This window comes from Lissotriton vulgaris, chromosome 3_1 (genome assembly GCF_964263255.1).
Source record: "Lissotriton vulgaris chromosome 3_1, aLisVul1.2, whole genome shotgun sequence".
NCBI lineage: Eukaryota > Metazoa > Chordata > Amphibia > Caudata > Salamandridae > Lissotriton > Lissotriton vulgaris.
The window spans coordinates 1,864,355,901-1,864,932,616 of record NC_141689.1 but is presented as its reverse complement, the minus strand read 5'-3'; the positions used below and the strand labels follow the sequence as shown (position 1 = coordinate 1,864,932,616).

At 46.3% G+C, this 576,716-nt stretch overlaps 1 protein-coding gene across 2 annotated transcripts; it reads left to right on the top strand.

Annotated features, from left to right (window-relative positions):
* The first annotated feature begins 164,875 nt into the window (after positions 1-164,875).
* On the top strand, positions 164,876-453,108 carry LOC147728557 (lecithin retinol acyltransferase-like). 2 transcript variants are annotated; one of them, XM_086963304.1, is made up of 2 exons: positions 164,876-165,480; positions 452,399-453,100. In XM_086963304.1, the coding sequence occupies exons 1-2, from the start codon at positions 164,947-164,949 to the stop codon at positions 452,549-452,551; spliced, it is 687 nt and encodes a 228-aa protein (XP_086819430.1). In that variant the 5' UTR covers positions 164,876-164,946; the 3' UTR covers positions 452,552-453,100. The 2 variants fall into 2 exon arrangements, with proteins under 2 accessions (XP_086819430.1, XP_086819429.1); XM_086963303.1 differs by lacking the exon at positions 164,876-165,480 and adding an exon at positions 359,078-359,720 and having other exon boundaries at positions 452,399-453,108.
* The last annotated feature ends 123,608 nt before the right edge of the window (positions 453,109-576,716 follow it).

Below are 576,716 nucleotides of genomic sequence, written 5' to 3'. Positions count from 1 at the left end.
AAGCTAAGTGAGTGCAAAAAAATAGAAAGAAATTAAAAAGTGCAGATTTGTGACTTTCAACTATTTTATTAATAGTCCGATTTGCACTGGTTAAAAACAAATATAAATGGACCCATAGGTATGGTCTCAGTTATTGAAGACCCTGGAAGACACTGGAAAGACACTAGGTCTTTCCAGTGGGAACCCAGTGATGAAGCATGTCACCACTAGGTTGGTGAGTGAGGGTTCTTAAAATTACTTTGTATTGTCCAGTCTCTCTGAGTTTTTTTCTTCTCTTTTCTGTATACCTCGTACACTAACTTGAGGTTGTTCTTTGCTTATTTTTCACTCTTCTGTTGTTTAATAATGACTTAATGGTGGAGCATGTGGTACTGGGAGGGGACTTTAACTGTGTATCTTCCTGGACCAATCCCCTCTCTCAGAGGCGCAAGCCCATCGCACAACACTGGAGTTTTGGGAATGGAGGGATCATTGGGGGCTGGAAGTCATCTGGAGGGTCCAATACTTAGGGGACAGGGTGGACTTTGTTTGACCACAGCCCATTATTGATGACCCACTAACCCCTTGGGCACAGACCTCTGATCCCTATATAGACACTTAACCCTCTGATGCTGGAGGATGCCCCGTTTGAAGAATCCTTACATTCCCTCATTGAGACATTCTTTCCCGACAATGCACACACAGCGTCCACATCACCAGTGGAGTGGAAGGCATTTAAAGTCGTGGTCAGAGGTCACTGCATGGGGCAAACAGTTGGAGTGCAAACTGAAATCCACTGAGACCTGATAGTTCTAGAGGGTGAGCTGCGATCACTAGACAATGTACAGAGAACAGACACCCAAGCCCACGGAAACTTACGAGATAAGCAAAAGTGTTATAATGACGTGTTAGAGAGGCTAAAATGTCACGATTATAGGGAACATCTTAATAGAATTCAGGTTAAAGAAGGGAAAGCCGTTCGCCTGTTGGTGTGGCGATTAGTCCGGAGACCTGAGGGATGCCAATTAAACATATTCGGACCGAAGCAGGTATATCCGTATATGACCCAGAAAAGATTAACAGCTTATTTCGGGGATATTACAAGGCGCTGTATGCCTTCCCTCAGGTGGCTCCACAATCTGAGCTGTGAGCATTCCTGGCTCCATTGTAACTGAGACATTGCAGGAAGTCCGAGAGGTCATTGCTATATGGCTACCAGGAAAACCCCGGGCCCAGATGGTCCCACTGTGGAGTTCTAATCAAGATATGCCTCTGGGTTGGCTCCTCATTTAGTGACTCTGTATGCTGAGTCCTTACGGCTCAGACACCTACCCAAAACTTCACAGAATGCCCTGGTGATCCCACTCCCTGAGACAACAGCCCTAGGCGCCATGGTAGCGGATTACAGACATATTTCCATGCTAAATATGGATTTTAAGATACTCAGGAAAATATATGAGCGCTCAGACTGTTCCCATATATGAAGACCCTAATACACACTGACCAAAACGGATTTATCCCTTCCCGTAATGCCGCATACAATTTGCGTAGATTATATCTGGTGCTTTACTGCTTGAAGGCACGGTTTCTCGCACATGCTGCTATCCTGTCAATCGACCTGGAGAAGGCTTTTGACAAGGTAAACTGGGATTATCTTCTTGAGGTTATGAAGTATCTGGGCCTCAGGGAGGAATGTGTGAAATGGTTATGGCTGTTATATACAGTACCCTATGGCACAGGTCTGTACGGGCAAAACTATATATAAGATAGCACTCGATACCCGCCAAGATTGTCCCCTGTCGCTGCTCTTATTTGCCCTGGCAATAGAGCCATTGGCTGTGTTGTTTCGCCGGAGAGATGAAGGAATGGCGCTTAGGGCAGATGGGAGAACTCATACCATCTCCTATATACAGAGGACCTCCTGATTTATCTGAGCGACGCTGAAGGGTGCTCTGACACTGCTCTGCAGTTCCTGGATGGTTTTGGGATGTAGTCGGGTTTGCTGGTCAATAAAAATAAAACCTACCTTTTTCCGGTGGCCGACGCTTGCCTAGGCACTCAGACTTGCCTGCTTATTTGACCATCTAGCACATTCAAATATTTGGACATTCACTTCTTCCACTCGCTGGATGACTTGAGGGAGGGCAATCTAGATAGAGTGCGCGGTCGCTCCAGTCCAGCATACTTTTCTGGAGCACCCTATGGCTACCTATAATGGCCAGGATCTCCCTGACTAAAATGGTCATGCTACCCCGCCTCTTATGTTTCTTTGCCAACCTACCAGGCCTAATGTCTATGGGGTGGCTTTGACAATTGGATTTGCTACTGTGGGACTTAATCTGGGGGAATGGGAGGTGGAGAGTCTCACTAAAGACCCTACAGCACCCCATGATAGAGGAAGGCTTGGGAGAGCCGGATTCTGAGCTCTACCTCCTGGCTTCTCAGCTGCAATGGTTAATGCAATGGCTGGAAGGAGTAAATGCAGAGGGGACCTTCTTGATGGAGTCCAATAAGCGCCCTGGCCTCTTGCTGGCAAAGCTTTTAGATCATACAACCAAGGTCCAATACAGCTCAATGCTGCAGACCATCGCCCTGCAGTGCTGGAAGTGCTGCATGGCAAAGCTGCCCGAGACTCCAAGGTACTCACCGGTGTCACCCTTGGTGGGGCTACCTCATGGTGAGCCATAGTTGATCATTACAGCAGAATAAATGACAACCTGGACAGAAGCGGGACTTGAGGTCGTTGGCAACTGCTACCAGGAGACAACTCTGCTCCCATTCGCAGAGCTGATGGATGAGTGTGGTCTCCTGCCCGGACAGTTCCTACAATACGAAGTGCTGGCACAGGCATTTGGACAGTTGTGTGGGTCAGGCAGAGAAGAACCAGAAATGCACACAGTATTACACTCACTGATTACCCTGGGTACGGCTGGACATCTAATAGAATGGTTTATGCCTCCCTGCTTGGAGCTTCCCTTACTCCGCTACACGCACTGTGGGAGAAATGGGAACTGATTCTTGACAGAGAGCTAACTGACACAGAATGGGGCAGAGTTCTGGAATCCCCTAAGAATAGATCCTGCAACTCATGGTTGAAGTATGTTCAATTAAATGTTATACATATTATGTTGTACATGACACCCCACCGCCTATTCACCGCATATGGATGGGACTACGATCCTACCCAAGATGTAGCCAAACTGTTGCGGACTCATACATATGACTTGGGTTTGTGAGGGGCCGCGTATATTCTGGACTGAATTACTATCTAAGATTAATGTCACATTGAGGCGCTCACTTAACCTCACAGTAGAAACCTGTCTGCTGGGGCTCTTCCCCCGACCACCCAAGCGTAAATTGGGAATCGATTTATAGACCTGGCCATGGCATTGGCCAAAAAAAGAATAACTATGGCATGGAAGTCTGCCACAATCCCACAATAAGTGTTTGGAACTGAGATGTGTCTACCTGGGCCGGGGCAGAGGACAGAGCACTGCATAGACAAGAGGTGAAGGGGCTGAGACAACACCCTATTGCAGAACAATGGAAAGACACACTATTCACTTGGGAACACCCGAGCCATTGTAACAGTGCAGATGAAACTAGCGGGGACATGACAGACTAAAGTATAGCGGCTAACAGTGATGACCTGGACCACACCTAGCATATATGAAAGGTGAATATAAACCCCCCGAGTCGAATGCTCATCAACGTAAATTAAAGACACTACAGACAAAATAAGACAGGTCCCGGATAAGAACTGCACCGATTTGAACCAGACACCAGCAAGCCCCCCCTTGTAAGGCCTCTCAGATATGTATGTATAGCCCTCTCCTGCAACAGTTGAGTTATGAAGTTTGTCCATTGCCAGTTTTAAGCCATATAGATGGCAATACAGCATCCCCCACTGTATGAGGCTGCCTTAAGATAAAAAAGAGGATGGATCACATAGGATTTACATATAATGACACACCGCACTGGTATAACAGGAGGAATAGGAATAGCACACAGAAACCCAAATTAGTATATGTAATCTCCCACATGGAAGTACAGATATCAACAGTATAATGTAAGGTTATCAGAACATGTGAATCATGATGCAAAGGGATGGGTCAACATATTACATCCAAGTAATTGTGAACTGTATTGTGTATAAGCAAAAGGCCAATACAGATTATTAAAAAAAATACATATAAATATATATTTGTTGATGGGTATTTGCACCTGCGAAGTACATACCTCCTCAGGCATCACTCACACACTCATCTTGAACTCATTTGTCTCCCGCAGTACATTGCTCACACACTTATCATTCATCCTCACCGTTATGCAGCACAGAGCCTATTCTGCTCTGATCAAACTTGCTACATACTACGACCAGCAACTGCTTCTTGACATCTTGCAATGACAATCAGATATGGGATGTTTTTAACAAAAAACATTCCAGCAGATATCTCCGATATTCTCTACTCTTTAATCTATGCCTGCTAATGACCATTAACTTTAAACAGTAGACAAAGTATCTCAGAATGGCAGACTCAGTGCAGTAACCACCAAAGTGGGATTATGAACAAAAGAAATACCATAAATGGACCTGCAGTGAGATCAACACCAAAAAAGCGTGCATATCTCTCACTCCTCTTAATCCACCAGTGGTCCTCGTGGTTCTCATGCACAACATGGAAACATTTCCCACATAGCATCAAAACAAATACAACTCCCTTTCAACCACACACCCACACATAGTGTAGCTTGCTACTCATGTAGACCAAGGGCAGGCACTTCAGTGCTCCACATAGGATAAGTAGCCCTCTATAAATATAATAATTCAATACAATCAAGACAGCTCCATCCCCTCATCTCCTGTCTTCTTGGTTCTGTTTCTTCAGCTCCTGCCTATTTTCAACCGTCCATTTAGTTCCTTTCTTCTTGTATCTATTTCTTCAACTCCTACATTCTTGGCTGGTATCGTCCTCATCAAACTGTTGAGTAATAACCTCCTTAATCCCAGCCCTTCTGATATTTCCTTCTTGTTTCTTTCCCTTGAGTACTCATCCATTCCTCCAGTGCCTGTCTCCAAGTATCCCTTGCGCCAACTCCTTACATTAATAGTTGGTATAGTATGTTTAAGCTACCGTAGTGTTTAGTGATACTGCTTTGCATTTTCCTTCTGTCTAAGCGTCACAAGGAAAGGAGCCTGAGAGACAACTGCCGTGGGCATATCCACCAGGTACCCCAGTTTTACGACCTCCAATCACACCTGCGATTTCTCCTCACCCCTTACCAACAGGCCCTGCCCCAGGGGATACTTCTGCTTCAGATGGAAACAGAGAAGATGGTGAGCTCCTGGATCCTACCTCGGCACCAGACCCTCGGGGGGACTACATCATACCAATGCCCTCCCCTACCCAACACCTACATCAGATTTCCCCCAGGGGACACTGGAGGATTTCATAATCTGATAGAGAGAGAATCCACCAGGTTGCTTTTATCAATGATGGTCAAACAGACCGATTGCATCCTGTACGATTTTAAGAAGGACACCAGGAAGTCTGTGCACTCCATACCCATCATAGATTATATTTTATTTTAATTTTATTTAGGGAGTTTTATATAGCGCACAGATACCCCAACGGGGTGTCCCAGCGCTTCTGTGAGAACTGATGCTGTGTCTGATTCACATCTCCACACTTGGTCAGGATCTGATTAAAATTCAGATTGTGACTTGAAATCTCTTCCTGCCGCTGCAAACTGTGTATACCAGGTCTCATCAATCGATCATCATGAGGGTCTAAGTTCAGAAAATGTTGGGGCTGTGTGATTATCGTCTCAACCTTTGGTCAGTATCCGCTTAAATCCAGATCAAGACTGTGGATCTATTCCTGCCGCTGCAGGGCTTAATTCCGATGTGCACATAGTCAGATCCTGACCAAGTGTGGAGACGTGAACCACACAGCCTCCACATCTTTTGAACCTAAACCTGAGTCATGATCGAATTGGTTAGACCTGATACATACAGCCTCTACACCATTTGAATTTAGTCTGACTGAGTGAAGGAGACTTTGGGCTCCTACTATTATTACAGCCCTACCATTGAGAGTGACCACACTGGCACCCCTCGAGCCCACCTGTGCATAATTCGGCTGTCCGTTTTATGTCAAAGTCCTGATGAAGACCCGCACTGACACACCATTAGTGCAGATTTAGGGTTGAAACGTCGACAATCTGAATCGTGGACCAGTTGAGATACACTGCGATGAGACTCATTAATTAAGTCCACAGCGAACTGTGAAAATAGTATATTTCTGGCCACAACCCCTATCCTCCCTTCCCCAATCACCTTGTATATATTACACAGTCACCACAGCACTGAGCACCAATATCACCTTTTGTCACATAATCCTGGTCACAATGTAGGTATTCTATGACAGCCTTGCAAATGTAAATGTGGGTATTTTCCATAAATGAAGCACTTTATAAAAGCTCTTCAATACCCCTTTTTGGTTTGTGTGTGTATTACAATTAATTCTTCATTGTTTGCATAGTCCTTTTGAGTAACCTTACTGTCTCAAGAAATATAATTTTAGCACCCAATAGAACCGTTTGTATTCTAATTCATTATTGCCCAGGTTCTGAGGGATACATGGTTACCCCATTGTGTTAAAATTATTGGATCTTATACCAGGGCATAGAAGGCAGGAGGCAATAAAAATTCTGTTAGAAGGAGAACGTGCAGCATCACAAACCATCGACTGCACCCTCGACGTAACCAACACTGTCGTTCAACAGTTGGTGGTGCGCTATACTCAGAAGAGAGGGGTAGTTGAAGACAACCACCTTTAGGCCGTAGGTGCTGACGAAAATCTTGGATATGGCTTTCAACGGGTATTCCCTGTTTGGAAAGCATATTGACGAGGCCCTTTTGACGATCAAGACAGATAGAGACACGGCAAAATCATTAGGCACACTGCAATATCATAAATTGCCATTCAGAGGGGCTAGAGGATGATGTTTTACCTCATATGAAGGAGGTTACCAGAGAACCCAACAGTATCAGCCCCAATACCAGCAAAGTTACAACCCTCAGCTTACCGCCAGTCTTCGACGGCTGGTATCTCTCACCAAGGGGGCCACAAAAGAACGCCTTCGCAAGGTCGTGACCCTAGATGGAAACAATGATCTCGTCCGGGTACCACCTTCCCTTCCTTCCCAAGCTGTGTATGTGAAAATGTCTAATCATGTACAACAGAGGCGCAATAAAACAACAGACCAGTGGGTGTTAGACCTCATCAGCTTTTGTACACACTTTGGAATTCACTCAGCGCCCACCGAATACTCCACCCAGAGGAGCCCCCCCTCGTCTTCACTTACTTACTTAGTGGAATGGTGTGGCTCACTGGTTAGAGGCAGCAGACCCGGAAGCAGAGAACGGCCCGGGACCAGGGTTCAATTCCCGACGCGGCAGGGTCGTGGACCAGGGTCAGCGGACACGATAATTCTCGCCTCGTGCCTACTCTAACCAGGGATCACCCTCGGCAACTCTGGGCATTAGCTTGCCTCATCTCTACAACGGCCCCCCACATTCACCGGGGATGCCTGGTTTCACCTTGGAGATACCCAGTAGGGACCATCTCACAAGGATAGCCAGGACGGGTTCCCCAGCGGTCTACGGCGCCACGACGCCTCAGGGCAGCAGTGCGCTTTACAAGACACATTACATTACATTACATTACTCAGCAAGGAAGCTCAGGTCATGCTCTCCAAAGAATCGAAAGAAGAGGACCCTTTATCACAAAGAGGAGAAGGTTCTAGTCATATTTTTTCCTGATAAAAAAGAAATCAGGGTAATGGAGACCGATACTGGATGTCAGGGATCTCAACAAGTGCCTCAGGAAAGAGACATTTAGATTGGTAACACCTCCGAGTTTCTACGTCATTTCAACTAAGGAGACTACATGACCTAGCTCAACATGAAAAATGCATATATTAACATCCCTATCCACCAGAAACATTGGAGATTTCTGAGATTTACAGTAGCTGGTACCCACCACTAATTTAACCTATTTCCTGCTTCGAACGTTCAGCACCAGTGGTGAACGTTCGAAGATATGGGTGCGGCCGCGTCGGCCGTTGGACGTGCGCAGCACCAGGGAGGTAGCTTGTGCGACGTCCAACGGTTAACGGCAGCAGCGATCGGGTTAAAGTACTCCCGTTTGACCTCAAGTTGGCGCCAAGAATCTTTACCAAGTGCCTTGCCCTGGTAGCCGCAGCCCTTTGATCTCAAGGTCTCCAGGTATGTCCATATCCAGACGACTGGCTGCTCAAAGCACCAACAGCAGTCATAGCCAAGCCAACTAAAAACGCCTGCATTCAGTTATTCCATCTCTAGGCCTCACTATAAACAAAGAAAAATCTTCCTTTCTTCCCAGTCATATCGTTTCTGGGAGCTCAAATGGACACCATCCACTGCTAAGTGTTTCTATCGCAAGAGAGGCAGATACGGTTGCAGCAGCTACCAAGAAATATGTCAAAAAAGGGGTCAGTTTTAAGTTCGGACATACAAATTGCTCCTGGGAATGTGCTCATCAGCGATAGATCTAGTGCCACTAGCCAGGCTAAAAATAAGGCCTCCTCAGGAAGAACTGTAGAGGCAAGGGCTGCAGGCCTCGGGATCCTTTGACGTTACAATACAGATCACAACACGCATGAAAGAAGACCTGCAATGATGGTTTCACAAACTAAATCTCTCAAAGGGACGTACTTTCCTTCAATCCATCCCAGATTTCAGCTTAACTATAGACGCCTCTATGGAAGGCTAGAGAGACCATCTACAGGAGTTACAAATCCAGGGAAAATGGTCCATCGTGAAAAAGCTACAGCACATCAACAGCCTATTTCTTCAAGATTTCTTACCAAGAATAGCAGGTTCCTCCGTGCTGGTTTGTACAAGCAATACAACCAGCATGTCCTACGTCAACGAGCAAGGAGGAACCAAGCTCATCACACCATCACAGGAAGTGCAAGACCTGTGGGACTGGATGGCACAAACCAGAATCCCACTCAGAGCCGAGCATGTCTGAGGTCTGCACAACACGCTGGCGGATACGTTAAGCAGGACGCAATCCAGTCACCAGGAATGGGAATTAGAACAGTGCCAGCTCGACAAGGTGTTTGGGATGTGGGGAAAGCCACCTTTAGACCTGTTTGCCACAAAAGAGAACGCCAAATGGAAGTCCTATTCCAGCAGGTTTCATCTCCCAGGGTCTCCCAGGGTCGTGGGGGAATGCCCTTTTAATTTGATGGTCAGGGAATAGGATACATGCTTATGCCTTTCCCCATCCCAATAATTCCCTAGATACTGACCATGATGAAAATGGAATGCTGCCATCTCATTCTCATAGCACCACGATGGCCCAGGCAACACTGATTTCCAGAAATTCTCCTGTTGTCAGACTCGAGACCCATACCCCTACAACCATACCCATCTCTCCTAACCAGTGACAAGGGCCAAGTACATTACCCAGACCCAGAGTCTGTTCATTTGCACGCATGGCTCCTGAGTTCCTGGAGTTCAAAGACTCGACTATCTCACAGGAGTGCATAGATATCATTGCAAAATCGAGAGCCGAAAGCATTAACAAAATGTACCGCATAAAGTGGAAGCTGTTCTGCTGCTGGTGCCAAAGGAACAACTTACACCCGCTTCAAGCGCATCTGGAGCAGATTTTACAAAATCTCCTCCCTTTGGCAATATAAGGCCTCATATTCTCTTCAGTGAAGGTGCACTTTGCCTCGATTTCCCGATACTGAAGATCTCCTCAAGTTCTGTCTCTCTGTGCTTCTCGTCTTGTGAAACAATTTATGAGGGGCCTCTTCTGCGCCTTTCCCGGTGCGTGCACCCACTCCGAATGGAAGCTCAACTTGGTCCTCGCACAACTGACACAGCAGCCCTTTGAACTATTTCACAAAGCTGAGCTGAAGTTTCTAACTTGGAAAGTAGCTCTCCTACTGGCTCTCACTTCTACAAGGAGAGTTAGTGAAATCCAGGCTTTTACACTCAAAGAACCATTTCTTCATTTCACAGAGAATTATGTGGCTCTGCGGACAAACCCAACTTTCATTCCAAAAGTCCTGACGCAGTACCATCTTAACAAACCAGTAATAATTCAGTCTTTTTTCCCAAACCATCTACTCCAGTAGCGCAAGCATTGCACAAGCTAAATGTAAAAAGATGTTTAAAATTCTACCTGCATAAGACAAAAGACATAAGAAAGTCATGTCAGCTTCTGGTGGCTTACGGCAGACCCGAGAGCAGAGGACGGCCCGGGACCAGGGTTCGATTCCCGGCGCGGCAGGTTTCTGGACCAGGGTCAGCGCACTCGATAATTCTCTCGCCTCAGTGTCCACTCTGATCAGCGATCACACTCGGCAACTCTGGGCATTAGCTTGCCTCATCTTCACTAACGGCCCCACCAGACCGCCGGGGATGCCTGGTCTCACCCTGGAGATACCCATTAAGGGACCATCTCTCAGGGAAGCCAGGAAGGGTTTCGCAGCGGTCGAAGGGACCCTACGGGTAAGTAGTGCGCTATATAAATGCCAATACATACATACATACATACATACAGATAGGGCCCGGAAGGAACAGCAGTGACTAAGGGCACCCGATAGGTCTCTTTAGTAATACAACTCTGCCATAACAAGGCTAACAAGCCCTTAACAAGAAGAACTAAATCACATTTAACTAGGGCAGTGTCCAAGTCGGCGGCTCTTTTTGCTGGAGTGACGCTGGAGAAAATGTTCTCTGCTGCAACATGGAAAAGTGTCCACACTTTCACACATCACTACTGTCTGCAGTCTATGCAGCGTGAAGATGCAGCTCTGAGTCAAGCAGTACTGCCTCGTCTCTTTAATTAAGGTGGGCCGCTTTCTGGTAAAAAGGACATTCATGCTTTATTGAAATTGCATACCATTGCTTAATATCATTTGCTAGCGTTATTTCTAACAAGTTTAGAATAAAAATGAAGTAACTTATTTTTTTCTATTACATTTGCTAAACATGTCATTGAACGCATCATGGGCATAGCAGGATGTAAGTTCTTCATGTTTTGTTGTAGACTTGTTTTAAAGTTTCTAGGATTGGTAGGGTATTGCCTGCTTACAAATATCTCTGTTTTTAATGCACTGATTTGATGACGTCTCGCTCCATCTGCTACAGACAGTACAATTTTCAGGGTACTGCTTGCTATTCTGATTCAAGCAGGTGAATTTCTATGAAATATACTCAAATACTGGATAAGAAAATAAGTATCTTTCATAGATTCACATGCAACCCACTCTCCAACCCGTAGATGTTTCTCTCTTTGGTTTTATGGAATTCTTACTTCTCACTTGTGCTTAAAAAGTCTGAGGAAATCTATCTCTGCTGTGAGTGTTCAAGGGGGTGCTGACAGCTGATTGGCTGTGTTTCAACATTAGGTCATTGTTTAAAAAGAACATAGATAGTCTATCAATTACATGTCATAGGGTCATTATATTTATTTATTTATTTATTTTTAGTATTTGTTAAGCGCAAACAATTGCCCGCAGGCGTCTCGGCGCTGTACAGTTGTATGCTCTCTTATTAGGTATCATGGAAAAGTGGGAATTTTTTAAAGATTAAATAACCAGGTTTTCAGTTTTTTCCTGAATGATATCAGATTTGGGCTAGATCGTATGGATTGCGGGACTGTGTTCCATAGGTTAGGGCCTTCCACTAAGAAACGTCTGTCTCCCCAATTGACCAACCTGGTCCGTGGCACAACCAGGTCATTTTGTTTTGCTGAACGCAGTGTCCGGGCGGGAGTATATGGGACAAGATGGTCTTTCAAAAATTGCGGCGCTTGGTGGTGGAGTGACTTATAGACAATACATAGTGTCTTAAACTTAATTCTGTTCCTCACTGGGAGCCAGTGAAGACTTCTCAGGGTCTCAGCTACGGGCTTGAATTTAGGGGTGTTTGAGAGTAGTCTGGCTGCCGCATTTTGGATTCCCTGCAGTTTCTTGATGACCCTTGCTTGGGCACTGGCAAACAAGCCATTACAATAATCCAGTGCTGACAAAACAAGGGCGCTGACAAGTGTCTTGCCAACATTTTTAGGTAGAAAAGGGAGAATCTTCCTGACTAGGCGTAGTTTGTAGAATGCCGTGGCGGCAGTCTGATTGGCATGAGCCATAAAATTGAGGTTGTCATCAAAGATGACGCCCAGATTCCGTACTTTTGTGGCAGGTTCAGGCACGGCTCCAAAAGATGATGGCCACCATACTGGGGACCAGCTAGGACTGAGACGGCCAAAAGTGACCACCTCAGTTTTATCGGAGTTAAGTTTCAAGCAGTTTGCCGCCATCCACTGTCCTATGGCCAGCATACCTGCTTTGAAACTCTCCGCTACTGTTTCTCCATCATTTCTGATACCCAGAATTAGCTGAGTGTCATCTGCATAGGAGGTACGGTTCATCCCGTGCGCTTTGATGGTCTTTGCGAGGTCCGACACATAGATATTAAAAAGTGTCGGACTAAGGGATGAACCTTGAGGTACCCCACATGGCAGAGATAATTCAGCTGATTCAAATTGACCCAAGGTCACAGCCTGGGATCTCTCCATTAGAAAGGATGCCAGTAGATTTTTTGCCTGACCTTGCACGCCCATTTTTTCGACACGGTTGACAAGAATCTTGTGGTCAACCGTGTCGAAGGCGGCTGATAGATCTAGAAGAACCAATAGTGCTGTACCACCTTGGTCTCTGATTAATCTGATATCGTCAGCTGCTTTTATAAGTGCGGTTTCAGTCCCATGAAACTTACGGAATCCAAATTGTGTTTCGTCAAGCAGATTGTATTGCTCGATGAATTCCGTAAGTTGGGTGTTCATGGCCTTCTCCACTATTTTCGCGAGAAGCGGTAGGTTGGCTATAGGCCTGTAATTTTTCAGGTCAGTTTTATCGAGGCCGGGCTTTTTATAGCCTATGAGATTTGTTAAATACTGCTTCATTATTTTACCATGGGACTTCCATCTAGAAGATGGAGAATGATTAAAGCATGTGAATGTATGAAAGCTACCAATACTGGATAATCACAGTTACAGGTAAGTAACTTATTTACTTATACGATGTGTGCCTCAATGATGAAGAAATTCCAGCTGAAGTCAAAATTAATGAAAGCTTTGTTGGCTTCCAGAACATCTCAGACCAAAGTACCAACTGAACTTGTAAACCTGATGGAGGACAAAGGCTTAGTGCTTATTAAATGTAGAGGTCAAGGATATGATGGTGCCAGCGATAACTAGTCAAAATATCGAGTTTTTAATTTCGACTAGACATATTATCGAGTCAAAAATATAGAATAAGCATAATATCGACTAGGCATAACATAGACTACAAAAATATCGACTAGAAAAAATTTATATCGACTAAAATAGCAAAAATATCGATTCAAAAATATAGAATTGACATAATATCAACTAGACAGAATATAGACAACAAAAATATCGAATTTAAGGTAAGTTAATATTAATATTTAATTTTTGTGTAATATAATTCTGTAGCGGGTTGTGGGTTTATAGGGGGAATAGGGTGGGAAGTAATTTAATTATAATTAATTAAATATGTTATTTTATTTATTAGTATTTATTTAGAATTAATTGTTAAATTATTATTAATTGGTAATTAATTAAAATATAATTGCTAATTATTTTTAATTGATTAATTGATAAATATTTTATTTTTAGTAATTTATTTTTTGTAGCGGGTTGTGGGTTTATAGGGGAATAGGGTGGGAAGTCATTTAATAATAATTAATTAAATATGTTATTTTATTTATTGGTATTTATTTACAATTTATTGTTAAGTTAATATTAATTGGTAATTAATTAAAACATAATTGCTAATTAATTTTAATTGATTAATTGATAAATATGTTAATGTTATTAAAAAAAATTCTGTAGCGGGTTGTGGGTTTATAGGGGAATAGGGTGGGAAGTAATTTTATTTTAATTAATTAAACATGTAATTTAATTTGTGGGTATTTATTTAGACTTAATTGATAATTAATAATTGATTGGCAATTAATTAACAAATAATTGGTAATTAAATGTAATTGAATAATTGATAAATATGTTAATTTAAGTAATTTATTTTCTGTAGCCGGTTGTGGGTTTATAGGGGAATAGGGTGGGAAGTAATTTCATTATAATTAATTAAATATGTTATTTTAATTATTGGTATTTATTTAGAATTAATTGTAAATTAATTATTAATTTGTAGTAAATTAAAATATATTTTGTAATTTATTGTAATTGAATAATTGATAATTATGTTACTTTTATTAAATTAATTTCTGTAGTGGGTTGTGTGTTTTTAGGGGAATAGCTTGTGAAGTAATTTAATTGTAAGTAATTACATTCTTGAATAACAAATTTATTGAGTTAATTTTTCAAAATACTTTTAAATTGTTAATTATTTTATTATTAATAGGTAAATAATTAGTATTAGTAGGTAATTTGTATTATTAAATAATATTTATTTGTATTTTAAATTGATTATTTAATATATTTAACACAATTGTAAAATATTTTAATTAATCTGTAATTGGTGTTACTATTTATATTCTTTATATTTAAATAAGAAGTATTTACTTGCCCTACTATTGCACTCACTGTAGTTGAAATAGTAATTTTACCCCTACGCTATACACCGCTTTCCCTACTGGTGCATCACTGGAGTTGGAATAGTAATTTTTACCCCTACACTATCCAACGCTTTCCTTACTGTTGCACTCACTGGAGTGGGAATAGTAATTTTTACCCCTACGCTATCCAACGCTTTGCCTACTGTTGCACTCACTGGAGTTGGAATAGTAATTTAAACCCCTACACTATCCAACGCTTTCCCTAATGTTGCACTCACTGCAGTGGGAATAGTAATTTTTACCCCTACACTATCCAACGCTTTCCCTACTGTTGCACTCACTGGAGTTTGAATAGTAATTTTTACCCCTACGCTATCCAACGCTTTCCCTACTGTTCCACTCTCTGGAGTGGTAATAGTAATTTTTACCCCTATGCCATCCAATGTTTCCCCTACTGTTGCACTCTCTGGAGTTGGAATAGTAATTTCTATCCCTACGCTATCCAACGCTTACCCTACTGTTACACTCACTGGAGTTGGAATAGTAATTTAAACCCCTATGCTATACAATGCTTTCCCTACTGTTGCACTCACTGGAGTGGGAATAGTAATTTTTATCCCTACGCTTTCCAACGCTTTCCCTACTGTTGCACTCTTCGGAGTAGGAATAGTAATTTTTACCCATACGCTATCCAATGCTTTCCCTATTGTTGCACTCTCTGGAGTGGGAATAGGAATTTTTACACCAACGCTATCCAACACTTTCCCTACTGTTGCACTCTCTTGAGTGGGAATAGTAATTTTTACCCCTACGCTATCCAACGCTTTCCCTACAGTTGCAGTCTCTGGAGTGGGAATATACATTTTTACCCATACGCTATCCAACGCTTTCCCTACTGTTGCACTCGCTGGAGTGGGAATAGTAAATTTGTACCCCTACGCTATCCAATGCTTTCCCTACTGTTGCACTCACTGGAGTCGTTACAGTAAATTTAACCCTTTCGCTATCCTACGGTAAAAATATTGTATATGTTTTGTGAATAATATGTATATATATATATATAAGTATTTAAAATATATATATATATTTTCAGTTACATTAATTATTTCTCAATTTTACGTTTATTTAAGTATTTTAAATATGTTTAAATTAATTTAATTTATTATTATATTACTTTTAATTTACTTTTACGACATTTAAAAAAATCGATATTTTGACAGTCTATATTTTTTACACTCGATATTTTGGAGTAGATATTTTTGTACTTACCTGTTTGAAGATAGGAAGTCGATATTTTTGCAGTTGATATTTTTACTTCGATATTTTGTCCTCTCGATATTTTGACTGTCAATGTTGTGTCAGTGATCCGGTGCCAGCAGAATGAGCTGTGTATATATAGTGTAAATGAGGCTGCCTGAGTTGAATGATGCCTGAGTGCACATTATTAAAATTGCCCAATGTTGTGACATTCTAAAGAAAGTACATTTATTTTTCAGTCAGAGCATTAAACAGTGGGCACTATGTACAATTACATAAGAGAGCACAACATATTCAAAGCCAACACTGAAGAGACTCTGTCTAAAACATTGGGCATCCAAACATGATGCTCTCTTTGCTCTGCGCTATAGTTTTATGGATATTATGAAAGCACTTACTACCATTTGACTGCAGTCTAAAAAGGTTGATGAGCGCACAGAAGCTCAGGATCTTAGGAAGTGAATGGAGACTTTTGAGTTTGTTTTAATGGTTGCAATCCTGTCCAAAGGGATGGAGACAATGAGTATTGTGTCCAAAGTACTTCAGTCTAAAGATCTGGACCTTTTACAAGCATCAAATATGTTAAGTAGTGCAGCTAATACATTTGCCAGTTTCAGAGGACAGTTTGAAGATGTTAATAGCTCAGCCTCTTCACTTGCAGCTGCATAAGGATTTCAATTGCATTTTACCCCAAAACGACCATAACGCAGAAGAAAATGCACTTATATGAACTCTGTGAAGACCAACAGTTATGCAGTCCAACAATTTTAAGGTGTCTGTGTTTTATGCTAACATAGGTATTGTTGTTAATTAGATAAAAACACTATTTTCTGTTATGAACACCATAATACAACCTTTTAATTTGATGATGCCATCAGAATTTCTCAGAGCTAGCGTGGAGTTGTTAGAAGCAGCCATCATCCTGGTAGCTCATTACGAAAAAGACTTGTCCCTAGAGTTGTTATTCATCTTATTAAAATGAGTTTTGAAAGAACAAATACATCTTATCTCAGGTGGCATATTAAAGGATCTGGCTGACCTTTTGTTGATGAGAAACAATGCAATTCTGTCTACTGTTTTGAATATGTCAACAACAGAAACTTTTTCTTACAATTCCAGTTATTGTAGCCCGTGCAGAAAGGTTTGGGAGTGATCAGGCAAAAATGTTAAACGTGAAAGCTTTAATAGAAGGGTTTGCATTAAGAAAGTCAAAGAGTTAAAAGAATTTCGGTCAAGTACATCTCTCCAATTCAGTAAAGCAAGTAGTAGTAGTCTTCAACCGCCAGGCTAATTTGACAGTCACCCTTCCTGGTTTAAGAAGCGTTCAGCCTTGTGTCCACTTTTTAAGTTGTTTTTCTCCTGTATTGGCCTTCAGATTCTGCAAATAATTTCTTCAGGCTCCTACAAGTACCATTCCTACTCATACTGTCATTTTCTAAATGTACCTGTCCTTTGAATTGCATGAGGAAGCAGTAAGTAATATGGTATTCTGCCAGTATGTCATACTTTAAATATTGTGTGCTTTCATATAGGCCGCCTCAATATTCTGAAGATACGATTATAGAGGCAAGAAGAAACGTATTCAATTTAATCTGACATATATGTCCATCCTTGACACTTTCTTTTGCACTGACAAAAGAGGCATTGTTTGAGTAAACAGTTTTTTTTGCTGCTGAACTGCTTATTGTTTTACCAGTCACTTTGAAATATTTGCGCCTTCATGCACAAATAAAAGGGGCAATGTTTGACTAGACAGGTTTGATGTTTCTGTTTCTAAGCTTGTTGTTGCTTTACCAGTCACTTTGAAATATTTGCCCCTTCATTCTCAAACAAAAGAGGAATTAGTTTGGCTAAATTGGTTTGATTTTTGTATGCTGCTGTCTGTTGTACTTGTTATTGTTTTACCAGTTACTTTGAAATATTTGTACCTTAATGCACAAACCAAAGGGACATTGGTTGACTAAACTCGTTTGATTTTTGTATGCTGATGCCTGCTGTACTTGTTTTAACAATCACCTTGAAATATTTCCGGCTTCAAAAAGTAAATTGTTTGCCTAAACTGGTTTGATAATTGTATGGTGCTGTATTTCTTATCGTTAACCAGTTGCTTTGAAATAATTGTTCCTTTATGCACGAACCAAAGGGGGAATTGTTTGACTAAAATGGCTTCATTTTTGCATACTGCTGGACTCATTTTCATCATGCAATTTGAAAGTATTTCTACCTTGATGCAAGAAGAAAGGGGGATTGCTTTACAGAACATGCTTTAATTTTGTATATTGCTGGACTGGTGATTGTTTTATTATGCACTTTGAAAGTATTTGCACTTTTTCCTTTGCTTTACCAACTACGGCTTTTATAGAATCGGTCATTAGGTACCTGCTGATATGGTTTGTTTTTTATGCTACATGCTGTATTATTTATGGTCTTGCTTGCCCATGTCTGTAAAACGTGCACCTTAAATCTTGTAATTAGCATTTTTTACACTAGAGGCATGATCAATTCAAATAGACAAACATCTGCATCAATGTTCTGAAGTATCCAAGCAGTTTTCATCCTCAGCCTCATTTTCCTGACTGTTTTTGTCCCGCTTACTAGTCAAGACATGATGGTAGAAATTAAAATTGCTTCCTCAGTTCACTTTATTATCATGCACAACCCTTGACAGTCGCTAGTGTGTGGCATGCAGATAATTCCCCAGTTTATTTTTCTAGGAGCTGGCACGATACTGAGTTATATTTTGTGTACTCCTCACTTATATTATCAGTCGAGTGTTTGAAATTGCAAGTTTGGATTTTTCTTTCAAAGTTTCAAGTTATTGTCCATCAATGCAAATTCTAATTCAGACTCTATATAGTTGTTCTTTGTTCTTCAGCGATAGGCAGTTCCTAAGATAATAGGACTGCTCCGTGTCTTTGTTCTGTTGCTGTCTCAGTTAAATAATCTGCTCTTGACAATATTGTTGCAAATAGCATAGTTTATAGGTTAAGAGTGTTTCCCACTTTCTTATTAAAACTTTGAACAAGATAATACAGTGGCATTTCATTAAATGTTGGAGGTTACAAATCAAAATACTACATTTTTGGATGGTGGGACAAGTGGTGGGTGGTGGGCCATGAAGGGGATCCCTTCCATGTACTTTGCAAAGGGGCCCACTCAAGTTTAGTTACATCACTAGAACTCCATTTATTTGGAGCAAATCTATATCAAATGAAATCTGTCTCCATCGACAGTGCAGCACCTGGGAAAAGATTGTGTTGACCATCTTATTTGAATAGTGTAGAAAAGAATACTTGTGAGCCAGGCGAAGGTTAAGTTCTTTATTAGGTAGGAGGGAGAGCCAGACACAAGTACGTCCAACAGCAGTAGTCTCCAACTGCCACACGCTCTATACCCACAATGCAATTTCCCCCCAACAGTCCATGAGTGACGTCACTGCTGTCAGCGGGGAACCTTTTAGGCAAAGCTAGATGACACCACACATCTTTCCCTCTTACAATATTGAAGGGAACAATAAGAGTGAGGGTGAAAGCAAAATGTCCTTTGCATGAACATGTGTGTATGGGCACCAAAAATGCTTAAGTCAATAAAAAGTGCATGAATACATGAATAGATAAATAAATAATTAAATAACTGTGTCAAACTTGGTGGACACATAAATGCCTAGGTAATAAATGTTGCATAAATACATACATAGATAAACAGTTAAATAACGATGCCATGTTTGAACAGTGGGAAAAGCAAAGTGCAATAGGATAATTCAAGACGGTTGCATTACAAACTTATAATATTTTTTGGGTAAAACAACAGGTCTGCCTGCACGGGTGGACATTTGGTTGATCGGGGTATTGTGTGCCTCCTCTTCCAGAGTAGTGGATCCACTTTGTGTGCAATTTAAGTCACTTGGTTCACATAAGTTGTTAGGTTCACTCTGGACGTTAACACCTCCCTCCGAACCCGTTTCCTGTTCAATATTGTTTTCCGTAGTAGGCTCATGGGCTTCAACTTCGGACCACAACCAACCATCAATAACTTCTGTAAGGTTGTCATCATGTTTCTACCACAGGACTTTGTTGTATCTGTCCATTCTTACCAATTACCAAATGTTGTTGTTACTTAACAAAGTGGACCGGAAGTAAAGCTCCTTGATTTGGAGTGGGGCACTGAACTTGCTATTACCTTTCTTGCACAACGTGCCTAGTTTTACTCAGACCCAATCGTCACAGCCACCGTGGTGTTCTTCACTCCATGCTTTTGTTGTAATACTCCTTGTAGATCTTCTGACCTTTCATGAGGTTGCTTTTTACAACTGAAGGTAACCATCTGCTTTGGAGTTTGAGATTCATCCATACTGTGTTGTCTCTGATGAAGTGTTCTCTGCCCGCAAACTCTTGAAGGGACTGTACCCAGTAACTGTGGGTGTTATACGATACACCCGAACAGTTTTGGCAACTTTGGTCTCCCAAACACTTCCTGCATTTATGGCAGCTTGGATCGAGCCCATAATGCCCCGATTGAAACATTCTGCTGAACCGTTACCAGCAGGGTGGTAAATTGGGGTATGTCTAGCTTTGATCCCATTCCTGTTAAGGGAGGGTGTCCATTTCTAATAGATGAATTGTGGATCATTGTTGCAAAGTATAGTTCTAGGGATACCCTCCCTCAAAAAGGTGTTGGTTAAAAAGGATATGACAGAGGAAGAGTCCGCTTTTTCACATATTTCTAACACAAGACATTTAGAGTATTTGTCAATTAAGACTCTGATGTGTTTGGGTACACCCCATCAGTCTAAAATAGGACCTAGGATGTCAACGGAGAGATCACCCCATGGATTGTCTGGCCATTTGTATTCCCCTAAGTGAGGTCTTAATATTGTTAAGGACTTGCCAGCACTGGCTCAGTACGTGCACGATCTCACATTCTTTTCGATGTCATTGTCGATGCCGGACCACCAGTAAGATGATTTCACTCTCCTTTTGGATTTTACAATACCAAGGTGCCCCCCATGCATTATGTTAAGGATGCTGCGCCTTATGCTTTCAGGAGGAATTACTTTGTCGTCTCTGAGGATGAGTTTGGCGTCTTCGCTGATGGACAGTTCGTCTCTGAGTTCCCAAAATGTTCTATGTTCACTTGGTAACTTTCTTTTTTCTGACCATCCCCGCATTACAAAATGTCTTAATTGCACAAGGACCTTTCCCTTATCGTAGGCTGACTATCAATCTTGTGCACTGATAACAACCTCTTTCTCTTCAGTGAATGCAATGCTGTAATAATCCCATTCATTATGTAGATGCTCCACTACAGGCAAGGGACTTAGATAATCTGCCTCTTTGTTCTTATTACCAGGCAGATACTCATCTTTGCAACGCGGGGTGGCTTTTACATGGCCACCGTCTGGGCAATGGAAAAATTCAGACAGTACTTGTAGGGGTCAAGTTTCAATCTCAGAACGTATCATAAACCTTTAGTTAAAGTCCTTAACTCCAGTGGCCACGTAAAAGCCACCCCGCATTGCAAAGATTATATAAATTGCGTGCAAAGGTAAGACTATCATCGCAAAGAACAGTTAAGGTTAGGAGAATTTCTTGTGCAAGGACATGCTGTAGGACACTTCCTACAGCTTGTCCTTGAACTGTCGACACGCAGACATGAAGGTAGATAGTATGCGTGTCACTGTGAAGTAAGGCCAGGTGCACTGTAATTAGTATGTGTGTACTGTTGCCACACAAATGTAGAGGAGGAAACAAACTGCACGCAGAAAGGTGTGCGCATCACCGTGTAATGTGCTTCTAAGAAGGTTTCCGTTGAGATGCGCACCGGCGAAGAAAAGCGATTGCTCGCAAGACAATTGCCTGAAGGGGTGGTGACACGCTGTTAGGGTGTGCGAATCACCATGTAGAAGTGCACTGGTGAGGAACACGCACTTGGGCACATTGCAAGGTGGTTACTTAAGATGGCCACATTGTGACGTTCCAAGGGTTGGAGCTGAAGAGCTGAGGAGAATTCCGTTGGTGGGAAAAGGTACAGAAAACTGCAGGTGACACAGCCAGACAGAGTGTGTCTGTTCAAAATCCAAAGTCAGTGGGAAACTCAGGGTGTGGAAAAAAATTGGTTCCCCACAAGGGTGCGACACCCACCCTTGACGAAAGGGGGTATAAAAGTAGCTCTCAGTCACAGGTGTAATAGAAATGCGCAAAGTCACCTTAATTACAGTGTCCGCTCTCCCTCCTAGTTGTAAGCTGCGCTGGGTAGCAGCCCCTACTAGTGATGTCCTGAAAGCACGACGAATAATGCATCCAAGGGTGTAGCGAGTCTGAACAAAGGAAAAACAGCGCACAGTACCTTCACGCAGAATACCGCTCCTTCTGTATCCTTAGAATAACCTCAGCTGTAGTGGTGCATCACTGCATGTGATAGATCGCCAGATGCCCTCATCAGGGTTGAGAAGGTGTGGGTGGGCGGGAGCGGATCCGTAACTCGTTGCTAAATTGTAGTGAAGAATACTCGTGAGCCAGGTGAAGGTTAAGTTCTTTATTAGGTAGGAGGGAGAGCGAGACATCAGTAGCGGTAGTATCCAACTGCCACACGCTGTATACCCACAATGCAATTACCTCCTAGCATTCCATGGGTGACGTGTCTGCTGTCAGAGTGAAACCTTCTAGGCAAAGCTTGAGAACACCACAAATATTTGTATTGCAAAAAGCATAAAGCAGGATTTCCTAGAAAAAACTACTTTTGGTAAGCCAGGGCTAACCCTCATTCCTATTGAGGCTTCTTCCTACATCTAATGAGCACATTGATTCGAGGTAATTCAGGCAAAATATACTTGTTAACCTCCCAGTCTTGTACAGCATAGCAATTAATATATGTCCTGTTCCCAGAACGAGCAGGGACTGCAGTACCCCAAGCATGGCTGGACTGGGGACAGTAACCAGCCCTGGAAAATTGCTGCTCTCGACTGGCCCTGGCAGCGGGGAGGGGAGCTGGGCTACTGCTGCAAAACTGGGCCCCACCCCTCCGGCCCACTGGGGAAATGCCAGTGCCCGCTATAGCCAGTCCGACCTTGATTCCGTGTTGAAGATTCAGGGTCTCTGCGTTCCCAGAGAGCACTTATCAATATTCTAAAGCAACCATAAATGGGAAATTGACTCAATGGGATGACATTTGACAACATAATTCCTGACACCTTTACTGTGTTCCTCCCCCAAGCAAGTCTCATATTCTTCATATATCAGTTCTAATGCAGACGATGATATTAGTGGCATTTGCAATCCTATACACTCCCTGCTAGTATTTTGGAAAAAACAAGAAAAGTACAACGGTTTGTTGTTCTTATTGGGCTCCTCCTACAACAACATCTCCCTGTCATAAGCAGAAGGGTTCTATAGGTCCTGTCATCCTACGCAATAGAAGTATCCTGTAGGAAGCTGGCTCTGTATTCACTATATCAAAATGCTAAATTTGGTTTAGTTTCCACAGAGTGCAGGATGTCTCCAGAAGTATAGCTGAGGCTAAGTTAGGAAAGTACTAACAGCTCTCTTTGTGGTAGTGTGAGCGAGCAGTTAGGCTTATCCCGAGGGTGTGTTAAACATTTATTGTATTCACTCAATCAAGATTTGATACACACACTCAGAGACAGAATTCACACCAAATAGGTAAGTACAGGGCCGGCTTTAGAGGGTGCAGCGCCCTGTACGACAATCTTCGATGGCGCCCCCACCGACCAAACTTCTGTTGAGTTTTATGGTTTTCCAACCACATATTAAATATATATAATATACATAGTATATTATAGTATATAAAATGTATTCTCAAATATGTAAATGAAATAAGGACTAGATGCAGAACAGATATTATGACCCCTTCAGCCAAATATAACTTTTATTTTCTAGCCTAAAACAATAAACATATCTTGTTTATGTAATTATTAAAATGTTCTCACTTTGCCATTCACATGTAAATATGCCCCTTAGTTTGGTGTGTGTGAAAATCCTGCATTGCCTATCCCTGGCGAGTTTCACTACTCCTGCAGAAATAAGACCAATGGAGGTACCAATGAGTGAGGCAGGCTGGCCTCAAGGGTCCTGTGACGTCAGTGACAGTTAGCTCTAGGGTGTGCTGATACAGAGGCGTGCCTGCCTGACTGGAGGGAACTTCAGTATGGATTGTGGTGGTCAGGCCTTCAAGGTGCTAAGACACCAAGGGTTTCTAATGTCTTGCCGGGCATCCTAAGGTCTAGCATGGGAATGTACTCCCTCAGGAGGCTGAACCTAGTTCCCCAGTTCCAAATTCGGCAGCTCCCGACATAGTACCACATCCTCTCCCCCACTGAACACCATTCTGTTCCACTGAGAGAAACTTGCACTGTCTTCAGCTACAACCCAATAGTGCTCTGCCATAAACACATGGATGTGGACTTAATTCAAATTATGCACTAGACAAGAGTAATATGATGCCTAAAAAAAAGGGAGGGAACATCCTGGAAAAAGCAAACCCTAATAGTGAATACAAGATTAAGTAAAGCATCTGAAATGTAAGCAGAACAACATGGTTACCCTAACACTTTTACACTAATAATCCACAAATCAATGAGTGCTTTTACCTGAAAAGCTAAGGACATAACTACAGGGCCTGGAAGAGACCTGTTTCAATGTCCATTGTGTATATCCTTACAAAACGTGAGTAAGCATGGGCGAATTTTGCGAATCTGGCGTTCACGAATTTGCGCATTCACGAATTTGCAATCCGCAAAATCCGCGAACTCTCGCGAATTTGCGGATTTTATTTTTTGTGTTCGCAAGGGTTTCTGCCAGTTCGCGAGGGTTTTGTACCAGTTCGCAATTGCAAACTTACTTGTCGGCTCGCAACGGTCGCGACTATGTTGTTTCTACGTCTGGTTCATCATCACAGGTTCACAGCACCCTCTGTTTCACCACTGCCACCCTCTGGTTCACCCATGCCACCCTCTGGTACATCACTGCCACCCTCTGGTTCATCACTGTAGATTATGGGGGGGGGGAAAGCAAGCACACCTGCCCTGATTCAACTGACATGAATTAATTTGGGGTTGATTTATTAATGTGTCACTGAATTTAAACTTCCAGTCTGGCACCTGCTTCCTTATCTGTAATTTGCTTTCTGTTGCAGTGCATTTTTTTTCCCAGGACCTTTGTGGCCTACTTGTAGCTATTCTATGAGCCTGCTGTGAGAGTCAGAGCAGGGTCATAGAATAGTTGCAAGTAGGCAACTGAACTCTGGAGGGGCCCCTCAGGAAGCACTACAGGGAATGGTTACTAATGATGAGTTTGAACTTTTGCACCTGCTGAGTGCTTTCAGTTTTGCAAAACTCGTTTTTCTGCAATTTTGCGGGATTCGCGGGGCGCGAATTTGCGCGAGATCGAATTCGGAAGCCGCGAATTTGTGCGAATATGCGATTTGTTTTTTGCGGCAAAGTTTTGTGCGTTTTAGCGAGCCGCTTGTTGTGCAACGGCGCGAAGTTACCCTCACGGTCGTTCATGGGCACGGCCATCTTGTTTGCATGACGTATTTCCGTTTCCAGGCGCGATGTGTAATCTAGCAAAGTGTGCGGCTCGCTAGTACGGATCACTGACATAATATAGAATGACAAAATATAGACTTACCAAAATATAGTCACCAAAATATAGAATGCCAAAATATCGAATTCCTATCTACAAACAGGTAAGTACAAAAATATTGAATCCAAAATATAGTCTGAAAAAAATATAGTCAGTCAAAATATCGAATTTTTTGAAATGTCTTAAAAGTAATTTAAAATTAATGAAATAATAAATATAATTAACTAAAACATATTTAAAAATACTCAAATAACCTTAAAATTAAGATATAATTAATTTAAGTTATTAATAAAAAATGTACAATATTTTACCGTAGGATAGCAGGAGGGTAACAATTAATATTACCACTCCAGTGAGTGCAACAGTAGGGAAAGCGTTGGATAGCGTAGGGGTAAAAAATACTATTCCCACTCCAGTGAGTGCAACAGTAGGGAAAGCGTTGGATAGCGTAGGGGTAAAAAATACTATTCCCACTCCAGAGTGCAACAGTAGGGAAAGCGTTGGATAGCGTAGGGGTAAAAATTACTATTCCCACTCCAGAGAGTGCAACAGTAGGGAAAGCGTTGGATAGCGGGAGGGTAAAAAATACTATTCCCACTCCAGTGAGTGCAACAGTAGGGAAAGCGTTGGATAGCGTAGGGGTAAAAAATACTATTCCCACTCCGGAGAGTGCAACAGTAGGGAAAGCGTTGGATAGCGTAGGGGTAAAAATTACTATTCCCACTCCAGAGAGTGCAGCAGTAGGGAAAGCGTTGGATAGCATAAGGGTAAAAATTACTATTCCCACTCCAGACAGTGCAACAGTAGGGAAAGCGTTGGATAGCGAGAGGGTAAAAAATACTATTCAAACTCCAGAGCATGCAACAGTAGGGAAAGCGTTGGATAGTGTAGGGGTAAGAATTACTATTCCCACTCCAGAGAGTGCAACAGTAGGGAAAGCTTTGGATATTGGAAGGGTAAAAATTACTATTTCCACTCCAGAGAGTACAACAGTAGGGAAAGCATTGGATAGGGTAGGGGTAAAAATTACTATTCCCACTCCAGAGAGTGCAACAGTAGGGAAAGCGTTGGATAGCGTAGGGGTAAAAAATACTATTACCACTCCAGAGAGTGCAACAGTAGGGAAAGCTTTGGATAGCAGGAGTGTGAAAATTACTATTCCCACTCCATATAGTGCAACAGTAGGGAAAGCTTTGGATAGCGTAGGGGTAAAAATTACTATTCCCACTCCAGAGAGTGCAACAGTAGGGAAAGCGTTGGATAGCGTAGGGATAAAAAATATTATTCCCACTCCAAAGAGTGCAACAGTAGGGAAAGCGTTGGATAGCGGGAGGGTGAAAATTACTATTCCCACTCCAGTGAGTTTAACAGTAAGGAAAGTAATGATTTAATATATTATTAAAAATAAATTAATTATCAATACCAATAAAACATTAATTGAAATTAATAACCAATTTAATATTATGTAATAATTAATTAGAAATACAACAACATATTAGGTATTAAAAATTAATAACCTATTCATAATTATTTAACAACTAATTCATTTTCAATAACAAAAACTAATTAATAATAAAAATAATACCAATTAAAAATTAACAGTAAATTAATTATCAATACACAAAAAGTATTTTTAATATGTAATTAATTACAATTACATGACTTCACACCCTAAACCCCTATAAACCCACATCCCACTACAGAAAATACATTAATACCATTATCATAATTATCAAATATTTAATTAATACAAAATAATTACCAATTAATAAAAATGAATTGCCAATTATTAGAAATTAATGACCAATTAACAATTAATAAACAATAAATTTAAAATCAATACCAATAAATGAAAAAAAATATTTACTTAATTACAATTAAATTACTTCCCACCCTATTCCCCTATAAACCCACAACCCGCTACAGAAAATAAATTTGGAAAATTAACATACTTAACAATTAATCAATTAATGCAAATTAATTGGCAATTAATAAAAATTACTTACCAATTAAAAAATAACAATAAATTCAAAATGAATACCAATAAATAAATAAAAATATTTAATTAATTACAATTAAATTACTTCCCACCCTATTCCCCTATAAACCCACAACCCGCTACAGAATTAGATTACGCAAAAATTAAATAACATTAAATTCATTACTTAAAATACATTAAACATACATTACAAAAATTAATATACACTTTTCACACATATACTAACATACAAAACACTTTAAAGAAATTGATATTATTTAAAAAAATCGATATATTTAATGCCTATATTGTATACTTCGATATTTTGACTTCTATATTTTGAAAATCGATATTACTTACCTTAAATTCGATATTTTTAACCACTATATTGTGTCCATTCGATATTTTGTCCATTCTATATTTTTACTTTGATATTATGTCCATTCTATATTTTGGAATCGATATCATGACTGTTTACCCGCTAGTACAATTTCGCGTGGGCTCGCGAGGAAAATCTTGCGCGAACTTCCCGCAGCAAGATCCAAAATGGCGCAGCACTCGCAAAATATCGAGAAAAACAACTCGGCAAACGCTGAATGACAGTAATGAACGCCGTGCACAACAATATTGTATCACCAAGCAAATAAATCCGCCGCTTGCGAATTTGCGGATTTTCGGCAAATTCGCGAGAGTTCGCGGATTGCGAATTTACCGAAAATCCGCGAAATCCGCGAGCGGAATGGAATTTACGCCCATGCTTAAACGTGAGCAGTATGCTTTACAAAGACCACAGGCATATTCTCAAGGATTTAGGGCCGAGTTAACTGCACTTTATCGCAGCCAAAGTGGTGATAACTTTATCTCCCCTTTCACAAGCTGGTGCTAACAGTCTACCTCACCAGTTTACCTGCGATAGCAGCTGCAAAAAACTTCGCCACAGATAACCCCCGCAACTATCTCTAATGAGATGCAGAGTCGGCGTTCCCGTGCAAAAAGCTGCAACAACACCACTCTGCAACATTCTCAACGACCAGCCAGATCGGCAGTAAGATCACAAAACAGGCTTTAAGGCACATTAGCAGCAGGACATTTACACCTGCTCTGACCTGGTGTAAAGTCGGACGGTAGCCTGCACTAGCAAAGGGAGCCCAGCCCAGAGCCACACCTTAAGGGCAACAGATGCCATGGAGCCACTGATCATGCAGGCTGGACACCCAAGAGGGCCACGACACCCATTGCCACCACCCCCAGGACCCCCACCCACTCACCCGGACAACACTGAGGCAGCGCAGACAAAGACAGCGACTGTCAGAAAATGCACCAACCTTACAGACCCAAAACCAGAGAATGTCATTGCCCACTACACGCTCAAAGGGACAACCATCGTCCACATCCTGACCACTATTGCTCATAGAGGACAACCAACATCCCACCTCAGACAAAGCCGCTGGCCGTGCTGCATGTGTTGGCCTCTGGTACCCTCCAACTAACAACCGCCTGAGTCAGAGGAGTCTCACAGCCAGCCCAATCCATGTTCCTCCCAACGGTTGTAGATGACATTATAAGATTGGTACCCCACTATCTATACTTCCCCCACACTGCGCAGGAACAGCTGGAGACCAACCAAGTCATCTACACCATAGTTGGCTTCCCGCACGTGTTAGGGGCAATTGACTGCACACATGTTCTACTTGTGCCACCTGGCAACACTGCACACAATAACCGCAACAGAAAGCACACATATTCCATCAATGTGCAGGCAATAGTGGACCACCGGGGAATCTCCACCAACGTCGACACCAACCACCCAGGCAGTGTGCATGATTTCTACATCTTCTGACAGTCCATCATCAACCAGCACTACCAGGATGGCACCTACGGAAATGCACTCCTCGTTGGTAAGTACCAAATGAACACACCACACACCTCAACTCCACAATCATGCAACTCACATTACTGGGAATGCACATGTTACAAGCTAACATACAACATGCCAAACAACATGCACATCCACACGACATCACAACTTACCATGGGAACCTGGGCTAGCTATGTACAGAAGCCATCCACATAAGCCAACAATGGCATGGTACCTCAGCTACACAATAGCAGATTGTGGGAAGAGGTGGGGACCAGGCATGTGCGAAGGAGGCAAGTGACTAATGAATGAGAATGTACACAATGTCAAGTGTGGCATGGATGTGATGGCCAGTCTGCAGTATGCAGACCACACACATATTCATGTCGACATACATAGCTGGTGTTTGGTGTGTAGTGGACAGTGGACCCAACCATGTCACCGCTACCAGTGGGGAAGCTCGTGGAAATGTAGCTTTTTACGTCCCCCCGTAAGCGTGAGCAGAGTGGGCTGGCCCGGCGTACGCCAGGCCAGAGTAGGGGTGTGAATAAAAAGCATGTTACTCTGGGCGTGGTCTCTTCTGGAATGCCCAAAGTGTCTGCCAGGGTGGCACCTCTCACCCCGTCACGAGGCCGATGCCGTCGCCGTGAGCGGTGTTGCCTGCGATCAAGTTCGCCTGCTGACCCCGGGCCGCTGGTCCCCGAGCCTGTCTTGCCCTCCCCTGCGACCCAGGCCTCAATGCTCACCTGCCGACACTGACGTGTGTCAAAGAGGGCTCACCACGTGCCAGTGCAAGCTCCAAGCTCGAGGGCCGTGACCCTGGCAGCCTCCTCAGACCATCAAGGCCTCCAAGACACAGGTCCACAGTACTCCTTTCTAGTTGACGTACTCCACCGGCATACACAGCAGACTAGGAAGGTCACACATTTGGAACTGAGTCTTGATTTCACTATGGCAGAGAACATTATTTATGGCAGAGTTTATATCACTATACTCCCTATACTCCCTTCGATGTGGTGCCACCAAGTCTGTTAATAGCAGTCCAACCACACATGTCTATGGGCCCACGTGGACTACTGCCCTCGTGCCACACTGCGCTCAAGTAGGTCACACATTTGGAACTGACTCTTGATTTTTCAATGGCAGAGTACATATCATTGCACGGAAGGAGAGGTGTAAGAGGATGACGCGTTTCAGTCAGGAGGAAAAAAGGATCATCATTACAGAGGTGATCGAACACTACCGACAACTTCCCTGGTGTCACTAACTCTGTGCATCGCGAGCCAATGTCACGTGGTTGTGGACCACTGCTGACCGCTGCCTCCGGCCTACACTGCAGTGGATAGGTGACACATTTGGGACTGAGTCTTTATTTAGCAATTGGCGAGTTCATATCATTGTACCAGCATCATTGCAGACTGCATTCCCTCTCAGCCCCGGTGCCACTAAGTCTGTTCCCCGACATTCATGGACACTCTCTGGTTGAACTTTTGTGGCGTCTGAGTCTATGGACTGGGGGGATGTATGTCGTTACAACGCATGCTTTTTCCACGCATGCCTTTACAACGCAGGTTTTACAACGCAAGTCATTACAACGACTTGCGTTGGGGGGCGCTGGATAGTGAATAGTTTAATTTACTATTCCAACTCCAGTCCCCGTGGATAGTAGGGAAGGTTTTGGATAGTAAATTAAACTATTCCCTATCCTACTGTGCCCTCCAGCGCAAGTAGCTGTAACGACTTGCGTTGTAATTCCTGCGTTGTAAAGGTCGAAGGTGTGGTGGTCCTCTCCAGCATCACGGATTAGTTGTCTGGTCTGCTCTGCTGGAGGTGTTGTTTGTCCCTCTGCAATGTGAAGGGGAGATGCATTTTGACATTGTGTTGACATGTATGTTGGCACATTGTTCTTGTTTACATGCAAACTGTATGACAATTACATTGTGACTGTTTGGGAGGTGCTGGATTTTGATGTGGGACAGTGGACCTTTGGACTACGTGACCGCAGTGAGGTTGGACGCGTACATTTCCATCTCACAGTTTCCTGCTCTGTTAGATGTAGTTGGCCTGTTTCTGTGCATGTGCATAGCCAGTTGTGTCCTCTGTTCTGCTGTGTCGGGGTTGCACATTGCACCACATTGTCGTCAATGTGGAATTGCTGTTATTGCTATGTGCTGCAGTGTGCCACGGGGATCAGGGACATGAGCCAGGGTCATTGTGGGTGTGCAGTGTGGTACACATCATTGTGCATGTGTGCCATTGTGCCCATCTCCCCCCGGCCCCCAGTCCCTCTTCGTTACTCATCCTGTTGATGTTGTGTCAGGTCCTCTTGAGCTGTGTCAGGACTCCCAACTCATTGCACTGTCTCCACACTGATGACTGTGGTCTCCATTTCCTCCAGCTCCTCCTGTGGGACTGGACTCCCGCGTCCTGCCCCCGTTGCTGCCTTCCTGTTGTCAGCGGTTTTGAGCTTTGTTTTGCTTTTCACATCATGCCAGCGCCTCTTTGCCTCTTCCATTGAACTCCTCGACACTTCGACTGCATTCACGTTAGTCTAATTGTGGGTCAGCTGATGGTAGTGTTTTGTCACCTCTGTGACGCTGATCTGCTTTTCCTGCGGCCTGCACCCCATCTTCCTCTCCCTCTTCTCCTTGGCCTTCCCCGACCCCGTTGTTCCTTGCTGGTGGTCTGTGGGGTTTGTGTTGACCTCTGCACTCGGTCAGGGTGCATCCATGGTGCTACGCACTTTGAATTGTTTTTGGTGTGTTCTTTTTGTTGCTTTTATAGTGCATGTTCCTGCATGACGAGTTGGATTTGCAGGCCTGTCGCCTTTTTTGCTGCTTTTTGTATCGCGATTGGCCTCATCGCAACTTTTTTTGCTATCAACAAAAGGGTTGTTGATAGTAAAAACCAAAAGGAGATGGCCTGGTTTTACAAATTATGCAGGACTGCAAAAGCAGAGTTATTAGCAGCAGCCAAATCTAAATGTAGGACTGATCTGGTGAGGTGTAGATCACTCTATAGGAGAGAAACAGCCTAAGCAAAGAGAAACTCAGAGAGTAACTTGAGGGAAAACCTGCATGGTGCAATGATAGATAAAGATAATACATCTTTTTGGAAATTAGCCTCAGTATGTGCTAATGGACCTAAGAGAGATTTGGAATACTGTGTCCAACCCCAGGAATGGGCAACCCACTTTAGCAACTTATAATCATTTAGTAAAGAGCCAGGTCAGGATGGTGAAGATCCCTTGTTAGCCTCTGACTGAAGAAATCTTAGTAAACTAGAATTTGACTGAAGTGAAACTTTAGTAGCACTTTAATCCTGTCTGACATCTTGAGCCCCAAGTCCCAACAAGATCCCAAATGACCTCTATATAGCTCACCCGGAAGTGTGGGTACATTGTACATTTTTTCTATCTAACACAATTCTGCTAGGTACTGAGATTCTTCCCTCCTCGAGCAAGCATTGGCATAGCCAATATGTCTCGCCTTTGGGACCTTATAAGTGTTTAGCCAAGCAACACTTGATGTTGTTGCGCCAAGGATTTTGTGCTTGATAACCAAACACTTATAAAGTCCCAAAGGCGAGATCTATTGGCTATGCCAATGCTTTTTTTTGATTGAACCCAAACCAACCAGGTTCACCATTATGCACCCAAAAATGTTTTGGGTCGTTTTATATAGCACAAAGTCGACCCAAAGGTATTGGAGCGCTTTGTATGAGCACCACTTATGTTACACAAGTACAGATTCATTTTTGGTAGTCACGGGGAGATTAAATGATTTGCCCAGAATCACAGGCTGTTGAGGCCACGCCGAGACTCGAACTTTATACCCCAGCACCAAAGTCAGCAACTCTGGCCACCACTCCACATTCTTTCCGTAGTTCAGGTCATATCTAATCCAAATCGAACCCCTAAATTTATGCTCCGGTTTTATTTGTAATTATTTTTCAGAAGATCTGTTTCTTGGTTATGGGGCAAAGTCTATCGCATACTGCCATGTTGTGTGTCTGCTTCTCCGGGATGTGTGTTTCTGTGCAAATTTAGCCCTTTCCTGACCCATCGGTGATATCATCACCATTACTTCTTGGACACTAATGCACTCTGAAATCTGGATGAGCTTTTCCGGTCACTGGAGCCCATGTAAACATTCTTGTTTGATTTAACTGAAAGTGATATTCTGTCTGAAACATTACCTTAAAAAAAACATGAATCTTTTATTTATTAACTACAAGGAACATCTGGGGGTGCGAGAGCAGTGCCACGCTGACACTACCCTTTGTTCTGTTGTCATTGTTCAACTTTCGTTCTTGGATGACAACACAATGTGTATAAAGCTTCAGTGAAGCCAATAGGTCTCTCCTTTGGGATCTACTTCCTTTGCTAATGGTTTTTAGCAATGCAGGACAGCATCTCCAATGCCGTGAAGCATGGCTAAGGATTTATAAAAAATAAAGCCTTGGGTGCGGCCGTTTGCATCGCTTTGTAGACTTGCACATGCAAAATGATGTGGGTGTTTTTTCCCGTTTAATTTACTATTGTATTGGTAAATAAAAGAAAAAACCTGCAAAATTGTTTTTTAAATCAGGTGGGTGGATGGGGAAACAAAACCGAGGGCAAAAGCAAAGCAGGAGGGCAGAAGCAACATAGGGTGCTGGGATCGGGGACGGATGCAATACAGGGGTGCAGGTGGGTGGAAGCAACAAAGAGGGCATGGGTAGGAGAAGGAGAAAAGCAAATATTTGAGAGAGATTACTGTGGAGCACCGGGGGAGAAAAGCAAACATGCGAAAGGGAAAAAGAACACTGTGGGGCTAGGAGAGGAGACGCACACATGCGAGAAAGCAACGTGGGAGGGCAGAAGCACACGAGGGCAAACACATCAAGGAGGAGGTGGGAGAGAAACACACCCATGGCAATGAGCATCATGGAATACAGAGCTGGGAATAGAAGCACACTAGCGAGACAGCACTTGCTTTCGTGGACGTTCGGTGTCGGGCAGAGAAGGAAAAAAACTCTGTCTCTTCCTTACTGCCCAGAGAAGACACAGACAATGTCCTCTTCTTTTCTGTGCTGGCAGCTGCCCCCTTCTCTTCCTATTATTCCCTCTCTTTCTGTCTTGCTCCTCACTTTCTGAAACGGTTCACAACTTCTCTTTCCGTCTTTCATTTAGTTGCTTCCCTGTGAAATGAATCCAAAACAGAACAAGCGTGCGCACCTTGCACTGAATGGAGGCAGCAGGGGGAGGGGAGAGAGGTGGGGGTCTGCGCCTGTTTCCCTTGCGGGAGGGAGCAGGAACCATATGTTTGTAATTAACACATGGTTTGAAAGCTCGCTCCCGCAAGGGAATCGCCAGACGTGCATGCATTGCCATTGGAAGCAATGCAATGTTGCACGTTTTTGCCCGGCCCATGGCTAAAGGTCTTTTTCCTATGCAGCGCCTGCGCGCTGTGTAGGCAAGACCTAGAAATCGCTGAGATCATATCAACATTTAAAAAAGGGGTATCGCAATGATCCTGGCAATTATAGGCCCATCAGCTTGATTGATGTGGGACAAAAGATATTTTGTAAACAAGTCCTTGCCCATCTACAAGACTGGATACAAGAACATGATGTGTTTTCAGCCTTCGAGGTGCGCTTTAGAAGTAATGATAGTACTTGTTAGACCTGGCACCATTGGCGTGGGTCTCCCTTCCATTTTTGCTGTTGCCTCGTGTGGTTTTGCTGGTATTAGATGCTTTGGGCACTGTGCCACTGCTTTTCAGTGCCACAGTGCAAGTGCTCCCTATTGTAAATTGATGTATGGATTAGTGATTCCATGTTTGGCTATTTTGGCTTACTTGTCAGACCCTGGTCTAGTGCACTGAGTGTGCCAGGGCGTGTACTCCAAATGCTGCTGGTGGGCCTGCAGCACTGGTTGTGCCACCCACAGAAGCAGCCTTGTAAAGTGTGTCTAAGGTCTGCCATTGCAGAGCCTGCGTGCAGTCTGGTACTGTCATGCTGACTGGGCAAGTGCACCCAGTTCCCAGTCCCTAAACCTTCCCTTTTCTTCATATCAGTCACCCCTAGGGTAGGCCCAAGGGCAGGGTGCATTGTTTAAGGTAGGACATGCCCTGATGTGTGTGGCATGTCCTAATAGTTAATTACAGCCATTTTCGTTTTTCACTATTGCAAGGCTACCTGTTCTCCATAGGCCAGAATGGGCTGTTAAAGTTATTACATTCTATAATCCTAACTGTCTCAGAGAACATGGTAGAAATTCGAGTTTAATATGCCTGAACTCAGAATAATAAAATACATCTTTTAGTAAAGTTTATTTTAATATTCTGTGTTTGCAAATACAACTTTTAGAAAGTAGGTATTTGCTTGTCCAACCATTCAACCCTGCCTCTGCAAGGTTGTGTATTCCTATGTCTGGTTTTGAGAGTGACAGGGCTGGGGAATTCCAGGAGACAGGCTGAGTCACCCAGTGGTGAATAGAGAGAGCTGCATCTAGATGGGAGGGAGGAGTCGCACCTGAACCTTAAATAGGGCTGTGCCTGCCTTCCACAATGCTGGCTCCACCCCCTGGGGAACAGCTGATGCATGTGCCCTGCACACTGAAAGAAGAGAAGGAGTCCTGTAAACAAAGTGCTCCAGGACTGTACTTGCCTTCCACAATGCTGGCTCCACCTCCTGTGGGGCGTCTGATGCTTTTGCCCTGCACTGTGAAAGGAAAGGAGAAGTCTGGTAAACAGAGTGCTTCAGAACTGGTTTGGACTGGGCAAAGGCCCCTCTCCCCTCAGAGAACAAAGGATTTTGGGGTATAAATATTGGGACCCTGGTCCCATGAAATTAGATCACTTTTGGACTACAAGAAGAAACCTTTACTGAGAAGAGGAACCTGAAGAAACTGAGGAGAGACTATTCCCAAGCTGAAGTGCTGCTTGGGGGATTGGCCTGCAGTGGTTGCCTTACTGCCAAAGGAAGGAGAAAGGAACTTTGTGTACTTTGCTTTCAACTTGTGAAGGATCTCCAAGGGCTGGAAAAGAGCTTGCCTCCTGCTGAAGTCTCAGGGACAACAGACTTCACCCCCCAGCTCCCCAGAGTACTTCTGGAAGCGCCTGCTGCTCTTTTGGGCCTTCTGAGGAACTGCGTGTCGCAAGGGGCTGGAAGCACGAATCAATGAGAAGAAGAGTTGCTGTGCCTGCCGTCGCAACTCCGAAGGAGGGTGTCGCCGCTGGAACTGTCGCACTGCACCGAATCGGAGAGAAGCGTGCCGCAACGAAGAGGAGCATGTCGCCGTCGCTGCTGCTGCTGTTGCAACTTTGAAGGAGGGTGTCACCTCTGTAGTTGTCGCACTGCACCGCATCAGGAGAAGAATCTCGCAACGAGGTCAGAGCGTGTCGCTGTGCCTGCCGTCGCAACTCCGAACGAGGGTATCGCCGCTGGAACTGTCCCATTGCACCGCATCGACCAAGAGCACCTCGCATCCCCGAGAAGCGCGCCACCGCCGGAGCTGCTGCTGTCGCATCTTGGATGTCGCCGCTGTAGTTGTCGCATCGAGCGGAAGCTTCACGTATCGTGGGAGAAGAGCGTCACCGCTGTAGCTGCTGCCGTCGCATCTTGGATGTCGCTGCTGTAGTCCACGCATCGAGCCGAGAGTTTCTCACATCCCCGAGAAGTGTGCGGCATATGGAAGATCTTCACGTCTTTATTTCTTTGGACCTGACTTTGCCGCATTTCCCATCGCTGCGACATTGCTTATCGTGGAAGCGCAATGCAACTTAAGGGACATTGACGCAGAGTGTCACATCTAAGAACTGAACTGAACTAAGCTTAAATCTACCATCTTAAAGTGATCATAGTGTGTATTTTTGTCATTTATGTTCTTGTGGTAACTCTATATAAAGTCTACTTATTTTTTATATAAAACCTGTGCGGTGTCCATTTGTAGTGTTGTCACTAGGTTACTGTATGTGGTCACAACTGCTTAACTTACAACGCCTGTGAAATTAGGTGCTGCCTTTGACATGGGTCCAAGGGGAATGTTGTGGAGGGTCTTGGAGGCAATGGGGATCCCTGCAAATGTATTAAATATCTTGTTGCGGCTACACTTTGAAAATTATGCCAGTTAGGTGGGGACAAAATTAGCAACAGACAAAGCCTATTAGGGCCAAACTTGGAGTTAGGCAGGCCTGAGTCCTTGCCCCTACTCTGTTTTTTTTTGTACATTAATGGATGGTGCACCAACGGAACAAGGATGGGTGTGGCTCACCAAAAGTGGGTGGCCGGAAAGTACCTGCTTTACTTATTGCAGACGCCAACAGCTGTTAAACAACTTTAATACTTTTTGTGTTGAGCCAAGGCTAGAGCTGAATAGCTCAAAGACAAAATGTATGATGTTCAGCCCTGCAAAGCAAACAAATCGTAAGAGAAGTATGTATGTTGGCAATAATTCAACCAATCAGGTGTAAAACGTTGATTAACTAGGAGTAAGACTAATGGCACATCTAAACTGGGATCTCCAACTTTAAAAAAAACAAACATATTACTAACACATTATATAATGAGTGTAGTCAAGATCCACAGACGGACAATACCTAAGAGGGTTGCACCAGCCTCAGAGATATAAAATGCAAAAAACCTAGGGGAACCTCTCTCAGCTCAGAAATTTGTGAGGGTGTTAACACCAAAATTCTGTTCAAGGCTGAAAACAAGTTTATTAGATCTCTCTTGGTGAGTACACCAATGAAAGTGTTTGGATCTGGCACAAAGGGGAATATCCCAGAAAATAGAGTGTAGACTTTTGAATTACTTGTAACAATTGTGGACTTCTACAGCCCTACAATCCTACCAAATGGGTTTTAGAGAACTCATGTCTCCTGCATGTGTCTGCCAAAACCTATGATTGAACTCTGTAAAAGCAGTACTGTGGGAACTTATGGAGTTTATAGATGTCAAACCATGGCCACTGTATGAGCCTACAATAGATGAAATTACGCCCCCCTCTAGCATGCAAATTGTATATACAGTTCAGATACAAGACCCTTCCAACAAAAAGGTTCTGTAGTAAGTGGGCTGAAGCTATTTCTGGGGGTGACCTTTGCTCTGCTTGCACAGGGGCACCGGAATCACTTATACATACATATCATGTATCCTGTTCTTTTGCTCACCCTATTGCTATCAAAGAGCAAAATAGATAGCCCCTCTATGTAGGATTTTGGGTAGTATCCGGCATACGGAGGCTTTTAGCATCCTTAGTACAGACTGGTGGTCTATTCTATCGCTAAATTCCTGATTTCAGCCAGGATCTTGCGTTGTAAGTTCTTACAGGTTAGTGAGCAGTCGTCGTAATTTTGTACGGTATGAAGATCGTCCGTGTACTGCTATTTTGTACTCTCTTACTGGCTAGAATGAACTGAGATCCTTGTTGTATATAGTTTCTTTAGATCGTGTTTTTGCACACTGTCTTGCATATGTTGAAATACTTGTGACCACTTTAATTTGAGATGTCAGGCTGGTCATATGTTACATATAGTTTTCACACCTTATTGCTCTTAGCACAAACTGAACATGGGAGCTGTTATTTTGAAATTCAAGAGTTATGTTATTAGAAATATATCAAGTTAGCTTGATATTGCTAGTGCTGGCGAAATTGTCTCTATTCAGGAGGTCAAACGATAACTCATTGTTTAACTTTGATTGTGGCTTGCATGCTGCTGCCTTCATGCCCCAAGAATGAATGATTTTTTTTTTAACACACTTGTACTTTTAATTGTGGTTTTAGAAATGGGGGACTAGTTGGCAGTGGGATGCCCCTTGTCCAAGTAATGACCCTTCCATCTAGTCAGGGTAAGAGAGTTACACACCCAAGATAACCCCTGTTCACCTCCTTGGTAGCTTGGCACATGCAGTCAGGCTTACCTCATAGGCAATTTGTAAAGCATTTGTACATAAAAACACAGCAACACAGTGACCACACTACAAATGGGCACCACACCAGTTTAGAAAAATAAAGATTCTTTATCTTAACCAATCAAGACCAAAATGACAAATTTCCAACATATGTAATCAAAGATATCCGTTTTTAAAGTGTTGATTTTAACACAAAGTACAGTTGAAGCGTCAAAATCCGAGACACAAAACTACAGCTGCAAAAGCGGGAAGCATCAGAAAACACAAGGGATGCATCAGTTCTTGAGTCCCAGGGAAATGGAGTCGTCACTTCACCTACACATAGGAGACATTTTGCGTTGATTCCTTACTGCAAGGAGATGCGATGCGCCAAATCCCAAAAGTGGCTTCTTACTGCGGGGCGATACGATGGAAACTTGGTCCACATGTGTGGTCAATGCAGTGAGAAAAATGCTGCTGCTTTGATTCTTCTAGCCAAAGGCAGGTGATGCGTCGATTCGTTTGCCGCAGAGCAGGGCCTGAGTCAAAGTTGGAGTGGGAGTCTTGATTTTTAGAGAGATGGTTCTGTGGACTCGGGCTACGGCGGTTCTTCCAGCCGCGAAAAGGCGCTGCATGGATTTTTCTGCTGCACCACTGCGATGCGTTGGTTTTTTAACTGCTCGGCTAACTTGCAGTTGGAAAAACAGTGCTGAAGGGCAATCCGTGGATTTCAGCTCTTGAAGCAGCAAAACCACCTCCAAGCACCCAGATCTGGAGTTGGCACCACTTGGCAGGTCAGAACTCACAGCAAAGGGTTTAGGGGAGCTGCAGATGAAGTCTTCGATGGCCCTGAGACTTCGAATAGGAGGCAAATACACACAAGCCCTTTGAGAACTTGGAAAGTAGAATCGAAATTTGCCTAGCTTACGTAACGGTAAGTTTCAATTCTATTAAGGACACGGAGGCGAGGATTATGCTATATCTTCCTTCGCTTTATTAACATAAAGACTCCACAGCAGCTTAGGAAAAGATATAATAATAACAAAAAATGCTTTAAACGTAAAGCATTGATGGAATGTTCAACAAATCAAACAACAACTCCCAAGAGTCTCTTTGTATAATGATAGTCCATAGTCCTTCCACTCTGTCCATCACCACTATAAAACCGGACTTCTCATCTTCTTCCTCCTCTTTCTTCGCGCAGTTCACGCTTGAGCCTCATTGGTCCTGTTTAGCACCGTCGTTGCCTGTCGAAAAAGGAACAGCATCAGCGAGGTGGTCCAGGAATGCGATAATAAGGCGAGGAGCATTCAGTGACTAATACAGTACCGACAATGTAAAGGAAAACGCTTTACTTACTGCCATACGGGTGGGTAGAGACACCACTGTAGCCTGGGTGGGATAATCCTCGCCTCCGTGTCCTTAATAGAATTGAAACTTACCGTTACGTAAGCTAGGCAAATTTCGATTCTATGTCAGGACCGGAGGCTTCAGATTATGCTAGTTCAAAGCTTACTTACCACCAACTGGGCCAAATCCACCACCGGCTTAAAATAAAACCTCTTAAAGGTGGAATCCGAGGACCAATCCGCCGCTCGCATTAGGTCCTCCAAACGAGCACCCACCGAGAATGCCTTCGAGGCCATGGCCCCCCTGGCGGAGTGTGCTCCAAAGAGAGAAGTATTGATGCCCGCTTCTTGCATGACCCATCGCACCCACCGAGCAATAGTGGGAGAGGAGACAGCTTTGTGTGGCTTCCGCAGGGCAATCAACAACTGACGCTCGCCCGGAGGGCGCAAATCCAAGGTCAGGTCCTCATATGCTTTGAGGCATTGCACAACACACAACTTAGGAGTGTCAAGAAAAGCTGGATATGAAATGGACCGCGACAACGTTTTAGTGCGTCGGCCCACGGTAAAAGTAACCCCATCCGGGGAAAAAATGCGTGCAGAGACATCCAGCGCGCGCACGTCAGAGACGCGTCTACAAGAAACCAAACATAACAACATGGCTAACTTCGCCGACAGCTCTTTAAGAGACAGACAGGAATTGGCCGGCCAAGACAAGAACAAATTCAGAACCAAATTCCACGCTTTGGAGAGCAAGTGCTCAGCCGACCCCGAAAGGCCTGGGAGCGACCAGCGTCTCCTGAGAGCCTCCACGCCACGAGGCGGAGAGAGTTCTGCGTGACGAGGGGATGAGGTTCCTGATCCGGATTTGTCAGGAGCAGAGGAAACAGGGGGAGTAGGATTGGAAAAACCCAAGAAAGTTCCAGAAGAACCGGAAACCACACTTGAGACCTCCAGAGTGGTGTAACCAACACCAGCTCCGCTCCCTGGCGGCGTATTTGGGCCGCCGCTCGCATTATCATGGAGAACGGGGGAAACGCAAACGGTTGTTCCCGACTCCAATCCTGCAAAAACGCGTCCGTGGCCTCCGCTAGAGGGTCCGGCCTCCAGCTGAAAAAACGCGGCAGCTGGTGGTCGAGACGGGACGCAAAGAGGTCCACCGAGAAGGGACCCCAGAGGGTGTGCAGCCACCGGAAAACCTCCGGATCCAGTTTCCACTGGCTGGCGTCCCTGAGATGTCTGGAATGCCAATCCGCCACTTGATTGCACTGACCCGGCAGATACTCCGCCGTCACCGCAATGTGACGAGACAGGCAATAATCCCAGAAGTCCCTCGCCAAGTCCGCCAAGGCGCGGGAACGAGGACCTCCTAGATGGTTCACATAACGAACCGCCGAAATATTGTCCATCCGTAACAGGACACAGGCCTTGACCGAATCCTTGGTCCAACAACGAACTGCGAAGGAGCCCGCCAGGAGCTCCAAACAATTGATATGCAATCGTTGTTCTTCTGAAGACCAGGCGCCGCCGGTTGAAAAATCCCCGCACCGGGCGCCCCAGCCCGACCTGCTGGCGTCGGACGCTATGATCAGGTCCGGGGCCGAACCGAAGATCGCCCGACCATTCCACGCCTCCATGTGAGACAGCCACCGTGACATTTCCTCCTTCACTTCGTCCGTGAGGGGGACCCACTGGTCGTAACTCATCCCACAGCGCAGATGCTGCGCCTTCAGGCGTTGGAGAGCCCTGTAGTGCAGTGGGCCTGGGAAAATCGCCTGGATGGAGGACGAGAGAAGACCCACCACCTTGGCGATATGGCGTAGGGACGTACGATCCCTCGCGATCGTCTGCCGAAGCAGGTGTCGTATTTTTGCGACCTTCCGACCCGGCAGGCTCAAGACCGCCTGCACCGAGTCCACCACGAAACCTAAAAAGGTGATCTGCTGAGTGGGAACCAAAACCGACTTGGAGCCATTGATCACAAACCCCAGCCTCTGGAGCAGGCCGACAGCTTGTCGCAGCTGGCCCGCCAACATCACCGGACACTGCCCCATGAGGAGGATGTCGTCCAAGTATACTAGCATACGGACCCCCTGACTTCTGAGAAACTCCACTACCGGGTGGAGAACCTTCGTGAAGCACCACGGGGCTGAAGAAAGGCCGAACGGCAGGGCGGTGAATTCGAACACCTTGTCGGCCCACAGGAATTGTAGGAAACGACGATGAGGGGGGTGGATGGGGACGACCAAGTAGGCGTCCTTGAGATCCAGTCTCACCATCCAATCCCGAGGGAGGAGCACGTCTCGAAGGAGGTGGATGCCCTCCATTTTGAAATGACGATAGACCAACCACCCATTGAATTCCTTGAGATTGATCACAGGTCTCTTGCCCCCATCCGTCTTGTCCACTAAAAAGACGTTGCTGAGGAACCCGTGCGGGTGGCGCGTTGATAGACGGATGGCTCCCTTGCGCAGCAAGTCCGAGATCTCCCCGTCTATCAATCGCGCGTCGGACTCTGAAAAGACCATCGGGCGCGGGGGTCTCGCTTGCGTGGGCTGGTCGTAAAATTCTATATGGAAACCTCGTACAGTTTGTAAAACCCAAGCGTCGGCAGTGAGCAATTCCCACTCCTCGTAAAAGCTTGCCAGCCGCCCCCCAATAGGAACTTGATCCAAACAAAGTACACTTACCGGGGGCATTTCCTTGTCCGGAGTTCTTCTTGAACCCTCTGCCACCGAAGCGCTGCCCCCTGGTGGGGTAGAAGTTGGTATAGCTGGCAGAGGTCTGGTATTGACCTCTTCCGGAGCCTTGTCCTTTATTGGTCTGCTGGCCACGGCCGATCGCGCGGCCCCTACCGCGACCGGCCCCTCCGGAGAAATGTTGGTGAAACACCCTCTTAATGCTGGACTGGGCCTTATCCAGCGACGTGAACGTGTTCACGAACTTGCCCAGTTCCCTGATGAAGGGTTCGCCGAAGAGGCCTCCCTGGGCCACAGCACCCGCCTCCGACGAGGCCAGGTCCCCCAATTTCGGGTCCAACTTGATTAGGAGCGAACGCCGCCTCTCCGTAGACAGGGCACAGTTGGCATTGCCCAAGAATACAATCACCCTCTGGGCCCAATTCGAGAGCACCTCCGGGGAAATGGCGGTGCTATTTGCCTTAGCTTCCTCCGCCATGTCGAGGATCTTCGTGGCGGGCCCAACCCCATCTAACAGTTTGTCCTGGCAGGCCCGCCAGGACCGATCAATCCCTTTCCTGGGGTCCTTCATAAATTTCGCCAGGAAGGTGGCCATCTTGGGATCCAATTCCGGGGTCATGGCCACTTTCCCCTCCAAAGTTGGCCGAGGGCACTCCCCCCGCAGGCAACCCCTTGCTTCCTTTTCCAGGGGCTTGCGCAGCCTGCCCGCGACAAATTTCGCCACCGTCTCCCCCGGTGTCCAGGCCGCGGAGCGGGGGTGGACGATCTCGTCCGGATCTAGCATGCCCGACTCATCTCGGGGCATCTCCTTGGCAGAGGACGCCGGAAGCCAAGATCGGGTCGACTCCCCGTCGTCATCCGTGTCCGGAGAGTCGTACACTGGAGAGGCGGGGGCCGTAGACACGTCCCCCGAAGCACTAGGGTCCACCAAGGGCGCAGGGGGCAACGCCGTCGCCTTAGCCAGGAAGGCGTCTCGAAGACGCTCAAAGGCGCCCCTGTCCACACCTTGGGCCTCCGATGACGGCCCTTCCTTACAGGGCCTCTTCGGGGCGGGTGGCAACCCGCCGGACGCCCCCGGGAGATCGGGGGTCGGAGGCACATGCGCCGAAGCCAGCTTCGCGCACTCTTCCACGATGCGGGCGGAAAGGCGGTCTTCCATGGGGCCTACCACCTCCGTCACGCAGCGGTAGATGGAATTGTCCACCGCCTGGTAGAACTCGTTGTCCTGCAGATAGGGGCAGGGTTCTTCCTCGTATTCCCCTTCCATCTTGGCACCAAGGACAAATGCGGGGCACCCTGAAGGGTGGCAGTCGAGACAGAACTCGAATATGGGCAGGCCAACCGGCTGCGATCACGTTTTTGGCCAACTGACGTGGCAGGTGGGCAGCACCAACCCCCAAGCGCGCAGACCCTCCTCGCCGGGACCGGGTCTTCGCACCCCTCAAGCGCGCTAAGCCACACTGTGAATAAAGAGGTGCACAAAGGACACCCGAAGGTGGTTCACGCGGTCAGAGCCGCAATACAGACCCCAACGGGGCGTCAAAGCAGGGATTACAGACCCGGGGCACCAGGTGTCAGAGGGGTACGCGAGGGCTGGCTCCTGCGCAAGCAGACTCCACGGCGCGGCTCCTGGCACTGCGGAGGCGCGCCGAAGGGTCGGCGAGACGACAGGCCGCCCCCTGGCGGTCTACGTACGCACCGCACACAATTTGGAAATAAGATCGCGTAGGAACGAAGAACGTTCCCGCGACCGGGGACTCTGTAAGGGAATAAACCATGCAATGAGTCCCCCAACGATCGTACACCATACAATCAGTAACATCGAAAACGGAAAAAACATGAAAAGCACTTATCTGGCTGCGGGAGCAGCGAAGAAAGAGGAGGAAGAAGATGAGAAGTCCGGTTTTATAGTGGTGATGGACAGAGTGGAAGGACTATGGACTATCATTATACAAAGAGACTCTTGGGAGTTGTTGTTTGATTTGTTGAACATTCCATCAATGCTTTACGTTTAAAGCATTTTTTGTTATTATTATATCTTTTCCTAAGCTGCTGTGGAGTCTTTATGTTAATAAAGCGAAGGAAGATATAGCATAATCTGAAGCCTCCGGTCCTGACATAGAATCCTAGAAAGCAAAGTCCAGCTCTTTCACTGCTCACAGACGGAAGCAGCAACTGTAGGCCAACCCAGCAAAGCAACACAGCAAAGGGGAAATATTCCTCCTGACAGCTTTTCAGCTCTTCTTCTTGGCAGAGTCCTCAGTCCAGTAGTGTTCTGAAAATGTTGGGTTACAAGTCGAATACTTATACCCCTTTTGACCTTTGAAGTAGGTATACTTCAGAGTATAGTCTCTGTAGTGTTCAGTTTCTGCCTTGCCCTGTCCATTCTCCAGACACACTACAGGGGGGGGGGTGAAGACAGTATTGTGAGAGGACAGGCACAGCCCTATTCAGGTGTCAGTGACAGTTCCTTCCACCACTCTAGCTCAACAAAGGCCCATCAGCCTTGCTATGGCCGATCGGGATATGCAGGGTACACCTCAGTTCCTTTTGTGTGACTGTCTAGAGTGAACGCACAAACAGCCCAACTGTCAGTCTAAACCAGATGTGGATTCCACAGGCAGGCAGAGGATGTTTTGTTTTTTTTATTCTGATTTCAGGGAGGCCAACCTCCAAATCTCTATCTCTTCCCAATTGAAAGGTACACTTATAAGGTGTTACAAGGCAGCTCCAATGATAACTTATAGGAGAGATAGTCCTTGCAACAGTGAAAACAAAATTGGCAGTATTTCACTATCAGGAAATGTAAAACATACCAGTACATGTTCTACCTTTTACATTTATTGCACCCTGTTAATGTGGCTATTGTGGGCCTACTTTAGGGGTGTTACGTAGAAAAAGGAAAGGTTAGGGCCTGGCAAGTGGGTGCACATGCCAGGTCAACATGGCAGTTTTCAACTGCACTTGCAGACACTTCAGTGGCAGGCCTGAGACATGTTTGCAGGACTACTCATGTTGGAGGCACAACCAGTGCTGCAGGTCCACTAGTAGCATTTGATTTACAGGCCCTGGGCACACAAAGTGCACTTTACTAGGGACATACCAGTAAATCAAATATGCCAATCAGGGATAACCAATCATAATCACAATTTGCATGGAGCAATTGCACTTTAACACTGAACAGCAGTGGTAAAGTGCCCAGAGTTCAAAAACCAGCAAAAACGAAGCCAGAAAAACACACTAGGAAATTGTAAATTATGGACCGACTGCACAGGAGCAATTTGATTTCATTGTTTGACTGGTTTATACTGCCTTTTCTTGTTCCTTTCTATGTATACTGTTGTGGATTTTATGATTGGTTGTACTTGTATGATCCTGGTGATAAAAATAAAGTTATTATGATGATGATGGATTGCACAGAGAAGCTGTTTTTGATCTGAAGTATGATTTTACAGTTTGGGCTATAAAGGTATGTGTGAGTTAAAGGCAGTTTTGTTGCCTCTTCTGTCCCAAGCTATATTGTACTAAGCCTTAGCAAAAATCTGTGAAATAGTATCCCATACCTTTTTATCTCAGTAATTATAATTGTAAACCACCCTAGCCTGGATATAGATTTTATTTAGGAGATTCGACAACTTGAGATGGTAAGATTGCCTATATTAATTTGAGCTTAACCCCCTGATAGGTATAGCACTAAATAGACAAACTTAAGTCAATTTATAATCTATTCATGTAGTGCCAAAACAGTAATGAAATCACAACCATAAACATTAAAAATCGTAAACATACTAGAAAATTGAGTAACATTTAAAACAAAAAAAATGAGATAAAAAAAAACTCACTAAGTGGAACTGGAGATATAATTTTGTAAAAGATTTGATAAATGTAGCACCCAAAAAGGTCAAAGACCCTCTGAGGCCAAGACCTAGGCATGTTTTGAGGCTGACTGCGATGGAGATACACCAAGGTAGATTGGTCTCTCTGAAGCTCTGGAGCTTTGAAGGTTCTTCAAATAAAAATGTCAAAGTCCCAACACAGAAAGAGACTTTGTTGTTTTTTCAGAGGTACGGGACCTTTTAGCAAGAAGAGTCTGAAATTCAGCCAGACGCCATGCAACTGCTGGCCACATACTTTTTATGGCTGGCCCCCTAAAGCTCTTGAGGTTTTATGACACAAAAAAGTTTCTAAGACCCAACGCAGAAAGGGAATTTGTAATTTTTTGAAGAAAAATGCAGACATTTCTTCAAAGTGCCTTTCTGCATTGGGACTTGAAAGTTTGGGGGGGTTTTCAACTTGCATTCTTTTGCGGGACCAGTCTACGTGGTGTATCTGACCTGACTTCTATTGCGTTGGCCAGAAATTGCATCTTAGTCCGTTTGACTTACATTAGGCATATATTTTTCTTGGTGATTTGTGATTTAACCCCTTTAAAACTTCGTGTTCCCAGTTTCTCTTTTTGGATTGCTTTTGCGTTGCTGTTATTGAGTATGTTAAAATGACTGTGAAGTTTTTATGTGGTTTGTGTTCAATTTTGTACTATTTATGCACAGCTTTGACACATTGGTTTTAGTTGAAGCCTGACTGCTTCATGCTCATCGTGCTTGAAAGCTATACTAAGAGTGGAGACATTTGAGTAAGAGAAAAGAGGTGCCAGGATGCAGGGAAGGTTAATTGGTTAGTGTTAGAGAAGTATTATTTGGACATACCAGTCTCCACTGCCCAAGGGATTCCCTTTGGTGTGGAGTATAGGCAACATCTTCTCTTCCCAGAGCATAAGGTTGAGGGGCCTGCAAGAAACCTGACCTACTGCCACGGCATCTCTGTGTGGCCCGGAAGCAAGGAAACGTACTAATCCCCCCTCCACCCCCCACCCCCACCGCCACCACCCCTGAAGATAATTCCAGGCCTGTGGATATCCTTCTGTGAGTGCCTGGTGTTGGACACAGCATTTTCATTCTCCACTATTCTGCCCCACATTTGCCTTCTCTGACTCCTTGTTTTCTGGACAAGGGCTCCAGACCGCTGTGCCTCAACCCTAATTATCTAACCCACCTATATATTTATCTAATTTTCTGAAAATCTAGTGGCTCTTTTACCAAACGCAGAGAATCAATGTGAAAGGTAATGTATTAATTCATTGTATATTATATTGTTTTGTAGCATGCAGTACATTGAATTGCATAACTGGCCAAATGACCGCTCACCCAATTTAGAGTGGGTGGTCAAATGGGCAGTCCATCATTGCCAGGTAAAACTTGACTGTAAGGGGCAGTGAACTTTTTTATGGCCCCTAGGCCATATGAGAGAACTTCTATGGCGAGGGGGTCATTGCTTTTGAATTTCCAAAAACAAAATCCTGCAAAGGGATTTTTCTTTTTGAAAATAAAAAGAATATTGAATGTTTGTTATTCGGCTTCATCATGTTGACGGAGCCGTCCGGCAAACTTTCAATGCTTTTGGAAGAACAGCCTGTCTTCTGGGCTTGTGAACATCACTAATTTCGGTGTGCGGGTTCTTCCTCAGGGTGAAGGAGTGCTTTACTGACAAAGTAAATCCTGTCCACTGAATTCTAAATCAGGCCTTAAATATTTGACCTTCAAATCTGCAGACCTCTTTTTAAACTTTATGGACCCAGTTTCTTCATTAAAAAATATATAAAAATAATATATTTTAATAGAATCTTACTATACACTTTTTGTTGTTGATGTTGTTTGTCCTCATACATGCCACCAGATAAAGAAACTCTAGATGGGAACCTCTTATGCCTTTCACATTGTCTGTGGTCGTGCGGCCACCCAGGATTCAATGTGCAGCAAACAGGGGTCTCCCAGAGGTAGGCTGTTTCCTTGTCCAACTCCCATTCCCTCTGATGGAATACCTCGAACCCAGGGAGGACAGGACCGACAAAACCTCTGGCATAATCATTGACCGTTACCTCTTCGACCAGGCCACCAATGCGGACCATACATCATCAGAGCTCTCTTCTCGACAGGCCATATCTAGTTTACTTACTGCCATGATATTTCGTAAACAGTCAGAGAACCTGGGTGGTGCGACCGATTTCCATTCTCTACATATCTCTCTCCTAGCTATAACCACAACATAAAATATAAATTGTGATGAGAAATTATTAACATTATATCCGGATGGTAAACCAAAAAAGACTAGCCTAGGAGAGCATATAACAGTAGTCGATAAAACCTTTTCCAGAAAATCCAGAATCACCTTCCAGTACTCAAGAATCTATGGGCATTCTAGAAACATATGTCTGTCATCAGCTTCCGGGAGTTTACAGCGGGGGCAACAATAATTGGTTAAAGTGACCTTAGATAATTTAGCTGGTGTCCAGTAGACCCGGTATGCAGTGAATAAATGATTTCTCCTCAGATTTGCTGGTTTTATTAAACTCTGAGACATGGAGAATGAATCAGTCCCGACCTTCAGGGTTTCCTCCGGGCTAACTGATATCACATTACCCCATAAGCTCGCCAATTCGCAATTTGACACTCTTGTTACCCCCGTTAATGCCCCATACCAAAACTAAACCTCCTGTTTCCACCCTCCTCGCCTACAGACAGAATCAAGAACCTCCTTGTCCCCTCCCAAGTCCAAAGCCTGCCTTGCCCACCAGGCAGAGAGTTGATAAAACTTAAATCTTGTTAAAGAGCCATTCATTAAGAATACTAGCGTGTACCAATCCATAAGACCTGAGTTGACCCAAAGGTCCCCCCATCTCGACAATCCTGAAGCTTTTAATGGCAAGGATAGATGGTCCTGAAGGCACACCGGAGTGCCCGGGGAATCCCAAATTGGGGTTTGAGAATTATAATATGCGATTCCCAGGGTTCTCCGGACAAATGTCCAGTTTCTGAGTGCCGTCTGCAAAATCTTAAGTCGGACCTTTTTAAAAAATTTCTTGTCTCCAAATTTGAATAAGAAAAACTCCTGGCCCAGTGGTTGGTCATGCAAAAGTGCCTGGAATAAACGGCCCTGTGAGGTAGCGTCCAATTTGTTGGCCAATAACCTAAAATTTTTAAAATGAAAGGCATGCCAATAATTGAGTAGATCCGGAAGAGCCAAACCGCCTATTTTTAGCCCCCTCCTTAATTTTTTCCAAGCTATTCTTGGGGATTTACAAGCCCATATGAAGGAACCAATCTTGCCTTGAAGGCTCATAATCTCTTTTAGGAGAAAAGTTAACGGAACAGCATTATATAGGAACGTTAATTTGGGGAGTATTGACATTTTAATAAGATTAACACATCCATATATGTTTAGTGGCAGATTACCCCATCTTTATAGTGTTTTAATAATTTCTTTCGCAACTATCTGCCAACTAGTTTTCGGGATGCCATTTAAGTCTTGAGTCAAATATATTCCCAAGTACCTCATTCTATGTTTAACGCCCTGAATGGGGGTAACGTTATTCCACCCCATTATTTCAGTCTTTTCCTTATTAATTTGATACCCCGAGAGCCTTCCAAATTCCTCGGCTAAATAAAATAGCCTCGGTATAGCTTCCACATGATTGGACGTGTAAAGGAGAAGGTCATCTGCGTACAACGCTGTCTTAAGCTCAAGGTCTGCTATTTTAAAAGGATGGATTGCTTGATCAGCCCTAATGGCACAAAGAAAGGGTTCAATATAAATGTTGAACAACAGGGGAGACAGAGGACAACCCTGCCTAGTGCCGCGGGAGATATTGAACCAGTCAGACAGACCACCATTATCCAGCACTTTGCCTGTGGATTCAGGTATAATGACTTAATATCCTCTATAAAGACTAAAGGGAACCGAAACCCGGCCATAGCGGCCCACAGATATTTCCAGTTTACCTGGTCAAAAGCTTTGGCTGCGTCTATCGCAATTAAGGCTAACGGCAGCCCTTTGGCCTCAGCAAAATCAATTGCTCCAATCGCCTGGAAGGTTAACTCGTTCAGCTGCCTCCCAGGAATGAACCCTCTTTGATCAGGATGGATATTAGATTTTATAGTTTTAGCAAGTCGAGTTTCCAAGATCCCGGAATATAGCTTTAGGTCCGAATTTAGGAGGGAGATAGGCCTGTAGGATTACATTTTTTTTGGGGTCTTTATTAGGCTTCACTATAAGAGTAATCGTGGCTTCAAACCAAGTAGGGGGGATCCTATGGCCCTGAATCAATAGATGGTTAAATAATGTAGTAAGGACCGGAATCAAGGACTCAGAGTGATCCATATAAACCTCGATTTGTAACCCATCTGGGCCAGCAGCCTTACCCCGGCTCATTTTCTTGAGTTGATCCATTACCTCCCCTTCCGTAACCTCACTCTCCAGGTACTTCCTATCGGATTCAGATAGTTGGGGTAGATTTCTCTGAGCCAACCAGATCTGGGCCTCCTCTTACTCAAAGCTCATATCCTCCCTATATAAGCCTTGCAAGAAGCCCCTGGCTTCCTCCCTAATCGCTCCATCTTCCATGATTAAAGTACCCGTTTCCCTCTGTATTAAAGCTTTAATATTGTTCCTAGATATTTCTTCCCTGGATTTCCAAGCTAAGAGGGCCCCACACTTCTCGCCGTACTCAAACTTTTTCAATTTGCTAATATCCCACCTTTCCTTAATAATCTTTTCATCGCTCATTTTAAGTGAGAGTTGTAAATCTAGAAGCTCCTTCTCCAACTCCGGGATCGTCCCTCTGTCCGAAATGATTGCAAACTGCAGTTCGGAGTCTTTATCTATTATTGCCTTCAGATCTTCTAGCTTTTTTTGTTTAATAGATTTCCTCTTGTGAATCATTAAGGAACTCAACAAACCGCGTAAGAAAGCTTCATAAGATTCCCACACAATCTGTACAGTGGAGGACCCAATATTCACAAGGAAGAACTCTATGACTCTTTCTTTCACCTCTGCTTTTACTCTCTCATCCAAAAGCAAGGTCCTTTCTAGTGTCCCTCTAATATCCAGAGGTCGGGAGCTCAATGAATAGACTAATTCTACAACAGAATGGTCCGAGATCCCAACCGGAATATGGGAAACGGAAGTAATGTCTGTAAGCATATGCTGATCAACCAGAAAGTAATCTATTCTTGAATAGTGCTTATACTTTTTGCTGTAAAATGAGTACCCTCTGGTAGAACTATACTTAGATCTCCAGACATCCAACAGATTGAAATCTTTCATCATGGATCCCAGGGCAGAAATAGATTTAGTAGGAGTGTTATATTTCGCCTTAGAGGTCCTGTCCATTACATAGTCAAATACCAGATTAAAATCACCCCCAAAGATCACTGGGGCCGAGGTCTCCAGTGGACCTGCCACTAACTTCAAAAGAGGGCCTGGGTTGTCCTGATTAGAACCGTAAAATACGGCATAAGGTAAGCAAACACTATAGATTGAGAGGACTGCCACAAGCCACCTCCGTGTCACTCCTTAACAACCTTATCCCCCGATTTGCTCTGATGATTATCGCAACCCCCCTGGTTGTACCATTCTGTCTGGAACACACTATTTCCTGTACCCATCTCAGTCTACCAAAGAGCAATTTGCAGGCATTCGACTCGAGGTGAATTTCTTGTAATAGCATAATATGGGCATCTGAATCTCTTAAATACTCGCAGACCCTCGATTGTTTTTAAGCATGGGCGAATTTTGCAAATTCGCAATTCGCGAATTTGCGAATTCACGATCCGCAAAATCCGCGAATTTGCGGATTCGCGGATTTTGTGTATTGTGTGGGTTAAGGGCAGGCCGGGCGGGAAAACGGTGCACATCGCTAGTGTGAGGGGCAGGGCCAAATGGGCGAGGCTTATATGCGAGTTCACATGCCTCTTGTGTGTATAAAAGGACAGGCACGGATCAGAGAAGCTTGTGGTCACAGGAACTGCCCAGGGATTGAGCTCGTGAAAGTCAATAATGCAAAGGCCTCCATCAAGCATCATAGGTAATTTCCGACGATAGATATGGGGAGAACGCACACCTGCCCAGCCTCGACAAAACTCACATTTTTGGGGGGGCTCATTAACTTTGCCATCACACCGAAGAGCACCGGGGTCCCTCGAGTTCACATGCCTCTTGTATGCATAAAAGGACAGGCACAGATCAGAGAAGGTCATGGTCACAGGAACTGCACAGGGATTGAGCTCGTGAAAGTCAATAATGCAAAGGCCTCCATCAAGCATCATAGGTAATTTCCGACGATAGATATGGGGAGAACGCACACCTGCCCAGCCTCGACAAAACTCACATTTTTGGGGGGGCTCATTAACTTTGCCATCACACCGAAGAGCACCGGGGTCCCTCGAGTTCACATGCCTCTTGTATGCATAAAAGGACAGGCACAGATCAGAGAGGCTCGTGGTCACGGGAACTGCACAGGGATTGAGCTCGTGAAAGTCAATAATGCAAAGGCCTCCATCAAGCATCATAGGTAATTTCCGACAATAGATATGGGGAGAACGCACACCTGCCCAACCTCGACAAAACTCACATTTATGGGCTGCTGTAACTATTTTAGGATGGCGCCGGCAAGCTGCCAGCGCCATCCCAAAACAGTTACTAAATTAGCTTCATCAGGAAGCACTAATAGATAAAATAAAGCAGGTGCTCGAGCACCTGCTTTATTTTATCTATTAGTGCTTCCTGTTGAAGCTAACTTAATAACTATTTTAGGATGGCGCTGGCAGCTTACCGGCGACATCCTAACATAGTTAAAAGTTCAACAGGCTTGAACTTTTGCCCCTCAAATCCGCCGCTCGCGGATTTCGCGGATTTTCAGTAAATTTGGGGGAGTTCTCGGATCGCGGATTTACAGAAAATCCGCGAAATCCGCGAGCGGCACGGATTTCCCGCACATGCTTAATTGTTTTCTCCCTTCACCCATTCCATTCCCGTTCCCGGAGAGGGTTTTAATACTTATTGACCTACTCATATCTGAACTGTAACTCCCTACCCATCCAGAGCATAAATGTACAAGGTCTTTTTCTACGTATGAGGACATTTTTCCTTTTTCCCCCAGCACCCAAGACCCCACCCCCAACCCACCCCTGAGGAACCCCCCCAACATACCTGGCGATGAAACCCACCTTTAGGGCCCCAGGAGAACTGCCTGTGACTGAATTAACATCCTCAACATTCATCAACGGGATACTAACATGGCTCCCAATGTGTGAGAGAGTAGTGCATTAGTGAACGATTAGTGCTTTAGTGAAAAAATTCGATTTTTTTTTCTCACATATCCTCCCTCACCCCGTTTTTTTTTCCCTTTTTCTTTTTCTCCCCCTTTTTCTCCCCCTTTTTCCCATCCTCCCAATACCATTACCATTGCATACAGCCTAAGTGTCTAATAACCTATTCTACCTCTAATATTTCACACCACCCCCCTCTACATACCACCAAATCATGTAATTTCTGTCTCATCTGTACAAGGAGGGCATCCACATCTTCAGGCTGGCTACAGTTGTACATTTTATTTTTCCACATAATTTTTAGTAGAGCGGGGAGCTTTATTTGTACTTGGGCTCCCAATGATCTTAGCTCCGGCATTCTAGAGCCCAGGTCCCAATGCCTCTGGGCTGCTCTCCCCCTATATCCGATCTGATAAGGTATGGGATTGCCCGATAGAGGAGGACAGACTTAGAAAGACACCGCCCCAAGATCAACTCCTTGATACTAAATGACTGAAAGTTCATAAGGATCTTCCTAGGTGCTTTCCTGTCTGCGTGTAATTTAAAGGGGTCCCTGTGCACTCTTTGTATTTCTGCCTCCAAGTTAATATCAAGACGGTCTTTCAGAACCCCGTCCATTAAAAGCTTACACACAAAACCCTTAATATAATCTAGCTCCTCTCCCTCAGGTATCATTAAAATTCTCAAATTATTCCTTCTGGCCTGGGTGTCCAACCTCTCAAGGTCCATGGCCAAAGCTCTATTCTGTTGTTTTAAGGTTGTAATATCCTTCGAGTTCACTTGGACCGATTCTGATAGAGCAGCGACTTCAACTTCCAAGTTCCCAGTCCGAGTAATAACATCATCTAACTTGGACTCCAATAAGTCAAATCTGTCGTGGATCGCCTTTTGATTACTCTCTGAGATCTCAAATTTAGTCATCAGGTCCCCCTTAAGGACTGAAATAAGGAGCCCAACCTATCCCCGTCCAAGCACTCTAACTCTCTCTGACCTCCCTGTGCCTGACCCAAATCGGTTGCTGGAGTTAGAGCCATGTCATATGGCGGGGGGGTGGCTGATTTCAACGGGGCCTGGAGCCCCTGTGGATCAGAGACTTCCAAGATGCGAGTATTATGGGAAGGAGAGGAAGAGTGGGGAGAGTGGGAGGACAAGAGATTACAGGTACTGGCTGGTCTGCCTGGGGCTCAAAAGCTAGATCCCTAATCTCGACCTCAGCCTCGACTAAATCCCAGCGTCTGGCAAGCCCAGCAAGGGTGTAAAACAATTCTCCAAGGGGAGCATCGGGCCCCGGTTCCCAAAGTAGAGGGGACAGTCTCTGGCTGTATTTTGCCCACAGCCTGCGCCATTATTTTGAAATACATTTTAAGGGAAGGAGTATTTATTGGGGGCAATAATGCTACTTTGGGACCCTTAGCTCTTTTTATACTGCCTGCCTTCTTTTTTCCCTTACAGGGAGTCAGTGGTATAGGACGCTCCCTTTCTGGCAAATCTGAGACCCTGCCTGTATTTAGCTCCTGTTGAGATCTGAGCTGGTATCTATTCCGGCGTCTCCGGGGAGGGGAAAGTGATGTAGCATGCAACTGTACCGATTTCTGGGATGAAATTAGCTCAGAGGAGACTCGGGGCAAAGCAGTTTTCTCAGCTGACCTCTGCTTCGTTATGTCCAGCTCTCGGCGCTGCTCTATCTTACCCCCACCTAAGGTTTTCCCTGAGGCAGCAACCACTGAGTCAAGCTCCATATACCTGTACTTCCGTGCTGTCCCCGCTTCCCTGCACCTTACCGCTGAAGAAGATTCTGATATTCTGCCAGGAAGTAGGGGACGACAAGCTCCCTTACAGACTGGCCTCCGAAGCTGCAGCTGTGCCAGAACCAGCCGAGTCCAAATCCACAGGCTCCTCCGACGCTCGTCCGGGCGTCCCTCCTCCGGCTCCCCTTTGCTGATCATGCGTGGTTTTCGAAGAAAAAAAAAGAACCAGGTCCTAACCAGGTCCTAGCGCAGTCACCGCCGCCACCGCCGCCTCCGCAACGGCAGCAACTGAAGTGCCTCAAAAAGACTAAGCGAGACGGGAGGCAAATTAAATCAACAGAAAGCCTCCATCCTTCGCATCGTCTCCCACTAGCTCTTACCGCATATCATAGCCGAATCCTGCTCCAAAACGACCCGTTGTAATCTCCCGAATTTGCAGACATCAAGCGGTCTCCCGGAGCCTCAGCGACCGGCGTTCAACCTGCCGCCATGTTGCTCGTGGCTCTATTATACACTTTCTTGAGAGGTAATTTTCATTTGTATTTAGAAGAATGACTGCGTACACCAGGGTCTTAGAGAGTGCCAGTTCTGACAGAGGGAAGGTAACATGGCTTCAGTACCGCATGGGCCATATTCTGAGGAGCTATCGCCGAGTTATTGGCACTTTATCGCAGCCAAAATCGATATAAATACACTGCCCCATTCACATGCTGGTGCAAACAGCCCATATCACCAGTTTTCCGGCGATAGCATCCTCAAAAAATATCGCCACAGATGACCCCGGCAACTATCGCTAATGAGATGCAGAGTAGGAATTCCCAAGCAAAAAGCTGCGACAACACCACTCCGCAATATTTTCAACCACCAGCAAGATCGGCAATAAGATCACAAAACATGCGATAAGGTGCGTTAGCACAAGGAAACTTACAACTGCTCCGACCTGGTGAAAAGTTGAACTACAACCTGCACCACAAAAGAGAGCCCAGCCCAGAGCCACACTTGAAGAACAAAGATGCCATGGAGCAACTGAACATGCGTGCCGGACACCCAAGAGGGCCACAACAACCACCCACTGGACCCCCCCACCCCCAACCCCTGGCCCCACCACGGGCACACCCCACCTCCCCAGGACAAAGACACTGCACATCAAATGAATGAAAACATGAACAAAAGAACCCGCCTGATGTTGCACAATTGCAACAATCAACATACATGTGAGCACTGAAATCCTAATTCATACATTCACCATTGAAAGACCAAACAAAATGCCACATCCTCATTTGCCAACAAAAACCCATTTTGAAAAGTCATGGCAGGGCATCCCTGGACAATCTGTGACTCACAGCCTGCAAGCCAATATCCAAGATAAGAAGGTGTGTCAGGCACTCATCAAAGGACAGGGAGAGAGAGCGAGAAAGAAAGAGAGAGAAAGAGAGAGCATGAACAAGGAGCACAAGGCCAATCGGGCCCTTGGCACATGCAAATATGCCAACAGCTGCAAGTGTCTTGAAATCTGTGCATCCCAAATCACAGGCCTGTCATCAAAGTCAGCTCAAAGTCCACATCACATTCAAGAAATGCAAGCAGTAGTCAGACTGATATCAGGAATGAAAGCCCCTTTGCCTCAACACACAAGGCTGAAGGCAAAACAGAACCAACAACCTTGGTCCGGAATGTGGCTTGCACACCCTGCGTGAGATACCATACCAGCTTGCGATGCCTCCCACACCACGAACTGCACCAAGGGAACACCAATGTGCCCACACCCCACACACACTTGTCCCTGCACGACCACACCTGCAAAGAATGGCCTTGACACATGTGTTTAAAAATACCCATACGTCCAAACGTCGCACACGCATACGACTCTTTGCCCAGAGCTGCAGCAAATCGTCCACCGAACTGCCGCCGGTCTGAGCTTTACCGGTGCTAAGAGACCATCAAACGCAATGGCAGGCATTCCCGAGCACATGCACAACTCCTGACACGTGGAACTGTACCGTGCATGAATGCTGCATCTGTTGGAGTCACTACCAATGGCAGTGTTGCGAATCAGTTTCCGTCTGAGTTTCTGTCTTGCCAATGTCACCTGTGTCCAGCCCTGGTTCCACTGTCGATCATGCACATTTGAGTGCTCAATGGAAGTTTGCCTATCCAACGCAACGGTAGCTGAATTGAATTATGACCTGACAGTGCGCCCCCTGTTGGCCCACGAACAGGAGTGTCACCGGGGTAGCCGTGCATGGGATGCCCTAATCTTATGCGTATGTGCTGGCAATTGCCCATGGGCGATTGCACAACTCCTCGTGTGCAGTGACCACATCGAGGCGCTACCCTATTGGGCTCTGTTGCGGATTGGTGGAAACGGCGTGGACTGAGCACATCTGCCCAGACCAGTTAATGGATTGGCTCACCCTGGGGTACCTTGAAACTGACAGCAACATACTTTTGGAACTCATTGCACATGAGGCTGCGTTGGCATTCATGGACGAGTAACTATGTTCCTGCAGCCACATTGGAATGTCACCCAGAGCACAGGTCCCAACACCTTGTTGCATCGTGGTGAATGATCACATATCAGACCACAACAGAGGACATGTCTGCCTCCGTCTGGACTATAAATGCATGTGCGTGGAACTACGCATGTGAACACAAACCTGTGCAAGGTGATGCAGTTCCATGGTCGGAGCAGCACAGCGTTGTTTGGCAACATTACAAATTCGGACACACTCCTGGGGGGAGAGCACACACATGTCAATGTAGCACGGCATGTGACCTTGTCGGACCCTTTCACCTGAACACTGTCAGCAGAGCAGACAGTCGGCACAGTCCAGTGGCACGGCACTATGTAGACCGCATGGCCTGTAAATCGTGCCCCCTCACACAGGGCAATGGGCAGACGCCAAACAACACATGACTCGTCCAGCAAGGCAAGGTGGGCTGAGACCGCTGCTATCTGTAAGGATTTCGTGTACATTTTTGTCCCCCAAGTCTTGCACCTCAAAAGGTTCCCCTGCTGCGTGCAAGTGCCTTAAGCATGTCCCTGCCTACTGTGGCCGTTGCCTTGTCTGTACTGGCACATACATGCCAATAAAGTCTACACAACTTCACTGGTGTCTAACTTTGATGAGTGTTGATTAGGTGGACCACTCTTGTGCCACAATGAGCATCGTCACTACACAGGGAGCGTCTGACTGATGCTTGTACAATGGGGGTGGGTCCCTTTTGACAGCTCCACCTCTGTGAGCTTGATATTGTTTTGGGATAGATGCTGGCAGACCAGTGCACCTATGTGTCTTTAGCCATGTGAGTATGGTGTCCAACCTTTGACCATGTTGATCAATGTCATTAAACATAACAGAATATGTCCACACAGATGTATGTGAGTAGATATGTGATGTGGTGTTCTGTTGTCACACGTGATGTACCACACTATTCCAGGCCTGCTACCGATGTGATCATTTCCACACACAGCCCTATTCAATACATGGATGTGTGCCTACATTGGGGGGTTGTCAGATGGCTGTTAATGTGCAATGGTGATTCAGCTAGTACTCATCTTCACAGTCATCCAATTGGCCATGTGTCTCAGGGATAAACATGTGCATTGATGTCATTCACCAGGGGGTACCTTCTTGTGCAATCATTGTCCCTACACCCAGTCATACTTTCATACATGAGTGAACATATTCATGACACATCTGTGTGACTTGGAATGTTTTTCTCACATTCTGGTGAATGATGGAGCAGGAGCTGTACATAGTTATTCAAGCCCACATAGCATGGGAGCCCATTGTTGGGCCAAACAGAGTCCTTTGGAGATTGAATAGTGATTGAGAAGAGGGAGAGTGCAGTCTGCAGCAGTATTGCTGTGTAATTGTCAAGCAGTGTAGATGTGGCAGTTGATGTCGGGGTCCAGTTGGATTTCGCAGAGTATTCCGGGGGATAGTGGGAGCTTTTGTCCCAGGGCATGATGCATAGGGCTAAACCAGGCAGGAACAGGCCATCTGGAGGAGATGGATGCAACTACCGCCTTCTTCACACAGTAATTCCCATGTGCATCTTATTCCTCTGATACTTTTTCTGTGTCCGGTGTGTGTGGCGGGGTAATGGCTGCATCACTGGGTGCCACTTACACATCAGGGTGCGAAGGTGATGGGGCTGCATCACTGGGTGCCACTGACCCATCTGAGTGCGAAGGTGATGGGGCTGCATCACTGGGTGCCACTGACCCATCTGAGTGCGAAGGTGATGGGGCTGCATCACTGGGTGCCACTGACACATCAGGGGTCGGAGATGTGTGTGTTGAAGTTCCCGCTGCAGTCATCTGGGACTGGCTCAGTGGCAGCAATGGCAAGGGCATGGAAGATTCCAGCTACATCTCGCTGGTGTTCGGCCGTGGCAGCCATTCTTCCAGCCTGCATCTACTCTGTGGTCTCCATTGTCCTCCGCATCTGTGCCAGGTCTGTGCTGTCATCGCTGGTGCCTGTCTGACAGGACAGTTTCTGTATCCGAGTAATGGCCCCAGCGAGGTCAGACAAGTATTGTCGGTGAGCATGGTGCGGACAGGGGGTGTCCGTCAGGGACTGTACGTGGTCCCTGATGGGACTCAGACACCCACGTATGACCTCGAGTTTGGCTGCCACAAGCTCAAAACCCACCCGCAGGTGGTCCGCGAGCTCCACCTGGCAACCCAAAACACGGCGTTGGAATTCCATATATTGTTTGTGGGGATCATGAGAGACAACCGTGGTTGTGTATGTTTCCTGGTATGTGGTCTGTGCAGGTGGTGGGGTCACCTCGAGGCAGCTGGCTTGCCCTGCTCCTGGGCGTGGGGTGCGGAGGCAGTCCATTATCCATTGGAAGGTGTCTTGGCATATGGGCAGGTTGTCCTCTTCATCATCATTGATGGGATTTGTGGTCTGCTCTGCAGTAAGTGTTGATTGTCCCTCTGCAATGTTAAGGGGAGGTGCAGGTTAACAGAGTTTTCCCTATATGTTGACGCTTTGCAGATGTTTACATATAGACTGCATGACAATGCACATTGGGACTGTTTTGATGGAGCTGGCTATTTGTTGGCAGAGAGTGGGATTTACGACTACATGACAGATGTGTGGTAGTACCCGTACATTATGATCACACAGTGTCAGTCAATGCCAGATGTGAGCGGCCAGTTGCAATGCACAACAGAACGGTTGTGTCTTCTGTCCTGTGGTGTAGATGTTGCACTTTGAACCACATTGCTGTCATTGCTGATGTTCTGTGATTGCTATTTGTGTGTGCTGCATTGTGGGGGAGTTGCCCCTGCAGCTCTGATTTTGTGTACCCTTCTCCCTATGAAGCGGTGTGCCTCTAAATTGTTTGCTTTTAGAGGGGTGAAATGTTTGAGACTTGGGTCATATGTGCTCTTGGACAGATTCTGTGGCCCTGTGCATTGTACGTCGTCTGCCTGTATTGGACAGCATGGATTGTGGGTGCACGTGGATATGTCAGAGTGTGAGCTGCTCCTTGACGGATGTGATCCGCACTGGGCCCCCTCCATGTTGATTTGTGCCCCATGTCATGTAATTTGGCTGGTGCCATCATCGGCCATGCAGTGTCACTTGCATAGTCAGTGTGGCTCACACAGCCACTGCTTTTCTGTATCCATCATATGTGCATGGCTCGGTTGTGTTGTTGGTGATTTGGAGGGGACCCATATGTGCACATAGTGGACAGGGGCCTACTTGGTGTTCCTATGTGTGCTGCAGTGTGCCAAGGGTGTCAGTGATGTGCTCCACACTCATTGTGGGTGTGCAGTGTGCAACACATAATTATGCATGTGTGCCATTGTGCCCATCTCCCCCTGTCCCTGGTGGTTATTCATCCTGTTGCTGTTGGGTCAGGTCATTTCGAGCTGTGTCCATGCCCCCAACTCCTGCCACTGTCTCCACACTGATGACTGTGGACACCATTTGCTCCAGCTTATCTAGCCCCTCCTGTGGCGCAGGAGGCCCACCTCCAGTCGCCCTTGCTGCCTTCTTGTTGGCGGCGAGCTTCTCCTTGGTTTGGCTGTGCACTTCATGTCAGCCCCTCTTGACCTCCTGCATTGATCTACTCGACACTGCAACTGCATTGACTTTGGCGATGATGAACTGCCATACTTCCGTTTGGGTTGCCAGTGCCACAGTGGAATAGACGGACAGTTGTTGATGGCGTTCCATCACCTCCGTGACGATGATCTGGTTTTCCTGAGCAGTGAACCCCGTCTTCTTCTTCCTCTTCTCATTGCCCTTCCTCATACACGGGGTTCCTGGCTGGTCCTCCGTGGGGCTTGTGTAGTTCGGCTTGTCCTCTGCACTCGGTCTGGGTACATCCATGGTGCTACGCTGTTTAAATGGGTTTTGATGTTTTTTGGGGTTTTTTTGCTCTTATAGTGCATTTTCCCGCATAGCTCATGGGTATTGCAGACCTTTCGCTGGTTTTCGCTGATTTTGGTATCGCGCTTTGTGGCATCGCGACTTTTTGGAGGTTCGTGTTTTGCATTTTTTGTGCATTGTATTGGTTTTTACGTGGTCATTTGGAGCGTTATCCTTCTGCTATCACATGGTGCCGCCGGGTTGGGAATTGAACGTTAAGACAGTGTTATTTTCTCGCGATGGACTGCGATATGAAAAGCTGCATTTAGCTAAATTTGCGATAGTTATCTCACGTTCTTGAGAATATACCCCATAATGTTTTCCTCAGGTGATAAACAATTTAACAAATGTATTGTACCTTGCAGGAATAACTCAACCAAGCGGTTTTCAACAGATCGAGCTAGCAATGCTATTTTATTACATTTTATGTGTGATAATAATCTTTGATTTTTTTTTAAGTTTCCCAATTCCTGGGTTTGCAAGAAAAGCAAGTAATCCGTAGGTCTGTGAAACGGATTACATCGCTAAAACAACAAGATGCATTGTTTTTTTTGTTGAGAAAGATGGCTTTTGAACAGAGCGTAATTTATGTTTTTTCTTAGAGTAGCTGAAGAACGAAAGTATTAGGTTAAACCTTTGGAATGCACATTCTGTAACAAGGACTGGAGTGTTCCTACAGACACACACACTGCCTTACTATCAACATGTGACAATTAAGCGTCCCTTTCCAAACACGATTATTTCTTCAAACACTTGCGATTACCTCGTACTAGACCATTAGGCCTCCGCACAATCGAGCATCTTTGTATTCTTATCATCCACTGAAAGACCCGCTGCACACAGTGAAGATTCTTGTTTACAAAACTGAACAACGTGCAGCCTTGATAAATGCATTTTGTTTCTATGTATGAAAATTGTGGAGAGTTTTAACAAAAACGCTTTACAGTTAATACTGAGAATGTACGACAATAATATGAGAAAAATGACCAATAATGGAAAGAAAGAAGAAAGAGTGGAACTAAGTCCGGCAGTTATTCAACAGAGAATGTGATAACAGATGGTTGATGACTGCTGATGGAGTATCGGCCCCAGGGTTGGATTCTTCAGCAGATAGAGTGGAGGGGAAGCTGGAACTAGTGTGAAACAGCCATCAGCATCACGTAAAGGTGCTACAGCATCCCCCACAGATAAAATGAAATGCCAGCAGCACAATGGTGCAAGACCGGAAAGCAGTCATGCAACAATTTCAAGGCCCACAGGGTTAGGTAGCAGCAGCATTCTCAGACCTCTTAGTCCCGTGGGGCTTCCACTACATCCATGCAGAAACAAAAAAATCACAGGCAAACCAATACGTCTCAGCCGTGAAGCCTATCAGCTTTGCCAGAGCTTTTTCTGGTTGCCACATTGTAGTGCAAGCTTCCCTCACACACAGCTCAAGCAACCGAAGTGTAAGCTTCCCTCACAGACACAGCAGGTGCAAACAGCAGCAGTGTTGGAGCGGCCGGAGCCAACAGACATCTCAAGCCCCAGGGATAGGTGAAGAGCATTATGTTGCCATAATTGACTGAACCATGTCTATGAGTCTGTCTGCTCCTATTCAGGCACATGCCAGAGTACTCGTGAGACTGTCTGAAGGGCAGCAACTCTGAATCGCTGCCAGTAGCATATCACAGCATCGACTAGTAATTCTGATACTCTGACGATTCTAGGAGGAGTGAGTAATATTCAGTACAACGCTGAAGCACAGCTCCCAGGCGTCTCTTCTGCAACCAATCATTAGAGAGCTGGGGCACTCACTGTATCTTGATATTGAAGAAGTGTGTGAGATCTGAGGTGTGTGCAAAGCTGTTTCTATGTGACTATTTTTTAATAACCAATTTGTTTTAAAAAACTTTATTTTTCCGTTTTTCAGAACAGTAAATGTGATATTCAGTGCATATCAACATGTGCAGTCAGTGCATTCCCCTCCCAGCCTCCCTGTCTCTGACAAGCAGTACATAATAAACATAATTGGATACCCCAAGTCTACAAGCCAGCCTAACCCATGCATCAGGTACATCCAAACGAAGTGACCCCATCAGATGACATCAATGGACCCTATATAGGGGTTACATAAGCAATTCACTCTGGTCAGAGTTAGAGGCCCCATATATTTTAAACACATCCAACAGCTGACTCCAAGCCTCTATTGCTTCAGGAGCCCTCTTATCAGAGTGGGAGATTCATATGTGATGCTCCTTCGCAGTCCCCCACACCAACACATCTCGAACCCAAAGGTCCTGTGCATTTTGAAACTTGAGAAAAACCTCCCCTGGGTAAAGGGCCTCTGTTAGAAGGCATTCCCCTCTCTCTATCTTTTCATAGACATATCTTTCTCTATGGACCAAAAAGGTTTGAGGTCCCAGATCTGCAGTTCCCACTCGACGGGGGTCCTGCATAATACCTTCTTCACTGCAAGGTCCAACACCCAGGCCGTGTGCTGTACCAGGTAGGGCATCCCTCATCAATAGGCGTGGCAAGGTGTTCTAATGATCATACCCCGCAACAACAGTTTCTCCCAATTATCCATGTCTGTTAGCCATCGAGCAGCATGCTGAAGGTGTGCTGTGAAATAGTAGGGTTGCATATCTGGCAGCACCAGTCTCCCTTCCTCTATGTCCCTCTAAAGAACCGACAGGGCGACCCGACTACATTTCCCTGCTCACCCCAGAGAAATTAACAGGCTGTTGACGCAATGAAAGAAGTCTATCCCGAGAGGGAACGAGTTCTGGACAAGGTATAGACAAAGAAAAAGGAAGACCATCTTGGTAATGGCTGCCTGCCTGATCACCAACAGGAGCAACGTCTTCCAAAATTCAGTTGACCCGGTCAGGATTCTCAACACACTGTCCACATTGAGGCGCCTATAGATATCCTCCTTATGTGCAGCCATGAGTACGAGGTAGCAAAATCACATCCCTTCCTTGCAAATACCAACCTCGGGCAATTATTCAGGCGGTACCGTGGCCAATCTCCCCAATGAGAACAGAAAGATTTTTCAGATACTGACACGTAGAATGGATACTCGACCAAAAGCCACCATATGTCTCATCAGTGATGGCACCTACTTCTGGAGCGAATGGAGGTAGATCAATGTATCATCCACATATCAGTAGACGATGTGATTCTGCCCACCCATGCGCAGATCTCAATCTCCAATTCCCTGCACAATCATACCTATTTTTAAGTGTTTATTTTCAATGGAAAAGTGAATTACACAGAAAGTTATATATAACTCTAAAATATGTAATGCCCTATTTTAAGTGCTCAGTTTAAAAAAATTAAGTAGTGTCCCATCCCGGAAGTCATTCCTATGGAAGATCATTGTTGCAGTTGAAGCCTTCAGGAAGTCCAAAAAGAACCTCAGAAATCGAAGTGAGAATCTGTTGATGATAAGTATCAAAGGTCGCTGTGTCTGAGCTATCCATAGAGACAACCAGTTAAGTATTGGAAGAAAATTGAATATTATTTGGCATGGGTCACTACCCACCTCAAGGAATAATCACAACCCATGTCAGGGTAATCCCTAAAAGTCAATACATTAAACTGACCTCAACCCAAGGATAGCTATGGCACAAATCAGACAATCCATTTTTAGGGAAATGTGTAAAGTATGCAGTACCAAAACAATAATAAAGTCAAAAGACAATGCAAAAGAAAACCCAAACCAAATTAGCGAAATAGAGTATGTTTTAATACTTACATTGACACCAAAATTACAAAAATCCTATAAGGGAAAATGGCAATAGAAATTTTAACATTTTAAATAGGAATAGCACTAAAGACAACAAAGTTAATGGCCGTGGTAGTCTAGGATCTAGGTCCAAATTGAGGCTGACTGGGAAGGATTGTGGGTCAGATTCATCAACCAGGTTCATCCTGGTTAAAGATTTGACCTTGTGAGTCAGTCCATTAAATCCAATCGACCAAAAGAGTACATTTCTAAAGCACCCCCAGGACCTCAAGAAAGGCACTTAGAAACTCACAGGGTGTCAAGCAGAGGCCAAAAGCAGAGTCAGCTGGGTACTTCCAGGAAAAGGCCTCTTGTAGCTTGTTGTCTGCCTGTAGATTGAAAAGAAGGTCTGCCTCATAACCCTTGGAGTCCACTTATTTGTCTACGGTACAGTAGGTAGCAGGTCTAGTCCTTCAGGGCACAGACAGACAAAGCAAGATTGTATTTGAGACTCTATGGAATGCAGTGGATTGGTCTAGTAGCACCAGTCCTCTTCTGATCCTCCACAGTTTCAGGAAGTGTTTGGAAGTGGGTGCCTGAAGGTACCATGATTGCTCCTGGCACTCGCTAGTGGGTGGGAATGAATATGGGGCATGCCCTAACCAATGGGGAAAACATTTCTGGGGCCAAACCTGCCCACTTTGGGCATTTTTAAGATAGCAAAAGTCTTTCCCCTTGACTTGAATTGATTAAGTGAATTAAAGTGGACTAAAAGTTTATGACCCTTGGTTTGGACTTTGGACTTTGTTTCAAATTCGAGTACTCAGAACTGTTGCTTATAGTTACTAACCCTTCGGTCTTGAAGGGCTACAAATGGGGTTGTTTAGTAGCCAACCCCTTTTTCCTAGGGCACCAGCAATATATGATATAATTTGTTACTTTCTCCTAGAGAATTTGAAAAGTGCCCTGTTCTTAGGCCTGGCTACCAATTTCGTGTTGTTTCACTATCTAAATCAGGCCCTTCGTTTTTGCTTTTTTGATGTGCACTCCTTTTGAGCTACTGCAGAGTTGTACATTAAAACTTCTGACATTGAAAATAGTCTTTCTCATCACTGCAACATTGGCTAGGCATGTGAGCCGGCTGCCAGCTGCCAGCTTTTTCTCTTAACACAGCTTATATTGCATTCTTCCCAGATAAGTTGGTGTTGACCCGACCTTCCTTTCTACTGAAAGTGATCACCCCATTTTCAGGTCGGGCAAGCTATCACCCTTCCGGCATTCTTTGCCCACCTCATCCCTCTAAGAAATAAGAGAGGTGTTATCATTTGAACCTGAAGAAGGCACTAAGCTTGTATATTAATCAAACCAAAGGCCATTAGGTAGATGATCCGTTCTTTGCGGGTTTCTCCTGGCAAAGAAGGCCAAGGCAGTACAAAAACAAAGCATCTCGCAATGAATTGTTCTTTTCATGAAGCTCTCCTATGGAATGAAAAAGAATCAGCCTCCAGAAGGCTTATGGGCTCGTTCCACCAGAGCTAAGGCTGCTACCACTGCCTTAACCCGTCCTCGCCATTTACCTGTTGGCTAAGTGGGCGTCGGCACACACATCACAAAGCAAAACTGATTCAATAGTCATTTCCATCTAGTGGGGCCTTTTTCTGCTCAGTCCTGCGGGACCTTTTGGTCTATGCCAGTTCGCAGACCCACCATCGGGGGATGTACGGTTATGATATCTATTCACAAGATGTGAAATATATGGTTAAAAGTATCCATCAGCAGAACAAGTTATTTGCCTTCAGTAAAGATCTTCCTGTTGGATAGTCTAACAACAGATTCCTCACTGACCATCCTGCCTCCAAGCTCCGTGAACTGGGCTCAGTTCCATCTAAAAAGGTCCCACTCTAGAAATCTGCACTCTGGTCATGCCAATCTATCGAGAGACTCTGTGTCAGAGGGCAGGGACAGCTTAAGAAAGAAACTGACATCAGAGTGCATCACTTAAATGCAACTTCGCTTCTCACTTCCAGATTGGAAGATGTCATAGCAGAGCTGCACAATGCCACCTACTGGTACACAGAAATACTGCTCAAAGATTCTGGATCCAGTCTGGTGCCTTGAGCATATTCACAAGCTGGGGAATCTGTGGTTAGATAGAGAGAGTACCCACCAGAATGATTCATCACAGAGAGTAACTTCTCTGTTTACTGCATTCCATTGCCACCTAGTGGTCACTAAAACAACTGAAGACAATAAAACCTATTATCAACTAGTTTTGGCAGTGCTTGTTTACCTCATTTTATTTTTTTAATGGGTTTATATAGCGCATACGACCTCTGGCGAGGTATTGAAGCGCTTTTTAGGCGAGTAGCACCCTACTCCGGAATTCAAGATTAGTAGTTAGTAGGTTCGAACAATTTATTTTAATGATGTGTTTTTTCTTGTGTTATATTTGTGCTATTGAATTCGTGTTTGTTTAATACGGTTTGGAAAATATATAGAATGATAGAAGTGGATTTCAAAAGGTGAAGTAATAATATTATTTTTGTAAATCGTTATTGTATGTGCTTTTTACTTGGATGGCATGGCTAAAAAGGAGGGGTGAAAGTTGGAGAAGTATGTTTGGGTGTTCATGGTAGTCAGAAAGGTTTGGGATGGAAGGAGGGATGGTAAAGGTGGAAGATGATTGGTAAAGTTGAACTTGCTTGATGAAATCCCTCATATGTACATTGAAATTGCAATATTTACATGGTCTTCTGCCTACATTTTTCATGTGATACTTATCTTATGGTTGCAAATAACTGTAATTAACGTATATATATAGACATTCATAAAGCATTGCACCTAATTCTGTGACTACCGGAGAGACAAGAGTACCAGAAGGAAACATCAGAATTGCCCATCTAACAAGTTATCCTCCCCTAACATAAAATAGGTACCCTTCAAGAGGCCCTTCACAGCTGACTTAGAACTATTTGAACATCCAAAAACAATGACAAATCTAATAGGTCTGGGTTTATTATAGGCATGTACAGACAGGCAAAGCTAATGGGACATAGAGAGCATACCAATCGTGGCCTTTATTTTGGGGTCTCAACTGTGACTCTTGGCTTGCCTCTTCCTACCTCTGACATCTCCTTTGGGACCCCTTGTCTCAGAGTTGTAAAACCAATGCCAAACACGCAAGGTCAACTCTCCCTTATGGTTGTCAAGGCTCCATTCTGCTTGCTCTCTGTCCAGTTTTTATTTTTCTAATAGTGAATAATATTAGCAATTCACTATTAGTGAAACCAAAAAACTAGCTGCAAAATACCTTTCCTGGCAGGTAATATAAGCAAACACATGCTTTTAAATGTTGTGTGCATGCTTGCTGTTGAGAATGATTTTGTGTGAGGGAGATCGTATGCATATGTGTGAACATTTTTTGTGTGTGTAAGTGTGTGTAGGTGAGTGTGAGAAAATAAGTACGTGAAAGTCAGTGACAATTAGTGAGCGAGACTGAGTGACAGTAAGTGAGCATGTTAGTGACAATTAGTGAGTGAGAATCAGTAACAGTAAGTGAGCATGAGTGAGAAGAAGAGTGACTGCAAGTAAGAGTGAGGGACTGAAAAGGAATACGAATGATCATGAGGAAGTATTAAAGATGAATGAGAATGTCTGTAAGAGAGAATGAGTGAGTTGAGATGAGTGAGAATAAGTAAGAGTGGGTGCACGTGAGTGAGAGAAGGAAAAAACAGGAGTGAGTGAATGTGAATGAGTGAGTCAAAATGAATGAAAATACAGAGAGAAAGAATGAGGGACCGAAAGTAAGAGTGAGTGCAAGTGAATGTTAGTGAGAGAGAATATATGAGAGATTTAAGGTAAGAATGAGTAAGAGTGTATATGAGCAAGAATGAGTAAAAGTCAGTGGAAGACGTGAGTGAGACTGAATGAGTGCAAGTGAGTACACATGAATGAGGAGTAATTGTGAATGTAGTGTTAAGCTTGCACATCTGCTGTTAGTCCTGGCAAAACGAAGATTTCCATGGCAAAATACTGGTAGATTATACTGGAGGCACTTCTTAGCAATGTAGACACCTTTGACAGTAAAATGGCACTTACATACTGGAGTTAATTCTTGGCATAATGGGCACCCATGGAAGAATACTGCTTTACTAGAAATTCTTGGCATAATGGGTACTCATTAAAAAGGCTAGTGCGGCATTCAAGAGGGAAATCTTGGCCTATGGGGCACACGTTGAAAAATGCTGGTGGTGGTATACTTGAGGCAACTCTTGGCATAAAAGGAACTGGTGACAAAATGTTTGTGGGACAGTGAAGGTATTTCTTTTCATAAGGGACTATAACCATGGTACGTGGAAGGGGACAAGGGTCTTAATAACACAGGTTCAGCCACATGTGCCATTTCTCCACAAGCCAAACCATGCTTGCCTTAACCACGCACATTCCCTAACAATGCGTATGCATGGTAAAGGCAATGCGCGGTCTACATGCAGAGTGGATGGGTGGGCACTGGAAGACATGAAGAGTAAGGATTGGGAAAGGATGTTTTTGAGATGAGTGTGGCCGGGTATAGGGGGTTGGGGGTAGTTTTTCAGGGTGGTGGAGTTTTTAGATCTCAGGGGGGTCGAAGCTATTTAGAAGGGATACCAAAGGGGATGATGGACGGAGCGCTTGAGTAAATCAACCACTCACCCCCAGTCAACTGATCTGGGTTTAATCCATCATCATTCTTTAGCTCACTCCACCACCCCAGGTAAGACATGGCCATATGCAAATCAGTCTGACCCTGTGCCTCATGGGTACAGTCCAGCCCGAACTGCCAAGCCATGTCTTCCCTGGACTGGAAACAAGCATCCTGGGACCGGTTTCGGGTTCATAACCCTCATCAGCCAGGCTATCTTGAATCCAGTAGCAAAGTGAGCAAGGGACCCACGTCTGGGCATACCCTGCCAACTGGGGACAGTTATTAGGGCTCATGGTGGGGGTCAGCATCCTTTTTAGGGCTTGGGGTCAGCTTGTACAGCTCAGGCCGGAGCAAGGCAAGGGACTGTTTTCAGGGCTGGTGGCAATTTAAGGCCTCATGGTGGGGTAGTTTACAGGAGTAAGACCCAGAATTTAGGGCTCAGGGTGGGGGGCTTCGGTCTGGGTAGTTTTTAGGGCCTGGGGACAGTTTTTAGGGCTCAGGATGGGGGGGAAGGGACCGTTTTAAGGGCTGGGGCAGTTTTAGACCTCAGGGTGGGCTGGGAACTTTATGGATGTAGAGGACGGTTCTCGGGCTCAGAGCAGGGGGGCCGTTTTTTTTTTATTGCTCGGTGGGTGGTGGAAAAGGGACAGTTTTCAGAGCTTGGGAAAAAGGTATGATCTTTAGCACACATGTCCCTTCACCAATCATGTCTTTACCATGAGATTGCGCAGTAAAGGCATGCATGGTAAAGACGTGGTAATGGTTGAGAACGTGGGGTTCAGGCATGCGTTGTTCCATCATACAACTGGAAAGGGGCAATCGTGACAAAATTCTGGCGCTTACACTCTAGAGGTGATTTTTGACATAAGGCTCATCCATGGTATATGGGCAGCATTAATGGCACAATTCTGATACTGGCATATTGTATGTGATTTGTGGCATAAGGAGTCACCCTTGGCTGACTCTTGCAAAATGGAGATATGAAACATGGGACCAACCATAACAAAGTCTGGGGAGCACCAGGATTCATTGGTTTGGGACACCATGACAGGATTTGAGTATGCAATGAGTGCTCTTTCAGAGCATACAGCTTTTTAGCAAGTGTATGGTAAAATTGTGCCTTAAAACGCATTAGGGCCCCATTGGAAAATAAAATTACTTAGAGAAAAGCCACCTCCCTGAAACCTCCTAAAAGAGGTCTATTTTACTAGTGTCACTTGTTTGCTACAATTCAGGGTAATTCAGTTTTACACCCCATCCCTTTTACAGGTCAGCACCCTAACATATGTGTTATCTGGACTAGATGGTTGTCTGTTTGTGTCGTTATATTAATCATGCAGGTATTACAGCAATTCAGCAATTTCAATTATTGAGCTGTCATTGGTGAAATGCAGAATGGGATCTCACTTCCGCTACCCCTAACACTTTAGTGAATTGATGCCCCGATACGAAGAGGCTCACATGTCAACGTAACATAAAACATACATGCATGAATTATAAATGCAAGCAGATATACACACACACAGGCACACAGACAGCGCTACAACGTGTACTGTGTACCTTAGTAATACATTAAAATGAAGGCAAATAAATGAAACATTATAATTCATACCTCATGTAGTTCTGTAATCTGTACCAATTGGTGAACTAGTGCATAATGCATGCAAATTCCAACACCTTGGTTATGGATAGGAATTCAAAAATAGGCCAGAAACGGTAGGAAGCTTTAGGGCCATATGTATCAAGCAAATTCGCATTCGCAAACGCCGAAATTCTGTGAATTTCGCGTCTGTGAATGCGAATTTGCTAAATGGTATGTATTAAGGAAAATCTGGTGCAAAATAAGGAATCACAAAATTTGCGATTCCTTATTTTGCAATTGCATTTAAGGAATCGCAAATTTTGCGATTCCTTAAATGCAATGTGTGAAGCCCTGCACCCTTGAAATTATTCTCAATTTGCAATTCTCAAATTGCAAATCGCAAATTGACAATAACTTCCCATCCCATTCATATGGGCCTCCTGGCCCATAGAAATGAATGGGAAAGTATTCCTTAATTACGATTCGCAATTTGCTAATCGCAATTAAGGAATACTAAGAATTGGCAAAAAAAATGTGAATTTGTACATACATCCCAATTTGTGATTCTGAAATAGCGATTTATGAAAAATAGCTATTTCAGCATTGATGATACATATGGTGTCAACAACAAAGGGGGGAGAGAGAGAGAGAGAAAAATCAAACTGGATTCATTCTCCCTAAGCAAATGTAAATAAGCAAACAGAATCCACTCCTCGTGGTAGGGGTGTATCCTCCACAGTTTGGGGAACACCCTTCTTGTTTTTAGGTCCCCTCACACACCAACAGGCCCCTTGGTGTCATGCTTCATCATCGGGGTCATCGTACCCCTCTACGTCCTGAAGAAGGTGTCTTTACACCGAAACATGTCGACGCACACAAAGAGGAGGCAACGCACATTGTCTGCATGGTAACCTCCCACACTCTATTTTAACAGCACCAGCCCGATGGCTCATTAAATAATTTTTAGTCACCCCACGAGCCAGGTCCTTTTTAACCTTCTCTTAGTTCTAAACCCCACCATACACTCACATAAAAACAACCCCTCACCCGCACCACACATAGTCTACCAAGAGCTCCCGCGTATTCGTAGAGGGGTACGAAGACCTCGATGATGAAGCATGACATCAAGGGGCCTGTTGGTGTGTGAGGGGACCTAAAAACAAGAAGGGTGTTCCCCAAACTGTGGAGGATACACCCCTAACACGAGGAGTGGATGATACATATGGCCCTTGGTTCCTTGTTTATTTTTATTTTTGAGGACTGGTTTTATGATGTCATAGCTTCTGGGGGGATTATCAGTCTGTTGAAACAGGTAGTGATTTATTTCGCAAAGCGGGCCTAATGGCCGGAAGGTAATGCATTTAAGTGCTTTGGGACATTGGTCAGACCCTCAAGGATTTAGCAATTTAGCGATTTGCAAAAATAAATCGCTAAATTCATAGTTTTGTATAAAGCTTGCACTTTTTCCCATATTCTAATTTTAATTGGATGCCAGTTTCACGTGTTTTTATAGTGCTCATATTTAAAAATATTTTTTAGAACAAATTCCCAGGGTTTACAGTATCCTACTCTAAAAGTCCAATCTCGTTCTACCGTAGAGGTGGGCGGTCCACTGAAAGCTCGAGCCAGGCTCAAGCCTGAAGCCTGGCTCTGACTCAGCACGTGGTCCTATTGTAACTTCAAACCCATAAGGCGCTGAGCTTACATGTGGCTTCTGCCTGCCACCTTCCCTCCAACCAGGATGGGCATTTCAGTCAGAGCTGTCGACTTTGGAACGGGGGAAGCAGGTTTGCGTCTCTGTGTTGGCTCAACATCTTGTGATTGTAGGCAACTCTCCTAATCTCCCTGTGTCTATCAATGAATGCATGTGACCTTGCGTAATGTAACTGGTGCTCACATAAAACAATCCAGTGCCGTTGTGTCGAGTTCCTGCTATTAAAAACTGCAAAAAATGGACAAAGATATCAAAACAAAGCCTCAACAAAAGACCAATAATCATCCATTTCCAGACTAATTTTTACAAAGTGAAACCAGAAAACCTGGATTAATCTCGCTACCCCACTTAAAATTGTGCAATTTTAGGTAAAACACTCTTTTTTTCTTCATTATTGTGTATGAAAGCACTTTCAAATATGTGAGTTCAGAATACTAGCTGTACAAAAAACGATTTCTCTTCATTTAATGGATTATAATGTTGCCCTATAACAATCTGAACCACCTACACGGTTTACATGACAATTGTTTTTCCTCATAGTGCCCTAATGGTTTATGTTTAAAAAGATTTAATATGTAGTTGCTAGACCTGGCATCATTGGCGTGGGTTTCCCCTTTATTTTTGCCTTTTGCCTCCTGTGTTTTTGCTATGTGTTGGACTTCATTTTGCTGGTCTAGATGCCTTGGGCACTTTGCCACTGCTATTCCGTGCCAAAGTGCAAGTGCTCCCTTTGTAAATTGTTATTATGGATTGGTGATTCCATGATTGGCATATTTGATTTGCAGTGGCTCCGGAGAGACTGATGAGTCAGGGCTAGGTTGAATAGACCTGGGCTGTATTTAGAGTAGGGGGAGGAGATTTCCTTTCACCTGAATGCACCTGGTCTGCCTTCCGAAATGCTGTCCCCACCTCCTGCCAGAAAGCTGCACCAGAGAAGACAGAACTGGTTTTGACTGAGCTAATGGCTTCTCTGCCAACAGAGAACAAATGACTTTGCAGTATAAATATTGAGGCCCAGACCCCAGAACATTAGATCACTTCTGGGAATCAAGAGGAACCTTTGCCAAGGAGAATAGCCGGAGAAGCTGAGGAGGAATACTGCCCCTGTGCTGTTTTGCTATTGGTGGTTAGCCTGCAGTGGCGAACTGCTTCCAAAGAAAGGAGAAGGACTTTGCTGTTTGATGTGTCCCCTACTTAAGAAAGATGTCCAAGGGCTTGAAATAAAGCTTGTCTCCTGTTCTGAAGTCTCAGGGATACAAACACTTAATTTCTTCTGTCTTTCTGCATCTGGAAGTACTGTTTCAGCTGCCACAGAAGGAAATTGCAACACTGACGTCGGTGAGTGACGCTGTAACCTGCACTAAAAAAGTGAGCACCGCTCGTGAAGAGCATGACGCACCACCCTGACTGTCACCGTAGGCCCGATGCCTGCTGAAACTGTGCCGCATCGACTCTGAAGCCGTCACCAAGGCTGCTGCCTGCAATGGAGCCGAGGACACCACTCGTGACGTCCACGATGCTCTGTTCCGACTCGCAACACAGCCCCAACTTCACTGACGCTGGTGCTTCATCAATGCGGAGCCGATATTCAACGTGGGTGACTCCCGAATCCATTGACACTGCACCGTCGTAAGGACCGATGCCTCACCGCCACCATTACGTCACCTTCCTGACACAGTAAGGAACTGAAGTCTCACCTCCCCTGCATTGCAGTAAGTAACCAAGGCTTCACCTCCCTTGGGTTCGTAAGGAACCAACACCGCCCGGCGCAAATGAAGCATCACCTCCCTGACTTTGTACACCATCTTTGCTTTCATCATTTCCAAGGTACTGTTCTTTGGGGGTCTGCTTGACTCCACTCCTGACACCACGCACTTGGAGGTCGGCACCATACTTTGGCATTTTTCATCTGTTACGACGTTGTAATAAACCCAGGTGAAGTTATTTGTTGCTATAAACTTTCTTTGAGTGAATCACCTATTTTTAAGGATATCTTGATAACTGTATTATGGATTTTTGTCGTCTGGTCTGGTTTAGATAAAGATTATTTATTTTTCTATACAGGTGTGGTGTTTTCACTGTATTACTCTATATGTTCACAAACGCTTTACACAAGGCCTCTGAGATAAGCCTGTCTGCTTGTGCCAAACTACCGATGGGGTGAGCAGGGGTTATTTTAGAAGTGTATCCTCTTTACCCTGACTAGGAAGAAGGGTCCCTACCTACCTCGTCGAACTAGAGACCTCAGTGCAGTGCTATAATGTGACGTATAAATGTCAAAGCTCCACATGTTAAAGAAATACACTTTTTAAACTTTGAAGCTGCTTGATCATATTTTACGTGATGTGCTTTGTGTGATTTGCACAGTTGTGGCCGGCAAAAAGCAGGCAGCCTCCTTCCACTCATCTAAGCCAATCACAATGCTGCTATAGCAGCGTTGTGATTGGTTGGGATGCCGACCAGCCACGCGCCTACGGGGAGGCCGTTTTCTCCATGTAGGCTGCAGTCAGCGCCCTCAGCAGTGAGCAAGCCACTCCTCCTCTGCCCAGAGCAGACCCGTCTACCTGCCCGGCTCTAACCAAACACGTTTGCTTTCTCGCAGCACAAGAAGCAGAAACATAAAATGTTAGCTTTACCATTTTATGTTTCTGCTTCTCTGCACCGCAAGAAATCAGTGGGCGACGCACCTCCGCCCTAGTGGAGGAGCCGCCCCTGGATTTACATAGCATACATGTTCATGGCTCGGCTCTGGCTTGGTTCTCCCTGTAAACGTGTTGACTCACCCACCTTCAGTTCTACCTTTGCTAAGTAAGGAAAGGCTAAGCTTTGAGTCTAACCTTAAAGTGATGAATGGAGTCCTGTTGACTCTTTTATTTTAAGCAATGTCTGAAACAATGTCTTTTATTCCTTTTTCTAGAAATCTTCTACAGTATACTGCCTCCAATATAATTGTTTAGATTGTTGGAAATGAGCAGTCTCTAGACCAGAAAGAACAGTAAAATCTTAAAGAATAATGTAAATCATAAGGTGCAGAAGTGTAGTGTAGAGTAGAATGAATTAGTCAATCAGTAAACACTGTGCTGTTAACCCCTTCGACGCTGATGACGAGCTGGGCTCGTCATGGCGTAGCCTCCTCGCACGCTGATGACGAGCCCAGCTCGTCACGTAAAGTGCGTTTCCGCAAAACCCATTGTGCGAGCGGAATTCCGCTAGCGCGCATGGTGTTAAGAAAGAAGAAATACAATAATTTCAACGTACCAAAGAATTATACACCTTTAGCATTCTTCCACTGGATCAGTATACAAATAGCTGTTGTTCCTAGAAATGTGTAGCACTCGCCATAACACGGCCTTGCTTTAATGGTCGCGCTTGTTGGGGGGGTAATGAAAGTTTCTAATATTTTTTGTAAGACATAATGCATCTGCGTCTTCTTCAGCTGAGATTTAGTTCACGCACAGTTTTGTCTTGTTGCTCGGTCATTGTTTTAGTAAAAAGAGTCTTTCAAGGGAACTGAGATAAGTTGTTATGTACAATAGGAACAATGTGTACTTCAAGCTTGATTAATCAACAGCCAATACATATGATTTTGCCTACTCTGCTGCAGCGGATTTTTGTTCCCTCCCACTCCAGACATCTCTGGGAAAATGTATATTATGGGGTCTCTGAGACTAGTACAACTGAATCATTCAGATTTTACTGTTAAATAGGTACCCAATAGTGCGTCCCACCTTCACGGAAGCGCCACGTATGCCGATTCATACAGCGTACAAAAAAACGGCTGATCCACACGGCCGATTGGGTCACAGAATCACCAAGTACCCTTCTGCAACCCGCAGACGATCCTTAAGTGAGGTTCCACAAGTTACCACGGCCTCCCTTCCTAGGACACTTCCTTAATAAAAGAGGATTCCATCCATTCGGATCTTACTCCAGCACTCCTTCATTCAGACAACCAAGTCCTGATGATGATCCGAACTAATCCGGATCGAAACGCCGTCGACCAAACAGCCTAAACAATAGGCGCACTCCTCCCTTGTGGCTCTACCATTAAATGAAATTACCCTTGCCTACTGTGATATCACATTGTCACATGCGCCGCTGAGCCACTCACTGTAAATTACTTGCACCTTATGCACAGTGCGCCACGAACGCTGTTCACCTTCACTTGCGTCGCCACTTGCACTTTTGAACACGTTTATGCACCAAGTTTCATGTGGTTGTCACCTATTTAATTTATGCAGTGCTGTTTTTAACTGTATACATCCGACCTTGGAACTACTGTTATGATATAAAGATGAATAACTATCTATTGTCATACAAACAAGTATTCTCCTTCTTTCTTTCAAAGTAATGCTATGTGCATGCTTGTTGTAATTGTCTACCGACTCCTACCTCTCAGGACACTGTGTTTTTGTTGCATCTTACCTACCCAGTCCTGAATTGGTTTATGGGTTACACTCCTGTTAATCTTACAATATATATATTGAGACATGAAATACAAATAAATAATGGAATCTTAATTCCTAAAGTGATAGCAGTAGCAGTTCAGTATTAAATAATTCTCTAAAGTACAATGTTGTGTAGACACAAGAGCACAGCTCCACATTTGGGCACGATGTGGAGGCTTAGAAAGGACCAGTTTAAAATTATATGAGGGAATTGTGCATCTCCTAAACTCAGAATCAAAGCAACACACACATTTCCTCCAATCAATTGTCAGTTTTCTAAAGTAACAAAAAAAACCTGAAGGACTAATAGTAGTGAAACCCCTGTATTTGATCTTTCTCTGCGGCTGTAGTGTGCAGAATTTATTGCATTGTATTGTAATTGCACTTATGTAGCGCTCACTACCCCTGAAGCACTGGAAGGAGGGCAGCGTGCTCCTCTGGTGGATGTGTAATCTTTGCGCTGGTTTACCTGTTGACATTCCTTCGGGGTGGGAGCAGCTTCCTTGTTGGCACAAAGCACCAAGAGTCGCACAGTGCCTGGAGAGGAATGTGTGTTTTTAATCGTCTACAGCCAGCTGCACACATTGTGGCACTATGGAGTGTTTTGTGTGACCCAGTGGGGTAGCGCTGTGTGGTTCACTAATTCCTGCGGCACTGGCATATCCCCAGCATTGTTGTATATATGCCTGTATGTTTTGTGTCTATGTGCGGCATCGCTGAGTATCAATGTGTGGTGTGTGTGAGACAACACTGTGTGCCATAGGCAGCCACTGATGTTTGTTAAGTGCATCATAGCTGTGTGCAAGCTGTATGTTTGTGTGTGAGAGACAACTCTGTGTGCCTTGAGTAGCCACTGATGTTTTGTTTGTTCCTCACACCGTGCGCCTCTCATTTTGAAGTCAGAGAATGAAAAGTAAACAAGAGCCCTTGGAAGACAGTGCCAGACATTTGACCTCTGTCTTTGAATGCACAGCAAATTGGTGAGATAAGAACAACATTTACAGGCCTGTTTACTGAAACTGAGGATTCAGTAGGATACTGAAAATAAGGTATAGGCAACAGGAGGGACAAACTGAACCTGGAGAGCGTAATGCAAGTAAAGCCAGTAAATAGAAAGCAAGAAAATTGAGTTACAAAGCCAATGGCAAGCAAAGGGCGAAATGCATTCCCAGGTAAATTTTCTGAAACTCGCCAAGATGTCTTTAGCAAACCAGACAGTATCAATTAACTCCTACTGATCAATACATGGTATGCTGCCATCACCATGATTGCGCTGCTTAACTCATGGTGAAGGCGCAACCTTCCACCACTATAAGGGTAGCATTTTGGGTGCGTCTCCCAGTCCAACAAGACCGCAATCCGTGAGAGAGACCTATGTCATTGCACACACGTAGGATCCGTGTTTACCTATGACAAGAAAAATCACCATTAGGGATTTCGCCTACAGTACTTTTGGGCACTCAGGGCAGGAGTACATGTCTTTTGCCAAGAAGAGGACTGATCCATCACAACAACACCTTTGCAATGCACTGTAGCATTCAAGGTCGTGTACATTTAATTAATTAGAGTTAATACTCATGATACTGTGAAATCTTAAGTGAAAGAATCCCTTTCAGGTGACTTATGCTAATGGTTTCATGACTACATGTTGAGACCTCAAAGAGGACTGTTTAGAAGATTCTACTTTCAGTCATTTTACCCATTCTGAGTCAATGTGTTAATATTATCTGAAATGCCTGACAACCGTTGTTAAATTAAGGAACTGTTTAGTGGAAACTTAACTTGTGGAGACATATATGAAAGTTGATTTTCTGAAAGCTCGCAGTTTAGAAACGAGCTGGGCTAAGACTGTATAAAAACTGAGAGCTATAAAATCTGTGCATTTGCGGCTGTCCTAGCTAAAACAATGGAAGCAGGTTGAGGTATTAAATTACTAAAAAAGAGCCAGTGTGGTGAAAGGAGACTTCTTCTCCTTCAATTGTTTCTGATAGGACAGCAGGATGGCACAGATTTGGTAGTTCTTATTTTATTTAATCTTAGTCTAGCAATTCTTTGACCTGTGAGGCTCACGAATAACAGCCTTTATATATGCCTCCACAAGTTAACTTGCCTTCAGTTCTCCTTTCTCTGGCCTCTTTCCATTTTCCCCCTCCAACCATTAACTATTCTCTCACCTTTACCAAGTGGCATTTGATCTGAAACAATAGTTGATCCTGCTGCTGGATTTTTTTTATCATTAATACACTAGGGTCAAAATTAGATGTACTTACCACGTCATTACTCCGACTCCAAATCTTCCTCTCCACTGTCCTTACCCATGTGGAGTTCTCACCTGTGTCCGATTGCTTCCAAAGCACAAAAAACTACAAGCATGGCTGCCTTCTATTTCCTGTTGGAAGAATACAATAGTGTGTTGGGGTTGACGCACTTTCTGTAACTCATCAAGCTGAGGAATAAAAGCTAGCTGTTTGAATCCACCTCTCTGGGAGGGAGAGGAACTAGGACTTTGGCAATGAAGAACTGGAGTCATAGTACTGAATATTACCAGTAAGTAACTGGGTCATCACTTCCTTCCCACGTCTTTCTTATCCCAGTCCTTACCTGTAAAGGTAAAACTCAAATAATCTCCAAACAAAAATCAAGACCACAAGTCTCAATTTGCTACACCCTTTTGATTTATTGGACAAGCGTATTGTGAAATCAGTTATAGATTTACGGACTGTAAACTCTTAACACCAAATTCTGAAGAAGCCTCGCCCATTTAACTACAATCTACAGTGAGTCATGAATGTGTTTGGTGTAGACCATGTGGCAGCTGCACAAATATCATAATTGATGCACTTTTAAAAAATGCCCACTATGTAGCTACCCCATATGTGGATATACCCTGAACAGTCTTTGACTGAGTTTTCCCTCCTGATTAATTAGCCTTAAGAATAGTCGACTTCAACCAGCTAATCAATGTGGAGATGGTCATCTTAAGCTCTCTCCCGGATGTCTGAAAGTCACAAATAACAAGTCCTCAATCAGGACTGGTGCAGTCCTTTTGACATAAATGGAGTGGACTCAATGGACATATACGGAATGCAGATTCAATTCCTCTGGGGCACTTAGATCACCATGAAAAGTCGGAAGTACTAGATCCTGGGATACATTTAATGAATATGGGATCGTAGGCAGAACAAAATGGGTCAGGATTTTGAATCACTTTTTCTGGAAGAAAACGTAAAAAATGGTTTGAATTGTAAGAAGGTACGTAGTTCCCCAATTCTATGCCCTAGCAAACCACCACTAAGATTAGTGTTTTATATGACAACCATTTAAGAGACACAATTTCAAGAGGTTCAAAAGGTGGAGACGGAAGAGCCTTCAAAACTAAGGGCAAATCCCAACTGGGAATCAGACAATGTAAGACTTCTCTTTTTTAATCAGAAACTCTTTATTAATCTTCCTAACAGGGTAAAAAACCTGCGTAGTCTGCCTCTGTGAAAGCTTGAATTGCAGCACACAGACTCTTAAGGGTAGACACCGCCAAGACCAGGAGTAAACCATCCCTCAGAAAATCTAGCTTCTTTACAGGCTCACACAGAATGGGACACCACCTTTTTTGGTCACACCACTTTAAGAATGAATCCCAATGCTGATTATAAGCCTTTAATGATGCTGGAAGCCTGGATTTCTGAATACCTGTTGCTACTTTCACTGATCATCCTTGAGACCTAAGAGTTAACATCTCAAGTTCAAGACTCCTAGGCATAGCATCTCCAATGTTGCCTTGTCCAGGATCAGAAATCTCAAGGGCAGCAGATAACTTGGGATAACCAAGTAAGTGAGAGAGGAAGCCTGCTGAGAAAATGAAACCACTTTCTGCAAGGCCAAATTGGGCCTACCAACAACTCCTGCGAATGATCCTCCTGGATCTTCTGAATGGCCCTATTGAGCGGAGGAATAAAAGTGAATGCATACAGTAGTCTGTGGGGCCATTTGATTGTAAAAGAATTCAGAGCCCATACTTGGGGGACTGTTTCAGAGAACAAAATTGTGAGAGAATAGCCTGTGCAAAAATATCCAAGCAGGGGACCCCGAATTTGAGATTTAGTGTCTTGAACATATTTGGTTAGAGCATGGGTGTTCACAAACTTTCACTTGTGGCCACATTTACAGTGTGGTTTGTGGCCAAGGGCCGCACCGGTGGGGGCGGGGTCAGTGAGGGAGAGGGGCCGGACCAGAGCAAAAAAAAAACTGTGACCATGAGGTTGAACACAGGCCCCTGCAGCGGAAGCCTTCGTCCACTGAGCCACCAGATTTGGCATACACACATCTTTCTCTCTCTCTCTCTCTCTCTCTCTCTCTCTCTCTCTCTCTCACTCTGTCTCCCTTCTTCTCTCTATCTCTCCCTCCCTCTCTCTGTCTCCTTCCCTCTCTCTATCTCTCTCCCTCTCTCTCTCCCTCCCTCTCTCCCTCTCTGTCTCACTCACTGTCTGTCTCCCTCTCTCTGTCTCCCTCCTTCTCTCTCCCTCTGTTTCCCTCCCTATCTCTCCCTCTGTCTGTCTCCCATATTTATTTTATTTGTCTACCTCCCTCTGTCTCCCTCTATCGGTCTTGCTCCCTCTGTCTCCCTGCCTATGTCGCCCTCCTCCCTCTATCTGTCTCCCTCCCTCTGTCTGTCTCCCTCTGTCTCCGTCCCTCTGTCTCCTCCCTCTGTTTCCCTCCCTGTGTTTCCCTCCCTCTGTCTCACTCTCCCTCTCTCTCCCTTTGTCTTCCACTGTCAGTCTCCCTCTGTCTCCCTCTACCTCCATCCCTCTGTCTGTCTCCCTCTGTCTCCTTCCCTCTGTCTCCCTCTCTGTATCCCTCTCTCTGTCTCCCTCTCTCTCTGTCTCCCACTGTCTGTCTCCCTCAGTCTGTCTCCCACTGTCTGTCTGCCTCTGTCTGTCTCCCTCTCCCTCCCCTGACTCCCTCCCTCTGTCTCCCTCCCTCTGTCTCCCTCCATCTGTCTCCCTCTCTCTCTCTGTCTCCCTCTCTCTGTCTCCCTCAGTCTACCTCTCTCTCTGTCTCCCTCCCTCTCTCGCCCTCTGTCTCCTCCCTCTCGATCCCTCTTTCTCCCTCTGTCTCCCTCTCCCTCTCTCTCTCCTTCTTTGCCTCTTTCTGTCTCAGTCTTTGCCTCTATCGGTCTGTCCCTGTCCCTGTCTCTGCCTCTATCTGTCTGTCTGTCCCCGTCTCCCTCCCTCTGTCTCCCTCTCTGTCTCTGCCAGTCTCTGCCTCTATCTGTCTGCCCCTGTCCCTGTCTCTGCCTTTATCTGTCTCTGTCTGCCCCTGTATCTTTATGTCTCTGTCTCTATCTATGTCTGTCTCTGTCTCTGTCTCTCTCTCTCTCTCTCTGTCTCCCTCAGTCTTCCTTGGTCTCACTCACTCTGTCTGTCTCCCTCTCGCTTGTGGAAATTAGAGAAATTGATGTACATAAACAGCGTTCATTTCCCCTTTTTCTCGCTCCTCTCCCTATAAGCACCATGAATACCGTAAAATATTGACTGCATCACTCCGCCAGTAAAAGCCCGTACCCATACATACATGACAACCATTTTAGGCACCCTGGCCTTTGCCCGCTCATCAGAATCACCGGATTCCCTTCTGCGCGTATTTGAACCCCCCCCCCCCTCTCACATGCATAGACCATGAAACCCTCTCCCTCTGCGCGACCCTGCCCTGAAAGGCAACCCTCCTGCTTGACCCACGCAAGCCCCCCCCATCCCCTCTTGAAGAGGCATCCTTCGCCTCAGCTGACATAGCCCTCCCCAGCTGCACCTGACTGCCCCCGCTCTCTCATGCATGAGTCATAAGATCTCTCTCTCTCTGTGTGACTCTGTCCCTGTGCACACCCTGGCTCCCCCTTCCCCTTCTCCCTCACACGGGCAAGTCATAAACCTTCTTCTTCTGCAAGACCCTGTCCTTGGGAGTCACGGCCGCGCCTGACCAGCACCTCCTTTCCTTTCATGAATAACCCCTCTGTTAGTAAACCCTCCCTCCGCAATTGACTGTCCTCACATGTCTGAGGTCATCGCCTAAGCCAGGAGATACTGTTTACTGCTTATTGTATGGAATCACTCCTCTTCAAAGGACCCACTATTGATCCTGGCCACCCCACTCCCCTGGGCTATGATCAGGCGCACACATCCTAAAAGTTGGCGGAACACTCAGCTGCGTGATTACCCTCCCCTCTTATCAGCAGGTCAAGGGTCCCTATTGTGAACATATGTGGGGTAGGATTGACACGAGGATCATGGGGATGTCTTTTCCATGTTTCACAATGTTGTGATTGTAATGCTAAGTGTTTTGTAAGGTATAAAAGACGATGTTTCAGCTCACTTGTTAGAGCACCTCCCGATGACACCTTGTTTCGTGTCGGAAATGACAGGCTCTCCTCATGAGTAATAAATCCTGTTCTTGTGATTCCTGCTCCCAGCGCCCGTCTCTTTATTTGGTAACTATTCAGAATGGGAACTAAGAGGCGCACAGCGCCAGCAGCCTGGGCATCGATGATAATATGGGCTCCTGTTCCACAATTGGCGTCCCAACGCGGGGTCCATCAGTGACATAAGGTCCGGTAAGAGAGATCCAGACGATGAGGTGAACATCTAAATGATCGGAGTATACCTGCCTTGAGAGGGCCCTCGTCCGGCTGCCGATTGAATGAACTTCACCGATTCTGAACGGACCTCTCTCGAGTGACCTACTGTCCTGACTGGAATCCCACAGGACTGCTGCGGTAAAATCATGGAGTAAGAGAACGATCGGGCGCTGGAAGGAGGAAGGCGAAGAACTGCCCACACGGTCCGGTCCGGGTAAGGTTGCGTAAATGCGACAAATTGTGAAATGATTGTTTGATTTGGATAATACTAGTATTACTCTTTTGTTGGTACCTCTGGAGATTCACCGTCTGCAAACGGAGAAACAACAGGCTCTCTCTTTGCAAACAGTGAAGGATAGGTAACGCAGACTTTTGTCCCCATTGTAATCCGTCGTGCCTATCTTCCTCCCCCACTGTTTCCCGAACTGTTGTTCGTGGATTATTGTCTGGAGATTCTCTGTCTACAAACAGGGAAGAACAAGGTCTCTCTTTGTAGGTAGCGAAAAGGTAGGTAACGCAAACCTTTAACACGTCGTACCTACTTATTCTCCCCACTGATTGTTTGATTGACCGTACATTAAGTGTTCGGTATTGGTTCTTTTGAGGTATTCACTGCCTGCAAACAACGGAGAATAGAAATATTCTGTCTAGTCTTTGCCCGCCGTGATAAGATAGGTAGTGCAGACTTTTGTCCCCGTTGTAATCCGTCATGCCTATCTTCTCCCCACTGATTGGTAGCCTGTTTAGCCCGGACCGCTTATTAGAGATGAACCATCCAGCTCCACTGGAGGGCACACCTAATAAGGACATGTTCATTAAGTGTGGACTAGTCGCTATAGCTTATAATAGGTTATGGCATAAAAATACAAGAAAAAGAGTTGAGCGAAATCAGTAGGCCACTGATGAGTTATCAACTTCGCTAAAAATAAAATAAGAAACGTTAGAAATAACCCGCAATAAGAAACATAAAAATGGCGAGGGAAGACAAGCTTGACACCAAGGCAGCCACGAGGTAGCTAGGTTCCATTGCCTATTCCTGCCCCAAACATGTCTGCCTCATTGCCCACCACGCCCAAATAACGGTCACATGAAATAGATACAAATCAATAGGTACCTACCCCCATTCCGGAAGCTCCCGAAGTGCAACAGGTCCGCGGTTACGCCCATCCGGAAGGCGAGGCCTCGATGCGTGCAGGGCTCGCCTGGCCGCAGTCGGAAGGGGAGGCTGTGGGGCGGACGGCCCAAAAATCGTAATGACCTCTCCTTTTCCCCTCTTCTGCTGCCCTGCAGGCCACGGGGGGGGCTGTCTTGCCTCAGCCACCGACCCCCCCCCCCCTCTCTCGCCTGATCCGGCTCTCATCGAAGGCCGAAGCCAAGGCGAGGACGGCGGCGCTTCTTTGCGCAATAATGGCTGCAACTGCACTCGGCCCGGGAAAATTACAGGTAGTCCCGCCACATGTCGACGCCTGAGAGTGACAGGTAGTCCGGCCACACGGCCACCCCTGGATTGTTGCAGGTAGTCCCGCCACATGTCAAAGGGGGGGATGTCTTGCCTCAAGCCACCGACCCCCCCCCCATCTTCATTGCCTGGCACGGTTGTACCAAAGCGCTGGAGCCGAGGAACGGCGCGGGGTCGCTGGAAGGAGGAGGCGGCGCGAACGAGCCTCCCCCACCTCCCTCCAGGTGGAGGCTTCCAGCGACACCCCAACGCTCCTGCTTGAAGAAGGGGTCCATATCAAAAAGCGGGTTCCCTTGCCCGGGACGGGCACACGCCCTGTACTCCTCGACCTTGAAGATTCTAAAAGAGCCCGGGGGGCCGACCTCTCCACGAGGCGCCCCCCCGCCCTGTCCTCCGATGGAGCCACGAGACGTCGGCGCACTCCTGCCGGCGCCAGCCTCAGTTTGGAAATGACTAAAATCCTGCAAAGATACAGATTTGTTCAGTTCCGGTGGAACACCAGAATGACCCGGTAGGAAAAGATTGTTGCCTCCCTCCCCACTTTTTGACTGATGATTCATATTGTTAGTCTGCCACCCCATTACGAAAACCTTTTTGAACTGCCAAAAGAGGTTCTGGTCCAACCACGAGTCATTGGAGACATTCTGACTATACTGGAACCTGCCTAACCTCGCCCAAAATGGCGCCGATACAAAATGAAAACTTTCAAAACTCCTTGTTCACCCGGATTGCTCAAATCTTGATGCTCCGAGATATGTATGCATTTTTTGGACAATGAAAGTCGATAAGATGGATAGTGATTATGTGGTTAGAAAAGAAAGCGATGTAAGATAGATATTGATCATGTGTTGGGACAATGAACTGATTAAGGGTGGGTACTAATTATGATTGGGAGCAATGAATTGGTGTAATGTAGGCACTGAGTGAGCATTTGGATAATGAATTAATGAATTAATTGAAAAACTGAATTCTTGACATGCATCATGCTTGCCCTGTAGGAAAGTTCGATACGATTTTATTGCACTGCTGCACTTTATGCAATGAACGGCCACCAACTTCGTTCCTCTTATGTACAGTTCCAGTTTGCTCTGTGGCCGGTCCACTGGGTTGTAGGCCCGTATTTGTACATCAACACTTTTTATTAAAGGTATTTTGAAAAAGAAAGTATAATTGTAGCGGTTGCATTAATGAGTTTAGAATGTATTACTACTGTGAGCGAAGAATAAGTATGATTAAGGCTGAAGGTTAAAAAGGGCCCGATATTTAGCAGCTACATTATGTGTCACAGGCAGCCGGAAAAGTGTTTTAGACGCCCTTAAACGACACCACAGAAATGCCACCTGACCGCCACCCTTGCACGCAACCTAAAGGGGTCGCGACCAAGTAACTCATGTAGATACGCAGATTGTCAACGATTATCTACCTGACATTACTGGTCGGTCTGGGCTTAAACGCCGAGATGGTAAAGAAATGCACTACGTGGAGATAGGTCGAGTATGTGGTAGGTAAAAAGATTTTCGGACTACTGCATGCTGATGTGGTTTGAATGCTGCCCCCCACCCCTTCTTTCTCCTCCCTTCTGCAGGTCGCGTCGGAACGTCGGCTGAAGTATGGGAGAGCGATGATCGAACCACCGACGAAAAGGGAAGGAGGGAATATGAGCATAGTCCTTATGACAATAAGTTTTTATAAAAGACGTAGACTTAAAACATGACTGTTCCTCCTTAGAACATAGCGACTGGGAGGATGGACTGACATAGAAACTTGACGGGTACTGTATGGCGAAAATTGACTCGAAATAACACGTTAAATAATGTAACTAGACGTTTGACTAGATAGGGAAAGGACAAAGAAGAGTGCATGGGTAAGGGTTACCAAGGCACCACCCGTCTGAGAAGTTAGCAATGTTGCTGATGTTCAAAATGTACTGCCCCTCCCCCCCTCTCACACTCTTATAGATATAGCCAAGCTGTCCGACTGTTCTCCCGATCAATACTTGCCGTTGCTCCAGCCTGAAGAACTTCCCACCAAAGGAAGAAATTGAAAGATGGTTTAAGATCCAACCATGGGTAAATAGCGCGACCAGGTTAATTTCTGATCGACTAACCGAGGTGTAAGTATTGGCAATTGAGAACGCTCGCAGAAATAACAAGCGAGAGGGAAAAGGAGGGAAAGGTAAAAAGAGCTAAGCACGTAGGTAAATAGGATAGTAAAGATACGAAGGATATAAAAATAGATCTTGTTGGCTAACTATTGTTTTCTGTTTTGTTGTGAATGTCTCATATATATGTAATACATGTACTGTCTTCCTCTGTCTGAGTTTGTGCGTGTGTACTGTAGGGGTTTATGTTCTCCCTCTGTTTGCGTCTCTCCGTTACTTGACCCCTGCTGTTCTGTGTTGTGAACGCACTAAAATGACCTATTTTTGTACACGTCTCTCTCTCTCTCTCTCTTTCTCTATCTCTCTTCCCCCTTTTTCTATCTCTCTCTCTCTCTCTCTCTCTCTCTCTCTCTCTCTACATGTCATACGTGTACCGAATGGCTCGTTTAGATTGCTGACGACTCTCACTCTCTGAGAGTCTCCCTATTTCCTCTTCCTTTTTATGGTAAAATCGTGCCTCGCTGGCACCAGTCTGATTGGATACTTATTGAACGTGAAGGTGTTCAGCGAAATTGACCGAAACTAAAATGATTGTATCTCGCCATATTACTACCTCTCTTTTCTGCAAAATAAATGAACTCGAATTGGCTGAGAAGGAAAGGACGGGTAAGACGACTAAGGTCCCCCAATCTGGCCTTTTATAGGGGAACTGTATGTCAATGGCACCTTATTTTTCTGCTCATCAGAGACGAACGCCAACGTCTAGATTGACCCCCAATGCCCAGATTGCCCCACCCCCCTTTTTGCACCCAAGCGCGAGTGCCCGAAGCATCCCCGCCCCATTTGATAGACCCCAGCTGCTGTCCCGGATATAAACATGATGACCATGAGTAACTGTCGTCCCTCGAGAAAAACCTGTTTTTCCCTGACTCTCGATGATAGCGCCCCCGCCCTGGTTGAAAAAGGATTAGCCAGCCTTGAAGGGAAATGTTAGACTGTTAAAGGCTCGGGTTTGAAAGGCAAGTCTCCACTGGAAGTTCCAAAATGTTGAAACTGATGAAAAACGCAGTTGATGGGAATATTATTTCTATACATTTATGTCATGAATAGACGATGAATACACTCGGCATGAACACAGTAGGAATTTTGACATATGCACTGCTTGGTAATAGACCTCTGACTGTGACCGATGAGCGTATCTCCCAAGTGCGTAGGATTGAGGGAGGAATTCACATGCATAAATGACTTCTTCTGCCAGTTCTCTAAAAGCTTGTTTTGTACCTATTCAAAGATTTACAATCACCGGAGGAGAAGGGTCGGACGTGATGTACAGCCTAGCCGCAGATCTTGAGACACATGTGACCTCGACCAAAGGTGGAGCTGCAGAGCGACAAGATACGGGACGAGACAGCAATTTCAAACGTGGAAAATGAAAAATGACGGGCTGCCCTGAAGCCCTCCGTCTGCTAACCCACGTGTGCCTGGAGTCTCCGTCCCGCTTCTTTGGGCCCGATTGATGGGCCTGCCTGCCTGTTCTCCTTTGCTCCCTTGGTCCCTTTTGTGTGTCCCAGGAACTCTGACCCAACTCCTCCTCTCTCCTATCGACTATTTGAACAACACACACCCTCTTTTCCATGTGACTTCACGCCAAAAGGAAGAACGGCATTCAGGTGGGAATAGGGTGTTGCCACGGAAATATAGGTGCCGAACATAAGGCGCCACTAAAAGGACTGGTTAGGGAACAGGACTGTGGTCTAACAGCAGAGGACAGACCGCACCTTGCAACGCGAAAGGTTGAATACGAGCTGGACCTATAGCTCCACCGCCGGTGCTCAACAGCGCCAACGAAAGGATACGGACTAGAGCCTACCAGCGATGGCTCACTGCTAAAAAGACACTGTGACGAAGAGATTTTGTGTATTGAACTGAATTCCGCCCTCGGCTGCTAGGTCAAAATGTTCATTGGTCACATTTTTAAGTCAGATACATTTATGCTCTGTAGTGCGTTTGAATGTTAGGAACTCGACAAATGCAATTTCCTATGTGCTGCATTCTGCCCATCACATCAACTGTCCATGATTATATGCCAATGTTAATATTGACAAATGCTAATTCTTCGAACACGCCTGTTTATTTTTGTACCCCCATCAATTACAAAAATGAACTCTGTCATGTAAAAAGGGGCGACTGTGGAAATTAGAGAAATTGATGTACATAAACAGCGTTCATTTCCCCTTTTTCTCGCTCCTCTCCCTATAAGCACCATGAATACCGTAAAATATTGACCGCATCACTCCGCCAGTAAAAGCCCGTACCCATACATACATGACAACCATTTTAGGCACCCTGGCCTTTTGCCCGCTCATCAGAATCACCGGCTTCCCTTCTGCGCGTATTTGAACCCCCCCCCCTTCTCACATGCATAGACCATGAAACCCTCTCCCTCTGCGCGACCCTGCCCTGAAAGGCAACCCTCCTGCTTGACCCACGCAAGCCCCCCCCATCCCCTCTTGAAGAGGCATCCTTCGCCTCAGCTGACATAGCCCTCCCCAGCTGCACCTGACTGCCCCCGCTCTCTCATGCATGAGTCATAAGATCTCTCTCTCTCTGTGCGACTCTGTCCCTGTGCACACCCTGGCTCCCCCTTCCCCTTCTCCCTCACACGGGCAAGTCATAAACCTTCTTCTTCTGCAAGACCCTGTCCTTGGGAGTCACGCCGCGCCTGACAAGCACCTCCTTTCCTTTCATGAATAACCCCTCTGTTAGTAAACCCTCCCTCCGCGATTGACTTTCCACACATGTCTGAGGTCATCGCCTAAGCCAGGAGATACTGTTTACTGCTTATTGTATGGAATCACTCCTCTTCAAAGGACCCACTATTGATCCTGGCCACCCCACTCCCCTGGGCTATGATCAGGCGCACACATCCTAAAAGTTGGCGGAACACTCAGCTGCGTGATTACCCTCCCCTCTTATCAGCAGGTCAAGGGTCCCTATTGTGAACATATGTGGGGTAGGATTGACACGAGGATCATGGGGGATGTCTTTTCCATGTTTCACAATGTCGTGATTGTAATGCTAAGTGTTTTGTAAGGTATAAAAGATGATGTTTCAGCTCACTTGTTAGAGCACCTCCCGATGACACCTTGTTTCATGTCGGAAATGACAGGCTCTCCTCATGAGTAATAAATCCTGTTCTTGTGATTCCTGCTCCCAGCGCCCGTCTCTTTATTTGGTAACTATTCAGAATGGGAACTAAGAGGCGCACAGCGCCAGCAGCCTGGGCATCGATGATAATATGGGCTCCTGTTCCACACGCTCTCTCTCTCTCTCTGTCCCTCTCTCTGTCCCCCTCCCTCCCTAAACCTCTGTCTCCCTCCCTCTTTCTCCCTCTGTCTGTCTCCCTTTGTCTGTCTCCCTCCCTCTGTCTCCCTCTATCTGCCTCCCCCTCTCTGTCCCTCTGTCTTCCTCCCTCTGTCTCCCTCCCTCTGTCTCCCTCTCAGTCTCCCTCCCTCTGTCTCCCTCCCTCTGTCAGTCTCCCTCTGTCTCCCTCTGTCTTTCTCCCTCTGTCTGTCTCCCTCTCCCTCCCACAGTCTCCCCTGGACTCCTTCCCTCTGTCTGCTTCCCTCTGTCTCCCTCTCTCTATGTCTCCCTCTCTCTGTCTACCTCTGTTTCCCTCTCTCTCTGTCTCCCTCTCTCTCTGTCTCCCTTCCTCTCCCTCCCTCTGTCTGTCTCTGTCTGTTTCTCTATGTCTGTCTGTCTCCCTCTGTCTCCCTCCCCCTGTCTGTCTCCCTCTGTCTGTCTCCCTCCCTCTGTCTGTCGCCCTCTCCATTCCTCTGTCTCCCTCCCTCTCTCTATTCCTCTATTTTCCTCTGTCTGTCTCCATCTCTGTCTCCCTGTATCTCCCTCTGTCTGTCTCCCTCTCTCTCTGTCTCCCTCTGTCTGTTTCTGTCTCCCTCCCTCTATCACCCTCCCTCGGACTCCCTCCCTCTGTCTTCTAATCTCCGTCTCCCTCTGTCTGTCTCCCTCGGTCTGTCACCCTCTATCACCTCACCCCAGCTTCCTGGGCACACACACAGCCGCCGCACCCGAGTACTTCACAGGTCTTTAAAAGACCATGTACTTGTCAATGAGGCTTTGTTGTGAATTGCCTGGCCCTCATAGAGCAGAGTGTCTCGGAGTCCGCGCTGCTGCAGAGGTGTTTGCAAACACTGTTGAATAATTTTTTTAAAAAACACAGGTACAATGTCTGCAAGGTCCGCGGGCCGCCAAGGAAGGCTTGCTGGGCCGCTGGCGGCCCGCGGGCCGTACTATGAGTATCCGTGGGTTAGAGACACCAGGAAGTTGATGTCGGAAATGAGCAAATCAGATGATCTGCCAGAGAATTCTGTTTCCCTAGCAGATAGACAGCACTCTTGTGAAGTAGATTGGATTCTGTCCAAGACCCTATCTTCTATGCTACCAGAAACAATGCCTGAGACTCTGTTCCCCACTATGACCTGCCTGACAGCATGGCCATCTAGCATAGAGGAAACATAAGTCAGGGCTAACATAACTGCTTTCAGCTCTTCTGAATTTAATAACTTGTAAGGCTGTGATCTTGAGGGCTCAATTTCCCCTTGACTTACAATGTCTTCAAAGTTGCCCCTCCAAACAGTTGCACTCACATATGTAGTTATGATTTTGAGAAATGAAGTCTGAAATGGGCAACCCTTGGAAATATTTTCTACATTGAGCAACCACTGTAGAGAATCCATTATATGAGAAGATATTATCATAAATCTGAGAGACTGGGTTCTAATGTTCCAGTAAATGCCTTACTAATAGATACATGTGAAGTCAGGCCCATGGAACCGAAAACACTGGGAAGCCATATCTCCTTGCACAGTCAACCATTTGCTTGCTGCTACCCTTTGCCACGGTTAGAAGGCTCTGTAGGATCTTGATCACTATTGTGTCATCCTCTGAAGCCTTGGAAGTAAGAAGGAGACATGATCAACCAGTTATAAAAGTATTGAAGAAAGTAGTCAATCTATCAGATGGTGTAATAGCTTTGTAAACATCTTTGGTGTTCTTGTCAAACCAAACAGGAGGACTTGAAATTGATAATGTTGTTCTTGAATACAGAACGTCAGCTACTTTTGGGACAACCCATTTTTCAGAACATGCAGATAGGCATCCAATAGTTCTATTGATGCTATGAAATCTCCCTGCTTTAACAAGGGAATGATGTATGAAAGAGTTGTCATTTTGAATGTCTGATGTGGGATTTAAGAACTGTTATTCTTTAAGTCTAAAACTGGTCTGACTCCTCCTGATAACTCCTGCACCAAAGAGATTATCATGTAGCAACCAGTCCCTATCCGATTAACTGGTACTGAAATTATCGTGGCTCTATGTAAGAGAGCTTGGACCCTTCTTGTGATGCGAACACTTCTCCTGCTATAATTAAAGGGGTACAGAAAAACTTTTCCTTCGGTCACGGGAGAACTTCACCAAATATCCTAAAGCTACAATCTCTAGAGCAAATCTGTCTGAAATATATCTGTCCAAGATGATCTAAAAATATTTCAACTGACCCCCAACAAAATGCTGATCTAGCCCAGCATAGACAGGACTTTGCAGGGCTGGTAGAGTCACAGGCTGGGTTAACTAGGACCAGAATGTGTTCAATATAGGGGTTCCCTGGCCATGAGCCCGTCCTGAAAAGGGATTTGATGCTTCTTTTGCTTAAAAACCAGGGCTAAAGCTCTCTTATAAGGAGCTCCTCATCCTCTAACAGATTAACACACCAGCGGTAGTAACTTGCAATCTTCCGCAGACTTCTTAACAACATACATCATCTGAGGACCTACTAGTCTGGCTCCAGTGAAAGGTAGATGCATTAGGAGAGCCTTTTAAGAAGAATCTGCCTTCCACAAGTTCACATAATCAGTATTTATTGCCACCTTGAGCTTAACAATATGACTGCTGTAGGACTAGTATACCTATGACTGAAAAGTTCAAATTGCCTCTCTGTACTTTTTGCTTTGTTATTTTCGTCCAAAAAACAACCAGAACAGACAATTCACCCTTGGATTCTACCAATCAACACCAAGCTAATGCATTAAAAGTGCCTTGTTTTAGGTGCCATTTTTTGCATACTGCGCCGGGATTGGCTCCCGGTGCGGTCAACACAGACTGTATTCCCTGGCCCGGCTGGGCTCTCACCTGACATAACAGGTGACAGAGGTGCTTGGACCCCGGCTGGAGGTAGTGTGGAGGACTTCTTTCGTGCCTGCGGGGCATGTCTCTCCGGGAGGCCGCCATGGTGGTGACCACCCTTTTGCATGGGAGGATCAGGAGGCCCCTGTAAGCAGCCAACGTGGGGTGCGGCACATGGCCCTTGGGAGGCGTTAAGGCCTCTGTGAGGGTTCCCGGAAGCAAGCGCCCTCACTGCCCTGTACAGCGCTACTCTCCCCGCGTGACTGGGACCATCGCGTTGGGCCTTGCTGGCCTCTGTTGAACTGGCGTTGGGCGGAATGAAAGTGTGAAGGCACTGGCGACATAGGGGCCTTGAAGTGGCGTCTTATCTGACTGACCGGCAGCGGTGCACCTGTAAAGTGGACATACAACGCGAGGGGAGTGTGGAGAGCGGGTATCCTTGCTGTTGGCCTGCCTATCCGCACCCCCACTCTTGGATCCAGCACCCTGCGGCGCCATAAGGCACATACGCTCTGCATCTGCCACAACTGTTGTATCGAAGAGGCGAGTGAGCGGACATTGGGGGGCCTGAAGACTGGCAGTCCTGCCGCTGGTGTTTTGCTGGGGGGCCTTGGTGAGGCTGGCACCCCGCGATCTCACCTGAGACATTTGCGTAACCATCTGTTCGTGGGCTGCGGGGGGGCAGCTGCAATGCACGCATAATTTTACCCTTGGATGTAAACGCCCTGGGGCCCTGAACAGATGATCCTCACTGCGATACCCCATATCCATGGCCATTGTGGTTTCTGGACGTCCTGACCAGATAAAATTTTGATAGCACACTGCGCACTGCACAGAGACGTGAGATGGGCTAGAGCTGACGACTGTGAGTAACCAGCCTGGGGGGGGACAGGCTGATATATAGAGCCCTTGACCCCTGAGACGACCGCCTCCCACCTACGCACTGGAATAGATGCATTTGACCTCACCCCAATCCCGACCCTAACCTTATTGGCCTCCACCGATCTGTGGGACAGTGCACATCTTGAAGGGGCAGGGAGCGCTGATGGGATCACACAAGCGAGCAGTGGTCTGACTCATCTTGTCGGACGGACGCCGCAGTGTTGTTGCTGACCCCAATGCGGCCCGCCCTGATTCCCCATTACTGCTGTTGGCACCCGGGCCCACTCTAGTGCAACTCTGTGACCGCCCATTGGCCCCTACAGTTGGAGCTGCTGAAGAACGTACCACACTCCAAGATGACACGCAACAAAGTGGGAAAAGACTCGGCGGCGGCCCCCAAAGATAACCCTGTAGCTGCAATGTGGGGCAAGGCGGGTGCACCGGCCCCTGCAGAGATTGCCTTGCAGATGAGAGGGGACTCGCCACCTGTCATGCAAGCTTTTATGGCCACATTCATGTCAGAGCTCAAAAGTGAGATAGGCTCTCCGCACTGAGGTCCACTCCTGCGTCCCGGAGCTTTGGAAGGAGGTCACGGATCTTGGAGAACGTGTAGATGGGTTGGAAAATACCGTAGATGCCTGAACAGAGGACCAGGAACAACTCTGGCAGTGCCTGGCCACTCTGGAAGAGCAGCACATAGAGTTACAACTGAAGCAGGAGGACCTGGATAATCGGGAGCCGCCGGAAAAACCTCCGCATCCGGAGGGTTCCCATTCCATTATGACCTACATGGCTCAGCTCTTGCAACAAGGTCGGGGGGACGAGGATGCATCACCAACGGCCCTGGATAGGGCTCACTGGGTGTCAGGTCCCGTAGGCAGGCCGGGTATCCTCCCAGACATCTTAACTAGGGTCCATTTCTTTACGGAAAAGGAGGCTATACACAGGGCGGCGCGCGCCAAGCTGGACATCGTCTACTGCGGAAATAAGATACAAATCTTTCAAGATCTCCCACCCAAAACCTTGCGAAGACATCGAGATTTTAAACCTGTGACAGACAAATTGCGAACCATGCACATCTCCTACCAGTGGGGACACCCATTCGCCATCTTCTTCCAGTGGGACTCCGAGCTTCGGGTGCTATGGTCCTATAAAGAAGCGGCGTGACTACTTCCTCTCTCCTCAACACAGCCTGCTTGCCCCACACGTCTCCTGCCTCTCACGCAGGCGCCTGCCAAACCATCCTGGTCTACTGTGCGCCATCACAGACGCTCACCACATCTCGATGACCAATCAACTTCGCAAGCCAAGCATGATATCATACAGCACATCAGGTCCTTGGAAAGGGGAACAGTCGACAGCAAGCTCACGATCTCCAACTCCTTGATGGACTGATCCCCACGTATGAAACTGACTGCAAGTACTGCTCCCGGAACATGTCCCTGGCCCGTCGGGGCCGCCGATCGTCCCAAGGTTTCGTACATACCCCAATACCCCAGCTCCCTACATGCAGTGCTGATGGAGCCGGATCTCTCATCCGGACGACTTAGGGAGCTGCTGACGACCCACCCCCTATCTGTTCTTGAGAGAGTGACGTCTCAGGGATCACCCGGGCACTGCGGTGTAGACTAACCCACAATTGGAACAGAATAATGTGGCCCGGTTGGCCAATGTTGTTTACGTTTTTTTTGTCTATACATATCTCTGCCTCTCTGTCCTTCTTTTCCTGCTTGTTTTCCTTCTCTGACTGCGGCGGACGGGGGAATCCCAATTTCAGCAGTGCGAAAAGCCACTACACCCTCTTCACCTTACCCAAGGTTGCTCTCTATGGTGGCATGATGGTCTAATATGGGTCTGGATACAAATATGGCTGTTCCCTGCCCCTTAAAGATTATATCCCTTAATGCTAAGGGGCTTAAGTATCCCAACAAATGGCAACAAACATGGCGTTACCTCTTACAACACAACCCTGACATTATTCTCCTTCAAGAAACCCACCTTTTAAAAGCAGATACTCCCCGCATGGTGCACCCTAAATATCCTCTCCAATTCTGGGCTGCAGCACCCACTAAAACGGCCGGAGTGGCTATCCTTTGCAGGGCTGGTATCAGGCAGGGGGAATCCAAGGTATTCCGTAGCTCGGATGGCCGCTTCGTCAGGGCAGGGGTACAGATTGGGCAATGCTCCTTCACATTGTGTAATATGTATGCACCGAACCAGATGCAGGACTCCTACCTCCGGGCAGTGTTGCGGGAACATGTGCACAGAATGGCTCTTCGCTGATCTTGGGGGGTTACTTTAACTTGGCGTGGGACCCAAAGAAGGACCGTAGTGAACCCTCCTCACACGGGACAGGGACTATGTCCTCTGCACTCAGGAGACAAATAGCAAACCTTGGCCTGCTGGACTCCTGGCGTTACCATTCCCCTGAGGTGCGGGACTTTTCATATTACTCACACGTCCATCGCTCGTACTCGCGCATTGACTATATTTTTATCTCTCACACCCTGATAAAGGATACGTTGGCGGTCTCTATGTCCGCCATATCGCTCTCCGACCATGCCCATGTTGAACTGCTCCTGCAGGATCCGGTCGCTTGCCCCACACACACTCCGCGGTGGCGCCAGAAGGCGCTTATCCTGCGGGATCCAGAAGATGTGGATAGCATAAGGACTGCCATTGACTCTTACTTTGCGAGTAATGATATCCCCGAAACACCCTTCCCTGTAATGTGGGATGCCCTTAAGACTACCATCCGCGGTCACATCACATCCCTGTCGATTGCAGGGGCGCGCGAGGCCCGTCTCTTGGAGGATAATCTTACCAAAGATATTAAAAGCCTGAAAAGGCAAGACCAGTAATGCCCCACGCTTGTATGTAAGCAACGGCTCGCCACCCTCAGGGGACAACTCCGCTCCCTCAGCACCAATAAGGCCGATTAAACCCTGTTATCACTAAAACAATGGCATTTTGAGGAGGGGGGACAAGGTGGGCAGACTGATGGCGAAATGCCTCCGAACCCGCACTGCAAAAGCCCACATAGCCAACATCCAGCTCCCTGAAGGGGAGAGGGTCACCACAGAAAGGGCCAAGTGCAAGGCTTTCCAGGCCTATTATTCAGCCCTCTACACGGCAGACAAGGCGTCCAAAGACCAGATCTGTGATATTTTAAATCAATGCCCCTGGACCCCACTGCACCCCCAGCATGCCAAACAACTAGAGGAACCCTTCACTACGGAGGAGCTGGCGGCAGCGCTAAAGGACCTTCCCCTTGGTAAATCGCCTTGACCGGACGGCCTTCTGCTGGTCTTTTACCGCCTGTTTTAGATCCAGCTCCAACCTCCCCTCCTGAGGTTGTACAACTCTTTCTCCAACACGGAAGGGTCAACATCCTCCATGGGCATGGCCGAAATAGACCTTATACCCAAGCCAGGGAAAGACCCCACGTTGTGCGCATCCTATCGCCCCATAGCTCTGTTAAATGCGAACCTTAAAATATACATTAAAATGCTGGCCAAACGCCTGGATCACCACATGCCTGGCCTTGTGGAGCCGGACCAGGTCAGCTTCATTTGAGGCCGGCAGGGAGCGGACAGCGTAAGTAGAATTGCACACCTTGTGGGGAAGGCACAACACTGGAAGATACCAGCATGCCTCCTATCGCTAGATGTGGAGAAGGCATTCGACCCAGTGGATGGGTCATTCCTCCGGGCAGTGCTGCAGAAAGTTGGTTTGGGTCTGAACATGATAGCTATGATCATTGCTCCCTATCTTTCTCCGCAGGCCAGGGTACAGGTCAACGGACAGCTTACGGACCCTTTCCCTATTTACAGAGGTACTCAGCAGGGCTGCCCACTGTCGCCTCTGCTGTTTTCCCTTGTGGTAGAGCCTCTAGCAGTGCTGATTAGGCAAGCAGCGGATATACATGGCCTTTCCCTTGTGGGGCGGCAGAACAAAATGGCGCTTTTCACGGATGATCTCATCCTTACACTGTCATGTTCACATCTATCTCTCCCTGCACTCCACTCCCTACTGCAGTCCTTTGAACAGGCGTCAGGCCTCAAAATTAACCATGGTAAGTCTTGGGCTCTGAATCTTACATTTCCTGAAGATGAGATACCAGTTCTTAAAACACTCGCCCTCTATCAATGGCCCACTAATCATATTCAATATTTAGGACTTCAGATGACTCCCTCCCTTGACAGGTGGACCCAAATAAATTGACGGGAATGCAGAAAGACAGTTTTGGAGGATCTGAGGGGATGGAAATCTCTGACTCTTTCTTGGCTGGGTCACCTCAACGCCATAAAAATGTTGATACTTCCAAAAATACTGTATTTGTTTTAATGTCTCCCCACCCCTATCCCGCAACATCAGATTCAGAGCCTTCTATTGGATCTCACAAGCTTCATATGGAGCGGGCGTAGACCACGCTTCTCCCATGAAATCCTCATGCTCCTGCGGGACCGAGGAAGGATTGGCATGTCCCAACCTCCTGGAGTACTTATTGGGCTGCCCATCTCCATGTTGTCTCGGAATGGACAATGACTGTGAGTGACAAGATCTGGTTTCACATGGATAGGACTGTAACGGGGCGAACCATTTGGGATATTGTTTGGCTGCACTGGACTGCGCGCTCTCGCAGTGCCTATATCGCAGTGCCCACAAAGACGGTGTTGGATATATGGGACAAAGTGGCCATGCACAAGTGACTCATGACCTACCCCTCCCCTCACACTCCCATAGCGGGAAATCCGCTCTTTCCCCTGGCCTTTAACTCCCAGGCATTTTCAAAATGGCAGAAAGGTGGATGCAGAACGATCAGTGATCTTAACGAAGGGGGCACATTCAAAATGTTTATTCAATGCAAAGAGGAGTTCCAAATTCAGACGGAAGCAGGGCTCCAATATGCACAGCTGCGGCATTGGTTATCCTCGATGGAGATGCAACAGGCGGCCACTCGCCCGTTCACCCCCTTGAACGATTGGTTCGTTCCTTTGATGAATTAAAGAGCCTTATCTCCCGGACGTAGCGATCTTGCAGCATTCCCCGCTAGTAACCAACCATCCGTATCAGCGCCAATGGCAGTTGACGTCCCACACTGAGATAACGCCTGCGCAGTGGAGTCGCTTTTGGCGAGACATCTCAAAGGTCTATTGTAGTATATCGCAATGAGAAACTGCGTACAAGATCATGACGCAGTGGTACTATACTTCATTCACATTTGGTGGGCATGCCCTCTTCTGAACTTGCTCTGGATGGAATTTTTGAGCCACATCAAGGAGGTGTTGGGTTTCCCCTTGCCTGAGTCCACAGCCACGATCCTCTTAGGCCTTGAGCCCGATAACTTAAAAGTAAGTATGGGCGGAAAATCCGTTCCGCTCGCGGATTTTGCGGATTTTCGGTAAATTCGCAATCCGCGAGATTCGCAAATTTCCCACAAAATCCGCAAATCCGCGAGCAGCGGATTTTATGGCTTGCTCGTACTGTTCGCGTGAGTTCGCGGCTTCCCAGTTCAACTTCGCGCCCCGCGAATAAGCGCTAAATTGCAGAAATACGATCTTAGCAAAACTGAAACTACTTACCAGGTTCAAAAGTTCAAGCTCATCATTAGTAGCCATTTCCTGTAGTGCTTCCTGAGGGGCCCCTCCAGAGTTCAGTTGCCTACTTGCAACTATTATGTGACCCTGCTCTGACCCTCAGAATAGTTACACATATGCCACAAAGGTCCTGAATTACAGCTAAGGGAGACAAGCAGGAGCCAGGCTGGAAGTTCAAATCCAGTGACACATTAATCAGCCCCTAATTCATTATTGTCAGTTGGGGCAGGGCAGGTGTTGTAACTAATTTTGCAACAATGAAAGCACTTAGCAAGTGCAAAAGATCACTAATCAGGAAGCACTAAGGAAGCAGGTGCCAGCTAAAAAAATATTCTGTGACACATTAATCAGCCCCAAATTAATTCAGGTCACTTGAGGCAGGGAAGGTGTGCTTTGCTTTGCCACAATAATGTACACTGGAAAACCAGAGGGTGCTGTGATGAAACAGAGGGTGGCATGGGTGGGCCAGAGGGTGGCATGAGTAGTCAGAGAGTGGCAGTGGTGACAGAGGGTGGCAGTGATGAAGAAGAGTGTCCCAAACAGGCTGGACACGTAGAAACAACAAGTTCGCAAAACTTGCGACCCGACAGGTAAGTTCGCGTTTGCGAAATTGTACAAAAACCCTCGCGAACTGGCAGAAACCCGCGCGAACACAAAAAAAAAATCCGCAAATTCGCAAGAATTCGCGGATTTTGCGGATTGCGATTTCGCAAATCCGCAAAATTCACGAACGCGAGATTCACAAAATTCGCCCATGCTTACTTAAAAGCACTTACTGGTAGCGACTGGTGCATAGCCCTTCACATGCTCGGAGATGCTAAGCAACTTGTAGCGTTATATTGGAAGAAAGCTGAGACCCCAATTGCCACCTGGGTTGTGCGCTTATGGCATGTAGTGACTATGGAACTTTTCACAGCGTGATTGCAGTCGCGAGACACTCGCTTCACCACAATCTGGACGCCACTAGTCACATACCTTTGTAAAATAGAACATGAATGCTACCTGCCCTCGAAACTCAGGACTTTACGCTTATTCGAAGATGCATTAATCCCGGCTTATCCGAACAGGTTAAATATACAATCACACTAAACCTTCCCAAAATCCCACATTATACATAATAAGATCTAACTAGCATATAGCATTGGTTTGCCCCATTCGTCCGCACACCCCCCTGCACTGTTGCTGCTGTCTAGCTTCCCAGATGCAGGGGGCAGTCTTTCCCGTACCCTCTCTTCTCTTTCTTGACATTTCTAATCTACTTCTCACTACACTCTTCCTTTGGACCTCTTGTACACACTCTCTGTTCCTCTTCCTACTATGGTATTGTTTGTTTATCAAGAGTCTTGAATTTACCCACAATCGTATTTCACTGCTATACCTCATGTGTCACGCAGCCGGCCCACTAAGGGTTGTAGGCGACATACTGTGTCTCAAATGGTCAATTAAGTTCCCCGAATTCCCTTGAGGCTCCTTAGCTGCACACGGCCGGCCCTGTGTAGGGTTGTGGGCCTGACGCTGAGTACACTTAAACCCTTCTGTTGTTCTCCTTATGGAAAAATTAAAAACAGATTTACACAAAAGGGCCTTATTTTAAAGAATAACTAGTTTTAATCTGACTTCTCTCACCATCCATATTAAAAAATAACACCCGACCTACATTCAATACATTATAGACAGCCATTGCAAAATGCAATAAACACATTTAAAATAATTCATATTTTAGCATTCATCTGACATCAAACAGAACACTACATCCGATTATAACACAGCACACCAGCGTTTCAGTCTAGTCAAGTCAAGTCAAGTCAAGTTGATTTAAAAAGCGCGCAACATACCCAGAGGGTCTCAAGGCGCTTGAGGAAGGGTGGGGAATTACTTGTCAAATATCCAAGTTTTAAGTTGCTTTCTGAATGCTAGGTGGTTCTGAGTGAGACGAAGGTGAGTGGGGAGTGAGTTCCAGGTTTTAGCTGCCAGGTAGGAGAAGGATCTACCTCCCATAGTGGTTTTATTGATGCGAGGTACGGTAGCAAGGGCTTGGTTGGAGGATCGTAGCTGGCGGGGGGGGTAGAAGGAAAGTCGTGTGTTGAGGCAGTCAGGTCCAAGTCCGTAAAGTGCTTTGTGTGCGTGGGTTAGGAGGCGGAAAGTAATCCTCTTATTGACGGGGAGCCAGTGGAGTTTTTTCAGGTGACTGGAGATGTGGTCTTTACGCGGGATGTCTAGTATGAGTCTGGCTGATGAGTTCTGGATGCGTTGGAGTTTTTTCTGAAGTTTTGCGGTGGTACCGGCGTATAGGGTGTTTCCGTAGTCCAGGCGGCTTGTAACCAGTGCATGGGTGACCGTTTTTCTGGTTTCGGTGGGGATCCAGCGAAATGTTTTTTTGAGCATGCGCAGAATGATGAAGCAAGATGATGAGACGGCGCTGACCTGTCTGGTCATCGAGAGTGAGGAGTCTAGGATGACGCCCAGGTTCCGTGCATGGTCCGTCGGGATGGGTGCTTTTCCAAGGGCCTCTGGCCACCAAGAGTCATCCCAGGCGGAGGGGGAGGTTCCTAAGATAAGGACTTCTGTTTTGTCTGAGTTCAGTTTCAGACGGCTATGCTTCATCCACTCGGCTACTTCTTTCATTCCTTCATGTAGGTTGGTTTTGGCGGTGTTAGGGTCTTTAGTGAGTGAGAGGATCAGTTGGGTGTCATCAGCGTAGGAGATGATGTTGAGGTTGTGTTGGCGTGCGATGGCTGCGAGGGGGCTCATGTATACGTTGAAGAGGGTGGGGCTGAGTGAGGATCCTTGTGGTACGCCGCAGATGACTTCAGTGGCCTCTGACTTGAATGGTGGGAGGCGGACTCTCTGGGTTCTTCCGGTGAGGAACGAGGTGATCCATTCCAGTGCTTTTCCTTGGATTCCGATGTTTCTGAGGTGCTGTAGAAGGGTGTTATGGCAGACTGTGTCAAAGGCTGCGGAGAGGTCGAGGAGGATGAGGGCGACTGTGTCTCCATTGTCCAGTAGAGTTCGAATGTCGTCTGTTGCTGCGATGAGGGCGGTCTCCGTGCTGTGTTTGGCTCGGAAGCCGGACTGTGAGGAGTCGAGGGATTTGTTGGTTTCGAGGAAGGCGGCGAGCTGGTTGTTGACAGCTTTCTCGATGACTTTGGCTGGGAATGGAAGGAGCGAGATGGGGCGGTAGTTTTTGAGTTCGGTGGGGTCAGCTGTGGGTTTTTTCAGAAGGGCGCTGAGTTCGGCGTGTTTCCAGCTTTCCGGGAAGGTGGCGGAGTTGAGGGAGCAGTTGATGACGTCTCGGAGGTGGAGTGCTATGATGGAATCTGCTTTGTTGAAGATGTGGTGAGGGCATGGGTCTGTGGGGGATCCTGAGTGGATGGAGTTCATCAGGCGGATGGTGTCCTCAGTGGAGATTGGGTTCCAGTTGTTAAGGATGTTCAAGGGGGGTGCAGGTGCGGCAGAAGGTTGAGTGGGTTGGACTCTGGATTGGTTGTCGAAGCTGTTGTGGATGTCTGCGATTTTGTTGTGGAAGAACGAAGCTAGGGATTCGCAGAGGGCTTGAGAGGGGGTGATGTCGTTGGAATTGGCTGAGGGGTTGGTAAACTCTTTGACGATGTTGAATAATTTCTTGCTGTTGTGGGCGTTGTTGTCTAGTCTGTCTTTGAATGCGGCTTTCTTGGCAGTCCGGATCAGTTGGTGGTGTATGCGGGTGGCGTTTTTGAAGGCGTCCTTGGTGCTGTTGTTAGGGTATTTTTTCCAGGCCTTCTCGAGGGAGCGACAGAGTTTCTTCGATTTCTTAAGATCATCGTTGAACCAGGAGGCGTTTTTGCTGCCTAGTTTGATTTGACGTTTTTTCAACGGTGCTAGGATGTCGGCGCTGTTGGATAGCCATTTGTCTGAAATAAAGGAGCTGTTATTGACTGAAGGTTGCGGTTATGCACCTCACCAACATAGACCTTAGAAGAAGGAGCCATAGCATTTTTGCTCAACCCAAGGTTTACTCACTTTAGTACATCTGGGATTGCAGCAAAACCCATGGGTGGGTGAATAGGAATGCCAATGCTCCACCCATGGAATGCCACTCTGATGCAGAGTAGTGCAAGGCAGCGCTATGTGCTGCCTTGCATTACTTTGTATATACGAAAGCATGCAAAACCACGCAAAAGTGCTTTGCATTGCTTAGTTAATACCAAAAAGGATCAAGCCTTTACTCAACCCCTTCACAAAACCTTAGTTAATCTACCCATCCATCATTAAACACTGACTGGGGTGCAAGGCTTGTATAAAGTGCATTATACTCTGGGGGCTGTTTTCCAGGCAAGAGAAACAAGATTTTAAAATGTGGCTAAGTGGTAGAACTGACATTGCAAAGCAGGACTGCTTGCTGGGTGTCCTTAGGGAATGCCAATGTACTTTGTTACGACATGCTCCCAATATTTAGAGATTTAGAACTAGAGGCCTTTTCTTTGGCTCTTGGGGCAGCAACTTGTATTTAATTTCAATATAATAACCAAGGTATCCCCTCTTAGATGTAATTCTTCAATGACAGCAAGTAGATAAGCATTGGCTGCCTTTAGTACAGGATTTTAGCCTGCAATTTTCAACTTCATCCGCATCCCAGCAGCAAAAATTGAAGGTTTCTCTGTATCAAATGTATGTTGCAGTTCACAAATATCTTTGCAAGATGCAATGCATACTTTGCAACCCATTAAGAACGGTTAGGGAAAAGAGGACATAGGGGCCACCACCTTCCTAGCCATATTCAATGGAATGCATCAATGGTTTGTACATGCAACTTTGGTTTTAAACCTTTCATTGGATACCAATTTCCAAAAGGGCTGGCATGAACGTGCAAAGTGGAAGCTGTCAATGAGCGGCAATTTCTACTTTGTGAATGTGAACTGTGGTCCTTTTGGTGAGCATACAGTGCTCAAAAGGACCATTTCATGCTCAGCTTTTTGCATTATTGTCTGATGGGACATGGGTTATATTAGGAAAACAGAACATGACATTTTGAGTGTAGAAAAGCAGGAATGAATATCAGGTTTCACTCACAGGCCTTCTTCCCTGCATTCCCAGAGCTTTCAGTAGGATTCGCAAACAGAATCATGTCTTAGTGATATTGAGAGGTTAAAGATACTGCGAATTGCACTGAAGATTTCTGTCTTCTGACAGATCAGTGCATGTTAATCAAAGAGGAGGGACGCAACAGGGCTTATGGTAAAGTCCAGCATACATGCCTAAGTAAACCAAACAAGAAATGATATGCAGTACCTAAGTGGGTCAACAAGGAGTCTGGTGGCGAGAGGTACAATGAAAAGAAACTGTAGGACAACGTAGTCCTATAGTCAAGAGCCAGGAGGGGGATTCCACCCTCCGGAACTAGGGCCCTCACTCACCCAACCATCTAGGTGTCATGCGTCATCATTGGGTCTGCTCCTCGTCCATTCGGCACTGCAATACCCGACGGACATCCAATGAGGGGCTCTTTGGCGTAGATCTTTTGTTCCTTGCCGTTTGGTGAGGTGTGGGTGAGGGGCCTGGGAAAGTGTAGATGTAATGTAAGGAGGGTGAAGGCTAAAACAGGTTGGGTAGTCTAAAACACAAATTTAATAGAATGTCTCCCACCTGATTAAAAGGAGATAGAGTGGCGACTTATCTGAAAATAATGGTTCAAAATCCTAGTGCTCTACTCCAATGGGAGTCAACATGTTTCTTGCCTAAAACGTACAAAGGATCAGATGGCAATTCATCAGGACCATGTGGAAACTATCTACACACTGTAGAAGTTTTGGACCAAAATACCTACCACGTCAATAGGTAAAGTACCTAAAAAGGGAAATCCTAAGGCTCTAACAGCCACACCCTAACAGTGTCCGGCAGGGCTGTGACACCTCTAGGTACAGTGTCCTCCACTCAGCGTCACTGCACTGGATGCCCTTCCCCTCTGCCAAAGACCCCCTCATTGGGTGCCCTTGGGTGCCCGTCGGGTATTGCAGCGCTGACCTGACAAGGAGCAGACCCAATGATGAAGCATGACACCTAGCTGGCTTGGTGTGTTAGGGCCCTTGTTCCGAAGGAAGGAATCCCCCTCTAAACTCTTGACTATAGGACTACTTTGTCCTACAGTTTCTTTTCATTGTACCTCTCTCTACCAGACTCCTTGTTGACCCACTTAGGAACTGAAAACCATTTCATGTTCAGATTGGTGCATGTGTCAGAGCTACATTTTAGAAACTGAGACTAATACACCAGGTCCTGTGACTTTGTTTAATCATATAAACCCTGTAGAAAACAGACTGTACACCAGTGTGGCTGCTGTTCAGCATTGTGGAGCAGATTGGAATGTATTGGGGGATTGGATTGGAGTGAGGTGGACTGGATTGAGTAGGGGGATTGGATTGGGGTGGTGTCAGGTTCAGATTGGTTAACAGCACACCAGGTACTAACCTTCAGGAACAGATCCAGCAGGGGCAATGTAAAGTTCCCAGTTCCCCCTTGCACTGTTGCACTGCCCCCCAGGGGGTATATAACACCCTACACTGCACGGAAGTATGCAGGGGAAAAGGGAAAGGAACAAACAACAAAAGGCAGCAGTCCACCACCACAATGCCTCTTCCGTCCATTTCTTAATACGAGAAATGCTACTTTCTCAATATGCAATGGAGCACTGGCGGCACTCTGAATGCAAGAGAAAGCACAGCTATTAATAGCCTTTGACACACCGCCACAAACACTAGTGTGAATAGCAGCTGTAATTAACCCCACCTCTAAGACAAACTTGCATGCATTACATAGTGGGAAGGGTTGAACCACAGATTATTGTCACCAAAGAATAAGTAACCCACAAGGACTGAATTTATCTGCTGTAATCCATAAGGGTTGTTTGCAAGCCACTTGATCTTCAGTAGAAAGGATATGAAGAAAATGGCGTCACAGCAACCCCATGATGGTATCTGATAGGGAAAAAAAAGTAGCAAACTGTTAACCCAGGAAAAGATCCAAATGATAAAGATGATGCAAAAAAGAAGTCTGAGCGCGGTTCCCACTTTGGTCCTGAGAGGGTGCGCTGGCTTAGCTGTCAAGGAGACGTGCCTTGATTACGAAAATTAAGTCAAGCGTGTGTATTTTCAAGACCTAGTAATAAAAACGAACAAAAAATTAGTCCGCAAAAGAGAACGTTGTCTTTCGCTCTCTATGAAGCACTCCGACACCACGGAGCAGAAGCGTGCGTACAAGGCATGGCGGGAGGTTTGAATGAAGGGACTTCCCTTCTAAACTAGCGTTTGGGAGGGATGAGGGGGCAAGCCACACTGACAACCCTTTGTGTGTGTAAAAGGCCACTTTATTGAAACAGGTGCACATCACAATTGTATTTAAACTGGCACTTTGCGTTACAAAACTAAAACCTCTCTGAACATCGAGTTACCTGACCCCTTGCCTTTTCCTCCCCCCACCCCTATGATCCCCACATGATAAAAACCCCCACCCTGCAATAGACAATACATAAATTCCAATACATTAAATAATACAAAATCTTATCACATAACATTTAAAATTCCTAACCTCCCAACGACCTACAATCCTATCTTGTGTGTAAGTCTTTATTGCTCAGTTAATTAATACCATTGCAAATGTTAGCATATAAAAAAAAAATCTTAGTTAAATACAATATAAAATGTGAAGAACTTCATATTAAAAAAAAAAGAAATAGTAATTAATACAGGCATTTATGCTTGTTTCAGGCTAAGCATAGAATTATATCATAAGATTGAACCCTTTGCCATGACCATTTGAGTCTTAGATTAGCGTCATCATGTTTCTGCCCTCTGTCGGTCTTGTTTCCTTTCTGCTTCCGCCAGGAATTTGACAACATGACTTGCTAGTTGAATGTTCGTTCCATCAAAGCAAGCCTTTACCGCCTGCTGACGTGTTCTTGTACCCAGCCTGTTGAAGTGCTGTTTTAGGTGGGTTCTGCGCTCTGTGTCCAAGCCTTTGCAGGAACATAATAGGTGCAGGATGTCTTCTTTTGCGTTCCCACATACTCAGCAGTTGATTGATTGTTGGTGCCTTTTCCATGGGGGTAGATGATTTTGAACTGGAAGTTGGCCCAGCAGTAAGCGTAGGAACTTCTCCTTTGTGCGCCTAGTGAACCCGACCCCTAGATAACTTTGGCAGAGGCCGCTTGTGTAGCTTTGGAGGACTGTCCAGCCATGGGCCCGAGTTGCTAGACTTGCTTTGTCTTCGATTAGCGACATAGATCTGACTGATTTATCGACAAGCTGTTTCAAGGTATTGTGAGTGCTTAAGATATATCGCAGCCGCACTGTTGCTCTTGCTTTCCATCTCGTTCCATAGATGGTGGTTTAGGCTTTTGGGTTCTCCTCTCTGAATCTTATGCCATCTTTTGGCGTAGGCACCCATTCGCTCCAACGTTTGATTTCTCAGGCCAAATTCCAACCTTATTTGTGCCTGAGTGGTGTAGTTAGGCAGGCTGAAGATCATTCTCATGGCCTTCGCTATTGTATTGTTCAATTACTGGGCGTCCCTTCCTCGGAGGCATTCACTTCCGTAGGTTAAGGCCGATCTTAGGTTTGCCTGTATCAATTGAAGCAGGGGGGTAAAGATTCGGCCAACTGCTTTTGTTTTGAGGCTCCTTAGTGCAATCCCTATGCTGATGCCCCTCCGTTTTTATTGCTTCCTTTTTCTGACGGAATGTGCCCATTCTGTCAAGAATTACCCCCAGGTACTTGTACTGCTCCACTGTTTCCAGTGTGGTCCCTCCCATGTACCAATGAAATCCTGCTGATGATGATTTTGCATTAATCCTCATTATTTTCGATTTTGAGAGGTTAATGCTTAGGCTGTTGTCTGTTGAGTACTTAAACGTGGTGTTGATCAGATCTTGCAGCCCTATCGGTGTTCTACTAATTAGGTCAATATTGTCAGCGTACATTTAGTTGGAGAGAGTGAGACCGCCTATGCTTGGAGCATGAGAGTTAGTTTCGTACAGCTGCTGTGCAAGGTTAGACATAAAGATGTTTAATAGTGTCGGCGCTAGGACGCAGCCTTTTTTAAGCCTTTTGTGGTCATTATTTTTCTTGACAGGAGATCCCCTGGCCCTAGCTTGACTTGGACCCCTGTGTCCGTGTGTAGTAAAATCAGCTGTGTGAGAAGGGCTGATGGAATATTCCTTTCTTCCAGCTTTGACCATAATAGGTTTCTGTTGACCGTGTCAAATGCTGAGGTGAAATCAATGAAGCATACGTACAGGGGCAGATTGGCTGCCTTTGTGGCATCAATGAGGAGCGAGAGAGCTAACATGTTTGATGTTGTAGCCATTTGTTTGCGGAATCCTGTCTGGGTAATTGGGATTACTGCGTTTTCTTCCGTCCAGTCCAAGAGCTCCTCTAATAGGAGACCAGCGTTGTATTTCGCTTCGTTGTCGATTAGGGCTATTAGTCTGTAGTTTTTTGGATCTTTTACGTTGCCCCTCTTGTGTATTGGCGCTATTATCGATCCTTTCCATGACGCTGGGATTGTAGCAGTGTCTATTATTTGTTTGAAAAGTGGCACTAAGGCCGCTGCCCAGTAAACCTGGTTTTGTTTATACAGTATTGGGGGAATCCCGTTGGGGCCTGGCGCCCCCTCCGCTTTCCCCTTCATGATCCTGCTTATTATTTGTTTTTCAGTTGGATCTAATGAATTACTGACCAATTGTCTTGACCATGCTGTAGTTTTTTTAAACTTATCCGGTCGACTGGTCATTGCAGGCTGTAGCACTGTGTTAAAGTGTGCCTGAAGATAGTTGGCCCAGGCTTCCTCGGTTACATAGGAATCGATGGTGTTAGACCTGGAGTTCTGGAGTGAGTTGACTGTTTTCCAGAATCTTCAGCTTGTGTTGGTTCCTTTGACGTCATGTAGAAGTCTCGCCCATAGCTCGTCCTCTGCTTCCCTTTTTTCCTGCCAGATTATTCTCTTTTTGCTCCGTTTTAAGTTTTGCAGTTCCGATTGAATCGCAGTGTCCGGTCCGTCGCGATATAGTTTCCGCAGTAATTTGTTAATGTTACTTTTGGGGAGCTTTACCTTGATGTTTTGATCTAAGGCTTTGACGCTGTTTCCGGCTAAATCGGTTCTCTTTTCTTTGCTTTTGCAGCTTTGTCAATGAGTCTTAGGTTTCCTTGTATGAGCCTGTCCCAGGCTCCTCGTGAATTGTTCCCAGGCGTTTAGGTACTCAGATTTATTTGTGATGCACTTTTCCCACCGGCTTTTTGCGTCAGTTATGAAGCTTCCCAAGTTTGACGTATTGCATTTAATTCTTTTCTGAGCCACCGACAATGAGCATCCCAAATTTGTGGCCGGCCTAGATTGCACAACCCCCTGGAGGTTAAGGCCGAATTCTTGAGGTAGGTGGTTGCTGGCTGACATTGTGCCTATTCGGAAGTCTGTGACTTTCGCAAAGAGTTGCAGGGATACAAATGTAAAATCTATGGTGGAACTAACTGTTGAGTTGTGAAAAGTAGCAGATGGGGAGCTGTCATTTGTGAAGCGGCCGTCTAGTGCTGCCAGATTGAGATGTTCTAAGTCCTTAATGCTTGCCCTTGCCAACCGGTTTTGGTTGCCCCATTTGCTTATAGCTTGTTGTGGAATGTGCCATGCCAGGAACAGTTCTTCTAACGGTGTGTCCCTTGTTTGAGGCCCTCCCAGGAACATGTTGAAGTCCCCTGTTACTACGAGGCTGGGAGTTGCTGTCTCTGTCAATGTTTGGCAGATCTCTTCTACCAGGAGGTTCATTCCTGTTTTTTTCCCCCGGGGATGTAGGTATACATTCATCAGCCTTAGTTTTTGTTTTAGTTCTTTTCCCCTCACTTCTAGTTCTATTGTGAGGGTGCAGTTATTGCCTGTCTGTTTTGCGTTTATATACTTCGATTCGTTGAAGCTCTTTATAGCAGTATATATTGTTAGGCCGCCTTTTGGGTGGCCGTATTTAACGTTTCTTATCTCTGGCAGATGAATGTGATGTGCTTGTTGTAGCCAGGTTTCCTGTAGGGCTATTATGTCGAATTCTTGGAAGTAGGAAAACAGCTGAACGTCGTCTCTTTTGTTTCCTAAGCCGTTTATATTCCAAGAGCAAATTCTTAATTGTTGCTGTGTTATAGTATTTTGTTGAGTATTTTGTCAGAACTTTGGGGCCCTTGTGTTAATAGTCCTCGCTATCCTGTTCCAGTCGTCTTGTTCAGTTAGACCTTGCTCCTGCCTGTTGGACTTTCAATTTTTGATGGAAGTAGCTTACTTGTTAAGTTATAGGCTTGTCTCTCTTTGGGTGCCTGGCATAGTGGTTCCGGATACCCGTTTTTTCCGTTCTTTTTAAGCGTATCCCCCAAGACAGAAAATGTGGTTCAAATTCCATAATTCTCTTCGCTGTTTCATTCCTTGCCCATGTTGTTTTTGTGATCTCCAGATTTTGACAGGTGGTTGCTATAGATAAATTCCACTGCCGCTAGATCATTGGTGCTGATGTCAGTCAGACTGCTGAAGGTTGATAGTAGGAGAAAGATATTACCTCGATTAAGGATATCTCCTCTCCCTCTTGACTTATAGTCTGGAATGAACAGAATTATGCTGCTATCGGCTTCCGCCTGACCGGTCTCCCATTTTTCGCCGTCTTTTGTGCCCATTTCCATCTGTGGGATATCGTATCTTTTGGCAGGTTTTGGGTCCTCCCCCTGCCCTTCCCTATTTGTCATGATGGCCATAGCTCTGGGATCATGTTTCAATGGAGGGCCCTTGCTTCTATCTGCCGATGGTCCCCCTCTTGATGTTGGATGGGTGGGATTTTCACTTTGTGTTGGACTTTCCGTCTTCCTGGCCGGTGATGTTTTTATGGTCGGAAGCGGACTTTCTGTTTCTTCTGCTGCGTCTTCTTCTGCTGCTTCTGCTGCTACTACTTCTGAGGTCGTGATTGACCTGTGGAAGAATGTTTTTATGGTGGGCGTCTTTTTTCTTCCTTTCCTTTTTTGTTTCCGTGGTCTTTTGTTTACTGCCCTGAATTCTTCCCTGCTTGCCTTTCCGACGAGGCCATTGTGGGGAGTTGTCGCTGTATCAGATTCTAGCCCTTGTGTGTGTCCGGGTTGTGTGTTTGTTTGTACCGGAGCTTCACTTTTTTGTTTGGCGAGAGGCTGCCTTAAGGATTTCCCTAGGGCCTCCGCGTAGGTGTCTTTAGTCAATTTATTGACTTCTGGGCCAGTTGGACTGTTTGCCTCAAGTTTTCCTGTTTGGCTATTCGGTGAAGTTAGTGGGTTCTGTACGTTTGCAGTCGGTAAGTGTTGTCTGGGGTATGTGAGGTGTTGATATTGGCCCTTTTTCCCAATTCCTGGGTTGCTTGGGGTTGTTTTTTCCATTTTCTGTTTTAGGTCCACCAAGATGCCTCCCAGGAGCTGAGGGATGGTGGTGAGTTTATCCATTATTGAATAGCATGCACAGCTCGGCTGCTCTATTTTTGTTTCCGCTTGCACCCTCTTTATCATACAATTCATGTCTGCCATCTTGTTGTCAATTTTGGCTACATGTATGGCCAAGAAATTTAAGAGGGATAGTTGGATATCCATTTTTTCCGAGTGGTACTGCATGGCCTTTATGGATAGTTGAAGCGTGTTTAGCAAAGATGACCATAATACCTCAGAGCTTTTTGGGAGGTCATCAATTGATAGATTCTTCTCAGGGTCTTTCTTACTCTCTGATTTGCTGCCGTCGGGCTGAATGGCAGCTGGTGAGTATGATGCTACCAGCCTCTCCCACTCTTCTGTTGTTAACAGCGAGTTCTCTTCAATGTTAGAGGATGCAGGTTGGGTGAGAGCCTGGGTTGTGTCGATTATTCTAGTTGTTTCTATGAGCTCGATTGCTTCTGTTCGCCTCGTTTCCTGTGCTTTTTCTGGCTCACTTGCCCACCCCGTATGGACTGGGTCAGGAATTACGATTTTTGGTGTATCTTTGGTTGCTTTGATTTCCTCACCTTCCGGCATTGATTCTGTCTCACTGTCCCATCCCAAGTGGGAATGATCTTGGCCTAGCTGGATCCCCAAGTTGGCGTCCTGATCCCAAGGTAAGGCCTGGTCCGTCTTCATGAAGCTGATGCTGTTCCCTAGATTGGGTTCTGTATTAGTTTTTGATTCTGTCACCTTGGGGGGCTCCGGATCTGGTTCGGTGGGAGTTTTTTGCTCAGTAAGTCCGGGTGGATCTATTTTACTCATGATGGTTAACTCGTCATGGTTGTTCTCATCCCCTGCTACTATGGCTTGGGGCTGCAAGGTTACTCGGATTACAATGTTAGGCTCCAGGGGGTGATCCCTTTGGTTGGTAGCATCTGTGATCGTGATGTTATCCACCCTGCTGTAGCAGTTGTTTGAGTTTTCTGCTTGTGCGCTGCATTCCTTGTGTATATTAGAATCCCTCTTATTGGGGCCTTTCTTGTCTTCTGCGCCTTCAGAGTGATTACTTTGCGAGCACCCTTCCGGAACCATTGGGGATGGCAGTCCCTTAAGATTGCTGTTTGTGGAGCTTAGGTATGAGCCGGGTTCTTTCAGAAATGAGAAAAAGGAATACATTTTGGGTTGAGCACTCTTTCTTTCCATTTTGCTGGTGTTTGAGGCAGTTCTTTCTGCCATTTCTGGCATCGGGTCTAGTAGTAGAGTCTCTTCTTGTTCTATCTGCATACTGTCTGTGTCGGTGTTAAGTTTCCGCTTGTTGGCCCTGCGACGATTGGCGGGGACGTCGTCAGTTGATTTCCTAATTTTGCCTGACCTCATGACGTGCTTGGGTAGGCGCTGTTCTTGCAGGTCTTTGGGGTTTTCTGAGTTTACGACCAACAGGATTGTGATTCCTTTGTTGTGATGAATTAGTGGTGAAGAGATTTTTTTTGTTGTTGTTTTTTTGTTTTGAGTTTTCAATATCTTGCCAAAAAACAAAGACAGAAGTCCTTTGTTTCTTTGTATTGCTATTGGAGCACCTTCTAACCAGCTAACCAGCTAATTGATTTTGTTTGCTGTTAGTTATCTGCTTTGTTTTTTTTTTTGTTTTTTTTTAGCTGATTATGAGATGATGGTATTTTTTCTTTTTTTGCTCAAGTTTCTTCGGTTGTTCCTTGGTTGTACCACAGTTGTTTAGTTTTTATTTGATTTTTTATTGGTTATTGTTTGTTGATTCCTTGTTTTCCTGGTTAGTGGTGTTTGTTGTGGAGTTTTTTTTTTCCTGATTAGTAGCCACTGGCGTTAGCACTATGCTCTATGTTCTTACTTGGCTGCCTGAGGATTTGGAGAGTTTGTTAGAGAGTTGTTCATTTTGGCTGATGTTAGCTAATAGCTAATAGCTGCTGTTGGCTGCTGCTCTCTCTGCTCTCTCTGCTCTCTCCGCTGTTCGTCCACTGTTCAGCAACCCTTTTTTTTTAATTTTAAACCGAGCCCCTCATTCCTGCCTAGCCCTCCAACCCTCCAACCCTCTCTAGTGTTTTTTGTCCGACTACTAAGCTAGCTGGCCTGGTGAGAGCAGTGGAAGCAAGGGACGATAGGCAAGGCTTTTGTGGGGGGCAAGGGTGTGCGGGTGCAGGCGGGGGCTAGCGGGGTCGGGGTGGGAGCAAGCACCGCTCTCCGGTCTCCACCCTCTGCTGTGCCTGTCTCTCCTTGCACTCCTCGCACTACCCCCTGAGCTTCCCCCGAGGCACAGCTGGAGGTGCAGCAGGTATCTGGTGTTGAGTTTCACGCCGTGAAGATGCGGAGAGAAAGGCAGTGCGGGCTGCGGGCAAGGTCCACGAACGGACTCACCTGTCCGTAATGGACGCGTGGACTGCTCACTGCTTTCTGTCTCACCTTGGCTCGGCTCCTGCCGCTCTTGTCGCGCTGACCCGCCTGGATTCTGGAAATCAGAGCCAGGTATTGAGCCGGGTGCTGTGTTCCGCTCAGGGGTTCGGGGCCGAGACTCAATCGTGGGAAGGGATGAGGGCTCTCCCCCTTGCTCCCTTTCCCTGTCCCTGCTCCACTCGTCCTCTGCACCCCGCGCTCCTGCTCCTGCTCGGCTGCTCGCTCACTGCTCGGCTCAGCTCTTGGACAGTAGCGCCCTCTGTCGGTCAATAGCTCATGACTGAGGTATCAATCCTATCTGTCTTCCTGCAACTTTGACTAACGAACTCCAATGTAAACTTCCAACCTGCTTAACCTTTCCCCGCTCCGGTTCACCAACTCCCCAAACTTAAAGCTAAACTACCAAACTCCAGCCAGACTTGGCCAACTTCCAAAACAACTCCGCCACCCAGGAAAAGGCGGGAGGATAGGTGGCTACACCGCCTCCCTCTTTTCCTGCCCCCCATCACTGCTCCATCAGCCTAAAGCACCCTTCGCTCTCTAACGTACCCCCAACAGTCTGGACAGCACCTCCCTCAATTCTAACAGGTAAAGATCCATGCCGAGGTGTGACAGGTGAACCCCATCACCTCAAAACAACTCTGGCGCATCGTACCGGATGTCCCTATGCCATGTCCTCGAGAAGCCTAGATGCCTGCAAAACCGAACCATGTCGACATTCACCTTTTTCCCGGCCTTATCAATTGCCCTGGGATTCACCGCACCTCTCCACACTCGGCGCGGCATGAACTCGGTCCAGACCACCGTGCAACCAACCCACTGCCTCTTGATATCCTCCAAATCCTGCTTCATGGCCCGCATCAATACCAACCCCGTGTAGTACCAAAACATCAGGAAACCTTCCCGCCACCAACATTCCGTTCAGCGTTGTCATCAAATTTTGCCACAAGATGCCCCCGAGGGGACCCGCCACCGAACCTGAAATGAGAAACAAGAGTAAGTACAGGAGCAACACACTAAAAACGTGCAATCATTGGCTCGAAACGCAACGCACGTAGAGCCGATAGCAATCGGACAACCATCTGCCCAACAGTATGATGTCTCCTCGCCCCCACCCTTGTCTGTGTGCCACCGACGCCGCGCCGATCCAGAACGAATGGCTGCCATAGCGCCTCCCGCCCTGCTGAACTAACGCCTTGCACAATATAGCCAGCAGCTGTGAGCCTGTCGCCTTCCGCCCATCTGCATGCCTAAAAACCGCCCCGTGCGCCTGCGCCACAGCCCTCAGGCTCAACCCCCAGCTCACTGGGCATATCCTTCCTGAGTCAACCGACCGCAATGACACCCAATGACCCACGCCCCTCTGATCCGGTTTAGACTTCCACAGGCGCACTTCGGTCCCTCGAAAAGAGATCTCTGACCACAAGACCTCAGTATCCTCCATGTCCCCCAACAATTCAGACACCCGAAAAGCCCTCGCAAACATCCAAGACATCAGTGTGGCAAATAGGCACGTTTCCCCTTCATCGGTGCACAGCCCCGGCAATGCTCCCAAGACCTGTTCCAGTAGCACCAACGGCAACGGCTGATGGACCCAGCGCCCTCTCCCACACTCCCGGGCCCAACCTTCCAACATACGAGAGCCGAGCTCCCCTGCCGAGGGCGCGTAACCCCACAGGATTTTGCCCATAAAAGCAATCCCCACCAGTTTCCCCGCTATCGTAACCCGTGTGAGCCCCTTGTCGATTAAACCCAGGATAAACTGTGTCACGTCCTCCTGTCTCGCCCTCCCCGAGGCCCACCATCTCGCACCGGATGCCAAGAAATCCTCCCATGCTGTCATGTAAATCACCCTCGTGGAATCTGCCAGTGACCCTAAAACCAACTGCAACATCCTGTGTTGCCAACGTACCACAGCTGCGGCGGGATGTCAGTCGGCTCCCGATCCGCGTCCTTGGCTAACCCACGGAATCTCCCCCACTGCGAATGAGACAAAGCATCTGCTATGTCATTGTCCACCCCAGGCACATGCACCGCGCGAAAAGCAATATCATAGCGCAAGCGGCCCAGCACAAACACTCGCAGCAGCTTCAGCACCTGCGCATTCCTGGTTGACTGCCGATTGACCACCTCCACCACCGCCATGTTATCCACATGAAAAGTCACACGTCTGTGGGCCAGCAGGTCTCCCAAAGCGATACCGCCTCCACCAGCGGGAAAAGTTTGAGAAACGCGATGTTCCTACCCCCCCTGCCCATTCAGGGGGTCATTTCTCCGCACACCATTTCCCTTGCCAGTACAGCCCAAAACCATCACCCCCCGAAGCATCCGAAAAGATTTGGACATCCCAGACCAGGTCCTCCCCCTCTGCATGGGGATCCCGTTGAAATTCTGCAAGAAGAACTGCCACATCCGCAAGTCCTCCCGCACCCCCGCAGACAGCCGTATGTGATGATGCGGAGGCTTCCGCCCGCCAAGGCCCTGCCCAACCTCCTACAAAAGGTCCTCCCCACATGCACCACTCTGCAAGCAAAATTGAGGTGGCCCAATAGCACCTGAATTTCCAACACCGTAACCTTGGGTCGTGCCAACATTGCCTTCAGCAGCTCCTCCATTTGCTGCTTTTTCTCTGCTGGTAAACTGGCTTCCATCGCCACCGAGTCCAGCTCAATCCCCCAAAACGACAGCGCCATGCACGGCCCCACTGTCTTCTCCGGTGCCAATGGCACTCTCAACTCCCCCATGAGCTCCTGAAACCTCCTGAAACCATTGTAAGAACGTACTGAAGCACTTAAACAGCGAGCAGCCCATCGGCAAAGCTTTGTCCACGTACCAGCGGCTGTCAAACTGTATCCCCAGTAGGCCACAATCGTCTAGATGGACTGGAAGCAGCCGGAAAGCCGACTTGATGTCGCACTTTGCCATCCGTGCCATTGCGCCCACCGTCACCACCAAGGACATGGCCGCATCAACGGAGGAATAAGACGCCGTGGTCTCCCGCTCATCAATGTAACCATTTACAGAGCCACTGTCGGGCCACCGCAAATGCTGAATGAGGCGAAACTGCCCCTTCTCCTTCTTTGGCATGACCCCAATGGGAGACACAATGAGATCCACCAAAGGCCAGTCAGCAAAAGGACCAGCCATGTGACCCTCACACACCTCCTTTTCCAGCTTGCCCCGCACCACCTCCGGGTGCTACTTGGCAGACTTCAAGTTATCTGGCCACCTCTGCAGCCTTGGCCCCTCGTAACCCAGCCAAAACCCCTCCTGAAACTCCGACCCCAACCGTGTGGCGACCCCTACATCTGGGTAGTCTTGCAGGGCCGCCACCAAACGGTCCACCCTAACAGGAGTATGAGCTCCTGGGCCCAGGCCACTTGTCACCTCTACCGGCCCCTGCTGGCTGTTTTACCCCCGTCCGTACACTCCTGCCTGACCCTGTTGTCCCCCTTTTTGCTGACCCGACGCTCCCCAGCACTTGACCAAGGGATGTCCATATTTCCTGCAGCCGGAACATTCATGGTGGAAGCGGCAACGTTCCTGTGTGCACGCCCCTTTGTTGTAGTCCCATCTTGCTAGACTGGCTCTTAGTCTCTGCCCCCACCCCTCCTCGGGAGGGGCAGCCCTGAAAGGGCTGGTAAATTATAGGCAGCCCACTCGCTGTAAAGATGGACTTACCTGACCCCGCCAGCCCCATGGTATGCTGCCATAAATCAGTGTCCAGCTCCCCCCATTTCACCTCCGGGTCTCAAGCCATTCGTGCCCTGAACTCTTCGTCGTACTGAGCCCAGGCATAACCACCCCTGTGATCTGGGCCTTCCTGATGACATCAATGTATTTAAACAAGGACACCGACCGATCTGGGAACTTTTTGCAATATATGCTAGCGAATATTAAAAAGGCCTCCGCCCAATTTTCAATCGTAAGAGGCACCTTCGGCCTCTTCTGGAGTTCATACTGCTCCTCTTTTGAACCCTCCTTCGCGCGCACTTCTCGGTGAATGAGTTTCAGTATTTCCGCGTACTCCCCCTTCCAAATGCGCTCCTTTGTAGCCAACATCAAATGGGCGACCGACGGCTTCGTCACCCCCTTGTACGGCAGCCGCTTGATCTTTAGCTCCTTGCTTTCAGACTTCACCACCTCCTCCCCAGTCCCGCCTGCCCCTGCGCCCGAGGCCCTGGCAGCCACACTCCCTTTTGCTCCGTCAATCCCAGACCCCGGAGGCCCCACCTTCTTATTGTCCCCTGGCTCCTTACCCAAAGGCCCCATCAATTCCTCATCGGGCCCCACCCCTTTGCCAGACACATACTTCCCCTTTCGCAGCCGTTCACCCCCTTCTCCCCCCTACCCCCCACCCCAAGTGCACCGCATCCGCCGCTGCTCGCTTACCTGACACCAAGGAGGCCACACGCCGATCTCCACTACGCTGATCCAGGGACACTGTTCTCGGCTCCCAGCGCGATGTCTAGGCTGTCTTTTCCCGTTGGCCCCGTGACATCTGATATACACTAGCAACACCATTATTCGGCCCCCTCAGCCCTCACCATCCCTCAGCTCCCCTTCCTCCAAGCTGTCATCATCCTCAACTAACTGTACATCACTATACCACATAGCCCCTCCCTGTCGGCGGTGCCGACTGCACTCTGCCAGAGAGATTAAAAACAACACGGGCGTCGCTCCTCCTCCGGCGCTGCTCCCCAAGATGTCATGGCCCTGTGGGTGTGGGGGTCGGTGAGCCCGCCTCGGGCCTTCGTCTGCCGGCTGCGACTGGATCCCCCGCTGGTACCGGGCTCGCCGTGGTAGGCTCTGCCCTCCCTTCGCCTTGGCGCCGATGGGCCGTCCCCAGCCCTGCCAAGTCAGAAACCCCGCGCGGCTTCTCTTCCTGCAAAGGAAATGCCCGGACTGGTGTGCTGGGTACCTCACTTAGTACCCCATCTGTCCCCCCCTGCCACCACCCCACCCCCACGCATCCGGCACCCACCTCCCCCCAAATGCCCCTATATCCTTCCCCCTCATCTCCTCCTCAACGTCGCTCCACGCCAACCCCTCGACTCCCGCCCCACCCTCGTCCGATGTAGCCCCCTATCCCCCCAGCCTACCACACTTAAATCCCTCGCCTGCGTGACCCCCTCATCCCCTTCCCTCCCCGCTTCTCCAGGGACACCAACCCCCACACCCCCGCTGTATCCCCTGCGCCTCCCTGACCCCCTCTGTCCACGAGTCAAAAACGTCCAGGCCATCCCAGTCCGTGGCACTTCCTTCTGAAATGAGCAGTGAGGACCAGTCACCAGAATCCTCCAGCCCCCTCTCCCCCCTGACCCACCTGACCCACCTGACCCAGCTCCCCCAGTCCCTCTCCCCTGCACCCCTCTTCAAGCAATGATACCCCTTCAAAGGCCCCCCATCCAGCTATGGTCCTGGGAGCTTTCCCCGACCTCCCCCCCTGATGACTGGCCCACCTGCCTCCTCGCACCTTTACTGCTCTCCCTGCCTGGCAACCTACCAGGCAAGGAGGGGCTCTCTTTCCGCCCCCTTTGCCCCCTCTTCCCTGCCGCTTTCCCCCCTGTGCGAGCACCCTTGGCCCCCTCCCCCCCAGAGTGCCTGCCCCCTTTCTCAGCACCAAACCAGGCACATCAGGCTTGCTTGCCCGCTGAGCGCTCGGGGGAACCGCTCCCTGCCCACCCAGTGCCTACTGCCAGCCGGTCCTCGCGCCCCCCGCTGCAGACTCTCGCCTGACTGCCGCGGGACGCCTACGCTCCCCCGGCCTCCCGTGAACAGATCCCCACCGACCCCCGGCTACGACACCGGCACTCTCGTGACCGCCCCCGAGGCAGCAGAGCGGTCAATTATGGCGATCGAGGCCTGCGGGGAGACACCCCTGCGCTCTCCCTCTGTAATTTCCTCCTGCGGCCCCCCCGCCCTTCCCGAGCCTTCCTCCCCCGCTTCCCGGGATGCGCTCCTGGCCTCGGCTCGGCCCTGCCCCCTCACCTGGATGCGAGCACTTTTCCGGGGCGGCGAGCAGGCCAAAACGGCCGCCGCCACCCCTGCCAACGCGCTCCTCACGGGGCGCGCCAACTCTATAATCCTCCGCAGCCATCACTACAAAAGCCTACAATAAAGCAACAGAAAGCCTGACAAAAAAAGCCTACACTACTGAGCTCCCAGCCACCAGGTCACCAGAACCTAAAATCTGGGTTGGCAAGCTCAGGGCACCCTAAACTACCTTTGGGCTACTGTTTACAATTCGGCTGCCTTTGGGCTACTCCCAAGGCAGCCCAAAGCCACAAAATGGCTGCTGCTGTCTCGTCCCCACCCCCTCCCAATCTGCCCGGGGGCAGACCTTGCGATGCTCGGCTGCTGTAGTATGTACTTTATAGCTTTATATCACTTTATCATACTTGCTCTTTAAGGAATGTTATGCTTAGGTTCCTGTTCCATGTTCTTAGAATGGTGATGTGTTTGTCATGACCATTGCATACCTGTTACTCCACTTCATTGGTCGTGGGTTGATTCACTCTTACCATTAAATCTTAATGGTGAAACTACAACTTGGACTTCGTCTCTAATTTACATAACGGATCCATACTACATTTATTGGCGACGATTGGAAAATATTTTGGACCTCGTTTTAATCAAACCCACCGACGTGAGCTGATCAGCTGTTAAACTGTTGAGCATTCAAGTTATCGCGTCTCAACCGAACCTGGCAAATTAGACACGTTTGTCTACATCAATGCGTTCTCTATTAACGGGACTTCAGAAACTGTGAGTTATTTATTTCTATTTCTCAAATTACCTGAAGATAAGTAAAGCAGGCCTTACACCACCGTTTGATTCAAACCGGAGAAGGATTCCAATCTCGCGCATCCCGACTTGTTGTTTTCACGCGGCGCTCACGCATGCGCTGCACGTCTTTCATTCAGACGTCATCACGGGATTGCTGTCATAGCAACCTGCCTTGCCGCTCACACACGCGCTACACGTCTTCCAATAAGACGTTATCAGGAAGTCGCTACCATAGTAACCTGCCTCATTTGCCTTTCCTGTGCGTAGCGTTTTCAACACGAGTGTGTAAAAAGGCATTTTGCTTATTTTTAACGGTGAATTTGTCAGCGCAACGCGACTATCAAGACTATAGTCGATTGTTTCCTGTACAGGTAATTTTCAAAAAAAGATAAAAGAAGAGATCGCCTAAGTTTCAAAAAGACTTACAAGTAAGAACATTATATTTTATTATTTAAAATTGTCATTTGTTTTACTTCATTATGGCAACTTCTGGAAATAACAACAATGGTATTGTAGCACCTCCTTCATTTTTAATTGTTCCTGGCAAGCCTCCTACACCATGGCACAAATGGCTACGTGTGTTCACTAACTATTTGGAAGCTATAGATGCTTTAGATTATCCTGCGTCCAGAAAAAGAGCTATCCTTTTCAATCATTTAGGAGATGCTGGCCAACAATTATTTGACAATTTAGCTGTGGTACAAGCACCCGCTGATGATGACTCGTGGAATGTATACACAGAGGCATTAACACGTTTGGGCAAACAATTTAAAGATGATCCATCAGTCATGGTTGAGAGACATATGTTCTTTAAAAGAAAACAATTACAGGAGGAGTCTATAGAAGACTATGTTGCTACCTTACGAGTTCTTGCATCAAAATGCGAATTTGGAACTTATCTGGAGACTGCTCTACGTGATCAGTTAGTTTTTAATTGCTTTAATAAGAAGATCCAAGAGCGAATTTTGACATGTAAAAATCCAACTTTAGATGAAGTTATTGTAATTGCGAAAAGTATTGAGTGTTCTGTTGTCTCCTCTAAAATTTTAGCTGAACATGCCTCTTCTTCAACTGTTTGCAATATTTCGCAGGCATCAGGGGACAATTGTAATGTTAATGTTGTTTCTAACCGTAATATTGGGAAAAAAGTTTTTGAATCCAAAGCTAATGCATTTTGTTACAGGTGCGGTTCAAAGTTTCATGTTGCAAATAATCCAAAATGTCCTGCACAAGGTAAAAGGTGTTCTAATTGTAAACGTGTAGGTCACTTTGCTGCTTCGTGTCGTTTACCCAAAGATAAGTCTAAGGTTAATATGGTTTATTCCGAGGAAGAAATTTGTGATGCGTTAAATCTTTCTTCTATTTCGTTCATTCAGGTAAATGCTTTATGTGATTTCAGCATCAAGGGTCCTATTTGCGCCATTTCTATTGGGATTCAGACCATACAGGTTATGGCTGACTCCGGATCCCCTATTACCATTTTGGATGAAACTACTTTTCTGTGCTCTTGGAATAACAAAGAATTATTCACTACTGATGTTAATCCTAAAGCTTTCGGGGGTTTTGATATAACTATGCGAGGATATTTTCCAGACAACATTGATTTTAAAGGTCGCATCATATATACTAAAATATATGTTGCACACAATGGCCGTGATATTATAGGTTGGCAAGACCAAGCCAGACTGGGCATTATTTTAAAACCCGGTCATCCTGAACCTGTTGCTTTGGGTGATCTTCCCATACTGTCTGTCTTTGATTATTGTAATGACCCAATTCTTTGCAATGTTTTAGAGAAATACAAAGTTGTTTTTGAAGATAAGATTGGGTTAGTGAAGAATTTCGAACATGATATTAAGTTAAAAGACAACGCTTGTCCTGTTATTCAAAAGGTACGGCCTGTTCCCCTGTCTGTAAGAGAGGATTTGAGAAAGCACATCGAATCTCTTATTGCCCAAGACATTATTTGTCCAGTTGAGTCTTCAGAATGGGTTTCTGCTGCCGTCGTAGCACGAAAACCTTCTGGGGAAATTCGTTTATGTGCAGACCTGCGAGTACTCAATCGTAACATTGTCATTGATGTACACCCCTTGCCTAAAATCCATGATATGCTGGCCAACATCGGTAGTAGCAAATACTTCTCCACTATCGATTTGCGCTCAGCGTACCACCAAATTCCTTTATCTTTAGAATCTCAACCTCTCACAACATTTGTTACACCTTTTGGTGTGTATATGTATAAAAGGTTACCATTTGGGCTTGCCTCCGCAGCCAGTATATTTCAAAGATTAATGGACTCTATTTTTTATAATTGTCCTGGCATTCAGGCGTTCCAGGATGACATTTTGGTTCATTCCGAATCCCTGGATCAACATTACATATTGATGGAGTATGTTTTAAAATCTCTACAAAACAATGGTCTTACTGTCAACAAGAAGAAATGTAAGTTTTTGGCTAATGAGGTTGATTACTTAGGCCACAATCTCTCAAAAAATGGTATTAAACCCAAATCTTCTTTGTTGGAAGCTATTAAAAATGCTCCTCCTCCTCTGGATAAAGACTCGCTCAGAGCATTTTTGGGGTTGAGTGAATATTACGCTCGTTTTGTTAGGAGCTATGCTCTAGTAGTTCAACCTCTTAGAGATCTGTTAAAAAAACATGCTAAATTTGTGTGGTCCTCTGAATCTCAATCTGCTTTTGACTCTGTCAAAGATTTGATACTCTCTGCTCCTGCCATTAAGCCCTTTTCCCATGGTGTACAATGCATCATTACTGTTGATGCTAGTTCCCGTGGTCTAGGAGCTGTTCTTAGTCAAGTGATTAAGGGTGAGGAATGCACCATTGCATTCGCTTCTCGTTCGTTATCTTCAGCTGAAGCAAATTACAGCACCATAGAGCGAGAAGCCTTAGCTTGCTCATGGTCTGTGGAAAAATTTAAAATGTACATTTGGGGTACCAGATTTCTTTTATACACAGACCACAAGCCGTTAATATACATGCTTGGTGAGAGTTCCTCCAATCGAGCTTCTTCTCGCTTAGTTAGACTATTGGCACGTCTTCAAGAATTTAATTTTGAGATAAAATATTTACCTGGTGGCAAAAACATTCGTGCTGATTGTTTGTCACGCATTCCTTTGTCCACATGTAATTTAGTCAACTCTGACTTAGAGTATGTGTTTGCCGTTGATGATGCCCTTCTTGGTACAAAACTTACTAAACAAGAGTGGTTAAAGGGTATGGATAACGATTCTTGTTTACTCAATGTCAAGAAATTTTTGATTAAAGGTTGGCCCAAGGATAGAAGCATGTCAACTGAGGAAAATCATTATGCACAGGTTGCATCCGAATTGTCGGTGTCAGGTGACATCTTGTTCAGGCAAGACAAGTTTGTCCCATCCGTTGGCATCCGACAATCCATTATTTCTTTGGCCCATGAATCTCACCCTGGTATCACTGGTACCACCAATAAGATTAAAACCACTTATTGGTGGCCGGGTATTGATAGCCAGGTTAAATCCTTTGTCAATCAATGCCCACAGTGTCTATGCTCCGATAAACACTGGAAGTTGTCCAATGCACCACTTGTCCCTGTGGAGTGGCCTGAGTCTCCTTGGCAGAAAATTGCCATAGATTTTTCTGGTCCATTTTCTGTTTTCAATGATGATTTCAAATTCTTAATCGTGGCCATTGATTACTTTTCCAAATGGATTTATTTTTCTTTGGTCAAGAACCCTAATTCTGTTGCTGTAATTTCATTTTTAAAGGGTTTGTTTGTCATCGATGGTTATCCACATGAAATTGTTTCAGATAACGGTTCGCACTTTATCTCACAGGAGATGAATTTGTTTTTAAACAATTTAGACATTAAGCACATGTTAGTTCCTCTTTACAGTCCTGCTTCTAATGGCCTTGTAGAAAGAGCTAACCGTTTATTGAAGGAAGCTATTCAAACAGCCTGTGCTAATAAACTTGATATTGCCGAATTTCTAAGTGAGAAGATCTGGAACTATAATTGTACCCCGCATAGTACTACAGGAGTGTCCCCTTTTGTTTTACTGCGAGGTAGAATTCCCATTTCTAGATTGAACCCATCTTGGTTGATGAAAAGTTCTGTTGTCAACGTGGATTTAGCTAAAATTCGTGAACATGTTAAGAGCAAACAGGAAAGTTACAAAAATAATTATGACAAACGTATGCATGTCACAGAAAAACCACTTGTTTCTGGTGATTGGGTCATCATTAAGAAACCGGTTAAAATAACTAAAGGGCAATCCAAATTTTCTGCTCCTGTTAAGGTTTTAAAAGTTTCTCGTTCTGCAGCTCTTTTATTTGAAAGGGGTTGGTGGAACAAGAATGCTCTTATTAAAATCTCTGACCAACAAGCTAAGATCATTTCTTCCAACAAGCAGTCCTCTGATTTGCCTGAGGATCGCAGTTCTGATTGGTTCGGGGTTGGAGAATCCTCTATGTCTCCATCTGCTCCTTCAGTTCCTACTAATCCCTCTTCCCTTGATCCTTCCTTGTTAGCACATGGTGATTCAAATGTTCTTACTCCCTCTCCCATTTTACAGCCTGTTTCCAATTCCATTGGTGCGGGGGATGGTAGGGATCTCAGTCGCAGAATCAGATCTGTTCCTGTGAGACTCCATGATTATGTTTTGAATTAATCTTGTTTTTTTTAATGTATCCATTTATATTGTATAACTGTGTTTTCTTTTATCTGCTTTTCTTTTTCATTTATTAGGGGAAGGATGTGTAGTATGTACTTTATAGCTTTATATCACTTTATCATACTTGCTCTTTAAGGAATGTTATGCTTAGGTTCCTGTTCCATGTTCTTAGAATGGTGATGTGTTTGTCATGACCATTGCATACCTGTTACTCCACTTCATTGGTCGTGGGTTGATTCACTCTTACCATTAAATCTTAATGGTGAAACTACAACTTGGACTTCGTCTCTAATTTACATAACGGATCCATACTACAGCTGCCCCCCAAACCCCCCTTGGTAAATGAACGCACTTGGAAAGCTCTGACACCATGGAGCAGCTGAAGCTATTCGTTTTTGTCTGCAGGTGAGTGCTCCTACTCTGTTGAGCATATTCAGCTGAATGCACGGGGAAGCGGGAAGGCGCTCCTGACCAAATGAGCGGCTGCTGATTTCAAATTAAATAAAGCTGAAAATAGCTCTGACACCGCACAGCTGATTTTGGCAGGAACAGAGGATCCACAGGAAATGGAGGAGATTCTCGAATGAAGAGCCTGCGTCCAACGGCTTTCAACAAGGATTGACAAGCCTCAGCCATCTCCAGGGGAGGGGCTTAGATAGGCAGTCCCAAACCTGGAGAAGACACAGTGGCTGCCCCAATGCCTTCTCGACTTGTGGTTCTTCTCGTTTGAAAGTTCAAAAAAGCAGTCACAAGCACTATATGTCTCTCTTCTTTCTGTGGTGGTTCTGTTCTACCCGTTTCCTCTTCCGTTATGGAGGATCGAATTGGAATGAGGTGGATTGGATTGGGTTAGGCTGAACTGGATTGGGGTGAGTTGAAGTGAGTGAAGTGGATTGGATTGGATTGGGGTGGGTATGATTGGAACAGTGAGGGTGGGGTGGATTTGAGTGGGGTAGATTGGATTTGGGTGGATTGGATTGGAGTGGGGTGGATTGTATTGGGGTGAGGGGGATTGGATTGGAGTGAGGTGAGGTGGATTGGAGTGGGACAGATTTGAGCCAGACAAATTGTTTTGGATTGGAGTGGGGCAGATTGTTTTAGATTGAGTGAGGCAGCTTGTACTGGATTGGAGTGGGGCGGACTGATTGGTTTGGGGCAGATTGGAGTTGGCTAGATTGTTTTGGATTGGAATTGGGTAGATTTGATTGGGGTGGATTGGGGAGGGAGTGGTGTGGATTAGTTTGGGGTAAGGTTGATTGGACTGTAGTGGGGTGGATTGGATTTGGGTGAATTCGATTGGTGTGAAGTGGATTGAATTGGAGTGGGGTGAATTGTGGTGGTAGGTTGTGGGGCCGATTGTTTTGGATTGGAGTGGGAAAGATTGGAGTAGGATGGTTTGGAGTGGGGCCGATTATTTTGGATTGGAGTGGGGCAGATTGGTGTGGGCGGATTGTAGTGGGCAGAGTGTTTTAGATTAGAGTGGGGGTAGATTGGAGTGAGGCAAAATAGAGTGGTGCAAACTGTTTTGGATTGGAGTAGGGCACATTGGAGTAGGGCAAACTGGAGTGGGGCAGGTTGGGGTGGGGCAGATTTGAGTGAGGCAGATTGTTTTGGATTGAAGTAAGGAAGACTGTAGTGGGATGGATTGGGGCTATTTGTTTTGGATTGGAGTGGGGCAGATCAGAGTGGGCAGCTGGGAGTGTACTGATTGTTTTGGATTGGAGTGGGGCAGATTGTAGTGGGTGGATTAGAGTGGGCAGACTGTTTTGGATTGGAGCGGAGCAGATTAGGGTGGGGAAGATTGGATTGGGGCAGATTGGAGTGGACATATTGTTTTGACTTAGTGTGGGGCATATTGGAGCGGGATGGATTGGATTGGTGACAACTGTTTTGCATTTGAGGGGGGGCAGATTGGAGTAGGGCGTATTAGAGTGTGGCAGATTGTTTTGGATGGGAGCTGACTGCTTTAACTGCTTTGGATTAGAGTGGGGCAGATTGTTTTGGATTGGAGTGAGGGAGTTTGGGGTGGGGCGGATTGTTGTGGATTGGAGTGGGGCAGATTGGAGTGGGGATGAGTGTTTTAGATTGGAGTGGAGCAGATTGTTTTGGATTGGAGTGAGGCAGATTGTTTTGGAATGGAGTGGGGCAGATTGTATTGGAGTGGGGCAGATTTCTTTGGATTGGAGTGTGGCAGATTGTTTTGGATTGGAGTGGGGCAGATTGGAGTGTGTAAGATTGAAGTGGAACAAATTGTTAGGGATTAGAATGGGACAGATTTTTTGGACTGGAGTGGGGCGAACTGGAGTGAGTCAGGATGGAGTGGGGCAGATTAGATTGGGGTGAGTTGGGTGGACTGGAGTGTGGTGGACTGGAATTGATTGGATTGAGGTGAGGGGTTTGGATTGGAGTGGGGTGGATTTGGTTAGTCTGGGGTGGATTGGATTGGAGTGGGGCGGATTGGAGTGGGGTGTACTGCACAATTATATGTCAAAACATCATTTCATAAATTACACATAAGAAAGAAACAATGTTGCTTTGCAATAAAATAATCCTCTTCTTTTGAGAACAGGGCCCAAGAGCCAAAACAAAAGAAAGGTGAGTGCAATGTGAGAAAAGAAGACTTGGCAAAGTAAAAGAAAGTTAACTATAGAAAATAAATCTTGGCAATTGTGTTTGTCCTGCTATGCACGTTTTTGCCATCTGTTTGCAGGGTACTAAAAGTAAAAAATAGCAAAATAGTACCTCAGTCACATCAGGAGTAGTGGACGGGCACTGATCAAGTTGAATGACTCAGTACTTGATCCCTTCTCTACAGAGAGGAATGGAAATGATGCTAGGCCATCCTTGACGAATTACGAGGGCGTAAAGAAGAGCGCCACCCAAGCCAACAAATGATAAGCAATGGGCGGGCTCCAAGCCCTTTTTGCTAATAACAGTGTCTTGCAAGTGAGGCGCATGCGCTAGCATATGCTCTCGCAGGCTCGACCCTATAAATGGGCCGTCTACTATCCTCCAATTCAAACGTCGGGGTGTGGGTAGACTGTGGTGCATTCCTCTCTGCCTCTTTGCTAGATCCTGGAGGGTTCTGATGGGTGGGGGGAGCACAAGGAGTTCTTCATCATGCTGAGACCGAAAGTAAACTGTCAGTGGCCTCTTGTTAAGTGGATAAAGGTAACTGTCAAGAGGTTGTGGCAGCAACATTATGTCAGAGAAAAACATCGTCCGTGTAGCTCAATAAAGGAAAGGTTTCTTTCTTCAGCCGAATCGTCAATGGACCTGTTTGTCCCTGTTCAGGTGAGATGAATGCAGACTCATCCATCATGACTAACATTCTCTGTAAAAGGCGGGCACCCTAGAGCACGGAGCTGAACGTAATTGTCCTGTTCTTTGCATGTTATCAGTCTCTGACTAAAGAGGTTTTTATTAGGGCTCGCCTGCTGTGCGCATGCGCACAGCTGGAAGCTCTATAGGGGCTTATCCAGTGTTTAACCACCACTGGCGATTCCAAAGGCGATTCCTTTGAGTGCATGTGCTTTTTAGGTCATTGCGCAAGCGCAAGCCCTAAAAAGCGGGTGCACAATGCCACCAGCCATCTGCCTGCCTGCCTCGCATTACCACATCAAAGGCAGCCGTCCCAGGTCATTTGTCACCTCCTAATTATTCACTGCCTGCCGGCCGTATTTTCAGTTTCGTCTCCTAATCTTCCCGCCCCTTGATGCAACAACTGTTTATGCTCTGCTTGAAAAGAAACATGGAATGCATGCTGTATCCAGGACCACGAATTCCATGCTTCTTAAGAGGGCTTTTCGGAGTTTTGGTTTAAGTACTGAGTGCACTGTGTAGTAGCTAGCTAAGGCGCAGTTATGTTGCCATGTGCTGTTGCCGTGCTCAGACAACATTCATATATATTTTCTTTCCTTTCTGCACACATTGTTGCGATTTATTTTGCCCTGCTACTTATCATTTTCTAAGCAGACCTTTAAAATTCGTCATTCCTTAAAATATAGTGTAGCTTCGGTATTAATTAAACACCGACAGGTTTAACAAAACCTTCTCCCAATGCAGATGTTAACAAACAAACCTCTCTCATTTACGGTTTGTACTCTTTTCTTTTCTGTGATTTAGTTTTCCTTCCAGAATAACGTCCTACATATTTTTCTGCATGTATCTGTTGGAACAGTAGCAAGCACTTGTCATAATTTATCCAGCATCGTTAAAGGATAGATTGTTTTTGTTTTGAGAGTTGTAATTTCCGTTAAGGCTCCCACCACACAGCTTCACCTACACAGCTCCACCAAGGCACCCACCACACAGCTCCACCGAGGCACCCACCACACAGCTCCACTGATGCACCCACCACACAGCTCCACCGACACAGCTCCACCGATGCACCCACCACCCAACTCCACCGATGCACCCACCACACACCTCCCCCGATGCACCCACCACACATGCCCCCACTACACATGCCCCAACCAAACAGGTCCACCGATGCACCCACCACACAGCTCCACCGATGCACCCACCACACACCTCCACCGATGCACCCACCACACACCTCCACCAATGCACCCACCACACATGCCCCCACTACACATGCCCCAACCACACAGCTCCACAGATGCCCCCACCACACAGCTCCACCGATGCACCCACCACACAGCTCCACCGATGCATCCACCACACAGCTCCACCGATGCACACAGCTCCACCGATGCACCCACCACACAGCTAAACCGATGCACCGACCACACAGCTCCACCTATACAGCTCCACCGATGCACCCACCACACAGCTCCACTGATGCACCCACCACACAGCTCCACCGACACAGCTCCACCGATGCACCCACCACACAGCTCCACCGACACAGCTCCACCGATGCACCCACCACACAGCTCCACCAATGCACCCACCACACAGCTCCACCGATGCACCCACCACACAGCTCCACCTACACAGCTGCAGCGATGCACCCATCACACAGCTCCAGCGATGCAGCCACCACACAGCTCCATCGACACAGCTCCACCGATGCACCCACCATACAGCTCCACCGTTGCACCCACCATACAGCTCCACCGTTGCATCCACCATACAGCTCCACCGATGCACCCACCACACAGCTCCGCCGAGGCAACCACCACACAGCTCCGCCGAGGCACCCACCACACAGCTCCGCCGAGGCACCCACCACACAGCTTCGCCGAGGCACCCACCACACAGCTCTGCCGATGCACCCACCACACAGCTCCGCCGATGCACCCACCACACAGGCCCACCGATGCACCCACCACATAGCTCCACAGATGCACCCACCACACAGCTCCACCGATGCACCCACCTCCACAGATGCACCCACCACCCAGCTCCACAGATGCACCCACCACCCAGCTCCACAGATGCACCCACCACCCAGCTCCATCGATGCTCCATCTAAGCTCCACCAATGCACCCACCACACAGCTCCACCAATGCATCCACTAAGCTTCACCGATGCACCCACCACACAGCTCCACCGATGCACCCACCACACAGCTCCACCGATGCACCCACCACACAGCTCCACCGATGCATCCACCACACAGCTCCACCGATGCATCCACCACACAGCTCCACTGATGCACCCACCACCCAACTCCACCGATGCACCCACCACACAGCTCCACCGATGCACCCACCACACAGCTCCACCGATGCATCCACCACACAGATCCACCGATGCATCCACCACACAGCTCCACCGATGCACCCACCACCCAACTCCACCGATGCACCCACCACACAGCTCCACCGACATAGCTCCACCGACGCACCCACCACACAGCTCCACCTACACAGCTCCACCGATGCACCCACCACACTGCTCCACTGATGCACCCACCACAGAGCTCCACTGATGCACCCACCACACAGCTCCACCAACACAGCTCCACCGATGCACCCACCACCCAACTCCACCGATGCACCCACCACACAGCTCCACCACACAGCTCCACCGACACAGCTCCACCGACGCACACACCACACAGCTCCACCGACACAGCTCCACCGATGCACCCACCACACAGCTCCACCGATGCACCCACCACAGAGCTCCACCTACACAGCTGCAGCGATGCACCCATCACACAGCTCCAGCGATGCAGACACCACACAGCTCCACCGACAGAGCTCCACCGATGCACCCACCACACAGCTCCACCGATGCACCCACCACACAGCTCCACTGATGCACCCACCACACAGCTCCACTGATGCATCCACCACACAGCTCCACCGATGCACCCACCACACAGCTCCACCGACGCACCCACCACACAGCTCCACCTACACAGCTCCACCGATGCACCCACCACACAGCTCCACTGATGCACCCACCACACAGCTCCACCGACACAGCTCCACCGATGCACCAACCACACAGCTCCACCGACACAGCTCCACCGATGCACCCACCACACAGCTCCACCGATGCACCCACCACACAGCTCCACCGATGCACCCACCACACAGCTCCACCTACACAGCTGCAGCGATGCACCCATCACACAGCTCCACCGATGCAGCCACCACACAGCTCCACCGATTCAGCCACCACACAGCTCCACCGATGCAGCCACCACACAGCTCCACCGATTCAGCCACCACACAGCTCCACCGATGCAGCCACCACACAGCTCCACCGATGCAGCCACCACACAGCTCCACCAATGCAGCCACCACACAGCTCCTCCGACACAGCTCCACCGATGCACCCACCACCCAACTCCACCGATGCACCCACCACACAGCTCCACCGACACAGCTCCACCGATGCACTCACCACACAGCATCACATACACAGCTCCACCGAGGCACCCACCACACAGCTCCACTGATGCACCCACCACACAGCTCCACCGACACAGCTCCATCGATGCACCCACCACGCAGCTCCACCTACACAGCTCCACCGATGCACCCACCACCCAACTCCACCGATGCACCCACCACACAGCTCCACCGACACAGCTCCACCGATGCACCCACCACACAGATCTACCTACACAGCTCCACTGATGCAACCACCACACAGCTCCACCGATGCAACCACCACACAGCTCCACCGATGCAACCACCACACAGCTCCACCGATGCAACCACCACACAGCTCCACTGATGCAACCACCACACAGCTCCACCGAGGCACCCACCACACAGCTCCACGAGGCACCCACCACACAGCTCTACCGAGGCACCCACTACACAGCTCCACAGATGCACCCACCACACAGCTCCACAGCTGCACCCACCACACAGCTCCACCGATGCACCCACCACACAGCTCCACAGACGCACCCACCACACAGCTCCACCGATGCACTCACCACACAGCTCCACCAATGCACCCACCACACACCTCCACCGATGCACCCACCACACACCTCCACCGATGCACCCACAACACACCTCCACTGATGCACCCACCACACACCTCCACCGATGCACCCACCACACATGCCCCCACCACACATGCCCCAACCACACAGCTCCACAGATGCCCCACCACACAGCTCCACCGATGCACCTACCACACAGCTCCACCGATGCACCCACCACACAGCTCCACCGATGCACCCACCACACAGCTCCACCGATGCACACACCACACAGCTCCACCGATGCACCCACCACACAGCTCCACCGATGTTCCCACCACACAGCTCCACCGATGCACCCTCCACACAGCTCCACCTACACAGCTCCACCGATGCACCCACCACACAGCTCCACCGATGCACCCACCATACAGCTCCAACTACACAGCTCCACCGATGCACCCACCACACAGCTCCACCGGTGCACCCACCACACAGCTCCACCTACACAGCTCCAGCGATGCACCCACCACACAGCTCCACCGATGCACCCACCACACAGCTCCACCTACACAGCTCCACCGATGCACCCACCACACAGCTCCACTGATGCACCCACCACACAGCTCCAACGACACAGCTCCACCGATACACCCACCACACAGCTCCACCTACACAGCTCCAGCGATGCACCCATCACACAGCTCCAGCGATGCAGCCACCACACAGCTCCACCGACACAGCTCCACCGATGCACCCACCACACAGCTCCGCCGATGCACCCACCACACAGCTCCGCCGAGGCACCCACCACACAGCTCCGCCGAGGTACCCACCACACAGCTCCGCCGAGGCACCCACCACACAGCTCCGCCGAGGCACCCACCACACAGCTCTGCCGATGCTCCAACTAAGCTCCACCAATGCACCCACCCACCACACTGCTCCACCAATGCACCCACCACACAGCTCAGCCGTGGCACCCACCACACAGCTCCGCTGTGGCACCCACCACACAGCTCTGCCGTGGCACCCACCATACAGCTCCACCGATGCTCCAACTAAGCTCCACCAATGCACCCACCAAACAGCTACACCGATGCACACACCACTCAGCGCAACCACAGCATCACTGGTTCAAATATGTTCTTTCAATTTTTCAAGCTTTCACCCTTTATTACAAATCACAAAAAGATGTTAATATTTCACTTCTGTTCTTGGATTTTCGTCACAATAAAAAACACTGAACAAAATCTTCACAAATGTTATTTACAAAAGTTTAAGCTATTGCCATTACAAATTAAATAAATAATTAAGTATTAATGATTTAAAAAAATTAAAAGCCATTGTTATTTGTAATATCAATACATCTAAGTCACGTAAATACAAAACATGTTGCATTGCAAATGCTATAGGTGTCACATTTGCAAAAGTTATAACTATTGGCATTGTAAATGATAAAGCTATTAATTTAGCTATTTAAAAAAAACACATAAATAAAAATAATTCATTTATAACACCAATAGCTCAAACTTTCCTAATGCGAGCCCTATTGCATTTCCAATGCAAGCCCTAAAAAGCGCGTGCACAATGCCACCAGCCGCCTGCCTGCCTGCCTCGCATTACCACATCAAAGGCAGCCCAGCCTCCCTCCCACAGCTTCTCTAATTATCCACTGCCGGCCAGCCGGCCGTACTTTACATCACGCCTGTTAGACCATGAAGTTCCGTCCTGTGTGATTTTATAATAAACTGATCTGTAAACTTTGTTACATAAACAGCTACGCAAACCGTAGTTCCTTCAGCAGTACGTCGTTTAATGAAAATGCTGTTACTTCACATAAAGAGTGCGGCTGAAATCCACGTGCACGGACACTAAACATATTTGTATTACAAATAAATCGATCACAGTGAATAGTGAATCAAGGCTTCCAAAAATATCAGCAACGCTTCTATACAGGAAGTGCTCAAGGCTCGCAGAAGGTTCCCAGGGGCACTATACGACCAATGAGGTGCACTACCTGTCCCCGCACACAGTGTTGCTCAGTGCAGGCTGGTACATTGTTTTCGGGACACTATAATACAACCGAGGGGTCTGCTCCCGCTCCTCGCTGCACCGCAATAAAAGCTCTGTGTGATGGCTGCTCAGCCACGGGGGGAGGGCCTTTCTCTCCTATTCGAGCATACAGTTAGTAAAGTCGGGTAGCTTGCCAGCATCAAGAGAGACGTATTGGAAGACTTTGCTTGCCAGCATCTTCCTGGGCTATCATTAACTCTTGCCGGGAACCACTGATTTAAGCGTTTCTCTTTTCCTGACATGATGCTCACCATACAGTATCAGTATTTTGTTTTATACTGCGTGACATTTTAATCATCGGTGTGCTTCTTATTGGATTCTTCAGGATTGCAGGGTGCACTTATGTGGCTAATAGAGGTGCCTTTAAAACTCCAGAGGGACACCTAGTAACAACCTGTGATACTGCACCCTTTCCCTGCTTTGTGTATTTTCTATTTTTGCTTATGCTAGTACTGGGAGTCCGAGACTCCCTTGTGTCAGGCACAGTAGAACACCCCGTCCATATTACTTTAGTGCCAAGAGACTGCAACAGCAGAAGAAAAGGACTAATGCCTAAACGTGCAGCCCTAGAAAAGGGAGCATAAATGGAGAGCCTGTTTTGTTTTTGCTTGGCGGGAACCACAGCGGTAAGCGATTCTTTTCCCGACACAATCCTCATCAAACTATAAGAATTCCGTTTTCATAATGCGTGGCCCATGTGTGGCAGAAAGCAGATCAAAATGCTGAACTCCAGCCTCCAGTGAGCTAATGCACGGATAAGTTACATTATTTCGCATTTGAGGAGGATCACAATTTTTTTTTATACTCATCAGCATTGTTTTGATTGGATTCTTCAGGATTGCAGGGTGCAGTACCTTATGTGGCTAATACAGGTCTAGAGAAACACCTAGCAACAGCCTGTAGTACCACACCCTATCCCCGCTTTGTGGATTTTCTTTTATTGCTTTCGCTACGGCTTGAAGTCTGCCACTCCCTTGTGTCCAGCACACTAGAACGGTTAGAAAACTATACAACCACTCTTTTCAGAATTTTCCGTTTTTTGCTGTAGCATGCATTTTCTAAATGATCCCCCCCACTGCAAAAAATAAACAAGCTCCACCGAGGCACCCACATACACAGCTCCACCGAGGCACCTACCACACAGCTCCACTGATGCACCCACCACACAGCTCCACCTATGCACCCACCACACAGCTCCACCGAGGCACCCCTACACAGCTCTACAGATGCACCCACCACACAGCTCCACCTACACAGCTCCACCGATGCACACAGCTCCACCGATGCACCCAGCACACAGCTCCACCGATGCACCAACCACACAGCTCCACCGATGCACCAACCACACAGCTCCACCGATGCACCAACCACACAGCTCCACCGATGCACCGACCACACAGCTCCACCGATGCACCCACCACACAGCTCCACCAATGCAGCCACAGATGCAGCCACCACACAGCTCCACCGATGCACCCAGCTCCACCAATGCACCCACCACACAGCTCCACCGATGCACCCACCACACAGCTCCACCTACACAGCTCCACCGATGCACCCACCACACAGCTCCACCGAGGCACCCACCACACAGCTCCACCGAGGCACCCACCACACAGATCCACCGAGGCACCCACCACACAGCTATACTGATGCACCCACCACACAGCTCCACCGATGCAGCCACCACACAGCTCCACCGATGCAGCCACCACACAGCTCCACCGATGCACCCAGCTCCACCGATGCACCCACTACACAGCTCCACCGATGCACCCACCACACAGCTCCATTGATGCACCCACCACACAGCTTCACACATGCAGCCACCACACAGCTCCACCGACACAGCTCCCCCGATGCACTCACCACCACCAATGCACCCACCACACAGCTCCACCTATGCACCCACCACACAGCTCCACCTACACAGCTCCACCTACACAGCTCCACCGATGCACCCACCACACAGCTCCACCGATGCACCCACCTACACAGCTCCACCGATGCACCCACCACACAGCTCCACTGATGCACCCACCACACAGCTCCACCGATGCACCCACCACACAGCTCCACCGATGCACCCACCACACAGCTCCACCGAACGACCCACCACACAGCTCCACTGAACGACCCACCACACAGCTCCACCAAACGACCCACCACACAGCTCCACAGAACGACCCACCACACAGCTCCACCGAACGACCCACCACACAGCTCCACCAATGGCACCCACTAAGCTCCACCGATGCACTCACCACACAGCTTCACCGATGTACCCACCACACAGCTACACCCATGCAGCCACCACACAGCTCCACCGACACAGCTCCACCAATGCACCCACAACCCAGCTCCACCAATGCACCCACCACACAGCTTCACCGATGCACCCACCACACAGCTCCACCTACACAGCTCCACCAATGCACCCACAACACAGCTCCATTGATGCACCCACCACACAGCTCCACACATGCAGCCACCACACAGCTCCACCGACACAGCTCCCCCGATGCACCCAATGCACCCACCACACAGCTCCACCGATGCACCCAACACAGCTCCACCTACACAGCTCCACCGATGCACCCACCACAAAGCTCCACCGATGCACCCACCACACAGCTCCACCGATGCAGACACCACACAGCTCCACCGATGCAGCCACAGATGCAGCCACCACACAGCTCCACCGATGCACCCAGCTCCACCAATGCACCCACCACACAGCTCCACCGATGCACCCACCACACAGCTCCACCTACACAGCTCCACCGATGCACCCACCACACAGCTCCACCGAGGCACCCACCACACAGCTCCACCGAGGCACCCACCACACAGCTCCACCGAGGCACCCACCACACAGCTACACTGATGCACCCACCACACAGCTCCACCGATGCACCCACCACACAGCTCCACCAATGCAGCCACCACACAGCTCCACCGATGCACCCACCACACAGCTCCACCGATGCACCCACCACACAGCTCCACCGATGCACCCACCACACAGCTCCACCGATGCAGCCACCACACAGCTCCACCGATGCACCCAGCTCCACCAATGCACCCACCACACAGCTCCACCGATGCAGCCACCACACAGCTCCACCGATGCACCCAGCTCCACCAATGCACCCACCACACAGCTCCACCGATGCACCCACCACACAGCTCCACCGATGCACCCACCACACAGCTCCACCGATGCACCCACCACACAGCTCCACCGATGCAGCAACCACACAGCTCCACCGATGCACCCAGCTCCACCAATGCACCCACCACACAGCTCCACCGATGCACCCACCACACAGCTCCACCTACACAGCTCCACCGATGCACCCACCACACAGCTCCACCGAGGCACCTACCACATAGCTCCACCGAGGCACCCACCACACAGCTCCACCGAGGCACCCACCACACAGCTCCATAGAGGCACCCACCACACAGCTACACTGATGCACCCACCACACAGCTCCACCGATGCATCCACCACACAGCTCCACCGATGCAGCCACCAGACAGCTCCACCGACATAGCTCCACCGATGCAACCAGCTCCACCGATGCACCCACCACACAGCTCCACTGATGCACCGACCACACAGCTCCACCTGCACAGCTCCACCGATGCACCCACCACACAGCTCCATTGATGCACCCACCACACAGCTCCAGACATGCAGCCACTACACAGCTCCACCGACACAGCTCCCCCGATGCACCCACCACACAGCTCCACCGATGCACCCACCACACAGCTCCACCTACACAGCTCCACCTACACAGCTCCACCTACACAGCTCCACCGCTGCACCCACCACACAGCTCCACCGATGCACCCACCACACAGCTCCACCGATGCACCCACCTACACAGCTCCACCGATGCACCCACCACACAGGTCCACCGATGCACCCACCACACAGCTCCACCGATGCACCCACCACACAGCTCCACCTACACAGCTCCACCAATGCACCCACAACACAGCTCCATTGATGCACCCACCACACAGCTCCACACATGCAGCCACCACACAGCTCCACCGACACAGCTCCCCCGATGCACCCAATGCACCCACCACACAGCTCCACCGATGCACCCAACACAGCTCCACCTACACAGCTCCACCGATGCACCCACCACAAAGCTCCACCGATGCACCCACCACACAGCTCCACCGATGCAGACACCACACAGCTCCACCGATGCAGCCACAGATGCAGCCACCACACAGCTCCACCGATGCACCCAGCTCCACCAATGCACCCACCACACAGCTCCACCGATGCACCCACCACACAGCTCCACCTACACAGCTCCACCGATGCACCCACCACACAGCTCCACCGAGGCACCCACCACACAGCTCCACCGAGGCACCCACCACACAGCTCCACCGAGGCACCCACCACACAGCTACACTGATGCACCCACCACACAGCTCCACCGATGCACCCACCACACAGCTCCACCAATGCAGCCACCACACAGCTCCACCGATGCACCCACCACACAGCTCCACCGATGCACCCACCACACAGCTCCACCGATGCACCCACCACACAGCTCCACCGATGCAGCCACCACACAGCTCCACCGATGCACCCAGCTCCACCAATGCACCCACCACACAGCTCCACCGATGCAGCCACCACACAGCTCCACCGATGCACCCAGCTCCACCAATGCACCCACCACACAGCTCCACCGATGCACCCACCACACAGCTCCACCGATGCACCCACCACACAGCTCCACCGATGCACCCACCACACAGCTCCACCGATGCAGCCACCACACAGCTCCACCGATGCACCCAGCTCCACCAATGCACCCACCACACAGCTCCACCGATGCACCCACCACACAGCTCCACCTACACAGCTCCACCGATGCACCCACCACACAGCTCCACCGAGGCACCTACCACATAGCTCCACCGAGGCACCCACCACACAGCTCCACCGAGGCACCCACCACACAGCTCCATAGAGGCACCCACCACACAGCTACACTGATGCACCCACCACACAGCTCCACCGATGCATCCACCACACAGCTCCACCGATGCAGCCACCAGACAGCTCCACCGACATAGCTCCACCGATGCAACCAGCTCCACCGATGCACCCACCACACAGCTCCACTGATGCACCGACCACACAGCTCCACCTGCACAGCTCCACCGATGCACCCACCACACAGCTCCATTGATGCACCCACCACACAGCTCCAGACATGCAGCCACTACACAGCTCCACCGACACAGCTCCCCCGATGCACCCACCACACAGCTCCACCGATGCACCCACCACACAGCTCCACCTACACAGCTCCACCTACACAGCTCCACCTACACAGCTCCACCGCTGCACCCACCACACAGCTCCACCGATGCACCCACCACACAGCTCCACCGATGCACCCACCTACACAGCTCCACCGATGCACCCACCACACAGGTCCACCGATGCACCCACCACACAGCTCCACCGATGCACCCACCACACAGCTCCACCGATGCACCCACCACACAGCTCCACCGATGCACCCACCACACAGCTCCACTGATGCACCCATCACACAGCTCCACCGAACGACCCACCACACAGCTCCACCGAACGACCCACCACACAGCGCCACCGAACGACCCACCACACAGCTCCACCAAACGACCCACCACACAGCTCCACCGATGCAGCCACCACACAGCTCCACCGATGCAGCCACCACACAGCTCCACCGATGCAGCCACCACACAGCTCCACCGATGCAGCCACCACACAGCTGCAGCCACCACACAGCTCCACCAATGCAGCCACCACACAGCTCCACCGATGCAGCCACCACACAGCTCCACCGATGCAGCCACCACACAGCTCCACCGATGCAGCCACCACACAGCTCCACCGATGCTGCCACCACACATCTCCACCGATGCACCCACCACACATCTCCACCGATGCAGCCACCATACAGCTCCACCAAGGCACCCACCACACAGCTGAACCGATGCACCCACCACACAGCTCTACCGAGGCACCCACCACAAAGCTCCACAGATGCACCCACCACACAGCTCCACCGAGGCACCCACCACACAGCTCCACCAAACGACCCACCACACAGCTCCACCGATGCACCCACCACACAGCTCCACCGGAGCACCCACCACACAGCTCCACCCATGCAGCCACCACACAGCTCCACTGATGCAGCCACCACACAGCTCCAACGATGCAGCCACCACACAGCTCCACCGATGCACCCAGCTCCACCAATGCACCCACCACACAGCTCCACCGATGCACCCACCACACAGCTCCACCTACACAGCTCCACTGATGCACCCACCACACAACTCCATTTATGCACCCACCACACAGCTACACTGATGCACCCACCACACAGCTCCACCGATGCACCCACCACACAGCTCCACCGATGCACCCACCACACAGCTCCACCGATGTACCCACCACACAGCTCCACAGATGCACCCACCACACAGCTCCACAGATGCACCCACCACACAGCTCCACAGATGCACCTACCACACAGCTCCACCGATGCACCCACCACACAGCTCCACCGATGCACCCAGCTCCACCAATGCACCCACCACACAGCTCCACCTATGCACCCACTACACAGCTCCACCGATGCACCCACCACACAGCTCCACCGATGCGCCCAGCTCCACCAATGCACCCACCACACAGCTCTGCCGAGGCACCCACCACACAGCTCCACAGATGCACCCACCACACAGCTCCACAGATGCAGCCACCACACAGCTCCACAGATGCACCCACCACACAGCTCCACAGATGCACCCACCACACAGCTCCACCGATGCACCCACCACACAGCTCCACCGATGCACCCAGCTCCACCAATGCACCCACCACACAGCTCCACCGATGCAACCACTACACAGCTCCACCGATGCACCCACTACACAGCTCCACCGATGCACCCACCACACAGCTCCACCGATGCGCCCAGCTCCACCAATGCACCCACCACACAGCTCTGCCGAGGCACCGACCACACAGCTCCACAGATGCACCCACCACACAGCTCCACAGATGCAGCCACCACACAGCTCCACAGATGCACCCACCACACAGCTCCACAGATGCACCCACCACACAGCTCCACCGATGCACCCACCACACAGCTCCACCGATGCACCCAGCTCCACCAATGCACCCACCACACAGCTCCACCGATGCAACCACTACACAGCTCCACCGATGCACCCACCACACAGCTCCACCGATGCACCCAGCTCCACCAATGCACCCACCACACAGCGCAACCACAGCATCACTCAGCGCAACCACAGCATCACTCAGCGCAACCACAGCATCACTCAGCCCAACCACAGCATCACTCAGCCCAACCACAGCATCACTCAGCCCAACCACAGCATCACTCAGCCCAACCACAGCATCACTGGTTCGAATGTGTTCTTTCAATGTTTCAAGCTGTTTTCAAGCTTTCATGCTTTATTACAAATCACAAAAAGATGTTAATATTTCACTCCTGTTCTTGGATTTTCGTCACAATATAAAACACTGTACATAATCTTGACAAAAGTTATTTACAAAAGTTTAAGCTATTGCCATTACAAATTAAATAACTTATTTAAGTATTAATTATTTAAAAAAATTAAAAGCCATTGTTATTTGTAATATCAATACATCTAAGTCACGTAAATACAAAACATGTTGCATTACAAATGCTATAGGTGTTTGCGAAAGTTATAACTATTGGCATTGTAAATGACAAAGCTATTAATTTAGCTAGTTTAAAAAATAACACATAAATAAAAAAAAATCATTTATAAGACCAATAGCTCAAACTTTCCTAATGCGAGCCCTATTGCATTTCCAATGCTTGTCTTGACAGGGCTGCCCTTTACGAACCACTGCTCTAGAGGCTTACCCATTCACGCAGTGAAAGATAAAATTCATAATAAGTAATGTTTCATCTACTTATTTGGAACCCTCTTAGCTGCAAGATAGGCAGTGCCCCTGTCAGTCAAAAAAACATTATTCGGTTAGTAGGAATTATAAAGAAATAAGCAAGAACTGCATGACTTCCAATTAATTAATTAGAAAAACTAACACACTATTCAAATAGCTGACACACCATGAAATTCATATCATACATATAAACAATGCTAAAGTGCAATGTGCTAACATGGCTATATAGAATTCAACTACAGGGTTTTACCCAACAGAATACATGCTGAACAAACCTATTAATTACACTAACATTGCTTTTCGAATGTTAATAGCCTGTTTCATAAAACTAATTACATCAAAATAAAATTGATTGGCGGGCAACATCTACAAAAACAAAAGCAGTGCTGTTCTGCATTGGTTAAACTTAAGAGTTGTAACAAAGAAACTAAGAACGTCCTCTGTAATTTCCATATAAAGACCAAAACAACATGAAATGAAGTGCCAACATGAAATGAAGTACCAACTGTGCTGAGAGACTGTCAGAGGGGCATGGCGCAGAGCCTCCCCAGACATGGATGGTTTCGTGTCGGTGGCGCCCAATGAGAGTTTTTTGTGCACCCTCTAATGATCTCGTTCTCCACAGATTCCCTCACTACTTCGCTCCAAAAGTGCCCCTCATCCCTCCAAAGCCCCCTCTCTCGCATGCAAATTATTTGTTTTTTAGTGGTACTCATACCAGAATAGGGTGTCAGAGCACTTAACATCACACACACATTATACAGAGACAATGATTCATATGTGTGTAACTCTGTCTATAGGAAATGTTGGATAAGGCAATGAGAATTGCAAGGTGCAGGAATCATATACCATCCGTACTAATAGGCAGTATATTTTTAGAGTGTTTGGTCGGAGGAAGCCCAAACTCAGGATTTAAAAAGCACCACAGTGGTTGGGGTTGGCTTTATTAATAAGAATGTTTTTCCAAATAAGCCCATATAAGCAAAAATTAGGATGATGTATGACTGGAGAAAGAAAAACATAATGTTCTAACCTATACCATGCAGTTTGTATGCAGCAATTGAAGGCAGTTCATAGGTTACTGGTCTATAATAAGATTGTGTTAGAACTGGGGGTCTCAATTTGGCAGAGGTAGGTACCACTGTCCAAATAGGGACCCTGGCTTCTAGTCAGGGTAAGAAGGATACACTCTTCAGATAACCCCTGCTCACCCCCTTGGTAGCTTGGCACGAGCAGTCAGGCTTATCAAAGACAATGTGCAAATTATTTGTACCAACACTAACAGTAACACATTGAAAACACCACAAACTGACTCTACAACAGTTTAGAAAAATAAAGGTATTTCATTTAAACTACACAAGACCAAATAGACAAAAATCCAACAAAAATCCAACATACACAGTTCCAGAATATGGTTTCAAATGAGTTCTTAAGGTTGCATTAAAATAATCCACAGTTGCGTCATGTTTTAGTCAAGAGTACCTTTAGATGAGACAAAAGTTCCAAGTGAAAGCTGTAGCTGTGAAAAGCAAGCGATGCGTCACTCCTGAGACCCTGGGGAGGCGATGCGACAACCCCGCTGGACATAGCAGGCGTGTTGCGTGTTGCGGTGACTCCGGTCTGTGTGGGGAGGGATGAGATACCTTTCATGGATTCTGGTGCACAGGTTTTGGTGGAAGTGGCTCCCAAAAGGTACGATGCGACGATCTTCATGGCGGCAACGATCTCCGATGCGGCGACGATGCGCTGCTCAGCAGCGATCTTCTCCTCTCGCGGCCCCTCGATGCGATGGCTCTGCGACGATCCTCACAGCGACGTGATGCGCTCTGCAAGCGAGTGATGCGTTAAAACTTGCAGAAAGTCTTTAAAATCTTGGTTTCCAGCTTTCCAACACAGGTACAACTTCCAGAGGCGCCACAACTGGCCCAAGCACTCTAGGAAGGACCGAACTCTCTCAGCAGAGTTCAGGGAAGCTGGGGGTGAAGTCCTTTTGTTCCTGGGACTTCTTAACAGGGAGCCAGCTCTTCTTCAGGCCCTTGGAAACTCCTTCAAGCAATTGGACACAGCACAAAGCAAAGTCCTTCCCCTCTACTTGGCAGCAAAGCAACTGCAGCTCAGTCCAGCAAAGCAACAGCAGGACAGTCTTCCTTCTTCAGTCTTCCAGCTTTCTCCTTGGCAGAGGTTCCTTCTTCATTCCAGGATGATCTAATTTCTTGGGATCAGGGTCCCAATATTTATACCCCAAAATACTTTGTCCTCTGAGGGCAGAGGGATCTTTGCCCAGTCCAAACTAGTTCTGGAGCACTCTGTTGTCGTGCCTTTCACAGTGCAGGGCAGAAAACTCAGACACCCCACAGGAGGTGGAGTCAACATTGTGTCGGGAAAGCACAGCCCTTGAGCACTTTGTTGACATGATTCCTTCTCTACTTTCACAGTGCAGGGCAGAAACATCAGGCGCACCACAGGGGATGGAGCTAGCACTATGGGGGGCAGGCACAGTCCTATTCAGGTCCCAGGTGCAACTCCTCCCTCCCATCTAGGTGCAGATCTCTCTATTCACTACTGGGCGGACTCACTCTGTCGCTTGGAATCCCCCAGCCCTGTCACTCAAACTCCAGACAAGGAATACACAACCTAGCAGAGGCAGGCTTGGCTATTTGGGCAAGAAAATACCTACTTCCAAAAAGTGGTATTTTCAAACACAGAATGTTAAAACAAACTTCACTAAAATATGTATTTTATCATTCTGAGTTCAGGCATACTAAACTTGTATTTTTTATCTTGCTCCTATGGCAAGATATGCAGGTAAACATTATACACAGCATTCCCCATTATAGACTATGGGCAAGATAGCCTTTCAATAGTGAAAAAAAATGGCTGTAATTCCTTATCAGGGCATGTCACCCACACTAGTACATGCTCTATCTTTCACATTCATTGCACCCTCCCCAGGGGCGTACCTAGGGCCTTCCATAGGGGTGTCCAATGTGTACAGAAAGGGAAGGATTAGGCCTGGCCAGTGTGGACACTGGTCAGGTCAGCATGGCAGTTATCAACTGCACACAGGCACCGCTGTGGCAGGCCTGAGACACCATTTTAGGGCTACTCATGTGGGTGGCACAATCAGTGCTGCAGGCCCACTAGTAGCATTTGAATCACCAGCCCTGGCACACTCAGTGCACTTTACTAGGGACTTCCTGGTAACACAAATATGCCAATCATGGATAACCAATCACAATACCAATTTATACAGCGAGCATATACTTTAGCACTGATCAGCTGTGGTAAAGTGCCCAGAGTCCTATTGCCAACAACCACAGGTCAGGAAAAACAAGGGAGGAAGAAGCAAAAAGTTTGGGGATAACCCTGCAAAAAGGGACATTTCCAACACAACCCCTTTCCAGCCTAAAGCCAGGGTAAACCAAACGATACCTCAATGGGATTTTCTGCTTAAGGCGAATGCCGCGGCGAGGTCCAGGAGAATGAGGGCCGCAGTCTCCCCGTTGTCGAGCAGGGTGTTACATCCTGTACAGTTTAATGCTTATGTAATTTGTACTACTACTCCTTTAATTGCATGTGCCATGTTGTGTTTCCTCTTGGATTCTATATTCTTAACAGAGCTTTGCTCATACAGCATTCTCTACTGTTAATCAGTTGGAACCTGTATCCTGCTGTGTCAGGACTGGATGCTGTGCTGTTCAATAAACCATCTTAAACTACAACTTTTTCCTGGATTATTACAAAATTGGCGACGAGGACAACCTTACTCCAGCCATCTACAGCACAGGAGCGGAGTTTGAACCCATTTTGGAATTATTTACTATTTTCGACTAATTTTCCTGGACTGCCTGCCTTGAAGATATCTGCAAGTATCTCTTTGTGCCAACGTTTTCCTGCGTTTTGGATGTTTAAAAGACAATTGTTTTCATTTTCTGACCTGTAAAATCTTTTGGCATCTTTTAATTTGGTGGTTGCCCACAGCGCAATGTCTTCACGAGCGTTTATCGTGTGTCTTGGTAACGCTGCGCATTGTCTGCCACGAGTTGCCTAGTTTACACGTCATCACCTTGGAGACGGATTTGTCATCGTTTGGAAGCCGCTTTGGAGCAACGCTGAAGCCGCTTTGAGGCAACGCTGTTTCCTAGCAACGGATAACAATCTTGCTGAACTTCCACGCAACGCCTTCATGTCATCACGTTGTGTTTCCGCGTCATCACGCTGCGTCTCAGCGTAATCACGCGTCATTGAGACGTCTTCACGCACGTTACGTGCCTCCATTTTGTTTATCTTCGTTGCTTAGCAACGTTTACACGGCAATCGGCTTACACGAACATTTTTTTTTCTCATCGTTTTTCTTCATTTCTTTAGCGTTTCCACTAATTTTGGTTCTACAACGCTAGCGCTTCCATTATTTGAAGTCCTACATCACTAGTGACTTTGTATTTATTGTGATTTGCCCTACCTACCACTACTATATTTTGACAAGCTATCTACAGTCAGTTTTAAAACTTCAACAATTCCTCTACTCTGCTGATACGCTACAGACTACGTTGATTCCACTTTGGCATAAGTACTGTTACATTTCACCATTTTTACTTTGTGTATACTGTGTGTATTTGCACCTATTTATTTATTTATTTATTTTTATAACTTCATTTTATTATTAATATGCAGTTTGATCCTCCTGCAAAGTTTTTACAAGTCAAGGGTGATCCTCCTATGCCTTGGTCAAGGTGGAAAGAGGAGTTTTTCAGCTATATGAAAGCTATTGATGGAGAGCGTATGGGGGCAGAGAGAAAAAAGAGTATTTTGCTACATTGTTTAGGCTCTGAGGGTCAGGAAATCTTTAGAACTTTGCCTCAATTTTCTGTACCTGGTAGCAGTGGTGATTCTGTGAACGTTTACACTGAGGCTCTCGGTAGGTTAGAAAAACGATTTAAGCCTACCGCTAATATTGCTTTAAATCGTTTTAAATTTTATACCAGAGCACAAAAACAAGAAGAATCTTTTGATGATTTTCTTACTGCCCTAAGAGCTTTAATCTTACATTGCAATTTTGGTGCCATGGCAGATGAAATGATTCGTGATCAGATTATTGTTCATGTCAAAAACAAAAAGGTTCAGGATAAGCTATGGTGTATAGGTGATCCTAATCTGGAAGAAACTATAGCCATTGCTAAATCTACAGAAATGTCAGAAAAATGGATGGATATAGTAGTGAAACAAACTTCTAACTCTAACTCTATTAAATCTTATACGGAAGAAGAAGTGTGTATTGTTAAACCCAAAGTTGATGAAAAAAATGTTATTCCTTTTCAGCCCAGATCTAAAAATTCTTTTAGTATCAATAACAAAAGATCAGATTTTACTAATTCATCATTTTCATGTTACAGATGTGGTAGTAGATCGCATATTGCTTCCTTTCAGGGCTGTCCTGCCATAAACAGAACATGTAATATTTGCAACAAGTTGGGACATTTTAGCAATGTATGTAGAGAAAGAAGGTACAATTCTCAATCTCGTTCTGGACGATCGGTCATTCCTACTCCCACTAAAATATCTTCTGTTGGTATGGTTGATGAAGTCAAACATGAAGTTGATCGTGGATATGTTGTTTCTATTCTCCAAAGTGATTGTGTGGGGTCAACCAGTAGGAAATCTCCAAAATGTACCTTTCATGTTTCATCTATTGCTATTGAACTCATGGTAGATTCTGGATCTCCATGGACGATTATTACCAAAGAGTATTTTATTGAAAAATTAACAACTGTATATGATAAATCTGATTTACAACCTTCAGATATATTAGCAGAAAGTTTCAACGGAAATAAGATCGATATTGAAGGTTTCTTTAATGTACTTTTATGTTTCAGAGGAAGGTCAGCTCAAATTAAGCTGTGCATTGCTATCAAAGGAGTCAATGTACTTGGTTGGCATGACCAATGGGAGCTTGGTATCACGTTAAATCCACGTGCCAAGGATCCTATCTCCTTATGTAGTGAACAAGATATGATTAATTCCATTTCTGACATTCATGGAAAAGATAATGTTATTATATCCTGGAGCGAAAAATTTAACAAAGTTTTCTGTGACCGTTTAGGGAAATTGGAAAACTTTGCACACAAAATTGTTCTTAAGGAGGGTGCAGTCCCAGTCAAACAAAAGCTAAGAGGGGTTCTGTGGTATCTATGGTTTAGAGTTTTAGAGTCTTAAGTTTATCTATATTCCCTTCTTGTCTCTATTGTTTAGAATGCCCCTTTGGTGTTCTATCCTTGATGTTCTCTCTAATGTCAGTTACTGCCTGACTGCTGTTTCTAGCTGACGTGCTCCATGTATGCTGTGAAGGAATCAACATTAAAGAACCTTCATTCTTTACCAGTCTTCTCTCCGCCTTTCATTGAAGACAGGATTTAACATTTGGCGACGTTTGGGATTTCTCCTTTACATCCCCAGCATTCATTGAAGCACTGGGAGGCCTCTTTCAACTATTTACTCGGCGCCTGAACAATTCCCTCGGAAGCGCTCTTCTATTCAAAAGGTCGTATGATACTTTTATTTTTGACACTTCTTACCCTGTCAACGCGCTGCCAGCGCTACCAAATCCTTGTTGCGCACTTCAATTTCTCGAGCGATTTTCTCCTCGAGCGCCTCAGAGACTCCACGTTCCTCTTGCTCGAGCCAGTCAATGCTTGAGCGTTCCATCGAACGCACACCTCTGAGTCTTCTCGCTGTGCCATCTTCGTCTCCTCCTCCCAGTCAGCTTCCTTCGTCATTCCGTTCAATTCATGACGCAGTGACGCTTCTGACGTTGACTTCCCCTACGTGCCTCCATTTTGGTAGTTCACGCAAGTCAACCTAATTTGCATGCACAATCAGTTTCTTGCGCTCAATTCTTCCAAAACATTGATTTCTCATCGTCTCAAGTTTTACAACGTTTTTCTTCGTTATTTTTCAGCGAATTTGTCATTTTTACCTGTATCTTCACTGCGCTGTGCCGGATTTCATTCAAGCAACCTAATTTCTTTTCAGGTTTGGTTCTGTTTATTTAAACTCTGTGATTCTGCATTTTCCACGGCACATCTCTTTGTTCTCTACTCGATGATGTGCACATCTGACAGAGTACTTTAAAGTTATTCAAGAAAGTTATTTGTGAGAGACAATTTTTTTTATTGTTATTATTTTATTTTATAATTTATTACACTTATTTTTGCTGTTCTTTATTCACATTGTACCAATATGTCTCAAAATATTGTCACTCCTCCTTACTTTCTTCCTGATCCAGGTGTACCTAAAACTAAATGGAAACAATGGTTCAAAGGTTTTGGCAGTTATATTATTGCTTTAGATGGTCAGAAATATGAACCAGACAGGAAGTTAGCTTTACTTTATAACAGTCTTGGAGCTGAAGGTCAACGTATTTTTGATCATTTACCTGTTTCTCCTCAGCCTCATGAAACTGAGTGGGATTGTTTTCAAGAAGCTGTTTCTAGGTTAGCCAAATATTTCATTGATGAAACCAGTGTTGTGGTAGAACGTCACAAATTCTATACCAGACATCAGTTTGAGTATGAGTCAATTGACACTTTCTTAACAGAACTTAGAGTTTTGATTGCTTCTTGTGAATTTGATGGTAACATTGACTCTTACCTCAGAGATCAAATAGTTGTTAATTGCTATAACAAAAAGGTCCAAGAGAGATTGCTTTGTTGTAGGGATCCATCCCTCAAAGAAACTCTTGAGCTTGCGAGAGGAATTGAGAGAACTGTCTCTTCTCAAAGGGTTTTAAACAAAAATAAAGGTGAAGCAGTGGCTGAAGCTGTCAATGCTTTAAACATCAAACCAAAACCTTTTCAATTTAAAAACAAAGACTCCAGAGAGCCTAAGAAAAGTTTTGCATGTTTCAGGTGTGGTTCCTCTTCACATCTTGCCAATTCTAAAAGTTGTCCAGCTCTCAGTAAAACTTGTCTTAATTGTAAACGCACTGGTCACTTCACCAGGGTATGTAACAGAAATTCTGTAAAAGTCAATGCGATTGAAAATTTTGAGTTTTCTGAACCTGAGAATGTATGTACAGTTGTTTCCTCTAAAAAGATTGTTTTGTACATTGATGCTGAATTGGATGATGGTGGTCCCATCTGTGACATCACTATTGGTGATACAGTAATCCAAGTAACGGTGGATTCTGGGTCTCCAATCACCTTTGTCACTGACATCTTATTTAATTTGCACTAGAATTCTTCCCATTTATTCCCTCCTGATATTCACACCATTTCTTTTGGTGGTCATTCCATTGATATGTTGGGATTTTTCAATGACACCATAAAGTTTGAGGACAGGTCCATTGCTACTAAAATATATGTAGCTAAAAATGGGTACAACATTTTGGGATGGAAAGATCAGGGCAAATTCGGCATGGTTTTAAGACCAGGCACTTCTTGTCCTATCTCCTTGGTTGATGTTTGTCCCTCCTCTAATCTTGCTCTTCACCAACTTCTAGTCAAACACAGTGCTCTCTTCAGGGACAAGCTGGGCCTTGTTCATGACTTTGAGCATCGCATTGTCCTCAAAAAGGATGCCATTCCTGTTGTACATAAAGTAAGGAATGTCCCTCTTTCTGTTAGGTCTCAACTCAAACTACACTTAGAGCAGCTATGCCTTGACAAAGTTATTGAGCCTATAAATTCGTCAGAATGGGTCGCCCCCATTGTTATCGCGAAGAAAAAGGGTAGCAAAGACATAAGATTATGCATTGATTTAAGGTCCTTAAACAAAAATATTTTAATTGATTGCTTTCCCCTTCCTCTAAATGTTAGAGATGAGTTAAAAGAAATGTTGGATGACCTACTTAAAAACAATATCATAGAGCCCATTGAATCATCTGAATGGGTTTCGCCCATTGTTTTGGTGCGCAAACCCGACCAAAAATTAAGAGTCTGCATTGATTTGAGAGCCCTCAATTCCAATATCGTTATAGATTGTCATCCCCTTCCAAATATTAATGAGCTTGTTTCCCTGTTTGATGGTGCGCAGATTTTTTCCACTTTAGACCTTAGATCGGCGTATCATCAAATTGAGCTCACTGAAGATTCAAAAAAGTATACAGCTTTCATTACTCCCATGGGTCTGTTTCAATACAGAAGAATGCCGTTTGGGTTGGCATCCGCTGCCTCTGTTTTCCAACGTGTCATGTTCCAAATTTTTAGAGATCTTGATAAATTTGTAAAGTGCTTTCAGGACGACATATTGATTTTCTCAAAAAACGAGGCAGAACATAGTTCACACTTAAGTGTTCTGTGCAAAAGATTAGAGAAATCTGGACTTACCCTCAAGGCACACAAATGCAAACTCTTTAGGAAGTCGGTTGAATATTTAGGCCATACTTTATCGGGGGAAGGTCTTGTTCCTAAAAAATCTAATGTTGATGCTATTCTCAGTGCTCCAGCCCCAAAGAACAAGGAACAACTTCTTTCCTTTTCTGGAATGTGTGAATATTATAGTAAATTCGTTGTAAATTTTGCTACCAAAATGGAACCACTAAGAAAACTTTTAAGACAGTGCAATACTTTTGTATGGGAGGATGAACAGGAAAAGGCTTTCACTGATATTAAACGTGACATTGTAAATTCCCCGACTTTGAAACCGTTTAGGATGGGAAAGAAGTGCATCCTCACTACTGATACAAGTTTGTATGGTCTTGGGTGTGTGCTATCTCAGACAGATGGTGTTTTAGAATGGAATGTAGCTTTCTCCTCCAGAACCTTGAATGAGACTGAGCGCAGGTATGCGGTTATTGAACGTGAGTTGCTGTCCTGTGTGTGGGCCATTGAACACTATAGAATTTATATTTGGGGCAGTGAGTTTATTTTAAGGACTGACCATAAACCTTTGGTGCATATTTTATCTGCTGGTGGTGGTTGGAACTCAACGGCTAGGATTGCACGTCTCTCATCTAAGCTACAGGAATACAATTTTACAGTTGAATATATTCCAGGGATGAAGAATGTTACTGCCGACTGTTTATCACGTCTTCCTTGTGAAAGTAAAGTTGACAACGTAAATGGTCTTCGTGAAGTTGATTTCGTGTTAGGTTTGACAGATCTAGTATCCTCTCAGTATCAAGATATATCTGAACAGTTTTGGATGGAATGCCAGAATAAGGATGAGAAATTTGTTAAGTTAAAGAAATATCTCCTAGAGGGTTGGCCTAGCAAAAATAATGTTGGAAATGATTTGCTACCATATTACAACATAGCTGAAGAGTTATGGTGTGAAGGTGGTTTGTTTTTCAAATCTGAGAAATGTATTCCACCAAGTGGAGTGCAAGAGCTCATTCTCAAATTAGCACACAAGACTCATCCGGGAATTTCGGCTATGAAGCGCATTATAAGGTTACATTTTTGGTGGCCTGGCATGGACAGGTTCATAGACCATACTGTTAGAGAATGCAGTGAGTGCTGTACCAGTGATAAGATGTTAAAATTACACGTTCCACCTCTTAAGACAGTGAAATGGCCAGAGTTCCCGTGGAGCAAGATAGCTTTTGACATATCGGGACCTTTCCAAGTTTTACCGGAAGGTTCGCGTTTTGCGTTGGTCATTATAGATTACCATTCGAAATGGCCAGAAGTGAAATTTGCAGCTAAAATCACTTCTGAAGTTGTAATTTCCTTTTTCAAAGAGGTTTTTGCTAGGGAAGGCTGTCCTTCGGTGTTGGTCTCAGATAATGGTGTGCAGTTAGTCTCCGCTGAAATGAAATTGTTTTTACAATCTAGTAACATTAAACATATATGTACATCACTTTATGAACCACACGAAAACGGACAGGTTGAGCGTTTTAACCGTGTTTTGAAGGGTTTTGTCTCTGATGCTATCAAGGAGAAGGGCAACTGGTTGAACTGTATTAGACAGAAACTTTGGACTTACCGCATAACTCCTCATACTACCACAGAGATTAGTCCGTTCAAATTACTTAAAGGAAGGGATCCTGCGTCAGACACGTGTCCTTGGTGGTTCAAGGAAAAATGTGAAGGTCTGGGGGAGAGTGTGGTAGATATTAAAGAAGTTACAAGGAGAGTCAGTGGGAAACAAAATAAGTCTGCGGTTTGGTACAACAAGAAGTGGAAAACAAAAGAGCATGACTTGTGTGTTGGTGATTGGGTCAGAATTCTAAAACCTTTTATGGTCAGCAAAGGTATGAGCAAGTTTGATAGACCAATTCAAATCAAAAGAGTGTTCAGTAATTCTGTTATTACTCAGGATGGCAAAGTCTGGAATTTGAGCAGGGTTGCTAAATGTCCTACACAAGATGTTGCTCAATTCCAGTCTCATGATAATGTTGACAAAGGATACACTCCTAATGGTGGGTCCGACTCTTTTTCTGACTCAGTAGCTTCAAGAATTAAAGATGATAAGCGAGTCAGAAGAAGACCCACTTCCTTGCAAGATTTTGTATAGTATGTTTTTTGTTTTATTTTGATGTTCTTTTCTTTTATTTAAAGAGGGAGGTGTGTTACATCTTGTACAGTTTAGTGCTTATGTAATTTGTACTACTACTCCTTTAATTGCATGTGCCATGTTGTGTTTCCTCTTGGATTCTATATTCTTAACAGAGCTTTGCTCATACAGCATTCTCTACTGTTAATCAGTTGTAACCTGTATCCTGCTGTGTCAGGACTGGATGCTGTGCTGTTCAATAAACCATCTTAAACTACAACTTTTTCCTGGATTATTACACAGGGCTCGGATGTCATCAGTGGCCGCGATGAGGGCGGTCTCGGTGCTGTGGTTGGCCCAGAAGCCAGACTGCGAGAGGTCAAGGGATCCGTTCGTCTCGAGGAAGGTGGCCAGCTGCTTGTTGACGGTCTTCTCGATGACTTTGGCCGGAAACGGGAGGAGCGAGATGGGGTGGTAGTTTTTTAGGTTGGTGGGGTCCGCTGATGGTTTCTTCAGTAGAGCGCTGAGTTTGGCGTGCTTCCAGCTCTCCGAGAAGGTAGCAGTGTCAAAGGAGGTGTTGATGATGTCCCGCAGGTGGGGTGCGATGACGGCGTCGGCCTTGTTGAAGACGTGGTGGGGGCAGGGGTCGGTTGGAGATCCGGAGTGGATGGAGTTCAGGACCTCTCTACAGCAACTGGTCACCTAACCTAGCGTCTAAACCCTCGGGTTGCACTGGGGTCAGAGGCGAGGTCTCACTCCCTCTGCACCCCCTTCCAGAGGGCTGCACCCACCAATTGGGGTGGTACCCCCGGAAGCAGGACTGGTCAGGACACTGCTTACATATATCCTTCCCTCCAGGTCAGGCAGATTCTGAACCTGGCCTCCCAACCCAGGGACCAGTACCTGTGGTTGTGCACTTGCCCGGCACACCAGGACCTCATTGGGAGCACATATGCCCCCCCCCCCGGAGTGACACACAACTCAGGTGTCATGTGACAGTCTAACTGGCGCTGATCTCCCAACCCCTGTCCATCTGACAGCACTAGAAAATCCCCCAGGACAGAAGTGAGGTCACCATGGTCACTCACCGGTGACTCAGCCCTTCTGGCTGGCCCCTGACCCACTGGTTCTCCCAATGGGGACTCCTTCCCCCTCTCACCCCTCACTTTGGACTTCTGCACCCTCCCAACTGGATGGGTACTGCCAGACACCAGAACTTTTGGAGGCCTGATTACAGGCACTCCCTGTTCACCAGACATCAGGAGATCCTCCTCAAGTGGCCTACTAGCGCCCTCTAGGCCCCCAACCTAGTGTTCCCTTAAGGAACCCTCCAGGCCCTGAGACTGAGTTTCGGGCAGCTTGGAACACACAATCCCACACTCACTCCTTCTCCACTGAGACAGGACGTGAGCCCCTACACCCCTCCCACTACACTGGGACCTAACGGTTCTACACTGAACCTCTTCCACCTCACAGGCCTGGAAGATATCTACGCCACTCCTTTTGGGATCACTCCCAATGCCTCTTCAGACTCTCTGGACTCCACCAGGAGATCTGCCTTCTGCGCAAGCTCCCTGGGATCAGAGAACTCACACTCCACCGGGTGATGGCATAGCTCTGGAAAACTGGGACTTAAAATATGCTCTCCAACAAATGAATCACACAGCCCCCGACAGTTGTTAACCAAGCTACCCTCTGCCTTATCCTCCAGTGCCACACACAAGTACCCCACATCGCTCTCCTGAGATTGGCAAGACAGTGTCCTACTGTATCTGTCACACAACCCACACTCTTCTGGATGGTCTTTATACTCACACACCAAAGTGTCTACCATGGGGGAACCCCTCTCCCTGTACCCCTCATCTAGAGTCAGTAGAGCATCCCTACCATCACTAGGAATATGATCCCCTGTGTCAGTCCCCCAATCTGCTTCAGGGACACTGCACACCACTGGAGCTAACCCATAAACCTGAACCCCCTGGTGTATGTCAACCCCCACCCTCAAGTAAGGCGCCACATCTCTGGGTGTTTGTACCTTTCTCTCAGCACTGGAAACTACCATCTTGCTGCCACCATCTGAGCTGGACCCCACCTCCAAATCAGCAAAGCTCACCTCTTGAGCTACCCATGTTTCTTCTTCAGCTGAGACTCTCATGGCCTCAAGTCTCTTGAGCTCCAATTCAAGTTCCTACATTCTCAATTCATGGGCCAAGGTCAATATCAATTCCTCCAGGGCACGGGCATTTTTGCTCTCCTCTGCCGCCTTTTCTCTCTCCTCCGCCGCTCTTTCTCTATCTTTTTCCATTTGCTTCAGCTTCAATTCAAGCCTCAACATTTCTAACTTATGATCTCTCGCCCTTTGGTTTTCCACAACTCCTCTGGGGAAAATCTTTCAGCTGAATGGTTGCTGCCATCCCTAGAGGCTGCTCTGGACACAGGTAGATCCTGTGACCTGAAACCATTGCTTTCTGTATCCTCCTCCACTTCTGCTCCATCTGTCTTCCCATCCTCATTGGTCTCCCACCAGGCCCTTAAGGCCTTCTGTAGCTCCTCCTTCTTGGAGCAGCGCTTCATGGGGCATCCAAAGCTCCTGCAGAACTGCTTGAGTTGACCTACTTTGTAATCACTTAAAATTTCAATATCAAACTCCAGTTCTGCAACCTCACTTGCTGGTTTACCATTCAGAGACATGATGCTTGGATTCTTTCAGGGTTACGATCAAAAATAAAACACAAAAAAAACTCAACCATAGTATGCGATGGCGTAGTGGTCTGCACTCACTAGTGATATACACCAGTCACTTTGGGTCTAATACAAATACAAGTTCAAAATCCCACCGCTGACCAACAATGTTAGAACTGGGGGTCTCTAGTTGGCAGAGGTAGGTACCACTGTCCAAATAGGGACCCTTGCTTCTAGTCAGGGTAAGAAGGATACACTCTTAAGATAACCCCTGCTCTCCCCCTTGGTAGTTTGGCATGAGCAGTCAGGCTTATCGAAGGCAATGTGCAAAGTATTTGTACCAAAACTCACAGTAACACAGCGAAAACACCACAAACTGACTCCACAACAGTTTAGAAAAATAAAGGGATTTAATCTAAACTACACAAGACCAAATAGACAAAAATCTAACATACACAGTTCAAGAATATGGTTTCAAAGGAGTTCTTAAGGTTGCATTAAAATAATCCACCGTTGCGTCACGTTTTAGCCAACAGTTCCTTTAGATGCGACAAAAGTTCCAAGTGAAAGCTGTAGTGGTGAAAAGCAAGCGATGCGTCACTCCTGAGACCCTGGGGAGGCGATGCGACAACCCCGCTGGATGTAGCAGGGGTGTTGCGCTGACTCCGGTCTGTATGGGGAGGGATACGATACCTTGCGTGGATTCCGGTGCATAGGTTTCGGTGGAAGCGGCTCGGAAAAGGTATGATGCTACGATCTTCGGGGCGGCAACGTTCTCCGGTGCGGCGACGATCTCCGGTGCAGCGACGATGCCCGGCTCAGCGGCGATCTTCTCCTCTCGCGGCCCCTCGATGGGAATGCTCTGCGACAACTCTTGCACCGTCGTGATGTGGTCCGCAAGCAAATTGTGCGACGATCTCACCCAGTGACGACAGTGACGATACTCGCAGCGATGGTAATCGTCCCGCACCGGACTGGTGCCTCCCGCAAGGGAAGGATGCGACGACTCTGGCAGCAGCAACATGCGCTGCGCGATCTCGGCCTTCACGGTGGCAGGAATTACCTCGCACTGACGGAGATACGCTCCGCAAGCGAGCGATGCTTTACAACTTGCAGAAAGTCTTTAAAATCTTAGTTTCCAGTTTCCCAACACAGGTACAACTTCCAGAGGCGCCACAACTGGCCCACGCACTCTAGGAAGGACAGAACTCTCTCAGCAGAGTTCAGGGAAGCTGGGGGTGAAGTCCTTTTGTTCCTGGGACTTCTTAACAGGGAGCCAGCTCTTCTTCAGGCCCTTGGAAGCTCCTTCAAGCAATTGGACACAGCACAAAGCAAAGTGTGAAGGGATGAAGGCAACGACCCGTTCAGTAAGCCCAAGTCTCTATTTTTGAGTAGCGCCCGCGCAGCGGGTGCTGCGAAAGTTTATAACAGCAGCACCAGGCGGGGGGAGGGGCCGCTGCGGGAAGAGGCTGCAGGTGAGGAAAGTGCCTCGCAGTCCCGCAGCGGTGTGGGCGGTGAGGGCGGGTCCTTTGGTCAGCAGCGGCAGCTCGTAGGAAAGAGCCGCGTCCAGATGGTTGAAGAGTTCCGTTCCAGCGACGATCAGCAGGGGTGAAGGCAACGACCCGTTCAGTAAGCCCAAGTCTCTATTTTTGAGTAGCGCCTTCTGTGCCAACCTTGATGACACTAATTGAATATTTATCTGCTGTCTCTAGCTATAGGATCAATTGAGCCAAAATAGACACGGTGCCTTCCACTTGGTGCATGGAACTGCAGGAGGTACCCTGGGTACCTCCCCAATGTACCCCCCCAAAGAAGGGGCCCACAATGGGCCCGAAAGCCAGTCTCCGCCTGTCTTTTTGTGGTGGGTTATCCGCTGCAAAAAGACAGGCGTAATGGAAACTCATAATCACTACGGCGGTGCCTGTGATCCAGTGAAAGGCCAGGGATTCACACTTCACAGTCAATAATACTTTCAAATTGGGCCCATATACTCAATCAGATTTCCTGGCTGTTCCGCTGGGGGTCAAGTTTTATATTTACTTTGATCTTGGTTAGTCAATGTCTAACTAATCTTCATAGATCAACGCTCTTCCTTTGGTCAATGGACCATTAGTCGAGTAGTTGGTGGTGATATTCACAATTTAACTAATTTAACTTATAACTTTCAATAAAATAATCACAGACTCTGTCAAAAGGCTCATTTATACAGATTCACAGTGCAAACTCCATCAACTGTCATAGGAGAGAAAAACTAATTTATCAAATACATTTAAATCACAGATCCATTCAACAATTCAATGCATTAGGAGTGGATAGATGGAGAGACAATATGCATAATAAATCATGCATTTGAAAAGATATGCAAATTTAAGACAGAAATAAGTTTACTCAATGGTGAAATGGGAAACCCAATCCTCTGGCCTAAGGACTGGTTGTGGTCACCTAAATAAGAATCAGGAGGCAAATAAATACTTACTACACTTCTCTAGTACCTGGATGCACCAGAGCGCATCCCTCTCTTTCACTCTCCCCTCCTCTATATTCTTCCGCAATCTTCAATTTAATTAGGCTGTCTTAAGCATTGACTCTTCTCAGTCTGTTCTTCTCAGTAGCCTTTCTTGCCCAAACCTCAATCAGCTTCAACGTCTCTTCAAAGCAGCTCTCTCTCTATCTTAATCTTAAGTCACTCAAGTTATACCCTTTAATTTTGCATGTCCCTCCCTCAAAGGTTGCAAATATCTGTGAATCATGAACTGTGATAGGGCCGGGGCAGGGGAGTTTTCATCTCCTCATGCAGTCGTCCCAAAATTCTTAACTTCCCACTTAATTTATTCAACTTTTAGGAACTTCCTTTCACATGTATTTCACAAAATAGATAGATAACATTTTAATATAATTTCTTCAGTTGAGGAACTTTCCAAAGCACACGGCCTTGGTTCTTGGCAGCCGATCAATGTTACGGTCAGCAGGTCATTCCCAAATCTTAGTGCGCAGACTCAACTTTCACCCTCCATCTTTTATTTTGGCTTAGCACATCAGGTCCAACATATTCACTATTGACGAAAGAATCATAAACAGATGTTAATTTCTCAAATATGTTATCTTCACTGTTTACCTCCCCCTTCTACTCTATCCCATGTTATTTTCTTCTTTGTTAAGCAAAGCATTAGTAGCGAAAAACTTCTTTTTGAAATCCATGCAAGCATATGCCAGGCATGCGGTACTTCATGACCTACTGTTAGCAACTCCTTACACATGTGTGAGATTTTTCTTCTCACATGGTTTAACCATGTGGTTATTTACGCGGGACGGGTTCGTACATGTCCAAAGGGTTTTTTCGGTTTCACGCAGGATTTCAGTTACGTAGCACATTAGTCTCTGTTATTTAAGCAAGCATAAAGCCTTTTCTCCATGTATGGATGTCGCGTGTATGTTAATTTTCTTTTATCTATTGTTTCTTTTTGTTAGTATCTGTTAATGAGAGGTTGATTCAAGCAAGTTTATTTTCCTCGAATTCTTTCTCCATCACCTGCATGGCACTGCCGCAATGTTGCCCTGGATCTGGGTCCCGTAAGGCGGGTGGAAAATGACCGACTTGCGTAACCATGGCGGATGGACTTTCCGTCCACCACGGAAGCATTGTGATTCCCACTGCCATCCTAATTTGGCGGTGGGTAAATCTCATTCTGATGGTGGGAGGATCGCCAACACCCGCCATCATAATGAGCCCCAATCTTCGATGGGGCTACTGCAAGAAATTGATCACATAACTCTATGGTCTGCTAATCACCGGACTATTCTCTGCTTCGCTGGAACATCTTCTCACACTGCGATGGCATACGGGCACTTGATCTACAGGTTGAATGAGCAATCAACTTTTCTTAGACATTTGAGGCCGTTTTCTGTGAATCCATCACTGATACCATCCGACCTTTTCCATACTGTACCTGAGGGAGTCTACATTTCGTTGCCTATCTCCAGACATCTGTGTTATGCTTCTTAGTACGCTGCACTTTAACTAATGGGTGATTACTTCCTCTCTCACAAGCCTAGACTTTGCATCTTTATACTTTGTATATTGCAGACTCTATGTGTTCACATTGAGGGGGTAGAGTGTACCTATGCTTCCTAGGTCTGCTTCGTTATTTTGAGACTGTCGTTTTTCTGTTTCTCTGCTTTTTACATGTAGAACATCAAAAGTTTATGTGATGATGTACTGGCCCTAATATGCTGTCCTATAAATAAAAATGTTTCAAACAGATCTTTATTTAAAATGGAAACAAAAACTTGACTGTATCAAATGCAATTCTTCAATACTGTCCACCTGTTCGTTTCAAACAAAAAACTGTTGACTTTGCCAATGCTTATTCTACTTCTCGGCCTGCCCTTGGTGGTTGCTAAACTGCTCTGCCGCTCACCCGTTTGACCAAGGATGTAAATAGTTTTGTATGTGCCTCCGACTTGCTCCTCGAGTAATCAAAATGATTGCAGGGGTGCTACAGTCATGTTACCTCATAAACCCCCAACTGCACCTATGTCTACTAGTGTCTAAACCTAATGTAATGGAAGGTCTTGTAAGAAATAGAGAGCTTGAAAAATAATGCATTTAAAGCTCTCTTTATTGATCTAGAGTTGTTTTCCTAGTTAGAGGAGATTTGTTTCAGCACAGAAAGTTTTAAACAGAAACTGCTTTCACTAATGGATTAGGTGAAGGGGGCGAAATGGTACAAGCGCAGACACAATCACTGTTAAGAGGCAAATTAGTTGGTGAAGACTGTACCATGCAAGAGCTGCATAACATAACAAAAAAAGAGCATAATTAGTAGCTAAGTATATGATCCCTCTCACTAAAAGAAAGCAACAAGTATTCTTTCATTAATGTATCAGACGAATGCACTACGATAACCAGCTGGACACCATGATAAATCCTTTTGCTTTTTAATTCTTTCCTTTCAAATGGCTCATGTGAAACCTCTGTTCCTGATTTTGAAAATGTGAATATCTGCCTTTCGAAAAGATATTGTAAAAAAAAAAAATATATATATATATATATATATATATATATCAAAACTTGAAATCTACTTAAACGATTTAAGGCATGTGCCTGAGGCTATGGCGTGTCAGGTACAAGAGTTCACAGGCAGCAAGACACTGCATGAGAAAAATGCAAAAGTATAATTTTGCAAGAACAGGAGAAACAGGTATGGATGGAATGGCTCTTCAAAGGTGTTGCTCGTGTCAACGTCTTAATGATATGGTGTTAAAACTACTACCGGGTGTTTGCTTTTACCTCTCAGGAGTGATTCAAAGAAACAAAAAAGTGTATTTGTAAGAACCGCCCCTAATCTCTTCATCCAATCATTCTCGGCCCTGCCTCTGAGATCCCAGCAGTTTCTACCATTCAGGCTACAATATAGCTGCAGAGTTAAGAAGTAAGCCAGTGGCAGACATCCCTTGCAGCTCCAAGCAGCGCACGTGCCAGTGAGCAGGATGAAGAACACATTATTGAATTTCATCACCTTCGTATTGGAGAAACTAATTCCCTTTGGCAGGTCCAGACAGGGCACCAAGAAAGAAGAAACAAACACTGATTCAAACTACTACGATGTGTCATGTTTCAAAAGAGGCGACCTACTGGAGGTGTCGCGTACCCTCTTCGTCCACTTCGGCATCTACTTAGGAGATAACAGGGTCGCTCATTTGATGCCTGACATCCTTCCAGCTATTTCTAGGGATAAATCATGGATTCATACAGTTGTGACCAACAAAAGGCTGATCATGGGTGTCTTGGCTAAAGTTGCCAGTATCAGGGTGGACACAGTGGAGGACTTTGCCTATGGAGCCAGCATTGTCGTCAATCACATGGACCGCAAGTTCACTGTCAAGCCATTGTCGAATGAAGAAGTGGCCACACGGGCTGAGAAGCTGGTGGGATCCATCGCATACAGCTTGCTGTGGAACAACTGTGAACACTTTGTGACATACTGCAGATACGACAGCCTCGTAAGCTTTCAAACCGATAAGGTAAATCCTGAAAAGTATTTGATCTACAAATAAAGCAAAGAAATCCTAAGTTTTATATTTCAACTGTTTATTTCTAAACAATAGTAAGCAAGGAACAGTTCAACGTTGCAATATAACTATAGAATTTGGACATGACAGCAATAAACAGTTGTAATGTGTCAGTCTGTATCTCACTTAACCTCCTGGTCTCAAAATCAGGAGCTGCATTCCATAACAGATAGCTGCGCATCGGTGGTTATCACACATGACATGAAAACACTTCTCACATAGTCTCAAAACAAAAATAACACCCTCACACCCTACAAGGTGTGGGGGGGTGTCTTGCTATCCCAGTGGGTAAGCCTAACCAGGGGTAGTAAGCACTATGCAAATGCTATAATATAATATGTGCAGCAATATTTGTAGAGCACCTAGGTGTATTACTCATAGACTTTTTCACTGAATGTTTTGAGTAAATATCCATCAATGAATACGGTTGCATTCAAAAGCGTTAAAACATTTTTCAGTACGTATGTGAATTTCTAGATTAGGGAAATCATGGAGATGTAAAAGTTGGATTCACACTCTGAACGGTATTAATGTAAATTGTGCACTGTTAAGCTTTGCTATATTTTACAATATGTAGTATGCATTTCTTGTATAAGTTATAATACCTGTTTGTCCTACTCATTATCTACCATTCCGACGTCGTGACTTCAACAGGCCTCCATCCAATCTACAACACTGTCTTAGGTGGGACCAGACCAACTTTGTTGAACCGAGGTAACACCTCCAGGTTATTTAGCCAGGAAGCTGCAATTTAAATTGGCACGGAGGAGTTTTAAATGTCCTTGCTCAGACTGGAAAATAACTCAGGGGCATATTATCAAGTACTGTGATAAAAATGATCGCCGCTTTAGCAGCAGGAAACCACAGCTAAAGCGGCGATAATGGGCTTGATAATATGCTCTTGTGAATTCCTATAGCAGCCCAGGTTCTGGTGTAAGCCTGGGCTGCTATGGGAATTCACAAGGGCATATTATCAAGCCCATTATCACCTCTTTAGCGGCAGTTTCCTGCTGCTAAAGCGGTGATCATTTTATCGCCGTTCTTGATAATATGCCCCTCAGTCTAAAATATTCCTAATAGTTTATTCATCCACAGGGGTACCTGCTGCTTCTTCTATGTTCTTTTTCACGGATGGGCTGTTGTACTCCTATGCAAATTTCTTCCTAACCTGCCACCCCATAATGAGGGCTTTATTTGTAATAGAGTGCTGGTGCCCAAGGCTCTGCTCAGAAGCCCGCAGCTGGCTGTATAAAACATCAGTGTGTCGAATACCGAGGCTGTGTAGTCTTCAGTCCACCCAATGCCTCTTTAATCCACTAGACATATCTTCCACAAGTTCTTCCGTCTTTCACTTTCTCCTTCTTTGCCTTTTGTGTGTTTATATCTTTCATGCTCTCAGGAAATGTCTAATGAGGAAAAATAAGTACCAGTCTCCCCAAAATAAGTGCTGGTGGCCCCCACCGGCAACCACCAGCTTAAAATAAGCACTGCATATTTACCACCTTTATAATGGCCCTTTAAATGGAAATAAAAATATGTCCTTAGTTTGATTATTATTCGATTCTAAAGGTTCAATTCCTAATAAAGTAGTACAATAAAATGTATTAGGCCAAATGCAAAATATACCTAAATACATTGACTAAACCAGTATACTTTGTAGAGAATCATTTCATAGATATTTTCTGTGGTCCCCTCTAAAATAGGATCTTTCAAAACTAGAAAATGTGTTAATTTTAAAACACTTCAGGATGAGGTTTTTAACAAATGCAACGTGTTGTTCTGATTTCTATCTCAAGAAACTAAGGAAAGGAGCTATCTGGTACGTTTTTACCACACTTATGGATATGCTTTTGTCAAAATTTAATAATCTAGGACCCATTATTAATGCCTGGCGCTAGGTATGTGTGAGTTTGTGTATTGTCTGACCTTGCATGTTCATGTGTTTAAGTGAAGGGGCTAGGATTTAACGATCGGAAGGAATACTTTATCTCAAAGTATTTTTCCTGGCAAAAAGTGATGAGTTCTTATTGCTGTTTTGGCTCAGTAGTTACTGGCAGTCACTGTAGCGTGAAGAGTTGGGTTCACTGGAGGTTTGTGTTGACGGTCATTGCTAGCAGAAGAGTCTCTGCATGAATGGGCCATTTCGCAGTCATGAACTGCCCAAAACGCCAGTATTTTACCTTTTTTAACAGAAGGAGCTCAACTGGTGCCTGTGGGGCGGCACCCCATGGGGATCAGGAACTCACTCCGGCAGAGGCCAGCAGGGCTCAGGAAGGCCCAGTTGCAGGTGCAAGGCAGGTCCAGTGCAGCAGATCAGCTGGGCATTTGCAGGGAGGCCAATGGAGCTTGATGTGTCCCTGTAGCTCAGAACAGGAGGTTAGCCAACTGGCCCTTGGAGTCACTCAGGTTAGCACAGGATAAAGGGAGTATTTCCAGTTTTACTTCTCAGTAAGCAGGTCTGGCCTCAAGCAGCAGGGTGGTCCCCTGGCACACAAGTCAGGCCTCAAGCAGTAGAGCAGTCCTCTAGTGAACAAGGCTTTCCTTCTTCTGTATTGCCCACAGGTGCTGGAGTGTACTGAAGTGGTGTTCTGAAGGACTAGTATGTGTACTTGGTGCAAGTCTTTGTTGTGGGGGGACACCCTGGGCTACCCCCAAATTAGGCTCTGGAAGGTTCTTTGCTTCCCCTGCCAAGGCTCCAAGAAGTCTGGTGTGACGAAAGGCTGTTGTCAGGTTCATTTGTGTGTGTTGGAAGCAAACCCGTAGAAGTGTGAATGGGGCAGAGTACAGTTCTGCTCTCAGCAATCCAGCCAGTATGGCCCATCCTGCCTACACCCAGTCCCTTTTGCCTCACTGTGCAGAGGGAATACACAACCCCCAGCAGCAGAGCCATTCACAGTCATGTGATCCAGAATACTGTCAGCAGGTACCAAATATTTAGGACAAGAACATTTGAACTTTCTAAAAGTGGCATTTTCAGAATTGGGACTTAAAATCTGCCTTTACCATTAAAGAAGATTTTAAGTTACAGTAAATTGGAGTCCAAAATTATACTTCGATCTACTCCTAATCAAATGTTAGCCCTTAATAAATGTAATAAGGTAACCCAATGTAATCCTTAGGGATAGATAGGCCTTACAGTAATTAAAAAAACTATTTAGGAGTTATTCACTACAGTGAAGGACTGGGTTCTTTGGACCCAGCGGTGCCAGGGCACAACACCTGAAACCTTCGTGGGTAACCTGCTCCGGCGTACAAGTCACAGAGACACGGGACACTTCCTTCGGCGTCAAAGAGTCAAGGTTTATTTACTGCAGGGAACACAGAAGTCACAGGAAGTACATCGAGTGTAGTTCGGGGAGACTGCTTCAAATTGTATTTGTGGATCGCTCCTTTTATACAGTTTTTACCCATAGGATAACATGATACACAATAGTTTACAACCTGGTTCCCATAAGTCGCTCTCAGAGGGGTCGCTTAGATCACTTTGAAACACACAAGATCCGGAACATAAGTGCGGAAACATTTGGCGGTTCCCAACTGTAAAAACCCATCTTCCCACCATTAGCAAATTCCAATCAGCAGTAAAGTAGATCGAAATAGGAACGAAGACAGGTGCAGAGGAAGACGGAGACAGTAGGGAGATCGGAAAGGGTGTAAAAGGGGAGTGTCGAGAAGCACGAGATACAGGCATCAAAGGGACGTGCCTAATGAGATGCACGGCTGAGACAATAAGCCCGTGCGGCAAGATGAGCCTCGAGCGGCGCCATCTGCCTTACAGTAGCATCCCCCCCGTCATAAAGACACTTACAAAGAACATGCGTCTTCCGCCATATCTTGGGAGTCCCAGGGTCGCGAAGCGGACAGCGTCCGTTCGCTGGCTACTTGAGGGCAAGAGACAAAATGGATGCCGTATCTAAGATGGAACCCGTGGGTACAGATGACAAACCCACATAACAAACGAACGGTTTAAGTTAGCACAGCGAAACTGCGCACACTTACAAAACTCGTCATTTGCGGTTCATAGATACTAGACTCGACCATATTCGTGCGAGTTAAAAACACCACTTACAATTGTCACGGAACCTCAGACGCTCCTTTTGCCCTCATGTAGGCAAGCACTAGTCGGAATCATACTTGATATTCATCAGACCATCAAGATGTCGCTGTAGCATAGCTCTGTCCAACCGAGTCCCCTTGGTAACAGATGGTTGTCTCATACACGTTGTAGCACAGAGGCCACATAAGGCAGGACCACACTGCACACAAAGGCAACACGTGAACAGGAACACTACCACAACCCCGATGATCGTCAGAATCTTCCAACCCCAAGTCGACACCAGGCCCCAAAACCAACCAAGTAGCGTCCAATCCCCTACATCCACGTGTATGGATTCGGAGATCTTGTGCAACTTCGAGATGGCTTGATAGACAGTAGGAGCATTATCTGGAATGAAAATGCAACAGCTCGAATGGATCACTTTACATACCCCACCGCGATCTGCTAAGACAACATCTAAAACCATACGGTTTTGTAATGTCATAAGTCTCTCCGCCTGAAGTTCTGTGGTGATATTACCAAGGGCACTGGCAGTAATGTTAGCTGTCGATTCTACCACTCGAGTCAAATGTCTCAGGTTCCTACTATTAACCATAGGTCCCCAAAACGGGAGGAAACCCTTGAAAAAGTCTCCTGCCTCTTGACCGGCAGTATCCTCTTCGCTAATTACGCCTCGTACAACTCTAGTCTTATGATAATCGGCATCTACAGTAAACGTCGGAGGCAACAGATTTGCAACAAAACATGAGCCCATGAAGTCTGCGGGCAACCATGTGTATGCACGATCATGACAGATGAAGTACGTACCCTTGGGAACTATACGGTAACACCAGATATGGAATTCCCTTACCCGTAGTATGTGGCATCAACCCACACACCCAACAATTAGTAGTGTTAACCACTAACTGATGCTGATGGAGGAGCTGGATAAAGGAATTGTTGCGGAATTCTACACGTCTAGCCTGTTCGTGTTCTGGTAACATATGAAAGGAATGAGGAGAAGCAGTAGAAGTAATGTTAGGGTAAGGAGTAGGAGTAGGGGTAGGAAGTAAGAAGTAAGACATAGTGTAATACACCCCACCCGCCAAAAATGCAGAAGCAGTTAAAAACAAAACAAACAACTGGGATACAAAACAATTCGTACGACTAAGTTTCTGCAGCTTGACTCTATATGCCTGAGCTCCTTCCAAATCATTCAGCTTCGAAAATGCCATTTCCCTACGACCGTCCGCAACGTTTCTTGACGCACTTCGTTCTGTGCAGCAATAGTCAATCCCCAGGAGTTCCTAGGAACCGACGGTCTTTAACCTAGCGTCAAGACCTACTGTCCAGAAGGAAGTACGCGCGCGGCCCTACGGCCCTCAATACACAATATGTATTTATTTAGCACAATAATTCAGCTGTGGAAGGAAAAAGATACAAGGAAGAAGCTTGATATATATATATATACAAAACAATTTTCAATGATACGAATGTTCAAAGTTGATCATGGGAAACGAGGATATTGCAGTTATCAGTTTCAGCAAAGCAAGAAATTTTATTAGTCCTTAATGCGAGAACGCAAAGAATATCGATGTTTCCCGGGACGTGTCTGCTCGTCGAACAAAGGATCTGTCGAAGAGACAGCGTCCTGCTGATCAGTTCGTTGGTCTGGTCTTGAGTCTCTTGCTGACAAATGTTCAACAGTGGCTTTCTGCTGCGCTGAGGGTTCTCCAACAAGCTGTGCGTCGCTAAAAGGTACAAACGCCGGCAATGTTTCTGTTTCTGTTGACGCAATGCCTTTCCTTACCCACGGGTCTGCCGACAAAGAAATAGGGACTCGCTTACAATGGGTAGCATGTACCCAATTTTTCCGCCCCTCAAGACGAACGGCAGTCCTCGTGGCCAGGAGCACCTGGTAAGGTCCGGTGAAGCGAGGGTCCAGATTGTTTTTTCGTGAAAAATTTCGGGTAACCACCCAATCTCCGGGCTGGAGCTGGTGGCCTGGACCCTCCGTCTGCGTCGGCAAGGCGTCGTAAACCTGTTGATGAATTAACCTCAGTTTAGCAGTCAAGTCATGTAAGTAATCAATCAACATCGGAAACTCAAGATCAGAGAATATTCCTGGCCTAGGAACCCCCCACACATTCGCAGGACGGCCGAACACTATTTCATAGGGACTGAGCCCTATTCGGGAGTGTACAGTCGCCCTAGTTGACAGTAATGCTAGAGGCAAAGCATCTGGCCACGAAAGTCCAGTCGTAGCTTGAATCTTCGCTAATTTTAGTTTAAGGGTGCCATTGTACCCTTCAACCAATCCAGCTGACTGGGGATGATTGGCGCTATGGAATTTCTGATTTATTCCAAGGCCCTTACACACACTCTTCATCACACTTCCAACAAACTCACTTCCGTTATCTGACCACACGACTCTAGGCATTCCATACCGAGGAAAGTATTCCTTCAGTAGGATTTTCGCAGTAGACAAAGCAGTATTGTCTTTGAGGGGATAGGCCTCGATCCATCGGGAGAATGCGCAAACCACAACCAAAACGTATTTCAGGTTATTGCATCGCTCCATATGGATGAAGTCCAATTGGATCACCTCAAAGGGATACAAAGGAGGAGCAAAACTGCCAGGGGGAGTTGGGGTTCCTTTGCCAGGATTGTACATTATACACACCATACAATTCTTCACCAAACGTTCAGCACACTTAGTAATTCCATCATTCTTCCACACATCAGCCAACAACTTGCAAATACCTTTCGCGCTAATATGTGCTAACCCATGTGCCATTTGCACAACGGCCAGTACATACGCATCAGGCAACATCCATCTTTTCTGATCTGACAAATCAATCCAGCAACCATTCACATCCAACCTTCCCGTACTTTCTTTCCACTTCATCTTTTCAGTGTCGGTGGCCTCATTCTGAATTGCTTTCACACTCTCTATAGTATTCTCACACATACTTGATTCTGTAGGCCACCTAACCGAATTCGTCACATACATTCGAGTGCTAAGGTTCCGGGCAGTCTCCTTAGCAATCTCATCTGCAAACGTATTACCACGACCAACATCATCCGTCACTTTACGATGCGCACTACATTTAACAATTGCAACTTGAGCAGGCAAAGTCAATGCATCCAAAAGATCGTTCACAAGCTGGCCATGCTGTATTTTCGTGCCATGTGACGTCAAGAAACCACGTTCTCGCCACAATCGTCCGAAACTATGCGCTACACCGAAAGCATACTGACTATCGGTGTACACATTCACACGTTTACCTTTTGCTAATACACATGCTCTAGTAAGAGCGATCAGCTCTGCAGCTTGGGCAGAATTCTGACTCAATCTCGCAGTCTCAACAACAGTATTCAATGTCACCACAGCATAAGCAGTAGTCACATCACCATTCGGCAATTTAAAACATGACCCATCCACATACAGGATGCCATCCGGGTCTTCCAATGGGGTGTTTTTAAGGTCCACACGACCTTTTGTTTCCTCCTCTGTCCGCAAGTAACAGTCATGTTCTGTTACTGCATCTGACTCTGCACTAATTGGTAACAAAGTTGCCGGATTTAGGACATTACAACGTTTTATCTGAATGTGGCTTGCCAAGAGCGTCAATTCGTACCCAGATAACCTCGCACTCGTCAAGTGCTGAGTTTTCGTACGGTTCAAAAGAGTATCGACTGCATGCGGAACCATCACCGTAAGCATATTATCCATGACCAATCCTGCTGATTGTCGGATGGAGACCGCAGCTGCCGCAGTTGCTCTCAAACAACTCGGCAATGCTCTAGCTACTGGGTCTAAGGTCGAGGAAAAATATGCACATGGACGTTGCTTACCACCAAAAGGTTGCGTTAAGACGCTTAAAGCACAACCTTCCCTCTCGTGAACATATAACGTGAACGGTTTACTGTAATCAGGGGTACCTAACACAGGAGCCGAACACAATGAATCACGTAATTCAGAAAAACTTTTCTGACATTCTTCCGTCCATGGTAAAGGAGTCGAAACATCCTTGCACGTAAGAGCCACCAATGGTTTCGCTAGCAATGAAAAATTAGGAATCCACTGCCTGCAGTACGATGTGATACCTAGAAAGGCACGCACATCTCTTTGGGTTTGTGGCACAGCCATGCGCGCAATCGCTGCAATTCTCTCTGGGGTCAATCTCCTTCCCTCCTTTGACAATAAGTGACCTAGGTAGGTTACTTCTTGACAACAATATTGGAGTTTAGAAGGTGACACCTTGTGATTTAACTCACAGAGATGTTGCAGCAACGACACTGTAGCAATTTTGCAAATGTCCTGAGTATCAGCAGCCACCAATAAGTCGTCGACGTATTGGATTAAAGCCGCACCAACCGGCAACCTAAACGCATCTAGTTGACCCTTCAAAGCTTGACTGTAAATCGATGGACTTTCACAGTAGCCCTGAGGAGCGCGTTTGAACCGGAAGCTACGTCCACCAAGAGAGAAACCGAAAAGGTCCCTGCTCTCTTCGGCAATCGGGATGCTGAAAAACGCATTTTTCAAATCAATCACCGAAAACCATGAAGCTGTAGCTGGAATCAGAGTCAGTAGCGCCGTAATGTCAGGCACAACAGGGAATTGAGGAACCACAATTTTATTCACCTCCCGTAAATCGATAACAAAACGATAAACAGGCGGTTTGGTAGGATCAGTACGTTTAAGAATGGGCAGTACAGGACTATTGCACACGTTTCCCCGAGTTTCTTCAATGACATCTTTCTCGATCAAATCATAGATGATCGCTAACAAAGCTCGTTCACCATCAAGGGAGATACGATATTGGGGAATACGTGGCAATCGCACATTCGATTTCAACTGAACAACATAAGGGGAGATATCAAGTAGGCCCACGTCATTTGGACCCGTCGCCCACAAAGATGCAGGAAGAGAACTCAATTCCGGTGGAAGCTTATCGAGGGACAAGTACATGGGAGAGACTACCCTCTCTCCTAACGTAAGCTTTACACCCGCAGGAGAACAATACAAAGTCGCATACAAGCGTTTAAGCAAATCCAGACCCAAAAGATTTTCGCCACAACCAGTAGACAAAATCAATGGAGCTTCGAGCTCACGTGGCCCAATTTGAAGGGGCAAAGGGCGCGAAACTGGATTGCTAACGGGGGCGCCAGAGAATCCAACGGAAACATTTGTTAAGCCAGACAAAGGTGCGCCAGGGAGTTTCGAATGCATGATAGAACTTTTCGCTGCACCAGTGTCCAACAGAAAAGGCTCAACGACGCCCGATGTAGCAACTGCGACGTAAGGCCCTCTCTGATCAACCGGAACTGATACCACTCCCTCTCCTTGTCTTTGGCTGTCCTAGTAATTACTATCGTCAGGTCCCTGATCGACGTAATAATCGTCTACATTGTACTGCGCAGATCGTCCTTGCGATGATCCACGTTGATCGAAACAGTTATTAGAATTTGATGAATGGTCAGAGCGATCATTCTGAGCACCACGACCTCTACCACGTGATGCGTGCTGTGCACCACCACGACCTCCTCTAGACGAATTACCACCACTACGGTCATTTAAAACAGGACAATTGAATTTAATGTGTCCCTCCTGTCTACAATAAGCACATTGATTGTACCCTAATGAAGATCTCTGAAAAGATGAATCATTACGCGGCTGCGATCGATTCGATTGCGACTGCGATCTATTCTGCTGAGGCGCATTCTGATTAGAACGCGGCGGATATGCTTGTTGTAACAACACTTTAGTTTTCAGCTCTTTCGTCTTTTTATCGGCCCGGTCATTTTCCTCTTTTTCTCTATTTTCGTAATATTGTGCCGTAGCCAATATCTGAGCTGAGGTAGAAACGGCCCATGAACTTTCTGAATTTTTCAATTTATGGCTCAAGTCGGGCAATAAGTTCGATACGAATTTATCCACAAACAACCTCTGTCCACCCTCAGTACCCATATCCTGCCCACTATGATCGACGAATGTTTCCTCGAACCTCGTAAAGAAGTCTGAAACACTCTCATCTTTCTTCTGCTTACAGGCTGACAACTTGTCCCAATTTACCCTCATAGCTGGCATAAGCGTTTTCATTAATGTAATGATTCGCTGGGGAAGAAGTTCAATCAACTGATCGGGTTTAGTAGCAGCCACTTGTCCAGCGTCTGCCGCTGTAATGGCAGCCCAATCACCACCTAATTCATTCGCGTGATCTTGGTGACGAATCTTGGCCCATACCGGTTGCGGTACGACATTGCCAAACAACATGTCGATATCGGCCAGATTCATTATCGTAGCGTCTACGAGCTGCGATAATTCTTTGTAATACCCCGCAGGATTTTTGCGAGGATCAGGCAAAGTTTGTTTCACCTGAAGCACTTCCGATCGTTTCCAAGGGAGGTGTATCCACACTCTCTGGAAATGTGCTGGTATTGGAGCATTAGCATTAGTATTATCAGCGGGTACCCAAACTGGCGGAACTTCACGCATAGGATATTGGCCAGACCCATCTCGTTGTTCAATGTCCTCAACGAACAATGCATGAGGAATAGGAGCGGGACGAAGAGATAGCAACCGCTCAATAGCACGTCGGACATTAGTGTCGACTATCAGTCCAGTTGCGAACTGAAGCCGGAGTTCAGACAGGGCGGTCAGCACCTCGTCAGGCGCATTGGCCGCTATCTGATCATGTAAGAACTTGCACATTTCATCAAACACACATCTCTGAGTAGGTATGTTGAATTGATCAAACGTTTCGAGGACAACACGAGGTGGATTTCTAACAGGGTTTATCATCCAACCCATCGCCATATTGTATAGCGCAACACGTTCTCTATTACCAGGAAGCTGGCTACGTCTCTGTGGACCATCAGAACCTGCAGACCCAAAAACAGGTCCGAGCGACTGAAAGAAGTTTGTCGCAAGGGGAGAATCACGATTACGAGTAGAGGGAGAAGAGTAAGACACAGGACTAACAAGAGAAGGAGTAGAGACGTTAGCAGCAACAGGGGTTAACAACACAGGAGCAGTAGCGTGAGCAGTAGCGGGAACAGGAGTATGTGGAAGCGGAGGAGCAGTAGGAATAGAAATAGGCAAAGGAGCAGGAACAGTCGGAAGAGCAGGTGCAGGTTGAGGAACTGGTGGAGGAATAACAGGTGGAAGAACAGGTACGGCAGGGACCACAGGAGCTGCGGTACCCTGTACGTACGGAGGTGGCGACTTCATAAGATAGGACATTAAAGAATCCTCAACTGCCTCTTCCTTCTTATCCGACTCCATAGGCAAAACAGGATAGCATTTGTCTATGGACATACGCTGTAATCTCTCAAACACTTCCTTATCCTTATCCTCCTTATCACGCTGAAACTGCTCAGCTTTCTTCACTATAGTAGCAACAGTATCTCGCTGACTACGTTTATTTTGTCTGATCTCTTTCTGTCGGGCTTCTTTGCGCCAGAACCGAAAGGCATCAAACATGGCCGGCCTTGATTTACGTTCGAACAACTTTATTTCCAAATTATCTAAGATCGACGCTTCGAAGCTACCGTGAGGTGGCCAACGAAGATCGCCGTCTTTCTTTGTATATTTGATCCAATAATCGTTAAAAGCAATCGGGCCTAGCCCATGTTTGCTATATAAGTCATATGTAGGAGTTCCAACCGGAGGTATCGGACACGAGTCCTCCAGCAGGGAATCCGCACCACAAGGTCTAAAGCAACTGAACAAAGTACTGCGACCAGGCATCTTGCACACTAGCCGAGTTTCACAAACTTCAAGGGTTACGGGATTTCGGGATTTACCAAGTCCCAGCAAAGAACTAAACCCTCGGTCTTTGGCGGCTGCAGTCGTCAAACAAATACAACAACAACAAAGTACGCTAGCAAAGTGTCACCGACAAAAACACTCACACAGCGTGTACAACAAAGACACCCGCTAAAGTGTCTACAACAAAAACACTCGCTAAAGTGTTTACAACAAAGACACTCGCTAAAGTGCCTACAACCAAGAACTCTGGGAGCGACCCACAAATACTTAACTCAAAGATCAATGGCGTCCTCAGGAAGGCCCGTCAATCGTCTCGCTATACCAAGGTCTACGCCAGGCGCCAAAACAGGTCTACAGTCAGGGCAGCAGTCCGTCGCAGCCGTTAGGAGGCGGGAATCTTCGCGGGAAAAGTCTTCGGGCCACTTATTTCGACAACAGGATCGATGAAGCGGGGTGCACCTTCCCTCGGAGATTTCACACGAAGTTCCTCACGATCGTCGGGCTTGGACCGGTACCACTGATGCAGCCCCACGTTGGGCGCCAACTGAAGGACTGGGTTCTTTGGACCCAGCGGTGCCAGGGCACAACACCTGAAACCTTCGTGGGTAACCTGCTCCGGCGTACAAGTCACAGAGACACGGGACACTTCCTTCGGCGTCAAAGAGTCAAGGTTTATTTACTGCAGGGAACACAGAAGTCACAGGAAGTACATCGAGTGTAGTTCGGGGAGACTGCTTCAAATTGTATTTGTGGATCGCTCCTTTTATACAGTTTTTACCCATAGGATAACATGATACACAATAGTTTACAACCTGGTTCCCATAAGTCGCTCTCAGAGGGGTCGCTTAGATCACTTTGAAACACACAAGATCCGGAACATAAGTGCGGAAACATTTGGCGGTTCCCAACTGTAAAAACCCATCTTCCCACCATTAGCAAATTCCAATCAGCAGTAAAGTAGATCGAAATAGGAACGAAGACAGGTGCAGAGGAAGACGGAGACAGTAGGGAGATCGGAAAGGGTGTAAAAGGGGAGTGTCGAGAAGCACGAGATACAGGCATCAAAGGGACGTGCCTAATGAGATGCACGGCTGAGACAATAAGCCCGTGCGGCAAGATGAGCCTCGAGCGGCGCCATCTGCCTTACAGTAGCATCCCCCCCGTCATAAAGACACTTACAAAGAACATGCGTCTTCCGCCATATCTTGGGAGTCCCAGGGTCGCGAAGCGGACAGCGTCCGTTCGCTGGCTACTTGAGGGCAAGAGACAAAATGGATGCCGTATCTAAGATGGAACCCGTGGGTACAGATGACAAACCCACATAACAAACGAACGGTTTAAGTTAGCACAGCGAAACTGCGCACACTTACAAAACTCGTCATTTGCGGTTCATAGATACTAGACTCGACCATATTCGTGCGAGTTAAAAACACCACTTACAATTGTCACGGAACCTCAACAGGACATGTAAAAAATAAACCTGCATGTCCTACTTTTAAATACAATGCATCCTGCCCTATGGGCCTTTAGGGTTCACCGTAGGGGTGACTTATATGTATTACAAAGTAAGGTTTGGGACTGGCAAAAGGTTTATTTTGCCAAGTCAAATTGGCAGTTTAAAACTGCATCACAGGCTGCAATGGCAGGCCAGAGACATGTATATTTTTAAGTGCTACTTTAGTGGGTGGCACAATGAGTGCTGCAGGCCCAATAGTAGCATTTAATTCACAGGCCCTATGTACATGCAGAGTCACTTTATTAGGGACTTGCATGTTAATTAAATATGCCTATCAGGTGTAGGATAATTTAACCATGTTTGAGAGAGTGAGTACAAGCCCTTTAACACTGGTTAGCAGCGGTAAAGTGCAGAGTCCTAATGCAAACAAAAAAGAATTCTGAAAAACAGGAGAGATGAAAAAAAAACGCTTGGGGGTGACCCGCAGAGAGCCAAGTCTAAAATATAAGTGTCACAAATTTTGTACCACGAAATCACAAGGTTTGCTGTACACTCACCATTAAATGCACTCCAATTCACTCATAAAATTATCTCAATGTAGGTTTTCCTACTGAAGATGTGTAAACCTCTAAGGCTCTGATTACAACTGGGTCTGAACATTTCGCAATCGCGCAACATCCTGAGATTCACCGGCAACCACGGGTTATGGTTGAAATTGTCAGCATTGCATCTATTGCCCGAGCCACAAAGTCACATGGCACTATTAAATAACTAGTGAATTGGCTTACATGAGGGGCAGGGTGCACAAAAATATTCAGAATGTATCTTAACCAATTATACAATTCTGGTTCCAATGATTTAGAAGTTGTAAAACAGTCCCATCGGTCGGAAAGTACTGAAGAACGCGTAAAGAGATTTTTATTTAACAAGCGCGAATACAGTGGCCTATTGCTACCGTACAAGGCCAAGTTTAAAAACCAAAACAGAACGCAGGGACATATTATCAACAAAAGGCGATACATTATCACCGCTTTTATCGGCAGAAAACTGCTGATAAAACGGCGATAATAGGCTTGATAATATGCCCTTGAGAATTCCCATAAAAGCCCATGTTCTGAACATGGGCTTCTATGGGAATTCTCAAGGGCATATTATCAAGCCCATTATCGCCGTTTTATCGGCAGTTTTCTGCTGAAAAAAACGGCGATCATGTATCACCTTATGTTGATAATATGCCCCCAAGTTCCCTTGCGGCCGTCAGGTTTAGCAAAACAGCACCGACAATTTAATATGAACGTGCGCAGAAACCTACTCGAATCTCCATATCCCCTGAGCTTCTGCCAGGGCGGGTCACGTGGAAACAAGCTGAGCAGGATGACACAGCCGAGGTTGTAATTCGGAGGTTACGCTGACACTGTGGAACTGTTCTGAGAAGGGCGACAAAAGGGAGTAGACAGACGGATTAAGAGAACAGACAGCGCAGAGCAGAATGAAAAGGCACTTCACGCCGATAACACTTGAAATAGAAATGCTATTTGGATGACTTTATTGTTGTCACAAGGTGCTGTACAGCCTTCTCCCACCTGTTCAAGTGGTTTGGTCTGGTGCCAGAATAGAACAGGGTTCAGTAGTTTGCAGGAGTTTAAGGTCTTTTCAGCCCTGTGATAAGCAACGACGGATGATGACGTTGCTTGTCAGGAAGTAGAGGGAATCCCTTGTAACTTTATCCGACTCACCTACGAGACTTCAGGGATACACCCAGGGCTATTAATGTGTTTCTGACGCATCAGTGTTTTCTTTGCTGTTGTTAAATGCCATAAAAGTCCGTATTATATAGAACTACACGTTGGTAAGTAGCAACAAGAGGTTTCTCATCAAGGGCGTCACAAGGAGATGAAGGAAGCGCCAGTTTGCTATGATGTCAGTCAGGAATCGACAAGGGAACTTTCTACTTGTTGATGCGTACTCGTGTACAGTGTTAAATATGTAAAACAATAAGTGCTGGTGCCCAACATTTTGCTTCTAAGCTCGCAGCTGATGCTATCAAAAGTTGGGGTGCCAAATACCAAGGCTGCATAGTCTTGTTTCCACCTCATACCTCCTTAATCCACCACCAGACTGCCCCAGCCTTTTTATTTCACGAGTGCAAGCCCCTTTTCATCCCTGTTTTCTCTATTTGACTGTTCGTTTCCTTCTTTCTCTTCCTTATTCCCCTTTTTGTGTTTTGTGCTCCTTTACAATGAATAAAAGCCTTCTGAGGAAAAATAAATGTGGTCCACACAAATGATTAGTGCTTGTGGACCCTACCTGCAACCACAGGCTCAAATTAAGCACTGCCCATGTGCAAGAACACACACACATATCATCATCATCAATAAATCTGTATTCAGCTGCAAATCAACCATAAAAGATTACATAATAAAAACATTTCATACAATTAAAACAATCACATTTATGTTAAAATATTGTTTTAAGCAATATAAAATCATTTACCAACCATGTTCCGAAGCCGCACTGCGGTGGAAATCATTAAACAAATAAATTAATCTTTCAAGAGGAGCAAATATTGTAACGCAGCCCTGCACTTTCTTATATTTAAAATTCTTAACAGTGGTTTTATAAAAGTGCGTCATGGAGTAGTATAGAGGCCACAGAAAAACAAAATGTAAAGTGCTCTGTGCTGATTCTGAGTCACAAGGACACAAATTCAATTTTGGGTCACAATGTGCATCACGCGGATAGGGCATAACCATCCTGAATCTTATAAGATAAAACATCTTAGTGTGATTAAAATAAAAAGAGAGATAGGGTTCAGTACCTAAAGAACAGACCAGCAAAGAGTGTTCGACAACTCTTTTCTTGCAAAATTCCACACGATCTCTGACTTCATAGCTATATGTCATAAATGTTCTTTTCAATTTGACTCTTGGAATTTTGACTATATTACCAGGAGTGTCAATACAGTCTGGTAGCCTCAGCTTTTCTAGTAACTCATGCACTGCATATACATAATCCAGGGAATTTTCTTGACATAGTCCAGTTTCAAATAGTCAGTGATTATAGCACGATTTCAGACAGTCTCTTCTTTCACCCGAATACTACGCCATAACAAAAGTGGTGGTAACTGGAGACGAAAAGATAGTGGGGTTACACGTAATTCATTATGACAAATAGTAACGGCAATACTTTTAGGCACTGTTAACAACCGTTTCAGAAACATATTTTCAACTCTCTGTAGACCAGCAGTGTTACAAAGACCCCAGACACCAGCGCCATACAAAGTGATGGCGCATGTGTGAGCCTTATATATATCTGTGATGACTTTTATAGGCTGGAGCCTAGTTTTTTTGTGAACCTAAACATAGCCTTAACATTACGATTAAAACCTCCAATTTTTGCCTCCACTAAGTGGGACCATGTATTTGTTTGTTTAAACAGAATGCCCAAGTAGGAAAAGGTTGGTATACATAGTGATTTTTCATTATTAATAAAACATGTTTTTGTGTCATTGGAGGTTTGCCTACCACCATAACATGGGATTTAGTGACATTTATTTTCAGTCCAAGATCACTCATAAAACCATTAAAACTAGTTAAAAGCCTCTGCAGCCCCACCCCTGTTCCTGGACCTTAAAACACAATCATCAGCATATAGAAGTGCTTTAACGGGTCTACAACCTATCTGGGGTACATCCATATTCCCAATGACCAAATTACTCTCCAAGTCATTGATGTAGAGGCAGAAAACAAAAGGGGTGAGGACGCAACCTGAACGGACCCCACGATCCATCATTATTGGGGCAGTGAGCTCGCCGTTGACACCATACCGCACTCTACCTGTTACACCCTGGTGCATTGCTGCCAAGAAGTGGACAATCAATGGTTCTATACCCGTACCCATAGAGAGCATCTTCTCCCAGAGTCTCCCCCTCTGCACCCAGTCGAAGGCAGACGTCTGGTCCTTGAACCCCAAATAAAGGGTTCCTGGCCTAGCTAAGGTGTACTTGGCAGTGACCAGGTGCAGGTTCAGACACTGTTCAACAGTGCCAAGGCCTCTCCTGAACCCATGTTGAACATTTGAGAATTTCCCCTTTTCATCTGACCAAGTCTCTAGCCTCTCTAATATTACCCGTCCCATGATTTTACATGTGCAATCAATCAATGTTATGGGGCGGTAACATTCAGGGTCCAACCTATTACCCTTTTTAGATCTCGCGGCCTATCAATGCGCGCAAGCGCATTGAGCGGAGTGAGAATTCAAGTGCTCAAAATCCTTGTCAAACCAAGGGCTTTTTGCTGCGGTTTTCTTTGAGTTCACGTGAATCACGTGACCAAACAAGCACGCGCATCAGCCTCCCTCCCTCCCTCCTAATTGCATTTTTTTCACGGCCGCCACCACATCAAAGGGCTTCTCCCTTTGATGTGGTGGCGGCTTCTCCTCCCCTAATTATTCATGGCTCGGCCGTACTTTCAGTTTCCCGGCCGCTCTTGTTTTTTTCATTCTTGTTCAAATTGTGGCTACTAACACGATTGACAACACAATTGGAGATTAGGGTACATGGGATATCCCTGAACAAGGCTCTCCGTGACCGGACTGCAATCCCCTTCTCGTGTGTACCACGTAGCCTCGTGTCGTTCAGTGTTTATTTGAATCACGTGACCGCTGATTACTTGAACCCTCTTTCGCGGTTATCAAAAATACGTCTCTAATTTACCCATACTCGGTTATAATTTTTTTTAGCAGCAGTGATTCACACCTGACAGACAGCACAAACAAGTTCCCGAAAAACAATTGGAGATTAGGGTACATGGGATATCCCTGAACAAGGCTCTCCGTGACCGGACTGCAATCCCCTTCTCGTGTGTACCACGTAGCCTCGTGTCGTTCAGTGTTTATTTGAATCACGTGACCGCTCATTACTTGAACCCTCTTTCGCGGTTATCAAAAATACGTCTCTAATTTACCCATACTCGGTTATAATTTTTTTAGCAGCATTGATTCACACCTGACAGACAGCACAAACAAGTTCCCGAGAATACGGAGGAAGTGCTCCACGTGCGGGTTGTTTCTCTTCTTGAAACACCGGGAAGGAGGGATTCTGCCCAGCCCACGTGGGGTCTTCGATTCTTTTATTCTGCATTTTCAGCAGACGATTGACAACACAATTGGAGATTAGGGTACATGGGATATCCCTGAACAAGGCTCTCCGTGACCGGACTGCAATCCCCTTCTCGTGTGTACCACGTAGCCTCGTGTCGTTCAGTGTTTATTTGAATCAGGTGACCGCTCATTACTTGAACCCTCTTTCGCGGTTATCAAAAATAAGTCTCTAATTTACCCATACTCGGTTATCATTTTTTTAGCAGCAGTGATTCACACCTGACAGACAGCACAAACAAGTTCCTGAAACACAATTGGAGATTAGGGTACATGGGATATCCCTGAACAAGACTCTCCGTGACCGGACTGCAATCCCCTCCTCGTGTGTACCACGTAGCCTCGTGTCGTTCAGTGTTTATTTGAATCACGTGACCGCTCATTACTTGAACCCTCTTTCGCGGTTATCAAAAAAACGTCTCTAATTTACCCATACTCGGTTATAATTTTTATAGCAGCAGTGATTCACACCTGACAGACAGCACAAACAAGTTCCCGAGAATACGGAGGAAGCGCTCCACGTGCGGGTTCTTTCTCTTCTTGAAACACCGGGAAGGAGTGATTCTGCCCAGCCCACGTGGGGTCTTCGATTCTTTTATTCTGCACTTTCAGCAGACGATTGACAACACAATTGGAGATTAGGGTACATGGGATATCCCTGAACAAGGCTCTCCGTGATGGGACTGCAATCCCCTTCTCGTGTGTACCACGTAGCCTCGTGTCGTTCAGTGTTTATTTGAATCACGTGACCGCTCATTACTTGAACCCTCTTTCGCGGTTATCAAAAATACGTCTCTAATTTACCCATACTCGGTTATAATTTTTTTAGCAGCAGTGATTCACACCTGACAGACAGCACAAACAAGTTCCCGAGAATACGGAGGAAGCGCTCCACGTGCGGGTTCTTTCTCTTCTTGAAACACCGGGAAGGAGTGATTCTGCCCAGCCCACATGGGGTCTTCGATTCTTTTATTCTGCACTTTCAGCAGACGATTGACAACACAATTGGAGATTAGGGTACATGGGATATCCCTGAACAAGGCTCTCCGTGATGGGACTGCAATCCCCTTCTCGTGTGTACCACGTAGCCTCGTGTCGTTCAGTGTTTATTTGAATCACGTGACCGCTCATTACTTGAACCCTCTTTCGCGGTTATCAAAAATACGTCTCTAATTTACCCATACTCGGTTATAATTTTTTTAGCAGCAGTGATTCACACCTGACAGACAGCACAAACAAGTTCCCGAGAATACGGAGGAAGCGCTCCACGTGCGGGTTGTTTCTCTTCTTGAAACACCAGGAAGGAGTGATTCTGCCCAGCCCACGTGGGGTCTTTGATTCTTTTATTCTGCACTTTCAGCAGTTCATACTGCTATTTTGTGACAGTCTCCCAAAATATACTATTTTGTTCCATAGCTCTATACAAATTGTGTTTTTCTGTAACTAAAACATTCATATAAGGATGACAGTAGTAGATGCTCTGTCTTCGACCCGAAGCTCCTTGCTTGGAGCACTCACTGTGTAATGTTTGAATAGGGTCACGTGTACTTAGAAGTCTTAACAAAGAACGTGTTGGGTCACACTTCTGAGCGCTTCCTTTTCAGAAACTTTTCGGATTACTTTTATTTGAAGTCTCAACGATCTACCCAATATGAGGCAAGCAAAGCACCCTCTAACTACAGCTCACAGCATTTTAGAGTGTATGCATCCTGTATTGTTTCCGTTTGTGATGTCCTCAGATAGAACATCTGTAAAGGAAAACAACACCTTACCCAAACAAGCACTGGCGTTGCCAATAGGTCTCGCAGTAGGAAAGTTGGAGCTATTGGTTTTGTAAATGACAAAGCCCTTTATGTTTTTAAAATGAAAACAAAAATAAAAGGCATTGTTATTTGCAATTGTAATAGCTCCAACTTTCCTACTGCAAGACCTATTGGCAACGCCAGTGCTTGTTGAAGATAGGGACTATTATCACTGTTCTCCAGGATTCTGGGGGATCATGGGCCGCATAATATCTCAGTAAATTGGTCAGGAGAGACAGCCAAAGGCGAATATTGGCTAAAAAACACAGATCTGCTGGCATGCTATCAGGTCCAGAGGCCTTATTCTTGACTGTCTGGGATAAGGCTCTATCCACCTTTTCCAGTGACGACGGTGCCAGAGAAATACCCCCAGATTGATAAGTAAGCCTCACATCAGAATTATTACAAGTCCGGTACAGTCCAGAAAAATGGTCTACCCAATCCTCAGGCATAATTGTCACATCAATATTATCATTGGTAGAACCATTAAAATAATCTTGATTTACGGTTTGCCAGAAAAGTCTGGAATCTCCATTTCGACATGCCACGTGAAGCTGACTCCAAGATTCTTGCCTAAGATCAGTCTTGCCTTTCTCCAATGCATGTTTATAATTATGGCATACGTTTTTTATCTTCACAGTATCTCTGGGTTTTTCTTTTAAGGCTTTAATTAATTTACTGTGATGAAAGGTGCAATTACTGTTGAACCACCGTTTATTATTCTGTGGTCTTGCACCTTGCTTCCTAGTTAATATCACATTTTTGGTCTCAGTTATTGTCATAAATGATGTTGCAATGGACTAAAAATGTATATCCTCAGCTAGACAGTCTAAAATTTCTCTTAAATCGACTTCTATGATCTGCTTAAGGACACAGTCAGGATTTATAGCCGACCATTTCCTAAGTAACCCCTTATTTCGAACAAAATTCAAAGGGGGTATTCTAACAGTATCATAGTTTCATCAAGTATGTTTACCAAATCTAGTGAAAGGGGATAATGATCACTTAGTCCATTTTTGTGTACTTTAAATATAACACAATGCAAGCTAAAATAATCAGATAAGACAATAAAATCAATCAGAGTGCCCTGGCCTCTTCCTACATATGCTGCCAATTCAGGGTCCACGTCTTCTAGGAGATCAATAGTCATAAAGAGAATATTTTAACAAAAGGGAATTAAATACATTCCAGACGGGTTATGATCAAAATGGTGACCACCATCACTGTCCCCTTTAAATAAAGGGCATGTAGAGCAATTAGGAAAGGGGCATATCTTTCAGTTGAAGTCACCTCCCCAAAGTAAAACAAAATCCATAGTTATCTCCTCAATATGCCTAGATAGTGTGGATTCCAATTTTTGGGCAATGCAGGTATCTAACATATTAAAATTATTATGGTAAAAATTTACAACAACCAGAGTCAGATTTGTTTTATAAAAAATATTGATAATTTGAAAGTGCGGGGCTCTGGCCAAATTTTTCCCAGTTTTCAATTTAAGGTGGTTGCGACTAGGGTTAGAAGCCCTCCTTTATTGTGTCCTTCTTGGGATACTCTTGCTGGTGTATGGATGGAGTAAACCCCATTTAAATGTGTAAAGTCACGCATCCAAGTCTCCTGAAAATAAATTATGTTATATTTTCCAATAAAGCTAACCCCTTCCTCTATTTCCAATTTATTCAGCAGCCCGCAATATTCCTAAGAGGCTTCTGCGAGTTATCAGAGTGTTCTGGGTGATTTGCACTCTCTCAACGCCACTTGGCGCTAAGACTGGACCCTCCCGGAGCACCCATCAGTCGGTGCTTGTATATCCAACTCAACGAGGCAGATGCATCTGTGTCGCTGGACGCACCCAGAGACTGGGAGGCCATGTCAAGCTGTGTGTCACTGGACGCACCCAGAGACTGTAAGTCCTGGGTTTGGGAACACAACCCAGGGGTATTCCATGAGGTGATCCTCCAAAGGTGATCTGCGGGGTGGGCATGGAACTAAATGGCTGCACAATATATATATATGCCAAGCACAATTTGGTTTACTTGCAATGCGGTATCCAGAGAGAGAAACGTCTCTCTCATCTCCCTTTCTCCTTTCACAATGCCAAAATATCCTCGGAAATCCCATGGCAGGCACGTTGAGGAGCGGGTCATGCCCCCTCAATTTGACTGTTCCAAAAGTGCTCCATTTTTCTGGGGGCCCCCGACCCTGCAGGGGCGGGCTCTCTGTAACAGGAACGGAGAATCCTGTAGTTTCAACAGCAGCTGTGCTTGGCAACGAAGGGCACTGTGCCCATGATGTACTTTAAAATACGTTTGCATCTGAATGAATTTTTGCCATTAAGACATTATTTTATATTTTGATGCATTCTGGGGCCTGCAGTATCGAACTGGGGACCACATGACCACTGGGAGGCTACAGATTACACTCACCTGTGAGCAAGGCGAGGGCGCCGAAACCGGTCGGGTTTTAAAGAGTGTTTTAATGCTGCTGAGCACGTGACACATTAAAAGTCTTCTTGCACGCAAGCCGGAGTTGGGCTCTGTCTTTTGCTGCTGTTGAAACTACAGGATTCTCCGTTCCTGTTACCGAGAGTCCGCCCCTGCAGGGTCGGGGGCCCCCAGAAAAATGGAGCACTTTTGGAACAGTCAAATTGAGGGGGCATGACCCGCTCCTCAACGTGCCTGCCATGGGATTTCCGAGGATATTTTGGCATTGTGAAAGGAGAAAGGGAGATGAGAGAGACGTTTCTCTCTCTGGACACCGCATTGCAAGTAAACCAAACTGTGCTTGGCAACGAAGGGCACTGTGCCCATGATGTACTTTAAATTACGTTTGCATCTGAATGAATTTTTGCCATTAAGACATTATTTTATATTTTGATGCATTTTGGGGCCTGCAGTATCGAACTGGGGACCACATGACCACTGGGAGGCTACAGATTACACTCACCTGTGAGCAAGGCGAGGGCGCCGAAACCGGTCGGGTTTTAAAGAGTGTTTTAATGCTGCTGAGCACGTGACACATTAAAAGTCTTCTTGCACGCAAGCCGGAGTTGGGCTCTGTCTTTTGCTGAGATATATATATATATATATATATATATCCCCATACCACGCCCCTCTCCAAAGGAAAAGAACGAGCCACACCTGTAGCAGGTCAGAAACACGCTTTATTAAGCATTCCGGGCATGACGCGTTTCGTCGTGTAGACTTTTTCAAATGCCCATTTTCATCAGAAGTGCTTGCATAACTCCACCTTTAACCCAGCTGGCCTCATTACGATTGGCTGAAACCTGCTGGCCGGCGCTAGGGAGCATCACACAAACTCGGACCTCCGAGTCCTTGCAGCAGGCAGTCTTGATTCGTCAGTACTCCCCCCAGTGGGCGGTGACTGCCTCTCACTCCAATAGCGCTGAGGTCTTGGTGGCAAAAGCGGCTGTCCTGAAACAATCACCCACCCGCAGGGCACAACTGTAGCCTTGGAGCGACACATCAGTTTGAGACGCTCCCTCGTGTATTCACGATCCAGTCCATTGGCAGGTCACAGCAGCGCGATGCGGTGGTTCGGCAGCATCCCCAGGCGATGAGGTAGACCAAAACTTGCGTTTGTTTGCCACTGATTGCTCCGAACAACTTGGTTGGGTGGGGGGCTCAGTGTGCTGTGGCCGCACACAATATTTCCATACCACGCCCCTCTCCAAAGGAAAAGAACGAGCCACACCTGTAGCAGGTCAGAAACACGCTTTATTAAGCATTCCGGGCATGACGCGTTTCGTCGTGTAGACTTTTTCAAATGCCCATTTTCATCAGAAGTGCTTGCATAACTCCACCTTTAACCCAGCTGGCCTCATTACGATTGGCTGAAACCTGCTGGCCGGCGCTAGGGAGCATCACACAAACTCGGACCTCCGAGTCCTTGCAGCAGGCAGTCTTGATTCGTCTGTACTCCCCCCAGTGGGCGGTGACTGCCTCTCACTCCACTAGCGCTGAGGTCTTGGTGGCAAAAGAGGCTGTCCTGAAACAATCACCCACCCGCAGGGCACAACTGTAGCCTTGGAGCGACACATCAGTTTGAGACGCTCCCTCGTGTATTCACGATCCAGTCCATTGGCAGGTCACAGCAGCGCGATGCGGTGGTTCGGCAGCATCCCCAGGCGATGAGGTAGACCAAAACTTGCGTTTGTTTGCCACTGATTACTCCAAACAACTTGGTTGGGTGGGGGGCTCAGTGTGCTGTGGCCGCACACAATATTTCCATACCACGCCCCTCTCCAAAGGAAAAGAACGAGCCACACCTGTAGCAGGTCAGAAACACGCTTTATTAAGCATTCCGGGCATGACGCGTTTCGTCGTGTAGACTTTTTCAAATGCCCATTTTCATCAGAAGTGCTTGCATAACTCCACCATTAACCCAGCTGGCCTCATTATGATTGGCTGAAACCTGCTGGCCGGCGCTAGGGAGCATCACACAAACTTGGACCTGCGAGTCCTTGCAGCAGGCAGTCTTGATTCGTCAGTACTCCCCCCAGTGGGCGGTGACTGCCTCTCACTCCACTAGCGCTGAGGTCTTGGTGGCAAAAGCGGCTGTCCTGAAACAATCACCCACCCGCAGGGCACAACTGTAGCCTTGGAGCGACACATCAGTTTGAGACGCTCCCTCATGTATTCACGATCCAGTCCATTGGCAGGTCACAGCAGCGCGATGCGGTGGTTCGGCAGCATCCCCAGGCGATGAGGTAGACCAAAACTTGCGTTTGTTTGCCACCGATTGCTCCGAACAACTTGGTTGGGTGGGGGGCTCAGTGTGCTGTGGCCGCACACAATATTTCCATACCACGCCCCTCTCCAAAGGAAAAGAACGAGCCACACCTGTAGCAGGTCAGAAACACGCTTTATTAAGCATTCCGGGCATGACGCGTTTCGTCGTGTAGACTTTTTCAAATGCCCATTTTCATCAGAAGTGCTTGCATAACTCCACCTTTAACCCAGCTGGCCTCATTACGATTGGCTGAAACCTGCTGGCCGGCGCTAGGGAGCATCACACAAACTCGGACCTCCGAGTCCTTGCAGCAGGCAGTCTTGATTCGTCAGTACTCCCCCCAGTGGGCGGTGACTGCCTCTCACTCCACTAGCGCTGAGGTCTTGGTGGCAAAAGCGGCTGTCCTGAAACAATCACCCACCCGCAGGGCACAACTGTAGCCTTGGAGCGACACACCAGTTTGAGACGCTCCCTCGTGCATTCACGATCCAGTCCATTGGCAGGTCACAGCAGCGCGATGCGGTGGTTCGGCAGCATCCCCAGGCGATGAGGTAGACCAAAACTTGTGTTTGTTTGCCACTGATTGCTCCGAACAACTTGGTTGGGTGGGGGGCTCAGTGTGCTGTGGCCGCACACAATATTTCCATACCACGCCCCTCTCCAAAGGAAAAGAACGAGCCACACCTGTAGCAGGTCAGAAACACGCTTTATTAAGCATTCCGGGCATGACGCGTTTCGTCGTGTAGACTTTTTCAAATGCCCATTTTCATCAGAAGTGCTTGCATAACTCCACCTTTAACCCAGCTGGCCTCATTACGATTGGCTGAAACCTGCTGGCCGGCGCTAGGGAGCATCACACAAACTCGGACCTCCGAGTCCTTGCAGCAGGCAGTCTTGATTCGTCAGTACTCCCCCCAGTGGGCGGTGACTGCCTCTCACTCCACTAGCGCTGAGGTCTTGGTGGCAAAAGCGGCTGTCCTGAAACAATCACCCACCCGCAGGGCACAACTGTAGCCTTGGAGCGACACATCAGTTTGAGACGCTCCCTCGTGTATTCACGATCCAGTCCATTGGCAGGTCACAGCAGCGCGATGCGGTGGTTCGGCAGCATCCCCAGGCGATGAGGTAGACCAAAACTTGCGTTTGTTTGCCACTGATTGCTCCGAATACATATATTGTCCAACAAAGGCCGAAGCTTCTCAAGATGCACTCGACAGTGCATCTGCCATCCGGCAACACGGTTCAGCCCGCCAGAGCCATCCAAGTTCGTTGTATTGCCTGACGCGTCTCTGTGGCCAACGTACCACTTCATCAGAGGCATTTCTCGTGTACGCATTGGAGCGCTCCTTATACTGCCTGCTGATTAAATGAAATCCTGCATGAGTTCAATTACGTACTTAATTGCTTCTTATAGCATGCTGGGATGTGTAGTCATATGGAGCTTTCATTAAACACCTATAGTAGGTTCCAATGCATACAGAGTTCAGAGAGTCAATTAAAATCCTTAGTAGGATCTAGATGTGATGGAGCAGGCACTTTTCATCAAGACGCACTGTGCTGGAAACCAGAGTAGGAAGCTTCCTCTCCCTCAGCCTCTCATTCCTTCGAGATGGAGCATCCTGCACGGGACGGAACCCTTGTCATAATATTGTCAACAAAGGCCAAAGCTTCTCAAGATGCACTCGACAGTGCGTCTGCCATCCGGCATCACGGTTCAGCCCGCCCCAGCCATCCACGTTTTTTGTATTGCCTGACGCCTCTCTGTGGCCAACTTACCACTTCATCAGAGGCATTTCTCGTGTACGCATTGGAGCGCTCCTTATACTGCAATCTGATTAAATGAAACCCCTCATGGGTTCAATTACGTACTTAATTGCTTCATACAGCATGCTGGGATGTGTAGTCACATCGACTTTCATTAAACACCTATAGTAGGTTCCAATGCGTACAGAGTTCAGAGAGCCAAATAAAATCCTTAGTAGGATCTAGATGTGATGGAAGCAGGCACTTTTCATCAAGACGCACTATGCTGGAAACCAGAGCAGGAAGGTTTCTCTCCCTCAGTCTCTCATTCCGTCGAGATGATGCATCCTGCACGGGACGGCACCCGTGTCATAATATTGTCCAACAAAGGCCGAAGCTTCTTAAGATGCACTCGACAGTGCGTCTGCCATCCGGCATCACGGTTCTGCCCGCCCCAGCCATCCAAGTTTGTTGTATTGCCTGACGCGTCTCTGTGGCCAACGTACCACTTCATCAGAGGCATTTCTCGTGTACATATTGGAGCGCTCCTTATAGTTCATGCTGAATAAATGAAACACCTCATGGGTTCAATTATGTAATTAATTGCTTCATACAGCATGCTGGGATGTGTAGTCACATCAAGCTTTCATTAAACACCTATAGTAGATTCCAATGCATACAGAGTTCAGAGAGTCAATTAAAATCCTTAGTAGGATCTAGATGTGATGGGAGCAGGCACTTTTCATCAAGACGCACTGTGCTGGAAACCAGAGCAGGAAGTTTCCTCTCCCTCAGCCTCTCATTCCTTAGAGATCGTGCATCCTGCACGGGACGGAACCCTTGTCATAATATTGTCCAACAAAGGCCAAAGCTTCTTAAGATGCACTCAACAGTGCGTCTGCCATCTGGCATCACGGTTCAGCCCGCCCCAGCCATCCAAGTCCGTTGTATTCCCCGACGCGTCTCTGTGGCCCACGTACCACTTCATCAGAGGCATTTCTCGTGTCCGCATTGGAGCGCTCCTTATACTGTATGCTGATTAAATAAAACCCCTCATGGGTTCAATTACGTACTTAATTGCTTCATACAGCATGCTGGGATGTGTAGTCACATCAAACTTTCATTAAACACCTATAGTAGGTTCCAATGCGTACAGAGTTCAGAGAGTCAATTAAAATCCTTAGTAGGATCTAGATGTGATGGGAGCAGGCACTTTTCATCAAGACGCACTGTGCCGTAAACCAGAGCAGGAAGGATCCTCTCCCTCGGCCTCTCATTCCTTCGCGATGGTGCATTATGCACGGGACGGCACCCGTGTCATAATATTGTCCAACAAAGGCTGAAGCTTCTCAAGATGCACTCGACAGTGCGTCTGCCACCCGGCATCACGGTTCAGCCCGCCCCAGCCATCCAAGTTCGTTGTATTGCCTGATGCATCTCTGTGGCCAACGTACCACTTCATCAGAGGCTTACCATTTCTTACAGTCCACCTCCAGCCAAACCTATACACAGATTTAAATGTGCTTGACATTACTATTCTCTTAATAGTGGATGTTTTATGATTGGTGTTCATTTCAGATTTCTGGACGAGAACACCGGGTAGTGTATTTCAAAGTTTTTATGTTTATTGCAATGTTAATGTGTGTGTTACTTGATGAGAAGAATTGCTTAAAATATAGTATACATTGTTTAATTTGCTTGCAGAGTGGTGCGGAGTAGTGGAGAGAAGAATATTGTGTTTGATTAATATTCAGATCTCCATTTATCCCTGTGGTTTGCATGTCTTGGACAAGACACATATGTACCGATATTCCCTAGTCCTAAGGACTTCACATAGAGGGAGGAGTTCCATTCCATCGACTGCTCAATGATGATGCCCAGTGCTGCTATCTAGTCTGTGCAAATCTATCTATGTGGACTCCAGCTTGCTGTTCTCGTAATTGAGCATCAAATTGTTCCTTAATTTTTTACTTTTTTTGCAGAGTTTTATATAGCTCAAACTTGACCCGAATCGGGTATCAGAGCGCTTTACATAGCACCAGTTACGTTACATGAGGACACACATTCATTTTAGTTAGGCACGGGGAGATTAAGTGAGTTGCCCAGAATCACAGGATGTTTAGCGTCATTACCAAGACTCGAACCCAGTTCCACCAGTTCTGAGGTCGTGTGCCCTAGCCATTAGGCCAACTCCTCTACCAACCATTAGGCCAACTCTTCATTCTGTTCAGGATGTCTCTGTTGAACACTTTGTCTGTGGTTGATCGAAGAGATATCTCTCTGTAGTTTGGGCAGTTACTCAGGTCACCTTTCTTGGGGATATTGATCAGATATCCCTCTTTCAAGTCTGGTGGCACCTTTTTCTCTTCCCAGATCCTTCCAAACATAGGGTAGAGCATGTGCTCTGAGGTTTCAATGTCTGCCTTCAGTGCCTCTGAAGGAATGTTTTCAGCCCCTGTTGCCTTGCCATTTCTCAGATGTTTGATGGTTTGCTGCATTTCTTCCTTGGTTGGTCTGCTGCAGTTGATTTATAAGTCCCTGTCAGCTGGCTTTATATGTCTTTGTTAACTTTTTGACTATGAGAATGCATTCTACGGTATGGACAGTGAGACCCTTTGGAAACTCCTCTGCCATTACAATGAGCCAGTTAAACTGTTAAGAATCATCAAGAACTCTTACGAGCAAAGGACCTACTAGATAGTCAATGGATGACAATTCACTGAAGACTTTGAAGTAAGGTTTAGAGTCTACCAGGGTTGTTTGCTTTTGCCTTTTCTCTTCCTGCTGCCATAGACTGGATCATGAAGACAACCACAGCAAGGAAAAGAAATGGGATCCAGTGGACACCTTGGATGCAGTTCAACGACCTGACTTTGCAGAAAACCTGGGACTACTTTCCCATACCCATCAGCAGAGGCGAGCAAAGACCGATAAAGTGGCAGCCGCATCAGTACAACTGGGCCTCAACATCCACATAGGGAAAACCAAGACCCTGAAGGCTAACACAACCAGCACAACTGCAGTCACTCTTGCAGGTGGTGCACGGGAGGAGGTTGAGGCCTTCACCTACCTGGACAGTGTCACAGACAAGCAGGATGCCACAGATGCCGACATCAAGGCACGAATCAGCATAGCAAGGGCTGCCTTCAATTAATCAATCAATCAATCGGGGAATTGTGAAGCGTGCTAATCAACAGTGAGGGTCTCAATGCATTGGGGGGGGGGGCAGCTCCGAGTCAGCTGAAAAGCCAAATTCTGAAGCTCTTCCTAAAATCGTGCAGAGTAGAGGAGCATCTGATGTTGACCGGGAGCTCGTTCCAGGCCTGTGCCACGACATAGGAGAAGGCTCTTCCACTGGCTCTGGTTCTGCGGATGTGCGGGGTATCTGCCAGGGCGAAGTCGGCGGAGTGGAGGTTTCTTTTGGGTATGTGGAAGGAGACTCTTTTGTTGAGGTATTAGGGTCCGGTGTTGTATGGGACAGAGCGCTGGAATTTCCGAAGAAAGTGTCTAGAAACGCAAGGTTCAAAAATATACCTGTACTATATCTTACACAGGGCATATCAGACTCAGGAGCATATCAGACTCCGGAGCATCTCCAACGGTTCTACCCCGACACACTGTTCGTATGTCCCAGATGTCACTCCCCCGATGCACACTTCCAACACATGTTTTGGAACTACCCAGCCCTTCAGACCTACTGGTCAGCCATACTCAACTCCATCTGCACTCTCACGGGTCTCACTCCTGGGAAGCAGTTGCTTTGGGAATCTTTCGCAGGCCAAAGACACACAAAGTACAGGTTCGATACGCTGCTCTGTCCCTGCTCCTAGCAAAAAGGAACATAGCCATGCAGTGGCGAGTGATCACCGGTCCCTCGTTTGAGACATGGGTGGGTGCGATGCAAAAGTGGGCGGCAGCAGAGGAGGACGCCCTGAGGGAGGAAGCGAAAGGTCAGCGTAAACACCCCATATCCTTAGAATGGGCCACAATGTCCTACCAGTTTATGCAAGCCCATAAGCGCAATACCCCTAGTACCTCTCAATGTGACGCTACGATCCCTACAGCATCAACGCCCCATTAGGGTGTACAAAACATGACACGACACCCCAACGTCTCCTGTCCTCCCCTCCTTCCTCCCCCCCTCCCCTTAACCTCTTGCAGATGTGTCCCAAACAATCTCTCTGATCCTGCTCCCCCGGCTCGGTCTCCGGCCCTCCCCCCCCCTCCTCCCCGGTTTATTCCTTTACCCCCCGCATCTCCTCTGATATGGTTACCAGTCTCATTCTTCCCACACACGTTCCCCCGTTCCTCTCCCCCAGTTCCCCCCCTAAGCTCACGATGCGCCAGACTCTGACGGACCCATGCCTCTGATTTGCACAACATATGAATACTGTTTACATGCTGATGGCATGTTTGTACCGTTGTAACGTCACCAATCGCTTTCAGATGTACTGTGAGACCTTTTTGCCTAAAGGTTAATAAAAACATTTAACAAAAAAAAAACTTTGGGTCCGGTGTTGTGGAGGGATTTGTAGGTGTGGGTGAGTAGCTTGAAAGTTACTCTCTTCTCGATGGGGAGCCAGTGGAGGTCTGACATGTGTTGGGTGATGTGATCATGTCATGGGATGCCGAGGATAAGTCTGGCCGCAGTGTTCTGGATTGTCTGGAGTTTGCGTAGCAAGGTTTAGTTGATTCCAGGGTAGAGGGCTTTTCCATAGTCCAGTTTGCTTGGTATGAGTGCGTGGTTGACGGTATTTCTGGCTTGAGGGAGATCCATTTGAAGGTCTTGTGAAGGATGCGGAGGGTGTTGAAGCAGATGAAGGTGACGGCATTGACCTGGCGGGTCATAGTGAGGAAGGAGTTGAGTATGATGCAGAGGTTCCGGGTGTGGTCCTGGGGGTGGGGGGTTTGCAGAGGCCAGTGGGTCACCAGTTGTTGTCCCAAGCTGAGGGGTTGGGTCTGAGGACAAGCATGTCTGTCTTCTCCAGTTGAGCTTCAGACAGCTGCTGCTCATCCAGTATGTGACGTCTTTCATTCCTTCCTGGAAGCTGAGTTTGGTGGCTTTGGCTTGGTTTGTGAGAGAGAGGATGAGCTGGGTGTCATCGGCGAAGGATACTATGCTGAGTCCATGCTGCCAGAAAATGGCAGCAAGGGGGGCTGAGTAGATGTTGAAGAGCGTGGGATTGAGCGATGATCCATGGGGTACTCCGCAGTTGATCTCTGTGGGTTCGGAGAGGAAGGCCAGGAGTCTGATCCATTGGGCTCTGCCGGTGAGGAAGGAGCGGAGACAGTCGGGGCGGTTCCCTGTATGCCGACATCATGAAGTCTGGCTTTGAGAGTGCAGTGATATCTAGTAGGATGTGGGCTGCGGTGTGGCCGTGGTCAAGAAGCGTGCGGATGTAGTCTGTGGCGGTGAAGTGGGTGGCCTTGGCACTGTGGTTGCTGCAGAATCCAATTGGGAAGAGTCGAGGATGGCGTTCTCTTCGATGAAGTTTGTCAGCTGGGCATAGACGATCTTCTCTGTGACTTTAGCTGCTAAGGGAAGGAGAGAGATTGGTTGGAAGTTTTTCAGGTCTGTCGGGTCTGCAGAGGGTTTCTTGAGGAGAGCCTTGACTTCTGCATGTTTCCAGTCATCGGGGAATATGCTGGATTTGAAGGTGGCGTTAATGGTGCATCATAGCTCAGGTGCTATGGCAGCGGCGGCACTGTGGAAGATGTGCGGCGGCAGGGATCCTTGGAGGCTTCTTAGTGAGTGCTCTTCATGGTTGTGGTGGTATCTTCTGTGGTGACCGGGGACCAGCTGGTGATGGTGGGCTGGCTGTTGTCACTGGAGGAAAGGGTGGTTTCTGGACTCTGTTCGCTGAAGTTGTCGTAGAGGGCCTTGATTTTCAGATGGAAGTAGGAGCCGAGCTTGTTGCTGAAGAGTTCCTTCGAGTTGCTGGAGTTGGTGAGGATTTCGTTCTGGATGAAGGTCCTTTAGTGGATCTGATGAGTTGGTGGTATTCTGTCATGGTGTTCTCGTAGGTGATCTGGTCTTCAATGGTTGTGTTGTTCCTCCATCATTTTTTGAGACGAATGCAGGTGCGTCTGGATTCTTGGAGGTTGGTGGTGAACCAGGTGGCCTGCAAGGGGCGTTGTCTGTCGGGGTTGCGGAGGGGTGCAAGTTTGTCTGCCCAGTTGATGATCCACCGGTGTAGTTCCTTGGCTGCAGAGTAGGCATCGGTCGAGGTGGGGGGGATCATGGATGAGGGTGGAGTTGAGGTGCTCATCTGTAACCTTGCTCCAGTTCCTTTGCGGTGGCCGTGGAGTGGGTTTTATGAGTGGTGGCAGTGTTGAAAGAGAAGTATACACAGTGGTGGTCAGTCCAGAGGGGTTGTTTGGTGTGGCTGAAGCTGAGGTTGTTCCCTCCTGCGAAGATGGGTTTGAGGGTGTGTCCTCTCTTGTGGGTAGGGGTGGTGACAAACTGTTTCAAGTCTGATGTTGGCGAGGTTGTCCAGATGGGCGGTGGAGTTGGGGTCGCTGAGCTTGTGGAGGTGGACGTTCAGGTCTCTGATGAGTATGTAGTCCATTGAGGCAATGGCATGGGGCGCGATGAGGTCGGCGATGGTAGTGGTGAACGAAGTGCAAGGTCTAGAGGTTCTGTAGGCTAGGGTGCCACGTAGTGTCTGGGGCTGGTCTGGATCTGGAAGTGGACGTGTTCGGTGGTGGAAGGGGAGTCTCTCGTGCTGGAGGTGGAGAGTTGAAGGGAGCTCTTGTGTGCGATGGCGAGTCCTCCTCCTGGGCAGTTGGGGTGGTCCTTCATCTGGATCTTGTATCTGTTGGTGATGGCGGTGGCGATGTCGGGGGCTGAGGAGGGATTGGCCCAGGTTTCCGTGAAGAAGGACACATCTATTGAGAGGGTGTTGAGGGCTGCCTTCATTTAGTTAAATTAGACCTGGAGCTCATAGGACCCAACGCTGTCAATCAAGGTCAGAATTTTTAACACTAAAGTAAAATTGGTCCATCTGTTTGGAGCAGAAACTTGGAGGACCACAGTAACCACCACCAACAAAGTTGGTGTCTGAGGAAAATCCTCCAAATCTGCTGGCCAAACACCACCAGAAACAATGACTTATGGCAGAAGACTTTACAACTCTTTGCTTGTGAAGAAATCATGAAAAGACGCTGGGGCTGGATAGGTCATACCCTCTGCAAGCCCACATCAAACACCACCAGACAAGCCCTCCTCTGGAACCCTCAAGGGAAATGGAAAACAGGAAGTTCGAGAAACACCTGGCGTTGAGGTCTGGAGACTGACAGTAAGTAGATGGGTTACACATAGAGTCAGATTGAAAGAAAAGCCCAGGACAGAGATGGCTGGAGAGGCCTGGTTGATGGTGTATACCCGAGGAGGGGTAGTAGGCATAAGTAAGTAAGGACTTCACACGGATAACATGTACTTTTTAAATTTGATCAAAAGCCACCAGGAAATCATAGCATGTGCTGGGACTGGCTCAAACTCAGATATTGTAAGGCGTGAAATGATTTGCATTATAAGAGCTGTTTTGTAAATTCCAGGGCATGTTAGGACTCAGGAGCATTTGCAGAGCCTCCTGAGAAGTCATTGCAAGGTTTAGACTGGTCAGACAATTCACATTTGTGGTGTCAGCAAACCATTTTACCTGTGTGGAAAAAACACCAGGTAGGCAAGAAAACAAAAATGGGTTTATCGTTGCTGCTGGGTGGGACAGCCAGCACAGTAAATCTGGTGAAGGGAAAGCAGCAAGGGCTCAGGCCTGGTTCAAAATGGAAGCAAGCAAACTTTACAGGAGTAAACAAGCAGAAAACCAACAACCGTGTGATAGATGCTGCTGGTGTACTTCCACCAGCTGCTACTAAATGATGTTGGAGGGAAAGCAGCAGAGCAGACACAGACAGTATCTATCCTCCAAAGTCTGCTGAGGTGAGGAACCATCATGCAGTCTCTGGGTATATGGATTCCTCCTGTGGTGGGTTGCCATTTTCCAATGGTGAAATGGGTAAGGGCCTTCCAACAGGATGCAGAAGGAAATCAGAAAGAACTTACATCTCTGACGAGATACAAACAATAAAGGCTAGTTTTTTAGGGCAGCATGCATAAGGACATAAGCTAGATGGGTCCATCGAGCGGTATCTCGATTTTCAAGTGAAGTAGTTGCAAACATCCCAATACAGTAGTATGGACACACAACCCCCAACCTGGCTTAAGAATCTTCATGCACAAGTTATGTTTCCACGCCTACAGGGGCCCATGTCAGCATCAACCTTCCCATCTACTTTGATGCACAAGAATAGAAAGAGAGAGTCCCTGGCAGCAGATATCTGTATACCTGTCTCTCTCCAGGGTGTACATCTCAGGGAACTCCCTTCCTTGGGTCAAGTGTTCTTGGTGAAACTGCGGGTGTCAGAGAGTTATCTGTCTTGAAGAGTTACTTAGCTCATTCAAGACCAGGACATCAGGCAAACTTCCTAACACCCCAGAAAAAGGGTTACTTGCAGGTGCCTTTCTCTGGCATGTGGCAGATGCTAGGCTTCTCCAGACTTAGGCTGTGCAAGGAAGGATTGAGGATCTGTTTCAAGCCTTTGCCACATGCTCTCTTGACATTCCCAGGGTCCGATAGAATTTGTAGGTCTGTGGTCTATTGGAGGTGCTGCTATACTTGGCACTTGGCAAAAGGCCACTAGGCCTATTGATGGGATTCTCATTTCGAGAAGTTAATCAGTTGTCCGAAAGGCAAGCAGGATTTCTGTGAAGACTCTTGGCACCTCCTCATACCTTTGTAAACTATCTTGTGGATTTTTCACTATAATGCAAGGGTCGGAGTGTCATTGACTCCCTAATTATGATCGTTCCTTTCTAATTGAAAATAAAGATCCGGGATGAGCAGTGCCCATAATGCTCTCATCTCTCTTTAGCATTATTTTTCTCAGCATTCTTTGCTGGAGCATTAGATATTAGCTCATAGATCTTCTCTATTTCTTCAGATCCGTCATACACCAGGCGTATGTCTCACTAGCTAACATCATCTGTGGCACCTAAACTGATGTCCTCTGGCCGTCTTGCATTCCTCCTAACCTCTATACAAGCTCTGTAGTTGTAGTAGCAATGATTTTTTTAAACTGTGTGCAGTTAGGGTAATAATCTGTCATCATGTTGCTGCCTATATTTTAACACTCACCGTGGTCGTGGCTTTCTTCAGGACCTAGTTACTGTAGTGAGTTGAGGAGCGTGCTCCAGCACAAGGAAGACGCGGACAAGGTAGGGGAGGCACAGCCATTAACTCTTCTCTCTGCCCCACGATCTGCTGCCTTGCGCGATACCAAGAGGTGGGGCCACGGATCACGTGGGTGCAGAGCACTAGAACGTAACACCACATATCTCCCCCCTTTTTTTAATAACAATGCAACAGGCATATGAACAATTGTCCCAACTACATAAACGTCTTGTCAGTAGCTTGTGTGTGAGCACTGGTGTACCCAGTTTGTGTGTGGTGGTCCCTCAGCGGAGTAATCCCGGGTATCTGCGTTGTCAGCTCTGGGTAAGATGGTGTTGACCCCTTGGAGCACTATGTGGTAAAGTCATTATATCTTCTTGGTCGCACCACTCTTCCACCTGTGCGGGTGTGTGTGTAGGATTCTCTTCTCTGGTCGTCGTCGCGTGGAGTGGACCTCCCTTGCCTTGTTTACGGTGTATCCGCCTGACCGGGCGTTTGGGGAGGTATATGTTGTGCTGGGGCGCCTCTCGTGATACCAAGAGGTGGGGCTGCAGAGCACTAGAACGTAACACCACAGTTACAGCTCTAACAAATCACTTTTTGGACTACCACGGCCTTTTTGACAACATCACGAATTGCATTTGTAAAAAATATTTAGCTAGGTGGGTGCATTCCTAATAGTGTATGCTTTTGCTCGTTGAAGCTTTAGCTTACCCAGCGAATGCGCGCACACACAGACACGCACACACATTAACACATTAAATGCATTCCAAGTAACATTTCCTAAACACTCATCTAACCCATATCTGTTTAATGTATCATGGGCATGTGGCAGTAAGCTGTCTGCTCTGTGCTTAGTTTGCAACAAAAAAAAAAAATTGTAGCACACCTTACACGTGTGACAATTCAGACTATTGCATGCCCCCAACGCTAAAAAAATGGCTTGGACTGCAGGTATTAATCATTAGAATTACTGAACAACTGTTGTTGTGCTCGTGTCTAAATTTGACAAACAGCGCCACCATGTGGCAGACTGTCATAACTGCCGATGTTGACAATTAAGTGCTGGTGCCGAGCACTGGAAACCACTGACCCAAATTAAGCACTAATGTCGGTCGTAGGCCAGGTTTTATCTTGTCACGCTATGAACACGGAGGGTATGTTTGTTAAGTCAGAGTTCTTAAGACCATGGATTCACCAGCTGCAGCATTGTGAATTCGGATCGTTCATCCTTTTTTTAGCAATGCCTACTGCTCATGCTGTTGAGTCCAGACAGAATGTACTATGACCAGGGTGTTCAGATGTCATGGAAAAGCTCTCCCTTGGCACATCTGTGACTTGCACAGATATTCTCTAGATGTTCCTAATTAGTGAGGTTATCAAGTGGGAAGTAATGTTAGCATGCAGTTTTGATGCTGCCTTGTAGTGACGCATTTCACCATGTCCATGCGGTCTCGAGATGACGAGAAATGTAGGGGCAGATTTACAAGCACCTTGCGCAACTTTTGCGCCATTATTAACATGGGGAAAATGACGCAAAAGTGGCACAAGAGGCTTGTAAATCTGCCACTTAGTATCTTTACCAATGGCGAAGAGTTTAAAGGGCTAAGTTTAGATATAATGAGCATTATTGTCATAGACTGTGGAAAACAATCTGAGCAAGACTAAGCCCATTATGTTCACTGTACAGAATTATCACATATCAATGTTGTACTTGATAAGAGATATATTTGGCTTTGTTAAATACATGTATTGGTCAAGGGGAGATTATGTTTATTTTGTGTCATATTTTTCAAACGTATTAGAATCCTGGTCTTATGATTATAATTTCTTGAACGTTTTAACTGTTTTGTTTGCTGCATCCTAATGTAGTGGGTTTCCAGTTTAGCAGTGAGTTTAGCCAGTGCTTTAAATAGGAAGAAAAATAAATGTATGTACTCATCAAGTGCAACTAGAGGTGTATCTAGTAGGCTGGGCAAGAGGCGGGGCTTCGGGAGCTGCACAACACAAAGACACTACTATCATATGCCAAGTATTAATTTTGTGCTTGCATTGCCTTTGTTAATAGTCTCATATTTCCAAAATGTGCAGGTTTGTGCTACACCTGCGGCACAACACAGAACTGGAGTTTAATAGCTATTCTGATGCTATGACAAACTGAAATATATATGCAGCCCATTGCATTTAAAGTGATCTGGACTCATGCTGTGTGGTCTTTGGCCAGGCGTTATCTTTGGCCAGAAATGTGTGGACTTCGTTCAACACTGTGTGATTTTAAGCCACAATTGTCTGATCTTGAGCCATTGATGTGATCCAGGCCAGCAGTGAGAGGCGTTCGCCGCTGATGTCTCTTGTTGTAGTGAAGTGGAGTCTTGTCACAGCCCCGTCTGATTTTGCCTCAGCCCTGTCTGAACTTGTCTCATCCAATTCATATCTCTACCCAGTGCTTTGTCCCCCACTCAGGACACAGGCTATGAAAAGGTCAGGGTCCTCTCTCAAAGAGCAGCACTTAGTTCCAAATGGCATGCATGAAAGAAATCACGAAGTAGATGGGAGACTTTTCTGCTTAAAGTTATATTTTAACTTTCTCATTAATTTTCCTTCACTCTCATGGAAGCTAAGGGGAAAATATATATGATTGATTTGTATGTCTCTAAAACTAACTCTGGGGTATTCCTAATATGTTTCCATGTATATAATAATACAATAGGATGCGTAACGGGAGGGGTCCTTAAATCTATCTTTACTGTCATGGATGGAGGCTGTGCGGGCTGCGCCAGGACAGCAGTTTCAACATGCACACTTACACGTTAAGGCTTTCTCGACTTTTACTTCTAACCAGGTAACACCAATCAGTATCTGTACAGTCCTGTCCCCTTCAGCTCCACAGTTTACGAGTGATCCTCATTTTAAGGGCTCGCCCATATTATTTTTAATATGCAATGGGCATATTCACGCAGTCTATATTATGTATATGGACTGGCCACATGAGACCATGTCAAAGGATCCTCAGAACAAATTTGACAGATTAAAAAGTGTGCACATTGGTCATCACTGTGGGTGGTGTGATGCCAGCATTATGTGATCCCAGCACTGTGGGATATTGGAAGTTGGCAGGATAGTATGTTAATTTGGGTAATTGCTGAATAATGGGCAGGCGCTGTGTCATAATGAGTTTGGGCTTTTTGGTCCAAATTGTGTAATGCTGCCACAATACTGAGTGAGCTTCACCTATCACTGTGTATTCAGATGGACTGGGATAGCACTGTATACTGAGACGGTGCGTCTAATGCACCAATATCTGTTTACATTTATTAAGAGCCAGCTGTGTCAAAGGGTTTTTCCCATTCTGTGTCTATGGGAAAATGTGCTTGTAAAATGCATAAACTTAAAACTAAACAGGCAGTCACAAGTGCAGTTACCTTACAGGCAACAAGGTCAAGATTTGAATGGTGCAGCAGGTACAGTAGCACCGGGCCGAAAAGTTGTCAGAACTCTTCTAAACACATAACATTGCTATATTTGAATACTAAACAGGCAGTCACAATTGCAGTTAAATTGCAGGTAAAAAGAATTTGATTTGAAAGGTGCAGCAGGTGCAGCTCTAGGGACCCCACTAAACCCAGATTATTGCTAAAACTTAAAACTAAACAGGCAGTCACAAGTGCAATTACCTTGCAGACAGCATGGTCAGGATTTCAACGGGGCAGCAGGTGCAATGACACCAGGAACAAAAGCTCCAGACACCCCACTAAACACCTACAATTGCTATATGTTACTACTAAACAGCCACTCAAAATTGCAGTTACCTTGCAGACAACTGGGTCATGATTTGAATGGTGAAGCAAGTGCATTGGCACCGGGCCAAAAAGTTGTCAGAACTCCTCTAAACACCTAACATTGCTATATTTGATTACTAAACAGGCAGTCACAATTGCAGTTATCTTGCATTTAAAAGCAGCTTGATTTGAATGGTGCAGCAGGTGCAGCGGCACTGGGCCAAAAGCTTTAGGGACCCCACTAAACGCTGAATATTGCTAAATTTTTACTACTAAACAGGCAATCACAAGTGCATATATTGAGCAGGCAGTTGAATCATGATTTTAATGGTGCTGCATGTGCAATGCACCAGGCCAAAAGTTGCCAGAACTCCTCTGAACACCAAATATTGCAATATGTTACTACTAAACAAGCAGTCTCAAGTCCAGTTACCTTGCAGGCACGAGGGCCATGATTTTAATGGTGCGGTAGGTGCAGTGACACTTGGGCCCAAAGCTCTAGGAACCCCTCTAAACACCAAATATTGCTATATTATTCTTTTAAACAGGCAGTCACAAGTGCAGTTACCTTACAGGCAATAGGGTCATAATTTGAATGGTGTAGAGGTACCGGGGCCAAAAGGTGTCATAACTTCTCTAAACACCAAATTTTGCTGTATTTTACTACTAAACAGGCAGTCACAAATGCAGTTATCTTGCAGACACTAGGGACATCACTTGAATGGTGCAGCAGGTGCAGTGGTACTGGGCCCGAAAGTTGTCAGAACTCCTTAAAACACATATTATTGCAATTACATCAATTAATTCTATTATTTTCCTCTTTTATTTCATTTTTCTAAATCCTGCTATTGCTTACTGCACTGTACCACTAGTAAGAGCATAATATATTGCCTTTTTGTACATAAACAAGTCATAACACTTTAACTGACTTTCTGTAACAAATATTGTACAACCACTCAGCAAGCTTAGCTTGAACTTACAACAAAAACCACCTTATTATTAATCACATAGGCGAAACCAAATTCATTTACCAATACTTGTTAAAACTCCTCTTACCTCTAGTTGCTTTCTTCATTGCTGTTGTAAGCGGGATGCCTGGATTACAGTGTGTGCACAAATGCACACAACAGTGTGAATGTGATTCACAGTGCAGGGACTAAATTGATCCTGCTCTATCAAACAGAGTGTGACTGTGAAATTCCCAATACCCAGACATCCCTGACATAATGCAAATGAGCCCCGGCTGAATAGTTTAATAGTGGTTCTGCTCAGGGCTACAGAGGCGCTTTTGCTGTCATTGGTCTACAGATAGTCTCCATGCTTACAGCATCATCCTTATCAGCACTAATGAGCCTACCAGTTATGAGTGCTAGTACTCTCCTTGGTGGCAGAGAAGTCTTGTACTTAGAGGGCTAGAAATAAGAAGTGCGGGTACTCTGTACCTGTGAGTACTGGCTTATTTAAAGGACTGAGTTGAGCACATCTCTTGGTAATTTTGTGTTCTAAGATCCGTGTCTTAAACATGCAGATTGTCGGCCCTATATCATATAAATTACAAGGGCATGATATTCTATAGCCTACAATGTGGCTACTACAGTAAGTGTGGGATCTTTGTTCCTAAGTCTTGGTCAATCCCATTCTATTTAATCGTGTGCATAGTGTGCTTGAAAACACTGCATGTATTGTCTTGTATTGTAATTGCATTTATATAGCGCTTTCTACCCCTGACGAGGCGTTGAAGCGCTTTTTCGGCGAGTAGCACGCTACTCCGGGACCCATAGAGGATTAGTGTTGAATTAGTATAGTGAAACATGCAAGTACATTTTAAGTGGTGTATAGGTTAGTCAGTTATTTGGATTTGGAATGACAGCAGAAGGATAGAGGAGGACAAAGGTTTGTGTTTATATAGCGCTTGTTGACGCACGCTATTCAGGAAGCCTAGAAAGGATTAGTGGTGAATTAATATGGTGAAATATGAAGTAATTTCAGTGGTGGATATTAGTCAGTAACTTGGAGTGAGAAGGATAGTGGAGGGATAAAAGGGGAAGAAAGATTTGCATTCATATAGCACTTGTTACCCCTGATGGGTGTTGAAGAGCTTTTTTTGGCGAGTAGCACACTACTCTGGAACCCATAAAGGATTACGTTGAAAATTATTATAGTAAAAATATGAAGTAATTTGAGTAGTGGATATGTTATTCAGTTATTTGGGTAGTATATTAGTATAGTGTAATATGGAATTTGAGAAGTGAACATGTTAGTCTGTTAATTTTGATTGAAAAGGCTAGTGAAGGGATAAAAGAGTGAAGTTTTTTTTTTAAGGTCTTAGCAGTAGGAGGAGGCTTTTGGGTGAGTAAAAAGGAGTCTTGGAGGGGAGGACTCAGAGGGAAGAGTTTAGAAAGGTTTGCTTTAGGGGATCGGTATGTAAAAGAGTTGTCAGATGATGCAAGGAGGGGTAGTAGGAGAGAGTCCCGAAAGGGTTAATTTGGCAATCATAGTAGTGGTATGGGGTTTGGGATAAATGAGAGAGTGGATGTAGAGGATATATTGATAGATGTATAGGATGAGAGATAGGGTAGTGCATTGGAAGGAGTAGTAGAAGAAGTTGGAGATGAGTCAGAAGGTTGGGCTAGAAGATATATTGAGCGAAGTATAGGCTGAGAAATAGAGTAGTGCATTGGAAATGCTAAATTAGAACAAAGTGATAAATATATAGATCCATTAGTACATTGAATGCATATAGATACATAAAGGGGGTAAGTATATGTAGAATAAAGATATAAAGATATTGATAGAGGCACAGGATGAGAAATAGGGTAGTGCATTGGATATGCATTTTTTTTTTAAGTAAAGGTTACTTTTAATTGGTTTCATTAAAAATCATAAAAGCATGGAAAAACACATATTACATAATAATTATATAAGATAAAAGCCTATAAAATGCAGACAATGAAAAACATTATCCTATCATAAGCTTTGATCACAACAACAATTAAAGCAAAAATAATATAATCTATACAAAGTTGTAAAAAATTCATTGCAGTTCAATATGAAAGGAACGGTATTTGATGTCAGTGCAGAAAGGGAGTGACCAGACAGTCATATACCTATGCCATGTGGACTATTATGTGTTTTTATCCAATTCTTTGGCTGCTATTTTCCAAAAGGTGGCTCGACATGACAGCTGAATTGACAGTCCACCAAGGCATTGTATCACTGCAGCTCTGCACGACCTCAGTTGATGTTTCCAAAAAATGTCACGGAGGACTGTTTTTAGAGGTTCTAATTGCAAGGGGCAGATGCATAAAAGGTGTAATAACGACTCTTCTGCTTGTTCACACATGCGACATTCTTTAGTGGGTCATGTAGACTTCCATTACGGGGTTAGAGCCTTTGTGGGAAATGAACCCAGCCACAACAGCGTCAAATAGTGCTTTTTGTAATGCGAGAAGTGTTCAGACAAGTACGGTTGGGGTTTCAAAAACTGATATGATTGAATCACTGCCCATGCATGATTTTTCGTAGCAAAGGCAGATTTGTCAATAAATAGCGAAGTTCGTTTAATTGCGCTGTTTACCATATTTTTGAACCCCGAACATGATGTTGTTGTATGCCATGCCTCTTCGAGATGTAGACCAACGAGTGATTCTTTTAGGGCTGCAACAATAGAGTTTTTTTGCCTCGCTTGCTTTTCAATTTCTTCCCAACAGAAGTGGGCTAAAGTGTTGTCTTCCGTTTGCCTCATCGGCCAGTAATATTTTACCATCGCCCCTTGTCTGGCAAGTTTCTGATTTTTCAGTCTGTATTCCAGTCGAACTTGTGCCTGAGAGATGTGCCGAGGAATTAAAAACAGACGCTTTAAAAAGCTCGATTGGGTTAGGTTTAAGGTGGCTGCATCTTTTGTGTTCATAATTTCCGACCCATATGATATTTAGGGTAAAACGTTTGCTGCAATTATCTTAAGCAACTGACCAGTTGGACAACCTTTTAGCTTCTTCTGTAACATTTTGAAAGCATAGAGGAGTTGTTTTGCTTTAATGTTCCCTTGGTCCAAGTGTTGCTTATATTTGAGTGTATGGTCAAGTAGGAACCCTAGGTATTTGTATGAGTCCACCTGGGATATTGTTTTTTCCTCCAGTTTCCAGGGGAATTTCCCCTTTGACCCTATTTTGTGATGACTACTAAAGCATAATACCTTAGTTTTCTTAAGGTTTATTATTAATTGAGCAGAAGTGATATAGGATCCTAGTTGAGTCATCGATCGCTGCAGGCCTATTGGTGTTGTGCTAGGAGCACAATATCAACTGCGTATTGAAGGCTCCTGATTGATGTTTTGCCTAATTTTGGGGGGTCAATTTGCACTTGTTGGAGGTACTTCTCAAGATAGGCTGTGTAGATGTTGAATAAACAGGGGGCCAACACACACCCCTGTTTTAGCCCGTTTAATGTTGGGATCTTGTTTGTTATGGTGCGGCCTCTCCTTTCCCTATCTGCACCCACGTGTTTGAGTAAAGATTAATTATTGAATCCAAAAGTTTGGGTGGTGCCCAGCCAGTTTTGCATTTTGGCCCACAACTTCTTTCTCGGAACCTTGTTGAACGCTGCTTTAAGGTCAATGAAGCAAGCGTACAAGGTTCGAGATTTTGCGTAAGCTTGATTGGCTAGAAGTGTCACAGCAGAAATGTTGGTAAGGGTTCCCATTCGGCCCGAAATCCAGTTTGAGTGGTTGGTATCAGGTTTATGCGATTGACCCAATCCTCTAGATCTGCCAAAAGATTTGAAGCATATATCTTGGACTCCACGTCAATCAGTGCAATCATTCTATAGTTCACAGGGTCTGAACTTGAACCCGTTTTGTATATGGGATTTAAAATGCTTCCTCGCCAGAAATCAGGGATCGAGCCAGTTGCTAACGCGTGCATAAACAATGGGGTTAGAATACCAGTCCAAAATGAGGGGTCGTGCCGGAATAGTGCGGTTGGCAAGCCATTAGGACCTGGTGCTCCCTCAGGTCTTAGATTTTTTATAGTTTTAAGAACCTGATCTTGTGTAATCTGTAGCAGATGTCCTGCAGATTCTAACTTTTGTGTTTTGTACGTGGTTTCTAGTGTGGGAACTTCCTGTTTTGTAACACCTAAGAGTGAAATGACGTTGTATGTCTGATCGAGATGGTCTCTCCAGGTTTATGCTTTTTCAGGAGAAAAGTAACAGACACACATATCCAAGTACATGGAAGGTACATAAATGCACAATGGAAGTATGTACATGTAGACCAAAGATGATTTTTATGTATTTATTATTATTATTAATATTTTTTCTCTCAACAACATAATTATTTTACATGTTTATACAAAGTAATACACAAAGATAGGTACATATCTATAGTGAAAACAAATGCTTCTATACAGCGGCATATGCTGTAAATTTCTGTTTGCGTATGGTGCTCATGTGGGTAAGAGCCAAATCTTGAGTTGTTTTCAGAAGATAAGGTGGTTGTCGGTGGACCTTATGTTGGGGGGTAAAGAGTTCCATAGTTTGGCTGCTTGTACAGAGAAGGATGTACAACCCATGTCTTTTTTCTTATATGGTGGGATTTTGAGGCGAGATGTTCCTTTAGAGCGGAGGTTCCTTTGTCGAATGTGTTTGGTGATTTTATTCCTTATGAAGAGTGGTCCCATTCCATGTATTGCTTTGTGTTTGATACAAATCAGCTTGAACGTAGATCTTCTGGCAACCGGTAACCAATGAGGGCTTTCAAGACAGGGGAGATGTGGTCTTGCGGTTTGATATGCAACAGTAGTCTGGCAGCCGAGTTCTGAATCCGTTGTAGTCTTTTCATGGTCGTTAAAGGTAATTCGTTGTGAAGCTATTGGCGTAGTCGAGTTTGGACAGAACAAAGGAGATGGTATCTTGGACCCTGTGTGGAAATCCCAAATGAGGGAAAATTCGTCACAGTGTTTTTATAGTAGCAAAGCTTGATAGTTTATCCACTTGGGCATTCATCCACAGCTTAGAGTCCATGGTCATTCCGAGGTTTCTTACTTCCTTACGATACTTTAGGCAGTGATCCCAGTTCATCAGGCCATGCGGCAAGCGGGTTGTAATGTATCCAATCTCCACACATGAGTATTTCAGTTTTTGAAGCATTCAATTTGAGATGGCTCCAGATCATCCACTAATCCACGGCTCTGAGACAGCTGAAAATTGGTGATTTTCCAATGTCTTTGGGGCATTCCAGTTGAAGAAGTATTTGTGTGTCATCTGCATAGTTATAGCACGTGAGGTGAAATTTATTGATCAGTACTGGTAATGACTTCATGTAGATGTTGAAAAGCATGGGCGAGATGATATAACCTTGAGGGACCCCTGCTTTTGTGGAATACGATTTGTACGAGAAAGGTGGGATATGGATGACATTAGTTCTGTTTCGAAGGTAGGACGCGATCCAGTCTAGAGTAGTTCCCTCTTTGCTGGCTTCATAGAGTCTTTGTTTCGGAGTGTCATGGTCAACCGTGTCAAAGGCAGCTGAGGTCCAAGGGGAGTAGCGCAGCAACCCAGCTGCGGTCAACTGTATTCTTTAGGTAATCCCAGATGGCAAGGAGGGCAGATTCAGTGCCACTTCCCGGACGGAATATGGTTTGGAAGTCTGAAAGTATGTCATTCTCTTCAATGAATTGTGACATCCTGGCGAACGCTGCTCTTTCTATCAGATTGCCCAGGAATGGTCCATTTGTAATGGGTCTGTAGTTGTCAGGGTTCAGCGGGTCCAAGTTTATTTTCTTCAGTAAAGGGCGTACGTATGCTTTTTGAGTTCTTCTGGAAATATTCCAGTAGTTAAGGAATCGTTGATTCTTCTTATTGGAGTGGCAGCGGAGGTTGTTAAAATAATTGTCTAGAAAGTTTGTGGCAGACAAGGGTCAGAAGGGCTACTGGCAGGCCTGCTTGCATTGACCAGGTCCATAAATTCATCGTGTGAGATGTGTTGGAAGGAACGGAGAGGCTTGATTAGAGCATTCTTGTATTGTTGTTTTGTACAAGGGTTAGTGCTGGTGCTTTGTTTCTGTTTTAAGTACGATTCCAACGTGTCTGCTTTGTCCGTGTAATGATTTGCCAGTTAGCCTGTGAAATCTTGAGTAACAGGTTGAGTTCCTTCTAGGCAATTTGGTTTGCGAAATTCATTGAGTATTTTATAGAATTCTTTATTTGCACATTTAGCGTTTTTAATTCTGTCTCAATAGTACCTTTCTTAGCTTTTTTGATAGCCGAATTGTATAATCAGTTAATTTTCTGTAGGTGAAGTTTGTCTTGTTTGGGGTTAGTTTTGAGCCAGGTACGTTGCAGCTTTCTAATTTGTTGTTTTATGTCTTTCATTTCTATCTTTCTCGAAGGCACTTTTTTCTTTTGTTCTGTTGTGTGGTTTTGAGTGGTATCAGGATGTGAAAAGCTTCATGTAGCAACTCATATAGATTTTGAACAGAATTTATGGTTTCCAGATTAGTACTGAATGTTAGTTGTGTTTCCAAGTGTTCCAAATCGAGTTTGTTCCACGGCGGATAGGTGGATGGATGTAAGGTAGTTTTAGGTGAGTCGCTTAGCGTTGTTTAATGTTGGCAGGCAAGCAAGTGGTAGACTGACCATGTGACTGGAGTTATAGTTTGAAAGGTAACTAGTTCAGTATTAGCAAAAATGACATCTAGGATATGTCCAGCGGTGTGTGCCTGATTGTGGACAATCTGATACAGGTTCAATGCATCTAGGCCGGTGATTATGGTTTTTGGATGGGTCATATTGGGTTTATCAAACTAAATGTTAAGGTCACCCAGAACGCATAGGTTGGAGTGTATTGTTATCAGGTTTGAAACTGTGTCTAGAAGTGCATCTGGGAATGTTGCCTTGCTAGGTGGAGGTCTGTAGAAAATAACCTACCACAGGTGGCATATTTCACACTGTGTTTTTAGTTTGGTCCTTGGTCAAATATGTACTGTTTGATCTCATATACTACGACTTCTTTTAGAGGGAAATAAGGGATCTTTCAACTGCTGCGTACCTATATTTAAGTTGTACCAATGTGCATTAACTATCTTCTTAATCTGATTTGACAACTTAGAGGCTGAATACGATGTATGTCGGAAAGGCTCCAAACGGTATTTGGATTTTCCTAACCCGTGTCGGAACCTATGTTTCCGACAGAGTTGGAAACATTTCTTACCGACCGATTACAGTGGAAAGGTAACGGTTCGGCCTTTCCGACTAGGTTCCCACTGGCATTCGGAGTCTCTGAGTGGGTTGGTCCTGAATCGTACAGGTCTATGGACCGCGTTTCCAACCAACGTATTATGACGTTGGATTTGGACAGCCTTTCCAAATCGGTCTGTCTGACGGAAAATGCCTGTCGAAACTGACTTTGGGGGCCTGTAGCAGGCCACCCTTCACCCGGAGGCCTCTGGTTTGGGCCCGCGGGCAGCCACTGCAGGTAGGAGCGGTGGGGCTGGGTGGGGGGGATTTCGAGAGATAACCACGAGGGAAAATGAATTACTTATTTAAGTTTCCCTTGTGGTCGTCTCTCAAAATCCCCCCCCCCAGCCGGCCCCACCACCCCACCGCTCTTACCTGCAGCGGCTGCCCATGGGACCCCTCTTTACAACCATGCCCAGTGTGGCAGACACTATGGGGCAGCCACAGGGTGCAAGGTTTTCCACAACCGCCCCTTTTTCAATGGGAGCCTGTGTTGTCGGTAGGAACACAGGCTTCCATTGAAGTCAATAGGAGTCCGACCGAACGGTATTCGGAAACATCGTAATCTGTCGGTTGGACTCCCCAAACCCGAGTCAGTCGGAAACGATAACAACAAGGAGTTGGTCGGAATCCATTCCGACCGACATCGTAATGAGGCCGATAGTGTAGGTGGTCACACAATTCATTCTGCTGTCATTTGGTTTCACCTGTGTCGCACAAACAGCTTCTTCATTGCTGTTTCTGGCTGCATTACTCCTAAATATCAGCAATATAGTGGCTAAATATATCAAAGGTAAGTATACTATTTCTTTACTGTTTTATTGAAAGTATTAAAGGATATTGTTTACCGTAATATAATTTTATTATCTTGTTTTATTGTATTGCATGATGTTTTTGTTTAATTTGTTTTATTAATTAGTAAACTTTTTTAAATATTATAGTGGTGTAAATTTCTTTTATGTTGTTTGTGTGAATTATATATTGTTAATTATTTATTATTGTTTCATTGTTATATTTTTATTTCCATGTTTAATCATTCTAACAATGTTGTAATAAATTTGAATTTAACTTTATGGGGTTTATTTGGAGGGTAATGTTTTAAATGAAACATATCTATAAATTGACAACAATTGAATCTTATATATTCATTTTCCAATTATTTTAATTGGAACTTTTGTATGTGGTGAAATAATTGAAAAATATAAAACAGTTAATACATATATTTTTAAATGTGTTAATTTAGGGATTGTAAGGTGTATTGGTGTTTAGGTGAGTGATGTCATTTATATGTATATACTAATTATTGTTAACTGTTTAATTTGTAATGTTTTCCCTTTATGTTTACATGTTTTATAATTTTACAATTATCTATTTGTCTTTATAGGATGTGGGGTTTATTGGTGGATTGGGTAGATTGTCTTCAAATAAAAATATATAATAATTTATATTCATTTATTTATCTATAAATGTTGTTAATGCACAATTTAAATTTGCTTATTTTCAGAATTCATTTAAGCATATAATTATAAGATTAGTTATATAAAATTATTTATTACATTTTAATATGGTTTGTGGTGTATATTGGGGTATATTGGGAGACTGGATGTGTTTTTTTAATAAAATGATTAATTATTACATTAAAATTTGATAATTATTAGCGTTAAAAATATTGCTTCATTATAGTTGAATTTGTTTTGTTTTGTGTCTTTTATGTTGGAGTTTGAGGAATATTGTTTAGTTTTAAATAGTATCATTTTAAATAGGTTTTATACACTCTGAGATATTTGTACCTTTTTAAAATGTATTTATTTTTTTCAATGTATAATTTTTATTTAAACTTTAAGGGCCTGATTTAGAGTTTGGTGGATGGAGTTTACTCTGTCGAGGACAACACCTCTGTCACCCAGAGGGACCTCCACTCTCCAAATTTAGAGCTGTCCCCCAGCCTGGAGGACAACTCTCTACATTGACAGGAACCGCGTCACGGCACTTCCTGTCAATGTAGGAAATGATGACACACCGTACCATCAGCCATGACAATCAGCTGTCAAAAATGTTTAAATATTTGGGGGGGGAAACAAACTTCCAAAGTGGCATTTTGTTTATCAAAAACAAAAAGCAAATTCAGGACTCCCACACTTTAGGAGTTTTCTGCCAGGGTTTGGGAGTCATTATTGTGTTTTTTTCTGTCTCTTACCACCAGGCTTACCTGGTGGTGACAGACAAAAAAGTCTCTACATGTCCACCTTAAATAGGGCGGACAGTCCAAAGTCCTTCCTCCTCTGGCCACCAATCTGCCCAGCCATCGCTGGAAGTATTCTGTCGGCGCAGTCAATGGGGACTTGTTGATGGCGTACTTACAGTATGCAACAAACACAAAAGGGGTGCTACTGGTCTGAGTGGGCTAGAAAGTGTCTGCTTTCTCATGGAAGGTGTGTGTATAAACTAAAGAGTAAGAAGAGGGAAGAAAGAAAGTAAACCCATCAGCCCACCCATTGGCGGAACTTCATCATCTGGGATTTTGAAGTACGAACTGGTATCCACTAGGTTACTCACTGTTGTTATCGTGAATAAACTCTAGAAGCAGATCAACCAGTGATAGAAAGCCAAAGAGTAGTGGTGTGAAGAGCTGTGGGGAGAAAAGTTGCAGTGCTCAAAAAAATATGTGCTAGTAGAATAGTGGTGTGTTAAATTGCTCATTCATTGTTTTTATTAGATAATCACTCACTTACGAAGTGGAACCAATACCAGAAAAGTGACTCTAAAGGTATTTTTGTTTCCATTTCTTCAGAGCGGGCCTCATTACCTGAACGAGTGTAAGGCGAGGTGAGGCCACTCCCAAGTAAATTTTGGGTGCGTGATTATCTAACAAAAACAATGAATGAGCAATGTCTCGTTGGCTGTTATATGTCTTTATCGCAATTGTTGCTTCATCTGTTTACACTGTGTGTCTGTAAACACTGTTTTCTTTTCAGGAGAGGTGATTTCACAACCATGACTTCCGAAACTAGCATTCACTTCACCGTCAGATGGTAGGTCATTCACGCATGGTATATAGTCCTCACTACACTTTTGGTCACAGTTGCAGTAGTGTTGTTATCATAGGTCCTGAAGAAAGCCATTTTGGGCTGAATCATGTCGACCAGTTAACTTACCATCAGGATAGTAGAATTTGTTGAAACACTATCCACACTCTGTTTTTTGACCTTGTCATCATGGTGACCGTCATAATAAAATGTATCTTTAGGCACCATGTTAGTCAATTTTAACACACCACTATTCTACTAGTACATATTTTTTTGAGCACTGCAACTTTTCTCCCCACAGCTCTTCACACCACTACTCTTTGGCTTTCCATCACTGGTGGATCCGCTTCTAGAGTTTACTCACGATAACAACAGTGAGCAACCTAGTGGATACCAGTTCGTACTTCAAAATCCCAGATGATGAAGTTCCGCCAATGGGTGGGCTGATGGGTTTACTTTCTTTCCTTCTTCTTCTTACTCTTTAGTTTATACACACACCTTCCATGAGAAAGCAGACACTTTCTAGCCCACTCAGACCAGTAGCACCCATTTTGTGTTTGTTGCAAGTAAGATTAGGGGATAGGGTGCATTTAGGTCAGTAAATCATTTTCCCCTTCAGACCCTCCTCCACTTTGTGTTTTCTGGTACTTACAGTATGCTCATCATTAAATGAGGTGGGTTAACCGAGGGTGTGGCAGACATTTTATATATATATATATTTCGGTGACTGACCATCTACGCTTTCCCTTGCACCTTATTTACTACTTGCACATAGACCAGTACATGGGGGTAATAGATAGATACCCATTTCTTGACTTTCCCACTCCTGAATCTGGGTAGGGACACATATTAATTACTACTTTTTTTAAACCATTACTTGGACCTGATGAAACGCCATGCATCTGTCCAGGATCCCTCCTGAACCAGGAGGGAATGAAACATGTCAACCCAACCCACTTCACATGCACTCACAACTAAAATGCGTTTCCTCATTGATGGGAAGTAACAGTTTGGCTTCCTTTTTTAACCCTATCAGGTGGACGCAGGAATAAAGCGTACCCTGTGGGTACCACCGTGGTATTTTTAATCCACAGCCTCACCTGTTCCACACACTTGCACTCACCATTATGGAGTTTTTTTACTTTAAAACATCTCCACCAAACAACCCTCTCGCGGGCCAGTGGGGTATTGCAGCACCGACCCCACAAGGAGCAAAAATGCCCAATGATGCAGAAATGAGCATGACACCCTCACAAGTGTATGAGGGCAACACTTCCTAATAAGGAAGCCCCCCCTCCTCCCCTTAAGTCTTCCATCCTTCCTGTATTCTCCCCTCACATTGCTCTATTTTCTTAGCAACAGCTACTCCCTTGTGTATAACACATAGAGGGTGTAGACACCCTAAAGGTAGGTAGCCCATTGGCTATTACCTGTCACTCCCGATAACGCCCCTAAATTAAGTATTTAGCTGGCAACCCTGAACCCAAAAACTCATATTCAATGGATCAACAGAAGGATGAAGAAGAGTCCCTATCTGTCGAGAACTGCAGCAGAGCTTTGGACTTTGGCACGAAACTCTGCTGTCCGCAGCCTCTCTTGACAATCGCGACCGAGTGACTTGTCTTGCGAGCTGGAGAACTAATAAAGCCTTAAACACTGAAAGTCTCCCTTGGAGTAGAGGAGCTACTCCCATGCAGAAAGCAGGGGGAAACAACCATTATCACGCAACTTTCACAATGCACTACCATTACAACGACACTTTTACAATGCAAGATCGATTACAACGCATGCTATTACAACGCATGCCATTACAACACAGATGCTATTACAATGCATGCCATTACAACGTAAGTATGGGTAAGAATTTTATCTAAATTTGTATAATAAATTAACTTGATTTAATATTTTTTTTTATTATTTTTCATTTCAATGTAATTTTCTCTAACAACTACACTATCCAACACTTACCCTAACTTACCCTACTATTACACCCCCCTCCCGGAGTAAGAATAGTAATTTTAACCCCTACACTATCCAACACTTACCCTACTATTACACCTCCCCCCGGAGTAAGAATAGTAATTTTAACCCCTACACTATCCAACACTTACCCTACTATTACACCCCCTGGAGTAAGAATAGTCATTTTAACCCCTACACTATCCAACACTTACCCTACTATTACACCGCCTGGAATAAGAATAGTAAATTTACCCCTACACTATCCAACACTTACCCTAATATTACACCCCCCTGGAATAAGAATAGTAATTTTACCCCCTACACTATCCAACACTTACCCTACTATTACACCCCCCTGGAGTAAGAATAGTCATTTTAACCCCTACACTAGCCAACACATACCCTACTATTACACCCCTCCTGGAGTAAGAATAGTAATTTTAACCCCTACACTAGCCAACACTTACCCTACTATTACACCCCCCTGCAGTCAGAATAGTAATTTATACCCTCTACACTGTCCAACACTTACCCTACTACAATATCCAACACTTTAACATTACTATTACAACCCCACTGGAGTTAAAATAGTAATTAATACTTAAAAGTGTAATATAATTAATTTGTTTATTTTATTTGTTTAAATGTTTTTAAAAATTATCTAAATAATTATTACAATATATATTTATTAATATATGTTTATTAATAAAATATTATTTATTAAATAACTAATTTAAAAAACCATTTAAAAAAGTTCCCACGCTGTTACATTGACTTCAATGTAAAGTTATGTCCTTCTTTTATGTCAATAGTTGTCAAGGTGATTGCCGCGTCTATCATATTGGAAGTTATTAGAAGAGTAATGCTGGATGGAAAAAAGCAAAAGAGAACATCCTAAAGGTAAGAATGGTATTTAACAGTATTATAAATGTTGTAATAATTAGTAGTACATTGTAAAATAATTAATTTTTAATTAAAAGTGACAATGCGAGTAAGTATGTTTTATTTTTTTATTTAAATAACTTTATTTTCAATTTAGATAATGTTTATATTTTTCAAAATATTTTAATACCATATCGGTAATCTTTATTTTACATAAAAATAGATTTTGAACATATATATATATTTTTTTAAAGTAGAAAATTAGTCCGTTTTCTTTTTTGGTAGCTCAAGATGACGAATACGCGTAAACGTGAATCACAAAGGCAGCCATATTGAGGAGTGTCGCTGGACAGAGCAGAAGCAAGTTGACCTGCGCTCAGGTAGGAAACTTTTAAAACATATATACATTTGTGAATGATGGTGTGAGTGACATTTATTGCAAGGATAGAAGAGGGAGGTTTAGATACGTTATTTATATGTTTAGTTGGTATCTTGTCCCAGAACTTGTTATTAGTGTATGCCCACGTCGGGTCACATATTATTTAATGTTTTGTAAAATAAGTTGGTATATCAGTATTTACTATGTTTATTTCAATGTAAATACTGCATTTTGTTTGAAAAAATGGAAGAAATCGTTGTTCTTTAAAGATCGGAGAAAAAAGATCGATTTAGGAAGAATGGATTTAGTATTGGGAAGCAGGATTGTTTTTTTGGGAATTTTGGAATCGAGGAAAAGATCTTTGTTTTTGGGTTTGTTTTTTTAATGGAACATTTTCATACGAAAGAGGATTTCGAAGGTTTGGAATTTTTTTGCAAAGAATGAGAATGGATCGCTCAATCGTTTATTTTGGAATTCAAGATCTTTTGGATTTGGAGAAGAATTATTGTTTTGGAAAGGTTTTTTGAAATCGATCTTTTTCGAAATGATTCATTTTTGGAATGGAGTAGCAATTGATTGGAATGCTTTTTTGGGAGGAATACGATGAAAAAAGAAGATTTCGCGAATGGCTTTTTATTTTCTGGTTTTGAATTTGGAAAAGAACAAGCATGGTTATGGTTTGGATTACTAAAGAAAAGAAAAGAAAAAAAAGACATCTAAGGTAAGGTGACCCGACTTTAAATTTTTGAAATTGTTTTTAAAAAAATGCCAATTGAAATGTGTGTTTGTATAATTTAGGGCAAAACAGGTAAGTAATAGTGTAGGTTGAGTTAGTAGTGTAGAATGTGTGCAACATTATCCAGGTAGTCTGAAGCCACACACAACGAAAATTGTTGTAATGCTCCCAATAGTCTTTCTGACATTTCTTTTGATCTTTTAGAAATGCGTGAGTTTAGACTACCTGTTAATGCTTGTGACATTCTCATTTCTTAGAAACTTTGCTCCTTCCTCAAAGTTTCTGAAAAATTATAAAAGCTGGGGTGAGGTTTTCCAATTGTGTGGTTGAAGGAGTTGTGCCATCCCTCTATGGCAGTGTTTCCCAAACTGTGGTCCGCGGATCCCCAGGGGTCCGTGGCACATTCCCAGGGGGTCCCCCAGGCAGCAGTTTAAAAAGCACTGCAAAGTTCCTGGTAAAATTAGTAGTTTTCGAGCAACAATAAAAGTGTCATGAAAATGTTAGTGATTAATGAATCTGCTGGAGTGAGTTGAGTTTTGTCCAGTGGCAGCTTTGAGTTATCTAATGTAGCACAGAGGGTTAATATGCCTACTGCAAAGAACGTGTACCATGCATTTTAAAAAACAGTATTTTATGTGCATAGGTCAGTGGGTTACTGTTTTTGTTACTGAGATTCTTTTGTTACTGTGCAATTCATAAGGGACACTCGTAATCTAGCACAGTGACCTATAAACTCTCATCAAAGAGCTGCTTGCAAACTGCATGGTACAAGTTAATAACTTATGTTTTTTCCCAGTCTATAATTCTCCGGATGCTGCTAAAAAGGTTTATTTGGGTGGAAATACATCTTTATGTTAAAGTCAATGCTAACCACTGTGTTATGTTCTGAATCCCGAGTTTGTGCTTCACCAGACCAAACACTCCTTAAAAATGCCTGGCAGTATGAATGACATGTGAATCCTACACCTTGTAGTCTCCTTTGCCTAATATAACATTTTCTATACATTAGTTTTCGGTATGATTCATTGTCTCTATATGTGTGTGATGTAAAGTGCTTTGACATCCTACAACGGTAAAAGAGATGCTATAAAACAATTGAAATACATGTGACAGATGGGCTATAGAGAGATGAGAGGCTCTGTTGGAGGGTGATAATAAGGGAACCATTGAAGAACCCCAACAAAGATTGTTGTATCCTGGTGCATAGTTAGGTCTTCATTTACAATTCTTTAAAAGCTAATACATTTCATTATAAAAATGATAACTGTTTTCTAGACTGCACCAATGTTTCCTACTTTTTTTGGTGGGCGAGCCTCCCCAAGCCCCCTTTGTAGTGGTCAGGCTCACTCACTGCATTTGGTGTGCACCATATAGGGACTGGTCTGAGAACATTTGCCAGGGCTGCTTTGGGTTTCCAGGCTGGCCCTGGCAGTTGCAGGAGCCTCGTACTGCGAAATAAAAGCAACCATTCAAAGGTTAGTCTTGGAGATGCAGCACCAACCTTCTCATTAAAATGTTTCATTTTTTTGCAATTTCTTTCAATATAAAATACTAAGGGGATATTTACAATAGAATTGGCGGAGCATGTCGTTAGCCTCCTTGGCTTAACGACATGCTCCGCCACTTCAGAAACGCTGGGCTGCACCATATTTACAAGAATATGGTGCAGCCCTGCATTTCCCCCTGCACTGGTGCTACATTTAGCAGTGTAGTGCCCATGCAGGCACCCTTGCACCATAGCACCATAGTGCAAGGGTGTCTCCGTGCGACTTCCTGCACATGAACAATTTTGAAATGCTGTTTTGTCACTTCTATGCATCGTGCCTAATGCAGCACACATGGAAGTTACAAAATGTATTTTGTTTTAAAGATTGTTTATGTACCTGAAGTGTCACCTCACTGAACATAAACAATCCAGGGCATTTTGCTTTTTACATGGGAAAAATCAAAATCGAGGAGAAATCTCGTATTTCTCCTCGTTTCGCCAAGTTAAGAACAGGTTTTCCATGGTCTTAATCTTTTGCTGCCTCCTATTTGCGTTGCCTTTGTAAATAGAGGGCAGCGTCAAAATCAATGGGTGTTGGGGTGGAACACCCACTGCAACTCCCACTGCCCGCCCCTTTCATACTAAGCATTGCGCGAAAGAGGACTTATTTACAAGGCAGCGCTAAGTCACATTAAGTGGCTTAAAACTGCTGTGTAAATAAGGCGCAGCCCCTATCGCCAAGGAAACATCACAAAAATTGATGTTCCCATGGGGATAGGGGCTTGTAAATATGCCCCTACAACCCTTAGTAATTTGAGTATTTGTTTTGTGTGCACGTGTGTGTTTAATTTTTTCGAATACTGTTATAATGTTTTAAAATTAAATCCTATAAATTGCTTGGGGGTCCCCGGCATCCTGGGTTGACTCAATGGGGGTCCTCCGAAGTCAAAAGTTTGGGAACCACTGCTCTATGGCATTTTTTGTCTTTGCTCCTCCTTCTAAGCAGCTCGTGTAGCAGTTCCACCACTCCACATGGAAACGTGGCTTCCTCCTGCGACCCAACCTGCTTAGATGCCCAATCCATGTGTCTTCAAAATGATTTAGTAAGGGTGCCAATTTTTCTTTGTTTGATGTGTAAAAGTGTGATTCTGTAATTGCAGTGTTGTACTCATCTACACTATCAGGAGGAACAAAGCAAAGTGCAGTTAGGTTTTTTAATTCAAATTGCAGTTTGCTATCTGACACGTAATCTAAAACTAAGGATGTTTTTTGTATTTTACGCCAAAATGCCTGGGAAAAATGGAAAAAACATCCTTGAATTTGGGTATCCGTGTACGTTTTGGTTATAACATTTATCACTGTTAAATGTTCAGTGTATGTTGTGGATAGTTTGTCAGGTAGCAAACTGTATACTAAGGGGACTACTATATTGTTTATTTTAGCATGAATAGTGTATATTTGGGTGAATGGATGGGGCGTGCTTTTAAAGGTGCCATCCATCATCCAAACATCACTATTCTCTAACCTGGCTAAATTACGGGGTGTGCTAAAGATATGTTTTCGTTTTTTAGGGTTTTTGTTATCATGCCGTATGAAAGATTTGTTAGATATAGAAACAGAGAGTTCAAGAGGTATAAGAATATCAGAGAACGTTTGAGATGTAACTCTTTGTGGGTTACTTGCCTAATTTTTACGTTGTATAATACGTCTCAGATCGTGAATGATGGGCATACTGCTAGCAACATCACTAGGGACATCCTCGGCAACCTCCCTCAAAATGGAACCAGAGGAGTCATTGGAGGTGCTTGCAATATCTTTCATTTCATTAATTGTTTCTTTTACCTCAATCTCCATTGCAGAGGCAGCGTGGTTATGCTCTGATGTTTTTAAAACTGTGTCACCCACAGTAACTGCTCTGCCTGGGTTGAGTAATATTGTACGCATCTCCAATGTCTCCTTGGTTCTCATATTCTCTCCTTGCAATAAATGCACCCTGCATGTTTTAGAAGTTGGTTTCCTTTGCTTGAGGTATATAAAGGGCTGTTTTATTTGTTGACATTATCTGAAATGATAATAAAAAAAAGAAAAGTATGTCAAAATTAATAATATATGATTTGTTATTGTTTTTTGACTTCTGTTTGTTTTCGTACAGTTTTTTCAAAAAGCATTTATGTAAAGATATTAGTCTGCTTGTTTTAGTATTTCTCACCTTTTGGGTTGTTTGTTGGTGTTGCGTTATAATTGTTGTTTCCCTTTGTTGGTTGGCTACGATGGATTAAGTTGAAGTTTTTGTTGGTTGGTTGATCCTTTAATTTGTTGGCCTGTGAGAAAAATTTTAAAAATGTGGTTTATTGTATGGTTACCTTTTCTATTTCTTTTTGGATGTTTTGAAGATGCTGAAGATTTTCTTTTCAAAGTGTTCTAAAGTTTTTTTTTCTTGCTTGAGATCAAATGTTGAAGTTGATATCTGTAGTAGCAAATAAAATATATCTATAGACTGTTTATTTATAATTTATTAAATCACCTTTAATAGGATTTTAAAATATTGTGTTATTTCATGGTTAAAATGCATTACATCTTTTGAGAAATTGAAATGTTGACAACAAACAATTTACAATCTATGTTTTAAAAATAAAATAAAGAGTTTAGTTTAGAAACAGTTGCAGAATTATTCTTCATTTTTTTTTAAATATTTTTAAAAATTGCAAGGTAATTCCTATTTGGTAATGTTTTTTTCACTAATATATGTACCTTTGACAGAGATGTTCTTCTTTGTTGTTGGTGTTCTTTTTTTTTCTAAAATTGTATTTGTATTTGATCGCAAATAATTTCAGTATGTTGTAATTAAGTGAAACAGTTAGGAATTAGCCTTTTATTAAAACAAATTTCAAGTGGTACTTTAAATCTAAATTATCATTCATTTCATATTAATAAATTAAATTGTAAAACAAAATTTTCTTTGAGAAAATGAGAGAATGTCATATTACTGCAGAATTATCCAACAGTCCAACAGCCTTAGCTAGTTTAGTGAAACAATACATTTTGGAAACGTACACGTTTCGTAATTTATATTCATAACTCATTTTACATGTCAATGTAACAAAAAACATTTAATCTTTGTTTCGGAAATTTTTTTAGATTTTTGCAGTCTTAATTGCATTTTAATAACATACTTTGGTAGAAAGATAAAAAAATTACTGTTTAAAATTGCTTCAAAACATTCCATACATATACTGTACGAAAAGTAACTTTTTCTCTTTTACAACTCTATATTTTTTTTTATTTATTCACTTACTTACAATTTTATTATTTGCTTTTCAATATTCGGCTCATTGGATAATTGTCTGCCAAGTTTGCAAAAAACTGAAAAATAATATGTAATCATTATAAACCTTTCTGTCTTGCTTTTTAATTATAGTTAATATTTTTAGTAAAATGTATTATACTTACTTGCTTTTTGAGAATGGTTCTATTGTAATTCCACTGTGTTTCTTTCTGTGGGAGCATGAGAGGTAGTGTAAAAATCATGTGCTCTCGCTTGTAGCCTGTTGACCACTGATTTCAAAATCGTGGCCAAGCTTTATTTATACTTTTTTGGGTGTCTCACCATTATTTTAGTAAAAATATTCAATTTTATTCACGTATTTTTTGGATTTGTTTGATGTGAGAACCTATAATTTAATTTATTGTTAAAAAAAGTGACTGTTTAATGTGTTCGTCAGTGTTTACACCTCCATTTTGTTTGCTGTAGGATCTATTTTGTGTCATGAAACTGTTGTAGGACATGTCGTTGAGCATGCTCCTAAAATGGAGGATCGTTTTTAGGTAGTTTGTTTCTTTTCTGTGTAGAGTTAACTTTTCTACGTTGGTTTAATGCATTTACATTAATATTAACTTAATTTCTGTTGCGCTTTTTAAAAATGCTGTTTTTAAAAATATTTTATGTTACTCGATTAATACTCAAGTATTGATTTTAATACCCGAGTGTTCCTTTTTTTTAAAAAGCCAGTTTAAAAAAAATTATGTGTTCAGTTGCGTTCCACAGTTTCTATTTTGGTTGTTAGAACTTTAACATTGATCTTTTTTTTTACCACAATATTTTTGTGGTCGATATATTCTGTCATACAACCTTTCCTTGCACGCTTTCAGCTTTCTTAATCAGTGGGTTAGGTAATGTCGCTTTTTTAGTTAGTTCTTGTTGGTCATAGGTTGTTACATTAGAACAGTTCCTCCTGGTATGTAGGAATTGGCCTACTGGAAGCTTGTCTTGTGTTTTAGGATGATGGCTTTCAAAACTCAGTTGTCGTATGATATGTCTGAGAGGATTCTGCCTTGCTTCAGTGTAAGTTCTAATTCTATGAATATACATTACTCACTTCTCTTTTTGAAAAGTAAGTGTGGGTCTTTAGTTTTGAGCCATTGATGGAATTAATTTGACTGTGTTCAAAACCCTCACATTCATATGTATATGTATCATCTAAGAACTGTTGCCAAGTTTTCTAATTCCTGGTGAATGGGTTACTGTCTTGAAAAACTACTTCAGTCTCTAAATCATGTGGGTAGAGATTTACCATACTTGGGGAACACGATTGGCACTTATTTGCCCCGCCTATCTGAAAGACATCATTCCTGTAATGATAAATTCGGAGTTTAAGTCACAATTCTAAAAATGCTACTTTTAGAAACGTCATTGCAAAAACAACAAGGTGATGGATGGAATGCTTAAATAAATCTCAGCTGCTGGCAATTGCTAAGGGCCGCATCCCAATCCATCATTGGAATTACAATTCCTCAAACACCAACCATGACTTTCCTTTATGCTCCCAATCAAAGGATTTCATTCATTAAATGTAATGAGACAACACAATGTTATCCTTTTGGCGAGGTAGCCCACACCGTAGTGAAAAACGAACTTCCGATTTTTTCACCACCAGGACATATAAGACTTAAAAGCATGTCTAATTATTATTTTTTGTTTTTGTTTTCGAAAAACCTTTATTTAAGGTCAAAACACGTTATACATCAATGCTTACTGCCTACAACCGCTGTGCGGCCGGCATAGCGTCAAGTCAGTGTAGTCACCGGGCAGGTTATTGTATGTGTTAGCGGGGGAAGTTGAGTACACAGCAAGTCGCCTACAACCCCTCGGGGCCGGCCGCATTGGTGGAGTGTGGCGGAGTGTGATGGTATATTTATCGTACCTTATGCTTACATGGATGATAACGTTAAAACAACAACCAAGGCACCTGGTAAATGTGGTTTTCTATTTCCTCTAGCACATTATCTGTAATAATAATAAAAAACAAAGAAAGACAGTAGCCTCAATACAATCCCAAAGCATTCCCTGATTGCATGACAGTCATCGCCCCAGTTCTATCAGCGTGGGATGGGCGAATGTGCGGTCAGGGGAGCATCAGCAGATGGTAGGTGACAATCATCCCGAGGTCTGTACATCAAGATCTGCAGCATGTTCTAATAAATAAGTCTGTAGCGGGCCCCAAATGTCCCTTGGGCGTGAGGAGGGAGGTTGGAGTTCTGCATAAGTGTGTAGGTGTTCCTGGCAGTAGATTAGGTCTTGGATCCAGTTCTTAAATTTCGGCACTCTCCCCCTCCCCCATTTACATGTCATTTTTCTTTTGGCAAGTAACAGCGCCGTGGAAGCGTATTTCCACACTTTGGCAGCTATGGGTTCAGTATATCCTAGGAGGGCAGTGAATGAGTCAGCGGGGATGTGTAGTCCTGTCATGGCATCTAATGCAGCAACTACTTTCCCCCAATAGCGCTGCACTGGCGGGCAGTCCCAGGCCAAGTGGCGGAAGTCGGCCCCCTCCTCCCCACGGCGATCACAGCGAGTGTGTTCTCGGAGATTCAGCTTGTGCAATTTCACCGGCGTATAATATAGGCGATGTAAGTATTTATAATGTATCATCCGGAACGTACTAATGGAGGAGATCTCTCCCGTCTGGGTACAGCAAAATGTCCACTGCTCATCGGTCAGGGGGTGGCCCAGCTCCTCTTCCCATCTACCCCAGGATGGAGATGAGTCATAGTCTCTGTTTGATTGGGTTGAGAGGTATAAAGTTGAAAGTACATGAGCGGGGGCCTCTTTCTGCAGTAAGATATGCATAGGTAACATAACTGGGGGTTCTAGAGGGAAGGAGGGTGTGGCCGCCTTCATATCCTGCTGGAGTCTAATATAATAAAAGCGATCTAAAGTAGTGGGCGTGACGTCTTTAAAGAAGTCCTCGCTAGTTTTGAATTTCCCCGCAGAATAGAGTTGTCCCCATGTGTGTAGCGAGAGTTTACAGAGAAGTTTTTGGCAGCCACTTTCTTGGGTAACCGGGAGATCATGTTGTCCCTGCAGGGGGAGGATGGGAGAGTATATTGGCGCGCAGTTGGTTATTTTAGGCAGATCCGTACCAAGCTCTAACAGTGCTATGGACAGTGGTCTGTATATTGTGTCTAGGGACCAGAGGGGTACTGATATAAGCTGTACTAGGAGTGGGGCGCATATCAGCGTTGGTTTGGTAACGGGGCATTCGGGCAATGCCCGAGGGGCTGGGGTCCAAGTTCGAGCTAAGGGCTGCTTTTCAGTAGCCTGGGGGCCGATTTGAGCGGTGTCTCTGTTGTTCGACTATCCCACCAACGGCCCAGTGGGTGTCTGAGTGGCCTTTCTGGAGGGAGATGGGCGCTCATTACCTCCCGTATAGCAGCAACAGAGGTGTCACCCCTTTTCTCTCGTTGGGCCTCCTATTAATGTAGGCATACTGAGCGGGGCAGGGGGCCTGAGCAGAAGTGGTCTCACTTGTTTTCAGGTGTGTTTCACTAGTGTAAACTGATGCATGCATTCCCCCCCCCCCTTTTTTTTATGTAAAATTACGCTGAAGCAGTGATATGAGGGAAGGCATTATGCTAATGTGGACCAATTTTTTTATGCGTGCCCGGGCCGATTTTTAATCCCATTCCAACCCGGGCGTATATACCCATTCTCGATTGCCAGGGGGGGCAGATACCGGGGAGGCTTCATCCAATATACCGCAAAGTGCGCCTGCGCGCAGGTGTAGTATAATTCTATGTCAGGTATAGAGAACCCTCCCATTTTATAGGGGCGGGTAAGTGTGTCCCACTTGACTCTGGCTTGTTTCCCTCCCCACACTAATCTAATAAGTTGAGTCCTTATGGCTGAAAAGAAATGGTGGCTGGGTGCATAGGGAATATTAACAAATAAATATAGTAGTTTAGGTAGGATGACTGTAGGAAGGTGGATACCTGACTATGGTTACCCCAGATTTTTTGCTTAGTGTTTAGCTAGTGTTTGACTTAGTTGCCCTGGGATCCTAATAATAAGGGCCCCAGGCTATCTGCTCTCTCTGTAAAATGGACTCCATGTACTTTAGGTACATCTCCAATTGGGTATTGGGTCACCTTATGTGCCCCTGTGCAGTGTACCATAGGTACCCAGGTCATAGGTGCATCCAAGGCCTACCAGGGGCTGCAGCATGTATTATGCCACCCCTGGCTGCCCACTCACAATGACACAACTGGCTGATCACTCAGCTGGGGCAAGGTTGTGTAATCACCCCTTGCTTAGATATAGTATTCCTATATCTAACCTTATAACTCGACACATATACAACTATAAGTCACTCCTATGGCAGGCCTTAACAATCCTGGAGGCAGAGTGCTTGGTTTTACGTGAGATGAGGCTCTAGCATGAGCCGAGCCTGTCTGCAGCTTTTGGAACCATGTCCTTATAGCTATTCTAGGATATAGCCATACCATATACTCTTAAGTGCATTATGAATCTTGCGGTTAAATGCTAACTCTGGTTTGGCTTTATCAAAACATGTCGTGTAAGGTGTCATACGCTTTGGAATACTACCCCCTCGCCAGTTCTGGCGACAGGGGTAGCATTCCACCCTTCTAGAGGGAGAAGACATGTTGTTCCTACTTATCCCAGTTAAAGTTAACCAGAGCCTCAGCATCACAAAATGGATGCTGCTGCCACAGACACAAGTCTGACCTCCTGTTGCTGGGAGTCCTTCCAGCGAGGGAGGCTTGGACAATAGGTTTCCTGTCTTGGGTTTGCTAGCACCACCCCAGACAGGCTATAGTGTATTGGGGCAGGTAGAGATGAATGAAATGAGACACTGCCTGGGGCACACAAGGTGTCCCATGCATAGTCCAGTTCAAACCGGTGCTGGGGCACTCCAGCCCCAGCTCTAGCGCGAAACTGTACAAAGGGAAAGGAGTGTAACCACCCCCTTCACTGGGCCCACCCATAGGAGGGACCTAGAAGGTAATCCAGCCCCTGGATTTGGTATATAGGTAGGAGCTGAGTCCCAAGACTTTAGATTAATCCTGACTGAAACTTGAAACGAAACTCTGGACCTTCGACTTTCTACTTGAAGATAGAAGACTAAAGAATCTCCCTCGTGGTCAAGGAGTGACCACCCTGCACAAGCAGGCACCATCAAGTGATCAACGGTTTGCTTTGTCATCGCTCCCGCCGGAGCCCGAACACAGAGCCTGACAAGACCCAGACTTCCAGACTTCTTTCAACCCAATCCACAGCCACAGCAAAACTGAGACCCGTGGAGGTGACGTGAGAGTGGGACCCGCCATCTTGGAAAGCCAGCGAATTGCTTTCCATGCAACTTCTGAGGCACACTCGAAGTTGTGCATTGGGGATTGAGAAGCCCCAGCCCCGGGCACCAACTGCACCGAAGATCAGCCCTCCACACTCCACGAGTTCTGCGTGAAGCCCTTCTGCATTTTCCTGCTTGACGCGTCAGCCCGGTCACTTGCCCATTGGCTTGTGGCCTCTGTGACAATGAAACCTTGAATCTACACTGCTGGTCTGGTTGCTCCAGACTGGCCCTTGCTTCCCTGAAAAGGAGAAGCCCATCAGACCTTGCAGGTCTGATTAAGAAGCCATCTTCGATTCCTGCGTGAGTTGGCTTACCCAAGGCTTATTGACTTCAATCCAGAAGCCGACACTGCCGACAGCGAGATCCTTTGTGGGACAGTCCGTGCCCAGCTCCTGGGCATCATCGACACCTCCTGGTCCACATGGCTGCAGAGACAAGCTTCATGACATCACCTGTTTGCTTCGCAACATCGCCTGGTTCCTTCCTGGTTCCTTCCTGGTCACTGGCTAGTGACCCAGACTCTGTCCCTCTGCTTTCTGGTACTCTTCATACTTGATCCGCCCTTGGATCCAACCGAGCACTTCTCTCCTGGTCGCCTGCAGCATCTTTCTTCAAGGCTCCATAGGATTCAGCGACGAAACCAGACACACTTTGACACCTATGCACCCGCTTCCTGTGGGTGAGGTAACGCGCGTACTCCAGTGCTCCTGTGGTTATTAACTATCATAGTGTCTAACTTTCAAGTAGCTTTCTCCTAGTCCATCCGGAAGTGACCTAAAAGAACTAGTTTCCAATTCTTTTGTTCCCATTCTAACTCTATGGTAACTTGTGTGTGTGTAAAGACACTGCACACGCCTCCCATGGGCCTCCTACTTCCTATCTTTTGGTAGTACAGTGTAGCCCCAGCAATTCCCTAGGCCCTAGGCTTATCCTTTGTTCATGACGTGGTTCTTATACCACTATTTTAGTATATGGTTTGACGTGCCCCTAGGGTGCTACTGTATATTGTGCAACTTATTGTATGATAATTAATCATAAAGATCTCAGAGGGGTTCTTTAGAAATAAATGCATATATATATATTATATATCCTGTTTGGTGTCCTTTCATTTGGTATTCAAGGGGTTACATGTGGTAAAACAGCTGGCTTTACATGTCCTTTGAAGTTTTAGCCTAAGACTGCTTTGCCCATGCTACCTCTAGGATAGCTGGTCTATAAGGTTGAATTTATAACCATCACCATAAGGGCTGTTTGGACTGATACAGGGTGCCCACTAGAATAGTGGACATCACATATTAGGCCAAATTCTCACAATGACCATCTTAATTAACGAAGCTCTGCCAGCCATAGATAAAGGCAGCGCAATCCATCGCGCAATTTTGTCCGTGATGACGTCCAGGCCGGGCCCGTAGTTAGTAGTCATGAGCTCATCCCACGAGTGTCACACGGTGATGCCCAAGTATGTAAGTGTATCTTCGCACCATTTGAGGGGGAAATCTAGAGTTAATTTCGTTGTAGAGTCAGTGAGTGGGTATATTTGGGATTTGGACCAGTTGATATTGACTCCTGATAATTGGCCAAACAGAATGAAAAGTCGTAGTATGGGATTCAAGCTTATTTCAGGGTTTCGTAGGTATAGGGTAATATCATCAGCGTATAATGATATGAGGATTTGCCGCTAAGGGTAGACAACAGCATGTTCTCGGTGATGTTGTCTAATTTTCGCTGCAAGAGGTTCAATGGCCAGTGCGAACAATAAAGGCGAGAGAGGACAGCCCTGTCTCGTTCCTCTTGCCAGCAGGAACGTGGAAGAGCGTAGGCCATTCACCATCAAGGTGGCGCGCAGTCCGGTATACAATAAATTGATCCAAGCCGGAAAGGGGGAGGGAAGCCCATAATCACCAACACAAAGGACAAGTAGTCCCACTCTAGGGAGTCAAATGCCTTAGTGGCATCTAAAAAAATAGCAGCCACGTTTTCTTCCGGGTCAACATCCTGCAGTAAGGCAAATAGTGTCCTCAGGTTGTGCGCAGTGATTCTGGTTGGGACAAAGCCCGATTGGTTTGCCCCTGATAAGGCATGCAAAGCAATGTTCCATCCTATGGGCAGGGAAGGGCAGGGGGGTCAGCCAGTCCAGCACCGAGCCCCCGGACCCCCAACTTCATGTCCAGAGCGTCCAGCAGTATAGATAGGGAGGCCAGTGTCACCTCCTCAGCATATGGGAGCAAGTCAGCCCCCCTCAGCCCTCCCAGCCTCAAGTTATGTAGCTACTTCGCCATCCCAGCAAACGATGAATTGCCATATGGCGCTGTCCCATTATAACGTTCTCACGTATAGCCGTCGAATTACTCCACGTCTGATGTGCCACCTTCCGCAGCTGGACGGCGAGGCGGGGAGTCGCGACCCTCCGCCCGTCCGGGCAAAGTTTTAAGGAAGTCCTGCGCCAGCTGCGGGGTGTTAAAAAATGCTGTTTACTCTGGTATGTAACTTTTAGTTTGGCCGGGTAGAGCATCGTATAAGGGATGTTTAACTGTTGTAGCTTCTTTTTTACCGGCAGATACTTTTGCCACTGCTCCTGTACGGCCATTGTGAAGTCCGGATATATAGAGATGTCCATCCCTTTGTGGCGGCGTTGTCCTTGTTCCCTGGACAGCCACAGGGCGGTGTCTCAGTCTCGGTAGTTGAACAAGTGGGCAATGATTGGACGGGGTGTCGCCCCAGGTACTGTACGTGCCGCAGGTGAACGGTGAGCCCTCTCGATCACCAAGACCGGGGAGAAGGCCTCTCTTCCAAAGAGAGCAATGAGGAGACGTTCCACATAGTCCTCCATTTTTCCGGTGGCAGTGGATTCCGATACTCCCAGGATGCGGAGGTTGTTTCTCCGAGAACGGGATTCCAAGTCCTCCTTCTTGGCCGCTATTACTTTCAGGACCCTCTCCATTTCCAGCGTACGGGTCGTAGTTGTGGCGGCAGTGTCTTCCAGATCAGAAATGCGGCGCTCTGTTTCGGTCAGTCGCTCCTCATGTTTATCTACTCTGTGGGACACCCCATCCAGGCGTGCAGCCATTGAGTCCATCTTAGATTCTATGGAGGTCAAGCTGGATTGCATGGCGAGCAATAAGTCCTTAAGATCGGCGGTTGAGGGCTCCTGGGCCTCCGTCTGTTCCTCCTCGGAGTCTGTCTGGGAGCGGTTGCCTCTGCGCACCTCGAAGGTCAGTTTGGGTTGGCGCCCCTCCTGCTTCCCCATTGTACTCAGCATTTTTTTAGAAGCAAGGGGGTTGAGTCACCCGCGTGGTCTTCGGGAGAGTGTTAGGCGAAGTGCCGAAGGCTAGGAGGACAGCACCCCGCCGCCGGCGCAGTGCAATGTCTATGGTGGGGAGTCACAAAGAAAGACAATCGTCCGCAGCGCAAGAGGACGCTGGTGGTCCAGAGAGCCCCATCGAGCGTGGGAAAAATCCCCCCAGAGGGAACTGCGAGGCCCAGTGGAAGTCATCGCTGCGTGTCCTATAAACCGCCATGGGGCATTCAAATTAGAACAGAAAAAGGTTGGTCAGTCGCCTGGTGTCGATGCCCCGCGGTGCCTCTGCAATAAGAATGGTATGTACGTGGGCTGTACCACTGCGAATTGTACAAGCATGCGGTAGGGGCAATGATGCAGGCCCTTTGGGGGGCAGCAGGTTCGCCCGTCGCTGTTTATTCGTCTGCCAACGTGGGTGAGGTCCTGCAGTCATCTGAGGAGATGAGGCGATAGGGCCGTGCGCCTCTGCCGTGGGGCAGCATTCGTGGCAAATAATGGGGCCAGCGCAGTGGCATTCGGCAGTCCGCCACCCGTCGCCTCCAACACCACCCCCACCTCCTCTCAGTATTTGGCTCGCAGGCAGGCAGTTAGCTCCGCAGTGGAAAGTGGAGGGGCCAGTCACCGCCGTCTCGAGGTCGGCTGCAAGAGAGCTCCCATCCCTCATAGGCCTGCCTTTCAGCGCAGGCGGTGTCTCTAACTCACGTGTAGCGCCTCCTCCCCCTCTGCACTCCTCCAGGCAATGTAGGTTGGGTGCGGCGTAGGCGATGCCCCCGATGTCCGCAGCTCCGTACATTAGCTCGGCACCGCAGCCATTTTGTGTGTTGTAGGATCCAGGCCCAGCCGAGCAGAGGACGCCCTCCCGCCGCAGCCGGTGATGGCGGCCAGACACTCTCTCCACCCCGAGCGCCGCGCCAGCAAGCGGGGAGGGAAGATGCACACCAGCGTCCAGGCGCTGAGCTCCTCAACGTGGTGTGTTCCACCGGCAGGGCGATCAAGGCTTAGTCCAGCTCCAGCGAGTCTCCGGCAACGCATCAGCAGTCACCCCGGGACTCCGCCTCCTTTGCACCGCTCGCCACAGGAGCTGGTTTCTCGGCTGGTTTCTTGGGGCTGCAGGTGTCTGGAAGCAATTATTTTAGCCGATTACATTCCTTGTGTGTTCCGACGGCTAATGTAATGCTTTTGGCGTGCTTTAAAGCGCAATGAAAAGGATAAATGCTGGATTTGTTACCCGAACCGCAAGAGCCTCACGCAAGTGGGGCCATCTTGCTTGGCGCCCACTAGCACCCCCCATATGTCTAATTTTTAAAGTACACTGCACCCTGCCCTGTGTCCTGTTTAGGTTCTACTTAAGGGTAACTAATATGTATTAAAAAGGAAGGTTTATGCCTGGCAAAAGGTTTAGTTTGCCATGTACAAAGTCCTAAAAGCCAACAAAATGGGTTCAGAAAACAGGAGGGTGAATCAAAATGCTTGGAGTGGACCTGCAGAGAGAGCAAAGTACAGTCAATTGTCTCTAATGCTGTGTGTGCCTGTATCGGCATTGCCTGTGTGCATGGGTTCCTTCACATATCTTGCCAGTAGGCTATATGTGTGTGTTGTCATTGTGCATAAGTGATGGGCTGCGTAAGTTTGATAGCTTTTAACTGTCTTGCTTTGCCTGCATGAATGCATGTAGGGAACAAGTTGTAAAAAAAGAAGTGGGGGCACGCTGTCACCGGAAGTGACTTTACGACAGGAAGTGACGTCACGAAAGGTGCCGAGCTCCTCGTCCCATAGAGACCAAAGAGTGAAGTCCAGCTGTTTGGCAGGGGGGATAGCGTCCCCCTTGTAAAATAAGTGGGGGGACGCCATCCACCTGCGTGGTACCCCGACTCGAGCCCTGAATGCATGTTTCCATGTCATTGTATATTTGTATTCCTTTGTGTGCATGTAATCAGTAAAGATATTCGGCATGATCTCAAAGAAATATGGCCAGATTAAATAACCTTTTGCCCAACACAATGCATTGCGTGAAAGGGAGAGCAGAATTACACCATGGACCGTATTACAGATGGTGCCCCGGTGGTGCAACTGGTGTTTTTTCCCCCCGCTTTGCATGACCCCGGGACACTTTGGTTTTGCAGAAGGGGACGCAAATGCTTGTACGTTCCCTTCTATAATACCGATAACGCTGGCACACTTAAAGCGCCAGCGCTATCAACAGAGGGTGTTCACTCATTTGTGTAGGGGCGTACCCTATGCAAATGAGGGAATCCCTTTAATGTATAGGCATTTATATAGCGCACTACTTACCCGGAGGGTCCCAAGGCGCTTCGACCGCTGCGAAACCCTTCCTGGCTTCCCTGAGAGATGGTCCCTTAAAGGGTATCTCCAGGGTGAGACCAGGCATCCCCAGTGGTCTGGTGGGGCCGTTAGTGAGGATGAGGCAAGCTAATGCCCAGAGTTGCCGAGTGTGATCGCTGATCAGAGTGGGCACCGAGGCGAGAGAATTATCGAGTCCGCTGACCCTGGTCCAGAAACCTGCCGCGCCGGGAATCGAACCCTGGTCCCGGGCCGTCCTCTGCTCTCGGGTCTGCCGTCTCTAACCAGTGAGCCACACTACCCCTGCGCCCGCACCATATTGCAGACAGGGGTGCAGATTGAAAGAAGCCCTCAGGTGGTGCACTGACAGTGCACCGTTTAAAAGGTGGCGCATTGTCAGTGCGCCTCCTGACAGCAGCCCTCTGCAGGGTTCAAAGGGGGTCCCATGGGCCCCCAGACATCCCCTTGCAGGCGGGTGCTGTCACGGACTGCATTTGCCTGCAAGGGGATCTCTACACCCCTTTGAAAGTGCAGGTGGGTGCTGCCTGCATTGTGAAAACACGGAGAGGCTGCTCTGTGTTTTCACATGAATGCGCTGTCCTGTGGCCAGTGCGAGTTCGCGGCTGGGGGCAGCGCATACACCATAATGGGGCGCATAATCACTGTTTGCGCCCGGCGCACCTTTTGAAAGGTGCGCCCTGAGCAAACAGTGATAATGTGTAATACGGACGGTCCCATTAGGCAGGCAGCCTAGCGCTAACACAAGCACCCTTGCACAATGGTGCTGGGTTACCTGTGCTACAGGCAGGATTGTTTGATAGAGCGAGGAGCTAACAAGGAGAAATTAATATATTTTCTCCTAGTTACCCCAGCTTCAGGTAGGTGCACCATTTTGAAACAAACCAAGTATACTGCTTTTAGTAAATCTAGGTTTGTGTCAAAATCTGAGTGGATGCATGGCAGCACTATGCGATGCCTTGCGTTACTTTTTTATACTAAGCCTTACAAAGCAATGCAAATCGGGCTTTGCGTGGTTTAGTAATTCCCAAAATAGATTTTGCATTGGGGTTCGGTTACAAAAGCGGCACAACTGACGCAAAATGTTAGTAGATCTAGGCCGTACTCTTGTAGTACTCCTGGAAACCCAGGGTAAGCCAGAAATACTCCCAACACACTCCTGAAGTTCATGAGTAAACCAAAAGTAGGACAGGAGTAGAACACCTACTCATAAATCTGTCTTTCAAGTCTAACTTTGTTAATCTGTCCTACTGGTTTGGTAGGGGTTTTTACCAGTTAGTAGTTAGCACGTTTTCCGAGAAATAAAAAAGGGAGCATTCTGAAACACATATGCGTTGTAAATATTAACTGTAAGAAAGGCCAGCTGCTAACCATGCCTCACACTCAACATGCTCAAAACGTAACCCTCAGCCCCCATCTGCCCCTGCCCGGTGGTGTGGACAAAGCTGTATGTTTGACTGAAAACCCCAGAGACTGCTGGGTGTCATCGCATACTTCTCAAACCAACACAAGGGCTGCATAATGAGTCGCCCAGTGGTCTCCCTCAGGATTGTAACAGGATCATTTAGCCCCGTGCGGTGTTAAGCTGCTGGGGAGCTGATTACAGTAAACATCCGCAGTGCTAATACCCACAGCCATGAAGCCATGCGATGCAGAGATTGACACCTGCGGTGCTAATCCGCAGCATCATTAAACTCTATCCCAGCAGCACCAGCTCAAACAATGCGTTTCAGTGAACCCCTTATCACACCCACCGGAGCTTAAGAAGAGGTTTGTTCAGGAAACACCAGCAGACGCAGACAACAACATGCCACCAGAGGGCAGCAGATTTTGATTCACCCTGCCTTTCTATAATCTGGGCAGTTTCAGAATGATCACGGGGCCCTCAAGGCAGCTTCAACCCTTGCAACTGTGTTAAGAGCTTGTACTAAAACGTCGGTGACGTGCCCCTAGGATGATAAAACTCGGGGTCATATTATCAAGACAGGCGATACAATTGTCGCCGTTTTAGCGGCAGAAAACGGCCGCAGTTTTCTCCCGCTAAAACGGCGATAATTGTATCGCCTGTCTTGATAATATGCCCCTTGATTTTAATGCTACAAGAAGAATTCGAGGAGCAAGAGCTCGTCGGAACACCAGACACAGCGTGGCACAGAATATAAATAAAATACCCCCAGTTGCTCATTCCTCAAGCACCATTTGGTAGATTTCGCCAAGCGGGTTCACCCAAAATGTAGTCCAAAAAGAAAAGCAAGCAAGATTATACGGAAACAATAGTAGCTTCCAATGCTCAGGCAGTGTTTAAGACATGTAAAAGTATCACGTTTCCCTCCTAACGAGAACTCTATTAAACATTCAAGGAATTTCCAAAATGGTAAAATAATTCATTCACCCCTTATAGTCCTGCTGGTAATGATCAACATTTAGAATAGTAATCAAACATGATTATCTCAATATATGATCACACCACACTCCAGTCTTAAATTCGCAATAGCCTCTAAAAAAGGGAAGTGAAAGGTGCAGCCTGCACTAAAAAGCTCCCAGGCATCGTGACCTCAAGAGAGGAAGGGACGTCTCAATCGCATCCATAGCTTTCTATCCCCTGTTCCGCAGCTCAATCGACAATAGTCATTAAAAGCTGCTGTGTGCTGCCCATTACATCTGCAACACTTGAATTCTAAAAATTCACTAGGATTAACCATTATGGAGACTGTCCATTCATGCTCCATTATCCCCAACACAAAATCTCTTCCTTAAAACAATCTTCTCAGATGGGCTATCATCTAATGTTAGAAAACCATTCTTGTTTTTCATTAATCTCGGTATTTGCTCTATCTTGACTATAGATCTGTGTTTTTTGCTCAATGTCTCATTGCCAATGTCCCCTCCTCAACAGTCTACTAATATTGCACCCATCATTTTAATTCATCAGGGTCATGTTTATGTTCTAGAAAATGTAACACCTTATGTATGTCCAATGTATTTGTTTCAAATCCTTAACGATGCTCACTGTTATGTAACCATTCCCTTATCTCAGTTTTACCAACATAGAGCAACCAGCAGAGACCTCTAACCATATATGTAAAATGTGATGTTCTACTGTTGGTGAAGGTTTTAAGCCAGTATTTCTTCTTCTTGTGGTTAAATATATCTTCTTCTATAGTAAATTGGTAAGATTTACATGGATTACATATATGGTGGCCAATAACTCTTTTGTAACTGCGTGGGAGATTTTGGCTCTTTTCCCTAAACCAATGGTTGAAATTAAACAATATCTATTCACCTTTGCTCTAGAACAATGTATATAGTCTGGATATTTATGTGTACCTAATTGTAATCAAACGCTGTTTTTAAGACAAGCTTCATTGCATTTTATCAGAAAAAATCTTCATAATACAGGATATCATGTGTCCTTTCGTAGTTGAGCATATTACAATGTAGTTTGCAACACAACAGTGCTATGTAGGTGTGAACTTTCATTGTGTTCCGAGTTACAGCCTATGCATTGAGGACAAATGGATCACAATCAAGGACATATGCAAATGCAATCACCCTACCTGGTTCCCCAACTTACTCAAAAATCCTGTGTGTCACCAAAGAACCTACATCATGGCTATAAACAGAGGGGGGAGGGGGGAGGGTAGTGTCTGTGCGGGTGCAACACTACTTATTTTATGTGCCCAACTGACAATAATGTCTCTAGACCCAAGGTACTACTATTTTCTAGGGCATTCTCTTTTTTAGGCCATTGAATACTTGTTCATGGGGACCTATAGCCTCCCCGGGATCTGGATCGTATGCCTTAAAGCTCTCCAGCAGTGCGTCCCATTCTACTGAAATTTGTGTTTTGTGGAGCCCTTTATATTCCTTCCCGCCTAAGGGCTAGACTTATTGCATGGCCCTATTGTTGTAGTTCTTCATGCCAGTCCATCACATTCAGAGCCCTGGGGGATTTCCAGTGCCATGTAAGTAGTTGCTTTGTCAGTAACAGTGCTAAGTTTACAAATCTCATCCCTACTTTAGAGCCCTTAGGGCCAACGGGAATACAACCCTCCATTGTATCCCAGCGGGCTTGGCCAGTAACTACACCTAGCGCTCCGGTCACTCCTGCCCAGTATTTCGCTAATAGGGGGCAAGCCTACAGCATGTAGATTAGGCCCACTCCTTCCACCCGGCAAAATGGGCACATTGAGGATGCAGCAGGGTATATCCTACTGATTTGTGTGGTGTTAAGTACGCCTGGTGTAGAATGGCATTTTGTATAACTTTAAATCCCATATTACGAGACACTTTCTTGGGATATACTAGCAGTTATACCCATTTCTTGTCAGAGAGTGTCCAATCCAAATATGTCTCCCATTTCTCCTGTGGTTCAGTAAGTGGTATCATCAGATGGTCTCAAAGGCCTTATAATGTCATTGCACCAAGTGCCTTCGATGTCTCGTTGTGTGCAAATTCCTTAGCAGTTCATGAGTCGGAGGTTCTTGATCATTAATCGCTCAGTGTTGACACACATACTGAAGAATGCAAAAACAACAGTTGATGGACAGAATTCAGAACAATGTCATACATTCACCCCAGTACAGAGATCTGGGCCTAAATCCATCGTTTTTTTGCATTCCACACCACCCCAGTTCAGACATGGCCATATGCAAATCAGCCTTGACCCTGTGCCTCTTGGGAACAGTCCAGCCCGAACTGCCAAGCAATGCCTTTACTGGACCGGAATCAAGCATCCTAGGACCGGTTTCTGACTATCAGCCGTCTTCAGCCAGGTTAGCATGACTCCAGTGGTGTGGAGAGCATGGGACTCACGTCTGAGCATACCCATCCCACTCTGGGTGACAAATGCAAAAACAACAGTTGATGGACAGAATGCAAAACAATGTCATACATTCACCCCAGTACAGGGAGGGATCTGGGCCTAAATCCATTGTTTTTTTGCACTCCACACCACCCCAGTTCCGACATGGCCATATGCAAATCAGCCTTGACCCTGTGCCTCATGGGAACAGTCCAGCCCGAACTGCCAAGCCATGTCTTCCCTGGACTGGAATCAAGCATCCTAGGACCGGTTTCTGGCTATCAGCCGCCATCAGCCAGGATAGCTTGACTCCAGTGGTGTGGAGAGCACCGGACTCACGTCTGAGCATACCCGTCCCACTCGGGGAGACAAATGCAAAATCAACAGTTGATGGACAGAATGCACAACAATGTCATACATTCACCCCAGTACATGGATCCGGGCCTAAATCCATTGTTTTTTTTGCATTCCACACCACCCCAGTTCAGACATGGCCATATGCAAATCAGCCTTGACCCTGTGCCTCATGGGAACAGTCCAACCCGAACTGCCAAGCCATGTCTTCCCTGGACAGGAATCAAGCATCCTAGGACCGGTTTCTGGCTATCAGCCGTCATCAGCCAGGATAGCTTGACTCCAGTGGTGTGGAGAGCAGAGGACTCACGTCTGAGCATACCAGTCCCACTCGGGGTGACAAATGCAAAATCCACAGTTGATGGACAGAATGCAGAACAATGTCATACATTCACCCCAGTACAGGGATCTGGGCCTAAATCCATCGTTTTTTTGCACTTCACACCACCCCAGTTCCGACATGGCCATATGCAAATCAGCCTTGACCCTGTGCCTCATGGGAACAGTCCAGCCCGAACTGCCAAGCCATGTCTTCCCTGGACCGGAATCAAGCATCCTAGGACGTCTGAGCGTACCCGTCCCACTCGGGGTGACAAATGCAAACTCCTGTGTCTCCACCAATCTGAGCGTGGCCCGCTCTGATGTCATCGGTGCAACGCACGGGTTTCCTGAGTTTCCAGGGTCGGCGGCGGTGATTCCTGCAGGGCTTTTCGGGCACACAGCGGGAGTCCGGGCGTAATTTTAAACAGTGCTTTTCTACACAGCGCCACACAACACTGCACAGCCCAGTCAGGCCCCGGGCCTGCGGCGGTGCTTTAGGCTCACAGCGCTTCTTTGCCACAGCGCTTCAGGCACTGCACAGCACTTCACAGCACATTCCTGACCCCGGCAAGTCTTAATCATGGTACCAGTCCCACGTTGAGTGCAGCCTCAAGTCCTCTTTAAGCAGAACAGTTCTCTAGGTGGTGGCTGAGCATTGAGCACAGTGGCGCAGTGAGTTCATGGGGGACCACAAAACATAGTAGTCCTCTTGGAGCAAGGCAGTCCCTCGCGCACAGTGTTGCAGAGACAATCCTTGAAATGTCTTTACTGGTGATAGAGATAGCCACCCACACCCAGGGCTGCAGAGGTAGTTCCTTGAGAAGTTACAGGGCAGGCGATGATGCATGCAGGCACAGAGTTGCTGGGGCAAGCCCTTGAGAATGTTGTTGTCCCAGAGGCAGGTCTTATGAATATGGTAGAGACACTCTGGAGGTGTTTCTTTGGGTCTCCCTAGCAGGGCAGGATCAGCAGGCAGTAGGGCAGCTCAGCAGGTTGGGAAGCAGTTTCTTAGAGCAGTCAGCCTCCTTCCAGATGGCAATCCTTCCTGGCGCAGCAGTCCTCACTCCCGCAGAGATTCTTCTAAGTCCAGCAGTGTAACAAAGAGGTGAGGCCAGGACCCTCCCTTATATATCCTACTAGGGGCTAGAAAGTGGTAGAAGTCTCCGGAAGGGTCTAGGGGCATTGGCTTCTGGAAGAATCCAGGGAGTTCTGGGAAGTTCCCTGCCTTCCCTGACCTGGCTGTCACAGTGACAAGAGACAGCCGTTAAGGCTACAGTGGGCAGCCCATCCCAGCCCATCCCAGTGAAGAAGGTGGGAATCACCACTCCCACCTCCCAACCCACTCAGCTATCAGTATGCAGAGGGGAGGGGGAAGTCTACAGTGCCCAATCTAAGTATAGGCAGGAAAAGGTCCACTTTCCAAAGTGGGATCCCTAGCGTAGTAGTACCCAAACCCCATATATCATTGGAAAGGGTTCCCCGCCCCGAGTCCAACAAGACCAAACATGATAGACTTATTAGGTCCCTGTCAGAAATTATCCCATAAGGGGGGTTCCCAATGCTAGCCTATGGAGAGTAAAGCCTTACTGCAGTAGCAGGGGCCTGTGTCAGATATGCCAGCGTCACAAGGTTTTAGAGGAGAGCGCCTGCACCTCAGCACTGTTTAGCAGTGGTGAGGCGCCCAGAGTCCTAAGTCCAACAAAAAGGTACAGTGAAAATGGGAGGCACAAGGGCAAAAATGTAGGGGAAGACCACCCTAAGGCTGACAGGTCCAACATGCACCATATACTACGCCGGCCTCCTACAGGTACACAGAGTGAGACTTGTCTGGTTAAGCAGTTTGGTACAGCTGTGGAAATAGCAGGGCAGTTCAATCGTCACCTAGGATCAAATCATTGCATCAGCAGTTTGCGGTGTGACAGTTGGAAAAAGCACCATGCTCCCACTAGAGTCTGAGTCAGATTCCACATTGGCAGAAGAGCTGGAGATGGGCCGGAGAGGGTGCAGTTCAAAAGTTGACATAGACACCAGAACAGCATTCCTACCCTCCAACACTTGTCCAATCCAATCCAATCCAAAAATTCTTTATTTCGGTCTTTTAGACCATAAAAGATGCAATAAAACATTCAACATTAAAAGACATTCACTTATGTAAAAAACATTTCATAAAAATTCATTTCCTTGGGAGTCTATTCATGAGTAGGAGTAACCTTACTGTTCATATCAATGTTCAGTCTTTTAGTAGTTTTTTCCTTATCTGCCACGTGGCCATTATGAATTTTTGCAACTGCAAAAACTATGTCGGGCAGAGTACTTGTTTTCAATATTCTGTACGAGTACAGGTGGCTCCTTAAGCCCAAGTTCCTACATAATGGCACAAGCCAATATTTCCTTGGTCTATTGTAAGCTGGGCAGAAAAACAGAACATGAATTTCCTCCTCATCATGATTACTGCACCCTGGATAGATGTTATCATCCCTCTTTGTCCATTTGCAGGTAAAGGTTTTGATAGGCAGGGTGCCTAACCTCCATTGGATAAACAATTTTCGTGCTAAAATGGGGAAAATAATGTCCATAAAACCTTCAAATTGATAAGAATTTTTGGAATCCAAGAATCGGTCAGTTAAAGTGCCATTATATGGTGCAGATACCAGAGTAGCTAAACTTTTCTCCTTGTATATTTATTTATTTATTTATTTAGCGATTTGTAGAGCGCCTGGTGACCCGGAGGCATCCCAGCGCTATAAAAACTTGTAGAGACCAGGGGGGGGAAGGGGTACTATTTGGGGAAAAGAAGAGTTTTCAATTTTTTACGGAAGAGAAGGTGGCAGGGTTCCAGCCGCAGGCAGCGGGGGAGTGAGTTCCATCCTGAGGACGCTTTTACTGCGAAGCGTCGACCGCCGGTGCGTGCCTTCCTAAATCTAGGGACATTGGCCAAGCGCTCGTTATCCGAGCGCAGGAGTCTGGGGGCCTTGTATGGGGTGACCATGTCTCTCAAGATAGAAGGGCCTAGACCGTTGAAGAGTTTGTGGGCTGTACACAGTGCCTTACATTCTATCCTCTGACGCACTGGAAGCCAGTGTAGGGCCTTGAGCGCTGGTCTGGCAGAGGCTCTGGAGGGGAGACTCATAAGGAGCCGGGCAGCCGCATTTTGGGTGCGCTGGAGTTTTGCCAGGGTAGATTCAGGGGCTCCTAGATAGACAGCATTGCTATAGTCTAGCCGAGCTAGGATCAGACCTTGAACCAAGAGTTTCCTTGATAGGGGAGGGAGTAGTGGAAGGATCTTGCGGATGGAACGCATGAGTCCGAAACAGGTTCCTGCTGTTTTGGCTGCCTGGGTCTTCATAGACAGCTCAGGTTCAAGCCAGACTCCCAAAGTCTTGATTTCTTTTTTCGGGGTGGGCACCTCGCCGAAAACGTCTGGCCAGACCGATGGGGGGATGGTGGTCCATTTCTTACCCATGAGCATGACTTCGGTTTTCGATCCGTTGAGCTTAAGTGATGACTCGCACATCCAGTGGTGGATTTCCTGGAGGCAGTTCAACAGATTGTCTGGGTGGTTGTCAAGATGTGAGAGTGAGACGACCAGTTGCGTGTCGTCCGCGTAGCTCACTATCTTGATCCCGAATGGGGCGACAACATCCTCAAGAGGGGCCATGTATGCGTTAAACAAAGTGGGGCTTAGCGAAGACCCCTGGGGAACTCCGCTAGAGAGGGGGAGAGGGACTGAGTGGGAGTTGCCGTCCCATACCTGGAACGAGCGGCCTGATATAAAAGATTCTATCAATGCGAGCGCGGTGCCCGCGAGTCCTGCCACGGCCAACCGGTGGAGTAGGACACGGTGGTTCACCGTGTCAAAGGCTGCACTGAGGTCCAGGAGGATCACTGCCACTGACCCTCCTGAATCCAGAATGCACCTTGCCTCCTCGATGACAGCGAGGAGGGCGGTGTCCGTGCCGTGGCCGGGACGGAGCCCAGTTTGGGACCGACGCAGAAGGTTGTTGGATTCGAGGAACTGGGACAGTTGTACATTGACCAGTTTCTCGGCCATTTTGCTAATGCTTGGGAGAAGCGAGATCGGCCTGTAGTTAGCCAGATCGGAGGGGTCCAGTTGAGGTTTCTTAAGAAGAGCTTTGACTACAGCACTCTTCCAACTCGGAGGGACAGAGCCTTGGGATAGCGAGATGTTGATCAGCTCCGTGATAGTGGGCACGATGGCAGGGGCCACTGTTTTCAGGAATCTGAATGGGGCGGGGTCAAGGGGGGAGCCGCTTTTCATCTTGGCCAGAGTCGTTCCTACTTCGTCCAAAGATACTGCCCTGAATGCGGTCAACTGTGGGTGTGGGATGTTTCCTGTATGGATAGTAGGCGCATCATTGTTCGTGTGGATAGACAGACTGGGAGGTGGGAGGGAGGCTAGGATACGGGCGATTTTGGAATCAAAGTAGGTTGCCAGCTCATCATTTCTGTCCGGAGGGGATATGTTGGCAGAGGGGGGCGCTGGTATTTTCAGGAGTTCTTTGGCGATGAGGTAGGATTCTCTCGCCGAATTGGTGGAATTTTTTATTCTGGCGTCGTAGTAAGAGGCTTTAGCGAGCTTCAGGGTGGATTTATAGGCTCTCACCGACCTACGGTAGGCGTCCTTGCTGGCATGAAGCCAGTCCTTTCTCCACAGTCGCTCCGCTTTTTTGCATTCTTTGCGGAGAGTTCTGAGTTCCGGGCTGTACCATGGGGCTGATCCAATTTTCCCGTTCTTATCCTCACGGGTTTTTATGGGGAGGATAGAATCGAGGGAGGTGGAGATCCACTCCCTGAACTTTCTGTCCGCGGTGACCGGGTCTTCCGGTGGACTAGGGGTTGTAGAGTTCAGGGCTCTGGCCCAGTCCTCTGTAGAGAGTCTGGACCATGCCCTGTCCTTGGTATAGGTGGCGGGCTTGTGGGGTTTCCTGAATGCCCCTGGCAGGAGGAGAGGGACCAAAAAATGGTCCGTCCATGGGAGGGGAAGGGACTCTTTGGCTTGTAGGGTGTGGATATTGGTAAACACTGGGTCTAGCAGATGACCCTTGATGTGTGTGGCTACGGAGTTGGTAAGTTGGAGGCCGTAGGCCGCCAGGTCTTAGATCAAATCGGCTGCCCCTGTGTCTAGGGGGTCGTCGAAATGGATGTTGAGGTCTCCTGGTATAGAGAAGTTGGAGGTACAATGGGCCAGAGATGATATTGATTCTAGGAGAGCGCTAGCAAAAGGGCCAAAATGGCCAGGGGGACGATATACTAGGAGGCCTGACAGCGTACTTGTCGGCGCTAGCTGGATGGTAAAATGACAGCTTTCAGAGTCCAAGATGTGGGCATCGTTAGTTCTACAGGAAAAGGGATCCCGGTAGAGGATGGCTAGTCCGCCTCCTCTGCCTGAGGGGCGTGGTTGGGACTGGATAAGGAAGCCCGGGGGTAGGGCTACGACCACGTCCGAGTCCGAGTGGTCAGAGAGCCTTGTTTCCGTAAGGAACAGAATGTCCAGGTCGTGGTCTACTATTAGGTGGTTAATGAGCAGAGCATGCATAGGGAGTGACCTGCAGTTCAGTGCGGCTAGTTTAAGGCCCGGGTGTGAGACGGGTGGATTGGTGAGTTGTAGCTGGACTGGGTGGCAGAGTGTACAGCTAGTAAAAGGTCTGTCTAAATCATGGGTACTCACAAACTTTCTCTCGGGGGCCAAATTTACAGTGTGGTTTGTGTCCGAGGGCCGCACCGGTGGGGGCGGGGTCAGTGGGGGAGGGGGCGGGCCTAGAGCAACAACAAAAAAAACTGCGACCATGAGGTTGAACACAGGTCCCTGCAGCAGACGCCTTCGTCCACTGAGCTACAATACCCGGCATACACACCTCTCTTTCTCTCTTTCTCTTTCTCTCTCTCTCTCTTTCTCTCTCTCTCTCCCTTTCTCTCTCTCTCCCTTTCTCTTTCTCTCTTTTTCTCTTTCTCTCTTTCTCTCTCTATCTCTCTCTCTATCTCTCTCTCTCTCTCTCTCTCTCTCTCTCTCTCTCTCTCTCTCTCTTTCTCTCTCTTTCTCTTTCTCTCTCTTTCTCTATCTCTCTTTCTCAATCTCTCTCTTTCTCTAACTCTCTCTATGTCTCTCTATCTCTCTCTATGTCTCTGTCTCCCTCCCTCCCTCCCTCTAGCTCTCTCTCTCTCTCTGCGCTCTCGTGGCTGTCGGGGCCTTTCTTCCTGGCCCAGGGGCGACTGCGCTGTTTAAGCATCGAAAGATGCCTGGGGCAGGACGGCTGCGAGATCGCAAAAGCAGCCAAACCGTAGCTTCTCAGATTTTTTTTCGCTGGCGTTTGCCATCCAGACTTCACATCACAAACGACAGGGGCCAAGTATCAGCGTGTTATCTTTTTATCCAAATATTTAGAAGTGGCAGCTCCAAAGGGGGCAGAGTTTTCATGCAGAATAACAAGGGAGTATTATTAAACGCCCCGACTATTAGTTAAAGGCAGTTTACACTTTCTTCGAATGTAAAGGAACCATGTAAATCTGCTCAGTGGAATAATGCACATGCTGCAAGGGCTTGTGGGCAGCCTGCAAACCACCGGTTCCAGTTCTGGCGCACCCCCTCGACCTTTCATCTCTCTGGGGCCAATAAGAAGTCGACAATCGATAGATTACATAACACCAACTACCAATACAGCGCTTTGAGATTTTGCGGCTGAAGCGCTTTACAGGGAAACATACTAACAAACATACTTTTGACTCATTAAAAGCAGAGAATGCGCCCTCGTTAATTTCTTTTGAAATTGGATCTGTGCATGCAGCTGCGGGGAGACCGGGCTCGGTATGAGCAACATTAATATGATCTCTGCAGAGTTTTGGACTCGGGCGGATTAGCATATCAAAGCGGGAGCCCAGGGCAAGCGAAGCCATCGATAGCCCTGGGCTGTGACAGCTTCCAGGCGCGCGCACACAGCCGCACCCAAGCATTTCACAGGTCTTTAAAAGACCTTTAGCATGTTAATGAGGCTATTTTCAACTCTCAGCGCCCCTGCAGCCCCACTCTGACTACGGCGGAAATCGCCCGGCCCCCACAGGCAGCAGAGTCTCGGAATCAGCTCTGGTTGCAGACAGCCTTTACTATGAGTACCCCTGGTCTAAATCATGAACATAGTTGCACGTGCTGTCGTTGGTGGGTCTGAGACTAAGGAGGTCCCGACGCGAGTAGCTTACCCTAGTCGGAGCTGGCTCCGGCATGGGTTCTGGCCCTGAGCCCGGTCGAGCGCGGACGGGCGCAGACGGGCTTGCCTTAGGCGCGTCTTCGGCGCGCAAACGGCGCTCCCGCTGCGCTCGTCCGCTGCGCTCGTCCGCTGCCCTTGCGTGGCAGGCACATTTGTAGAGAGAGAAGTGGGCGTGGCCTCACGTGTGGGCGTGTCTCCGCCTTCGAGCCGCGATGGCGGTTGAGGAATTTCCCTGGGGCAGCGTTAGGATCCGCTGTGTCAGGGGGTATCAGGGAGAGTGCTCGGCGCAAGTGACAAGTGCTCGTGAGAATGGACAGTGAGTTTTTAAAAAAACAATTTACAAGTTTTAAAAATGCGATCAAAGTCCTCCGGCTTCCGCCTCAGAGGTCAACACAGTTTGAATGGCGCGCTATCAGTCAGCGCTTAAGTACGGTTTCCAGGTGGGCGTGGCCTCACGCGTGGGCGTGTCTCCGCTTTGGAGCCGCGATGGCGGTTGAGGAATTTCCCTGGTGCAGCGTTAGGATCCGCTGTGTCAGGGGGTATCAGGGAGACTGCTCGGCGCAAGTGACAAGTGCTCGTGAGAATGGACAGTGAGTTTTTTAAAAAACAATTTACAAGTTTTAAAAATGCGATCAAAGTCCTCCGGCTTCCGCCTCAGAGGTCAACACAGTTTGAATGGCGGGCTATCAGTCAGCGCTTAAGTACGGTTTCCAGGTGGGCATGGCCTCACGTGTGGGCGTGTCTCCGCCTTCGAGCCGCGATGGCGGTTGAGGAATTTCCCTGGTGCAGCGTTAGGATCCGCTGTGTCAGGGGGTATCAGGGAGACTGCTCGGCGCAAGTGACAAGTGCTCGTGAGAATGGACAGTGAGTTTTAAAAAAAAACAATTTACAAGTTTTAAAAATGCGATCAAAGTCCTCCGGCTTCCGCCTCAGAGGTCAACACAGTTTGAATGGCGCGCTATCAGTCAGCGCTTAAGTACGGTTTCCAGGTGGGCGTGGCCTCACGTGTGGGCGTGTCTCCGCCTTCGAGCCGCGATGGCGGTTGAGGAATTTCCCTGGTGCAGCGTTAGGATCCGCTGTGTCAGGGGGTATCAGGGAGACTGCTCGGCGCAAGTGACAAGTGCTCGTGAGAATGGACAGTGAGTTTTTTAAAAAAACAATTTACAAGTTTTAAAAATGCGATCAAAGTCCTCCGGCTTCCGCCTCAGAGGTCAACACCAGTCTTTTACCAGAGACCCTTTGGCAGCCTTGTTCAGGAACCTCCCATAACTCGGGGAGTCTCAAGCGATACAGTTCTTTCTTTATAAGGGCCAACCAAGGAATTCTATCACACTGGTTCAAGTTTATTACATGAATGAGGTCTTGCCTATAGTGTGCAAGCTCGCTTGTGGTCCAGAGCCTGTGCCAAAATCTTAATGGCTTTAATTCCAGATCCTCAGCTATGGAGGGGAGACCCATATCTAGTCTTAAGGGGAGCAGGGGTGTGCCACGGGGGAGGGCTAGGAGACGTCTGAGGAAAATATTTTCTACACTGACAAGTTCTGTCCCTGCTTTATGCCCCCATAGCTCACTACCATAAGAAGTGGCCGCTTTAGCTTGGGTTTTATACATTTCTACTGCCGGACTAATGGATTTAAAAGTAGAAGTGTTTGCGCACTTCAAAATTGCCCCCGACATTTGGGACAGCTTTTGCCGGGATCTTGCTATTTGGGGGTCCCAAGATAAGTACTCATGTAGGGTTACACCCAAATACTGGAAAGTTTTTACCCTTTCCAGTCTTGCTGAACCCAATGATGGGTTAGGTCTAGTTTTAGGGGAGGGGTTGAATATCATGAATTTGGTCTTTTCTGTATTGATCTCTAGACCATGTTGTCTACAGAAAAGACCAAATCCATCTAAAATCCGTTGGATCCCGATCGGGGATTTGGAAAGCAGGAGGGTATCATCGGCGAACATGATAGCCGGTACCCTCCTGCCTGCCAAGAGGGGAGCGTCATTGTCCCTAACATTGTCGAGATGGGATATGACACTGTTAACGAAGAGGCAAAACAGGGTTGGCGCTAAGACGCAACCCTGTCTTACCCTTCTAAGAACTGGGAACCTAGATGACAACGCTCCATCCCTTCCACATCTAACCTGTGCAGAATTGCTGGCGTGAAGCCTAACTATGGCATGTAATAGATGGGTAGGAACACCCAGCTCCTTTAGGACCTCCCACAATTTCTTGCGAGGGACCAGGTCAAAGGCTGACCTCAGGTCCACGAACACCATGTACAGCCTCCCCCCTCGATCCTCACAGTTTTCCAGTAGAGGAGAACGAGGTGGAAAATCTGATCCATGGTGGACGTGTTTTTCCTGAAGCCAGCCTGGAGGGGACTCAGAATTTCATTTTCCTCCATCCAGTCTAGAAGATGGTCCAAGAGGAGGCGGGAAAATAGTTTTTGGGGGACATCTATGAGGCTGATCGGCCTGTAGTTGGCTGGGAGAAGAGGGGAGCCCTTTTTGAAAATAGGCACTATCTCCACCCCCAGCCAAGTACAGGGGATCGCCATACCTCCCGCGATGGAATTGAAAAGAATGAGGAGGTACGGGCCCCATATCTCTGGATGGTGTCTAAAGAGGTCGCCGGGCAATCTGTCAAGTCCCGGGGCCTTCCCCTTCGCCAGTCTCTCTATTGCACTGACCACCTCGCCGAGGGTAAATTCTAATCCGGCTACAGGATTGGATATAACATCAGAGGCCACATCATTGGCAAATTCAGAGGTATCTTTGTACAATTTGCCAAAGTGGTCTTCTCAGACAGAAGATGCAATGTTTGGCTCCACTGCAGCTTTGGGTTCTCCTGTGGCAGCATTTACCAAAGACCAACATTTTCTGGAATCCCTCGCTTCTAGCGCTAGGTCCTGCCATCTGTTCCAATCCCATTCCGACCTTGCTAGTGCCATGGCTTCCCTATATTTCCGCCTAAGCTCAACGACCTTACACTTATCAGAACCTGCTTTTATTGTGGCTATTAGCTCTGTCTTAATCTTTTTACAGGAAGAATTGTACCAGGTTGAAGTTCGAGTCTTTTTCTTCCGTGGGACTACCACTGGTTTGAAAACCTCGCCTAGAGCTCCCACTAGGTCTACATGGATTTGGGCTAGTTTCTCGTTGAAATCTGGGGATCTAGGCTGATTAATTAGTACGTCCATTTCTTTTAGCTTAGGGAGTGCTAATTCATAGAATTTACTTATGCTCTCTTCTGAGTTTGCCAGTTTCCCCCATTTTACCCTACGTCTATTGAAACTAAGAACCAGATTCCCTGGATCTGCACTGGGATTGGCGGATAGTGACCCAACAGCAAGTTCAGGGTGCACCATATCTAATAAAAGTGCGTTGTGGTCACTGTCTGTTCTTACAATTACCCTAAAATCCTGGACCTTGGACCACAGACCAATGTCCACAAAAATGTAGTCCAACCTCGATTCATGGTCCTTCCTATTGAAGGTACATGATGAAGGGATGTCAGAAGGAGTGCGTCCATTACAGGCCCTTAGCGCAAAGTTTAATGTTAGGGACATAATTTGCACTGCGAGAGGGGACCAAGATTTAGGGTGGGGGGGATTGGCATAACGGAACACCCCAGAAGTCATATTCAGCAGTAAGGGCACCCTCCTTTAAACCTTCCAGTGGTTCAAAGTGACAATTAAATACTCCGCCCATCACTATCTTACAATCAATGGGGAGTTGGCCCAGGAATGACGATAGATCTTCTAGTGTAGGTGATTCCAGGGCCGCACTGACTGGGCGAGAGTATACATTAATATTTGCCAGATTTAAGGCATTAGGCCACTTGAGTAGAACACACTGTATGTCCTGCGAGAACGTAGGTACATTCTCCACATTACACCCAATGTGACTGGCTACCCAGACCGCCAAACCACCTGAGGGCCTCCCTTTACCACTCCACCTGGCTTTAATTTCAAAAACTGCATATCCTGCTCTGCACAGGGGTTCCCTAGCCCATGTCTCTTGGAAAAGACAGATATCACTGCTGCCTACTAGGGAATCTCGGTCATTTGTGTATAGTTTATTGACAATACCCGCCACATTCCAAGAGAGGACCTTCAGGGTTTCGGCTGGAGGTTTTGATCCCAGCCCCCTAGTTTTCTCTGGTTCGATGTCCGGTGATGGAACTACGGGCCCTTGCAGTGGTGTTTCCAAGATGGATAAGACAGTGGATGTTAAGTTAGGACCAGGTGTTTCCAAGATGGATAAGACAGTGGATGTTAAGTTAGGACCAGGCGGGACTACGGGTGTTGGGTTATGACAGGTGGACTATGGGGTAAATTACTTACTTGGCCCTGGGAGCTAGTAGGAGTTAAGCTTTCCCGAGGGTATGCATCAATTTCTCGAATGATGACATCAATATCGCCTACAGATTCACTAGTGATACTTTGGATACGTCGTGAGGATGCACCCCTTTGGAGTCAATCGACCTGATTGTGGCAATTGAATCTGTTGGGGTGTACGTAGTTGCCATAAGCAGGGATAACATTGCGGGTGGGCCTGTATCTTGACCCATCAACAGCAAAACCCACCCTTGTCCAACCATCGTCCCTCCTCATAGTCAGATCACGTATATTAGGGTAGAAGTATGACAAGGGAACCAATTCTATGGATGTATTTCCTGAACTGCCAAGCCAATTACAGATGTAAGTAGCAACCTGGGGACTCTTGAAGCTTACAATTATGCAAACCCCCACACTTTTCTTGGCGGTATACCCAACCCATGGAACCCTTCTAACCATAAGAACTTCTCCTCTTAGATTAGGTGATGAAGGCCTTTGAATATTTAACCAGCTAATAGCCTTATTACGTAGGGAATCATAGGATTCCAAGACTTCGCTGGAAAGCTCTGGTACCCCCATCAGAATCACAGTATAGGCAGTCGCCTCTGGGGGCAGGTTAACTGCTTTTCGACGGTTATTAGAACTAGCTAACCGGTTTGGGCAGTTAGCTGTTTCATTTGATGGTCTCTCCTGGCCAGGTAAGCTGGCCGGAGCGGGTGACTTCGACCTCCTGGCAGTTGGTACCGGAGGCAGTTGCCTAGGAAGGGGTACAGGGGCAGGTTGTGGCACCGGGGCTATGCTGGTGTTTTCCCGGGAGGGAGCTATTGGTAGAATAGGGGCCGCAGTGGTTGTAACAATAGGGGAGTGAGAAGTCCCAGCATTATCCCCATGGGCTCCATGTGTGCTTACTCGTGGCCTTGGCTGATCGCCACCACTACCACTTAGTCTTTCTATAGCTAGAAGTCTAGCGTCTATAGAGTCTAATTTGAGGGAGAGAGGATCCAAAAGGCTTTTGAGAATACCAGTGAGTGAGCAGATGATGTGCTCTAAGGTGGTAGAAACGGCCCCGCCAAAAATGAATGGGCCGGTGTGCATGGGTATGGGAGTAGGAGGTGGAGTGCTCGCCGTTTCCATGTCGTTCCCCGTGACAGATGTTCCAGGGGCGTCCAGGCTATCTTCAGTAGTGTTCATTATGGGGTCAACTTTAGCCCTTTTGGCGCCTTTGGACTTCCTAGATCTTTTCCTTTTCCGGGCAGCATCCTCTCTATGCCCCATGTATTCAGTTGATGTAGGACCGTCCCCCAGAGCCCTAGATGGGACTAACTCAGCAGTGGGGGAGGGTTCCACCTCATCAATGATGCGTAGTGAGTCTCTGTCCCTATGAGAGTTGGATGGTGTCCTTAGCTGCTGTAGGACAGACTCTATGGTTTGGTCAATGCTGTCCATGAGTGATAAGTGCGTGGCATCAAGAGGTAGTGATGACATAGCATTATATAATGACACCGGTGAAGCCAGATGTGAATTTTCTATACACTCCGCAATTTGCTTTTCCAACACAATAAGTCCCTTATTGACCACTGTATTTGCCTTAGCAAGAAAATTATCCAAAGTACCTGAGGCCATGGAAGCTGCCTTGCTTCTTGTTTCTCTAGTGGCCATTTTGTTAAATCCAAGCTTCTGGGCAGCCAGGCGGGATGGTAAAGGTAACCTGGAAGGGTCCGGTCTCTACCGTTCTCTAACGGCCTCAAACGGCCCGCCCTTTGCCCGGGCTTAGCCCGGCGCCCGCCAGCGCGCGTCCCGTGATGCGGCGTCTTAGGGCGTGGTTTTGCAGCCTGTGACCTTCGGGGGCGCGGCCAAACGGGAGGAGACACCAGGTGCGGCCGGTCAGCACCCCGCTTGGGGTCCTGGGACTCGCAGTCCCGCAGCTACGCCAGTGTCTTCTCCGCACTTGAAGATCCTGCAGCCTCTTGGGACAGGTGAGGGACAACAAACTCCTCGCAGCTCCTTTCAACTTCCTCGCAACTTTGAGCGGCTCCCGCGAAGCGGGGGCCGCGAGTCGCGGTATTAAGCACCCAGAGCGGGGGCGGGCGCGGCCAAACGGGAAGAGTCACCAGGTACGGCTGGCCAGCACGCCGCTTGGGATCCTGGGACTCGCAGTCCCGCAGCTACGCCGGTGTCTTCTCCGCACTTGAAGATCCTGCAGCCTCTTGGGACAGGTGAGGGACAACAAACTCCTCGCAGCTCCTCGCAACTTCCTCACAACTTCGAGCGGCACCCGTTGCAGGGAAGGTGCTGCTTTAGAAATCGTTTGGTCAGTCTACGCCTATGGCGTCCGGTGGCTATCGTGACATATTTGGTGAGTGCTCCAATGGAGGGGGTGTATGTGAAGCACAGCAATATTTTTCAAGCCAATCCCATACAGTGTCTTGAGAGTCTAAAAATAGTGACCGCTGTTCTTATAGTACCTTGAGGTGTGCTGGGAACATTAAGGCATAGGTGAGCCCCAGAGAGCACAGCTGACACTTGGATGCTAGAAAGGATGCCCGGCGGCACTACACCTCCAGAGTATAATCCGGGAATAGAGACACAGAAATTTTCGGTCCCCTATGTTAAGGATTCTCGCAACCATGGAGCATGGTGGCACCCTGGGGAAGGTGCAGCATCAGCACTCTGTGTGTGCACTCCACCAGGAAGAAAGTTCCCGGGGACCCACCAATGTCTTTAGGCACTGCTCAATAAAGATCGTTAAAGTGGAGCCTTCTGCGCCTTCGGGCATCCCCACAATGTGAAGGTTGTTGCAGCGTGCACTGCCCTCTGCAACCTCCGCTCTGTCATGTAAGGCAGTAATTGGCACTTTAAACTTTGCAATTAAAGTTGAGTGCGGGGTCTGTTGAGGGGCTATAAAGAGGTCTCAGCCGCCTTCACCTTCTCAGAGATTTTGCAATGGTCATCGGGTAGGATGCCAAAATCAGCTGACAGAGATTCCATACGATGTTCAGGGGCAGATATAGAGTCTCTAATTTCTTGTAGTATTAGATTCAGTTTGTCCTGAGGTGGGATCAGATTCATGGGCGGGATGCAGTCCTCCAGATTATGTGTGGAAGATCCATCTGAGTAATTTTGCTCTGATTGTATATGGCCCTGGTGAGACAGGGTTCTCTTGGATTTAGTATGTCCCATGATGACATTCCTGGGAATATCGTAAAGTGGACTGCTCGGAAGAGAGTAGACATAGTTGAATTAGGAGCCCAATAGTACCAAGAGCTCCCACCTGGCAATAGGGAATATGTGAGCAGCCACCCTAGGGCACAGTGGGAGGAACTGAACAGATACGTACTACAATACACTGTATTGTGTAGTTGACTTTCCCTCTGGATGCAGCAAGATTCCTGGGCACCCAGAATGAGCCCTGGGAAGACATGTCCGGCATCTTTGGCTGTGGGCCACCCCACCCATTTGGAATCAAACCTTTGACATGCATTTTACACAATAATCTGGGCAGTACACTCTTAAATACAGGATTCTTGCTAGGCAGCAGATCAGGCAAGGCTTCATATGCTACTGCTGGAAGAAATACACTAAACAAAAAGCCATGAGAATAGCATCAGGCTTGGCCATCGAGGTGCTGGGTTTATTCACCTCACCCAGTTTGGGCAGCATATACTACTGAAAATGTCCAGTCAGGTGAAGGAAGAGGTTAGTGTCTTTGCCTTATTTATGGAGTTAGGAAAGGAACAACTCTATTAGAAAAACTTTAATTTCATGCCCCACTTGGACATGTCTTTTATCATTCCTTCTTTATATGTAAAAGGAATGTTTCTGAAACTGTCAGAGGTTCATTGGATGACTCAAGTTTTAAATGAGTGTGTGTTATGAAATCACATGTTTCATGGGCAATTGTGGTGTTTCACTTTCTATGCCGAAGTGAAAATGGAATTGGGGTTTAACATGAAGAGATGGGTGTAGTTTCAACTAGCTTAGGCTTATATTGCTCTCCGTACAGTGTATGACCAACTCACACTGGAAAGTCAAGTCCAGGAGCTCCCAACCCAGGACCTCTGACAGGCAGAAAAACACTCCCCTCCAAAATCGGTCCAAGGATAGACACTGCCAGACAGTGTGCATAAACGTGCCCTCCTCCTGGCCACACCAAATACACTCCGGTGAGGCAATCAATCCCGCCCGCCACAGTCGAACCCGGGTGAAATAGACCCTATGTAGGTATTTAAATTGAATGAGACGAAAACGCATCGCTATGGCTGCTCCCCGTGGGGCTGCCTAGGCCTCCCTGCATTCCTCCTCCTCCAGCGCACCCACGCCCTCTTCCCAATCCCCCCGAAGCTTCTGAAGTGTGGGGGAGCAATTAGTAACCAGGGATAGATTGATCTTCTTTGTCTCCAGATCCCCCATAAAGACTTTCACCTCCAACGGGCTGAATTCAGGGAGAGATTCTAGGCTCTCCAGGCTAGGGGACAGAGCATGGCGGAATTGAAGGTACCGATAAAATTGAGACCGGGGCATAAAGAATTCCTTCTGCAAGTCCTGAAAGGACTTGAGTGCCGTGTCCATCATAACAGCACCCAGAGTTGAAATACCTATATCATCCTAGCCCCGGAAGACCTGCAGGGCCGCCAGGCTGGGCAGACGCCTATTATGCCAAAGAGGGGTTTCTCGAGTCAAGGTGTTCCACCAGCCCATGCGCCACAATGCCTGCCTCCAAATTTGGAATACTACCCGCATGACCGATAGCAACGCACCCCGCAACGGCACCGAATTCAGAAATGTATGTAACGTGTGGGATCCCATGAGTCAACGCTCCAGCGCATATGCCGGGTCCCCTCTGTCACCATACCACCACTCATTATGGACCAATAGATGTGAGGCCTGGTAGTACGAGAGAATGTCCGAGGTCGCGAGTCCCCCAAAGTAGCTGGGTATAAAGCATGTGCTCAGTGCTACACGCACCGTTCCCCCCTCCCACAGCAACTGTTGAAGCACAGAATCCACCAGCCGGAATGATATACCGGTGATTCTGTAGCTGGTACTGCAGCCGAGGAAGCGCCACCATTTTAAATATTGCTGATCTGCCGTACGATGTGAAAGGCATGCGTGAACAGGATTTTAATATCTGCACTGACTCGCTCCCATACTGGAGCCAGGTTCCACTCCCAGGATATGGCCGGCACATTCGAGAGGAACACCCCTAGGTATTTCAGACCACCCACTGCCACCTGAAGTGTGGACGCCCAGGCACCCGCTCTCTCGCCCACTCTCGCCCGATCCCACAGAACCCACAGCATAGATTTGCGGGGTTCTGGTCTAGCCCCGATGTCTCCTCAAAGATTTGCATGATCCGCAGGAGCCGTGGCTTAGTCCTGTCCAGATCTGTGTGGAAAAAGAGGACGTTGTCCGCGTACAGTGCAATCCTGTCTGACAGGCCCGGAGCCCACTCTTTCGATTCGATTCGATTCGATAATGCTTTATTCGATTTTGTTTTAAAAATCATAAAAGCGTACATATAAAACAATCTTAAACTGAATACATACATACAATGACAATATAACTACAAGTTAAAAGGACATATGCCCAACCTCAGGGTTCCATAATAAGACATGTTATTCATACAGTTTATCAATATCGACTGTGGTAATACATAAAGCACTCAAAAGTTACAACAGTTATATAATGGTCGGAATATATTAGGAGGGGAGAAACTAATACCACTGGATACACGAACCCCCCTTCCCAGCGGATGGTGATGCTCTACTGTTGGTCTAGGCAGGGGGATGTTAGGCGTGCATGGATAAAAATCCAGTAGATCCAACTGCATATAGGACCATCTCCTTCTTGGGGCGGGCAAGATCTTAGGTACGGGACGATGTTCCTGTTCCTGAATTTAACCAGTACCAAGTCTCCGGGAATGTTTTTTGGTAATGAGCCCAGCCAGCCCACCCTTCTAACGCTCAGGATTCCACCATCTTGGTCCGGTGGTAGGGGTCTATTTTTTCCCATCCAGAATATGACCTTATTTAATAGGTCCTGCTGTTTTTCGACTTTCCCGAGGGCAAGTGCTGGTACTCCTGAAAGAACGGACACATATGGCGCGGCTTCTGGGGGAAGGTGTATACGAGGTAGTTTGTTTGATTTTGTTCTAACCTCTGTGATCCTTGAGGGACCAGGTTTGAAGGGGGCTTTGGGTGAAATTGGGGCTGGGATTTTGAGTGGTTGTGATGTGATTTGGGCGTTTATACGTTTAGGAGTTGGCTTAGATGTTTCCAAGGTTGTAAGTGGTTGGGAATAGTTAGATGTTACCATATTATTGATAGGTGTCAGAACGGTCGTGATTGTATTCTCTAGTCCTGAGAGCCTTTCCCCTACGGAATTGATTTTTTCAACTAGTGGAGAAATGATGGCTTTGACAAGATGCTCGATCTGGGACTATAGAGTCAACTGGGGGTAGAGTATTGTATCGTCTGATTTGTCTGCAGACTTCATGGTAGTAAGGAGGTTGTTGACAGGTTGTGTAGGACTTACGGATAGTTTTTGTAATTTGGAACGATTCCCTTCGGGGTTGTCCTCGTAATGCTTCCTTTTAATGGTAAAGGCCGAGGGAGGGCTAGATTTTGGATGTTGTCTTTGTTAGGTGAAAAGGGAGGATCCCGTAAACTGCCATTAGTACTTGAGGAGCTGGTGCCTTTAACAGGAGAAGGTGATTCCACTACGGCGTACTTGGTATTACATAGGATGTTTAATTCGTCCCACAAAGACAGGTTTTGCACTCTTACAGGAGTTTGTGGGGGGAGATTGTATACTGATTAAAGAGTGACAAGGAGAGTTATAGTCTGTCTCATGAACAGTAGGTAGTGTGCTGTTGCTAATCATGTGATGCTCTTGTAGCCCTTGGCACGGACCCCTCTCAGAAGCAATGTTTATAACCCCCTTGCGTGACATTGTTAGAGTAGGATTAGTCGATCCGCAAAAATAGCCAACTAGTAATAAAAATTACTCTACCTCCTCTCACAGTAGGGTCAAGGGAGGGGGCCCGTTCCGACCGCTTCAGTCCACGGAGGGCCACAGGGCGCCCGCCCTTTGCCCACTCAAAACCCCTGATCTGTGCATCAATGCGCACCCACGCCAACGGCGCCATAGCCTAGGCGAATAAATATGGCGACAGGGGGTACCCCTGCCGAGTGCCCCGTCTGATAGAGAATGTGGAAGAGACCACTCCCGCCACTCGTACTGACGCCGTCAGATCCGTATATGGGAGCATTACATACGACAGAAAACGCGGGCCCAAATTATGTCTGTGCAGTAATGCGAATAGATACACCCAAATTAGGGAATCAAGGGCCAGATGTAGGTGGCCATTTACCGCCCGGTAACGGCCGATTTCGGCCGGTAACGGCCGATTTCGGCTGTTACCGACTGGTAAATGGGTTTTTGGGATGTAGGGGGCCAATTTTACCGAATCAGTAAATTTACCGAATCGGTAAAATACCGAATCAGTATTTTTACCGATTCGGTAACTTCTAGATGTAGGTGGGACTCTTCTGAATCCCAAAGGCCTTTCAGATTCGGTATTTTACCACCCAATCCAATTGGGTGGTAAAATACCAAATCCAGGTGTGCATGTGCATGCACACCTATGCCATGTGTCAGACAGACATGCCCTTAGGGCATGTCTGTGTGCCACATGGCACACATGCCTGTATTTGGGGTGCTAGAGGGTGTCAAAGTGACACCCCCTGCACCCTCGCTGGAATCGGTATTTACAGAATCGGTAAATACCGATTCTGTATTGTCCATTGATTCCCATGGGCTCAATGGGCATTACCGAATCGGTATTTACAGAATCGGTAAATACCGAATCTTAACGATTCGGTATTTACCGATTCTGTAATACCTACATCCCCCCCCCCTCTATTTTACCACTTCTTAAATACCGAATCGGTAAGATTCTGTATTTAAGAAGTGGTAAAATCAAATTACCTACATCTAGCCCCTAATGCCGTGTCCATAAGGAGAGCCGCCGGTTCCCCCGTCTCTCGAATGGCCGCCGGCACCACCGCCACATGTGCCCCCCTTATGTTATGCCTGGTTGCACTTTGGGGCATAAACCCAGCCTGATCAGGGTGTATAAGCGCCGATATATGAGGTAGGAGGAGGTTAGCCAACACTTTGGCCAAGATTTTAGCCTCCACATTCAAGAGAGAAATGGGGCGATATGAGGGTGTTGCTCCGGGGGGGCGGCCGTGTTATGGATCACCACCACCTCCGCATGCCTCCAGTCCGGGGGGAGCCGGCCCTCCTCTCTGGCCTCCTCCAGCACTGCCCGATAATAAGGGGCCAGCTGTAAATTATAGCATTTGAAAAACTCACTTGGGATCCCCTTGGGTCCAGGCTCCTTCCCGGAGTTGAACTCACCCAGGGCCGTGCCTAGCTCCTCATCCATCAGGGGAAATTCCAGTTGATCACGCACCTCATCTGACACCGCTTTGGGTGGCGAATCCGCTATGAATTTGTCTACAGTGGGCTCCGGCAGACACTCTCTAGGGGCATATAGACCTATATAGTATGTAGTGAAACTCTCTGCTATAGCACTAGGGTCTGTAATCAGCGTCCCTGCCTTGTCCAGTATATCCAGGAGGGCCTGGGAGTGAAAAGTGCCCTGGCAAAGCCGATGCAGCATCTTGCTGGACTTGTCCCCCCATTAGCATATCCTGCTACGCGTTGCGAGCCATACTTGTCGGGCCTCGTCCATCAGGAGAGCAGCACAGGACTGTTGAGCTAGGAGCAACTGTCTCACCGCCTGTCCCCCCCCCCCTCTGCCTCCCGGCTCTGGCATTCCAGCGCCTCTATGTCTGCCTCTGCTCGTGTCAACTCTTCCCTGCGCTTCCTACGGGCCGCCGCACACCAGGATATATCTATTCCCCGCAGAGTAGGCTTCAGTGCCTCCCATAATATCCTGGCACTAGAGACAGACCCTCATTGGAGGTTAGATATTGCGCGATTGCCTCGTTCATATGCGCCCCGTGCCCATCATTTTGTAGATGCCACACCGAAGGGCGCCACCGGAATGGTTGTCGCCCCCTGCCTATATGGAGTTCAATGGACACCGGGGAATGATCCGAAAGACCGTGTGGGAGAATCTCAGCCGAGGCCACCCTACCAGCTACTGCCAGGGGAACAAAAATGTAATCGAGCCTGGAGAAGGACTTATGGACCGCCGAGAGGTATGTGAACCCTCGTCTCTCCCCATGAACTCGCCGCCACGCATCCACCCAGTAAAGGCCCACCCCCAGAGAGTGCAGTTTAGTGGGCTGGCCACATCCCGGGCCACCCCCAGCCCTACTCCTTTCCTTAACCACATCCATAACATCGTTCCAGTCCCCACCCACCACGGATAGCACATCGGGCATGTCAGCCTATAAGGTGAGAAATCGCTCCACCAGTGTCCACTGTAAGGGGGGACATACACACATCCCAGTACCAGGGGGTCCTCCCCAAGCATGCCCCGGATAAACAGATAGCGCCCCTGGGCATCAGTCCACTGTTGTGCATGAACATATGGAACTCTGCTGTGTACCAGGATCGCTACTCCCCTCGAGCCCCTCGTAAACCCGGCATGTAAGACCTGCTGAAACCCATAGCGCGGCAAGCACAGAGCCTTTGTACCCATTAGGTGAGTTTCCTGCAGCAGGAGGATATCAGCTCTAGCCCTTTTTGCCCGATGCAGTATAGCCCAGTGTTTAATTTTGTCCAGGGCCCCACGCACATTCCAGCTGATAATGCAGAGAGTACCCGGGGTCACCTGACATCTATCAGGCCGGCTAGACATAGGGGAGCAAGCATTGCCATACAATTGACGGAAGGCCGTGGCGGTGCGTGTGTGTAATATAGTGGACCCATAGCGGAAGTGCGACTCGTAACCTTAAACAACCCCCCCAACAAACCCCTCACCCCATACCTCAAGAACACTGAAGTATCTGTTGCGGCAGGGTTAGCTCCCAATCCCTAACAGGGGGACAAGGGCCGCCCCAGCCAATGGATTCCCAACTTACTGCCCATGTCTTCCGGGCATGCCCTCTACCAGCACAAGACAGGCGGGGACCCAGACCACGTTGGGACTCCCCCAACTAGTATACAGCAGAGTAGTCACAAACTCAGCAAAGAAAAACACCACAGTACCACAGTGATATCGATAATTAGGGTTCCAATGTCTGTTGCCCAGGGGCAGGACCGCCCCAGGAAGAGGCTCCGCAGGACAGAGAGTTTCGCCGGGATCGAGAACGTCTGTTGCCCCTCCGTTGCTGGACTCGGGGTCCCTTCGGTGCCACCTCGCTCGATAAGGAATCCGACTCCCGCCCAGGCGGCATGTGCACACTCACTCGAACCGTTTCATCCGTCCATTTGAAAACCTCCTCTGAGGTATCGAAGTAGTGGAGGGCGTATGGGAGCTTGAATTCTCTCAGGCGGGTCTTCACGGCCATGAATGATTGGCGCTGCTGCTGTACCAGCCCCGTGTAGTCCGGAAAAATGAGGATACACACATTATCATAGAGTAGAGGTTCTTTGGCCCGGGCCTGCTTCAGTATGGCATCTCGGTTGAGATAATTTAGGAGTTTTGCTATTAGTGGCCGTGTGCGGGCCCCCACCGGGGTTTTTTGGATAAGTGCTCTGTGGGCTTGCTCCACAACAAAGCACCTGGAGATGGCCTCCGGAGGAAGCCAGCTTTCTAGCCATTGCGTGAGGAAGCGTTCCATGTTACCATCTTCGCAGCTCTCCGGAAATCCAACAAATCGCAGGTTATTCCGCCGGGCCCGTTCCTCTGCGTCCTCAACCCGGAGCACCAGGCCCTTCTGAATGGTTTCGATACTTGCCGCCTTCTGCTTCAGGACCCTTCGGGATCCGGGTCTCCGCCTTGGTGATGCAGGACACTGCATTCCGCAAATCTTGCCGCAATAGCATGACGTCCGAGTCCACCGCCCTGATTTTGGCATCCAGCATGTCCCGGGATTGGGTAATCACCGCCATCAGGGCTGCGTTGTCCGGCATGGCCTCCTGCTGACCCCCAGTGGCACCAGCTGCCACTCCCGGGCTGGTGAATTTATCAATGGGCCCATGCTTGGACAAGCCACTGCCGCTTTTGACCCTTGTAATGTCTGCCTTCTAGGGTCCCCCTGCAGATCCAGGCAAAACCAGGCCAGGCGCAGACGTGGAGACTCCCCCAGTGCAGGCCCACACAGTCCGATCTGGAACCCAAGCTGCCGCTAATGAAGAATCACACCGGGCCCAGCGCCGGCGATAATGAAGAATCACTCCGGGCCCAGGGTCGGCGAGTCACCCCAGGAGCCCGAGTCCATCAAGGGCCCCCCCGCAGTGCGTCCACTGTCCAACCAACCGCCGATGCAATCCCGCTGATAGATGATAGGGGGTCCCCCAAAATTACACCCCAAGCTGCGTAGCTCAGCAGCAGAGTGCAGCAATCACCTCAATGCCATGCGGTCCGACCGACCACCGATGTGGATAACCCCGGGGGGGGATATATGCTGGTTAGAGAAGGATGCTGGAGCCCTCAAGTTCTCCCCCCGTGGCTCGATTGTGCCGCCGATCCCCTACTGTAGCCCTGATGCATGGAGAGGGGCCGCTGCACCAGGCCTACCAAACTCCCACGCAACAAGACTTCACACCACAGAGGTGTCCGCCGCCGGAGATTGTCTCAATATTCTGGGTATTTAGCCGAGGATCGACACAAACGCCTTTCCGTGGCCCCCCTCACCTGTGCGGCCTGCGCCGGCCGCTGTGCCTCTACCTCCGCCGTCCCCGCACCAACTGTGCTGCAAGTCCGCATGGGCGGCTAATCCCACAGACCGCCAAACCGCCGTCGTCATCCTGGAATGCCAATGGGGAGCCCCAGGCCAATCACCGCATCCACAGGTGGGGCAAAGATACAGCCAGGTGCCGCCGACAGCTTCCCCGGGGGGGGGGCCTCGCAAGATGGTGGGAAACCCGTATAGGCTCTCCAGAATCCCCACAATGAGGCCCGACCGTGCCGCAGATCCCCCGGTGTTGCCCTGAGCCAGGGAGGGGCGGCGCTGCGGGAGGCTGTTCAGCCCACGTCGCTAACTTCACCTTCGCCGAGGCTCCCACCACCGGAGAACGCCCCAGCCGCCAGGAAAACCCACTGCAGGCCACAGCTTCCGTCCCGGCACTCCGCTCCTCACCAGCGTGGCCCGATTTGGCTGCCGTGCCTCCTCCCTCAAACTCGTCTCCGGCCACACCACAAAGCCTCCGGGGTCTGGTCAGTCCCTCGACCGCCGCCTCTGTCTCCCGATATCCCGGGGGCACCTCAGGCAGGGCACAGCACCTGCGGGCGGGACCAAGAGCAACCCATGGTCCTCAGCTCCCTTCGGGCACGTACACCGACTACCAGGCCCCTCCTCGTGTGCGACTCAATCTCCCTGCTCCCAGCTGTAGCGGGTGCTGCAATTTCACGTCGGATCGCACATGTAGTTGGTTGGTGCTTCAAAATCGCTTCCAGGATCTCTTGGGGGTCAGAAGGAATCAGAATAACTGCAGGATGTGAATCGGGCTAGACGAAGCTCACTTAGCACACGTCCGCATGATGGCTTACTAAGGCACGCCCCCCAAGCCCAATTAATTTTGCAAGGAGTTTGGAAAGCGCGTACTATAACGCAGCACGCCATTCAGATACGGGCTCCCGGGATCCTGGCCACGCCCTGGTGGCTGCTGGTGAAGGGATCGGTCACCGCGAACAGTGAGAAGTACTTCCTGGGTTACCGACGTCACTACCTGCCAGGGCCGGTAATGGGGGAGGAGAGGGCAGGGGGCCTATTTAGGGCACAGTGCCCTGACCCTCGCCCTCTCTTCCTTACTGCATCGGCCCCGTGTGCTATGGACTGCGTGAATCTCCCACCCACCCATACCTAGAGGTGGAGCTTGGGAAGGTGTTGGAAGTGGAATGAAGAGTGGCGGTAATAAGGCCACATAAATTGCCTTACATTGTTAAGGGGAGTCCGCCTGCATAATCTCTAGGCCAGCACTGTGGGGGCAATACTGTAAGCTCACCCCAGAGAGAATGGAGACACCGGCTGGGGGCAAGGGTGCTAGATTATAATCTAGGGTATGGGACATCAGCCCCTAGTTATTCCGTACGAGCCCCGATGGGCAGCCTGGTGGTGGAGGGGTGGACCCCTCAGGTGGCGGACAAGGACCACCAGAGGGCAGGGGCTCACCTCTCAAGGACGCAGGTGGGTTGCGCCTTGCTTGGTTCTCAGTTGGGGGAGCGTGAGCCAGAAGGCCCCTTAGGGCTGGAGCGATAGAGAACATTCTTCATCGATAAATTAAGTTCTGTCATTTCTACTGATAAATTATGAAGTTATGATCAACATAAAGGAAAATATCATTCAGTGATCAAAGTTGATAAATCTATGTAGTATGTAATTTGAATCTTATTGATGATATATTGTCATGTTTATATGTGATGTTTTATAATAAACATGCCCTCTTTTACCCACAGCTCTGGTTGTCCAGTCTTGATTTGTGGGTTCTGCTGGGGGCAGGCCGGGAACAACCTGGGGGGTCCGGGTCCTATGTTGTTTGCTTAGTATCACAACAGAAAAGTGTAGTAACTTCAGGTGCCTTGGGTACTAATAATGCAGACAACAAGTGTTGTTCAGAGTAGACAAGCTATGATGGGCAGGTGGTGCATATTTCCAATGTGACATGGTAAACCTAATCATTTATAGTTGTCTGAGAAAATGCCCCTTTGTGCTGACCCATGGTTGCTGAATTTTATAGCTGGGTTTTACATTCTGCAGACTGAGCTACTGCTGTGCACTGCCCTGTGTATGTTCTCTGACCCCTAAAGCATGTAAAAAATGGCTACATATCATTTGTGGCTTGCAGCATTAATTGTGCCATCCACTGCTGTGACAGGGAAAACATGGCTTCAGGACTACCAGTGTAGCCTGACTTCTGTGGTTTAAACATGCAGCCTGACATGGTGCCACAATAACCTTTTTGACAGGGGAAAACAGGAGAAGTGTGGCTCAATGATTAGAGCGGCAGACCCTGATGCAGAGGTCTAGCCTGGGACCAGGGTTCAATTCCCCGCCTCGGCGGGTCTTGGGCTCAAAAATTCCACGGACCTGATAATTCTCGCCTCTGTGCCTATTCCAATCATGAAGTCCCACTCTGCAACTCTGGGCAATAGCTTGCTTAATCTCCACTACGGCCCCCACAACGCTAAGGATGCCTGGCCTCCACCTTGGGGGTGCCCAGGAGTGGATGCCTCACAGGGAAAGCCAGGATGGGTTCCACAGCGGTATTCGTACAAGCGCCTTGAGACGCTTGCAGGTGGGTTGTGCGCTATACAAGTATCAATTTACATTTTTAAATATTGATACGTTATCTTAAGTAAACCTTGCAGACCACAAGGTAGGGGACCTGGTATTTAAAAGTGGGTCATGTAGAAATGTAATTATAGCATGTCCCTGCAGTGACAAGCCCTCAAACGCTACTTTCACTATGGAAGGCTCTGGTTGTCCTATGAGGGAAAATACCTATTGCATGTTAATTCTGCTATCTTGGGTTTCAGGCAAGCTAGAGAAATAGTTCAACCACTATTTTCTAATAATTATTGAAAGTCCAATTCAACGGTGATGATGGATTTTTACTAAATATTTAAGAAAAGTATATTTTAGAAAGTTACCTTTCCCCTCCCAGAAGCTCCTGGCTGCTTAATTGCATTAGCTCTCCAGCAACGCCCAGCCAAGGCAAGACCTGAATGAGATGTGAAAGTTGCTCTAGGAGCCGAAACATTGGCATGGGTGTGGTGGAGTGTTTTCTTTACTTGGCAGTTAGGGTGGACCCAGAAAATGTGGCCCTGCCTTTTCACAGTAAATGTAAGGTGCGACCTGGGGAAGGCAAACCTTTATATCAACTGTTGTATTCAAACAGTTAGAACCAGAAGAGACCTAAAAAGACAGTGACTACTAACCTATATAACTCTAGCAAGCTACAAAAGAAAAAATCCTTTAAAAGAACGGATTCCCATCACTCACCAATGGTGACATGCTTCATCATCTGGGTCTCCTCCTAGTGTCACACTAGTGGCACTAAGGGCTACAAGAAGGAAAGGGAAGCTAGCAGATGTTTTTTTTAAAGCTGTACAGATTGTAGCGATAAAACACGCTATAGTTGGACCTACAGATGTGAGCGATTGATTTGTGTGGGAGTGACAAGTGCAGTGCAAAATGATGTAAGATGGTGAGTTAAAATTGAACGATGAAAGAAAAAATCTTTTATTAGTATCTCTCAAAGCTCAAGCTTAAAAACAGTGCAATCGACAGTTTTCAACAAATGACTGTCTATGTATGGAAAAAAGAGGGTCAACATGTTTCAGCAGTAAATGACATATTTATCCTATGCCTTCTTCAGGACCACAAATTAAACGCTACTGCAAAAGTGAAAATAAATATGAAAAGGTTGGAACAAATACAACCTCGTCAACTGTAATCAGGGATACATAGCAATTCCTCTGCAAGTGACGGAATGCTGTTAGCTTCTGTAAAAGAGTAAAATAACGATCCAAATGTAACGGTAGGCACAATCTCTAGTAGGACTCATGAGTTCAAGATATTAAAAATCTATATATAGTGACATATTAAATCATCATCTATAAAATGCATGTTTTTCATGCTTACCCGTGATGCACGAGGAAAAGATGTCCCCTCACCTGGCCGTGGCTCAGGAAGAGGGAGGGACCGCTCTGTAAGAAAACATTGAAAAGAACAGGAAATGTTCATAGTAACCGACTATTTTCTTAACCCTCATTTGTCTCTTGTATAGCAGGAGCACCGTGCACACAGACAATAACAGAACACAATCCTGACTTGAAAGTTACAAAGTAATATAAAAGTATTATAAAAACATTGTAAGAGCTGAATTATGCAATGGTATCCGAAATTATTCCATGATCGATATTTGGGTTCATGCTATTGTTATTTTAGAGTGAGGGCATATATCGTCCAACATGGCACTTTACACGGACAAGACTTACTCCCACTCTCTTTCTCTTTTTTGATAATCAAAATTTCAATTGTCTCCACGTATAAACTCGTGGTAGAGGCGCCCTCCTCAGAACACTTTCTGGAAATGTGGAGAAAAGTAGAAGGACGGCACCTGCTGTTGGAGACCACGGAGGAGGCCTGAAGGACTGGACCTGCTCCCACTTGTACCCAGGACAAAGATGTGAGTATGGCTGACCTCTTGTATGGCTACAAGGACACAACAAGCTTCAAGAGTCCTTTTTTTCCTGAATTGCTCATCTGATCAGTCCCAACTGGGCCTGGATTGGCGCTGCTGGTGTCCGCTGCTGGACGTCGTTCTGACCGGAACCTTGCTTGGCAAAAAAATCAAGTTGTCCCTCTCGGAGATTCTTGTACTTCAGTCCCAGTAACTTTTGGGGATAACATATCCGGTGACTGAGGTAATGGTGTATATCTTTCATTATGTCATAATAAAAAGGGGTTCCCAGGGGTGGAACACAGATTGGGATGCCCATTTTCGGCATAAGGCATGGGGCTCATGTTTCTGACCTGTCAACGGCCCTGGCATTCCATATAGTGAGGACAGTTGTGGGCAGGGGTTGTGTCTAATGCAGAGTTTCCTGGGACCTTCCACTAAAATGTGGGTGCTTTAGGGCGATCTGGCCACTCAAGCCCCAAAAAAAGATCTCGTCCTGATGCAAGTGGAAAATTTGTTATGCAGGATGTTTTATTTTAAGACATGTTTCCATTGACACGGCAATTATATTCCCGAAGTTCGTTAAGAATATAATTGATTTGTTAAATATCTTGCCATACCATTTTGTGTATTGTGTCCCTGTTTTCTTATTTCAATTTGTGTAGGTCCGTAATAAATATGACCCAAATATTCCTCAAAAACATTTTGTGTGCTTTGTTTCTTGCAGGTGGATGAGTACCTGCGATTTAGCCAGGCCCACTCAGCCTGCAAAAAAATCCACCAATGAGTATACCGTGACGCCGAGTCTTCTAATGTAAAGTTTTCGTGAAAGAAATATTCAGATGGCATTACAGGAAAACCTACGCCGAGAAATGTTCGGGGAGACAACAGCAACTCTCACATTTTCGAGGAGCGTCTCGCTCCCTGAAACGCAGTCTACCCCTTGGCCATTCCCAAAAACCTATTGTCTTCAATACCAATTGTTTTACAATTTTAGCTGCAGGGTAATATGTCTGTCTGTGTTTGGTGCCAGGCACCTTTATATGCAGGTCGCTGCCCTATTTCTGATTAAAGAAAACCTGACAGTCTTGTCATATTTTGGAAAGAGCACGTGATCCAACAAAAGTGAAAATAACGTTTTTGTATATTTAGCAGCAGGAAGTAGTGTCATAAAAATGTTCCTCATTCTTCCTCCCCCTCACGCCTGGATGACTTGGGATGGTGGGGAGTTCGTCTCTATCTCTGAGTGGGTACAGACCGGAGGGGGCAGGGGTGGTCATGTTGAGACCGAAAGAGAAGCCTTGTTAAGTGAACAGCAGTAACTGGCAAGAGGCTGTGACAGCCTCATTATGTCCAGCAAAAGGCATTGTCCATGCAGCTCATTGACTGAAGAGTTCCCCTCGCTGCCTCTCTCAATGGCCCTGTCACTGTTCAGGTGAGATGAATGCAGACTCATCTGTCATCTCTAGCAGTCTCTGGGAAGGGAGGCCCGGGGGCTCCCTGAATCTGTTTGGCTACTGCAGGTTATTAGCCCCTGACTGAGACGCTTTGTTGTCCTGACAGAGCGGCTGTTTAGTGAGCTTTTGTAAGTGTTTGCATAATGGATGTGCATTTAACACAATTGGCGGTAATGGATCTCTGCTCCTGGCCGCTTCTCGCTTGGGGGGTTAAGGACATAGTTTGTGGTAAACACTGAGCTTCCCTGTTCCCTTCCTCTTTTCTCCTCTTACACGTACTTCACTTGAAGAATGCGTTTATAAAAAGAAATCCGCTGTTCAAAGTAAAGCGATTCAACATGTCTCGTCCTAACATAGCGCTTATGGGCCTCATTTATGAGGCCTTGCGTCAGTTTTGCGCTTCCGATGCATCGCTTTTTGTGACGCATCGGCGGCGTAAAACATGCCTCCTGTTGCGCACTATTTACAAAGTGACGCATCTAAGCAGATGCGTCACTTTGTAAACCCCTGCGCTACATTATACGAGCGTCAGGTATAATGTATGCAGGGGGGGGCGTTCCCCCGCAAAAAGCTTCGTAGAAGTGACGCAGTGAAATCTTTGAGATTTCACTGTGTCACATTTAGGATGCCGTTGCGTCAAAATCTTGCACCTGTCTCACAGCAGGCGTAAGACTGACGCAGGCCCTTTCACATGGGGCTTGCCCCATGTGAAAGGGCGCATTGCTGGAGTTGCGTCACTTTTGTGACACACTCCAGCAATGCGTCACTTTTGCGCTTACTTCAGAAATAATGACGTATCTGTAACTCCTTGCGACATGATGCGTCATACATTAAATATGACGCATCAGGTATGTCGCAAGGAGTGCGCACTGAGAATTGACGCATCGCTGCATTCACGCAGCGATGTGTCATTTCTCATAAATGAGGCCCACATGTGTCTCTTGCAAATTCTGCAACCAGTTACTCAGCGCTACACTTTGTCACATTCATATCTGGTTGATAAATATTCGATTATGTCCCAGCAGTTTATGTGAAATGCACCAGGTGGACCTTTACTTTTGGATATTTCTCCAGTGGTGTAGAGATGAACATGCTTCAACCCATTACCCCATAGAAGGGGTCAATCTCTCTCACTTCCCTCACTTGCTAGGTCCTAATTGAGGAAGTTATTAATGCTACACTTCTTTAAATGTTCACCAGTGGTTCATGCCGTTGTTTTGTGGCTTCGGGGTATACAGGTCAAAAGAGGCAGTGACAGATATGGTCTATTTACTAGATGTTCATTTCAAGCGAACCAGTGCTCAGTCTACATAGACTCAGTCTAAATGATTTAATCCAAAGGAGGCCCAAACTCTGAATACCAGCCCTTCACAGGTGACCAGGCACGTTTGGGCGATTTATTCTATCGAAAACATCCAAGACCTCTAGGTGCACCAATGTGCTTGGACCACCTCCGTTCGAAAGATTCTTATGATAATCTGGCCCCCAAGCAATCAGAGATTCTTGGATTCCACCTAGAGCCAAAAGCCATAACACATTACACGCCTGCCTGCGCTTCGATAAACAGTGCATTTGAACTTCTGCTGTATGCGCCATCAGTTCTGCCAAAAGGGAATCTGAGGGGTCAGTTTAGAACTAGCAAGATGATATTATGTGCATGGAGGAGACCGTGCCCCATCGGTCTCCACAGAAAAAGGTACTCAGCTCAGAATCTTTGTGGGAAAGATCCTTGTCATATTTATTTACACAAAAACAACACAATTTAAAATGTTTGGGAGATAACCATAGATCAAATCTTCCTGAAAAGGCAATCTAAATTACACTTCAAAAATGTGTTCTAGATTTTCAGTTGGAACTGAATTGTTTGCATAAAATATAAAGTTGGCATTGCTAGAACTTAGAAGTACATCTCAAAGTGATCTATGATAATGAATAATCTCTTGACAACTCTAACCTAATTGCATGAACTTAAAAATACTCTTTAGTGATGAAAAAGTTGTATTGCTTTTGATTCTCCATGCCACCCTTGAGCACCCACACTTTGGGGTTGGTTCAAGATAAACATGCCTCGACATTCTTGTCTGGATCTAATCTCTACTTCTTCCCCATTGACCTCCCAGGATGGTGATGCAGGGGTAATAAGCACAGGGCCACACAGATATAACCTTTGCTCATGTGATACCCCAGTTGAAACCAAAATTGGAGTTCTATACATATTTCACAAAAAACCTTCACGTGCTTTGGGACATCGTGACAGACCTCCGTGAACCACATTGAATGTCAGCGCTTTGGACATGTGGTCAGACGGCCCATGCCAAAGGCAGCCCAGTGGACACCCCTCGTATGACCAGAAATTACCAACCTCTTACCTTGGCTCTTGCTGAGGGCGTTAATGTATTCTTGCAACTGTTGGATGTAATGTTCGTCAAGATCATTGAATAGCAGTTGGGGCATTACTGATTCTGCTCATCACCTACAACCAAAGAGGAAGGAAGGCAAGATGCATCCAAGGGACAAAAGAAAGGGAACCCACCAAACCTCCCAAGTTTTAGATCTAGAAAACCAAGAGGGTGCTTTAATATTTTACTAGTTAGCTAGGGAAGAGTTAATTAGTCAGATCAAGCTTTCCATTCCAAGGGTCTGATGTGTGCGGTAGGACTTATATGTGTATTTTTTGTGTTAAATGCAATTTAGGCCTGATTGCATGTAGTGCGTGCTGACTTAACATTGCCTGTACATTCAGGTGCTGTGCATGCAAGGTGCAAGTAAAAGACCTATAAATCAGTAAGCAGGTTAACTTGTCATTTTATTTTTGTAGTTAATAAACATGTGCTTGGATTGCCATGTTTTAAAATTCATACTAACAAGACCAAGAAGAAACATTTCAATCTACTGGTGGAGATCTGTTCCTCTGCCTGTCCTATCTTTTCTGTATTGAGAGCCCCACATTAGAGGGGTGTAGACATGTACATCTACCCCTAGGTGTAAAACTTCACTCATAAAGGTTGAATGGCAAAACGGTGGAGAGTTACACCTAGCTGTAAGAGTACACGTATATTTTACCTTTAGGAATTGGGCCCGATGTGTATAATATATATGCATACAGTGAAATATCAACCAATGTGTGTACAAACTGATTTGATGGTATGGGGGTGGTGCTCTTTTTATACCAAATGTGGAGAGAGATTCTTAGACAGTTTTGTCTGGCTCCCTTCAAACCTAACTTAATAGTCTCCAAAACGGTTGTCTTTTTCTATAGGGGCATGGGGGATGTACTGGGTGTGACCCAAATGTAATGGGTTTAACACAACAGGATTTTCTTGATTCCACTGTTCGCAAGCTGTTGTACTGTCAGTTTTTCTTTTTATTTCACGTTCGTCCAGGCAATGAAGAATATTTGAATTTTCTCGATGTGAGGATAGCTATCCTAGTTCACTTGGTTCTCTTTGGAGCTTCTGCTCAGAGGTGGAAGATTCCAATATTTCACGAAAGGTTTATTGGATTCATCATATCTTTGGCCTCTTGCCTCCCTGACGTTGCTGTTCCTTTGGAAGCACTGAGCAGAGAGAATAGAATGGCAAATTAGAAGCAGTATAAGTATCAGAGGCTTCAATTGGTAATTAATGCTTCTATGTAGGCAGATTTTCATGGGATTGTGCAAGATTCCAGCTTTAGGTATAGAGGCACAGTTTGCCACTGTTTGGATTTTATATTTGGATCTGTAAGTAGTATCTAAGTGAATTCTGGTTTTGTTTGGGGCTTTATTTCACTGATTTGCAGGTGCTTTAGACTGGTACCTCTGTTTATTGCCATCTCAAAGCCTAGGTTTCAATTCAGTATTCTTTAGTAAGAATTCACATGAGGAAGAATCATGCACACATTAATCAAGCAATACTGTCCAATAGGGGGCACCACCACATAGTTATTGATCAGGTGGAGTTGGGCTCTTGGCTTCACCTCTGGTCCTTTTACTCCAACCTGATCAATAACTACCAGGAAGTGGCCTACCACCTTGGATAATATTGCTAAAATTGGGCTCTTAAATTTTGAGGTGAACTTCAAAAAATGATTAATTAGATGATGCATTTTCCATGGCACTATTTAGGTTAAAAGTTACAAGAAGGATGCCTGTTAGATTTTTTGGGATGATAACGCTTTGCCATTTTGGTCCTCTTGAAATATATTGAAGAAAATTCCTGATTTTGAGGAACACAAAAAGAAGCATAGAGAAAGTGTGATAATATATTTTAGTCACCTTATACATCATGTATTAATGGTGCCATGCTTAGGAATTGTACCTAGGTCAAAGGCCATTTCACCTGGTAAAAAATGCTAATGCTGTGTTGGGATTTGATGAACCATTTATCTCTTGTGATTTTGTCATGGAAAGTATAGTTACTGCCCCAGAAACTAAAATGAACACATATTTTCTATTAATTCACAAATATCTTACTCAGCTATATGAAAAGGAGGCTGGCATACTGAATAAAACATATACTTCAAACCAGTGATAGCTACCACTATGGGGAATGGTCGGGAGGGCAAATCACTGCTGGGAATACAATACATACACACAAAAAATACATCACAAAAAAGCCACTTAGCTGACTGCACTCCTTGCTCTGGTCCTGATCTTCTTCTTCTTTCCTGCCGCATGGATCCAGTCGACTTCCTTAACCAATCCTAATGCTGCTCGCATGCTGTGAGAGCAGCACCAGGATTGGATGGCGCATTCTAGCTAGATGCTCCATCAGGCCCTTTAGGCCTGCGCTTGGTCTCCATCCAGCTGTCTACTAAAGCTAGGTAAAGAGCTTGAAAGTGCTCGTGTAACTTTGGCGGCTCCAGACAGCTGGCCAAAGTGACAAGCGTACTTTGGAGCATCCAGCCAGCCACTGCTCCTGTCCTCTGCTGCTAATCGGCAGCAGAGGACACACCTTGTATGTCTCTGGGCTCAGAGCAGGCCAGCTGCCGCAGTGTGCACAACACTAAACAAGCACTGGCGTTGCCAATAGGTCTCGCAGTAGGAAAGTTGGAGCTATTGGTTGTGTAAATGACAAAGCCCTTTATGTATTAAAAATGATAACAACAGTGAAAGGCATTGTTATTTGCCATTGTAATAGTTCCACCTGTCGTACTGCGAGATCTCTTGGCAACGTGAGTGTTTTTCGTGTGTGAGTGGCGTTGTGTGTGTGAGTGGCGTTGCGTGTGTGAGTGGCGTTGCGTGTGTGAGTGGCGTTGCGTGTGTGAGTGGCGTTGCGTGTGTGAGTGGGGTTGCGTGTGTGAGTGGCGTTGCCTGTGTGAGAGGTGTTGCCTGTGTGAGAGGCGTTGGCTGTGTGAGTGGTGTTGCCTGTGTGAGTGGCGTTGCCTGTGTGAGTGGCGTTGGCTGTGTGAGTGTGGTTGGCAGTGTGAGTGGTGTTGCATGTGTGAGTGGCGTTGCATGTGGCAGTGGCGTTGCATGTGTGCGTAGTTGAGTGGCGTTGCATAGTTGAGTGGCGTTGCGTTGTCGAGTGGCGTTGCATGTGTGAGTGGCATTGCATGTGTGAGTGGCGTTGCATGTGTGAGTGTTGTTGCGTAGTTGAGTGGCGTTGCGTAGTTGAGTGGCGTTGCGTAGTTGAGTGGCTTTTAGTAGATGAGTGGCGTTGCATCGATGAGTGGCGTTGCGTAGGTACGTGGCGTTGCGTAGGTGAGTGGTGTTGCGTAGGTGAGTGGTGTTGCGTAGTTGAGTGGCGTTGCGTAGTTGAGTGGGCAGCGTTGCGTAGTTGAGTGGCGTTGCGTATTTGCGTGCCGTTGCGTAGTTGAGTGGCGTTGCGTAGTTGAGTGACGTTGCGTAGTTGAGTGGCGTTGCGTAGTTGAGTGGCGTTGCGTATTTTCGTGGCATTGCGTAGTTGTGTTGAGTAGTACCGTTGCGTAGTTGCGTTGCATTGCGTAGTTGACAGTGGCGTTGCATGTGTGAGTGGTGTTGCATGTGTGAGTGGCGTTGCATGTGTGAGTGGCGTTGCATGTGTGAGTGGCGTTGCGTAGAGTGGCGTTGCGTAGTTGAGTGGCGTTGCGTAGTTGATTTGCGTTGCGTAGTTGAGTGGCGTTGTGTAGATGAGTGGCGTTGCGTAGTTGAGTGGCGTTGCGTAGTTGAGTGGTGTTGCGTAGTTTTGTGGTGTTGCGTAGTTGAGTGGTGTTGCGTAGTTGTGTGTATTTGCGTGGCGTTGAGTAGTGACGTTGGGTAGTTGAGTGGCGTTGCGTAGTTAACTGGCGTTGTTTAGTTGAGTGGGATTGCGTAGTTGAGTGGCGTTGCGTGTGCGTAGTTGAGTGGCGTTGCGTGGTTGAGTGGCGTTGCATGTGTGAGTGGCGTTGCATGTGTGAGTGGCGTTGCATGTGTGAGTGGCGTTGCATGTGTGAGCGTTGCGTAGTTGTTTAGTTGTGTGTTGGTATTATTTATTTATTCTTTGTTGGTGCTGTCTGATTGTATTTTAGTGTTGCTATGTTTATAGTGTGATGTGTATATTTGTATATGTGATGTTTTGTAACTATTTTATAGCATTATGTAATAAATGCAATGTGTATGTAATTTTTGTGTATTTTTTAGTGTATAGTAATATGTTGACTGCCTTTGTTGATGCTTATGTATGCATTGTAAATAAAAAATGGCGGACGCAATGCGTCCCCTTCACGTAACCTACGTTTAATAGGTCATCGGTCTAGTTTTTTTTTGCTTTCCTTTTGGAAGTGTCCAATTTTTGATTGACGTTTTATTTCAGCCAATCGGAGCGCTACGTTTTTGACGTTGCGTTTCGATTGGTGTGCGTCAACGGTGGAATTCCCCAGAAGATCGAGATTCGCGGGTCGCAGAAGGCGTGTTCTTGTTCCTGTGCTGTTGTTGCGTCGTTAGACAGGTAAGACTTTATTTCTAACTGTTTTATTTATGTATTCGAATGTAGTATTGCTAGTATGTATAAAGTAACGAATATTATATTTTTTATAAAAATGTAAATCTTTTGTTCGCGACTATATGACTGTTTTGTTATTTACTTTAAATATAGTTAATTAACTGTTGATAAAGTTGATATATAATGTCTGTTTCAGTCAATTTGAATATTTTAATTGGTTCTATTTGTATTTTTACGTACATGATTTGTATTTTAACTTAGAAGAAGCATGTACTTTGTATTTATGTAGTAACTGGATGTGATAAGTTTTAATGATTTTAATTGTTTATTTTTACAATGACAATGTTTGTAAATGTTTCGAAGGCACAGTGTTTAATTGAAGATGTGTAAATGTATACTTTTGCGAATGTTATTTATGTATTGAATGTTTATTAACGAAATATGCGAATAATGTAAGGCAACTGCAAATGTGGATTTTTCTTTGTGTTTTAATTTGCAAATGTATGTTGACGTTATTTCCATTATTCCTTCTTTTATCTGTGTTGATTGTTTCGCTTTTAAATTTGTAGTTTTGTGATTGTTACCTAAAGGTGTTAATAATGTACGTATTATGAGTTAGTTCAGTGGTTGTTAGCTAGTGTCGTTTTTATTTACTTGGTGCGTAACAGATCTTGTGCATTTTTTTTTTTTTTTTTTTTTTTTTGGCTTTTTCGTTTTGTTGTTTGGCCTTAGTTTTGTAGTTCATTGTCTAGGTCTTAAAAGGATTTCGTAAATTTTTTTTTTGTAAAGTAGTTGATGTGAAACGTTAATAATAGTGTGTAAAAAACTTGCTGTATAGTACTGGAATAAAAAGAGCATGCTAGTTTAATAATGATGTTAATTTTGTAAACGCCGGAAGTTGTCTGTAGGTGTTAATTGGAGGTGAAGATAGTTCTAGACAATGTACCCTTGAGAGTGAAGGCATCTTCTTTCAGCATAGCATTATTGTTAGGTTGATAAGTTGGCAGAAACGTTTATTTTTGATGTTTCCTATTTGTGGGTAGGCGGACATTTTCATAATGTTCTGAATCCGTGACCTGTGGGACTCCTGTGTAGTGCCTTGTGGATGAAGCACCGATCCACAGTCTGAGCATGTGGTGTAAAGGGTGCTACCTGTAGCTTTGTTGTTTGATGATGAACAAGTTGTGTGTGATAGTAATGTGTTAATCCAGTCTAGGAGTGTTCACCGCAGGAGCAGGGTGCCCTTGTGTGGGAGAACAAGAATTTGCAAGATTCCCCAAAGTAAACTTAGGTGATAAAAGACACAATAGATTACGTCTTTGACATTATGAATGAAAGTGAAGCATAATATAGTGTGTGTGAGGATGAGGGGGTGAGGGTAAATGTTGCCTAACGCTATTTATGTGTTTTACGGTGTAGTTGGAGGGTGGACTTGGACGGTGTGAGTGTGAGTGTGAGTGGATGTGAGTGTCTGGGCATTTGATGTTGTGAGTGAGGCTGAGCGTGTGTTGGTGAGTGATGGTGTGTGAGGGTATGAGTGTGATTGAGGGTGTGAGATTGTGAGAGTGTGAGAGTGTGATGTAGGGTGAGGATGAGTGAGGGTGTGTTCGGCTGAGGGTGAGGGTGTGATTCATATTGATGATGCCTATAAGTGATCATTTTTTCTTTGTGAATATTGTACACTTCAAATGTATTAATGTTGTGAAGCTTTTTTTCAGAAAGCTAATCCTGCCCTATGTAATGTTGATTGATGCTGTTGTTAAGGCAGAATCAAAAAACAAACACATCAGTAACATTTGTTATATAATGCATGTCAAAAGTAATCATTTTTTTGTACGGTACACATCAATTAGCACTGCAAAAGCTTGGCTTGCATTAACATAGATGCGCATTGATTTTGTCTGTGTTTGCTTATTCGAGACAATGTTTACCTCCTTATAAATTTCCGACAACAGATGTGCATTAATTGTGGCAAACTATAAGTATGAAGCCACCTTTAAAAATAGTATTGTTGTTGTTGTTTAGTTTGAGTGAAATTCTTTCTTGTACTTATTAGTGAATTGCAAGTAGGATGTGAGGTCTAGTGTTCTTGTGATGACACACTTTATTGTTTTTGTGGATTATTTCCACCATTGTTTAATTGTTTATTTACTTCCCCTTACTTTAGTGACTGCTTTATGTTGTGAATTTTTGTCCTTTAGAGGTCTTTGTCCCCTTTTAAATAGGTGTATTACTCGCTGTGTATTCAGATGTTTCCCTTTTTTCTTCGTATTTTTTTTGTTTCTTGAAAAAATGTTATATTGAACAATCCTTTACTGCGTTTTTATGTATTAATTTGTGCACTGTCCTTGCAATGCATTAAGTTGTTATTTTTGAATACCTACAAGTGTGTAATCTGATGTTTTGTTATTGAATTAAATTTTGCCTAATGCTATTTACTTTTGGAGTTGGAGGGTGGATTAGTAGTTGGAGGGTGCATTAGTAGTTGGAGGGTGGATTAGTAGTTGTAGGGTGGAGTTGTAGGGTGGTGTTGTACGGTGGAGTTGGAGGGTGGACTTGGACGGTGTGAGTTTGAGGGTGAGTGGATGTGAGGGTCAGGGGGTGTGAGGGTGTGTGATGGTGTGTAAGGGCGAGTGAGGGTGACTGTGTGAGTATGAGTGAGGGTGTGAGTGTTGTGAGGGTGAGGGGGGTGAGGGTGTCTGAAGGTGAGGGGGTGAGGGTGTCTGAAGATGAGGGGGTGAGGTTAATGGGGTGTGAGTGTGTGTGATGCTAGTTGTGGGTGAGTGAGGGCGAGTGTTGTGAGGGTGTGAGTGTGTGAAGGTGAGTGAGGGTGTGCAAGTTTTAAGGTTTAGTGTGTGACTGTGGGTGAGGGTGGGTGAGGGTGTGTGAGGACGTGTGAGGGTGAGGTTGTTGAGGGTGAGGGTGTGTGAGGAGGTGTGAGGGTGAGGAGGGGATGTAGAGTGATGGTGTGTGAGGGTGAGTTGGGAAGGGTGAGTGAGGGTGTGTGAGGGTAATGTTGTTGAGGGTGAGGGTGTGTTGTGGAGTGATGGTGTTTGAGGTTGTGAGGGAGTTTGAGGATGAGTGATGGTGTGTGAGGCTGTGTGTGAGGGTGTGAGTGGGTGTGAGTGAGAGTTGTTGTGATGATGGCTCTAAGTGTTTAGATTTTGTCCGTGAATATTGTCCACTTCAAATGTATTAATGTTGTGAAGCGTTGTTTCTGAAGGGAAGAGACCTATGTAATGTTTCTTGATGCTGTTGTTAGCGCTGAATCCAAAATCACAGACATCAGTAATTGTTTTAATATGATACATGTAATTGTTTTTCATTATTTGTTTTGGTAAGGTACACATCAAGCCGCACTGCAAAAGCTTAGCTTGCATTAACATAGATGCGCAGTCATTTTGGAGGGTGGAGTTTTAGAGTGGTGTTGTAGGGTGGATTAGGAGGGTGTCCTTGGACGGTGTGAGTGTGATGGTTATTGGATGTGAAGTTCAGGGGGTGTGAGGGTGATTGATGGTGTGTGAGTGTGAGTGAGGGTGACGGTGTGAGCATGAGTGAGGGTTGTGAGGGTGGACTTTGAAGGTGTGAGGGTGATTGGATGTGATGTTCAGGGGGTGTGAGGGTGTGTGATGGTGTGTGAGGGTGAGTGAGGGTGACGGTGTGAGTATGAGTGTGGGTGATGGGATGAGGGTGTGTGAAGATGCGGGGGTGAGGGTAATTGGATGTGAGAGTGTGTGATGATAGGTGTGGGTGAGTGAAGGTGAGAGTTTGAGCGTGAGTGAGGGTGAGTGTTGTGAGGGTGTGAAGGTGAGTGAGGGTGTGGGAGTTTGAATGTTGAGTGTGTGACTGTGGGTGAGGGTGAGGGTGTGTGAGGGTGAGGGTGAGTGAGGTGGTTTGTGGCTGAGAGTGCGTGATGTATAGTGAGTGTGAGAGTGTTGTGATGGGTGTGAGGAGATCGTGGGTGTGTGAGTGTAAGTTGTTTGTGGGTGAGGAGGTGTGTGAGTGGAGTTGCATGTGTGAGTGGCGTTGCATGTGTGAGTGGCGTTGCATGCGTGAGTGGCGTTGCGTGGGTGAGTGTTGTTGCGTGGCTGAGTGGCGTTGCGTGGTTGAGTGGCGTTGCGTGTTTGAGTGGGGTTGCGTGGATGAGTTGCGTTGCATGTGTGAGTGGCGTTGCGTGGTGATTGGGGTTGCGTGGGTGAGTGGGGTCAATATACTGTGTAGATAAAAGGTAGTGACGAAGGGTGTGCTATTTAAGAACACATACAGCTGTAGTTACTATATAGTATTGAAGACGTGTGTCGTTCTTTTGAGTGAGTGCTGGGTGCACTGTAAGTTCTGTCTGTGTGCAGTAAGTGTGTGCAGTACGCACTGATAGCGTACTGTATGCAGTGTGTTTTCTGAAGTCTGTGTAAAGTGTTAGTGAGGGCTGTGTGCACTTTGAGTGAGGCCTGTGTGCAGTGTGAGTAAGTGCTGTGATCAGTGACTGAGAGGTGCTTTCACTGAGTAACGCACTTGCTTACAGTTTTCTTTTGATGGAAATGCGTTAGTAATATGTTTAGAATTAGTGTGCCCTGTGTGTTTGCAAAAGGAGTGAGCTGCGGATTCTGAAAGCTAGTGTGTGCAGGCATGGAATTATTATATGTACAAAGCATAGGCACTTTCGTTTCGTATTTGCAGGTCAAATCCTTCAAGAGATGTGGCAAAGTGGTATGAGCTCCCTGTGCCTAATGAGTGAGTAGCCGAATAGGATCACGATTGTGTAGATGCATGTCACTAATGTGTGTTGAGAAGTAGTGTACATTTAGTGTGATGTGTGGCCAAGTTGTGTATTGTTTGCCAAACATTGTCAATTCCGATGACACAGACTTTTATATATGTGTCGCAGTGTTGTGATCTGTGCGTGCATTAGGAGGGAGCAGCAGAATTGGCTCAATATACTGTGTGGATAAAAGGTAGTGACGAAGGGTGTGCTATTTAAGAGCACGTACAGCTGTAGTTGGTATATAGTATTGAAGATGCATGTTATAAATAATTTGTTTGTCGTCAAATGCCTCACTTATTTAAAGTGTTGTGAGTTGTATGTAAAACGAAAGAATGGAATAGCGTAGTAGGAAGGATGGCCTATGGAGTCATGGGACAAATGTGTCTAAAATGCCGTGTAATATTTTCTGTTAATTTTCACGCAAAATATTTTTCAAGATGTAGCGAAGTGGTGTGATCTGCCTGTGCAAACTGAGTGAGCAGCAGTGTTTTTTTCGAGGGTGTGCATTTATGTGACGAATGTGTGTTGTGAATGAGACTGAAGTTAAGACAGGGTGGAATAAGGTAAGGAAGGGTGGGTATGCTTGCAAGATGCACGTGTAAATGTTGTGAACATGAAAGTTTCCACTATGAAACGTAAGTATAAAAAAAAATGAACAACAATAAGACCATTGTACGTGCATGTCATCGACAGTGTAAAAGAACGTGCCGCTTGTTTCTAAAGTTGCTTCCCTTGCTTTATGGTTTGGCAGAAAAAAAAGGCGCCTTTCGGTCTCTTTAGTTAACATTTGCTTTTCCCCGCGGATGGCCGACAACAGATTACAATCTTTACGACTCTGATGAAAGCAATTCAGTCTCCTGGGGTGGTTAGGCCCCAGACGTTTGACTCTGGCCCCCTCCCCACCTTACAGAGGGGAAAAGAAAGAAGAAAAAAAAAAAAGTTGTCGTGCATGAAAGTGAAAGAGTCTAGCCTGTTTGTTTTAGTGCGTATTTGCGCGAGTAAAAGGACGAAAGGTGCAGATGAATGAATAAGACTGAAGTTAAGACAGGGAGGGATAAGCTAAGGCAGGGTGGGTATGCTTGCAAGATGCACGTGTAAATGTTGTGAACGTGTGCATGTTTCCGTGGATGAATGGAAAAGAGATAGAGTGTGATGGCTGTGTGTTACTGTCGTGCGTGTGGACGGGCCTGATTGGGATAGAATAAGCAAGAGCCACGACCAGAAAGCTGATTTTGGTGGACTGTTTGTGCATGTTGCCTTGCGTGCTGAATGCAACAGAGAGATGTTTTGATGTTATTGTTTCAGCAATTGAAAGACACGGTGTTATGCTTAAAAGGAAAAAAAAGTGCACGTCTGAATAGGAAAGGCAGAAAGGTGTAGATGAATGAATGAATGAGACAGAAGGAAGGGGGTGTTTGTTTGCAAGAAGCACGTGTAAATGTGGTCAACGTGTACGTGTTTCTGTGCGTGAATGCAAAAGAGAAAGTCTGTTGCCTGTTTGTGCATGTTGTCGGCAGTGATTGGGATAGGATAACAAAGAGACACGAACAGAGATGTTTTTTCGTGTATGTGTCCCAGCCATTGAAATAGTGTAAAATAATTTGATAGTATGGATTGCTGAGTCCGGTGTCACTGCACCTGCTGCACGAACGGAAAGCGTGTCTCTGAAAGAGTGTGTGCAAGGGAGAGGGGAGAGGCATGGTGAGTTGTGCTTGGTGTTTACTCAGAAAGAACCTGTAGGGCGTTGTAGGTGACAGGCCAAGTCACCACAAGATATATATTCAAAAGAAATGCGTGTCCAACATTATTTACTGTGAAAATAAAGACAAAGATGTGTCAGAAATGTGCTGGAGGTAGAGGTGTGGTTCGGAAGAGACAGTAGCAGGGGGATTTTGTTTACTGTGTAGATAAAAGGTAGTGACGAAGGGTATGCTATTTAAGAACGCATGTGGCAGAGATGTAAACAAACTACATGCGCGGCCGCCATTTTTTTTTTCCTGGGAGGTGCTGGTGTGGCAGGAGTGCTGATACGGCAAGGCTGTGTTGGCGGGGAGAAAGAGAGGAGGTGCTGATGTGGGAGGGGGAAGTCGCGGAGAGAGAGGGGAGGTGCTGGTGTGGGAGGGGGAAGTTGCCGGTGTGGGAGGAGTGCTGCTAGGGCAAGGCTGTGTTTGCGGGGGAGAGAGAGGGGAGGTGCTGGTGTGGGAGGGGGAAGTTGCTGGTGTGGGAGGAGTGCTGCTAGGGCAAGGCTGTGTTTGCGGGGAGAGAGAGGGGAGGTGCTGGTGTGGGAGGGGAGAGTTGCTGGTGTGGGAGGAGTGCTGCTAGGGCAAGGCTGTGTTTGCGGGGAGAGAGAGGGGAGGTGCTGGTGTGGGAGGGGAGAGTTGCTGGTGTGGGAGGAGTGCTGCTAGGGGAGGAGAAGCCCTGGACGTGAATGCTCGTGCATGTTTGATCACGTGATTCACATGAACTGCAAGAAAACCGCGGCTGAAAGCCCTTTGGTTTGAAGAGAAAATAGCCGACTTGAATTCTCCCCATTTCCCATTCCTGCGGAATGGTAAAGGCGAGACCTAAAAATAAAATGGCAATAAAATCTGTTCATTGCCATTTTACTTTTTCCTGTGCAGCTCGCAGCGGGTGGGGGTGGGCCGACACTCCCCCGCCCATGTGAAAAAAGTGCTGCTGCTTCAAACATCTGCAGCAGTTTGTCCGTTCAATCCCCAGTGTTCTACTACAGCTTCAACACAGAGTGCAGTTGCAGTGAACAACTAGAGTGCTAACAGTCTACATTCAATCCAATGTGAGGGACTCTTCCATGCCATATTGATGGAAGAGGAGCTGTGGCATTGAAAACATTTTCTATGGGCGAGAATACAGTGAATTAACAAAATGTGGTGTTTAACTTTGTCATGGAAATTATGGTTAGTGCCCAAGAAAGCTACAATAAGGACACATTTTCTGTGAATTCTCAAATATGTTTCTCCTCTATGTGAGAAAAAGAAGTCTGGCATGCAGAGTAAATCATACTTACAACAGCAGTAGCAGGCGATTAGTTGATTCCCTGGTGATCTTTTCTATCTTCACCACAGAGTTCTAATCAACAATTAGAATGCTAACATCCCATATTTATGACAAAATTGAGGCACACTTGGATGAAATGTTGTTGGAATAGGAGCTGGTTAATTTAAAGCCTTTTATGTGGAGAAGCCTAAAGTAAGATCAAGAAGAACTAGCTAATGTTTAGGAATTGTGTGGTTTGTCTGGGAACATTTTTTTTTCTTCTGAAGGCCCTCACCCACCAACCTAGTTGGTGGCATGCTTCATCATCGGGCCCCACCCAGTGGCACTGAGCGTGCCCCAGGTGTGCTACGACGCCTGTTTACAGGGGAGTTGGTTTTTGTGAGAGGTGAGAGTGCTGTGATTGTGTAGGAGTGTGGGCCTGGCTGAAACGTGTCGACCGCAATGCATGTGGGAGACCATCATTAACTCCAGACACATCCACCTTGTTTTTACCACTGCCAAAGGCCCATTCATTAAATAACCCCCATGGGTAAAGGGACCCGAGGACAGTTTTTAAAGCACACTCCTACACAATCACAGCACTCTCACCTCTCACAAAAACCTGCTTCACTGTAAACAGGTATTGTAGCACACCCAGGGCACGCTCGGTGCCACCGGGTGGGACCCGATGATGGAGCATGCCACCAACTAGGTTGGTGGGTGAGGGCCTTCAGAAGAATACGTTTTTCTTTCCCAGACAAACCACACAATTCCTAAACATTAGCTAGTTCTTCTTGATCTCATATAATTGTTGGTAATGCTCATTTCTCCTTATTCTGCTCTTCTTTATCACAGATTACACGTTTAGCCCACTTCCGGGTGTCTGGGGCGTTGCGTCAATTTAGGAATTTTCATGTTTGTTGGATAATACCAGGCTACTGTTGCATCTCCCCTGAATGTTTGGGACAGTTTTACAGTGTTTTAGCAGGGGTTTCCTGCCTCGCAGGTGGGTTTCACCTCATTAGTAAGAACTGTAATGAGCAAAAGCAGGACTAGGAGTAATTAGAATTTCTGGTAGTTAATCTGGACATGAGTTGTCTAGCAGATAGAAGTGACAGAGTAATTAAACCAAAATAATACTATAACTATAACTTTGTTTTATATCATATATGCCAGTTTTAAGGAACCCTAACTAACAGATATTACTATCATCCAAGCGACAGGGTCAACATAAAAAGACTGTCACCGGTGTGGGCAAGCACACGCTTTGCTCCACCTCGTGCTACCTGTATTTCAACTAAAGGGTTTACCCTGTTTCTTAATCACAGTTTGAGCGGTGTTTGTGTTGTGTGGTTTGAGGTTTTTGTGCTCTCTTCACGATAGGTCAATAGATCAGTACATGTGAGCTAGATAAAAGCAACACCTGTTTTTGGAATGATTTGAGCTTTAGTGTCAGAAGGGTGTATGCCTCCCCTGCATCACTGATACAAACATTTATAACACTGTAACTATACAAACCTCCTTTCCTAGGTGGACATTATCACCCTGGCGAATATGCTGCTCTCATTCCTAAACTATTGTGTTGACGAGGGCATGGAGATATTTGCACTTTCTTTTACTTTATCCATTTTGAAAATATTTGAGTAAAAACTGATTATTATCCTACTAAACAAAAGCAAAGTGTATCATGCTAAACGTGTCTTACGCTAAGGGACAGCTTGTCCTTGTGGCTTGTCCATGAGGTTATTTGGAGCAACACCACACCTTTCTAGAATGAGAGTGGAGGAAGAACTTGACAACTGCTGAATCTTTCTGTAGAGTAGGATTACAGCTGTCTACTAATAGTGGGTACATGAGTGAGAGTAAATTCGATTTTGCACATATCATGCAGGCCCTTTGTATCTATGAGAAGTAATGAGGATGGGAAGACAAAGCCAAAATAGGTAAAGTTTCAAGGGATTAGGGCAAGCAATTGACTCCCCTGAGTCCAGACCCATCCTGAACCTTTCAGATCCCACTATTACTCTACTTGGGTCACTGTTTAAGGGGTGAGCCATTGAGGGGAAAAAGAAGCACCTGGTAGTGACACATAGCATGAGACAGCCATTGTTGCATGTGCACTCATTATTGCCTGCCTCCTGCTGTCTCCAGCTGGCCTGTATACTCAGCAAATGGTTAGTTGCTGAGGCTCACCCTGCTCTATGTCAGTGCTCAGAAGGCAGAGAGCTACAGCCAGGTTATCTTGTTTAGGTGAAATGGTCCAATGCGGTTGCAACTTTCTTTAATGCCTATTCATCACAGGAGCATCTACCTCAGATGGTTACGATTGTCTTTATCACAAAGCATTCACATACATTTTTTCTTTGGTTTAGTTCTTCACAATCACTTATGCTGACTCCAGCCAACTTCTGCCGTCTTTCATGGATCAGGGAGAGAGATCAAAACACCCTCACAGAATCACTGATTCAGGGAAGTAAGTCTCCTCTCCCCATGGCACCCTGCAGTGCAACTAGGGTCACAATTCCTCACCACATGGCTTGGCACTGTGGATCCTTCCCTGGGTTAAAGCAGACCAACCTCTAGTTCTTCCTGCACAGTTCATCGAGTGCCTCCTCTTCATTCCTTTTTGCAGGGCCACATAATGTATGAGTGTAATAATGCATCTTCTACAGCTATGATTGTTTTGGTTATGTGCAGACCATGCCCTCCCTGAGATAATATATTTCCTTTTCCTGTGTATCATAGCCCTGACCCCTTGATATACTTCTGTAAATCTGCAACAACAAAAATCGTTGTCCTGCGATTTTCGTTTTTTATTTGTGTTTTTATATCCTTAGAGAAGTAATTTAGCTAGACATTGCTAATCGAGGCTGAATTTTTCAGGATTACATTTTTTAAAATGGCGTTTGTGTTGCAGAGAGGATGTAATATTTCAGCAACTAGGTGACCTATATACTTCATTTTGGTGTCAAAACATAGGCCCTGCTCCAGGATTGGTAAAAGGGAGGGAGTGGAAACCCAATAAACCCTTGGAGGCTTGGGTATTTAGTGTATCATCAGGCAAAAGTGTCTACAAGGGATTATTTATTTTACTCGTTCTCATGTGTTATGAAGTCATCTGCAATAAGCTCTGAGCGGTAGCTTACATTGAGATATTTTGAAATTCCTTATTTTAACATGAACAAATCTATGAAAGACTGCCAAAGAACCAAACAAAACGGGTGTATACTTCTTGATAAACACATTTATGTTGCGAAAATAAGCATATTGAAGGGAACATGAAATACTGCACTTATAAACACAGTGACTGAGATTTTAAAGATTTTTTGTTGCTGCTCTTATCTCATTGACACCCATTCCATACACTATATACATAAAGAAATTGTAAATGATTATACAGCAAATAGTTCCTCTAAGGAAAACGATCAACATGAAAATGGGTTCAGGATTGGGCATCTGGGAGGGTTGTGAAGAAGCCTGGGTGGGCCAAAATCATGAGTGGGTTGTCCAGAGTTTCCCACACATGAGAGCTGGTCTCTGCTTCACCTTCCCCTTACTTCACCTTCCCCATCTCTCTTTTTCCACCTCCTCCTGGACTGTCCACCTCACCTTCTTCTGTCAGCCTCACCTTCACTGCTGATGCCTATGGAGTAATGATTTAGTGTGTGTAAAGGAATGAGGGGTGTGCATGTGCTTATGTGGGTGCATGGGTGTGTGTAATCTGTCTCTGTATCTGTTATTTACTGGTGAAAATAGCTTTTGGGTCTTTGTCACTGTAGGGAATTGGTGACATAAATTTTGTGTGTGTCCCGCTTTCAAAATACTATGCACCCTACCTTGTAGGTTACGAGGGACAAGGTACAAGGGATGACTTCAAATGTAAAAGAAAGGTCTTTGCCTATCATAACAGGTTATTTTAACAGGTTGCTCTGAAGGTTTTTGGTATTTGCCTGTCAAAAAGGGTTATTTTAACAGGTTGCTCTACAGGTTTTAAGCAGTCGGGGTACAATGGCAGGCCTGAAGCCATGTTTTGCAGGTCCACTCTGTGGATCCCACAAAAGGTGCTGCAATCCACAAATAACATTTAAATTCCAGACCACAGGTGCACTTTGCACATGATATAGCAGGAACTTATCAGCAAGTAAAAAGTGTCAATTAGGAATAAGCCAGTTTAACCATGTTTAAAAGGGGAGCACCGCTTAGTAAGGGTAAAGTGTATAGAATTAAAAAATCAGCAAATAGTTTCCAGAAAAAGGCAAAGGAATCTGGGATGGCCATGCAGAAAAGGTAGATTTGTTACATCGTCTAACTCTTTTTACCAGAAATGGAAGGCTGCATAGCAAGCTATGAACATGTGAAGCCACAGATTGTAGGAACATCTCTACAGCAAGTGTATTAGACCAGTATTGTATCTTATCAGTTTGTGTGCCAAGGAGCAACAGTAGCACTATTATCAGTGTCACTGGAATTATGCAATGAGGGTGGAACAATTATGCAGCAAGGTTAACTAAACTATGCAGCATAATGCTGGATAGTATTATTTTATTATTTTGTTTTTTTTGCACATGGTAACACTGTCTGGAAAAAAATTAACTCAATAGTACCAGTTTCAAACACAGCTACAGCACAACCAGCTGAAAGGTGACCAGCATAACGTTGGGAAGGTCCTTCCACTGTGCGGCAACATGTCACCTCGTTTTTAATAACTTTAGATCCATTTAAGGTGTTTTTTGTTAAAATCTGCAAATTATGCAGCAGCTGACGAGTTATGTGGCAAAAGTGACAAATCCATAATTATGCATAAAATTCTACATCAGCAGAATCACATAATTCATGTGACTGTAATACATATCTGTCTATTATGTGTCAAAATGAGAGCATTTGTTAGGAGAGAATAAATGAGCACTCATTGGTGCCTCGAGGTGGGGTGTTGTAGAGAGCCACCCGGCCTCTAGACAACATTGTGTCCACACACACACACGCACGCCTTCACCCTCGGGACGGGCACGCCCCGAGGTATATAATAAAAGCACGGTAGACCGCTCGGGGTCTTTCCGGCATACCCTTCAGCTAGTGTCTGTGTCCGTTTATGTACTGTACTTAGCCACGCGTGAGGCCCTGACCTCGCGCTCTACACTGGCGACGAGGCCGGTTCCGCCCCCGCGCGTGCCTGGCCGCCTGACGGAGCTGCTCGCTCCTTACCTGCTGTCTGCTGCCGGCCGCATCTGTCTGGCACTTTCTCCGGCCGCGGAGCTCGTCCGCCGGCCTGCTGCCGTTGCTCGTAGTCGGCTCCCCGCCCACGCGCCTCCGAGGTTGGAGCGTGTTCAGCTGGTGGGAGCTGCCTGGTGAGTGCCCCACTCCCTGCGGCCTGACCCGGCCCCCCCTGCGCTGCGGGCGCTGCTGTCCAGGGGTTCGCCCCGCTATGCGCGCAGTGCGAGTGCACTTACCGAGCGTGCTGCCCCGGTGGGGGAGGGGCGAAGTGGGGAGACGCTGCACGTCAGCCCCGAGGCCCGACCACGCGGCGCCTCCAACGCCTGCCCTGCCTACCGCCTTCACACGATACACTCTGCACTACGGACGCGGCCTGCCCAGGCCCTGCTGGCGACAGAAAAAAAAATAAAAAAAAAAATAAAAGGGATAAATAGACGGACCGTCCACAAACAAGCATAAGCTAATCCAACTGCCGCATCGCTTTGGGGGATACGTACAAAGAGGCTAAACAGCCACTGTCCACGCCAACTCCACCAGAGGACATCCGTGAGCGTCCCTCTGCCCGCACTTGCGCCAACCACGCCCCGTATCGCGCTGGGTGGCCTGCGCAGGGGTGGAGTGATTCAACAGAGAGACCACCAGCATGCCCGATGACGCCACAGGGGGCGCACCCACAGTGCCGGCCACAAATGCCGCAGTGCCAGGGCCCGCAGGCCCACCTCCACGTCACGACGCAGACACGCGCGTGGTCGGTCACTCCCATACCGGGGTGGCCCCCATTCCACCGTTCAGCGAGACCGCAGACCCCGCAACTGCGGCGCCGCGATGGAAGGCGTGGCTGGGGCGTCTAAACCTGTACTTTAAAGGGACCCGAGAAACCGATGACACCGTAAAGAGATCGCTCTTGATCCTATATGGAGGCCCAGAAATATACGACCTCTTCGAGTCTCTCCCAAACACCGGTGAGGATGATGACTATGACGCGGCGGTGGCTGCGCTGAATACCCACTTTGACCCACAGGTGAACACCGACTATGAGAAGTTCAAATTTAAGCGGGCGTGGCAGACTGACACTGAATCCGTGGACATGTACTACGCGAGGCTGCGCCGGCTGGCCAGCAGCTGCCCATTCGCCGACCCGCGTGAGGAAATCAGGGATCAAATCATCGTGGGATGCAAATCAAAACTACTCCGAAAGCTCATCCTCAGGCAACCGGGAATTACATTGGACGCGATTCTCGTCCTCGCTCGCTCCCACGAACTGTCGGACTCCAGAGCAGACGAAATGGAGCTGGCGCTCCGGTCCCCCATAGCTCCGCAGGCAGTACCCAAAATGGCGCCCATCAAGGAGGAAACCGTTGACGCGATACAAAGAAGACCGATGGGCGGAAGAGCACGACAGTGGCAACCCCGGGACGCGCAGTGTGCATACTGCGGTGGAGACCATGCAGCGACCGCCGTGTGCAAAGCGAAGGGGAAGACATGCTCGAAGTGTGGCAGGCTCAATCATTTTGCCGCTGTGTGCCAAGGAGGAAGGTACAGGCCCAATACACAAAGATCGCGAGGCGGATATGGGTCTCGGTCGACGACCTCCAGGGTGAGACAACTATCACTAGAGCAAGACCAACCACCTCCAGACACGCAGGCCCAAGGCCGGAGGCCGTATTATGAAGATGAGGAGGACGATGAGGTGTATGTAATATCCTATGTCAGCCGGATTGCCTCCCGAAAGAGGCCACCACCCATGTGCACGATATCCGTGGAAGGCTCCGAAATCAGAGCTCTGATCGACACGGGGGCCTCCGTGAATGTCATGGACTCTGACCAGTATGACCAAATGTCGCCTAAACCCACACTCACCCCGTCGAACGCCCGGATATATACCTATGGGGGCACAGAACCCATGCCGCTACGCGGTGTCATTAGCACCACCATCAGCAATGGAGAGTACACGACAGAGGCCCGGTTCCACATAACCGAAGGAAAGAAAGGAACACTACTCAGCTGCAACACAGCGGAAGATCTGGGTTTGGTCTTCTTCGCCAACCAAGTCCATCAATCACACGCCGACAACATGCTAGAAGAATTCCCTGCGCTTTTCAGTGGCCTTGGAAAGCTCAAGGGCAAGAAAGTCAAGCTGCATATAGACACCTCCGTCCGTCCTGTCGCCCTGCGACACAGAAGAGTGCCATTTAACCTCCGCCCTCAGGTGGAAGAAGAGCTAAAGAAGCTCGAAGACCTTGACGTCATCGAGAAGGTGTCGGGACCGACCCCATGGGTGTCCCCACTGGTGGTAGCCCCCAAACCTAAACAGCCTGGCGCAATCAGACTGTGCGTCGACATGAGATTGCCAAACACTGCCGTGAAAAGGGAACGTCACATCACGCCCACCATGGATGACATCGTCGCCGACCTCAACGGGGCGAAGTGGTTCTCTAAACTTGACCTCAATGCGGGTTACCACCAGTTGGAACTTGAACAAAGCGGCCGGTATATCACGACTTTCTCCACCCATGTCGGACTCCGGCGGTACAAGAGGTTAAGCTTCGGAGTGTCATCCGCAGCCGAGGTCTTTCAGAACGCGATTAAGGAAGTTCTGTCGGGGCTGAGTGGGGTCATCAACTTGAGCGATGACATTCTCATCTACTCCAACACGCTGGAGGAACACCACACACATCTTAGGGCCACCCTACAAAGACTACAGGAGCACGGACTAACCCTCCACAGAGCGAAGTGCTCATTCTACCAGGAAGCAGTAGACTTCTTCGGCTACAGATTCATGCGCGAAGGACTCCGGGTAGACCCGAAAAAGGCGGAAGCCATCCAGAATGCCAGCACGCCCAGGAACTCTACTGAAGTGAGGAGCTTCCTTGGGATGGCCACGTACTGTGGCCGATTCATACCCAACCTGGCTGACTTGGCCGAGCCCCTTCGTGCACTCACAAGACAGGATCAGGAATGGGAATGGACATGCGCGGCGAACCAGGCCTTCCAGGACATCAAGGCGAGCCTTCTGGATAAGGCCACGATGGCTTACTTCCAACCGCGCAGGAAGACCGAATTGGTCGTGGACGCCAGCCCGGTAGGTCTTGGCGCCGTTCTACTGCAGGAATATGGCCCGAATGAGTGGAAGCCCGTGGCGTATGCAAGCAAGGCCCTCACAGACACTGAAACGCGGTATGCTCAAATCGAGCGGGAGGCGCTAGCCATCAAGTGGGCCTGCCACCACTTTCACTTATATCTCTGCGGCCAACCTTTCACCATCGTAACCGACCACAAGCCACTCTTACCACTATTCACCGGATCCTCCAGACTTGCCCCCCCGCGAATTGAACGATGGGCAGTCCAGCTACAAGGCTACAATTTCACCCTGATCTTCCGGCCGGGCACCCACAATCCAGCGGACTACCTGTCCAGGCACCCAGATGTAACCAGAAAAGCAACCCCACTGGCGGATGGGCAGGTAGTGGAGGAGTTCGTCCACATGGTGTCCGTGGCCGCTTGCCCGGAGACCCTCACCTTGCCGGAGATAGGAGAAGCCACCGCAGAAGATGAGACTCTGACCCGAGTCAAGAAAGCCTTGGAGAACGGGAGCTGGACTCGGTTTCTGGATGGATCGCAAGGACTTCGACCGGAGGTAAGCCATGCCCGACAACAGCTATGGCAGATCCGCCATGAGTTGAGCGTCGGAGACGAGGGCGTCATACTGCGAGGACATCTCATCGTGGTGCCTGCGAGCCTTCAACAACAAATACTCACGATAGCCCACGCGGGCCACCAAGGAACAGCTAAAACAAAAGCCCACTTACGCAACAAAGTATGGTTTCCAGCCATGGATCGCATGGTGGACGATATGGTGCGCTCCTGCCACGCTTGCACCATCACGGGGTCAGATCCGGCTCCGGCCCCAGTCATCACCGAGGAAGCAGCGACAACACCCTGGACTCAGCTGAGCATAGACTTCGGGAGCTTCCCAGACGGTCGACACACGCTGGTGGTTGTGGACTCCTTTTCGAAATTCCCCGTCGTTGAATTGCTTCCTTCCACAGCATTCGGACAAGTCAAGAAAGCGCTGGACCATATCTTTGCCACAATGGGACTCCCTGAGGAAGTGAAATCGGACAATGGGCCCCCTTTTCAAGGACGAGAATTCCAAGCATATCTGGAAAGACTAGGGATCAAGCACCGCAGAATCACACCATTGTGGCCGCAGGCGAATGGCGAAGTGGAGAGGCTCATGCGGACTCTCAACAGGGCACTCCGCATCGCCGTCAACGATGGAAAAGACCCGGAAGCCGCGTTGGACCAATTCCTGAGTGCATATCGACTGACTCCACATAGCACCACGAAATGTGCACCTGCACATGTCCTGTTCAAAAGGGCACCAAGAGGTAACATCCCCAGGTCTTCTACGTGGACCCCGGAAGAGAGAGACAGTGCCGCCATCCAGTCGAGGAGAACTGTCACCAATCAGAAAGCAAGCGAGGGGAGACATGCAAAACATCCTGGGTTACAGGAAGGAGACACCGTGGTGGTGCAAGATCGACACCCCGGGTGGAAGTTCAGAACCCCGTTTGAACCGGAAAGATGGATCATTGAGAAGATTCGGGGAACAATGGTGACTGCCCGTCTCGGCCAACAGACCGTCACCCGCAACGTGTCTTGCTTCAAAAGAATAGGGAAGCCGGATGGTATTCCCAGGGACGCTGATGAAACAATCGATGCCGACTCAGGCTGTCAGGACGACGTAAGAACGAGGAATCAAGACATGGTGCCCCTCCCAAACCATGACAAGCCAAGAGAAGAAGGACGTCAACTCGTCAGGCCCCGAAGTGAGACACCTGGGCACACATCGTCCGCCCGAGACAACGAAACAACCCCGGCCGGGGCTGTTGGGTCTCCTGTCCGGCACAACACCAGATATCACCTGCGGCCCAATCCTGGGCCCAGCCAAAGACTCCGTGACTTTGTGTGTACCTCCCCTTAGACACGCGTATGAGCAGTCTAGGACATGGACTAAATTGAAGGAGGGATGTAGAGAGCCACCCGGCCTCTAGGCAACATTGTGTCCACACACACACACGCACGCCTTCACCCTCGGGACGGGCACGCCCCGAGGTATATAATAAAAGCGCGGTAGACCGCTCGGGGTCTTTCCGGCATACCCTTCAGCTAGTGTGTGTGTCCGTTTATGTACTGTACTTAGCAACGCGTGAGGCCCTGACCTCGCGCTCTACAGGTGTCTGCTCTTTTCTAATTATATTAGAGAGCTCCTCATTCTGCAAGCAAATCGGAGATTGACAGTAGGCAGGACAAAAGTAGCACATGTTGCCAATACTGCCTTGGCACTTGCACTGCTGCTTTCCATTGTGTATCTGTGTTGTATTAGTAAAACTTAACAAGCCTTTTCTCTTACGAAAAGTGAAAACTTTGCCATGATAATTTTTTTCTGCTTAATATAGTGCCATTAACAGGTTCACTGGAATTATGCGATTCTGCAGCAGCTGTGTATTCTTTATAATTATGCATTTGCCACAGTTGTCACATATTCCATCAGCTGCTGCATATTTGCAGATTTTAACAAAACTAAATGCCTCTCACTCTGAAGGATGAAAGGTTACTAAAAACGCAGCGCCATGTATTGCTGAGTTGTGGAAGGACCTTCACAAATGTTGATGGGTCACCTTTCAGTTTCCTATTGCTGTATCTCGGTGTTAACCCCTTCGAGGCTATTGACGAGCTGGGCTCGTCATCGCGCTTACCTGTCGTGCGCGGATGACAAGGCCAGCTCGTCACGTAACGCGGTAATTTCAAATCTGCCGCGCACAGCGGGAAAAGCCGCCGCAGCGATGCGGTTAAAGAGTTGTTAACAACGTGCAACTTTTCCAAGACAGTGTTAACGTGTACACATAATAAAGCAATACTATCACAAAGTGTGCCGAGTAATTTGGCTTTTTGTCATATAATTCGGTCAACCCTGCCACATAATTTGGCTTTCCCCAGTGGCCAGTGACTCTGACCATTTGTTAAGACTAACATCACAGCAGAAAGAAAATATCACAAACCACTTCTAAGATATATATCCTGAGTGCGCACTGATTTTCACTTGCATTTTTTACACTGACAACATTTTTCACACTGTTTCTGTCATAAAACTGTTCCGTCTCTTAATTACTGTGTGAACGGAGCTTGTGCTCTCGAGATAGTGTGGGTGCCTCAGGAACTCCTTCTGTTTACACAAGCACAGCAAAAGCAAGCATTTCCTGTGAACTCACCCCTGTCCCTGATCCCTTTAAGCAGCCAAGGCATTGGCTATCGATGAAAGGTGAACAATTAGTTGTTTATTGAGACTCTGCAGGCCCGTGTGATTTTTTCATTAAGAAAAAGAACAGAAGATGTTTTTCTGCTTGTGAATAGGCTTGGAGGCTACCACCTAGCACTCCCTCTAGAACCGGGCCTGCTGTGTATAATAGGGGCCTAACCATGCAGCTCCCTGGTAGTGAATGCGTTGGTGCACTGGTGCCTGCGTTGTAAGCAGGATCGTTTTTGCACAAAAACAATCCTCTGGGGCATTTTCGTCTTTCTATGAGCACACATTGAAAGAGGAAACAATGAAGTGAAATACAAATATTTCTCCTCATTACGCCTCACCTGGGGAGGCACAGCATTTTGACGCATTCCCAGGCCTAACAGTAATGGTAAATCTGGCAATGCACCAAAATCCATGGGTGGATATATAGGAACAAGCACATTCCCAGCCACGGCCAGTGGAGGGAGTTTCGGTGGGGCTGTGGCTGCACATTCCACCCATGGAATGCCTCCTTGGGGAAGAGTAACGTAACGCAGCAATTTGCGATGTTTTGCATTACTCTAGATTTATCAAGCCACTCAGGGCTATGCAAGATGGCCTTGCATGGTTTCATAAATCTACTTAATAGTTGTATCACCCTTGCGTCCAGTTGCGTGGCACAAGGGCAACGCAACTCTTTGATAAATATGCCCCTCAGTCTGGATCTTGCCCCTCTTTAACTCAAACCAAGGAGATGTCACGACAAGACCAATTTACCTTTTTGAGTACATACCAGCCATGTTTAGTAAAAATAACAGCAGATACCAAGCAACGCAATCAATTTTTGTCATCAGACATACTGTACGATATCCAGTTATACAAATTACATTTTTTTAAACAACTGAAAATATATTAATACTTCACAATTTTCCTGATCTAATAACTCTACCCTATTTACACTTGTAGTTGTAGGTTTAAAATACACAGAACTGAGGTACACACTTAATTACGCCAAAACCACAAAAGTGAAACCCCCTGCATGGCAAGGTGCGATCCCTGACCTGTGCACAACTGGACACCTGTTATGGATCCACTCCTTTCAACAACCAGATCATTGGGGGTCTATCCCTTGCCATGATCCCAGGCGCTACCGTCTCATAGTCTACGCTGCTATCCAAAGTGTTAGCCTTCATTCCACACCCTCTGTTAACATTCTCTCAGAATGAAAAAATGCTGGCTGCAAACCATAGTGCAGTTCTAACGTGAACATGGAGATGAAAAACTCTAATCGACCTAACTGCTGCTGTGGCCTCTTATCCCACAACCACCACTACACAGCTCACTCTAATGTTTAGAGAATTAGTATGTGGGATTTTAGGCACCGAAGTCCTTCTAGTTTGTGATCATGCAAAGGAAAACACCAATGTCAAGATGGCCCAGACCTAAATAATTCACTTCTTCTTGCAATGAAGTTCACACCAAGCACTTCCTGCTGCCCCTGTACCTAGTGAACTTTCATGTGAGGCAACGGGGCAGGAAGTACACCGCCGGGCACCAGCATGATCCGACAATCCCCCACATTCGTCCGCAGCATCATAAAGCAGAGGAGGAGATGGGGTACTTGGTCACTCCCGGCCTAATACCATACACATATAAATGGGATGCGCTTGCTCATAGCCCAAGGAAGTGCCCAGTCTGGAAAAGGGATGCAGCTGTGACCCCTGGCTTGTCCCTTGCGACCTCTGGCACTGACGTTGTGACCACTGGACTCAAAGATGGCAAAGTCAGTGCCAAGAACACAGGGAAAGCTCTGCATTCATTCCTTACTGTCTGCCCAATTGTAATTCTACTAATATTTAATAATACTGTATTATTCACTATTGCTGTAATAAAAATGAAGCACACTTAGGAACTTTGGTGGCAGCTGTGGTAAGTAAAAATGGTTTTAAATGTATGCTTGTATGTGTGCATGTGTGTAAGAATGGGTTTAAGTGAGAGAGAGTGTGATTATGCGAATGCATTTGTGTCTGTATGTGTAAGCATTGTGTTAGAGTGAAAGTCAATGAGGGTCAAGTAATAGGTAGTGAGTGAGATTGTGTTAAATTTAGTCCCACATTTACTATTCTTTGACACAAGGCAATGCTGCACCAAAGATGCTGTGCTAACTTGCATCAAAGGGAGAGAGAAACAATTTGTTAAATTTAATAAGATATAGTGCATTTTCTCCTTTCCCCGTGCTCTGGTCCAATGCACACACCTTAGTGCATAGGTGTGTGTGCTCTCTGACGCATATGTTTGTCACTAGAATTACAAAAACTATGCTTTAAGGCTTTTCCCACCTTGTGTGTGTGTTGTACAATGCAGCAAACATGAACATTTGGAAAAATGAGGAGAAATTAAATACATTTCTCCTTGTTACTCCTGCCTTGAGGAGGCATAAGAATTTGGCACACATTCCTGTCTACCAATGTTTGTAGTAAGGGATTTACGTCAAAACCCATAGGTGGTTGCATGGGAATACCTATGCACCCATATGAAATATTCCCTTGATTCAAAACTGCACATAGCACAACTTTGCGTTATTTTGGGATACAATCTAACGTGAATCCTCTTTTTTTGTGATGTTAGGGTCATGTGACATGCCTTCCTGGAAAGAACCAGAGTCATATAATGTCACTTCCTGTGATGTCATTAAGGCCAAGCAGTATGTGATGTCACTTCAAATACCCCTGGCATTTTTGGTGAATCGACGCCCATGGTCTGAAACCCTTCAGAAGTCCACGTCATGATAGAGCCAATGTACCTTTTAGGGTACACACCAGTCATGTTTATTAAACATAGCAGAAAAAAACAAACCATATTCAACATCCGAACTTGTGCACAATTTACAGTTGTCATCCAAACTGTATTTTTAAAAACAACTCGAAATATATGAATTCAGTTTTTCTAATCTAAACAAGCATTACTCTGTCCTATTCACACTTGCTGTTTCAATGTTGTTAATTACATACTATTCAGGAAAAAAAGTCATTCCACCAAAACCACGTACGTGAGACCACCAGATCCTGTGGGCCAACCACTGACCTCTAGAGGCCAAAACTTAGAAATTCTGCCTTGTCCCCATTCAATTTCAGTACACATCCATTGAGTCACCGACCGGAGTTGTTGTGATTTTTATGCTGTTGTCTCACGTTGTTCTCTTCTACCAATACCCAACCATCTGAAGAAGACCTTGCTTAGTGCCAGAAGTGCTGCCATATGGAGATGTTGCAGCTGGTATGCTGCTCACCAAACAAAGGAATGGCTAACCACCCAAACAGTCTTGGAATTAATCACTACCATGAGGAAACAAGCAAAGAACAGGATGAGACAACAGTATGAAAATCACAAGAGCTCTGGTCAGTGACTTAATTGATGTGTATAAATGTACTGAAGGAGGAGGAGCTACGCGTTGAGCAAGATGGCTGCATAGGACCTAGGCTCCGCGTAGCTAGCCCCCCAGCTTGATGATCCTGCTGTCCCTTCTGTAGACGGAGTGTGCCTCCCGATTTCCGAGACGCTGCTGATACCGCCGCTGTAACTCCGGACCCGCTGCAGTGACAGAGACCGGAGTTGTGTGGAGTGCAAGTTGAAACTTGAGAAGCGGACGACCCGGGGACCCGAGTGACACTGGTGGCCGAGTTGTAATTCAACAACAGCGGCGCCGGCGACCGGAAGTGCCTGGGCCGGCCCACATGTTTCGGCAAAGAGGGGAAAAATACGTTTTGCACATAGAAGCCGCGGTAAGACGCGGCGGAGTGTGGTGCAGCTCAGCCCTCCTTGCACCGCCAGTCAGGAGCGGGTTCTGCCGGCAGAACTGATGAATGATGGCAGTTGACATCGGGGCGGATGTGTGAACCGAATCTTGTTGCAATCTTGATTATGAACGTGACCGGCCTCCTTTAACAACGTTGAACGGGGTCTTGGTGTTCGTTGACGCCCCGGGCTCTGTCAGCGACTTGAATTGCTGGGATCTAAGGGGCTGCTGGGGCAACGAGTCTCACCAAGAGGTGATTAACATGGCGGCCAGGGGAGATCCGGATAAATCTCAGCCCAAGTCCTCAAGAGGAGCAAAGCCTGTCCAATCCAACAAATTGGACAAATATACCTTACCCAAAGGTTCACCGTCTGAGATAAAAAGAGCCCAAAGATTAACTGGGGACTCCTCAGCAGCCCCGGTGGAACTAATACTGTCTGATGTGATGGCGGCCATTGAGGGGGTACAAGCCTCGTTGGGACATAAGATGGGGTCACTGGACGCCAAACTGGATACAGTCACAATAAAGGTCAATCTAATACGTGCGGACCTCGCAAAAGCGAACGAAAAAGTCAAGTCCTTGGATATAAAGACCACTAGTCTGGTGGATCATATGTCGCAGCTTCAGCAGGAGGTACGTGATCTTAAGGCTTCCCGGGTTTTGATGGAGAGGAAGCTAGACGATTTTGAAGGGAGGGCCAGACGGAATAATATACGAATTCTTGTGGCCCCTGAGAAGGCGGAAGACCCGGCGCCAGACCTATTTGTCGAGGACGTTATCCTCAACCATCTTAAACCCAAGGTACTGGGGAATTTCTTCACTGTCGAGAGAGCCCATAGAGTGCCTGGGGGCAGACCACGGCCCGGTGCCCCACTACGCCCAATGATTGTGAGAGTCTTGAACTTTAGAGACCGTGATGCGATATTGCAGGCGGCCCACGCAAAGGGACCCCTCAAATATGAAAATGCCTCGCTTTCCTTCTTTCCAGACTTTACACAGCTCGTGCAGAAACAACGTCAAAGTTTCCTGCTGGTGAAGAAGAAATTGAGAGATAAGGGCTTGCGATACGGAATGATGTTCCTGGCGAAGTTGAGAGTGGAGGCGCAAGGAAAGACCTGGTTTTTCGATAATCCTGAGGCGGCGTCTGACTGGATTGATTGTTTTCACTCCACTGAGTCGGAGGGACACGAGCAGGGGGTAGAAGACCAGTAGCTGAGTGAGTGATAACGGAGGGCGGAAATGAGACACTGAGATATGAACACTCAGAGACTGCTCCAACTGTTTTATAGTGATCTTGTGGCGGTGCGGTGGAGGGCGGGAGGGTGACTCCGGAAAACTAGATTATTGTTCTGGTTCAGAGCTGGGGGGGGGGGGGCGTATTATATCGATTCTCCTCCCCATTACTTTTAGTGAGTGGTAGAGTAGTTTTTGGGCGACAGGCACACTGCTAGTTGGGGGTGAGCGCAAGCTTTATGCAGGGGTGCGGGGTGGGTGGGGGTTCAGTATTTTTTATTTGTTTGATATGTTTTTAGTGTTTGTTTGTCTAGGCATCAGGTGTGATTGTAGCAATTGTGATTTGCAACAGACAGAGGATCATCGTTTCTTTTACATGTTTGATGATGGGGGTAGGGGGCTGAAGGTTCTGAGTTGGAATGTGAATGGGTTGGGGGATAAAATCAAACGCAGTGTTGTTCTCCAGTATCTTAAACGTCAATCACTGGATGTGGTCTTGCTCCAGGAAACACATTTAGTGGGTAATTCCTGTAAGGCGATGCATAGAATGGGGTACAAGCTGGTGGCTCATGCTGGTTTCACTTCGGGGTCACGGGGGGGTGGGCATCCTGATTCGGAAGGCGCTCCCATTGGTGATTGACTCCACTTAGAAGACGACAGATATGTTGGGGTGATGGGTCGTTGGGAGGGGCATGTTCTTACCCTCTTATCGGTCTATGTCCCCCCGGGTATGCAGGCCACTACTTTCATTGATCTGGGAAAGCTCCTGTTGGACCTGCCAGTGGGGCTTTTGATGTTGGGGGGGACTTCAATGCTGTGGTTTCTGGAATTATGGATAGGCACCCCCAGCGGGACACGGGCGCGCCCAGAGATGGCTGCCTGACTTTATCGATGCAATGGGTCTGGTGGACAGCTGGAGACTGCTCTACCCTGACCAGATGCAGTACACCTTTCACTCTGGGGCCCATGGCGGTCTCTCCCGCCTGGATTATTGTCTGGTGCCTGCAGCCCATGCATCTTATATAACTGAGGCTGTCCATCTGGCTAGGGGCATCTCTGACCATTCCCCTCTTTGGTTCCGGTTTTGTATTGCTCTGGAGTCGGCTGGTAGAGTAACCCCCATTAACCCATGGTATATACGTAACCCCAGACTTCATAAGGATCTTATTAAGGCTTTAGACCACTATTTTTTGGAAAATGAAGGATCGGTGTCCTCCTTTGTGTCTCTCTGGGAAGCCTTTAAAACGGACATCAGGGGTCAGGCCCTGTCACTGATAGCTGGGGCAAAAAAGCAAAGGAATAAAGATGTTGTTGAAGCGGAGGCTGAAATTGGTCGCTTGGAGGGAGAACTTGAGAAGGAGATCACTCGGGCTAAACTGCACGTCCTAACTCTTAAACAGTATTATTATAGATCTCTGGTCACTGATAGTGCCAGGGCGCTCGGCAGGGAGCAGCAAGGTCGACTTTAAGACCTTGGAGATAAAGCAGGGAAACTTATCGCTTGGTTAGATAGAAAGGATAGGGCAGACCGAGTAGTACCAGAAATTGTTACTAATGAAGGAGCGCTGCTCACTGATCCCCAGAGTATAGTCGATGGCTTTGCAACTTATTTTCAAACAGGGTATACCTCAGTCTCCGACCGGCCGGAGGAGGATTCCCAATCTCTACTTCGAGACATACAGCTCCCATGCCTGTCCAAGGAGGACCGTGATTTTTTGGATAGTGCCCTCACATCTGACGAAATAGCTCTGGCTATCCGCTCCTTAAATTCGGGTAAGGCACTGGAACCCAATGGGCTTCCAATTGAACTGTATAAGCTTAGGCCGGATAAGCTGGCCCCTCACCTTAAGGATATGTTAGTTGAGGCCCGGGAGAAGGGGATGCTGCCCTATAACCAGAGAGTGGCGTTGGTGCTGGTTATCCATAAGGAGGGTAAATCGAAGACTAACTGCGCCTCTTATAGGCCTATTTGTCTATCGAATGCGGAGCCCAAAATACTCGCCAAGCTTCTCTCTAATAGGCTGATTATGGTGATTAGCGGGCTGATTCACCTGGATCAGTCGGGCTTTATCACACATAGGAATATGGCCCTAAACCTACGCAGGTTACATGGCGTGATACCCTGCTGGAACCGGCCATAATTGCCTCACTTGATGCAACAATGGATTTCGATACCGTAGAGTGTCCATATTTGTGACAGTCCTGGCTAGATTTGGATTTGGCCCTGACTTTATCCGCTGGGTGCGTTTATTATATACTGAACCGCACGCTCAGATAGTGGTTAATAACCGGGTCTCGGCGTCCTTTCTCCTCAGTCGAGGCACTCGGCAGGGCTGTCCTCTCTCCTCCCTTTTATTCTCGCTGGCCCTGGAACCCTTAGCGGCCTGGATTAGCTGGGAGCCATCTATTCGATGCATCCGGTGGTCCCCTGACTGGGAGGATCGGATTTCCTTGTATGCGGATGATATTCTTCTCTATTTGACTTCACCTAGGAAGTCCCTTATTGTTGTGTGTGATGTGTTGGAGTCCTTCGGTAAAAATTCCGGGTTATCAATCAACTGGGGGAAATCTCTCTTGTTTGTTCTTAAGGGGGAAACCCCGATTCCTCCGCGCAATTGCCCTATTCAGGTTAACACGGGCGGTTTTAAATATCTGGAGATTTTCATCTCGCTTGACCCGGCGACCCGGTATACGAAGAATCTCCTCCCCCCTTTATAGAGGTTGAGGAATGACACAACTAATTGGAAGAAACTTCCCCTCTCTCTGTTGGGGCGAGCTGCCCTCTTTAAAATGATGTCGCTGCCTCGTTTCCTTTACGCCCTTCAGAATACTTTGGATGTAGTGCCGGACAGTTATTTTCGTGAAGTGGAAGGGCTGCAGCGTAGTTTATTATGGGAGGGCAGACCCCGTATTGCCTTAGCTAAATTGACGCTTCCAGGACATTAAACTGTATTATTGGGCTTCTCAGCTGGCTGCAATCAATCATGGAACGTACGGGCCCGTGGCCGACCCCGGATATGCGATGGATAGATGGCTCCTCCCTGGAGCTAGTTATAACAGGGCATTATATTCTAAGTCAGCGAAGTTGAACTTGACAGGACCCACTAAGCATGTGTTATGGCTGCCTTTTTGCTAGCTCTTTGGAGAAGGAGAATGATGGAGAGTGACTCCAGCCTATCACCCCCATAGCATAGGGATTAGGCCGATAGACAGGGACCCTGCCTTACATATATTAGGGCATTTTCGTACTATTTTCCTTAGAGTAAGGCTTATGAATTTAAGTTAGGGGATAGATATATAAGTATTAGTCATGATTCGCTCATTTGCTAACATGCTGGGCTATTTTCCATGGAGCTATGCATATTGTGGGCTCCGTAGGCCTTAAACGAGACAGACTCCATTTTGCTTTCTGCCCGGTAGCTCGAGAAGGCTTTCTAGGTGAAGTGTAATGTTTTAGTTTCAAGCTGTTGTTCGCTTGGAGAGAACCGGTTCAGGCTGACCCTTATCGAAGGAATGTATTTTTCTCCACTCCGAAGACACAACTTCAGGCCGGCCGGCTGGGAAAGTGTCCTTGGTACGGGGAGGTACAAGAATTTGGTGGGCGGCAGGTTACTGGCCGTGAATTTCCATGAAGGAACGGGCTTTGATATTAGCGAAGGTGTTAGTCAGTTTGTTGGTTAGTCCGTAGGCGGCATCTAGCCGTTAGCATCTCTGCCATTATTCATCTCATGGTGGACAAGTCGCCATCTTTGAAGTCGGAGAAAGATTTAAGACCGAAACTCTCTGAGAAAGACTGAACGAGAAGCAGCGCGGAGCGCACTGACAGAGAGAGAGAGAGAGACGGTAGCTAATAATCAGCAAGGTTCCGGTGTCCTGAAGGGAAGCAGACGAGGTTGAGCCTAGCGGTGCAGACGTGTACTTGTGACGGCTGGGGTGTGACTGCAAGGCGAGCCAGGATACAGAGACGAGAAGGGAACCTAGATGACTGCCGAGTCCAGACTTCCCACTAATAAGGTGACCTCTGTCTAAACTTTAATAGAATGTGCACTCTAATCTTTACCTTTTCTTTGCAGAATGTCTGTTGCATAGTAATGTGATCGGTGTCTATTGTTAATAAATACCCTAATTCTTATAGAATTATTGTGTACCTGGTGTTCATGTTCAATCCTAGTAAACTGCATTCCTAGATGAGAGTTGTTTATGTGAACGGATGAGAAATCCCGATCAGGTAAATGGTGATCAAATAAAGAGGGAGTGAGTGGACCTGTGATGTCAAGAGCAGGGAGTACACTATACGATTTGGAACTATATTCAAAGTTATTATTATTATAGTTTTACCCCGGGTAGGTAACTGAGACTTGGTCCCGATAACTGTTCATAGGAATGTGGTCGTCGTTGATATACGGCGTTAGTGAGAACACTGGGGAGGACTACCAGTGCCGATACCCACAGGATTGTGGCTTGAATAAGTGAGGGCGCTAGGGGGTCGAACTAGCGTGTAGATCGACAGGATTGTTGGTCGTTTGGAAACGGGAGCATTGGGTTCTGCAGGCCCATGTGTAGTCGCACCGGATTGTGCGCAATATCTGCCCTAGGGTAGACCGGTCTGGGTCGGGGTGGCCGCGAGACCAACTGATGTGAATAAGATATTGTAGAAAATTCCTATATATGTATATTATCATTCCCCATCCTTAGGTGCGACCTGTATATATATCTGTAAATCTATCCATTGTGAATACGATCTGAGGAGGGAAGGTGAGTACGTTTTGGCTGGGTCATAGGGGCCCCTGGGGGCTGATCCCATCTAAACAGAAAATCCAGCCATAACATCTGGCGTCACAAACTGTTTACGAAGCCTGTGTGCATTGTGTTGTTTTAATCTTGTTGGTTTGCGCTCGGCTTGTACGTATAAAATTTTGTTTATAATTGTGTATATAATTTTTTGTGTGTCATTATGTTTGCGAAAAAATCATCGTCGGTTTTCAAATTACCGATTCAGATTCCCGGCTGGGAATGTACCCCTTACGAGGCCTTGGCCCGTGAGTGGGCTGATTCTACTGGTTTGAGTGAAAATTGGTCTTCATGCTTGGAGCAGGCGGAGCCTGCCGATGTGGTATCGTGCTTGCAGAAAGCGCCAGTAGTGAAGGGTGATGAGCTTCCTATTTTAGGACGCAGAGGGTGGATTGTTCTTAATGCGTACAGAATATTGCATGAGAAGTTTGTTCAGCTACAGAAGCGGTTTAAAGATATGGAAGGACAGTGTGTTGAATTACAAAATGCACATACTCTGTTGCGTTGTCAAAATAAATTGCTTGCCGACAAACTTGAGACATATCAGACCATTGCTGAAAGAGCTGCGGTCCGTATTGCACGATATAAGTATAAACATCGTCGTGGTCGTGTATCTACACGCAAAGTGCGTATGGTTGTAGCGAAAGCTGGAATGGATTGGAACCCCGATGAGTGGGACGGTAATATCTGGGATTCTCATACTTCTGACTCCTCGGCAGAGGAGGGTGACAAGCGCGAGTCTTCTCGCTCCGGACGTGATTGTAAATCTGCTTCGTGTACTGATATGGGTCCCGACACCAACCGTGCTCGTTCTTCCCGTTCGGATGACGTGGCTTGCACTGATTGTGCTACTAAATCTAAGCTGCGGGCTTCCTCGGAAGCTCTTCCTGCAGTTTCTGCTCACCCGATTTTTCGACGAAAGTTACAACAGGCCCCTGGTAATCCGGGTGGTATTGCTCTTGATTGTATTGAAGACTTTACTCAACAGGAGGTTAGTGACATTTTGCAACGATTTCGACAACGGCCTGGTGAGGCCTTGCTTACCTGGATGGTGCGTCTTTATGAACTTGGCGCTGCCGGTATTATGCTCGATGCTGTTGATTGCTTACGATTTTGCTCTTTGAGTTCTGATTCTACGATTCAGGATCATTTTCGGAATTATAATGGTGCTGGTCAAATTTCTTTGCTCCAGCTTGCGTCCGACGGCTGTAATCATAAATATCCAACAGAATCTGATTGGCCTACTGATGAGAAACCGTGGTACACTCTGCGCGATGCGTCGCAACGTTTAAAAGAGGAGGTCATGAAAACGGCTATCTTTCTTAGTACTGCTGATAAACTTTTGGATGGTCTTTTAACATCTTCTGTGCGTAATCGCATTATACGTTCTTCTCCTGTTGCTTACAAGCAGGTCATGATGACATTATTGATTAACCAAACTGGCAACCCTTTGTCTGTTGTGCTTGAATCTGTTCGTCAGCTTGGTGAGCTGGGTGAATGGTTTAAACCTGAAAGACAATCTCGGCCTGAGGGTCGTACTGGTGGTGACTACAAGTTCTCTAGACGTGACATGTTCCTTGCTCTCATTGCTGATGGTGTCAAAAAGGAAGACATTGATGGTGAACCTAATAATCGCTTATGGGACATGTTTCGTAAGCGTGGTCTGGATCGAAAGGAGGGTGCCCGTCGTGTGCGAAAGAATGAGTATGATCGTGGTTCGGATGACAGTGGTGATGAGAGACGACGTGTGAATTCTGATCGCCGTGATGATCGGCGCTATGAACGTGATGGATCCCCTCGTCGTAATGATGGAAGGGGGAGAGAGGATGATCGTGAAAGAGGAAGTGATGATCGTGTTTCCAACAGACGACGAGATGCAAGGAGTTATTCCCCTGACGTACGAAAGAGGGAGGATCGTAACAGACTCTCTGACCGTAATTCACATCTTTTTGAGCCTGACACTAATCCGTTTCGTACTGGAGACGGATATGAACAAGACATTCTAATACCAAAGAAAACCGAGAGTATTTACCCTGATTTGTCTTGGTTGACAGAGCGCAGGAAAAATGACTAGGAAATAGGTCAAGCTCCGGTACGCAAGTGGGCCCACAGAGATTACAGACCCTATGTAGATATTGAGATTTTTTGGAAACATCGTAATATCCAAAGGGCCCGAGCGTTAGTTGATACTGGGGCGGAGGCCACTTTAATTCATGGTAAATCGAGAAAGTTTCATGGACAGTCCTTTACGATTACTGGTCTGGGTGGTAAAGAAACACCCGCGGTTCAGACTGCACTCGAAATTAAAATTGGTAGAATCCCTCGTAGAGAATACTCTGTGTTGGTTGTGCCACTTTTGGAATACATTATTGGAATTGACATTTTGAAAGGTATGACTTTACATTTGGATGATGGATACTATCAATTTGGTACACGACAGTACATTTCGACCAGACCCGTACGGGTTGGCCGTTTACGCATGCCACCTATTAAAATACCTTTAGCAACAAAAGTGATTTCTCAAAAGCAATATCGCATCCCAGGTGGTCATGAAGAAATTACCGCTACGATTCAGGATTTGGTTGACGCAGGAGTCATTACTCCGGTCACATCTGCTTGGAATAATCCCGTTTGGCCCGTGCGCAAAAGTGATAATTCTTGGCGCATGACTGTTGATTATCGAGAATTGAATAAAAATACGCCTAAATTGACTGTTGCAGTACCTGACATCGTCACACTGATTGAGAGAATTCAAAAGCATCCGGGTACGTGGTATGCTTCCATTGATATTGCTAATGCATTCTTTTCAATTCCGATTGCCCCCGAATGTCAAGAACAATTCAGTTTTACATGGAATGGACGTCAAATGACGTTCCGAAGTCTTCCTCAAGACTATGTACATAGTCCTACGATCTGTCACCGGCTGGTGGCGGAACATTTGTCTGAAGTGCCCACGAATGCACAAGTTCAGGTTTGTCATTATATTGACGACATTTTGATTCAGGGTGAAACGCAAGACCAGGTGCAGTCCCATTTAGATCAGATCATTGACTGTTTGCGAGCGAAAGGCTGGGAAATTAATCCTGACAAATTACAAACTCCATCCCAAGCTGTGAAATTTTTAGGAATCAATTGGCATGAGGGTCACAGAGAGGTGATTCCACAGGTTAAACGAAAAATACTTGATTTTGCTGTTCCCAGAAACAGGAAAGAAGCTCAATGTTTTATTGGTTTGTTTGGATTTTGGCGTCAGCATATTCCCCATTTGAGTCAAATTTTAGCTCCACTGTATCGAGTCACTCGTAAGAAGAATGCGTTTGAATGGGGTGAACCTCAACAGACTGCTTTTAATTCGGCTAAAGAAGCTATTCAGTATGCTCTGGATTTGTGGCCTGTGAGTGAAGGTGATGTGGATTTGAATGTGTCTGTGGAAGGCCTGTATGCCAATTGGAGTTTGTGGCAAAAGCAGGGCAGACATAAAGTGCCATTGGGTTTTTGGACTAAGAAGTTACCTGAGGCTGGTGAGCGTTACTCACCTTTTGAAAAACAGTTGCTTGCTTGTTATTGGGCTCTGGTGGATACCGAGCAATTGACCTTAGGCCATGCTGTGATTTTAAGGCCCGAAATTCCCATTATGCAGTGGGTTTTGAGTTCACCTAAATCCCATCGAATTGGACAAGCTCAGGAGGCTAGTGTGATTAAATGGAAATGGTACATTCAGGACAGGGCACGTGTGGGTCCGAAAGGTGTGGCGGTTTTACATGAGCGAGTGGCGCAGGCGCCCTCCAATGAGATTGAAAGTGAGTGTTCGGTGCCTGTAGTGCAGGAGTCTCCCGTGACGTGGGGTAAATCATTTGATGATCTGTCCGCGGAGGATAGAAAACATGTGTGGTTTACGGACGGTTCTGCGAAATTCATTGGTGACAAAAGACATTGGAAAGCTGTCTCTTATAACCCGACCACACAGAAATTATTGAGCACAACTGGAGACGGTAAGAGTAGTCAATATGCAGAACTCTATGCAGTTTACCAAGTTTTGAAACAGGAACTACCTGGTACATGTCATATTTTCACTGATTCCTGGTCCACTGCAAATGGACTAGCGGTGTGGTTGCCAACTTGGCATTCTCATAATTGGGAATTGCATTCGAAGGAACTGTGGGGCAAGGAGCTGTGGCAAGAAATTTGGGAATTGCTCCCGCAGAGTACTGTAACAATCTTTCACGTGGATGCTCATACTCCAATTGACTCCCTTGACAAATTTTTCCATAATATTGCAGATGAGCAGTCTAAAATTTCTGAGGCAGTGGTTGACATGCAGGATTCTGATTTGGCGGGATTGGCGAAGTGGGCCCATCAGAAAGCAGGACATTTTGGAGAGAAAGCCACTAGCAGGTGGGCTGCCGATAGAGGGATTCATATTCCTTTTTCTTTAATAAAAGATGTCATTCTACATTGTCCCATTTGTCAGCATTCTAGGAAAAAAGAGGTGCCTCAGATTGTTCGAGGTCACTTACATCGAGGTAAATTGCCCGCCCAAATTTGGCAAATTGATTACATTGGTCCGCTCCCTATGAGCAGAAATTGTCAATATATTTGCACAGTGGTTGATACTTATAGTGGCCTTTTGGTCGCTTTCCCTTGCAAAAACGCTACCCAGGTGAATACAATTAAAACCCTGGAGCTAATTATTCTGTACTATGGTGTCCCATTCCAGATTCAATCAGATAACGCATCCCACTTTCGTGGAAGATTGGTGCAAGAATTCTGTACGGAAAATAATATTGATTGGGTGTTTCATATTCCATATTACCCACAAGCTTCAGGATTGATTGAGAGAATGAATGGCTTGTTGAAAGAACAGTTGCGCAAGTTGACTGATGACCGTTACAGCCAGTGGAGAGATGTCCTACTTCAAGCTTTGTTAATTTTAAATAATCGTCCTTTGTTGCATGCTGAATCTCCTTTAATGCGTTTGTTTCCTCCACATGTTGATGCGAAACCAAATTCTATATCAAATACTGTTATGTATTGGGAAATTACCCCCGGTGCTCTGGCTCCATGTAGAGCTACCCCTGGTTCTGCAGGCCTCGACCTGCATGCTTTAAATGATGCTAAATTCCCAGGAAAGGATCGAATCATTGTTGAAACTGGCATTGGTGTCTGTATACCTGCCGGTAGTTTTGGATTAATTGCCCCTAGATCTGGCCTGGCCCTGAAAGGTGTACAAGTACTCGGAGGAGTAATTGACAGTGATTATCAGGGAGAGATTAAGGTTCTCCTGCTTAATAGCAGTGAGACGGAGTTGTTCATCAAAAAGTCTGACCGTGTTGCTCAGTTACTGATTATGCCTGTCTTCAGTGGTGAAATCAAAAAAGGCTCTGCCCCAACGTTGCTAACTGTGCGAGGACAGAAAGGCTTCGGATCGTCTGATCTTCCTGGAGCTAAAATATGGGTGCAATCGCCTAAAAATCCTCCTGAACAGGCTGATATTATTGCGACCGGTCATGACAACACCGTTTTGGTGATGAAGCCAGGGAAAGATGGCTGGGAAGCTGTCCCAGCTGATAAATGTTATTTACGAGAATGATTAAGGCCTGTATTTGTATTCTTTCAGATCATTCTTTGGATTGCTGCTGCAGGATGTGTCGGCGTTGGACTCCTTTTGGCTTGCTACGCCGGGAGAGGAGAGGATCCACCGACGTCGGTTGATGGGATAATAAGAGCCCCGCGATCTGCGTGGGATCAATCTTCGAATTTCTGGATCACACTCGCAAGGCGGGTGACGAACTCTCCGCATTTTTGCCTTACCCCCATGAAGAGCGTTACTGATATTCTAGCGACCTGTTTGGTTGCTGTCCCTGCATCCACCGAGACTCTTCACCATATTTTTAATATATCTAATGCCCGACCTAATGTTGTTCTGGGTGATTTCGCGGCCCATGAATTCTGTCCCTCATGTACTCTTATTCCAGATCTTGATGTCCCTATTAATTCCAGAATTACTACTTTTAATATTACCCCTGGAGACCTTTGCTTCATTATGACCTGTAACCCTAAAGCTATTACTGAGTGTTTGCGGCTGAAGCTCCAAGCCGCTACTACTTTTTCATCTTATCAACGTTTGCTATGTTCGAAGAGACTTCCTAATTCATGTCTTTCAGTTACAAATAACATGACATGTAAACGTTTATTAGTAGCCACTAGCCATTATCGTTCAATGCTATTGCCAGCTGGATGGCTCTTTTCCTGTGGGAATTCATCTTGGCCCTATATTCCTGCGAATATTTCTGGTGGCCCATGTGCCATCACTAGATTAAGTTTGCTAATGTTTTCCTCACGTCCTACTTCATATTCCCGTATTGTACGTGATTCAATGTCATTACATAAAGACTGTGATTCCTCTGTTCATCTTTTTTCCAAATCAGAATATCTTGGTTTAGCTTTTTCTATTATTGGAGTGCCAGCATTGGCCGTTTATAATGCCAAAACAATCGGCAAAATGGCCTGCTGGATGGTCAAGTCCATTAACCAAACATCTACTGTTTTATCTGATTTATTATTAGATTCCCAAGGTGAACGTAGAGCTATTTTACAGAATCGCGCCGCTATCGATTACTTATTGTTGAAACATGGACATGAATGTTCTGATTTTGAAGGTCTATGCTGTTTTAATTTGTCTGACCATTCTAAAGCTATCCAATCCCACATTAACAAACTCCACGACTTGACTGCAGAAATTAGAGAACATATAGATCAGGGTTTCTTTGACTGGCTTTTTAACTGGCTCCCCGACATGCATTCCCTACGACAAATCTTAGGGGGGGTTATTGTCGCTATTTGTGTCCTGATAGCTATTTGTTGCTTTATTCAATGCATCCCTTCCCTGCTCCAATTTTTTAGACTTAGTAAGAGTCGTAGATCAGTTAGTTTTGTTTCATATTATTCTTCTACTGATGTTAGCTCCATTTAGTTTGTGGTTAATAGACTGGAGTCAAGGGGTGTAATGTTATGGCTGCCTTTTTGCTAGCTCTTTGGAGAAGGAGAATGATGGAGAGTGACTCCAGCCTATCACCCCCATAGCATAGGGATTAGGCCGATAGACAGGGACCCTGCCTTACATATATTAGGGCATTTTCGTACTATTTTCCTTAGAGTAAGGCTTATGAATTTAAGTTAGGGGATAGATATATAAGTATTAGTCATGATTCGCTCATTTGCTAACATGCTGGGCTATTTTCCATGGAGCTATGCATATTGTGGGCTCCGTAGGCCTTAAACGAGACAGACTCCATTTTGCTTTCTGCCCGGTAGCTCGAGAAGGCTTTCTAGGTGAAGTGTAATGTTTTAGTTTCAAGCTGTTGTTCGCTTGGAGAGAACCGGTTCAGGCTGACCCTTATCGAAGGAATGTATTTTTCTCCACTCCGAAGACACAACTTCAGGCCGGCCGGCTGGGAAAGTGTCCTTGGTACGGGGAGGTACAAGAATTTGGTGGGCGGCAGGTTACTGGCCGTGAATTTCCATGAAGGAACGGGCTTTGATATTAGCGAAGGTGTTAGTCAGTTTGTTGGTTAGTCCGTAGGCGGCATCTAGCCGTTAGCATCTCTGCCATTATTCATCTCATGGTGGACAAGTCGCCATCTTTGAAGTCGGAGAAAGATTTAAGACCGAAACTCTCTGAGAAAGACTGAACGAGAAGCAGCGCGGAGCGCACTGACAGAGAGAGAGAGAGAGACGGTAGCTAATAATCAGCAAGGTTCCGGTGTCCTGAAGGGAAGCAGACGAGGTTGAGCCTAGCGGTGCAGACGTGTACTTGTGACGGCTGGGGTGTGACTGCAAGGCGAGCCAGGATACAGAGACGAGAAGGGAACCTAGATGACTGCCGAGTCCAGACTTCCCACTAATAAGGTGACCTCTGTCTAAACTTTAATAGAATGTGCACTCTAATCTTTACCTTTTCTTTGCAGAATGTCTGTTGCATAGTAATGTGATCGGTGTCTATTGTTAATAAATACCCTAATTCTTATAGAATTATTGTGTACCTGGTGTTCATGTTCAATCCTAGTAAACTGCATTCCTAGATGAGAGTTGTTTATGTGAACGGATGAGAAATCCCGATCAGGTAAATGGTGATCAAATAAAGAGGGAGTGAGTGGACCTGTGATGTCAAGAGCAGGGAGTACACTATACGATTTGGAACTATATTCAAAGTTATTATTATTATAGTTTTACCCCGGGTAGGTAACTGAGACTTGGTCCCGATAACTGTTCATAGGAATGTGGTCGTCGTTGATATACGGCGTTAGTGAGAACACTGTGGAGGACTACCAGTGCCGATACCCACAGGATTGTGGCTTGAATAAGTGAGGGCGCTAGGGGGTCGAACTAGCGTGTAGATCGACAGGATTGTTGGTCGTTTGGAAACGGGAGCATTGGGTTCTGCAGGCCCATGTGTAGTCGCACCGGATTGTGCGCAATATCTGCCCTAGGGTAGACCGGTCTGGGTCGGGGTGGCCGCGAGACCAACTGATGTGAATAAGATATTGTAGAAAATTCCTATATATGTATATTATCATTCCCCATCCTTAGGTGCGACCTGTATATATATCTGTAAATCTATCCATTGTGAATACGATCTGAGGAGGGAAGGTGAGTACGTTTTGGCTGGGTCATAGGGGCCCCTGGGGGCTGATCCCATCTAAACAGAAAATCCAGCCATAACAGCATGCGGTAAGGATCTGGCACAATGCCACGAGTTCTTTGGGATGGTGGGATCGGTTGACACTAGCTACCCCGCTGTTTGATTCGGAACGTCTGGGTAAGCTCTGGAATACGAGAGGGTTTGATAAGTGGGATCTGATAGGGATTGCAACCATTGGAGATATCTGGGGCAAGGGGAGGAATAAGACATTTGAAGAACTTCAGGTTTAATTTGAGCGAACAGGAACTGAGTACTTTCGCTATGCACAAGTCCGACATGCATTGAAGGCGGCTTTGCCGGAAGAGATGGATATCCCTGAATCCTCGACTCTCGAAGATAGAATTTTAGTTGGCCATCTACCTGAGAAAACAATTTCTTTGATTTATAAGAAATTCATTAATCATAGGGCAGATCTTCTTACGGAGTTGAGGGATAAATGGACGCGAGATGGTATAGAATTGGATGATGAGGATTGGCAATTGGCTGTATAATCTCCTAAAATGGTGGCGATCCCGGCGCGATTACGTCTCGTACAATTGAAAATACTACATAGGATCTATATCACGGGGCCCGCCTTGTTCGGATGGGGTTGTCGGAATAAGGTCTGTGTAGACGGAAATGTGGCCTTGTGGGTACATTCCTCCATATTCTTTGGGAGTGTCGGTATATTGTAGAGTACTGGGACAAGATCCATAGCACCATACGGGAGGTTTTGGGGGTCGCAGTGCTGCCGGAGGCAAGGAGATGGCTCCTTAATATATGGGAGCCCACTGATCTTAATTTGGCACAGACACAATGGACCACCCTAGGTTACATGATTGCAAAACGAAATATTGCTCAGGAGTGGGGGTCCGATAGGCCTCCTACCCTCGAGGGGTGGAAAGAAGACCTGGATTGGTGTATGTTTCGTGAAAAGACTGTTTACATAGCGAGAGGCCGGCCTCGAAAGTGGGTGTTAGTTTGGGGGCTCTGGAACCACTATAGGGGAGATATTTGTGTGCCTCCTAGGGACTCTGTATTTGATGTGCCCCCATCCCCGTGAGTTCTTGACATGCTTGTATTTTGATCCCCGATATCCTCACCCCCCCCCCCCCTCCCACTGGAAGGAAGTAATGTTGTCATATGAGGTGATTTTTCTGTACTGTGCTTTTTCTTTCGATGCCTTGGTTTAATAAAAAGAAATATAAAAAAAAATGCACTGAAACTGAAGAGGGACTAGACAGACTTTCTGAGTTTTGGTCCTCTTTCAATCACTAATTCGCCAAATTTTTCTGTTAATAACAATCTTGAAATGAAATGAAAAAAGAAATTTATTAAGCGCATGTACACCAACTGCTTCTTGGCGCTTTGGATAGCAGAGGAGAAACTGCCACTTGATATCCTGAACAAGAGAAAAAAACAGCCAAACGAAGGCTTGAGAAAATAACCAAGTTTTCAGCGCCTTTCTAAAGTTGAGATAAGAGGGGATGAGACGGAGGCCTGGGGGTAAGGAGTTCCAAAAAAGGGAAGCTTGGGAAGAAAATCTCAGTCCACCCAATCTTTTCCGTTTAAACGGACATGACAATAGCAAGTTGGAGCTCGGAGAGCGAAGGGCTCGAGATGGGATGTATCGATCGAGGCGGCAGGAGATGAATGCCGGGCCTTGCTGAGCGAGGGCTTGATGAGTGAGGCAGCCCAACTTGAAGAGGCAGCGCTGGATCACAGGGAGCCAGTGCAATCGCTTCAGGAGGGGCCTTGCTGAGCTTGTTCTGGGCTGGCGGAAAACCAGCCTGGCCGCTTGGTTCTGGATCAGCTGGAGAAGGCGGGATTGATAGAGGGGAATCCCCGCATAAAGCGCATTTCCGTAATCAATACTGGACATGACCAGCCCCAGCATGGTCTGAACCAGGGCCTCATGGGTGAGGAATCTGCTGATCTTCCTAATACGACGAAGATGGAAAAAAACAAGCTAAGAGAACCGATTTAATTTGTGGTTTCATAGTCAGGTCCCCACTGATGGTGACTCCAAGACTATTCACTGAACTCACCGGGCATGGGGCACTGCCCAACGAGGGCGGCCAGAAATTTGAACTCCAGGGGTTGGCCGGAGGCCCGGTCAGTACAATCTCGGTCTTTCCAGGGTTCAGCTTAAGTTGGTTTACATTCATCCAATTACCAATAAAAGACATGGTGGACTGGAATCTTTCGATAGAGATAGGGGAGGAATCGATATAAAAAATGAGCTGGAGGTCGTCTGCATAATTGAAGACGACCCCAGGAAGCTCTTGCAATTTAGAAATAAGGGGAGAAATATAGAGATTAAATAATAAGGGGGAAAGAGAGGAGCCCTGTGGGACACCACAGGTTAGGTTTTTGGGTTCAGATGTGAAAGGACCGAGGCGAATACCCTGCTCACGATCCTGTAAAAAGGAAGTGAGCCAGCTCAGTGAGGTGCCCCTGATGCCGGCGCTCTCAACCCGTTGAAGAAGAATGGTATGGTCAACGGTGTCGAAAGCTGCCGACAAATCAAGGAGCACCAGAGCTTGAGAGATGTTATTGTCCGCTCCCTTTCTCAGTTCGTCATGAACTGCCACCATAACAGCTTCAGTCGAGTGGCGTGGTCTAAAACCAGCCTGATGTTGATTCAAGAACTGAGAATTTATTCAAGAACTGAGAATTCTTAATCTTAATAAGGACAATCAAATAAACATGGTTGCTGCTTCCTGCTGCGTATCGTGCTTCCTATGCTGCATAACTAGAGCAGAAGAAGAGGCTATAATTTTGTCCCGCCATGTCTACTGTGATGTACTGTATCTAGGGCTACCAGCCAAAACTACAGCCAGGCTGCAAAGAGTAGAGACTTTTGCCTGGAATCAAGTGCTTTGGCTCATTTTTGCCAGACTCGCCAGCCTTGCATTAGTAAACAGTAAATAGCAGAGTACTGTTTAAGACGTAATGCCTGGCGAACAGGATGTTTCCCAAACAAGCCTTGAGATTCTCTTGGGAACACTGCTGGTCTATGAACCTTGAAGATCTTTAAGATCGACAGATGCGTTCCTCCATGGAGTCCCCGTATTCATTTTATTGGCAGGGACGGGAGATCGTTTACATTCTTGTGCTAAGCTTTGGAATGACATACCCTTACACCGAAGCCTGATGTCAATCATCTGAGGTTTTGTAAGGACTTGAAGAAGTGGATGCTTCAGTAAAGAGCTCGTACTTCAGCTGTTTGGTTCTAGGACACCCTGGTTAGGAAGGCAGCTGCTCAGTAGAAATACATTTCCTCCTTCTCATTATCATTATCATCAGAGCGGACATATCACCTATGCCACGTGGATAACCACTTTCCAATACTCTTTCCCTCAACCTCATCGAATCCTACACCTACACGCCATAGTTGCGGTGCCAAAACTACAAGAGCCATCTCAAATGATATTAGGGCAACAGTAAACATCGCAGAAAACGAGTACCATGACAAAAGGTGCCATTTGACATGTATGAATAATGCAGCAATCCCAAATTAGGGGGCAATGATAGATATGCATGTGTATGTGCAACTGGGCAGTTGGGAGTTGAGGGACGAGCTTGTGATTAAATGAGATCGCCCCTTCCCAGCTGGGCCGTGTTTTTTAGTGTTATTGCCTGATTGGAAGTTTACTGTTTTTAACTGCACGTCTTGCAACTGCAGCCCACATTCATGGTCTGTTTTGGACTCCACCACCACCTGGCCAATCCAGAAGGCGCATTAAAAGACTAAAAGGAAGACTGTGGCAAACAATCTTTCCTCATGTGGAGAGCTGCACACACTGTTAGGAAGGTGCAACATGTTGAAATATCAGGAAGCCACCTGGTGTCATCCTTCTTTGAAGCTAACCAAGTCCACCCTGCCAAAGCCTTTCTGATCAGAAACGTATTAGAATGGTCAACCGAGCCTGCTAGCTTTGTGAAGAACTCCACTCTAGGAAATGTTGGGGACTGGAGCGAGATACAGTGTCACTTGGATTATTATGGATGCCGGGTACATGTCTGGCTCTAAACCATGTGTACCCTCAAACATTTCCCTGGGGCCGCAAAATACTGTCTTTGGCATGCCCTAGCACTGCACCGATGCCAGTAGGGCAAGGGTCGGGGTGACGAAAGGTGGACATAGGGGGGACTCGAAACGGATGCATGGTGTGGACAATAAACCGAGCCTTCACGTGACGTCTGTCTGCCACCAACACTCTACTGGCATGCATTAAAAATCAAAGTCAAAGCAATGCTCGTGCATGTTAATAAAATACACTTTTTTTTAAGTTTGCAGAGAGTTTATCAGGATGTTAAATGTTTAGTGCAAGATGTCTTTAAAACTAAAGGTGTTCCTTCAGATAAGTTGTCCAGGACACCATCTTTCCTGTTACTTTAGATAACGTGTACATCATTTTCTGTATGTTCCTGCTCTGTCAAGTAAACAGCAGCCCACTGCTGCAGTTCACAGGGGGCCATAATTAAAGGTCAGGAGGGCCGCATGCAGCCCCCGGGTCGTCTTTGAGTATCCCTGCTCTAAACTCTACACTGAAATTCAAACATTAGAGCACCAATAGCTTCAGCAACCTCAGGACATTTCTGCATGTCATATTTTGCCTATTGAGAACCTTGTTCCTAAAATGCCTTACCACTGCTACTATATGGAACAATTCCTGGAATGCAATATTCTTTGTCAGGCCAGGCTCATGCCACATAATGGGCCAATTCCCCCCTTGCACCAAAGGTCGCCTAAAAAGGCCCCAAAACAGACACTGCCAACACATCAATGTTCAAGCCTGTCAATTGACTGAACACTAGAGGGGAGTACCACACGACTGAGCAATTGAATTAGACTAAGGGCCATATGTATCAAGCCTTTTTTGATTTGCAAAGGCCGAAATTCGGCGAATTTCGGCCTTGGCGAATCGCAAAAGGCTAATTAGCATGAATTGAAATGTATTAAACAATCGCATCTTAAGGAATCGCGAATACTTGCGATTCCTTAATTTGCCATAGCATTTAAGGAATCGCAATTTTGCGGTTCCTTAAATGCTATGAATGAAGCATTTTACTGTTGCGAATTCAGCTTAAGGAATCGCAATTTACCACCAACTTCCAGTTGGTGGTAAATTGCGATTTCTGTTCAAAATACACTAATTTGTATTTTTGATTGTGGCATGTGACGTACATACATGCCCATAGGGCATGTATGTGCGCCATATGCACACACATGTAATTTACAGGGGTGCAGCAGGCTGTCCTTGAGACACCCCTGCACCCTTGCAATAATTCTCAAATTGCGATCAGCAAATTGCGAATTCGCAATTTGAGAATTATTTGGAAATCATTCCTATGGGCCTCCTGGCCCATTAGAATGCATTGGAAATTATTCCTTAATTGCGAATTCGTAAAATGCAAATTCGGAATTAAGGAAGATGAAGGAATCGCTAATTAAAAGCGATTTTCTTCATACATACCATTTTGCGATTCCTAAATAGCGATTCCTTAAAAATCGCTATTTAGGAATCGCAAAACGGAACTATGATACATATGGCCCTAAGAATCTTACTCACATTTTCAACTCCTCCTTCACCTCCACTTAAAGTCTCATGTGATAGTCAGTCTCTATCAGACCCTCTATGGGCCTGGCAATTGAGCAAGAGAATAGTTGGACGATGGAGATTATTCTCAGGGCTTAATTGAGTTGGCCGACAAGAATTGAAGCTGGTGCAAAGTAACAATTTTTATGAGACAATAACAACTGAATAGATTGAATGGATGTGCAGGTCTTTATCTTTGAGCAACCTACATTTACCCTCTATGGAATTGATATCAGTGCCAGGGAACATAATGCATGTCAAAGGGCCTTCCGTTTTCTCATTTACTAAGGGGACACCCAACTACTGCAGCAGGGAGAAAAAAAGGAAGTGACAGTTTGGCCACATTCGCCAAACCAGGCCTTGCCCATGAAGACAGAGTCACCCTAGTAATATATTACATTATCAAAGTCTGGCTTTGAGAAAAAAAATCCATCCAATGCTAAACTGCTCAACCTATAAGCACATATTTTCATAGTAATAAGAGTTCTCATATATTGGCCACCGAACACGCAATAATCTTCAGGGTGAACAGGAAGCAATCTGAATGCTGATTTGATGACGGTCTTGGCCAATAACAATCAACGCCCCAATTACCTTAACTTGATCAAGGCCTGATGTACGAAAGCGTAACACAGTAGATGGGGTGTTCTTTCTTATAGTCAACTGAAATCCTAAATACATAGACATTGTCAAGTCCCTACTATTCACTTGCACCTTATCCTTGTGCCCCTTCCTGTACATATCCACCAATGTTAGAACCAGCTGATTACACTTCTCTTTGTGCTCACTAATCAAGTGGCTTCGTACTGTTCTGAAATTCTTCCAAATCTTCACTTCAGTTTTTTTGGTATTTTATGAGTGTTTATTTAGTGCTCCAAATAGCAACTTGAACACCAATGACATCCTAGAGTTCTGGAATTATTGGCACGATTAACGATTGGGCTAATGACACAATCTGGGAGAAAATATACTTTTCATATAAAACAGTGGCTTACCTTACTTGTAATGAAGCATAGCCATTAAAATTAAAGTGATGCACCATTTATGCAATCTAGACAAATTCAAAGGCAGAAAACTAATGATAGACTAAAGTGCTTGTGTGGACGGGTGACATGCCACTCCATGGGAGCATCATGGAGGGAAGAGTGTGTCTGTAATGTGGCCTACATGTGGATTCCATGTCAGAACTGTGCTCTTGTTTTTGTTCCTGTACCTAAATATGAACTTGAAGCAAAAAGGAATGATGGAAATGTCACATACCAATAATGATACACAGTCAAAATATCGAGTTTTAAATTTCGACCTACCAAAATATCGTGTTTGAAATTTCGAAGGTGCAGAATATCGATGTCAAGAATATAGTTGGACAGAATATCGACCCTAAGGTAAGTAATATCGAAATTCTTTATATCGATGTAAGTAATATCGAAGTTAGTAATATCGATAGCATATATATCGATGTAACTAATTTCGATGGCACTAATATCGATATTTGTATATTTTTTTTGTATTTTTGTTATGTATGTGTTATATGTTTTAGTTAGGTATTTAAAATAATTTATATTATATGTGCATTAATTTTATATATTAATACATTTATTTATAAGTAAATTATATGTTTTAGTACCGGAGCGGATTGTGGGTTTATAGGGGAATAGGGTGGGAAGTAATTTAATTGTAATTAATAAAACATTTTTTATGTATAATTTATTTAATAATTAATTATTAATTGGCAATTCATTATTTTAATTGATAAATTAATTATATAATTGGTAATTAATGTTAATTTTAATTAAATGTTATTTTTTAGTACCAGAGCGGGTTGTGGGTTTATAGGGGAATAAGGTGGGAAGTAATTTAATTGTAAATAATAAAATATTTATTTATTTATGTATAATTTATTTTGTAATTAATTATTAATTGGCAATTAATTATTTTAATTGATAAATTAATTATTTAATTGGTAATTAATGTTAATTTTAATTAAATGTTATGTTTTAGTACTGGAGCGGGTTGTGGGTTTATAGGGGAATAGGGTGGGAAGTAATTTAATTGTAATTAATAAAATATTTTTTATGTATAATTTATTTTGTAATTAATTATTAATTGGCAAATAATTATTTTAATTCATAAATTAATTATTTAATTGGTAATTAATGTTAATTTTAATTAAATGTTATGTTTTAGTACCTGAGCGTGTTGTGGGTTTATAGGGGTATTGGGTGGAAAGTAATTTTATTGTAAATATTTAATTATTTATACATTTTTAGTTATGGATAATTAATGTATTACATAATTATTAATTGGTAATTAATTATTTTAATAGATAATTATATTTTTAATTGTCAACTAATATTAGTAATTTGTAAAAATATTTTAATAATTAGAAAAAATAATTAATTAATTGTTAAACATTTTTTTAAATAAATATTAATTTGTATAATGTATTTTAATTTTTAATATTGATTTAAATGTAAATAATATTTTATTGTTATGATAAATAATTTATTCTTTAATATTTATTATTTGGTGAGTAATATTTAATAATTATTATTTATTGGTGTGTGTTGTTAATTTATTGTCAATTACTTATTCGAATGTAATTGGTTTTATTAATTATTTAAAAAAATGTATTGATGTTGATGTATTTGAAAAATTAATTATACATTATTTCAAATATAAACATTATTTAGAAGTATGTTAAAATAAAAATCTATGTTATTAAACGCTTTCCCTACTGTTGCACCCTTTGGAGTTGGAATAGTAATTTTTCTCCCTTTGCTATCCAAAGCTTTCCCTACTGTTGCACCCTTTGGAGTTGGAATAGTAATTTTTCCCCCTACGCTATCCAAAGCTTTGCCTACTGTTGCACTCATTGGAGTGGGAATAGTCATTTTTACCTACCCGCTATCCAACGCTTTCCCTACTGTTGCACCCACTGGAGTGGGAATAGTAAATTTTACCCATACGCTATCCAACGCTTTCCCTTCTGTTGCACTCATTGGAGTGGGAATAGTAATTTTTACCCACCTGCTATCCAACGCTTTCTCTACTGTTGCACTCTCTGGAGTGGGAATAGTAATTTTAACCCCTACACTATCCAACACTTTTCCTACTGTTGCACCCACTGGAGTGGGAATAGTAATTTTTACCCGTACGCTATCCAACGCTTTCCCTACTGTTGCACTCACTGGAGTGGGAATAGTAATTTTTACCCACCCGCTATCCAACGCTTTCCCTACTGTTGCACTCTCTGGAGTGGGAATAGTAATTTTACTCCCTACACTATCCAAAGCTTTCCCTACTGTTGCACCCTTTGGAGTTGGAATAGTAACTTTTACCCTTACGCTATCCAACACTTTCCTTACTGTTGCACTCACTGGAGTTGGAATAGTAATTTATACTCTTACGCTATCCAACGCTTTCCCTACTGTTGCACTCACTGGAGTGGGAATAGTAATTTTTACCCAACTGCTATCCAACGCTTTCCCTACTGTTGCCACTCTCTGGAGGGGGAATAGTTATTTTGACCCACCCACTATCCAATGTTTTCTCTACTATTGCACTCTGTCTCCCCTACTATTCAATTTGTACATCTCTCCTCTCATCTTTGCTCTTCAGCGGCTGGAGGTCACGGTATATAACTATGCCGATGACCTCCAGCTCATCTTCAATCTTTCCTCCTCCCCTGACTCTATATCTAATTTCCAATCTATTCTGTCTTTGATCAGGGACTGGATGAATTTCAACCACCTGAAGCTCAATCCCGATAAGACGGAATTGGTGCTTACGGGTGGTTGCTCCAGTCCCTGGAACTCGCTATTTTGGCCCCACTCTTTTGGCTCCCCCCCCCACTCCTGTTTCCTCAGTCAAGACTTTAGGTATCAAGCTCAACGACAAACTCACCATGCACTCCCAGATAGGCTCTGTGGTATTCTCTTGCTTTCTTACTCTCCGTACTATCCGCACCATCTCTCGTTTCTTCTCTTTCCCTGCACTCAAACTGATCATGTCCGCTCTGGTCCTATCCCGCCTGGACTACGGGAATGCCCTGTTCAACGGCATCCCACAGTACAGCTTGCGTAGGCTTCAACTGGTTCAGAACCAGGCGGCCCGCCTCGCATTTGGTCTCCCTAAATTCCACCACACCTCTCCTCTGTTGAAGACCCTTCACTGGCTTCCAATTCGGGAACGCGCCTTGTTTAAATTAGGCTGCATGGCCTTCCAGGCCAGGTCTGGTGGCCCCTATCTTTATATCTTCAGCCATAAAAACTTACGTTCCCTGCAGAGACCTCCGTTCCTCAGCTCAACATCTATTGGTAGCCCCACGTTTCAGGAAAAAAAAACTGGGTGGCTCTAAATTTGCTACTCTGGCCCCTGTGTTTTGGAATTCCCTTCCCTTCCATCTCAGATCCCTTACCCAGTATTCCCTCTTCCGTAAATCCCTGAAAACTTTTCTGTTTTCCCAGGCCTTTTTCCCTTAAAAATCCCCCTCTCCTCCAGTTTATGTCCTAGTGCTTGACTCTACCCCCTCTGGCAGTTTGCTCTCTTAGCGCCAAGAAACCACTCGGTGTATGTCGCGCTTTATAAATAATTTAAACTTAAACTTAAACTTAAACTCTCTGGAGCTTGAATAGTAATTATTCTCCCTACACTATCCAATGCTTTCCCTACTGTTGCACCCTTTGGAGTTGGAATAGTAATTTTTACCCTCACGCTATCCAATGCTTTCCCTACTGTTGCACCGACTGGAGTGGGAATAGTAATTTTTACCCGTACGCTATCCAACGCTTTCCCTACTGTTGCGCTCACTGGAGTGGGAATAGTAATTTTCACCCACCCACTATCCAACGCTTTGCCTACTGTTGCACTCTCTGGAGTGGGAATAGTAATTTTACCCCCTACACTATCCAACGCTTTCCCTACTGTTGCACCCTTTGGAGTTGGAATAGTAATTTTTACCCTTACGCTATCCAACGCTTTCCCTAATGTTGCACTCATTGGAGTGGGAATAGTATTTTTTACCTATCCGCTATCCAACACTTTCCCTACTGTTGCACCCTATGGAGTTTGAATAGTAATTTTTAGCTTTACGCTATCCAATATAATTTATATTTATTTATGTATTTTATAATATTTTTATTATGTTACATAATGTTGTGTTTAATTAATTTTTTAAATATTGAAAATATATTTAATTGTTTTTATGTATTAAATATAAATATTTATTATTATTTATGTTATGATTTTATGAGTGTTGATGTAGTTGTAATTTGTAGTATTTGTTAATATTTTTAAATTAATTAAAAAAAATAATAAATATTATAACTAATAAATATATATTGCATATTGTATGTTAAATTTTAATTAAATGTTTAACATTAAATATGTATTGTTTATTCATTTTAAACATTCTAAAATATTTTTACATAAGTTTAAATTATATAAAAGTATTATTTACTTTATATTTCTTTTTTTATAACAAAAAAACGATATTTTTAATTACGATATTTTTAACATCGATATTTTAGTTTCGATATTTTTGTACTTATCATGTTGTAGATAGGGTGTCGATATACTTGCCTTTGATATTCCAGCGTCGATATTTTGTCTGTCGATATCCTGTCTCTCGATATTCTGTCAGAGATTCACGAATTCACGAATAATAGACGTGAAAGCTGTGAAGCAAACTGTCATGCAAGTTGTTACCAATCGTTTGATATCATCTTTTAGGTATATTGGTATTGCTCTAATCGGCAGAAAACATGGTCAGTTCAAATAGGACATAGACAGATAAACTACATTTTAATTCTAGTGTGTGTAGTGGATTAGAAGTACTAAGCCTTCAACAGCATGTCCCAAATTTCCCAATGGCCCAGTTCATGCAAGTAATTTAAATTCATTTTAGATCTAGTTGGGCTTGGGAGAGTGGGCATAGTAAGAGTAATGCAAAAATGTACAACGTTCCCCTGTGTCCAGCTCATGGAGACAAAGATAGTCAAATATACCTTTTCCAGTAGCCCTTTTATGCAAATACAGACAAATATGCTCTGAGGAGTCCAAGTTGAAGCAAGGCCAGTGCAGACTTCCAAACCATTGGTACCCATTGGTGGGTCTGCAATGGGAGTCCGAGTAATGTGGAAGCTGCCGCCCAGGAAGTTGGCCTATTACATACTATTTTAATCTTGCCTGGTATAGGGCCAATAGTATTAGATTTTGAAGGGTACTTTTGTGGAGATATTTGATTTGCATAAAGGAACGCCATAATGCAAAGAGTCCAAACACTACAAGGAGTGGTGTTATTCTAGGGATTATTCACATACTCAGAGCAAAACAAAGTAGGGAAAACCATATTCAATTTGGTAAGGGGTTCACAATTTTTCAGGCTATGTTTACGTGTATAAACAGGCACTTAAAGCACACTATTTAAAGGTCCACGATGGGAAAAAAAGATATCTGGACACAAAAATTGATCTGGCTAGAAATAGTAGTAGGGAACTTTTTAAGATTGCAAAGGACTTTGCTTCTCCTACAGTCACTCATAGCCCTTTTGTCCCTACGTGTGAATGGACCAACCAGATCGCTAAATTTTTTTATGACAAGATTAGGGCTATTCAAGACACCTTTGATAGGCCTGCTTTCTTGAATCAGAATGGGGGGCTCCTCCTGATGAAAGATTCCAGAGAAGAAATATTGCTGGAGTTTCCTCCTGTGTATGTAGATACTTCACTCACTATTATGAAGACACTAAAATCTGGGTCCCCTATGGATCCTTGTCCAGAAAAAATAATAGCAGGTGTTGCTGAAGTTCCAAACCCTGCAGTAAATAAAGTTCTCAATCTTTCCCTGTCCAGTGGACAAGTGCTGACCAGATGGAAACAGGGAAAAATCCTTCCCCTCCTGAAGAAACCTTCAGCGGATCCTACTGTAGTTAGTAATTATAGGCCTATTACATTGCTCCCTTTTTTGCTAAGACTTTGGAGAAGCATGTAAATAAGGTTACTACGAAATTTATTGAGGCCACTAATGCCCTTCATCCTAGCCAGTCGGGTTTTAGGGCTAACTACAGCACTGAAACAGCTTTACTTGAGGTTTCAGAAAGCATCAAAGCCATCCTTGATAGAGGAGGTAAAGCAGTTTTAATACTGCTAGACCTCTCGGCGGCCTTTGATACCGTGCCCCATGGACGCCTCCTCCAGATGCTATAGGAGTGCGGCTTCGGGGGCACGGTTCTAAGATGGTTCTCATCCTTTCTGGAAGACCGTCAGCAATCGGTTTGGTCTCCATCTTTCTCAGTCGACATCCCTACGCTGAATGTTGGAGTACCTCAGGGCTCAGTTCTGAGCCCCACGCTTTTTAATATTTATATGGCACCTCTTGCCTCCTTAGTAGAGAACCTAGGGGCCAAGGTCCCTACCTACGCTGATGATTCTCAACTTTTGTTTACTTACGAAAAAGATGAGTCATTCAACGAAAGCCAAATACATCTGTGTTTAAATACTGTATTTGACTTGTTCCGACTGAATCAACTATCATGTAACTCAGCCAAGACCGAAATTATTTTCTTCGGGCACACTCCGAGTGAGGAATGGCGGAAGTGGTGGCCCCAGGATCAACCGGCCCTTTCCAGTCCCGTTACTTCCGTTAGAAATCGTGGATTTATGATGGACTCAGATCTTTCTATGAAGACGCAGGTTCAGTCAGTGGCTGGTATGAGCTTTAGGCTTTTAAAAATGATGAGGAATTTCCTCTCTAACAGCCTGATTCATCATACTCCCGTTTTGCGAGGCCCAAATAGTGATTCAAAGCGAATCGCTATTAAGGACTCGCAAAACGGGATTCATGTAGAAATTGCATGAAGAAATGCGATTCCTACATATTCCTTATTTGCGATTAGCAAATTGCTAATCGCAAATAAGGAATAACTCGCCATTCATTCCTATGGGCCAAAAGGCCCATAGGAATGAATGGGGAGTATTCCTTTTTTGCGATTAGCAATTTGCTAATCGCAAATAAGATAGCGATTGGAAGGGTGCCAGGGGTGTCCAAAGGACACCCTGTAGCACCCCTCAAATGAAATTTTACACAGGTGTTGCACACACACATGTCCAAAGGATATGTGTGTGTGTAACATGCAACCCAGAAAAATGCATTTAAATGCATTTTTCTGAGTTTTCGCAATTTACCACGAGGTCTGACCTCGCGGTAAATTGCGGCAAGAAATTGCGAATTCGCAAAATGAAATTGGATGTTGAATTGCATTTAAGGAATCTCAAATAGAGATTCCTTAAATGTAATTCCTCGCAAAATTGCGAGATCGCAATTAGCGATTTTTACATTTGGGATGCTGAATCCCAAATGCAAAAATCGCTCTCGCAAAGGGCCAGATTCTCAGAATCTGGCCCTTTGCGAGCGCTATTTTCTTTGATGAATCGGGCGGATTGTTGCCACTGTCTCATAGAAAGACTGTGGTTTAAGCCTTAATAATGTCAAAACTGGACTATGCTAATGTGCTCTACTTGGGTATCCCCAAGTATTTACTGAGCCGTCTTCAGGTGGTCCAAAATTATGCCGCCAGAGCAATCTCCATGGTCGGGCCGAGAACACACACGACTAGCCTTTTGAAATCACTACATTGGTTACCAATGAAAAACAGAGTTGATTTTAAGTCTCTTCTGTTGGCCTTTAAGGTCTTCATAACAGCGGGGCTCAGTATATCAGAAAAATAATTATGCCCTATAGCCCAGCCAGGACCCTGAGGTCATCAACTCAAAATTTGTTGTTGGTACCAAAATTCTGTCGGATCAGGAAGGGTGGTCGCTCCTTTCAGGTGGTAGTGAGCAGTCTTTGGAACTCGATGCCTATATCCTTGAGACATGAATCTGAGCTCTTGAGCTTTAGACGCCAACTTAAAACCTGTCTGTTCCACCAATAGTAGGTATTGTGTTTGACTAAGAGTAATCTGGGTCCTTCTCTTTTAGGGTTTTTTTTCTCCTTTCTCTGTCTTTAGCGCTGGGACACTCCATGGAGTATAAATGCCTCATAACATTAACATTAACATATGTTGATTGAAGAATTCCTGGAGTTGGGACCCCAGTTGCACTGTTATGTGTGCATATGATTCATTTTGGGACAACTGCAGATGGACTATGATAGGGCATTCAGGAGGACAAAAGCTACATGCTAGATGTTGTTTTGGGACCAAACTGATGTGAATGCATGGTTTCCCCATATGATGCTTCGGAAGCGTGAGGCCTTTATCCGCCAGCCCTTCCTACCAACGTGGGGAGAGGAGAAGAGAGGGGCATGCTGGGTGTAGGAGAGTAGGGTCTGCAATCCTATGATCACCCAGATTTTTTGCTTTTGTTTCACTGGTTTACGACTTTCTCTGGCTGTGGGCCTGCTAATCAGACCCACAGCCTGGCTGTTCTCTTTCTAAATTACGATATGTACCCTAGGTGCATTTACCAATTGGTACTGGGCCACCTTATCAGACCCCGTAACGCAGGGCATAGGTGTACCCAGGGCCGCCAGGGGCTGCAGCATGTATTATGCCACCCCTGGCTGGCCTCTTAAATTTGACACAACTGGCTGCACGACAGCTGGGGCGAAGACGTGTAACCACCCTTCGCTTTAGGTATAGTAGCCCTATATCTAACCATACAATGGACACCCGAGTCCCTATCAGTCACTCCTATGGCAGGCCTTATCAATCCTGAAGGCAGAGTGCGTGGGCTCGTGTGAGCTAGGTTCAGGCCCGAGCCGAGCCCGGCTGCAGCTTGCGGAATCAAGACCCAATAGCTGTTCCATGATAACGCGTACCACATCGGTAACTCCGGTATCGCGTTATCAAAGCATGTCGAGTAAGGTGTCATACGAATCGGGGTGCTGCCCTCTCACCAATTCTGGCGATGAGGTTAGTATCCCACCCTTCTAGAGGGACACGACATGTACGTAACTGTGAACCCCGGTTAAAGTTAACTGAAGCCTCAGCTCCACAAAATGGATGCTGCCACCACAGACACAAGTCTGACCTCCTGCTGCTGGGAGTCCTTCCAGCGAGGAGCGCTTGGACAAAGGGTTTCCTGTCGAGGGCGCTGTTCGCACCGTCCCAGACAGGGTTTGTGTATTCTGGGTAGGTAGGGCTTTGGCGAGAAGGTGACTGCGGAGTGGCACCCCGGTGCTCACTACGCATCTGCCGGTTAGAACCAGTTCCAGGGGCGACAGCCCTGGCCTGGGGAAAGCCCGGCAGGGGAGAGGGGCGTAACTACCCCCCTTCCTGGTCCCACCCTTAGGGCAGGACCTAGTCATGTACCCACCCCTTTCTTTAGGATAAAGACCGGAGCGGGGACCCTTCCAAATTAGATCATCTTTGAATCAAGAATACTTTCTACGAAAGGACTTCAAGACTCTTCTCAAGATTTCTCCCTTGTGGCTAAGGAGTAGTCACCCTGCATCAGCAGGCACCAACTAAGAACTCTGCGGTTTGCTGCAAGTCCTTCCTCAAGGATCCGACGGCCCAGCTCGACGAGAACCGGCTTCCCTGGCACCTCTGACCTCTACCCACGTCATCAGCTCAGCTGTGATCTGTGGGTGCGACGAGACCTCGAGGGACCGGCCATCATCAGAACCTGCACGCTCTTAAAAACCAGCACGACCATCGAGGTAACTCTCTGGTGAGTGCTCTGGGGTCCGAGAAACCCCGACCCTGAGCCGCTCTAGCACCGAAGTGCAGTCTCCCAGCATCTCCACGATCTGCGTGGGGCCCTTCTGCTCGCTGCTCAGCCCGTTGTCTGGTCACTCGCCGCTGGCTTGTGCCCTTCTGTGACGACATCCGAGAATCATCACTGCTGGTCTGGTTGCTCCAGACTGGCCCTTGCTTCCATCTTTGCGAGAAGCACCCCGGACCCTCCTGGTCCACTCAAGACGCCATCTTAGGCCCACCCCGTGGCCCTGAGACCTGCCAAGGCTTGTTGCCCCATCCTGGGCCCAGCGACGCCGACAGCATCATCCTTCGTGGGACAGCTCGCACCTCCACCGTGGTCGCCGACAACGCCTCCTGGTCCGTGAGACTGCAGAGCCTAGCGTTGCCCACTCACCTAGTCGAGGTGACGGCCAACCGGTGCCTTCCTGGTACCCTCTGACTACTGGCTAGTAGTACGAACTTGGTCCCCTCTGCTTTCAGGTTTCATCAATCTCCGATCCAGGCTTGGATCTCTACGAACTATTCAGCACTGGTCGCCGGCCAGCAACTCCTTTCTTCCGGCTCCTGGCTCGTCAGCGAAGACCCCGACGCCTGTAAGACTTGTGCAGCCGCAGCCCTCGTGGCTAGGTAACTCGGCATTTCGGTGCCTGCATAGCCTCCTTACTCTAGGGTCCCGAGTCCCTCGCTTCCGACTTGCCTTATCGGGTCCGCCCGAGACCTTAACCTTTCCGTGTCCTCGGACACTTGTTTTAATTGTGCACTTGAAGTATTTGCTAAAGAGATTTGGTTTGTGCTTAGTACCCTGTCCTCATAAAGAGTACAGGGCTGTTGTGATTCTTAATAAATATCCTGTTTATTTTCATAACACTTGTGTGGTGTCCTTTCACTGGGTGTTCAAGGGGTACATGTGTGGTAAACAGCTGGCTTAACACGCCCTCTCGAGTCTTTAGCCTTAGACTGCTCGTATCCACGCTACTAGGATAGCTGGTCTATAGGTTGACTTACAACCAAACACCATAAGGGTCGTTGGAACGATACATAGCGGTCGCTAGAATAGCGAACGTTGCATATCGGGCCAACTTCTCACATTGGTGAGCAGCGGTTGGGATTTGAGCTTGCTGTTGTTTTACCACACGTATCCTAAGAACATCTTGTTGAAAGATCGCATAAGTACTGTTAGTACATATAACTAAAGCTTAGAATACTCTGAGTTCTACTGAACCAGCTGTTGTAGCTCCTCAAGGCTTAGCACACCTTGGCTGCAACTCTTAGCAAGGGAACAGTAGGGAAACACATAGTGTAGGTAGGTGCATCACTTACACCACACTAGAAGCAGTATGTCGGACAAAGGAGGAAACTCTGAGTCTCCCCTTGTGTCAGTTGACCCTCCACAGGTCATCCCTTCAAGATATACTGCGCTTAACTTCCATGAGTTACGACAAGTATGTACCTCTAGGAAGATTAAGCAAGGGGCTAACCCCACCACCTCCTTTCTGATTGGTCTCCTCGAGACTTATGATGCCAGAAAGGCTGAGAAGCTTCTTAGCCATTCTAATCCAGAAGGAGACATGCCTCCCCTCGAGGGAACCCGAGACGATCCTGACCTCATCCACCTCGCCACTGAGAACGAAGATGGGGAGGAAGATGAGGATGAGGATCTCTCTGGGGATGAGGCAGATAAGGGACAGGTAGAAGTCGTCAGACTAAGCAGGTCCAACTTAAGCAAACATGATAGCGGTACTGGGGGACCCCTGGGGCCACTATCAGGTCAGCTTAACATTGGGAATGGACAAGCCAGATCTCTGTCGAGAGGCTCTGGCAGATCCCTTCAAACCAATAGCTCTCACAACTCGTCTCAGAGAGGGATGACGTCCCCTCAGAGGAGAGTGTACGAAGCTAAGGAAAGGGCAGCTAATCTAAGGATCGAAAGGGAAGAACTTGCCCTGGCCAAAGAGAGGCTTGCCTTTGCAAGAGAGCAACAGTTAAGTGGGGTAGTCCCCACTGGTGGCAGCAATGTACCTAGCAATAGGGAAAAGAGTTTCGATACGAAACACCTTGGGAAGATAGTGCCCCCCTTTAAACAAGGGGACGACATCCACAAATGGATTACTGCTTTGGAGAGGGCCTGCACTGTGCAGGGCGTTCCCCAGAGTCAGTGGGCAGCTATCTTGTGGCTCTCCTTTGAAGGAAAAGGAAGAGACAAGCTCCTCACCACAAGGGTAGAGGATGCGAACGATTACCAAGTCTTGAAAAATACACTTGTTGAAGGGTTCGGCCTAACCACTGAGCAGTACAGGGTGCTGTTCAGGGATACCCAGAAAACGCAGTCTCAAGATTGGTCTGATTTTGTCGATTGTGCCACTAAGGCTTTTGAGGGCTGGTTGCTGGGCAGTAAGGTTACTGATTACGAAGGATTGTATAATTTGATGATGAGAGAACAAATTTTAAACAATTGTCAGAACCAGTTGTTGCATCAGCATCTTGTCGACTCGGATCTGACCTCTCCCCAAGAATTGGGAAAGAAGGCAGACAGATGGGTTCGTACGAGAGTCAAACAGAACCAGGGCCAGAATCAAGGTGGTCAGAGGAAAGCAGACCAGAAGGGTAAAGATTCTAAGGGGGAACAAAATGACCAGAAGTCTTCGACAGGTCCCCAACAACCCAAAGAGGGTGGGGGTCAGGCTCCCCAAAAGAAGAAAGAAGGCCAATCCAAAAGATGGTGCCAGTACTGTAAAAGTAAATCTCACTGGTTTAGTGAGTGCACCAAGAAAGGAGGAGGTCAGACTCCTGCCACTGCAGCCCCTAAGGCACCTGTGCCCCCTAGTACAGTCAGCAGTGGTAGTGCGCCTCCCAAGGGTTTAGTAGGGTTAACCCTGGGTTCTGAGGGGCGTGACAACTTAGTTGGCACACTCACTCAGGCTGTCCTTGTCAGTACAGGGGACGTGGACGTGTCCCCTGACGTAAGCCCCAATTCTTTGGGCAAATACCGACAGACGCCTTTCATAAATGGAAAGATGGCTCAGGCCTATAGGGACACTTGTGCCAGCGTCACCATGGTGACGCCTAACTTTGTGGACCCTGGACAGATCATGCCAGGTACAGAATTCCTGGTGACCAATGCAAGCAATGTCACTACCAATCACAGTATGGCAATTGTAGCTTTCTCCTGGGGAGGGGTAACTGGCCAAAAGAAGGTGGTAGTTAGTCCAGACCTCCCAGTGGATTGTTTGTTGGGCAATGATTTGGAGTCGTCACAATGGTCAGAAGTGGAGCACCGGACTCACATGGAAATGTTAGGTTTGCCAGCACATGTGTTCGCTGTGACTAGGTCACAGGTCAGGAAATGCCCCACTGAACAGGTGCTGGATCCTGGAACAACGGACCAGACACCTCCCAAGAAAAAGAGCAGTAGGGTTAAGGCTGCGCCTTCCCCCTTGCCCCAGGTCGAGGATCAAGTCTCAGAGGAGGCTGACCTACAGGAATTGAGGGAAACTGAGCCTAGGGAATTCGAACTTGATCAAGTTGAATTCTTGGGTTCAGAGGGACCCTCAAGGGAAGACCTGGGGAAGGACCAGTTAGACTGCCCTTCTCTTGAACCCCTCAGACAGCAGGCTGCTGCTGAGGCTGCTGGGAACGCCACAGGTACCCACAAGGTATACTGGGAAGATGGACTCCTGTACACTGAGTCAAGAGACCCCAAGCCTGGCATGACCAGGAGGCTGGTTGTACCCTTGTCTCAGCGTGGTTTCCTACTTACCTTGGCCCACGAGATTCCCTTAGCAGGTCACTTGGGCCAGACGAAAACGTGGGACAGGCTCGTCTCACACTTTCACTGGCCTCACATGAACGAAGATACCAAGGAGTTTTGCCGCTCCTGTGTCACTTGCCAAGCCAGTGGTAAGTCAGGTGGCACGACAAAGGCCCCCCTTATACCATTGCCTGTGGTGGGGGTACCCTTTGAACGGGTGGGGATCGACATCGTCGGTCCCATGGAACCACCTACAGCATCAGGGCACAAGTTTATACTGGTGGCAGTGGATCATGCCACCAGGTATCCTGAAGCTATTCCCCTTAGGACCACTACAGCACCTGTTGTGGCAAGAGCCCTAGTTGGAGTGTTCTCCAGAGTGGGCTTCCCTAAGGAGGTCGTCTCCGACAGAGGTGCAAACTTTATGTCGAGCTACTTAACTGCTATGTGGAAGGAATGTGGTGTTAACTACAAGTTCACTACACCCTATCACCCACAATGCAATGGGCTTGTTGAGAGATTCAACAGGACCCTAAAAGGGATGATTCATGGACTACCGGAAAAGCTTCGGCGTAGATGGGACGTCCTGATCCCCTGCCTCTTGTTCGCCTACAGAGAAGTCCCACAGAAGGGGGTTGGCTACAGCCCTTTTGAACTTTTGTACGGGCATCCTGTAAGGGGACCACTGTGTTTGGTGAAGGAAGGATGGGAGAGACCTCTCAAAAAGCCTGCAACCAACATAGTGGACTATGTGCTCGGCCTCCGCTCGCGGATGGCGGAATACATGGAAAAGGCATCTGAAAACCTTAAGGCCAGCCAAGAACTCCAAAAAGCTTGGCATGACCAAAAGGCTGTCTTGACTGTTTACCAGCCCGGACAGAAGGTGTGGGTGTTGGAGCCAGTGGCCCCAGCAGCACTCAAGGACAAGTGGTCCGGGCCCTACACCATCCTGGAGAAAAAGGGAGAGGTCACCTACCTGGTCGACCTGGGAACTCCCCGGAGCCCCCACAGGGTGCTCCATGTCAACAGGCTAAAAGCATATGTCGACAGGAAGGACATGAGTTTGCTCATGGCCCTAGATGAGGGACAGGAGGAGGAGAGTGACCCTCTCCCCGACCTGCTCACTCAGAATCCTGACGATGGATCGGTAGATGGTGTTGTCTTTTGTGGCAGCCTCTCCGAACATCAACAGAGCGACTGTAAACAGGTTCTTCAGTCGTTCAGACATATGTTTTCTCTAACACCCAGCCAGACCGATTGGTGTACCCATGAGGTTGACACTGGTGACAGCCTGCCCGTGAAGAGTAAAATCTACCGGCAGCCTGATCACGTTAGAGACTGCATCAAGAGTGAAGTGCAGAAAATGTTGGAGCTGGGAGTCATTGAACCCTCGGATAGCCCTTGGGCTAGTCCCGTAGTTCTAGTGCCGAAACCTCACACCCAGGGTGATAAGAGAGAGATGAGGTTTTGCGTAGACTACAGGGGTCTCAATGCAGTCACTAAGATTGACGCCCACCCAATACCAAGGGCAGACGAGCTTATCGATAGATTGGCTTCGGCCAACTACCTAAGTACGTTTGACCTGACAGCTGGGTATTGGCAAATCAGGTTAGCTGAGGACGCCAAACCTAAAACCGCATTTTCAACCCCTGGTGGGCATTATCAGTTCGTGGTGATGCCCTTCGGTCTGAAAAATGCACCTGCCACCTTCCAACGGTTGGTGAATCAAGTCCTTACTGGGCTGGATGACTTCTGTGCGGCGTATCTTGACGATATCGCTGTCTTTAGCTCCACCTGGGAGGATCACCTGGTCCACCTGCGGAAGACGTTAGAGGCACTGCAAGCAGCAGGTCTCACTATCAAGGCCACCAAGTGCCAGATAGGGCAGACACAGGTTGTATACCTGGGCCACCTTGTAGGTGGAGGCCAGGTTCAGCCACTGGAGAGCAAGATACAGTCAATCAGGGACTGGGCTCCTCCAACCACCCAGACTCAGGTCCGAGCTTTCTTGGGCCTGACTGGATACTACCGGAAGTTTGTCAGGAACTATGGTTCCATCGTGACACCATTAAACGAACTGACAAGCAAGAAAATGCCAAAAAAGGTTCAGTGGACAGCGAGCTGTCAAAAAGCATTCGATGACCTAAAGCAGGCCATGTGCACGGCGCCTATCCTCAAGAGTCCGGACTACTCCAAACCATTCATTGTCCAAACAGATGCTTCTGAGTTGGGTGTGGGAGCTGTTCTTTCTCAACTGAATTTTGATGGTCAAGACCAGCCCATTGCTTTTATAAGTAGAAGGCTGACCCCTAGAGAGAAGAATTGGTCAGCTATTGAGAGGGAGGCCTTTGCTGTGGTTTGGGCCCTGAAGAAGCTGAGGCCATACTTGTTTGGCACTCACTTCAAGATTCAGACCGACCATAAGCCCCTCTTGTGGCTAAATCAGATGAAGGGTGAAAACCCCAAACTGCTAAGGTGGTCCATTTCCCTACAGGGGATGGACTTTACAGTGGAACATAGACCTGGTACTGATCATGGCAATGCCGATGGGCTCTCCAGATATTTCCACTTAGAACAAGAAGACTCACCTGGTCAAGGTTAGCTTATTGTTCCGACGTTTGGGGGGGGGTCATGTAGGAGAGTAGGGTCTGCAATCCTATGATCACCCAGATTTTTTGCTTTTGTTTCACTGGTTTACGACTTTCTCTGGCTGTGGGCCTGCTAATCAGACCCACAGCCTGGCTGTTCTCTTTCTAAATTACGATATGTACCCTAGGTGCATTTACCAATTGGTACTGGGCCACCTTATCAGACCCCGTAACGCAGGGCATAGGTGTACCCAGGGCCGCCAGGGGCTGCAGCATGTATTATGCCACCCCTGGCTGGCCTCTTAAATTTGACACAACTGGCTGCACGACAGCTGGGGCGAAGACGTGTAACCACCCTTCGCTTTAGGTATAGTAGCCCTATATCTAACCATACAATGGACACCCGAGTCCCTATCAGTCACTCCTATGGCAGGCCTTATCAATCCTGAAGGCAGAGTGCGTGGGCTCGTGTGAGCTAGGTTCAGGCCCGAGCCGAGCCCGGCTGCAGCTTGCGGAATCAAGACCCAATAGCTGTTCCATGATAACGCGTACCACATCGGTAACTCCGGTATCGCGTTATCAAAGCATGTCGAGTAAGGTGTCATACGAATCGGGGTGCTGCCCTCTCACCAATTCTGGCGATGAGGTTAGTATCCCACCCTTCTAGAGGGACACGACATGTATGTAACTGTGAACCCCGGTTAAAGTTAACTGAAGCCTCAGCTCCACAAAATGGATGCTGCCACCACAGACACAAGTCTGACCTCCTGCTGCTGGGAGTCCTTCCAGCGAGGAGCGCTTGGACAAAGGGTTTCCTGTCGAGGGCGCTGTTCGCACCGTCCCAGACAGGGTTTGTGTATTCTGGGTAGGTAGGGCTTTGGCGAGAAGATGACTGCGGAGTGGCACCCCGGTGCTCACTACGCATCTGCCGGTTAGAACCAGTTCCAGGGGCGACAGCCCTGGCCTGGGGAAAGCCCGGCAGGGGAGAGGGGCGTAACTACCCCCCTTCCTGGTCCCACCCTTAGGGCAGGACCTAGTCATGTACCCACCCCTTTCTTTAGGATAAAGACCGGAGCGGGGACCCTTCCAAATTAGATCATCTTTGAATCAAGAATACTTTCTACGAAAGGACTTCAAGACTCTTCTCAAGATTTCTCCCTTGTGGCTAAGGAGTAGTCACCCTGCATCAGCAGGCACCAACTAAGAACTCTGCGGTTTGCTGCAAGTCCTTCCTCAAGGATCCGACGGCCCAGCTCAACGAGAACCGGCTTCCCTGGCACCTCTGACCTCTACCCACGTCATCAGCTCAGCTGTGATCTGTGGGTGCGACGAGACCTCGAGGGACCGGCCATCATCAGAACCTGCACGCTCTTAAAAACCAGCACGACCATCGAGGTAACTCTCTGGTGAGTGCTCTGGGGTCCGAGAAACCCCGACCCTGAGCCGCTCTAGCACCGAAGTGCAGTCTCCCAGCATCTCCACGATCTGCGTGGGGCCCTTCTGCTCGCTGCTCAGCCCGTTGTCTGGTCACTCGCCGCTGGCTTGTGCCCTTCTGTGACGACATCCGAGAATCATCACTGCTGGTCTGGTTGCTCCAGACTGGCCCTTGCTTCCATCTTTGCGAGAAGCACCCCGGACCCTCCTGGTCCACTCAAGACGCCATCTTAGGCCCACCCCGTGGCCCTGAGACCTGCCAAGGCTTGTTGCCCCATCCTGGGCCCAGCGACGCCGACAGCATCATCCTTCGTGGGACAGCTCGCACCTCCACCGTGGTCGCCGACAACGCCTCCTGGTCCGTGAGACTGCAGAGCCTAGCGTCGCCCACTCACCTAGTCGAGGTGACGGCCAACCGGTGCCTTCCTGGTACCCTCTGACTACTGGCTAGTAGTACGAACTTGGTCCCCTCTGCTTTCAGGTTTCATCAATCTCCGATCCAGGCTTGGATCTCTACGAACTATTCAGCACTGGTCGCCGGCCAGCAACTCCTTTCTTCCGGCTCCTGGCTCGTCAGCGAAGACCCCGACGCCTGTAAGACTTGTGCAGCCGCAGCCCTCGTGGCTAGGTAACTCGGCATTTCGGTGCCTGCATAGCCTCCTTACTCTAGGGTCCCGAGTCCCTCGCTTCCGACTTGCCTTATCGGGTCCGCCCGAGACCTTAACCTTTCCGTGTCCTCGGACACTTGTTTTAATTGTGCACTTGAAGTATTTGCTAAAGAGATTTGGTTTGTGCTTAGTACCCTGTCCTCATAAAGAGTACAGGGCTGTTGTGATTCTTAATAAATATCCTGTTTATTTTCATAACACTTGTGTGGTGTCCTTTCACTGGGTGTTCAAGGGGTACATGTGTGGTAAACAGCTGGCTTAACACGCCCTCTCGAGTCTTTAGCCTTAGACTGCTCGTATCCACGCTACTAGGATAGCTGGTCTATAGGTTGACTTACAACCAAACACCATAAGGGTCGTTGGAACGATACATAGCGGTCGCTAGAATAGCGAACGTTGCATATCGGGCCAACTTCTCACACTGGGCACACAATAAGAAGACATTTAGCAGGTCCCCACATACCTCCAACTTCATACACAATTGTTTTTTTGTGTTATACCTGCCCAGAGTTCAAATGTTACAAGGAAGGCAGGGATAAAGGCCAGTAGAAACACTGATGTCCTTTCTCCCTTCACAAAAGCTCATTCCCCTGTGGGACATAAAGGTCATGAACTCTTGGCTAAACAGTTATTGCAACACACGCCAGATCAACTCCTGCATGAGGGTTTTAGATATAGTTTCAGGATCCCAGCGTAAGGTTCGGTGGGGTTCCCGTTTTGCAAGAACAGCAGTCCCTACAGCAAGCTAAGGTGGTGACTAGGCAAAAAATTAACAAGGAGAGAAAGTTGGGCCACGAAGCGGGTCCACTCAACACAGTGGCACTGGATACATTTGTTTGTTTCTTACTGGGGGTGTTGCTCAAGAAGTAGCCAAGAGAATTTCTCCTGATTCACAACTTATCTGCCCCTCAGGGGAATTCTATGAATGAAGAAATCCCTCCTGCCTTAGGCTTGGTAAGATATAATTCCCTTGATCAGGCCCTATCCATATTATACGCTTTGGGCTCAAGAACATTGTTGGCTAAGGCCAACATTAAATCTTCTTTAAGATTACTGCCAATCTACCCAGGTTATTTCCACCTATAGGGCTTCCAATTTCAGGGAGCATACTACTTACTACAAATACATGGCAATGGGGTGTTCAATATCTTATTCATACTTAAGAAAGGTTAGCTTATTTCTGGAGTGGGTATTCAAGAATGTTTCTGGGTCCTGTTGAACGCCGTATTACTTGGATGACTTCGTATTCTTTGGGCCCACGGCATGTTATGCTATGTATGTTTGTAAAGTGCACTATTACCCGCGAGGGTATTCTGGCAATGAGCTGGTGTGTGCCAAGTCCTGTCCAGGGTAGGTTGGTTAGTTGAAAAGCCAGAGATTCAGCTTCTTGCAAAATTGAAGAAGAGATGAGGAGGCTCTGACGTGGAGTGAAAGATAAATCCATGTGTTAGGAGCAATGTGAGAAAGCACCTGGCCTCCTGATTTTGTTCTGTGTATGCGTAGAATGTGGGTGAGTAGTAGTCCTGCAGAGGAGAGGTGTCTGGGTGGCTGGTGGAAGGAGATGCGACTCTTCAGGTAGCTGGAGCCTAAGCAGTGTACTGCCTTGAATGTGTTAGTGAGGAGTTTGAAATGAGGGGTTTGCGAATCAGGAGCCAGTGGAGCTCCCTGGCATGGGGTATAATGTGAGTTCTGTGTGGGAAGGGGAGGATGAGTCTGGCTGCTGAGTTCTGGATGGCTTGCAGTTTTTTGATGAATTGCTTGGTGATCCCTGTGTAGAGGGTGTTCCCATAGTCCAACTTGCTGGTGACTATGGCATGAGTGACGGTTTCACTGGGGTTGCTTGGGGGCCATTTGAAGCTCTTTTGAAGCATCTTCAGGATATGGAAGCAGGATTCTGGAATGGTGTTGACTTGTATTGTCATATTCAGTTATCCAGTTTGCTGTTGATGATGATTCAGAGGTTCCTGGAGTGATGGCTGAGAGTGGATATAGGTCTGAGTTCAGCTGGACACCCATTTGAGGTCTAAGGCGAGGTGTTCTTGCCAAAGATCACTACTTCTGTCTTGTTGGTGTTAAGAGGTTGAGACGGTTGGCTTTCATCCATTTCATTTCATTTATCTGAGATGGACCATATGAGTTGTGTGTCGTCAGTGTCGGAGAGGATGTTGATGTTGTATGTGCAGATGACCTTGGCCAAAGGTATCATGTCTGTGTTTAAGAGGGTGAGGTTGAGCGATGAACCTTGGGGCACTCTGCATATGAGCTTGTGGGCTTTCAAGAAGTATGGTGCCAGGCTGAAAGTTTACATTCTATCAGTGAAGAAGGAGCAGATGCAGTGGAATTTGGTTCTTTGGATTCCAATCTTTGGCAGGCACCTGATGAGAATTGGGTGTAAGACTGTCAAATGCTGCAGAGAGGACCAGAAGAATGAGGGCTGCTATGTCTTATCTGTCAAGGATCATGTAGATGTAATATGTGGCAGTGATGAGTGCTGTTCCTGTACTGTGGTGGCCCTGAATCCGGACTACTTGGCATTGAGGAGTTGGTGGATGATGAAGTAGTTGGGGATGCATTGGTTGATTAGTTTCTCTAAGACCTTGACAAGATATGGTAGGCAGGAGAAGGCTGTAGTTGGGGAATGTGTCTGGGCCAGCAGATGGTTTCTTAAGTCGGGCATGTTTTCATGTTTAAGGGAATGTGGCTGAGCAGATGGAGGTGTTGAGAATGGATGGTAGTACTTTGATGACCAGTAGGAGTCCTTTGTTGCAGGAATGGTGGGGCAAGGCTCAGTTGGGGCCCCTGAGTGGATGGGCATCATTGTAGTGGCAGTTTCAACTGATGTGATGGAGGGCCATGAAGTCAGGGTTCATACTTCGACTGTGATGGGAAGTTAAGCTGCACCAGTGAAGGGATCTGGTTGAAGTTCTAAGTTGCCATAAATGGAGGTGATTTTGTTACAGATTAATTCTGAGAGCTTATTTTAAAGGTCTTGTAAAGGGGTGATGTTGCTGGAAGCGGCAGGAGGTGTGGTGAAATCTTTGATGATGGCGAAGGTTTCCTTGCTGCTCTTTGTGCCGGTGTCAATATGGTCTGCAAGAGCTATGCACTTGGGGCCATATTTATGATCCCAGTTGTGTCGTGTTTACACCATGCAACATGGTACATGTGTGATGCAACTAAAAAAGTATATGTATGAAGCCAAACAAGGCCACTTTGCGTGGCCCTGAGTGGCTTCATAAATCTTGAGTAAAGCAACGTAGTGCAAATCGCTGAGCTGCCTTACTGGTAAACCTGGGAATGCGCCAAAAAGATACACCTTCCCAGGAGAGGCATAAAAAGGAGAAATATCTTTATTTCTCTCATCACTTCCTCTTGCTATGCAGTGCTTAATTTGTAAAACAATAAGTACCAGGGCTTTTGCCAGAAGGCCACTGCAGCTTGCACTACTCATTGCTCCTGCCAGCTCTGCCAATGACTGTACCAACACAAGTACTGGACTTTACAAATGTCCATGCCCCCAGAGCTATAATAATGGCTTGGCAGCAAGAATTAGTGATTTCAATGTACATTTAATTAATAAAAATCTGCTGTTGTGCTAGTCTCTAAAGTGGACAAACAGCACTGTTGTGTGGCAGGCTCCTATAAGTGCCGGTGTTGATAAATAGGTGCCTGTGCCGAGCACAGGAAACCACTGGCTCAAGTTAAGCACTGTTGCTATGTGTGCTGCAAGGGCACTTGCGTTGGTGCTAGGCAGCCAAAACGGTGCCAGTGCAGGGGAAAAGGTAGGAATGCACCGTATTTTCTTTAATATAGCGCATTCCTGCCCTTTCCCTGTCACGCTGCACTGAGTGACAATGTTATAACTATGGCTCCAGGTGTTCTATGTATCTGATGGCGGTAACATGCTTGGTGAGGCTGAGGTTTCCAAAGTTCTCTAGAAGGGCTGTAGAATTTTTGTCAGTGTGGTCATCTAGGTGAAAGTTAACGTATCAGAGGGGGATGAAGGTGCTGGATTTGATGGTGAGGGGCGTAACAACGTCTATGATATGGCAGGCAACATTTGTGAGGGCCTTGGTGGTCTGTATAAAAGGATTCTGCCCAGGGAGAAGATGGCTGTGATGCATATTTTGAATGTGAGGTGTTCCGTGTCTCTGGTTGGGGTGTCTGTGTAGTGGTGCAGATGATGGTTTCTTTGAATATGATATCACCTCTAGACTTGTGCTTTCGGTCTTGCCTGGTGATCTCGTAGCCAGTGGGGTTGACTGTAGTGATGTGTCTGGTGAGCAAGCAGGTGTTGAGGAGCATGCAGGTGAGTATGGCATGTTGCATGGGTGATGGATGGTCTGTGTGAGCTGGTGGCTGATTTGTGTAAACGAGTGGGGTGGTGGGGGCTGTCGGTGAAGGAGTGGCGGGGGTGGGGGGAAACATCCTTTAGGACAAAGCTAGAATCACACTGTGCCTTCACAGCTCCAGCAACAGTAAACATGCATTTTTAGAACACATTGGTTCTGCACGCAAGTCATTACGACAACTTGCTTTAGGGGGGCGTGATGGTGAAGTGGTGTTGGAATTAAAGTCCAACACTTTCCCTACTGCTGTGCAGACTGGAGTTGGAATAGTAAATTAAACTATTCCAATTTCCAGTACCACCCTAAGGCAAATCGTTAAAATGACTGGCGGGCAGAACAAATGCGTGCTAAAGATGCATTCTTTCAAAAGAGGGAGTTCCTAAGGAATGCGTGAAAAACTCATGTGGAATTCCATCATACATTCGGGTGTAGGGTGTGGGCCAGGGTATGAGATCTTGCAGGAGGCATATATGAATGCTCCCTCCATGTTGTTTGGTGCGGTGTGGAAGTAGTATGGTGAGTAGCAGCTGGGATTGAGAGTGTAGAGGAGACAACAAGGTAGAGGTGGGTAGGGGAAGGCCAGTGTTCCTAGGGTTGGGTGCAGTCCAGGCATAGAAGGGCACAGACTAGATTGCATTTAGTGCGACTTTAGTGTGCCGGCAATGCATCCACTGCACATCTGCCATTAAGGAGGCCCTGTGAGAGGGGGGAGGGCATGGAGTGGTTTGCAGTTTGCATATTGATGATGGGAAAATTAGTTTTCTTACATGGCTTCAAGTTTTAAGATTTGTTTTGGTGGGAAATTCGCAGCTTTGCTACCATATTGAGAAATATCAACTCCTCGACCCTCATCAGTCAGGATTCAGATCTGGGCACAGTACAGACATGGCACTAACACACATTGTTGTTGACGCCGTGAGAGCCCTTGACCAAAATGTCTTTTGTCTCCTGATCCTTCTGGACCTGTATTCAGCCTTCGATACCATCAAACATGTAAACCTGATTGACCTTCTTCAACACAGGATGGGTTTCTCGGGCCGGTCCTAAATTGGTTTGCCTCCTTTCTGCACAACTGCCTGCAAAGGATAAAAGTTAATCATGCCCTCGCTTCCAGTACCCCTGTCATGATTGGAGTCCCTCAAGGTTCAAAGCTCTGGCCCACTCTCTTGAACCTATTTATGGAACCACTTGCTGTCATTCTGAACCGAGCGAACATTCAATACCACATTTATGCGGATGAAAGGCAATTGTACCTGAAGATCTCCTGTCAAGAGGACATAAAAACATTAAATGCTGCACTTGTACAAACTCAACAATGGTTAGCTCAGAACCAACTCCTACTAAACACTCTCAAAATGAAGTTTCTTTTGATCGCCCAACCCAATCACTCGTCTCCTACTCTTGACTGGATTAAACACCTAACTGCTCTGAACTGCACACCTCATTTTGTAGACTCTACCAAATCTTTAGGTATCACCTTGGATAAACACTTAATCATGCAAGCGCACATCAGTGATACTACTAGGGGAGCCAATTTCCAACTTAACACACTGAAGAAAATCAAACCTTTCCCCCCGAAGATCTCAGACCGGCGGTTCAATCCTTGATTATCCCTAGATTGGAATATGGGCTGGTGACCATTGCTGGACTTCCCAAAGCTTGCTCGGCCCAACTCAGAGCTACCCTGGACCCATCGGCTAGACTTATAACGTGCTCGAGAAAATATGATCACATTTTCCCCGACCGTCTGCAACTAAATTGGTTATCTATTGAAGCCAGAATCATGACTCAAGATAGCTTGCCTGACTCAAAAAGCCATACACTACAACACTACCTAGCAAATAAGCTTGAGCTATCAGGCTCCAGCCGAAACCTAAGAAGTATGTCCATCCTTCTCTTGAAACCTCCAAGATTCCAAAAAAAAAGATCTTACAACTGTGCTTTCACTGATCTTGCTCCACAAATCTGGAACTCCTTGCCATCCGAGATCAGATCCAATCCTTCCACTACTTCCTTTAAAAAACTGGTCAAACAACTACTACTGAACGAACACTATCCCCCTCTTCTTGTGATAATGCTCTTATGTTTGTTAAATAACCTAGGGCCATATTAGCAAGAAACTGCGAAAAATATCGCAGAGCGCACTTAGCGCGAACATTTTCATCACCAGCTATCGCTGGAATATATCGCCACGCTAACGCTGTATTAGCAACAATTAGCGCTATGGTGATATATATTCCAGCAATAGCGAGAGGGAAGGGCCAACATCGTGACAAAACCAGCGATGTTGCATGGGGAAGGGGGAAAACCTTGCTGATACGACCTCCCATGTTAGGTATGGTGTATTCAGGAAAATAGAAGGTGTAAAAAAAACATTGACGACCCCGGTTAGTGTGACTTTTCATGTCGCTAACCGGGGCCAGGGCCTCCTTGCTAATAGGCGATAGGCCTGTTGGCGACTGTTTACTAGGTCTGTTGGTCATGGAACGCCTACTTTGCACGTCATTAGCGATGAATATCGCTGACATGCAAAGTGGCACCCAAACCGGTCGCTATCGCCAGAAAGCTTGCTGATAGGGCGATTAAAAAAATTGCTGCTTTAGCATCAAAAAGTGCCTTCTAAAGCAGCAATAAGGATCTTGGTAATATGCCCCCTAATTCTTATGATATTACACTGATGCCTTATTTTATGTTTTTACCTTATTTTGATCTAGTCCTTGATGGCTCCTTAACTGTATTAATTGATGATCTCGCTCTTGTTTTTGTTAAAATTCCTTGATTTGTGTTGCACTTTTTTGGTGCGTTCTATTTTATGATGTTTTACTCTGCGTGTTCTAAGGCACCGTTGATACCGCATACTCTTTAACTTGAATGCTTTCCCACATGTTATAACTTCACTTACTTTCATTATGTTTGTACCCTTGCTGGTGCCAACTTTGTACAGCACTCTGATACCCCTGTGAGTCTTGCTCGCGATTTATAAAACTATTCAAATAAATAAAATAAAATAAATAAATAATGCATTATGGCCGTTGTAGTGATTGATGTTGTATATATTTCCATATTTTTTGTAATTGTAAATATTGTATATTGCATTACATAGTGCTTACTACCCCTGATGAGGTGTTAAGAGCTTTGCTACGAGTAGCACTCTACTCCAGTACCTAAGGAGAGAGGTTAATAGTTAGTAATTGAGTTACATATTTTTTCTTTTCATTCCTTAGTGCATTATTTGGTTGAGGTTTTTGCTCTTGATTTCTTGTGTGTATAGTATAATTTATAGTAGGATAGAATGATGGTAATTGATTTGAAATGGGAAGTAGTAAGTTGTTTTGTAAGTAATGGTAGTCTAATAGTTCCATGTCATGGGTACAAAAGAAGCAGAACTTGGAGAAGGAGGTTTGGGGCTTCATACTAGTTAGAAAAGTTTGGGATGGATCAGAGAGAGGAGGGATGAGAAAAAGGTTGGAAAAGGGTATTTTATAATAAAAAAACTGAAATTAACATATTCATACACATATGCCCATGACAATTGGTAAGGTTGTATTGGCTACAAAGATCCCCTCTATATAAAAGCACATGTGTGCACAGAAGCAGTAATATTTAATAGGGTCTGATGTGCACAGTTATGCTGTGGTGAGGTCTGCAAATGTTGTCAAGACATTTCTTAGAGTTTTAGTAGTATGCGTAAACTCTTCTAGATATGCACCTATATGTACATAGAAGGATCAATTATGACTTTGCCTGATGGACACATGTCCCTTGTGGTGTAATGTACATTCATCTCCTTATTTGAATGTTTCTGATTGTAACTGGAAGTATAGTTCAGTGTACAATGACACATGTTCAATTCAGTTCAATTCACTTTATTCAGAAGTTTTTCCATCCATAACTAACATACAAATCACAATTGAAATTTCATTCAGTTTTAAAAAAAGTTAAAATTACAAATAACATCATGTTATAATAAAGTAAAGTGCCATGGGATTCCTTTGCGTATCAGGTGAACCTGAGGAATAGGTTTCTTTAATTTTCTAGTAAATGGGTGGCAAAATAGGCATGGTTCGACATCATTTATCACAATAACAAGGTGCTACGAGCCCTAACTACATGTTTTAAAGCAATACCATTACCTACGTGTAGGCATGTTTCATGGTCGGACCAAGAAATGACTAGTGAAAACATAGTTCTACACTGCCTAATGTCACTATATTTCCTTTTGAAAAACAGGATTAGGAATAATCTTGTATTGAATTCATAAAATGTACAGGACAATAAAAAATGTAACGTAGTTTCACCTGACTTGTTGTCACATCGGCAGGGAATCATAGCAAGGTTCGGTTAAAACCCAAGTGGGAAGCACAATAAGTATTTAATGGTGTCACAGAACCTAAATAACAAAGAGCGCACCCATCTCCCACAGGGCTGCTCTAAGTAAATGGGAGGGAACATCGAGGCACACAAAAGCAAATAGGCAGTAATCAACAGTTTCCCTTCTGTGTTTTTGACGCGATTTTCTTGCATTACTTCAAAAAATACTGTAGTTACTTCCTTTTTCTTAACAGTAGGACATACATTTTTCTCTGTAAAAACCTTCTGCATGCCAATTTTCCCCACTTCGTATTTACGGCCACATGCATCATTGTTGCCGTTTGTGATTTCTTAATTGCGAAAATTAAAGAATCGCAATTAAGAAATCGCAAAAGGCTATGCATTAAGAATTCGCATTTTTTTTAGATTTCTTAAATTTCCTTAATTGCGATTCACAATTTGCGAATCGCAATTAAGAAATTCCTTCCCATTGATTACTCTGGGCCTAGTGGCCCATAGGAAATAATGGGAAGTCATTTTCAATATGTGATTAGCAATTTGCGAATCGCAAATTGAAAATGCAATTTCAAGGGTCCAGTGGGGGGTCCAAAGGACCCCCGCTGCACCCCTGAAATTTTACTTTAAGTGCATTTTTCACACACACATGCCCCAAAGGCATGTGTGTGTGTAAAATGAAACTTTCAAAAATGGACTTTTGTGCATTTTTGTAAGTTTTCGCAAATTACCATGAAGGTCAACTTCATGGTAATTTACCTCCACCTATTTGCGATCTCGCAAATTTAAAATGTTCATGCATTGCATTTAAGAAATCTAAAATTGCGATTTCTTAAATGCAATCGCAATTTTAGAAATCGCAATATGATTGCGATTTCTAAAATTGCGAAAAACATGATGCATCCCAATTTTTTCAATTGCATTCGCAAAAGGCCGAAAATTGCGATTCGCACCATTTGCGAATGCAATTCACAATGATGCATGTACCCGCTAATGTATGCCAACCATGGAATTCAGTGGCTGTTTTCAGACGAGAGGCAGTCATTTACTATATCTCTTGTGAGTATGGTCTTCTCGTTGCTCCATATAGATATCCAGAATAGTAGAGGCCTCACTCTAATAAAATCATTTTTATACGTTAGATATAGCTCGTTGTGGAAAAACAATATTGGGAGATGAGATTGGTACTCCGAGGAGTCGCCTGCAGAACCTGTTTTATGAATTATGTATAGTTTCACAGTTAGCAACCCCCAGATTTCAGAACCGTATGTGGTGGCAATGAGAACACATTGAGATTTATAAATGTGTATCATGCCTTTCAGTTGCCCCCCTCTACGAGGTTCGGGGAGGGAAAATAGTGATCCATTTGCCTTTTACTTAAAATAGGTGACCAGAGTTGGATATTGCATTTAAATAAGTCAATCAGTACAACATGGAGAGCATCATACTAATTCAGTGCCATTGGTGCAGTATCAGTATGCCCACCAGGCAAAGTCTTAACTTGTGATGCACATCTGCACTTTGTTGTCAGGTTGGTTAATTACCCACAGTGGTTCACTGTTACAGTATCCACAATTACCATCAGAGTGGTACTCTTCAAAGTACTGGCTAAAGCAGCCCAGTATATACAGAATTCAGGAGAGCTAGATACCAGCAAAGATTCACTAATAAATGGATCACCGACCTGCAGGTAGCTGGTTCGTGGAGGCCTCTCTCCCGTGGTCTAGAATGCTCAGAAGCAGGGTCATGTACTGGCTCTTGCTCTGCGAGGGTAGTACGTAACTGTCTCAAGTAGAAAACATGTTTCCTCCTCCAACTGGACCCCATACTTGACTGCAGCTGTCCATTATTTGGTTGTACATGGCGATGTCGTCTGGAGGCAAAGGCCTTGACAGGTATGGATCCACTTCCTCCACGAGGATGTGGTGTTGAGATCCTGCCATTGTACCTAAAACCCATCTGATCCTTCAGTTTCTTGGAACAGACCCTAAGGCTCTGGGTCCTCTTCCTTGTAAAAGATGTCCAGTTTCTCTTCCTCCTGAGGTACTGAATTTGTTGGAGGTCTAAATTCTCCCGAATCTTTCTTCTGTTGTGTGTGTTCCATCAAAGGTGTTGACTGGATATGGAAATCTCGGAGAGATACATGGAAATTCTTTGTTTTTTGAAAGGATTGCTGCTATTTTGGGCTCGATCAATCTTTCTTCCTCGCAATCACGGCTCCTTCGGCGTCGAGTGTGGCAACCATTCTCTTTTTTGCCCTCAGTGTTTTGGCTGCCCCCGCCTCCGTTTTCTCTTGACTCCGGTTGTCTCTCGGTGCTGGCAACTTTTCTGAGGCTCGTCCGCCTGCGGTGTCCATGGTGTGGGAACCGAATGGCTCTTTCGACCTCTACTTTCCTTTAGTCTGGGAAAACTTTGGCGCAGGGACATCCTTTCAGACTCTAAGTCCGATGTTTGAGACTCAGTTGCACCTTGTTTCTTTAGTGTTACCTGTGGCTGCTTTTCTAAGTGTCTTGTGCTCCTGTTCAACTTCGATGACTTCCTTTTCAAAGTCAGAGCCCTCTCCCTCAGCTCCCTTGGCGATGTTGTCCAAGCCCTCGCTAGACAAACCGAGGTCCCTCAACAGCAGAGTTTCCTTCTTTCCCTGCATGGCGTAGTGCGCCTGTCTTTCATTCTCTCTTGCTCTCAGTATTTTGGGTTTGAACCCTGCACAAGCCTTGGAGCCCTCGGTATTGTGATCTTGTGGTAGACAAAACTGGTGGTTGTCCTTCTGGGCAAACTTGTGGTGGCACTCCGGGCAGAAGTGGAAAGGTGTGTTCTCCATATCACTCGGAGTGGGGGCCCCTACCCATGCATTCTGCAGCCTTCTCTCTTCAGCTGTCCACTTTCTCCACTCACTTCTTCAGTGAAAATCGGTGGTGATGTTTTTCCCTCTCGACTTTAAACTTTGTTTTCTATTAGTCTTTGTTTTATTCTTCTTTCTGCGATTAGAGAGCCTTCAGCCATGCATTCAGACCCAAGGGCAGAAAAAAGAATTGGAAGATGGTGACCAAATGCAAAGGCTGACAGGGAGGGTATCTGACATTAGGAGAGGCTGGACAAAGCACCAAATGGTGAAGAGAGTTGAAGCCAAGAAAAGGGACAACTAAAAGATGAGAGTTCCGGCCCCAATCACTAGATGGCAGAATAATGCACAGCATGTGAGTCCAGAAAAGATTCACGATGCAAAACCAATTCATCTAAACTGTTTAAAGACCTTTTCTGAATGTATGGCATTTACAATTTCATGAAAACAAATTCATAGAATATCTTTTTGTTTGAAATTGGCAGTGCTTTAAATGGGCCGGTACTCACCGGTACTGAGTACCGGCACTTCCAAATTTTCTACCCGTCAGTACCGGCACTTTTCCTTCAGTCAGAGAGAGTACCGGTACTCTGATTGATGGCAGGGCAGGCTCGGGTTCGGTATCTTCTCCAGATGCCGCTCTGCTTCCGGATCTCACAGTTGCACTGAGCCTCTGAAGTCGACATTGGCAGAGAGGCTGCTAAGGTCCAGAGGCTCCCCTTTGAATGTCCCCACCCTGCAGGGCTTTGAGAGGGCTTGCGTCACGCTGTGTTTAACAGGACAGGGTCTAGGCAGACCCTGCACTGTTAATTAGGCGTGCAACGAGCATTCAGGTGAAAGTGCTAACTGCCAGCATGAGGTCTGCACCTTCCGTGTCTAGAAACGCCTGGCTCAGCAAACTGGCGTCTCGCTGGTGACTGGGCACTGCGGAAGCGTTTTTTTCAATGGCATGTTAATTTGTTTGTTTACTGGCCTCCTTCGACCCCGTAATTGTGAACTTCTCAAATGCCATTTTGTATGCTGCTTTTCGAAGAGGAACATTGAGACATTTTGGCATTTCCCCTGAAAACGTCAGATTTGTGAGTTGCAGTTTTTCCTGCTATGATTGCTTGCCAATTATCGGCATGAGGAACTTAATGAGACAATCATGAAGAAATACGGTTTAACATACGACTTCTACTGAGTTATTACTATGATAAAATTGCCCTGTACATAAGGCTTATGTTAATTTGCAGTAGGTTATGCCTCATATTTGACTTTTTTTCAGGTCGAGATTTACATAACTTAACCTGAAGCATTATGGGACTAGTAGTCCCGGTCGTGTATGAATGTTAACATGCAGGCCAACAATTGTGTATGTAAGATTACCCAATTTGTGTTTTTCAGCCTCCTGCATGTATTCATTAAGCTTAATATGAGACTGCCCCTACCTGTTGAGGGAGTATGTGTAGTATCTTGTGTTTAGTGGGCGCTTCAGATTATCGCTTCCCTCTGAATGCTTTAATAAGAAAGTAAGCCTTATTGGTATGTCATTTTCCGATTTTATCCCAAATTAAATTCCGTCTCCTCTTAATAGGTCTAATTATATATCAGCAGAATATTTTTACTATATGTTTTAACACATGTTTTTTATTGAGGTTATATTTACTGAAGTGGTCAGCACCATTTTATGAGTCCATTCATACCAATTTTTCGGTTTTTAATAGTATATGCCCAAACTTTGGCAGGCAATTTGGTCTTTCATGTGCTCTTTCATATTCACTGGTAATGTGGACTGATCACGTTCCACGCAGTGAAATATATTTTATAATTTTGCAGTTTGCTTAATTATGTTTTTGGCAATTTTTCCTCTAAATAGCCACACTGTTTGAGTGCCGAGTTGTGAATTATTCACTTCATGTGTCTGAAGCACCACGGAACGTCTAATTTCTATGTTTACCATGTCTAACAGTGGGGGTAGAGCTATTTAAGCTCACGTGTATGGCGCCGGCCAGATTGAGAAAGGCTGCTTAGGTAGCCAAAACCTTTCTATTCAGTTGTAGGGTGCGTGCCTTCTTCTGATGGGAGCTGGATGGATCGTGGATATATATATATATAAATATATATATATATATATATAGCGAGAGAGAGAGCGAGAGAGAGATATCCTGTTTGGTTTTCATTTTGTGTAATGAGGTAACCTGTTTTGTTTACATAAACACATTTCTCGTGTTTTAATATGTACTGCAACTTCCATAGAAGTTATCTATAATTATGTCTAGCCCTTAGCCCCGTCCCTAGCCCCGCCCCTAACCCCGCCCACCTGCCACACCTCTAGCTCATTTTAATGAGTACCTGCACTTATTTTTCCCCATTTAAAGCACTGGAAATTGGCTCTTGCAGGCTTATTTCTAAAGGTCTAAATACAATGGTTGCAGGTCGTACTTTCAGAAACAGTTACGTCAGAGGTATTTATTTCACTGCTTTACTTCAGGGGACATAATTTCTGATGGATATAATACACAGTATCGAACAATGACTCTGGGCCTGAAGTGTCTGAGGGAAAAGAAAACGGGATACGCTGACTCGAGACCGGATTGATTTCGGACGGAAACCATGTTACTGACAGAAAGACGCTGATACTTTGTAGCACAGCGTTTCTGCTGCAGCTGTGAACGTATGAGAAGTGGGTGAGCTAGTCGGTAAATTGCCTGGAGTGGAGCGGTGTAAAAAGTGCCCTGCGGACCGCTTGTGACTTTACGGGGACGTGCCGGGAGCCTCCCGGGCCAACTGGACGCAGCGCGGCTCCCTTGGCGCTGGAGGGGGCTGCGCCGGAAGTGCGGTGACGGGCTGCGGTAAACCCTGTGAGGTGCCCTGGCAGAGAGGTGTCCTGTGACGGCGCAGCGGAGACCCTGGCTCATCTGGATGATAGCGCCCGTCGGTGTTAGATGCGGTGAGTGGGTGGGCCTGCACTAGGTCTGGGCTGCGGAGGTGGGATCGGACCCGGTGCTTGGCCGCGTCTCACTTGCTGAGTCTGGTGCGGGGCAGAGGAGCTTTAGGCCGCGGCAGCTGGGGAGGTCACAACGGCGGGCCCGCTGGGTACGTTGGGCCTCTTTACTACTGGACACTGCAAGTGCTCAAGGCTTCTGTGGGGCGGAGAGGACAGCGGAGCCCCCGAAATGACTGTTTTGTGTATTGCGCCTACATTGGCTGTTGGGGCTCCTGGTAGCTGGTAGCTGTCTTCCTTGCTGTACTTTCCCCAATCACTGCGTCATTCCCTTCCTGGGTGAAGCCGAGGTGGTGTATCATTGGCAGATCTGTGAGTTGCGGACACTGAGTAGTTATAACCGGGGCTGATATAGCGCTACAACACACCCTGCTGAAGCCTGCAGGTAGGGGGGACTATCCATCACGAGCAGTGTGAGGCAGGCTGCTCCGCTAGATTGCTTCATTCCCACTTGAGCCACCAAGCTGTGAGTCGGGTGGCATCACTTTCTCTGGGGCTCATACCTTTGTTTCTGCAGTTTTTTCGGCGGGGGGCATCTTCCTTCCATATCTCCCCTCAGCCGCCGCAACCCTCATCCGCGGCCGCCGAACGAGGGGGGGTATACCGGCCCTTACAAACTCCTTGCAGACTACATTACACAGGCGCCATAGCGGCGCGACACGCCGCCCAGTGACATTTTGCGCTAGGAGGCACCTGAAAAGCAGTCCAGCCCCCGCGTCGCGGGTCAGCGCCCGGGCAAACCCGGGCAAAGGGGGGCTTTGGCCCTCAGAGCACCGAGGAGGCCGGGTCGGGGCACCCCTCTTGGATGGTCTCTTAGGACTAAAGATATGACCTGAGGTTTGCTTAAATAGAGACCAACTATTCAGAGCCTACCAACAATTGTTCCTGTTTTTTTTTTTCTCCGTAGCCCTTTAGTCTTTTTAAGACCTCCTAGACATCCATTGGTCTCACTCAAGGTGCGTGCAGCTGGGTCATTAGCTAGTCGCACCATGACTTCTAAAGGGTCAGCCAAACAATCTGCCTCGCAAGGAGGGTCATTAAAGGGGACACTGGACCTATATTTAACTAGGGTAACATCGGCATTTGAGTCAATAGAACATAGCCTCCCTAAAGACACCTTAGGTAGCAAACGATCCCCTCCAATCCTAATTGACTCGCCAAACTCTTTATTACAGAGGGAATTAAATGCAATTTGCAAAACTATGTATATCCCCATTGAACAGGGATTTGAACAATCCAGCCCCACAACAAGCCCTACGTACTGGAAGCCCTCAGTTTAGGAATTCGCATCAACCTAATAAAAGTCCACTGGATGTCCCAGTTGTAATTACAGATAAAATTACCACCCAGGGGTTAGCACATCCTTATGTTCCTTCCCAGAGTATAAAACGTAAAGGTATGAAATATAAGGGGAAACCATCAAAATATCGAAAAACAACTCTAAATCCCTCTTTGGTTACTGTCACCACCACCCCCGAGATACCCAAAGCGGGTCAAAGACTGGAAACCCCTATATCCCTTTTACCGCCTATTTTGTTGGCCCACATTGAAAAATTGGTAAAAACTCTATTATCCCCGCTCATTGAAAGGTTAGAGAGCATTGGGGAAAAGCTCTCAACACTAGACAATAATACTAAGCCAATTAAGCCAAACAAGCAATCTCAGAGAACTGCTGCCACAAAAATGTCTGACACAACAGCACACAGTAAAATTGCCCAGAATAACCCTCTTGATCCTGTACTGTCAGTTATTAAAAACAAGGAGGTAGCCAATGAACTGACAAAGGCCCATAGCTCTGTTCCCAGAGCTGGGCGGTCGAAAGTAGGTAAATGTTCTGATGGGCTAGCCGGGAGAAATAGATCGATACATTTACCACCAGAGGCAGCACCCTACGTATGTGTCCTCTCGAGGGTGCCTGTCCTCGCCACCGGGAAGATTGAAGGTCACCAGGACCTCAAAAATAAAGTCCAGTTCTGGCTGACAAAAAATAGACCGCTTCCATCCAACATTAACGGGACAATCCTAAATGTCAGAAGGGTGGGGTGGATAGGCTCCCGTCCTAAGAACATAACGGGAGACCTGGTCATTGTCAACTTCCGGGACAACTTGGTAGTCCCCTACCTACAAAGCTGGGAGCCACAAATAGGAGATGGGCCCATATCAACACTTGAATTGTGTGATTTTTACCCAAGATCTGCATATTCGCCAAGCACTAGGTGGAGTGTAGAGGGATACCACCGGGAGGGCAGGAGGGGCCCTGTACCAACTAGTTATCAGCAGTTACCCCCCCATAACTACCAGAACCTACCCCTTGGCCCAGATACGTTACCCCGATAGATCAAGGGCTTTACTCCTATCAACTTCGTATTGTTTGATTGTAAGGAAATCTGATGTATTTTTATCTTGAATTTTATTGTCATTTTAATGTAAATGATTTTTGTATATTGTACGCTTTTCTGGTTAATAATCTTAACCGAATAAAGTATCTATTGAATTGAATTGACTCTGGATGCTTTTAGGTCGCTGACCCCTCAACACCTCTAAACACCATTCTTCCCTGACTCCACACACCCCCTAAAGACCATCATAACTCCTAATAAATTCTTCTCTTCTTTATCTGGTTTGTGGGAGTGCAGTGCCAAACTCAGCTTGGGGTTTGTGACTACACACTGATATGGATATTCCCTTGCAGTTTGCATTGTTATTTGAGCCATCTGGTACTGAAGCGTTATGATGCTTGAATAACTGGTTGCAAAACTAGTTACTGTGCTCTTCTGATGAACTCCAAGCTGTGTGAAATAACAAATCGAGGTAGCATTGAGGTCAGATGTGAGGGGGTGTGATTCATTGGAGAGCACGTGAGACACTTCTAATAACAGATGCAATGCTCGATGTGAGTACATCTATTCTTATTTTAGATACATAGGGTCAGATTTATCAAGGCTTTGCGTGGTGCAGGGACACAAAAGAGGAAGACTAGCAAACCAGTGCAAAGTCTGGAACTTTGGGTTACTTTGCGCTAATTTGCGTCAAAGGGGCTTCCAGTGGTTATCCAATGCAATCACCCTTGGATTTTGACGCTAAACCCTCTGTACTAAAGAATATAGAAAGGGGATTGCACAAAAAAATGTAGGCCTCTCCAAGTCAGGCAAACCGTTTGAATAAAAGGTGTAAAGTTTTCTTTTCTCAATGCTTCTCTAATTTTGCAGTACACACTAGCATAGCATTGTGTACTATATTGCAGCCTTCCAATGCAGAACCTGTGACAGACATCACGCACACAGCCTGGCTCAAAGCAGCCTGACGTGCGACAGTGCAAGGAATGACAGCAACCGCGCGGAATCTTTGCAGATATAAGATATGACGCCATCCTCTCTCCACACTTCATGCAAAGCAGCGCGCGCCTGTGATGCGTCCTTTCTAAGTAAACATGGCCTAAGATGTCAGGCAAAGGAATCATGGGGACCTGCCACCTCCTATCTCTGCTGCAATTTAAGGATTACTGTAGCTCCCCACCCTCGAGGCCCACACTCCACCATGCCTTGGCAGTCTCTCTCTGCCATGTAATGGACTACCGTCTCATTCTCCGGGTGAGACGGCGATGCGCACTCTTCCTGCCGGCATAGATTGTGAAGCCAGGAAGGGCGGAAGAACAGTAGAATTGTGGGCGCTGCTGGTGCGAAACATCCCTGAAACCATTTGAAATGCTGCCGCGTTCGGCTGTTTATGCGGTGCTCGGTAGAGAGCTAATTAGATGGGTGGGTGCATTTGGAACTATTTACGATCGTTTTTTCCGTGCATAGTGGGGCTTGTTGTTCGAGAGCAGCTTCTCTACCAAGTTAGACTGGATAAAGGATTTAAAATCCTTTTCTCAGGGGAAGAGTGTGCACAGCGAGCAGGAGCAAGAAAGGGTTTAAATCCTTAAGAAATGACACTTTCTGGAACCTGTCCACGGGTCCCGGAGCTTTCAAGAGGACACCAAATGACGACATGTTACCGCAGTTCCTCGGGCAGGGCTTTCACGCCAGACTGTAAAGAAAGTCGTGGCTTCTGCGGCATGCGCTTTTATTCAAAATATTCTGTTTCAATGAGCTACAAGTTTCTTTCTGTCGGCCACCCACATTCTTTCCAGCCAATCACACAGCCAGCATCTCTCAATGAAGGGTCTGCGTTGGGCTTGGCGGAGGTGGAGATGGGGGGATTAAGTGGGAGGGCGAGTTTCCAAATTGCCAAAGTCATCAAAGTGGCAGAAACTCCCAGAAAGAAGGAGCTACAACAGGAAAGTGCAGCCTGCAGCGAGGGAAGGATGAAATCTTCGGTGCTGGAAGTGCTGACTTTCATTATCGAGAAAGTGCTGCTGATTTCCCACTTCAAACTGTTGCCCTCAGATGAGGTATTTAATGGCAGTCACTACAATGTGTCCCTATACAAAAGGGGGGACCTGCTGGAGGTGCCCCGCACCCTCTTCGTCCACTTTGGCATCTACCTGGGGGAGGACCGGGTGGCCCACCTGATGCCGGATATCCTGCCCCTGCTGTCCGAAGACCCGTCCCTGCTGCAGAAGGTGGTGACCAACAAGCGGCTGGTGCTGGGGGTCCTGGCCAAGGCGGCCAGCGTGCGGGTGGACTCGGTGCACGACTTCGCCTACGGGAGCCGCATTCTGGTCAACCACCTGGACCGGAGCTACCCACAGGGGGCGCTGCCGGCGGAGGAGGTGGCGCGGCGAGCCGAGCAGCTGGTGGGGGCCGTGGAGTACAGCCTGCTGTGGAACAACTGCGAGCACTTTGTGACCCGCTGCAGGTACGGCAGCCCGGCCAGCCTCCAGACCGACAAGGTAATGCTATGTGTGAACCGCTTTTAGCATATTTGTAGGGGACTGCGTTACGAGAAAATAGTTGCATTGATGCGCACTAAAATAATGGCATTTGCCCAAAACCACACGTCGTGGGAAAGCTGGGATTAATCCGCAGGGTTTGTGGTAAAAAAAAAAAGGCCAGCACTTTTCCTTCTAGATCGCACGTATTCGAATCCTGTCGAAGTTGAGCATTCTCTCGAGTCTATCAATCACATGGGTATTATAGAGCTGTAATTACAGGGAATCATAACGGAAAAATGAGTTGCCAACTGTTATGTACAAAGTCGACTTTATTGATATGCTAAAGTTAAACTGAGTTCCAGAATGTACCTTGAGTTTTCATTCTTAGTGTGTGTGTTCTCTCTAGAGCTCTGGGGTTGTTTTAGTCTCACTGGCGCTATCACATTTCGTATACACAAAATAAAACAGTGAGGCTATGGATGAATGGGTAGCATCCAAAATAGACTTCGTCTAGTTAGACGGTAGTAGGTAGCTACGTCATTTTGAGAAACAAGTCATTTAACATTGCCACAATGCATAGAATTTTTTTTGTCTTTTATTGAAAGTATGTTCATTGTTGGGAGGTTCTCTTGTGTGTGCGGAGGAGCAACTCCTTGGTGGCGCCCAGGTGGCGCCTGGTGGTGGCGCAGCGCCATGCTCTTGTTAAATCAATTTTAATAGGTGGTTGTTTCCTGTGGCACTAACAGTCCGTGAACTTTAGCTGCCTTTGATGAACCTTTATGGGCCAATTCATAGTGGCGGCTACTCGGGTGCACAATGGGGCACAGATCCTTCCGAATAGCACGCGCACGCTAAAGATACCGGAGACCTCACCTCCAGGGCCCACCCCAATAAAGCAATAAATGTGGCAGGCTATTTACCAGGCCCGAGGAGTAGTTGCATGAAAAAAAAAAGAAAACGGGCTTAACCGTTCCTCGGGCTCAACACATTTCACGTACATGCTCGCTCTGCCTTATTTAGTCATAAGACACCATAATGTTTTGCAAAGAGATGGCGATACTCACCTGTTTTTCCGCGCCCATTAAAACGCGCGGACACTTTTTTTCACCTTTCGTAGTCACACAGCTTCACAAATGAAGCCATACATTTTTCAGTTTTGCTAAAGGTTTTGCTTCTATTAAAATAACAAAGATATATCTGCCCTGGTGTTAAACAGTTTTCATTAAGACTAGCCGCCTACATTTAAAACTATTTTAAGACTGTATTTTCTGACGACTGTCTTAATCCAGGCAAAAAAAAAAAACATACAAATGAGGCTCGTGTTTCCTGGATCAAGCGAATCTTAAAACTTCTTCAAGCCAGTGGGAAAACGTTCTAAATGGTGTAAGAGTAAGCTCGCTTGGGACGGTTGCATTTTGTAGGTTTTCATGTGCAGGCCCCGGTTGATTTTTTAATGAAAACAAAAAAGACGAGCTTTGCGAAATGCTTGGGCCTAATGTCACTGCTTCCATGCGTACTAGGCATACAGCTTCGAACAACATGTTAAATTGGGCCACTTTCATTGGTATGAACCATCTCAAAAGAATGAAAGGATGCGTGCACCCGGCCAGACACAGCAGTGTGCCAGAGACACAGGAACCCACTGGGTATCTTGCTGGCATTGATCGTAACCAAAGCCACGAACAAGCATCCGAGAAGAGACTCAACCCGCTTATCTCTGCTGACGCAAAGAGACATGGCGAGTATGTATGTTTTTAATGAAACCTTTTCATTGGACGGTCTGCACCGTGACTTTACAATAACCCAGTAGGCTGAGCATCTACTGCCAATACCGCAAAATCAAGATGCACCTGGTAACATTTAGCAGGGAAATTTAAATATGCCCACCATCCGTGGTATGAAGTAAACTCCTTGTGATCTATTATTACTACAGTCACAGAGACTTACCCCTTTGAGGCCCACAAAGGACAAGGCACTCGGCAATACCAACATAGCGCTATGTCAACCCCATCTATTGTGTAGCACATAAACAAAGTCCTGGCATTTCATTCAACATCACATTACAACCTGGAGTTCATATTCTCACTGTCACCATTATACGTGTTCAAGTATCACAACATGCAAACAGCAATTGCCAAACAAGCATTTGCAATGCAATAGGTCTCGCATTAGGAAAGTGTGAGCTATTGGTATTGTAAATGACACAGTTTTTTAATATGTGTTGGCTTTGAAAATATATAAATTAATAGCATCGTTATTCACAAAGCCAACAGCTTACTCTTTCCTAATGCGAGTCCTATTGGCTATGGCAATGCTTGTTGGTAGCAAGCAAGGACAGTGCTGTTGTGGTGCTGAGTGATGATGTGGTTGGGCTGAGTGATGTGGTGGTGTATTAGAGTGATGTGGTGGTGTATTAGAGTGATGTGGTGGTGTCCCAGAGTGATGTGGTGGTGTCCTCGAGTGATGTGGTGGTATATTAGAGTGATGTGGTGGTGTATTAGAGTGATGTAGTGGTGTCCTCGAGTGATGTGGTGGTGTCCCGAGTGATGTGGTGTTGTCCCTGAGTGATGTGGTGGTGTTCCCACAGTGATGTGGTGATGTCCCCGAGTGCTGTGGTGGTGTCCACGAGTGATGTGGTGGTGTCTCTGAGTGATGTGGTGGTGTTCCCAAGTAATGTGGTGATGTCCCCGAGTGATGTGGTGGTGTCCCAGAGTGATGTGGTGGTGTCCCCGAGTGATGTGGTGGTGCCCCTGAGTGGTGCCCCTGAGTGACGTGGTAGTGCCCCTGAGTGATGTGGTGGTGTTCCTGAGTGATGTGGTGGTGTTCTTGAGAGATGTGATGGTGCCCCTTAGTGGTGCCCCTGAGATATGTGGTGGTGCTCCTGAGTGATGTGGTGGTGTCCCCGAGTGATGTGGGGGTGTCCCAGAGTGATGTGGTGGTGTCCCCGAGCAATGTGGTGGTGTCCCGAGTGATGTGGTGGTGTCCCAGAGTGATGTGGTGGTGTCCCCAAGTGATGTGGTGCTGTCCCAGAGTGATGTGGTGGTGTCCCCGAGTGATGTGGTGATGTCCCCGAGCGATGTGGCGGTGTCCCTGAGCGATGTGGTGGTGTCCCCGAGTGATGTAGTGGTGTCCCAGAGTGATGTGGTGGTGTCCCGGAGCGATGTGGTGGTGTCCCTGAGTGATGTGCTGGTGTCCCAGGGTGATGTGGTGGTGTCCCCGAGTGATGTGGTGGTGTCCCCGAGCGATGTGGTGGTGTCCCAGAGTGATGTGGTGGTGTCCCCGAGTGATGTGATGGTGTTCCCGAGTGATGTGGTGGTGTCCCAGAGTGATGTGGTGGTGTCCCCGAGTGATGTGGTGGTGCCCCTGAGTGGTGCCCCTGAGTGACGTGGTAGTGCCCCTGAGTGATGTGGTGGTGTTTCTGAGTGATGTGGTGGTGTTCTTGAGAGATGTGGTGGTGCCCCTTAGTGGTGCCCCTGGGATATGTGGTGGTGCTCCTGAGTGATGTGGTGGTGTCCCCGAGTGATGTGGGGGTGTCCCAGAGTGATGTGGTGGTGTCCCCGAGCAATGTGGTGGTGTCCCCGAGTGATGTGGTGGTGTCCCAGAGTGATGTGGTGGTGTCCCCGAGTGATGTGGTGGTGTCCCAGAGTGATGTGGTGGTGTCCCCGAGTGATGTGGTGATGTCCCCGAGCGATGTGGCGGTGTCCCCGAGAGATGTGGCGGTGTCCCCGAGTGATGTAGTGGTGCCCCAGAGTGATGTGGTGGTGTCCCGGAGCGATGTGGTGGTGTCCCCGAGTGATGTGCTGGTGTCCCAGGGTGATGTGGTTGTGTCCACGAGTGATGTGGTGGTGTCCCCGAGCGATGTGGTGGTGTCCCCGAGTGATGTGGTGGTGTCCCCGAGTGATGTGGTGGTGTACCCGAGTGATGTGGTGGTGTTCCCGACTGATGTGGTGGTGTTCCCAGAGTGATGTGGTGGTGTCCCCGAGTGATGTGGTGGTGTCCCCGAGTGATGTGGTGGTGTCCCCGAGTGATGTGGTGGTGTTCCCGAGTGATGTGATGGTGTCCCCAAGAGATGTGGTGGTGTTCCCGAGTGATGTGGTGGTGTCTCTGAGTAATGTGGTGGTGCCCCTGAGTAATGTGGTGGTGCCCCTGAGTGGTGCCCCAGAGTGATGTGGGGGTTCTCCTGAGTGATGTGGTGGTGTTCCTGAGTGATGGAGGGTGGAGTTGGAGGGTGGAGTTGGAGGGTGGAGTTGGAGGGTGGAGTTGGAGGGTGGAGTTGGAGGGTAGAGTTGGAGTTGGGTGGAGTTGGAGTTGGAGGGTGGAGTTGGAGGGTGGAGTTGGAGGGTGGAGTTGGAGGGTGGAGTTGGAGGGTGGAGTTGGAGTTGGAGTTTGGAGTTGGAGTTGGAGGGTGGAGGTGGAGGGTGGAGGTGGAGGGTGGAGTTGGAGTTGGAGGGTGGAGTTGGAGGGTGGAGTTGGAGTTGGAGGGTGGGTGGAGTTGGAGGGTGGAGTTAGAGGGTGGAGTTGGAGTTGGATGGTGGAGTTGGAGGGTGGAGTTGGAGGGTGGAGTTGGATTTGGAGGGCTGAGTTGGAGTTGGAGGGGGGAGTTGGAGTTGGAGTGTGGAGTTGGAGTTGAAGGGTGGAGTTGGAGGGAGGAGTTGGAGGGTGGAGTTGGAGTTGGAGGGTGGAGGGTGGAGGTGGAGTTGGAGGGTAGAGTTGGAGGGTGGAGTTGGAGGGTGGAGTTGGAGGGTGGAGTTGGAGGGTGGAGTTGGAGGGTGGAGTTGGAGGGGGAGTTGGAGGGTGGAGTTGGAGGGTGGAGTTGGAGTTGGAGGCTGGAGTTGGTGGGTGGAGTTGGAGTTAGAGGGTGGAGTTGGAGTTGGAGGGTGGAGTTGGAGGGTGGAGTTGGAGGGTGGAGTTGGATTTGGAGGGTGGATTTGGAGGATGGAGTTGGAGGGTGGAGTTGGAGTTGGAGGGTGGAGGTGGAGTTGGAGGGTGGAGTTGGAGTTCAAGGGTGGATTTGGAGGGTGGAGTTTGAGCGTGGAGTAGGAGGGTGGAGTTGGAGGGTGGAGTTGGAGTTGGAGGGTGGATTTGGAAGGTGGAGTTGGAGGGTGGAGTTGGAGTTGGAGGGTGGAATTGGAGGGTGGAGTTGGAGGGTGGATTTGGAGGGAGGAGTTGGAGGGTGAATTTGGAGGGTGGAGTTGGAGGGTGGAGTTGGAATTGGAGGGTGAAGGGTGGAGTTGGAGGGTGGAGTTAGAGGGTGGAGTTGGAGGGTGGGTGGAGTTGGAGGGTGGAGTTAGAGGGTGGAGTTGGATGTTGGAGTTGGAGGGTGGAGTTGGTGGGTGGAGTTTAAGGGTGGAGTTGGAGGGTGGAGTTGGAGGGTGAAGTTGGAGGGTGGAGTTGGAGGGTGGAGTTGGAGGTTGGAGTTGGAGCGTGGAGTAGAATGTAGTGTTGGAGGGTGGAGTTGGAGGGTGGAGTTGGAGTTGGAGGGTGGCGTTGGAGGGTGGATTTGGAGGGTGGAGTTGGAGGGTGGAGTTGGAGTTGAAGGGTGGAGTTGGAGGGTGGAGTTGGAGTTGGAGGGTGGAGTTGGAGGGTGGATTTGGAGGGTGGAGTTGGAGTTGGAGGGTGACGTTGGAATTGGAGCGTGAAGGGTGGAGTTGAAGGGTGGAGTTAGAGGGTGGAGTTGGAGGGTGGATTTGGAGGGTGGAGTTGGAGTTGGAGGGTGACGTTGGAATTGGAGCGTGAAGGGTGGAGTTGAAGGGTGGAGTTAGAGGGTGGAGTTGGAGGGTGGGTGGAGTTGGAGGGTGGAGTTAGAGGCTGGAGTTGGATGTTGGAGTTGGAGGGTGGAGTTAGTGGGTGGAGTTTAAGGGTGGATTTGGAGTTGGATGGTGGAGTTGGATGGTGGAGTTGGATGGTGGAGTTGGAGGGTGGTGTTGGAGGGTGGAGTTGGAGGGTGGAGGGCGGAGTTGGAGTTGGAGAGGGGAGTTGGAGTTGGAGGGTGGAGTTGGAGTTGGAGGGAGGAGTTGGAGGGTGGAGTTGGAGGGTGGAGTTGGAGTTGGAGGGTGGAGTTGGAGGGTGGAGTTGGAGGGTGGAGGTGGAGTTGGAGGGTAGAGTTGGAGGGTGGAGTTGGAGGGTGGAGTTGGAGGGGGAGTTGGAGGGTGGAGTTGGAGGGTGGAGTTGGAGTTGGAGGCTGGAGTTGGTGGGTGGAGTTGGAGTTGGAGGGTGGCATTGGATTTGGAGGGTGGATTTGGAGGATGGAGTTGGAGGGTGGAGTTGGAGTTGGAGGGTGGAGGTGGAGTTGGAGGGTGGAGGTGGAGTTGGAGGGTGGAGTTGGAGTTCGAGGGTTGAGTTGGAGGGTGGAGTTGGAGCGTGGAGTAGGAGGGTGGAATTGGAGGGTGGAATTGGAGGGTGGAATTGGAGGGTGGAGTTGGAGGGTGGCGTTGGAGGGTGGATTTGGAAGGTGGAGTTGGAGGGTGGAGTTGGAGTTGGAGGGTGGAATTGGAGGGTGGAGTTGGAGGGTGGATTTGGAGGGAGGAGTTGGAGGGTGGATTTGGAGGGTGGAGTTGGAGGGTGGAGTTGGAATTGGAGGGTGAAGGGTGGAGTTGGAGGGTGGAGTTAGAGGGTGGAGTTGGAGGGTGGGTGGAGTTGGAGGGTGGAGTTAGAGGGTGGAGTTGGATGTTGGAGTTGGAGGGTGGAGTTGGTGGGTGGAGTTTAAGGGTGGAGTTTAAGGGTGGAGTTGGAGGGTGGAGTTGGAGGGTGAAGTTGGAGGGTGGAGTTGGAGGGTGGAGTTGGAGCGTGGAGTAGAATGTAGTGCTGGAGGGTGGAGTTGGAGGGTGGAGTTGGAGGGTGGAGTTGGAGGGTGGCGTTGGAGGGTGGATTTGGAGGGTGGAGTTGGAGGGTGGAGTTGGAGTTGAAGGGTGGAGTTGGAGGGTGGAGTTGGAGTTGGAGGGTGGAGTTGGAGGGTGGATTTGGAGGGTGGAGTTGGAGGATGGAGTTGGAGTTGGAGGGTGACATTGGAATTGGAGGGTGAAGGGTGGAGTTGGAGGGTGGAGTTAGAGGGTGGAGTTGGAGGGTGGGTGGAGTTGGAGGGTGGAGTTAGAGGTTGGAGTTGGATGTTGGAGTTGGAGGGTGGAGTTGGTGGGTGGAGTTTAAGGGTGGATTTGGAGTTGGAGGGTGGAGTTGGAGGGTGAAGTTGGAGTTAGAGGGTGGAGTTGGAGGGTGGAGTTGGAGTTGAAGGGTGGAGTTGGAGTTGGAGGGTGGAGTTGGAGTTGGAGGGTGGAGTTGGAGCGTGGAGTAGGAGGGTGGAGTTGGAGGGTGGAGTTGGAGGGTGGAGTTGGAGCGTGGAGTAGGAGGGTGGAGTTAGAGGGTGGAGTTGGAGGGTGGAGTTGGAGTTGGAGGGTGGCGTTGGAGGGTGGATTTGGAGGGTGGAGTTGGAGGGTGGAGTTGGAGTTGGAGGGTGGAGTTGGAGCGTGGAGTTGGAGCGTGGAGTTGGAGGGTGGAGTTGGAGGGTGGAGTTGGAGCGTGGAGTAGGAGGGTGGAGTTGGAGTTGAAGGGTGGAGTTGGAGGGTGGAGTTGGAGTTGGAGGGTGGAGTTGGAGGGTGGATTTGGAGGGTGGAGTTGGAGGATGGAGTTGGAGTTGGAGGGTGACATTGGAATTGGAGGGTGAAGGGTGGAGTTGGAGGGTGGAGTTAGAGGGTGGAGTTGGAGGGTGGGTGGAGTTGGAGGGTGGAGTTAGAGGTTGGAGTTGGATGTTGGAGTTGGAGGGTGGAGTTGGTGGGTGGAGTTTAAGGGTGGATTTGGAGTTGGAGGGTGGAGTTGGAGGGTGAAGTTGGAGTTAGAGGGTGGAGTTGGAGGGTGGAGTTGGAGTTGAAGGGTGGAGTTGGAGTTGGAGGGTGGAGTTGGAGTTGGAGGGTGGAGTTGGAGCGTGGAGTAGGAGGGTGGAGTTGGAGGGTGGAGTTGGAGGGTGGAGTTGGAGCGTGGAGTAGGAGGGTGGAGTTAGAGGGTGGAGTTGGAGGGTGGAGTTGGAGTTGGAGGGTGGCGTTGGAGGGTGGATTTGGAGGGTGGAGTTGGAGGGTGGAGTTGGAGTTGGAGGGTGGAGTTGGAGCGTGGAGTTGGAGCGTGGAGTTGGAGGGTGGAGTTGGAGGGTGGAGTTGGAGCGTGGAGTAGGAGGGTGGAGTTGGAGCGTGGAGTTGGAGGGTGGAGTTGGAGGGTGGAGTTGGAGCGTGGAGTAGGAGGGTGGAGTTAGAGGGTGGAGTTGGAGGGTGGAGTTGGAGTTGGAGGGTGGCGTTGGAGGGTGGATTTGGAGGGTGGAGTTGGAGGGTGGAGTTGGAGTTGGAGGGTGGAGTTGGTGTTGGATGGTGGAGTTGGAGGGTGGAATTTGAGGGTGGAGTTGGAGGAGGGAGTTGGAAGGTGGAGGGTGGATTTGGAATTGGAGGGTGAAGGGTGGAGTTGGAGGGTGGAGTTAGAGGGTGGAGTTGGAGGGTGGGTGGAGTTGGAGGGTGGAGTTGGAGGGTGGCGTTGGAGGGTGGATTTGGAAGGTGGAGTTGGAGGGTGGAGTTGGAGTTGGAGGGTGGAATTGGAGGGTGGAGTTGGAGGGTGGATTTGGAGGGAGGAGTTGGAGGGTGGATTTGGAGGGTGGAGTTGGAGGGTGGAGTTGGAATTGGAGGGTGAAGGGTGGAGTTGGAGGGTGGAGTTGGAGTTGGAGGGTGAAGTTGGAGTTAGAGGGTGGAGTTGCAGGTTGGAGTTGGAGGGTGGAGTTGGAGTTGGAGGGTGGATTTGGAGTTGGAGGGTGGAGTTGGAGGGTGGAGTTGGAGTTGGAGGGTGGAGTTGGAGGGTGGAGTTGGAGGGTGGAGTTGGAGTTGGAGGGTGGAGTTGGAGTTGGAGGGTGGAGTTGGAGTTGGAGGGTGGAGTTGGAGTTGGAGGGTGGAGTTGGAGTTGGAGGGTGGAGTTGGAGTTTGGCGTTGGAGTTGGAGGGTGGAATTGGAGTTGGAGGGTGGAATTGGAGGGTGGAGTTGGAAGGTGGAGTTGGAGGGTGGAGTTGGAGGGTGTAGTTGGAAGGTGGAGTTGAAGGGTGGAGTTGGAGGGTGGAGTTGGAATTGGAGGGTGGAGTTGGAGTGTGGAGTTGGAGTTGGAGGGTGGAGTTGGAGGGTGGAGTTGGAGTTGGAGGGTGGAGTTGGACGGTGGAGTTGGACAGTGAAGTTGGAGGGTGGAGTTGGAGGGTGGAGGTTGGAGTTGGAGGGTGGAGTTGGAGTTTGAAGGTGGAGTTGGATGGTGGAGTTGGAGTTGGAGGGTGGAGTTGGAGGGTGGAGTTGGAGGGCGAGTGTGGAGTTGGAGGGTGGAGTTGGAGGGTGGAGTTGAAGTGTGGAGTTGAAGTTGGAGGGTGGAGTTGGAACGTGGAGTTGGAGGTTGGAGTTGGAGGGTGGAGTTGGAGTGTGGAGTTGCAGTTGGAGGGTGGAGTTGGAGTTGGAGGGTAGGGTTGGAGGGTGGAGTTGGAGGGTAGAGTTGGAGTTGGAAGGTGGAGTTGGAGTTGGAAGGTGGAGTTGGAGGGTGGAGTTGGATTTGGAGGGTGGAGTTGGAGGGTGAAGTTGGAGTTGGAGGGTGCAGTTGGAAGGTGGAGTTGGAATGTGGAGTTGGAGGGTGGAGTTTGAGTTGGAGGGTGGAGTTGGAGGGTGGAGTTGGAGTTGGAGGGTGGAGTTGGATTTGGAGGGTGGAGCTGGAGGTGGAGGGTGGAGTTGGAGGGTGAAGTTGGAGTGTGGAGTTGGAGTTGGAGGGTGCAGTTGGAGTTGGAGGGTGGAGTTGGAGGGTGGAGGTGGAGTTGGAGGGTAGAGTTGGAGGGTGGAGTTGGAGGGTGGAGTTGGAGGGTGGAGTTGGAGGGGGAGTTGGAGGGTGGAGTTGGAGGGTGGAGTTGGAGGCTGGAGTTGGTGGGTGGAGTTGGAGTTAGAGGGTGGAGTTGGAGTTGGAGGGTGGCGTTGGATTTGGAGGGTGGATTTGGAGGATGGAGTTGGAGGGTGGAGTTGGAGTTGGAGGGTGGAGGTGGAGTTGGAGGGTGGAGTTGGAGTTCGTGGGTTGAGTTGGAGGGTGGAGTTGGAGCGTGGAGTAGGAGGGTGGAGTTGGAGGGTGGAGTTGGAGGGTGGCGTTGGAGGGTGGATTTGGAAGGTGGAGTTGGAGGGTGGAGTTGGAGTTGGAGGGTGGAATTGGAGGGTGGAGTTGGAGGGTGGATTTGGAGGGAGGAGTTGGAGGGTGGATTTGGAGGGTGGAGTTGGAGGGTGGAGTTGGAATTGGAGGGTGAAGGGTGGAGTTGGAGGGTGGAGATAGAGGGTGGAGTTGGAGGGTGGGTGGAGTTGGAGGGTGGAGTTTGAGGGTGGAGTTGGATGTTGGAGTTGGAGGGTGGAGTTGGTGGGTGGAGTTTAAGAGTGGAGTTGGAGGGTGGAGTTGGAGGGTGAAGTTGGAGGGTGGAGTTGGAGGGTGGAGTTGGAGCGTGGAGTAGAATGTAGTGCTGGAGGGTGGAGTTGGAGGGTGGAGTTGGAGTTGGAGGGTGGCGTTGGAGGGTGGATTTGGAGGGTGGAGTTGGAGGGTGGAGTTGGAGTTGAAGGGTGGAGTTGGAGGGTGGAGTTGGAGGGTGGATTTGGAGGGTGGAGTTGGAGGATGGAGTTGGAGTTGGAGGGTGACGTTGGAATTGGAGGGTGAAGGGTGGAGTTGGAGGGTGGAGTTAGAGGGTGGAGTTGGAGGGTGGGTGGAGTTGGAGGGTGGAGTTAGAGGTTGGAGTTGGATGTTGGAGTTGGAGGGTGGAGTTGGTGGGTGGAGTTTAAGGGTGGATTTGGAGTTGGAGGGTGGAGTTGGAGGGTGAAGTTGGAGTTAGAGGGTGGAGTTGGAGGGTGGAGTTGGAGTTGAAGGGTTGAGTTGGAGTTGGAGGGTGGAGTTGGAGTTGGAGGGTGGAGTTGGAGCGTGGAGTAGGAGGGTGGAGTTAGAGGGTGGAGTTGGAGGGTGGAGTTGGAGTTGGAGGGTGGCGTTGGAGGGTGGATTTGGAGTTAGAGGGTGGAGTTGGAGGGTGGAGTTACAGTTGAAGGGTGGAGTTGGAGTTGGAGGGTGGAGTTGGAGTTGGAGGGTGGAGTTGGAGGGTGGAGTTGGAGCGTGGAGTAGGAGGGTGGAGTTAGAGGGTGGAGTTAGAGGGTGGAGTTAGAGGGTGGAGTTGGAGGGTGGAGTTGGAGTTGGAGGGTGGCGTTGGAGGGTGGATTTGGAGGGTGGAGTTGGAGGGTGGAGTTGGAGTTGGAGGGTGGAGTTGGTGTTGGATGGTGGAGTTGGAGGGTGGAATTTGAGGGTGGAGTTGGAGGAGGGAGTTGGAAGGTGGAGGGTGGATTTGGAATTGGAGGGTGAAGGGTGGAGTTGGAGGGTGGAGTTAGAGGGTGGAGTTGGAGGGTGGGCGGAGTTGGAGGGTGGAGTTGGAGGGTGGAGTTAGAGGGTGGAGTTGGATGTTGGAGTTGGAGGGTGGAGTTGGTGGGTGGAGTTTAAGGGTGAAGTTGGAGTTGGAGGGTGGAGTTGGAGGGTGAAGTTGGAGTTAGAGGGTGGAGTTGCAGGTTGGAGTTGGAGGGTGGAGTTGGAGTTGGAGGGTGGATTTGGAGTTGGAGGGTGGAGTTGGAGGGTGGAGTTGGAGCTGGAGGGTGGAGTTGGAGGGTGGAGTTGGAGGGTGGAGTTGGAGGGTGGAGTTGGAGTTGGAGGGTGGAGTTGGAGTTGGAGGGTGGAGTTGGAGTGTGGCGTTGGAGTTGGAGGGTGGAATTGGAGTTGGAGGGTGGAGTTGGAGGGTGGAGTTGGAAGGTGGAGTTGGAGGGTGGAGTTGGAGGGTGGAGTTGGAGCGTGGAGTAGGAGGGTGGAGTTAGAGGGTGGAGTTAGAGGGTGGAGTTAGAGGGTGGAGTTGGAGGGTGGAGTTGGAGTTGGAGGGTGGCGTTGGAGGGTGGATTTGGAGTTAGAGGGTGGAGTTGGAGGGTGGAGTTACAGTTGAAGGGTGGAGTTGGAGTTGGTGGGTGGAGTTGGAGTTGGAGGGTGGAGTTGGAGCGTGGAGTAGGAGGGTGGAGTTAGAGGGTGGAGTTGGAGGGTGGAGTTGGAGTTGGAGGGTGGCGTTGGAGGGTGGATTTGGAGGGTGGAGTTGGAGTTGGAGGGTGGAGTTGGTGTTGGATGGTGGAGTTGGAGGGTGGAATTTGAGGGTGGAGTTGGAGGAGGGAGTTGGAAGGTGGAGGGTGGATTTGGAATTGGAGGGTCAAGGGTGGAGTTGGAGGGTGGAGTTAGAGGGTGGAGTTGGAGGGTGGGCGGAGTTGGAGGGTGGAGTTAGAGGGTGGAGTTGGAGGGTGGAGTTGGTGGGTGGAGTTTAAGGGTGAAGTTGGAGTTGGAGGGTGGAGTTGGAGGGTGAAGTTGGAGTTAGAGGGTGGAGTTGCAGGTTGGAGTTGGAGGGTGGAGTTGGAGGGTGGATTTGGAGTTGGAGGGTGGAGTTGGAGGGTGGAGTTGGAGCTGGGGGGTGGAGTTGGAGGGTGGAGTTGGAGTTGGAGGGTGGAGTTGGAGTTGGAGGGTGGAGTTGGAGGGTGGAATTGGCGTTGGAGGGTGGAGTTGGAGGGTGGAGTTGGAGGGTGGAGTTGGAAGGTGGAGTTGGAGGGTGGAGTTGGAGGGTGGAGTTGGAAGGTGGAGTTGGAGGGTGGAGTTGAAGGGTGGAGTTGGAGGGTGGAGTTGGAATTGGAGGGTGGAGTTGGAGTGTGGAGGGTGGAGTTGGAGGGTGGAGTTGGAGGGTGGAGTTGGAGTTGGAGGGTGGAGTTGGACGGTGGAGTTGGACAGTGAAGTTGGAGGGTGGAGTTGGAGGGTGGAGGGTGGAGTTGGATGGTGGAGTTGGAGGTTGGAGTTGGAGGGTGGAGTTGGAGTTTGAAGGTGGAGTTGGATGGTGGAGTTGGAGTTGGATGGTGGAGTTGGAGTTGGAGGGTGGAGTTGGAGGGTGGAGTTGGAGGGCGAGTGTGGAGTTGGAGGGTGGAGTTGGAGGGTGGAGTTGAAGTGTGGAGTTGAAGTTGGAGGGTGGAGTTGGAACGTGGAGTTGGAGGTTGGAGTTGGAGGGGGGAGTTGGAGTGTGGAGTTGGAGTTGGAGGGTAGGGTTGGAGGGTGGAGTTGGAGGGTAGAGTTGGAGTTGGAAGGTGGAGTTGGAGGGTGGAGTTGGAGTTGGAGGGTGCAGTTGGAAGGTGGAGTTGGAATGTGGAGTTGGAGGGTGGAGTTTGAGTTGGAGGGTGGAGTTTGAGTTGGAGGGTGGAGTTTGAGTTGGAGGGTGGAGTTGGATTTGGAGGGTGGAGCTGGAGGTGGAGGGTGGAGTTGGAGGGTGAAGTTGGAGTGTGGAGTTGGAGTTGGAGGGTGCAGTTGGAGTTGGAGGGTGGAGTTGGAGGTTGGAGTTGGAAGGTAGAGTTGGAGTTGGAAGGTGGAGTTGGAGTTGGAAGGTGGAGTTGGAGGGTGGAGTTGGAGGGTGGAGTTGGAGGATGGACTTAGAGTTGGAGGGTGGAGTTGGATTTGAAGGGTGGAGTTGGAGTTGGAGGGTGGAGTTGGAAGTTGAAGTTGGAGGGTGGCGTTGGAGTTGGAGTTGGAGGGTGGAGTTGGAGTGTGGAGTTGGAGTTGGAGGGTGGAGTTGGAGGGTGGAGTTGGAGGGTAGAGTTGGAGTTGGAAGGTAGAGTGTGAGTAGGAAGGTGGAGTTGGAGGGTGGAGTTGGAGTTGGAGGGTGGAGTTGGAGGGTGGAGTTGGAGGGTGGAGTTGGAGGGTGGAGTTGGATTTGGAAGGTGGAGTTGGAGTTGGAAGGTGGAGTTGGAGTTGGAGGGTGGAGTTGGAGTTGGAGGGTGGAGTTTGAGTTGGAGGGTGGAATTGGAGGGTAGTGTTGGAGGGTGGAGTTGGAGGGTGGAGTTGGAAGTTGGAGTTGGAGGGTGGAGTTGGAGTTGGATGGTGGAGTTGGAGGGTGGAGTTGGAGTTGGAGGGTGAAATTGGAGGGTGGAGTTGGAGGGTGGAGTTAGAGTTGGAGGGTGGAGTTGGAGGGTGGAGGTGGAGTTGTAGGGTGGAGTTGTAGGGTGGAGTTGGAGGATGTGTTGTGTAGTTCCTATATTCCCAATAGGCTCTGTGCATTGGAATAACATAAACAATAGTTTAGACGTAGGACTTAGGCTGACTAGGTCTCTATTGAATATGTTAGACTTAATTATGAAATGCCAGCTAGCTCAGAGGTCACTAGAAACTTTCTTGAGAAAACAAGAAGGTGTTAACTTTCCTGAATAGACAAGAAGGGATTAGTTTCTGACAACCGCATAAACATGACAACTTTGCTCCCCCAGAATAAGGAGTATATCTCCAGAGTCGCGGAAACAATAGATAGCTATTTCACTTAGTTAATCGTGCATGCTTAGTTTCACCAGGAGTGCAGAGAAATAGAGAGATGGGTGTTTTCAATAAAAAGGTTATTTATTGAGCAGTCTTCTTTCTCATGCAAGAGAAGTGAATTGCCACAATTGCAATACTTGTCATAAAGTAAAGTGCGACCAGTAAAATGAGTATTATGAAATAATACTGTAAAAGCATTTATATGGTTTCTAAGCCATAAGATACTTAAAATGGATAAAATACATACAATGATAAAATAATGAATAAACGTACTCAACTGGTGTTTCTAAGATACGCCTCCCTCGGTGTACCTAACCTAAGCCTAGTACAGGGAAGGAGTAGATGAGTTATTGTTTTTGCCAAGAATCTGAATTAAGAATTCTCTATGGGTCTAATCAGCTCTGTACCTTGGTTATAGAATGAAGGAGGTCTTGTATCTCTTTCTCAGGACTCGATCTCCCAGCAACCCGCAAGGGTGACAGGGAAACACTGGAGCTGTCATTTCTCCGCAGGAGAAAAGACAGCGTCTCTCTCAGTGCGTCAGCAGGGAGGGTCGGCTTCCTTCGGCACTCGCATTAGCAGGGCGTCGGGCAAGTAGATAGCCGATCTGCTCCAAACCACCGTGTGTTGCTTAAGGCAGATGCTGGTATATTTATACCTGGAAGGTGCCGAGTTTGACGTAAGGTTGGACATAAGACGTCACTAAGAACTCGCAGTTCTTTCAGGACTCCAGGAGTTCTAGGACAAATCAATACAGAAGCAGGGGGAATTCCCGGGCTGCTGGAGGCTTGGTTTGTTTAAGAAGGTGCTTTCTAGGAGTCTATGGGAGTAGCCTTGCCGTATTCGGACTGCATTGGCTATGTCTTAATATGGGTATGATTCTTATGCCTATATACGGGTATGATTTGATATAACCACATAAGGGCATGAAATCGGGAATATTTACTAGAGTCCTAGAATCATCTACAACAGGTGAAGTAGGCGTTGGAGTTGGAGGGTGGAGTTGGAGGGTGGGGTTGGATTTAGAGGGTGGAGTTGGAGGGTGGAATTGGAGTTGGAGGGTGGAGTTGGAGTTGGAGGGTGGAGTTGGAGGGTGGGTTGGAGGGTTGAGTTGGAGGTGGAGTTGGAGGGTGGAGTTGGAGTTGGAGGGAGGAGTTGGAGGGTGGAGTTTGAGTTGGAGGGTGGAGTTTGAGTTGGAGGGTGGAGTTGGAGTTGGAGGGGGGAGTTGGAGGGTGGAGTTGGAATTGGAGGGTAGATTTGGAGCTGGAGGATGGGGTTGGAGTTGGAGTGTGGAGTTGGATGGTGTAGTTGGAGTTGGAGGGTGGAGTTGGAGGGTGGAGTTGGAGGGTGGAGTTGGAGGGTGGATTTGGAGGGTGGAGTTGGAGGGTGGAGTTGGAGGGTGGAGTTGGAGGGTGGGGTTGGAGTTGGAGGGTGGAGTTGGATGGTGTAGTTGGAGTTGGAGGGTGGAGTTGGAGGGTGGAGAGTGGAGTTGGAGGGTTGAGTTGGAGGGTGGAGTTGGAGCTGGAGGGTGGAGTTGGAGGGTGGAGTTGGAGGTGGAGTTGGAGGTTGGAGTGTGGAGTTGGAGTTGGAGGGTGGAGTTGGAGGGTGGAGTTGGAGTTATAGGGTGGAGATGGAGTTGGAGGGTGGAGTTGGAGGGTGGAGTTGGAGGGTGGAACTGGAGTTGGAGGGTGGAGTTGGAGTTGGAGGGTGGAGTTGGAGGGTGGAGTTGGAGGGTGGAGTTGGAGGGTGGAGTTGGAGGGTGGAGTTGGAGGGTGGAGTTGGAGGGTGGAGTTGGAGTGTGGAGTTGGAGGGTGGAGTTGGAGGGTGGAGTTGGAGGGTGGAGTTGGAGGGTGGAGTTGGAGGGTGGAGTTGGAGGGTGGAGTTGGAGGGTGGAGTTGGAGGGTGGAGTTGGAGGGTGGAGTTGGAGGGTGGAGTTTGAGAGTGGGGTTGGAGTTGGAGGGTGGAGTTGGAGGGTGGAGTTGGAGGGTGGAGTTGGAGTTGGAGGGTGGAGTTGGAGGGTGGAGTTGGAGGGTGGTGTTGGAGGGTGGAGTTGGAGGGTGGAGTTCGGGGGGTGGAGTTGGAGGGTGGAGATGGAGTGTGGAGGGTGGAGTTGGAGGGTGGAGTTGGAGTTGTAGGGTGGAGTTGGAGTTGGAGGGGGAAGTTGGAGTTGGAGGGTGTAGTTTGAGGGTGGAGTTGGAGGGTGGAGATGGAGGGTGGAGTTGGAGGGTGGAGGGTGGATTTGGAGGGTGGAGTTGGAGGGTGGAGGGTGGATTTGGAGGGTGGAGTTGGAGTTGGAGGATGGAGTTGGAGGGTGGAGTTGGAGATGGAGGGTGGAGGGTGGAGTTGGAGTTGGAGGGTGGATTTGGAGGGAGAGTAAGGAGTAACAGAAAGAGCATGGATGCGAGAGCGATAAAGAGACGTAGAGAGAGGGGTAGGAGGAGAAAAAAAAATAACACATGAGTGGTGCGCACTTAGAAAGGGGAAAAAATTGTTAAAAACACCTGACGACTGCTCAAATTTGTCAATATTCAGCATTGAAAGGGAAAGTAGGTTAGCGAGAGGGATGTTACGGGGAGAGTGAGGGAGAGCGCGAGAATGAAAGAGAACTACAGGGGAGGAATGGAGATAAAGAGAGCAATGAGTAACAGAAAGAGCGTGGTTGCGAGAGCGAGAAAGAGATGTGAGGAGAGGAGCTTTTAGTGAGGGGCAAAAGGCCCACTGGTGAGCGTTAGCTAATACATGGCGAGTGTAGGGCTAAAAGAACAAGATAGCGGGGAGTGTATTCCTTTCAAGTCTGATGGGGGAGGGGGGCCGGTGGAGCAGCAGCCTTTGAAGTCTGATGGGGGGCGGGGGAGCAAATGGTGAGGCACATGCACTGGCCATAATCCGCATTTCAAAGCCCTCTGGCATCAAAGGAAGGGTGGTAGGGATCGAGCATATAGGGTGTGAGCGATAATGAAAGTAAGAGGGGGAGCAGGAAGTGAGGCCGAGCGTGCCCTGGCGAAAGCAGTCCAGATGCCAGCTTCACGCTTGAATGCCTCACATGCACTGGCCATAATCGGCATTCCAAAGCCCTCTTGTTAGGCTTTCCTGGAGCCCCTACATAATTTCTCGCAGAAGCAATGCGCAAGCGCATTGGCTACAGCGAGACCTAAAAAGGCAGTGTGTGGCTGCAGGTGTCACATGACAGAGACACATGAAAGCCATGTCCAAACATTTCAAGTTGTCGTGTGCGAGGGCCCTTTTTCGACAACTACATAAATTAGTATTTTTTTGTATGTTTATTTTTGCAGGTGGTTGGTCATCTCACTTTGTCATTACTGGCTGGCCTCTTCATTTAAAGATACGTGCTATTAGGCTTACTAAATAAGTTAAATCAATGGACGTAAAATAGGAGTACAACACCCATCATGCAATAGGCTGTCACATAAAACTCAGCAAAAAACAACGGTCCTTGACAAGGAGGAAATAAAAATTTACAATAATTATAGGCCACAATATGCACTATAATGAACAGGAAGTCCAGCCGGACTTCAAAATTTATTCAATAATTAAATAAAACAAATCAGACAGAACAATAGCGCAGTGGGACACAGTCCTGTATCCAGAGTACTAGACAAACAATACAAAGTACATTAAACTAGGGATTTTCAGGCATTTGGAAGGAACGGGAGCAAAAGGGGTGATTTTACAATCTGATTGCTTCACATATGTGGGAAACACATGATTTTTAGGCACATGATAGTGAACTAGTGCTTAGACCACATATTATGTCGACGGCGTTTCGATCCAGTTATAAATAGTGGATCATCATCAGGACATTCAGTGCTTGCCTGAATTTAAAAAGCCTAGAGCCGGTGGAGAGGGCCGATTCCAGAATCAAGGGCGAGCGGCCTGCCAGTTGAAAGATTCTAGCCCGGATGGCAATGCGGTTGGGCGTAATAAGCCTTGCCCGTCAGCAGTCAGCCTTAGAAGGGTTAAGCCTCAACGCAGATTGCGAGTTCGGGGACTGGTTGTGGAAGGAGGTAGATTGTGCACCGAGACGTTCTTGCAAGTTCCACCGCGAACTTAAGGAGCCTTATTATAGGCCACGCGCTCCGTGGCCAGGTTCAAATTGGCGGTTCCATAGGTTCCACACCTGGCCAGGCATCCCTGACTTCTCTCAACCTCCGGGAGACTGGCTCGCAGATCACGCGCTATCAGCATTGTTCTTCTAGCCCTCGCGCTTCCCAAGGAATCCAAGCCGTGAGGCTCCTTGCAGGCTCTCTCTACCTCCTTCCACAACCAGTCCCCGAACTCGCAATCTGCGTTGAGGCTTAACCCTTCTAAGGCTGACTGCTGACGGTCAAGGCTTATTACGCCCTTCCGCATTGCCATCCGGTCTAGAATCTTTCAACTGGCAGGCCGCTCGCCCTTGATTCTGAAATCGGCCCTCTCCACCGGCTCTAGGCTTTTTAAATTCAGGCAGGCACTGAATGTCCTGATGATGATCCACTATTTATAACTGGATCGAAACGCCGTCGACATAATATGTGGTCTAAGCACTAGTTCACTATCATGTGCCTAAAAATCATGTGTTTCCCACATATGTGAAGCAATCAGATTGTAAAATCACCCCTTTTGCTCCCGTTCCTTCCAAATGCCTGAAAATGCCTAGTTTAATGTACTTTGTATTGTTTGTCTACTACTGTGGATACAGGACTGTGTCCCACTGCTCAATTGTTGTTCTGTCTGATTTGTTTTATTTAATTATTGAATACATTTTGAAGTCCGGCTGGACTTCCTGTTCATTATAGTGCATATTGTGGCCTATAATTATTGTAAATTGTTATTTCCTCCTTGTCAAGGACCGTTGTTTTTTGCTAAGTTGATACCCTAGGTCCTTGCTTACCTAGAGGGTTCCCTTGTTCTTTAATAATAGTCACATAAAACTCGGCATTAAAAACCACACATCACTTCTGATGATCAGTCTGTCATGAAGTAGCTGCAGGATGTCAGAGCCCTGGTGTAGGCTGGTCTGAGAGGTGGGCTAGTGACCCCTGGCTGAGGAGGCTGCTGCAGAGGTGCTTCCACAATGAGGGAGGAGGAGGGGCTCCTTCACTTTGAGCCCTTTTAAAGTGTCCACCCACTTTAGGCCTACAACAGGGGGCCTCCATGCATTAAATGCACTATCACACTACCTAGGGACCAGGTAACCCTCTTCTTGCGAAATTATTCGTTCCCCCTCCTAGCCCGTTCATATGTAAAGGGGAGCCCAAAGCCTTCTACATTAAGTGACGGCTGCTCATGCTTGTGTTTTCTTCGCCCCCTCGATTTTGGGTGGTAGTGTACAAAAGATGACCTAACAATGAATAACGGCAGGACTAGACTGGCGATGTTATTTCAAGCAATGACCGCTCTCTTTTCACCCACCCGTAGACTTAGAGCTGAGTGTGCTTAGGAGTTTTCTTTCCCTCCTCAATGGTAATGTATAGGTCGTTATTATGCCTCACACTAAAGGCACAGGACTGTGCGAGAGCCAGGGTATATTCTCTACTCTGTGGTTGCTTGGGGGGGTCTATTTATGTTACACCCTACATACAGTATGCTGGGTTTGTGGTGTATAAAGAGCGTCGTTCCCCCAAGGGTTGTTAGGGGCTTATTTCCCATCTGGTACATTTTCCACCGAGATCATCGTTTGAAAGTAACTGGGTAAGGGTTTTGAGGCCGTCCTATCCTATTGTCTATATGCGGTGTTCATACCCGTGACCTTTCTTTCTGCCGCTGTGCCGGGCCTCCAGCTCTTGAAGTCGTCTTCCCTCCTCCTTGTCAGACTCCCTTCAGCTCCAGACCCTGCTTGGCCCTTCCTTCCTCCTACACACTCTGGATATCAATGCGCTACAGAACACATGGTGGTGAATGGTAGGGCTCAGGTCCGGAGGGCCCTTCAAGGAGACTCCGTCTTAACCCCGGCCGGTCCTAATGTAATATAATGTGTACGTTGGCCGCTACTAGGCCAGGCACAGTGAATCATTGAATCTTGTGGAGCCGGAGCTATCACGGGGCCAGACACTCCACCACGCAAAAAAATAAAAAAATAAAAGCATCATTGATTTGGCAAGTGGCATGGAGACTACTTACAGTTACTCGTGGTGGGAGTGGGACGGGTGGCCGGAGCACTGTCTTTATTAACTGATGTAGGCCTGCCTGGTGATGCGGCCTCTGCTGCCAGCCGCCTTCCCTCAACGTCGTCGGGCTGAGGATTCCTGGGGTGGGGGTGTGCAAGGCGTGGCAACGTGAAATCTGCGCACGCTGCCTGCCACACAGCCCCTACTCCACCACAACCAAATCGAGCCCAATCAGTGCCCCGTCCACCGCCGGCAACACTGAACTAAGGGCCGCGGCCCGACCCCCATCATATCATATTAATGAATCTTGGTTCAGAGTCTCAAAGTGACAACACTCATTGAGACTCGGGAAACGAGAACAACACACTGCGTCCAATCAGTGAGGTAATTCTTCATCCTGCCACATGTGACTTGCAGACACATATATTGTAGACCCGGCCCTGATAAGTAAGTGCTGGTGCTAAGCACCAGAAAGCTCCGGCACAAATTAAGCACTGGGTATGATGTCACCTCTCACAACAGGAGTGTAAGAAACACAACATTTCTGGGGGGCAGGGACAGCCTTGCAGACTTTCCAGTTACCCTCTACGGATCACCATTTGACTGAGAACCACAGGTTTCGATAAATGTATACAATCACATAGTTCTGAAGTGAAAGTGAGAAAGGCAAGGCATGTAGTCACAGTTTGAAAGTATGCTTTATTGTTATTTACATTCACAAAGTAATTAGACCAAATGTGAAAAAACACATTGATGAACCTTGGATTTGCTTGATGTGCAATTTGCAATCCAGACAGGTTCCAGAATGGGTCTGCTATTTGGGTCACATCACAAATTATCCACTTACAGGGGATGGCTAAATGATCTGCCTAATGAATATTAATAAAACAAGGCATACTTTGTGATCCTCTGAGGTTGGCTGTGAATGAAGAGATGAGGACAGCAGACTCTCATCTCTGAATTAGCATTTTCAAATGGGAAATATGCGGAGGGAGTGCTGAAGGTTGTGATGGGGTTGGCCGGTGTGGTCAGATCAATGCAGTACAAGTCTTATCTCTTTACTAATGATGTCAATTTGCAGGAACTCAAACAACTGGAACTTTGTGAGTGGGCTGCCTCTTGTGTGATGATAGGATTAGAGGGTCCCCCGTAGGTTTCATCTCACTACCACTGAAATAACACACTCAGGCCTTTTTAGGTCTAATTCATGGTTGTATGTCAATACAACGCAGGCTTTTACCCCGCGTGCCATTACAACGCGGGCTTTACAACGCAAGTCCTTACCACGACTTGCGCTGTAGGGTGCTCGACTTAGGAATAGTAAGATTTACTATTCCAACATCAGCCTACGTACAGTAGGGAAGGTGTTGGAATAGTAAATCTACTATTCCTTAGCCTAGAGCGCCCTCCAGCGCAAGTCGTGGTAACGACTTGCGTTGTAAAGCCCGCGTTGTAATGGTAGTGCGGTGTAAAAACCGCATGGTAATGGATGTTCCCCCTTATTCATATGGGAGGAAACAGCCCTGTATTTAAATCGCTTTTACATCTGTGTTTCAAAACTCACACATTCAAGAGCATTAGTAGGGAACCTTTACCAACTGTACACTTGAAAAGAGTTTGTAGAAGGCTGCCAGCTTCTGGTCAAGTTATCTCCCAGAAACCATACCCAATTCAACAATGCATGGTGGCTCAATAAAAAAACATAACCAGATTATGTGATAGGTATTTAGTTAAAAGGTGCTAATAAGGACCAGATTGTGTTTATTGCACCACTTTCAGTTTCCTTTGTGTAGAAGAAAGCTCAAACAATTACATCAGAAGACCCTACGTTGGAATCCTGCATGTCAACATTTCTCAGAACATGTCCAAAAATATATATATTGTCTTTTGAATTAGATATGGTTGCTGGACACAGTTAAATCCCATCTAGCCTGCATGCTGCAGCACTGACTGTACATTGCTTATCAAGTGAAAATTCTGTTGTGAGGGGTCCTTGATGTTGCAAACTGGTGCCAGGCAAGGGGGATGGATCGTTGCTTTGAAGAGGGGCCAAGCATCCCCTGTATCCTATTGTTTGTGGTGATGGAGCCAGTGTACAACAAATTCAGAGTCACGTTTTGTACATACTGTGTGTTTGGCTTAGGGGAAGTTTTGCTTTTTTTCCTGCGTGCTTTAGGAAAGAATGTGGTCGGATTAGCTTGCCCAGATGTGTGAAGTTGCCAGTTCTAAAAAAATAAACAGCTTCTGGAAATGCAAGTGAAGTTCAGAGTAACCTTTTAGGTAATATTTATTATGCATGATTAATTAAAATCTTTGCAGATACATAAAAATAATGTTTCCTTATACACAGATAATGTAAATATTAAAACACTGTCTAAAGACCATCAATAAAAATGTTCACAATTTATACAATTGACCACTATGGAGGACAATAAATCTAAAGTCCTTGTGCATCTGGGAGAGCTAGACTGACAATAACTTCACCTTGGTTGACCAGGCCTCCTGACACAGCATAACCAAGTGCGTTGTTTTGAGCTAATGGACAACATTAATTAAAAGTACTAATGTGTATATAAGGTACTATTAGTTACTTTTCCTTCCACAAGCTGACTTCAAGCAGGTGGTCCAAACGCTGGTTTTGACGAGGCTAGACTATGGCAATGCTATGCTCTGTGGCCTCCCTAAATATACCTTGGCCCCACTTAGGGCTGCATTGAATGCAGCGGCCAGACTGACTATGGGCACAAAAAGAAATGTGCACATTTCCCCAGTCTTAAAATCTCTAAACTGGCTGCCTTTTGAAGCAGGAATACAACTAAAGATTGCCTGTCTGTCTCACAAAGCTCTCCATTTCAAAACCACCAGGTATCTAGTCCAAAAGCTAGAATCATCTGGAGGTGGTAGACCCTCAAGAAGTGCTAACTCCTTCCTCCTGAAACCACAGATCTTTCAGAAAGAGAGAACTTGTCAAAGAGCGTTTTCTGGCTCTGCCCCGAGGATCTGGAAATGTCCCCCTTCTGAAGTACGCAGAATCACCTCCACTGTTGCTTTCACATTGGAAGTAAAAAGATTCCTCATGAATAAGTTCTTACCTTAATTGGGTTCATATCATCTGCTGTAAGATACTAGACTTACCCCTTTACGTCTTGAATTGATTTGCTATATCTCTTTATTTAATCTTTTCTTCTCCTCCTAGATTCGCTATTTTGCAGCTATTGTGATGTTCTTTGATTCACCCTTTGTTACTGTTTCATTTTATATGTATTTGACGCCTGTACATCCCTGATCATCTTCCCTCCCTTAATTGTGAAGCGTTCTGATATCCCTCGGGATCATGTTCGCACTATATAAAACTTTATCAATACATTTTTTTTAACCAATAGACAACATTAAATTAAAGTGCTGATGCGACTATAAGGTGCTATTACTTGCTTTTAGTGGCTCATTTCAGGTGACCCTTGTGCTACCTCATTTTTGTCTTAAATCTATATGCAACAAATGTTTGAGTCTCTTGGTTACTGTCTCAAATAATTTTGTTAGCCGACAGTTTAGCTGAACCTCAACAGGATTGAAGCAAAGCTTTACTGCCTGCCTACAGGTCCGGGTGCCATAATACCTGAAAAAAGGATGTAACAAGGTGCAGCTTATGTCCTTTAGGTTGGGGCAATTACAGATGACGTGAATTATATCCTCCTTCCCACTTCCAAATAGACGACAAAGTGGCGTACCTTCTCTCCTTTCCCATGGCGGGAGATGGGGATTGATTGCAATAACCCCCAAACGTAGCTTTAAGAAGTTTTCCTTTGTCCTTATTTTGACTCCTGTACTCAAGTAAGATTGCGGTTTGAACCTTTCATGGTCACTGAGCACTATCCAGCCATGTGCCTTTTTAGCAAGCGCTGCCTTGTCCTCTAAGACAAATATCATGAATGTTGTCTTTTTCACTATTTTTTTGAAGGAAAGATGATCTGTTGGTGTTACCCAGAGTTCAAACAGTCCCAGTAGCTTGAGGAAGTCAAACAAATATTCACTGCCTGGGTATTTGCCTTGACGAGACAGCTCATTCCAGAGGTGGGAGCTTAGGGATCCTGCCTCCACACTGCGGATTTTATACCAACTTTTTACATACGCACCCCTTCTTTCCACCGATTGTTTTTGGAGCCCAAATTCCATCGGTATTTGGGCCGGCGAGACGTATTTTGGGAGATGGAAAATTGCTCTATAGGAATTGGCTATTAGTGTATCCAGGGCTGCCACGTCTTTGCCTTTAAGAGTCTCACTCCCTTATGTTCGGCAGTAGTTTAGCTCGCAGTACTTGTGGAAAGGGATCGAGCATGAGGTCAGGAAGCCATTTCTTAAATTATTTCATTGCTAAGTAAGTCATTATTCTCTTTCTCCACATGGACTCTAGCTGTGGTTTAAAAGAGCTTTTATGGTCCATAAGTATTCCTAGATATTTATAGCTTGTTACCTGATCCAAACGATGCCCATCTTGGTACCAACTGTTTTTCTTCCTTTTATGGTAGTTTACTGCCATAATTTTGGTTTTCTTAAGATTTATATGGAGGGCGTTCCAATGTTAGAAGTTACTTGTTGTATTCAAAAGATGTTGAAGACCAATGGGAGTCCAGCTTGTCAGTACTAGGTCATCCGCATATAGCAGGTTTGACAGTAACTTGTTTGCCAGTTTTGGAGCGTGGGATGTACAGCTGTCCAACTCCCCTGGGAAATCGGCTAGGAAAAGGTTAAAAAGAAGTGGCACAAGGACACACCCCTGCTTAAGGCCTTTCAAGGTCTCAATTTGTTTGGAGATATGTGTCCCTGCGTCTAATTTAATACTGACCCAGGTGTCTGTGTGCAACTGTTTGAGCCGATCCAGGAGTGATTTTGGTAGACAACAGCTTTCAAGTTTTCCCCAGAGTTTGACCTGGTTAACATGGTCAAAAGTGGCCGTATAGTCAATAAAACAAAGGAATAAGGGGATTTTTGCATCCTTAGCTGCGTCCATTAACAGGGTTAGGGCCAAGATGTTAGTTGTTGTTCCTTGGCCACTGCAGAAGCCGGTTTGATTTATAGGAATGATAGAGTTTTCTGATGCCTAAGAAGTTCGCTCGTCCAGGATTGTTCCCTTATAGTATTTTGCATTTACGTCGATGAGGGCGATTAGTCGATAGTTATTCGGATCGTTCCTATTGTCCTGCATAAAAATTGGACTGATGATTAATCCTTTCCAGGATTCCCAAATTATGGCTACAGAGTTTATGTCCTTAAAAACCGATAATAAAGCCTTACTCCTGAAGTTGGCATCGTGTTTGTACAACATTGGAGGGAGGTCTTTGGGGCCTGGGGCATCCGTAGCCCTGCCCCTGGCTATTAGTCTCCTTATCTGTTTTACCATAGGGACATAGCATTCCTCTTTAATGGAGGCTGATGAGGCTAAGTTTGCGGCCACGTGGGTCCCCTGTTGATTGCACGGTTTGAGGTTGGCGGCCAGTTGGTATTCCAGAGTGGGATTTTACATCACTTCTTCCCTATTGATGTCTCCTCCATCCATTATCCCGTTACCCGTTTCCTTGTCCACTTCTACGTCCTTTTGCCCATTGTTAATAAAATGGGAGGAAAGGTAATCTACCCAAACAGCCTCTGTTATGTTAGAGCTTATTCCATGATGGTTTGGTCGCTCTATTCTGTTGATTGTTTGCCAAAACTTAGCGCTGTTTTTTTGTTTGGCATCGTGAAGTAACTTGGCCCATAGCTCACCATTCCTTGATCTTATTTTCCCCCACTTCTTTCTTTTTAGTAATGCCTTTGCTTTCCGGAGGGTTAACTGCAAGTCCAAGTTCTGTGGGGTTTTACGGAGTTGTCTCAATGTTTGGTTTATGATACATTTTAGTTTCTTTGATTCTGGGCTACTTGTCAGCCTAGTTAGGGCGTCTTCCAATTGTCCTGAATTTGTCCCTATCCTATTCGCAAATTTCCCACCGAAAATCGTAGTGAAATTTTCCATTGCTTTTACCGTTGGAGCTGCTGATTCTATTTCTAGGTTGTATTGTGCTTTGGAGGAGGCTGATAATGCTCAATATTGTTAAGATTACACCTTATACGTTTACGGTTTAAAATCTCTTTGATTTCAATGGGATTCCAAGCATCTAGGGCGACAGCCTGACTCGAGTTTAAAAGCACATCCTGCGGTAAGTGGTTGCTATGTTCAATGTCACCTATTCTAAAGGATGCTATTTTGTTGAACATAGCTAATGTTGTGAACGTAAAATCTAGATAAGAAGAGGTTTTTGAAGAGTGGAATGTAGCAGCCGGTGGGTTATCCCCCAGGAAGCGGCCGTTCAGTGCTCTTAAGTTTAGGTGTTCAAGTTCCTAAAGCAAATGTTTCGAACATCTCGTTGGTTTATTAATTTTTGCTGAGCTCTGATTCTGTATCCTCCATACTGCTGTAAGATCTTGCACATGGACATAGTCTGGTCACGACCCAAAAAGGTGTAAGTTGAAGTCTCCAGCCTGGATAACATGGTCAGTATCTTGTTCGTCCATAATCCTTTTTATTTCTTTAGTCAACTCCTTTACCGCTTTTTGTTTTTGTTTGGGATGCACGTAGGTGTTGATTATTATGATTTCTTGGGATACCTTGTTGAACTTGAGCGTTATCATCGCTGCTTGAACTGCGCTTGGTGTTGCCATTTTGGCGTCTATGGACAGGATTTTTCTTATTGTAGACATTGAGGCTAGGATCATTAACCCCCCGAACAGTGACCAAAATCAGATCCCTTTATGGCTGGAAAAAAGTAGGAGGTGTACCCCTGGAGCTCAAAGGCCTTGTCTTCCCAGGTTTCCTTGAGGAGTATCATGTCAAATGACATTAAGTAGTTACCTACCTCATGATCTTTAATTTTGCTTGCCAGGCTGTGAATGTTCCAAATACACATTCTTATTTTCCCTTGCTATACAGAGGCTACCTGTGAGGTGCTGATCTCTTGTCAGTTTGGACTCTCTGTTGGTATTGTTCGTTTTATTTGAGACCAGTTCTGCATTACCGATTTCGAAGGTGGAATAGGTGGCCCAAGGCTTGTATTCGAATTAAAGACCTTCGTGCAAGTAGTTAGAGCGCCAGGAGTGCTGCTCCTTGCTCCTCCTAATATTGAGGTGGTGGTTTTGATTGGGGGCGCTGGTGTGAACATTTAGGAAAGGTGTTGGGTAGGGAGATTTGGATTCAGCTTCCAGCTTTATACCCCAGAGCTTAAACTTACTTTCTTCTTCCATGTTTTTATGCACTATCTCACTAGAGTTCCATCTTGTTTTGGTCAACTCTGGACACAGTCGATTTTTATTTGGAAGGATTTCTATGGAAAGCAGATCTGATGAGCTTATATTTTCTAGGCTTGTGATGGAATTTAAAAGTCATAATATATATGTTCCCTCTGTTTAATACATCTACTCTTTCCCGGGAATTATACTCAGGGGTGAGAATAATGGTGGCCAGTCCTTCTGTAATTCTGGCCTCCGTTTCCTGGGTAGAGATTGCCTCCTGAGGATGGGGCCTTGGTTGCAAAAGGTTGTTATGTCCCACTCCTGGATTGCCATAAGTGTGGGAGATTTCCAAGGGGTCGGTTCAAAGCTTGGTTTTTCCTGGTGAACAGCTTGATCACGCGGCACCCCCAGGCAGCTGTTGTACTAGGTCTCTGAATTCGGTCGGTTGGACTTAATTTGAAAACGGCCTTGAACTTTGGTCTTCTTTAACCCCTCCCATGCTTGTGAAGGAACCGTTCCGTCACGAGCCTCGGGTGGGCTGTGCTGGTGACGGAACGGTTCCGTCACAGCCCCCGCACCGTGCCTGCGCGGCGCAAATTCCGCGCCTGCGCTAACGTTCTCTAGCACGGGCGGGGCCGTGACGGAACCGTTCCATCACAAGCACAGCTCACCCGCGTGCCGTGACGGAGCGGTTCCGTCATGAGCACGGGACCGCTGCGCGGCCCCCCCACCCCCTTAGCACTGCGGCGGAATAGCCGCCGCAGTGAAGGGGTTAATGTTGTTAGTTAATTCTTGCTTTGGCATTACTTGCTCTTTTCCTATTAGAGTTGACCCCTGTTTGTTATCGCATTTTGAGATGCTCTGTCTTGGTAATCTTAGGGATGCCACCATAGTCGTGACCGCCGTAATGTTAGGCCTTGCAGTGGAATGACCATTCCTATCTGACAAGGTGGAGATTGAGACGTGCCTGTTTTCCTTGACTTCGGAGTCTGATACAACCAAAGTTGCGTGAGGTTGATTGGTGGTGCTGAGGTCCAGGACTAGTGACTTTCTGTTGCGGCGGGCTTTAAGAGGTGAGTGATTTTTTTGGGCAGGACTCTTTTGTGTTGTTACCGTAGCTTCACTGCCTTCGGTCGAGGGGAGTAAGTTGGCTGGTAACAAATCCATTTTTAGGAGTTCAGGTGGTGCTGTTTCTGGCCTACGTAAGCTGTTGGTGGAATAAGTGAGCATTGGAGAGTTGCCTTTGATATCTGATAGGAGGTTACCTAACATAGATGGCAATGTTATTAGCGTGTCTATTATTGGGGCACAGGTGCATTCAAGTTTGGCTTCCATGGACCACTTCTTGTCCCCGCTTTATTAAGCTATTAAATTCTGATAACTTTTTCTCAATCTCTAACGTACAATCCTCCAAGGCCTGCAGAACCATAAGTTGTAAGTCCAATTTGTGCGATTGGTATTGAAGCGATATAGCTGATAATTACATTGTGCTTAGTATTGTGGCCCAAATGGATTTTGTGTACAAGGCTCTGCTGAGGTTGCTTTTTTCTAACTGCAGTGTGTTAGTTGTTAAAGGGGGCATATGATTTAAGACATGTTTTAAATTATAAGAAGCAACAAATTCCTCCCATTCCTGTGAGGCCAGGAAGGACATGTCCTGATTTGTTAAGTGAGAATCTTCATAAGGAGACATCATACAGCGCTCAGAAGGTTTGTTGTCCAGTGAGTCATTAAAAGCTACAGAGGCATCCGGAGCGTCGGCTTGTATAATTTGCATCTGAAGTGGGGAGCTGTTCTTTGGCTGCAAGAGGGGTACCATTCCCTTGTGCTCTGCTGACTGGCTTAATTCCAAGGAGGAGACCCGAGGTTCCCTAAGGGTCCACTTGTAATCCAGTTTCCAGTTGCTCTAGAGACTCTGGGATGCTTGTGTTTTGCAGATTTTTATTATCTGGGTGAAAATGATTTGCTTTGATAAGCTATGGGTTGGAATTAATAAAGATTATGAAAAGAGACATGGCAGAAGTAAAGGAGAGATGGGCATGAAGGATCTGGATGCAGCTGCTGCCCAGGAGAGTGTGGAGGGATAGGTAAGCCTGTTGCAATAGACTGGACAAGGAAAGAGGTTAATATGTTGGGGATTGCAAGTAATGGCAGAGAGGAGTAATACGCTTTGCAGATATCATGTTTGAATGCCTAGTGTTATTTCTCCATGACAGGGTTCACTTATCTCTACTGGGCAACAGGATGTTTACCTCAAAAAGGTGCTGGGGATTTGGATGCAAACATGGTACTGGGGTGTGGGGGGGACAGAAAGAACACTTCAGGGAAAGGCTTTTCTGGTGGTGAAGAGAAGGCTTAAAGAGCGAGGACTGGAGAACTGGTAAAGGAAATGAGTAAATAGCGGGCAGAAGAAAAAGTAACGTCTCCGCTCAGACTAGGGATTCTGTGGGGGGTTCTCTAGCTGAGCTGTCTAATGCAGCCATGCTGGAGAAACCTAAGTGCACATGTGTGTTTGGCCGGCCTGAGACGACTGGCTAAACATACATGCGTACTTAGAGAGTGCTCATAGCACTACTCCTCCATCCTCCTGTGCCCCCACCCGCCCCTCCCTGCATGAGCAGGCTCAGAGCCAGCAGCTAAAAAATAAAACTATCGTAAAATGTTGTTTTATTTTTTAGCTGATTACTCTGAGCCAATGGGGCAACGCTTCTCCGCCATTACTGAGAAGCCGCCACTGAGTGAAAAGGAGGTGAAGAGATGTGAAGAGAGGCTATGATGAAGTTTTTGATGAGTCAAGTGAATAACAGTTAGTCCTCTGTGACCACCGCAGAGAAGTTAGCTGGTATCACCTTCCATGGGAAGTGTTTATAGGGATATGAGCTCTGTAGAGGTGAGTTAAGAAGTCAAATTTTGGAAGGAAGGACTAGGAAACAGGGAAAAGTGGGTGATAGATGGCAGCCAATAACTGCAGACATACTGAAATGCAAATGTTCCCAAGGGACAGCTCTGTGCACATCCGTTAAGAAATTCAGGTTTCAAAGGGCTATATTTTTCATTATTGTCTTTGGGTCACGTAGGATATAAATGGTGGGGACAGTGAGCAGTAGGGCTTATTGTGTAAGGATGTTAAAGTGGGGATGGGCAGATCTTGTGTTAAGGTGAGAAAGGGCAAGATGGATCCGAGATCAGTGGGGAGAGAAATGTGGATGGGTACATCGGGTGAAGGGAGTAATGCCAGGTATGACTGGTGAGGAATTTTGTATATCTGAATGGGTCGGTTCAGGGAGGCACTTTTTGCATGAGGATGGACAGGCAGGTGCTAGGTGTGCTGAGGAGGTATTCGTGTGGTAGGAGGAATTGGAGGATTGTAAGTATGGATCGCATTGTTTCTGGATTGGGCAGTGACTGAAGAGTTCAAATTAGGATTTAGTGAAGAAAGATTGAAGAGATTGAGGAGATTGAAGAATGACAGTGTGGGGCTGCATGAGACCAGGCAGTGTTTAATGAGCGATCTGAGCCGATGAATTTGTTTATCACACACGTGGAAGGGTGTAGATCTTTAGGAAGAAAGCGATTTGGGTATGTGGGCACTCCATCATAAAATGGGTGGGTGACCACAATGGTAGGGTGTGCTACAGCCAGCATTTGAGATTGCACTTGGAAGAGGTGGAAGTGAGGCGGGCAATTGCTGGGGTGATGAGATGGAGACAGTTTAGGTCCATTTTATGAGAAATTTGGGATAATGGCAAAGGCTGGATATGGTATTGATACATCTGAGTGAAAATGACTTGCTATGATAAGCCATGGGTTGGAATTAATAAAGATTATGAAAAGAGATATGGCAGAACTAAAGGAGAGGTGGGCACGAAGGATCTGGATGCAGCTTCTGCCCAGGAGAGTGTGGAGGGGGAGGCAGGGCTTTAAGTGGGCCGGGTCTCCCCGGTGCTAAGCAAAAGCAATTTTTTAAAGGGGGACTAAAAACGGGACTCTATCGGTTCTGTTTGGTGCCCTGGCACAGGCGGTCCATTGTTTTCTGGACTGCAGTGACAGCAGACACATTGATGTGTGCTGCTCACATGGCTCACTTCCCCCAGTGGAGAAGTTACGTCATGACATCATACCAGGTGAGCATTGTAGGGGAAGGGAAATCCTTTAAAGAGAGTAATTTTCTCTCTGGATTTCCCTTCTCTTTTTGAAACTCAGGAGCAGCACTTTTTTGTGATGTCACCAGGGCTTTAAGTGGAAGCTTTTTCAATATTATATACAAACCATAGTTGCTGCTTATTTATCTTATGCAACTAACAACCACTGACGAAGCCAATAATTCTGACTTGTTGTAGGTGTGATGTTACTTGTTGTATCATATAGCTGGACGCAATGACAGAAACAGCAAAATACAAGTCAGGCTGCACACTATGCTACGCACAGATGTTTAGCTTACGTGTTTAAGCCACGCCCTTAATTACATTGGCCACGCCCCTTTGAGGGACCCACCCCAGTTTTTTCATCCCGCTTAAAGCCCTGGGGGAGGTAGGCCTGTCACAATTGACAGGACAAGGAAAGAGGTTAATATGGAGATGTTGGGGATTGCAAGAAATGGCAGAGAGGAGTGATAAGCTATGCAGATATCATGTTTGAATGCCTGGTGTTATTCCTCCTTGACAGCGTTCACTTATCCGTCAGTCAGTCAAAATGCTTTATTATCGGCTAAAAACCATAAAAGCACATACATTTAAAAATTTAAATAAAAACATACCAATATCCCACAAAACAATATACTCATAATGAAGAGCAATACTCCTAAAACAGTTTTTAAATACAGCATTGTTGCGGGACCTAGAGCTGGACCTAGAGATAGCAAACGTAGCCCACATGGAACACCCGACGGAGGAAACATTACACACACTTACACTAAGCCAGCAAGCCCACACTGATCATATCCGTCTACAAACAATGGAGAATATAACAGCAACAGCGAATAGAATATATGATATAGGTAACAAGGCCAGTAAATTGCTGGCCTGGTTAGATAAGAGAAAAGAAGGTAACAGGACCATACTACAACTGGCGGACCACAGTGGGACACTACACTCGCAACCGTCGGAAATAATTGATCTCCTCGCAGATCATTTTCAAGAGGTATACACTCCTGAAAGGGTAGTGATGGAGGCTGATGCGACGCTGGCTCTCCAACCGGTTCATCCCCCAACCCTGCCTCAAGATGCAGTGGAAGATCTGGAGGCAGACCTGACAGTACAAGAGGTGCAGGCAGCAATTCACACACTACACACAGGAAAAGCAGTGGGCCCCAACGGAATCCCGGTTGAATGGTATCAAACAATGTCTGACACACTCAGTGAGCCATTATTGGCGATGTTCAAGGATAGCTTGGAGCAGGGGGTACTGCCCCTGGATCAGCGGTTGGCCACTATAGTTGCCATCCCAAAACTGGGTAAGCCACCAGCAGACTGTGCCTCATACCGACCAATCTCGTTACTCAACGCGGAAGCCAAGATACTGGCAAAGATATTGGCTACCAGATTGATGCCCCACCTTTCCCACTTGATCCATCCAGACCAATCTGGCTTTATGCCGCATAGGAGCACGGCACTTAACCTACGAAGAGTCCATGGCGCGCTGGCGCGTGCCCCCCTATTGTCAGAACCAGCAGTCATTCTTTCGCTAGACGCCAAGATGGCATTCGATTTAGTGGAGTGGCCATACCTTTTTGCAGTTCTAGCACACATGGACTTCGGCTCTAAATTCATAGCGTGGATAAAACTCTTATATACAGAACCTGTGGCACATGTGACGGCAAATGGCCATGTTTCACGTGACATGCCACTGGCTAGAGGAACGAGGCAGGGCTGCCCTCTCTCTCACACCTCATTTAAATATCTATGCATTTATGTAACCCGAGACGCCTCGCACTACTTTACGCAGAATTTATTACCCCCTCTCACTCGCCTACAGGCAGATACCAGACACTGGGCGAATTTACCACTGACGCTTCTGGGCAGGGCGGCTTTATTTATAATGAAGGCGCTTCTGCGTTTTTTTATATATATTGGAGAACACACCGACCCTTGTCCCACCCTCATATTTTAAGAAAGTGACAGCAGTCCTCTCAGGTTTGCTATGGGGACAACGCCCGGCTCGCGTGGCTCATATAAAACTTAACCGTGGATGGTACGACGGTGGGATAGCACTGCCAAATTTACAGTTATATTACTGGGCATCCCAACTTAAGGTGATAAACCAATGGCTCCACGCACCACAAGACGACCCGGCATATATGGCTGACAGAACCCAATTAGGAACACACAGCCTATTGGCACCACTATATAATAAACAGCTGTTAACTAAATTGATAGGTCCGACAAAGCACACGGTACTATTATGGCATAAGGCACAGGCTAGATTAAAATGGGGGGATGTTATAACCAAACTCACACACCTGTGGGACACTAAAGCACTGGGTTGCCTGAGAAATAGCAAAGGATTTACCCTATGGGACAACATAGGAATCTCCACAGTGGGAGACCTATGGATGAAAAATGGTATGATCCCACTCTCACTCCTACAACAACAATATGACCTAGGACCCACTGAGACATACAGGTACATACAGATTAGACACGCATTGATGACGGCCATAGAGCCGGGGGCCAAAGTCCCTGAATCATCTCCATTAGAAGACTGCCTGCTCACTGACTATATGCAAACAGGAACTACATCACTCACCTATCGAAAACTATTAAATAATCTACCGGACCCACTAGTTAAATTACGGGATAAATGGGAGACGGAGTTGGGCGAAATGGATGAAACAGACTGGAATGCTGCTATGGCATCCCCGAGAGAAGCCGGAGTGTCGGCCCGATTCCGCCTAGTACAATTAAAAATACTCCATAGGGTCTACTACACAAGAATCGCTTTGTATAGAATACATAGAGCGCAGAATCCGAACTGTCTGAGAGGCTGTGGAGAGGAAGGGACGCTACTTCACACACTTTGGGGATGTCCGGTCATTAGCGAATACTGGAGGCGAATTATGAGAACCATTTCACAAACACTGGAAGTCTCACTTACACCAGACCCGAGGATTTGCTTGTTGAATGTGTGGGGGAGGACAGATCTACCTAGACATGGTCAACAGTGGATGGTGATAGGAGCGATGGTGGCCAAGCGCGATATAGCACAGAAATGAGGGGCGGCAGACACACCGACATTAGCACAGTGGTGCAAACACATGGATACACTGATGGTTACCGAGCGTGCGGTCTATAAAATAAGGGCCAACCCTCGCAAATGGAACAAGATCTGGTTACCCTGGAACAAGTATAGAGGTGAACTGTGTGAACCTTTGCCGGAGGAGGGAGAGGATAGCTCTGATGAGGAGGATGAACTTGGGAACTAATACATACTCATGTATAGGATGCGGGGAGGGATATGGGTGTGATGGTAAGAGACTATGGGGAACTCATGGGTAAAATACAGCGTAGTACATCAGTAAAGCCCCACCGATATAGATGAATGTCCGTGTATTGAAGCTCTATTGAACTGTTCATAATTCCTGATGAGTCTATAGTTCTGTTTTAATTTAAAATAAATAATTTAAAAAAGTAAGACTAATAATTCTGTATATACTGATTGAAAACTTGACACACCATGATCATAATCGCTGCCGGACCGGGAGGTTGTCGGCTGAATAGCTGTGTATCATGATCATCGGAATGGCTACGGCATGATATTGTTCTCTATACACGCAAATTATGTAATGTATAATTGTCAAATGCTAATAAAGTCTTACAAAAAAAAAAAATACAGCATTAAAACAATAAAAAAATCCTATACAATTTAAAACAAAACAAAAGGAGGAATAAAATCGGTCCCTTCACGTATTAGTATTAAGGATTCCCTGTAGAATACAGGGTGTATGCTAGCGCAGATGTAGCAGGTAGTTTTTTAATTTTAGCGCCTCTCGCACACCACATAGACAAAAGGTATCTAGAGGTCGCGAACACAATCAGGGGGGCGGTGTCATATTTCAGTATTCTAAATGCTTCCCTGTAATCCCTGAGTCCCATAGACTTACAAAGTTGGACAATCCATTTAGCTCTGGCCTTAGAGTACAAAGGGGAGAAGAGCAGAACGTGCAGATCCATCTCTTCACAGCTTTCACACCCTGGGCATGAGCTAGGAACATGGGGATCGATTGACCACTTGTTTGTCAGTGCCCTCACTGAGAGTATCCCAGTGTCTAAATTGGACATATAATTTCTTCGCCAGTGAGGGCTGGATGTCATCCAGGAATTTCTCAAATTGATAATTATCCTTGACCTCCAGAAATCTATTGGTCAACTTACCCAAAGATGGATTTGATGATACAAGATCCATTCGATATTGTTTGAGTAGGTTGACCAACAACCTCTTGGGCGTCAGGGTGCATGTTTGCTCTGGAGAGAGCCAGATGTCTCCCCTACCTAGTGCGTGGCAGAGCTGCTTAACATGTTTTAGCCAGGGGATTTTCCCCACACCCCTTATGGTTAATAGATCCCTTAGGTCCTCCCTATAGCGTAGCAATTCTGGGGTAGACCAGAGTCGCCTCCAGTACAGCAAAGGTCGATTAGAAATGACCCCCTGTATGGGGGCCAGACCCAAGTCTAACCGTAGGTGTACTCTGGGGGAGCCTCAATAGGCGGCTAATGAAGCTGTTCTCAGTGATAGACAGAGAGGTGGCGCTAACATGGCCCCATAGCGCTACTCTATAAAGCGCCCCACCTCTCGCCTGAGCATTGTAGATTTCTATTGGCGGTCCCAAGGTTTTAAATAAACACTCATTGTAAACCTTTAAAATACCGCCAGAGGTTTGAGCCAACTTCATATTTGCCTTGGCCATATGTACCCCCATTCCATTGTGTCGTTCAGTGTTACTCCTAGGTAGTCAAAGGTGGAGACTCTTTCCAGCACCGAGCCATCCAAGTGAGGGTGGGGGCAGTTGGGCGATTTAGTGTTAAAAACCATAAATTTGGTTTTAGAGAGGTTGATCCCCAAATTTCTAGTTCTGCAAAAGGAGCAGAACGCCTCCAGTTTTCGCTGAATACCCATGGAAGATTTTGATAACAAAAGGGTGTCATCAGCGAACATCAGGGCTGGTATCTTGCGGGCTGCTAGACTAGGAGAATCTAAATCCCTTGCACCCAATAGATGTTCAATTAATCCATTGAGGAACAGAGAGAAGAGCGTGGGGGCCAACACGCACCCCTGCCTTACACACTTCTCCACCGGGAAGGGAGCCGAAAGCTCCCCATTCCTCCCATACCTCACCCTCGCAAAAGTGCCTTGATGTAAACGTTTAAACAATTGGCACAAGTATACTGGGGCACCCATCTCTATCAATATAGCCCAGAGCTTATCCCTCTGAACCAAATCAAATGCAGATCGAAGATCTACAAAGATCAAATAAAGACTACCAGCCCCCAAAGTCACCGTCTTCCACTAGACCAATTGAAATCTGAACAGTTGGTCGATGGTAGAGATCTTAGCGCGAAAGCCCGCTTGGAGGGAGGTCAGAATGTGTTGTTCGTCCATCCAACACTGCAACCTCGTTAGTAAAAGGTGGGCAAACAATTTTTGCTAGACATCAATGAGACTGATAGGGCGGTAGTTAACTGGATCAAGTGGGGAAGCCTTTTTATGGATGGAGATGATCTCTGCCCCCAACCAAGTTGGGGGGGTTTCCATACCATGAAGGATGGCGTTAAAATATAACCAAATATAGGGGACCCGTACCTTCTGCTCACTCAAGAATAGGTCTCCTGGGATTCTGTCCAATCCCAGAGCCTTCCCGGACGACAAGCTTCTAAGGGTCGCCTGGATTTCCTGCATAGTGCAAGGTTGATAATCGGAGCCCTTCACCTCCAATAATACTAGAGCGGGTGTACTCTTCGATGGGGGAACTAGATCTGCCGAAGGAGCAGTATCAGTGTGAGAAAACAGAGGCTTAAAGTTGGCTATCCAGACCTCTTCGCTCAAGTTAGGTATTAAGGCGAACGTCCCCTCTAATGAGCCTGTTCTAACTAGGTTCCAGAACGCCCTCTAGTCACGCCCATCCAAGGCTTCTTTTATACTTGCCCATCTTAAAGCCTCCCATTCGGACTCGGACTCCGCAATTATACTTTTGTATGTAAATCTAGCCACTCTAATTCTCTGCACAGAAGCAGTTTTAACCTCCCTAACAAGTGCACGTTTAGCCTCCCTACAGGTTTTATTGAACCATTGGGTCTGTTTTTTTGGTTGTGACCTCTTGTTTACTGTGGTATAAAAATAGTCGGCCAGAGTAGAGATTAAATTAGTGTGGATATGGTCAAACGCATGGAAATAAGAAAGATCATATTTGGCAGCCGGGAGTTCAAAAGCCTCTGCTAAGGAGCAGGCTGCGTGTTGATATAGCTCGGCTATTTTATCGGGAGCTAGCAAAAACTTGGCCCACCTAATGCGTCTGCCACCCACAACTGAGATTAAGTTCGTATCAGCATGGGTCTCCATCTCCCCCAATCCATGTTGGTAACCCAGTGTGTATTTTAGTTCTAGTGACAGAAGATTGTGGTCACTATCTACCCTTTGGTTTACGCAGAAGGCCCTTATTTGAGACCAAAATTCTACATTGACAATAATATAGTCAATGGTTGTGCTTTTCCCCACTCTATTATAGGTACAATTCCCTGGGACATCGAGAGAGAATCTGCCATTACAGGCTCTGAGGGAGTAAGTTACTAAGAGATTATTGATCTGCAGGGCCAATGGCGTCAGGCACTTTGTCGGATACATGGAACACTCCTGTATATGCCAAATGGAATCCTCTTCTAAAGTTACAGAAGGGATTCCAGCCAAGGGTTCAAAGTGACAGTTGAAATCACCCCCAATAATTCTATGAGTCGGTGAAGAAAATAATGAAAGGAGTTCATCAAGAGCCTCTAGCATAGATAACCCCAGCCTATGGGGAGTAGGGCGCAAATATATGTTAAAAACCACCACCATCGAACCATCCATATATTTAAGGGCAATACAGAGAATGTCCGGGGAGTGGGAATCTATTACTTTCACTGAGCACCCCAAATGCGTGGCTACCCAGATGCACAGTCCCCCCGAGGGTCTTCCCCTGGGTCCCTGTACAGCAGGTATATGGAATGTTGCAAATCCCTCCCTTATGAGGGCAGCCAACATCCAAGTTTCTTGGAACAAGCACAAATCATACTGGTCCATCAACTCACCCCATTCTGGACTGGGTAACTTAGATCCCAACCCTGCCACGTTCCAGGACCCTATAATGACCTAAGGGGTTCAGCCCTTGAGGGACTAACTATAGTGGAAAAGGGCATGTTAGTAGGGGGGGGTTCCAGCAAGGTTATCCAACTCAGTTCCCTCTCTTGGGGAGCATAAATTTACACTTAGACTTAAAGGGGTCATTACTATTCCATCTTCCTTAGCCCCAGAGACCGTCTGGGATAGGCCCTCCTCAGCCCTCTCACCCACCTCCACAGGACACCCAACTACATTAGAATCCATTTTGTTGAGCCTTAGTGGGTGAAGTAGTAAATCTACATTTTTTCAAGGAGCTAAATCTATTGGCTGTGGGTATATTATATTCTCCCTCCTGGCCACCTTGGTGGGAATAAGTTAGTCCAAATCCACCAGGTACTATTTCCCGTGAGTAAAAATACCCCAAAGGGAATGGATTTATTGCACCCATTTGACAGGGTCCTCCCCAGTCGAGGATGTGATTGACCACTCAGGGATCCCTGAAGTTAACAATAACGCAGTCCCCTCCGATATCTTTGGGTTTGGTCCCCAACCAGCTAACTCTTCTGGCAAATAGAATTTCCCCGTGGCCCGATCTCATTAATGGTCTATGTCTATTTAGCCCAAAAATTATTTTATTCTTCAGCTTGGTATATGTTTCACCTCGCTCGCCTGACAGCAAAGGAACTCCAGTTAATACCACTACGTACGGAGAAGCCTCAGGTGGTAACTGGGGGCAGAGTAGTGATTGTTGAATTCCATTGCTGGAAGAATTCATGGCGGGCTTTTGAGGCGCCAGACCCCCCTCCGGCTGCTGCTTACTAATGGCTTTTTGAATTAGAGATGGGTCTCGGGGGGGAAAAGTAACTGTGTCAGAGTGCACCCTAGGGGGATAACGGGGCCGGGACCAGTGGTATTAGGGGTACGTTTACACATATTCATTGGTACCGATCCTTGTGCCAGGAAGTCAGATCGAGGACCTACACCTGAACTAGGGCCCTGTATTACCTGATTAATGTATCCTGAAACCAGTTTCAAAGGGTTGTTCCCAGTAGATGTGGGCAAGTGTTCTCCTCCTCCACTCTTGTTGTTAATCAATGAAACAACTTTATCAATTCTACTCATCAAGATTTTAAACTGAGATTTGATAAGCTGTTCAATTTGAGCTTGAAAATCAATTAGTAAATGAGTAGCCCAAACCGGGGGTGCTAGAGTGGAAAAAAGAGTGCCTGGCTCAGCCTGGGAGGTATCTAGGGCAGATGTAGTTATCTTGGGTAATTTTTTATGCGGTTTCGGTTTCTTATTTCTGGGGCGGTACTTAGGTACCTTTTTAGGTGCAGGATTAATAGGAGAGCTAACATCTTGCACGATCTGCGCACATGGGAGCTCAGCAAAAGAGGACGCTGGCATCGAGTCAGGGGAATTAAGAGTGGCTAAAGATATATTCCCAGTTGGCAAGGGGGGGTATAGCTGGTGTAAGAGAGAGCCGTCTTTCAGTGTTCTCTATAGCCGATGCTACTACCCCTATTGTTTTTTGTAACATTTTATCAATATTCGTTAAACTCAGGACTGGAGCTGTTAAAGCTGCTTTTTGCCGTGTGAGAGGGCGAGAGGTTGAAGGATTAGCTTTGCCCATGGTGCTAAGCGTAGAATTCTTGGTCATTTAAAATAACAGAACCCCAAATTTCACAAATTTACAAAAGGAACTGATCACTTAAAGAATAGTAACACCATAAAAACACAATATCAGTGATCTATGTGAAATAGTCACTTTAGAGCCTAGCTTTGACTGTACATAATAATGATGATTACCAGAGAAAGGGCCCAGTCCAGGCAATGTCCGTCCAGAGGGGTGGCCCGGCCCGGCCTCCTTCGGCCCCTGACGGCCACAGACAGGACTTTGCCCAGGCTTAGCACGGCGCCACCCGCGCACGTCCAGCGTCGTGAACAGTGAAAAAGATTAAATAGCGGCAGGGGGAGGAGTTAACGCGCCTCAGGTGTTCCAGGCGCACAGGTGAGCGCTGGGCTGATGGGACACGTAGTCCTACTGGTTCCTTGTTGCAGGGAGGGAGGCGGGGAGCAAGCTGACGTTCTCCCCCAAGTGAGGCCTCAAAGCAGAGATGTCCTCGTTAGCCAGGTAGTCCAATCCCCACAGAAGCGGCCACACCAACACGCCACAGAGAGTTGCTTCTGCGCAGCGGCACCCGCGCCAGCCGGGTGCTGCAAGCTGTTAAATGCAGCGGAGCTAACGCGCCTCAGGTGTTCCAGGCGCACAGGTGAGCGCTAGGCTGATGGAACATGTAGTCCTACTGGTTCCTTGTTGCAGGGAGGGAGGCGGGGAGCAAGCTGACGTTCTCCCCCAAGTGAGGCCCCAAAGCAGAGATGTCCTCGTTAGCCAGGCAGTCCAATCCCCACAGAAGCGGCCACATCAACACGCCACAGAGAGTTTCTTCTGCGCAGCGGTACCCGCGCCAGCGGGTGCCGCAAGCTGTTAAATGCGGCAGAGCCAACGCACCTCAGGTGTTCCAGGCGCACAGGAGAGCGCTGGGTTGATGGGACACGTAGTCCTACTGGTTCCTTGCTGCAGGGTGGGAGGCGGGGAGCAAGCTGACGTTCTCCCCCAAGTGAGGCCCCAAAGCAGAGATGTCCTCGTTAGCCAGGCAGTCCAATCCCCACAGAAGCGGCCACGCCAACACACCACAGAGAGTTGCTTCCGCGCAGCGGCACCCGTGCCGGCGGGTGCTGCAAGCTGTTAAATGCAGCGGAGCTAATGCGCCTCAGGTGTTCCAAGTGCACAGGTGAGCGCTAGGCTGATGGGACATGTAGTCCTACTGGTTCCTTGTTGCAGGGAGGGAGGCGGGGAGCAAGCTGACATTCTCCCCAAGTGAGGCCCCAAAGCAGAGATGTCCTCGTTAGCCAGGCAGTCCAATCCCCACAGAAGCGGCCACACCAACACACCACAGAGAGTTGCTTCCGCGCTGCGGCACCCGCGCCTGCCGGGTGCTGCAAGCTGTTAAATGCAGCGGAGCTAACGCGCCTCAGGTGTTCCAGGCGCACAGGTGAGCGCTAGGCTGATGGAACATGTAGTCCTACTGGTTCCTTGTTGCAGGGAGGGAGGCGGGGAGCAAGCTGACGTTCTCCCCCAAGTGAGGCCCCAAAGCAGAGATGTCCTCGTTAGCCAGGCAGTCCAATCCCCACAGAAGCGGCCACATCAACACGCCACAGAGAGTTTCTTCCGCGCAGCGGTACCCCCGCCAGCGGGTGCCGCAAGCTGTTAAATGCGGCAGAGCCAACGCACCTCAGGTGTTCCAGGCGCACAGGAGAGCGCTGGGTTGATGGGACACGTAGTCCTACTGGTTCCTTGCTGCAGGGTGGGAGGCGGGGAGCAAGCTGACGTTCTCCCCCAAGTGAGGCCCCAAAGCAGAGATGTCCTCGTTAGCCAGGCAGTCCAATCCCCACAGAAGCGGCCACACCAACACACCACAGAGAGTTGCTTCCGCGCAGCGGCACCCGTGCCGGCGGGTGCTGCAAGCTGTTAAATGCAGCGGAGCTAATGCGCCTCAGGTGTTCCAAGTGCACAGGTGAGCGCTAGGCTGATGGGACATGTAGTCCTACTGGTTCCTTGTTGCAGGGAGGGAGGCGGGGAGCAAGCTGACATTCTCCCCCAAGTGAGGCCCCAAAGCAGAGATGTCCTCGTTAGCCAGGCAGTCCAATCCCCACAGAAGCGGCCACACCAACACACCACAGAGAGTTGCTTCCGCGCTGTGGCACCCGCGCCAGCGGGTGCTGCAAGCTGTTAAATGCAGCGGAGCTAACGCGCCTCAGGTGTTCCAGGCGCACAGGTGAGCACTAGGCTGATGGGACATGTAGTCCTACTGGTTCCTTGTTGCAGGGAGGGAGGCGGGGAGCAAGCTGACGTTCTCCCCCAAGTGAGGTCCCAAAGCAGAGATGTCCTCGTTAGCCAGGCAGTCCAATCCCCACAGAAGCGGCCACACCAACACGCCACAGAGAGTTGCTTCCGCGCAGCGGCACCCACGCCGGCGGGTGCTGCAAGCTGTTAAATGCAGCGGAGCTAACGCGCCTCAGGTGTTCCAAGTGCACAGGTGAGAGCTAGGCTGATGGGACATGTAGTCCTACTGGTTCCTTGTTGCAGGGAGGGAGGCGGGGAGCAAGCTGACATTCTTCCCCAAGTGAGGCCCCAAAGCAGAGATGTCCTCGTTAGCCAGGCAGTCCAATCCCCACAGAAGCGCCCACACCAACACACCACAGAGAGTTGCTTCCGCGCTGCGGCACCCGCGCCAGCGGGTGCTGCAAGCTGTTAAATGCAGCGGAGCTAACGCGCCTCAGGTGTTCCAGGCGCACAGGTGAGCACTAGGCTGATGGGACATGTAGTCCTACTGGTTCCTTGTTGCAGGGAGGGAGGCGGGGAGCAAGCTGACGTTCTCCCCCAAGTGAGGTCCCAAAGCAGAGATGTCCTCGTTAGCCAGGCAGTCCAATCCCCACAGAAGCGGCCATACCAACACGCCACAGAGAGGTGCTTCCGCGCAGCGGCACCTGCGCCGGCGGGTGCTGCAAGCTGTTAAATGCAGCGGAGCTAACGCGCCTCAGGTGTTCCAAGTGCACAGGTGAGAGCTAGGCTGATGGGACATGTAGTCCTACTGGTTCCTTGTTGCAGGGAGGGAGGCGGGGAGCAAGCTGACATTCTCCCCCAAGTGAGGCCCCAAAGCAGAGATGTCCTCGTTAGCCAGGCAGTCCAATCCCCACAGAAGCGGCCACACCAACACACCACAGAGAGTTGCTTTGGCGCAGCGGCGCCCGCGCCAGCGGGTGCTGCAAGCTGTTAAATACGGCGGAGCTAACGCACCTCAGGTGTTCTAGGGGCACAGATGAGCGCTAGGCTGATGGGACACGTAGGCCTACTGTTTCCTTGTTGCAGAGAGGGAGGCGGGGAGCAAGCTGATGTTCTCCCCCAAGTGAGTCCCCAAAGCAGAGATGTCCTCGTTAGCCAGGCAGTCAAATCCCCACAGAAGCGGCCACACCAACACGCCACAGAGAGTTCTTCCGCGCTTCTATTTACTCCTGTCCTTTACCAGCTCTCCAGTCCTCCCTCTTTGAGCCTTCTCTTCACCACCAGAAAAGCCTTTCCCTGAGGTGGTCTTTCTGTCCCACCCCCACACTCCAGTACCATGTCTGCATCCAAATCCCGAGCACCTTTTTGAGGTAAACATTCAGATGCCCAGTAGAAGTAAGTGATTAAAATTGAGGGGATTCACTCAACTCATAACAACTTTATTCTTTTCAAAGTAGGATGCTATTTATGCATACCACTGCATTTTGCAGTGGTGTGCATATATAGCATCCTACTGTGCTTTTATGTGTGATTGGGTTCACTTTAAAAGAATAAAGTTGTTGTGAGTTGAGTGAATCCCCTCAATTTTAATCACGTATTGCCACACTGTGGAGTGTGATTTCTTGTCACTTCACTGCATGCACTTGTACACATTTACATTTTATTTTGGACACTTTTTCTTTGGGCAAAATGACCGCCAATGATGAAAAAAATGGGCTTATCTGGTGAGTACCTGCCTGTTGGTGGTGTTACCCTGAGGTGCAGTGAGTTAAATAACGGTGATGGATCAAGCCCTGATCTTTGGACTGGGTAAGAGTGGTCTGCTTAATTCAGACACTCTGTTCATCACCACCCCCTTTTCTGAATCGTTTTTGACCACTATAGGTGTGGCAGGGTATACTCAGACATGAGTCCCTTGCTCACTGCACCATCAGGATTCAAGCAAGCCGGGCCGACAACGTCTGAAATGCCAGAAACCGGTCCCCGGAAGCTTATCTCCTTTCTGGTGAAGGATTGGCTTGGTAGTTTAGTCTGCCCTGTTCCCATGATGCATTGGGCCAGGGACAGACTGATTTGCATATAGCCAGGTTCTGAGCTGGGATGGTGCAGTGAGCTAAATAATGGTGATGGATCAAGCCCTGATCTTTGGACTGGGTAAGAGTGGTCTGCTTAATTCAGACACTCTGTTCATCACCACCCCCTTTTCTGAATCGTATATATAGTATGAGTCCCAGATTTCTTTAAAACGGTCAACAAAGTGTTAAAAAGGGCTTTTATGTAACATATTAAAATTTGTTACAAACTCAAGTTGAGTGCGGGTTATGTAGAAGACGACAAGACTTCACGTGGACTACAAATAGAAATACTATAGAATAAGATTTCTGTAACCTCAGGAGCCTGGTCTTTCTGTTGTTAATGATTCTTTGAGTGGAGGGCGACCAGGGCTCCCCTTTTCCCTCTATGCTCCTTACTGAATGTGTGTTGGTCTAAACAGTGCATTATCTCCCCAGAGCATTTAGCAAGTAAATTGGACAAGAACCTTTTAGGGTCCACTCTTTCCCACTTCAGGGCGATACCATTCTTTCTTGCAACCACAGGATCTACCGGGAGTTTGAAAACAGACTCATTTTTCTTTGATGTGGGAACAAGAAAAGTTAATGCAGCATGGTCACTATAAGGGTAGAAATCAGTCTTAAAACTTTTAAAGAACCCTCTTATCGAATCTGAGACCAAAACATAATCAAGGGTAGGAGAAATAGAATGATTTAAAAAGGTATCTCCTAACTGACAAGTTAAAGGTTTATAGGCGTTTAAAAATACAAGATCATTAATAGACAACAATCTGTTTAGAGCATTACCATATATGGTTAAAGTGAAGGACAGCACTCTCCCCCTCATCAGCATGGACTCCACACACCAAGGCATTATTCTTGTCGCAGGGATGGGCATTAAAGTCCCCAAGCCAAATTATGTTACATGGTTTATGGCATTTTGCTTGCAGAGCATTAATATCTCTTTCTGATGGGACCTGGACTTCTGCCTGATTAATTCCAAAATTATTATTATAAAAATTAATAAGAAGCCAGCAAGAATCCACAGAATATTCTATCAAAATGACATGGTAAAAGGGCGACGTATTAAGAAATCTCTTCACCTTAAAAGGGAAATCGTTAGAGGGGTAGTCAGTAACCCACCCTTAGCCCGACCTGCAGGAGACGCAATTGCAGGAGTATAAAAAGAAAGATATCCATTCACATATATTGGTTCAACCTCCCAAGTTTCTTGGAGACACACCAGATCCTTAGTTGTCAACAAGAACAGCCATTCCATGTTGAGCCTCTTTTAGGTCGAGCTGGAGAAAGCAATGCGAAGCATTGCGTCCAGCTCGACAACTAATGTTGCCCGTCTCCTGGGAATCTGAGACAGGGGTCGGGCACGCGCGGCGATTGGTGTCTGTTGACGAGCATGTCCAGGCCGGTGCCGTGCACATCCCCTGCCTCAGATTCCCTGAAGTGCGCAAACAAACACATGCACACGCAGACAGGCACGCACACACACGCAGGCAGACACACACACACGCACCCCCCCCAAGGGCTCACGTGCACACAGGCACGCACGCACCTCCCCAGGCCCACATATACACACGCACAGCTAACAGACACACAGTCACACATATACATACACACACACAGCTACACCCATACACGCGCACCCCCCCCCAGCCGCCACCCTCACTAAAACTAAGCCCCACTTACCGCATCGGCGCAACTCCGGACTTCAGCCGCCACCACAAGGCTCTCCCTCGGGCATCGGAGCCCCGCGTCACCACTGCTCCTCTCCTAGCCAGCCACTCTGTGGGCGCGAGCTTCCAGCAGGAAACGGAAGTCCCGCCCCGCGGCAGTTTTCGTCACGCACACGTCTTGTTTTTTTGAAGTGGTTATAATAACACACCACCATGCTCAGCTATTTTTGAGTTATACTTTTTTTTTTAGCAAGCGGCGTGTGGTAACTTCTCTAGAACTCTCTATGCACGCACTGATTATGTATTCGCAGTTGTGTTGGGGACTTGCTCACTCCATAGAACCGCTGAGCTGGGCGCTGAGGAAGTAACCTTCTTCTAATACACAGCGGGACTGTCCCAAACCGTGGCTATTTCAGACACTACTGTTTCATAAAAAAGCGAAGCTGTCTAAGAGTCTCCATGCGACTTTTGGGATTTCAGTGCGTTGTAAACACTCACGTCAGCAGATGGAGACATATTTGGCGCACATTGCTTCTTTTTAAAACATCCACTAAACAATCACAGTACGAGGTCATTCTGTAAGAAAGAACACTTTTGTCTGGAAAACATGTAATACGTTTCTCTCGCCTGGCAGTACGGTGTCCCAGGGGCTTCAAAGAAAAACGAAATGTTGCACGCTCATAATGCAGATTGTACGAACCTGTGCGGCGGAGGTCGTACCTCAGGGGAAAGGAAGGAGCGACACTACTCTGCCTCCACGGTGAGAGGCACCGTAAAAGCGAAACGCTGCGATACGACATTACATTCCGCGACAGGTGACATGGCCTTACATACCCTCTTCTGCCCGGTCAGGTCTTTCGAAGTCACGTGACCATGTAAATGCGTACGCCGTTATGGGTGCGTGCTTTCTGTGACTACTGTGTTTACACATGTACAAAATAGACGTGCACTAACAATGACCACAGGGATATGTATACATCGCAGATTGCAAGCATATGTGTGCCAGTTCTTTTGTGCTGTTCCGTGCATTTCGTTTTTTCGTTGTCTACGTTGGTGTCTGGTAATCAGTGGGTGTGCACGCATGTTTGTGCAAATAGAATGCAGCGCAATAACCTTTTGATGATTACTATTACGTTGTTAAACCTACACAGTGTTGTATACTGGTGTGTCTGTCTGAAAGAGTAGGGTGACTTTGCCCCATCCGCCCCGACGTAAAACCTAGATTTGCCTAACCCCCATGTCCTCTCCTCTCAGCTGGTTGGGCTTGTCACAGAAGCACTCTAAACAGAAGTCCTGCCTCCTGCCAGCGCTATCGGCTGCAGTAATTAGCGTGTTCAGTGCAATTATAAACGGGAGCTATATGCAAATCATTATGCAAATACACTGATTTACAGAGTATTAGGGGAGGCAGCTTTTGCAGAGTGCCTTGTATGTACGATTTGTGTGCGACTGGTAATGCTTTGCCACTGCGCGAGTGCTCACACTGCCAGGAAACATGTAGGCATTGTGTGTGTACCTGCCATTGCTGGTGGACAGTGGGTGTTGGACTTGCACACAGTCAGGATACCTGCATGCACAGGGTGTGCAAACATGAGGGCGCATACATTCATGATACTGGCACAAACTAGCTTTCTGCTTGTGAGTTAAAACCTCTCCAGCCCTCTGTGCATACTCTGTGTCTAACTGGGTGCACAGCATAAGACATGTGCACACTGTGTGTGTACCTACCATTGCCAGTGCACACTGGGTGCTTGATTTCCACATGTTCAGGATACCTGCATGCACTGGGTTTGCAAATGTGAGAATGCATACAGTCACAACTGGCACAAACTAGGTTTGCGTTAGTGAGTTGAGTTAGCACCTATCTAGCCCTTAGCATGCTGTGTGTCTATGAGGCATGCGCACACTAGGTGTGTGTCTGTAAGGGTGTACTGGCTGAGCGTGCGCACTATGTGCCAGAGTGTGAACAGAGCCAGATCTGTTCATAAAAGGTGTGCATATACAGTCAAAAAACTTACAAACAGCAGGAGTGTGACAGTGAGTGTGCATTGACTCAGCTCTGTCATATTAGGTATGTGGCTGAGTGTGCGCCACCCCAACACTGCACTGTTTGGAAGCATACACACAGCCACAAGAGTTTCATACAGTAGGTGGGTCACGTGGCTGCACACTGCTCATATACTTACAAGCACTAGGTGCTGTATTACACCATGCCTGCATTACAACAAGTGTGTCTCTGATTTTGCACTACCCTGCCGCTACACATAATGTGTGTGTCTGCATGTGCACACAGCCAGCGGGACAGGGAGTTAGCACTGCACATGCCTATATTTTAGAGCAGAGGAGGTGACCATCCATGTCACTCTTTGGAAACCCATTTCATGATTCTAGTATACATTTGTTGAAGTGGAGGGATCCCATTTAACGGCTTCTTGGCCCTCTTAATAATTCTTAATGTTCTGCATTGTGTTCAGCTTCGCACTATGGAACAAAAGTGAGCCAGCAGTGCCTAGCGTAACATTTGTACTTGCTGTACATCCTCCAGTACACATTCCTATGTTTAGACCGCAGCACAGACATCAGACATGTAAGATGCATGATTCAGGGTAAACCCCACAGTACAAATAGGTACTTCAGGCAATATACCACTATACCGATTGCCTGTGCCTGACTGCATTGGCGTTTTTCATGCAAAAATTGATTCACTCTGCTACTTGTGTCACAAGATCTCTTGCACAAACCTTTAGTAAGTCTGGGCCTTGCTGTATCTCTAAGAGTATCTATTGACCCGTCCCTGCTCCCTTTGAATGTGTGAATCTGCAGTGCTCCATCTCTCCACACACTGGGTGCATGTCTGAGTGTTCATCATGATGGCATATGAACTTGTTTGGAGCATGATTGCCTAGTCTTCTGTTTTCTAGAGGCATCGAGTGGCTGTGTTGCAGAGAGGTGCCACATTCTTAGTTCATTCTAATGGCTCAGATAGCTCGATTGATTTAGAGTGAACAGCGCCAACATCACCTGAGACACTTGTTAAAGTATGGTTTCATTCCCACATTGAGGATGTGCTCATCCATGTGTGCTTCCTCCCCACTTCCCTCTGTGATGTGCTCACCCACGTGTGCTTCCTCCCCACTTCCCTCCGTGATGTGCTCACCCTTGTTTTCTTCTTCCCCACTTCCCTCCGTGATGTGCTCACCCTTGTGTGCTTCCCCCCACTTCCCTCTGTGATGTGCTGACCCTTGTGTGCTTCCTCCCACTTCCCTCCGTGATGTGCTCACCCATGTGTGCTTCCTCCCAACTTCTCTCTGTGATATGCTCACTCTTGTGTGCTTCCTCCCACTTCCCTCCGTGATGTACTCACCCTTGTTTGCTTCCTCCCCAATTCCCTCCGTGATGTGCTCTCCCTATGTGCTTCCTCTCCACTTCCCTCTGTGATGTGCTCTCCCTGTGTGGTTCCTCCCCACTTCCCTCCGTCATGTGCTCACACTTATGTGCTTCCTCCCCACTTCCCTCCATTATGTGCTCACCCATGTGTGCTTCCTCCCACTTCCCTCCGTGATGTGCTCACCCACGTGTGCTTCCTCCCACTTCCCTCCGTGATGTTCTCACCCATGTGTGCTTCCTCCCCACTTCCTTCGTGATGTGCTCACCCATGTGTGCTTCCTCCCAACCTCTCTCCATGATGTGCTCACTCTTGTGTGCTTCCCCCCACTTCCCTCCATGATGTGCTCACCCATGTGTGCTTCCTCCCCACTTCCCTCCACGATGCGCTCACCCTGTGTGCTTCCTCCCCACTTCCCTCCGTGATGTGCTCAACCTTGTTTGCTTCCTCCCCACTTCCTTGCCACATAGTTACATGCCACACAATTACACTCTATCTATCGCATCACCACAGCATCACTCAGCACCACCACAGCATCACTCATGGGCACCACAACATCACTATGCGCTACCACAGCATCCATGAACGCCACAGCATCACTCGTCACCACGACAACATCACTCAACGCCACCACAGCATCAATCTGTGCCACCATTCAACAACAACTGGTTCAAATATGTTCTCTCAATGTTTCAAGCTTTATTACAAATGTCACCAAAGGATGTTAATATTTCACTTCTGTTCTTGGATTTTCGTCATAATAAAATACACTGAACATAATCTTCACAAAAGTTATTTACAAAAGTTTAAGTTATTGCCATTAGAAATTACAATAACTTTTATTTAAGTATTAATTATTTTAAAAAATGAAAAGCAATTGTTATTTGTAATATCGATACATTTAAGTCACGTAAATACAACACATATTGCATTACAAATGCTATAGGTGTCACATTTGCGAAAGTTAAAAGCATTGACATTGTGTAGGAGAGTAGGGTCTGCAATCCTATGATCACCCAGATTTTTTGCTTTTGTTTCACTGGTTTACGACTTTCTCTGGCTGTGGGCCTGCCAATCAGACCCACAGCCTGGCTGTTCTCTCTAAATTACTCATGTACCCTAGGTGCATTTACCAATTGGTACTGGGCCACCTTATCAGACCCTGTAACTCGGGGCATAGGTGTACCCAGGGCCTACCAGGGGCTGAAGCATGTATTATGCCACCCCTGGCTGGCCTCCTAAATTTGACACAACTGGCTGCATGACAGCTGGGGCAAAGTAGTGTAATCACTCTTTGCTGTAGATATAGTATACCTATATCTAACCCTAAAACGGACACACAGATTCCTATCAGTCACTCCTATGGCAGGCCTTGACAATCCTGAAGGCAGGGTGCTTGGAATCGTGTGAGATGGTGCTCTGGCATGAGCTGAGCCTGTCTGCAGCTTGCGGAACCAAGTCCTAATAGCTGTTCCATGATATCGCATACCATATACTCTTAAGTGCATTATAATCCTCGCGGTTAAATGCTATCTTTGGTATCGCTTTATCAAAACATGTCGAGTAAGGTGTCATACGAATTGGAATACTAACCCCTCGCCAATTCTGGCGACGGGGTTAGCATTCCACCCTTCTAGAGGGACACGACATGTATGTAACTGTGAACCCCGGTTAAAGTTAACTAAAGCCTCAGCTCCACAAAATGGATGCTGCCACCACAGACATGAGTCTGACCCCCTGCAGCTGGGAGTCCTTCCGGCGAGGGGAGCCTGGACAAAGGGTTTCCTGTCAGGGGCAGTGCTAGCACCGTCCCAGACATGGTTTTGTGTATCCTGGGTAGGCAGGGCTTTACAGGAAGGTGACTGCTGAGTGGCACCCCGGTGCTCACTACGCATAGGCCAGTCTGAACCAGTTCCAGGGGCACACCAGCCCCTGGCCTGGGGAAGTCCGGCATGGGAGAGGGGTGTAACCACCCCCCTCCTAGTCCCACCCATAGGCAGGACCTAGTCACCGGGTCAGCCCCCTTTTTTAGTATAAAGATAGGAGCGGGCCCCCTGTTCAACTTAGATCATCTTTGGAATCAAGACACGACTTTCTGCGAAAGGACATCAAGATTTCTTCTTCAAGATTCTCCCTTGTGGCTAAGGAGTAGTCACCCTGCATCCGCAGGCACCATCCTAAGAACACTGCGGTCTGCTGCAAGTCCTTCTTCACAAATCCGACGACCCAGCTCGACGAGACCCGGCTTCCCTGGCACCTCTGACCTCTACTCACCTCTACAGCAAAGCTGAGAACTGTGAGTGCGACGAGATCTCGAGGGACCGACGATCGCCAAGACTGCACGACTTCTTTGCAACAAGCCCACCGTGTGCTCCACTGGTGAGTGCTTTGGGGTCCGAGAAGCCCCAACCCTGAGCAGCTCCAGCATCGAAGATCAGCCCTCCAGCATCTCCACGATCTGCGTGGGGCCCTTCTGCTTTTGCCTGCTCACCGCGCTGTGTGGCTACTAGCCGGCTGGCTTGTGGCCTTCTTCACGACGCCCGACGACATCACTGCTGCTGGTCTGGTTGCTCCAGACTGGCCCTTGCTTCCTTCTTCAAGAGAGGCACCCCGGACCCTCCTGGTCCACTCCAGACGCCATTTTGAGTCCACCGCGTGGGCTTGAATTTGCCAAGGTTTTGTTGCCCAATCCTGGGTTCAGCGACGCCGACAGCTTCAATCTTCGTGGGACAGCTCGCTCCTCCATCCTGGTCGCCGACAACGCCTCCTGGTCCGTGAGATCTGCGAGCACAGCGTCACCCACTCACCTAGTCGAGGTGACTACCATCCGGTGCCCTCCTGGTGCCACCTGACTACTGGCTAGTAGTCTCGAACTTGGTCCCCTCTGCTTTCAGGTGTCATCTTCCATCGATCCAGGCTTGGATCCATCGAACTTTCTTCACTGGTCGCCTGCCAGCAACTTCTTTCTTCCAGGCTCCTGGTCCGTCTACGAGGATTCCCGACGTCTTTTGAGACCTATGCAGCTGCAGCCCCTGGGCTAGGTAACTTCGGCATTTCGGTGCCCCAGCATAGCCTCACTATCCAAGGGTCAGAATCCACTTTCGTTTTCCTCCTACCAGGTCGGGTTCGCCCGAGAACACTAACTTTGTCATTACTAGTTACCATAGACTTTGTCCCGCATCACGCGTGAGAGTGCACACTCTGCACCCGAGTCCCCTGGGTCTCCTAGAAGTAATCTGAAGATTCTATAGTCAAGATCTAGCGATTCCAAAGCCTATTAGTACTGTACTTACCTGCTAGTAATTTCGCATTCCACTTTCAGAGTATATGGTTTTCCGTGCCCCTCGGGCATTTGTATATACTGTGCTAACTTAAGTATTTTCGTAAGAGTTTTGTTTTGTGCTTAGTACCCTGTCCTCATAAAGAGTACAGGGCTGTTGTGATTCTTAATAAATATCTTGTTTATTTTCATAACAACTGTGTGGTGTCCTTTCACTGGGTATTCAAGGGGTACATGTGTGGTATAACAGCTGGCTTAACACGCCCTCTCGAGTCTTTAGCCTTAGACTGCTCGTATCCACGCTACTAGGATAGCTGGTCTATAAGGTTGACTTACAACCAATCATCAATAAGGGTTGCTGGACTGATACATAGTGTTCACTAGAATAGTGAGCACTGCATATCAGGCCACCTTCTCACACATTGTAAATGACAAAGCTATTAATTTCGCTATTTTCAAAACCAACACATTAATAAAAAAATTGTCATTTACAATACCAATAGCTCAAACTTTCCTAATGCGAGACCCATTGCATTGCAAATGCTTGTTTATTATAGCCAGCAATATTCCGGGACATGACAGCTAAGGACCCTAAGTGGTTGTCACAAGGAATATATTTCTGGGATAAATCTAGGTTGTCCAACTGGGAGCCCATTGAACCTTGTGGAGTTACAAGACCTGGGGCAACCGGAGGATGATGCGCCACTTCATTATGTGGCTGTACTTTAAGCATTAGTCCTGGGCATTGTAAGGTAAAGTTATCATTTTATACTGCAGGATTCTGTACAGCCTCCCTTGGGACCATGGATGCCAGCGCCATGCTAGGGGATTTTTTTGTAGCAGGCCCTCTGATGTAAGTATGTTGTTCAGGGGGGGCTTAGAGTGTACGGCATAGCTAAAGGACGCATGTTTTGTGAGCCTCACTTGCTTCACAGTAAAAGCGGTCTTTTCCACTCACACGAGCTATGTATGATATCAAATTGCTTACTGTTCCAACACTGGCCTCTGGCGGAAAGGAAGAACCACCGTGTCTGCCTGGGGGGACTAGCAGCCTGATTCATCAAAGACCCGTTTTGCGAGTCTTTAATAGCGATTCATAAGGAATCGCTATTACAGACTCGCAAAACGGGATTCATGTAGGAATCGCAAAATTAAATGCGATTCCTACACATTCCTTATTTGCGATTAGCAAATAGCTAATCGCAAATAAGGAATAACTCCCCATTCATTCCTATGTGCCAAAAGGCCCATAGGAATGAATGGGGAGTATTCCTTATTTGCGATTAGCAATTTGCTAATCGCAAATAAGATAGCGATTTGAAGGGTGCCAGGGGTGTCCAAAGGACACCCTGTAGCACCCCTTCAATGCACATTTAACCAGGTGTTGCGCACACACATGTCCAAAGGACATGTGTGTGTGTAACATGCAACTTAGAAAAATGCTTTTAAAAGCATTTTTCTAAGTTTTCGCTATTTACCACGAGGTTTGACCTCGCGGTAAATAGCGGCCCGAAATTGCGAATTCGCAATTTAAAAATGGATGATGAATTGCATTTAAGGAATCTCAAATAGAGATTCCTTAAATGTAATTCCTCGCAAATTTGCGAATTCGCTAATACCGTTTTTTGCATTTGGGATGATGAATCCCAAATGCAAAAATTGCGCTCGCAAAGGGCCAGATTCTGAGAATCTGGCCCTTTGCGAGCGCAAATCAGCTTCATGAATCTGGCCGCAAGAAACTAGCGGGAACACAGAGTGAGACGGTGGCGCAGTGGCTGGACAGCTGCCGTGTGACGTCTTCGTGCTACTTGTAGGGTGGGGGAGTTTCACTTTCCCGCTGTGGGCACAGAAGCCCAAACTTGGTACATACTTGTGGTGGCAGGCGGGAAGATACTTTTGCTGTTATATGGTTGTTTGTTGCTGGGAGGAAGCAGAGTGATGGCGAAAGAAAGTAACGTTTGTAGAAAAGTAAAACTGGTCCTGGGGCGGGCAGGATGAACAACAAAGTCCAAAGAGAAGGCTATTGTTTTCCTGTGAGCACTTTGTATTGATTGGTAACAGGAGAAATGGACCATATGAAAGGAGCAGCGCACAACCTTCCTATTCAATAGGCATGAACTGTGAATCGGTGGGGGGGGGGGGGGCTTAATTGTGCGAATGAGTGAATGTGAAAACAAATTCAAAATTCAATCTTTATCGTTCTCAACTAGCCAAATGTTGAGTCTCTGCCCCTTTACAGGAGCAGCAATCACGATGCCACAAACAGTACCAAGCAATAGCGAAAATTATCGCTATTGCTTGGTTAGCGAGAAAAAATTATCGCCGAGCTGCGGCGATTTTTATCGCAGATAAACCTTGGTATTACCAAGGTTTATCGCAAATGCGATAAAAATCGGCAATAGTGCATGAATATCGCTGAAAAATCTGCGATATTCCGGCATTACTGAGCTAATGCTTTTAGCCATGTTATCCACCTTCCAATAACCTTTTGATGATTATTATTACGTTGTTAAACCTACACAGTGTTGTATACTGGTGTGTCTGTCTGAAAGAGTAGGGTGACTTTGCCCCATCCGCCCGACGTAAAACCTAGATTTGCCTAACCCCCATGCCCTCTCCTCTCAGCTGGTTGGGCTTGTCACAGAAGCACTCTAAACAGAAGTCCTGCCTCCTGCCAGCGCTATCGGCTGCAGTAATTAGCGTGTTCAGTGCAATTATAAACGGGAGCTATATGCAAATCATTATGCAAATACACTGATTTACAGAGTATTAGGGGAGGCAGCTTTTGCAAAGTGCCTTGTGTGTACGATTTGTGTGCGACTGGTAATGCTTTGCCGCTGCGCTAGTGTTCACACTGCCAGGAAACATGTAGGCATTGTGTGTGTACCTGTCATTGCTGGTGGACAGTGGGTGTTGGACTTGCACACACCTTCCATTGGATAACATGGCTAAGTACTGCTCCTGGGCAGGTGTTAGCTTTTGGAGATATTCGCGCTTAGCGCGAATATCTCCAAAAGTTGGTAATAGGAGATAGCGATGTTAGCGACTGTTTCCAGTCGCTAACATCTTGGCACGCCCACTTTGCATGTCATTAGTGATAAATTTCACTGACATTCAAAGCGGGGCCCAAGATGGTCGCTATCTCCTACTAGCTGTTGCTAATTGGTGTTAGCGACAGCTAGGTAATAGGGAGATAACTTTATCTCCGCTTTCTTGGCTTTTAAAGCCAAAAAAGCGGAGATAAACCCCCTTGATAATATGCCCCAGGGACACAAATCCAAAGTAAAATTGTGGGGGCAGACAAGAGTATGTATCCCGTGATGCTGATAGCTGTCTCACCTGTACAGTGGTAACTGTCCTTCAAGCATAGCTTCAGAGTCCCAAATGCTCTCTTTAGTCAGTAACTAGTCAATGCTTTATGACCTGCATGAATGGTTGCAAGTATAAATGCCATCCTTTCCCAGCCACAAGGCAGGGCAATGCCCTTTGCAGTTTACTTGTGCCAAGGCTTTGCAGTATACGCATAGGGATCAGTATGGCCAATTGCAAATTATATTGCTGATTGCCACCTGTCTGGTTTTAGGGCCGACTATGGCAGAGAATTGTCAGTCATACAACGGACAAACCCTAGATGATGTACACTGTATTATGGGCAACAGGGCAACCTGCATTATGGTGTTGATGAACATTTCAGCTGCATCTGACGTGCTCAACAAAGGCAGGCTGATCTCAACTCTGTACACCACATGGGTTTTACCAGACATGTCTTGAAATGTTCTCCCACCTCCTTCAACAACAGCTTATAGTAAGAAGCTTTGACAAAGCCAATAGATCTGGCTTTCATATGCCTCCACATGTAAGAATAGACATTCATAAATGCTGTTTACATTTGTTTCATGTACAAATGCTGTCTATCTCATTAAACCCTGCAAAAAGGATAGCTTTATATAGAAATGTTAAATTCTTATCTCCTGTATACTGTATAGAATGGCCATAATCATTTTTTTGTGATGATGTGATATTTGAATATACTTTTCAAATGTAAAATAGTCCTTTATGCAAAACAGTGGAAGGACATGTTGAAAGGCGGAATGATATACCAAGCAGCCAATAGCATGAGATAAGTTAGTAATACTCCTCTGGGTGGAGCCAAAGGCAACTCTATGTATAGTTTAAGGAACTGGTAATGATATGTCATGCAGATAGCTGTGCTTAGAAGTCAGATCTAAAAATAGGTGATCGCATGTCATCCTCCTCAAAATCAATTTATGGTGTACTTGAAGGGTCTGTCCTAGTGACAACACTATTCTGGTACTACATGAACCTCTTGGACTGATTTTGAAAACACACACAAAGGTTTGTAATTAAAAATGTATTATGTACAGGTCATCGACATGCTAAGAGAATTCTAAACAATACTATAATCTTGGAAGAGGGTCAAATTCTTACTGTTGAACCCAGGAAAACAGGATTCCTCCTACTGTCAACTTTAACCAGGAAAAAGCTTGACTCTTCTGTACTTAATCAATGAACCAAAATGGATTTCCCCTTTTCTGGTTGCAATGACACAGAGTCAGATGTACAACCGTTTTATGTGGTTGCAAACGGGCAATCGGCCCGGTTGCAACCCTAAAATTGACCTCCCCTATGTACAAACCCTAGTTTGCGAGTCTGTAACATATTACCGACTCGCAAAATAGGTTTTGCAACTAGCTATTAGGAAGGGGCGTGCCAAGGGCACCCCTTTCAATAGCGAGTCGCACTTCAATGTACGATTGTTTTGCGCCTGCAATTGCGGTCACAAAACACTTGCAGGTTACCACCCACTTCAAAAAGGTGGAAAGCGACTCGCAAACAGACAGGTGTCCCCAGGGGACCCCTTCCCCTTGTGGCTGGCAGCGAAAATATTTTTTAAGAACAAGCAGTGGTCCCACGAACCACTGCCTACTCCTAAAAAATGAAACAGAAATGTTTCATTTTTCTTTTTAAATGCATCCTGTTTTCCTTTAAAGAAAGCAGGGTGCATTTGTTTTTTAAAAACAGTGGGGCATATTAGCAAGGGGAAGTATTGCCGCTTTTTCGGCGAATTGTACTGAGAAAGCGGCGATACTTCTAGAGTCCTATCTACAAGGGCATTTTAATGCCTGGCTCAAGCCCCCTTTGCATGTCGGCGACAAACATCGCTAATGACATGCAGAGTGGGCGTGCCCACGTCCAACCACATGTAAAATGTGGTTGGGGTGGGAACACCCTATTACCAAGGCAGGCATTGGGAGAGGCAGACCTGCGATAAACTCATTTATCGCAGGTCTCCCAACGCCTGCTCTGACCAGGTGTTAGGGCATTGATAACATGGGGGTGTGGATCATAATGCTGATTCCACCCCCCCCATATTATCAATGCACACATTAGCGCATGAACACAACGTTTGTTTTCATGCGCTAATGTGCCATATCGCCGGATTTCATTTCGCCTACGTGATGCGCATTGATAATAGCGCGCTATCACGACGAAAAAATCTGGCGATAGCCGGCGGTATGGGAATGTGCGTCGTGCGTTTTCTAACGCACTTCTAGGTAATATGCCCCAGTGTTATTTCAAAAACAGTCACGGACATGGTGGTCTGCTGACCCCAGCATGCCAACATCCCTCTTAGTGCTGGTCATTCCCAATGGGGTCGCAAATTGCGAGCTGCCTCATGAATAACAATGAGGCAGGTCGTTTGCGACCCCAATGGGATTCGCAAACAGTGTCTGAGTCACTGTTGTAAATTCCATTTTGCAAAACAAATCAATTTGTGTCTCGCATATTGTAAGGGTCGTACATCTGGCCTATCATCCTTGGAACTCGTATCTAACACATTTCTAAAGTAGAACAAGCAATGTCAAAGCCAATAGGTCTGGCTTTAAGGCACTGATGTGAGTTACACAGGTTTTCACACATGGTGACATTCACAAACTTTGTTTACATGCGATGCATATACAAATTCTGTTTATCAAATTAAAGGCTGATCTATTGACCTTGCCAGTGCTGGGAAAAAAGTAGGAAATAATCACTGCTTTCTGTGTAGAATGCATATAGAAGGTTAAGGACTGAATGCGTCAAATACCGTGATAATTGTGTGTGCTTTTATGATGCAAAATAGCGTCTCGTGTATACCAATTGCAGAGGTCCCTGGAAGGCAATATGGTACATCAAATAGCGAATGGCATGCAGTGAGAGAATACTACTGGGTGAGAAAGTAATAATAATTAGTTGACCTTAAGTCCACAATTGTTTTTTTGATAATCACGTTTATTGTCATTTATAGCAAACGAAACATATAAAGACAGCAATAACTTATACACTGTAGCAGATTCCATCGACATTAGAAAACAGTACATCGGGCCTAGGAATATGGGCCTCGGAGGGGCTACCTCACGGATGTAGCATTAGTGGAAAGAAACTTGCATAATAATCAGAACAACAAATTCAGCCACTTGCCTACACCTTTTCGAACTTCTCAGGACACCCCCTAGCCTCAAAGAGGGGATGCTCTTGGGCCGCACACCAATCGACCCCTCGCCGCCATTTACACACCGTAGGACCAAGCCGCCGCAATGACTCGTTTAGCCATCACAATCGCAGTGCCCCAAGAAGCGTTTGTCTGCTCTGGAGCCGTCAAGACCATCAAAAACTCCCAGAAGGAGAAGTAAGGGGTCATGGGGAACCACCCATCCCAAAGTCTGTGTGAGCTCTGACTCAACCCCGGCCCAGAAGGAAGCAAGACGAGGACACTGCCAGACCATGTGGTAGAAATCAGCCGGGGCATGGTTACACCGAGTGCAGGCTGGGGAGGGGCGCAGCCTTGCCCTGTACAGACGCACAGGGGTAAGGTACGCCGTGTGCAAATAATAAAGTTGTACAAGACATAATTTAAAAACTCCACAATGGTTAAGAATATGTTTTGCGGACAGCTGCTGTGTCAAGACAGACCGAAATAGCGGCAAACTTCACTACTTGAAAAAAGGTGGACATCTCATTCTTCACTAACACCTTAAAACAGCAGTTTACTCTTGTTATCTCCATGCTCGACTTCAATAAAGCCATTCTGTGAAGAGTTACCCACTCTCACCTAGCCCCGGGTAAAACTTTGTTCCGTTTAGTGGCCAGGCGTGTTCAACATGCAAAGAAGTATGGCCACATCGTACCAGCTGTAATAAATAAATACCATATTGTTTTCCCTGTTCAATTTAGGCATTTTTGACCTGATGAAATGTAATTAAGGGTGAGATTTAATGCATCTGGAAATGGGTACTGGTTATGTCACCCAATTGTCCGACCCCTGCGTAAGAAGGTGTTTGCTCAGTGGTCAGAAAACTCCAACCAACTCAGAATCAGGGCCTTTGTGGGTAGATGTGCTGCTCCTCGTGAAAGCGAAGAATGCGTCATTGACAATGAAGTTAGCCAATGGCTACTGACACGTGCTGTATTTTGTAGTGGGTGGAAGAAAAATGTGAATGACACAACAAAAGACAAATGGATAACGAGTGATGGATGAAAGAAAGTCCACAGTCTGAGCTAATGGCAGATCTATATAAAGGCAGATTACACATTCACTGGCTTGATTTTATTTATTTAATTTGGGAGCATTTTGGAGCACAAGCAGGCCACATAGGGCAACAGAGTCCTGCTGAGAAATACTGCTGCTGGTCAATTTGCAGTGTGCTAGTGTTGTTGAAAAGTGCAAATACTGCCAGTGCGCCAAAATGAAAGTGCCAGTGCAAATTATGTACAAGTGACAAGACAAATGCCATCCTACCTACTAAAAGCAAGTAATGCTGGGAATAAAGCGCCACCTAATGGCCACTGAGGTCCGAGTGCTTTAAGGACAATGATTGAAGCATTCAAGCTGTATATTTGCATTGTACCGACCAAAACTGGTTAAGGGCTTTGCACCAGGCCTAAATCCAACCAGATAGCTGACACAACCCAAGAATATCCGTGAGGTTAATCAATGCAACTGTAACTGAACACATCAGTCCACCGTATAAAAAAAGTTGGTCGCTAATCCTACTTTGGTGCTTATTGATTGCAGTTCTTGCTTTTGTCTTTTGCCTTTCCTCTTTTATGTTTAAATCCACAAAATATTAATACAAACGAAGTTGAAAGCGCCAGAGGCCAGAACAGTAAAGCGTCTGTCTCTGGAAAGAAGTTTTACAGGCTTGTTGCCGTCGTGACAGCCACTTACCCCACAAGTTCAAGACTAGTTCTTGTCGACGTTGGATATTGAACTGTATTTTTAACGAGCATGGTCTCAAATGTGTAAATAGTCTTAGAGATGGTACCTCTACTCTATCTTCAGCGCCGACCATAGGGTCACTAGCGCTATAAGAATTTGACACGGCAGCCCCCGGTGCACGATTGAGGCAGCCGCGCAGTCCATTTCGAGCACTTAGCAGGGGAACCAGACTCTTTCCAGCTGCATTCACGAGAGGCAACAATTAACCGCATGTGTAAACAACGGAAGTGGATGTTGAGCCAAACGCGGTTAACGAGGACCCAGTAGGAGTGTGACTCGCCAAATAACAACGAATTCCCCTTCCCTTGCTCTCTGACCTCCCCCTCCCCTTTTCTGACTGACCAGGGGTTCGTTTCACGAAAGCTTCGGCAACAGTAAGAGAATGTTTGCCAGATGAGTATAGATAGTTGGCAGACTGATCAACTGAAACCGACAGGGCAGTACCACAGAAGGCTGTCAGGATCAAAGCCCAAGTGTTTTTCAGCAGACAACCTCTGCTCCATTGAGGCCTGGACAATGACCAATAATCACTGGTTTTAACCACTAACCGTGGGCTTCGTAGTAGCGTGCTACTCACCATAAAGCACTTCAGTGCCTTGTAAGGAGTAGTAAGAGCTAAATAAATGCAATCAAATAACAGCGTAAGACATATACCCTAATATATACCAACGCTTAGAGCCAAAGAGTGACACACTTGGCAATCAAGGCTAGGCAATCAGGGCTTTACAATATTGCAGGACATGCAGGAACCCATTGTAGAAGCATGGCACTTGAATGACATTTGAAATCTCTCATATGCTTCCTCTTTCAAACTACTTACCGCTCCCAGTGCACAAATGAACAGGACCCAGTAACCCTAGATCTGTTTTGAATCTCAACCCCACAGAACCTGCTTGTGCTGTAGTGTAGTACCCATATTCCTGATAGGCTCTGCGCATTGGAATAATATACACTATAGACTTGACATAGGACTGAGGTCAGTATGTCTCTATCGAGTACATTAAACTTAATCACTTCTGTGTTCCAGCTAACTCAGAGGTCACTAGAAACTTCTCGAATAAACAAGAAGAAGGGATTAGTTTCTGATAAACGCATAAACATGACAACTTTTTTTCCCTTATAATCGGAACAGTCTCAGAATCGTGGAAACAATAGATTACAGTTTTACTCCAGTCAATCGTGCATGCTTCGTTTCTACCGAGTTTACTCAGAAAATAGATAGACAGGCATTTCAATAAAAAGGGTTTATTGAACACTCATTTCTCGTGCAAGAGATATGAACTGCTACAATCTTAAAACAGAATGCAAAGTATAATACATACAGTGTTAGCAGTAAGATTAGATAATACTACAATAGCATGGTTTGTAGCTATGACATATTTTCATAAAAATACATGCATAAATAACGCAGGCTAAAATGTGAATGTTCATCTGATGCTTCTAGTTAGTTCTACCCCAGTGTACCTTACCGAAGTGTAGTACGAGGTAAGAAGTAGGTGCTGTTTCTAAAGTATATCTAGCTATAGTTTAGTTTTGCCAGAGTTGCCAAGAGTCCCTCTAGGTTCTAGTCTGCTCCATACCTTAGAATGGAAGAGGTTGGAATCTCTTTCCGGGTCTCGATCTCTAACACCCCCAAGGGGAGTCAGAAACACTGGAGTTGGATTCTCTGAGAGGAGGATGTCAGCGTCTGGTCAGTGCATCAGGCGGGGCCTTGACTTCCTTCCGAATTTGCCGTGGCGAGAGGCGTCGTGCAAGTAGGCAGCCAAACCGTGGTTTGCCATGGCAAGCAAGGGTATATTTGTACCTCAAAGTTGTTTAGGAATGCCAGTATTGACGTAAAAGTCGGGCATAAGAACGTCATGAATGAACCCATAAGGAATAGATGTTCATGCATAATAAATGAGTTCTTGGTGAAATCAATAATCCAAGCAAGGGGAAGTCCTAAAGGCTTAAGAGTCTGGTTTTCCAAGAACTCGTTGTGACGTTGATGGATGGATGTAGGTGGTCATGCCTGTATTTGGTTAGCATGGATAATGCCTAAATAAGGGTAGGATTTCTATGCCTAAATATGGGCAATGCAAATTGTGGCTGTATGAGGTCATAAATCGGGAAACCTATATACAGTATCTATACAGTTCCATAATTGACATATTTTCACCTACTGCTCCACCTGTCAGGAATACCATTATCTCTTTGACCTAATTTGCTTGCCCCGATCTCCATTTGCAAAGGTTACTGCACTAATCAATTACTAGCCTCCTAACACATCTAACTCCCCCTTGAAAGGGGGGAAACGGTGGCCCTGATCCTCATTGATCTTTTAGCAGCTTTTGACACGCATGCCCCCACACACTTATCAAGAGCCTTCACTGCATTGGAATGCAAGGAGACGCCCTCAAGTGGGTCGCCTCCTTCCTCATCAGAAGAACTCAGAGAATCTGCCTACTAACTTTCACCTCAGAACCTAAGAACATTATCTGTGGCATCCCTCAAGGATCGTCCCTCAGACCTACACTGTTCAACACCCACAGGACCCCCTTGGACAACATCTTCAGAACCCATGGGCTAAACATCATATTCTATACCTATGACACCCAGCTCATCCTCTCGTTATCAGAAGACCCCTCCACCACAACGGCAAACTTCTGCAGGTGCATGACAAGCATTGCCAAATGGATGAAAGACAACTGCCAAAAACTCAACACAGACAAAATGTAAGTGATCATCTTCAGGAACAACACCTCCCCCTGAAGCGGTGCCTGGTGGTCTCCTGAACTAGGACCTTCATCCACTCCGACAGACCATGTCCACAACCTTGACATCATCCTGGACAACAAGCTCACCATGAAAAAAAAGATCAATGCAGTCTCCTCTGCCTGCTTCCTCACTCTTCGCATGCTACGTAAAATCGTCAAATGGCCCCCGTCTACACCAGATGAACTGTCACTCAAGCCCTAGTCACCAGCATGCTGGAATACGGCAATGCACTCTATGTAGGAATCATCTTGCACCTCCTGAAGAGACTGCAAACCATACAGAATTCACCGGCCAGACACATCCTCGACCTCCCAAAGCAAACTCACATCATCTCCCACTTGTAGAAGCTCCACTGGCTTCCCGTTCAGAAGAGATGTCAATTGAAGATGCTGATCGACACCTACAAAGTCCAACACAACCAAGGACCAGCAAACATCAACCACCACCTGAACTTCCAACAAACCTCCAGACACCTGCACTCCGCCTCCCTCTCCCTTGCTCACACTCCCCACATCTTCCAAAGCAACAGTGGAGGATGCTCCTTCTTCTACCCTGCTGCGAAATCAAGGAACGTCCTCCTCTTCACCTCCTGACCTTATTCTCTCTGTTGGAATTCAGGAAAGGACTCAATACCTGACGGTTCAACTGAAGCCTCTCTGAGAAGCAGATTCTCAGTGCCTGGATAATCCCACAAGTGATATTTATACTTGCAGCACAGTAATCACCTTGGTGGTCTCAATGCTACATTCTGTTCACCTATATTTCAGGTAATACATATAACTTCATTTTACTAACACCCACAGGATGACATAATAAGGGAACTGCTTGATTTAACTTTGTGTGCTTTGTAATTGTGCTAGTACCCAATGACGCCAAAGCAATTATCAGCATCCCTTTATTAGCTCAAGTGTCTTCGGTAGACAACTGTTGCTAAATATGGTGCCAAGCCCTTTTAATGTACATGTAAATGGGAATGTAGGAAATCTAGATATCTTTAAGCCAGTGTTATCACACTCATGATATAAGTTAGAACTAGTCACTCTGAGCTTGACTCACAAAGGAACTTATGTGCCTAAATACAATTTAGCTTAGCAAATAAGGGCAAACGATTGCCCATGTTTTACCCTCACAAATGGTATCTGTTAAGACAGAAATTATGCCAGTATGTTAGAGGTCATGTACGCGCAAACTTAGGGCTAGTGGACAGTTTGTGGACAGTCCAGGTCCTGTGGTCATATATAGGTGAACCCCCCCGTTTGTGGATATTCACACAGCTAGCTCATACATGTAGTTCCCAGTTGTGGGAATTTATTTATGTATTGATATTTTAAAGCACAAACCTGGCTCGTGGTTCAGTGGGGTGTGGGGCCCTGTTAATGTGATTTTGTATTTGTTTAGTGCCCAATCTGAAAATCACAATGGCATCACAGCGCTTTTAGTAGTCCAGGTGTTACCATGAATTGTTGTGAGGTTGCATGTTTTTTTAGATTTGGAGTTTGTGGAGTTGTTATCAGTAGTCTGATTGTGTTAGTGTGACGCCCGAGATAGTTCAGTCAGTTGCACTCCCGCTCGCTTTCCGAGCTGACAATTGCTATTTTACACTAAAACTAAAATCTGTTTTTAATGATATCCGTGAATTTTCAGAATTACAATTATGACTTGCTTTTAGACGTAGCTCTATTTTTAATATATTTGCACTGTGTGAAGTTGTTGTGTGGTGGAGGGCGGGAATCGAACCCGGAGTGGGTAGCATCTGAATCAAGTACTAGAACCACCATTTTTGGGGACGTGAGCACTCTAGTTGTTATCCTGGCCACTATAAAATGGGAAGCTGCGTGAACGTGCAGTAGGCCAATTCTTGCTGGAGTGCCTCAGGGATCTATCCTAAGACCATTCCTCTTCAACATATTCACAAACGACATCCCCACGGACCTAAAGAAGACTGATCTTGCCCTTTACGCCGATGATGTTGCAGTCCTCTCCCAATCCTTCAGCGACAAAGAAGTGGTTAAGAACCTGGAGATATCATTCTGCAGACTCTCCGAATGGTACAGCGACTGGAAGATCACCCTGAACACAGGCAAAACCACAGCAACATTATTCACCAGGAAGCTGAACAGGAAACACCCACAGATCCTCCTCAACGGGGAAGAGATCAAATGGGAAAACCGCAGCTCCTACCTGGGGGTGACTCAGGACTCCAAACTCAGCTGGAGAAACCACATAGAAAAGACTTGTCAGAAAGCAGCAACCAAACTGGCTGCATTATACCCACTCCTGAAGACCAATTCGATGCCCATGCAGAGCAAGGTGCGAGCAATCACCGCAATAATTCGACCAACTATGACATACGCTTCACCAGTTTGGAGTGGCTGCCGCCCGCAGCTTCTGAAAGACCTACAGAGACTACAGAGCAAGGCCTTACGGATTGCAACAGGTGCTCCTATGTTCACACAAACAGCAGACCTCCACAGAGACCTAGGCATTGAGATGTTGGACGACCATCTCCTCAAACTCAACAGGACATTCTACAAAGGACTAGATCAAAAAGAAAACCCACTGATCAGGAAACTTGCAGACAATTCTACAAACCCATTTGACGGCTACCCGCGTCCCATTACAGCAATGACCTTGTGAAACCGGAAACAGCAACTAAAAAACAAACCTCAAAATACATGTGAAGGAATGAGTCTACCGCCTCAGCATCTAAAAAGTTAATCACTGCCTGAAGGCAAACGCCCCGGCAGGCAACTTAAACCCTTCGCTGTCAGACGGCAAATCGCCTCAGCAGGCACCCAAAACTCATCAGTATCAGAAGGCAACCGCTGCGGCAGCACTCAAAAGCTCATCACCGTCAGAAGACATTTGACAGACGAAAACAAGACTCTGCGATAAAACTTGCTGGCACTTCTGCAAACCAAACTGCCACAACTCTGGGCCTATCACAGCGCTAACCTTGTCACACAACCTCAACTGTGACAAAGCGTCACACATCAATAAGACAACCTAAACAGCGACTAAAAAACTCAAAATGAATGTGGAGTAATGAGGCTACTGTCTCGGTATCCAAAAACTCACCACTGTCAGAAGCCATCTGACAGACGAAAACAAGACACAGACGTGCAATAGGAGCACCGCTGGCGTGCCTAAGCCAAGCCCGTTTGCGCCCGTCAGTGTCCCGGAGGCGGCCGTCCGCGGCAATGCTGCCAGGCATCTACTCAATCACGGAATTTGCTTATGCTACTGCAGAACAAGGCTACAAGGCATTGATAAGTGTGTGAGCTGCCGCACCCACATTACTTTTCACACCGATGTAAACACCCTTGCCTGCAAGCACTGCAACTGGGTGGCGGCTCTCCCCCGTAGCGAGATTGAGGGAGTGAGGGAAGAGAAGTGTACTGCTGGCACTCATTTAGATCAGATTCATGGGGGCGGGAGGCTGTTGTCGGCTCTGCTCTTGAATACTCGGTCTGTATAAAAACATGAGCTACAGCTCTATGACCTGATGCTCGATATAAAACCAGATATTATGTTTGTAACGAAAACGTGGTTAAACAAAGGATTCAATCCCACTATTGCGAGTGCCATTCTGCCTGGCTACCCGATTGTAAAAAAGGACAGGTCAGTAGGCAGCGGGGGGTGGGTCTCGCCATCATTTTAAAAAAAAGTTCTTCTGCTCCATACTTCCCACTGCAGAGATAGACGGGCCGAGGGCCTCGGTTTTCTCTTGGTTTTGTCTGCCCATCAGTCAGTCGCGGGCATACTAATTTATAGGCCGCCCGGTCCGGCTGGAAAGTTCATCGAGTCCATCAGCCATGCCATTTCACCTATTGCTGTTAAATACAAACAGTGTTTGGTGCTAGGAGATTTTAATATTCACATGGATAAATTAGTGTAACAGGACCCTATCGGGCAGCGTGACTCCCTAGAGCTTTTTAACCTGGTCCCCTATGTACACCTTCCCACTCATGACAAGGGTCACGTTTTAGATCAAGTTTTTTCCAACAGCAAGATAGAAATAGACACACCTCTCCCTATAGTGTGGTCTGACCACTTTCTCCTTGGCTTCAGAATCTGTAGGGACTCATGCGGCCCTCAGGCTTGCAACAAGACCCACCCTAGCAGCTACAGATATTTTCATCAGATCACTCCTGAAGCAATGAGTGATGCACTCAAACAATATCCGATCCCTTACAACAGCAACCTTGAGACGACGTGCTCTCCCTTGAGTACTGGCTCCTCTCTTTGGATCTTGCCCCTCCTACTACTCGCACCGCTAAAATCGGCAGAGCCACTGCCCCTTGGTTTACCGAAGCCCTTAGGAAGAGTAAGAGGGCCTGTAACGCCTGGAGAGAGTGTGGCGGTATAATTTCAATCCTGAGGATAAAACTATCTATAAGCAGGCCCTGAAAGTCTAATATAGTAAAACCAGTAAGGAAAAGAAAAACATTTTTGCTTTCAAAATAGAGCAAGCTAGGAACAAAAGTAAAGAAATCTTCAAAATTGTAAAAGATTTCTCTTCCCCTAGTGCAATGTGTATCAGGAACACTCTCAGTAACAACACAGACACTCTGCACCCTAGTTTGGCCTGAAGTCCCGAGCGACCTCCAGGCCGTTTATTTATGCTCTCTGGCCACTCCTGGCCAGAGAGTGATACACTCCTGGGATCTACTCTCACCCCTTCTGAACTGACGACATATCCAAAGAATTCAATTGTCTTTTGGAAAAATTGACATTTGTCTTTGTGGAGGGTCGCTCCTACTTCCACTAGCCGTTGCAGCGTTGCACGTAGCCGACGATGATGTTCCTCGAGGGTCTTGGAATGTATTAGGATATCATCACTGGCATTCAATACTCCTTGAAGGCCTGACAATGCTTCTCTCACCGTATTTTGAAAAATCTCTGCAGCAGAGGATATGCCAAAGTTCAACCTCTTATACCTGCGGAGTTCCAGGTGCGTTGAGAATGTGGTTATATATCTACTTTCCTCCAACAGTGTCAATTGATGGTACCCCGCATTGACGTCCAATTTTGAAAACCATTGGGCGCCATTCAGGTCTGCTAAAATATCGTCTACTGTCGGCGTTAGGTGTCGCTCCCGCCTTATGGCCCGATTGGGCATCCTCATGTCGATACAAATCCTGATCTTCCCAGGCTGCTTCGGTTTTTCTGCAATCACCATGGAGGACACCCATGGGGTTGGTCCTTTCACTTTCTCTATGACCCCTTACTGTTCTAGTTCCTTGAGTTCCCGCTCCACCAACGGCCGAAGGTGAAACGGAATTCTGCGATGCCTCAGTGCAATTGGTTGGATCGACAAGGTCGATATGCAGTTTCACAGGTGCTCGCTTGATGTTGCCTAACCCGTGAAAAAGTTGTGGGAACATCTCCAGGATATCTTCCGTCTGTAGCAATTTAACTGCATTTGCAAATGCCATTAGGTTCAGATCTTCCGCCACATGGCTTCCTACTAGTATATCCGCTTCGCGGTCCACCACGTGGAATGTTGTCTCTACTTCTTGACTCTCTGATTTTACTGTGACTGTCATTTTCCCTCTCAAGGGAAGTGTTGTCTGGCTTCCATATGTGAGGATCCGTATTTTAGAAGGAGCCAATGTTGGCTTCGGGCTTAGCCGTTTGTAATGTTGCAGTCCCATTACATTTACAGTCGCTCCAGTATCGATCAATCCTGTTGCCGGGCACCCATCAATCAGGCTATTGCACTTGGGCTGGGGGCGTCTTCTCTTCTTGAGGTCCCCCGTAGACAATACAAAATAACACTCCTCTTCGTCCTCAGTGGAGGAATCTTCGAGGCGGGGTGTCTGTTGGGACGTTGCTTTGACTGATTGTGACATCGTCGGTTCATCCAACGTTAGATGTCTTACTGCTCCGGTCATTGTGCGCCTGCTTGTGTAGCTTCTTCCACGTGCACCCCCTCTGCAAACACTTGAGAAGTGATTAGGGATGCCACACTTCGTGCACGTTTACCCTCTCTCCGGACAGCTCTCCGGTGGATGTTCCTCTTTGCCACAGTATCCACATTGCGATCGCCTCGGTGTCCCAGCAGGCCACCGTCCTCGTCCTCCACGCTTTGTCGACCGCACTGTGTCTGCAGGTTCAGTCTTGACGCTAAATTGCTGCTCTGATTGATGACCAAACGCGGCTTCCATCGCAGAAGGTCGTACATCTGAGAGCTCGTGCGACCGTGCAAGGACCAATATTTCTTCCAAAGTTATACGAGGTTGACGCAATAATAATGTTCGCAGTGTTTTATTCCGGCATCCTTGGATGAGCTGGGCTGTTACCTCCTTCGTCTGGTCATTATCATCGCAGGTACTCACTAGCTCCCTGAGACGCGCGTGGAAGGCATCCATCGTTTCTCCATCCCGCTGTCTTGCTTGCCTGAATTTAAATCGCTCATAGTGTGGATTGAGCTGAGGGTCAAAATGAAATGAGCATCTAGAGCTCTCACAGCTGCGTCGTAGTCAGTATCAGCTCCGGTGTTTGGAAGGTGCGTAAATAATTTATATTTTTCATCACCCGCAAAATGTAGTAATAATGACCTTTTCACTGCTCCATCTGTCTCCCTGGTGGCTATAAAGTAATTATTTAGACGACTGACCCATACCTACCACCTTGGTGACGCAGTCGCTGGATCAATCAGCTCACTGAACGGAGGCAGCGCTGCAATTTGAGTGTGTACCGGTTAGTGGGGTGTCGGTACTGCCACTACCTGCTGTCCCGCTGGTGCTGCTTGCTGCTGATTTGCCTGGTTCCCTGGGTTTGACATGTTGTGTTCCTAACTGCCCTTCACTGGTCCTATTGCACCCTTTTGGGATATTGGCCCTGTCTTCCTGATGGTTGCCAATGCTTGTTGTCTTCTCTGGCACCTTTACTCTGTTACTGCTGTTAGTGCATGTAGTTGTTGTAGCTGTTTATTTGCTGTTTCCAGTGCTTATTAGTTCACTTTACTTTTTTTTTTCTTCTAATTTTTGTCTTTATTGCTGTTGCCAATGCCTGTTTGTGCTGGACTTATAGTGGGATGCACCGTAGCCTCTGCGCTGGGTATTTTGTCCTCCAGCGTCTTTTACAAAGGCTGCACTCTGCCCTCGCTTCTTCCGCGGGCTTTCCTGCTTGCTCGGCTTCCTCTCGCGCTCCTCTGCGCATGCGCACCAGTTCCAGGGACGCCAGGGATTCTTCAGGTCTTTCTGCCGACTGAGACGCTCGGCGGCCACTAGCACTGCGTGCACGACGTCTGAGGTGAGTTTCACTTGCGGGCACACTTTGGGGCCGCTCGCACTTCAAGCACAGTCGAAGTATGACTACGAGCCAGCAGCAGTCTGGTCAAGACGTGGTTTGCGCTGTTCACCTCTTCAGCCGCACTTCCTCCGTCAGAGCTACGCTTCCTTCGGCGAGCACCGCAGTCGCTGCCAGTCGCGATGAGGGGGGGGGTCTAAGATTTATGACATCCCACCCTCGTCGCCAGTGTGACGTGGGAGGCCAAATACATTAGTGGCACATTACAGTATCAGGAGCGCTCTCAGTAACGACACAGACACTCTGCACTCTAGTTTGGCCGGAAGTCCCGAGCGACCTCCAGGCCGTTTATTTATGCTCTCTGGCCACGCCTGGTCAGAGAGTGATACAAAGTGTGTTAGGTGTTTCGGGGCATGCAGGGTCTCCAGGGGGAACATCTAGACCGCTACACAATGTCCAACCATTTACCTCTACTAGTGAATGGACCAACCATCTGGCGCATTATTTTTATGCCAAAATCAAAAGTATCCAAGACTTCTTTGAGGTTTCGCCTCAGGTGAAAGCAGTAATGTCAGAGCCTTCCCTTCCCCCCAAGCCATTGCTAGGCCATGCCCTCACGCCATTCCCTTATTTCCTGTTGGAAAAGTCACTCAAGATAGTGAAATCCCTCATATCCGGTTTTCTCTTGGACCCATGCCAAGCCAAAGTATTATCTTCTATCTCTGGGATAATAAATAATCCAGCCATCAACCTGGTTTTGAATTCCTCTCTGCAAGAGGGTCATATGCCTGATAGCTGGAAAAAGGCAAAAATTCTTCCACTACTAAAGAAGCCCATGGTGACCCCTTGGTGGCTGCCAATTATAGGCCAATATCATTGTTACCTTTTTGCTGGAAAAGTATGTGAATTCTGTCACCACTGAATATGTGGAAGCCAACCAGGTACTCCATAATAGTCATTTGGGTTTCAGAGCCTGTTTTTGTACGGAAACTGCTCTATTGGAAGCCTCTGAAGTTATCAAGGAGACACAATATAAAGGGGGAAAAGCGGTGTTGGTACTATTAGGCCACTCCGCAGCCTTTGATACCATGCCCCATGACGCCTCTTGTTGAGACTCCAGGAGTGCGGCATTGGGGGCACGGTGTTCAAGGGTTTTCTTCCTTTCTAAAAGATCGATAGCAAATGATTTGGTCTTCTCCCTTTGAAGCTCTTATCCCTCCAATGGAGGTGGGGGTCCTGCAGGGATCAATTCTGAGCCCGACACTTTTTAATATTTATATGGCTCCCCTTGGCTCCTTGTGGAAGAACACGGTGCCAAAATAGTATCTTACCTGGATGATGAGAAATTGCTATTCACTTGCGACAAGGGCATAGATTTTAGGGGCGCGGAGATTAATATCTGCTTGACGGATGTATTTGCCTGGCTTAGGCGGAACCAATTGAAGTGTAACACGGAGAAATCTGAAATTCTTTTCTTTGGTCCAGCACCATGCGATGTCTGGCGCCAATGGTGTCTTCTGGCTATGTCTCCCCCTGCTACTTCTGTAAGCACTTTGAAGAACCTTGGGGTGAAGCTTTGTGTGGATCTGTCCATGAAGGTCCAGATCCAAACAGTCGCTGGCACTTGTTTTGGCCTACTAAAAATGTTAATAAAATGTCTTCCCTTGTTGCCGGTCACACATAGGAAGACTGCTGTCCAGGCCATGATAATATCAATGCTGGACTATGTCAATGCCTTGTACCTTTGCCTTCCAGACTATTTAATAAACTGCCTACAGGTGGTTCAGAATGCAGCAGCAAGAGCTATTCTCATGGTGGAACATAGAGCAAGAATGTCTCCCCATCTGAATTCCCTGCACTGGCTGCTGGTCCGTAAGAGTTTCCAATTCAAAGCTCTGGTCCTGGCTTTTAGGGCGTTCCATGATACTGGGGCCTTCTACATTAGGAAAAGGTTAAGGCACTACTCACCACAACGGGCCCTGACATCATCATCGCAGTTTTTGCAACCTGATAAGCACTGTAGCACACCAGAACAGTTTTTCAAATACAAAGAACCTGATCAACATGAAGATATTTTCTTCCCCATCAATATGATTATGTCCATTCAAAGGCTGTGCTAAATAACACAAAAAGATTCAAGCAATAGTCCAATTCCACGTTGAGATTTCAATAATTCAATTTTATTCCAGATTCACACAGCAGCCGACGTGCGTATCGCCCGGCACGGCATCCTCAAGGCTCCAAGATGATTATTTCTTTCTTTTGTGTGATCAATAGATCTCTGGCAAAGATTAAACATCTTCATTGTAATCTTATCTCAAGGATTCCACAACGGACTGTGAAGTGTGTAATAACAGATCCAGTCACCATCAGTTTCGGCATGTAAGTTCCAAATTGTTTAGCAATGTCACAATCATCATTCATAGGATTATATTACGTCCTTAAAGCTTCTCTCCCACGTCCCAACAGCTTTCGGAACATTGCTAAATTTGGAATTTACATGCCTAAACTGATAGTCCAATTCGACGTGGAATTGGACTATTTGCTTGAAGCTTTGTATTATTTAGCACAGCTTTTGAATGGACATAATCATATTGATGGGGAAGAAAATGTCTTCATATTGATCAGGTTCTATGTATTTGAAAAACTGTGACAGCAACTTTGTTCTGGTGTGCTACAGTGCTTATGAGGTTGATTACGTTTTGGGATTACATTGTAGTCTCAAAAAGTGTAATACTTTAGGTGGATAAGTATTTGGCATTGTATTAGCACCCAATATTGTATGGTTAAAAAGTGAGATATCAGAATCTTGATAACTTATGTACATATGATGATGTGCAGATCAATATAGCATATCCACCCATTCGCTTTATGTAAACATCATCGCAGCTTTTGATGACAATCCCTAAATTCTCCCGATCCAGCCTCGGCAGTCGCTCCTTTCAAGTGCTGGCCCCCCGCCTATGGAATGGCCTGCCATTGTTGTTCAGGCGGGTGCAGGATTTTTTTATCTTCAGGAAGCTAGCTTTTTTAAGCAATAGACTTCAGTTTTTGGCCCTTCCTGTTATAGTGCACACTGTCTGTCTTGAGGTGCGGGGGTGCCTTTTGGTTTCGGATCTTCTTACCAGCTCCTTGTCGCGGTTAGAAGGGCCTTCTGTATTTAGGCTGCAGGCGTCGACTGGAGGCTTGAGGCAGGTCAGGGGTCACCAGATCTCGGGTCAGGATCGCTGGGGTGACCTACTCGTGGTGTTTTCCACTCAAGCTCGGGTCGGGTTCGGCCGGTGCAGAGTGGGCTAGGTCTGTGGTCACCGGATGCTGCCAGAGGTTGATGTCATGTATTGAAGGGCGGGGTTACCCAAACATAGTCACTGGGACCTGGGTTGTAGAAGTACTGAGAGGAAGGGGTCCCAGCGAGAATAAAACAACAAATTTACAAATTAGAAAAAAGTAAAAAAACACACTGAATGCATCAGCATTGTTTTATTCTCAATGGGGGAGGATATATTAAATATAATACCAATTAAATTACATAGTATAGTAGGTTGTACAGTGCCCCTGGGGAAGGGAGGGAGTGATTATGTGAGGATGGTGTGATCGGAAGGATTTGTGACAGTAAAATCAACCAATTCTCGAAGAAATATTGGTACGTAAATTATCATACGCAAGATACAAGGACCAATGGTTCAACATACAAATAAACAAATGTCATCCTTCACAAATACATTAAATGCAACAATATTGGCGTGAAGTTGACAAGCGAGGAGTTGTTGTCGACGTTTTGACCCTCAATGTATCACAGGGATTAGTTGTACTCTTGCTGGGGCGTCTTCATCAGGACAGTGTACGGGGCAGGCAACCCAGAATATAGGTGGAGTAGTCTTACAAAACGACTAAATCTAGATCGGGGTCACTTCGGGAAGTCTTAGAGAGCGCTCTGTTTGTATCATACGTTATCTAAATAGTCGCGCGCGTCTGTGGCTGCAAATTGGGCTTGCTAGTTGGCCCGTTGCTATGGTGAATTCGTCACGTGACCTAAAGAGTAACTCGATATGGCAGTGTCCTCGTTGCTAGTACATGGAAATACGGGTCGGGTGTGTTGGTTCACAGCGTCCGCGAGGGTTACTCCGTCGGACCGATCGCCGAGTGCATCTGGCGTGTAGTCTGGCTCGTTGCTGTGAAAGGTTGATGTTGAACAAATCCGGTGTTCACTGGAGAAGCAGTCTTTGGAAGTGAAGGCAGGCAGGTCCTCTGGGGTTCTCGAGGTTTCTGGCTGCAGGACACACCGGGATTTTGCAGGAGCAGGTCCGAGGGGGGACAGGGCTTTAGGGCTGGGGCCAAGTCAGTGGGCATCTCCCTCTTGTTAGCTGGCTGCGCGACTGTTTAGTCCTTCTTCGTTTCCACTTGTCGTTGCTGGATCTAAGGAAGCAAGGTTCAGGGTGCCCCCTAAATACTAGATTTAGGGGCATACCAGGTAGGTAAAGAGTAGGGACCAATGGGTCCCTTCCCTGGGGTAGGTGCACCCCCTATTGTTCCGCCCTCCAGTGGGAGGGGGCAGGAGCCTGTCCATGGTTGGCTAGGCCTCCCCATCCTCAAGATGTCTTGAGGTCCTTTCAGCGCCGAGACACTCTGTGGAGTAGCTGTGTGCTTTATTAGTACCTATTTACAATTACAATTACACCAGAGGGATGCTGGTCAGTGCGCATTCCCAGTGCCTGTACATGTGCTAAGCAGCTGGTGGAAGCATGCATTGTAGGGTACCATAATAACAAATTAGATGCGCATTGGAGCTGTGTTTGATGTGTGTTCAGAGATGTATCTTAAAGTGTCTTTTGTAGGATAGTGCGCTGCACGTCTTAGATGAGATTGGTTATGCTGTAGCAATTGTTTGTGATGTTGAACGAAGTCTGCTTCACTCCCCCGTCAGATCGTCGAAGGTGGCCGTAATAAATGACATGGACACTGTCATGTGTAACACATTTTATGTTTATTTAGGGCAGCTTTACCCGCAACTCCTACAACTATCTCTGCTATTCCTGTGTATCCTTACCTTTTTCCTTTTCCCCGCCTCTCTGCCTTCTCCCCACTTCCTGTCCCTCCATCCGACCCCTTACTATTTGTGCTGACACAAGGGTCCTGCCACCTTGATGTTAGGAAGCAGTTACGACATTACATCTTCCCCCCACTTAAACATGAAACCGCCTATGGATATAAGTCTTTAGATTTCTTCAATGAGACGAGTGGTTCTGCAACATGCTTGGTGTGGCTGGTGAGAGAAGCACAATTCCATCAGTTTAAGGGAAGGAGAGATACTAAGGGCCCTATTACGAGTATAGTGCTCCGAGGAGCGCCAGACTTATGGTGGTGCGGCAGTGGCGGATCCAGCAACCTCTGCACTGGCGGTCCGACTGCCCGATTACGACTCGGGCAGTTGGACCACCCTGGGACCACCAGCTCCGCCAGGGAACTGCCGTTCTCTGGTGTAGGAGCGGTAGTCAGAGGCCACAATATGCTTGGCAGAACCACCAGAGTCCCGCCAAGCATATTATGAGTTTCTTCTCAGCCAGGCTTTTCATGGCGGATCAACGACCATGAAAAGTTTGGCAGAGAGGAAACAATGGGGGTCCTACAGGATCAAACATATGATGCACACAGGGGGGCATAACATGAGCCCCCTGTGTGCATGCACATAGGTTCCTGCATGGCATAGACTTTTGAGTCTATCCTATTCAGGAACCTTGTAGTGCTGTCCCATTGTGGTGCCTTTTTTTAACGGCACCACCGCTTTTAAAAGAGTCACCGCCATGGGACCGCCCACCTACCAGACTACTCAAAAGTCGTAATCTGGTGAGCGGGTAGCGCAAGCTTTAGCAGATCGATAGCGCCACCGCTCCACCAAAAACTCTTAATTAGGCCCTAAGTCTTTGACAGCTGACTTGCTCCTGATTGGTGTCACAAACATCATCTTCTGAGATAGCTGCAACATCTGTGGTCTGGAAATCACACTTCTTGAAATAGGAAATGTTCTGCGTTCGTATTTGGTATCAGAGATAGCAGTAACCATGGTACCCTTTATACTTGTGACTTGCAGTGGGTGATTGTAGTATGGGCAGTCTGACTTCTTCCTTTTTTCTTGTCTGACAAACTCCCAGTCTCCTTCCTGGATGGTAGACATTCTTGCCTTTTGTCGAGCGTCTGCTTATTCCTTCATTTGGACTTTCTTTTCTCGGCCTATCTCCCCCGTTCTTCATGCCCTGGAGTTTGGTGTACACAGTCAGATGAGGTTTCCCAGGTGGGAATACTTGTGCGTCTGTTCGACCCAACATTAGAGTAGCTGGGCATTTTTCAGTGGTGGTGTGAGGTGTAGTCCGATAGGCCCACAGCACCGAAATTGAGAGCCATCTGGACATCTCTCCTTGTTAGTTCTGCTTGTTGGATAATTTTCTTTAGTGTAGCCATGAATCTCTTGGCCATCCCATTGGCTTGAGATCCCATTGAAGTGATCTTTATTTGTTTGAAATTGTGGTGTTTGGCAAATTCATGTTCATTCAATGGAGGACCATTGTCCATCTTGACTACTTTAGGAATTCCCCATGCTGCAAATGTTTAATCCAGTATTGGAATGACACTAGCTTCCTTGATGGATGACACTTGCTGAGCAATGGGGAATCTTGAATATTAATTTAATATTCATCCATTATGACAATAATGTACTTTCTGGACTGCAGAGAGCTATAGAAATCAACTGCTACATGATGCCAAACTCCTTTCAGCAGTTCTGACATTTGCAGTGCAGTCCATGCCTCCTCACTTCACCATCGCCAGTGCTCTACTGGGGAAGGGGCTTCAATCCGGTACACATCTACCGGGGTCCCAAGCATCTACAAGTATTACCATAAAAAGAGGACTTCATTCATTGGGATGGCGACGGCCATCTTTGTTGAGGGCATACAGCCATTCTTTATCCTGCCCGATGTTGCCTTAGCACATTCTTAGAAAGTAGACAGGAATAACCCATCAGACAGTAGATCTATGATCAATAAAGAAAGAAGACTGCATTCACTGTGAGGGCATCGTCTACCTTTGTTAAGGAAATCCAGCCTACAGTCTATCCTCCCTGATGCTACATAGGCATACTCTAAGGAAGAGGACATGATCACTCTCTCTGGCAGCTGTTCTATGACCAGGAACAAAGAAAGAAGTCTACATTTACTGTGAAGGGGATGACCATCCCTGTTAAGGCCTACAGCCTACTCTTTATCCCGACCAATGCTGCCTGAGCAAACACTGAGAAAGAGGACAAGAACATTCTTACTGACAGCAGACCTGCCTTTTGAGCCCCCAGATACTGATGCAAGTGAGTTGGAACAATAGTGTTACTTCCCCCATACAATCTGCACTGAGTGTTTAGGACTTTGGATGCAGGCTCCCACATCACGCTCCAACCTGCACTACCCCCTCTCTTGAAACCTCATATTCCAAACTTCTTCTCCATCTCCCTCCCACCCAATGTTTTCTTTACAGCGGCTACAAATCTCAAATGCAAACTGATTAAACACTACCCTGATTTCCTCGTCTCGGATATTTATTACAATGCCTCAAAAGGCCTAATGAGAACAGATCCCATCTTTTACACCACCCATCCTGCAAAATGGAACACAATCTTAACAAAATACCTTCACATAAAAACCACTAACATCCCATACAGCCGCAAACTAACAATCTCTGATTCACCCACGTTCAAAGGTAATACCACCACAACCATCTTCAGAAACGGAACAATCATGATACAAGACAATGATGCCAACCTACGCACTTTTGAATCCATATTCTCTTCACTAAAAAACAGCTTATCACTGTTGCAAATCTTTTACCCCCTAACCACTCTCCCCCACAGGACACTAAACAAAACAAAACACACAAGCCACTCCACAATCTCCACTTCCTCCCTCACCATGCTCTCCGGCTTCAGTGAAGCACTCATGGGTTACATTCCAATATCTTCACCCTCCTTCACAACTCAACTTTCTCTCACCCCATCTGGTACGGAAACCGGTATACTTGGCTGCCCAAGGATACATACCACTACATGTTACCCATGAAACTGGATCTACTCACCTACCAAAACACTTACCAGCCCAGCTCAGGACACCAGCGTAGTCTATAATGCCACCACTAATCACATCCTCCTTCCCAACAATTACTGTGACCATCACATACAAACCACACCCCCTTCTACTCCCACCCAGACCTCCAGGACCTCTCAGGGTGTCAACCGAGCTGTTCATGCTCTCAACTCCTACTATCCACTTTCTATGTGTTCTGATATGCTTATGACACAATTTTAAAGGGGCCTACTCTAGTCATACATAGGTTCTGTCATTAACAACAATGTACTAAGTGACATCTCTAATTAAACCCCCTCTTACAACTCAAATCTCACTCCCACTGACTATCACTCTATGACTCTGACAACCCTACCCAGTACAATATAAAGCAAAACACCCTCATCAAATCAAATGCCCATGTCCAAGCTAAATGAGAGACTAACGTGCTTGGAAAACCAACTAGAGAAGGTATTACAGTCTTAACGATATCACAAGAAGTCTAAACGTATGTCAGAATCCTGCCCATCACCCTGACACCTCATACACACAACATCAGTGAACTCCTAAGGCAAGCCAAGACATAGCCACACTAGTGGACAACTAAGCCGCTCATCAACAAAGCTCAGAGGCCTAAACAAATGAGCACCACGATGACTCTGAGTGAGGTGATGGAGCTATCCAAATCCTACAACCTGTCATCTAATAAAACTAACCCCTCCTTTAAGATCCAGGTTATCATGGGAATACTAAGAAACCTTGCACCAGTGGGAACAACTAGACAACCAGTACACCTCGTCAATATCCTCTTGTCTTCCTCCCCTCAATATCTTAAGAACTGCAGAACTACCAAATGCATACTGATAAACAGCAGATCTGCAACCAAGCATGCAACAGAGCTAGCAGAAACAATCCTGAACCACAACATTGATATCGGATTCATCACTGAACCATGGCCTACCGGGGTTCTCAATGATCAAGAAAGAGAAGAAGGACCGCCACTGTGGAGGTATTACCATTATACAACAAGAACCACATCAACATGGGGAAAGAAGACACCTTCACCGACACACATTTGAATGTCTCAGCACCACCATAAGGATGAAAAACAACATTACAATGCTCTGTCACCTACTTTACCACCCACCAGGTAATTTACACTCCTTCGGTGAACACCTAACACACTGCTCACTCTCACAAGCCAATAACATCATCCTAGGGGACCTCACACTGGAACAATGAAAGCAATACTCTAATCCAATTCTCAAATGACCTCTTAATCAGAAAGAATTTCTCCCAGCATTGCAAAGGTCAAACCCACAAAAAAGGCTCAACCCTATACGCTATTGTAGCTCAAGAAGAAACACTAACTATCAACAACATCCTCCCCGTTGACTGGTCGGACTCCCACATCATTCTGTTTCACATCAACAAAGTGTTTCCACAATATTCACGCAAAAAACTCCAAACTTCCCACTCAATACAACTCAGCAGTATCCTTTATCCTGGACCAACAAGCCCCTCTGAAACTAAAAAAGTGAGAAACACTCCATTGAGATCCTGGTTCAACAAAGAACTCAACTTGGAAAGAAGACAGGTCAGACTGGCTGATAGACTCTGGCGAGCGAATCCTACCATTCCCTACCTTGACCTACTCAGGATGGAACGTAGGAAATATTAAAAAAAGATGTCATGAATGAAAACGACTCCTTCTTAAGGCCAAGAAATGCCCCAAAGAGCTCTTCAACATCATCATTCAATAAACCTCCAAAACAACTAAAAAAAACTCAGATATCCAAAGAACGGTGTGACAAATTAGCCAAATTATTCAGAGATAAAATTACGAAGATCGAGCTCTCCCTTGACAATCACAACCTGTCTTCCAAGGGGAATCCACCTCTCAAAAATGAAGATAACACCCCTCTACACAGCCACACTAGCAACAATCAACCCACAGGGCATCAATGTATTTAATAGACTCCATGGGATCCACACAACTCCCAGAAACTGGAAGGTATTCAACCCACTCTTGGAGACGGACATATTTATCCTGCTGGCCATGTCCAAACCCTCCTCCCACCTAGCGGACCCCCTCCTTGCCTCCCTGGGAAAGAACTCAATCATGCACTAACCGCCTTCTGGACTAAGACTATAAACAACACTCTGACTGGAGTGAGGCCTGACTGTATCAAACTCAGTCAAGTCATGCCACTACTTAGAAAAACCAAAAGCAGACCCTTATGACCTCAATACCTCCAACCCTGATTCCAATCTCCTATTTCCTAGCCAAAACTCTAGAGAAATGTGTTCTCTCGCAACTTAGCCAACACATCGAAAACAACAATCAACTGAACCCTCACCAATCAGGCTTCAAAAAGAGATGCAGCTCAGAAACAACTATTTTGAATATAGTTTACGACCTATACAAATCCCTGGACTCAGCTGCCTGCTCATACTTCTAGACCTATAAGCGGCCGCCGACAACCACATGGTGGACCACAAACTCCTCCTGGATTCCCTCTAAAAAAGATGGGGTGGAAAGGGTGGTACTATGCTGGTTCACAATCCTTCCTACAAAACCACTCTGAACTAATAAAAATAAGCAATCGGACAATGGCAATAACCTGGGGTTCCCCTCAAGGCTCTTTTCTCTCACCTACACTGTTCAATAACTACATGGAACTCCTCACCGTCATCCTCAACCAAGCAAATATCCCCTTCCATCTATAAGCAGATGACACCCAGCTCTACATGATAACATTCACTGGCTAAAGGACACCCTCAAAGAAGTCTAACACTGGCTATCCCTACTAAAAAATTATTCAAGTAACTCACTCGGTTTGTATGCCTATTGTCCTAAAATAAAATAGCAAAAATAGGCTACTCTATTTATTTTGAGGGTTTGAATGGACCCTGTTGTTCAGACACGGAGCAGCACAGGGGCAGGATTGAGGACAATTTCCTCTGCGGTGATTGACCGCAAGGATAATCCTTGATGCTGGCTCATCGGGCACGCTAGAGTTCACATCTATAATCTATAATCCGATTCAGGTCCCTTTTTTCTGAATAACAGGGTCCATTCAAACCCTCAAAATAAATAGAGTAGCCTATTTTTGCTACTTTATTTTAGGACAATAGGCTTACAAACCTAGTGAGTTACTTGAATAATTTTTTTGTAGGGACTACCTTAGGTCCTGATGAGTAAACAGTAGGGGACTGTTTACGAAACATGTTGACCAAGTAGGGCGCATCATAGCTCTACTATCAACCCCTTTTTAATATTTCCAGCTAGAGAAGCAAATACATAATTTTTCTACTAGCCAGGGAATTTTTAAAGACTTATTTATTCCTACACATAAGTCCCTACACATCCCTAATCACCCACATTTCCTTCACACCTCACATAGCCTATTCTCACAAAAATAAGGGCTCCCGCGTAGTTCGTAGGTTGCAGCACGCCCTGCCCCGTAGAGGGACGGGAAGACGCTTATGATGAAGCATGACACTAAGGGATTCTTAGTGTGTGAGGGGTATTTTAAAAAACACATAGTGCTTGTCTTTGCCATTAGCAAAGAATAGGCTCTTCACCCACCCTTCTCTGTTTAAAAGCAGAAAACCCAAAACAAAAATTCACTCAAATCATTCTTGCAGTATTACCCGTTACTAAAGATAAAATATCTCCTATTTGAAAAATATGGTGAAAACCGAAAGGAATAAATAGGCAGAATAGTATTCAAGTATTCATTTGTAAATCTCATTGTTAATCAGAGCACTACACCTTACTCTATGCTTCCCATTAAAGATGTTTCAGCAAGGAGTCAGGAAGAAGGTATTGATATTCAAAGTTTCACTTGAAAAGATATGTTATGTGCATTTGTACAGCGCATTCCCACTATTTGTATGTCCCATTCAGCTTTCAGGATCTGGATCATCTTTCATGCACTTGGGATTCTTACTGTCCACAATCTAGGTCTTTTGCTTGGTTGTGTTAACCAAAGTCAAATTAGTCTGTTTGGATGTGTTTTACACTGGTTTGTAGGGAAGTAAGTAAATAGCCACAATTTTGGGACAAAGCATGGATTGCTTTGTGATGGATTACATTGGCAGTGGCCAACTGGACTCTTGTATGGATATATACAGAGCATTATATGAATGAGGTTGTGTGCCAAAGGACATTGTTGTCTTCTTAGTTTTGTTAGCTTTAGTATGGTTGTCCATTGCTCGGCTTTAGGTGGTTCTGAAGTTTCAAGACATTGTTGCCCATTATGTGGCTTCCTTGCAATTCTCCATGGATAGGGACATAGTGCATTTACCTTCTTCAGAATCAATGATATGTCTATCATGTAGGTATCGAATGCACTTCTAACTATAGCATGTGATAGGGGTCTTCAGGACCTAATACCCAAATAATGCCTTTTCCAAGTAACTCTTATAAGTATGTGTGCGTAACCCCTTTGAGTGCAGGACCCCTTCCCCTCACCATATATTGTAGGCAATTTGTAAAAGTTTTAGAATATACACCATCACACAGCTAATCATTTCTAGTAATTCCTACATATTTCAAATAACAAAAATAGTGTTCCACAACTGCAGCTATGTACTTTTCAAAAGGATAATTGCATTAATCATTTTTTGCATAGAAAAAAAGAAGATAGAGGAACTCCAGCTTATGTTAAGGAAAAAGTTTATTATATGTTCTTTAATCAATGCGATAACGGATTGGTGACGTTACAACGCAGGCTATTACAACGCCTGCTGTTACAACGCGTTTTTTACATCGCATACCATTACAACGCATAGTGCTTTTAAGCGCTGGATAGTGAATTATTTAATTTACTATTCCAACTCCAGTCCCCGTGGATAGTAGGGAAGGTGTTGGATAGTAAATTAAATATATTCCCTATCCTAGAGCGCCCCCCAGCGCAATGTGTTGTAATGGTTTGCGTTGTAATGGTTGCGTTATAATGGTAGTGCGTTGTAATGAATGCGTTGTAAGTGATGTTTCCCGCGATAACAGCCATTATGTGTTTCGCCCCATAGCAGTATGCAGGCCGGGGGCCTTTTCAAGGCTGAAAGATGTCATGGTCATGGGGCTACATCACAGCAGATACAATAAGTATTCGTAAATATACAAAAGATATTCCTAAAATATATATAAAAAACTATTTGTGATACATTCTATTACCAATCTGTTTTACCAGTCTATACACATAATAGAACTGATGTGCACAATGTGAGAAGAAGTCTAATGGTGAAATTAATAAGTACGACCGTAGATGCCCAGATTCTGTGAAGAAAAATTCCAGTGTAGTTCGCTAATTACCAGTTGGTGTAATAAACCAGAAATCAAGTAAATGTAAGAGTGAATCAGGGTAAGTGTTGGTAGACTTCCATCAAGTAGCTACAAGAAGCAGTCAAAAATAAGATCATATTTATTACCTTGCTCGTAAACTGAGGGGCAATTGTCTACTCAGTCTAAACATCGCGGTGATAAGACTGTTATAATAAAGAACGTGAAGATGCTAAGTAACATATATATAGCATGGAGCTTTAGTGTGATTTTTTTGTCAAAATATTTTTATTGGTTTTAGATTAAAAAAACATTACATGACAAACAGTGGAGGGTGACAGCAGTAAGGTTCCCAGATCGAAAGTTACAGAACTTCTAAAGTAGCATGGTCAGTTTGCGTACTAGGAGTCGACCTGTAATAAGAATCCTGCTCACGACCATTGCTGGCCACCGCTGGGTCGCTCATGTGCTACAAGTCATATATCTCTCCGCATAGGCCATGGTATTTGATGGAGATCACGCCTCCCACCCAGCTCACATTATTTTAACATAACTAAAGATAAACATAACAAAACAAACTATGGTATCACAATCAAAATAGAAAAGAAAAAGAAAGCGTTTATGCTTGGGCGCAGGACAGTCCAAAGAAGGCCGTGTGTGATCAGGTTCCCAATAGTTCCCAAACCAAGGGGAGATGCCTCCGAGGAGCATTATATATGGAAGAGGTAGAGAGCCCTTAGTCTGAGCCCACATGCAAACAAGGGTAGCCCCTCCGATAAGTACTCGACCAGGGAGGCCCACACACAGTCAAACCCCTTTCTAGAGCACTCCACTGTCTGCCATTCATTCCATCACTAGAGCTCTCCATAACCTGTCATTCCATTGTGTGAGGGAGGGGGCCTCCACCTTCTTCCATGCTGCCGCTAATACCATCTTGGCTGCCCCCAAACAGAGACACTTAACTGAGCGGTCCCCCAGAGTCTGACGTTTGAAACTGGGATCCCGAATCCCCAGGAGAGTGCGTCAATTGTCCCGGGAATTGGGTAGCCCAGGATCAGTTTGATTTGGGATAGAATTTCATTCCAGAAGGGCTTAATGTGGGGACGGTCCCACCAAGTGTGCCTGAAATCACCCAATACCCAAACCCCTCCAACATCTATCCAAGGAATTAGGGAAGATCTTGTCAAGCTTCTGAGGGTGTAGGTACCAATCGTACATCACTTTATAGTGAGTCTCCCTTAAGAACATGGACCGGTTGTATTTGGGGATGTCTCTATAGAGGGATTTCCATTGTTTGTCCTCCAATGGATTAGCTACAATGGAGTCCCAAAACTTTTGGTGACTCGGAGGTGAGTGCAACCCCAAAGCCTGTATGAGTGAGTAGAGCAAAGAGATGGTCCCCCTTGTGGAAGCACCTGATTCTGCAAACTGCTCGATTGGGAGTAAGTCCCTATTTGCCGATGACCGAACCTGTGGCTGCCGAACCCAGTGTTTAAGTTGCAAGTAGCGTAATTTTTCAGAGGGTTGAAGCTTAAATGCTTGGGCACACTCCTCGAATGACAGTATCTTCCCCTGTTTAAAAAGATCAGAGATCATGAGTCAACCTCCCTCCCGCCAGCCTTCGAATGGTCCCTCTTGGGTGCCGGGAGGAAGTGGGGGTTGAAGTGGATGGGGGTATAGGGAGAGGGGAAGGTGGTCAGGGGAGCGGATCTGGCAAGGTCATCCCAATCCTTCAAAATAGTAGCCATGGGGGTGCTAAGATAAGGATTTAGAGGTCGATTTTGTTTCTGCTTCCAAAGGAGATCCCAAATCATCCTGCTCACTATTTGTCAATCCATGTGTAACCAGAGTTTCTCAGATTCACGGAGTGACCAGTCAATGATCACCCTGAGGTGGGCCTCTTTGTAATATCCCATGAAATACAGTAAGGCCAGTCCCCCACCCCATATGCCTTGGTTAACACCCGGTGGGCCAAGCACGCCCTCTGTCCCTGCTAAATTAATTTAATGATCATCTTTTTCAGTTCGGCAAATAGAAGTCTGTCCACCGGGATCGGCAAGCCCTGGAAAAGATATAGCAGCCTAGGGAGAACGTTCATTTTAATGGGGTTGATTCACTCTATCCAGGAGGTATTTGCTGTTCTCCATCTGGCCAGGTCTGCTTTAATTTGGTGTAGTAAGGGAGGGTAGTTAGCCCTATAGAGGTGTGGTATCTTTGGAGTATGTTTGATACCTAGGTATGTGATGTCCTTATGAGTCCTTTGGAACGGGGATATTGCCTCTATGATCCGCATGGTATCTTTAAGGAAAAGTTAAGTTAAGGAGATAAGACTTTGACAAGTTAACCTTAAACCCCTCCACTCGCTCATACAAGGTGAGTCCTGCATGAATGGCCGGGAGAGTCGATACCGGTTTTGTGATTGGGAGGAGCACGTCTGCAAAGAGGGAGTTCTTGTGCTCATCTGTCCCAAATGGTACTCCTGCTATATTGGGGTTGGACATGATGAGCTCCACTAGAGGCTCAATGCTGAGATCAAAAAAAGCAGAGGGTAAAGCGGGCATCCCTGCCTTGTTCCCTGCGAGAGACTTAAGGGTTCCGAAGCCACCCCATTCACCACCATCTGAGATCTAAGAGCGGAATAGTTGGCCCGCACCATGGCTATAAAGGTCTCATTGAATCCAAACTGCTGCATCGTTCGAGTCAAGAAGGCCCAGTCACACCGATCAAAGGCCTTCTCTGCATTGAGCGAAAGAAGGGCCGCTGGGATGTCTTTCTTCTGGACCTTTTCGATAATGTGCACCACCCTCCTTAAATTTTCATGGGTTTGCCTGCCCTTGATGAATCCCGCTTCGTCTGCCTTGATGAGCACCGGCATGACATGCTCTAGGGGAGTGACAAAAATGTTAGAGTATAAATTGGCGTCTAAGTTCAGGAGCTCTATGGGCAAGTAAGAGGCACAGTTTGTGGCATTTTTTCCCTGTTTAGGGATGACAGAGATCACAGCTTCCCCCATAGAGGGAGTCACTTAGCCTGAGGCAAATATATCGATAAAGAGGGTCACGAATCGAGAAACCAGCTCCGACGCAAAGGTATGATAGAAGTGAGCGTTCAACCCATCAGGACAAGGGGCCTTTTAAAGCTTAAGAGTGTCTATCGCCTTCTGGATTTCCTCACTAGAAATAGGGCTGCTTAACTCTTCATTCGTGGAGGCTGGTACCTGTGGGAGAGTAAAAGCCTCCAGATATTGCTCCTGTTTCTCAGCCAACAGTGGATCAGCTGTGTACAGGGAGTGATAAAAATTCCCCGAAAGCTCCTGCTCACTTTTCTGGGATACCCCATTCACATCGACAATCTGTGCAATGTATCCCTTTTCCTGCCTCGTTCTGAGATGGCGCGTCAAGAGAGCACTGACTTTATTGCCCCCCTCATAGTTCCGAGTTTGCAGAAACATTAGGGTTCTTTCCACCCCATTAGAATAGATGGCTTGCAACTTTCCCTTAAGATGTGTAACTTTTCGAAGAGACCTAACCAAGGGAATTGGACTCATGTTCCTTTTCGGAATTTTGGAGATCCCCTTCTAGGAGCTGTCTTTCCCCCTTGCGCTGTTATTTAAGTACATTTCCCTCTTATAATTGATTTAAAAGTGTCCCAGTTGTTAGTATGAGAGGTGAAGGCAAGATCGTTGAGGTAAAAAAACTCCTCAGTTGCCTTTTGCAATTCGCCCCTGAGAAGGCGGTCGCGGCAGAGAAAATTGGGGAAGTACCATCTGACGAGTTTAGAGCATGGGGCGGGCCAATCTAGGACCAGTTTTAGAGGGACATGGTCTGAGAGGCATATTGGGTGGAACTGGCAACCTGAGAGAGAGTGGAGGAGGGACTGGCTAATGAAGACATTGTCAACCCTGGAGTAGGACCTATGTGAGTGTGAGAAGAAGGAGTAGTCCTACGCTTTGGGGTGAACATTTCTCCATGCTTTCTGAAGACCCAGCCCCTGTAGTCTATTTTTAAGTGACTTGCTGAACGTCCCCCCTATCGCCCTATGTGGTGGGGTTGTATCTTGGGATGGGTCGCAAATTGAATTAAAATCCTCCAGCAGCAGTATGTCACCCCTGGCTAACCCCTCTAGTTCCGTAAGGAATGAGCTCAGAAAATCATGTTGCCCTGCATTGGGTGCATAGATCGTAGCAAAGGTGCACAGTGTTCCCATTAACTCACCCCTGATCATCAAGAACCTCCCCGCCTTGTCTGCTTTGAGATCCTGGAGAAGGAATGGGATAGAAGAATGGAAGAGGAGAGGCACCCCGTTGTGCTTAGTGTAAGCTGAGGAGCTGAAAATCTGTGGGAAGGGCCTATGTTTCAGTCAATGCTCGTCCTTTAGCAAGAGGTGAGTTTCCTGCAGGGAAGCTATTTTTCCTTGCTGGTCTAACAAGAATTTCCATACCTTTTGCCTCTTTTTGAGTGAATTCAGGTCCCTTACATTCTAAGTGAAGCAATTGATCGCTATCAGTCCACATTGAACCCCACCCCCCACCTTGCCAAGGGAGCCTCTAAAAAGGTTGGCCTCCTCCCCCTGCCCCCTGCCCCCTACGCCCAATAACCTGCACTCAAAACAAGATGTACCCTGATACCACCATAAGGTCAACATATAAAAATACAAACCAAAACTTCGAACTCCAAGGCTCTCAATCACGGAAGAGAACCTCATCTCTGCGTTTCCTGGAGCAGACCAAATTCCACCTCCACGATAACAGTTACTTGGCAGGATTGCATTAGAAGCCATCATACCCCCTAACCCCACCATCACAGGCATATCAGGAATTAACTACCATAGATTGGGACAGGCCTCTATTAGGCTCTTGCCCCTATCGAACCTCATAAAACTAATCAGGTGGACCATACTGCTGTCCAGTTATCAAGACTCTGTTCATGTCAACCCAGCGTGTTCTTGCCTCTTCTCCTCTGCTGTAGCCAGGGACCCCGCCTCTTCTCTCCTTTCACGCATCCATTCCAGTGTCTCCCGTTCCCGTCGTCTGCTTTCCTGCGGATGCTTCTATTCCCAGAATGGAAGCGGCGTCCTCCAACTCCGTACAGTGATAGTTCTTATTGTCCAAAGAAAATGCCAGGCCAAAGGGATATGTCCAGCGGTATTTCAATTTGCGCTCTCTCAAAGCCACACTGATCTGCCTGAACTGCTGGCGGCGGGCTAGTGTGGCCTGGGCCACGTCTTGGAACAACGAGCAGGACACATTTTGGAATGAAACTCTGTCGAGGGCTCGTGCTCTCTGGAGGATCAATTCTTTGTCGTGAAATAGCTGAATTTAGCCAGCACATCTCTAGGTTTCCTGGAATTTTCTGGTAACCTTGCCCCACTCTGTGAAACCTCTCCAATTTGATCTCCGGGCCATTTTCTCCCAGCACTGCCGCAAAGAGACCCATCATAAACGCTTCCAAATCTTGGCCCTCGCAACCTTCTTCCAGTCCTCTTGCGCAAATGTTGTCTCACGGGGAGCGATTCTCAAGGTCTTCACACTTAAAGATTGTGGCCTTCAGTTGATTACGCTGATCCTCAGACTGGGCTTCCAACGGTTGTATTCATTCTTCCAGCTCCTGGCACTTCACCTCGAGGTCCAGGGTGCGTGACCCGATAGAGTCTACGTCCGCCTGTAGGGCCACCAGTCTCCCTCCCATCTCAGCCTTGAAGGCATCAAACGAGGCTCTCAAATCCACCTTGATATTGTCTTGCAGCTCTTTCTTAAACTCTCTCAGCAAGATCATCAGGTCTTCCCTCGTGAGTGCCATGCTACCACCAGGCTGAGCTGTCCCCTCTTTGCCAGTCCCAGTGATTGACTGGGTGAAGAAGCTGGAGACTTTTGCGGACTGTGCCTTTTTTGGTGGCATAAGGACCAGGGCGTGACTTCAGCCTGGGGCTTCCTCTTGTCAAAAATGACTGTGGTCTTTGTGGGATCCCACTGTGGGAGCACTGTAGACCCAATTCAAACGTTCAAGCTGTGGACCTCACCATGTAGCACATGAGAGGCGCAGAGCTCTTACTGCCTGGACTGTGCTGGCACAAACTCTCTCCCTGGCTCAGAGGCACTGCTCATGGGAGAAGCACTTCATAGCATGGGGCCCCCGGTCAGAGGCCCTGACTCAGGGCTACTTTCACTGGGAGGGGTGCCTGACCGGCGCCATGTTAATATCAGTCACCGTGATCTTTCGGGGCTCTGCTGCTGCACTTGCTGAATTAAGGAGGGCCCCCCAGTGACCTCCTGCTCAGTATTCGGCACACCTCAGTTGAGCGTGCAACTCCGCTTCTCACCTGGGGTCCACGCCAGGATCTCACTCCTGTCTGCCAGAGCGCTGAGGCGGCTGATCGGGGCTCGCGGGAGGCAGAATCGGTTTATCAGGCTGCTCTGGTGTTGCGGAAAAAGCCCACGGACATCTGCAGCTTTAGTCCGCCAGCGCTGCTGGGCGCTGCCGATGATGCCGCTGTACTCCGTCCCACCGCTGGCCGCCATTTTGTCGCGAGCCTCGCGGCTCCCGACTGAAACTTTTTGGTATGGCACTCGCATCCTCCGGGGCTCTAAGTTGGCACAAAAGGGGCTTCTTTGTGTCTGGTTCACCAGGCGATCTGGGTGACCCGCCTCCAAGCTGCCAAGCACCTCAAAACCCTCATATTTGGCTGGGCCTGGAGTGGAGCTGATCGGAGTTACGTCCGGTCAGCCATGATGGTTGGTCATGCCCCCTTTAGTGTGCTTTTGATGACATTAGAGGTCATGTCGAATGTGTATGGTTGATGAAGTGGGAGGTGTAGTATAACTCAACTGACATAAGCTGTTGTGGTGGCAAATGCTTAGCCAACTAGATGGGTTGAAGTTGTGTAGCATACCCAAAATTTCGAATTCTATGGTATCTGGAATGTTTGTAAGGCTAAGAGTGTGTATGGTCTGATTCAAGTGTGCTATTAAAGCAGCTGTTGCCAACTTTATGTCTTGGATGTATGATGTTTATTTGGAGGTTCCATGGGTTATGTGTAATGTACTGTTGTGTAAGTAGTAACTTTGCTAGCCAGGGGTCGACTAGAGGTAATGTACACAATATGTAATCAACGCCCCAAGCTTTAATTAATTATTTCACCATGGTAACAAGTTTCAGAATTAACAAGAAAATCTTAGAAATCGATACAAGGAAATATGGGGCATATTAGCAAGAACCAGGAAACTGTCGCTAAAACAGCGATAATGGGCTTGCTAATATGCGTTATAGAATTCCAATAGAAGCCCAGGTTAGATGTGCAGGACATCTAACCTGGGCTTCTATTTCAATTCTATAACGCATATTAGCAAGCCCATTGTCGGCGTTTTAGCGGCGGCAATCATTTTAACGAGTTTCTTGCTAATATGCCCCCTAGTTCCTTAACTGAGTTCCTTGTGCGATACTGAATATGAAGCGAGCTTATTTTTGCTGTAATTCATTTAATTTGTATTAGAAGGTGTATTGACATCATACATTTTTCTCGATGGCTGTTTATTCCTCTGTTTGTTTTATTGGTGCCTTACTCCAATTTGAAAACAGAAATAAATGAATGAATAATTTACTGATTATCCGTTTAGAATTGCCTCAGCAAACGGCATCATTAAATACTCTGCATATCAATTTTTTGTAATTTACCTCGATTTACTCAGGATTCTCATGTTTTATTGCTTTTTCAGTTTTGTGAGACGGTGAAGATGATCATCCGGGACCAGCGCAGTGTTCTTGCTTCAGTGTTGCTGGGATTGGCCTCCATGATGTGCCTGGGCCTAGGACCTTCCACCACCCTCCCCAGCATCCTCATTCCTTTCTCTCTGTGGATGGCTGGCTGACCAACCCGGACAACTGGCCGGAAGGAATGTACATAACATGTAAAATTGTTTATTTATGAGGAGAAGATAAGCACTCTATGATTATTATGAAAAGCGAAAGAAGATGGAATCTGTTCTTTTAAATATCCATTTTATCGTAATCCTGAAAACAATGTAGAGAATCTATATCACTGTGTAAAGCAGATGGCCCCATTGCCATGGAATGGAATTTCGCGGCCTCAGGAAGACAATAACGTCAGTGAGCACAGTACTTGATTAATTGTATTACACGAAATAAGATCTATTAAGCACATACATATTTCACTTTTACCCCTTTGTTACTAAAACTACAGGAACATCTCTGCCTTAACCAGTCGCATGCTCTTATGGTTTTTGTTTTGCCTTCACTAGTTCGGCCGCAACAACTCTGTTTAGTAGGAAACTCAGGGTGCTACAATGTTATATGTCGCACAGTTTGAAATGAAGTGATTTGTTGCTTTGCTGGTCATTTAGCAGCAGAACATTGCTCTTAATGATAACAAGTGCCCTTTTTTAGATAATGCAATAAAAAAGTGGATAAAAGTGTAGTGTGTAGAATATTTTTTTCAGCAGGCAGGCACATCTACTCATCTTCATCTGATGTTCCCACCTTTTTCAAATAAGATTATATCAAAACAAAATATGACATTCTTTTTTCTCAAACTGTTTGTACTGATGAATTGGAATACCAATAAATCATGTAACTTGGAGTTGTAGTACCACATGACAGAGGCCAAAGGAATGAATAGCATAAACATTTAGAACATCTAATTATTTTTACGAAAATTTGAATTTAGAGAGAAGGGTCGCTCCCCCCACACTGTAGCACAGAAAGCTGAACAAGTAAAATAGTAAAAAAATGATTGTATTACAATTTTATTTTTCCAGCTTTCAGCTGAACGGAGAGTGAGGGCGGAGCCAGTTCTTTATTGCTGCTGATTGGCAGCAACGAGGAGCGCCTCCTTCAATTGAAGGGCTCACGTCAGTTTGGCCGGCTAGCTTTCTACGGCGAGCCTGACATGCGCAATTCAAACTCTCCAACCCAGCTTGCGGAGCAGGTGCAGGCCTCCAGTGCCTTTCGGAGCAGTGTGCAGCCTGCTCCAGCCAATCGAGATGCTTCAGTCATGCTGCCTCACAGCGTGAGCAGGCGTCTAAATTGGATAAGATGGTTCACTTTGGGACATCACCTCACTCTCGGAGGAGTCGGACCCACGGCCTGGAGAACATGAGGACATGCTGTAGGCTAAGGTTAGTGAAACTTTTTTTTTTATTTGTTAATGTGGTGTCTTCTTGACTCGTGATATATTTTGATTGTGTGTGTTTGTGTGGCTGTGTCTCTGATTGTGACTGTTTGTGTGTGTGCGTGCCCCACCATCTTTGTATGCCACCAACAGCCACTGTTGTCTTTCTTTTTTTCAAACATGCTTTGCTATAATGTTATGGCCTTCTAGTACTGGCTTAGGCCCTTGTGTGACAAGTGTGAACAGAAAACATGTAACATTGGAAAGCAAATTTGCCTTTGGAAATACACACCCAGCACATTCTCATTCTCTCTCTCTCTCTCTCTCTCTCTCTCTCTCTCTCTCTCTCTCTCTCTCTCTCTCTCTCTCTCTCTCTCTCTCTCACTCCCTCACTCCCTCACTCCCTCTCTCCCTCTCTCCCTCTCCCTCTCCCTCTCGACAGGAATGTGCCCTACATGGAAAACAGGTGTGTACCACTGTACAAAGAAAAGAGCCCAGCTGCAAGTGAAACTGGTATCCCGATTTTTATTTTTGGCCCTGGTATCACATTAATCAAACGTGCACCATAGGTTTAAACCTGTCCCTGATAATGCAAGGTACAGGATCTGTTTGGTAATCAGGAAGAGCACACTAAGCATGGAGAAGTGGGTTGAAGAGAGAAACATAATACATCTGCACCAGACTGGCTTCAGGCCACAGGCATCAACTATGGACAACGTTCTGGCGATAGCGTACCTTTCAGCCCAAGCAAGCCTGAGGAATCACCCCCCACTCTTCTGCTGCTTTGTGGACTACAGTACAGCTTTCGACAAAGTAGTTAGAAAAAGACTATGGTGGAAATTAGAAAACTGTGGCATGCCACCAAATCTTCTGAGGGCAATAAGATCACTATATGAGGACACCTGGGTGCGGGTTAAAACAAGTGCCAACACAGTATCTCCCAAAATAAGCATGGAGAACGGGCTGAAGCAAGGATGTGTGCTGGCCCCATCCTCTTCAACCTATATACGACAGATTTGGGAGAGGCCTTAAAAGGAGCCAGTTTAGTAGCCCCAAGACTAGGAAGTGTGAGGCTCCCAGTGTTACAGTATGCTGATAACACAATCATAATGGACCACACAAAGGTGGGCCTACAAAGAGCCCTAAACGCACTAAACAACTTTAACACCACCAACAACTTGACAGTCAACCAAGGAAAAACCAAGGTCATCATTTTTGGATCCTACCACCTGAAAAGGAATGCACAGTGGCAACTGGGAAACGTGCAAATCAACTCGGCGGCCTCATACAACTACTTGGGCGTTTGGCTGACGGAACGGGCTAAGGCGAACGTACACCTAAAACAGCATAGTGCCAAGGCCAGCAAGGTTATACACTTACTTAAACAACTAAGCCTGCATCTGATCAGCCTGTCCGCCAGCCCAATTCTCACAGTCCTAAGAGCGAAGCTGCTTCCAGCAATTAAATATGGTAATCTTGCCTTTCCCGGAAAATTGGACGCCCTCCTTAACACAGCCCAAGCTAAGGCGCATGAGGTAGTGTTTTCGATTCTGAGGACAGCCAGAAAAAAAAGGCTAAGACTGGAGTTAGGTCTGGCAAGCCCAGACTTGATGTTCCAGGGGGAGATTATTAAGTTATATTTAAGGAGTTTAAGGGCACCAGCTAACTTCCTAAAAAATCAGCTGAAACCAATCTTTGAGGGGCCAGGTTCGGCTTGGCACTCCTGCCTTGCTAACGCAATTAAAACTTTGAAGATCGAGGAAGAAAGCATCCAGCGGCCGGACATCCCGCTGAATGCCTGGAAGAGAGCAGTCAACAAACAAGTGCGTGTGATCTCCTTCAAACGAGATTTTAAATGCCTCAGCTGAAGCGCTCACTTAGACCCGTTGAATAACTCCTATGCGGCAGGCAAAGCACAACCTTACCTAAGCGAGGCCCTCACCACATAGGCCATAATAAAATTTTGTTCATGAGGCTGACCATGCTAGGGATTGCGGAGTTCAACCCTGCATGGGCTCGAAAAGGGGAACTCACAACTTGCAAACTGTGCCACTATAAGAGGGAATCTTGGCTGCATCTCCTATGCTGCTGTCCTAATTTTGACAACGAACGTCGGCGACTCCTGCGCCCGATCTGCATTAAAAATGGTATAAAGTTGTGCAGCGAAGCATTAGCCCTGTGTTTTTCAACTACCAACACTACGGCACTAGCGAGACTGGCGAAACTCATCCACCAAATCAGGAAAGCCTTAAAAGCTGCTGACGAAAGTAGCGATACCCTGGGGAAGAGCATGGTAATCTCTGTGAAGGAAAGCTAAGGGGTTTTCTCAATGATGAACCAGTATTGCCTCAACAGTGCCCTCCTTGCATGCTCTCCAAGAGAATTTCGCCCACTGAGAGACACTCACTGCACCACAAAGGGCAGTCTAAGAGCCCTGCATACCAGATCATCTTCAAGGCACAAATGGGGCAACAAGTACACGTGCTCACATGCTAGTGGAAAGACTATACGGGTCTTGGGGAGGGGCGTCAAACTTTTAACCAGTATTAAGGTTTTGAATCACAGTTTTTAGCCTTTTGTACTGATCTTTTGTACTGATCTTTTTTACTGTAAAGATTTTAATTAATTGAACAGTTAATAATAAATCATAAAACAAAACACTAAGCATGCCTTTATAGCAGGCAGTTAACTGCTATTCATGGGCTGAACAACCGTTAGCAGTGGATAAAGATAACCCCGCATTCGATAATTATTGAAGCAGCTAGAATGAAAATACATACTTATACAGTTATGTGGAAAATGTAGTGAATGGGTGCATCACTGAACCATGTCCTTGCTACCTTGGGGATACCCTGTAGGGAGTGATGGGACACCACACCCAATACACCAGTAAATATAATCAACTAACTATTTGTATAGGTTGCGTTATTTTATTGAACACAGAACAAAGTGATTTCAACAATCAATATAAAATTGAAACCACGTGTACAGGATTATACAAAATATGTTCGGCAAAGATGCAATGAAATGTTCGTACAAATTGAAGATTTTGTCTAGAGGGACACAACAAAATGCATAATTTACATTTTTGTACACAATTAAAGGCTCCTAAAAGGAGACACTTTCCCAGGTGATGAAAAAAGTTGGCGATTACTTGTTCAAGAGATATGGGTGGTACATAAGAAGATGTTTGGCGCAAGTGGACAACTTCATAAAGAAAGGCACGCCAACATGTGGTTTGTCACGAGTGACATTTTCAAGGCTTTACGTCACTGATGGACAAATCAAGAGAGAACCAAACCAAACTGCTGTTAAAAACATACAGCCACATGCATCAAAGGAAATTGCATTCGCAAACGGTGCGAATCACAAAATTCGGCCGTTTGCGAATGCAATTCCCATTTTTGGGAAGCATTAACATTTTTGTAATTTTCGCAATTTAAGAAATCGCAAAATTGCGATTTCTTAAATTGCGATTGCATTTAAGGAATCTCAAATTGAGATTCCTTAAATGCAATGCATCAAACTCTAAAAATTTGCGAATTCGCAAATAAGGGAAGCAAATTACCATGAAGTTGACCTTCATGGTAATTTGCGAAAACTTTGAAAAATGCACTAAAGTGCATTTTTCAAAGTTCCATTTTACACACACACATGCCCTTGGGGCATGTGAGTGTGCAAAATGTACTTATAAGCAGATTTCAGGGGTGCAACAGGGTGTCCTTTGGACACCCCTGCATGCTTGAAATTGCATTCCTAATTTGCGAATTTCTAATGGTGAATTGCAAATTAAGAATGTCTTTCTATTCATTCCTATTGGCCTCTAGGCCCATAGGAATGGATGGGGAAGTATTCCTTAATTGCGATTCTCAATTAGAGAATCGCAATTAAGGAATTTTAAGAAATCGCTATTATAGCGATTTCTTGATGCACTGCAGTTTGCAATTCCTTAATTGCGATTCCCTATTTTTCGCAATTAAGGAATCGCAAAATGCAATATTGATGCATGTGCCCCATAGACCGCATCACCTATCTAGATGTTTATAAAAGTGGGATTCAAAACACTTCACTTTTTTTGAGTTCCAAATTCTTAATGTACAAGAAAGGAAGTTCCCTGTCAATTATTCAAAGGGCCACTGTGTGATCAGGGCAGGTGTCGGACTGACAGCCAATCTCCCAGAGGTACTTTCCTCTGGATGAGCTGAGGGTCTAGAGCCTATCTGCCGACTGAAAGAAGGAAGTATGTCTGCAGTCCACCATGCGGAAAGGCTTGTACTGCCACTATCATCTCAGTCCAAATAGTCCTGTGCCCCAAAGGAAACACCCAGAACAGTCCAGAGGCCGTAACTGCCAAGACCATCTGCAATTCGGCCCAGAAACCACTCTTACTGAACCATCATACTTCCAGTCTCTGGCCTAGGGAGGCTGCAATGTCGGAGACAGGATGCAGCCGTAGGAGGCTGCCAAACAGAGATCATTGAAGTCTCCCCATCCCCAGTACTGACGTGTTGCCACCAGCTGCAAAGCCGCTTCTGGTGTTTACACAGAATATTGGAACCAAAAATAGTCTCTGACAAAATATTGCGGCAAGAATATAGAGGACGAAAATATTGTGAAGGTAAGTTTCTGTTGGTAGGTAAAGCTTTACTATACAACTACACATATATGTACCTTGATGATGATATATATATTACCTACTAGCAGTAGGTATTTATAGTTAGGACCTAGTTTCCATCGGAAATCCACAACATTCTATTTGGAATAACTTTAACGCCAGTGGACGAATCTTCGGGAATTTCTCCAAGAAAATGGCCTGCTCAGCTTCGCTCCTTCCCTGAAAGTTTGGGGGTGATTCGTCAAGTGCGGGTCGAGAAAATAGGGACCTTTAGCCAGGGCTACAGCCCGAACGGCTGAACGGAATCACACAAAATTTGGCAGAGAGGTAGAGTTCTGATCGCAGAGTGTGCTTTTTGTTAAATGGTCTAAATCCGTTCAGTAGTTTCTGAGAAAATTGCAAGTAAAATCATAGCGATATCTAGAGATGGAGTTCAGCACGCGTACTGAAATCTGTGAAATCTGTGATTGGCTGTGAACTGTCTGTCAACACTCGAAACCAGGAAGTGTTGGTGGCCATCTTGTGCCTCGCTAGAACCGAGTCACAAGACAACAGTAAAACAAAGTTGAGGAATAAGGGAAGGGTGTAGGCTAGAGACATTCTGACCCTCTAGGCTTGCTCAGGGGGTCGTACATGGATGTTTAGGCTCTATTTTTTATTTTATTTTTTAAAGAAAAATTGTAGCGTACGTGTATGGAAATACGTACAATTACGAGCAGCAGCTGCATGCTGATTGGCTATCAATACTCCAAACTAGGAAGTGTTGGCCGCCATGTTGTTTGTCGGGAGAGGAGTGCCACAAGAAAACAGTAAAACAATGTTGAGAAATAAGGAAACGGGGCAGGGTGGAAAGATTCTGGGGCTATAGTCTTGGTCAGGGGGTGGTACATGAATATTTAGGCTCAATTTTTATTTATTTTTTAAATAAAAAATGGCGGGGTACTCATGCAGTACTTGTACGCGGTGGAAAAGGTGAAAAAAAAGTAAAAGTCAGTTTTATTCATTAGGTCCTGGGGGGGCAAATTACGGGGGCAATTTTTCTGCATAATGGGGGCATGTAAGGTGCCCCGAGCACTGGGGAGCACTCCTCTGGTTTTATTTTGAAGTATGCGGGAGAGGGTTACGGTCCTATTCCCCGCAGTCTCCGTGAGTGGCATCCCTCGGGTCTTTTTAAAAAGAAATATGTTTTGAGCTCTCTCTCTCTCTCTCCCCGTACACGGCGCGCGGAACGCCACATTTCTGGGGCAGTGATATGTAAAATGACCTTCCAGCTCCGGGTATCTGCATTGTCTGGAGTTTTTATTAATGTTGGGAGAGTGGGCTTCTATGGGAAATAACAAGGACGTATTATGAAGCTCATTATCGCCGTTTTATCGTCAGTTTCCTGCCTATAAAACGGCGATAATTTTAACATTGGTCCTTGATAATATGCACCTAAGTTTACTGGTCAAAAAAAAGAGCAATGGGCCATATTATCAACAAAAAGCGATACATTATCGTCGCTTTTATTGGCAGGAAACTGCTGATAAAGCGGCGATAATGGGCTTGATAATATGCCTCTGTGAATAACCATAGCAGCCTAGGTTAACATCAGAAATTGGGCTGCTATGGGAATTTACAAGGGCCTATGGTTTTTTATTAATGTTGGGAGGGTGGGCTTGATATTACGTCCTTGTTAATTGCCATAGAAGCCTATGTTCTGGTGTTAACATGGGCTTCTATGGGAAATACCAAGGCTGTATTATCATGGTCATTATCGCCGTTTTATCGGAAGTTTCTTGCCAATAAAACAGCGATAATTGTAACACTGGTCTTTGATAATATGCACCCAAGTTTACTGGTCAAAAAAAGAGCAATGAGTCATATTATCCACAAAAGGCGATACATTATCGTTGTTTTTATCGGCAGGAAACTGCTTATAAAGCGGCAATAATGGGCTTGATAATATGCCCATTGTGAATAACCATAGGAGTCCAGGTTAATACCAGAACCGGGGCTGCTATGTGAAGTTACAAGGGCCTATTATCAAGCCTATTATCGCCGCTTTATTGGCAGTTTCCTGTCGATAAAAGCAGCGATAATGTATCGCCTTTTGTAGATAATATGACTCATTGCTTTTGTTTTGACCAGTAAACTTAGGTGCATATTATCAAAGACCGGTGTTACAATTTTCATTTCTATGATAGTATGTAAAGCTTTCCTTTTTTTTTGGTGTAGCAGTTGTACTCTCTTCGCATGCTCAGCGTCGTTTCGAAGCCCACGTTTTCTCTTTTCTTCAAGTTCAACAAGCAAACCTTTCTTTGTATCAGTTAGTAAATCTGTCGCTTTCTTTTCCTGGTTCGTGTGTTTCATCCGCTGCTGTACTTTTGTACAGTATTAATAGTCATATATTTTATATATATCTATTTGAAAGGTAGTGCTGAGGCGCCAAACGATGATTACGTACTCCGTCCATCGCCATTTTCGTAGTGTCTCACCATTGTTTTTATTATATCTGTTTGTTAGTTTTCAATCCTAGTCTTGAATATCTTACTATAGTATTTCAACATTATTTTTATTGTGGGCCGTCATACCTCTCCCCCACAAAATAATGAAGTTTTTTTAAAATTAACTTTTATTAAACAATAAATATAAACAAAACTCAATTATAACTATATTAGAACTGGAAAAATAACTTTAACAATGTTATGAACAAATTGTGAAATGGATTCCAAAAGGTGTCCAATTGGTAATCTGCAAAAGAAAAAAGAAAATTACAGTTTAGAATTATGTAGATGTGAATAAATGAGCCGAAGCATTATGGGGCATATTATCAAGAATGGCGATAAAATTATCGCTGTTTCAGCGGCAGAAAACTGCAGCTAAAGCGGCGATAAAGAGAGAGAAAACAACATTAAAACTATGTCGCAGAATCTGGAGTTGAGATTTTTTCCTTGCGTCACTTTACTCATGTTAAAAATGACACAAAAGTGGCATAATAAGGTTGTGGATCTGTTGTCAGACTGTTGTAACCTATCTGTTGTCATTGCTCGGAGGTAATTATAGATCAAACCCATTATAGCCACTTTATCGGCAGTTTGCTGCCGATAAAGTGGTGATAATTTTGTCGCCAAGGCTTGATAATATGGCCCTCTCTCATTTCACAAATAAAGCTAAAACTACAGTTTTACGAGTGCAGTGTACCTGGTACATTTTAGTTGTTATAGTGCCGCGTTCAAGTGGTGTCTATATGGAAGTGCCTACTGCGTTACTAACGCCCGTTATGCCAAATTAGTTCTAATGCATTCCTATAAAGGATTTGTAGATCTAGGCCTCTGTGCTTACCGTTGTATAAACCTTGCGGCCAAACACATACGGAAGTAGACTTCACAACTTCACTTCAACAATTCTTCAACACGTCCAAGCAGAAAGCAGTGTCTAAGTTTAAGAGAGAAAGAGAAATGATGTCACAGAGAGTGAGAGAGAGAGAAAACATTAAAACTCTGGGCCATAATATCAAGCCTGGGCGACAAAATTATCGCCACTTTATCGGCAGGAAAGTGTAGCTAAACTGGCGATAATGGGTTTGATAATATGCTCTATGGAATTCCAATCGAAGCTCATGTTAGATGTCCTTCACATGTAACATGAGCTTCGATTGGAATTCCATAGAGCATATTATCAAACCTATTGTGGCCCTTTTAGCGGCAGTTTGCTGCCGATAAAGTGGCGATCATTTTGTTGCCAAGGTTTGATAATATGGCCCTCTCTCCTTTCATAAATAAAAGTTACACTACAGTTTTACGAGTGCAGTGTACCTGGTACATTTTACTTGTTATAGTGCCGCATTCAAGTGGTGTCTATATGGAAGTGCCTACTGCGTTACTAATGCCCGTTATGCAGAATTATTTCTAATGTATTCTTATGAAGGATTTGTAGATCTAGGCCTCTGTGCTTACCGTTGTATAAACCTTGCGGTGAAACACTTTAGGGAGTTGGATTGACAACTTGATTTCAACAATTCTTCCACATGCTTAAGCAGACAGCAGTGTCTAAGTTTAAGAGAGAAAGAAAAATGATGTCACAGAGAGTGAGAGAAAGAGAGAGAAAACAACATTAAAACTGTGTTGCAGAGTCTGAAGTTGAGATTTTTTCCCTGCATCACTTTAACCATGTTAAAAGTGACTCAAAAGTGGCGTAATAAGGTTGTAGATCTGTTTGTCAGACTGTTGTAACCTATCTGTTGTCACTGCTCGGATGTAATTATAGAATTTAAAAAGAAGCTGCTGTACAGTACGCACTTTGGGCCATAATATCAAGCCTGGGCGACAAAATTATCAGCACTTTATCGGCAGAAAAGTGTCGCTAAAGTGGCGATAATGGGTTTGATAATATGCTCTATGGCATTCCAATCGAATCTCATGTCTGATGTCCTTCACATCTAACATGAGCTTCGATTGGAATTCCATAGAGCATATTATCAAACCCTTTATCGCCATTTTCCTGCCGATAAAGTGGCGATAATTTGGTCGCCCAGGCTTGATAATATGGCCCTCTCTCGTTTCACAAATAAAGCTAACACTACAGTTTTACGAGTGCAGTGTACCTGGTATATTTCAGTTGTTATAGTGCCACGTTCAAGTGGTGTCTATATGGAAGTGCCTACTGCGTTACTGACGCCCGTTATGCCGACTTATTTCTAATGCATTCCTATGAAGGCTTTGAAGATCTAGGCTGCTGTGCTTACCTTGTATAAAGAGTGCGGCCACCGGAGTTTACCACTCCACTTGAACTCTGCTTCTATACGTCAAAGTATATTCAATAAGTTGCAGAGAATTCCATTGCTGTTGCTCGATAGGCAGTGGTTGCTTCTAAACGATGTTTGGTGAATGAAACAAAAGGACATTTTGATTAGTCATCGTAAACTGAGTTGCGTAACTACTATCAAAAGTGAATTTTAATGTGGGTTCCTAATATTCTGTAGTTAAGACTGTTGCAGCTCCAGCAAACAAAGGAAGATCAATAAGTTAATAGAGGCCTGGGACGGCCTCATGACGCAGAAAAAAAAAATACTATCATGGACGCTCAATTAAGCCTAAGCACGTGGCGTAGTACAGAAATACGACACAGAAATTTATGCACGCACAATTTTTAAGATTAGAGGTGTATAGGACCTCGTGACTTATAACGAAATATTTCAATTATGTAAGTACAATTTAAAACCATTGAGGGGTAGGAAAGCCATATGAAGGATAAAAAAATAGTATTATGCATATACAATTTATAGTGGAGGCTGATGTTGTGACGTCTTCTCTTACCTTTGTTTTTGTCGTCTTTTCTCGTGTCTTGAAAGGCTGTGGTTTTGCTGAGTCTGGGGTGTTTTCGAGAGTGTGTGTGTCATCGCAGCAGAGGCAGCCAAAAGAGTGCCCGCATTATATGGGAACCGCGGGGGCTGACCAAACCAAGCCCTGGGCTGTTATTGGTAGAGTTTTCGCTGTCTGCAAGAATGATGGCCCTGGGGGACATCCCATTGGCTAATGTATTGGTTTCCAGGCTAAATGATAGCAAGCATGCTTGGTGGTGGCATGTGTGTAGTGTGGGTGGGCGTGCACCGCGCATGTGCAAGTATGAGTGTGTGCACTAACAATTAACAACAGAGAGAGATGGGGGTGGTGTTATAATGTACGCAGAGATAGGCCCAGAATCGGATCTGCAATGAGTCAGTACTTCTAATCATTCTCCTTAGCGCGCCCTGAGCTCTGATTTGTCACTGAAAGGTGATCGCACCATAGTTTGTACTGCTTATCATACTGAGGGTGTACCCGGGCATACAGTATGAATATGTTTTGACGTTACGTGTCGCATTAAAGCTTCGATATGACATCATGTACGGCGTTCTGTATGCGAAAGGGGCCAATGTTTCTACTTGGTTTAAAACATGTATCTATTTAATGTACATACTAAGGGCAGACATTTGGGATAACTGATTTTTTTTAATACTTGTAATAATCATTTATTACTTTTAAAAAGAATCACACAAATCGCGGTAGAACATCATGCGTACTCGTATTAAAAGAGTTGGTCAAGCGCAATTATAAGCGTACGCAAAGCCATGTGACTTAAAAAGTAGAGATTTGATTGGTTCATAACTTTTCCTATTGCGACTGTTGAAAGTTCCGTCCCATAATAATTATTCGACTTTGACTTTCTAAGAAGAAGCATTTGTTCTGAGAATCTTCTCAAATAGAAGGAAGATCACAATAATAAGTGCAATGGAATCATCTTCCAGCAATTCTTCAGAGGGAGATTTCATTCGTGAAGAACCTCAAAAGAAGAGGAAAGAAGCTCTAATTTGGAAGTTTTTCACTTTTCCAGAAGGTCAAAAAAAGGTTAATGCTCCAAAAGTAACCTGTATAATTTGCGAAACAACTCTTTCAAGGGGTGATCCATGTAAAACATACTCTTTGGCACAGCAAATATGGTGCGACACGTGAAGAATTTGCACCCCAAGAACTTTGCTCGAGCTGCAAGACGGAGGTTGCACGAGAACCCACCTGCTGCTACACCAAGCACATCAACTGCGGCAGCAGGATTTTCAGCAAGCAGTCCACACCCACATATTGATTCTGACTTTGCTAAAGTTAAAATTGTATGCATTTATTGCGATAATCTTTTGTGTTATGGGGAATAGTCTATAGACTTGATGAAACGCATGATGCAGGATCATTGCTCTCCTCAACATTAGTTGTTCTTTTTTTCATTCTTTTGTTCCGCTTGGAATTTGTTGAGAAAACACAAAAAAAAATACAAAACAAAAAAAACAGTTCTTTTTAGAACTACCTTCACTGGTCAAAGAAAGAACTATATTTCTATGTTAGTGTGTAAAAGTTTGTCAGAATGAATGTGTAGTTCATAAAGGAATGAATGAATATGTTACTAGTGTATGGAGAATGTGAAAGTGCAGAACTATAAGGAACTGATACAGCATAAATCTATAAGTTGTTTATCTAGAGTATACTGTAGTATGTCCGAAGCACTTGGATGTATCAGATGTACATATATATGTTACTAGTCTATGTTTCAATTTGCACTGCTGGTGAAAGTGCCTGGGTACATTTTTATGTGTTAGGGGCGGATTTACAATCCCCTTGTGCCTCTTTTACACAGCTGTTGCATCACTTTTGTGACACAGCGATGGTGCAAAAGATGCGCCATGGTGTGTGCTATTAACAATGTGACGCATCTGGAGGGTGTACTACATTGTAAAGCGCTGTGCCAGAAGAGACTTTCTTGTGCAGAAGGGGGTGCAGCAAGGCCTCCTAAAAGTGAATGAGTGAAATGTATAACATTTTATTCAGTGACTTTTGAGGTTATGCTGCGTCAAAACCTTGCACATGCTTTAAGCAGGTGTAAGGATCGATACAGCATTGTGAGCATAGGGCCGCAAGAGAATTGCTGGAGCTGTGTTATACTTGCAACCAACGTCAAGCAATAATTCATTCAAAAATTACTTTGCAAATTTAAGTTTTGTTATTATTTTATAATAAGAATATGAAATATAATCTAAAAAAAAAAAAATATAAATATTTATATTAAAAATATAAGAAATTAGTATAAAAAGAAAGACATAATAATTAATACATTTATGAATTATTATTTACAAAACCTATGAAATTCACCGAAAAAAACATAGGTTTCACACACGTTATAGTCAGGAATTAGCATTTAAAAAACCTTGCAAATTCATTGAAAAAAACATAGGTTTCACATGTTATAGCTAGCTGAACATTTCTCTCATACAAAACCTTTGAAATTCCTCCGTTATAGTTAGCTCAGCTAACTATAACTTGCGCGCCCGGAATGCACTGCTGATGATGTCACATATTACATCACGCATGACATGGTCATGGTCATGAGTGATGTCACTGACCATGTCATGAGTGATGTAATATGTGACAATATCAGCAGTGCATTGCGGGCGCACAAGTTATAGTTAGCTGAGCTAACTATAATGGAGGAATTTCAAAGGTTTTGTATGAGAGAAATGTTCAGCTAACTATAACATGTGAAACCTATGGTTTTTTCAATGAATTTGCAAGGTTTTTTAAATGCTAATTCCTAACTATAACGTGTGTGAAACTATATATATATATATATATATATATATATATATATATATATATATATATATATATATATATATATTCACAGGAAAAACCATAGGTTTTAGGCCATATATAGTTAGGGATTAGCATTTACAAAACCTTAATATACTCGCACAAAACCATAGAAATTCGCATATATAGTTAGATGCAATAACTATATATCGCGCACCCGCAACCCACTGCTGATGATGTCACATATTACATCATTCATGACATGGTCAGTGACATCGTCGTGTTGCCCTGGTGTGGCCTAAGATCGCCCCCGACATAGGCGGCCGGCTCCCGGGGTCCGGCGGAACTTTTTGCCTTTTGATGACTCTTCCATTCTGGACCTTGTCCCACAATCCGTTTGACCTGAAAACACGCTGTAGTGGGGCGCCCCTTTACCGTTTCAGTTGCCATTCCGCCCGCTTTTGCTACACTGTGCCTCTTCCGCCATTCAGCTGTTTACCGCCCGCTCTTGCGACTACAGCGTCTCGCTCACCATGTAGTTGAGTTGCTCCCGCTCTTGCGATGCAGCGATAGGCGGCTGCCACAAGACTCTCAAAATGGCGGCCGGCTCTTCAGATTTGGGCGTGATCCACTAAAATGGCCCTGGGACACCTTGGAACTCGGACGCTTGTCTGCTAGGGCTTGGGCCCCATTCTCGAAAGCGTCCCCTGAGCCTTGAAGATTCTACAAAAGTCTTGGGGGCCCCCGACTCCCGCAGGCTTCTGGTGGGGAGCGGCTGCCATGATTGCTCGTGGAATGGCCACGACTGAGCTACGAGATGGTGGTGCTCTCATGCTGACGCCAGCTTCAGTCTGAAACATCCAGAAACACTGTAGACTACCAATTCGATCAGTTCCGGTAGCGCCCCAACGTGACCCGGTAGGGAAGAACTTGCCCTCCCCTCTTTGACTGATGGTTCTTGTTGCCTGTCTGTTGTACACGTTATACTTGTTGTGGGGGCAAAAGGTTTGTGTCCTCAGTATGTTTTCCCTTTCCTTTAGGTAGCGTCACTCCGCGTCACATAGAATGTTCAGTTTGTATTTAAGTGACGTCACTGTGATCTGTGTGACAGATGACAGCTGACTCCCGTGGTGACTGCCATTAATTCCCGCTCCCAGCGGGCCCTTGTAACTACAATAAATCTTTATGTTAACAACACTTCTTCTCCTGTCGTGCTGTTACGCTACAATTGGCGACGAGGACTGGTGATACAAGGGCCTGCAGACATAATTGGAGGACGCAAGGTTGATTGTCGAAGCTTGTGATCGGACCAAGGAGCACTTAAGTCGTACAAAGTGAGTACACTGCGGGATACGGCGAGCGCTGATTGAGTAAAGAACGTGAAGGAAATATGATATAGTGCAAAGGATATCGGCAGCGCGTAAAACATATGAGGGACTTTAATATATAAAAAGATCTAAGTGGAAAGAATGTGAAGTTCGTCTGAGGATATAATTGGCAATATTCAGCATTTAATCGCCGCTGTACCTGTGGAAACAATCGTGTGAAACTTCTGTGACCGGCGCGCTTCGTTGACAGGGCAACAGCTGAGGCGTCAGTCGATTACCTCAGCTGAGCCGTGTGAAGCATGCCGGGAGCGTAAGCTGATTGGTCCAGGGCAACGCGCGTCATCGTGCGTGCGCAGCGTGCGGCCATCTTTGAAATCGGTCTGACTGATCTAAAACGAGTGCAAGAAAGTAAAAGCTCGTAACGAAAACATCGTGTTTTGGGAGGATTGAAAGAGCTTCTAGTTGACGCAATACAACTCAAGTAAGCACACCAGTAATAAAGCGATTGTATTAAGCAATAAACAGCGAGGCCATCAGAGAAACAAGTCTGCTGTGTGGTGAAAAGTAGAGTTGAAATATTGAGCAGAACATGGCTGAATGTAACAACATATGTGCACCTCCTCGGTTTCTAGACGAACCTGGTAAGCCCACAATGAAATGGAAAAAGTGGGTGAGGGCTTTCGAAAATTACATCGTGTCAATAGATGGAAAGGCCTTTGATGCTGAAAGAAAATGTTCTTTGTTGTTTGGACTATTAGGAAAAGCGGGACAGGATATTTTTGACAGCCTGCCCGAATATGAGAGTCCACCTGGAACATTTGTGCCATTAAATGAGTATCAGGAGGCGTTGAAGAGGTTAGTAAGGCAATTCGATGAGGAGAACAATATTATGGTTGCAAGACATAAATTTGCCCAAAGGAAACAACAAGAAGGGGAAAGTGTTGAAGACTATGTTGCATGTCTAAGAGTCCTGGCAGTAGAATGTGAATATGAGGAGATGACAGATGTGTACATAAGAGACCAAATTGTTTTCTATTGCTATACGAAGAAAGTGCAGGAAAGACTGTTAGCATGCAAGAGACCAACCTTGCAGGAAGTCATAGACATTGCTAGGGGTATCGAAAGGTCTCTAATTTCCACTAAAGAATTGTCTTCAACAACGAATAACACTAATGTATTTTACTTACAGGACAAGAAGAAGGCTGATGGTAAAGCGTATGAAAAAAGTATAGGTGAAAAGAAGGTGGGAGGTAAGCAGTTGTGCTGTTTCAGGTGTGGTTCAAATGAACACTTAGCTGATTTCAAAAACTGTCCTGCAATAGGCAAAAAGTGCATCAAATGTAAAAGATATGGTCACTATACCACCTTGTGTAAAACCAAAAGAATGAGTAATAGCATGAGTATAACTGCCGTAGGCAATTTTGATGAAGAAATGTGTGCGAATATAGTTTTATATGTAGAAATGGAGGAAGGAAAGATAAAGGGTCCTGTTAGTGATGTAAAAATTGGCGAGGTTGAACTAAAATTTACAGCAGATTCAGGTGCGCCCATAACAACCATATCTGATGTTCTTTTTGAAGAAAAATGGAAAGGTGTACAACTAACGGAATCCGATATAAACCCGAAGGCATTTGGGGAGAAGGAAATAAATATGCTGGGGTATTTCTTTGACACTGTGAGTTTCAAGGGAAGAGTAATTGAAACAAAGATTTATGTAGCAGAGAAAGGGAGGATACTAGTAGGATGGAGGGATCTGGCCCAACTAGGGGTGGTACTGGTGCCGGGGGCAAAAGACCCGGTGATATTAAGAGAAGAATGGATGAACAGCATATGCATAGAGAAATGTGAAGGTGATTTAGATTCTGTTTTTGAAAAACATAAAGAAGTGTTTAAAAAGGAAATTGGTTGTGTGAAGGGGTTCAACCATGACATCAAACTAAAGGAGGGCGCTATACCATGTAAGCACAAAGTAAGATCAATACCATTGTCCATAAGAAATGAATTGAGGGAAGTGCTTGAGAAGTTAAAGGGAGAAGGTGTAATTGAAGAAGCAGAAGAGTCTGAATGGGTTTCTGCTATTGTAGTATCAAAGAAGAAAAAGACAGGGGACATTAGGTTATGTGTAGACCTGAGGTCGCTTAATAAAAACATTATTGTGAACTGCCATCCCCTACCCAAAATCCAGGGCATTCTTCAGTCAACGTCCGGTTCAAAATACTTTTCACTGATCGACTTAAGAGCCGCGTATCATCAGGTATGTCTGTCAGAAAGGTCTAAGAAATTGACAACTTTCATCACGCCTTTTGGTGCATTCAGGTATGTGAGACTTCCCTTTGGCCAGGCATCATCTTCAGGGGTTTTCCAGAAACTCATGGATATTTTGTTTGGGAAGATGAAAGGGGTGGAAGCCTTTCAAGATGACATTCTTTTGCATTCCAAAACTGAACAAGAGCACATAAAATTGATTGAAATGGTTCTGGATGTTCTGGAAAAGAAAGGCATGACAGTCTCAAAGGATAAATGCAAATTCATGACAAAGGAGATTGAGTACCTAGGGCATGTCCTGACAGCTGAAGGTATCTTGCCTAAAGATGATTTAGTACGCGCAATAAGGGAGGCCCCGGAACCTAGAAACAAAGAAACCCCCAAGTCATTCCTTGGCCTCAGCGAATATTATGCGAAGTTCATACAAAAATATGCTGAAAAGGTGGAGCCACTCAGGAGACTGTGGAAAAAGAATGTGGCATATGACTGGAAAGATGAACAAGTTAAAGCGTTTAGGTTAGTCAAGGAGGAAATAGCGAATGCACCTGCACTGAAACCCTATGACCCACAACTGGTCAACGTGGTGACTGTGGATGCAAGCAATGAGGGAATCGGCGCTGTGTTCTGCCAGAAAAAGGGAAGTGAAGAGAACACGATTGCGTTCATTTCAGTGGGCTAAATGACACAGAGGTCCACTACAGCACAATCGAGCGTGAGACTTTAGCTTGTGTGTGGGCAGTGCACAAACTCAAGGACTATCTGTGGGGGAAGAGTTTCACACTAGTAACCGACCATAAACCATTAGTATATATGATGGATGGCAAAGGTCGAGGCAACGGAAACGCAAGCTCTAGATTGATAAGACTAATGTCAAAACTCCAGGAATATAATTTCAAGATTGAACACATTAAAGGAGGAAAAAACAGTAGAGCGGACTGCTTGTCCAGGTTGCCAGTAAAGGAACAAAAGGGTGAGGAACAAGACGACACTGAGTGCGTAGTTGCGCATATTGATGCCACAGTTATGTGCGAAGGATCAATAACTGACAAGGAGTGGGAGGAGAGTATGGAAAAAGATAACGTCCTGACCAAAGTAAAGAAGTATGTACAAACCGTATGGCCACATATAAGGAACCTTCCAAATGAACTGAGGTCTTACCAGCAGGTGAGTGATGAACTAACACTAGAGAATGGCTACCTAAAGAGAGGAGAAGTTTTTGTGCCGCCATTTGAACTCAGACAAAAGATCATTAAGATGGCTCACAGAGGGCATCCAGGCACCACGGCCACAAAAAAGTGGCCAGGTGTGGACAGCGAAATTAGGAGTTATGTGGACAAATGCAAGAAATGCTTAAAGTCAGATAAGCATTGGAGAATTGAAAGGAACGAACTCCAAATGGTGGAAATTCCTGACGGGCCTTGGGCCAAAATAGCAATAGACTTTGCAGGACCTTTCAACATCTTGCCAGACGGGTGCAGGTACCTAATAGTTTTGACAGACTACTATACCAAGTGGGTGTGTTACAAGTTTGTAAATGTGGTAACAACGGAAGTGGTCATAAAATTTCTTGAAAAAGTATTTGAGAGTGAGGGACAGCCTAAGGTCATGGTGTCGGATAACGGATCACAACTGATATCACGAGTAATGGTTGAGTTCTTGGAAAAGCGTGGAATTATACAGGAAAAGACACCTCTATACAGTCCAAAGAGCAATGGCCAAGTGGAGAGAATAAACAGATTCTTCAAAGAAGGAATCCAAATGGCCATTGCAAATGATATGGATGTAAAAGAATTCATTGAGGTAAAAATCAATGCATATAACAACACGCCAAACAAAGCCACTGGGTATACACCATTTTACCTGATGCGAGGAAGAGCATGTAACAATATCATAACACCAAAAATAGGTGGGTGGAAAGGAACAGCTATTGAAGCAAGAGAAGTGTGTGAAAAGGAACTCAAGGTGAAGGAGAACATAGAGAGTAAACAAGTGAAAAACAAGGCGTACTCTGATATGGTGAATAGAGCTAAAGACAAAAGCATAGCACCTGGAGACTGGGTGTTAGTAAAGAAGCCTGGTTTGGTGAGTAAGGGGGAATCTAGGCTCAGCAAACCTATGAAAATTAGCAGAGCGTCAGGTGGTGCGGTTTTCATAGAAGGAGAAGGATGGCACAGTAAAGACGATGTGGTAAGACTCAAACATGGGCAAGAAGAAATTATAATGAGGAATGTGGAAGAAGGAGATGCGAGTCTTAATGAAAGTGTCCTGGAATGGGATGACATGTCTAGCAGCACAGAACGGTTGCAATCCAATGTCAGCTAAGGGGGTTCTTTTGCATTGAGAGACAGTTCAAGAAGTTGTTCTGTTGGCAGTGGGGATGCCGTTCTAGCTCAGGAAGACTCTATGCTAGAAAACAATGTAGAGGGAATTGGATCCACTGTCACAGGGGCGAGGGACACTGAAATCAATCACACTGGGGGGTTGTCTTCCAGGGTGGGCAGAGTTATCAACTTGCCGACAAAGTTTAAGCATTATGTTATGGAATAAAACTCTTTTTCTGTTTTCTGATGGAGGAAGGGAGATGTTGTACACGTTATACTTGTTGTGGGGGCAAAAGGTTCGTGTCCTCAGTATGTTTTCCCTTTCCTTTAGGTAGCGTCACTCCGCGTCACATAGAATGTTCAGTTTGTATTTAAGTGACGTCACTGTGATCTGTGTGACAGATGACAGCTGACTCCCGTGGTGACTGCCATTAATTCCCGCTCCCAGCGGGCCCTTGTAACTACAATAAATCTTTATGTTAACAACACTTCTTCTCCTGTCGTGCTGTTACGCTACACTGTCCCTTCTGTTGTCATTTAACAGAACTTTTTAGACTACTGAAAGGGGTTGTGTTCCGACCGCTGGTTGGTGGAGACATTTTGACTGTATTCTGGACCTACGTTGTCGCGTAATGCGTTATATGACACGCCGCGTTAGCGCACCCGGAAGTGCTCCTGTGCGCGAAGCGCAGCTTCCCGGAAGCGATCCGGGGCGCGGCGTGTAACGTAAGCATAACAGGTCATGTGACTTGTTTATAAAACTTTTCATTGGTTCATTTTACTTTTGTTATTCTAATGATGAAAGGCTTGGTCATATGACCTAAAAATTACGCTTTTTATTGCTTTCGAACATTATTTTTTCTTAAACATATATGTTATAATGTTCCAGGCTAATGTACTTTCCCGGAAAATTTACAACTGTCCTGCAAGTAAAATATATTCCTTTTTTAGCAAAAGGGCGTTTCTTCGTCCCATGACGGAGCCGTTGAGCAAAAGATGCTCGGCCTGCTGTCTTAGTCGCCGATAAGCCTGAATATCAGATTCTTATCAATCACTTTATGTTGCAGGAGTAAAAAACACAACAGCCCTTGACCATTTATCTTAACTGCGTTCCTGCGTATTATACCTTTTATCCGTCATATAATTGGACTGCTTTATTTCACTTGCCTTTTACTAATTCGAAAACAGTGACTAAAATTAAAAACTTTACCAATGTAAATACTACTACCATGTTTTGTTTTAAAAACCTTTATTGTGAAAATTTCAGTATACAAATACGGGCCTATACCCACGTGGGCCGGCCACGGAGCAAACTGGAATCGTATATGATGAGGAAACATTTACACTGTAGAGGAACGTAACGAGCGGGCCATTAGGTTGCAAGAACTAAGGTGTCTAACAGTTGCGGAATCGGTGGACGTACATTTTGTAATTAAAATACGACAGGGCCACTTACAATAAAATTTTCTAGATATACATTTGCGGGCAAGTACCATGGGTGACGTTAATTCGAACTTACAATAGTACAGTAATCAATAACACATCAGAACTTAATATCAATAAGGATGTCCAAATGTTCAATCAGTACTCGTCCCCGCCCGCCATGTGCTTCAAAACTGCATACGTATCTCGTGATATCAAGGTTGTTCAACCAGTGCACAACAAGGAGTTACGAGTCCCATTTATACCGGCGCCATTTTGGGCGAGGCCGGGCAGGTCCAGGATATAGTCAAAATGTCTCCACCAACCAGCGGTCGGACCAGAACCCCTTTCGGCAGTCAAAAAAGGTTCAGTTAAATGACAACAGAAGAGATAGGCAACAAGAACCAACAGTCAAAAGAGGGGAGGGCAAGATCTAAAGCCATTGTTCTACAAACTCTCAAGCAGACTTGGATGGAAAAATCCTGAAGAATGTACAAACTGAAAACCATTTTTTGTCTGTATAGCATCACCAGCAACGCTTGAGTCAGCTTTGTGTGAAGCCGCCATTTTGATACAATCAATAGCGTCCCCCTGCACACATTCAGGGATCTGGTCGTGTCTTCAGGTCAAACGGATTGTGGGACAAGATGCAGAAAGGAAAAGGAAAAAAGTTCCGCCGGACCATGGGAGCCGGCCACCTATGTCATGGGCGATCTTTGGCCACACCAGGGCAATAGTGAAGCTGCAGCAGGTGCAAATAAGCTTCAGACAGTGTTGCAAGCACTGCTCAGAACTCTCAACTATGGCACCCAACATCCAGGACTTGCCATCCGGATCTTGGCTCTCAACTATGGCACCCAACATCCAGGACTTGCCATCTGGATCTTGGCGCCTTGTGCTGGTTCCGACCTATTCACACATCGGTCCGCTACTGACACCACCTCATAAGCCAACGGGGCACCCCACGCCGACTTTCGGCGCAGCATTGTAGGATGGCCACACCAGTGCGGCAACTTGCTGGACACCACCTCGGTGCCATCCAGATCTCGGCGCGTTGTGCTGCCTTCGGTCTACTGTAGCCGCAAGTGCGGACGCAACTCAGCTGGATAGCGAGTGAAACACCAAGGGGCGCCCCACTGCAGCCGAGGAGCCTCCATATTGGGGGCGACGCACAGCATCACATTGCTTTCTCAAACAGCCCCCACTGACTGACGCGACCTCACAGGCCAACGGGGCGCCCCACGCCGACTTTCGGCGCAGCATTGTAGGATGGCCACACCAGTGCGGCAACTTGCTGAACACCACCTCGGTGCCATCCGGATCTTGGCGCGTTGTGCTGCCTTCGGCCTATTCGCACATCGGTCCGCTACTGACGCCACCTCACGTGCCAACGGATTTTCTACGCTTTTTATACCAGCGCGTAATGTAAGCATAACAGGTCATGTGACTTGTTTATAAAACTTTTCATTGGTTCATTTTACTTTTGGTTTCCTAATGATAGAAGGCTTGATCATATGGCCTAAAAATAACACTTTTCATTGGATTAAAAAATTTTTTTTCCCAAACGATGAAAGCCCCACCTTGTTTCTGGATGTTTCAGACTGAAGCTGGCGTCAGCATGAGAGCACCACCATCTCGTGGCTCCGTCGTGGTCATTCCGCGAGCAATCATGGCAGCCGCTCCCCACCGGAAGCCTGCAGGAGTCGGGGGCCCTCAAGACTTTTGTAAAATCTTCAAGGCTCAGGGGACATCCGAGTTCCAAGGTGTCCCAGGGCCATTTTAGTGGACCAGGCCCAAATCCGAAGAGCCGTCCGCCATTTTAAGAGTCCTGTGGCAGCCGCCTATCGCTGCACCGCAAGAGTGGGCGCAACTCAACTACATGGTGAGCGAGACGCTGTAGCCGCAAGAGCGGGCGATAACCAGCTGAATGGAGGATGAGGCACAGTGTAGCAAAAGCGGGCGGAATGGCAACTGAAACGGTAAAGGGGCGCCCCAGTACAGCAGGCGAGCCTCCACCTGGGGAGGCCCGTTCATGCCGCCTCCCCCCCCCACCCCGGGGCACCCCACGCCGTTTTTGCGAGCAGCATTGTAGGATGCCAAAACCAGTGCGGCAACTTACTGGACATCACCTGGTTGCCATCCACATCTCAGCGCGTTCTGCTGCCTTGGGACTATTCGCACAACAGACCGCTACTGACGAGGCCTCCCCCCGCACCACCCGGGACGCCCCACGCCGTTTTTCGGAGCTGCATTGTAGGATACCAAAAACCAGTGCGGCACCCAGGTAACATCACCTGGGTGCCGTTCAGAACTCAGCACGTTGTGCTGCCTTGGGACTATTCGCACAAAACACAGCTACTGACCATTGTTGATTCTTTTTTTAAAAAATGTTTAAATGTATTTACTGTTTTTGTTGCGTTGTATATATTTATAAGTTATTAAAGTGTTATAATCCTACAACTTTGTTGGAGTGCTATATATTTTTAATGTGACACATAATTGTGAAGACTTTGATGTACAAAAAGGCATCCCTGGAATCTTCTGCTTCAGGCTCGGACCCACACACCCTCACAGTGAGAATCCCCTCCCCAAGCACAATACAGGATGGTTATCAGATAGTAGGAACGCATGTGGTGTGACGGATCTCATGAGGTGGGGGCCTTGATCTACTGTAACTCCTTTGAAGAGGGGTGATTCTCTACAGCTGGGGCCATAAACTACACCTGCAGGACTAGGTGATAGCCTGGGACCGGCCTGGACAATCGGACACAGAGGAAGAGGAGTGTCAGAGGGTGCGGTAGTGAATAGGGTGAAAGGGAGGTGTCGGGCGGGCACAGGGTGTGATTCTCAGAGAAGAACAGCGCAGATGGAAGGTGATTTCTGGGCCATGCATGAGAGAGAGAGCGGGGGTGACCAGTGCGTGGGGGAGATGCTTGCGAGAGAGGGAAGCCATGCTGAGGATCAGCGGCGTGCAGAGAGTGGGTCTGGTCAAGGCATCTAAAATTGCTGCCGTGCTCAACAAAAGTGTGGCATTGCAAAAAAGGCAAGATGGCGCAGACAATGTTTATCAATAAGGATTAATTTATAACAATTATTTTTAACAAAATATTTAATCGGAGTGACAAAATAGCGGTCAACAGTTCCTGATTTCCATCGAATCGAATGTTAACAGACGTCACGCAGCAAAAAAAAAAAAACGCTCACGAACAGCGCAGATGGGAGGAGGTTTCTGGCCCATGCATAAGAGAGAGAGCGGGAGTGACCAGTGCGTGGGGGAGATGCTTGCGAGGGTGGGGAGCCATGCTGAGGATCGGCGGCGTGCAGAGAGTAGGTCTGGTCAAGGCATCTAAAATGGCTGCCGTGCTCAACAAAAGTGTGGCTTTGCAAAAAAGGCAAGATGGCGCAAACAATGTTTATCAATAAGGAATAATTTATAACAATTATTTTTAACGAAATATTAACTTGCAGTGACAAAATGGCGGTCAACAGTTCCTAATTTCCATCGAATCGAACGTTAACAGACGTCACGCAGCAAAAAAAAAAAAAAAGCTCACGCACAGCCGCTGGAAGACATGTATCAACATATATGAGCCTCCTCAGCCACCCTCAGAAAACATAAGGAGTCAGGATACGTCTCCCGTACCCCCTTATACCTAGTAATTTAATTAAATCGAAACACAAAATGGCGAATTCACGTTTCGCTAACAGTTTGCGACCCGGTTCGCAAACCGAGAAGCGCTTCTACCGCGAAAAATCAAATTTTAATTATTTGCCCAACGGGACCCTTTAATAACCCCAACATCATTCCTAGGGGGTCAAGAAGGATCTACCTTGCCCCCTTTCATTAAATTCCCCCTTCGTTTTTCTCCTCCTCTTGTCTCTCGATCCTACCGAGAGACAAGATGGCGGCCGCACCGGACTGTTTAGAATGTTGACAGACACCGGAGAGCCAATCAGCTTCGCTACGCAAAGCTCCGTTACGCGAAAAGTACGCGATCTGGTGCGCTATCTAGGACGCTGTCACAGATATATCTGTTTTTTTAAACGTTAATTTCTCAAAATCCACTGGAGCACATATATTGAGACCCAGCAAAGGCACATCGGGCTAACAGTCCCTACAATTTTGCCAAGTTTCGTGTAAATCCATTCAGCCGTTCGAGCTAAAAGTGAGGCCAAAGGCCCTATGGAAAAATGAATGGGAAAAATGCGTTTTGGGACTCCCCTTTTTTCTCGCCCCCCCCTTGACGAAACCCCCCCAAATTTTCAGGGGCTGATCAGAAACACAATGTGCCATTTTCCTGAATATTTCAGCCGATTCCGTCCACAAACGCCAAAGTTATTAGACATAGAATTTTCAAAAGTTCCATAGAGAAAAAATCCTAACTATATGTACCTACTGGCGACCGCCAGTAGGTAATATATATATATATATATATATATATATATATATATATATATATATATATATATATATATATATATACACATATATATGTGTATATATATATATCGTCAAGGTACGTAGAAGTGGAGTTGTAATGTAATGTAATAGTTTTCGTACAGTTAGTTAAAACCTTTACAAAAAATGTATTTCATAAATACAAATTCAAACAGTTTTAAAACTGGGTTTAAGAATACATTTAGGGACATTAAAGTGTGCCACTGAGCCCCCAAAGTGATTGGTTAGGGCCTAAAGAGAATAAAGTGCATCTCACTGATAAAAGGCAAAACAAACAGATCAAGAGTATCCAGTTGGAAACGGTTGTACACACATTATGGTTATCAGTTAGACTTCTGGGGGTAGTTAAAAGCCTTGATGAACTTGAGTGCAGGCCAGGCTGTCAATATTAGCTAAGAGCTTAGCAGCAAAGGAAAGGAAGTAGTTATTGTTAGGTGCTTTGTGACAAACTTTCGATCAGTAAAACTTTGCATTAAAGGATCAAAAGTAATAAGTATTAGCAACAAAGTAAGAAAAGGAGATAAACGCAAGCATGCGATTAGGCTAAACCTACTCCACTTAGTATTCTTCGTAATTTATGTGACAGATTAAATGTGTGCTACCAAATATGTAGCAGTAGGAGGCAGCGTAAAGCTGTATCAGTGTTGTTATAGGTTGCCTTAGCATAGCATTCGGATCTAAACCTGAATAGATATAGCAAATGCAGAGTGCATGATGGCCAAAGATTGACCCAAGAATACGTCGGGAAGAAGGTCATAGCATTCCGCATAGTATTCATTTTGGCCGCCAGAGCAAACATATAGAAGCAAGGGTGCAAAAGCAGCAGCGAGTTGACCCTAGATAGTTTCCGATGTTGGATGGTGGCTAAGCATTCTGGATAGCATTATTTTTTTAGCAATAGCAAATAGAAAGTGCAAAAGTAGTGCGGCAGGGTGCTCAGGATCACACGCTTGAAGAAACTAGACCACCGCTCACCTGCTCCAGTTTGGGGCGGACTTGAGCCCCTCAGCTCCCGCGTCAGCTTCCTTTTTGGCAGCCTCTCCACTGACACTCTGCCTCTCCTCCCCACTCCTCTCCTATTCAGCTTAAGGAGAACACTTGTGAGCGGTTTCCAGCAGACTAAGGCAGTTGGCCGACCGACGTGCTGACCAACACGTTTGGAGGCCTAAAGACGAGAGCTGGGGAAGCAGTAGTTAGGGGAGAAGGATAATATCAATCTTAGGAAACGGACAGGCAGCTGCACAGTCAGGGCTCAAAATCAATCAGCTTGAGCCCCTCCTGCTCCCGATGGATTGCTGCTGCTCCCAATGGATAGCCGGAGCTATTGCCGCCGATCAGTCATGTTGCTGCTGTGTCCTCTGCTGTGAGTGAACCACGCCTACTGCTAGTATTAAGCATCAGTCAACACCGAGTCTGGTGGTAACTAGGATGTGGAGTTAAGAATAGTAAATCTATACTTACCTTTTTGCAATTACCATCTCAATATTTTGGTTCTTGATATTTTTTACATGATATTCTGTCCACACAATATGTTTGGTTCCAATATTCTGTCAGTCATCTGCCGCTTCCGGAGCAGAACTACAGCACACACCTGCCCCATACCCGACAGGACTCCAGCTTCTGAAAGTAGGTAACCGCACGGATGGAAATATGTGTGAATGAGAGACTGAGACATGGGAAAAAGCCTTAAGTACGAACTATGGTATTTTACATGCTAATATGGCACTAGAGCAAAGGCAAAATGAAGTGTAGCCACTCATGCACCTTGGGGGTGATAGAGTGGCTGCATCACGGTCTGGCTAGCACTATGTACCCGATTAGATGCCAGGTATCACAAATGCTTGTGAACTCAATTAGCAGGGGTTGGTACAGAAGAGTGCAGTTCCTAGACTCAGAGGATTTTAAATTTGTAGTGCATTCCACTAGTAGCACTGTGTAGTTATGAGCAAGATTGTGATTGAAGTATTTTTTTTTACTCAATAAGCTAGCACTGGGCTGGAGAATACTTTATTGTGTCTATTGGTTAATTATTGAGTTCTGAGTTCTTTTCCCACACACTACTTCCCTGAGAAGCATTTTACTGCTTACTCTTGCTACCGTGAGGGTCAAATGTGGAAAGTGCAGTCCAGGTCTCATAGCCATAATAGGATGGACGACAGGACACCAGTGGCAAACAACTCAACCACCACAGTTCGGACCAAGAGGTCCTTGTCTGCCCTATGGTTCTTGAATGGGACCTCTCTCTCTCTTTCTTTCTCTCTCTCACAAACGAACATGCACACACTATATGCAGATGATGTATAGTGTGTAATGTGCTATTAATACCAGTCATGAGTGTCGAATGGTGCTATAACTTACAAGAGGTGAAACCTCAAGTGGCTCATGGTGTCCTTTTTTCCCTCAGCAATGATACTAAATATCAGTTCCTTTAACAATGTGTTTATCCAAAACCAAAATACAAGTAGTTTAGTTTTTACAGTAAAGAAAATCACATTGAAGAGACATTCTCTATATCAACATTTAGTGACTAAAAAGAGGAAGGATTTTCAGGTGTTAAAATGCCTAATAATCATAATGATGACATCACAGGAAATTGAATCACAAGACCATTGTGCTGACAGCAAAATCACAGGACATGAAATCGGATCTAGATCAAATGGAATGCTCATGTGGCATCTTAACCACATGTCATCACCAAACAAAAATGTGGTGCCATAAGGAAGAGAGTTTTGATTACTGTGGTTATCCATCATGTTCTTAATACTGGTTCAGTTAGTAACGCCAGCAGCAAGTGCAAGACTATGAAACCTAGCTTTGCATTCTTAGAAAGTTCAGGAGAAAAATCTTCAGTTTGTTGGGTTTGAAAGCGGAATTTTTTTTCGCTATTAGCTGAAAACATTTAGGAGCTCAAAGTAAAACCCTAACCATAATATGGTATAACATAAAAAAAGCTTTAAATAAAAACCTGTGTTTGCAGCTAAAAGGAGTTCGCTTCACAATGACGTCTGATCAAATCGTAGCCCTGAAGCAGGCATTAAGCGGTAGTGATGTGCAAAATCGGTTGTCGGTAGTAATTGTAAATAAAAAACAGCCGCCTGCCGCCTAAATTGGTATGGTTGGCAATAATGCATCTTGCAGCTAGCAGATTTTTTTCCCTGCGAAAATCCTTTCTAACAGGCAATCGGTGAGAGAGTAAAAAACTGATCTGAATTTTCTTGTGTGAATTTTTCTGTACTGTGGGAATAACATGGAACTTGAACCTTGCAGTGCTCAAAATAATGTGTTATTAGTCTATCTATATATTCACAGTGTTTGTATGTATCATCCCAATAAAAATAAGAAAACATACGTGTCTTGCATAAATGAAATTGCAAATCTATGGACCCCTTTGCAGAGCAGATGAAAATACAAGAAGTATCTAAACAAAGCATTCAATGCTAAGGAAAAATAAGCAACGATAGTAAAACCGGTTTTGAGTCACAACTCTCTAAGTAAAGTGATGGGCCCGGTTACAGGTTTTGACATCCTAAGAAAATAATGTTTGCCCATAATCCTTTGAAAAGTCTGATTAACTCCAAATTTCCTCGTCAAATTGAGGTGTTTCTGGAATACCATGCCAATGTACACAGAGTATAATTAACTGAATAAGAGGCACACGATCAACTAAGAACAATCTACACACACCATATGCCAGAAATACATGAAACCATCCCATTACCTGATGACTCTTACCAAATAACAAAGCCCTGTGGCCACTGTGAGAGCACACGCTTGCCTTTTTCCGAGATCTTAGCCACAAGACAACAAGATAGGCAAGTGTCGCCGTGGGCTCTGCTCCAAACCAGAGAACTGTGTAGAGTAAGGATAAGTGCATAGAGGTACATAACGGCAATGCCTGTAGCATGGCAACAGCCATCTCAGTAACAGTGATCTCTGTCTCCTCCTGACCCATCTGAACACGACTACCAATTACAATATGTGTCATGTTCATGTAGGAATTTTTCCTAATTGTAAACTATATAAATGGACACAAGCAAAAGTGTGAAATAAGTGTGATTCTAGATCCTGCCTTGTGGCATAGAGGGATGCTCAGGACTTATGCTGTGATAGGGTCCCACACACACACAGCATTGGCGTATTGGTTTCAGCATTGTTATAACACAGAATTGTGTAGTCGCAGCCAATCAATGTATAAGAGAGAGAAAGAGAGTGTGTGTGTGCGTGTGTGTTTGTGTGTGATATGTTAAAAATAACTATGGGCTTGTGACCCTTTATGGCACCTCTAAGCTATTGGTTGGAACAGATGCGCTAAGTAAATTATGTATCAATAGACAAGGGTAGAAAACAGTTACACAACAGGCAGTTTTTATGTACAAATGGACACTGTTTGTGTGCAGATGACACCTTACAGCCACCATCACATTGTCGCTGGGAACATACCTCCGTTATGTCTGCTTCTTTCCTCCAATACCCGTCATCGGCATCCCTATGTAGGTGAGCAATTTGCTAAACCTTTTATCAGGCAGTCTTATTCATAATCAATTACCACGTATAACCTTTGACCTGTCATCCCTGCTCACTCTGACAGTTTTTTGTTGTTTCATGATAATTATGATTTGGCCGCAAACATAGGGGCTTATTTACAAGCTCCTTACGCCGCTGGTGAGTCACTTTTTGTGACGCACTGGCAACGCATTTTGCTGCCCCATATTTACAAGGACAGGAACAACCATAAAGTGTGGGTTTTCTTCTCCTTGTAAATACAGCCCCTATACATGCAGCAGTTTGCGTGAAAGGTGGGTTCCATGTTTGTTGCTCTGGGTGTTCCCACACAACACCAATGGAACCTGACACATTTCCAGATTTACGAGAAATAGTAAACCTGGAAATGCGTCTGAATACTACGCCTCCCAGGGGAGGTGTAGGGAGGCGCAACAAGGAGAAATGTATTTCTCCTCGTTTTTTTCCTCTTTCTATGTGTGCCGAATTTTACAGCACGCATAGAACAAGGAAATCACATCTGGTGATTGTTTATGTGCAGGAAGGTGTCCCTTCCTGCACATAAACAGTCATTAAAAAACATGATGTTTTGCAAGTTCTATGTGTGCTAATACAGCACACATAGAAGTTGAAAAACGCCATTTCAGATTGTTTATGTGCAGGAAGGGACACCTTTCTGCACATAAAGAATCCTCCCAGTGACTCAGGCATCCTTACAGCATGATGCAAGGGTGCCTTTGTCGGCGCATGGCAGCCAATTGTGCACCAGCACAAGGGAAAGCACAGGAATGCAACATATTATTGTAAATATGTTGCATCTTTGTGCTTTAAAAGTGCAGCTTTGTGGTGCTGCCAAAGGACTTGGCTCTGCTGCACTTTCTTGTAAATGAGGCCCATAATATATTAAAATATTTTGCCCTTGTAAATGTTTTACCATTGCTCACATTCAGTAATATTATTTGTGAAAGACTGCTATTGTGCATATTCACGTGCACAGACCTGTATCATTATTCTTCTTACCTTATGAAAGGGCCACTTTTCACTCTATGCTCTCATATCTGGTGAGGGCGGTACCAAAGGGAGTTCTCGTGTTTTTAGAGTGAATAAGTGTACAAGACCCCTAATTTTTAGCTGACTGGGAGGACTTTCTGTATTTCTATGGAACATTACACTAGTCATGTAGGCACCCTATCCATGAATTCTGAACAGCGGATTGATGAATATTACACTCTTTATCACTGACCCCAAAAGATTTATGAGTGGATTCGAAGGTAAGATTTGTACCAGATTGGCAGAGATTGAAATACAAGTTCTTGTAAACTTTCATTTAAACGTTATGTATTTTCTATTTCTTCAGATTCTTGATATTCATTTGTACTAATGAGTTTCTAATATTCAATATAATTGCCTTGCACTTAGTATGGTAAAGTTGTGGTTATCTTCGACGTCTTGAAGCAAAATGGGGATACCACGTAATTAAATGTGCCCTGCTAAGCCTCTGTCAGGTTTTAGGTAGTAAGCATACTGGTCCACTTTGGATTACTATGCTGCTAAGAGGGTTGGTGGCCATGCCCATTTTCCCTGCTGGGTGGAACCACAGGCTAGATACAAAGCTTTGAGGGCTAGGGAAATCTAACCAGCGGATCTAAAAACCTTTGTGAACTCGCGTCAATGTAATGAGCTCCATGCCTGGAATGATTTTGGTGGACTGGATTTCTTTTCTACCATAAAGAAACCAATTAAAAAGTACTCTGTAAGGCTGATTTTTGTGCAAAATCAAAACTCCATTCCAGAGATATGACACTGGTAGCTCAACAATCACAAAATTCGCAATTTCACCTCTTGTATCATAGACGTTCTTACCACGATTATGATGTGAAATAGCCAAGGCTAAAAATGTCAGCAGTCTGCATGATAATCTGTAGAGCCCCAGCAACAAACTTCTAGGCTAACTATTAGACATGAGAGAGAGAACAGACTAGCCAAAAATTATGCCATGGTTACATTTGATGAGTGTATACGTCTCCTTACAGCTTTAGTGCTCCATTGTGCTGGAAACAGAAGGTATGGATCTTGGGAGCCATATTCTATTAAGAAATGTTCTTTGTTACCCAAGCCAGTGCAGCAGTTAACATTAAGTACAGCTTTAACAAGAGCCCTGGTAATGACGCTCCTGCAATTGTACAACATTGTGAACACTGGTTTATACTGAGCTCCATAAGAAGCTCATTGACTGGCTGCAATGGCTTTGAACTTAGGTGCATAGAATGTGCCTGAGTCTGCCAACGTAATGACATAGCAAACCACCCCTGAAAGTGCTACAGTGGCTTCCAGTGGACATTGAGCATAAGGTTCAAAGTCCTTTCCATCACTCACAAGACGTACTAGGGCAAGGAACCAGAACACCTACAAAAACCTCCACCTAACTTTGGGACATATTACCAAGCAATAGCGATAATTATCGCTATTGCTTGGTTAGAGACAAAGGAGCATATTATCAAGGGGGTTTATCTCCGCTTTTTTGGCTTTAAAAGCCAAGAAAGCGGAGATAAAATTATCTCCCTATTACCTAGCTGTCGCTAACATCAGTTTGCGACAGCTAGTAGGAGATAGCAACCATCTTGGGCCCCACTTTGCATGTCAGAGAAATTTATCACTAATGACATGCAAAGTGGGCGTACCAAGATGTTAGCGACTGGAAACAGTCGCTAACATCGCTATCTCCTATTACCAACTTTTGGAGATATTCGCGCTAAGCGCCAATATCTCCAAAAGCTAACACCTGCCCTGAGCAGTTCTTAGCCATGTTATCCAATGGGAGGTGGATAACATGGCTAAGCGCATTAGTTTGGTAATGCATGAATATCGCGGACTTTTCAGCGATATTCATGCGTTGCGGCCGATTTTTATCGTATTTGCGATAAACCTTGGTAATACCAAGGTTTATCTGCGATAAAAATCGCCGCAGGTCGGTGATAAAATTTTGTCTCTAACCAAGCAATAGCGATAATTATCGCTATTGCTTGGTAATATGCCCCAAAATGTTATCGACGACCTGCGGCGATTTTTATCGCAGATAAACCTTGGTATTACCAAGGTTTATCCAAATGCGATAAAAATCTGCCGCAATGCATGATCAGCGATATTCATGCATTACCGAGCTAATGCTCTTAGCCATGTCATCCACCTCCCATTGGATAACATGGCTAAGAACTGCTTAGGGCAGGTGTTAGCTTTTGGAGATATTCGCGCTTAGCGCGAATATCTCCAAAAGTTGGTAATAGGAGATAGCGATGTTAGCGACTGTTTCCAGTCACTAACATCTTGGCACGCCCACTTTGCATGTCAGAGAAATTTATCACTAATGACATGCAAAGTGGGGCCCAAGAAAATATGCCCCTGAGTACCATACCATCAGGCTTGAAAAGATAACTGGGAAAAGTCCTTCCAATTCTTAGTTATTTGCTGAAATGCTACTGCTAAAAGTAGATCTACCATTTTTATGTGTGATGATAAATCTTTCCACTCGCTGGATAGACTTCCTAAGAAAAGGGTAATAATAGAAAAGGGTACTGATGCGATAAAGATAAAACTGATTTGATTCCAGATGTGTGTCCAGAAAGCATATAGTAAGGAACAAGTGAATTAAAGGTGTGCTATATCTGCTGACTGTGAATGACATGACAAGCAGCTGTCTGGAAGATCTAGCTACATGTGATGAGGAGCGGAAGGAGAAAAAAGAAGTCTGTTATAAATATAAAACAATTTATGGGTAGTGTTTGCGGCACAAGAAGTTTTGCACAACCTTGTCCAAATTTGTCTCCAAGTGGAAATAGGCCAAGTTACTCCAAAGTCATGCTCCCGGGCTAATTCAATGTCTGTTTTGTGTCAATTGATGGGAAGTTGTTGTAAAACATAGCAAATTGCAGAAGCTTTAGGAGTTTTATATAGAAGAGTACCTAATGTAGAAATGGGATTAGAAGGTTGGAAAGGCTGGAATTGGAAATAATTGTGAGCATTGAATATAATGGATTGCAATATTTGAAATTTATTTTGGAAGGAAGATTAAAAAGGCTTTGGGTCTGCGTAAAAGTAAAAAAAGACTCCTTAGTAAAAATGTGATTAACCCAAATAAAGCCTGTTTTCCTCCAAGCTTTCCAATAAAAAGGTTTATTATATAACAAGGAGGTGTTATGCCAAATGGTAGAATTGGGAAAAAAGGTACTGTCAGTGGGTTGATAAGACAACATGGGGGCCAACAGTGTACAAAGATGTTTAAAAATGGGTGTGGAGAAAGTCTAAAGTTTCTGGAGAATGTCAGATATTCGTAAAAAGTAAATGGAGAGAGACAATATTTCTCTAACTCTACCCACAAAGGAGAATAATCAGAGGATTCTGAAATCCAATAAGTGGATTGTTTCAAGATAAAGGATGAGTGGTATTTGTGAAAGTCAGGGAAATTAACACCCCCCACTAATTTAAGACATTTTAGTTTTAATAGAAATATGTGTTTTTTCCCCACGGCATAACAAGGAGGAAATTATGAAATTGATTTCTTTTAAGGGAATAGATAATGGGATGTTGGAGATAAACAATGGGTCTGAACATAATTTTGATGGTGTCCAGGAAGCCTGAGCACTAGTTCTGGGTCAGTTGTACAACAGTGCAGACCTGAATGCAGTGGGCATTTTGACAGCTTTGTGAGTGTTTGATCAGACGTCTGGGAAGGGGTTGGCGTTGACTGTCCCACCGCAAGCAGGATGCACCGGCTGTTTCCGCACTGACGGTAGACTGAACCACAACCTAGTGCATCAGAACACTAAGCGCTGCACTTTTCTTTCTTACAGCTGGTATCAAGGGCAAGAGGGAGAAGGGGAGTGCATCATCACTCCACTCCCACACTGGTTTAATTTTCTGTTGTTAAATTGATAACTATATAGCGCTGGGACGCTCACGGGTAACCACACGCTTTACAAATCTGTTTCTATTCTATTCTAACTATATCCAAAGCACCCCTCGTGGCTTCTGCCCCAGAACTGGCCTCAACTAGGCCGGGCTCTGCTCCTGCCCGACTGAGAAAAACAAGACAACACAAGCTCCTGGCAGAATTTCTGGAATGCACTCGGCCCACATCCCCTGCAGGCTGGGAACCAGGTATTGGGAGCCAGGAACGCAGACAGTTACTCCAGCCATCACAGCAACGGCAGCCAGCAGTGGTCACAGGAACAGGAGCAGTGTGTGGTCTGTGACCATTCAAACGCTCATGCTTGGGCCTGCCACCACCAAAGGTTGGAAGCCTGGAGGCCAGGGAGCCAAAGACGAAGTCGAGGCTGCAGCAGTGGCCGCAGGCATGTGACGCCAATACATTCAGCAACTTCTTCTGTGGCAGAGACCCGTAACTTTTCCTTTATTCACACTGTTAAAAGTTAGGCTGCAAACGTCAACATTATCGGCGCCATCTTGCTCTTTTTCGAGCCCATTCGTGCGCGTAAGCGGCAGCCATTTTAAGCACCATGGCCTCCCTGCCCTCGCTGATAGCCAGCGCGTCTCTCTCTCTCTCCTAACCTCGCAGGCATCCCTCGCACGCTGACAACCCCCTCCCGCTCCCATATGCCTCAGGTCATAAACCCCCCTTCAGCGCAGCTCTACCTCGGAATCCCCTCCTGCTCCCAGCGCGACACCTCCCTTCATCCCTTTCATGGTCCCAAGTCCTTTGATACAAACCCCCTTTTCCTGTGTGCCCGTTTGTCTCCCTTGTTCCCAGGCCGCCACCTGGCCCTGCGGATACTGTTTATCACACTCCCGTACAGTAGGAAGCTTCCCCCTATCAAAGGACCCTCGAGTCGATCGAACACCCTTCACCCCATGAGATCCGATCAACTCCACACATTCCGTGAATCGGCGGAATGTCCAGCTGCGCGATAATCATCACCTGTTGTGACCGGGGTGGGGATTTCAACTGTAAACGTGTGGGAACGGGCTTGAAGCGGGGATTCCTAGGATGCCTTCCCGAACATCAAAGTATTGACAAATATGTGTTTCATGTAATAACGCAATAAACCTGTGTATAAGAGGCCAGGCCTCAGAGATGCGGTTAGAGCACCTCGTGACGATACTTGCTGTCCGAATTGATGTGTTCTCCTCCGGAGAGAATAAACCCTCGTTTCCTGCCTTTCAGTCTCCAGCGCCTGCTTCTTCATTAATTAATATTTTGTGGGTAATAGAGGCGACACCGCCGGGCAACACAAAAGGGTCTTTGGTCACTGGTTGTCTAGCTACCCTTTTACAACACCCATAGCTATATCTGTTATTACTTCAAATTGGAAATCTACAGACAATCTCACTGTATGTTGGTGGAGCTTAGTCTGTCACACCACAGACTAGACCGCTATAAAATTGACTTAATGCAATTATATATCAAAAAAATAATCAGCCATGTATGCCGCACACTAACTACTTAACATGCTTTGCTAAGGGACATATGTCCTCTGTTTTTACCTAACTGTACGATATATATTTTACCCTCTTTTCTTGCAATTTGTTTACACTCCTTTTTGAATGCTGGTAGGCTTTGTTACCATTTATGCTGTATTTACTGCCCATCATTTATCCATTTATCAAGCTATAAGCAGATGTTCTTTTTTTATAGCTCTTTCCTTTCTTCTCCTTCTATCTTTCCCTTTCTCTTTTTGTCTCATTTTCTTCCTTTCAAAAAGCTAATTGCTTGATCTTACATTGCCTCTCTAGCTTATATTCTTCTATTTTCTTTTAATGAACGTATCCACAAATATTTCTGTGTTAAACTTTAAATTCATATTTTTATATTTGCAATGTTCTATTATGTATCATATTGTTTGACTCAATAAAAATATTTCTAAAAGAAAGGGAGCAAGGAAACCTTGTAGGAGCACAAATGTGCTGCCATTGTAAATAAAAGATTATTTTCTTCACTGCCGATGCACTGTAATAGAAAACACTCTTTAGACTGATGAACTAACACACCTAATTGACTAAAATATGCCTCTAGGCTGAACCAAGATGAGCGTCACTTTCTTTAAGCAATGGGTCAGTGATTTGACTGAAACGAACTAATGGCTGAAGAGGGCTGACCCAAATGTTCCTCTCAGTGAATATTTTAGTGCTGATGACCTGAACTCTGGGAAACAGCTTAATGCATTGGTATTCAGACCTAAAAAACTCACGAACGAGTGAGTTTTAGATGATTTGCTGAACACATCAAACTGTGGCTGTATTTCAAGGGTGAAGGTGCATCTGGTGATTTTTTTGGGGGGGGTCGTTCACACATAGGGACATAATTACAAGCCCTAATCCGCACCAGAGCATCATGTAATTTGACACTTCGGATGAGTAGTGCCGTTTTCCATATTTACATGGTGGGTCTAAGCCACTTAGCCTGTCTTAATGCCACCTGTAAATAGGCCCCTTTCCACCATGGTCCTCTATGGCAAAGGGGGTGCAATGGGTGTTGCTATGGGTGTTCCACTGCAACACCCATTGCTTTCTGACGTTGCCTCAGATTTACAAAGCTGAGGCAGCACCAAAACGAAGGCCAAGGAATATAAGGCATTAGAAAGGCAATAATTTCTTCTTGTTTTTTGCTCTTTCCATGTGTGCTGCATTCTACAACACACATAGGGCCTCATTTTGAAATGAGGCTGCGCCACTAAAGCGTCACTTTTAGCAATGCTCCAGTGGTGCTCTGCTCCTCATTTACCAGGCAGCACTAAGTCACTTTGCATGGCTTAATGTGGCCTTGTAAATATCGTTCCCTTTAATGTCGTTTTCTACGTTAAAGGGGTGTGCAATGGGTGCTTCTGTGGATGTTCCCAGCAACACCCATGACTTTTTGACAATTCCACAGATTTGATTTGAACTCTGAGGCAGAGCCAAGAATGTATGCTTTCCTAGGGGAGGCATAAGGGAGGCACATCGAGGAGAAATACCTTTATTTCCTCTAGTTTTTCCTTTTTCTATGTGTGCTTCATTCTGCAGCACATACAAAGAGAAAAAAGTCTTTTGTGATTGTTTTTGTGCAAGAAGGTTTCCCTTCCTGCACAAAAACAATCCTCTCTGCAATGCAGGCACCCTTACGACATGGCGGTAAGGTGCCTGCGTTGATGCACCGCAGCCCATTGTGCGCCATGCAGGGGAAAAGGACAGGAATGGGCCGTATCTGATGGATGTGGGGAATTCCTGCCCTTTTCTTTAGTTGTAGGTCAGCACAGCAGGAAGGCCTGTGGCGCTGCCCTACGACAATCTTGTAACTAAGGCCTATAGAAAGAGCAAATCGCCATTACTGATTGTTTGTACAGCGAGGTGTCCCTTCCTGCACATAAACAATCGTCCCTGTAGCACCGGCACCCTTGCAACAGGTCGGCAGGGTGCCAGCGCAGGTGCTCGGCAGCTTTTTGTCTGCGAGTGCTAGAGGAAACAGGGGTGAACCGTATTGTTGTGAAAATGGAGCATCCCTGCATTTTCAAAATGTCAGAGGATGGCGATGACAAATTTGGCGTAGCTCCACGTGCCAATATTCAAAAAATAAATATCCCCCCTTGATTCTCTTGTCTTGGTTACGCCATAGCACAGTCTCCCAGGGCTGGCAGCTCCTCTAAAGTTGATGGCAATGCACTCACGAAGCACCTACAACACTTGCGAAAGGACACAATTCCTCTTGTGACAGGGGAACCAGGGCCGGCTCTATGGCGGTGCGATCGCACGGGCCGTTGACTTGGGGTGGGGGCGTCATTTTTGAAAATGTACATTATTATTTTAAAAGCACCTGCTGCCAAGTTCCTGGCCTCCACCAATTTTCAGGCATCAATTAAAATGTCCCGATAACTCCAGTGTTTTTAATCAGCTTCCTGGAAAGAGACCGGGGGTTTGTCTAGGGGAAGTTTTGACTCATCCAAAGGTAGCGCAGTGGGTTAAAATGCCTGCTGCAAAGAACGTGTACCATGCAGATAATAAAGTGCATGTAATGTAAATAGGTCAGTGAGTTACAAAAGCGCCTTTTGTTACTTGTCGTTTATAAGTCAAAATCTTAACATAGAACATTGAACTATTAACTGTCATCCTAGAGCTGCATGCAAATTGCAAGGTATATGTTAGAACTATATGTTTTTTTGCTCAATCTTTCATCATCCTAATCTTGTGAAAAGGGTTCATTTGGGTAGAAAATTCTTATTATGAAAGAAAAGCCCTAACGAGGTTACGTTTTAAATTCTGAATTTGTGCTTTTCCAAAATAAGGACTTAAACTATATTGCCTACCAATTTCGATGACATGTCACTCCTACATTACACCTTGTAGTCCTGTCTGATGTAACATTTCCTATACATTGATTTACACAAATATGATTGTCTCTGTGCAATGTGTGGGGTGTAAAGTGCTCTAACACCTTACACTGGTATGAGTGGTGGTATAAAACAAAATTAATCTGAGAGACAGTGGTTTTGGAGACTTGAGAGGCACTGTTAAAGGATGATGGTGAGGGAATCCAAGGGAGAGGTGGCCATAGAGTGGGCGACAGACATTGTCGCACAGGGCGCCACCAGCACTAAAACCGGCCCTGAGGGGACAACACTACAATGCAAGCTCCTGTTTTGGCTCCTATGGAGTACAAGCCGACCTGCTGATGAGGACTGTATGCAGCTCTGCTGAGCTACAACAAGCCCTCGTATTTTGTGATAAACGTGGTTCAAACATCTCAGAGGGTGGCCGGGGTTAAGTAAAGAACGAGATTTATAGGATGGGGTAGGGGCGGTAACACTCTTCCAAAAACATCTGCTTCGAAGGCCGTCAAGAGAGTCCACTTGTGTCAACAAAATAACCATTAGACATCCTGCTAAAATGACAGCTTTGGACGTGCACCCGCCTGCTACCTGCACAGCGTGAAGCCTCATTCCTCACATAACTGGGAAACCAGAATGACAAGTCCGAGCAGAAAGGGCTAAAAGTTCACGCTCTGCACGCTACAACGTATTCATCCTAAAATGTTTACACACAACAAAACACAAATATAGATAAAAAACGTGTTTTTGTGTGATAATGGCCGCACCGCCAACACACTTTGGAGCAGTTCGCTTAAGTTAGGCCTAGCAGCATGGCCCTCTCGGACAGCACTGACTGACCAGCCAAAGCGATCTGATGTATTCGACTGACACCCTCTGTCATCACCTCGCGCTCCCCAGAAGCTCTGATTCATGTCTTTGAAATCGAAACTTCTGCACAGGGAGCAGAGGTCACCAAGGAAGTGTTTCTAAGGAAAAAAGGCGCGGCTTAACACCAACCAGTTTTTTTTTAATTTGTTAAATACGGTAGCATCTGTTTTCCATTGGCTGATCTCGAGTTTAAGTGCTGCCTGCGGTAAAGTGGCCCCACTAAGCAGCGGGCTATAAATCTCCATTACTGCAGGTACAGTCACCCAACTGGCCAAAGAAGACGGCACACTTTTAAGCAATCAAATAACCATTGATGCAGCTAAATAAGTTGACGTAAGTCGGCGTTTAGAGGCGACAGAAGTGTGGAGCACACCACAGCACTACATAAACAATTATTATTTGTATTCCAATTTTCCTAATGCCTATGTTTGGACCTATGCGTATACATGCACTTAAAATTGCATTTAAAAGTTATCCTTTCGCACAGTCGCTGGTGGCCCAATGACTCGATCGAGCATTGTATGGCAACGACAGTAGACTCTGGGCATATCTCGAAGCAGTTACCTATGAATCAGAAACAGGGCTGGTGCTTGGTTTGCACCGGAACTTATTTCAAAACAAAGGTAGGTATTTATGAGAATCCATCACATGGTGACGCTGTGTCTGCATTTTTGTGAAGCACCTCAGTTGAGCTTTTCACTATATCATGTCCTATACAACAAGCATTAGAAATGCAATCGGGCTCGGATTTATTTGAGTTTGAGCTAATGGCATTGTAAATGCCAATGTCTTTTCGCCATGTGTTATGGAGTGTGTGCATGTGGTGTGTAGTGGAATTATGTGGGTTGGATTGTAATTTTACCAATGATGGCATGCTGTGTTTTATATGAATATGTTTAAAAGTAAAGTGTACCATACTGCGATTGCTTGGTGGGAAAGTGCACTGCCGGCTGGAGGTGTGTGTGCCTGGTGGAAGGGTGCACTGACGGCTGGTGGGTGTGTGCTTGGTAAAAGCGTGCACAGATGGCTGATGGTTGTTGGTGTTTGTGCATGGTGAAAGCATTCATTGACGGCTGGGGGTGTGTTGTTCTGTGTGTTGTATTCTGTGTACTGGCGAGTGTGTGGTGGTGAGTCTGTGGGGGTGAGCCTGGGGAGTGAGTGTGGTGGTGAGTGTGTTGTGTTGAGTGGTGACGAGTGTGTGGTGTTGAGAGACTGAGGTGTGTGGTTTCTATGTGCCTTATGTGTGTGTGGTGTGTGTGTGGTGTATGGGTCTATGGTGTGTGTGTGTGGTATGTGTGTGGTGTTTTCTGCACAATCACACACTGCCCCTACACATTCACACACTGCTCACCCGCACACTCCCAATGTCACCCTGCATAGTCACACACTGTTTATTCTGCACCTGCAGTCACCGCCACTCTGCACTCACCGCCGCTCTGCACTCACCGCCGCTCTGCACTCACCGCCGCTCTGCACACACCGCCGCTCTGCATTCACCGCCGCTCTGCACTCACTGCCACTCTGCACTCAACGCCACTCTGCACTCACCGCCACTCTGCACTCACCGCCATTCTGCACTCACCGCCACTCTGCAGTCACCGCCACTCTGCAGTCACCGCCACTCTGCACTCATGCCACTCTGCAGTCACCGCCACTCTGCAGTCACAGCCACTCTGCAGTCACCGCCGCTCTGCACTCACCACCACTCTGCACTCACCGCCACTCTGCACTCACCGCCAGTCACTGCCACTCTGCAGTCACCGCCACTCTGCAGTCACCGCCAGTCACTGCCACCCTGCACTCACCGCCACTCTGCACTCACCGCCAGTCACCGCCACTCTGCACTCACCTCCACTCTGCAGTCACCGCCACTCTGCAGTCACCGCCACTCTGCAGTCACCGCCGCTCTGCACTCACCGTCACTCTGCACTCACCGCCACTCTGCACTCACCGCCGCTCTGCACTCAGCGCCACTCTGCACTCACAGCCGCTCTGCACTCACAGCCACTCTGCACTCACCGCCACTCTGCACTCACCGCCACTCTGCACTCACCACCAGTCACTGCCACTCTGCACTCACCGCCACTCTGCAGTCACCGCCACTCTGCAGTCACCGCCACTCTGCACTCACTGCCACTCTGCACTCACCGCCACTCTGCACTCACAGCCGCTCTGCACTCACCGCCACTCTGCACTCACCGCCATTCTGCACTCACCGCCACTCTGCAGTCACCGCCACTCTGCAGTCACCGCCACTCTGCACTCACGCCACTCTGCAGTCATCGCCACTCTGCAGTCACCACCACTCTGCAGTCACCGCTGCTCTGCACTCACCACCACTCTGCACTCACCACCACTCTGCACTCACCGCCAGTCACCGCCACTCTGCAGTCACTGCCACTCTGCAGTCACCGCCACTCTGCACTCACCGCCACTCTGCAGTCACCGCCACTCTGCAGTCACCGCCAGTCACCGCCACTCTGCACTCACCGCAAGTCACCGCCACTCTGCACTCACCTCCACTCTGCAGTCACCGCCACTCTGCAGTCACCGCCACTCTGCAGTCACCGCCACTCTGCACTCACCGCCACTCTGCACTCACCGCCGCTCTGCACTCACCGCCGCTCTGCACTCACAGCCGCTCTGCACTCACCGCCACTCTACACTCACCGCCACTCTGCACTCACCGCCACTCTGCTGTCACCGCCACTCTGCAGTCACCGCCACTCTGCACTCACCGCCACTCTGCAGTCACCGCCACTCTGCAGTCACCGCCACTCTGCACTCACCGCCACTCTGCAGTCACCGCCACTCTGCAGTCACCGCCACTCTGCAGTCACCCCCACTCTGCACTCACCGCCACTCTGCACTCACCACCACTCTGCACTCACCGCCACTCTGCAGTCACCGCCACTCTGCAGTCACCACCACTCTGCACTCACCGCCACTCTTCAGTCACCGCCACTCTGCACTCACCGCCACTCTGCACTCACCGCCACTCTGCACTCACCGCCACTCTGCAGTCACTGCCACTCTGCAGTCACGCCACTCTGCACTCACCGCCACTCTGCAGTCACCGCCACTCTGCACTCACCGCCACTCTGCACTCACCGCCACTCTGCAGTCACCGCCACTCTGCACTCACCGCCACTCTGCACTCACCGCCACTCTGCAGTCACCGCCACTCTGCAGTCACCGCCACTCTGCACTCACCGCCACTCTGCAGTCACCGCCACTCTGCACACACCGCCACTCTGCACTCACCGCCACTCTGCACTCACCGACACTCTGCACTCACCGCCACTCTGCACTCACCGCCACTCTGCACTCACCGCCACTCTGCAGTCACCGCCACTCTGCACACTCCGCCACTCTGCACTCACCGCCACTCTGCACTCACCGCCACTCTGCACTCACTGCCACTCTGCACTCACCGCCACTCTGCACCCACTGCCACTCTGCACTCACCGCCACTCTGCACTCACTGCCACTCTCACCGCCACTCTGCACTCACCGCCACTCTGCAGTCACCGCCACTCTGCAGTCACCGCCACTCTGCAGTCACCGCAACTCTGCACTCACCGCCACTCTGCAGTCACCGCCACTCTGCAGTCACCGCCACTCTGCAGTCACCGCCACTCTGCACTCACCGCCACTCTGCAGTCACCGCCACTCTGCACTCACCGCCACTCTGCACTCACGCCACTCTGCACTCACCGCCACTCTGCAGTCACCGCCACTCTGCAGTCACCACCACTCTGCAGTCACAGCCACTCTGCACTCACCGCCACTCTGCACTCACCGCCACTCTGCAGTTACCGCCACTCTGCACTCACCGCCACTCTGCAGTCACCGCCACTCTGCACTCACCGCCACTCTGCACTCACTGCCACTCTGCACTCACCGCCACTCTGCACTCACCGCCACTCTGCACGCCTCATGTCCCACGAGCAACAAAGACAGACGTAAACACGCTCACAGCAGACGACTTCCGCATTCGTAATGAGGTAACAAGCAATGGAAAGGATGTATGAATGCAGCCTTGTGCTGATGAGCCTGGAGGCATAGCCTGGAAAAACCAAAAAGTTTACTAATATTCTATATTGATTTTACAGGTGACAAAACGTAATTAATAGTACAATTTTTAAAGAAGACACATGCAAACGCACAAATTGTATTGCCGTTTTCCAATTCAAACTCAAAAGAAGAATGGAAAGTTAAGTGATAGACCTCTGCTACCAGCGCCTAGCCCACTGAGCTAGCCTCACAGATGTCAGCTTCACGGTGATGAACTGAGCTAAAACTTCATGCTTTGCAGATTGCATCACTGTGGGTTTTTAATGTAATGTACTTTGTTTTTATGAAGTGCTGTATCCAAGGCTGTGGCTTTACAGCACGTAGGCAGATGAGGCGGTGTGCAGTGAGGCAAGAAGGGCCGAATAACTCGGACTAGTTCTGGAAGAGTCGAGTCAGTCTTTAGCAGATTTCGGGAGCTGCCGCAGTGGAAGTGCTGATGTAAGATGAGGGCTGGTCAGACGACTGAAATAAAAACAACTGCCAATGTTGAGATAAAGTGACTCTAGTCTCTTCCGTGCGCTTGCGGCTTGCACAATAAATAAAAGCAGCACTGAGTGTCTGCCAGCAGAGCAGAGGTGAGGCTGAGGCTGCAGTGCAGAGCGAGCCAGAGCGCGGAGCGCTGCTGAATGGTGAACGCGCCCCGGCCATCTGCATTCACTTAACGAGGCACCCTGACAGCTCCTAATTGATATTTATGGACGGCCGTGCGCGAAACCGCACAGAAAATGCCCAAAATGACGGACGCAAATCACATATAGCCTATCGCGTCAAGGCTACTACAAAGACAGCACAGCGAAGACGAATCACTATGCAGATGCCATAAAACAACCACGCGCACTAAGGAATGTTTCTGGCCCGAGCCCTAAAGAAACCTTTTTTTTGTTTATATAACAGTAGAGCTCGGAGCTCCGCCCCACTTCGTGGTGACGTAGGCCGAGCCCTGAAAATGACAAAGCTAGTTCTTCTACAATACCCCTCTAGTAGAGGTGACTGAAGCGCGGCGGGGTCACGAGTATACTAGGCCTCAGCAGCGCGTAAATTACTGGACACAACACTGCACTTTCACTCTCTGGGCCAGAAGAACACGAGCGGTCTCCGCCCGTTTATTTATCCCCTGGGGTCGAGCACCCCCCCCCATCCCCAGGGGTGTATGCGTGTGAGACTTGTAACATTGTGGGAGAGAGCCCGGGTGGCTCTCTACAGTGACGTGGAAGTCTAAAATGTCATGCTTTTTTGAGTTTGATCAGTAGGTAATTATGGAACTTGGCAGCAGCAGTTGCATCTTGGCTCATCTCAGCTGCTGTCAGCTTGTTGTAGCTGGGGGCAGGATCTTCATACATAAATGGGAGAAAGCAGGGGCATATTATCAAGGGATTTATCTCCGCTTTTTTGGCTTTAAAAGCCAAGAAAGCGGAGATAGCAAGCAACAGGGTGCTAACACGCAAATTCGCATGTTAGCACCCTTTTTCTCTACGCTTCCCCTTGCATCTCTAATGAGATGCAAAGGGGGCGTTCCAGAGAAAAATAATAGGAGAAATGTTGTTAAGCCACATTTCTCCTATTATCAAGGATTTTGCTAAGCCTGTTAGTGATAAAAAAAGCAGGGCTAACCGCGGTTAGCACTGCGGGGCATATTATCAAGGGGGTTTATCTCTGCTTTTTTGGCTTTAAAAGCCAAGAAAGCGGAGATAAAATGATCTCCCTATTACCTAGCTGTCGCTAACTCCAGTTAGCGACAGCTAGTAGGAGATAGCGACCATCTTGGGCCCCACTTTGCATGTCAGTGATATTTATCACTAATGACATGCAAAGTGGGCGTGCCACGATGTTAGCGACTGGAAACAGTCGCTAACATCGCTATCTCCTATTACCAACTTTTGGAGATATTCGCGCTAAGCCTGTGCGGCTCAATGTGGCGCAGTTTGTGCTCAAGGGGCACCCCTTTATTTCAGAGCCCCTGCCACAGTTTGTGATTCCCCAGCTGCCCAGCACTTTGTGGGCAGCTGCCACGCTTAGGCTTTTTGTACTTTGAGACTGGCGCTGCATGGCAGTGCACCCTGACATTGAGACTCAGGGCGTCTGAGCCCCAACAAGGCCAGTTGGCCTAGGGACTGCCACAGGTGGTGGCTTATGTAAGTTATGCGCAATGTGATTCCTATGTTTTTAATAGTAATTGCCTACTGTGTGTTTTTGCGCTATTGACTTATGTTCTGGCACCTCTGAATGTGTAGGTTTATGCATCATGTGTCTTTCTTCTCATGCGCTGCACCTCTGAATGTTTTAGGCATCATGTGTTTCTCTTTATTACTCCTCTGAATGTGTTTCATGCATCATGGGTAATGTGTTTTGGTATACCCCTAAATGTATTGTATTCTTAGGTGGTTGTCCTTTTTAGTACAGGTGGTCCTAGTGAGGTCCTAGTCCCCTGCGTGACATGCTCCTAAGGTGTTTAAGGTTGCGTAGGTGGTACTTACCTGTTACCAGTAGGTACTGGTTGTGATTTATAACTGTTACTTTGTGCTACAGTGATTTTATATCCTTTTATTCTAATTTCTAACAATATTTCATTTCTACTAAGTGCTGATTATGACAGTGGCCCATGTGGCCCTGTCTTGTGAATAATCCCATGTGAATATTGCCCGTGCCAGTTGGCACAATGTATATGTGTGATTTTATCTGATGTGTTTTTACAATACAAAAGTTATTTTTATAATAACCTTGTGTGGAGTCTCTTTTGTGGTGTGCCTAGTATGTTGTTGCTGTTGTGCACTGACGCAAATGCTTTACACATTGCCTCCGAGTTTAGCCTTACTGCTTGTGCCAAGCTACCAAGGGGGTGAGCAGGGGTTATCTTGGCGTGTGACTTCCTTGCCCTTACTAGAATGGTGGTTTCTGCCTGGCTTTGGCGTCAGCCTTAGCCTACCAGAAATAGCCAGTTCTAACACGGAGGAACTGCAGATTTCTTCAAAGCCCAGAGACATTTTTGAGCCGTTACGCACTTATCTGCAACAACGGACCAGTACAGAAACACACAGTGCGGAGGACTGAACCCAGAATGAACAAGAGTTTCGCCCGACCTGTGGATGATTGATTGAATCTGACTTGTCCTATTTCCTTTTTTAGTGATGTAGAATGAACACATGCTATACCTGGCTATGCTGATGCAATGATAGTCTGTGACACAGTAATGGTGTCTTGTTATTTATAAAATGCAAATAAAAAGATTTATAAAAAAAAAAAAGAGAAGTAGGCCAAAATGTCACACTTGTTTGCATGCTAGAGTTAGTAGGTAATAATGGCATTCAGCAGCAGTAGCAGGATATGTGAGGGGTGCCAGTTGCATTGGGCTCCTGTGAAATACTTTGGGCACAGGCACTTCATATTTTACAAGTTAATTACTGATTAGAAGAAGTGTCTTAAGCCACCCTTTCGAATCCTGGGATGTCATTTGTGCTGTGGGGTGGTTTAGCACCAGGTCAGTAACTATGACCTGCATCTTTATTTATTATTATTATTTTAGAAGCTTATAAAGTGTGCAGCTAACCAAGGAGGCGCAGATGGTTGGATCTAAGTGCGCGGCTAGATTGTGTGTGCTTAAGCCGAGCTCTATAAAGTAGGCGGGCCCGTACCCAGCATTGATCTAAAAAACAAAACCACTGATTTGAATTGGATGCGTTTGATCACTGGAAGCCAGTGAAGCTTCTTCAGGTATGGGGAGATCGAGTGGCGATGCGGAAGGTTATATATCAGCCGAGCTGCGCATTCTGAACAGCCTGTAGGCGACTGATCAGGTACGGAGCGGCTCCAGCGTAGACTATTAGCGTAGTCCAGATGTGAGGTGATCTGTGCATGGACAATGGTCCTTCAGGAGTCCTGAGGGAGAAAGGGGAACATTTTTTGGATCATCTGAAGTTTTCCGAAACAGGCTGCAGAAACGTGATCGATTTTTACATGAAAGTTCCTAATTGAACCGGAATCCCAGATTTCTAGCTGATGTCACTGGTTCCAGAGGGGGTTCAGTTCTGATGGCCACCAGAGAGGAGGGGGGGGAAGGCTAGTTTGATTGAAAAATAGCAGCTCCGTTTTATCCAAATTGAGCTTAAGGGTGTTAAGGGCCATCCAGGAAGAAATGTTGAGGAAGCAACGTCTAAAATTGGAAAAGGTTGCTTCGGAGAGGTCCCTGAATGAAAATACTAATTGGCTGTTGTCAGCGTAGGAGATCGCTCTTACTCCACAGGACTCTACAACAGAGGCTAAGGGGGAGAGAGATATATCAAAAAACAGTGGGCTAAGTTCGGAGCCTTGAGGAACACCACAGTTCAGAGGTTACACCTCGGACACAAAAGGCTGGAAGGAGGACCTGTTGAGTGTGGTTTTTTAAAAATGATCTGATAAAAATGATCTGATCCAAGATAGAGGGGTGCCTTGGATCCCGAGGCTAAGCAGTCCCTCATCAAAATATCATGAGATACTGAATTGAATGCCGCAGACAAATCGAGGAGCACTAACATTGTCGCATCTCCTGTGTTCACACATTCACCAATAATTTCAGAAACCTCCAGCAGTGAAGTCTCCGTGCTATATCCGGATCTGAACCCAGATTGAGAGTCGTGTAGGAGGCCGCCTGATTCAAGATAGGTGGATAATTGCTCCTGGACTATTTTTTCAAGAACTTTGGCAGGTGTTGGTAGTTGGGAGATGGGGCGAAAGCCGAGGGGTCAGCATCTGTTTTTTTAGGATAGGTATTAGCATGGTCTGGTTCCAGGCAGAGGGAAGACTCCAGACTGCAATGAGGAGTTCCATATAGAGTTCAGGGGTGAAATGATGAGGGGGGGCCACAGAACTAAAACGAGATGCTGGGCATAGGTCCTTAGGAGAGCCAGATTTACAGGCAAGCCATTTTTGTAGTGCAAGCTCAGTGGGGATATGGGTGAAGGAGGAAAATGAACAGTGATTAAAATTGCCAGGGTCTGGGTGAGGCCGAACGAGGAGAATATGTCCAGAAGTTTGTGGTAAAAAGAGTCTGACACGCCATCGCAGAGTTCCTGAGTTGGGGGAATCATAGTGGACAGAGCGGCATGTTTGTTAAATCTTTGACAATTTTAAAAAGGGTTTTGGAAGACTTGCCTGAAGAATTTACTTTCTTAACAAAGTATTCATCCATTTCTGCGCGCTTTAGCCTATGAAAACTCTTGATTGAGGCTCTATAAATAGCTTTGGCCTCAGTATTGTACGTGAGTCTCCAGCTTCGCTCCAGTTTTTTGCATCAACTTTTTTCCGCACAGAGACTATGGATTGGAGAGGGGCAACCTTATCGAGGGCAGAGGAGAGCCAGTCATTGAAGCTAGAAGCATCAAGATCCAAATCCCCGCTTGCCTGCGGCTGGGGGCCAGATAGGGCCGGGGCCAAAGTATTGCAAGTCATTTTGCACCATTTTCTGCTTCGATCCCGGTAAGGGATGGTTGAGAGGGACGGGGGAAGGTGGTCATGCTAAATGGGATCAAAAAATGGTCAAACTAGGCAAGCGGAAGAGGAGAGGTGATAAGAAGATTTGGGTTGTTCGTGAACAATAAATCTAAAGTATGGCCAGCCCAGTGGGTGGGGCCTTTAACCCTTTGAATTAGATTAAGGCCTTTCAGGGTTTCTAAGAGTTGGCCGGCTTTAGCGAAAACAGGTATCATCAACATGAAGGTTAAAATCACCAAGAACTGTGATCTGTGAAGTGTGCATGTTTAAGTGAAAGATCAGCCACAATATCATAAAAATCTGCGAGATGTTGCGGTGGGGGTCTATAGATGAGAATACCAGCCAGCACAAGGTTAGATACGGAGGAACTGCAGAAATATATAGCTTCCAACGGGTTAATATTAGGGATTCTCTCGAAGAGATCTCCCATCCTACCCGAACAATCATTGCAATCCCACCCCAAGCTTGTTGTTAGCCCTGTTGTTAGATCTGGGGGTCTCTAGTTGGCAATGGTTATCACCTTTGTCCAAATAGGAAACATTACTTCTAAGTCAGGATAAAGGGATTACACTCCTAAATAACCCCTGCTCACCCCCTTGGTAGCTTGGCACGAGCAGACAGGCTTATCAGTTCAAAGGTCTTGTTCTGCCCCAGATGACCAGCTAAAGGAACATCATGAGCTAAACCCAGTAGGAAGGCTCTGAAGCACTGGGGTATCACCTGATGCCTGGTTTGTGGCCTGTTGCCTCTAACCCACAAAAGAAGGGCACTTCTTCTGCTCTTCACAAAATTCCTCCCTGGAGGGACCCCCTTCTTGCTGCCAATGGGTCAGCTCAGGTAGGGTCCCCAGTTCAATAACTTGTTCCTCTGTAGGTTCCAGGGCATCCCCCTCAAGGTCGGCCTCCTTCTGGACCGTGGGAACAATGGAGGCTGGTTTCCCGCGCCCCCTACCTCTTCTCTTTAAAGGAGGTCCCTGGGCCATACTTTCAGGCTCCAGGGTCTCTTGAACACCCTTAGCTGCCATAGACTGAGTGGTCACACATGCCCACTCACCGAGACCCAACATCTCTAAATGGCCCTTCCTCTCCACCTTAGCTCAAGGGGAGCTTTCTAAATCATTGCCTAACAGACAATCAACAGGCATGGAAGGCCTCACGGCTACTTGAAGAGTACCGCAGACCCCCCCACTCAAAGGGAACTGGAGCCACCTTGCAATGGCTCTCTGTGATATCAGCAGCAACAAATGGGAGGAAAGCATGAGGGACTACCTGCTCTTCAGAGACCAAGTGACACTTGACAGCTGTCACACTTCCTCCTGTGTCTCTGAGAGCCTCCACTCTATGGCCTTTGATGTTCACCCACTGCCTGTACTTTTTAGTGTTTTCGGGCAGCTGAGTTTTAGGGACCATCTCAAAATCACCTAATGAGACAAGGGACATTTCTGCGGGACCCCACCCACCTTGGGCACCTATCTCCTCCCCACCCAGGGCTACACTGGCCATCTAACCGGGAGTGCCCGGAGTGGCACATACTGTCCTTTCTGAGGACACTGGGGATCATACCAACAGTGTCCCACCTATTTACACTGAAAGCAGGTAACAGGTCCCCTAAGAACGGGTTTACCTGTTGGGGTCCTGACTTCGTTTCAGGGTAGGCTGAGAACCCTTACCTTGGTTCCCTTGGGAATTACTTTGGGGACCTTTTTGGAACTCCCTCTGTTTACCATTGCCCCCCCCCCCCCACTCTTCTGCTGGGGACTCTGCCCACCTTTGGCGGAATCTCCCACAAGACCCTTGTGGACCCTGGTACTGACCCAGCGATCCGCCTCTTCAGCAAGCTTTCTAGGATTAGTCAACTTGCTATCAATAAGGTGCTGTGGTAGCTCTGGAAAACAATTAGCAGACAAGTGCTCCCTAGCAATCAAATCATAGAGTGCTTGAAAATTATCAACATTGCTACCCCTCACCCAACCATCTATAGCTCTGCAAAAGAAAGACACATATTCTACCCAAGTGGTTCCCTCCAGGTTCTTACAATTCCTGAACCTCTGTCTATAGAGCTCTGGAGGTACCCCATACCTTGTTATCAGTGCTTCCTGTATGTGGTGGTAAGACATCCTATGCTCACTGGGTAGGTCTATCAAAGTATCCCTCCCCTCAGTCAGTAAGCGGCCCCACAACCCCGCTCTCCAATCCTTCTCAGGGACCGGGTGGGCCAACATTGCTATCTCATAGGCTGCAAACCACTGACTAATATCTTCACCCTTGTGAAAATCTTTGATGACATCCTTAGGCATATGTACTCTACCTTCTGAAGGCACAGATGGTGCGCTGCCACCAGAGGGATTGATTTCTAAGCCCTCAATATTCTCTCATGCTCCATTCTCATTCTCTCTTTTTCCAAAGACAACCTGTTATTCTCTGTTTCCCTCTGACTCTCCATCTTAAGCTTAGCCATCTCCAGCTTGTGTTCCCTATTTCTCTCCCTGTCTTCCAACTCTCTGGGGGACAGGTCTTTGGAATAAATGCTGCTGCCAGGCGGGGACAGCACCTCTCCCCTGGCTGGAAACTCTGGCCCATCAGTTTGCCCATTTACCTCCCCAACAGGCTCCACCACACGTTTAGGGGAATTTCTGGCTTCTACCCAGGCCCTCAGCGCCTTTTGGTAGTCTTCCTTTTTAGAAATGCCTGGTGTAGCAACTTTCAATTTCCTGCAGAGATACTTGAGCTGTTTCACAGTGTAGGTTTCCAACCTCTCTTCCTCAAAAATTAAGATCCATAGATACAACAGATGCTGGCTTACTCATGGTGGTAAGAATTGGGAGTTTTCAGGAAAAGCTAACAGTCCAAGTAAAAAGGATTCTAAAATAAAGTATGTGGTCGCGTTTGGTCTGCACTCACTAGTAGTGTACACCAATCACTGTATATGAAACACATATGCAAAGTCCAAATCCTCACCGCTGACCACCAATGTTAGATCTGGGGGTCTCTAGTTGGCAATGGTTATCACCTTTGTCCAAATAGGGACCCTTACTTCTAAGTCAGGATAAGGGGATTACACTCCTTAATAACCCCTGCTCACCCCCTTGGTAGCTTGGCATGAGCAGACAGGCTTATCTCAGAGGCAGTGTGTTAAGCATTTGTGAATATACTCAGTAATACAGTGATAACACTACAGATGGACACAACACAGGTGTTGTCCGGGTTTGCTCCGCTGAATTTGTTTGATGCTAATAGGGGTCCACCTCCAGACGTTACCAACACCCTGAGTATAAGTATACAGGGTGTTCGAACCATCAGGCGAGGGATAACAGGAAGGATAGGGTGGGAACGGCTGGGAAGGAGATCTGAAATGACAAAAGATATAGGTAAGACAAACACTCAAATAATAAACTACTCTCATTAATTCTCGCTACAAATACATATACCTGGCAACAAACTGATAGGACCATCTTCTAGCTCAAGACCTCCCTGGAAAACAAGAGCAAGTTAGGAAGACATCAGAAGAGAATAACAATCGACCTCACATTTCATAGCTCTATATCTGATAGTAACCATGAGCCTACCACAGACTCCAGCCGTACCCAAGGTAAATTAAGATGTCATAGTCTTCCCCGAACAATATATCAAAATGGGGACTGAACCATAAAGACCCTTTAATGCTCCTTAAAGGTCTTGTGTCAGCAAATGCAAAGAATGCACGTGTCCTACACGACGAGCGAGTTCAGGAACGTACATGAAATCCAAAATTGAGGAAATAGAAATAAAGCAACCCTAACACGAAGCGCGTAGTTGCGACCACTACCGCGCTCCAGCAAAGAACCAAAAAACGAGGACAAATGCCAACCAGTAACACATGGTAGCCCACCACAGTGCTCCAGCCTAACAACTCCAAATGATAATGCACACAAAAGGAAGTGCGTAGTTGCGAACACCACTAGGCTCCTTTAAATCCAACAAGACAATCCATACAGTTATGCGGAAGCATAACTCATTTCCACGCTCTTTCCAAATGTTTGTCCATGAAACGGAAACAGCAGCCCGTAGCAGAAACTACCGCGTTCTGCTCCAAAATCCTCAAAACAGACCAATCGTAATCCAAATGTATTAAGAGAGCAGGACACGGTAACGTGTAGAAAATCCACAACGCTCCGCTCCCCTCTCGGGGTAAGCACTCACGGCAGCAGAAACGAACAAGCCCAGCTCCAAGCACGTCCTATGTGCTCCGAGGACGCTCCTCCGACTTCGAACTCCAACAGGAAACAAACAGTATGACAAGTATCTGCTGATGCGCGAGGCTCCATTAAATACGTCCTGCCCCACTGCCCCCTGGGACACGTAGTTCTACAAGCTAGGCAGGAGCGAACGTCCCGAACCTCACAGGTTTTATAAAAAATAAGTGTTCTTTATAAAGACTTAACACAAGACCACAAATGACAAAAATCCCCAATGCTACATTTAAGATTGCTTAAAAGATGAATAAAGTCTCTTAGTTCAAATTGTTGGTAAATGCGACAAAGTTCTCAACAAAGTACCTGGATGCATAACGCAAAGTGAGCTTGGCATGAGCAGACAGGCTTATCTCAGAGGCAGTGTGTTAAGCATTTGTGAATATACACAGTAATACAGCGATAACACTTAGATGGAAACAACACAGGTTTTATAAAAAATAAGTGTTCTTTATATAGACTTAACACAAGACCACAAATGACAAAAATCCCCAATACTACATTTAAGATTGCTTAAAAGATGATTAAAGTCTCTTAGTTCAAATTGTTGGTAAATGCGACAAAGTTCTCAACAAAGTACCTGGATGCATAACGCAAAGTGAACAAAAGGCTCGCAAAAGGGGAGATGCATCGGTTCTGTGACCCGGCGGAATGGTTCCGTCCTTCCTCAATGCTTGCGCAGAGTAGGGGACTCGTCGTGAGCCTTACCGGTGCGGAGGTGTTGCGTAGATTCTCAGCCGGCGGGCCCGTTGAGGTGCGCAAGATGGCACCTTGAGGCGATGCGACGATCCAGTTGCGATGCGAGAAGATGGCGCCCTTGATGCGGCGATGTGATGACGATGTGATGACGCCCTGGCAGCCTTGCAACGACTCTGTACTTTGGAGCCGCAACATGCCCTGCGACACGCTTCCCCGGTGATGCGACAGCAGGCAGCTTCGATGAACACGCTCTTCCAGGGAGATGCGACGAAGGCTCGCTTCTCCGGCATTGCTATGATTTCAGCTGCGGCGGCGACACGCTTCTTCTCGATGCATCGCGCTCCCAGCGGCACGCAAGTGACTGGAGTCAGAATTCCCAGCAAGGAAATTCAGGAGGGAGCTGGTGGTGAAGTCTTTTGTCCCTGAGACTTCAGCAGGAGGTAAGCACAGTTCAAGCCCTTTGACAGCAGCGCCACCACGCTTCTGGACAATCTCGCCAACCTCGGACTCAAACAACTTGTCACTACCCCCACCCACATTGCAGGTCACACACTCGACCCCATCTTCACCTCCAGCAAACATGTCTCATTCAGTCACACCACAGCTCTTCATTGGACGGACCACAGCTGCGTTCACTTTATCTACAATAAGACCACAATCCACAACCATCCTCAACCCACCCTGCGAAGAAACTGGAACAACATCACCATCGACCAGATCTCTTCATCGCTTCTCCTAAACCCCCCCGCCCACTCCTCAAACCCCGACCAAGCAGCCATTAACCTTACCCAATGGCTATCCAACAGTGCCGACATCCTAGCACCGCTGAAAAAACAACAAATCAAACTAGGCAGCAAAAACGCCTCCTGGTTCAACGATGATCATAAGAAATCTAAGAAACTCTGTCGCTCCCTCGAGAAGGCCTGGAAAAAAGACCCAAACACCAGCACCAGGGACGCCTTCAAAAACGCCACTCGCATACACCACCAACTAATCCGGTCTGCCAAGAAAGCCGCATTCAAAGACCGACTAGATAACAACGCCCACAACAGCAAGGAATTATTCAACATCGTCAAAGAATTTACCAACCCATCAGCCAACTCCAACGACATCACCCCCTCCCAAGCCCTCTGCGACTCCCTAGCTTCCTTCTTCCACAACAAAATCGCAGACATCCACAACAGCTTCGACATCCGACCCGAAGACCAACCCACCCAATCTTCCGCAGGACCTTCACCCCCCTTGAACATCCTTAACGACTGGAACACCATCCGCCTGATGAACTCCATCCACTCAGGATCCCCAACCGACCCATGCCCTCACCACATCTTCAACAAAGCAGACTCCATCATAGCACCACACCTCCGAGATGTCATCAACTGCTCCCTCAACTCCACCACCTTCCCGGAAAGCTGGAAACACGCAGAACTCAGCGCCCTTCTGAAATAACCCACAGCTGACCCCACCGAACTCAAAAACTACCGCCCCATCTCGCTTCTTCCATTCCCGGCCAAAGTCATCGAGAAAGCTGTCAACAACCAGCTCGCCACCTTCCTCGAAACCAACAAATCCCTCGACCCCTCACAGTCCGGCTTCCGAGCCAAACACAGCACTGAGACCGCACTTATCGCAGCAACAGACGACATTCGAACTCTACTGGACAATGGAGACACAGTCGCCCTAATCCTCCTCGACCTCTCCGCTGCCTTCGACACAGTCTGTCATAGCACCCTTCTACAGCGCCTCAGAACCGTCGGAATCCAAGGAAATGCATTGAAATGGATCACCTCGTTCCTCACCGGAAGAACCCAGAGAGTCCGCCTCCCACCATTCAAGTCAGAGGCCACTGAAGTCATCTGCGGCGTACCCCAAGGGTCCTCACTCAGTCCCACCCTCTTCAACGTATACATGAGCCCCCTCGCGGCCATCGCACGCCAACACAACCTCAACATCATCTCCTACGCTGACGACACTCAACTGATCCTCTCACTCACCAAAGACCCTAACACCGCCAAAACCAACTTACACGAAGGAATGAAAGAAGTAGCCGAGTGGATGAAGCACAGCCGTCTGAAACTTAACTCAGACAAAACAGAAGTCCTCATCTTAGGCACCTCCCCCTCCGCCTGGGATGACTCTTGGTGGCCAGAGGCCCTTGGAAAAGCACCCATCCCGACGGACCACGCACGGAACCTGGGCGTCATCCTGGACTCCTCACTCTCGATGACCAGACAAGTCAACGCCGTTTCGTCATCTTGCTTCAACATTCTTCGCATGCTCAAAAAAACTTTTCGCTGGATCCCCACCAAAACTAGAAAAACGGTCACCCACGCACTGATCACGAGCCGCCTGGACTAAGGAAACACCCTATACGCCGGTACCACCGCTAAACTCCAGAAAAAACTCCAACGCATCCAGAACGCTTCAGCCAGGCTCATTCTAGACATCCCGCGCAAAGAACACATCTCTGGTCACCTGAAAAACCTCTACTGGCTCCCCGTAAATAAGAGGATTACTTTCCACCTCCTAACCCACGCACACAAAGCACTTTACGAACTGGGACCCGAATTCCTCAACACACGACTGTCCTTCTACACCCCCTCCCGTCAGCTACGATCCTCAAACCAAGCCCTTGCCACTGTACCTCGCATCAACAAAACCACCATGGGAGGTAGATCCTTCTCCTACCTAGCAGCTAAAACCTGGAACTCACTTCCCACTCACCTTCGCCTTACTCAGAAACACCTAGCATTCAGAAAGCAACTTAAAACTTGGATATTCGACAAGTAATTCCCATCCCTTCCTCAAGCGCCTTGAGACCCTATGGGTATGTAGCGCGCTATACAAATCTCTTGACTTGACTTGACTTGACTCTTCTTCTTTTCACTGTGCAGGGCAGAGACATCAGCCGCCCTCCAGGAGGTGGAGCCAGCACAGGGGGGGGAAGATACAGCTCTGGAGCACTCTGTTGACATGATTCCTCCTCTCCTTTCACAGTGCAGGGCAGAGACATCAGACAAGCCGCAGGGCATGGAGCCAGCATTGTAGAGGGAAGGCCCAGCCCTATTCAGGTCCCAGGTGCAAACCCTCCCGCCCATCTAGATGCAGATCTCTCTATTCACCACTGGGCTGGCCCAGCCTGTCTCCTGGAATCACCCAGCCCTGTTACTCACAAACCCAGACAAGGAATACACAATCCAGCAGAGGCAGGCTCAAATGGTTAGGTAAGCAAATACCTACTTTCTAAAAGTGGTATTTGCAAACACAGAAGATTAAAACCAACTTCACTAAAAGATGTATTTTATTATTCTGAGTTCAGGCATACTAAATTTGAATTTCTACCATGTTCCCCGAGTCAGTTAGGATTATATTAATGTAATAATCTAACTGCCCGTTCTGGCCTATGAGAACAGGTAGTCTTCAATAGTGAAAAACAAAAATGGCTGTAATTCACTATTTAGAACATGCTACACACATCAGAGCATTATACTTACAATGCACCCTGCCCTTGGGCCTACCATAGGGGTGTCTAACACGAAGCAAAGGGAAGGTGTAGGGACTGGCAAGTGGGTGCACTTGGCCAAGTCGACATGGCAGTGCTAGACTGCACATAGGCCTTGCAATGGCAGGCCTGAGACACTCTTTACGAGCTGCTTCTGTGGGTAGCACAACCAGTGCTGCAAGCCCACCAGCAGCATTTGATTTACAAGCCCTGGGCACACATGGTGCCCTGTACTAGGGGCTGACAGATACATCAAATAACCCAATCATGGAATCCAATCAGTATATCAATTTAACATAGGGAGCACTTGCACTGTGGCACTGATTAGCAGTGGCATAGTGCCCAAAGCATAAAACCAGCGAAAACATGTCAAAAGAGAGGAGGCAATCCATGTAAAATGGAAGGGAGACTCATGCCAATGATGTCAGGTCTAACACCTATTTATACCTACAAAGCAGTATTCGGGAGGTAAAGCTAAATTGATATCTAGGTTGGAGGAGTCTCTGACCAACGACTCAGTCAGAAACATTATGTCCCAGGCATGAGTGGCCAGGGAGAGCCAGATGTCCTTGGATTGGAGGGGAAGCGATCTACAATTAAGCAGGCAGGCTTTTATGGGCGAGAGCAGGCCCATTTGTTCAGTTGAGGAAGTAGGGTGCAAGTGGATGGGACCAGGAGGTGGGGGGGGGGTTCGTGATCCGATTTGAGCGTGGCTGAACAGAGGTTCAGTGAGATTATACAGGGACTGGGCACTGCAGGTACACTACTAATCTCTCATATCTAGTACTTGCGTATCAGACCAGCAAATTCGGGCATCGAAGGGGCGACCAGCAGCGTGGGTGGCGCTGGCCGTGGAACAGGCGCGGGCGGGCGCAGACGGGCTTGCCTTAGTCGCGCCTTCTGCACGCGTCCGCTGCACGTCTGTCCAGGTATGTATTATTATAGAGAGGTAAGCTAGAGTGCTATAGCCTCCCGGCTGGTATTGGGCGGAAGTGGTCCAACCTGACTTCCGGTAGGTGGCCCCTCTCTCCAGACAAACAGAATAATCTGCGCTCGACTGGGGAGCGATGCCGTTAACATTCCAACAGGTGAGAAGCAATTAAGGGAACACAGTGGAAATAGTTAAAAACTGTAGCGTGCAAATGCGGCGATTTTAAAAACGGCGAGCCCTTTCCCAGGCGCTCTCTGGGTGCTGTGTTTGAATCAAACTCGGTGAGTATTTTTAAAAACTAAAAAAAGACCAAGAGGATATAATGAGCCCTTTCCCTGGCACTCCACGAGTTGCCTGAGTACAAGCAGTTCTGGTCGCTTTGGTAGCCTTAAGCGCGTCCACTGCGCGTATGTCCAGGCATATATTATTATAGAGAGGTAAGCTAGAGTGCTAACCTCCCGACTGGTATTGGGCTCGAAGGTGGATTATGAGTTCACTTTATGTATTCTTTCTTCCCGCTGTACTGCCCACCAACATGACTTTGGGGTAGGAGTCAGTGCAGCATGAATAAACTTCAAAGAACACAAGAAATGCAGCCTACCAAGGTCCAAAGTAGCCCCGCACAAGGCAACAGGGTTGTTTCACTAAAGCATGTGAGAGAATATACAACAGTACTCCTGTGGTGCTACTTCCAATACGTACTCATAAATGCTTTTGTGATTCGTCCCCAATGAGTTCTTGCAATTGAGCTACAGCACTGTATGTATAATTGGTCTGTGATCTTGGAACAAGGACTTGGACTAAAATGTCATACTGACTTCGATTTAAAGTGTTATTTATTTTCAAATAATAATTTGAATTGGCCCTTCATCTTTATTGTTGTTGTGATACTTGCGTAATTCACACCACCTTCAAAGGAGTTTTGGGAGGCTCAGCATGTCCTAAAAGTAACAGACCCAGGACTCACCGTCATGATTAGTAGGACCATATACAATCTCACGATTGATGTTGCTAAGTGGTCCGTACAACTTCAAGAATCTGAGAAAAGACATGACACGCTCTGAATAAACTATCTTTGTAAGTGGTGTGATTTCTATCTTTAGCTATGGCTTGTCAGCACAGCTTTCACCAGACCTTGTGTGATCCTAGAAAAAGAGCTTTAAGAAACACTACTGAAAGAGGGGCTTTGCATCTGGCTACATGTTCATTACCTTTAGAACAGCATTTGATTGAACAGAGGAGTGCTTCCACCTAAAGAGTCCTTGTATTGCTCAGCTATTGGCTGCCAAGGGATGTTCCCTCAAATAGAATAGCCACTACATTAAAATGTAATTATGAGGCAGCAAGAGAAAACCCTGTGCATGCTATAATGATTGATAGGTGAGCATTCATAGCAATGCTTCTGCATTTGCCTTAACAGTGTCTAATGAATCTCAATTACTGGTGTGTGATGCCTAGAGCGAATATCATTAGCCAAGACTTCCCGCTCATTCAGTTTGAGAGTAAAGTCAGAGCATCTTGTAATCAGACTGACGCAGTAGCCTGCATTGGGCAGCCCACTAAGATAAAGCTACCTTCAACACACTTTCGGTGACTGCTCTCAGATTGACCGGAAATTGAGATTTTCATTACAGACTGGACCTAGAGATCTTGTCTGGAACTAGCGAGGCTGGGGCAGAGTTTGCACTGCCCCTTCCCATGGTCCATATGGGCATACAAGCTGGAGTACCCTGCCTTTGCCCCTGAGTACTTCCCCCAGGTGTTCACACTCCAAGCAATCCCTCCCACATCAAAAGTGACAGAAACATATATGCAGGGTGTTCAGAGGTATTCCACCTTCCCATTAGCATAAAACACAACATTCCCAATATTTCACACTCCATACAGTTGTAATGGTCAAGAAATCACAGGTTTTGACTACACTTCATAATCCAGCCCTTCAGCCACTCAAAAACCACACCAGCCAACCATACACGTTACGCTCATTGGTGACACTTTGATTAGATTGTCTGGACCACCTAAAGCGGAAAGCAATGGGTACTTTGTTTTCTCCCTCCATATTAGGCCTTCAGACACTAAGTGGCCCCTTCACAAGTGTGGGATCACTATTCCTACCCCCTTTCTCCGTAGGCAAAAGACTGACACCGGGATACGACTAGCTTCCAAATTGGAGAAATGCTTCCCTTCAGGTGGAGGTGCGAGCTGCAGTTGCTCCAGGCAGCCAGCCATGGATGCACACAAGTGACAGTATTCTCAATAACAGAGTACCTTATGGTGAGGGTCTGGGGAGAGGGCGCCGGAGACCTCGGACAGTGGCCACGATGTCAGGCACTGTTGTCCTCCTGATCTGGAGGGCGGAGACTGTCCAGACTTCGAGCTCGGGTCCAGTGGACTCGACAAACGTCCCCAAACCTCCCTCGGACACCACACGGTATGGAGTGTGAGCTAGCACAGGTTCCCGGTTGCAAGCAAGGTCCCTAGACTCTGCAAACTTCCCCAGCACTCCTCAAGCTACTCACCTTCCAGCACCCCAGGTGGGCTGCTGATCTTTGAGAACACTCTTCTACACAGTGTGATTATGGCATACCTCAGGACGGTCCTTGTCTCAACTGACTATCATTTCCACACATTTCCGCCTCACCCTGCGTGGTCCTTATGATCTTGTGGAAACTGGGAGATCCTTTCTGTCTCTGGGATCTCGTGGACAGGAGACCAGGCAACGTGCCTTTGGAGAGTGCCACAACAGTTGGAAATTAGCTGCAGGCCAGCAACATCCTTGCAAAATCCACCAAGTGATAGTATCGTTCCTGGAGCACGACAAGCCCCAGGCCACCACAAGTCTGTGGATAATCCAGTTGCCCCAATGGTTCCTGTTGTTGGTGTTGTAGGCGTTGATCCAACGTAGTATGGTTCCAATCCCAAAAGCGTCTTTAACTCCTGATGGCAGAGCCCCAGTAGATATACCCACAATGGACTTTGAAGATTATATCAGTTCAAAAGGCCACCTTTGAAATGCAAAGGCCCTCTCTAAATTTTGTCCTATCTGCCATCCCACCTTGGGAGGCTTGATCATTATCTTTATTGGAACCAGGACCCTACCCCTGGGAATGCAGGTGCCAATTCCACCCCATCATATTCATCTCAGGAAGGCCCCTCAGAGTCAGAGGTCTGCCGTTTACCTTGAGCCCCTAGTTTATGGTGTCTAGCACCCAGATGTGGATTGGAGACAGTTTAACAGGCAACCAGAGCCACAGCACAGAAATACCCACTTTCCCAAAGTGGCATTTTCACATTAGTAATGTAAAATCCACTCACACTTCTGGAGAGGATTTGCTATTACTAACTCATCAAACACTATACTGCTACTCTTCTGCATGTAGGAAATGCCGCTCTACAAATGTTAGTAGATAGGGATTTGCGCCTAAACTCATGGGTGTTGCATTACTTTGGTGACCTTTCCGACTTAAATCCGGGTTTGCTTGGATAGTATATCCCACTCAACTTTTTGTAGTGGGTTAGCATCCCTTGTGCAAAGCGGTAGTAAATCTGGGCCCCAGTACACATATGGGTGTACATGCATCTACCTCTCATCCCCATTTGGCACTCGATGCAGGATTAAGAGCATGATGAGTGCTCCACAGATGCCAGGGCAAAGCTGTTGCACATCTTCACTAGCTCATTTACATCTACAGAACCCCCGCACAAATAATCAGTGCATCTGTTTTTGTTTGTGAGCGCAAATTTCAGAAAGCTAAGTGTACATATTGCTGCTGGGTCAGCTAGCCCTTTGTACTCTGCTTCTGTTCTCAAGAACAAAGCTGCCCAAAAAAACATACTTGTCTCTACAAAATGCCTGAACGGTGTGAGACTGATATGTCCTCCAAGAGTCCACTCCTAGTTCAACATTTTTATGGGAAGTGATATCTGATTGCCCATTTGTTATCTAAGTCGCCATGCCCTCTGTAGCACTTAGATACAGTCATTTTGATTGTTTTCTCTTTGAATCAGAGTTACCCCAGCTGCGTACAAAGGGGGTGAATGGCTGCAAGCCCTGTACTCAACACTCTGGGGTCTGTCAAACCTAGCTGTGCATGGCCCTTAGTCAGCTGGAATGAGTGTTAGCTGCAGGGACATGGCCTCTACTAAGCCAATTGTTCAACCCTCTGTGGGCGGTCCATACTAACAGCACATGGCTTTTGACCATGCAGAGCAGAAAAGGGCCACAGAGACTGTCTCCGGCCAGGCCCTGTGCATTGCCTTTGGCCTTTGACCATGCACAGTGGGGTTGACCCGAGGACATGACCTCCAGGACTCACACCCAAACCTCTGTAGGTGACTTACCCCTCCTGCGTACAACCTTTGGCCTTTGACCTTGGGGTTGGCCGCAGGGTCTGATCTTCAGGTCCTGTAGGTAGCCAAACCTTGCAGTGGGCTTTGTGGCAGGCCCTGTGCCCAAAACTCCATGTTGGTCACTTGCAGCAGGTTTGCTAGGTCCTACATTACCACTGCCACCCCTACAGGTAGCCAATTACAGCTGTGCATGGAGATTGGTGTACTCAACCTAACCACAATGTTCTCTTTCTTTTGATTTTTTCTAACACATAATTTTGAGTCATTGCAAGCACCACAGAAATGTTTCTGTGATGGTCAGGTAATCAGAATGTGGTGCATTTGTGTAGGAAAGTACGATCTGTTTCTTATGGTTACCCCGCCCCCCCTTTTTTTGCTTGATGTGATGCTGTTTTTGACTAGTCTGAATGGGACTCTGCTAATCAGGACCCCCGTCTATATGCTTTCTCCTTAAACTGTTGTGTTATGTACTTAGGTACTGCCCAGATTGGATACTGGGGTACCCTTGTCAGTCCCTAGTATATGATACCCATGTACCCAGGACATAGGTACTCCAGAGGTCTCCCATGGGGTGAAGCATGCATTATGCGACCCCTGAAAGACCATTCAAACTGGAACTACAGGCCTGCTATTTCCTGTGTAAGTTAGTGCATGCACCACTTACTAAAGATAAAGATTTACTATGTCTAAGGGTCACTGCACTTAAAGCCTATAAGTCACCCCTATAGCAGGCCTTTACAATCCTAAGGGCAGGGTGCTTGGTTCTAAGTGAGAGGGTGCCACTGCATGAGCAGGACATCCCTGCAGCCTACAGAGGTTTTAACTGACAGAGGTACAAACTTCATGTCAAGTTACATCACTGCAATGTGGAAGGAGTGTGGAGTGAATGACAAATTCACCACACCCTATCATCCTCAATGCAATGGGTTAGTTGAGAGATTCAACAATACCCTGAAGGGCATGATCATGGGCCTCCCAGAAAAGATTAGGCGAAAATGGGATGTCCTGCTGCCTGCCATCTCTTTACCTACAGAGAGGTCCCTCAGAAGGGGGTTTGGCTACAGCCCTTTTGAACTTCTGTTTGGGCATTAGTTAGGGGTCATTTATGTTTGGTGACAGAGGGATGGGAGTTACCTCTCAAACCTCCCAAACAAGACATAGTAGACTATGTACATGGTCTCCGCTCCAGGATGGCTGAGTACATGAAGAAGGCAAGTAAAAACCTGGAGACCAGTCAAGAATTGCAAAACGCTTGGCATGACCAAAATGCTGTACTGACTGTTTACCAGCTAGTCCAGCAGGTGTGGGTGTTGGAGCCGGTGGCGCTAGCAGCTCTCCAAGAGAGATGGAGTGGACTCCACACTATCATCGAGCAGAAAGGTGAGGTCACCTACCTGGTGGACCTTGGCACTCCCAGGAGCCCCCACAGGGTGATCCATGTGAACAGGCTCAAACCTTTTGTAGACAGGGCTGACATGGGCTTGCTCATGGCAACTGATGAGGGACAGGAGGAAGAGAGTGACCCTTTCCCTGATCTCCTCTCACAAAACCCTGATGAAGGGTCAGTTGATGGTGTAGCCTTGGCAGGCTGCCTCACTGACCAACAGCAGATTGATTGCAGGAAGGTCCTCAATCAATATAGGCATATGTTTTCTTTGACACCCAGTCAAACCACCTGATGTACCCATGATGTGGACACAGGTGAGAGCCTACCTGTCAAGAATAAAATATACAGGCAGTATGGCCATGTCAGAGATTGCATCAGGACAGAGGTCCAACAGATGCTGGAGTTGGGAGTGATTGAACCTTCAGATAGCCCTTGGGCTAGTCCAGTGGTCTTGGTACCAAAACCTCACACCCAGGGTGGTAAGAGAGAGATGAGGCTTTGTGTTGACTACAGGGGACTCAATACAGTCACTATGACTGACGCTCATCTAATTCCTAGGGCAGATGAGCTTATTGACAGTTTGGGCTCAGCCAGGTTCTTGAGTACATTTTACCTAACTGATGGTTATTGGCAAATCATACTAGCTGAGGATGCCAAACCAAAAACAGCATTCTCAAACCCTAGTGGGCATTATCAATTTGTTGTAATGACCTTTGGTTTGAAGAATGCACCTGCCACATTCCAAAGGCTGGTGAATAAAGTTCTCAGAGGTCTGGATGCCTATAGTGTAGCATATCTTAATCATATATATGTCTTTAGCTCCTCCTGGGAGGATCACCTGGTCCACCTGAAGAATGTTTTGGAGGCTTTGCAGAAAGCAGGCCTCATCATCAAGGCTACTAAGTGCCAGATAGAGCAGAGCAAGGTTGTCTACCTGGGCCACCTTGTGGGTGGAGGCAAGGTTCAACCACTTTACAGCAAAATCCAGAGCATAATGGACTTGGTTGCTCCAACTACCCAGACTCCGGGCAAATCAGGAGATTTGTAAAACGATATGGGTCCGTAGTGACTCCACTGAATGATCTCACCTCCAAGAAAATGCCCAAGAAAGTTCAGTGGACAGCTAGCTGTCAGAAGGCATTTGATGATCTCAAGCAGTCCATGCGCATTGCTCCCATTCTGCAGAGTCCTGACTACTCCAAGCAATTTATTGTCCAAACAGATGCATCTGAGTTGGGGGTAGGGGCTGTGCTGTCACAACTTAATGCAGAAGGTCAGGATCAACCAGTAGCATTTATTAGCAGAAGGTTGACCCCCAGAGAGAAACGTTGGAGAGCTATAGAGAGGGAAGCCTTTGCTGTCGTCTGGGCCCAGAAGAAGTTCGGGCCATACTTGTTTGGCACTCACTTCATTGTTCAGACCCTTTTATGGCTAAAACAGATAAAGGGTGAAAACCTCAAACATTTGAGGTGGTCCATTGCCCGACAGGGGATGGGCTACACACCATAAGAGTTGTCTGGACTGGTGCAAAGTGCCCACTTACATTAGTGGACATCATATACCAGGCCAGCTTCTCACAATTTGCAAATCTGCAAATCAGGATGGAAGAAAAAGCTTATTTGTCCTTTATATTTTTTAAATTGTATTCACAAATCCTCCATGGATTCACACATCTGTTTATGTTTATAAAATTAACATCCCAAGCTCCTCTTTGAGCACTAATTTATCAAAAACTACTGAACGGATTTACAACAAATCAAATCAATCAACTGCACTTATTTGAGTTATGTTCTACCTTTTGGAAAATTATGTAATTCCGTTTCCTTTACCTGTATTAAGGAATAAATAATCCTATGAGAATTAAAATGGAAAGTAGCATGTTGGGACATCCCCCACCCTCCCCCCCACACTTTTCCTAGCTCTCACTTATCCCCTTAAGTGCTGCGTCGGGGCGTTGGCCGACGGCAGCACTACCTCCCCAGTGCTGCGCACGACCATTGGACGTCAATTCAGCACTAGTTCCAATGGACAGCGCAGCACTGGGGAGGGATGTTTACGAGCATCTATGAGGTTAATAGAACTGTACAAAAATTTACAACCCCAAGAGGACATACTATTTTTGGGAAAGTTTGGTGCAGATTTGTCTATTGGCGACAAAATTATTAAGAAAACAAAACTGCCTTTTCTATGGACACTCTGACGTAGCCATAACTACACTGGCACTATTACCACCAGCCTAGACAGTGAAGGTCATTTTGAGTGCCTCCCATAGATTGTGGTTGAAAAGTAACTTAGCCAGCAACTGAAAAATGGCTGGCTGGCAACCCATAATGAGAAATAACCAGCTATGGGAAAGGTGGCGAAGGTTGATGTGCCATGACGATCCAGGTGAGTGAGCAGTACCCACTAGGGCTGGTGGCATCACCAAGCAGACATGGAGACCATTGAGGCCAGAGTTGCAAAGAGTCAATCTAGAAGAGGAATGAGATAGAATGTCTTGCCCATACCACAATATATACACACACACACACACACACACACACACACACACAAACACAAACACACACACACACAAATCCTGGTAAACAGATTTCAAACATTCTGTAGAAGACACCACGAGTGCGGCTTACCCCAACACACTGAAGCCGTACTTTCACTCCCTGCACAGGGCAAAATGTAGTGGTGCACAAGAGCCATAGCTTGCCCATGCACTAAACTGAGGGAATTAAGCACTCTGCCTCAGAAAAGGCGATACGCTGAGCCACAACTTATACAGCAACTAGACAGCATATCTGTTTCCTGTGAACATACCATGTTGCCTGAGGAGAAGTAAGAAACAGATAATGTGTTTCACAGTAGCCCGAAACTGGTAGGCCCAGCCCATAAAACACATCCAAATGGCCAAACTCAACAATATTGAGGCATGGGATTGGAGAGGCCCACTACCTGAATGTTATTCTTTGATTCTGACACGCTCAAGCTGTCACCTACACTACGGTTAAACTCAAATACTAACAGTCAAATATGTAAGCACACATATGCAGCTTATTACCTGAGATGAAAATATCTGATTCAAAGGTGGCAAAGAAGAGAAAGATGGCACTACTCTGCAGCAAGACAAATTAGATGCAATTTTAACGGCAATCAAAGATCCTTGAAAGTCAGATTGACACGGTGGTGCTAGACATCGCACTTCTTTGAGCATACAGTGTGAAGCTGTCTGAGAGAATCACAGAAAAAGTAGTAAAACCCTTTGTGCAAGGCTTACAGCAACAAAGGATAGACTTCACAGGCCAAATGTACTTCTTGGAATATAAAATTGAGGCTGCAGAGGGAAGCCTCAGGTTAAATAGTGTGACAATGAACGGTATTCCTGAGAAAATTGACCCAAATATGGAGCTATATCTGGAACAATGTTTCAGTGACCAGGTCGCCCCGGGACACCTATACAAGTTCTTCTCAGTGAAGAGGGCACACATGAAGTAGATACCAGGAGCACCCCAAATGGCAGTGGCTGCCTTGGTTGCTCAACTATACAGATGGCATGGCATTAAGGGCTGGTGTATAATACAAATATTGATTCAAAAATATTGTGTGACCTGAATATCATGTCAAAAATATTGCCACCACAAATATATCGAAGGTAAGAATGCCATTTGTTTATAATATAGTTTTTAGGAATATTTTTCTATTGAATATATTTAACTTTAATATAGTTGTATTAAATATCGATGTTTTAATTACATTAATCTATATTAGTTTATTAATTTTAGGTGTTCGCTTTATTAGTATACTTTCTATAAATGTTTTAAAATACAGTTTGCAATTTTTAAATATGTAATATAATTTGTTTTAAATGTCATTTAAAATATAGTAGTGGGTTGTTGAGTTCGTATGATAATAGAGTGGGAAGTTAATAAATGATAATTTATTGATTTATGTTCATTGTTAATTGTAAAATTAATATTAAATACAAATTTAATTTGTTGTTAAGTTCTGCTTTAATTATATTGGTGTTTTTCTTGATTATTTAAATTATTTTTGGGTGTTTGTGATTTTTAAGTAGTAGAGATGAAAGAGAATTATAATTAAAATAATTTCAATATTAAATGTATTTGATTGTTTTTGTCATTTTTTAAATTCCTTTTTTAATTTATGTTTTCCTTTTTTTTATTTGGTTTAATAATTTTATGCTAGATGTTAAAATGTTTTTCAGAAAATGATTATGAATGGTAATAGTAAATGTAATCCCTCTGAAGTACCACACATTCCCTACTGTTCCTTAGACCAGATTGCGAATAGTAAATCTTACCCCTCCGAAGTCCAACACTTTCCCTACTGTTGCTTAGACTGGAGTGGGAGTAGTAAATATAACCCCTCTGAAAACCAACACCTACCTTACTGTTGCTTAGACTGAACTGCGAATAGTAAATCTAATATATCTGAAGCCCAATACTGTGTCTGTTGCTTAGACTCGAGTGGAAATAGGAAAGCTAACCCCTCTGAAGTCCTTGGGGCATATTCTCAAGGATTTATCGCTGAGTTATCGGCACTTTATAGCACCCACAGTGGCGATACATTTTTCGCCCAATTCACAAGCTGGAGCAAAAAGCCAAGAACACCAGTTTACCTGCGATAACAGCCGCAAAAAACATTGCCACAGATGACCCCGAAACTATCGCTAATGGGATGCAGAGTAGGCGTTAACGTGCCAAAAGCCGCAAGAGCACCACTTCGCAACATTCTCAATGACCAGCCAGATCGGCGATAAGAACCCAAAGCAGGCGATACTGCGCGTTAGCAGCACGAAATCAACACCTGCCCTGACCTGGTGTAAAGTCGGACGACAGCCTGCACCACAAAAGGAGCCCAGCACAGAGCCACACCTGAAGGGCAACAGATGCCAGGGAGCCACTGTTCATGCAGCTGGGAGCCCCAACAGGGCCACAACACCCACCGCCACCACCCCCAGAACCCCCCAAATGCCCCCCAGGCAAAGACATGTCACATCAACTTCACGAAATCATGTACAGAAAAATCCGGTGGATGTCTCACAGTAACAACAGGTAACATGCATGTGCCATCACAAAAATGAGCACCACACATTCACCTTCGAATTACCAAACGGAAATGTATTCAAAAGAACATTAATGCGGACTCATGGCGGGTCTCGTCGGGACAATCTGTAGGTCACAGCCTGCAAGACAAAAATCCAGATAAGAAGGTTTGTCATGCACTCATCAAAGGACCGAGAGAGAGCGAAGGAGAGAGAGAGATACAGAGAGAGAGAAAGAGAGGGAGAGAGAGAAAAACGGAAAGAGAGGGAGAGGGAGAGAGAGAGGAAGACAGAAAGAGAGGGATGGAGAGAGGAAGACAGAAAGAGAGGGAGACAGAAAGAGACGGAGGGAGAGGAAGACGGAAAGAGAGGGAGAGAGAGAGGTAGACAGAAAGAGAGGAAGAGAGAGAGACACAGAGAAAAGAAGAGAGGGACAGCAAGAGAGAGTGCCGACACTGCGCACCTAGGCCTCACTGCTCACCTGCTGTCACCGGTGTGTCTCCAACCACGTGCCAGTATGTACTGCAGTTCACCAGGTCTCTCATCTGAAACAGATCGCTCATCTGAAATAGAGTCCAGATACATGAACGGCAAAGTACATACAATTGCACACGTCATCATCGCCTGTCGGCCCCTGCTCACCCAGGCAGCTGCACCCCAGCTCCTCCTGCAGCCCAGCGGTGTATGCTCGCCCTTGCACACCCAGCCAGCTGCACCCCAGCCCCTTCCGCCGCCCAGCGGTGCATGCCCGCCCCTGCACACCCAGGCCTCACTGCTCACCTTCCACTTCCAAAAGTAAGCAAAAAAATTCCATTCAGTTAACACACTGTTATTTAATCACACTGTGTCATTTAAACTGCATGTATCATTCTGGCAATACAATTATTAAAGTGCCCCGGGAAAAGGAGGGTGGGATGGGGTGTTTGTGTGAGAAAGGAGGGATTTGCAGAATTGGTCATAGTGCAGGCAAATACATCAAAACATAAGAACGTATAGAAAAACATCAAACTGGCTTCAGAACACTGAGCCAGTATATATAGGTGGAGCAACTAATGCTCTACAAATTCACATGACACCATGCTACCGCCGCTAATATTAATAGTCAAAATGTTGGTTGCGCCGGCTGGTGTGTAGTTGTAGCCGTCGACGTTTCGACCCCAAAGCAAAAAGGTAGGTATACTTAGAACCTTAAGGAGGGGTCTTCATCAGGACAAGAGGGATCAAGGAGGGGCGTGTAATTCTGTGAAAAATGAAGTGAAAAGGTCTAAGAATTATGTACAATAGACAATCTATTAAAACCGCGCTGAGAGCGCCAAAGAACACTGCTTACTTTATTTAACTTTTGTTATATCTATTGTGTACTTTGGATACCTTTTTACTGGGACCCCTCTTTCTATATATCATATAGCACCCAGGTCCCAGTGACTATATTGGGTAAACCCACCTCCTGTATAACACCTTGCGTGTTGCAAAGAAGGCCCACCATGTGCTGGTGCAAACCCCAAGCCCAGGGCCCGGGAACATGGGTCTTGATTTAGCTATGGCAGAGGACATACCAGTACACATGACATCATTGCAGGCTGCACACCCGCTCAGCCCTTGGGCTGCCACTAACTCTGTTACCCCCGAGGCAATGCCACGTGGCGTTAGGTACGCACTGCCCGCTGACTCAGGGCTACACTGTGGTCTAGCAGGGCTCACAACGATCGTCACCAGTTCGGACCGCCAGAATGGGGCATCATCGCAGGCTGCAAACCCGCTCAGCACTTAAGGTGCCCCAACCTCAGTGCACCAAAAGTCACCGTACTGTGGCGGTGTGCCTGTGCCGGCCGCAGTGTATCCGGTACCACCAAGTCTGTGCCCCGCAAGTCATGGATCCTCTATAATTGAGTATTGTGGTGCAGACAACATCATGTCACCTCCGGCCCTGGGGAATGTGATGTTGCAGGGCCCTAGGCCCTCATGCCTACATTAACATCGCACGGATACACCCAGATAGTGAGTGGAAATGGCGTCGGGCACATGAGCCCAGCCCTTTTTATTGTCAGGGTCACATGTCCTGTGACGCGTGTGCTGGATGAGTGTGGTGTGGGTGTAAACCAGCCATGAGGGAGTGGCTGTGGCATGCTGACAACTAGACCTGTGATCTGCAGATCACTACATGGAAGACCTGGCACATGTAGCGTTGTCGTCCCCCCCTTTGAGCATGAGTGGAGTGGGCTAGCCTGCCGTATGGCAGTCCAGCATAAGGGTTTGAACAATGACCCCAGTGCACTTGGCGTGGTTCCTAACTGGGCTGGACAATGAAGTAACTAATGAATGTGTCCCTGTTGTGTCGGTGCCACCCGGACCGCATTCGGCAATGTGTCACCCTGTGACCCAAGTCCAATGACATGAGCAACATGGACATAAGGGGGAATCCCTGAGCCTACATTCATCCATACTTCCACACTTGAAAGATCATAGACATGACACATCTGTGTTATTATGAATGTTTAATGCACATTCAGTGGAGTGTTGCAGCTGGAGCAGTACAGGGCCATGCAAACGCCACTTTACGATGTTGGCCCATGGAGGGCCAGCCAGAGTCCTTCAGAGAATGACAAGTCCAAAGGAAGAGGAAGAGTTCAGTCCGCGGTCTGATTGCTGTGTCATTGGCGATCAAACAGAATATGGCAGTCCATGTCGAGGTCCAAGGTGAGTGTTGCAGAGTGTATCGGGGGACGGTGGAAGGTGATGATGCAGAGGGCAGAACCAAGCAGAAACAGGTCATATGGAGGAGATGAATGCTACAGTTTTCTTCTTACCAGTAAGGCGGTTTCCTCCGCATCTTTGTCCTTTGCTGTTTCATGTGCCTCACATGTGGGTGGTGGTGTTCTGTCTCCAGCACTGTGTTGCAGTGATACCTCAGAAGCCGGAGGTGGAATGTCTGCTGCACTGTGTGGCACTGACACTTCAGGGGGCGGAGATGTGGATGTAGTGGTAGCAACGGCATGCATCAGCACCAGGCCTTGTGGCAGCAATGCCACGAGGATGGTCCTGAGGTCATTAAAGAAACACAGCTACCTCTCGCTGGTGTGCAGCTATGGCAGCCTCTCTCTCCACCTGCGTCCGCTCCATGGTCTACATTAACCTCCGCATGTGTCCCAACTCCAGCTTGACATCGCTATAGCCACTCTGGACAGTTGTTCTAATCTCTGAGTCAGGGCTCCAGCGATGTCAGCCATGGTCCGTTGGAGAGCATGGAGCAGACTGTGAGTGTACGTTAGGGACTGTGAGTGGTCCCTGATGGGACTTAGACACCCACGTATGGCATCTAGTTTGGCTGCCATGCGGTCGAAGCCCACCCGCACCTGTTCACCCAGATTCTCCTGGCACCCCACACGGCGTTAGAAGGCCATGTGTTCTTCGTGGGGGTCCTGGGAGGCAGCTGTGGCGGTGGGTGCTGCCTGCTGTGTGGTCTCTGCAAGGGGCGGGGTCTCCTTGTAGCAGCTGGGCTGCCCTGCTCCTGGAGGTGGGCTGCAGAGGCTCTCCACGAGCTGTTGGAGGGCGTCGGAGTCAAAGCTGCAGTGGACCTCTACGTCATCAGAGAAGAGAGGTTCTGGCTGCTTTGCAGGAGGTGTTAATTCTCCCTCTGCAATGTGAAGGGGAGATGCAGTTTAACAATGTGGTCACATGTATGTTGTCGCATTGTACATGTTTTCATACAGACTGCATGACTATGTACATTGTGGGTGTTTGGGAGGAGCTGCCTATTTGATGGGGGACAGTGGACATTTCGACAACGTCACGGATGTATGTTTGTACTTGTACATTATAAACCACATTTCCCGGCAATGCCAAATGTAATTGGCCAATTTATACACACTAGCGGCACCAGTTGTGTCCTGTGTTCTGTTGTACCACATTGTTGTCAATGTTAATGTGCTCTGCATGTTATGTGTGTGTGTGCTGTATTTTGTGGGAGTCGCCCCTGCAGCTCTGCTTTTGCTGCCACTAATTCCTTTCCTGCGGTGTGCCTCTGACTCCGTGCTTATACAGTGCTGAGATGTTGCATACTTGGGTACATTGGTCTCTTGGTGGGAGTTGGGGGCTGGGACATGGTTTGTCCGCAGATGTACTCTGCTTAATTGTACATGTGTGCCATTGTGCCTGTTAAACCTGATATTGGTGTGAGTCTCCCTTCCATTTTTGACGGATTACCTCCTCTGTTTTGATATGTTTTTGCTGGTTATATGTTTTGGGCACTGTGTCACTGCTAATCCGTGCCACAATGCAAGTGCTCGCTATGTTAAATTGATGTACTAATTGGTAATTCCATGATTGGGTTATTTGATTTATCTGTCAGCCCCTAGTACAGTGCACCATGTGTGCCCAGGGCTTGTAAATCAAATGCTGCTGGTGGGCTTGCAGCACTGGTTGTGCCACCCACAGAAGCAGCTTGTAAAATGTGTCTCCGGCCAGCCATTGCAAGGCCTATGTGCAGTCTAGCACTCCCATGTCGAGTTGCCCAAGTGCACCCACTTCCCAGTCCCCAAACCTTCCCTTTTCTTCATATTAGACACCCCTATGGTAGGCCCAAGGGCAGGGTGCATTGTAAGTATAAGGTAGGACATGCTCTGATGTGTATAGCATGTTCTAAAAGTGAATTACAGCCATTTTCGTTTTCACTATTGAAGGCTACCTGTTCTCATAGGCCAGAATTACATTCTTATAATCCTAACTGACTCAGGGAACATGGTAGAAATTCGAATTTAGTATGCCTGAACTCAGAATAATAAAATACATCTTTTAGTAAAGTATATTTTAATACTCTGTGTTTGCAAATATCACTTTTAGAAAGCAGGTATTTGCTTGCCTAACCATTTGAGCCTGCCTCTGCTGGGTTGTGTATTCCTTGTCTGGGTTTGTGAGTGACAGGGCTGGTTGATTCCAGGAGACAGGCTGGGGCAGCCCGGTGGCGAATAGGGAGATCTGCATCTAGATGGGAGGGAGGAGTTGCACCTGGGACCTGAATTGGGCTGGGCCTTCCCTCTACAATGCTGGCTCCACCCTCTGTGGATTGTCTGATGTCTCTGACCTGCACTGTGAAAGGAGAGAAGGAATCATGTCAACAGAGTGCTCCAGAGCTGTATCTTCCCCCTCCTGTGCTGGGTCCACCTCCTGTGGGGCGGCTGATGTCTCTGCCCTGCACAGTGAAAGGAAGAAGAGAGTCATGTAAACACAGTGCTCAGGAACTGGTTTGGACTAGGCAGAGGACTCTCTGCCTTCAGAGAACAAAGGATTTTGGGGTATAAATATTGGGACCCTGATCCCAAAATAATTGATCACTTCTGGAACAAGAAACCTTTCTGCCAAGGAGAAGAACCAAGGAAGCTGCAGGAGTTTGGATTGCCCCTCTGTCAGTGTGCTGTTTTCTGGGTTGGCCTGCAGTGGTTGCTTCATTGCCAAGGGAAAGGAGAAGGAACTTTGTAAGGACTTTCATCTACAGAATATTCTTCAAGGGCTTGAACTGTGCTTGCCTCCTGCTGAAGTCTCAGGGACAAAAGACTTCACCTCCAGCTCCCTCCTGAATTTCCTTGCTGGGAATTCTGACTCCAGACACTTGCGTGCCGCTGGGAGCTGGAAGCGCGACGCATCGAGAAGAAGTGTGTCGCCGCCGCCGCAGCTGAAATTATCGCAACGCCGGAGAAGCGAGCCTTCGTCGCATCTCCCTGGAAGCGTGTGTTCATCGTAGCTGCCTGCTGTCGCATCAGCGGAGAAGCGTGACGCCATTGAGAGAGTGGCCATCGCATCACCGGAAAAGCATGTCGCAGGGCCTGTCGCGGCTCCAAAGTACAGAGTCGTCGCAAAGCTGCCAGGGCGTCATCGCATCATCATCGCATCGCCGCATCAAGGGCGCCATCTTCTCGCATCGCAACCGGATCATCGCATCAAGGCGCCATCTTGTGCACCGTAACAGGCCCTCAAGCCGAGAATCTATGCATCAACTACGCACCGGACGGCTCACGACGAGTCCCCTACTCTTCGCAAGCATTGAGGAAGGAAGCAACCATTCCCCCGGGTCACGGAACCGACTCATCTCCCCTTTTGCAAGCCTTTGTTCACTTTGCGTTACACATCCAGGTACTTTGTTGAGAACTTTGTCGCATTTACCAACTATTTGAACTAAGAGACTTCAATCACCTTTTAAGTAATCTTAAGTGTAGTATTGTGGATTTTTGTCGTTTGTGGTCTTGTGTTAAGTCTATATAAAGAATACTTATTTTTATAAAACCTGTGTTGTGTCCATCTGTAGTGTTATCACTGTATTACTGTGTATATTCACAAATACTTAACACACTGCCTCTGAGATAAGCCTGTCTGCTCGTGCCAAGCTACCAAGGGGGTGAGCAGCGGTTATTAAGGAGTGTAATCCCCTTATCCTGACTTAGAAGTAAGGGTCCTTATTTGGCAAATGTGAATACCATTGACAACTAGAGACCCCCAGATCTAACAGTGCCCATCTCCCCCAGTCCCTGGCCATTTCTCACCCTGGTGCTGCAGTGTCCGGTCCCTCAACTCCTGCCACTGTCTCCCCACTGATGACTGTGGACACCATTTCCTCCATCTCGTCCAGGTCCTCCTGTGGCGCAGGACTCCGACCTTCAGTCTGCATTGCTGCCTTCTGGTTGTTGACAAGTTTCTGCTTAGTTTCGCGCTTGACATCATTCTAGCCCCTCTTGACCTCTTCCATTGTCCTCTTCAGCACTCCAACTGCATTCACCTTGCCCATAATGGACTGCCATAGTCCATTTTTTGTTGCCAATGACATAGTGGCGGTGACTAACAGTTGTTGATGGTGTTCTACCACCTCTGTTATCAGGATCCAGTTTTCCTGCAGACTGACCGCTTCTTCCTACTCTTCTTCTCCTTGCCCTTCCCTGACCCCAAGGTCCCAGGCTGGTCCTCTGGGGGGTTTGTGGGGTTCTGGTTGTCCTCCGTACTTGCTCCTGCAACATCCATTGTGCTTCGTTGTTGTTTGGCATTTGTTTGTCTATTTTTTTTTTAACTTTTATGGGGATTTTTCCCACCTGACGTGTGTGAAATGCAGGCCTGTAGCTGATTTTCGCTATTTTTTATATCGCAATTGGCCTCATCTCAACTGTTTTTGCGTTCGTGTTTAGCATTTTTGCGGTGTCACGTTGAGTTTATAACGAACATTCGACGGGCTATCGTGGGCCTATCGCATGGTAGCACAGTGTTGTGAATGCTACATTAACACAGCGTTATTTTTCCATGATAGACTGTGATAAGGAGAGTAGCATTAAGCTAATTTAGCGGTAATTATCACACGTTCTTGAGAATATCCCCCCAAGTCTTTCTCTACTCTTGCTTAAGTGGGAGCAGGAATAGAAAAATCTAACCTCTCTGAAGTCCAAAACCTACCCTATGGATGCTTAGACTGGAGTGGAATAGTAAATCTAATCCCTCAAAAATCCAATACCTTCCCTACTGTTGCTTAGACTAGAGTGAGAATTGTGAATCTAACCCCTGCGAATCCCAACACATTCTCTACTGTTGTTTAAACTGGAGTGGAATCGTAAATCTAAGTTCCCCAAAGTCCAACACCTTCCGTACTGTTGCTTAAACTAGAGGGAGAATTGTAAATCTAACACTTGCAAATCCCAGGACATTCTCTCCTGTTGCTTAAATTGGATAAATCTATCCCCTCTTACGTAAAAAAGTATCCCTACTGTTAGACTGGAATGGGAATAGTAAATGTATACTCTCCGAAGTCCAACATTTCCTTTGATGTTGTGTACATTGGAGTGATATCAATAAATGTAATGCATGCAAGGTGGAACACTTTTCAAATTTTTCTTTAAATTGGAGTTATTTTATTTATTTTTGATTTGCTGTTTGATTTTAATAGTTTTAAATTGCTTCAATATTAGGGGGTCATTACGATGGCGAACGGACTTCAGTCTGTCCACCATTGTATCGGATTTGGGACCGGCCGCCTACAAGGCGCCTACCCACCATCCAAATTATGATGCAACCACAACTGTGGTGGTCACATTACCTATATTTTGTATTGTGGCTGGGATGCGGTCAGCAGCCCCCGCCACAATACAAAAATAGGGTGCAGACATATCCCTGCACTACGTGGCAGGCACCATGTGGTGCCTTCCAAATGGTGCAGGGCTTTATAGGTGCCCCCCAGTGTTCATGTTTCGGCCCCAGGGATTAAGGGGGGCCTGCTTCCTGCCCCCAAATCTGTTCAGCCAGCTGTTCTACGGCCGGTTGACTGCCGCAGAACGGCCGGGGGAAAGGGATATCATAATCCCCATGGCGGTGCCTACCAGGCATCGCCGCAATACAGAGATTGATTCAGAAAAGGGGGTGGTGATGAACAGAGTGTCTGAATTAAGCAGACCACTCTTACCCAGTCCAAAGATCAGGGCTTGATCCATCACCGTTTTTTAGCTCACTGCACCATCCCAGCTCAGAACTTGGCTATATGCAAATTAGTCTGACCCTGGCCCAGTGCATCATGGGAACAGGGCAGACCAAACTACCAAGCCAATTCTTATACTGGGAAGGAATCAAGCTACCGGGGACCGGTTTCTGGCATTTCAGCCGTCTTCGGCCCGGCTTGCTTGAATCCTGATGGTGCAATGAGCAAGGGACTCACATCTGAGTATACCCTTCCACGCTTATGGTGGACAAAAATGATTCAGAAAAGGGGGTGGTGATGAACAGAGTGTCTGAATTAAGCAGACCACTCTTACCCAGTCCAAAGATCAGGGCTTGATCCATCACCGTTTTTTAGCTCACTGCACCATCCCAGCTCAGAACTTGGCTATATGCAAATTAGTCTGACCCTGGCCCAGTGCATCATGGGAACAGGGCAGACCAAACTACCAAGCCAATTCTTATACTGGGAAGGAAACAAGCTACCGGGGACCGGTTTCTGGCATTTCAGCCGTCTTCGGCCCGGCTTGCTTGAATCCTGATGGTGCAATGAGCAAGGGGCTCACATCTGAGTATACTCTTCCACGCTTATGGTGGACAAAAATGATTCAGAAAAGGGGGTGGTGATGAACAGAGTGTCTGAATTAAGCAGACCACTCTTACCCAGTCCAAAGATCAGGGCTTGATCCATCACTGTTTTTTAGCTCACTGCACCATCCCAGCTCAGAACTTGGCTATATGCAAATTAGTCTGACCCTGGCCCAGTGCATCATGGGAACAGGGCAGACCAAACTACCAAGCCAATTCTTATACTGGGAAGGAAACAAGCTACCGGGGACCGGTTTCTGGCATTTCAGCCGTCTTCGGCCCGGCTTGCTTGAATCCTGATGGTGCAATGAGCAAGGGACTCACATCTGAGTATACCCTTCCACGCTTATGGTGGACAAAAATGATTCAGAAAAGGGGGTGGTGATGAACAGAGTGTCTGAATTAAGCAGACCACTCTTACCCAGTCCAAAGATCAGGGCTTGATCCATCACCGTTTTTTAGCTCACTGCACCATCCCAGCTCAGAACTTGGCTATATGCAAATTAGTCTGACCCTGGCCCAGTGCATCATGGGAACAGGGCAGACCAAACTACCAAGCCAATTCTTATACTGGGAAGGAAACAAGCTACCGGGGACCGGTTTCTGGCATTTCAGCCGTCTTCGGCCCGGCTTGCTTGAATCCTGATGGTGCAATGAGCAAGGGACTCACATCTGAGTATACCCTTCCACGCTTATGGTGGACAAAAATGATTCAGAAAAGGGGGTGGTGATGAACAGAGTGTCTGAATTAAGCAGACCACTCTTACCCAGTCCAAAGATCAGGGCTTGATCCATCACCGTTTTTTAGCTCACTGCACCATCCCAGCTCAGAACTTGGCTATATGCAAATTAGTCTGACCCTGGCCCAGTGCATCATCGGAACAGGGCAGACCAAACTACCAAGCCAATTCTTATACTGGGAAGGAAACAAGCTACCGGGGACCGGTTTCTGGCATTTCAGCCGTCTTCGGCCCGGCTTGCTTGAATCCTGATGGTGCAATGAGCAAGGGACTCACATCTGAGTATACCCTTCCACGCTTATGGTGGACAAAAATGATTCAGAAAAGGGGGTGGTGATAAACAGAGTGTCTGAATTAAGCAGACCACTCTTACCCAGTCCAAAGATCAGGGCTTGATCCATCACCGTTTTTTAGCTCACTGCACCATCCCAGCTCAGAACTTGGCTATATGCAAATTAGTCTGACCCTGGCCCAGTGCATCATGGGAACAGGGCAGACCAAACTACCAAGCCAATTCTTATACTGGGAAGGAAACAAGCTACCGGGGACCGGTTTCTGGCATTTCAGCCGTCTTCGGCCCGGCTTGCTTGAATCCTGATGGTGCAATGAGCAAGGGACTCACATCTGAGTATACCCTTCCACGCTTATGGTGGACAAAAATGATTCAGAAAAGGGGGTGGTGATGAACAGAGTGTCTGAATTAAGCAGACCACTCTTACCCAGTCCAAAGATCAGGGCTTGATCCATCACCGTTTTTTAGCTCACTGCACCATCCCAGCTCAGAACTTGGCTATATGCAAATTAGTCTGACCCTGGCCCAGTGCATCATGGGAACAGGGCAGACCAAACTACCAAGCCAATTCTTATACTGGGAAGGAAACAAGCTACCGGGGACCGGTTTCTGGCATTTCAGCCGTCTTCGGCCCGGCTTGCTTGAATCCAGATGGTGCAATGAGCAAGGGACTCACATCTGAGTATACCCTTCCACGCTTATGGTGGACAAAAATGATTCAGAAAAGGGGGTGGTGATGAACAGAGTGTCTGAATTAAGCAGACCACTCTTACCCAGTCCAAAGATCAGGCTTTGGACTGGACTGGGCTTGATCCATCACCGATTTTAGCTCACTGCACCATCCCAGACATGAGTCCCTTACTCACTGCTCCATCAGGATTCAAGCAAGCCGGGCCGACGACGGCTGAAATGCCAGAAACCGGTCCCCGGAAGCTTGTCTCCTTTCTGGTGAAGAATTGGCTTGGTAGTTTGGTCTGCCCTGTTCCCATGATGCACTGGGCCAGGGACAGACTGATTTGCATATAGCCAGGTTCTGAGCTGGGATGGGGCAGTGAGTTAAATAACGGTGATGGATCAAGCCCTGATCTTTGGACTGGGTAAGAGTGGTCTGCTTAATTCAGACACTCTGTTCATCACCACCCCCTTCTCTGAATCACAATACAGAGATTAGCAGTTGGTGTGATGGGCGATCAGATTTTATCCACCCATCTGGACCGTGGGGGTCAGTCTTTCTGACTGCCACACTTCCCCCTCCATCATAATATGGTGGGAGGAAAACTGCATTGCGATGGTGGAGGTACAGCCACCGACAGCATGACGGTGCCGGTCCCTCCAACATCGTAATGAGGTCCTTCGTTTTTGTAAATGTTTATTTTTTCAATGCATTTATTTGAAATACTTTTTCATATTAATATCATTATTTGTATTTTTTTACTCTTTCTTTTAAATGTAACTTTTTGTCACTTTCTAATTTGTTTTGTAATTTTTTTTATTGAGTAAAATGATTTTGTTTTACAGTATATATAGTTTTTGTATTTCTAGTTTAAAGTATTAAACAAAACAAGTTTTTAGGCTAATTTTAATTAAATTAGGTTAGGTATTTTTGTTTATATGTGTGCTTGTTCATTTAAATGTTATGCTACTGTTAATATTTATATTAAATGTATTTAAAAAATTGTTTTTATATTATATAAAGAATATATATGTACACATGCGTGTATATATATATATATATATATATATATACACACACACAGATTTTTACTATAACTTGTTAAAACGTTTAACTTTAAATTATATTTTTCACTAACTTAACATTTCAAATAGATTATTCATGTATTTATTATTTCACAAAACAATATTCATATTTTTGGACGATATTCTCTTCCACAATATTTTTGTACTTTAGATTGTACATATATAAACACAATATTTTTGTAAACAGTAATTTTGAAACTATAATCATGTTGATCGATATTATTGTTCTTGATATTCTGTCATACAATCACTGGCCCATATAAAGTACAGGGCAGTAAGGTTATCCCCATCAGAAACATTGAAACAAATTCCCAGAAGTCAAGCAGAGAATGGACAGAAAAACAGGCAACTGAACACCACATGGAGATAACATGCCCTTTGTGGTGCAGAACCAACAAGTGACGAAAGAAACCGAAGGGAACAGCCCCATACAGACTCACTCCACATCCAACAACAGCAGAACAAAAAGAGACCGGCTCACAGAACATAGCCTAGCAAAATGGGTTGCAAGAAGAGTAGTTTGAGTCATCAGACTCACACCTGCTCAGTGCCAAGATACTCTCCGGGGTGATAGTGCACTCTACAAAACTGCATAACATGACGACACAAGACTCAGCGGAGAGGAAAAGTCCTAGTAAGAGGAAGGAGTTCAAATCCCACAGGTCACCCCAATGACAGATGATGATCTGTTGTAAAGCTCATGAAGACACAGACACCACCAGAAAGGAAAGGCATCAGATCAGACCCCGACGAGAACTGGTAAACTGATATTGAGGTGATAATTTGGCCCCACTTTGGTCAATATTAGTGCTAAGATAACACTAACTGTGACCTGTAGGAATTAGAAGCCTACACACGACTGCAAAACGCGAAAAGATTACCACTGCTGTTAAACAGCCTCTAGAAATGTAGCAGGTACCGAGGGAAAGTGAAGTTAATAGAGTAAACCACTACTGCCCTCCAATGCCGTTATGGATCTACAGTGGAGCCACAAGAGATACACACATTGATATACAGATAGGGGGGGTTGGGACAGTTTATAGCCACGTTCAGGTAACAGCTGTATTGTTTACATGCTGGAACACCATGCAAATGCCCAAGGCACTTAGAAAGATACAAATAAAAAATCAGCCATGCTCCTCAAATGAAGGGGAGTCTGTGGACAAACGAGATCACAAGTAACACTCTTCACCCACACACCAGCACCACCATGACTCTCACTAAATACAAAATACTGACATGGAACAATAGGGGGTTGGAAAGCAGGACCAAAAGGTACAATATGTACTCATATTTGTGCAGGCCTGAAAGGGACATACCGAGCCTGCAAAGATACAGCAACTAAAGACCGAAAGGATCAAAATACTTACAAAATCGAAATTGCAAATGTACTATGCAACATACTCGTCATACTCAAGGGTAACACTAATATGGGTCAAATCAGGAGGGCCACTTGTACCATGTCACACCAAGAAAGACCTAGAAGGCAGATATGTGATATTGCAAGGCACACTGGATGGTAAACCGATAGTCATAACAAGCATCTATCCACCCACCTCCTCTTAACTAGAAAACTTAGCTTCATTGACACCCTACTTGGTGGAACTTACATAGGCACCGTCCATATGAAAGGGAAAATGCATACATGATCTGACGCCAGACCGATCTCACCCACTACTGCAGGGTACACTGCTGAGAGAAACACTGAAGGGTTCAGGGAGGGGATGCATAATTGAAAGTTGACAGCCACATTCATGCTCGAACTAAACCCATCTCCGACTAAATGTATATTTTGTACCCGCTACAAGATCTCCAATCTCGACTTGGTTGATAATAATCTCTAAACATATGCACAAAACAATAGATCATGTAAAGCACTTGGATCGCAAGCTATCTAACCATAATCCACTATTGGTACACCTAAACTGGGAAACGGATTCCTATCTGGAGATTTTACATCCCAGCCTTACAGGATTCACTATTCAAAGGATGTATCAGGAATTATGCAATTTAATTGTCCCTGGCCCCAGCCTGGGTGCATGCGTGCCCGTGCCTCAATGGTCAAGGGTGGTTCACAGTGGGGCAGGTGGCTGACTAGATCCCCTCCAACTTCAGTTCAGTTCATCACCTTGACTAACGGATTGTGCCACGTATAAATTCCCTAAGTCTATGGCTCGGCTGCGGGTTGCGCTGAGGTCATGACTCGGACTTCTTTGGGGGGTCATGTTGCTGGCTTCTGGAGGGCTGGATTAGCTCACGTTCTCCACTGAACCTGCTTGAGCTGTTGATCATACTCTTGGCGTGACTTCAGTGGAGGTAGACTCTGGCTAGGGCCCTCCTCAGAGTAGGTTCTGGAGGAGTCCTCCTCTGGTGACTCAGCAGCTGAGTCCCTGGCCCATCTCCCTCTTGATATTAATTCCCGTGCAGCAGGTCCCTCTTTTTGTACCCTCACTGCCTCATTTTCTGCCTCTTGCCCTTGTGACATCTCTGCCTGATCTTCCCCTTCTTTTTCTTGTCCTTGTGACCTCTCTGCCTCTGTTTTCCCCTTCCTCAGACACCGCAACAACTACTGCACCTGCACCTCCCCACAATCCATGAGAGGACTTTTTTCCTGCCTGCATTGCCCTTTCTCCTGCAACGCCGGGACACCCACTGATACCACAACCACCAACCCGACTAGCAAAGTGCACCTGTCACAGAACAACTCACCTGGATCCTCCTCAACATGCACTCACTCTGGAAACATACAAGTGAAACTTGACACCTCATCACCACCTCACCCCAGACGTCATCTTCCTCACCAAGACCTGGCTCACCCCTGACTCTGTTTCGGACATCGCCTCAGCAACACCCAACAGATTCAAGATCGCACACAGGGATTGCATCAACAAACATGGAGGCAGGATCACTATCATTCTCAAAGTACACATCCACTGCACAACCACTACAGATGACAGCACCCCATCCATGGAGCACCTAAACTTCAAACTCCAAGCGGACGAAAAATCCACCATCATGGGTACCCTTGCCTACTGACCACAGGGACCATGCCCCAGCTTCTACAACACCATTCCTGACTTCATCGTCCTGCTCGCCATAAACTCCAGAGACTACACCTTCCTCTGAGATCTAAACTTTCACCATGACGACCTCAATTACACCAACACCACCAACCTCCTTGAAAGCATGAACATCATCAGACTCACCTAATTCGTCAACAGTCCCATGCACATCGCGGGTCACACTCTAAACCCTAACTTCACTTCACGCAACAAAGTAAAGTACAGCCACATCACCAAACTCACCTGGAATGACTATACCGTCCTCCGCTTTTATATCACCAGTCCACACCGCCACCTCCCCTGAGCCGCCCAACGCCCACCACCATATCTGGGGCAAAGTGTCAGAAAGCCAATGGGCAGACGCCCTCAACAGATCCTCCTGGACACTGCATCCAACCTGGACCAAGCTGTTAAAAATGTCACCTCCTCGATTACCAACTGCGCTGAGGTTGCCCCATCAAGCCTTGAAGATTCAAGAGATCCACCAAACAGGCCAAATGGCACACCAAAAAAAAGCGAATGCAAGTGACTTGAAAGGACACACAAGCAAGGATGCCACAGACAGGACTACCTTTAAAACAGCCCTCCACCACTACCACCGGCTACTGAGAGAAACAAAAAGGAAGACCCTAGCCGACCTCATGGAGGCCAGCTCCAATCACAGGAAAGAGCTCTTCAACATTGCCTGAGTTATCCAACCTTGCAGTCGCAGAAAACATCGCCCCCTCCCAATAACTGTGCAACACACTAGCTGTCTTTTTCCAGAACAAGATCTCCACCATCTACAAAAACTTTGAACCCAAGACCAAACATTCTGACCTTCTCTATGGACTCACCAAAGCTAACCCGGACCACCAACTCACTACGTGGGACCAGCTCACCCCACAGGATACCACCTCCATCATGAAATCTGTCCACTCAGGAGCCCCCACGGATCCTTGCCCACACCACATTTTTATCCTCTGAAACCCCAGGATCTGCAGCAAACTCACCAGCCTCTTCAACTCCTCTCTCACCATAGCCATCTTCCCCGACGATTGGAAACACGCAGAAGTCAAGCCTCTACTCAAATCTTCTGCCAACCACAGTGAGCTCAAACTGCCACCCCATCTCTCTGTTCCCCTTCCCCCACCAAGGTCCTGGATAAAGGCATCAACTGGCAACTCATGGAATACCTGGAGAATAACCACTTCCTAGATACTTCCAATCCAAATTCCACACCAGCCACAGCACCAAACCACCCTGTTGGAAGCAGCAACAGACGTTGCTCCTCAATCTCTCATCGGCTTTCTACACCGTATCCCACCACACCCTGATCAAGAGGCTGCATCACATCAGAATTCAAGGAGACGCCCTAGAGTGGATCATATCCTTCCTCACTAGAAGAACACAGAGATTCCGCCTATATCTCTTCACCTCCAAACCCAAAGACATCATCTGTGGATCTTCCCTTAGCCTGACAGTGTTCAACAACTACCTGACTCCCCTGGCCAACATTGTCAGAGCCCAAGAATTAAACATCACCTCCTATACAGACGCCACCCAGCTCATCCTCTCACTCTCATAAGACCCTGCAAGAACCAACCTCTGCAGTTGAATAACTGGCTTGGTCAACTGGATGAGGGACAACTGCCTGAAGCTCAACATGGATAAAATGGACATGGTGATCTTCGGCAACAACACCATGACAACTCCTGGTGGCCTTCAGAACTTGGACCCTCACCGAAACAGACTGTCACTCCAGAAACCTCAGTATAGTCCTCTACAGCAAACTATCCATGAAATCCTAGCTCAACATAGTCTCCTCTGCCTGCTTTCTCACTCTCTGCATGCTACATAGAATCTTCAAATGGCTCCCTATCAACACCAGACTGACTGTCACTCAAGCCCTATTCACCAGCCGACTGGACTACGGCAGCACACCCTGCACAGGCATTACCACACACCTTCTGCAGAGACTCCAGACCATACAGAACTCTGCTGCCAGATTCCCTAGACAAACCCACATCACCCCTCAGCTCAGGAAACTCGTATGGATCCCCATACAGAAAAGATGCTAATTCAAGCTGCTGATCACCTACAAGGCCCCGCACAACCATGGTCCAGCCTTCATCAACCACCACCTGAACTTCTGCCAACCTTCCAGAATCCTGCCATCTACATTTCTCTTCCTCGCCCACACCCCCGCATCTGCCGGTTTTGTTTACTTACATATACCCAGGTTCTGAGGGACACAGGATCGCCCCATTTTTTGTTTAGTTGGTGCTACAGTGGAGGACAATCCTTCTCTTACCTTGCGGGGAAAACCTGGAACGATCTCCCCTTGTATCTCCGGACCTCCACCTCTCTCCTAGAGAAGGCGGCTGTCTGAGGCTTGAGAACAGTATTAACTGACCCGCTCTGGGTACGACTACCCTTCATTTCTCCATAGAGCACAAGTGTGGTGACTGGCACGACAGACATCGATTCACAGTAGTTTACCAATTTCAGATAGTAGCACTCTTGGCAAGTTAGGTGTCATATTGTATGAGCGCACATAGTAAATCTTTTGGTTTTTATTTCCTAGTACGACAGTGGACCATGAGACTTATGATGGGCCACCCCCGTAACCACCTGACTTACTTTCGTGAGGCCTGTATTTTCTTATTTTCTTTGCAGAGTGACATTTTCATCTTGGTTCTGATGAATGCCTTTGAACCCCTTAGCAGCTCACCTTTAGGCAGAAACAGTTTCACCGTATAGAGGGGGAACTTTTACCAAACCCCTGGTCCTCTTTTGTTTTAACCCTAGCTGCTGGGGTGCCAGAAAAAGTATAGATTGAGCCTACCAGGAGGCATTTCTTATACATCACAGGTTTCTCTTGCACTCTGCCCCTCACTTAGAACCTTTTACTTTGCTCATCTGATAGACCCCTGCTTCTCCCCTTTGGAGAATTGTAACCCACACGAGACGCCTTGTGGTCCTGGTGTGAGGAGGGAACCACATGATGAAGCATGTCACCTTTGGGTGAGTGAGGGTTCTTATCCTTAAGGCAGTGCAATCTCTGACTCCATAGGTCTTATTTTCCTCCCCTCCTCATAACCAGCCTCATATTGTGTGTATTTCCACACCTACAAGGCCCTGCACAACCAAGGTCCAGCATACATCAACCACCGCCTGAACTTCCACTAACCATCCAGACTCCTACGATCCGCATCCCTTTCTTTCTCATCCACACCCCCTGCATCCGCCGATGTTATAGCAGAGAATGATCCTTCTCCTACCTTGTGAGAACAAGCATTTACAATGCAATGGTCTCGGCATGTTTAAAGTTAGAGCTATTGGCATTGCTCATGACATTATTTTTATTTATGTTTTTTTTTAAAACATAAATAAATGGCATTGTCATTTACAATGCCAATAGCAGGGCAGGAGAGCAAGCACAACGAACGAGGGGGCAGGACAGCAAGCACAAGCAACGAGCTATAAACAGACACAGAGAGGAGGAGAGAATCCCCAGGTACATGGAACACTTACCCAATCAACAATTGTGAGAAACTAAAGGTATATAGGGAGGCACACAAAGCACCAGTTACTAGAAGAAAGTATGTTGGGGAGCTCATGTGAGGTCAAATGAGAGCAGAAAGAGGTAAGGAGCACTTGAAGACTGGAAGGAATCGTCAGAGCAGAAGTCATGTGGGGAGTGTAGGAAAGTCAGGAACAACACGGAAAGTAGTTAAAAGCAGACCAAGTTTATTTCGGTCATTCAGTCACGGAGTTCAAGTCAGTAATGGCAATAACGAGAACATGGCCTAACTGTAGGCATTCTACATGTTTTGAAACATCACAACATCCCCACAAGCACGGCCTCGTCACGAGCCTCCAGACACAGCTGAATGCTCGTGACGTGGCTCGTGAGAGCATATGTACAATCCCAACACACCTTCCCCCCTTAAAAAAAAAACAACAAAAAAAACAATAAAAAAAAAATCAGTTCATTACAAAATCATCAAACCGAACAGGTAAACGATGAGAGCGAGTGGCCCTAGTGTCTCTAGCATTGTTAGAATTACATTCTGGTAAACGATAAGAACATGTGGCCCTAATATTGTTAGGATCACGTTCTGCATGAAGAGATTCCCCATGGTCACCCTGTTCCCCCAGATCCAGAAAAACATTGCTGTCCAAATCATCCGCTGATTGATTAAGTCCATTAAACAAAGAAACCCTGCTCAAATTCCACACAGAGCCACCATCAACCCTGACCGCATTTCTAAATACTTCAATAACCTTCTTTGGACTAGACCAAACAGGTAAACCCTTACTGACACCCTCTTTCTTTTTAATGTGGACAGAATCTCCCACCTTAATAGAACGAGAGGAGGTAGAACCAATTCTTTTGGCTAAATCATGTTTCATCTTGTCCTTGTACAACTGAACCCTGTGTTGAACAGCTTCAAAATCTACCTTTAAACAATTTTCAGAACCAACTAAATTCTTTTTAAGCCACCAAGGAACTAACTTGGTACTGGGCTTCCGTCCTCGTAAAAGTTCGAAGGGAGTGACCAGGGTCACTGAGTTAGGAGAAGTCCTGTAAGCTAACAACATAGATTGCAAAGCATTCCTCCAATTTAAATTACCTTTGATAGAAAGTTGTATGGCTTCCTTGACAACACGGTTGAAACGCTCAACCTGGCCATTTGCTTCAGGATGGAAAAATGCAATCTTTCTATGAATGATACCGCATTTTACAAAAAAAACTTCAATTTCCTTGCTCACAAACTGCGGACCATTGTCGGTCACGACTTCCTGAGGGATGCCTTCGCTGCAAAAAATCTCATCTAAAAACTCTATCACATGACGAGAAGTAACCTCCTTAACCATTTTAACTTCTGGCCACTTGGAATAGTAGTCTATAAGTACAATACCAAAAGCTTCCTGTCTAGGTAAGCAACTAAAAGGACCAATGATGTCTATTCCCAGTTTACGCCAGGGACCTGAGGGTAAATCGATGGGGCATGGTTCAGGACGTAAGGCAACAGCTGTCTTGTCACTGTTAGAGCAAAACACACACGTACGCACAAACTGATCTACACATGAATCAATACCTGGCCATCAGAAGGACTCCTTTAAACGTCTTCTGGTGAAGGATATCCCCAAATGTCCCTCATGGGCAATATCAAGTAGAGTGTTTCTAATAGAAAATGGTGGTACAATCTTATCACCACGCAGAATTAAACCATTTTCCAAGGCAAGTTCCTCTTGGACCTTACAAAAGCCCATCATACTTCCAGATAACTTCCTCTGTTCAGGCCAACCATGGACAAGATACTTCTTGACACATCCTAATTCCAAATCCTTACTCATCTCTTCCATCCAAATGTCCTCTTGCAACGAGACCCGTTCGCCGCACACTAAATTAACATCACGAAAAGTGAAAGCAACTTCACACTCCTCTTCACTAATCACTTCAGAAACATTTGTGTCAGAAATCAGTCTCGACATGCAATCAGCGTGTACATTCGCTTTACCCTGAACATATTCAATAGTGTATTGAAAAGATTGTAATCTCGAAGCTAACCTTGCAAGACGTGCTGACATTGTCCTACCACCACCTGGAGCCATGAGATACACCAAAGGCTTATGATCCGTTTTAATTAAGACTCTTGTACCCCAAAGAAAAGGTCTAAAGTGCTCAGCTCCCCAAACACAAGCCAGTAACTCTCTTTCTATAACAGAATAATTCTTTTCAGCATCCCTCAAAGCCCTCAACGCATATGCAACAACCCATTCTTTCTCACTATCCTTCTGCAGAAGTACTCCACCCAAACCAGATGAACTGGCATCCACCATAATGATACATTTCACACCAACTATAAAAGGTTTAAGACATGGAGCATTCACAATGAATGTTTTCAAAGACTGAAAAGCACATGTCATTTCATCAGTCCAATTAAATTTAGCATTTTTTTTCAACAAACATCTAAATGGATCAACCTTTACCGAAAAATTAGGAATGAACTTCGCATAAAATTCAATAAGGCCTAAGAAGGCCACAAGTTGTTCTTTTGATGTGGGTACCGGAGCATTAATGATGCTCTCCACATGATTTTTTTTTGGTTTGATTCCCATTCCACTAATAGTATGACCTAGATATTCCACCTGTTTTTGCCTAAACTTACACTTGTCAAGACGTAATGTAAGACCTTTCTCCGCTAAAGCAGCAATCACACACCTTAAATTATTGTCATGTTCTATATCATCTTTTCCATGCACCAAAATATCATCTTGAAATGGTATAGCACCATTCAAGCCCTCCAAGGTATCCCTCATTAACCTCTGGAATACTGATGCTGCACTCGCCAACCCAAAAGGCATACGACAAAACCTATATAGACCCTCAGGCGTAAGGAATGCGGTTATGTTCTTAGACTCATCAGCTAATACAACTTGATGATATGCACTGGCAAGATCAACACACGAAAAAACTTGTGCACCAGCCAGGGTAGAAACCATCTCATGAAGGTTAGGTAACGGATGTGAGTCCACCCAAATGGCACTATTGACACTGCGGAGGTCAATGCATAATCTAAGTTCCCCAGTGGACTTAATCGAAATCACAATGGGGGAAACCCAGGGTGACGATTCTATAGGTTCAATTATGTTTTTTTCACAAAGATCTTTTAGCATTTCTTTAAGCTTAACTCTGTAAGATAAAGGAACATTCCTTACTCTATGCCTCACAGGAATGGCATTCTCATTTAACTTGATGACATGTTCGAATCCTTTGTATCGACCCAAGGTCCCACTGAAAACAGTAGGAAAAGATTTGCGTAATTCCTCTACCAACAATGAACTATCCCCAGCAACACTTGAAGTGTTAAATGGTTGAACAACATAAACAGGAGGATCAGCTCTGGGATCAATTTTCATTCCCAATTGGTATTGGTGTGGCCAACTTAAAAGCGATAACCCAGATCTTGACACGTAAATTTTCCCAGAGATATGTCGATCTGAAAATTGTATGTTAGCAATAAAATAACCAATCAGATCAATTTTGTGGCCTGTGTACCCACCAGGAGATACATCAGATTCACATAGTTTCTTATTGGGGAATTTTCCTTGAAATAGATTCAAAGAAATGATAGTGTACCATGCACATGAATCTACATAAATTTCCAAACTCACTTCATCAATAGTTATAAAGCAAGATGGAAACTTAGTGCAATCCCCATCCTCACAAACATTAATAACAGTATTAACCTGAAAAGTTTCTTCGTCCTCCAATTGACAGTTATCACAACATTCACTTATGCAATTCATCTTCCCTGCTAATGATTTGCAACATCTTGTAAAATGGCCTTTCTTGTAACACTTTGAGCATGTTTTACCTAAGACAGGACAATTTTTACAGTCTGCTAAATGTCCATCACTCCCACACCTAAAACATAATAGTTTTGAGGTTTTCTTCTCATATCTCTGATTTCTAAACTTATTATCATTTCTGTGAGAAAACTCACTTCTCTGTGAAAAGGTCTTCTTAGATTTATCAAAATCCTTGGACACACTAAATACATCACTTTTATCATTGCCTCTAATCTCTTTAACAAATTTTTCTGAGTGTTCTATAGATTTTGCAATATATATAGCATTATTGAGAGACATGTCAGAAGTTGTCCAAAGACGTTCTTGGACTTTTTTGTTATTAGTTCTCATCAAAATCTGTTCCCTTAGTACTTGCTCATAAGATATGTGTTCGAAATCACATGTAACAGCCAAAGATCTTAATGCTGAAACAAAATCCTCTACAGGTTCATCAGAACGTTGTTTCCGAGAATAAAAAATAAACCTCTCCATAACAATATTCTTTTTCTTACCATATCTTAAGCTTAACTGCAATGAAGCATATTCATAAACATCAATTTCACCCGGATTTACAAGAGCTGGTAATGTCTTGAACTCTTTTAAGGCTATACCACCCAAACAATGTTTAAGCAGTGACAGTTTCCTATCTGGTTCACACTCTCCTTCTTCTAGCACCTCTACATAAGCTAAGAAGACAGGTTCCCAAATCTCCCAAGCCATAGGTGGTTCACCCGGTGATGACAGAAATGAAGGGGGAGGAACAATACCAGACATGTTAATTCAATTGATTAACACAGTATGTTTAACTTAAATGAAGAGTAAAATTAAGAGAAATAAATAAATAATTGAAATAAAATAGAATAAAATTATAAGTTCATATTATAAAATTACAATGATAAATTTAAATGGCATAACACGCAGTGAGCGTGTCATTGAAAGCCTTGCAAAGTATGATTATCCTTCAGCGATGACAAAACAAAGGCCTTTATGTGATAAGAGTTGTTGTTATTAAATCCGCGTGGTTGGAAAAAAAACGTCTAAAAAGCGTCTCTACTGCTCCAGACGTTGCGCGCTGCCTTTACACGTCGCGTTGATAAATGGTGATAGAGACAGTTTCTCTACTGCTCCAGACGTTGCGCGATGACTTCACACGTCGCGTTGATCAGCGGTGATAGAAACCACAATGCGCGAACCATTGCGCGTGTGGAACGCTCGAGGGTTGAAGACAGATTTCAAAAGATGCCAGTGAGAGAAAAGTAAGTAATCACGGCAATTTCCTTATAAAAGAAATAATTTTAAGTTTCCGCTTCCTTCCGTTCCGCTTCCCTTAAATTAGAAGTATTCCAGTACTGCTGTTTGTTCGATCTTGATAGCGCTGGAAAAGTTCAAATAGGAATCCGAATAAAATTGAAGAAAAAAAAATATATTCCAGTTCCACAAAGGTTCCTTTTACGCAGGTAACAAAGCTCCCGCTCGTCGCCAGTGTAGGAAAGTCAGGAACAACACGGAAAGTAGTTAAAAGCAGACCAAGTTTATTTCGGTCATTCAGTCACGGAGTTCAAGTCAGTAATGGCAATAACGAGAACATGGCCTAACTGTAGGCATTCTACATGTTTTGAAACATCACAACATCCCCACAAGCACGGCCTCGTCACGAGCCTCCAGACACAGCTGAATGCTCGTGACGTGGCTCGTGAGAGCATATGTACAATCCCAACAGGGAGAACAGATGGCCAAGAAATAAAAGAGTGCAACAGAGAAAGGTAGGGCAGTGAGCAAGGAGAGAAAAGGGAAAAACATTAAAAACGTGACAGGTTAGGAGACCGTAATGATAAGGGGGTACAAATGAGGGCAGAGAAATGCACGCAAAGGGAAGGAAGTCAAGTAGGGTAGAGAAGACCAGAGGAGCAAATGGAAGGCAGATAAGAGGGAATGAGTGAAATGGAGGGTGATTAAAAGCAGTGTGAAGCAGTAAAGGCAGGGTAAGGCAGCAGCTGGCAATATATGGGAGGGTAGTGCAGAGTAGAGGGCAGTGGGGAGAAAGTTATCAAATCTAGCTAAAAGCAAAGGTGTTTATAGTTCTAGTGAGAGTGAGTGAAACAGACATCGACACTCATAAATTGAAATGAAAACTAATTTTGAGACAAGGACTTGAAAGAAATTTCAAGCATTCTCGGTGCCGTGGTGCTCCCTGCCAGCTCCACTGAATCCCACTGTTACTGAAAGGCCACAGACCCCAACTAACCATCCGTCCAGCTGAGCCCTCACAACAGATATAATTCAAGAGGCGGTCTGACGTTGGGCTTGGTCAACCTTCATTTAGAGCAACTTCCTCTGGCACCTTTACACAAGACTACCCCTTTAATGGGAGAGCGGGACGGAGGAGGGCTGCAGGCAGAGGGAAGGGGGGGCGAGAGCAGGACGGAGGAGGGCTGCAGGCAGAGGGGGTGAGAGCAGGACGGAGGAGGGCTGCGGGCAGAGAGAAGGGGGGGCGAGCGGAGCCGAGCAGCTCCAGAAAGAGCCGAAGTACGGGGGGGAAGACTGGGGGCAATAACGATGAAAGTCAGTACGGCCGTTGTTTTCTTGTAATTTTAAGTGGATTGCTAACAGGCCCCGTCCTACGATCACTCACCCTCTTGATGTTCCCACCTTTCATTCACAAACCGGCTTGGCAGACGCCTACCCACTCATTTATGTGCACAAAAATGGCACGCACCCAGTGGCATAGCCCGTGTGCCCTGGGATATAGTTCAGGGACGGACACTGCCCCCTAGCTGCTGTTTTAGCTGTGAAATACAGCAATACCCAGGGCTCAGTGGGGCCTTCCGGGGCCCGGTGCCACTGCACCTGCTGCACCAATGGAAGCTGCGCCCCTGCACGCACCCGGGAACCTGCAGCTCAGAAACAATCCTAGCTAATCTTGCCCAAGCAACTCAGCTCCGACCTATGCGTTATCACGGCACTGCAGAGCCCAGCGCTTTATTGTGTATACAGGCCTGGCTCAGGGCCAGTATCCCACCAGCACACGAGTGCCCCCCTCATCTGTGCAAACAGGCTCGGCCACAAATTACAAGTGTATCAGTACAGGCCTTGACAATCCAGGTCTAAACTATTAATGTACAAAGGCCAGGCCCTATAGAACCCGTTATGACTGGCCTCAAGGGCGTGATGCAGACCACTGGGGCGCGGAGTGCAGCTGTCCCCCGAGGAGTCCCCGTTCAAGCCCATGAATATATGGGCCCCTTATCACCTTCTGCAGGGAGGGGGTATAATTTTGCGTTATGCCACTCACGGGCACTGCCAAGCCACCATCCGTTTTAACGTAAAGGGAACTCACTGTTTAATAGACGCAGACCTGACAGCATCACAGATGTGCTTAGGAACAGACGTCTGGCATAGATGGCAGCGGGTCACTCCGGTTTGCAACCACACAGCAGCTGGCAGCCAATAGGACGCCCATTAAGAAAAACATATTCAGGCATAAGTGCGCATGGCTCAAAGTGCGCCTCTGCAAGCGCAACCATCTGCGTGACTGTGCATGCCACTCTGGGGTACATCCAGGGCTTTAAGTAGGTTGAAAAACCTAAGTGTGGGGGGGGGGGGACTCTCAAAGGGGCGTGGCCAGCATAAATAAGGGAGTGACTTAAACCACTTTTGTTAGAATTCTGTGCTCGTGCCACCCGCCTGGTATTTTGCTACTCCTGTTATTGCCTGCACTTGTAGTTTTTCTTCTTCTGGTAACAGACATGTAGAGGCACAAGGGTGACCACCAGCCTCGAGGAGTGTCCCCTCCCTGCAAGCAGACTTCCTTCAGTCTAAGAGGGGCGGTAGGGTGAACCTACAATGACACTCGTCGTGACCTCAAGGTACAGCAGAGGTGCACTCGACTGAAACACAGGCCATAAACTGGAAAAGCTCCTCAACTCATTGGGAACTCTTCCACATTTTGATTACGGGCTAAGCTCCAAGTGTAAACAAGGCATCGGAGCACAGCATTCCACACAAGTAGCCACTGTCCTTCTGAAAACTCTAGATATACAATCAATGAAATATATTTAAAATATAGAAATTCACATTAAGAGTGACTGGAATCAAGAACCAAACGTTCCGTTGTCCTATCATTTTGGTTTTTGTCTTTAAAAAAACTGCAATCCTTTGAACTACTGCTAATTTACAATCAAAGCATTTCTCCAGGTTGTTCAGAGTCAGACAAAAAGACAAGCCAAGTAAACAAACAGAACTGAGTTCCAGTACTTCCATTTTTGTAAAATAATAATGCCCATGATTCATTTTGGTTCTAATACTGTTAGCAGCTGCCTGTCCGAAAAGAACTACAACAAGGTTATGAGCCTAGGATAACAACAAAGGTATATTTTGTGCTCCTAACAGTAACAAATCCAATATTATTTATTATCTTAAACGTTTTTACAACAACGCGGCGGCCCGCGTACGTTTTGGCCTAAACAGAGAGCGCACTGACACAATACCAATCAGGAGCGGGGTCAGGCAGGGTTGTGTCCTGGCACCCTTCCTTTTTAATTTGTTTTTTTTTATTTCAAATCTTTTTTATTGAAGAATAAGGACAAAAATAAAGACAATACAATAAATCTTTAAAGGTACAAATGAACAAATTCTTGGTATCATGACACTTACAATAATCAAAAAGCAAATCAAGGGAAGAAGATAAGAAGAGGAAGAGAGAGAAAGAGAGGTAGAGAAGGGAAAAGATAGAGAAGAAGAGAGGAGAGAGGTGAGAAGAGAGAGGACAGGTGTATCCATAGGGCAATAGTAGTTGGTTTACTCAGACTCGGTACACTGTGTGCACAGCAGAGAATATACAGTAAGTATATAAAACCACAAGCAAACAGTAAGTATATAAAACCACAAGCAAACACCTCAAATTCCGCCTAGATACTGTTTGGAAAAGTCAATTGTTGAGATGCATATCATGGTGGCTCAAAGTGGGAGGATGACGTATCCAGGGATGTCCAGAGTTTTTTGTTCGAGGGCTTCCAAGTAGCTGACTGTAGTGCAGGATTATCTGCCCCTCTTAAAAATGAGAGCCATTCCAGCCACATTTTGAAGTTGATTTCATCAAAATTTTTCCATTTGTAAAGAATGACCTTGCACGCCAATGTCAGCATAATATCAAGCAGTTGCCTGTCATGAATGTCCGGCAATTGTGTTTCCAGAGGACCTAAAATGACATATATGAAATCTTGGACAGGCGTGATTCCAAGCACTTGTTGAATGTATGTAAATATTTTATTCCAAAATGTTCGTAATAGGGAACAATGAAAAAACATGTGTGCCAAGTCACCAGGAGCTTTATGGCAATTCCAACAGGTAGGCGTATCCCTCAATTTACATTTAAACAATCTCTGGGGGGTCCAGAACACTCTATTTAACAGCATATATTTCGTTTGACATAGGATCGGGGATATCTTGTTAGTCAGTGCGGTGTTGTGTATCACCTCCCAGTCTAATGTAATGCCTGTGGAATTAGGTTCCGCTTCCCACTTAATTTCGGTCAGCCTATGCGGCGTCTTGGGTAGGGGGAGGAGTAATTTATATATTCTTGATACAAAATGGTCAGCATGGTATAGTATTCGTAGCCGGGACACAAGCCAGGGTAAGCCTGTGTTGAGGGGGCATTTGGAGATAGCGGCCTTCAGTTTTAGGAATTGGTAAAATTCTATGGGTGGTAAGCTAAACCTTTCTTGCAATGTCGAGAAGGGCAGGGGTCTGCCATTATCATAGAGGTCATTTACTATGTGTATACCTTTTCCGGCCCACACTTCCCAGTAAAGGGTTTTCCCTTCTATCCTGATCTTAGGGTTATGCCATAGTGAGAGTAGGGTGGATCTCTTAATCACCAGAGCAGTCTTATGATACTGGTCAAGTCGGAGAAGTGCTCTTCTGGTATTTAGAAGGATGTATTTGGAGTGAGGTATATGGGCCAGGTCCATGGTGAGGAGAGACGAGAGGGGTGCATCTGCTATTAACGACCGTTCAATAGTTAGCCATACTGGAGTGTAGGATGTATCCTCAACCAGCCAAAGGGCCCCTTGCTTACAGAGGAAAGCCGTTTGGTAGTTCCTAAACGAGGGCAGGCCCAGGCCGCCCTTATCTTTTGCTAGCTGCAGCTTTTTAAGTGATATCCTGGCTTTTTTCCCTCGCCATAGGAACTCTCCGAACAGCCTGTCCACCTTCTTAATAAAGTCGTCTGAGAAAGTCATGGGGAGCATGCTAGCCAGGTAGTTAACTAGAGGCGTGCACATCATTTTTAGAGTCTCAGCCCTGCCCCACCAGGACAAGAATTTTGGTGACCAACTGTCTAGCAAAGTGGATATCTTTTTTAATGTCGAGTCTTCATTTAATTTCAGAGTCGTAATCAAGTCCTTCTCAAAGTCTAGGCCCAAATATTTAAAAGCTTTCGTTTGCCAGGTAAGGCCAGATGCTCCCAGAATTCCTTTATCCCCGATGTTGTTTAGTAACTTAACCTCTGTTTTATCCTTGTTTAATTTATATCCTGAGACTCTAGAGAACCCCTCAATTGTGTCCATCAAGGCCGGGATAGCCTCATCAGCTTTTTCCGACAAGATCAGGACATCGTCGGCGTATGCAGTCAATTTTACAGTGCAATCACCAAATGGAACCCCAGCAATGGCTTCATTGTGTCTGATGTGCCACAGAAAGGGTTCTATTGCCAATAAGAATAGAGAAGGTGATAGTGGGCAGCCTTGTCTCGTCCCTTGTTTTAGACAGAAAGAGGAAGAGAAGGAGCCGCCCGCTCTGACCTTAGCAGTGGGGCCTGCATACAAAGCCATTACGAGTTTAGTAAACGTCTCTCCTAGGTTGAAGTTGCGTAAAACTGCCTCAAGGTAGGACCAATCTACCTTGTCGAAGGCTTTTTCTGCATCCAGTGTGACTGCCACCGTGGGGGTCGTCAAAAGCTTCGCTTTTTCTAGAGCATGGGCCAGTACTCTGGTGTTATCACTAGATAGTCTATGTTTTAAGAAACCCGCTTGAGACGGATGTACTAGGGTGGGGAGGACTTTTTGCAGACGGGCTGACAGGATCATGGCTAGTAATTTACAATCAAGGTTAATCAGGGAAATCGGCCTGTAGTTCTTTGGAAGTGATGGGTCTTTGCCGTCTTTTGGCAGGACTGCAATAGTTGCCTCCGCCAACGTGCCTTTGACTTCCCCTGACTCCGTAAATTCGTGAAAGAGGTTTAGAAGAGGATCAACCAAGTCCGATGCAAAACTTTTATAAAATTTGGCCGTGAAGCCATCCGGTCCTGGTGCTTTCCCACATTTTAACCCCTTGATCGCTTTTTCTACCTCATTAGCTAGGATCGGCCCATTCAGACTGAGTTGTTCCTCAGGCTTTAACTTTGGTAGAGCACATTCTTGTAGATATTCTTGAATTTTGTCCCCCATCACCAAGTCGTTTTTAGCGTATAGGTCCTCATAAAAGTCTTTAAAGACCTCGGATATCTTTTGAGGGTCCGAATGAGCAACCCCCGCTGAGTCCCTGATAACATTAATAGCATTCCTTTGCACTTTAAATTTTAAGTATGCTGCCAGGCTCTTACCGGCTTTGTTAGATTCACATAGCTTAAACCTTCGCTTCCTATCCAGCCACACTCCCGCCCTTTCGCTCACTAGCTTGTTATATTCGTATTTTCTATGGGTCATGATATTGAACGTTCCCTGGTCTCTTGTCATTTGGTGTTTGTTCTCTAAAGTAGCTATCTCAGCTTCCAACCCTTCTAACTTCGCATTACAATCCCTGTTCATTGCTGAACGGATTTTGATGCACACTCCCCTTATTGTGCTTTTTAGGGCCTCCCATCGCACTAGTTCTGAGGTGTCCCCCCTCACATTAGTCTCCAGATAAGATCTAACAGCCTCCAAGATTTTAGTCCTATTCTGTTCTTTGTGTAGGATTTCGTCGTTAAGTCTCCAGGCCGTTTGTTTAGGGGATGGTTTAGTGTTACTGATGGACAGGGATATACATGAGTGGTCCGACAGTACCCTTGGCTCAATTGAAGTATCCTCTATCCTTGCTACGCCATTTTGTGTAATGAAAATGTAGTCAATACGGGAGAACGAGTCGTGAGGGGAAGAGTAGAATGTGTAGTCTCTATCAGTGGGGTTTTGTATCCTCCATGCATCAATTAAGTGGAATTGTTGGCATAGTTTGATGAAGGCACCATGTGATTTGTTTGGCTTGAATGTACACTTAGAGTCCCTATCTAAGGCCGGGTCAAACAGAAGATTAAAGTCCCCCCCAATAATGTGTATCGCCGTGTCAGGAACCGTCGCAATCTGTTTGACTAAATCCTGCCAGAATTCTAAATCATTAGTGTTAGGTGCGTAGACATTAGTGACAAAGAATTCCGTGTTATCCTTAGTGAGTTTCACCGTAACCCAGCGACCTTTTTCATCTGAGGAGGAGGATAGTAGCTCCACCTTGGACTTCTTTGACAATAGTACCAGAACCCCATTCTTTTTACCGAGTGCACCTGATCCTACAACCTCTGTATAACACTTGTTGCGCAGAGTATAGAATTGTTTAGTATCCAGTTTGGTTTCTTGTAGCAGAACAATGTCCCCCTTTTGTCTCCGCAAATAATCCAATATCTTTTGTTTTTTAACGGGTTGATTCAGACCCTTAACATTCATGGATAATACTTTCAATCGCTCAAGAGAGGTTGTACCAAGTGGAGTGGACAGCGTTCTACGTGACATTTATAATGGTGTATGTGTCATGGTTGTAACAAGAGACCCAAGGGAACACATGCTATTCGGCGCATCATGTAAAGGGCCCATTGTTCTGCCACTCAAGATGAGATACAGTCTGAAGCCACCACCAGATAACTGGATACCTGAAGATATAGCACGCTTAGTCTGAGTATAGATATATAAACACATCATATGCATGATACAACATGTCCAGTCAAGAGCAAAGAGACAGGTAAGAGAGGAAAGAGAGGATACGAGAAGGAGAGGAAAAAGAGAGGAGGAGAGTGGAGGAGAAATAAGGAAAAATAACACAAAACACAGAACACAGCACCCACCCCTCCCAAACCCACGCAACCCCCCACCCCACCCACCCCAATTGCAATACAGAAGCATGGCGACGTGAGGAAAACTGCAGCAGCCCCCCCGTCTAAATTTAGTCATTTAAAGACATTGGAACAGCAATACATAACAGGAAATGCATTTATAAGACTATGCCAGCAGTGGAACGTTGAGTTAATGCAGCAAAACTGACATGTGTTCAACAGCACACCCACTCATTATGACTTCCTGGTAAGGCAGAATAATTTCTGAGTGCACACTGAGCTATGAATATCGAGCAGAAAATTCAGAAGATACCAACATGACCTATTAGAAGATCTTATGACATTATGTCTCGCATCAAGGCACCAAGTAGCTAGTGGCTAGTAGAATTTAAGACATCGCATCAGTGGCGAAGAACCTGAACAGAGAACAGTAGAACATCAGTAATCAATAGTCAAATAGACATAGTTTTGACAGAACGAATCCGGTCTACTCCGGGTAGCCTGACAGTGTACCAGAGTCTGGAGTTAGACAACACTTTACAATATATACATTACCGGCCATCGTCTCATTGGAGCCAACCAGGCGAGCCAACTTTGAACAAGAGGATCCGATCAAGACCAAGACAGCTGGGCCACTCCAGCGTGAACCAGAGAGGTAAATTAAGGAACAGTCCAGTACCTCCGCAGACTTGAGGTCTATCCAGTAGGAACCCAGCAACAAATAAGCCAATCAGGCTTTCAGTAACAACAGAGCACAGAGCACAGAAAATTTTTGATAAGACCTATTGTGGTCACTTGTATCCTGAAGCAGAAGCCGAGGCTGATAGACCATCCGGGTTATTAGTTTCCATGTCGCGTTCCATATCTCGTTCTTCCGCATCCTCAAGCATGCGTTTGAGCTTCATTGGATCCGTAAAGTAGTGAGCCGAACCACGTATCATCACCCGGTATTTAGCTGGGCCCGCAAAGCCAAATTGGTATCCCTTCACTGCCAGATGCGGACGAAGGGCGAGGAAAGCCTTCCTTGTTTCGACGGTCTCCTTACTGTAGTCTTGAGAGATGTAGACTTTGGTGTCCTTCCATAGAATATGATTGTGTTTTCTCACGAAGGCTAGGATTTGCTCCACATGTTGGTAGCGTAAGGGCTTACATACGATGGGTCTTGGTCCTTTCTGTGTTTTAGTGATCCTTCCTGGGACTCTATGCGCCCTATCAAATTCCAGAGGATTTGCGAAGGTCATGTTCGTAGCTCTAGTGAACCAGGATTCCAAGAACTTGATGCATGAACCATCCGAATCTTCTGATCCTTCCGGAATTCCAAAGATGCGTAGGTTCCCTCTCCTGTTCCTGTCCTCCAACTCGGCTAGTCGTCTGGTTGTCTGGTCAGAGGAGATGTGGAGGTGTTTCAAGGCCTTTGAGGTTTTAACCTCTATGTCCTCCAGGCGACTGATCCGGGATTCTGTTTCTGTCAGGCGCGCATTAGTATCTCGGATATCTTGACGGATTGCCACCACTTCCTCCTTAGTGACCTTGGCTAGGTCCTTCACCTCATCGAGCCTGTTCAATATCATGTCAAGTGCGTCCGGGGTAACTTTCTTCGGCTTGTTTGGCGATCCCGGGTTTGAGTGATCAGATTTAAGTCTCTTAAAGGTTCCCTGGTCCTTGGTATCCATTGCGGTCACTGGCTCCTTCTCCGGGCTGCTTAGAATTGTAGATAGTGACCTGAAAGCTCTCCTTGGCACTCACGCGGGGCAAAATAGCCAGCACCAGCCTACCTAGGAGATTGGTCAGCCAGAACTCAGCTCAGAACTCAGCTCACTGTTGATAACACTTTTGCAAAAGGCATTTGAGGAGCAGGGCATCCCATTCATTCATTCACTGTGTGTACGTGGCGCTAACTGAGACCGGAACATTAGGGAGCCCACTGTGAGTTGATGTTAGGCAATCCAGGCGCTCAATTCATCAGATTTAAGTCCTCATGAGTAAATCCGCCATGTATTGTGACTGTAGAGAATGCATTGTGGGCATTGTGGGCTAAAGGCAAGCATTCCAGCACACTGCGTAGCAGCAACCAACTCCTCAGACCAGTGCAAGAATGTGTGTCTATTTTCTTCCCCCCATAACAGGGTAGTTCTCCACAATGCTCAATTGGCATCAGAAACCGGCTGAGTGGGCCGAATTAGCGCGGAGAGACAGTTTGCCTCGTTTTTTCATGCACTGCCGAGTGGCGGCCGCCATCTTTGTAAAGGTATAGGAAGCCTCGATATGGCCGATCAGGTTGTACTCACACGATCGGTAATGTAATGTAGCTGACTCGGTTTTCCTCCGTAGACGTGTTCACCCACATCCGCTCCTCTCGCGACCTCGGACCCACCGCTGCACTTCTCAGGAGCTCACTTCATGCTCCGTTTCCTTTCTTCGATCGCGCTGCCGCCCTGGACGCCTCACTCGGCGCAGCACCCGATCCGCTGCAGCCACGGGCACGAGGAACGGCTCATTGCAGTCAGGGAGTGATCCGACGCTAGATCCTTCGGTCACGTCCCACCTGCAAGCATACAAGGGTGCTCCAAATTAAATTTAAGACGCTCGTGACGGGAGGAGAGACGCTTTAAGCCGCCATCTTCCTCGGCGTCCAAGCCACGCCCCCTTCCTTTTTAATTTGTATATTAATGGGCTGGAAGGTGTCTTGTGCAAAGACAGTTTGGATCCTCCCTTCGTAGGCGGCCGCCCAATACCAGCACTTTTGTACGCTGACGACGCTGTACTCATGTCACGTACTCAGGTGGGCCTACAGCGCGTGGTCGATAGTTTCTGCCGCTTTATGAAAGAGTTGGGCCTGAAAGTCAATACATCCAAGACTTTCACTATGTATTGTGGTAAGCAAAACAAATGCAAGAGACCAATCTTCATAGAAGGGCAAAAATTGGAGTCTGCTAAACTTATCCTATCTTGGGATACATTTTTCTCAAAATGAAACGTGGTCTCAAGCTATTTCTGTTAAAAAGTTTGAGCACTCAAGATCTACTGCTGCTCTTAAAATTTTTTCCAGTAAGCTGGGAACTCGACCCCCTGTGGAATTAACTAAAATCTATAAATCTAAGTGTGTAGCCGACACTATTTATGGCAGTGGGGTCTGGGGTCTTGCTAACCCCGCACCCATACAAGTTCCTGAAAATTCTTTCTTAAAATACATACTAGCACTTCCCAAAAGCTCATCTAATTTCAATTGTCATTCAGAACTTGGCTTATCTTATATTACTGATCTTATCAAAATAGAGCCAGTTCTATTATGGCATAGATTCTGTACTCAAGAAGCAACACATTTAAATAGAGATGTCCTGATAGATATTTTGAAATGGGACGGTGTCACAAAAATTCCATGGGTGAAGTATGTTTTTAACTTTTTTAAAGACATTGGAAGAGAAGAATACTTACTGAATCCCTCTGATATTTCAGCAATGCCACGAAAAAATCTGAAGAAAGAGTGTTTAGCTCTTTTGGACTCCAATAGGACTGCTGCGGAGGTCCTAAAATCCTCTATTCAGCAGCACCAACTGGTTTTAGCAACTTTTAAGATTCAACCCTATTTAATCCATGTAACAAACAAATTTGACCGTTTTCTGCTCACACGTTTTAGATTTAACATTTTCCATAGATTGGTGAGCTTTCCTACAATCAATAACTGGTCACATGAGCTACCTTTCTGTCCCTGCGATAACATCTCCCCCCAGAGTACCATTCATGTTTTTCTTTTTTGTAAATTCTTCGATGAAATGAGGAAAATTGTTTTATTGCCTTTTTTAAGAGAACTAGGACTTCCCAATTGCCGTGCGGCGATGATTAGTATTCAAGCCCTAGATAACCATGTATCTGTAGCAAGAACAACTTTGTTTCTAAAAAATGCTATAACTATCAGAAAACGTAGGGACACTTAACTTGCACTTTATAAATGATACTGTTACCGCAATTTTATTGGTCTTTTAAATGAATATAATGAATATGTGTATTTTTATAAAATTATATATTTATGATATTTTATCTGTACTTTTATGATTGCATCGAAACAATCGAATAAAGATATTTTGAATTGAATTGAATTGAATATTTTGTGCTCCTAACAGTAACAAGTGTACATTCCATGCAGTAATATTTGTTGTCAACAATTCATCTTTTTCCTTTGCAAATTTAACTCTCCATCTGAAACAGGGAGGGAGGAGAGGGGGGAACTAGCGATAAGTGATTGTGGGGGGTCAGGGTGGAGCAGTCCGGATGGGAGGAGCTACTCGGCAATGTAACCTCAAAGAAGTGAGCACAGGAGTGCCTTTATTGGTACTACAACAGACAACTTGCTACAAGGGTCCAGTTATAGCTTATTTAGCTACATTTTTCTAAAGAAGACCTCTGAACGTGGGGTATCCCCTACAACAGGAATCCTAAAAATACAGGAAACAAAAACATTTTTGAATGTACCAATAGTAATGGAATACCACAGAGTATTGACCATTACTCTGAAAAGATGCAGATCGCATTTTGAGGGGCAAGTCACCAACAATCTGCTTGTACATAGGCTAACTCCGTTGATGACCAGCTCTGGGGAGGGGGCACAAATGTCAGAAGCGTTGCTCAAGGGCTCTAAAGTAGCCATGCTAGCCAAGGTCATGCAAAACCACAATGGAAGATGCTTTGGAACGAAGGTTTCTGTGGAGAAGAGACCTCAACTTCTCTCAACAGCGCATCATACCATTACTTGGGAATTGTCTAATACTTCTAGCTATGCACTATGCAGAACGTGTTACAGCATGTAACGACGGAATTAACGCTCTCGTTCCAGAACTTGAAAGATCACGGACCACTTACAAAGAGGGAATTAGGATAACATGCACCAGAAGAGTGATGGTCTGCAATATTGAAGAGATGGGGCAAGTGAATCAACTGGACAGATGTCCAAACGAAGTGCTCTGTGCTGCTGCTGGGCTCTCAAGAACCCTGGGAAATGTGCACGTTCAGCTGGCAGTCATTGCCAATGCATGACAACATGATGCCCAACAGTTCACTTGCCTAGTGTAAAGAGGCCTTAGTCCTGCAGTTAGAATACATGTGATAATCTCTCCAATAACTGGAACGGGGGAGAGAGCAACACCCATGAAAAGCAGACTTCAATAATCAACTAGCCTGGATGTAAATTAATAATTAATTTATGAGATTACAAATTGTTTACTGGTCTAAATTCACAGGTCTTTCATTCGGAGTTCATTATATATTAAATTTCTGCAGGAGTTTAAGATCCATGTGTGCACTTAAGTTAACTCATGTGCAAGGTCATTGCTTTAGCACTACGACAGACCAGAAACGGTCTAGTTTTTTTTTTTAACCCAGGAAGTAAATTAATAGGAGCCTAAGATGTAATGCAGGTCTTTAAAAGACACAAAGGTTCTTAGGAAGAGAGAGAAATCTAATGGAATAAGGCCAGCCAACCGGTGAATCCCTGCCACCAAGGACGCAATGCTCCAGACCTGCGCCTTTGCTCTACAAATCATGTTTTCGGGATTACAATTCATCAAGTTAAGTATATAGGAAACTGAAAACAAGGACAGGGCCATGGCTTCCTTGATAACTTTTTTTTCTCTTTACTGACCTTGTGTCAGAGTGCCAAGAAAAAAAGGAGTACATAGCATGTGTTGCATATAGGAGCAAGAAAACAATACCAGGGGATGTAATTACTGTCAACTTTAGGGATGTGGGGGCTGCGACTTTTATTTGTAATGCCCCTAACAGCGGCCCAGCCACCCAGATTAAACCACTCCCCCTGTCTTACTTCCTCCCCAACTCGACACGACCCAACCTCCACCGACCAAGTAACCAAGGGCTTGCATGTCCCCCTCAATATGCCTCTAACCATTGGCAACAACCGCCCAATTTTCCATCTTTTGTCCCACATCATGCTGGTCTCCAGTGGCAACAACCCTTCCAGCCCTTACCTCCTCCTTTTTTCCAACCCACCCAGCAGTGGCAACAACCTCCTCAGCCACTATTTACTAATCAGCAATGGCAACAGCCATGGCAGGATCCGTCTCCATCCCTGTCTTTCAACCCTTCCTATACACAGTTTGCCCATCCAAATAGGTTCTGTGTTTTGGATGAGGTCGATTGACTTTCCCCTAAGGGAGGATTAGATATTAACCTCCCTAGTGTTAACATCAGTTTCAAGGATCCTGTGCCGGAGTCAATTCTCCCTATTAACTTAGAGGTGCTATCACCCATACTAATTAGGGACTGCGGTGATCCATGTAACCACCAAGGCACTGCGATCCAAGATGGAAACTTAGCACAGGGTAAGTTAAAGATCCTTAGTTGGAACCTTGCTGGGATTTCAAGGAAATTAGGCCTCCCAGAGTGGAATGCCCTGGTCGATGCCCATACAATTTGTATATTTCAAGAGACATGGGCCATTGAACCATTACATCGGGTGGGGTTTGTCACTATTTTTACTCCAGCAGTAAAATCTAAGGTAGGGAAGGGGCGGCCATCGGGGGGGCTTATCATTTGGATAAGTATCCTCCTAAATTGTAGGATAATCACCAAGAAGCCAAGAAGCCCGGATATTCTTGGTGTCTCACTATTGGGCCTACGGGGAAGCATGATTCTCGACCTTTTTAATGTATATATTAGGGGAACCAAAAACGGGTGTATCTCACCTACAATGTTGGAGCTCGAAGCTCAGTTAGGAGAGCAAAGTGGACCTGGGCATATCCTAATAGCAGGGGATTTTAATTGTACATATGAACCACTTCCCCTAGAAGGAGTACCAGACCTAGGAGAGGAGGACAGTAGATGGGGTATTCCAGCCCTCTCTATCCCCCCCATCAAACGCTGGACTCGCAGTGCAATCCACCTAAATGCACTCACATTGGAGTTCGGCTTAAGAGCTGCCAACGGTCGCACTCGTTCTGACTTGCAGGGTGCTCCCACATTCAACAGAGTTGGTCAATGCACACGGATTGACTATATTCTGCTGGACAGGGGCCTCTGGAGCCATGTTGACGACATGGTTATCACCAATACAATAGAGAGCGACCACAACCCACTCTCTCTATCTTTAAAAAATCCTTGGCCCGCCAAAGTATCACCAGTCCCTTCGAGCCACCAACAGGGGATTACTGTTGCCACTTGTGGCAGGCGCCTAAAGTGGAGTAAGATCATGTGCAATGCCGATAAACTATCAGCAATAGATGAAGTGGTTAAGGTCATGCAAGCCGAAATTGGCTCGATTGACCAAACTATAGCAGCAGATGTGGCCACCGCTACATTCGAAACTGCTGTAAAACTCATAGGGGACCTCCTTTGGGTCCAATTGCCCCCAGGGAAACAAAATTCTTTACCAAAAGCTAAAGGCAAACACGATTGGTATTCGGCAACGTGCAGGAAGGCCAAATCTCGCCTAATAGAGGCAGTTAAAGGGAAGTCCCCCCCACTAATCCAAATTGCTAGAAGAGACCATAAAAAGGCCTTACAGGTTGCTAAAAGGGAGTGGGAGGATGCCTACTGGCTAACCCTCAAGGAAGCCAGCTTGAAAAAAGACTCTAAATCCTTTTGGGACGCCATAAGGGCACGAAACAGACTGGATTCTGATCTCATAACCTGCAATATCCCGGGGCAGGTATGGGAGGCCCATTTTGCCAAACTTTATTCCTGTCATAATGATTTGAACGGGAGAGGGTCTGCCCAATCCCTCCCTTATATTAATTATATTCTTCTCCCCAGTGATCCTGAATTCACACAGAAGGAAGTAGAATATGCTATTAATTCCATCATACCACAGAAAGCTGCAGGACCTGATGGCATCCCGGGGGACTTGCTAAAATCTGATGTTGCTACTTGGGGCAAATTAATCCACTCCCTCCTTCTCGCCATTTGTAGGGGTGCCCCCATTCCTGCGTCATGGAAGGGGGCAGAGGTAGTTCCCATCCATAAGAAAGGCCCAAGGGATGACCCGTCCAATTATAGGCCGATTAGCTTGCTAGATGTAAGCCAAAAAGTTGTTGGTAAAGTTATTCTACTCAGGATACTTAACTGGGTAGATGAAAATAAAATACTTACCGACTTCCAGGCCGGTTTTAGAGTAGGCACTGGTACGATAGAGCAGGCCTTTAGGCTCATGATGATCTACTGGAAGGTGGTAGTGATAGGCAAGGGCAGTCTTTATCTCGCTTTTATCGACCTAAAGACTGCCTTTGACCTTGTCCCCCGGGACTTGCTGTGGAGGGTCCTGGCTAATATGGGGCTCCCACAGTACTTACTATCCCTACTAGTTAGGCTCCATCAGGACAGCTTTGCCCAAATTAGGTGGGGTTCTGGAGGGGAGAAAACGGGCTGTATTCCGGTCGAGAGAGGGGTCCGCCAGGGATGTGTGCTGGCTCCCACCCTTTTCTCCTTGTACATCAATGGGGTGGTTGAGCATTTACTGAAACTTCCATCTGACGAACCATCCCTGGCGGGGGTTTGTGTACCGACCCTTCTCTTTGCGGACGACACGCTCCTAATCTCCAAAACACCTATGGGGCTACAGAAACTCTTGGATAATTTCCAATCCTTTTGCACTGATCGGGGTCTGGTTATAAACACCAACAAAACAAAATACCTTGTTCTTAACCCCCCCAAACAGCAAGTGCGTCCCCCTATTTTAAACACTGAGACCCTGGAAAGGGTGAAAGTATTTGATTATTTAGGGATACGCATCTCAGACAAAATGGATTGGACTCCTCATCTAGACAAGATGCTGCTAAATCACAAAAGGATCACAGGTGCCCTATTGAGGGAGCAACGTTCCAGTTCGTTGAAACCAATAGGAACAGTCCTAGAGATCTATGCCGCCAAGGGTGTTAGCTCTGCACTTTACGGAGCTGAACTCTGGGGCTTTGCATCTTCATCAGCTCTCCAAAAATCCGAGAATAATTTCTGCAGACAAATAATGTCCCTTCCTCAAAGCACCCCACTTTTACCCTTATTTATGGACTTTGGCTGTACCCAGATTGGCGAAATTGCGAAATTTCGCCCTCTCTTGTTATGGGCCCGTATTTGGCGGGTAGAGGAACTTAGTGCCTACGCCAGAGGCCTGGAAGAAATAATGGCGTCACCACATTGGGCCAGAGTCAAATGGTTAACAGATATGAAATCTTTACTGTCGAACTTGGGCCTTTTGGACTGTTGGTCAAGCAGAACTTCTCCACCAAAACAAGTACTTAAAAATCTTTATCGGGATTGGATCTGCTCCCAAAGGCATTCTAGCACATCAATTGGCAGGCTTACTGAGGACTTCCTGAAGTTTAAAGACATTCCCATGCGAGAACCCTATTTAGATATAATTGGGAAACCGTTTGCAAGATCTTTGTATTTTAAATTCAGAACGGGTACCTTGCCATTGAACACTTTTACTAAAACATGGAACTCCTGTCCTTACAAAACTGACCTGTGCCCTTCTTGTCTAGTCCATCCAGAGACATTGGCTCACTTCCTATTTGTCTGTAGCGAATATGCCAATCCAAGAAGGGTTTGGTTGAAGAACCTGTGCCGGCAACTGGGAACTAGGAGCCACGATGTGGCAATCAGGATACTTGTTTCGGACAGTCATGTACCCTATGTCTGTGCCTTAGCCAAATTTCTATTCTGGGCTTGGGCTATTCGAGCCAGAAAGCTTAAAAACCTTGTTTAATCCCTTTTTAAACCATATTAACTTTAGCAAATGTTGTATTTCTTGCTATTAACTGGATATGTCTAACTAATTTTATTATGTATCAATTCTTTTTAAACTTGCTTTTATGATAATGAAATTTTATCGAAATAAAGCTTTTTGACTTGACTTGACTTGCATATATGGTAAAAAGCAGTACAAAAAAATCCTTCTTTATAGTATTAAGCTCCATATCAGCAAGAATACTGTCTGGTAGAATACAGAAGTCGAACTACTCCTCTGTCAAGGATCTTAAATAGGAGGGTAAACCAAATATTATGCATATGGAAAACATAGAATATGGTTGAACAGGTGGGGCTCCTAAAACACTACCCTCTAGAGCACAAAATATACCTTCCCGGACACCTTTGGATATAAACATGTGTAGATGCCTTTTCTGAGCAGGCCTGTGCTCTGGCGAGGGAGTATTTCCAGACGGCAGCCTATGAACTCCATGAACCAGCAAATTCTGTTCAAATGGCACAAAAAACCCACCTGTTCGTCCCTTGAGAGGCTAGGAAATTTTGGAGCATTTGCCGAATTGCTTTTTTTTTTTTTTACAGATTCTCGGCATCCTGAAATCTATAATTTGTCAACGCATAACATATTTAAAGCTCGACTACATTACATAGAAAATTTTTCTGACCCAAATTACATTTTTCACAGAACCATTGTTGATCCTGTTAAGCAAGGGCACTGTCTGTGGACAACGACTGTCAGTCACCATCAGTGGTGGTCACTGACCGGCAGTATCGATCACTGATTCACAGTCACTCTTAAGCCTGGCATTGGTTCGCTCTCCTTGTGTTGCATTTGTTGCATCTCATTTCCTCCGCACTTGTGCTTGGCTGTTCTGTCCTTTCTACTGCTGCTGCTTCACTTGAGCCAGGATGTTGTAAAGAGTTCAGTCCTGCAGGGGTGAAATCGTAATTTTGGTTTCTGTGTCCTGCTCCAACCTGAGTGAGGCCGTCACGGCCCCAGACCTGGGGCCTCATTTATAAGGCTGTGCGTTACTTTTACGCCACCGGTGCGTCACTTTTTGTGACGCACCAGTGGCGTCAAAAATGCGCCTTGTTGCGCCATATTTACAAAGTGACGCATCTAGGTAGATGCGTCACTTTGTAAACCCCTGCGCCACATTATACCTGCGCCAGGTATAATGTATGCAAGGGGGGCGTTTTGACGCAAGAAAGGGTCATGGAAGTGACGCAGTGAAATCTATAACATTTCACTGCGCCACTTCTAGGACACAAATGCGTCAATTTCTTACGCCTGCCTCACAGCAGGCGTAAGACTGACGCAGGCCCTTTCACATGGGGCTTGCCCCATGTGAAAGGACACATTGCTGGAGTTGCGTCACTTTTGTGACACACTCCAGCAATGCGTCACTTTTGCGCCATACAGATACGTCAGAAATACTGACGTATCTGTAACTCCTTGCGCCATGATGCGTCATACTGTAAATATGACGCATCATTGGTTTCGCAAGGAGGGCGCTGTGAAAAGTGACACATCGCTGTTTTCACGCAGCAATGCGTCACTTTTCATAAATGAGGCCCCTGGAGCGGGTCTTCCAGGAACAGCACATCCCCGTGGCCGGCCAGTTCCTTCTCAAGGCGGACTATGCCTTCGTGGACTGTCCCGACGAGCAATGGGCCATGAAGGCCATCGAAACTTTCTCGGGGAAAGTGGAGTTACACGGAAAACAGCTAGAGATCGAGCACTCTGTCCCTAAAAAACAAAGGAGCCGAAAAATACAAATGCGGAACATTCCACCTCAGCTTCGATGGGATGTTTTGGATGGCTTACTAGACCAGTATGGAACTGTTGAAAATTGTGAACAAGTGAATACAGACAGTGAAACAGCGGTTGTGAACGTCACCTACGCAAATAGAGAGCACACCAGACAGGCCATCATGAAGCTAAATGGGCACCAGATGGAGACGCACGTCCTGAAGGTCTCTTACATTCCTGACGAACAGTCTGCCCCGCCTCCAGAGAATGGGCACCGAGGTGGACCAGGAGCCCGTGGGGGGCCCGACAAGGGTCTCCAGGCCCTTCCGCAGGGCCCACAAAGCATCACTCTGCTGCCATCCCTCTCAGACTGCTAGTGCCCACGTCGTATGTGGGGGCCATCATAGGCAAGGAGGGGGCCACAATCCGAAACATAACATTACGAAACGGACGCAGTCAAAGATCGACGTGCAGAGGAAGGAGAATGCTGGTACTGCAGAGAAGGCGATCTCCACTCTACGCCGGAAGGGTGCTCGGCGGCCTGCAAGATGATTCTTGAAATCATGCACAAAGAAGCCAAAGACACGAAAACGGCTGATGATGTACCTTTGAAAATCCTTGCACATAACAACTTTGTGGGACAACAGGTATAATTCAAGAGGCGGTCTGAGCGGGACGGAGGAGGGCTGCGGGCATAGGGAAGGGGGGCGAGAGCAGGACGGAGGAGGGCTGTGGGCAGAGGGGGCGAGAGCAGGACGGAGGAGGGCTGCGTGCTGCGGGCAGAGGGAAGGGGGGGGGGGGTTGCGAGCGGAGCCGAGCAGCTCCAGAAAGAGCTGAAGGCGAGAGACAGGCACAGACACAGACGCAACGCCCACGGATCTCATCAAGCCAGGGAAAAGAGTATGGGACCTCGGCGAGAGGGAGGGTGTGGGGGGGGCGGGACTTAAAAAAAGAGACAGAAACGCCCATGGATCGCATCAAGGCGGGGAAAATAGTAATTGACACACATCTCTTCCAATGGCTAGCCTCCATTTACGAAGCTAGCCAATGGAAGAGAGAGGCCGGATAAAGCCCCACACTGTTGAAGTCATTAAATCTTCGGCTCCGCCCCCCCCCCACTGCTTCGCAGTGGGACGGTAGCCTCGACCTAAAAACCTGGAACAACCTTCTCATGCATCTCAGGATCTTCACCTCTCTCCTAGAATTCTGGAAGGTACTTAAGACCTGGTTGTTCAACTGATTCCATCGTAAACCAGCACGAGCCACAATGCTTGGAGGCCCTCCTGGGTGATTAGCTGGGCTCTACAATTCCACTTTTTGAATTAACAATACTTTCACTACTAAATATGCACTAGAGAAGATGCAATAACAGAATAAGAGATCTTCAGGGTTTTAAATGGGTCAACTGTGCCTATCCGTTTGCAGGTACATACAGCCATACAACATAGTGATGGTGATAAACCCGGCCGGTTGCTAGCCTGGTTACTTACAAATGAGAGCCCGCAACACCCTATATCGGCACTGAAGGCCCTAGAAGCTAAGGTTATTTACACACAAATTAGAATAAACAATATTTTGAAAGCATATATGGAAGCTGTATGAGCCAGCTAGAGACTCCAACACAGACAATTTTTTTTACAGAGTGGATTTGGAGAGACTGACACCACCAGAACAAACCACAGTGCTGGAAGAGCCACTAAATTTAGAAGAAATTAACAGGACAATCAAAACTCAGTAAGCTGGTAGGAGGAACCCGGGAAGCAATGGGTTCTCTTTAGATTTGTACACCACTTACAAGACAGCACTAGCCCCCAGGCTGCTAAAAACGTATCAGATGGTCAGAAAGTGCAGATCAGTTTCATGCACCTGTAGGAAAGCTATTCCAGTCACTCTCCCCAAGTCAAACATTGTACCAGGGCCCTTTAGACATGTCCACATAACACCCACTATGTTGAATACAAATAAACTACTGGGTTAAATGCTTGCAAACAGGAGCATGCCTTTACTGGAGCTATAAGTGGGCACAGATAAGTCTGGATTCATTCTTCAGAGAAGCACAGCAACAAATATTAGTCAACATTTCTGTCAGATGGGTTGAAAAGGTCGGCAGTAGTGTCCATAACACTGGGAGTGTATTTGACTTGATTAATTGTGGATACTTATCTGGCATGGTGCAGGAATAATTGGATGGGCCAAACTCCTGTACAGTAACCCAGCATTGAGAATTAGAACTGGAAAAATGCATACCGAGGATATACCCCTTATTTTTGTATTGGCAATGGAACTATCAGTGGTAATGTTCCACAGGAAGGGTGAGTGCCAGGGTACCTTTATTGGAGTACTTATACAAACCATGTCCCAATATGGGGATGATTTATTGCTCTATTTCCGGGATGCACGAGAAGACCTAGATCCATCATTAAAGGTCCATGAGTCCTTCAGAGAAAAATCGGGTCTACGAATAAATACAAAGAAATCGTCTGTATCCACGGAGATCACTAGTCACTAGAAGAACTAGGTCTTTGAGATTAACCCCCCTCTTTTGCTACAGTGGAAATCTGAAACGTTTAAATATCTAGGGGAGAAGGTGTACTGACTAAATACAGAGTAGTGGATGGGAGTTTGATGAGAACTTTGTCTACAGCCTGTGCATCTGCCTCATTCTGGAAGAAATTGCCTCTTTCAGTGGTGGGATGAAACGCCATTTCTAATCTGGTGGTGTTGCCACTATTCTTCTACTCATTTCCAAATATTGCACTTGATTTAACTAAGGAGTTGTTCTCTACTATAGACAAGCTCCTCACAGATCTAATGTGGGCTGGGCCTAAACACAGATTTTCCATTCACCAAACTGCAACTGCCACTAGATATGAGTGAATTGGGAGACCCTAACATAGAGAACTACATTGTAGTTTCAGTGGGTAGCATGGATAACTGATGACCCAACTGAGGACCACACTGCAAAACAATTACTGAGTAACACTCTGGTAGTTTCATAAATGCTTTCGAATAACACGAGGAAGCAATTGATGAACACTGCTGCTGCAGAGTCTTGCTTAAAACCAAAAGAGGGGTAACTTTGCCCCCAAACCTACACTAACTTTGGTCCCCGAATTTTGAATTTTCAAAAGAACTGAAGCTACAGAATGGGCATGTCAGAACCCGTTTCAGAGGGCCACGGGGCAAGCAAGGGTTACTGCGCCTAACTGTAGGGGCTGAAGCTTTTTGCTCGTGATGTCCCGTGGCCCGACATACTATGGATTCTGCAAAAAAAAACAGATGATGGACGGATTGCTGAACAAATCAAACATTCACCTCCATTCAGAGATCTGGTTTAAATCCATCATTTTCTTGCTCGCCGTGCCATTCCAGTTTGGACTAAGCCAAATGCAAATCAGTCTTGACCCTGTTCCCCATGGGAAAAGTCCAGCCCAAACTGCCAGGCAAAGGTTCTTCCTGGACCAGAAACAAACATCCTGGGACCGGTTTTGGGGTTCACAAACTGGGGTGGCATGATGAGCAAAAGAATGATGGATTTAACCCTGATCCCTTGACTGAGGGGGAATGTTTAAAACGTTTCAGCATTTTGTCTATCAGCTTGTTGAGCATACTATGGATTCTGAGCAACTGGGCCAAGCACCCCTTATGCATTTGACTCTCAGGGTAAGTGTAACCCAAGCAATCCAAGGTTCCCTCGAGGCGGTGCAGGATACATGGGAGTCAACACAGGCTCGCAACTTAAGCTGCGTGCAGCAATAGCAATAACTCATTATCTAGCCAAATACTCAATTTTATGAAAAAATAAGTATTTTATTTCTACCACTAACAACATAAAATATGACATCCCCAAACAACCACACAATCCCCCTGAGGTCGGGGGACTAGTGTTTCCTTTGCGGTTCCTGGTCTTGCTTCCTTCTCACTTTAGCAATAGTGGTTATTTCCCATTCACTATTGGCAACATCCAGAGTATGCCCACTAATAGTCTGAGTCTCAAGAGTCCACTCTGACTCTGTTCTAAAGTCAAAAGTGTACCAGTGTGAACACGCTTTTCTAGGCAGCAGTTTCTGGGAACGACTGGCCCAAATTCTGTTTTATCTATGCCTACAGGCTCAAAGGGTTGGGAGTTCCAGAGGCATCGGAGCAGAACAAGCAGCTGGTCTAGGTGAGTTCACTGCAAGCATCCCTGGTAGCCTACACTTGCTGATTTCTGATCTGTTTCACATGAGGTTGAGCTCCTGCAGTGACTGGAGATTCTTTGCAGCTCCTCGTTGCAGTTGAGGCTTTTTGGTCTCTGCCACGAAGGGGTGGGAGCAAGATGACTAGAAGTTCCCGGCGCTGATCCCTCATCCAGGGGTAGATGTGTCGGGGGTTCCCATGGCACCCTCACTCCTCACTCCATTTCTGGCTAGGTCTGGTGACCCCCTCTGATTTACGGGATCACCGCATCCCTACTGCACACGGGCACCAACCTGTTCAGCACAGCAGGTGTTTGCACAGCAGCTCCTTCTGGCATACAGGGTTACCAATCCTGAGCTGCATACATACACTGGTCAGATTGGCACAGTGGTCAACAAAGTTCATGTGCAACAGCTTCTCCTGGCATACGGGGTTGCCGGTCCTTAGCTGCACTTGGGCTCAGGCCTGATCGGCACATTTCAGCCGAAGACGGCTGAAATGCCAGAAACCGGTCCCCGGTAGCTTGTCTCCTTTCTGGTTAAGAATTGACTTGGTAGTTTAGTCTGCCCTGTGCCCATGATGCACTGGGCCAGGGACAGACTGATTTGCATATAGCCAGGTTCTGAGCTGGGATGGTGCAGTGAGATAAATAACGGTGATGGATCAAGCCCTGATCTTTGGACTGGGTAAGAGTGGTCTGCTTAATTCAGACACTCTGTTCATCACCACCCCCTTTTCTGAATCGTTTTTGGCCACTATAGGTGTGGCAGGGTATACTCAGACATGAGTTCCTTCCTCACTGCACCATCAGGATTCAAGCAAGCCGGGCCGAAGACGGCTGAAATGCCAGAAACCGGTCCCCGGTAGCTTGTCTCCTTTCTGGTTAAGAATTGGCTTGGTAGTTTAGTCTGCCCTGTTCCCATGATGCACTGGGCCAGGGACAGACTGATTTGCATATAGCCAGGTTCTAAGCTGGGATGGTGCAGTGAGATAAATAACGGTGATGGATCAAGCCCTGATCTTTGGACTGGGTAAGAGTGGTCTGCTTAATTCAGACACTCTGTTCATCACCACCCCCTTTTCTGATTCGTTTTTGGCCACTGTAGGTGTGGCAGGGTATACTCAGACATGAGTCCCTTTCTCACTGCACCATCAGGATTCAAGCAAGCCGGGCCGAAGACGGCTGAAATGCCAGAAACCGGTCCCCGGTAGCTTGTCTCCTTTCTGGTTAAGAATTGGCTTGGTAGTTTAGTCTGCCCTGTTCCCATGATGCACTGGGCCAGGGACAGACTGATTTGCATATAGCCAGGTTCTGAGCTGGGATGGTGCAGTGAGATAAATAACGGTGATGGATCAAGCCCTGATCTTTGGACTGGGTAAGAGTGGTCTGCTTAATTCAGACACTCTGTTTATCACCACCCCCTTTTCTGAATCGTTTTTGGCCACTATAGGTGTGGCAGGGTATACTCAGACATGAGTCCCTTTCTCACTGCACCATCAGGATTCAAGCACGCCGGGCCGAAGACGGCTGAAATGCCAGAAACCGGTCCCCGGTAGCTTGTCTCCTTTCTGGTTAAGAATTGGCTTGGTAGTTTAGTCTGCCCTGTTCCCATGATGCACTGGGCCAGGGACAGACTGATTTGCATATAGCCAGGTTCTGAGCTGGGATGGTGCAGTGGGATAAATAACGGTGATGGATCAAGCCCTGATCTTTGGACTGGGTAAGAGTGGTCTGCTTAATTCAGACACTCTGTTCATCACCACCCCCTTTTCTGAATCGTTGATCGGCACAGTGGTCACCATGGCTTCCTTCACGGCGGCCCTTTCCAGGCATACAGGTCTTGCCAACTTTGTCTTGCACATATGCAATGACCCAATTGGTGCAGGAGCCGTTTCCTCGCACCAGGAATCCACTCAACAGGTTTCCCCACTGGACATCACGCCCTCCAACACTCTCCTCTTCCTCACAGGGCACACTAGACTTGGCTACCAGACAATGGTGCTCCATGGCAGGTGGTCTTGGATTTCCTGGTTGACGTCCCCTAAACCAGCAGGGAGCAGGTCTTGGTCCCCTGTCGTGGTCTCAGGCAGAAGCCTTGCAGAGCTTCCCCTCCACACACAGCCTGTCTGGCTGCTTGGCCAATGTTAATTTTTGGAGTCTCAAAGTCCCCTTCTTATAGTCCATTTACAGACACCAAATGTGACTTAGGGTCTGACTCTTTAAAGTTTATGCTAGGATCTGTTTCTTTGCCCAATCCTCTGCCCGCCTCTTCCTCTTTAAAGCAGTCTGTAACAGCAGGAGTGACTCCAAAGCTGATAGTCCCACAACACAGTCCATGAGAGTGACCAGAGTCAGCCACAGGGATGTGTGCATCAAAAGGTTATCCCAGGGCCCCAGCTTAGCTCTTTTCTTCCCGAGATGTGTCCAGGCCCCTTCCTCATGACCCCTCACTGAATCAAAGAGCAACCTTTGAAGTGTGCAGGGAAAGCCTGCCCCCCCCCCCCCCTCTTCAGTGGGTGTCCCACCCAGGTTACAGGAATGCACAGATCTGTCTGGGAGATTCCTCAATCTCCACTCCATGTTTCACTATGCATGTCTGGGTCTTCCAAAATGGAACCTAGGGCCTTCCATGCATTGTACCATTTTCAGGCACACATACATCCAGTGCATGTCTACAACCTGCACAGCACTGCCTCCCTCATGTTCTGAACCACTTATATGCCCACATAAAACCAGCACATCCATTTATCATGCATGCACTGCACTACATTATCCCAGTATTGTACCATTCACAGGTACACATACACCCAGCACAGATATATGACTCATGCGCTGCAGAGCACTACGCACCAACCTGATGCAGGCCAAGGGTGGGTTAAGTACATAGAAGCTGAACTTTTTAAATGAGTATGCCTGTATACCATAATCCAGTGAAACTGGTAAAAAGGACCTCTCCCCTCCTACTGATCAGTCCACAGTATGCGGCCACTACCACGCACATGCTACTTAACTGCTGGTGAAGTCAATGGCTTCTCACCACTATGAGGGTAATGCTTAGGGTTCCCCTCCTGGTCCAACAAGACTGCAATCCATGAGACAGGCCTACGTCATGGTGCACACTCATGATCCGTATTTGCCTAGGACATGAAAATCAGCATTAAGGATCTAAACATCAGTACAGTTGGGCACTCGGGTGCATGTCCATTACCATGCAGAGGACTTTTGCTTCCCAACAGCTGCTAGAATTGGGACAGCAGGCAACCTGTATATTGACAAAGGACTTCATAAATTCCAAACAATGCAGATGGCAAGTACCATACCATAGGGTCACTTCTTGATCTTTGGAGCACTGGCAATGTGGTAAAAAAACAAACCTGGTCACATGACAGTGAAGTGCCCCCAATGCATTGGGCACAGGAGACACTACAATATAATAGAAGAGCAATGACCAGACTTATAACCTATGTCAGCGGTTGACTTGCAAGAATTAAAAAACACCTGGGTGACAGACCTATGCGTGGAGATGATGGACTCAGAACAGAAAGTAATATGATGTATTGCCCTGGACTCTCCTGTGCACATTTTGCCTGTCAACAATAACATTTGTTATGAAAAAACTGAAAGATAGAATCTTTTACCCAAAAGTGTCTAAAAAAATGCTAGATTCAAGTTGAGGCAGCACAATATACTTCACCTCACGTACCTGATACCTAATTGAAGGAACAGAATGTACCATACATTTCTAGATGTATGTCAGATATGCCACACAGGCAATGCAAATCTATTACACATGTAACAGACATGCACAATAGAACAATAAAACATGACTCAAGTGCGATCTACTGGGCTTCTTAACATGAACCAGGAAAGTGCGATACAAATTTAGGTTTGTGGACCTGGCATTTCTATTGGCCAACAGACAACTCAATAAAATCGCACAGTGGAAGAGGGAATTTACGAGGTGGGCAGAGGCTGCTGAGATAGTGATAACTCAACAGCAACAAGCATTGGTAAATGCATTAGATTTTGCATATAGGATTAATATTAAGTTGAGAGGCGTGGGAGCAGTGTATGAGTGCAGGGAGAATGGTGTGAGTGCTCTCTGTGCAGGGTGAGTGTTTCATGAATGAAGGTTTATAAGTGTCTGAGTGCAGGGTGAAAGTGCCTCAATGCATGGTGATTGGCGTGTGTTCAGTGCAGAATAAGAAGTGCGTGAGCGTAAAGAGTGAGAGATGTTACCCTGTACAAGGTAAGAGGTGTGCGGGTATAGGGTGAGTGGTATGTCAATAGTATAAGTGAGGATAAGAGGTGTGGGTAAAGGGTGAGAGGAATGCCAATGGTGTGTGAGTGCAGGGTCAGCACTGTGTGAGTGGTGGCCAGTGCAATGTCAGGGTGACTGTGCAGAGTAAATGGTGGGTGAGTGTGCAGGGTGAGTGGCGTCTGAGAGTAGGTGAAAGGTATGAGAGTGTTGTAAAGACATGTTGGCAACGCAACCAAAAAACAGTTCAGTATATAAACCACTCTTAATGAACATGTAATTACAACGTGAATAATCACTAAAGGTTACTGAATCTTAAAGGTACAAAATGAGGCAAAGTGGTGCTGTGTTATAATATGAAGCTGGCACTCAGACCGCTTGCAGTAAGCGTGATACTGTAATATCATGCTCAGATATTAAAACGCAAAATCATAACGTGAGGCAAAGATATTTTTTTATTTATTTATTTTTATTTATTTTTTTGGCATTTATTGAGCGCGAACAAATGCCCGCAGGCGTCTCGGCGCTGTACTGAATTACTCTCCTATATGATCTGTATAGTTTCAGAGGTTAAATAGCCAAGTTTTCAGTTTCTTTCTGAAGGATAATAAATTTGGACTTGACCTTATGTTTTGTGGAAGCATGTTCCACAATCTTGGGGCGGTGACTAAAAAACGTCTATCTCCCCAGTTGACCAGTCTGGTTCGAGGCACAATCAGGTCGTTCTGTCCTGCAGATCGTAGCATTCGAGTAGGAATGTACGGGACGAGATGGTCACATAGGAACTGAGGCGCTTGATGGTGCCGTGCTTTATAGACGATACATAGCGTCTTGAACTTAATTCGGTTCCTAACAGGTAGCCAGTGAAGACTCCTCAAGGACTCAGAAATAGGTTTGAATTTAGGAATGTTGAGGAGAAGTCTGGCTGCTGCATTCTGGATTGTCTGCAGCTTCCTGATTGTTTTAGTTTGGGCATTTGCGAACAAGCCATTGCAATAGTCCAGTGATATGTGATATGTTCCTTAATAAAAGCTAACTGGTATGTTAGTTGCTCGTAAAGTACATGATATGATGGTATAATCATAAAGTGGACACAAAAATTAACACGACTAACTGTTAAACAGAAACCCATGAATATCTGAAAACGGCACTGACGAGCTAATATTGTGAATGAGTATTGAAAAGCAGGGTCATAATGTGAGGCACAGACAACTTAGGAGCAGGCTGAGTGCAGGCAATGTAGAACACTGATGCTATTTAGCGGCAAGAGCAGCGAGGATGAAAAGGAACAATGAAGAAGCAAATTAGGGAAACAAGTTGGGAGATGCAGAGACATAATAGAATAGGTGTAAGGGGGTGAGAAAAACACTTGAGAACGAGAAGAGGATTCGAGGGTGAGTGAAGCATGAGGGAAACAGCAAGAACACACAAAGGAAAGTAGGAGTATTCTCTACAGAAGAGATAGAGGCAGAAAGATCCGCAATGCCCAATACTAAAGATATTAGCTGAATGCTCACTACCTGATTATCATGACCAGAGTAGAGTCATATGGGGAGATCTACCAAATCTCCACGCAGCGCAGCCTCCCGCGAGGCTGTGCTGCGTTGTGCGACAGGGAAGGAGCAGGAGAGAGCCATATTTTCAAAGATATGACTCTCTCCTCCCTTTTCCCTTGCACTAGCGTGGATTACAGCTATCATGCGCCACACATCAACATAATGCTAGGGTGTGTGTGTGTGTGTGTGTGAGTCTAGCATAGGTTTTGTACAGGAAGGGTACCCTTCCTGTATAAAATACTATAACTAGACACGAGGGAAAGCTTTTCCCACTTTGTTTGCATGCTGCACAGTGCTCCACACATGCAAAGTTGAACAAGCATTTACAATGCAATGGTTTTGCCTTTGTTAAAGTTAAAGCTATTGGCATTGCTCTTGACATTATTTTTATTTATGTTTTTTTTAACATAAATAAATGGCATTGTCATTTACAATGCCACTAGCTTTATCTCTCGCAAATGACACACACAAACACACACAGAGCTCCCCCACACACACACCCACACAGAGCCCCCCACACACACAGCCACACAGAGCCCCCCACACACACAGCTACACAAAGCCCCCCACACACACAGCCACACAAAGCTTCCTACACACACAGCCACACAAAGCTTCCCACACACACAGCCACACAGAGCCCTCCACACACACCCACACAGCACAAGCAGGCAACAGGGGCACACGGAGGCACAAGCAGGCAACAGGGGCACACGGAGGCACAAGCAGGCAACAGGGGCACACGGAGGCACAAGCAGGCAACAGGGGCACACGGAGGCACAAGCAGGCAACAGGGGCACACGGAGGCACAAGCAGGCAACGGGGGCACACGGAGGCACAAGCAGGCAACAGGGGCACACGGAGGCACAAGCAGGCAACAGGGGCACACGGAGGCACAAGCAGGCAACAGGGGCACAAAAACCGAGGCACAAGCAGGCAACAGGGGCACACGGAGGCACAAGCAGGCAACAGGGGCACACAGAGGCACAAGCAGGCAACAGGGGCACACGGAGGCACAAGCAGGCAACAGGGGCACACGGAGGCACACGCAGGCAACAGGGGCACACGGAGGCACACGCAGGCAACAGGGGCACACGGAGGCACAAGCAGGCAACAGGGGCACACGGAGGCACACGCAGGCAACAGGGGCACACGGAGGCACAAGCAGGCAACAGGGGCTCGAAAACTGAGGCACAAGCAGGCGACAGGGGCACACGGAGGCACCGTAAGTGGTTAAAAGACCTGCCGCAT

Coding starts and splice junctions, on each gene's coding strand:
- LOC147728557 (XM_086963303.1), top strand. CDS start 359,079: ATGGGGGGATTAAGTGGGAGGGCGAGTTTCCAAATTGCCAAAGTCATC. Junction 359,721..452,398: donor CCAGCCTCCAGACCGACAAG/GTAATGCTATGT, acceptor TTGCTTTTTCAG/TTTTGTGAGACGGTGAAGAT.